Here is a 538818-nt window from a genome sequence, read left to right as displayed (position 1 = left end):
GAGGTTTTTTGGTTTCCTTTTATACTTCCTCTCCTCTTGCAGTCCTCAGAAAACCCAAGCCCTTCCTGATGAAAGTCCCCTGTTTCCATCTCTCCTATTCTTCCCCAGGTCAACCTGAATTAGAGTCAAGGTAGGAAAGGAGAGTGATTTCGAGGGTGGGATAAGGCTCACACGCTGTCTCTCGTCCCTGTGAAACAGGCGTGCTTCCCTCTGGGCAGTGGGCATCAGTGGAAATTTGATTGATCGCCCTTTAAAGGCTGATCTGGACACAACTCTGTGTCATTTGGGGATGGTCATCAGAAAGCAAGTGAGAAACCGCCTGCTGAAAGGGGTGGAAGCTAGCTGAGTAAAGCCGGACAAACAAATTATATCATGTTGTACACATTTGCTTCCTGGCTTTTTTATTTATTACTAACAGTGATGAAATGACTAATAATGCTTTAGGCTTTATAATGGTAAGACAGGGACATTTTTAACTGAAGTCCTTTTTAATTGCCTGTCCTTTTTGTATTTATTTCCTATATTTTTAGAACTACTCATTTCACATATATAAGTAAAATATATGTCTTAGGCAGTGGCCACTGAAAAGACCGTCTCCTTGAGAATCAAACTTTAGACAGTCTCTTCTGAGCCCTCTTTATGGCCAGGCCTCATTCTGGGATCCTTACCTCATCTGCCTACCCAACTGTAGAAAGAATCCTGCTGTCAACATGGAGAAAATCCCACTACCTTGGTTTCTGATTACCCTTGATAGCTGATTAAGTTCCTCAATCTCTACCTTTGATGGACAGTCTTTGGCCTGCCTTTAGCAAGAATCCCTTGACATTTGAGGTTTCTTCTTAGTAATTTTCTATCCACCGATACCCTCACCCTGTTCATTTGCTATCTTTGGGGCTTCCTGGGTGGCTCAGCGGCAAAGAATCCACCTGTCAGTGCTGGAAACTCAACTTCTATCCCCGGGTCAGGAAGATCCCCTGGAGAAGGAAACGGCAATGCACTCCAGTATTCTTGCCTGAAAGATCTCAAGGACGGAGGAGCCTGGCGGGCTACCATCTATGGGGTTGCAAAGAGTCCAACATAACAGTAACTAAGCAACAACAAAAACCAGCTGTCTTTATTCAATCTGGAATTGAGCTAAGTTCTACTCTGAAGTCTCTTCCCCCTGTTACACCATTCTCTTTGAATAGAATTCTTTCTACTATATGTTTGAAACACGAAGAATGGGAAGGGGCAGCAAATCATAGGAGGTTGCACTATATGCACAGAATTTTAAAACAATCATAAAACCAACTACAGGCTGATATTTTAAATCTCTGTTTGCCGAAAGTTCTAAATAATGTCAGTGATAAAATACTCTTCTCTGAAAAAAAAAATCTTTGTTGTAAATTCTAAACAATTGCTTCCATTACAATTAAGTTTTAATAATATATATATAAACTTCAAATGGAGTGTTTTTATTATTCATTATTTAATAAATAAGGAATGCTATATAGAAGTTAATTTGAAGAACTCCCATTTGTGTGAAAGTGAACGTGTTAGTCATTCAGTCTTGTCCCACTCTTTGCGACCCCACAGCTATACGTTCAGGCTCCTCTGTCCATGAGACTCTCCAGGCAAGTATACTGGAGTGAGTTGCCATTTCCTTCTCTAGGGGATCTTCCTTGACCCAGGAATCAAACCTGGGTCTCCTGCATTACAGGCAAATTCTCTACCCATTTGTATAGTTGGCCCCAAACACAAAAGGACTCTATTAAACATGTTCGTTTTGGAAGTAAGTTTCTAATACTTTGGAATCACTTGAACTCACCTGGGGCAGAATTTTCACATTTCGGCATTTCAGTCCTGAATATTCATTGGAAGGACTGATGCCGAAGCTGGAACTCCAGTACTTTGGCCACCTGATGGAAAGAACTAACTCATTTGAAAAGACCCTGATGCTGGGAAAGACTGAAAGCAGGAGGAGAAGGAGACGACGGAGGATGAGGTGGTTGGATGGCATCACCAACTCGATGGACATGAGTTTGAGCAAGCTCTGGGAGTTGGTGATGGACAGGGAGGCCTGGCATGCTGCAGTCCATGGGGTCACAAAGAGTCAGACATGACTGACTGACTGAACTGACAGACTGACTGGTGCAGAATTCTTGCTTCCAAAAACCTCTGTGGGACTACCAGTTCCTGCACTTAGAGAGACTATTCAAATAAGCAATAATAGAACAATGATTGTAAAGATGAAAAAACAGAACTGCAACTATTTCATATCTGTTACTTTCATGTGATCATTCAAAATTAATTTATATTTAAAATGTAAAGCAAGAGTATGAACTGAATGTAAGCTGCAAGGTATAATATTTTATATATAATATTTTGTATGCAATATTTATTTTGGTAATTTTATTTTTGCTAGCAAAAGTACACAAAATCAAATAAACCTTTTCACTCTTTTTTCCTAGATATTATTATTATTCATTTTATTTCATGACTATTACAGAAAATGTGTTCATTGTATTAAGACAAGGCTTGTTTAAAAACAGCCCCCTACAGGTGGACAGATATATGATAAAGCAAGTATAAAAAATACAAATGTTGGAATCTAGATGTGGTTATATGCATTTACACTACAGATTCCTTTCAACTATATTCTGAAACTTTTCTTGATTAAATATTGGAGAGAAAATTTTCATCTCCAGGAGTCAAAACTCTAGATAAACCACTGGTTTTGCGAGGTAACAGCAAAGGCACCTGGGGTACAGGGTAAGGTCTTGGTGAATGAGCTTTCACTCATCTCCTTTTGCCTTTATTAGCATGGAGATTCTGGTGCAAAAATCCCTTCAATTTCTAGAACATACTGCCAAAAACAATCACAATGGCCAGATGTAGGTTGGTGCTTGAAACAGCTTCAAAAAGAGTGAAGAGATTTCTTTTCTTTCCCAGGAACAAAGATCCTTTTGCTGAGGGAAGTGAGGCAGGTGTCTGCCCACTGGCTGGTGAGCAGATAGTGTGTTGAGACCTGATAGGAGGAGAAACATCTCCACATTGGATTCCACAGTGATTGTGAGGAGCACATAACTCAACACATCAATTCATCACATGAAAATATTTGCAGTGCTTCAAACTTTGGCCTCAAGATGAGCTTAGCATGGTAGGGCCAAGTAATCCATCTAACAAGAGCAAGACTCTAAACCCCTGGCACAGAAGGCTCTTACCAGGGAGTAGGTGTGGGGTGGTGGCACTTCCATCCTTGCCTAACCAGAGGAGAGGCCAGTTGTCTGGAAACCAATAAAGTTCATTTCTGCTACTCTGACAAAACGTGGTCCACTGGAGAAGCGAATGGCAAGCCACGTCAGTATTCTTGCCTTGAGAATCCCATGAACAGTATGAAAAGGCAAAAAGAGGACACTGAAAGATGAACTCCCCAGGTCGGTGGGTGCACAATATGCTACTGGAGATCAGTGGAGAAATAACTCCAGAAAGAATGAAGGGATGGAGCCAAAGCAAAAACAATACCCAGTTGTGGATGTGACTGGTGATGGAAGCAAGGTCCGATGCTGTAAAGAGCAATATTGCATAGGAACCTGGAACGTTAGGTCCGTGAATCAAGGCAAACTGGAAGTGGTCAAACAGGAGATGGCAAGAGTGAACATTGACATTTTAGGAATCAGTGAACTAAAATGGACTGGAATGGGTGAATTTAACTCAGATGACCATTATATCTACTACTGTGGGCAAGAATCCCTTAGAAGAAATGGAGTAGTCATCATAGTCAACAGAAGAGTCCAAAATGCAGTCCTTGGATGCAATATCAAAAATGACAGAAGGATCTCTGTTCATTTCCAAGGCAAACTATTCAATATCACAGTAATCCAAGTCTATGCCCTGACCAGTAATGCTGAAGAAGCTGAAGCTGAATGGTTCTATGAAGACCTACAAGACCTTCTAGAACTAACACCCAAAAAGATATCCTTTTCATTATAGGGGGCTGGAATGAAAAAGTAGGAAGTAAAGAAATACCTGAAATAATAGGCAAATTTGGCCTTGGAGTACAGAATGAAGCAGGGCAAAGGCTAATAGAGCTTTGCCAAGAGAACGCACTGGTCATAGCAAACACCCTCTTCCAACAACACAGGAGAAGATTCTACACATGAACATCACCAGATGGTCAATACTGAAATCCAATTGATTCTGTTCTTTGCAGCCCAAGATGAAGGAGCTCTATACAGTCAGCAAAATCAAGGCCAGGAGCTAACTGTGGTTCAGATCATGAACCACATGATCACGATCAACTCCTTATTGCCAAATTCAGACTTATATTGAAGAAAGTAGGGGAAACCAATAGACCATTCAGGTATGACCTAAATCAAATCCCTTACGATCATACAGTGAAGTGAGAAATAGATTCAAGCAATTAGATCTGATAGACAGAGTGCCCAAAGAACTATGGACAGAAGTTCGTGACATTGTACAGGAGGCAGGGATCAAGACCATCCCCAAGAAGAAGAAATGCAAAAAGGCAAAATGTTGTCTGAGAAGACCTTACAAATAGCTGTGAAAAGAAGAGAAGCAAAAGGCAAAGGAGAAAAGGAAAGATATACCCATTTGAATGCAGAGTTCCAAAGAATAGCGGTTCATGGGGTCGCAAAGAGTCGGACATGACTGAGTGACTGAACTGAACTGAAAGAATAGCAAGGAGAAATAAGAAAGCCTTCCTCAGGGATCAATGCAAAGAAATAGAGGAAAACAACAGAATGGGAAAGACTAGAGATCTCTTGGAGAAAATTAGAGATACCAAGGGAACATTTCATGCAAAGATAGGCTCAATAAAGAACAGAAATGGTAGGGACCTAACAGAAGCAGAAGATATTAAGAAGAGGTACCAAGAATACACAGAAGAACTACACAAAAAAGATCTTCATGACCCAGATAATCAGGATGGTGTGATCACTCACCTAGAGCCAGACATCCTGGAATGAGAAGTAAAGTGGGCCTTAGGAAGCATCACTACAAAGACAGTGGAAGTGATAGAATTCCAGTTGAGCTATTTCAGATCCTAAAAGGTGATGCTGTGAAAATGCTGCACTCAGTATGTCAGCAAATTTGGAAAATTCTCCAAGCCACACTTCAATTGTACATGAACTGTGAGCTTCCAGATGTTCAAGCTGGATTTAGAAAAGGCAGAGGAACCAGAGATCAAACTGCCAACATTTGCTGGATCATTGAAAAAGCAAAAGAGTTCCAGAAAAACATCTACTTCTGCTTTACTGACTATGCAAAAGCCTTTGACTGTGGATCACAGCAAACTGTGGAAAATTCTTAAAGAGATGGAAATACCAGATCATCTGACCTACCTCTTGAGAAATCTGTATGCAGGTCAGGAAGCAACAGTTAGAACTGGACATGAAACAACAGACTGGTTCTAAATTGGGAAAGGTGTATTTCAAGGCTGTATATTGTCACCCAGCTTATTTAACTTATATGCAGAGTACATCATGAGAAATGCTGGGCTGGATGAAGCACAAGCTGGAATCAAGATTGCTGGGAGAAATATCAATAACCTCAGATATGCAGATGACTTCATCCTTATGGCAGAAAGCAAAGAAGAACTAAAGAGCCTCTTGATGAAAGTCAAAGATGAGAATGAAAAAGTTGGCTTAAAGCTCAACATTCAGAAAACTAAGATCATGGCATCTGGTCCCATCACTTCATGGTAAAGAGATGAGCAACTGTGGAAAGAGTGACAGACTTTATTTTTTTGTTCTCCAAAATCACTGCAGATGGTGACTGCAGCCATGAAATTAAAAGATGCTTACTCCTTGGAAGAAAAGTTATGACCAACCTAGACAGCATATTCAAAAGCAGAGACATTACTTTGCCAACAAAGGACTATATAATCAAAGCTATGGTTTTTCCAGTAGTTATGTATGGATGTGAGAGTTGGACTATAAAGAAAGCTGAGCACTGAAGAATTGATGCTTTTGAACTACGGTGTTGGAGAAGACTCTTGAGAGTCCCTTGGATTGCAAGGAGATCAAACTAGTCCATGCTAAAGGAAATCAGTCCTGAATATTCCTTGGAAGGACTGATGCTGAAGCTGAAACTCCAGTACTTTGGCCACCTGATGTGAAGAACTGACTCATTGGAAAATTCCCTGATGCTGGGAAAGATTGAAGGGATGACAGAGGATGAGATGGTTGGATGGCATCACTGACTTGATGGACATGAGTTTGAGTAAACTCTGGGAGTTGGTGTTGGACAGGGAGGCCTCGTGTGCTGCAGTCCATGGGGTCACAGAGAGTTGGACACGACTGAGTGACTGAACTGCACTTAGGATCCACTTCCCTCCATTATGACCAATGGCCACGTGCAAAGTCGCTATCTGATCATCACTTACCACCAAAGGGAGTGAATTCTGAGCAAACACAAGGTTGCCCAGGAGCCTGGAAAGTCAGCCAGCCACTTAACACTATCCCTCCTAGAGTCCTGTAATAAAGGAGACCAGAGTGATCCTAGCTTCTCCTCTCCTGCTGACTCACAGGGAGCCTGATAGTAATTCTTTATATAGCATCATATAGATCTTTGTTAAAAATGAAGTGATGTGGAACATCTTAGAGAACCCCTAGATCTGTATCATTGTAGTATCTCCTTAATAAGTTTTCCTCCTCTGGGCTCATCCCTTCCATGTGTTTGGCATTACTAAATACATCTTTCTAAAATAACTCTCCAGTGTCACCTCCATCTTTGACAATGGCAGCCAGATCTTCTGTTGTTTAGCCCCCTAGCCTGATATTCAAGATTTTCCTCAGCGTGGTACCAGACTACTTTTAGCCTGTCAGATCATGCAGTTTCAGCATTTATTCCTCCATTTATTCACCCATCCTTCTGTTAACTCAACACTTATTGCACGCCTACTATATGATAGATGCCAAATATTTTTCAAGTGAATAAACTATATCTCTGCCCTTAGAAAGCTCTCAATAGAGTTTGATATTGAAACTCCAACTAGAAATCTTAACTTATCTACTTAAAAATTAATTGCAGTATATAGTGGAACTATATGTGGATTTGTTCTGTATTTTCCAAGTCTCGTGTAAATGTGCTATACTTTCATAATTTGAAAAACATTTTAAAGCAAAAAAAAAGCTCTCAATAGAGGAGGCTACAACATTATGTAATAAATTCTATCAAAGACGTGTCCAAAAAATGCCCTAGAATCATAGTGGAGGCTGATATCAGCAGTCCTCTCCTCTCAATCTTGCTGTGTCCTGCCTCCCGCCCCGGTCCACATGACCTTATTCAAGTCTTTGCCACTTCCAATAGCCTACTTTTCTACCTACTTTTTCACCCCAGCCCATAGCACTCTCTTCTTCCCCTAACTCATAATCTTCATTGTGCATACCAGTACTTGAGACTTAAATATTGTTAGAATAATCCATCAAACACTACTTTGTAGCATCTCTCAATGTTGTCTTGTTGATTATTTAGCTTATCATCTGTATATTCTGTCTCCAAGCTCCTTGACCTCATACTAAGCAGTCACATCTGCAATGACCCTATTTCCAAATAAGGTCATGTTCTGAGGTTATAGGAGTTCAAACTTCAACTTATCTTCTGAAATAAATTACACAAACCCAAAACACCCTGCAAGTTCTGAGGAATGGAAGGGACTCTTGGAGGGCAGTCACTCTCAACAGAGTAAACTTGCTTTCAAGTTTTGCAAGTGGACAGTATTGCAAAAATTCTAAAGCCTGGTCATAGTCTGCAGAAGCTGCAGGTGGCGTTCTAACCATGTTCCCTAGGTGTTATCCTGAACCTTGCCAGGTTCTTCTGATTCCTTTTCCCTCTCTGATGAGGAGGGGGAAGTATAGGACAGTATGACCTAGTCGTGATCCAGGAGGAGCTGTTAGTACATCATCCATGATCAGTCATATCAATACCAGGGATGAATGTTCAGACAAGACTGTCCTGCATCAGACCAGTAACAGGAGGATAAGGAGGTAGATGGCCACTGTGACTTTTCTTTCTGGTTCAGTGGATATATTAGAGACCTCTTTTCTCTTTTAAGTTTGTGCTATAAAGAGTACTCATTTCAGCAGAAACATGTGGTTGGGCTAAGGGGAACTGAGTAAACTAGCCCGGAAATCATTCTATAGCATATCCCTCACCGGATAAAGCCTAAAGAGTCAGATTTGCCCAAGCTGGCAAATGACACTGTCACAGAAAGCGATGAACACATTGAGCTGGTAGAGTTCTGGCTTGCTATAGGCACTGAATCAACTCAATGTTTGAGGAAGGAAGGAATCTCCTGTACTAAAAAGTATTGATTTTGGAAATTATGCAAAGGTCACTGGAATACAAAGGAATTCTTTACTTTAGAACAGTTCTAAAAATGAGGTGAATCAGATTGAAAGGATAAGATTGGGGAAATGACACAATGATGACAAATGAGAACAATTAGGATAAAAAGTATGAAAGAAAACAATGGAAACAAAAAAGCATGTGGCATAGGGCAGGGAGGAGGAAAAGGAGAAATAAAAACAAGAGGGGAAGAAAGCAAAGGTATAGGAGCAACTAACACATTTTAATGTGTATTCCATGGCATAATTTGGCCTGGAGAACACTTCTTTTCAGCAGAGCCATGGCCTACCCTGCTTTCTTTAGGATTAGCTTGTCTACCAATTTCATCTCTCTCATGCTGTCCAATGCTCCAAGTTCCTTTGGAGTTTAGCCCTTGGCATTCCAACTTCCCCATGGGCTGTGTGCATGTTTCTGAAATCTGAAATACATACTGTTAGACTATTTGCTCATTATCATAATCATTCACAATTAGAGACCCCAACATATGAAAAATCCCTCATTAAATGTTCTGGTCATTTCTATCAAATAACAGATGCCCGGGAGCACAACTAAGATTAAAATGTAAACATCACTGATGTGGTTTAAAAAAAAAAATAGACCTACCCTCCCAAACCCTCCACCCCCAAGAGAGAAGTATTTCTCAACTGAATTAGACACTTACTCCTAAAAAAATGGTTTGGCTCTCCAACAGTTTTCACCTTGAGGGAATTTATACCGTGATGAAGCAGGGTTTTTGCCCTTCAGTTACAAACTGTAGGTTCAGATTTTGTTCCAGCCAGCACATACAATGTCTGTTGTGGTTTCTGTAGCATTCAATACTAATTTTTTTTTCAATCATTTCTGGTATTTCAATGTGATTAAGCTGACCTACTTAATCACAATGATACCCTAAAACTTCAGGGTACCCGGTAGATAGGCATTTATTTGCCAAAATGTAGCCTGCCTGTCACATTGTTTCTGATCTCATCTAAAGAGTTCTATCCTCTTCCCAGGCAGCTCAGTGATACAGAATCCACCTGCCAATGCGCAAGATGCAGGAGATGCAGGTTTAATCCCTGGGTGGGGAAGATTCCCCTGGAGGGAGAAATAGCAAGCCACTCCAGTATTCTTGCCTGGAAAATTCCATGGAAAAAGGAGCCTGGCTGGCTGCAGTCCATGGGACTGCAAAGAGTCAGAGGTAACTGAACACAGCCTGGCAGATTAAAATAACTGTGCAGTGTGGCTGTGAGTGTTCATCGGGACGCGGGAGCCTTCAGCGGGATTTTACTCCCGTTCCCAGCAGGCTAAGTGCTTCTGACTTATTGGGATGACTGCTGCTGTCCTCTCACTTCTCGTCAAGCATAAAGGGCATATGAACGGATGTCTCTGCTAAGTGATCACTCAGTGCCTCAATTTGCTGCAATGGACCGGAAAGGGTTTTATCTTAAAAAGAGTTTTTGCACTTCTTTCACAAATTGTATGTCACTAGAAGTCCTGACAGTGCCAACAGACACTGACCTACGGCTGCCAAATCTCCTTTCTCAAGATATAGTCTCTTCAGCCTCACTGATAAAAATGCCTTAGTTTCTGCACAAACCAACAAAGAATGGAATCTGTCCACTGGGCTGGCATCAGATCAGGAGAGCCGCTGCTCTCCACATCATCCAGAGCCACGAGGAAGGACTTCTCAGGTGGGGGGCGCTACTTCCCGATGCTCCCTAAAATAAACCCGCATCAACTGAGGGAGTCTGTTCCTTTGGAACACCTTGAGTGTGGCATGGAGCCTGACACCTAGTAGACGCTCAGTAAATCTTAGCTAACATAGTAAGTACTAATTAATAACATCTGATTACTGTGAATTAATGAATACAACATTACCAAAGACCTAGTTTCTCTAAGCTTACCCCTTTTACCACAGAGGGGAGACTAGTTTTCTTCTCAAAATTAGTTTTTGTGCCCAAACAGAATGCCTCTTTCACCTTACCCTAATCCTTGCCCTAATTAAAAGATGCCAAAGAAAAAATTTTACATAATTTTACAGAGCTTTGCAGGAATAATTCTGATGAAGAACCACAGGTTAAAAAAATAATAATTGTAGATTAAACTTTCATACATAAAACAAGCTACCTTTAGCGTTGGTTACTTGTATACACAAGTGTGCTCCAAATTCAGGAAGGATTTAAGCACTTCTTTCAATCAGAACCCAGGAAATCATATCTGTTCTTTCCTGAATTACAAACAGGTGAGCTCTTCACTGTGCATTTCTACCAGGGGAAAATGAAATGTTAGTCAAATATGGGACCACATCTTCACTTGTGTTTCCCCCGAGCCTAAGAGTGTGTTTAGGATGGAGAAGGCAATATTGACATAATTCATAAAACCTTGGAATCATAATGCTCAGGGTTCAAATTCTAGTCCCCATTTACAACTATGTGACCCCATTCGGCCTCTCTAATCCTCACTTTCCTGACCTGGGAAGTCTTGTCAATACTCCCCTTGCAGGTTCATTATACATGTTAGAGGAGATGAATTATATCGTTCAACATTTAGTAGGTGCTCAGTAAGTATCTTTCAAGTGAAATTCCCCGGGATCATTAATTTCCTCTTCAGTTGTTCCGAAGCAAGAGTTCCGCTCTCACAGAGTTTCTCATTTTGCAATTTGTGTGAGCCAAGCTCATCACAAGGGTGATACAGTGTTCTCCCAAGGGATTATTGTCCCGAGAATGTTCCAAGGATGGCTCTTTAGCTTTTCCGACAGAGGGCCGTTTCAATGTCTGTTTCATTAAATAAAGGTCAGCAGGGCAATATTCACCATAAACCTGTTTGAACCAGAGTGAGTTGTACCCTTGCCCTTCAAAACGGCCTTACATTCTCAGCTCAGGGCCATGAAAGTTGACATATTCATTTTGAGAATATATTATAGGCTCATTGCCAAATCGGAACTTTAATTTTTCTGAATGACAAATCAATTAAACACATTTTGCTTTAATTCTCTTGCCTAAGACATCCAAGCTGAATTCTGGAAACAATTTCTGTTCTGGTGCCATATTTTGGATTTTTTTTTTTTCCAGTTGACGCTTCTGTTTTTACCAACCATGTCTACTTCAAAGTCATTAATAAGCATGAACAGCTCATGGATTTAATGTGGTCTTTGGAAGAAATGAAAAATGCTGGGATTTGGAGCAAGGACCCAGCAGTCATAAAACTCCTTTGAAGCTGCTGAGAAAGAACAACAAGTTCCTTGTAGGCAGACAATGTTTTTCAGAATATTCACAAATAGATTTTTAAAGTGCTAATGCTGATGAGAGTGTAGAGAAATGGCCTCACTTACCTTTTACAGGTGAATGCAAACTGGTACTATAGGTATAATTTGACCATATTAACCCAAAATGGGTATTTAGCATCTAGGAAATTATCCTAAGGAAATGATCATAAAGATACATCTATATAATTGGGGGGGGGGTGCTTCCCTTGTGGCTCAGCTGGTAAAGACTCTGCCTGCAATACGGGAGACCTGGGTTTGATCCCTGGGTTGGGAAGATCCCCTGGAGAAGGGAAAGGCTATCCACTCCAGTATCCTGGCCTGGAGAATTCCATGGGCTGTATAGTCCATGGGGTTGCAAAGAGTCGGACACGACTGAGCAACTTTCACTTTCATATAATTTTTCATACTTTCCATTTTAATGGCGAATTTGGAAACATTCTAAAATTAACAAAAAATGATCAATTAAGTGAAATGTGGTACATTCATTCAGTGGATTTTTGATGGGAAAGTACTTTTGTCCTTTCCATGTAGAAGAGGTTTCGATGTAGGAAGTATTACTTCTTCCTATCTTGTTGGAACACCCCTGTGAGTCACATCCTCTTGTTTCTTGAGACAATATCTGCCCTCTCCTTTCTATGAAGCTTTAATGATGAACAGATTGCATCCAAGAGGAACTAGTTTCATGCAAAAGGATAATGAAGATGGAAACATTCTAAAAATGTTATGTTAATTACATATGTATTTTAATATTCTATGATGGTGTGCATTAAATTGTGGAGAGCGGTTATCTTGGATAATAGGATTAAAGAGAGTTGTTCATGTTCCCTGAATTATTTGGATATTTTACAAAGTTTTATCAAGGGAGGAAGAATACTCATTTTGAAATTTAAAAAAGGAAAAATTATTGCTGTCCCCATGCATAAATACTGTGAAGCTAGAGTGATAGAAAATTAAGTATGCTAAACATTAATTGAAATTTGTCTAATTAATAAAGTACCAGCAAGATTATAAAATAACTATAAGCCAACATCTGAAATCACTGTGTGCTTCCAAGGAGGACTGCCTCAGAGACTCATCTGCTATGGATCATGTCATTGTTACTGGCAATACAAGGTAATCTTAACTTCAGTCCAGTTCAGTTCAGTCGCTCAGTCATGTCCCACTCTTTGTGACCCCACGGACTGCAGCACGCCTGGCTTCCTTGTCCATCACCAACTCCTGGAGTTTACTCAAACTCATGTCCATCGAGTCGGTGATGCCACCCAACCATCTCATCCACTGTCGTCCCCTCTCCTCCCGCCCTCAATCTTTCCCAGCGTCAGGTGAGTGTATGCTCCTCGGTTCTCTGTCTCGTCAAAACAAAAGTTTGGAGTGACGGACATTGAAGCCCCCTCGGCGGGTCACAGCTCTTGGGTCTTGGACAGACCGTGTTATAGCTCTTAAATAAATCAGTGTTACAGCTCATGTTACAGCTCTATTTTATTTAGATGATAGCAGGAAAATCCATCTTCGAGGTGTGAGGGCACGTCGATCCAAAGACGCGAAGAGGAGAGCGCCCCATCGTGCAGGAGAGAGAGAGGGAGAAGAGGGCTTTGGCTCCTCTTTTTATATGTTTCTCTGTCCCTGGGCCTGCCTTATGTAAATTGGGCCAGCCAGGAGTGTTGTTTGTTTTACCTGAGGTTCTCACTCCGGTCCTCGGACCTTCCTTTGTTCTATTTTCGTGGGCTTTTCCCTTCCAGGTCTTTTAGCCACCACCATTCTGGACTCCTTTTCCCTATTCTAACTACCTAACATTCCCTCTCAAGAGATGGGAGGCCCAATTCTTTGGGAATAGGGGCGTCAAGGTCTCTCTGGCTACTTCCTGCTGAACTGGGATGGCGAGGGGCATTGGGCCTCCCCCTCTTGTTAGTCTCAGGCCTCAGAGTCCTTATAGTGGTGTCCATCTAAGGGTGACTGATATTTTCCGTGGTTGGTTGTAGTTTTATATTGTTGTTGAACTGGCGCTGCATGTCATAGCTTGAGCTGGTGGCAGAGGCTTAGCCTCTATGGTCTCAAAATTGGAGACAGTAGTCTGCATATCCGGCTCTTCTTTTTCCATCCAAGACAAAGCTGCTTCTATCAGTGTACCAGACTTCCTCAGGATTGGTCAGAGGATCTTCTGACAATCCCTCTCAGGGTTTTGTCCAGTTGTCCAAGGTTTCTAGACAGGAGTGAAAGGGGAGAGAGCCCTCGGGGGTAGGCAGGAGGGTGGCTGGGTTAAGAACCTCACAAGGGGATATAGTGAGGCCTGGATTTTCCATCAGTATTACTTGATATCTGAGGATTCTTTGATCAGACATCCATAAATGGCCTCTCCCATTTAGGAGTTGCTTTACTTGGTGGCTGGTAAAAAATAGTTCGTTTGCCCCCAAAGGAGAGTTTTAAAACATCTTCTATCATGATTGCAATAGCTGCAAGATTTCGAAGGCAGGGGGACCAGCCTTGGGCAGTTGAATCAAGTCTCTTGGATAAGTAAGCTACAGGCTGGGGCTCAGATCCCAACCTTTGAGTTAACACTCCCAAGGCTATTCCCTCTCTTTCATGGACATAAAGTTGGAATGCCTTTTTTTTGGATCTGGCAACCTCAAGGCAGGTGCCTGAGTTAAGGCCTGTTTTAGTGTAGCTTCTGCCTCCTTTTGAGGAGTTCCCCACATTAGTGGGATTGAATCATCTCGTCCCTTTAAGCTTTTATATAAGGGCTGGGCAATTAGACCATAGTTGGGTATCCTGATTCTACAGTACCCAGTTAGCCCCAGGAAAGCTCGCAATTGTTTTCGAGTCGCGGGGGAGGGCAACTGGAGGATTCCTTGTACCCGATCCGAGGACAGCCTCCTGGACCCATGTGTAATCTGAACTCCCAGGTAAGTGACATTTGTCTCGACCATCTGTGCCTTAGCACGGGAGACTTTATATCCCCTTTCTGACAAAAAGTTTAGAACCTAAATTGCACGTTGTTGGGCAATTTTCTCATCTGGAGAGCAGATTAGTAGGTCATCTACATATTGTAATATTTTCCCATTAGGTCCCAGGTCCAGATCTAGGAGATTCCGGCTAAGGGCCTGTCCAAACAAGTGGGGGCTGTCTCTGAACCCCTGAGGTAATACTGTCCAAGTCATCTGTTGGTGTTTTTTCTCCTGGGGCCTCCCACTCAAAAGCAAAAAGATATTGGGTTTCTTTAGCCAGTGGTATGCAAAAAAATGCATCTTTGAGATCCAAGACTGTAAACCACTTGGCACTGGGTGGGATTTCTCCCAAGATTACATAGGGATTGGGTACTGTGGGATGGAGGGGGACTACAGCTTCATTTATGATCCGGAGATCTTGAACCATTCGCCAGGTTCCGTCCTTTTTCTTTACTGAGAGGATTGGGGTGTTACATGGTGAACTGGTGGGGACCAATAGCCCACAAGCAAGGAATTTATTTATTAAAGACTGTAGTCCCTCCCGAGCCTCTCTTTTGAGAGGATATTGTTTCCGGTTAGGAAACCGAGTGGGATCTCAGAGGACAATGATGACCAGTTCAACTTGGTGGGCTCGTCCAGGAATCCCCTGGTCCCACACCTGGGGGTTAATTTTGTCCTCCCATAGTCTTTGTTCTCTCTATTGGAGGTGTAATGGGTTCCTCAGTAGCAACCAGAAGCTGTAGGGCCCTAGGGGCTGAAAAGCTTCTCATCACAAGGGTGGTCCCCAGTTTAGTGAGTATGTCTATTCCCAATAAGGGAGTAGGACACTCAGGGACCACCAGAAACTGGTGGGAGAATATCTGTGCATCCCAGCAACAAAGAAGTGCTTGGGTGAATCTTCTAGTAGTTGCTTTTCCTGTAGCACCCAAAATGGTACAGGTTTGGGAGGAGAAGGCTCCGGAGTAGGAGATCAAGACAGAGTAGGTAGCCCCTGTGTCGACCAAGAAATTCTCGGACCTACCTGCCACATCCAGTCGCACCCTTGGCTCCAGCCCCGTGATGGTTATCTGTGACAGGAGGGCTGGCTGGAGCGGGCCGCTTCAGTCCTCTTGAACCATCGTGAGGGAAAGCTTGGCGCTTGACCTTGAGGCTCTTGGGTCCTGAGGGCAGAGTGCTGCCCAATGTCCCAGTTGATGGCATTTGTGGCAAGCCGTTCTAGGAGACTTGTCACGGTTAGGACACTTTTTGGCCCAATGCCCCGCCTGTCTCTAGATTAGGCATTTGCCTCATGCCTTGTCATTTAAGGTCTCGGGGTGTGCCATAGGGCTTCCCTGGAGGGCGGCCAGCATCTGGGCATGCCTTGTCTCTTTCATTCTCTTCCTCTCCTGGGCCTTGGTATAAAAGGTATTGGTGGCTGTCTGGATCATCTCATCTAGAGAGACAGCAGAGTCCTGCTGCTGTAGCTGTTGTAACTTAATTCTGATCTCTGATGCACATTGGGACAGGAATTTGTCCTTTAAAATCACCTGTCCTTCGTAAGAGTCTAAGTCCAAATTGGTAAACTTTTGGAGGGCTTCTTTTAGCCTTTCCAGAAAGGCAATGGGGTTCTCATTGGGCTCCTGAGTTATTGCTGAGACTGGGCACAGTCCCACAAGTAGTCTCACAAGAAGGAAGTCCCACAAGGCTTCCTTCTGTTTCCATGGGTGGACTTCCTTAGGGGTGAGTCTTTCTGAAGCTTATCCTACCCAGAACTGTCGCAACCTGAGAGCCAGGTGTCCCTGGGTCAGGATGCAGATCTCCAGGCAGGCTGAGGCGTGACAGCCTTTTAGAGATCTAATCCCTGGGCCGGTCGAGGCGTGACGGCCTCCTGGGACCCTTGGGACTAGCGGATCCCCGAAAAGCTGAGGCGTGACAACCTTTCGAGGACCAGATCCCTAGGCAGGTCAAGGCGTGATGACCTCTTGGGACCCCCGGGCTGGAGTTTGGGCGTCCCCAAGGTCTCCAGCGTGACCAGTGCTGGGTAGAATTAGGGGGTTGTAACTCACTGCTAGTTTGTCCACTGTGGATGGGAAGATACCATGATGTAAGCTCATCCTACCTAGTACTGTTGCAACCTGAGAGCCAGGTGTCCCCGGGTCAGAATGCAGATCCCCAGGCAGACTGAGGCGTGACGGCCTCCCGAGAATTGGGTCCCTGGGCAAGTCGAGGCGTGACGACCTTCTGGGACCCTTGGGACTAGCGGATCCCCAAGCAGGTTGAGGTGTGACAACCTTTCGAGGACCAGATCCCTAGGCAGGTCAAGGTGTGATGACCTCCTGGGACCCCCGGGCTGGAGTTTGGGCGTCCCCAAGATTTCCAGTGTGACCAGTGCTAGGTAGGACTAAGGGGTTGGATGTTATACAGTACTTCCCTCCCAAGGCCAGCTATTTTTTGGTTATCCCTCTAGAAGATTGTAGAGGCAATATTGTGGGCCCGGGTGGGGCTGAGGAAAGGAGCATGAAACAGGAAGGAAGGGGGGACAGAGCACAACTTTTGGAAGAATGACATAGCACAAGGGCATAACGTAAACCGATTAAAGTCAATTGGGTCCAACAGGACAAGTCAAATTCGAGCAAACCTTAATCCCCAATCTGTAAGCCAAAAGACACACCCAGAGGTGGCAGAACAGCTCTAAGGCACTGTCAATAGAGTGAGGAGTGGGTGGTTCCCCAATGGCTGGGATGATCCTCCCACTCATTAGCATATGAATTCACCCCGCTGGAAAAACTTAGGCTGCATTCCATGGCCTGTACCCTGTAGAATGGGCCCTGTAGAATGGGCGCTTTTCTCTGAATCTTAGCAAATCTACCTCCCATTTATCGCTTTGTCTCTCACTGAATTTTTGCAATAAGACCTCAGAGCCTGAGCCAGGCATCCTGGGTTTTGGTCGGGCTCGTGTCCTGGGAGAGAGCTGAAGGACAGGAGGAAAAAGCAGTGGGAAAAACGTGCCAAGGAATCCCCTTCATAGCCTGCTGGAAAATTTGCTAGGTATCTGACCGGTGCGCAGTTTCCATTGGCCTGATCCTTGGCACAGAGAAGAGTAAGGACAGAAGAACCCCCACCAGCTTGGGTAACAGCTACTGGGGCTCAGCAGAGAGTGCCTTTGGGACATACCGAAGAGTAGCCTCTTCAGAGTCCCTCAGTTGTGCCCGCCTGTTCGTGGGGGGGTTCAAGGAAACGAGAAACGAGAGATTGTAATTGTTAGGCATGTCCTTCTAGCCATAGGAGCGAGGACCTCCTACCTTAACCGGAGGTCTTCTGGAATCTGAGGCTGGGCCGCGTGGGCTTTCTGTTGAGTTCGTTTTTCGCTGCCCCGGTTTCCAGCACGACGGGCCTCCCCCTGCGCTGGGTTTTCCTCGCGTTCCGCTTCTATCGCGGGAGCTTCGCTGAGTTGGGCTCCTGCTGTGCTTGGCCTCTTCCGCGTGGAGGTTGTTTCAGCCAGGTTAAACCGGAGTCACGGCACCATAGATGTCAGGCGAGTGTATGCTCCTCCGTTCTTTGTCTCGTCACAACAAAAATTTGGAGTGACGGACATTGAAGCCCCCTCGGCGGGTCGCAGCTCTCGGAGGACTGACCGTGTTATAGCTCTTAAATAAATCAGTGTGACAGCTCAGTGTTACAGCTCTATTTATTTAGATAATAGCAGGAAAATCCATCTTTGAGGCGTGAGGGCACATCGATCCAAAGACGTGAAGAGAAAATTGCCCTATCGCGCGCACGCGAGAGAGAAGAGGGCTTTGGCTCCTCTTTTTATATGTTTCTCTGTCCCTGGGCCTGTCATGTAAATTGGGCCGGCCAGGAGTGTTGTTTGTTTTACCTGAGGTTCTCACTCTGGTCCTCGGACCTTCCTTTGTTCTATTTTCACGGGCTTTTCCCTTCCAGGTCTTTTAGCCACCACCATTCTGGACTCCTTTTCCCTATTCTAAGGTACTTCAGCCCAATTAGCTGAGTTCATAGCCCTGACTTGAGCTTTAGAGCTGGAAAAAGGGAAAAGAATAGCCATTTATACTGACTCCAAGTATGCCTTTCTGGTGCTACATGCACATGCAGCTATTTGGAAAGAAAGAGGCCATTTGACCACCCGAGGGTCCCCAATCAAATATGGTGATCAAATCCTTAGACTCTTAGAGGCAGTCCATCTGCCCGCTGAGGTTTCGGTCTCCCACTATAAAGGACACCAAAAAGGGAGCGCAGAAGTGGCACGAGGGAGCCAAGCAGCTGACCAGGCAGCTAAGAGAGCAGCGTTACAGAGCCATGACCTAATAGGGGTCGCCACCTTAGTTCCACAGACTAATTTGCCAGAAACTCCTACATATACTGGAGGTGAAACTCTTAACGCTAAGAGTGAGGGCTCTCAAGAAGATCATATGGGGTGGTTCCAAAAGGAGGGGCTCTTTTTTCTGCCTGGGAACCTCCAATGGAAGTTGGTTAACTCCTTACACGCCACCACTCATTTAGGAGAAAAGGCCCTCGAAAGATTACTAGAAAGGTCTTTCAGAGGAACAGGCTTCCAAACAACTATAAGACAAGTGGTCTCCTCTTGTCCCACTTGCCAGTTAAACAACCCCCAAGGAGCTCAAAGACCCCAGCTGGCCCAGCCTGTCCAACGACGTGGGGCCTATCCAGGAGAGGACTGGCAGATGGACTTCACCCAGGTGCCAGTTTCTCAAGGGTATAAACACCTATTAGTCATGATAGATACATTCACAGGATGTATTGAAGGCTTTCCCACTGGAACTGAGAAGGCTGAGGAGGTGGTAAAAAAAACTGCTCCATGAAATCATTCCAAGGTTTGGTCTGCCCAAGTCATTACACAGTGACAATGGGATATCATTTACTTCTAAGATCACCCAAGGAGTCTCTAAAGCATTGGGCATTACTTATTATCTCCATTGTGCCTGGAGGCCTCAGTCTTCAGGAAAAGTAGAAAGAGCCAACCAATTCTTAAAATCAGTGATAAAAAAGATAACCCAAGAGACCTCCCTGGGATGGAAGGAGGCTTTACCAATAGCTCTCCTCCGTACATGTATTGCCCCTAAGGAACAGGTTGGTTTTAGTCCTCATGAGATGCTATATGGGAGACCTTTTGTTTATGTCAATGACCTCTTCCTAGATCCAGAGTTTCAGACCCTCCAGTCTTATACCATAGCCATTGGGCAATTCCAACAGGATATATGCTTGTGGGATATGAACCAGGACCCAAAAGACTCCAAGGACTCGCCTGACAGGACCACTGGAAAAACCATAGCTTTGACTAGACAGACCTTTGTTGGTAAAGGAATGTCTCTGCTTCTTGACTTAATCATATATTTTAGAAAGGATTAATGTTAGAAAATATTCAATTATATTTCTTTTCTTTGTTGGGTGCACATGATGGCAAAGAACTTATTTGACGTGGAAATTCCCATTTCTACAGTTTGCAGTATGTCACATCACATGGAGAAAAACTGAGTACCAGAGGCCTAGGGCTCAGATGTCCCCCTAATTAGTGGTTTCAATGGCATGATAGTGTCCCTAAGGAGAACAGGGTTTGCATAATGACTATTTAGGATTTATTCTGCCTAAATCACCGCTGATTGTAATTAGAAAGATTCATGGCATTCTTTTTTTTTTTTTTATTTTTTTATTTTTTCAGTGGGTTTTGTCATACATTGACATGAATCAGCAATAGATTTACACGTATTCCCCATCCCGATCCCCCCTCCCACCTCCCTTTCCACCCGATTCCTCTGGGTCTTCCCAGTGCACCAGGCCCGAGCACTTGTCTCATGCATCCCACCTGGGCTGGTGACCTGTTTCACCATAGATAATATACATGCTGTTCTTTCGCAACATCCCACCCTCACCTTCTCCCACAGAGTTCAAAAGTCTGTTCTGTACTTCTGTAAAAGATTCATGGCATTCTAAGCAGATCTATAACTTGAGAGACAAGAAAAGTTGTTCTTTTCTTTTTGACCATTTGTCAAATGAGGTCTTAGTTTCCTGACCAGGGATTGAACCCGTGACCCCAACACTGGAAGCATGAAGGGAACACTAGGGAAATCCCGAAAAGGTTGCCCTTTAAAAAAAAAAAAAAAAAATGGACTTGACTATACTCTGGATCCAAGCAAACCATTAGATTATTTTATAGAGCTGAAATGCATAAAGAAACTATCACAAATTGGCACCTACCAAAGCGGTTCTTAAACTCTGCTGAGGTGCAGAAAGTCTGGTGGGCTACAGCCCGTGGGGTTGCAGAGTTGGACATAACCGAAGTGTCTTGGCGTGCACGCAGGGCATGTGGTGGCCTTCAGCTTCTTCACCATCTGCACAGCATGAGGGTATTACTAAGCCCTGAAAGATCATGGCCTTGAATCTACATCGTCTAAGAAGCTGGGCTGTTTAAATGGAGAAATTTAGCCTTCAAAATACTCAGGGGAACTAGGTTTACAAAACAACTTGCAGGAATGATGTGCTCGTTTCTGCCAATAACTCAGTAATTTGCATTTTAATCTTTGTGCTTTACAGTTACCATAGCAGTGAAAGATCCTCAGTCAACAGGATTATGTCAATTTCAATGATGGTGAAATCAACTGTTAAGCTAATTTGAGGCCATGGAAATTAAATTTACTATCAGCAATGGTGCTGCAACCTACTGTGTCATTAAAGCTTTCTGTAATGTTAACTAAATGGGAACCTGCCTGGAAACAAAAACAAGACCTTGTGAAAAGTGAGCTTTGTTTTTCCGTTAATAGAAGACCCAGTTTTTGTCACAGTTAGTGGGAGGGATGATAGAAAGAGTAGAGAACTCTGGCCTGTCTATCTGGAGTCAGATGTTTTCTTAAGTCATCTTCCTGTTCTTTGACATATCAGAGACTCAGAAATGAGACCTGCATTCACCATGCAGCCTGCACAACCTTACTGATGACAGGTCTACAGATGTCACTAGCTTTTAGCAAATCCTTTTGTTTCTGTGATCACGGGGAACCTTGATCTTGGTTCCTGGGCTGAGGCAGCAGATGTGTGAAGCTGGAAGCTGGGTGTTGTGGTCTGGTCAGGGATCTGCAGCCATCACCGTGTAAAATTTTGCACATACCACATCAAGGTGAGCTCTAACTGACCAAATTTGGCCTTTTAAAAAGTAACTTGAATGCACACACTTCTATATTTAAAGTAGGTAACCAACAAGTTCTCACTGTACTGCACAGGAAACTCTGTTCATTACTCTGTAATAACTTAAACGGAAAAAGAATTTGAAAAAGAATAGTATAGGTAAAACTGAATCACTTTGCTATATATCTGAAACTAACACATTGCTAATCAACTATACTCCAATATAAAATTTTTAAAAAGCAAAATAAAAAGTAACCTGAAAACAAACAAATTTTATGTTTTTCTTTATGATCTCAACTTCTAACCATGCTTCCTAGAAGTCTAAAGCAGAATAAGACTCCCAGGCATGGGTACCACAGGGATTTCTCGAATCCCCCTTGCTCAAGTCCAGCCAGAAAGGGTCTATCTGGAAATCCAAGCCTCTTTCTCATTGTTTTAACTCTTTTGGGTCCAGGCAGGTTGGGACAAGTGGTAAAGAGGCCAATACATTCTCATAATGGCACAAAGTTGAAGTTCCTGAATCCAGTGACCTCAAGCAAATATTCTCTGACCATCCCAGGTCAGAGAACTCTTCCTTCAGAGGGTCCGAGTGAACACTTGTGCTTCAGCCCGTAAACAAGCCCCTAATGACACAAGGAGCTGTTGGGTACATTGTTCACTCAGCTAAGTGCAAATTCAATGAAGAGCCATGTCCATATTTCACTGTATCTCCTAGTTCACAAAACAGTTCCTTAACTATATCAAGGACTCAATAAACTCTGGTTGACTGGTTATAGCATGATTTTCTAAGTCATTTTCTTACATTCAACACATAATGTGCTTTTTGCTGATTATCAGGGTAGTTTTTGAATAAATAAATAAATAGAAAAAACAGTGAGACATTAGGACCTTAGTTAATAATACCTTAGGAAGGATTAGTGAGAGAGATTTAGCAGAAAGACCATACAATTGAAGGAAATGTGTGTTGCTCTGGGACTCCAAAACTAGATTCAAATCCTCGTCCAAACAGCTAATGTGCTAAATGATGTTATAGAAATCATTTCACCTTTGGTTTCCAGTATTGTTGTAAATAAAATGCAGGATTTGGAATAGATGATTTCTCTAGGACTTTAGAAGAGAAGATTACTAGGAATGGAATATTACTTCAAGTTTTACTGAGGGCTAACTCTACAAGAGAGTGAGTCCCCAAAGAGCCCACCCAGCTTAAAAAAAAAAAAAAAAGTTCTCTCAACAGAGAAAGTGGTTCATTCTAATAGAGTTTTGAAATACATAGTTGGAATTGGTTAGATATTATTTAGAATTTTTCACATCTATGGTTCCAAGTGAAATCAGTCCAATTTTCTTTTCTTATCCTTATTGGACTTTGGAATCAATGTTAAATAACCCTCATGATGTGAGCTGGAATCAATATGTTTGTCTTTTCCTAACAGTTTCCTAAACTTATCAATATCTGTTTCTTCCAAATAGAACACTGTCCTTAGCACAGTCTCCCCCACCCCTTCTCCATGTACTTCTTCACTCAGATCACACATGAAGTACTGATATTGTAAAGAATTTTAGCTCAGATTATTATAGGTATAAGTTTTCTCTCTTTATTTTTTAGTCCTTGATTATTTAAGCAAAAATGAAATTTTCTAACTTACTTTTACTTCCCATATCAAGTAGTATTTTCCTGGTAATATATTTTTCTTAGTGGAATAGTCGATCCAATTTTATTTTCAAATATGGTTTTTGTTAATATTTTTGTGTCACTTTGAGACTTAAAAAATTAGCTATATGGAAAATTATGTGTTAAATGCTGTTGTATTTTTTCCCCTTCAGCACCATAAAAATATTACTTTATGTATCCAGGGTACTACTGAGAAGTCTAATGTCCATCTGACTCTTTTTTCTTATATGTAATGAGCTTTTATTCTTTAAAAACTTTGAAGGGTTTCCTATTTATTTTCAGTGGTCATATATTTCACTAAAATATTTCCCACTAAGGGCTCCTATCCTTTATTTTTTGGCATCTTATAAGTCTTTTAAAACTGAGTTCTTAGGGGTTTTTTGGTAATTATAAGAAATTCTCAAAATTATTTCTTCAAAATTTTCCTCCCTTACCTTGATTTTTTTCTTTCTCTTCTGAAATTTCAACTCTATGATTTTTTGCTCAAATCAATGTTTCTTTTGTATTGCCATCGGTTGTCCCCATCTTTTTTACAGGATCTTGTTTTAATATTCTGGTTTGCTGGTTTGTTCTTTTTATCCATTCTACTATCAATCTTCATTTTATTCATTTTTGGGGCACAACACACGGCTTTCAGGTCCTTACTTTCCAACCAGGAATCGAGCCTGTGTCCCCCTGCAGTGGAAGCACAGAGTCCTAACCACAAGACTGCCAGAGAATTCCCTGCTATTTTGTTTTTATATGTTTCATATCCCCAGTTTGTTTTTTCTTCATAATGGAAGGAGTAGCTTCAAGCTTCCAATATTTGCTCTTACCATTTTTAGTATATTATTAGACTAATCATAAATGATTCTTCCCTCTGGCCCATGAAGTCTGCTTCTTCTGGTGCTGCAGTATCTTTAGTGATAATACACTTCTCAGTGGTCTTCCAGTTGCTGCCCATGAGCTCACATTTCCCTTAGATTATCTGCTACCTTGACTGCAAATGCAAAATGGAGAAGGGGAAGAAAATCTCAGGCCCTAGCTTGGACTGCTTCTGGTGAGCTGGGAACATACATCTAGTTGTTTTGGTTTTGTAGTTGCTAAATCTGACTCTTTTGCGATCCCATGGACTGTACCCTGCCAGGCTTCCTAGGCAAGAACACTGGAGAGCATTGCCATTTCCTCCTCCAGGGGCTCTTCCCCACCCAGGGACTGAACCCGCATCTCCTGCATCTTTTGCATTGGCAGGCGGATTCTTTGGACTCTCTCATTCTCTGCTGCTTCCTACCTCAATCCTGGGCACTCCGGGTAAACTTGTCTCCTAGAGCCTCACATTTTTCAACACTCTTATCTCCAGGCTAAAACATCTGATGGGACTGAAGGGGTGGGAGCCTGATGGGGGAGGGAAGTCGTGTTGGAAGGAAAAGAAGCCAGAGTGCTGGCAAGTCCACTGTGTTGCCTGCTCCTGCCTCCAGCTGGCCTCTGCCAACCCCGGACTGTGCTGCTTTCCTGCCTCGCAGAGTCTCTGCTGGAGCCAGGGCAATGCAGAAAACAGAACGAGCACACTCTGAAAACTGTCTCCCACACCTAGGCCCCCACCCGCTACGGAGGTTATGTTCCATGTCCTCCCTTCCCCCCATTAATCCCAAATGGGAATCTAACCGTCTTCCATCTCTCACCAGGAATTTCCTCCCAGTTTTCTTTTGGGGGATTCCATTAACCTCCCTCTCTTTCTTTTATGGCAAATCCAAGGTAAAGTTTGAGAAAAGAATTCAGCTGCATGTTAATATAACATCTTTCCAGGAACGGACAACTCACCAGTGGTTGTCAGAGGGTCACTAGGGCTTCTAGAGAGTACATTAGATCCTTTATGTGACCCTCAGGATAACTTCCTTTAGACAGTGAAAGTGAAAGCTGCTCAATCATGTCCGACTCTTTGCGACCCCATGGACTGTAACCTGTCAGGCTCCTCTGTCCATGGAACTCTCCAGGCAAGAATACTGGAGTGGGTTGCCATTTCCTTCTCCAGGGGATCTTCCCAACCCAGGGATCGAACCTGTGTCTTTTATGTCTCCTACACTGGCAGGCAGATTCTTTACCACTAGTGCCACCTGGAAAGCCCCACATGAAGGAGTAGGGACCAGAATTCGGCCGCCTCCCCACTCCACTTCAGCCCCATGAAAATCCTGCAGAACTCTCTGTGGAAGCCTGGAACTGTAAAAAACAGTCTGACAAACCATCATCCAGCATCTAGAGTGCAGCACTGTCTATAATTTCATTTATTTTACCTTTTCTTGTTAGTTAACAATTCATTATATGAGTAAAAGACTTTGTTTTTTTACTAAATGAACCACAGTGTTTTCCTTTTTCACTGGGAGGAAAGAGTAAGATGAATCGGTAGTTCCCAAGGTTTATTTGCCTTCTTAAGCTTTCATGGATAAGAAAAATATTTAAAACATCTCATCTCAGCTAGATCCAGCCTTGGGCAAAGTTCAAGAGTGTTCAGTAAACAAATGTTTACAAATGTAGATCGCTTATCACTTCTGGCTGATGAAGAAACTATAAATATCTGCATCAGATCCAGAATCTGGGCTGTGGGGAGGAAGATTATTGATAGAGAAGGGGAAACTGTTCTCTTCTTCAACCATCACTCACCTGATATAACTGATATAACCACCTCTATACTTTCTGGGCATCTATACGTGAGCCCCTGAAGAACTGGGGTTTTGGATTGCTCATTTCTGTGTCCCCCTCCCCCCACCCCAGAGTCTGGCATAATAAGCATAAGGTGGTACTCAAAAAATATGTGGGGGCCAAAGGCCTTATTCTTGAGCTCTTGGCTTCAGGCTGTCAGAGTGGGCAAAACTATTCCAAAACTTTTTACTGCAACTGTCAAGATGACCAATATAACCTTGCAAGGGCTACCTGAAAGTTAACTTACATTTTGACAGTTATAGATACAGCTTAATTCCATATTACTGGCTTCTTGAATGAAATGACCAGCCCTGCCTGCAAAGTTCCTAAAGACAAAGAAGAAACTTTACATTTGAAGACACAAGACTAATTTGTTTATTAGGTGTGTTCTGTAAGTTGAGGAGGGGAATTTTTGGCAAATAAATAAATAAATAATCAGACAGACGAAGGCTTCTAGGGCAAAGGAGCTGAGGAAGAGGAAGCGGAGTCTTTGCATAGTTCTAAACGAACAGGAGGCGGCAGCAGTAGGCAACGTGGATTCGCAGCAGAAATGCAGCACTTGCAGAAACCAGGGGCAGGAGGCTTTGAGAAGAGAGGGTCAGGTGACTAACTACGTCTTTACCATGGAGACCACGACGTGGCACTTCCATCCTCTGCAGGCTGTGGGCACGGCGTCTCACATGATCTGCCTGGGCATCCCGTACCCGGTCATGCCTGCCTGGGAGGCCCCCTTGTTGCTGCCCATCTGGAGGCCTATTACGTTCTGTCCCTGGCGAAGCTGCTCCTCGGAAAATCCTCTCCGATTCTGCTGGGCTTTCCTGGGCAGAGGGAAAGAGATGAAACAATTTCATTCCGTTTTTAAACCTTTCCCAAGATATGCAGTTAGACATGTTCTTTCGGGGGCCACCAATTAGAAGGACAGGCCTTATGCTGAACCACAGTCCTGCCAAGAACTATGGTTCTGCCCTGGGCTATGACCCCACCCTGAGTTATGGTTCTACCCTGGCTATGATCCTACCCTGAGCTATGACACCACCCGGGGTTACAGCACCTTCTGGGCCATGGTCTTACCACAGATGGGCCCTACCATGATACATGACCTCTCTACTCCTTAGAAGCTCAAGTGAATTTCCAGAATTTCCACAGCAAAGAACCAGAGCTGCTTCTCTGGAGATTCTACACTCAGTTTTCCTGTCCCTCCTCTCACCAGTTACTGCAAGCCCCTGTGAAAATTAAAATCAGCTCTCTTTATAAAGCATGCCATTAATCCCACTCCACCCTCTTCTGTATGGGGCCAAGGATGAACTCCCACCTTAGAGCTGAGGGATGTCGTGAGTTAAGGAGGTGAAATTTCTTACCCTTGACAGACTTCTGTGAACGTTAGTGAAGAGCCTGATAGTAAATAATGTTGGTTTTATGGGCCATATAGACCACGGTAGGTCACTAACAAACTGGGGGCTAAAACCAGGGTTTCACCTGGCAATACTTAGGAGCTTTTCAGACCAGGGTCATTTACATTGCCACAAGCTGGTACCTTTTTCAACTGTCAAGAAGAAGAGGGGATTAGAGGGATGAAGGGTCAGTTATCTGTACGTCGCGCTCTTTTCGTCTCCCACTGAGCTACTGGGTTGACTTTAAGCTCCCTTACTACCTCTCTCTGCCCCAAACAAACAGCAAAACAAATTTATTTAGGAAAAGGCCCTTTACTGACATGATGATATAATTTATTATCCACTTCAGGCCACGTCTGAGAGTGACAGAGAATGCTATTAATGGATATGCTGGGATGCCAGGACTGTCTCAACAAATAAAACATATTTTCCCTTCATTATGTGGTAAAATAAATAAATAAATATGTACATTCAGGGCATTCAGATATCAAGGCACATGTGAGAAAAGCCATTCAGTTCTGCTCAGTCTCAGGAGAGACATAACGTGGGCAGGGCTGCCGTGTTCAGGCATCTGAAAAGCAGGAAAAGCCCTGGTGGTATATTCACCTGAACTGGCAGCATTGGTCAGGCCTTGTTCCGGGAGCTTCAGCTGTGGGGCTGTGTGTGCCTGTTCCTTGGACTCTGTGTCCAAGCAGCCTCCAGGGAGCTCCAAGGCTTCAGATGCTCACTTTTGCTAAAATCATCCTCGGCCCAGGGAAGGGGAGGACGTGTGACTGGAAAGGCCTTTTTACCTGTGAAACCAGGACGGCTCTCCCCGGTAACAGCCATCATCCTTGGTGACAGCAACGCTGCCCAGAGCCATCAGCGTCCTCTGCACGGCTGCCATGTCCTTTCCTGGAAGCCAAAGGGGAGATTAAAGCCAAGCGCGTGTCGGGGCCGAGGAGTCGAGGAGGACGGGGCTGGACCTCCGGAAGAAGTTCTCATGGGAGGCTGTAGTTGAGCACACTCGAGGGAGAGGGAAACAAAACACTCCTCAAAGTGGCCCAAAGACAACCACAGCCAAACTCCTCAGAAAGGAACAAAAATCCTCCTGCCTAATTATCCTTTATGTGGTGCATGCCAGAGATACCCAGGTTCTAATCCATTCCCAGTTGCGTGCATAACACATTCCAATAACTGAGCAGCTCAGACAGAGGTGGGTCCCTGCCCTTAGGAGAGGCCCCAGCCTCCAAGGGTTCTACGAGCAGGGGTGAGGGGAGGTGCTGTGGGCAGGCTGGTGTGGGGGTCTGCACAGGAGATTTTCCTCCCGACTGTAAAGAGAAAAGGAAACTGGAAAGATATTGACTGGATGGATGAACTGCACCAAACCCCAGGATTCTTTCTTTTACTTTATCTGGGTTAAAAGGGTCTAAAATCACCCATGTGCATCAAATTGAGTATTCACTAGGGTCTTTGGGCTGGAGGCCTGGCAGGTGAAGAGAAGCAAGTGAACGCAGAGAGCATCCAGTGTGACGCGGTGAGAGGCTCTTCATTTCGTGCTGCTTGAAAGGAGCTGAATGGAGACAATAAATAAATGGCTTGGAGGGAGGGAGGAGGAGAGGTACGCCCCCTCACTCGGGGGAAGGGGCCACTGCCACCGAAGGAGCCCCGGGACCTCCACCCACGGAGCAGAGAGCCGGGCTCCAGGCCATCTCCTCTGCCCATCCTCTCCCCTCCCCGCTTCTGGCCTGCTGGCACGCCTGGACAAGGAAAGGGTGAGCTGCTACAGTGTGCCCAGCCCCGCAGTCTAGACCAGATCCAAAGCACACGTACGCCAAGTGTGCAGCGCAGAAGCCGGAGCCCCAGGCTGGGGGAGAGGCGCAGTGCTCAGCCTGGCAGGGGCTGTGAAAGTGAAGGGCAGACACTGAAGTTCCTCTTGAGACTCAGTGAACCGTCTGCAATCTCCCGGGACAGGCTGCTGAGCCCAGTCCCCAGGGAACAGAGAATTGCAGGGGAAAGGCAGACAAAAAGTGAGAATGCAGCGTAACTCTAACAAAATAAACTATTAAGGTCTGCAGAGGAAGTCCAGCTCAGGAAGTCCATTTATTCACAGAGGAGAGAGAGCAGATCCTCATCTCTCCCCGCCCCCCCCTCCACGGCCCACATTAACCACAGGACGATTTCCTGGGCTGTGAGGCCCTTGGGATGGATAATACAGACAGGGATGAAACTTTCTCAATGGAGAGCCCCACACCAGACGCAAGGAACAGCTGGGGTGGTGGAGAAAGGAGGATCTGTGCAGCAGATGGAGGGAGACGGGCCCAAGGGATACTGAGAAGTCAGAAAGGAAACAGGAGAGGTTATGAGAATGCTCCCTCTCTTCCGCAGATGTAAAGCATTTCTGTGACTGTCACTGTACCATAGGATACATTTTTTTGACAGACTCTGATGATATTCTGAAAGATCATTGCGGGAGGAGATAGGGAGAGGGCCTGCTTTCAGGCAGTGAGCCGTTAAAGAGAACCTCGAGAAACTGCAGCACATGGAAGCTTAGGAAGGTCTGGGTCCGTCACTCATCCCCACTCTCTGCGGGAAGCACACCGGAACTCTGTGCCTGGTGGTTGGAAGGAGCGCATCTGGCATGTCCAGGATCTGGGGACGTGGAGCCCGGCACCTGGCTACTGCCCTGGAGCCAGGGGTGGGAAGCAAGCTCTGTTGAACCACAGTCCCAGCCCCAATCCCATCACATAGGGCTAACACGCACACTGCGTGAGCCCAGAGAGGAGGAGAGAGGGAACTAAGCTGGAGGAAAGGGGAAGCTATCCAGGAATGCAGACCCGTAAATCCCACCCCACCCTCAAGCCAGAAGCGTCCAAAAGGAAGAAATTGCGTGATTGGGCAGAAGCTGGGTAATCAGGCATTAGACAGGGACAAACTGGAAAAACTTTTTTAAAAAAGAAAGGTCTGGAGACAAGAGATTCGTTATAAATGATAAGCTAAACACTTCATTGGTTTCCCTGGTAGCTGAAATGGTAAAGAATACGCCTGCAATGCGGGAGACCTGGGTTTGATATCTGGGTCAGAAGATCCCCTGGAGGAGGAAATGGCAACCCATTCCAGTATTCTGGCCTGGAGAATCCCATGGACAGAGGACCCTGGCAAGCTACAGTCCATGGGGTCGCAGAGTCGAACAAAACTGAGCGACTTTCACTTCAAAATCACTTCATTATATGTGACTGTGACCTCCATTTCATAGCTGTTGCTGCTAAGTCATTTCAGTCGTGTCTAACTCTTTGCGACGCTACGGACCATAGCCCACCAGGCTCCTCTGACCATGGGATTCTCCAGGCAAGAACACTATAGTGGATTGCCAGGGTCTTCCTGGGGCTCTTACCAACCCAGGGATTGAGCCCATGTCTCTTACACCTCCTGTATCGGCAGGCGAATTCTTTACCACTAGAGCCATCTGCAGAGCGGTGGCTCAGACGGTAAAGAATCCGCCTGCAATGCAGGAGACTGGGGTTCAATCCCTGGGTCGGGAAGATCCCCTGGAGAAGTGCAAGGCCACACACTCCAGCATTCTTCCCTAGAGAATTCCATGGACAGAGGAGCCTGACCGGCTACAGTCCATGGTGTCGCAGAGTCAGACACGACTCAGCGACTAACAGCTTCACTGATTCCCATGGACTTGATATGATTCTTCCCAACAGGTGAATGGAAAAATTAACTTAAGAAAGTTAATTAACTTGCCAGAGCTACCCAACAAGTAAATCAGGGCCAAGCTCTAGCTCAGGTCTGTCTGAAGGCAAAGCCCACAAACAGTCTAGGAGGCCACACTGCCATCTCCCACAGGCATAAAATCCCCATAAAATCTGGGGCACAAATTTCAAATGACCTCAAATCTTTGTTTTGTTTGAAATAATCTCTCAACCCTAGAGAGATTAAAGCAAAAGAAATCAGTTGGGGCCCAGAGATCCCCACCAGTTTGCAGATCAAGTTAAAATAATTATTGTCAAGGTTAAGTAATATAATGAACAGAAATCTGCCTTCTGTGACCAGTTCATGTCTGTTTTATTTTCTAAAAGGCACACTTTGGAAAGAATTCTACTATTTTGGGTGAATCAAATGGGAAGAGCGCCTCTGCTCCAGCCTCATTTCTCTCGCCAGTTCAGAAGCTCAGATCAAGTGCTGCTGGGGGGAAGGGGGCTGTTTTTGGAGGCTGATTCCTGTCACTGAGAGTCAGACACTGAAATGTTTGAAGGAGCAGTGAGGGTAGGAAAGATCTGTGAAGTGAGCCAGTTACAAAGCCGCAAAAGCTAAGCAGCTTGAATCACAACCACACATCCATCTGCCTAGAACCCAGCCTGCTATAGAACATGGTTTCCCAAGCTTCTGGAATTATTCATGGGGTGAGGTTGGGAGAACACTTTAAAAATATGAAATTTTTCTGACTTTCTTTTTTTAAAAAAGAAAAATATGAAATTTGAAGTCATTCCCTAGAGGGACGGATCTGGCAGTCCTGGGTGGGGCCTGGGAGTTTGTATTCTTAATAATCTTTCCATATGATTCATGCCATCAGACAAGTTTAAGAAACATGGGTTTCACCTGGTGACTCCTAACTAGACCAATCATCAGAATTACCTGAGGATCTTGAAATTCAGACCCTGGGACAATCTCCTGTGATGATTCTGATTGTAGCCAGATGGACATGCAAGCACTGCCCCCAATACTATATTTTTTTAATTTTTAAAAACATCCCAATGTCTGATAGGTGGTAGGTATTAAATTAAAGTTGCTAAGCAATAACTGCTTCCTTCAGAGCTACTCTCCACAAAGTCAGAAGTAACATCAATAGTTAGATCCACACTGGGGAGGCGCTCAGAACAGAAGCGTGGAATTGCCTTGCTTCCTGAAAACTACCCCTGGATACTTTGACAAGACAGCTTGAAACTGCTGTTCAAGGCTATTTCTCCAAGAAAAAGGGGGTGAAAGAGGAAGAAGGGGGAGGAGGAGAATGGTTCTAACGTAGCAACTAGGTGCTAGGACTCTTCTAGGTGCCAGGCATGTATGAATGAGGCTGACTCCAGGTGGCGGTGGGGGTTCCGTGGCTCGGTCGTGTCCGACTCTGCGACCCCACGGACTGTAGCCCGCCAGGCTCCTCTGTCCATGGGATTCTCCCAGGCAAGAGTACTGGAGTGGGCTGCCATTTCCTTCTGAGTCTCCTGCATTGCAGGGAGATTCCTTACCGACTGAGCCACCGGGGAAGCCGAGTCCAGCTGGTGATCTACAAATGAGACCACTGGCCGCAAAAGGAAAGGGACACACAGACGAGAGGGCCAAGCTGACACTAACAGCTCAGGATTTCAGTCAGGCTCCTGGACCCTTCCAGCCCCTATCACAGGGGAAACTAACATTAGACTTGCAATTGTAAAAAGAGATGGTGGCAAGGCAGCTTACCTTGTCAGAATCTCTTAAAGCAACTGTTCCCCGTTTACTGCATTATCACAGCGCAGGGTCTCCCCGCTGTGGTCTTACACCCCAGCGAGTAAAGGATCATGTCCAGGGGGACTGGCCAAGGGTTCTACATTATAAGGAACCCCAGTGCCCATAGAGTTTGAAGGCTTTTACCAAAAAGATACCTGAACAAGGATTCTGTTCCCTTAATTTTTAAAATTATTTTCATGCTCTTATGCATGTCTTTGGGTAGAAAAAATAAACAAAAAGTTAAAGAGAAGGAAACAAGGCTGGAGGAGTCGTCTGGGCAGGTGCGGTCAGGTTGGATACTCTGCTTTCAAAACTAAAACTCAATCTTACATTCAAAACTCTTGCTTTGGAATTACTTTTATTTTACATTATTCTTAACTCCACCTTGTTGCTCTTAGAATACTGGCTTGTTTGGTTTTTTTGTTTTTTTTTTTTTTCAATCTTTCTGGGACTTATAGAGAAAGCAGTCAGTGGATGAAAAAATCATTTCTTATTTTCCTGAGTAATAACTTAGGCATAACCCTCAATTCTCCACTCAAGGTAGAAAACTATTGCTTTAGATCAGGGGGAAATGTCAGAGGGTAGGTTGGGCTGCTCTGTGGGCTTTATAAATTTATGCTCCTTGCCTCCCTGAGAAATTCTGTAAGGCAGTGGTTCTCAGAGTGGAGTTCCCAGACCAGCAGAAGCAGTATCACCTGTGAACGGGTAAGAAGTGCAAACCCCCGGGCCCCACCCCAGACTTAAGACCTCCAAAACTCTGGGGCTGGGGTCCAGTAATCTGGGTTTTCACAAGCCTAACAGGAGGTTCCGGTGCACACGGCAGGTGAAGGACCACTGCTGAAGCAGGAGCCCGCCGAACGCCAGAGTGAGCAGTGCTTGGGGTAAATGCAGTGACGGCTGCTCTGAGAGAAAAGGAGGCTTCAGGCAGCAGGCGTTTCTGTGATGTCTCAAGTCACGACGGGTACCGTACAATATCCCCAAACAGCTCTCAGACTCGGTGAAGAGTCTCATCTTTTCTTGCTGTTGAGAAATGACACATATAGTGACACCTCCCAGAGAACATATATGGCTCCATATCTGGAATATATTCCAGGCACTCCACCCCCAGTATAAACCTCGACACTCAGTCATCAAGGAGGCGAACAGGAAGATGGCATAAAACCATGTATCCCAGACCCTCATCAGAAGGATTATGGGGAAGAGCAATCAGATTTGATTGATCTTTGAGTCTTGCCTACACTGATATTCTAGAATTCTAGGTGTCTAATGCTCATGGCCTGGTTATGCATGGGAATGAAAAAGGGTATTTATTGATGGACTCACAGCAGAGGGAAAAAACCAATGTTTATTAGGTGTCTCTTAGTCAGGCATTGCACTAGGCATTTTATACATTTAATCCTTGCAAGAATCCTACAACGGATTACAGAGAAGGGAACTGAGCCTCTGAGAAACTAAGCAGTCTAACCAAGGTCACGGAGTATGACGCTAAAACTCATGCTCTTCCCATAGGACCAAGACCCCTTGGTTTGGAATAGGAAAAGCAATACTATATCATGGGGGAAAATATGAAGGGTAATGACCATAGAGGTGGGAAAAAGTCAATAAGGAGACCCGAAAGATGGCCCCTCATTTTGGAGAGTGGCCAGAGGTGAAGCCAGTGGAGATGACAGAGAGAGAAAAGGTCTTCCAGGCAACCCGACCAGCCGCTATGTGAGGCCCTTAATGAAGTCCATTCATTCCAGACAGAGCATGTGCCCTTCCAGCCTTGCCCCTGCCACCCTCACTTTCTATTAGTCTTTTTAAAGAGACAATGATAACAGTGACTTGAAAATTGCTGTCATATTTTATGGTCTACTCTTCCATAGTAGAAGCACTGCGCTAAGCGCTTTTAATGCATTGTCTCATTGACACCTCACATCAACCCTGTGAAATTATTTCTATTTTACAAGTGAGAGACCAGAAGCTTAGAAAAGCTCATTGCCAAGTGGTGGAGCGGAGGTTTGAACCTGGTGGTCTAATTTCTGACTCAGGGCCTGCACTCTCCCGCCCTCCAGGGTGACCTTTCTCTGCACGCTTTGTGACCAGCACACTCACTTCTCTCATGCATTCTCTCTTACAAACACACACCCCTCCTTTTCTGGCTCCTCCCTTTCTCTCCATCCCTCTTTCCCTCCACAGAAGAGATGCTGAAAACTAACCCCCATTGCTCTCCAGAATCACAACTGAGATGGCCCCACTCATCCTTTCCAGGGACCCAGGGGGCATCCCAAACCCGCCAGGCATCCACCTTCTCCCATCCATGAGAAAGACCTCTCCTTCCATGGCTCTAAGCTGCCCTCACTGCTTCTCTATCACTGAAAGGAACAGGTCACCCAGCTTCCTTCAAGGGAAACTCCAGTAACCTTATCTATATCTCTGTAGTTGGGATGTTTTTTAGACCATTCAGCCCTGGGTTCCTTCTTAAGGCCTTGAACCTTTTATTCTGGACATCCATTCCAAACATTTCACCTTGTATCTAAAAGGGGTTTCAAGATAGAGGATACCTCTGGGGCATCTGCCTGTCCAAACAACTGAAGGAAAAGAGACGGCACTTGGCAAGCGCTGGGCTCCTGCGGCTCACTCATCTCGACGTCAGAGCAGCGCAGAGCCGCTCACGGGCAGTGTGGGCAAGCAGAGCCCTAAGCAGGAAGACGCCAAGCAGGGGAGACAGGGCCTGAGAGCTGCCGCGCATAAAGGGCCACAGACAAGGCCGAGAAGTGCCCAGGCGAGGAGGGCTGGCCCCTCGGAGCCACGGCTACCGTGACCACAACGCGTGGAATCGGGAGTGAATGTGAGTAATGTGAAATCTGAGGACACCACAGGAAGAATGTGAAGCTAAGCTAAGGGGATGGCCAGTCCAGTGGCCGAGCACATAAACATGGACACCTCTCACGCACACAGGCACGTCGACACTTGCCAGCCTGCCCAGCGGCGTCCCTTAGACTCCAGCTTCCTCATCCCCACACTCGCGGGGACCAGCAGCTCTGGCAGAAGGACCCAGCCTCGCGCTTGTCGCTGCTGCTGTTCCACGGGTTTCCCTCCCAGACTCACCCAGGGCCATACGGCTCCCCCATTTCTGCTCAAAGCAGCCCACTTTCCTGCCTCTGGCTCTACTGTATGGCAACCAGCCCGAGCTGCAGACAGGGCTCCTGGGGGATGCCAAGTGCCCCTTCTAGCACACAGAATGAATCTCCCAACCTCAGTCCCCAGCTGTCCCTCCATGGAGGGGCCCAGCAGGCCCTGGAGCCTGTAGACACTCTGGAGCACCTGCTCTATGCCAGCTGTCCCGACCGCAGCGTCTCAGCCACAGCGCCCGGCAGTAATTGGTGGCCTCCCTTATTTCCTTTACAGCCCCACCTTTCTTTGCCCTGGGAGCCCACTTGTCCACTGCACAGTGTCTGCTTTTTCCCTTTTCTCTAGGAGCATCACCCTGCCTCGGAGCCCACCCTTCCACCACCCCATCTCAGGCTCCCGCAGTCACACTGATGCCCCTCAGCCTCCCTCTTCCCTGAGAGGTAGCTGATGCCCAGGGTTGGGGCAGGTAGTACGATATACATAAGTAACTGTGGGTGAGCTCTAGTTTCACCATCATCTACTCTACTTCCCAGGGAACCTTTGCCCCTGGCCTCCTCCCCCTCACTGCGAGCACCTCCTGGGCCTAAATTTCACTGTGCGGTCTTTGGAAAAAGAGAAAAGACAGGCAAGCCTCCTCAGCACAGAGACGCACCCTCGGGCTCCCCACCTCCCCCAGCCCTCCCAGTTTCTTCCTTACTCCATACACACCCTGTACGTGGTGGGGTGGGGCTCACTGGGACCCCTCCAGTCACACAAACCTGCCAGCCGGAGGCTCTCACCACCTGTCCTACACAGCCCTGAATCACCCGCCCTCTCCTCTTCATCTCCTCACTCATGGTTATGACTCAACAGCACACGCGTGGTGTAGGGGAAGGAAACAGCGTGCTGGCCAAAGCGTGGCATGCGGATGAGTTAAGGCCCCATTCTTGGACATCACAGAGCCTGGGCTTGAGTCCTGGCTCTGCTAATTACAAGCCAGTCATACGACAACACCTCCTCTCCTGGAATTGTTGGAGAATTGATTGGCATTATGCAGAAAGGCAGTAGTACCGTGCCTAGGGTTGAGGAAAATATTGATAAGCAATAGTATTATTAGCAAGGAAAAATCAGCATAGTTTTGACCTATCAAGCAGGGACTAACGCTCAACAATGGCATTCTGTGGGGATTTGGAGGCTAGTGTCCATGAGGTTCAATGGCCTGGCCCGAAGGTCTGAATATCTGAGCTTCTAAATAATAGCAAAACATGACTGATAAACAAACTGGCATCTTAGGGTTTTCAAGTGCTCATCTGTGAAGGAAACAGGAAATGCCAGTTCTCTGTACGACGTGGAGAGAGGGTGTGGGGGTGGTGAGGATTAAGGAGGCAACTGCTTCTTTATTAGGCGTTTAGTAGAACGGTCCTCTGCTAGAGATATGGTTCAACCATCATCTGAGTACCCCTGCACATATCATTGTCTCCTGATCCCAGGAAAGTCTGTCCACTCTCATTGCAGCAGAGCCACTTGGGTCACTGCCCTGCGTATCCTGTGGGTTGAACCACTGATGACAGCTAGTGACAATGGGATGAAGCGTCAACCTGGCAGCCCTGCTCACACAAGCCCCCCTCCTCACCGCGGCAGGCCTGGTGTGGAAAAACATGCTTGGATGGAAGGGTACATTTGGGCTCCAGGGGACTCTGAGCCCTGTGACCATGTGTCCCAAGTTCTCTGGTGGTATCTGCATCCACATTACTTTCCCTAATGATGGTGGGTTGGTAAATATGTCCAGAAACTTGATTTCCTTTTCATGCCTTGTTAGATTTCTTAAATCAATTCACAAATATAAAAGAAAAAATCATTTGTCACTGTCTCTGAGCAAATACACATCTGGAAGGTACAGTCATCAACCTCCCAGGTAATCATTTAATAAAAGGCTGGGGTGCTATTATTTCTCAGATTGAATGACAAAATTGTGCCAGGAAGCTTTGTCTATAACCCTGGTTGCTGGTGAGTCAGAAGATACTTGCCGACCCCCGTCCCCTCCAGGAGCTATCATTTGTAGAGAAAATTACGCTGTGGGAGGTAAGAGAAAGGAGAGGCATCCATGCAACCTTTCTGGCTTCCTCTCCACTGAGGCTTCGGTTTATGCCTGTGGTTTGCTGGGTCCCTGCTGGGTCCCGAGGTGTGTGTTCTTTAGAGGAGGAGCACTTTCAATAGTACAAAGTAGGAGGCAAACAGTGCGCCTGGGTGACAGCTGATAATCCTCTCACACGCTCAAATCACATGCGCACACACGCATGGAAGCACACGGAAGAACACTGTGGGCAGGTTTCACAAAGAGAAAAGCAAAAGGGTGGGGCGCGGGGAGAGTGATCCGAACGCACGAGAAAGCTGTTTACCTTCCCATAGATCCACGGTCTGAAAAATGTCGGTGGTCCTGACGCCATAGATCTCCGCAGCTTTTAGGAACTGGGAGATCTGTTCCATCTGCTTAAAAGCCATCTTGGACTCTGAGATCTTGGGAATGGGCTCTTGTCCTGGTGGGTATAAACTGTTTATCAGCTTGCACAAGACCTAAAGAGGGAACGGGTGGGGACGGGGGGACAGAATCAGTGTTCCCTTTGTATTTACTGGTCCCTAAATGCAAAGTGAATCCTGGCCCCCAACAGGGTACAGACTACAGGTTTGGGCCTGGGCCAGTCTGGCACCCCAGAAAGGCATGGACTGAATCCCCAAAACCCATCCTCTGGCTGCTCCTGGCCGTGGTGAGTCCAGTAGACTGGGAATCCTCCTCCCTCCCAACTCCTCCCTTCCTTTTTCTGGGCGAGGGAAAGAATGTTCAGAGAGGGAATGTGCGCAGTGATGCAGTCACGATTTCAAGCTTTCAAAGGAGGGATGAGTTAGTGGCTTCCAGAAGAGACTGAATGATATAGTATTATTTCTTCCATCGAAAGGCAGATCAGAATCAGGCTTCAATAATGCATCGGCTAAGGGCTAATGACACGTATAGGAACCGAACTGGGAGGCTCCCCCCAGATACCTGTAACCAAAGCCCTGGGCATAACCCAGCAGAAGCCTGGGACAGCAGTTATGTAACAGTAAATCACAGCCTGTGGGAAAAGACCGGCTGGCAGAGTCTGTGGTCCCCATCCACCCAAATACACAGCAGCAACTCCTTAGATAAGCAGTTATCAAATAAGGATTCCCTTCAGTTTCATGAGAATCCATCCATTCAACAGAGAGGCACTGAGCATCCCCAGGGCGGACAGCTCCCAGAAGAATGGGAAGGTGGTGAGTCCTCCTCCTCCTGCCCTGCCTTTGTTTTACTATATAACCAACCTATTACTTCTGGGGGAAGGAATCCTCCCCCACGCCCCCATCTCCCTTCCAGGAGCTGATGCACCAAAAAGGCTGGAAGGATCTCAAGGAAATACTTATCTCTACTCTCGCTGGAAAGAGCAAAAGGGCTTCCAATCTGCCAGCAACTCAGAAGCAAGCTGTGATGTCTGGGATGGGCGGAGGGTCCCTCTAATCTAGCGAGGGAATTCAGCAGGGAGCCCAGATCGTCCATCCCCGAAGAGATAAAGGCATTCCCATCTCCCTCCCCACGAGACAAGAGCTTGGCAGCCTCAGCTCCTCCGGCAGGCAGCCAGCCTCACGTAAAAAGAGGAGACCCTGGAGGGCTTCCCTGCCCACCGCTCGCCCCTCATCCACTGGGATCGCTGCTGGTCCTTACCGTTCCGTCCATCAACCATTTCTGGAAATGGGCCCTGCCCGGGGGCGGGTGCTCTATGTCCTCGGCGCACTGCAGGATGATCCAGTCCACCAGCTTGTTCTCCAGGTCCGCGTCGTACTTCTGCTCGATCTTCTCCTGCACCTCTCGGCTTAAGCCGTAGCTCGGGCCCCTGTTAGCCATCTCTGGAAGAGAAGAGAGGACACGCGAGGCATCCACACAATAGAACCGCCGCCCGGCTCTCTGCACCCGGGGCTGGGCCGCCTGGCCCGGCAGCAGCAAAGCGGGCAGAGATCCGGGCGTGGTTTAAATCAAGGAGCCAATGAAGTCACTGGGGGTTCACCTACAAACGGAGAGAAAAGCGCAGCCACGCGCCTGTGACTCTTAGAATAAAGCCCCTGCCGGTCCGGGGGATGGGGTGGGGGGTTGAGTTGGGGGGTGGGGGGCTGAATGCCCCCTCTCAGTCCCGCCCATCAGAAAGACGACACGACGCACCAGGACTCACAATCAGGCCTGAAGCCCCGGGGCAGCGAGGGGGCTGGGTGGCAGTCGTTTCTTCCCTCCTCCCAGAGGCACTTTTGCAAAGCCAGGAACCCCGAGATGGGAGACAGCAGGTAAATAGCAGGCAGGGAGGAAGGCCCCCTTGGCGTTGCGCTGCTGATGCTATAAGCGCCTGGGAGAAGGGTGCACTGATTCGATTTTCTCATGGCTGAGGAGGGTCAGACCGGGGCCGTTGCTAGGAACCTTCCGAAAAGCCAGCCCTCTCTGTGTCAGTCAAGCCCGCCCGCCTCCCTCCCACGGAGAGCTGCTTTCTCAGCCGCACGATTCTCTCCGCGGCTCCGGGGACAGCCGGCGTCGCGCACAGGCCCGCGCACAGCTGCGCAGGGGCCGGGGCCTGCGGCAGAGGCCGTTCTCTCAGCTGTCCATCTGTCGGGAGCTGCCAAGCCACTCTGCCCTGCCCGAGGGGAACAGTTGTCCGGGGGGGCGGGAGGGGCGGCGCTGGGAGCTGCAACGCGCAGCTTGTTCTGCTGCCAGGCGGATTTCATCCAGAAACTTCCATCCTGGTGGGAAACCGCTGTGCCTCAGGTTGACTTATTTAAGGAGCATAGCGTTTTAAGGCAACCTTTTAATCGGAAAACACTGAGAACACGTTTTATGAATTGAAGGGAGCTCGACGTACGAAGAACTCTTGGAGTGGGAGGTTTCTGTAAAGATGTCATCTTTTTATTTTAATTAAGGACCAAGAAGGCACCGCCGACACAATGTCAGTGGTCACTGGTATTTGGTGCGAACAAACCAGACCTTGCGAATAATCTTCAGACCCAAGTTGGCCTGAAATTTTTAGAACTGCTGAAGGTCTTGGTGGTTTGTCTTCCTAGACTAGAAGCCTCTTGGAGGTAAAGGTGAAGTCTGGTTGAGACTTCCTTGGTGGTCCAGTGGTTAAGACACGTAGGTTCCACTGTAAGGGGACACGGGTTCAAGCCCTGGTTGAAAGACTGCTAAGATCCTGTATGCAGGGAGATGTGGCCAAAAAAAAAAAAAAAATTAAGTCTTATTGGTGTTATGTAAGTCTGGGTACTTTTCATGGGAAAAGCATCACAAATTTTCTTTGGTTTATTCAACAACAAAAAATTTTTTTGAGTGTTTAACTGTGTCAAATTCTGTGCTGGAGAGAATAAAATAAAAAATTTTCCTCTGGAATAGATTGATCAGTTGACTCAGAACATTAGATAAAACAAGTCTAGCACATGGGATTGTGATCTTTGTCCCTGTGGGAAATTGATTTGAAGCTGTGCAGGAAATGACCTCAAACAATACATGTATTGAGAAAAATCTCCTGCCAGCTGGGGCCTGGACTCGTGAAAATCCAATTACTTCATAGTTACGTGGGTGGTTTGCTTGAGAAAAGGCTTAGTGGTCAGTAGCTGAAGGAGTAGAAAAGAGAACCCTGTGGAAAACAAATGGTTGTGAGAGAATCCGAGCTTTGAGGAGAGCAGTAGGTTAAAAAGAGGCTTGAGAAGGTCTGAGAGTCACAGGTCTGGAGGCTGCATGGAAGCTTTAAAGGCAGCAGGCTGGCTTCAGAGATTGCAGGCTCAGGGGCAAGGGTCTCCAGCAAGGAAGGTGTCCGCTGAATTGTGGAAGTCAGTCAGTTGCGTCTTGGGTGGAAGCAATACGGTCAGTTCCAACCCAGGACTAAGGAAATGAAAGTCTAAACAGAAAGCGTGTTATTTCCTGTATGGCTGGAATTGCTCTAAGGAAGATATTGGCTTGTTATATAAAAGCAGAAACAATTCTAAAAGATCTACATTTGTCTTCTTTTTTTTCAGGCTGTGTCTCACAGATCTTTTATACCCAAAGATGCTTTTGCCACTTTAACAAAATAATGTGAATGATTGAAATCATGGTTCTGGAGAGGATATAATGGTAAAGAGAGGAGCCCAACCAAGGCATAAATTAGAAATGTCCAGAAACCCACAGGAAATCTTCAGAGAAGGAAAAGCAAAAACACAATCCCCTGGGTGGTGGCACCAGAAATTGTTTCAACCCTCTATTTACTGAGTGGCTATAGATATTATAGTTAATTTTTCTATAACTTTTTTAAAAAGCCTATGTATCTGAGATTTAAAAAAAAAATGAGACATGGCAACACGGTCTAGCAGCAAAGTTAAACTTGTAAGTCATAGATGCCAATCAAGGGTTATGCTTAAAATATGCACAAAGTCCTCAGGTATGTTTGTATCTGGAGGAAGAGGGTAGGAGATTAGTGAAAAGATTTACAAGTGAGATGATTTTAAGTCTCAAAAGATGAGTAGGTGTTTGCCTAGTGGATGGGATGAGGCAGAAAGGATACAGAAGGCATTGCTGGCAAAGGCAGCTTATTTAAGAAGGCGAACATAATCTAGTATCGACAAAATATAGGGTTAAAGGGAAGATACGCATAGAAATAAAGCTGGAATGGCAGGCAGGCTCCAGATTATAAAGGAGCATGCTTGCAAGTGTCCATGGTTAAATTTTCAGGAATTTTGAAAGCCAGTTGTTAAACTCAGTCATTATAAGCAGTTAAATTATGTAATCTTACTTTTAAATACATTATATTACAGGTTAAATACTCAAAATGGATCACTTCCTAATTTATTTTGCTACATTTTACTACTACCTATTTTTTTGAGGATGTTTATGGTTATTGTCTCTATATGGTATATATACTATGTAACAGCCTGGTACTGGCCATTTCTTCCCAGTTTCCTTGTATTCAGTGACATTACAATGGTAGCTTGAAGCCAGTTATGACAGGAGTATTTCTACCATGGCTGTTGGCAAATGCTACAAATCAGAACTCACCCCAGCTAGTTGACTATTTAATGGCCTTGCCACCAGGCTTATGTATCATGCAAATGAGCTTGGGTGCTTTCATAGTGGGGTGGGGGAGTGGGGGAAGAACCTTCAGATCTGATATAGGTGAAAGAAAAGAAGAGGGTCAGAATGACTCATGAGTTTGACTTGTATAATAAGGGTAATCGTTGCACCAGTTCTTTTAAGTGGACCATGAGCGGGGAGGTACATTAAAGGGGAAAGAAAATAGCGTTTGGATTTATTGCATTTGGGAGGGCCACCACAGTCCATCGCAGTCATTAGGCAGTGGGCTTTTTGCATCTGGAGCTCAAGAGAAAAATCTGGAATGAAGGAAAGTAGTTGAATTATCTTCATGCAGGTAGCAGTTAAAACCAAGAATCTGGGTGAAGTTGCTCAGGCTTTGCATGAGCAATAATAAGTAGGTTGCATGAGAAGAGTCTGGGCTTCCCTAGTGGCTCAGCGGTAAAGAAGCCTCCTGCAATGCTGGAGCCACAAGATGGAGGTTCGATCCGTGCATAGGGAAGATCCCCTGGAGGAGGGCATGGCAACCCACTCCAGTATTCTTGCCTGGAGAATCCCATGGACAGAGGAGCCTGGCGGGCTACAGTCCATAGGGTTGCAGAGAGTCGGACACGACTGAGATGACTCAGCACACATGGACACAAGAGAAGAGTGCCAAGGTCAGAACAGAAGGGAATGTCAGCATCACACGGAGGGTCAAGAGATGGTGTGTGCGGCTGGGAGGCCTGGGGGTGGAGAACATCAGAACGAAGCTGCTGCTCCCAGTGGTGCTTTGGGAGAGGGAGGCTGGCATATAGACTGAGACTTTCCAAGCAGTACGTTCCATCAAAAAGGCTTGAGCAGAGTGCTGTTCCTGAGAGAGCACAGAGCACCTACCGAGAAAATTCTAGGACTCAGAGATGAGGATGAGTCAGGAAGGCAGTGGGAAGCTGAGATTTGAGCTTCCTTTCTATTAGATGTTTCTTCAAAAGACAAATTTGATTTTTAAAATTGCCTGCAGTTTTGAGGTATATACTCTAAATGCACCAAAGCATCACATTTTTTCATCAAGCCAAGTTGTGCATATTACATGATCATATTCCTAAACTAAAAAGTGACTTTAGGTCTGTAATGGAAGGGGATCTGAAAAAGATATATCTAAATTCTACCTATTTTCTTTCTTCCTTCAGAAGATAGAGCTCCTTAGGTTTTTTGTTTGTTTTTTTTTTAAACAGCTTTAAATGTAATGAAAATTTGACACATCCCCTTTGGGCACTTCCTTGGGAATGGTTGTGTCTCAAAGTAATGTTCTCTTGCTCTGCATCTCCGTGCTTTATAAAATTCAGCCTTGCCCAAAACTCTTTTCCTCCTCTCCTCCTCACAGACCTATCTATTGGCTGCTCAGAGATCAGCATACTGTGTGTGTCTGGAAATACCTCTGAGCTCAACAGATGCTGCAAAAGGGAATGTATTCTGTGGTCTCATTAGCCTTCCTCTCCATTGACATTGACATTATCCTCTTCCATTGCAGGAGCTGCAGTTGTTTAGAGGGTCTGTGTTGCTTTTAAATCAATGCAGGAATTCCAGAGGATAGGCACTCTGAGCCTGCTGGCTGTTCAAGTATTTTCCGTATCACTGAATACATGGCATGGGGTGGTTTTAGAAAAAGAGGAGCTTTGGTGGGGGGGAAGGAATGAAAATGAACACTAAAGGAATTAACAATGTCCTACATCAAACTAATTTGGAATTTATGATGCCAACGTCTGCAAAGCTAGGTTAAATTTTAAGACAGCTTTTCCCATCTTAAATAATGAAGGTTCCTGCCCCTCCCTTTTCCTAGCCATTTAACATTTGAAAGGATACCTTAAGCCAACCTTCCACTTGGATCTTGGGAACTGGAAATTCCAACCCAGTTCAGTTTTGGGAGCCCTACTCACATCCTTGCCTTCACTCTGCTCCCTGAGCTCCGGTGAACTGTGCCCTGCAGTTTCTCACTGGCCTGTGTTCGGTACACATAAGAACACAAGCGAGGGACTTTCTTGTTGATCCAGTGGCTGAGACTCTGAATTCTAAAGAAATTAACCTTTAAAAAACTACAAGGGAAATGGTAGTGACTCCAATTTGTCATTATTTTAAATGCGTTGTGCCTGATCCTTACACTTTATTGAATAGGTTTATATTATGGCACTTTGCAGATGAGGAAGCCTCAGGGAGCTTAAGTGAACGGCTCAGTCACAGCCCGAGGAAATGGTAAGCCAACAGGAAACCTGAAGCCTTTAAGCACTGTAGGTATTGCCGCCACAGAAGTACTATGAATCTCTAATCATATTTATTGCATTTTCTCATAATAATTATGTTTAACCCTGGAAAGCTCTCATGGGCAGGAGCCCTTTCCTCATCTTTCTAATAATCTTGCCTCACAGTGTCTGGGCAACATAGGCCCCTGAAGAGAGGTCCTGCCAGCCTGCTCGAACACCAGGCGCTGTGGCACAGATGGCTCATGTGATTTTGGTTTGTCAGTGGCTTTTGTTTAGTATAAAAGATAACTCCTATATTATGTTTTATGGCCCCATAGGATATTAATATGTTTTGGATCTGTGTCAGGGGTCCCCAAGACCACTCCCAGGTTTGACATTTCGCTAGGGGGACTCACAAGACTCAGCATATAGTTGCCTCACAGCTATGATTTATTACAGTCAAAGGATACGAAGCAAAATCAGGAAACCAAAAAGGCACCAAAGTGAAGTCCGCGGACACTAGGCTTGAGCTTCCAAGAACTCTCTCCGAGTAGTCTCACAAGTTGGGCTTACTTCTCCCAGATGCGTTGTGACAGTACGCATGAATGTTCCCCAGAGAAGCTTGGAGGAACTCAGTGAGGAGTGTTTCATTGGGAGCTGGCCACTTGTGCAGTTTCTGCCTGGCACCTACCAAAATGCCAGACTCATAGAAGGAAAGCATTTGTCCAGCACAAACCTCATTGTATGGACAGTTTAGGCACAGTGAGCCACTTTGATCAGTTCTGAAATTGTTGGGAAAGGGGAATCCCTTCCAGGGTCTGAGACAGGTCTAATGCTCAGAAATGGATTGTCCAAGGAGATACAAAGCAAATGACTTTACTGACCAAGAGACTATATCGGGAAGGGGTGCCCAGGTGGGGAGCAGCAGGGAAGGGAACCCAGGATTGTTCTGCCCTGTGACTCTGTCTCAGGTCCTGTGGTAATGGGGCTAGTTTCTGGGTTACCTCTGGCCATTTGGACTCAGAGTCCCTTCTGATGGCACATGCACCTCTCAACCGAGAATTCCAGGGTGAGGGCTTCTGGAGGTAGGCAGGATATAGGCTCCTCCTTCCTCCTTTGGGCCCCTCCCGAATTCTTTCAGGTTAGTTTTTCTTTTTAATTGAAGGGTGACTGCTTTACAGTATTGTGTTGGTTTCCGCCAAACATCAAGATGAATCAGCCATGGGTACACAAGTCCCCTCCCTCCTGAACCTCCCTCCCACCTCCTGCCCCATCCCACCCTTCTTGGTTGTTACAGAGTCCCAGTTTGAGCTTGACTATGTGTTTTACATATGGTAGTGTCTATTTCCACGGCTTCCCTGGTAGCTCAGCGGTAAAGAATCTGCCTGCAAAGCAGGAGCCGCAGGAGACATGGGTTTGATCCCCGGGTCAGGAAGATCCCCTGGAGGAGGGCATGGTGACCCACCGCTGTATTCTCGCCTGGAGGATCTCCATGGACAGAGGAGCCTGGGGGAATAGCCCATAGGGTCGCAATGAGTCACACACAACTCAGCCAACTTAACACGCTCGATTCCATGCTACTCTCTCCATTCGTCCCACCCTCTCCTTCCCCCAAATATGTGTCTGTAAATCTGTTGTCTGCATCTCCATTGCTGACCTGCAAATAGGTTCATCAGTACCATCTTTCTAGATTCCATATATATGCATTAATACATGCTATTTTTCTGACTTACTTCACCATATAAAAGGGTCTAGGTTCATCCACATTAGCACTGGCTCAAATGCACTCCTCTTTATGGTTGAGTAATATTCCACTATATATGTACCACAACTTCTCTATACATTCATCTGTTGATAAGATATCTAGGTTGCTTCTATGTCTGTAAATAGTGCTGCAGTGAACATTGGTGTACATGCTTTTTTCAATTACGGTTTTCTCAGAGTATATGCCCAATAGTGGGATTTGTTGGGTCATTTTATTCCTAGTATTATTTCTAGGGTAGTTTATTCCTAGTTTTTTAAGGAATCTCCATACTGTCTTCCATAGTGGCTGTTATCGATTTATACTCCCACCAACAGTGCAAGGGAGTTCCCTTTCTCCCTCCTTCTCTTTGGGTTAGTTTTATGAGACAGACTCTGGGCTGGTGTGTCCTCCTGCCTTGCGGCCCCTCCCAAACCTCCCTGGTTCATTTTCAGTGGCAGCACCGCGTTCTTTATTGGGACCTCCTTTTGTGAGACAACTCAGACAAGCGGTTATCACTGTGTCTGGCAAAGGTGGACAGTTTCGGTCAGCAGTTCCCTAACAAAATGGGGGGACGTTCCTAAAATCCAAGTTCCTGAGATACCAGCCAAGGGTGACTCTTGTAAGCAGGTCTCTCAGAGGATAAGCAGTCATTGGCTATGTTAACACTTTTCAGCAGAGGACTTTTATCCCAACATTCTTTAGTATCTATAAATGCCTCTTGAATTGTCCTTTGAACCATCCTATTCCTTTATCAATGAGTTAAAGAAATCTTTGACACATGTTCAGTATATATGTATATGTTTATGTTGTCAACTTAAAGTTTTAGTTTGACAGATGTAACCTAAACAGGCTAAATGGAGTCCTAACTTAAAAGCTAAAAGACATCAATCTGTATCAAGGCTGATTACTGCACAAGCTTAATTATTAAAAAAACAAACGAACAAACTGTATTTCCATTTCATATTTTCTTACTATCTCTACATTTTAGAAAGCCCTCTGACATAGATGGCAAAGAAAGGGAAGTTGCTCAGTCGTGTCCAACTCTTTGTGACCCCATGGGCTGTAGCCTGTCAGGCTCCTCCATCCATGGAATTTTCTGGGCAAGGATACTGGAGTGGGTTGTCATTTCCTTCTCCAGGAGATCCTCCTGACCCAGGGATGGAACCCAGGTCTCCCACACTGCAGGCAGACTCTTTACTGTCTGAGTCACCTGGGAAGCCCTGACATAGATGCAATCACTTGGTTATTTGTACTTTAGGCACATATTATTAATAACAAAGAAATGTTTCTTTAGGTAGGTGATAATATATAAAGATCTATTTCTTCTTTGGAATATGAAATCAGAATATGAAAATACTATCATAAAAAAAGCTAAGTGCCAAAGAATTGATGCTTTTGAACTGGTGCTGGTGAAGACTCTTGAGAGTCCCTTGACAGCAAGGAGATCAAACCAGTCAATTCTAAAGAAAATCAACCCTGAATATTCATTGGAAGGACTGATGTTGAAGCTGAAGCTGCAATACTGGCCACCTGATGCGAAGAACTGACTCATTGGAAAAGACCCTGAAGCTGGGAAAGACTGAAGGCGGGAGGAGAAGGGGGAGATAGAAGACGATATGGTTGGATGGCATCACCAACTCCATGGACACGAATTTGAGGAAACTCTGGGAAATAGTGAAGGAAAGGGAAGCCTGGGGTGCTACAGTCAGTGGGGTTGCAAAGAGTCGGACACAACTTAGTGATTGTGCAACAACATCATTGCTGAAAGATGAAATCCCCCCACTTAACTATATGACATATTAGCCAAAAGTTTAAAATGATATATATCCTTTATGTATTTATAAAGTTTTGAGCCCTTAAAAAAGAATAACCTTGATTTTAAGTTCAAATATAACATGCAGAAGACAAAAAGTAATAGCCTTTTATGAACTTTATTATGCTTCATACATTTCTCTAGTCATTTCAGATTTCAATAAATGTGTTCCTATATTTTGTGAACTGCATTTTAAATTCAGAGATAATTTTACAAATCTTCATATACAATGATACCAAATAAAAAACAAATTAAGCTTTATTAGCAAATCTAAGTAAGAGCTGGCATAGTTAACATAAGCATTCAGAAGGTAAACATTTCTTGAATAAAAAAATAGGAAATATTTTAATGAAAAAAAAAATCAGGGATTGAGGTGGGAGAACATTTTTCAAACAGCAGCTGGCACTTTCTTCACAATTTGTATCACCTGTGAAAATACATCATTAGATAAATACTCACATGATATTTACAAAGTAGAAGAGGAAAAACCTTCTAAGTATCAAGGTCTTTCATCTGTTACTCTCTTCCATCTTCTGGATCCATTACTTTGCACACCAACTAAAGTTGTGATTCTAGTGAACTACGGTTGAAAGCTTATCAATTAGGTCATCAATAGTGTAAACCAGAAGCTGAATGTCTGCTTTTTCCTTCATTCGGTGATCACTGTTCTTCCGGAGGATGACATCTACGTCTGTGCTGACGACTCGGTCAGCAACCTGCACGGCTGTGTGCCACGGTACGATGTCATCCTTCATGCCGTGGAGCAGTCTCACGGGGCACGTCACAGGGATGGGGCTGTGTAGCAGGCAGTGGTGCTCCGCTTCTTTAACGACACTGTACTGGATGCGGTAAACTCCTTCTTCACTGTATTTTGATGGCATGGGCCACACACCTTTCATCTCTATTTCCTTTTTTGTCTGTTGGAACAAATGAAAATAAAAGTATTTATGCAAAATTAATACATGCAATAGTCTTAAACAATCTAAGGAAAGTGGTCTTTGAAGAAGAGGAAAAGAGGTAACAAAAACATAACAATGATAATTATCAGTAATTAAATACCATGTGCAAGGAACTATAACAAGTATTTTCCACACAGTATCTCACAGGATCCTGATAATAATTTTGTTATTATTTCAATTTTACAAAAGAGGATATGAAAGTATTACGCAGCTTTAAGGTTGAAAGGCAGTAACTGCTGTGGCTGGATTCAAACTTGATCTAACTAACTTTATCATATAACGTCTTAAGTCAGGCGTTGTTTCATCCTGGTTCAAGGGGAAAATGAGGAGAAAAATACAATAATTTCTTGGAATCAGTACAGGTGGCATTCATATTACATCAAATCAAATCTTAGGAATAAAAACTGTTTAGATTTAAAAATCATGAAACTAAAAGTGTGATTAGTGGAAGTTATTAAAATGGCAGTGAGATGGGGGAAAGGGAGAATGGAGTATACTGCTAAAAATGAAAAACAAGACAGTGGTTATTCTGGGGCAACAATACACGCCCAATTTTAGGCTGAATGTAAAAAAAAAAAAAAGTAGTTTTTGCCTTTCAGAGTTCTACGGAATGAGAAGAAAATTGTCTGTTGTTCTGGATGACAAAGAATTCTTCCAAATATCTCCTGAAAACTGAGCAATGGTATCATTTCTACCTTTAAAATAAAATGCTGGGTGTTTTTTGATTCTTGAAGAATCTCTATTTTTGAGATCAAAATTTGTCTTAAACATTTTTTCTACTTAAAGTAACATATACTCATTATTGAAGACATAGAAAATATAAAAAGCATAAGAAGAAATAAATTACCAGTAATCCTATCTCATGGATATACCAACCAACCATTAATATTCTGGCTTATTTCCTTCTAGTATTTCTATATGTGCATGGTTTTAGATATACAATATGTAAAACACTTAGCTATTACAATTCATATATAGTTTTCACTGCTTATTTATTTAATATATATGTATTTCTGGGTTTTAAAAGATTAGATTAAAAGTTTTTAAAGACTGGATAACTGTTTACCACAATGCATACAAGATAATTAACTCAACCACTTCCAAACTGCTGAGTACTTCTAGGAACAACTTTGAACATAAAGGGTTATATGTATATAATAAATTCTTTGGAAAGATTATCCCAGCTTGAATTAGTAAATCAAGATGTAAATAGCTTTAAGCCTCTTGCAACCACATAATATGAAGGGAATTTCTGTCTAGAAAAAAAAAACAGTGGATGGCTTATCAAAAATAAAGAAAATACAAGGAAAGAAAAGCTATATACAACGTATTTAAAAAAAATTGTATTAAATTTTCAATAAAAATACTGTATTGCCACATTTAAAACTATTCACTTATTACAAATTCAGAGGCAAAAAAGAATTTAAACAGTAAAATATATATGATGTTATCTACATGCATGTAGGTATTTTAATGTATTTTATAAAATTCCAAAAATATCTCAGTGAAAAAGCTGTATATCTGAAAGCTAAACTTCTAAATATCTACAGTCAAATGATTTAAAATAGAGTAAAAACCTATATTACAACATATATTAATATCATAGGGTGCTCGGCATTAAAGCAACATGTGAACCAAATATTTAAAGCAAAAAAATGATATTCAGTTATCCTCAAACTACTTATGACTGTTCCTGAATTTGTAATTTCAGTAGTTAGAACTTAGTTCCATTGATTATTAGATGAAGGGGCAACTATGCTAATTACCAAGACAAATAACAACTGCATTGTAAGCATTGCTGCTTCCCAACTAGCTCTGTTATCTGCTATTGAGGTGAATGAATATTGTTCATTTGAAGAACAGACTTAACTTTACAAAATCTTGCATGTCCCAAAGCCTCAAAAACAAAAACTACAGGAATCAAAGAAAATGTACAATATTCATAATTCTTACACCAAAAGAAACTAGCAAGGCAATGTGTCTGAAGCTTGGATTCCACCAGCTGTGCATCCTGTCTGATGCCCTCTAGTGTCCACACAGAAATCTGTGTGCAGGTCAAGAAGAAAGTTAAACTGGACATGGAATACACACTGGTTCCAAATCAGGAAAGGAGTACGTAAAGGCTGTATATTGTCACCCTGGTTATTTAACACATGCAGAGTACATCATGCAAAATGCCAGGCTGGATGAACCACAGGCTGGAATCAAGATTTCCAGGAGAAATATCAATAACCTGAGATATGCAGATGACACCACCTTTACGGCAGAAAGTGAAGAAGAACTAAAGAGCCTCTTGATGAAAGTAAAAGAGGAGAGTGAAAAAATTGACTTAAAACTCAACATTCAGAAAAATAAGATCATGGCATCTGGTCCCATCACTTCATGGCAGATAGATGGGAAACAATGGAAACAGTGAAAGACTATTCTTTGGGGCTCCAAAATCATTGCATATGGTGATTGCAGCCATGAAATTAAAAGACGCTTGCTCCTTGGAAGAAAAGCTATGACCAACCTAGACAGCATATTCAAAAGCAGAGACATTACTTTAAGAACAAAGGTCCGTCTAGTCAAAGCTGTGGTTTTTCCAGTAGTCATGTATGGATGTGAGAGTTGGACTATAAAGAAAGCTGAGCACCGAAGAATTGATGCTTTTGAACTGTGGTGTTGGAGAAGACTCTTGGAGAGTCCCTTGGACAGCAAGGAGATCCAACCAGTCCATACTAAGGAAATCAGTCATGAATATTCATTGGAAGGACTGATGCTGAAGTTGAAACTCCAACAGTCTGGTCACCTGATGCAAAGAGCTGACTCATTGGAAAAGACCCTAATGCTTTAAAGATTGAAGGCAGGAAGAGAAGAGGACGACAGAGGATGAGACGGTTGGACGGCATCACTGACACGATGGACACTGAGTTTGAGCAAGCTCCAGGAGTTTGTGATGGACAGGGAGGCCTGGAGTGCTGCAGTCCATGGGGTTGCAAAGAGTCAGACATGACTGAGCGACTCAACAGAACTGAACTGAAGTGTCCACAGAAGGAAACAATGATTAGAGTTAGAGGTAAATCAAATTCCCACACAAACAATGAATAATGCTGGATCTCAACATTTCCAGGGCTAAAGAAGACAGTAAAAACCTCTGGGTCTATTCCCTTGACACTGAGAGCACTCACTGTTTCTGTGGAGAAGAGGCAGAGATCCTAGTGTCCAGGCCCTTTCTTTACACATGGTTTTAAGTTTAAAGGGCTCAACATGTTTAAGAATTCTTCATTGGTATGGTTTAGGATTACCAAAGAACTACCCTGATTTGCAGGACATAGATCTTCTCAGCCAATTATGGGCTATCTACCTTATCTTCACTCTGAGTGATGAATGTACAGACATAAAGAGAAATTTCCATAGATCTTGTCATTTCCGAATAACCCCCCAAAACTGTGTAATCAACACCTTTCCAACAGGCCATCATCTTGAAATAATTTCCCACCATGAGAAGCAGAGTAAGGGCTTCAAGGTTTAGATGCAGAGGATCAATGGCAGGAGAATTTAGCAGCATGAGGACATTAGGCATCTATGTATGAGAAACAAGAAAGGAAAAAAAAGATCTCAGAAATAGGTAAGTGCAAAGAAGATCAGCTTCGTAATTTTAGCCCTGACTGGAAATCATATGAAGAACCTGACTTCGCAGACAATGTCATTTCTTACGGAGCTGGAAAGAACAATGTGAAATAAGAATAAACTTAGAACAGATAGTATATGGCACTGAATTCAATGCAGAACTTGAGGCAAAAGTCAATGATATTCTAGTCTTCAACACTACATATGCTTTTTCCTTCTTTTTCTTTTTTTCCTCCTCCGCCACTGCTGTAGAGAGTGAAGTTCTCAAACTTCACCTGGGGCCTTGTAAAACGGACGACGGGGCCACACTCCCAGTTTCTGATTCAGTGAATCTGGTGAAGCTCAAGAACATACATTTCTATTAATACAAGTTCTCAGGTGATGCTGTTACTGCTGGCCTAGGGACTACACATTTTGAACCATGGCTCCAGACAGTTTCTTTCTGCTAGGATTAGTCCCATAGGTGAAATTTAGATCTCAAGGAAAAATATGCCCAAGGAGAACTCCACTGATTTCCAAACAAAAAAATAACATACACAAAAATAAACAGCTATTACCCACCACTTTTTTTACCCTTGCAGACAACTGAAATACTTAAACATATATTCAAGAGCAAAGTATAATAAACCAATTACCTTTCCAATTATTTCAGAAACCTTATTTCTATCATGGTTTGCGGACGAACATGCTACTGATGAAAAGTACCCCCCCCTTTTTTTAAAGGTGAAAATTGGAAGTAGAAAAAGAATGCCAAATTAGTGTCTAGGCCAGGAATGGCAAATCTTATCTCCTGTGTGTGACTGACAGTGTGTGCTCGGAGAGCTCTGCCAAGAGAGAATCCGAGGCTTTAAGGCTTAAAAGAACTTTTGTAACTGATTAGCTGGTTTAACATAGTTGTAGAACAGGTATTAATACTACCACCCATAGCCACAAAACAGACTAAGAGGCACACAAAGAGATCACAATGTGTGATCCAAATAAACAAATGTGGTTAGTAACATGCTGATAAAACAAAAGTTTAAAGTGTGATTTCATTCATGTGACAAAATGATTTGAAGGGACTGTGAAAAAACAGAAAATCTTAAACAGGAGACCAAAACGGGCTTCCCTGGTGGCTCAATTGGTAAAGAATCTTCCTGCAATGCGGGAGACCTGGATTCGATACCTGGGTTGGGAAGATCTCCTAGAGAAGGGACCAGCTACCCGCTCCAGTATTTTGGCCCAGAGAATTCCATGGACTGTATAGTCCATGGGGTCGCAAAGAGTTGGACACGACTGAGTGACTCTCACTCACTCAAATAGTTTAAAAAAAGCAAAGAAATGGTATACAAAAAGTCAGTTAAGACAAAGATGAGCTAGCCTAACTAGTCAAAGGACAGAGGACACATGCACAAAATTCAGAGAAAGAGGGAGCAGAAGAACAACAGGAGGGATACACCGAGGTTGCCTGGGACTTACCTCAATGGGAAGCTGATTAAATTGTGTCACCAGGCCATCTACAGCCGTCGCTACGCCAACGAGAGCAACAACCTTCTGTGGCCGGGCGATTGCAGCATGAAACATCAGCCACCCGCCGAGGCTAGATCCAACCAGTATCTAGAAACAGAAGCACACTGTTCTGAAGAGGAATTTCTTTTTCTTTCTGGTAAGGGATGGACTAATTTCATAGAATGTATATATTTTCTGCCTTTATATCCACTGGCTCCCAGACTTTTAATAATTGGCACAAAGTAAAATTAAGATTATGATTACTATTTGTTAAAGTATCAGATCTATAACAGAGAGTAAATTAGACAAATAAAATTTGTAAAATGAAAAGTAAAATGATACTTACATTTTAGGAGAAAGTGACAATGATAGAACTGATTGATTTGACATTAAAATATAAAAATTGATCGTTAGACATTAAAATACTAAATATTTGCATCTAGTGAAACAGCTCCAATAGCATGAGGTTATAGTCCACAACAATTATCATCATATTTAACAAAAACAGTCACCTGTGGTCCTTCAGCCAAGTCATCAATTATAGAAAGAACATCTTTTCTCCACTTCCCCACTGTGCATTCTTCTAAGTTACCATCTGAATTTCCAACTCCTGAGTAATCAAACCTAGAGAAAGAGAAAACATATTTGTATCTAGATATCTAGTATTTCCTTCCCTAATTTCTAAGGAAGATAGCACGTTAATTACAATGCCTCAACTCTATTAAAATAAAAGTGAAGTCAGTGTGTATTTCAGCAAATCTTCTTGGCTTAACCTTCAAATACAGTCACTCGCTTCCTCACCTCCCCTGTGCCAGCCTGGGCCAAGTCACTATTCTCTCTCGACTGAACTAACGCAAGAGTCTCCTAGTAAATCTCCATTTTCATTTTTCACCCTCACAGTGTATTCCCACACAGCAGTCAGTGATCCTTAAAAAAACAAAAGAAGAAAGATCATGTCCTGCACATAGCCTTCAAAGGTTTTGTATAATCTTTAAGTAAAATCCAAAGTCCTTACCATCATCTAGCCCCTAACTACCTCTCTGATCTCACTTCTTCCATTTCTCTCTCCCTCCCAACTGTATCCTCATTTTTCTTTTTCAGTAAATGGAATACACCATCCACATTCCCGACTCAGGGGTTTTACGTCAGCTTCTCCTTCCCTGTGGACGACTCGACCGGAGACAGTCACCCAGACGGCCCCCTCCCTTCCGCCGGGCCCCAGTGTCAATCTCCAGAAGCCTTCTCTGACCCTTCACCCTAGAGCTGCGCCTCCTTCATCACTCTCCGGTCCCTGACTCGGTTTTGTTCTCTTCACAGCCAGTACTGCGACCTGGCAATGTGTGTCTAATGGATTACTGGTTTGTGGCCTGTCTCCCGCACTAGAGCGGTATGTAGGAACAGTAGAATGGTGTAACATATTTTCTTAGAGATCAGGGATTTAAAAGTGGAGAAAGAAATTAAAATTTTAAGTAAGAAGTGACGTGGTTTTGGATTCTTGGGAAATAGGATAACAAGGCTGAAGTCCTCAATGCAATGGGTGCAGCAGACCAGGGAGAAGGGGGAGAGAAACCCAACTCTCCTTCACCCTCCTGTGGGTGAAGGCATCTCCACCTGCTATATTGCTGACAGTTGCCACGGAAACATGGCGAAGATGCACAGCACATGGACACTTATGCTCAGTCACTCAGTCGTGTCTGACCCTTTGTGACCCTGTGGACTGTAGCCCTCCAGGCTTCTCTGTCCATGGGGATTCTCCAGGCAAGAATATTGGAGTGGGTTGCCATGCCCTTCTCCAAAAGACATGTACAGGGCCTTCAAAAAGGTAAATACAAGCATTCAGTGATACTAATGGGTAACAAGTGAAAAATACAGTTCACTCTTGCTGAACCCTAACCAAGTGACAAAGATTTGGCAATTTAAAACTTTTAATCACAGTAAGGCAATTCAGTCCTAGCAGCCTCAATATTCTCAAATCTAAATATATTTTAAATTTTTCAAATCTAAAATTTTAAATGTTATTAGAAATCATCATGAGAGAAGACCAGTCTAAAGCCATGTGTCATATTCCTGAGCTCTGACTCAATTTTAATATCCTGGATGGTGGCAGGCTATTAAGAAACCATTTCCACCGAACCATAGGTACTGTTCTTGTATAATATACAAAACTAACCATTTCTTCATTCAAGATCTAAGTTTTACAGACAAAATCACAAAGAAAGTAAACTGAGAAACTGGGAGTATAAATAGAAGATAAAATCTCTTATCCAATCTTTATGTTTCTTACATTGGCAGGCGGGTTCTTTACCACTAGCGCCAACTGGGAATCCATTAAAACAAGTTAAAGTGCAATCAATTGCTAATAGTGATGAGATTGCAATGAAGTTTGATAAAAGCATATAAAAAGGAGCCTGATCAAATTAAAAATTGTAATGAATGGCTATATTGTATAAAGGTGTATAAGTATACATTTAGGTTACATTTTGATATAGTACCACATATTCCTTTGGATAAAAGGAATAAGACTAAATTCATATAACTGTCTGTACACACTTTAATTTCATGATTACTAAATATACCTTTAAAAAGAAAATTTATTTCATATGCATCCAAAATGCAGAAAACTCCCTCATACATCTTATAGGCAGACAGAAACTGGCTATAGTCTCTTACAGTCTCAATTTAAATTCAGAACTGATAAAATAAGGATTTCTTGAGTTAAATTCTTTTGGGGACAAAGGAGAATGATGGCAATTTTTCTGATTTCATCATGTCTTGCTCAAGATAGTCCTCCTCCTTGGATTGCTCTTCCTTCTTACCTAAATCCTAACTATTTTTCAGTGTTCCTTTATAGTGTTTTCTATCTACTTCAACCCCTATTTTTCTCTCAATATATACAGTTAAGTATCATGCTCTTTGACATAATCACATTTTGATGAATATTTCTTCCTAATTTCCCATATGTATTTTATCTTGCATTCCTCCACCCTGATTAAAAGATCCTTACAGGCAATGACCATGTTTTAGAATTCTTTGTATATTTTACAGCACCATTGTAGGGTTAGAAGGTCTACTTGTAAAAAATACTACAGTCTTAAGGATAACAGTTAATTTGGAATATTTTAAAGAGCTCTGAGCACGAAAATGAAATAATTCAGTTAATTTGCTAAAAGGAGTTAAGACTAAATTCATATAATTGACATAATTTCTGCTAATATACTGAGTAGATAAAAGTCATTTTTAAGTCTAAAAGTTTTTTATTTTTATTTCTAATTACTTATTTCTGAAAGCTGTATTTCCTAGACCTATTGAGTGAATGATAGTGAAACTCTTCTAAAAACTACATAAATACATTTTTAGGTTGCTAGAGCTAGAAATGAATTCAGAAATTATATTTCATCCAAGCTCCTCCTTTTTATGATGATGAAAACAGCTCCAGCATTTATTAACCAACTCATCTTGTCATAGCTAATGTTAGCGTTAATTCTAGAGTCCATGTTTCTTGAATTTCAGGCCAGTGCTCTTTTTACTAACCCATACTATCTCTTCTGGCAAATTAGGCACTAAATAAATGACTATTCTAAGTAAACAACCCTAATAACAGTGAAACATTATTTTAGTAAAATAATTATCAGTATGAAATATTAAGAATTGTAAAATCAAGTAGTAAACAACACATACCCTTATTTATGCTTATATATACATATTCAGACTACACAAGTGAAAGAGGAAATTCAGTGAAAAGGTGACTTACACAATATTAATTTTACAGTACTTTTAAACACAGATGCTATTTTAAACTACATATTTTGAAAGTAATGAAATAAACAGTGGTTAAATAACAGTGGTCCTTAAGTTCCAAAAGGAAAACCAGACTGTAAGAGATTACAAGAAAGCCACCTAGTATACTGGTTTGCTGTCATGTTAGAATATTGTTTCTAAAGAGCTTAAGTTACCACTAGTTTCCTTATCTGCCTGCACCATCAGCATGGCACAAAGGCCAGAAGGGAGGGACGTTTGCAAGGGAGGGGACATCCTTACACCCATGGCTGATTCATGTCGATATATGGCAGAAACCAGCACAATACTGTAAAGCAATTATCTTCCAGTTAAAAATTAAAAAAAAAAAAAAAAAACTATTAAAGATTGCATTTTACATGAACCCTAAATCACAAGATGAAAGTTTACAGACTATTAAAATAAATTAATCTATAAAAATGCTAGCATTTGCTTCAGTTGGTTAGAGCAGAAGTAATTCTTGACTGCCAAGGTAAATGGTAGTAATATTTTCTTTGAAATGTGTTATTCCTACCTTATATAGGCGTGACCTAGAGATTTGCAAAACTCCTCAATCGCCAATGCTTTTGTACCATTCATATTAGAAATATAGCCAGGGATGAAGATAATTCCTGGACTTTTGCCTTTTAGCCTTTTATAAGCCAGGTTTGGGAGGTCTGGTCGACTAAGGAAAGAGATTGATGTCTTGTGTCTGCAAGCTAAACAAAGTACACAAAACATAAAGTTTGCAAATACAGTTTTTGGAAAACCATACATATTTTCAATCTTAACTTTCTCAACTTGTCAAATTGATATCAAATACTATTTCCATTTCGTAAAAAAAAATATAGACATGAAGTATTATAAGTCACAAGTCTGTGCCTGTCTCTAAAAATCATGTCACAATTGACCTTCTCTGAGCAAGGTTCAATCATGATTCTTCCAAAATACACAACAAGGAAATCTGAAGGCCACTAAAGACAGAAAGACTTGTCAAAAAAGTTTTCCTGTTGCATCATCTATTCCAAACAGTATCAATCAACATTCAGATTTACCTACACTAGTTTTAAGCCTTTTCTTGGGAGATTTCAGTCTTCTTTGAAATTTTTTTTTTAAATGTCTGAGGGGTTTCACATCCTCTACTTTTTGGTAGGGAGGGAGAGAAACAAGTTTGGTCTAACGTTGGGAAACTGAATCAAAGATAGAGGTGCTGGCCCCTTTTATTACTTATTCTTTCTCCATCCATAAAGTCTTGAGCCATGGTAATACTCAATCATGATTCTCTATCTGCTGAGGAGGGTTTGTGAACAGTTTCTTTACAAGTAACCTTGAATAAATGTATAATATCATTTTTGGAAAAAGATTTCTCATAGGACTCCCAATCACTGTGTTTTATTTGTTGGTTTGGCTTTCTTGAAAGGTACACACAAATCTGAATGCAAGTAAACAGGCACAGTGGGAAACCCTTATAATGTTACTCCACTCCACTACCTTTAAAGTTCCTTCCCCACCCTACAGTAAGGTCAACCTGTGCATGTGCTCAGTGACCTCCGACTCTCTGCGACCCCATGGATTGTAGCCCACCAGGTTCCTCTGGCCATGGAATTTTCCAGGCAAGAATACTGGAGTGGGTTGCTATTTTCTCCTCCAGGGGATCTTCCTTACCCAGGGACTGAACCCATCTCTTGCATCTCCTGCATCGACAGGCAGATTCTTTATACTGTGACCACTACCTGGGAAGCCACAAAGTCAATACTTGCTCTTAAAAAAAATGTAGAACGATGTTTAAAAACAAAAAGTCATTTATAATCCCATTTTCTCCCTCCAGAGAAATCAGATTTGTGTAGTCCCTTAACACTCTTTTCCTGGACTAATGAAATCTCTTTTTTATTTCTTGAAATCTTTCTCTATTGTGGCTAATTAAAACTTCACAGTTTCTTCCATGTGAGCTAATAAAGTTTTCCTCATTTTGGATTTGAGAAGTTGATTTTTTAAACACTGAATTGAAGGCCTTAAAGCTATCCCTTTTACATGTAGGCTTGCTTCAGAGTTTGAACGCATAGTGAAATATGCCAAATTTAAAACTTTAGTGAAAAACAAGGTAAGTAGGAGCCAGTAATGTAGACTGACAGATTGTAGCAGCAAAAATGTTCTTTTCCCATTTCTTTAGCACTCAAAAACGCCTTCCTATCCTCTTTTCCATTTTACTTTCCAATAGGAAATTTTCCATGAGACCATCACAATTTATTTAAATCTTGATGAGTTATAAATGGTCATCTTCTTAACATAATATCCATAAATGATCGTTGTACTATAAGAATTAGCTCAAACTCTGAGGCATGTATCTTCAGTGAAACTACTAACCAGTGAGAGAGAATTCTCTTTTAGTTACCGCAATGACACGCTACACTCGGCTGGAGGGACATATGTAACAGCCTTTGGGTTGCGCACAATTAAATCGGCTATATATTTAAACATTTTAACTCAAAACAAAGGGTATTTACAAAGACAGTCCCCGTTTCAAGCACCATGCATCTGACAGCTGGGGTGCAAGGGTATGAACCCCAAAACAAAAAGACATAATTAAGAAAGACAGGCTATATATATGGGGGAGTGGAGGTGGGAAGAGCCGGAGAAGAATCAAGCACAAAGAAATATTCAGGGGCTGTAATTTTTGTCCAAATTCTAACCTCCTTTGTAGAGTAACGGCTATGATTTTTACTGGGCTGGAATCTTAGCGACCGGGTTGGGGCAGGAAGACCCAACACAACCAAAAAACGCAAAAGTTTACACTTTTACAAAGAACATGTAAAACCTTTCTGTAAAATTGCTCGAGAGAGAGCAGGTCTAAGCAACTAACAGTCACGATCTGTAAACCCCTTAGAACGTGCACAGAAAAGATAGAGCAATTAATAATCAAACATACTAAATGCACATCTGAATTTTTGCTAGTCTTGGCGCTTAACACAGGGGAGGTGGGCAGAGAGAATCCTTGAACTACAGAGCATAACGCCAACCACTGCCCGGGCGGTCAGGACACCCCGGGGCCTGGCAGTGCTCTCTCACTACCTTCATCAGATTTGTTAAAAGAACTGGGGTACTGAGAACCTGGAAAGAGGATTTCTGAACGGAGCGCCCAAAACGCACGGGTCAGGAACTGCCGAAATCCGGTATGTTCGAAAGAACGCGTCTTACTCGTCTTTCGGACACTGACCTCGGAACCACTGTGGCGCCCGCTCGGTCTTCCGTGCAAGTAACGTGCTGAGACCATGGTGGAAGCCGAAGGTGACTGCCGCCCAGCCCCACCTGCGACAAGGTACCCGAGCGGCCACGGAAGCCAGGCCCACCCCCGCCATCTTCCCAGCAGCCCCTGCGCCCTGCGCCCGCCTACTGAGATGCGCACTGCACCCAGAAGCCAAGGTACGCATGCGCCGCTGGCGGCCGCGCAAATTGGTAAACAGCCCGGAGTTTCCACCCCCGGAGAGCGCACATGCGCAGAGTGTTGTCGCTCTTAGAGCGTGTTTCTGCTAGGCTCTTCTGTGGGGAGGTTTCAGTTTAGTTAAGTCCCTCAGTCGCGTCCGACTCTTTGCGACCCCATGGGCCCCATGGAGCACGCCAGGCTCCATTGACCATCACCAACTCCCAGAGCTAGCTCAAACTCATGTCCAACGAGTTGGTGATACCATCCAGCCATCTCATCCTCTGTTGTCCGCTTCTCCTGCCTTCAGTGTTTCCCAGCATCAGGGTGTTTTCCAAGGAGTCAGTTCCCGTTTGGCCGATGACAGTTTGGGATGTTTTGAGCGTACTTGGTAGCCTGCTTTCTAGATGAGTGGATACTCCAGGACTGGAAGCAAGGAGAGGAACCCCATGCAACGTTCCTAGACAGGAAAACGTCTGGTCATCCCGAGACACAAGGAAACTGAAACATAAAGTGTTAAGCTTGCTGCGTTGCAAGTCGTTGTTACTCCTGGTGCTGAGAAGGTTAGCAGGCCCGAGAAGGTTAGCAGGCCCGAAGGCCAGGGGTTGCCAAACAGAGGAAAGAGGCTGCAAGTGTCAGACATTTTATATCTCGCTCTTAAGCGGCAAGAGAAACAAACTATTAGTGTTATATTTTTTCCCTTTCTCTATACAAATTTAAAAAGAGGTTTCTTTTAAAATTCTGTGTTGCCATGACGACACCTGGTTCCACCTGAACTTAACATTTCTCAAACCTTGAGCTAATCAATGTGTTTTTTTTAATGGAAATGTTTGTCTTAAGCTATGTTAATGAACTATGTATTTGGACTCTGTCTTGAAGTCCATTCCCCCTAAGACTCAGTGTTGGGGTCCTTTAATGGACCGGGGCCTAGCGGTCTGGAGTGGACGATAGGACAGTGAGAGAGAGCCGGAGGGAGGGAGGGGGAGAGAGAGAGATAAAGAAAGAAAGGCACGGGGACCCCAGCTCTGATGGAACAAAGGTGCTTTAATGATTTTTCTGTGAGTATATATAGGCTGTAGTACAAGAAATTTCTTTCGGTAATGATAAAGATTAGAAAACCAAATGTACAGTAACCGTTACCAAGGGAACAAAGGAGGATAATGGTCACAAGGTCAGGAGACAATCCATATCTCAAGAAAAGGGGGACGAAACTAAGCAGTTTTGTTGTAAAGAGAATGTTTACTAAAGAGACCCAAGCCCGTCTCACACAATGACCTCAGTCCTGAGAGCTGTTTGCAGTTCTACTCGCTTCTAGCAGAAGCTAATAAGGAACAGAGGATTTATGAGAAACAGCACGTAGGAATCCTCCCGTTAAACATTCCCTGACAACTCAGAACCCACTTGACAAACCAGTGTGTTTTCCTCATGTGAATATTCTCTTAAACTATGTTAATGAGACTGTATTTGCTTCGAAATCTGCCTTTCTTCAAGATTCATGTCAATCATTTTAAGACCCTGGACAACTCTCCTTGTACCAATGTTATCTCAAAATGCATGTTGTGGATGAGGGACCCGGTGCCAGTCTCTGAATTTTGAGCTATTTCCTTTCTCTAATTCAGTTCAGTTCAATTCAGTCGCTCAGTTGTGTCCGACTCTTTGCGACCCCATGGACTGTAGCACGCCAGGCCTCCGTGTCCTTCAAAACTCCCAGAGTTTACTCAAAGTCACATACATCAAGTCCGTAATGCCATCCAGCCAGCTCATCCTCCGCCGTCCTCGCCTCCTCCCACCTGCAATCTTTCCAGCATCAGGTTCTTTCCCATGAGTCAGTTTCTCACATCAAGTGGCCAAAGTATTGGAGTTTCAGCTTCAGCATCAGTCCTTCCAGTGAATACTCAGGACTGATTTCCTTCAGGATGGACTGGTTGGATCTCTTTGCAGTCAGTCTAAGGGACTCTTCAAGAGTCTTCTCCAACACCACAGTTCAAAAGCATCAATTCTTTGGCACTCAGCTTTCTTTATAGTCCAACTCTCACATTCATACATGACTACTGGAAAGACCATAGCTTTGACTAGATGGTCCTTTGTTGGCAGAGTGATGTCTCTGCTGCCTAGGGTGGTCATAATTTTTCTTCCAAGGAGCAAGTGTCTTTTTTAATTTCATGGCGGCAGTCACCATCTGCAGTGATTTAGCAACCCCCCCCCCCCAAAATAAAAAGTATGGCACTGTTTCCATTGTTTCCGCATCTATTTGCCGTGAAGTGATGGGACCAGATGCCATGGTCTTAGTTTTCTGAATGTTGAGTTTTCAGCCAAATTTTTCACTCTCCTCTTTCACTTTCTTCAAGAGGCTCTTTAGTTTTCTTCACTTTCTGCCATAAGGGTGGTGTCATCTGCATATCTGACGTTATTGAAATTTCTCCCAGGAATCTTGATTCCAGCCTGTGGTTCATCCAGCTTGGCATTTTGCATGATGTATCTGCATATAAGTTAAATCAGCAGGGTGACAATATACAATCTTGACGTAGTCCTTTTCCTATTTGGAACCAGTCTGTTGTTCCATGTGCAGTTCTAACTGTTGCTTCCTGACTGCATACAGGTTTCTCAAGAGGCAGGTCAGGTGGTCTGGTATTCCCATCTCTTAAGGAATTTTCCACAGTTTGTTGTGATCAACACAGTCAAAGGCTTTGGCATAGTCAATAACGCAGCAAGTAAGACAGTAGATGTTGCTAGAGGGCATTAGAGGACAGACACACTGAAACCATAATCACAGAAAACTACCCAATCTGATCACAGGACTACAGCTTGTCTAACTCAGTGAAACAAACCCATGCTATGTGGGGCCACCCAAGAGCGCCGGGTCATGGTGGAGAGGTCTGACAGAATGTGGTCCCCTGGAGAAGGGAATGGCAAACCACTTCAGTATTCTTGCCTTGAGAACCCCATGAACAGTATGAAAAGATAAAATGATAGGATACTGAAAGAGGAACTCCCCAGGTCGGTAGGTGCCCAATATGCTACAGGAGATCAGTGGAGAAATAACTCCAGAAAGAATGAAGAGAAGGAGCCAAAGCAAAAACAATACCTAGTTGTGGATGTGACTGGTGATAGAAGCAAGGTCCGATGCTGTAAAGAGCAACACTGCATAGGAACTTGGAATGTTAGGTCCATGAATCAAGGCAAATTGGAAGTGGTCAAACAGGAGATGGCAAGAGTGAACATTGACATTCTAGGAATCAGCAAACTAAAATGGACTGGAATGGGTGAATTTAACTCAGATGACCATTATATCTACTACTGTGGGCAGGAATCCCTTAGAAGAAATGGAGTAGCCATCATGGTCAACAAGAGTCCAAAATGCAGTACTTGGATGCAACCTCAAAAACGAGAGAATGATCTCTTCTCGTTTCCAAGGCAAACCATTCAATATCACGGTAATTCAAGATTATGCCCCAACCAGTAATGCTGAAGAAGCTGAAGTTGAATGGTTCTATGAAGACCTACAAGACCTTTTAGAACTAACACCCAAAAAAGATGTCCTTTTCACTATAGGAGACTGGAATGCAAAAGTAGGAAGTCAAGAAACACCTGGAGTAACAGGCAAATATGGCCTTGGAGTATGGAATGAAGCAGGGCAAAGGCTAATAGAGTTTTGCCAAGAGAACGCAGTGGTCATAGCAAACACCGTCTTCCAACAATACAGAAGAAGACTCTACACATTGACATCACCAGATGGTCAACACCGAAATCAGATTGATTATATTCTTTGCAGCTGAAGATGGAGAAGTTCTGTACAGTCAGCAAAAACAAGAAGTTCTGTACAGTCAGCAAAACAGCCACAAAAACATGTGGCTCAGCTCATGAACTCCTTATTGCCAAATTCAGACTTAAATTGAAGAAAGTATTGAATTGAAGAAAACCAGTTAACTTCTTAAATTGAAGAAAACCACTAGACCATTCAGGTATGACCTAAATCAAATCCCTTATGATTATACAGTGGAAGCGAGAAATAGATTTAAGGGACTAGTTCTGATAAACAGAATGCCTGATGAACTATGGATGGAGGTTCATGACATTATACAGGAGACAGGGATTAAGACCATCCTCATGGAAAAGAAATGCAAAAAAACCAAAATGGCTGTCTGAGGAGGCCTTACAAATAGCTGAGAAAAGAAGAGAAGCTAAAGGCAAAGGAGAAAAGGAAAGATATTCCCCTTTGAATGTAGAGTTCCAAAGAATAGCAAGGAGAGATAAGAAAGCCTTCCTCAGGGATCAGTGCAAAGAAATAGAGGAAAACAACAGAATGGGAAAGACTAGAGATCTCTGCAAGAAAATTAGAGATACCAAGGGAACATTTCACGCAAAGATGTCTTCAGTAAAGGACAGAAATGGTATGGACCTAACAGAAGCAGAAGATATTAAGAAGAGGTGGCAAAAATACACAGAAGAATGGTACAAAAAAGATCTTCACAACCCAGATAATCACGATGGTGTGATCACTCACCTAGAGCCAGACATCCTGGAATATGAAGTCAAGTGGGCCTTAGAAAACATCACTATGAACAAAGCTAGTGGAGGTGATGGAATTCCAGTTGAGCTATTTCAAATCCTGAAAGATAATGCTGTGAAAGTGCTGCAGTCCATATGCCAGCAAATTTGGAAAACTCAGCAGTGGCCACAGGACTGGAAAAGGTCAGTTTTCATTCCAACCCCAGGAAAGGCAATCCCAAAGAATGCTCAAACTACCACACAATTGCATTCATCTCACATGCTAGTAAAGTAATGCTTAATATTCTCCAAGCCAGGCTTCAGCAATACCTGAACCGTGAACTTCCAGATGTTCAAGCTGGTTTTAGAAATGGCAGAGGAGCCAGAGATCAAATTGCCAACATCTGCTGGATCATCAAAAAAGCAAGAGAGTTCCAGAAAAATATCTAGTTCTGCTTTATTGACTATGCCAAAGCTTTTGACTGTATGGATCACAATAAACTGTAGAAAATTCTGGAAGAGATGGGAATACCAGACCACCTGACCTGCCTCTTGAGAAACCTATATGCAGGTCAGGAAGCAACAGTTAGAATCGGACATGGAACAACTGACTGGTTCCAAATGGGAAAAGGAGTACATCAAGGCTATATATTATCACCCTGCTTATTTAACTTATATGCAGCATACATCATGAGAAATTCTCAGCTGGAAGAAGCACAAGCTGGAATCAGATTGCCAAGAGAAATATTAATAACCTCAGATATGCAGATGACATCACCCTTATGGCAGAAAGTGAAGAGGAACTAAAAAGCCTCTTAATGAAAGTGAAAGAGGAGAGTGAAAAAGTTGGCTTAAAGCTCAACATTCAGAAAACTAAGATCATGGCATCTGGTCCCATCACCTCATGGGAAATAGATGGGGAGACAGTGGAAGCAGTGTCAGACTTTATTTTGGGGGGGCTCCAAAATCACTGCAGATGGTGATTGCAGCCATGAAATTAAAAGACGCTTACTCCTTGGAAGGAAAGTTATGACCAACCTAGGTAGCATATTAAAAGCAGAGACATTACTTTGCCAACAAAAGTCCATCTAGTCAAAGCTATGGTTTTTCCAGTGGTCATGTTTGGATGTGAGAGTTGGACTGTGAAAAAAGCTAAGCACCAAAAAATTGATGCTTTTCAACTATGGTGTTGGAGAAGACTCTTGAGAGTCCCTTGGACTGCAAGGAGATCCAACCAGTCCATCCTAAAGGAGATAAGTCCTGGGTGTTCATTGGAGGGACTGATGTTGAAGCTGAAACTCCAATACTTTGGCCACCTGATGCAAAGAGTTGACTCATTGGAAAAGAATCTGATGCTGGGAAGGATTGGGGGCAGGAGGAGAAGAGGACGACAGAGGATGAGATGGCTGGGTGGCATCGCCAACTCAATGGACATGATCTTGTGTAAACTCTGGGAGTTGGTGATGGACAGGGAGGCCTGGCATGCTGCAATTCATGGGGTCGCAAAGAGTCGGACTTGACTGAGTGACTGAACTGAACTGAACTGATATGTTTCTTTGGAACTCTCTTGCTTTTTTGATGATCCAACGAATGTTGACAGTTTGACCTCTGGTTCCTCTGCCTTTTCTAAATCCAGTTTGAACACCTGGACGTTCACGGTTCACATATTGCTGAAAATTGGCTTGGAGAATTTTGAGCATTACTTTACTAGCATGTGAGATGTGTGCAACTATGTGGCAGTTTGAGCATTCTTTGGCATTGCCTTGCATTGGGATTGGAATGAAAACTGACCTTTTCCAGTCCTGTGGCCACTGCTGTGTTTTCCAAATTTGCTGGCATGTTGAGTGCAGCACTTTCACAGCATCACCTTTTAGGATTTGAAATAGCTCAACTGTAATTCCATCACCTCACTAACTTTGTTTGTAGTGATGCTTCCTAAGGCCCACTTGACTTCATATTCCAGGATGTCTGGCTCTAGGTGAGTGATCACACCATCATGATTATCTGGGTCGTGAAGATCTTTTTTGTACAGTTCTTACTGTGTGTTAAGAATAAGTGTGTATTCTTACCACCTCTTCTTAATGTTTTCTGCTTCTGTTAGGTCCACACCATTTCTGTCCTCTATTGTGCCCATCTTTGCATGAGATGTTCCCTTGGTATCTCTAATTTTCTTGAAGAGATCTCTAGTCTTTCCCATTCTGTTGTTTTCCTCTATTTCTTTGCACTGATCCCTGAGGAAGGCTTTCTTATCTCTCCTTGCTATTCTTTTGAAATCTGCATGCAGATGGGTATATCTTTCCTTTTCTCCTTTGCCTTTAGCTTCTCTTCTTTTCTCAGCTATTTGTAAGCCCTCCTCAGACAACCATTTTGGCTTTTTGCATTTCTTTTTCTTGGGGATGGTCTTGATCCCTGCCTCCTGTACAATGTCACGAACATGGTACAATGTACAATAGAATGTACAATGTCCATAGTTCTTCAGGCACTCTGTCTATCAGAAATAATCCCTTGAATCTATTTCTCACTTCCACTGTATAATCGTAAGGGATTTGATTTAGGTCAAACCTGAATGGTCTAGTGGTTTTCCCTACTTTCTACAATTTAAGTCTGAATTTGACAATAAGGAGTTCTTAATCTGAGCCACAGTTATCTCCTGGTCTTGTTTTTGCTGACTCTATAGAGCTTCTCCATCTTTGGCTGCAAAGGATATTATCAATCTGATTTTGGTATTGGCCATCTGGTGATATCCATGTGTAGAGTCTTGTGTTGTTGAAAAAGGATATTTGCTATGACTAGTGCATTCTCTTCGGAAAACTCTCTGAGCCTTTGCCCTGCTTCATTCTCTACACCAAAACCAAATTTACCTGTTAATCCAGGCCAAATTTGCCTGTTACTCTCGACTTCTTAGTTTTGCATTCCAGTCCCCTATAATGAAAAGGACATCTTTTTTGGGTGGTAGTTCTAGGTCTTGTAGGTCTTTATAGAATCATTCAACTTCAGCTTCTTCAGCATTAGTGGTCAGAGCATAGACATGGATTACTGTGATATTGAATGGTTTGCCTTGGAAATGAATAGAGATCATTCTGTCATTTTTGAGATTTCATCCAAGTACTGCATTTCAGACTCTTGTTTCTCTAATTAGCAGACTGCTAGTAGCTATAGAACACCCAACTAAAGACTAGCAGGGGGGCACTCTTTCTGCCTCCTTCTGATTTCTATCAGAAGCTTTCTCTATCTCTTTTAAACTTTAATAAAACTTTATTACACAAAAGCTCTGAGCGATCAAGCCTCATCACTGGCCCCAAATTAAATTCTTCTCTGCTGGAGGCCAAGAATCCCGGAATCTTTGGATACAGCAACAACCTTTCAATACATTGACTTTTACAGGGGATGTTTCCAAATTCTGACCTTAATTGTGCTTGTGTAAACGCCTGGAGTGGAATTGAACTTTTGCTGCTTCTTTGCCCCTTTTCAATTTGTTTTTCTTCTAGCTCTTCATATGTCAGACTGTTGAATTATTAAGACCCCTCTCTCATACTTCCCAGGTGACTCAGGTGGTAAAGACTCTGCTTCCAGTGTGGGAGACGTGGGTTCGATCCCTGGGTTGGAAAGATCCCCTGGAGAAGGAAATGGCAACCCACTCCAGTATTCTTGCCTGGAGCATTCTATGAACAGAGGAGCCTGGTGGGCTACAGTCCAGGCGGTTGAAGAGTCAGACAGGACTAACAAACACTCCCTCATACTGCATGCGAAGGTAAATTCCAGTAGCTAAATTGTCTCAATGAAAGAATAAAACCGAGAGGATCAAATACATTTTAGGAGAATATAGTATAGATAAAAGGAACTTTTTAAAGCAAGATTTGAAACCCCTGGAATAAAAAAGAATAAAAACGTATAGTGAAATTGATTTACTGTGTGGATAACAAAATATTAATACTTCTGTCTAGCCTGCTCCCAGAAATTGGTAGAAAAAATATGTAATTCCAACAAAATTGGCCAACATTTGTGATAGGCAGTTCACATATGTAAACATGATGATCAACCTCACTAATTGAAAAACTTGAAATAATAACATGCATTAAATGTTAAAATTAGCATGCCATTTTTCCTCCCCATCATGTTGGCAGAAGTTAAAAAGAGCGATTATTGGCAAGCTGGCATTCATGTATGGATGGTGAGAAAGTAAACCGCTAAACTCTGTTGTTAAGTAATATCACCTATGACAATTTAAAATTTGCATCATTGTCAATGCTGTTTGACCCAATGGCTCCAATTTGTGACCGCCGTATAGAAAACAATAATGGTTTATAAGGATGTATGTTATCTGCTAGAGCACCATTTTCAGAGGCAAACAGAAGAAAAATGGAATGGCTAATAAAAATATGATTGAATAAACTGTGTACAAGGGTCTCTGGATTCTAGCTCTGGTGTCCTTCAAAGCAATTCTTGGAGGCCTCAAGCATCAACAGGTAAAGACTTACCTCGTTTTTCTTGTTGTTTGTTTTCTACGCAAAAGTTACAGTGGCTGGTTTATGACTGAGTAAAGCCACTTAACTATCTTGGTCATAAATTTTGGAGCAATGACTGGTGCTAGAGTTAAAGGCAAAGGCTGGATACAGTGAATTCAGCTTATCTTTGGAGTTTTGAGAAACTATTCTATTAGAAGGCACCAGGAAAGTTGGACAAATGAAAAAAGAGATTTCTTCCTTGAGAGGTATAATGCCAGAAACAGAGCAAGGATAGCTGCTTGATTTAGCAACTTTCTCCAAAAGCTGCTGAGTTATTTCTCTGGTTCTCCATTAAGCCTGTTGTCGACTCCAAAGGGGCTAAAATCACTAAGGTGACACACATCACTTCAGCATCCATTGTAACTTAACAGTAAACACTTCTTACTGTGATTTTGGATAATCCAAATATTCTCAATCATTCCTGTCCCTATTCTCTCCCTTTATTTTTGCATGTCTTCTGGCATTTTATGTGAAGCAAAACAAAAATTTCTACTTGTTCTCATGCTGGGAAAGGCACTGCACACACACACAAAACCCCAGAGAAACGCACGAGCCCATGAATCGTTTTCTCCATCCACCTTCATCAGCAGCAAAAATTGTGACTGGCGTCAAGTGAAAATGCCTTTCCTGACAGTGATGGGCTTGAAGCAGACGGCGTTGTTTTCACTGACCTACTATCAATGTTGCCTTCATTAACATGTGCGAAAGGACATGTTGTTGAAGGCAGTTTTCTCTGAAATCTGCTGCCTTAGTTCAGGGAGACAAATATGGTCCCCACCAAGTAAAGCCTTAGAACTCTAACTTCATACCTGCGTGATTTTTACCCCCATCAGAGAGAAAGATAGGTAAATACACTCCTTCAATCCCCAGTAATAATTGCATCGATGCAATTAGACCAAAGATGTCAGACTTCTCAGAAGTTATCTCATTTTGTTAGCAACAGGAATGTGACCAGAGACATATCTGATTACTTCAGTTTATAAACTACAAGTCATAATGTTAGCTAGCACACAAACTTTATGTCAATTCTACAGTTGACTTCTGCTGATTAATCCATCCCTTGTCATGCTACCAATGGGTAACTTCCTATTAAAATGAGTTTATTTTCGAATGTGAAATCTGATCAACATTTTAATCCAAACTCAACATATTTTGACACACATATTTGAACCATTTACTACATCATGCAAGATAGAAAGTTGATTAGAGTATCTTTATAGTCCTATGAAGAAAGTAAAGTACAGTTCAGAAAAGTTATATCTTTACATTAACCAACAAAAGTTCAGCACTTGTACTTCACCATCTTAGATCACTACAGGGTTTAGGGGTGATCTCTGTAGAAACAGATTATAAAAATGTCTTCTGCAATTGTGATTTTGTCCTTCACTGTTCAAGTAACATCATGTGTAATCCAGTCACAAAATCTTATTATTGGCAACATGTATACAAACCACTGCAAATTAAAAAAAAAAAATTGTACCCAGTCAGGCCTGACAAATTTTATAGACACTTCTAATCTAATAATTTCATTTTTACTAGTAAGTAACATTATTATTTTCTACTTCTATTCCTGTCAATGAGTGGAAAGAGTACATTCATACTTAACAAACACACACAACATGATAAACCAGGATAAATGGCATTTGAAAAACTGTTACAAAAGGACTTGCCTGAAGTCATTTCATTCAATACAAATTAATTGAACTCTAAAAAACAAAAGCTAACTGTAAAGAAAAAACATCATAAAATAGTACATTACAGAGAACATTAAGGTGAACTTCATGTGCCTCTGAATAGAACTGCAATACTTTGGAAAATAAGTATTCTAATTGGTCTGTTCTTTGGTGAAAACAGAGCTCTATTTCATAGTTATATCACGTGAGGCTGCAGATAACACGTGTACTCTACAACAAAGAGAAGTTGGACAATCGAAAGGAAATCAGCTACTGTTGCCTTTATTCTCAGCACTGGGAATGGAGAAATCATCGGCAAAACAGCTGAAGCTAAATATTCTCTTTATTTTAAATTGCCCAGTGTGATAGAATGTCTAAGACTGCTTCTTCCTAAAACACACAGCTCTTTGTTCTTCTTTTACAAAGTGTTTGCTATGTATGTACAGTAGCTTATGCTGGTGGTGACTCTTCAAAGTCAACTTCCTGGGCACTTGTTGGCATCAAAGTACCATTTTAAAATGTAGAGTAACATTAAATGCAGTTCATAACTACTACTGTTCAGCAGAGGTCATGTCAAGTCTTTGGTTTTGGTGTAGTACTTAAAAATTAGGGCCAAACTCCTCCTACAATATACTCCCTTTCCAAGCCCTTATTTGTTTATATTAATATTTATAAAATAACCTTCCATAAAATACTCCTTTAAAAAAGAGCCAGTTGATTACCAATAACGTCAATGCCACCCATGATTTGGGTGCTAAAATAATTTCATATTTTCCAAATACATACAGACATTTTGTAAACTAGTTTATTTCATCAAAATCAACAATTGATATAAAGAGTTTATAAGAAATGTTCCTATAAGTGGTGCTATTTACCAAAAGAGTGTTTTATTTCTCATAGGCAATTCTTTTGCTGTTTATGATCAAGCTTTGAATTATTTATGATCAAGCTTTGAATTAAAACCCCTTCTTTCTCTTTTATAAATGACTTCCTCTTAATGTGAAAGCAGTTCTGAGTATCCACAGTTAAAGGGATGGGTCTGTTGGGTCTGTCCATCTGGTGTTGATATGGCTTCATTCTTGTAAGAGATTATTGCAGTCTGCCCTGAAGTCGTGTCAGTTCACTACAACAAGAAGTGAGTGTAACCTTCTGCCCCAGTCACTATGACATCCATCCAGATTCGCATGGCTTCTGGCGATGGGGCCACCATGTAGTAGATTCTGTCATGTGTCTTGACACTAAAGGTAAGTAAAGGATTAGGACTCTAGAAAGAAAATAAAGAAAGGAAAAGAATGTAAAGCAAATACATTGCAATTACAACATTAAATATAACAGAGATATGTGAGGGCTTCTTCCTCTTTAAAAGTTTCAATTTATAGCTATCTATGTAGCCATTACTTTTGCTCTAATATAACCCACAGTCTTGCCCTCAACACCTTTCTCAAGATTGACCATCTTTCTGGCCTTTTTGCACAAGAACTCTCACAGTGAGCTCACCAGTCATTTTAGCAGATACTTTGTAAAGTTCTAGCAGGGGTACCTAGCCGATAGTGAGTGCTCCAAAAATAGCTCAATAAATACTACTCTGTCTAACTAAAATAGTTTCCTCATAAGCATGTACTAACTCCTTCTTTCACCCAACTTTTTTTTGGCCATGCACCATGTGGGCTCTTAGTTCCCCAACCAGGAGTCAAACCGGCTTGCCCTGCAGTAGAAGCATGGAGTTTTAACCACTGGACCTCTGGGAAAGTCTCACCCCAACTTATGCATTCAAATCATGGGAATCTGAAATTTCAATGCTTACCTTATTAGCATTCTTGAGGTGATCATAATATACTTCTTCAATGGCTTGAAAGTATATTACTCCTTTTAATTTAGCTTCATGCTTGTCTGCAATGGCAGATGAGTGTTAAAATAAATACTTTATCAGCACTGATGAACAGAAAAAATCATAATTTCATTATAACTATCATCATTAAAATATTTATCTACCGTTTAAACCACGACAATATTGTAAAGTAATTAGTTTCCAATTAAAATAAATGAATTAATTAAAAAAATTTAGCTAGCATTTAAATTGTCTAAGGTTAATACAGATAACGTAGGTTAGCCCCATCCTATCCTGAAAAAGAGAAAAATAAAAGGTTGGAATTAGCAACCCTGCATGAAAGGGACTAAGTGATTTTGCTCAAGGCTTTTCACTAAATTAGCAGTCAAAATATAATATAGAATATTGACTGTCAGTCTAGCACACAAAGTGTAAACACCATTAACATCAATAAAAATTATTTTCCTACATTCTCAAGACAGTAGTTGTATACTTTGGCCACTTGATGCAAAGAACTGACTCACTAGAAAAGACCCTGATGCTGGGAAAGATTGAAGGCAGGAGGAGAAGGGGATGATGGAGGATGACCTGGTTGGATGGCATCACCAACTCAAAGGACATGAGTTTGAGTAAGCTCTAGTTGGTGACGGGCAGGGAAGCCGGAGTGCTGTAGTCCATAGGGTCGCAAAGAGTCGGACATGACTGAGCAAGTGAACTGGAACTGTTGTAAACATTTGTAATAAGTGTGCTTTTTATTTATAATTTAAAATAATATCCTACTTATGTTTCTTCCCCATCAAATTTCTTGTCTACTCTGCTTGTTTTTTTTAATCCTGTTCCCAACAGAGCTTCATGTCAATAATTTAATGTCCTTTCAATTCAACGCTTTTCAAACTGCTTCCAAAGATTTCATATTTGCCATAAAAACCAAACCAAACATTAAAGAAAACAAAACCAACAACGAAACCACCAACCAAACAGCATCACCTGTAATGACTAACAAGAACAGTAAGTTCTAGAGATATTTTGTAATTTAATCTCTGCAGGGTTGATAACACATGCAAGTACATTTTAAAAAAATCTCAAAATCATGGATGAGGAAGCAGAGAAAGAGGCTCTTATCATACACTGTGGGAGGAAATGCAAAAAAGAAAGCCTCTTTTGGAAGTCAATTTGGTAAAACATACACAGTGGAAAGTGCCAAAATTCTCTTACTCAGCAATTTTGCTTCTAAAACTGCATCCTAAAAGCTACTTAAGCACATGCGTGTGTATTTGTGTTCTTTAGGACCTGTGTGCTGAGTGCTAAGTTGCTTCAGCTGTGTCCGACTCTGTGTGACCCTATGGACTGTAGCCCACCAGGCACCTCTGTCCATGGGATTCTCTAAGCAAGAACACTGGAGTGGGCTGCTGTGCCCTCCTCCAGGCGATCTTCCCAACCCAGGTATCAAACCGGCATCTCTTATGTCTCCTGCATTGGCAGGCAGGCTCTTTACCACTAGCGGCACCCACAATGCTGCAAAAGACTTGCTGGAGCCTTAGAAGGGAACTGACTCAATTCTAGACCAGCCATACAATGGAATCTACACAGCCAATGAAAAGACCAAGGTAAATATGCATGTGCTCAAGAGAAAAACCTTGAAACATCATTATGAGAAGAAAGGTATGAACAGGGTAAATAATTTGGTCCTAACTGGATTAAAGAAGAAACAATACCTATATACATTGAACCATATATGAAAAGGCATGGAGAAAATCTGAAAGGATATTTCAAGCTTAACAGTGTTAGAAAAGGCCAGAACTTTTGTCATGGGACAGAGACTTACTTCAATTATTTAGACTTAGTTGCATTTTGAAGTTTTTACTAAAATGAGAGTCCTTCCCACCCCCACCCCCCATAACAACAGTAAAAAGCAAATTTGAAAAATATCAGCCCTGAGAAGTTCAGCAGAAAATAAACCTGTAGAGTTGCATTTAACTCAGCATTTTTTTAACTTATTTGAGCATGGACCATATTTTTGTGTTTATTTTTGCTCTTCCTAGGGAAACACTTTTAATTAATACCATGTTCAGTGGGTTTCCATCAGTTTCTGTGAAAGAAGAGGTCAGTGTGTCTCTCAAACATTTGGTGGAAAAGATCCTGCAATAATTAATTCACTGGAAAACAATAATACTCTGTTTTCTGGAAATGGATATAAAATGAAATCTGGAGATAAAAGTAAACCTTGTCAGTGTTTCAAAGCAGGCAGAAAACTAGGGGGAGAAAACTTTTGTTTGTAAGGCACGTCAGAAAGAATGAAAAATTCAAGGCTCTTGTAAATCAATGAGATAATTCTAGTATTACGTCTCAATAGCATTATCCTAGCAATTTACAGACATATTTTCTGTGCCTTGGGTTTGCTTAGAGACTCTTCTAAAGTTACTCAGCTAATGTGTGGGAGGCCAAGCACAGGGGCCTGCCCCACAGGGAGACCTGAGTTTGGCTCAGGCCCTGCGCGCGGGCCATGCTCACTGACCACGCTGGCTAGCTTGCTGACGTGGGATGTGATCCCGTGGAGCCTGTGGGATCAAGCCCAGCCTGCACTGCACCTGCAGGGCAAGCCTGCTGGCTGATCGACTCCTGTGCTCGGCGATGTCTGGGAAAGAGTCGGGGTGGGGAGGGTGGGAGCAGCAAAGCTGAGGATGGCTGCAAACGGAGCCAAATGGGCAGCGTTTTGTTTGTCAAATTAGGTCTCACCAGTCAGTTATACAATCTGTAAATATTAAAAACCTGAATTAAATATGATTTTTGTCTGTTTTAGGTATTAGGGTTCTGAGCAATCGTTCATATTCCAAAAGATTTTGGTATTTAAAAAAAATTGAAAACTGGTCACTAAGAAGTTTAAATTTGAAAAATACATTTACATGGACCAGAAAGAAGCACTGAACTTCTCACCTGTCAGACCGAAGAAAGAATGAAATAAGGCTCCTAAAAAAAGGAGCAGAGATGAGCAAAGTTGTTTTATTTGAATTATTTTAAAATTTTGGCTAAGGTTGTCAGTGGAGACTGACAAAATTTCTTTATGCATTTTGCAGACACAGAATTGGCATTTATTACATAGGCATCTCTTCTATTGTATTAACTGAAGATATTGTCTCAAGATATTACAAAGATATTACAAAACCCAAAGTCAGAAAGGCCAAAAGCGGTAACCAGTGAGTCAGGCCAAGTGCTTGCAACCGGAGCCCCACACAAAGAGCCCCCAGCTTAAAGGCGTGCACCCTGCCCACCCTTCACTCTGGGCTTCTGGGGCTCTACAGCCGGAGCTTCCTTTCTTCCACATGCCTCCTGGTTTCTCACACCTTTCTTCATAAACATACCTGACCACACCCTGCAGAGTAAAAGACTGGACTGTTTTTTAATTTATTACCTTGCTACACTTTGTAACAATTCCCAGCAAAGCCCATAAATGCTGGTACATCACCCTGAGGCAGGTGTCTTCACAACCTCCAGTCTGACACCGCTCTTATTCAGAGCTGAGAAGAGATGCGGCTGCACTTGTGTGGCTAGCGGACATATTTCATATGAAATCTATGTGCAGATAAGGGGCTTCTTAATAACACTGGTTACACAAATATTCCTGTATTCATAGAGGATTCAGAAGGGTACGAGTCTCATAATCTATTATTCAAAGAATCCAAAAATATTCCAGTCACCCAGTAAATACTTAACTTATTCACTAGTTCACTGAGGAGCTTTTCACTGCTGAAATTACCATGAACTAGAGCTGAATGGCTGTCAGCTAAGCTGCCTAATTGTGTGTGACTTAAATAGGGCATATGACCATAAATAAATAAAGAGAAACCTTTTCTGATCTCACGGTTTAAAAGATAATATTTCAGTCTAAAAAATAAATTCCATTTAATATTTATTTGGGTTTGAGTTTATTTCAGAACCAGAACAAACTGACTCAAACTTTTTAAAAATGTAATTTTTATTATTTCTAGAGAAAATTCATAAATACTGGACCATATGACCTGAATACAATACACATCTATCAAGCTAATATTGCCATTAATCTATTACTTATCACTTTACTGATTTATTCTGAATTTTATTGCTTTTGTTCTTTAACAGAAAACTCCTGATTTGAATGTCACTCAGATTTTTTTTATGACCCACCTGCATAATAAGAGAAGGTGCGCTTGTTCCGATCAAAAACAAACCAGCGTTTTTTCCAGGTTTTAATTTTTCCACCCATTTTGATGAGGAATCCTCTGCAGGTCTTCTCTGTGATTGACACATGATAACACGTATCGATATTGTGGCCAGCAGTCTCTACGTGGCTCCGCAAATCAAAGTCTTCCTTCCGCACAGGCAGATAGCGGGTCAGAGGTCGAGCCTGGAAATGCATGAGGCCATCTAATCTATAGCTCTTTGTTTGGTTTTAGGTCACAGATGTTTATGAACTGAAAAGCCTAAGTGTTAAAACGTCCATGCAATTATGAGAACTTAAACATTGTCATTTGGAATCTAAAAAGTGGATGGCATTTAAAGAAAAATGCTATGGTATGGGGAGGGGGGATGCGAATAAACTCAGGCCAACAGACTCTATTCCTTGAAAAGGCCGGATGAGAAAATGGAAACATGTCATTTACCTTAGTTTTAAAAGAGGTGCTCAGCACTTAAAACAGGGAAGGGCCCTGGTGGTCCAGTGGTTAAGATTCCATACTTCCAACACAGGGGTGCATGGGTTTGATGCCGGGTCGGGGAACTAAGATCCCATATGCCGCTTGGCACGGCCGATAACAAGACAAAAACATAAGGAAATAAGGCATGACGTTCTCTCGGCTGCTTCTTGCAGATGAGGGCCCCTCTCCTGTAACGTTTCCAGGAGTTCTCCCTACCACAACCTCAACAACAGTTCTCCTTATGTAACCTCAGACATGATGGAACTGACTGGACGTCATTTAGTAAGTACAGCCCCCACCAGATACCCCAAGCATATGTGTGCATGCTGATTTGCGTATACTCTCTGATAGAAACTGAAGGCAGAGGTGTTTTGAAAGGCAAAGTTAAAATAAGGTAAGAATGTGGCATGAAAGCTGTACTCAATGAGCTGTCTGGGACCGGACACTGAAGAGGTGTACATTGGGGTCTTTTAATTTACCGCAGCTGGAGCAGAGGCTCATCTGGACTGGGAAGTGCAAGTCGCCATGAGTAATATTTCTAAAACGGTCTCGTACTTTATGCTGTTAAACTACCCCACCTCTTTGTCCTGGGGGAACATAACCTAGTCACATACTTGGAAAAGAACTAATCATTGAGATTAAAATAGAATTGTGCCTTTGGTTTGGCTTCAGACACCAAATAGTCATGGATGACCTTTATGCAAATCGAAATGTGACAGAGGTTTGGCATAATGAAATAAAACGAACACGTTTTACTTGGATTTTTCCTCTATTTTGCCTTTGATTCCGTGGTACTCTGACTCTAGACAGGTGCCACAGATGAAGGCAAGTCTCTCACTGCTAAACTTCAAACTGCCAGCAACTGGAAGGAACAAAGGAACCTTTTATCTTTAAATCTAGTAAGCCTTGGTAAAGCCGACTTGACCTTTAAATTACATGGTACTTAAAATTTTACTTTAGTGTCTCAGAAAGCATATATTATGTAAGCAGTTCTAGTGACAAGAGCAAACTCCAGGATGACTGAGATAGGAAGTTAAACAGAGTGGGTGGTTCTCCTGAGTTCAGCAATCCTATGGCCATGTGTGTGGACTGGCATCACCATGACACCGTGTGGTTAGGAAAACAATTCAAAATATTAATTATTAATTAAATCCCACCATTGAAATTAATTTAAAATTAATTCCACAATAAATATTAATTCCACCAGCAAGGAACTGGGCTGGTTAAAGTATTCTGTGCTGGAGTATCTGCTTCCAAAAGACGACATAATAGAATCTCTTTTTCTCAACTTGGTTTGGGTGTTCTATTTGTTTCTAGAAAAGATTCTAGCTGAACTTTCAAAGTTGCTCAAAAAAAAATTCTCCTTTTTAAATATACTCCAACAAATGGGTAGAAGAAAAAGTGCCTTCCCATGAAAATGTCATTTTGTTAATTGTACCCAATGAGTTTTGAAATACGTGTTTTGAACACGTGTTTTTGGCCCACTAACACAGCTTTTAAAAAAATGACCAGCAGGGGGCAACCTACTCCAGCCCATCCAGACTGATCGACCCACCTGTGCCCTTTGTTTCTCCCTTATTTTTACTTCCTTTTCGATTAACTTCTGCCTCTGGCTAGTTTCCTCCTGCAGTCGTTTTTCCAGGAGTTCTCGACGTCGTTTTTCTTCTTCCAGAGCGCGTTTCTTGGCTTCCATTTCTCGTTCCTAGGTATCATTATGCAGAAAAAAAATTTCAGACATACTGGTTATACTTGAATAATTCCAATGCATATATATATATATATATAAATCTCACTAGGCAATTCCTAATTTTATAGGTGAGATTCTAACAGTGTATAACCAAGAGTAAAACATCCGTAATCACCGCTCACAGAGCTTTCAAATCATTCTGTGCAGAAATGCAGCCACTACATATAGTTAACAATGGAATATTAAGTGAAACCCAGCTTGTGACTGTTCAGTCCTTTCATACTGATGACCCCAACTCTCCATTTTTAATATAAAAAGGCTAATTGTGACCCGACACTAGTCACAACTTTTAGCCTTTCTTGGATGGCTGCGGGTCCTTCCAATTCCTGTCGTTGCTCTGGGGCTTCCTGGCTGAAGGTCGCAGAGGAAGCAGCCGGGAAGTCAGAGGAGGAAGGGAGGCTCCCTTTCAGGCAGGATGCAAAGGCATCTGGGGGATTCCTAAGGAAGTGCAGACTTTGGCTTGAAATACAGTCATGACAACGTGGGAGTTTTAATATTATAATAGTGTCCTGACCATGAACTGGCAAGGCAGGGAGAATGTGTGAAGACCTGCCATTCCTCCTTCCCCCCGGCAGGCAAACAAATGGGCCATTCAGGGGAAAATGTAATACAGAGAATTCATTATGCCCATACTATATACATTTTACACTTAAAAAACGGCAGTACAGTAAAGAGTTGTAGAGAACATCTCTCTAACACTCTCACTTTTTAGAAAAGAAAATGAGGCCAGTGGGATTTCCCCATTGGCCCAGTGGCTAGTACTCTCTGCTTTCACTTTGAGGGCCCGGGTTCAATTCTGGTCAGGGAACTAAGACCCCAAAAGCCATTTGTGTGTAGTCTACCAGGTTCTTCTGTCCATGGAATTTTTCAGGCAAGAACACTGAAGTGGGTTGCCATTTCTTTCTCCCAAAAGCCATTTGGTGTGGCCAAAAAATAAAAAAGAATAAAAAGAAAATAAGGCCAAGAAAGGTAGAGTGACTATTCCAAGGTCCCACTGCTTATTGAGGCCTGAAGACAGTTTTCCAGTGTCAAGTGCAGGGCATCTTGAACCACCACATCACTGACCTCTGGCATAAAGATATTAGGCCTACCCTGGATTCAAGCAGCCTTGTCTTCTCTGCATGAGCCTGCTTCAAAAGTCTCTCCATTTCTTCTATTCGGGCAATATTTGAAGTGCTGGCACTGAAGAAAACACAAAAGCCTTTTAAGAATACTGCTTCTTAGTGATGTCATATCAGATACACACACACACACACACACACACACCCCAAGATCCAATATGAAATGATATTGCTTACAAGAATCATTAGTCTGATGAGGCAAGTCAATTCAACTCTGACAACTCTAGGTGAAAGTAACTTACTTCAGTTTAGAAGAGAAAATACAGGCAAGGGAAACAACACCACAAAAAGTGCTCTACTCATATATAAGGCAAAACCAAATTATACAAAGTGTGTTCTCAATATGTTTCCTCCACAGTTTAGAAATTCTGGCCTGTGGGAGGCCTTCTCATTAGTTTAATTATTCAGAGATGCCAGACCAACAAAACCATCTCCAGAGTCTACGCAGATGACCCCTAAGTTTGGCAGTCACTTGATTTGGTTTGGGATCATGTGTCACCAGCTACTTTCTGGCTATACCTTCATGCTTCTGGCCGTTTTCTTTCTTACATGGTGATTTAAGATGGTCAATTAAAAAATGACTTCTCATCGCTTCTCGGCCTTTTGGCTAAGATCAAGTGTAAAAAATGACTTCTCTCACAGGTGCAATAGAAGGGTGGTGGCCAGTTGTGTGAATAAAGCCCATACCACCATACCAATGAGAAAACTGCATTCAAGGTTTTAGAGCTTTAAAAGCAATGTCTCATGCAAGTATACTTGCATAGTCACTTAAATATGTTTTCTTTTTTAAAGAAATATTTTTATTTATTTATTTGGCTGCACTGGGTCTTAGTTGTGGCATGTGGGATCTAGTTCCCTGACCAGGGATTGAACCCTGGCCCCCTGCATTGGGAACACAGTCTTAGCCACTGAACTACCAGGGAAGTCCCAAATATGTTTTCTTTTCTAGACTCTCTTGGGTACAGAGAGGTTTTTGTGCCTGTATCCTCCATAGCATAGAGCCTGGCACACAGTAGGGGTTCATGTTTGAAACACACATTCATATAAAATTAATTCACGTAAAAATGAATAAGATTAAAAAAATGAATAAGATAACTGTTAGCATAATCTTCTTAAACCATACTATTGATCAACTCAAACCTTGGATGTTTCAAACACAGTGCTAAGAGTTCTTTTGAAGAGAAATGACCACAGTAATTAAGGACATATAGTTTATCTTAAAATCAGTACCGTGCACACATGTTTATTTCAGCTTTATTCACAAATGCCAACACTTGGAAGCAACCAAGATATCCTATAGTAAGTAAATGAATAAATAAACCATAGTACATCCAGACTATGTATGGAGTAGAATTCAGTACTAAAAAGAAATGAGCCATCAAGTCATGAGAAGACATGGAGGAACTATACATGCAAATTACTAAGTGAAAGAAGCCAATCTGAAGGGCCAAATATTTTATTCCTCCAACTATATGACATTCTGGGGAAAAAAGATATGGAGACAGTAAAAAGATTAGTAGTTACCAGCAATGTGAAGTGGGGAGGGTAGGAAGGGAGATAAGGATGAACAGAAAGGGCATAGAAGATTTTTAGGGCAATGAAAATACTGTTTGACACAATAATGATGGATCACGATACATATTTGTCCAAATCCAAGAGTGAATCCATATAATTTGTAATTACGGACTTTGGGTAATAGTGCTGTGTCAACTTAGGTTCGTTAATTGTAACAAACGTACCACTCTGGTGGGGGTTGTTGATAAAAGGGCAGGGTATGCATATGCGGTGGGAGTCAGTATATGGGAAATCTATGTACCTTCCTTTCAATTTTGCTGTGACTCTAAAACTGCTTTAAAAAATTGAAGCTAAAAAAGAAAAAAAATCAGTACTGCCAGCCGCATTACAAAATGTATCCATCAAGGAGAAGGACAGCTTTAATAATGGTGGATCCTCAGAAGCTTAACAATTAGGCTGACTTGGCAGAGTGAATGTGGGCCAATTTTTAGCCAAGTGTTTTCTCATGAGAAAGACAGGAATAAGGCATATTTCCCGTCATACTTCCATGGGCTAATGGAGGGAGGTACAAAGGGATACGTTCCGTTCTCTTCAACCAGCAAGAATGAAGAAAAAAACTCCTTAGGGACTTCCCTGGTGGTCCAGTGGTTAAGATTCCGTGCTTCCAATGCAGAGGACATGGGTGTGATACCTGGTCACGGAACTAAAACCCCATATGCCAACAGCGCAGCCCAACTAAGTTTTCTGAAAACATCTCACAGAAAATGCATATTAACATTTAGGACATCACATCTTTGTAACTCTTAGGCACCTAAAGTCACTCGTTTAAAAACTTACTATTTCAAAGTTACTTAAAAAAATTCTTTTTAAGGTTTTGGCTGTGCTGGGTCTTTGCTTGCACACGGGGTGACATGCCTATGGCACGCGGGGCCTCCGTTCCTCAAGCAGGGCTGAACCTGGCCCCCCGCCCCAGCCTCTGGACCACTGGGGAAGTCCCTACTTTGGTTATTTTGTTAAAAGTAATGAATTTTTATCCATGGACACCTACTTGTTCTCTATAGCTACATTTTTGCTATTGTTGATTTTAAGATTCCATTGATATGTAAAGCACTTTATTTAGCAAAACATATGCTACTCTATGACACTGCTACTCTATCTGATACTCTGCGGGGAGGGGGCAGAACTGTACCTGCAGTGAGAACCAAATGCAATGGCGGTAGGAATTTAGGGTGAAGTCTAGACTTGTCAGTATCAGGGCATGGAACAAATGAAATGTAATTTGGCTAGCACCTTGCATGCCAAGGGAGAGCCTGCAGTCACTGAAGACACACTTTTAATGTATTACCTGGAGCACAAGACACTCATTGGTTTCTCCCAATGGGAGTCATGCTTCCTCCCAATGCTTCAACTTCTGACCTTCTTCAGAAGGCAGGCACATTTCTGATCTCATATATGATTACTGTATGATAACCAAATAATATGAAATCACTTGGCCATTTATGAAAAAAAGATGACTAGTTTTGCTTACTTTCTCTACTTCAGTTCAGTCCAGTCGCTCAGTCGTGTCAGACTCTTTGAGACCCCATGAACCACAGCACGCCAGGCCTCCTTGTCCATCACCAACTCCCGGAGTTTACCCAAACTCATGTCCATTGAGTCGGTGATGCCATCTAGCCATCTCATCCTCTGTCGTCCCCTTCTCCTCCTGCCCCCAATCCCTCCCAGCATCAGGGTCTTTTCCAATGAGTCAACTAATGATCTCTGTTCGTTTCCAAGGCAATCCATTCAATATCACGGTAATCCAAGTCTATGCCCCAACCAGTAAAGCTGAAGAAGCTGAAGTTGAATGGTTCTATGAAGACCTACAAGACCTCCTAGAACTAACACCCAAAAAAGATGTCCTTTTCACTATAGGGGACTGGAATGCAAAAGTAGGAAGTCAAGAAACACCTGGAGTAGCAGGCAAACTTGGCCTTGGAGTACAGAATGAAGCAGGGCAAAGGCTAATAGAGTTTTGCCAAGAGAACGCACTGGTCATAGCAAACACCCTCTTCCAACAACACAAGAGAAGAAAGACTCTACACATGGATATCACCAGCTGGTCAACACCGAAATCAGATTGATTATGTTCTTTGCAGCCAAAGATGGAGAAGCTCTATACAGTTGGCAAAAACAAGACCAGGAGCTGACTGTGGCTCAGATCATGAACTCCTTATTCTCTACTTGGCCATGTTCTATTTTGTCAACTGAAGATTATTTGTCTTATGTGACCAACTTTGGTAAAAATCCACAGTCACAAAGAAAAATGAAACTTTTTCAAGGGTAAAGAAATCTAAATAGCAGATTTAGTTTTCAGTGCTGAATAATACCTTTTGGCAAAATCTGAATTTGCTTTAGAATATTCACTTTAGAGGCAAGGGCAAAAACAGAAAAAGGAAGAAAAAAAGGAAACAAGAACATCATCATACAACAAATAAATAAAACAAGACAAAAAACAAACAAGACTGTCCACACAGACAGAAAACTTCTCCACGACTGCCTCAGCGCACCGATGCTGCCGCTAAATGAGAGCCGTGAGCCAGGGTATTTACTGCCAATTCATCTTCTTGATTATTTTTTCAGGTCAAGAAAACTATTACTCCTGATAAAATGTCTAATCTTTCTCTGTACAGTAGACTACCTGGTCCCTTTGCAAGCTCTGCCCTCCTCTGAAATTCTCTGGTTTTCTGTAAGTCTTCTGAGAGAAATCCCTAGAATAAAATGCAAATGCTGTGTTGACTACCTTGGTTGGAAAGCAGAATAAAACAAAGGGATAAGAAGTATCTGACAGTCTGTTTGAAGTATCTCTTAAAACCAAGCCCTCAAACCCATAGGCAGTAGTCAGTATTCATAGGTAGTAGGTAGTATTCAGAACATTACACCCTATGAGCTCATTCAATAATTTTAGCAGAATAGAACTGACTTTCAGCTGCTGTTTTTTCAGACAAAAGACCTGTTTTCTTAGCTTTATGTTTGTGTACAGTGTAATGATACTGAAAAAGTAAAAACATCGTCTGACTCCAAGAATATTCTGCTGGACACAAAGATGATGTCTCTACAAAAAGTGTAAGGCAAAGGTACCTGCAACTTGGAGTAGTTCTGTAATCCTACCACTGGCTTTTATGACACAATGAACCACAAGACTAAGTTTATGCTGCTAGAACTCCAGCATGGAGCTCCCTCTTTAAAACATGAATAATTTCAGGATATTTCAACACATCATTTTAAAAAAGATCTAAAAAAGAGAAAAGTTTTTTAGTTCTTTATTTCTCTTTCTGTGTGTGTGATAGTCACTCAGTCGAGTCCGACTCTTTGCGACCCTAGGCACTGCAGTCCGCCAGGCTCCTCTGTCCATGGATTTCCCAGGCAAGAATACTGGGGTGGGTTGCCATTTCCTTTATCCAGGGGATCTTCCCAACCCAGGGATTGAACCTGGGTCTCCTGCCTCGCAGGTGGATGCTTTACCATCTAAGCCAACAGGGAAGCTCTCTTTCTGCTGCTACTGCTAAGTCACTTCAGTCGTGTCCGACTCTGTGCAACCCCATCCCTGGGATTCTCCAGGCAAGAACACTGGAGTGGGTTGCCATTTCCTTCTCCAGTGCATAAAAGTGAAAAGTGAAAGTGAAGTCGCTCAGTCATGTCCGACTCTTCGAAACCCCGTGGACTGCAGCCTACCAGGCTCCTCCGTCCATGGGATTCTCCAGGCAAGAGTACTGGAGTGGGGTGCCATTGCCTTCTCTGAGACCTCTTTCTACCTATCTTCAAAAAGTTCCCATTAGGATGTGCACTCATACTATACATGCCAAACATCAGTTCCTTATTATCCATCTTCCTGATGTTTATCACATTTATTTTCCTTCATAAAATGGGTACAAGCTTATCTTAGAGTAGCATGAATATTTTTAGGTAGATGGCACAAAAGAGAAATGTTTCTTTCCTCTCTCCCTCTTCCTTTTATTTATACTAGACCTTTGCAGGCATCTTCTACTTTGGCTTCAATTTTTTACATTCAGAGACTCTGACAGCACACTTAAACTAATGCTTTCTAACTGTGGTGTTGGGGAAGACTTAAGAGTCCCTTGGGCTGCAAGGAGATCAAACCAGTCCATCCTAAAGGAAATCAATCCTGAATATTCATTGGAAGGACTGATGCTGAAGCTGAAACTCCAATACTTTGGCTACCTGACACAAAGAGCCAACTCATTGGAAAAGACCCTGATGCTGGGAAAGATTGAGGGCAGGAGGAGAAGGGGATGACAGAGGACGAGATGGTTGGATGGCATCACGACTCAATGGACATGAATTTCAGTAAGCTCCGGGAGATGGTGAACGACAAGGAAGCCTGGTGTGCTGCAGACCATGGGGTCGCAAAGAGTTGGACACGACTGAGTGACTGAACAATAGCAAATTAGTAATTTCTGACCATGGTGATTGGTAATCCATGACGCTAGCAGCACTGGGTCAGTTCTCTGTGAAGTAATATGGAAAACGATGGTGGTCACAGGGAGCACCTGCCGGAAATAATGCTGCCCTCTTACTCTGGCACATTCAGTGGAGTCATTCCCATTTAAAGAAAATGCAGGTGGGTGAACAAAAAGAAGTAAATTGAGATTTTGGTGGCTACTGTCCTGAAGTCTCTAGATCTAAGCTTCTTGCTGTTCACCGTTCAGTCACTAAGTCGTGTCCAACTCTTTGTGACCCCATGAACTGCAGCACGCTGGGCTTTTCTGTCCTTCATTATCTTCCTGAGCTTGCTCAAACTGATGTCCATTGAGTCAGTGATGCCATCCAACCATCTCATCCTCTGTCACACCCTTTTCCTCTTGCCCTCAATCTTTCCCAGCATCAGGGTCTTTTCCAGTGAGTCAGTTCTTCACATCAGGTGGCCAAAGTATTAGAGTTTCAGCTTCAGCATCAGTCCTTCCTTGAATATTCAGGGTTTATTTCCTTTAGGATTGACTGGTTTGATCTCCTTGCTGTCCAAGGGACTCTCAAGAGTCTTCTTCAGCACCACAGTTTGAAAGCATCAATTCTTTGATGATCAGCCTTCTTTATGGTCCAACTCTCACATCCATACATGACTGCTGGAAAAACCATAGCTTTGACTATACGGACCTTTGTCAGCAAAGAGATGTCTCTGCTCTTTAACAGACTGTCTAGCTTTCTCCTAACTATTCTCCCAAGGAGCAAGCATCTTGGTAAATCTGATTGAAATGGCTCCCTTTGAGGTAACTTTCTGTACTCACTGCTATGCTGCCATTCACCACCTTCAAATACGAGAGATGGGGTTTGAGGAGGGAATCATTTGAAGGGATGTACACTTATTTTTAGTTTTTGGAGGGGATAAAGGGGTAGAGAGCAGAAAATGGAGCAGAAAAAGCCACCAATATAGGAAAACATATAGAGTGTATTTATTTATTAAAGATGGCTCAAAAATAGAAAGGATAAAAAAGGCCATGCTATCAGGGGTTCACCCAGAGGAATCCTGTTATAAAATATTAACAATTATTTGGGTAGGTAGTCTCATGTTTTCAAAATAACAACTTTCAAAAGTGCATAGTGTCTCAGAAACCCAGAAAGTGCCTCTGAGATCACTATACTAGGAAATGAAATGATCGCACCATCAACTTTTATTCCTCCCACCATTGTTACACAATAGTTGCCAAGTTGCTGACTTTGGTGTCCCGTTATTCAAAAGTAACACATGCAATGGGTCAGTTTACTGGCATTTATGAACGGGCTTTCGGACCTGGGAACGTCAGCTCCCGGCACCCCGGCATGGCTCTCGGACACCCTGGTGGGAGCAGCCAGTGCCTTAAGAGAACACCCAGAGTAAGAGATGGTGCTTTGAGGCCTAGTCATTCCACACACTCAGGTGTCTTTCATTTTTTAAAAAGTGAGATACTGCATTTTCCAATATTAAATGAAGTGAAATACTAACCCCTCTGATATTAAATCATAATGGCAGCAAAAAATTATCTTTAGTCTTTACATAGTCCTCTCCTTAAATTTAAATTAAATTTCTCATGTGACAAGGAGAAATACCTATAATTCTCATGGTTGCTTTAGTGTTTTTCGCCAAGAATTCCTTTCCTTCTCTGGTAGGATGTATTCAGTAATATCAATATTTCACCTATTATAATGCCAGAATTAAACTACACTGTATTCTATATACCAAAAAATGTAGCATTTATCCTTTTTAAAAATGTATATATATCCGTTTATTTGTTTGGCTACACCGGCTCTTAGTCGTGGCGCATGGAAGCTCTAGTTGTGGCGTGTGGGATGGATGTAGTTCCCTGATCAGGGATAGAGCCCAGGCCTCCCGCGCTAGGCACGCAGAGTCTTAGCCACTGGACCACCAGGGAAGTCCCTTTTCTTCTTTTCCTCCACTCCCCAAATTTCCTGGCTGTAATATCTGGTTAGATTTGGGTCTCTCAAAATCCTTTCCATTTATGAGACACTAACCCAAAGCTAAGCACACCTTGCCGACATTACTTTCTCTCTGTCTCTGTCACTCCTTTTTGGCGGGGCAAGGGGAGAAGCAAATGATTCAAAACTTTGTAAAGAAATTCTATATACATGATGATAATTTACCACAAAGATATTTAAAAATCCATCATCCTCTTGCACTCAAGGAACAATACACCGTTTAGCAGATTAGCAAATCAGGACCTAGAGAGATCTGTGACCCACTTCAAGCAGCAGAGTTAGCTGTCAGGCAAGGCCCAGAGAGCCCCTGTCCTGAGCCTGTGACTTCACCGCAATAGAGGAGAATCTGTTTGACGGTCACCATTCAATTAGTCATTTTCACTTCAGACACACAATTGCTCAATGGACATTATTAAACACTGGGTGTTCCTTGGGTTGAAATCATAATGGTTCTCAGCCAATTGAAACAGAACAAAAAAAAGAAAAAAATCAAAATTGAAAGTATGTCCACTATATCCCGAGGTGTTTATTCAGCCAACACTAACTAAATGTCTACTATGTGCCAAGGTTTCTGCTGAATGTGGAAACCAAAAGATAACTAAACATCCTCCTTGACATTTAGGAATGTGCCAATTAATTACTGAAGAAAAAATTTTATACTGCAATGTGATCAGTGATACAATAGAAAAAAGTATCAACTTCCATGGAAACATGAAAGAAAAACATGCTCAAAGGAGAAATTTTCATGAGTTTCCAACTTAAGTTTGAGCTTAAATGGTGAGGAGACTTTCTTCAGGCTCAAGTGGGAGGGGGCAGGGGACGGTAAAGACATTTTGCAATGCTAGACACTCTCAACGCTCAGTAGGCACAGGTTGAGGGAATACACACATGAAAGGAAGAACTGACTCTAGACAGTGGTGTGCTGGTAAATCAGCTCTCTGGAGTAAAACAAAACCCCTGATCATGTGGCGTAAGCACTCCCACTGTGGCCAATCTCAGACCATCAACACGACATCACTGATCACAGAGTTGGGAGGAGGTGTGCACCTTCGGCTCTTGCAACTGGTTTGAGTCACTTCAGCTCACTGTTACTTGCAGAGCACTCTGTAAGGATCTGTGGAGTGAATGAGCATATAAATAAAAGAAACAACAGATGACATGATTCCAGGGCCAGAACCAATATGGTCAAAGGCACAGAAATCTGAGAATTCATCGCCCTCTCAATGAATAAGAAGCTCTGGGAGGTGTAGCAGGACAGCATGAATGCAGAGTTGGGCTGGATCTAGAATGCCAGGCTCTGAGGTCTGACTTTACTTAAAAGGTTACAAGGCATCATCACAAGCTCTTGAAGGAGCACTATAACTAGATTTATATTTTAGATGCACCTTTGGCCATAATCCCATAAGTCCACTTTTGCTTGCTTCGAAGTACGAACACAAATGTGAATGGTTAAATCTTTACAAGCAGTCCTAATGAAGTTTGGAGTCAACCAAGAGAGGCAAATCCATTTTGAAGCACAGTATACGTGTGAAGTCAGGTGTAAAGAAATAAAGGAGAAAATGGATTAGATGGTGTGTGACTGGCTCACGTCACTCTGGATACAAAGAAAGTACTTTCAAATACCACCAGGACACTCAACCCTCTTCTGTATTGTAGGTCTTTTTGTTTCAGAAATTTGGGCTTGTACATATATATTGCCTCAGATTGATGGCTTTACTTTTTGAAACGAGCAAGTGCTTTTCCAAACCAGACACCTTCCCCAGGAGCACATCTTACCTCGAGACATTGTCAGGGGAGCAGGCGGAGATGCTGGTCTCCATGCTGTCAGAGCTGTCCAGGCTCAGAGTATCAAAGGCCTGGTCCTTGTAGCTGTGATCTGGGTAGTGGAAACTGTTCAAGTAGACGTTCGATTCAGATGCTGTGCGGTTGTAAAATTCAGAAGACTTCTGCCTTTGTCCTTCACTCATCTGTTGGTGATTATATCCTAAGGAGAGAGCCATAAATATGTTCGTATGCCTCATTTTTTCAGTCTTAGATCTTCTAAAACTCTCAAACCAGCAACCCAAAACATCTGCCTATGAAGTTGGGGCCTTGGTCTAATTTGTTTTGAAGCCAAGAAGATCAAAGAAACAGCATCATGCTCAGGGCAAGCATGAGTTTCAAAGAAGTGGTCTTGTGAGTGATTTTTTTTTTTGTCAGCAGATCACTTGACACTCTCCTATGCCATTTCTACACCTCAGCACAGCAGAGATACTACATCAGCTCACATAGAAACCCACACACAAAACCAAAACAGAAACATAATTCAAGACTCGAATCCTCTAACAATAGCTGGGCTTAAGCAAAGCAAGATGACTTCTTCTTTTTTTTTTTTTTAATGGGTGTGACTTTTTTTAATTGTATAATTCATTTATACAGAGAAATCATTTGACTTCTTATGACAAGTGACACGAGGCTCTTAGGGCATTCACTTCTTCAGTGGTATTCCAGTTTCAAAGGTACTTGATCTGGTCATAAAACAGCAAGTAGATCATCTAGGTGTAGGATCTGAGAAACCTGTATCACTAACATTTCTACTTTGCTTAATGTTCCAACTGCACGTTTTTCTCATTCTTTTTTTTTTTTCAAATCCCCCTGTCTGCCAATTACTTATTTAAAACACTCAGAATCAACAATCCTTCCAATAGTTGTGATCAGCCTAATTAGTACATTTTTAGCTCTCTTCCTTCTTCTGCCTTAACCACCAGCCTTCAGCTAGTTGGTGATGACCGCATGAAAGCAGGGATCACATCCACAGGAGCAAAAGTGCCTCTAGTGAAGCGGCCCTCCTCACCCTGGTGCCTGCTTGGCTGGCACCCCAGGCCACAGGCTTTACTTTGTGCTGTTCTACGGCTTTCTTCTGGTAGCTGCTTTTGGGTATCACAAATCGAATTATCTTCTGTTTTAATTCTCTGTTTACCATGTACTCAGGAATCAGGAGGCATAGTGATAAACGAATCCCTCGATTCATTAAAATATGTTCTTTAGCCAATACAATAGTTCACAATCACTTTCTCCCAGATCAAATGTACTACCAGGCCTGTTAAGACTATATATTTGGACCATCTGGATTTTCCCTGTTTTCTTGTACCCTACCTACCTTTCTATGAGGTTTTTAATTAGTAATGAAATGACCAAAAAAACAGGCCAGAAGGCAAAAGAAGGCAAGTGATTCCAAACTGCTTCCTCAGCTGTTGATTAAACATTTTCATTTAAAAACAGATGCCACATCTGTGATGCTTCAACAAAACATTATAGACCAAAACTAAATCTATAAAATGATTTGAGTTCCATGAGGGGTTTCCATGCCACTAGTTTAGAGCAGTTTAGATACTGAAGTTAAAATAAGTTAGTTCAGGTTAAGGCATTTCTGGGAAAATAAGTTTCCTTAATGTAAGATGTAATCATAAATTATAAAAACACACACATATGTAAAAACTACATATCACTTTGATAAGGAAAGATGCAAAACACAAAAGCAGACCATGAGGCTTTAGAGAGAACAGCATCAATTATAATGATTAATGCATAAAGCATTACAAAAGCATTACAAAAGCGTGGAGCTTGTGCCTTTTTTTTTTTTCAATCTTAAACATGGCAAAATAATTCATTATTCAAATATTTACCTTTGATACTTGAACTTTTGGAATTACTAACTGCTCCTTTTAAATTGTTTCCAATTATTCATTATGGAAAAGGGAGGGACAAAAAATACCAGAGATTATTTGAAAAGGTCACACACAAATCTTTCTTTACACTTTTAGAAAAGGCTTGTTGGCAAAGAGAACTTCATGCTGGCACCAATCACATGGAAGACATTTCCTTGTTTTAGTATGAAAACCAAATCCCTAAAGGACAACCTTGTCATTTAAAACAGAAGAATTGTCTCCTTGATGATGACCTGTCACAACCTCCCTTCCCTTCAGTTTCTTCACAGTGAGGAGAAGCTAGTTCCTGTAACGCGATTATGTAAGTATGCCCTGCTCCTCAGATAGTCCAGGATTTTTTCCCCAAATGCATCACAGAATAAGAGCATGAACTTACCACCTGCAGGGGAGGGAGACAGGAAACTAAAACGACTCCCAGGTTTCCGAGTGTGGGCACAAGCAGCTGCTGTTACAGTCTGCGCTGCTAGGACCGCAGCTGTGATTTCCCCAGGTCGCCTCACTGTGTGTTTTATCTCATTTTATTTCTTTGCTCTGTGTCTCAGAGAGCCTCCCATCATTCCGGTGACAGGATAACACCCTGCATTTTCAACTTAAATGAAAGAGGCTGCTGCTAGCAAGTAGCTTCCATGGCAGGATTTTAGTTTCCTGTGGATCCAATATGAGTGGGAACATCCACCTTAAGCAGCCCCTCCTTTCCCCCACCACCAGCAACACTTTACTGATCACAACAAACTCACCTGTCACCTGGCTTAGCCTCCTCCTTCCTGAGCAATTCCAAAAAAACAAGTGATCCCTGAAATTACAAATAAGGGTATGGACCTCTCCTTTGTGACCCTGGAACTGCACCAGCGTGATTCCTAGGAGCTGGTTTTGGGATCCAGGCTCTGGCCTGGCCATTTAAAGGTACAGATACTTTCAACAGAAGGATACGATTGGGGCTCAGGAGACGGAGGAGGGTCAGGCCCAAGGATGGCTGCTGGCGTAGTGAAGCAGCACCAGGAGAGCTGTGAGCCGGATTAAGCCTCCACTCAAGTGTTGGTGATCAGGGAGGGGGCCATACATGTCCTGTTCAGCACCGAGTCCCATTTGTTCAGTAATCAGATGTCACAAAATAAAAGGTCACTGAGTGAATTAATAAACTTCAAATATACTAGTGACTAAATAAGGAAGTGGAATGCATCTACTGTTTCAGGTGCAGCAAAGTAAGTGGATTGGGGGAAATGAGACTTTCCGAAATCCCTGAGATTGCTTGGTTTTTGTTTTTCTTTTTAAATTATGTGGCAAGAATAATATTCAGCAGTGGGACAACATCTAAAGAGTAAAACGGGCCTTGTAAATACTCTAAATCCTTCTTGACTGGACAGGAATGGCTGTTTGAATTGGGTACTTTACAAAGTTTATAAAGTAAGACCTGGTAACACCTGAGGCTGGTCACTAAGCATAGTACATACATGGAACCCAAATCAACTCAACATTCTTCACTGTCCCAGAAGAGCCAATAGGTTGGATGTGCAAGGCCCATTTATTATTATCATTTTTAAAGTACCAATCCCTATGAATTCTGGCTAATTGCACCTGAAAAGCCCTTTGTGAGTTAACCACTATGGGATATATAATCTTGCTAATGTTTTCTAAATGTATCTTATATACCTTAAAATGGTTATCTGGGCCTTAATACAGAAAATGCAATGACCTAAATTTGTAACATGGGTTTAAGAGGATAAAATTAATCAGTATTTCTAACAATTTCTCACCTGCTGAGAAATTCATTCTTCCTAACCATAGTCCACAGCCGGAAGATGAAAGTGCAGGACAAGTCAGGAATGAGAAAAACGACAGAGAAAGGGAAAAAGATACAAGATCAAAAAGGGTGACAAGGGGACAGGAAAAACACACCCTTCCAACATGCAGTCATTGACAGTGTTAGTACCAGTACCAGCTTGACAAGGGGAGATACTCATATTTTTAGATTAAATTTGAGTTTATAGAGAAGAATTCAAGAAGTCAGCAAAACAAAAACAAGCTTCTGATACATGCATACAGTCAAAAAACGATTTGTTATAGAAAAAAAGAGAGAGAAATCGTCATACATGTTCAACCAGAAAACAGGGAGAATAAAAACAAGATTATATCTATAAAACAATTCTTGATTCCAAGAAGATGCTAACAAATAGCTTTTTAAAGTTAAGGTTTGTAATATGCCATTCAACGATTTGAAGCACAGTTGATCCAACTTTATAACAAATCAGTTCTGTAATGCCCTGCATTACTATCACCTAGCCACATAAGAATCATTTGTTCTAGCCAGTCATTTAGACAGTTCTTCACTCTATACTGGGTTCAATCCCTGGGTTTGAAAGATCCCCTGGAGAAGGGAAAGGCTACCCACTCCAGTATTCTGGCCTGGAGAATTCCATGGACTGTATAGATCATGGGGTCACAAAGAGTCAAGACATAGCTGAGTGACTTTCACTTTCACCCTATACTAGGTTTTAACGCTTAAATGGAATATTAGGAGCCTCCTAAATCCTTCCATCCTCTCACATAGCCTGCTTTATTTATACCTGGCCTTTATAAAAGAGAAACATCATATCTTACACTTAGTCTATACACAGTACAAGCCAACTCTTTGCTTTATCTAGATACTGAGTCTTATGAAGCAATGCTTCCGAATCACTCATGTTTCCTGCATGATCTGACCTTGCAATAAAAAACCAAGACAAAGAGGGTCATGCAGCTGCTTGTGAGTGAACAGCCGCTGCACGAAGCATTGTGTTTTTAGCAAATGCGCAACAATTTCCCTCTATTGTGTAAAAGAAATAATCATTAGACTAAAAATCCACCATTGTACAGTTTTAAATCTGATCATTTCTTAAAGATGACTTGACATGACCTTTTACTACTTGCTGGAAACAAAAGCACCACAAAGGGAGGTTGTCATACCTTTCTTGGACTTTCCTGCATTGGACAGAAGAAAAAGGACAAAGATTTCATTCATTCTAAAGCTTACAAAGGAACGGTTCACAAGTTGTACAAAAGCCAATAACCATTACCACTTTAAGAGTGGAGCTCCTGGGCTCTTTGCTTTAAACTCTGCTCTCAGACCTTTGTTTGCATGAGTCACACTGTCAGGCCTATCACAAGGGTGCTTATTGAAGGAAGGCTTATACTTACACCATTGTCCTTGATGGATCCATTATGAACAAGCAGCAAAAAAACAGGTCATTTATGTTAATAGTGTAAGTCATGAAAATGATAAGGTCTATTTTATTTGAGTTCATGAAAAATGTGCAAGGTCCATTTCAAAGCCATGGACTTTTTACTTGGCGTTTGCTATTTTAATGGCACCAACAACTGACAGTGGAACAATTCTAAATGAAATTATGATTCATCCTTCCTAGTCCTTGTGGGCCACCTGTATGGGTTTAGTAGAAAATGCTGCCAACTTTTACGGTCTGTTGTAGCTCTAAAAACTGCAGTCCCTACCCGCTCCTCCTCTGGGTGGGGGAGTCAAAGGTGGCAGGCTGGCCTCACAAGATATATCACATCCTCTTATCAGCACACACATGATGCTTCTCTATTTCTTTGGGAACTGTCTCATCATCATGACATGAAACTCTTTAGGAGGAATACCACCCAGAGCTGCAGTAGGGAAGGACTGAGGCTGAGGGCCTCTGGGATGCACAGAAGACCTACCAGTGAAGAACAGGAGCACAAAAGAGGTCAACGACAACAGATTTGGCAGATGGTACCTAATGTGACCTAAGGGAACTGGCTCAGTTTTTTCTCCATGAACCTAACATAGGGCATCCCATTATTTGAGGGGAACACAGATGAGAAAAACCAAGACCAAACATCCCTTCAGTTTCACCATATTCTCACAAGAATCCTCTTAAATGATATTGTTTACAGCCCTTCATTTTCACAAGTCTATTTGGTGTACAGGTCTAGTGTTTCTTACTCTCTATGTTAAGGAAAAAAATTTCAACATAAAGTATGTGTTGTGGCCAATCTGAACTTTGATGTCTTCAGCCAGTGGGAAAAATATTCAAAAAGAAAATATCACAGAAAAATGTTTCAACAGAAAATAGACTAGACCCACAAGTGAACAATAATAAATGAGAGCCAAATATACTCATTTATGTTTAATTATTTATAAACTATGGGATATTTTTAGTTTATTTATTAAGAAATTATGACAAAAAAGAAGTTAAGTCAAATGCATTTTATTAAAATAAATAAAACCTCTCATATATTATAAACCACTTTTATGAATACCATAACTTCTATTAACTCTTAAATCACACTGGTAATGATATGAAATCCTCTTTCAAGGATACGTATATATGTATGTACATCTCACTTAGCCACACACACATACACATTATGTATACATGCATATATATACACCAGTATATAAACATATTTTTGATGGCAATAGTGACTATTCTCTGGTGACATTAGCAAAGATGCCAAGCATCAGAACTGCATCCTGGCCACCTTGGAGGGAACAGCTTCAAAACGAACACGTTGAGAGGAAAGATGCCCATCATCCTGTCAGCATCCCACTCACATCCTGGGCACACCTCCAACACTGCGTTTACATTTGATTGAAATTATCAGTTATGTTTCTGTCTTCCTCATGAGACTAGGTACTTCAAGGACAAGGATCATGTCATTTATTTGCATTTTTGCTACCTAGCACCATACCTGCTCAGAAGTCAAGGCCAATATAGGTTGACCTAAAGCCCCATTTTAACACAATAAATCTAATCTTCTTCACAAGAAGCTCACCTCTGGAATTACCTTAGAGTATTTTCTTCTAGCCGTACACAGACTGCTTAAGAATCCCATTAGAAATGCAATGTATTATTTCAAAGAAATAGAACATGCTGAGAATCCAACTCTACCTGAAACCTAACAACCGCATAAAAGTTCAGCCCACATGAGAAGGCCTGAGGAAAGTCTGCTGGGCCGCTGGGCCTCTGTGTTAGCTCAGTGAATCTTTAGCTCAATGAGTCGTTCCTCCAGTGGGAGAGTAGCTCAGCCACAAACCAGGGGAGCGACTTAGCCAAGTGCCCTGGTAATCTGTCAGGATCTCAGGCATCTTTTTTTTCTTTCTTTCAATCAGATAAGAAGGTTAGTAATTCTCTAGGGGCCTTTCTGAATGGAGAATTCCAGTGCAATTATAAAAAGTGTCATGGGTATATACCAGCCACGTGTGCATATAGGAAACTTATCTCAATACAACAATAAGGAGATTTATATATACATTCCCCCCTAAGGGGACACATTAAGAGTAAAATTGATCGAATCACTTTGCTGTAGAGCAGAAATTAATACAACACTGTAAACTATACTTCAATAAAATTTAAAAAATAAAAATAAGAAAGTGACATTTAGGACTTTGGTTGATCCCCTGCCTAATGACCCCCAATTCTGTTCTGATTCCCTGTCCCTGAGAAATTCTAATGCTTGACAAAGGGCATGACCCCGGACTTAGAAGATACCTACCTCTGAGCATCCTCCGAGATTCTGAGTCTTTGGTCATGGTTGCTAGCGAGTGGGGGAGCACGCTGCCACAGCTGTTGCTCTGTCCCAGGGGCAGGTGGCCCTGTGAGAACCAGGAGGAAACAAGTCAGGCAAGCTGCAAGCCCAGTGGTCCTTTCGGACACGGCCACATCACTGTTTGCCTAACTCCTGATTAAGCGCAGAAGGCAGCCAAGGCAGGTCTTTGCAACCAATGTACTGATGCTAAATGGGACAGACCAGTTGCTGTCACTTGCCCAGAACTTCGCAGCAGCCTCAGCGTCACAGCCGTTCCTCCACAGGGAGCAGTTCCAGAAGCGAAGACAGATGGGAAAACACTGTCAAACCCACCTTCGAGAAAAACTCAGAAGCCCTTCATGCGCCAGGGGCAGAGGGTGGATGCAGGGACAAGAACGCATGCACGTCATGCACAAGGACAGAGGCGATCCACACATCACAAGGGCACCAGCTTCCATCTGCTCCTAGGGATTAAGTGGGCTAGAAACTGGAGAATCCTACTAGCTGTCCCAGTGGTTTTAGCACTCTTTTAAAATAACAAAATCCTAGGGTAAAACATTCTGGGAACACCAGTTTATAAAATAGATAAAAAACAAAGTTATTCTGATTAAGGGCAAGAGAAGGACTCCAACGTCTGTCCCACTCAGAACCTCCTTCTCTCTTGCCCTTGCCTTCATCCTGCCATGACCCTTCAGGCAAGTCAGCAGAACAGGAGCGAGGGCAACTCAGGCATCACACCACATGGGCTGACATTCTAGCTTCAATGCCAACCAGCTGAGGACACGGGGGCCACTCACCTAGCTTCTTTCCACCTCAGTTTCTCCATGTGTACAATGGGGACACTAATTAGATTAATACCTCTACCACATGGTGTTGTTGAGTTTTACAGTGAAACAATACACCTAAAAGGCACAGCCCAGTGTCAGGTTCCAAGAAATGATCCAATAAATATTGGTTGCTAATACTCCTAGAATCCAGAGCTTACATGCTCCAATTTCCAGATCTAGAATGCAGCCCTGGGCGTGTGTCATGAAAGTGAATGCCACTCACCACTGGTGTGGTGGTGGCAGAACATACCCTGGACCAGGTGCTTTGGTCCCAGAGCGTACAATTCCAAATGTCCTCTGAACAGGATAGAAAGTGCAATTCAGTCATGATGTCTGCCCAACAAGCAAACTTAACGGTCTATTACTGAGCATTATCTTTAAGGCCTTTGCATGTCAGTCAACATAAGCCCAGAAAGACTCACTGACGGTGAAGCCCGTGATTCTCCCCATGTCCTACCTTCGGGGTGGTGCTTCTCCCCATAGTAGCACTGCTGAAATGTGGGGATATGGAAGGTGTGGTTTTCTTTCGAGGCAAAGTGTCACTCAGATAGAGGCCTTCCTGGTGCTGTTTTTTCCTTTCTTCCAGACTTCTAAAATGCTTTAGGTGCAAATGTAAAGCAGAATAGCAAAACTTGACTAATTGAAACAGGTCACTAAAGGAATTAAGAAGTATGCATTTACAAAGAAGCTTTGGAATTTTAACACAGTCTTGAAAAAAATTATTCAACTTATGTTCGCTAAGAGACCTGGGATAACATTTGGTAAGACACATAGACATGAGAAGAATTTATTACTGAACCTAGAAAAATTCAGAAAAATCCACCTGTCACTTTGACAGTAGTGCCGGCTGCCTTGGGGCCCCAGGACAACTTACAAGTGATTATGGTGGCTGCCACGTGGATGGCGGAACAGCCAGTGGACAAAGCATGTAAGCAGGGCCCCCCCTTGTCTGTCTGGACAGTTCTGTGTGATCGCACAGCTCCCAGTGCAAGGAGAATAAGAAACGGGAGAAGGAAGGAGATGAAGAGACAGTACAAACAGGGATACTGGCTTAAAGACGGAATCATGTTTCAATTACATAAACACACTCCGAATCCACATAATGTTTCCATAGAAGGCATCCTTCTAGACTGAAAAAAAGATCTTGACCAAGGGGCCTCCACAGCAGTCCCTCACATTTAAAAATCCTCCTGTTGACCATTTCAGTTTTTTTTCTTCAGACTCCTAAGGCAACATTTTGCCAACTTGAAACTTACCCACATTTTTCTTGGCCTTCCCCAAAATGTCTTTGATAGGAAAGTTATTTCCTAATTAGAGGTTCTTTAGGTTGGATCATTTTAATACTAAACTCGGGCTTTTGAAATATCTAAAAATTAATGCAACTCTGAGATATCAAATTTGCTATCAATCTTCCAACATTCCAATCATGAAGAATATCTGCATTTTAACCTAATAATTATCTATTTATAATAGATATTTATTAACCTAAAAGTAGTGAGGAGATATGGTCCTTTAACCAAAGATAATAGATAGGAAAGGTAGCTTTAAGAAGGGTAAAAGAAAGGCATAACGAACCAGAACTCACCTACTTTGGGAGGCCTATTGACTGACAGCTTAGGATCTTCTGGGGCCAAATTCATGTAAGGGTTTGATTATAGTTCAAAGTTTCAAAACAAAATTGTTTGGTGGCTTGGTGGCTAAGCCATGCACGACTCTTGTGACCCTGTGGATGGAGCCCACTAGGCTCCTCGGTCCATGGGATTCTCCAGGCAAGGATACTGGAGTGGGCTGCCATTTCCTTCTCCAGGGACTCTTCCTGACCGAGGGATCAAACCTGGGTCTCTTGCACTGCAGGCGGATTCTTTATCACTGAGCCACCAGGACAGTTCATGAGTATTCATAAAATGTCCTAAAAAGAGGGCAACGTGTTTGAAATAAGATATTATTTATTTTAAAATAGGTAATAAAAAACTGTTGTTCTATGGACCAAATGCACTGCTTGTGATGACTCTGGACAAACTGCTTACCGACACTGAGTCTCAGTTCCTTACATATCATGGGATTGTTAGAAGGAAGAAATGAGGCATCTGTAAAAATCTAAGGAAGTTTTGCCTCACAGCAGAGGAATGGTGTCTACTATTATGGTTTCAATCATGTGTAAGAAAAATATTTTGTGTTGACCTAGCAACTTTGTATACCATGGATTTTATGGAAATAATTATTATGATTTTGAAAAATACCTGAAGTTGCAACACTTTGATTGAATGGGAACTGAAGCATGAGGATGTGAAACGAGCTCCAACGTATCAAAAGCCAGGAGTGGACAGCCAAGGTCTCAAGCTCTCTAACAATCCCCACACTCTTAGGGACAAAATAAACGTTCTTTTTAAAAAAGGAGTATGCACCTTATCTTTTTAAAAAATATCTTTGGAAAAACTGAAGAAAAGATTTCACATCAGTAAGTCTGCTGTCAAGGTAAAATCTCCAAACTCTAAATGCTGGTTCCTAATTACCTGCTGGTCCTGCTGCTGTCGCCTTCTGTGTTTCTTAGCTGGCAGAGGAGGAGGTGTGTCATTTAAGGGAAAAGAATCGACAGAGGGAGCCATGACTTCAGGCCAAGGGGCTGACGGAGGTTCAGTGATAGGATGAGAAGAAAGAGTGGAAGGAAACATAAATCCAGAACAGACAGACGATCTTTGCTTTAAAGAAGAAAAAAAAAAGTATTTATGTGTCCATATGAAATGAAAGAATAAGACGAAGAAATGAAATTGATAATCTCATTGTTCTGTTATCTTATATGTTACTCAAGGAGACATAAATGACAGGGAGTAGTCAGCCTCGTGTTCAAATCCCACACTTGGATCAGTAGGAGGTATTTTAATTTACTATTATTTGTCTGTCCCCAAACGTTTTAAAGCAGCAGAAAATTAAAAAGAAGTCCGTACTGTAAAACAAAATTGAATACAAAATCAAACTGGAAAGGTGCTTCAAACCGCCAATTTTAGAAAGTCTCTTTGCTTCTAAGAAAACTAGGCTGGGCTAAAGTGGTAAGATATAGTTTATTCTTCTGGACTTCCTTCTCCTAATACTCTATACTCTGTACCATATTTCATGGTTTCAAGTGTTATTATTAGTAGAGCATTACTTCCCAAAAACAAACTGGTTTTTCAAACTGAGCATCGCTCCAGACCTCTGGTCAACCAGACATATCTTTGTCTCACACCTCACCGTTTTGTCAACCACGGGTTAATCTTTGACATGAGGAAAGCAGTGAATGAATGAAACGGCATGCCCACACACCTCTGCACTTTGTGACGGGCTCATCAGCACAGCTGTGGCAGGCCCAGCGGCAGCGGCGGCAGCATCAGCAGGGAACTGAGTGGAAGGGGGGAGATTCGTGGAACTGCCACATGGCTCACTAATTTCATTTACAATGATATAGCCCTAGAAGGAGGAATTGATAAATTACACATGAGGAAAGCAAGCGCTGAAGCATGCAAGAGTATTAATGCTCCAGGACAATGGAGTTAGCTCAGAGCATCACAGCCAGATATCTGTGGCATTATCAGATGTTTCATTAAGGCAATCACCAGTTATTAAAATGGATGTATGATGCTTAATCTTGAAAAATTGTATTTCCAACATTAAAAGTAAATTTTCAGATAAAATCAAAATGACTTTATTATAAATAACCCAATACATTTGATTTAAAAATATCCATCCATATCAGCATTCATTCTGTTGACTGAATAAGGCTGTCACTACACAGCATTTAAAATAATCACACACAAAAATAAATCTGAGACATGAAACCGACAACGCAACCACTCTCTCATTCAAGAGACTTTTCCATAAATCTTTATTTTAAGATTTTCTCTGTTTCTTCTGTTGCCTGACAAACTAGAGAGTGAATAAATATAGACCAAGTACTACTGACTTTTGCACTAAGACATTTATAAAGCAGTAATTTATTTGCATGGAATCTAGCTTTTAGGCATCTCAACAAATGAAAATAAAAAGGACACTATTCTCCCATGAGCCTTCCCTAGCAAGAGAAATGTACCCGCACGCACACACACACACACACACCCTTAAGGCAAAGCTGCAGCTCAAGAGTGTTTCAGCTTAAGGCAACTTCCCTCTAGGGCAGTGAATTTTCAGTTACTTTTAAATTCAGTGATTCAGTTGTGGCTTCAGCTTAGAGAACATACCCATGAATCAGAATCTTTGAGAATAAAAATTTCTGAATTTACATTTGAGGAAAAGGCCCTTGTAAATTACCATGGAAAGTAATTGTACAGACCATTCATATTTTCACTACATGAATAAAATAGTATGATGAACTCTGTGGGAGAAGGTGAGGGTGGGATGTTTCGAGAGAACAGCATGTATATTATCTATGGTGAAACAGATCACCAGCCCAGGTGGGATGCATGAGACAAGTGCTCGGGCCTGGTGCACTGGGAAGACCCAGAGGAATCGGGTGGAGAGGGAGGTGGGAGGGGGGATCGGGATGGGGAATACATGTAAATCTATGGCTGATTCATATCAATGTATGACAAAACCCACTGAAAAAAAATAAATTAATTAATTTTTTTAAAAAAAGAATAAAGGGTATAAATTAGCATCTCTCTTTTAAGAGTAAATTGTGTTGAATTTAATATTTGAGTTCTACTTGTCCAGCAATCCTTTCAGACAGTGGCTCCAGGAAAGTTAAGATATTGTTATGCTGGTGAAGCAAAAAATCCCAGACTGGAAAACAAGATTTTCACTGAGAGTTTATAATTCTGACCAAGTAGAGAGAACCAGAGTTGACTGTTCATAAATTGAAGATATCAAAATCCTGCTGAATTTAGTTTTGCACTTCAGAAAGGGGCAATAGGTAGTATGTAAAGTTTTATAAGATTAAATTGAAGAAAGGAAGTTGAAAATTGGGTTTTCAAATTTATTTTATCTTTGACAATGAATGAGAATGAAGAGTAGCAACTTGAGTTATTCTTTTGCTAAGTTGATAGAATCTTTCAAAACCAAAATTTGATTCCTATATGAATAACCTATTATATAGGTTATATATCACATAACAACCTATTATAACTGTAATAACCTAATACCTGTAATAAACTAATTAATTGCTTAAAAATGTATGTCATTTTTCAAAAGTGGGACTTATTTAAAAGAGCTGGATATAAATTCATCATTCTTTTAAAAAAGAGAGAGAGAATGAGAGAGTGGGGGGAGACAGAGAAAGACGAGAGAAAGAACGAAAATCAAAACAGCTTCTGAGCCAAGTCTGCTGGACTTGGAAGAGAACGCACGGCCACGCACCAAATACGACAGCTGCAGACACACAAATACGGTCAAAACCCAACGGGCTTCAGCGGCCGGAGGGCTGCAGGGGAAGAGCGACTCTAATAGGAGGGAAAGGCTTTATTCTTCCGGGAGGTAAAGAGGCCTTAGACCCTATCTAACGCATTTGGAAGCCACAAGCCCTTCAAACTCATGTCCAGAGTCAAACTGCATACCTGTCTGCTTAAACCTATTCTTTCCCCAGTCTCCTCCGTCTCAGTGACAGCTACTCACCATCCACCTCATATTCAAACTGGAATTTTTAACAGCAGCATTCCTGACAATGCCCTTAATGTACTTCACTCCCACATCCAATCTATCAGCAAGAACTGTCAACTCTACCTCCAAAGCATTTCTGCATCTAGCTGGTTCTGTCCATCTTTTTTTAACCAGCACCTCCAGCTTATACTGCAATCACTGCCACACCGGTTTTCCAGCAACTCTTCTTTATAATCCAGTAGAGCAGCTCAGAATGATCTTAACAAATGGGTCTCAGATAATGTCACCTCCCTGCTTAAAACCACTCAGTGGCTTCCCATCCACATAAAGTAAACCATATTTCTTTAACATGACTCACAAGAGCTGGCCCCTGCCCGCCTCACTGACATAATCTTATTCCTCTACACTCCATTCACAAGCATCCTTTATGCAGTGATTCTGCCAGTTCTGTGTTCTAAATAATGGAGAGAAACTCCATAACTGAATGGTCTATAAAGCTTTTGTGGAAACATTTCACAAAATGCTTCCAAGGTACGTATCAGTCACACCTATTATGTGATGAGCATTTACTTCACATACATATATATACACACACACACACACAAAATATTTTCTATGAAGGAATTCCTAACTTTGCTGTCTTTTTAAAGCAGTTTATAAAGTGGTTTTTGCTATTACGAAAAATTTCATGCATAAGCAAGCTTTTTCTTTAGCTTTTTGAAAAAAAAGATGAAGAAAACTATTTCTTTCTGGTGAGGGTTCTAATTTTACAAATTAGAGTTAAAATATTTTACCATTATAGCAGTGTAGCTCTATAAAAAGATATTTGGGAAAGGGCGGTGATGGGGTCTTGGGAAAGATGAACGTTTGGGATAAAGAGGGTGTACAGCTTAATGTAAACAGGATTTTTCGAATTTAGGGCAAAATAACCCAGACAACATGGGGGGAAAGGGTAGAGATGTCTGGGGGCTTTTCATGTCCCAGAAGACCTAGGAAAAAGAGAAGAAAGTAGGAAAGATGAGAAACTGAGAAAGGAAAATGCAAGATGAAAGAAGAGCTATTAAGACTAGTTTTGGTTTGGATCCTAAATGTTTGAAACCCCAAAGTAACCCACAACATCACTACTAAGCAAAGTGTACACACACACACACACACCCCAAAGTAACCCACAACATCACTACTAAGCAAAGTGTACACACACACACACACACACACACCCCAAAGTAACCCACAACATCACTACTAAGCAAAGTGTACACACACACACACACACACACACAAACCCCAAAGTAACCCACAACATCACTATTAAGCAAAGTGCACACACACACACACACACACACACACCCCAAAGTAACCCACAACATCACTACTAAGCAAAGTGTACACACACACACACACCCCAAAGTAACCCACAACATCACTACTAAGCAAAGTGTACACACACACACACACACACAAACCCCAAAGTAACCCACAACATCACTACTAAGCAAAGTGTACACACACACACACACACACACAGAGCATGTGCATCAGACATAAAAATAATCCCTGAAATTCTCAAAGCATAAATCAGGAAAGGCAGGAAAACCTCAAAGCACCGAGTGCTTTCAGAAGTCACTTCAGTGCATGTTTCCCAGTCAGCTAATCCCAGAAAACTGAGGTACATCTGAGTTCTAAGGTGATAACGAGTGGACATGTAAAATCACAGCTTACCTCTTTCAGAGTATTTGGGGTGACAGGAAACCCTTTCCCCCCAGAGAGGCTGGAGTATTTCTTTTCCAAATTACAAAGATTTTCCTTTTCCTGAAGGAACACAAAATCTATTAAGCTGAGTCAACTTTGTAGTTTCCTGATGACTAACAATGTCACTCTTTCATGGGACTTACTGACTCTTCACATAACTTCTTTCGTGAAATGTTTCCATTGCAGCCTTTTGCCTGTTTTTTAAAATTTTATTTGTTGGTTGCTTACTATTTTTCAGTTTTGGAGTTTCTAATACATTCTGGATACAAGTCTTCTGTCATTTACTCGTTAAGAAATCTTTGTTTACTCTGAGGTCATGAAGGTATACTTGCCCACCTGTATTTTCTAGAAACTTTATCTTGCTGGTTTTTATGTTTAGGTCTATAATCTGTCTCAAGTTAATTTATATGCATGTTATGAGGATAAACAGTGTTGAGATTCATTGTTTTCCATGTTTGCCTCGTTGATCCAGCACCATATGCTGGACTTTCCTTTCCCTTCTGGATTGTCTTGGAACCTTTGTCAAAAATCAATAGACAGTACATGTGAGTCTATTTCTGGACTCTGTTCAGTCCTTCTGATCTATATGTCTATTTGTATGCCAGCACCACACCCTCTTAAATGCTACAGCTTTACAGTAAAACATGAAGGCAAATAGTATAAACCCTCCAACTCCGTTCTTGTTCAAAGCTGTCTTGGCTATGCCATGCCCTTTACATTTTCATATTCGTTCAATTCCCATCATCTGTGATGATTGCCTTCTATAATGTTGCCACGAACACTGAAGCAGTGAACACTGACCCACTGTTCCAAAGGGATATAAGCTTGGGTTGCTGTGGGCATCTGGTCACAATATTTTCATCAACTGATCACTACATAACTTTGTCTTAACGTGTGTTTCCATTTAAAGACATCTTATTTAATAGACAATGTTGATTATTAACATTAAACTCATAGCCAACAGCACTCTAATTCCTACCTGAAAGCTGTTTATCTAACAGATGTATTTTCACCATGAGGCACATCACAACCGTCCCGCCCTTAGAACACCAGACAATACTTTAGCACTTGTGAGGCATTTTAAACAGCAAAATCACCAATGAAAAGCACAAAACATGAAAACATGGCCCCAAATGGTCCACAAAAAGGGCGTCTAGTCACAGCAGGAGAGCAAAACAAGAAGGCAGAGCACTGTCTTGTTCAACCTCAGCTGAGAATGTGAATGTACACTGAGTGACTTAAAATTTTCACTGTTCTGTGCTCACCTGTCCATCAATGACTGAGTGACAACTATTGATCTCAGGGTTACAAAGGTTAGTGACTAGGGAGAGCCACAAACATGGACCCCGTGGATAATGAGGATCAACTGCAAATTTCAGCATCACTGGAATTTTTATTGGGGTTGAGGTGTAGCTATAGGTCAATTTGGGAAAACAAAAATCTTAAGACATAGTTTTTACAACCGAATTATATATTTTAATGAGGAGATCTTATTTCTACTTTGTGCTTACCCATTAAAAATCTATCACTAAGATTTTTTTTTCTTTTTTTGCTAAAATTTCAGCAACTACTTAAATATTATAAGTTACATGATCGAATTTAAGCTGTGCCTTTGAATTTTGTGTGCAAAAGGTCGTGGGGAACCTAATAGCACCAGAGTTCACCCCCAGAGCAGAGGATGGGGTTGGAAAGTCCAACCTCAACTGGAGATGGCCAGGTGCTGAAGAAGCAGGAGGCGGGGAACTGCCAGGGATTCGTGTGGGCTACAGAGGCACTGTACGGGGACTCATGGTTGCCTGTGAAGGGCCAGTTTTCTCTTCTCAACCTAAACATGGCTAAGCTGCAAAGAAGGGAATGAGTGCTCCAACTCCATTTCTTCTGGATGGGACCATCGTGCAGCCTTGTCTTTAATCCATCATTTGAGATTTTTCTCTCCTGCACTCCACTCTGAGTCCATCTCATGTTTTCATGATCCCAAGTGTCCCATTTCTAAGTGGCCTCCATGCAAGGCCCAGTCCTGAGACTAACCCCATCAACTTTAACGTTTGGTCTCTTATCCCTGAAATTAAGAGATTATGTCAGAAAATTAGGCTGCAGTTTGGACAAAATAAACCCTTTACATGGAGCACATCAGAGGCTGGGCGGACGGGGACACAGTCCCTGTGATGAGGATGACCTTGCCACACCCACACGGGGCATCCACCTCACCAATTAAGCCAAACTAAATCCAATGTGGCATTTTCCAAGAAGACCTATATGCAAATAATTAGAGTTCAAAACACCAGAGCAACTGAGCCAAAATATCTGACAGCAGCAGAAAGAGCAGAATACGTTTAACTTATTTGATGAAAAATAAGATTTTTTTTTTAAAGAAGAAAATCAGAAAACATACTGATTTCCCATAGTTTGGATTTTCACGCTGTGGAAAAAGCATGAAGAAAATGTCTTTGCTTATTTCTGAATTACAGTTAATCATTCAGAGCATCAGTTTATTAATGTGGAGGATTAAATAAAGATGTATATAGAAAAGCCTTCCTTAAATTATAATTCATTCATTAAAAGGCAGTTGGTTTGATGGAAGCGACTTTCCCTGAACTGGAACCTGTGTTTTACTGTCACCAGTACAGAAAAGAAATACTTACTCTCTGCAACATCATTATTAAATTATTCTTTTCTTTCACAAAATGATCTTGTTCTCTTTGAGCCTGCTGGACAATGTGATTAGCTTGCTTTTTCAATGCAGAAATTTTTTCCTGGAGGAAAAAAAACCAACCATAGAAAGATTAGACCCTTAGGGTTTGCTGTCTGTCCCGGGAAAGGGAGAAGGAGTGTTTATAACTAGAGGTGCAGTGACCGTATTTCATTGACGTTAGGTGTGCTTAGTCGCTCAGTCTTGCTGACTCTTTGTGATCCCATGGACTGTAGTCGGCCAGGCTCCTTTGTCCATGGGAATTCTCCACGCAAGAATATTGGAGTGGGCTGCCATGCCTTCCTCCAGGGGGTCTTCCCAACCCAGGGATCGAACTCAGGTCTCCCACAGTGCAGGTGGATTCTTTACCATCTGACCCACCAGGGAAGCCCGAGAATACTGGAGTGGGTGGACTATCCCTTCTCCAGGGGAACTTCCTGATGCAGGAATCAAAATGGGGTCTCCCGCACTGCAAGCAGATTCTTAACCAGCTGAGTACCAGGGAAGCCCACCCAATGTTAGGTATGCAGTTATTATTACCAGACTGTGAAGCAGTTTCTTTGAACTCACAAGCTCAAGGCTTTTCTTCACCTAAGACCAAGTAATTTGGAATGTATTTCAAGTATCCATAAGTCAATGGGAAATCTTGTTTTAGAACATAAATGAATTTCTGACTTCACCTTGGGAGATGCCTCATGGGAAGAAAAACAATGGAATTTCTTGTTTAAACTGAAAGTGTCACCTTCTCCATTGTCCTTTCCCTCAATTTTATGGGTTTAGTACAGAGCACTGTGGTGAGGATTATGAATTTTGGAACAAGAGATGAATTCGGGACTCGACATCCGGGTGCTCAGGGTTGGGTGGAGGCAGTCACTTGCATAGCATTCCACAAGGCTGCTTCTAATAGTAATAAACTATCAGTCAGCTTTGAAAACTACTGGGTCTAGAAACAGAAATTCCAAAAGACTTTTCAACAAATTATTTTAAATCAAGTTACTATGATTGCAAAAGCAAATAATTTAAAATAAATATCTAGATTTCTGATTTTCTCTACCTTGGTTTTCACATAAAAGAATCAGACATTCATAAATACATCTACAGCATCAGGTAACACTGACTATACCAAGTCTCAACTTATCTAGTTCGGAGCACCATACACGTGGCAGGCTCCATGATCTGCCAGATGTAACAAAAGACACAAAGATATTCAGATATAACCGGTATACAGACAGATGGACACATGCTATAGCTATATTAACAATCACTATTGTCTCATAGCAAGGGGTATATATATTTTGACTTTTTACATTGAACAACACTTGGTAAAAGTACCTTTCTAGTAACAATGTTCCTTTGATACTCAGCCACTTCACGCAGGAGCTGCTGGGTCAGGTTCTCCTTTTCCTCATCTAGACGGCTTTCACGCTCAAGCTGCTGGAATTCCAGGTCTTCAAAGTGTTTGCTCTCAACATCTAGTAGGTCGGCATCCTTTGGAGAAAAGGGAATGAAAACACGCGAGAATGGCTGCAGCCTTCTTAACGTGAAGAAAAATTAATACAAGCACAAAGTCCAAAATATCTTTCCAGTTACAACACTGACCAGGATGAGAACGTGATAACCGTCTCTTCGGAGTTAAACCCCAGGGTGGGGACTAGGATGGAACTGAAAGTGACTGCGCTGGGGGTGGGAGGGGGCATTTATGTCACCATTGGTTGTAGACTGTTCTTTGGTTGTAGGAATTCTTGCTTTACCTCTACCAGGTGGCTTTAAAATGGATCATGAAATATAAAAAGAATGCAATAAATAACCTAAACATTATCTGCAGACCAAAGGTGTGACATAAGCTCTTGAGAAACTTCCTATTTTTCACAAATTTCCAGATGAAATCAGACTTTAGCATAAAGACTAAATTCAATATTCCAAAGTTGCTTACTATAAAAAAAAAGACTCAGCGGGATAGGGTGGGAGGTGAGAGAGAGGTTCAAGAGGGAGGGGACTATGTACACCTGTGGCTCATTCATGTGATGTACTGTAGAAACCAACACAGTATTATACAGCAATTATCCTTCAGCTAAAAATAAATATATTTTAAAAAATGAACCTTAAAAAAAAGATTTAAAAGCTGGCATATATAACAGATCAGAGGTCTCTAAGGGGAATATATGTACCCCGAATGGCACATAACACAAGGCACTGGGATGTGAGAAAGAAATACTAGACCTTCTTTATATTTATTTTTAATTTTTCCTTTTCTTTTACAATTTTTCAATAAATGTTCTCTAATGTACATACAGGTAAAATAACATGTAAGATTATTTTAAATGAATATATATATTTTAAGCATGCATAGAATACATATAATACATGTATTTATAACATTATATGACCTATATGTAGGTACATATAGGAATGCATGCTCAAATAATTTTAGTGAAGGGAGAAGTCATCAAAAACATTTGAAGACTGGAGTTCTTATATGGGCTTCTGTTAATCCCTTAAAATTGTTTACAAACCTTTTTACTAGAGAGAGTAGGAACCACAGTGCTCATAAAGCACAAAGACTGACTCCAAAGGTTAAGCAGTGCTAGTCTAGGAATAATCTTCAGGACTTTTAAGAACAAACAAATCATAAAAGTCAGTCTAGAAGAGGCATTCTCCAACCTATGAGATGTCTGAAGACAGGGGTGAAACCAGATCTGAGCAGAGGCTGGTGCATGTGGTATGAATTGTCCTCCCATCTACTTAAAGAAAACAAAAAGCCTTTTTTGTTTTTGGGAGCCTTTGACAGAACTGTAGAATGTGGTACGTACAGAAGATTCTTTTTAAATATATAATTTATAAATAATTAATGACCCCCCAAAAACAGGCAGCTGGGCTACGTGACTCATAGCGCTAAGTGCCAGGGCATTTTTTTCAATCAACACATTAAAAAGAGTTGGATTTTGTGTTGTTCTTTCTCAACCCTTTATCAAGCATAGTAGAAAACCTTTTGTATACGCGTGTGCAAACACACACACATATATAGTATGTATGTATAACATGATACATATATTTTAGAGAACATGAATTTTTGCCTAGCTCAAAAATTTATGACATTTTGGTTCCACTTGTTTGACTTGGTATGAATAGAATACTAGATTTCTAATTTATTTATTCAAAACTTTGATATAGTTTCATGTATTTTGGCATCTAGTATCACTGCTCTGTCTAGAAAGTTTATTATCTTAGTGATTTTTTAAAAATTGAATGAGGACTGAAGCTTTTTATTCAACTCCGAGAATATAAAGAAATACTATCTTGGTTTAAAAAAACAGGAAAATAAATGTGACACAGTATTATTAACTAAAGTACAGATTTTGTTCAAATTAAAAAAAAAAAAAGAGTTGGATAAATCTGTGATAAATTAGGTCTATTGTCAGTATTTAAACACACTACCCCCTCCTCTGATTTTCATGTAAGTGATAAATTAAATCTTTTAATTAAATGAAATATTTTTCTATCTTCTGGAATTAATTTTATTCTGGGGATGATTCACAAAAGGACTATTAGCTACCAAGAAATTACAACCAGCACTATAGCAACAAGATTATTATGTCAACACAGACAGTGGATTCTCAAAGTCTACAAACAAGAAAAAACAAGGTGAAAAACACATTCAGCATTTCTCAAAACTTCTTTACATTTTAATTGGCCAAATGTAAAGCAGCTTTGGTTTCAAGTAACTGGGTGATATTTCAAATTTATCAGAGATTTCATGCTTATAACTTCTACAGGAATTAATGAATTTGGACCAAATCTAGTTGTTACTTAAGGAATTAAGATGTAACTCTAATGTTATGTCTTAAAACAAAATATCTGCAGTCTTAAAACGTCAGTGATATATTTATTCACAGAAGCTTTCATATCCAAGTTTTTAAAGACTTTCAACTAAACTTGGCCTGTGGCTAACGGTTATTGAGACAAAAATTTTAATAAGGTTTCTTTTTTTTCGTTTATAAAGAATCTTCATTCAAAGTGGGCATATGGCTCACAATATATACACTACGCTAGTAAATTGCTTGCCCCACATCTGGTTAATATGCAACATGTGTTATTTTAACCACATGAAGGTCACAAAGTCACTAATTTATTTTTAGTAAATATTTAAACCACTGTATGAAAATAATAGCACACTAGGCAGGAAAGTTTAAAATTAAACCCAAGCTCAGCACTCAGATTCCTCTGGTGTAATCATCTGATCAAGTTAGCTAAAGCATTGAAACGTGTGTATATAAACTTACACTGTGAAAGAAAAACAACTTGGGAGGGGAAAAAAAAACCGTTACAAGATTTTAGATAAGAATAAGTATTCAAGAGATGGAATTTAGGGGCAGGAGTGGTTTAATTGAGCACAGAATAATATACACAGGAAGCTCAAAGTTAAGTGTGTGACTAGTTGAATGAAAATTTTAACTAAACTTCTCCACTAAAAGAATACGACAAGTCTTTACTGGCTGCAAGTTCAAAGGCCAGGTGTGAAAGGAAATAAAACAGATGTGTTAAAGAAAATTCAGCAGAAGTCATTTTTTCTTCCCAATAACATTTTTGAGAATGTGTAGCTAGTGGTAAAGAACCCGCCTACTAATGCAGGAGACTTAAGAGATGTGGTTTCGATCCCTGGGTCAGGAAGATCCCCTGGAGAAAGGTATGGCAACCCAGTCCAGGATTCTTGCCTGGAGAATCCCATGGACAGAGAAGCCTGGCAGGCTACAGTCCATAGGGTCGCAAAGAGTCAGACACAACTGAAGTGACTTAGCACGCAGCATGCATGGCAGAAGTTTACATGCACAACTTGTTTTCTTTGCTTTCTTTCAGTAGAGGAACTGAAAGCAGAGACTAGATATGGTATGGCCAGGAGATATTACAAGAATATTTTTATGACAGCGCAAGGGCAACTCTGAAAGCAAGTTTATAAACTTTCTAAGAGTATGTTACTATTTCTCTGTCTTTATGAGCTATATTCAAAAACTTTTCTGCATACTTTTTTGAATTTGGAAAAAAGACAATGAAAATCATCTCGTACAAGCTTCTCATTTTATACATGAGGATACTGAGGCCCACAGAGGCTGAATGACTTATCCAAGAGTAAAGGATAAACTAATTGTGGACCTAGTGAGGAAAACAAAAAAGGTCTCCTAACTGTAGATATCACTGAATAGAATCTTTTTTTAATCAAGAGACCAAACTCAACCATTCAGCTGAATAAATATCAAAACACAAGAAAACTATCCTAGCTAGGCCTCTGCTGGCAAATGAAAGGCTCATTTATCTTCAGCTTTTTTTCTCATATCACTTCTATGATTTGATTGGTAAGCCCAATTATCAACTACTTTAAATCACAGGCCATGAAATCAACATTGGATGAAAACTGTATTCTGCCTCTAAAGCAATGATTTAGGAATTAGGAAGCCCAGTCATAAATCCATAGTCTTGTATACACAAAATCATTTTACAGTTTTGGCTCACATATTTGAGATTGCATACAGGCTAAGAAAATTACTTTCTTCCTATTCATTTATTTTCTATTGTGTCTGATTTGTCACCTAATGAAGTTAGTTGTAATAAAATCAACATTATTGAATTTAGCTTCAATGCCTGGGGGAAAGCTCTGTAATGAAGTGCTATTCTGGAGTGTTTGAAGTCTGAAGGGAAAGGAGTTGTGATAACACAGGAAGCTCCAGTATGAATGGACTTCTCATGAAATAAGTGAACTTTTTACTGATTAAGCCGAAGGACTGATGAAGATTCATTTTGGTCATTGTCCATCTCTGGAAAACAGAATTAGTATTTCTCTTAATATCAGGTGAACACAAGCTAGCACAAGCCAGTTTCTCTCCTAAGGAAAGGGTTTTTATGATAAAAATTTTGCAGTCTGCTTGGAAAGGAAGAGGAAGGAGTCTTTGCCTTCGATTAGTGGAATAGGCTGTCTGCATCATTTCCTTTCCTCTTTTGTAGTCAAAATCCTTGGAACATACACAAATTTATGAGCTATCTTATAGAATCTACATTAAGCAAACTAATTGTATTATGCTTGACTCCAAGTTATTAATAGAATTTGCCAATTTTTATTTGAATATTTATAAAGAATACAAGCAAAAACTAGATAACTAAAGGAAGGGAAGAACAAAATGTATAACCATGCTTCTGACTCTAAAAGCACTAAGGTGACGGTGTAACTTCTTTAGCAATAAAGAAAGTTGAAAAATAGTAAACAAATATAAAAAAGTTTCCCAATCTCTTTTGTGAATTGGCATAAACACATAAAAAAAAACCACACTACAAACTAAAATAATTTTACAAAAACTTTTCTTTTTCCAATCATTTTTATCGTTAAGACTTTCAGCAAATTATTTGGGACACTGAGGGACAGGAAGTTTTATCTTCTTACAGCAAATTAAGCTGTACACAATAAAATGAGTGAAGGGGAAGAGACAGTTTTGAAATTTTTTTTGATCCAACATTGTATAAATTACACATATTAGAATTGCTAAGCTGTAGTTAACCTGTCTGTACTGGTTTCTTTCTATACTGAAAGATTCTATCAATCTGTGCAATACATTGAAAAGCTTCAACTATGATTTTTCATAACCTAGTGATACTCAGGGTTATCAAACATTTTTGTATTCAAGGTCATCTTAAATATTTTCAAGGGTATGCTATCTTAACTGATTTTTACCAAGTTGCCCATTCCCAAGAAGGCACAAACATAGTAATATGAGTAAAACTAGTTTTTCCTACTCCTGTGGAATCATAAAATGTTACTTATTTAGGACAAACTACTATTATACTCCTTTAGAGATCCAGAACTGTCAGTGACTGACTCCCCACAGTCACAGTCTGTCTGGGCTGCTGTTTAGAGCAAATAACCAGCTGTCAAGAGGCTATGAAATATTAAGTGGTCTTCCTAGTGTTTGCAAAACTATCCACCTAGGACGTCAGGTAGGTAGCAAGGTCGTTTCAACACTGCCAATATTAAAGATCGAAGAACAACCTGATAAAGTTCAACTAGAAAACCTATGCTGCATAAAATTTTAAAAAATTATGAAGCCTGAAATTGAATGCCCTGCATCTTAGGTCTTGTTTGATTATTGTGATCATGCTAATGATTTCAATGCCACTAAGAATAAGAAAGGAAAAGAAAAACAAAATGATGAGTGGTGGTGGGAAGCAAACCAGAGAACAGAAAAATTTGTGGACAGGAGTATAAAATTAAGCTGGGGGAAACAAAAAATTCAAGGGAAATTAGTACTCAAGACGCAGTAGAGAAAGGAATGCAGGAAACACGTCAGCTGATTTAAATGCTAGTCTTGTTGGTTACCTATCAGTGATAGCTCCCTGTTGTTTCAAAGAAGGACTCGAAATGTTTTCGCATTATTAATGAGGTGAAGGATTCCAAGAAGGAATTTTACAACTGATTAGCAAGGAATAATATGTACTGTCAGCATGCATATTTCTATTTAAAACGTTATCTAATGAACAGAGCTTATGCAAATTTATACTATGTGAAGGAGGAAGTCAAAGGTAAGTGGAACTTAATAAAAAAAAAACCAAAAAAACAACTAGCACATTCCTCTTTGCTACTGACCCTCTTCAGTTGTTGTTGTAACTGTTCCCTCATGGACTCAGGACAATTGTCCAGCTGGGTCTTCTGCTCGGAGTAAAGCTCCTGAAGCCTCTCTAGTTTTTCCCTTTCAGCATCAAGCTTTACCTTCTCCTGAAGTTCAGAAATCAGAAAATAGAAGTTACCTTCACACCCCAAGCAGGCGTTAGTGAACATTTCCCAAGGATAACACAAATAAACACTCACAAACTCCAGACATCCTAGGAATGTAGAAACATATCTTGTTAGTGACTAAGATAAGCGGGTCTAAGTGGAAGTAAAGACAAGGGGCCCCATTTCTGCGTTCTCCAAACCCAGCCCACTCCATCGGGTATTGGCAGTGATCCCAATCTTTCCTTCCTCCCTTCCTTCCTGCCACCATGTTACAAAAGCAGGGGAAGCAACAGTCATGTTGGTCAATGGTGAACAAAGAACAAGAGAAATGCCAACCAAATTCCTAAGACAGCCCTGCAAAGAGTCACTTGCCAGGGAACCAAACAAAGGATGGCTAGTATTTACCTTGAGCACAGTCAGAGTCCAATTTGCTGAAGGCATGTGTTAAGCAAACTTTGGAAATTATTTAATTTTTGTTCTCAGGTTAGAGGCATGTTAGGTGCATAAGCTGATGCTCCAGTCATCTGGAACAGTTCTAGCTCTGTGGCAAACCTCAGAGCTTAAGCAACTAGAAAATCTGCTGCCAAGGAGAGCATCTAGTTCCGACATTGAGAGAGCTAGTAAAAATGCAAGGCTGACAAAGCAGCAAAGGAAGACTTGTTAGACAGTTTAGATACATCAAAGGTGTGACATTTATTGTGGAGATAAGGACTTCCCTACAAAGACTGACACATAAAAAATAACTGAAACGAGAACTATGGAAAAAAGAGAACAGAAGAGAAAAGAGAAGATAGCATTACATCCCTCCCAGGCACACACTCCAAAGTGACCGTGGATATTTTCCAGCGAGTAATACACTATCACACAGTCTTATAAGGCTACCTCTTAAACCGAGAAACAAAGCTCCAGCCTGTTGTCTGTGTGGTGTCGGTTTTCCCACCTTATGCTCCTTTTACGAGACTCTGGACCCTTGAAGAAACTTTCAGGCCTAACCCTCCCCCTGTGTGACACTCTCAGCCTACACTAAGCACTCACTTGGAATGGGAGCTCCAGCACCAGCTGAGGTGTGTGCGCTCAGTCGTACCAGACTCTTGGCCACCCCAACCAAGGACTCTAGCCTGCCAGGCTCCTCTGTCCATGGACAGTCCAGGCAAGAATACTGGAGTGAGTTCGCGTGTCCTTCTCCAGGGGATCTTCCCAACCTGGGGATCGAACCTGCATCTCCTGCGCGTGCAGGCGGCTGCTTCACCACTGAGCCGCCTGCGAGCCTCCCGGAGGTCACTCGCTTTCAGCGGTGCTGCCAGAAAAGCTGCATTCCGCTTCACACCTTGCTTCTGTGACTGTTCCCTGCCCCTTTGATAAGCAAAATACTGCCACTTGACTTTCTTATGTTCACTGTTGATTTGGTAGAAATAAAGCTGGCTTCCAAGCACATTACAGAAAAAAAATTTTTTTGAAGGATGAAGATTTGAAGTAGCCCTATAAATTTATACTGCTTTCATTTCTTCATCCAAATGGTCATGATTTCCTATGTAAACATACATGTAAATTCTTTATAAAAGATGTTATATTTTAAGTCTAAAACTATATATGACATCAATACCTACACCAGTGCACTTGAGCCTCCACTTTTGGCTTACATTTTAAAATTTTGAGGGCATTTTAGAAATGTATATTTTGATTTAAAAGTGCCTTTTTTTTCTCGAAATGATTAAATCTAGAAGTCATAAAACTGAGACTCTTACCTCATATATCAGCCTAAAAATGATTCTACAACTTAGACTTTAGCAGATAATAAAGAAAGTTTCCTAAAAGGGAACTTCCTGGCAGTTCAGTGGTTAGGACTTGGTGCTTCCACTGCCCAGGGTTTGGGTTCAATCCCTGGTCTGGGAATTAAGATCTCACAAAAAAAAGAAAGGAGGTTTCCTGAGTCTTTAATGTGAAGCATGCTCCTATGCACAGCTGCTGTGTAGGGGTGAGAAAAGCAATGGTGTCTTTCGCAGAATATAGGATTCTCAAGTGTTACCTCACAAAAACTGAATATACTAGTACCAGTTAGATTTAGTCTTTAGCTTCAGAATTAATCATTTTTTCCCTTAATAAAACCAACAATACAGAACACTTGTTATCTTTTGGCTAAGAAAATGTGCTATTTCCCTTACGTGCAAATCAAAGTTTATTGCCCTATTACATAGCAGAAGAATTTTATCCACAAAAAGTTCTATTTCTAGGTACTGTATCACCAGAATTTGCACCCATTCCAGTTCCAAACAGAAAGGTAAATAAGTAAGAAAATTATTTATTCCAATCAAATAGCAAATGTGCAAAGCCCTAAAATTTAAAATCATATATGATAGAAAACACTGAAATGATATCTAATATTAAAAAGCCTAAAACACAGGTCCCAACTCCAAAGAAATAACCTAACTATTGCTAATGCTCTCAACTTTTAAACTATTAATGATAAGCACAAATAAACAACTAGTAAAACATACCTTGTGTCTACATAGCGCCTTCCTTCTGAGGTGCTCTAAACGTTTGGCAATTCCACACAAGGAGGCGGTTACAAGAATTACGCAAGCAGGCACCATCAGAACCGCCTGCGGCTTCTCTGTGGTTATCCGTAGTGCTGTGGCCACTAGCTTGGTCTCAGAGAGAAAGCTCAGTGGGGCTAACGCCAGGGCAGAGGAAGTGAGGGGAGGAGGAAAGGGGGACCAGGGGCAGATGGGCCCGGCCATAAATCACAGGGGGCCGCAGAGGTGATATCACGCCGACAAGAGCCAACAGTAGGCCAACAGCTGAGCCAGAAAGAAATGAATATGCCTCTCTTCTAATTACTGTCCAGGAAGTTTTCAAAGAAAAATTAGTTCTAGGCAAGCGACTGATTAGAGCTGAAAGTATCACCTTCTACAGTGAAGGTAAAATAGTGGGACATATTACATGACATCTCAGGGTTCGGGGAGTCTAGCTTTTTTTTTTTTTTTGGTCAAGCGGCTTGCAGGATCTCAGTTCCCTGACCAGGGACTGAACCCAGGTCCTCGGCAGTGACAGAACCGAATCCTAACCACTGCACCACCAAGGAAAAGCAAGGTCGCTCAGTCGTGTCCGACTGTTTGCGACCCCGTGGACTGTAGCCTACCAGGTTCCTCCGTCCATGGGATTTTCCAGGCAAGAGTACTGGAGTGGGGTGCCAGAGTTTAGCTTTTTACATGTAACATATTAACACCAGCTATCATCCTCATTCCCCAGATTCAAACTGGTAACGTCACCTATTCTAATTACTATAGGCACAGTGCTATTTTCTCTTTTTAATTTAAATTTTTAATTTTCTATTGAGTATATCCGATTAACAATATTGTGACAGTTTCCAGTGAACAGTGAAGGAACTCAGCTGCAGACATACACATATCCATTCTCGCCCAAACTCCCCTCCCATCCAGACTGCCACATCACATTGAGAGAGAACACATTTTTTTCTTAGATTCATAAATCTGTTTTTAGGAAGTAAATAAATTAAGCTGCATTTTTAATATTTTTAACAAATTTAAATTACTTTGTTGAAAGAATAAGATTAATCTTTCAGGAATCAGAACAGTCCAGGAAGATGCAGATGTACAGGGGGGCATTTATTTTAAAAAGACCAGAACATGACTTCCCTAGAGACACGGCTGCCTCCATTGTTTTCCAGTTGCCTTGTCTTCTCTACATGGACTGGCAAAAATCCAGTTGGGTCATAAATTCATTGCCAGATTCTGCCTATTTTGTGTATTGAAGACTGATGTTCCTAAAGTGTATACAGTGCCAAAGGTAAATTTTTCACCAGCAAATGAAAGTAAAAAGCGCTGTATAGAGTTGGGCCTACATCTGCTTTCACAGTGAGTTGTTCATTCACTCAGCCAATAAATATTTATAAATGGACTAGAGAAAGAGAAAAGAGGTAAGTTGATCACTGTCCCTATGAATCACAGTCTAGCTAGTTCTGTGCTTATCAGCCCTGACCACATTAGAATACATTGGGAGAGCTTTTAAATGTACTGTTTCTCAGAGTTGTAAGGCTAGGGATAAAACATTTAAAAAACTTCTCCAGGTTTTCTCATATGCAACCAGAAACACTGATTCAGCCAACCAGAATGTGTGAGAGCCAAAGAACTACAAAATGAACTAAAATTTGATTTCTGTGAAGACTTAGGACAAAACACAAAATCCATCAAAATTTGTTCTGAAGGTATTTGACCTTAGAACCTTGCCTTCATAGTATAAAAGTCCTCTCTTACAAGTAACATTACAAATGTAAAATTTTTACTTTTAGATTAAATGCCTCAAGTAAACCCCTCTCCCCAAAAGAACTGTGAGATTCCAACATCCAAAATGCTTTCAAAGAGGAAAGACAAATTTCAAGATCAGAAGTAAAATGACTCTTCTTATCATACCAATGATCAGGAGAAAGTATAAATTTATCCTTAGTAATTTGAACATGTACACAGGAGTTGCCAATAATCTTGAATAAACTTAAAAATCCAAGACTTTATTTTGTCAGATCTCTGGTTAAAAGACAACAATAAATTTCCTCTACGTTGTAGCCTCAAAGGAAGGAACTGAAATTTAACTTGCTGGCTCTATTAAAATTTCACTACTACACAGAAAATTTTTGAATGCCAATAAAAACATAATTTTACCACATCTAACTAATATTTGGTTTGAGTTTACCCTATAAAGATGCCTACTTCATTAGTTTATAGGGTTGCCAGATAAAACAGAGGAAACACAGTTAAATGTGAACTTAAGATGAACAATAAATGCCCTCCCCCCAAAAAAAAAAAAAGATGAACAATAAATGATTTTTTAAATGTACGGTGGTGGTTTAGTCGCTAAGTCATGTCCGACTCTTCGCAACCCCCATCGACTGTAGCCTGCCAGTCTCTGTCCATGGGATTCTCCAGGCAAGAATACTGGAGTGGGTTGCCATTTCCTTCTCCAGGGGATCTTCCCGACCCAGGGATCAAATGCAGGTCCCCTGCATTGCAGACTGATTCTTTACCATCTGAGCTACGAGGGAAGCCTGCTTTTAAATATAAGTATGTCTCAGATGGGGCTTGCCTGGTGGCTCAGTAGGTAAAGAATCCACCTGCAATGCAGGAGACTGCCTCAATCCCTGGGTTGGAAAGATCCCCTGGCAGCCCTAAATCTGGCAGCCCTATTAGCTTGATAAAGGTTTTCTGAAAAATTAAGATTCGTATTTGTAATTTCCAAAGTATTCAGCACAGAATCCAGCACAAATAGGTACTGAAGCCATGTTTCTTGAAACACTGTGTCAAGTTTGCAACTGATGCACAGATATGTTAAAATTCATAATACCTAGGCTAACAAGCTTTAACGTACAACTTTATTTACTTTTGTCTGTTGGTTCTTAGTGGCTGCGTGTGGGCTCTCCTCTGGCTGTGGCAAGCAGGGGCCACTCTTCGATGCAGGCGAGGGCCTCTCACTGCGGTGGCCCCTCCTGCTGCAGAGCAGCGGCTCTAGGGTGCATGGGCTCAGCAGATGAGGCTCCTAGGCCCTAGGCACGGTTGTGGGGCAGGGCTGAGTTGCTCTGCAGCACGTGGGGATCGTCCCAGACCGGGAATCAAATCCGTGTCTTCTGCATTGACAGGTGGACTCTTCATCACTGAGTCGCCAGGGAAGCCCCTCGAAGCCATCATGTTTAAGGGTGTATGGTGCGAGCTCAGTCACTTCAGTTGTGCTCAACTCTTGGCGAGTCTGTGAACTGCAGCCCACCAGGCTCTTCAGTCCATGCGGATTCTCCAGGCAAGAATACGGGAGGGGGTTGCCATGCCCTTCTCCAGGGGATCTTGTCAACCCAGGGATCAAAGTCAAGTCTCCCGCGTCTCCTGCATTACCGGCAGATTCTTCACCACTGAACCACCAGGGAAGCCCTCTAAGCCATCGATTTAAGACTGGCCCATTCAAAGTCCTCTCCATTCACCTTCCAGTCTCCTTCCTGCCAGTTCCTAAACCACATGGGGAGGTTTGAGAGGAATGCATTCTCAGAGGTTCAAGATCAGGCAATTGTTTTAGAGCCAAAACTACTTATCTGAAATCTGTAAGGCCAAATGTGTTCTAGGTTTCAGAATATCCTGCATTTAATAGAGGTAACAGTTTATAAGACATATACTGTATGGCATCTTCAGTGAGGTCTGGGGCAATACCCTATAATCAAATATACTTCTATTTCTGCTGCTAATTATGAATATTCATATCAAGTGTGAATATCAGTCCAAGTCAAGTTTTGCAACCATAAGTTTTGATGCCAACCTTATAAAAAAGAAAGTTTTCCCCCTGCAAAACTTTTCAGAATTGTAGAGGAAAGATCATGGACCTATGTCCATAGATGGTAATTGTTGAAAACCCACTTGAGAGGCACATTCTTAAATTATTTTTGGAGGATTTCTTTTTTCTGTTGATTTTGACATATTATTGCACAATTAATGGATATTTAGTGTAGAGAACACTGGAAAGTCAGAACATTAGGAATTTATCTGATCAAACAACCATCAGAAAACAAATCACCCTAACCTGGAATCCTGTTCATTTAATCCCCAAATCCCACAATATATTTCCACTTCCTCTAAACAGGGAGCTAGCTTTGAAATGTAAGAAAGAGGCACGGGAAGGGCTGGGTCTCTTCTGAACACTGCCTGTGACTTGGCAACGACTCTGCACCCAAGAGGCATTAACACTTTGCATGGAATTCTGGGCAGGCTCAGTCTTCTCCTGGCTCAGAAGGAAGGATGGGGAGGAAGTAACAGGTACTTTGGCAAGATGATAATGGAGAATACAATTAACCACTTAAGATATGAGGCTTATTATAGAAAAATTAGTCTACTAATTGAAGGAAATCTCACCCAGGAACAGCTTCATGGTATAGAGTGATTTAAGCTTCAGCTTCCACATTTAAGTGTGTTTAGCTACAAAAGTATGCAGACCAGGATTGCTACAAAGTCTCACAATCTATCTGTGTGAAGACAGATCTTTAAACAGAAGGACAGTTTGAGCTTTGTGATGACCCATCTGGGTGATAGGAAAGACTTCAACAAGACTATGTGAGCAAAGCCTTTCCTTAACTATTTTATTTAATTTCAGTACAACTAATTTTTGATTGTCATATGCTCAGGAGCAGGAATGAGAAGATAATCCAAAAATAGAGACACTGAAAAGCTATTTTCGGTTTTTAATTTTTTACGTCGTCAGAAATAGACAAAGACTGAAGGGAAATGGACATAAACAGATGCAGAAATACGTCCAGCAGTTGCCCCAAATGAGGCTTTGCCTTCAGAGAGTGGAAGCACTGGGGGAGGGAAGCCGTTCCAGCTCTGCCCAAACTGAGCTTCACGTTTCTGGTGGCTTCCCAGTCACCAAGCCCATCAAACTAAAACAGCTTTCCAGTGCAGAGGCTAACAAGTCTCTCTCCTTTCTCCTGCCCTAAGAAAATACTATGGCTTTACGCTTACTGCTTCAAATGAACATCCCCCTTGAGTGTATGTTCGAGCCTGATCCTTATATTTGTTCAGGGTTCATCCAAGCTCATAGAGACTCTATTTGTGATGTGGCCACTGTCTGAGAACGCAACAGGCAGACGGCCTTCAGCGTAGCGCCACCTGGACACAGGCGCACTGATGGGCTTGACGATGGTGCCCACAAGGGCGATGCAAGGCAGCCCAGGGAGCTCCTGCAAACGCGCACCGTACACATGTGTGTGTGTGCATGTGTGCATGTGTGTACACACACACATACACAACACATACATGTACGCATATGGATTCAACAAACACATAATTAAAGACTGTCTATATTTTACACTGTATATATAATTATGCCTGTAGTTTATACTTTGAGCTTCCCTGGTAGCTCAGCTGGTAAAGAATCTGCCTGCAATGCAGGAGACCTGGGTTCAATCCAGGAAGATCCCCTCAGGAAGGGAAAGGCTACCCACTCCAGCATGGCCTGGAGAATCCCATGGAGTCCACGGGGTTGCAGAGAATCAGACATGAGTGAGCATAGTATAGTACCACATGATAAATAGTGGTCACATAGAAAATACATCAATTGATACTAAGCACCAAAAACAGAATATAGTTCCCAAGGAAGCTAAAAGAAATAACATTAAAGTCTGATCCTGAGAGCCAAGAAAACAACGTCGACAATTTCACGCCAGGATTTGAACTCTGACATGATATTAAACTTTCCTCCTATGGCTCCAGGCCTTGTCTCCAAAAAATGAGAGCCAGGCTTACAGGATGTGCTGCCGACATCTAAACTGGAGTTTGCCCAACAGGGATATCTTTTCAGGTTTTGGTTTTCTCATTCCACCGTTTATATCTGACAACAGCAACAGGTGTATGGGAAAGGAAACGAGATCCAAAAGGGGAAAGGCCACTTCCTTCTTCTGTCTCACGCCCTGGCTCAGCGAGCGGCGTGACTGCGAGCCGCCTGGCGTGAGCCCCTGGACAGAGCACCCCAGCTGTCCTGAGACTTGGCCGCACGCAGCTCTTAAGCAGGTGTTTGGCTCCATGTTTCTGTTCAGACTCAGCTGGGACTCGCCGTTAGCAGAAGATCCAAGGACAATATTCCCAAAGAACACTGGGCGGTATTCTGGCACCTCTTACGAGCTGGATAAACAGTGGATAACAGTGCCTACCTCTATTTCACAGGCTAGGGAGGGAAATAAATATCTAACCAAACCAAAACAAATATAAATGACCAAATGTGATTGTGAAAGGACTGACAGAACAACAGAGAGCTTATCATCTGAGCTGGAATGGGCCGGGAGGGCTTTTCTGCAAAACCAGCACTGGGCTCAAGCCTTTAGAGACGGAGCCAACCAGACACAGAAGGTGGGGAAGGGGACTCCAGGCCAGGCGAGCTGATCTGCAAGGGCGCTGGGCAGGGGCAGAGGGCGGGGTGGACCTGTGAACAAACAGAAAGAAGGCCACCACGTGAGCGAGGTGAAGAGGGGAGGAAAGTAATGGAAACAGTCAGGACTGATAAGGAGTTTAGGCTCATATAAAATACAGGGGAATACAAACCAGAAGGATGTGACCTCATTTATATTTTAAAAGTCACACTGGCTGCTGTGAAGAAAATGGACTGATGGGAAGCAAGTGGAAACGGAACTCAAAAGGAAATGTTGATGATTTTGAAGAGAATGCTATTAGGGGAGATGCAGGGAAGTTAAAGTAATTGAAAAATAGCATTGCAATCAATTAGGAGTAGGGTTGATAGAGAAAGAAATATCAAGCTTCCAGGTTTCTGTTTGGGCATACAGGTGTATAAAGATGCTACTTCCTGGTGGGAAAACCAGAGGAAGAACAGGATTGGAAGTAGGGGAGGTGTATGGAAGGCAAGGGGAAGGATGAGATCAAGAGTTCCGCTATGGAGTGTTCAGCTGGAAATACCTGAGAAATATCTCAGGGGAGATATCAGCTGGGCTACAAGTTATGAGTCAGAAGTTCAGAAAAAGGGTGTGGACTAAAGACATACATTCGACAGTCACCAGTGCACACAGGTTATTTGAAGCTGTGGCTGTAAAAGAATGTGATAGGCTGCACTAAAGCAGTGGCACAGACAGGAGCAAACCTGATGGAGCAGTGGCAAGGATGGGGGACGGCTAACTGAGCAAGACATCATACACTGTGCTGAGAAAACTTGTGAAAAGCTCGGCTGTGCTGAAGAGAAACTAGCTAAGGTTGTTGCTGGAAGGAACTTTATTTTTAAATAATAATAATTTTTTGCTTTTTTTTTAAACTTACTTATTTCAATTGGAGGCTAACTACTTAACAATATTATGGTGGTTTTTGCCATACATTCGCATGAATCAGCCATGGGTGCACGTGTTCCCCTTCCTCAACCAATTTTTAAAAATAATAATGTTGGCATACTGGCAGTACAAGCCCAGTAAAGAGGGAGTGGATGGGAGGAGCTGGGACAAGAAGGACTGAAAAACCTCTAGACGGTGGGACGGTACCCTGGGCACACCCAAAGGGACTGGTCTCTGAGGGGAAAAGAGCCTTCCTTGGGCTTCCCAGGTGGCGCTAGTGGTAAAGAACTTGCCTGCCAATGCAGAAGACATGAGACTCGGCTTCAGTCCCTGGGTCGGGAAGGTCCCCAGGAAGAGGGCATGGCAACCCTCTCCGGTTTTCTTGACTGGAGAATCTCGTGGACAGAGAGGTCTGGCGGGCTACAGCCTATGGGGTCACAGTCAGACATGACTGAAGCAACTTAGCACACACACACACCAGCCTTTCTTTGTGAAGATGAGATGCTCTAATTTCTAAGTGAAGTGGGTGGTGAGATCATCTCAGGGCCAAGGGGAGGAAACTGGACTAGAAGTTTGAACAGAGTGAAGGTATGAAATAGCCATGCCATAAAACAGTAGAGCAGCTTTATTTGAGAAACAGTGATGCTGCCAAGAGGTATTCAGTCTCCATCTGAGTTTGGTTGTCAAGAATATGCAGTGACATCACCTAGCCCAGTCTGTTTTCACTTCCCTCGTTTTCCTCTGGAATCTCTCACCCACAGCCACTTTCTGTCATTTTTCATACCATGCGACGACAGACAATAATCCCACCTTCCGAGACCAACTAATCCCCTAACAGCTGCATGAGCTGGTTCTATGCTTCAAGCCCCCACTGCCCCCTCTCTTCAAAATAATAATAGGAAGAATACAAAAAAGAACAATAATGTAAGCAGCCTCCTCTTTGTTTGTTTCCACCCATGTTACTAGAGCTCCATCTCCACCTTAGGTCTGGAGAATATAACACAACTGGCCCTGAAAAGTGAGATTTAGCACTCACTCAACTTACTTCACTTTTGTGTATAGAATTTATAGTCTGTGTCATATGTGGGTTACACAAAGACAAACAACTACACGGATGGGGAAGGCAGACAGGTTCAGAGATTCTGATTCCCCATTCCAATGTCCCACAAGCTTTCCAGTTTGACATAAACAATAAAATACTAGTAAGCACCAAAACAAAGACACCCGATGCCTCCAACAAAAGTTCCTTGCTGTATCAGTGCAGAATCTTTGAAAACCATAATATCCCTGCTTGGCAGAACTAGACAATCAATGCTTTCATATGGTTTTGAGCTTTTAAAGAAAAATATGTCCACTACCCAAATGGATTCTTTACAGTTTCAAAGTCTGGAGCTCAAAGGCACATACATAAACTTTAACATGAAAAAGATGTGCAGTTTAATCTTGACAAGCGGGCAACCAAGAAATTGATATGTAGCTTTTAATCTGACTTTAATTTCTGACAATATCTTTTTGAGCTCACTCTCTGGCACCAAGATCAAATGCCCTTATTTATAGGTTTCAAACAAAGAGAAGCCTAAAAAGGAAGCCTCATGCAGCAGAAATCCTCTCCACATATTACCAGTGGAATTTACTCAAACTGAAATTATTTTTCTTTTCCTCAGTTTAGAGGAGAACTCGATGATCAAGAAAGAATGTATTAATGCTCATTTGCTTTTTTTTTTCCAAATTGTAATTTTAATTTTTAATTTAGGCTGAGTTTCCTGTAACTGACTTAGAATTTGAGATGACAGTAAGTGAAATATTTTCCAGAAAAAATAAACAGAAAACAACAACAACAACAACAAAAATCCCAAAACCCAACTGCTACCCTGAATTCTAAAAACTGCAAGTAATTCTTCATATTCCCTAGGAGGGATCAGCTAACATTTAGGCTGTGGCCTAAAACATATAAGTAAAACTTTTTCCAAAATAAGTGTCAACTGTATTTCACAGTTTTCACTTGGCAGTGTGTGAGGATCCCCTGAAAACCCCAACATATTTTTCTAAGAGCAGTGCACTTGCATTGAAGCCAATGGCAAGGCAAGACAGATGAGATGAACACTTCCCATTCACCTTTTTAATACACAGAAAAACGAAAAGAAATGAGGCAACCATATTTGAATATGCTTAAGCCATCCTTGCAGGGCACCAGTAGCAAAGAAGTTCCAAAGTACTAAAATGATTCTTTAAAAAAAAAGTGGAATCAGAACAGCAGAAAAGCTAATGGAAAAAAGCAATCCACTCATCTCAGGAGGGGTAAACTGCCACAAATACCAGCTCAAACACTAAGCAGGTCCTGCCGTCTCCGCATCAGCTGCTCTGCACCTGCGGGTCCTGTCTGCAACGACTTACCTCGTCTGAAGACTCTTTCCTAGTGTCACTGTCTCCCGGAACTTGGCACCCAAGTCCAAAACCACAATTCATGCAACATTTAAATTTAATCAATGGGACCACCATGTTGCCCGAAAAATTTGTATCATGTATAATTTTCTTTTTACCTTGGTCTTTTCACCAACAATGTTCTTTTCCAGTTCTGTGATTTTCCGGTTTAGATGATCCAAAATCTCCTTCTCTTTCATAAGTTCCGTTGTTTCCGATTTTTGTTCTCCGTCCAAGAGAGCACATTCCATATCCAGCTGAAGACACAAACAAAGCTCAGAAATGTTTCACCTTCAGGGAAATTTCCAGCTGCCTCCTTTAAAGGTGTATTTTTAACAGGTACAAATTGCAAAAAGTACTACTGTTTTCAGTCAGATTACGGAGCCCAGCAAACACTCCAGAGAGTCCATGCAAGACTCAGAATTCTTATACGAGAAAGTAGGGAGGCCAGAATGTACTTGCTAAGAACACTAGCTATCTTTTACCTTAATTTTTCTATTACACCCTCCCCGCCTTTTCGTTTACTTCTCAAGGTAACTTTGCCCGTTTGCTTAGATTCAGGCTCAAGTGTGAGCCATCTTGGGAGCAGTCACATCTCTGTTTGTCCCCAGAGCGCAGAAAGTGAAAACTGCACTCAGTCCGTCAAGCAAGCACTGCATTTCCAGCAATGCCGGCAAGGAGGGGCTTCCAGGGTCTCTACATGACAGATGATCATTCCCTTCCACACACGGGCTGTCAGCATCAGCTGTGAGAACAGACATGAAGATCCTTCCTGGGCAGAATGAGTGCCTCCTTCTCACTCCATGGAGGTATGAAAAAATCACCCTTTTCTTTAACTGCAGTTATACTGTATATGTCTGTCTCCTCTAGAGATTTGCAAACCTCTGGAAAGTGAGGTCTATGATTGATTCACATGTAGATCCCCCCATAGTGCCAAGATGATACTCAACTCATGCTTAACACACTTACAAAAATGTTTGTTGGATTTGAGCTTAAACGTCTAAATATACGGTACCTCAGCTGACAGATCTTGAAGCAGGTCAGAAAGCACACACCCGTTAAGACAAAGTTAGTTACATAGCATACATTAAAAATGGCTTCATATGCTTATCTCATTGGTGGAACAAAAACACAGAAAGAAGAAACATTTTAAAAAGACAATTATACCCCACACATGTACCCATTCCATGAATATTTGCTCATGTTGACCTCTATGTATTCTGCCCTCCAAGGCCTGTGCCCTAAGAGGTAATGTTATATTTAAGCTAAAGGAAAGAAAGAAAATTGGGAGAGGTAATAAGTGAACTCGTGATTTGTACCTCTCTGGAAGACTCCTCCATCTGGTCGTTTATATCTTTGATTTTTTGTTCGAGTTCCTCAAGGTTGTTCAGAATTGTTATCCGGGTCTCTTCCATCGCAGTCAATTCCAGAATCCTTTGTTCTTCACTTATGCCCTCTGGGGTCTGTGATTAATCAACACACAAAAGGGCTGGTCACACTTCAATGCCAGAATTTCCCAGTTAATAAACCAGTCACAAGTCTAGCATTTCACAGTCTGTGTCTGTTTGAACTCTAAAAGCATCCCTGTGACTGTTTACTTGGAACTCTGCATTTTCCCGTAGACCCCCAGTAGATAGTGTCTCAGGTAAGCGTCTACAAATCAGGTTCAGTGAGTAAATTCATGTCCTTTTAAAACCAAAATAACCAAGAGGTAATATAGATGAGGAAGCTATAGTCCACAGAGATTGTAGAGACTTCTCTCAGGTTACAGATAAAGTATGGAGTACAGAGAACTAGAATCTAGAGGAGACTTCTGACATCTTCTTCAGGAATGTCTCTTGGGCACTCTGCTACCTTCATTACAAGCTCCATGTTCTCTCCTGTCTCCAAGGGAATACACTTCCTACAAGTCTCCAGAATTTCTACTGGGTCCCACTGCTAGGGCTATCTGCAAATGAGCAATCCTTCTGATTTATATTCCTTCCAATACAAGACGGTAAATAGGGACAGGGTATTTGGCCCCACCTCACTGAAGTGTTCTCTGAAGTTAATAAGCAGGACACTACTACTTTATTACTTTGGCGACCCTCAGAATGATTTAAAATTATGCACCTAATACCAAGTTACTTCATGTTTCAGCTTTTGCATTAGCACGCTACTCACTGGTCTCTGTCCTATGTACTGACAAAGACGCTAACTGGGCCAATGAGCTCTTGTGACTTGAAATAGGATATTGGCCATTATTCATAAAATTATGCCATGGAAAAACTGACATCCTTCACAAGGAATGAGAAAGTTAGGAAAGAAATTAAGTGACATAGGGCATACTTATACCTCTGAACAGAGTTATGACAAATGCCCAGAAAAGAAAGGAATATTTAGATCATACACACAGCCAAAATGTGACTGCCAATTATTTTAAGAAGAAACACAACAAATTGAAGATAGCTTCTTTTTTCAAGAATTTCAAGTTAGTTATTTTGGATATCCCCTGGTGGAGACCAGTCTTTCTATCAGGCAAGGGACGCCAATATAGGCATTATTTATTTAATTTTCTCTCTCTTTGAAAAAGAAGCAATTTCTTTGCACCAGTAAGTCAATGATTATATAATTTCACAATTGGAAATTGGAAACAACAGCCAAGTTATAATACATAAATTGCTGAAGATTACTCACTAACCACTGAAAAGAACATTCAAATTAACCAAAGAAACCATTAACGTTTTGTGTCTCTAAATTCATTTAACGTACTTAACAATCCTAAAAATTACTGTAAGAAGATAGGCATCATGTCCGTTTCTTTATTCTTTATTAATATTCTTTATTCTTAACCCTACTTTGCTGCTTCTCAAAATTTAACCATTGAGAAGTTACACATCTCAGGCTGACTAGAGCAAAGGTTAGAAGGCCTTTCAAGCCCTCTGTTTATTTGTTTGCTGATAGTTAGATTTTAAACTGTCATCTTAAACCCAGTATCTAACTAATTAAACAACCTGTGACCTTTCTTCACAGACAATGAATCTCATTGTCCTAACACTTGGGTGGCCAGTTTTAGGGCATGAGGAATGCCTGCAATAGTGAATGCCATTCCTAAATCATCGAGGAGTAATCCCAGCAGGAAAGCCTCAAGAAGGCCAGTATCCTGTTGGTTCAACATTTCATATTAGGTTTCAACTTCCAACATGGTTTAAAAATATCTTTCATTGGTGGAAGCAAAGCATCAAAAGAAAAGAAAAACTGAACAATCTGCGAAACTATACTGATAGGTAACAGTGGCACTTGTAAGTATCTGTATAACTCAACATTTCTAGAAAATTTATCACAATAGGTCTAAGAAAAGACAACTTGTTAGTCTGTTTGTAGCAGTAAAAGTTACCTAGGTACTGACTTTTGTTATTGTTATTTATAAAAAGCAAAATCTTTAAGAGGCATTCTAAAACTGTGGTTTGTAATAGAAAGGAATGAGGATGCTGGACTCTCGTTTATATCCAAATAAAAAACAAGAGCATACCAAGGGTGTGGTAGCCACTAAACAGCTTTAGTTTGTGGTGACAGAGAAAAGTGGAATTTTAATCTATCTGATTTTTTTTTATAGTAATGTATAGGGTTCCACTGAGAGTGATGTTTTAACAAAAGCACATATTGTGCATACACAGATGTATTGTTTTTGCGTTAACTCCATCTACTCACTCACAGAAAGGAGAGACAGTAGGGACTAGACAGTTTGCATCTACCCTTCCCTGTGTGTGTGTGTGTGCGATCTCTGATCTCAAGAGGTTTCTAAGAAGAAATATGCAAAAGGGGGGGCACAGTAAATGGAAATTGTCTTGTCCCTACTCCTATCTCCCCTTTCTGTGTGCCTGTGGATGGAATTAACTCAAAAACAGCATATCTGGGGGTGCACAATATATGATTTTATTAAAACACTTAACTCTCAGTGGAAGCCTATACATTACCATTAAAAAAATCAGATAGATTAACTTAGAAACCTCTTGAGATCAGAGAGGGTTGCAAGTATGAAGGGTTTCCACTGTAGACAGAATGATTACATGATTACTCAAAAAGAGCGGAAAAGTTTTCATCACAAGAGAATAAATATTTTTTTGGCAAATACATGAGGAGATGGAATTAACTAAATTTATTGCAGCAATAATTTTGCAAGACATGTAAGTCAAGTCATTAGGCTGTACCCTTTAAATTTATACAGTGCTGTATGTCAATTATATATCAATAAAACTGCAAGGAAAAAAAAGTGAGCTGTTTTCAGCTTTCACCTCAGGTGGTTGTAGACAGATTCATAAAGCCAATTAAAAAGAGCATACTTCCAAGGTCATCTGCATCTTTAAGTGTTAGATAAAAGCAAAGTCAAAAATGGTGAATTTCAGGCTTCCTAAATATAAAGATCTTTGTCATTAAATCAATTTGTTAGGGGAAGCACACTGACTGAAACCGCCCACCCTGGCCAGGCACCATAGTAACCATTTGCATGAGTTGTTTTATGGCAGGAGATCCTGATAAGGAATACGGAACTAATAGGCCACCACCAGCCGGAAGAGTTCGGGAAAGATCAAAAGGAGACACCGTGTGTCCGTCCACTTCCCAGAATCCCTCTTGCTAGCATCCATCTTGGCTGAGCGATGCGTGCGCCACCAGGAAAGACTCTGAATTAGAATGTGGCCAAAGACTACCTGGAAACGAATCCCATCACCATAAAACCCAAGACTGCGAGCCACGCGGTAGAGCAGTTCTCCTGGGTTCCCTTACCCTCCTGCTCTCCGCCCGGGTGCCCTTTCCCAATAAAATCTCTTGCTTTGTCAGCATGTGTCTCCTCAGACAATTCATTTCCGAGTGTTAGACAAGAGCCCAGTTTCGGGCCCTGGAAGGGGTCCCCTTCCTGCAACAAATTTAGAGTGTTTTTCACATTCTTCTCCATTTACTCCTCAGGTAGATAATAACAAACACTGTACTTTGTTAAGTAAATAATCCAAAAACACTCAAAGAGGAATAGCATTTAAAACAAAAGAACAGGACTTTTTTTTTTTTTAAAGATTCTTCTATCTCCTGTCTCAAGGTAACATATATCTGTCTTCACAGGATCAAAAGTGGAAAACCCGTTCCCTGGAACCCACTGCCTCTCAGCTCACTCTGTCTAAGCTGCCGTGTGATGCCCAGAGGTGCCCTGGATGTTTCCTGTCTCGAAAGGAGATACAGTCTTCCACTCTGTGCTGCAAAGATGTTCCAAGCTTCAAAGTCCTATTTCCCGGAAGCGTACTGGGGCAATGAAAAACATCTGTCAAAATCTGCTCATTTATACCCAACAGTGTTCTTGTCACAGCACTCTTCAGGAGGAAGCCGTGTGTGTGTGCTTAGACACGCAGTGGTGTCTGTCTCTTGGCTGCCCCATGGACAGAAGCCCGCACAAGAACACTGGAGTGGGTTGCCGCGCCCTCTTCCAGAGGATCTTCCCAACCCAGGGATCGAATCCAGGTCTCTTGGGTCTCCTGCATTGGCAGGCAGGTTCCTTAGCGTTAGTGCTACCTGGGAAGCCCTTCAGGAGGAAACTCGTCTCCCGAAAGTTAGTCCTCAGAGCACACAGCTCACCGTTTTAACAAAAGTTTGGCAGGGCTCTGTGAAGGACGAGAGTGAAAGGATTTAAGATAAAAAGTGCAGGAAGCCCCATGTCTGATGACAACAGCTCGGATGTTCAAATGATGGGTCATTTACTTTGCCTGAACACCAAGAATTTTTTATTTCTATCCCACATCCTAGTTTCTAACCATTGCAACTTTCTAGCAGGAGAGACAGAAGTCCTATTCAGAATTACCCTCCTTTGAGAATTACTCTTCTAGTCCTTAGAAGAAAGAAGGGCTGAACAGTCCAGAGTCCTGATGAATACATGGGCAAACTCTATAGGTAGGTAGACTTCTGACTAGAAACATTCAGTCAGAAAGTTTTGTTGCACTGGAAAAGGCAAAACTACAGAGACAATGACAAGAATGACAGCTGACAAGGTTTCACGGCAGCAGGGAAGAGAAACAAACAGGCTGAATCCAGGAGATTCTCAGGGTGATGAAATTATTATGTACGAGACAGCAACAATGGACGTATTACACTGTACTTGTCAAAACCAATAGAACCATACAACATGAAGTGTGTGTATGTTCAGCCGCTCAGTCATGTCTGACTCTTTGCAACCCCATGAACTGTAGTCCGCCGGGCTCTTCTGTCCGTAATACTCTCCAGGCAAAAATACTGGAGTGGGTAGCCATTTCGTTCTCCAGGGATCTTTCTGATCTAAGGATTGAACCCAAGTCTCCTGAATTGCAGGTGAATTCTTTACCATCTGAGTTATCAGGGAAGCATACAATATGAGAAGATATCCTTAATGTAAACTAGGGTCTTTGGTCAATATCGCATATCAAAGTTGGTTCATCAGTTTTGATGAATGTACCAAACTCAGGTGTGTTCCTCGCTCAGTCACGTCCAGCTGTTTGCGACCCCGTAGACTGTAGCCCACCAGGCTCCTCTGACCATGGGATTCTCCAGGCAAGAATACTGGAGTGGGTGGCCGTTTCCTTCTCCAGGGGATCTTCCTGATCCAGGGATGAAACCCGGGTCTCCCGCATTGCAGGCAGATTCTTTACCATCTGAGACACCAGGGAAGCCCACTATCATACTTAGGCAAGATGTAAATAATAGGAGATAGTCTAGGAAAGCAAGGAGGACAAATAGAAACTCTTTACACAACCTTTTCAGGAGAAGGGGATGACAGAGGATGAGATGGTTGGATGGCATCACCAACTCTATGGACATGAGCTTTTGAGCAAGCTCCGGGAGTTGGTGATGGACAGGGGAGCCTGATATGTTGAAGTCCATGGGGTTGCAAAGAGTCAGACATGACTGAGCAACTGAACTGAACTGATAATGTCCAATATATCTTAAACAGTCAATAATAATGTCAAGGGGAAGACAACTCATGATAAAAGAATAATGTCCTTACCACCACAATAGCTCCTAGTACTGAGACAAAGCATGTTTTAAAAATCAGTGACGAGGAAGACAAGGGAGATCCAGATGGTTGAGTAGGAGGATGCCGAGTTCACCGCCCTGACGGACACATCAAGAATACATCTAGATGTGTAGCAACTCTAGCCGGACACAAACAGGAGCCTGGAGGAAAGCCTCTGCTACAAGAAAAGCTGTAAAGATCCACATGGGGTCGTGGAGGAAGAGAGGAGACGCAATCAGGCAGGACCCATGCGCCTAGCAGGACACAGAGGAGGAGGGGGATATGACGGGCTCAGAGATCCCACCTGCGAAGTTAGGGCACAGCGGCGGTAGGGGCCAGCCCAGGTGAGACAAGTCCCTTAGCTGGTGAAAACTGTGGGACTTACAGGAGGGCTCAAGAGGCCGAGACTCTGCTCACGAAGAGCAGGTGCACGTGTCTGCCTGCTCTCGGCAAGAAGGGGAGGAAGCAGGCTGAAAACAGTGTGGGGAGTCTGGTTGGTTTCCCTCAGCTGCTCCGGTCTGCAAGAAGCGCCTGATCAAGAGTGCCTGTCTCTTGCTCCTGAGCGGCTCCCCGCCAGGACAGAGGGGCTGCATTCGGGGGAGGGAGCGCACACAGAAGAGGAACCTGCCTGGACTCGACCCTCAGGGCTCCTGCCCCAGCAGCTTGAGCTCTGCTGGCACCCAGACAGGGAAGTGGCGGGCGCTGAACTCGGGAGCAGCCAGCCTGGCCCCGGCCGCGGCGCCAGCCCCTCCATCGCCGGCCCACCTCTCACCAAGGTGACAGCCGCCAGCACAGCCCAGGAGAAGATGGGGTCCCTGCTCACTTCAGATCCAGCTTTTCCCACCAAAGCCACCGGGCGCTTGCAGGCCGCACAGGGGCACCCACACACAAGGATATCCCATTCAAGATCAGGGTAGGTAACTATTTCAACCAATTTCATAAAGGTAAACATAATGGGAATACAGAAGGAAATGTTTCAAATGAAAGAACAAGGGGGAAGAAAGACCTGAAGAAAACCCTAATGAAGCAGAGATAAAAATTTACCAGATAAAAGGGCTCAGAGTATTAGTAATAAGAATGTTAACTGAGCTCGGTGGAAAAAGAAAAGATACAAAGAATAAGAATTTTAACAAGGAACTAAAACATATTTTAAAAAACAGATGGAGCTCCAGAATACAATAACTGAAATGAAGAATACACTCGAAGGAATTAATAGCAGATTAGGTGATACAGAAGAACACATGAGAAATCTGGAAGAGAGAAAAGTGAAATCACCCAATCATAAACAGCAAAAAGAAAAACAAACCTAGGGGCTCCTGAGACAACATCAAGTGTTATAACATTCACGTTACAGGGGTCCCAGAAGGTGAAAAGAGAAAGGGGTGGAAAATATATTGGATGAAATTATGGCTGAAAGCTCCTGAAGCTGAAGAAGGAAACAGATTTCTAGTACAGGAGGAGCAGGGAGTTTCAGAGAAGATGAGCTCAGAGACCCACTTGGAGACAGATCACAACGAGAACGGCAAAGCCAGAGATGGGGAAGAGAATTTCAAAGGCAGCAAGACAAAAACAGAGTCGCGTACAAGGGAACCCCACCCCCCTAAAAACTTAAACTGAAAAGTTTTTTTGACAGCAAAGGAAACCATCACCAAAATGAAGAGACAACCTGCTGAATGGGAGAAAATATTTGCAAATGATATGACCAATAAAGAGTTAATATCCAGAATATACAGCTCATATAATTCAATATCAGAAACACAACTGTTTTAAAAAGGGCAGGAGACCTGAGTAGACAGCTTTTCGAAGAAGCCATGCAGATGGCAAACAGGCACACGAGAAGGTGCTCAACATCGCCAGTCACCCGAGTAATGCAAATCACAGCCACAGCGAGGCCACCTCACACCTGTCAGAGAGGCAGAATAGTGCAAATCACAGCCACAGAGAGGCCACTCACACCTGTCAGAGCGGCAGAATAGTGCAAATCACAGCCACAGCGATGCCACCTCACACCTGTCAGAGCGGCAGAATAGTGCAAATCACAGCCACAGCGAGACCTCCTCACACCTGTCAGAGCAGCAGAATAGTGCAAATCACAGCCACAGCGAGGCCTCCTCACACCTCTCAGAGCGGCTATCATCAAAAGTTCACAGGTAACATATGCCGGCGAGGGTGTGGAGCAAAGGGAACCTTAGTACGCTATGGGTGGGGATGTAAACCGGTAAACCACTATGGAAAACAGCACGGAGCTTTCTCATAAAAACTGAAAACAGAACCACCATATGATCCAGCAAGTCCTAATCCTGGGTATATATCTGAAGAAAACAAAAAACAGTAATTTGAAAAGATATATGCACCTCAATATTTATAGCAACACTGTTTATAATAGCCAAGGAATGAAAGCAACCTGAGTGTAGCAAATGAATGGTTAGGAGGACGTCGCAAACATGGGCAATGAGACATTATTCATAAAGAAGAATGAAAAGCTCCTATTTGCAACAACATGGATGGGCCTGGAGGATATTATGTTTAGTGAGATAAGTCAGCCAGAGGAAGACAAATACTGCATATTAGCACTTGCATGTGGAACCTAGAAAAATAAACATAACAAAACGGAAACAGATTTATTGATAAAGAGAATAAGCTAGTGGTTACCAGTGAGGAGGGGACTTCCCTGGTGGGAGGACAGTAAAGAATCCGCCTGCAATGCAGGAGACCCTGGTTCAAGCCCTGGGTTGGGAAGATCCTCTGGAGAAGGGAATGGCTACCCACTCCAGTATTCTTGCCAGTTAAATTGGCACGCAAATTAAAACATAACTAACTTAGCAAATTAAAAATTTTGATGATACATACTTTGGCAAGTGTATGAATAACAAGGTGCAGGGATAAACTCTTCTCAAGAGTCACCTGGAAATACACACAGTCTTTGAGAGTGTAATTTGGAAATATTGTTTAAAATGAATAATACACACTCTTTGACCTACCAACTCCACAGACACATTTGCACAATTTGTGCTAATATATATATATTCCAGAATATTCACTGCATATAGATTTTATTAGTAAAATATTGGTAACAATTTAAACAGTATTTCCAAACAATAAAATACTAGTTGACCATTAATAAGAATGAGGTAGAACTGTGTATAGTAATATGCAAAGATGCTCAAGACATTCAATAGGAGGACAACACCACGCAGAGCACTATACTTGTGTATCTGTGTGTCTACGCTTCCATTGCCACCTGTGCACAGAAATACCGCGAAGGCAGGTAAGACCCTGTGTTTACCCCACAGGTGTGCAACCAGAGGGGACGGGAGAAGTCACGCCGCTTTTCTTTCTCTTTCTGTTCTGGTACACTTTCTGGAGTCTAAATCTGCTACTTTACAGTAAACACTAGAATTTGGGGCGCCTTGCTTAGTGAGTGTTAGTCGCTCAGTCGTGTCTGACTCTTTGCAACCCCCATGGCCTGTGGCCCACCAGGTCCCTCTGACCATGGAATCTCCCAGGCAAGAATACTGGAGTGGACTGCCATTTCCTCCTCCAGGGGATCTTCCCCCATCCAGGAACTGAACCTGGTTCTCCTGCATGGCAGGCAGATTCTTTCCTGTCTGGGCCACCAGAGCAGCTGCTTCACTGAAAGCATTCTGGAAAACAAGCAGCAAGACCCCTGGTGTCGCGGCCAGGGCGGATGACCCCTGGTGTCGTGGCCAGGGCAGATGCGCGGTCCCAGCCCTGCATCTAATCCCTGTGTGTGGCCGGCTTTACCTTTGGTAGGATACTTAGGTAAGCAGACTCGCCGGAAGCTTTCAGAAAGGCAGAGGAGGGCGGCGGGGGAGTCCGGGTGAGGTCCCTGAGCAGCTCATCACTCCTGGCGCCCCGTGGGGGGAGGAAGCTGGCACTGCTCTGACCGAGGCTCCCCACGCCGGCCAGGTCCGCGTCGTGGAGCGCGCTTCTCTGGTGGCGCCTGTGCTGGGTGTCCGGGCCCACCAGGGCTTCTTCAAACACAGACTCCTCGTCGGAGAGCTGCAGCTTCTCCAGCTCCTTGTTGATTTTCTGCACGTCTGCCACGGTGGTGCCGGGGGCCATGCGGCTGTCAGGCTTCGTGTACTCAGCACAGAGACTGAGGATGGTCTCCAGACGCTGTCTCTCCTAGAACACAGAGGGCGGGAGGTCGGTGAGTCTGGGAGAAGGGAGCCACCCCACATAGAGCAGAGACTGGGACCACTGGTGGATTCACAGAGTCCCACAGACACTCGGCTGGTGATACTTTTTATCATTGATGAACCCATTTATAAAATCCAGATGAAACCTGGTTCAACAAGACCTGATTTTCCTCCCAAACTCAGTTTTTTATTTGTATATCCCAGTGCTGATCCTAGCACATACTAACACTTAGTGAGAACTTTTTTGATTTATCAATTCTCCAAACACTTCAAAGATTTTTTTTAATCTCCTTTTTGAAATCTTCACCTCCTTGCCTCCCTCTTCTATCTGCCTTCAATAATAGCTCTTTCATCATTGCAGCCTTAGTATTATATTTGCACTTAAAATTAATTCTCTTTCTATAGAAATACCATTCTACTGTTTAGATGCACAAAAGAAAAATGCTACTTTAAAAACGGTTTAATTTGAAAGCCGTAACTTGATCTTTAATCTTTTTTCTTAAAATGCTTCAAAACTTTCAAAACTTTTTTATTATCTTGTCATGATATAAAGATCTTTCCCACCAATTTCTCACATGAATAAATCAATTTTTAAAAAAAGAGAATGTTGTAGGAAGATAAAGAATATTCAACATCAGGTCTAGATAGGAAGACAGCAATATATTTCAAATTCTGAGATCATTAAATATTTGAATCATTCAGCTGAGCTATAAAATGACAGTTTGTTTTAAAAAATCAGTATACCAGCCATTGATGTCTATAATGGTACCACTAACTGCCACTGCACCAAGATCCCCAGAAAAAACAAGTATATATTTATGATTTTTGACTTTAAGTAAATTTACTATATGTTTGTGAACAAGGGGATATAATCTACAAAATGCTTATCATAAACCTAGACAGCACTGTTGGGATAAGGAAACTCAACATCTTCTTCTCTCACATTAGCTCAATTGCCAAAGTGAAAAGAAAAAAATAAAATAGCAAAAAAATCTCTTGTCATTACACCTACCACATTGAAAATAGGATTCTAAAGTCTTCCACAGAGAAACATTTTCCAAACTGGTTACCAGTAACAAAAGAGAAAAATGTTAAGGAGCCCTGGGCTATTGCTTTTAATATCTTACAGCAAATCTGTAGAGATGAAATTCTGAAGGCAGTTTACTCTTTATTAGTGGAAGAATATCACATAAGAAAATCAAATAGGAAAAGGCCAACATAGTTCCCTGGTTTTCATTAAATACATCCATTTAATGACAAATTAGCATGAAATGGCTTTTATCCGTCTTCCTAAGTACTCTGCACACTCCAAAAATGCAATGACATGATCAAAAGGACTATTAAACTGGTTCTTATAAGCCGCACCTCCCTTTCACTGCCTGAACTTCTGGACTCCAGCTGCAGCCCCGTCCTCATGGCCTCGTCCCATGGAAGGCGCTCCGCTGCACGACCTCATCGCAGGAGCTTCTGCACCCTGGGCATCCAGGAGTCCCGGCGCTTATTTATCTCTGCGGCTGCCGCCAGCTGCCAAGCCCTACCCACCCCGGCCTTGTGGGGAGAGTGTGCGGGGTGGGGAGGTGGGGTGGGCGGCGGCGTGGCACAGCACTCATCACCTCAGTTTAAACTTATCTAACAATCTAGAAAAGTCTGCACGGGAATAAGCAAAAACGACTGGAAGGCATAAGTGAGGAAGGGGATAGGGACAAGATGTTATAATTTATCCCTGCTCAAGAGCATCTGCATTAGAGGCTAATCTCCAAGGAAGACTCCTCTGTCTGCAGTGTAGGTAAATTAAGTCAAAGCATCCAAACTCAGTCTTTGCTAATCTTCACAGAGGGCAGTGTGTATGCCTTGACGTTCATTGTTTTTGGGATTATAGGGAAGTTGTCAATTTCTGTTAATCAGGTTGCTAATGAACAGTGCAGTCCTCAAAAGCATGAAAGGCACTTCTGCCCCGTCTGTCATTCATGGCAAAATGCCTCCTACCTCTCCTTCCCAAAATAGTCTCTTTTGCTGCCAGTGCTATTGCTTAGTTCCAGAGGGAATAAATGAGCCCAGCCTTAAGATGAATGCTATTTCAGATGGTGAGACAGTATTCCAAGGCGGGAGCACAGGAACTTGGGTCTACTGCTATGTGCTTCTCTCTATTCTTATCGCCCCATTCACAGCCAATCTGTTCAGACTTGAATCTCACACGCGTGCAGTCCTGCTGCCCACTAGTCTAACAGAAATCCAGACTGTGCTGAGATGCACTGGCCCCGTCAGAAGCTGCACCAAAGAAAAATAAACTGATGATGAGAAGTGCGTCAGAAGAAAGGGCTGCGAGGCATTTCAGAAAGCATGAGAAGCCTTTTAAGGAAAACCCTGAGCAGAATTGCCCTCATAATTCTGCCCTGAGCTCTCTTCATCCTCCATTCATCACGCTGATATTCTCCACTCTGACCTGAGACAAGGGCAGCCATTCCGCACAGGATACTTTGAGAATCAAAGAGAGCACTATTAACAGTTATGCTGAGACAGCAAGCCCAAACTGGGATGGGCAACCTGAGATGTGGCTCTCTTCCTAAAATTCAGTTTCCTTTGACGCTTCACCTGACAACCTGGTGAGTTAGGAAGCTACCCTCTTTGAGATCTCCAATTCCTACCCACCTTTCCAAACCAGCAGAAAAGGACCAGCAGAGAGACTAAATATCTAAATGGCCTAACACACTGGTGTTAAGGATTTAGAATGTAGCTCCCTTTGAACCAAATTATTTAAAATACATTTAGATCTTTTTCCCTCTCCATTTTCCCATTCCTCCATCTCCATATATCATAGGAAGCTCTGAAGGGGACACAGAGCTTAACAAATAAACCTGAAGAAAATGGTGCACCTTTTTTTCCCTTAATGGTTAAAAAAAATGTTGTGGGCTGTGTCTTTTGACCACAGAGCTTTCTCTCTTTTCAGATGAATGTGTCTGGCATTGCCCCACTGTAGTTCTCAGCCCGCGTCAGGAAGCTCATCAGTCTCTTGAACCTGTCCAGTGCTCTCCTAATCAACAGCAGCCAGTCTAAGCCCTTGGAGAGTGAATATAATACAGAAATAAATTATGCAGAAAATCAAGAATACCAATTCTTAATCATGAGTGAAATCTTGTTAAAATTTCTCTTTTAGTAACTATATGGAGGTGATATGGAAATTCCTTAAAAAACTAAAAATGGAGTTACCATATGATCCTGTAAACGCACTCCTAAACATACATCCAGAGAAAACTATAATTCAGAGACATACATGCACCCTAGTGTTCACGGCAGCACTGTTTATAATAGCCAAGACATGGAAGCAGCCTGAATGTCCACTGAAAGACGAGTGGACAAAGACGTGATATGTATATATACCAAGGAATACTGTTGGCATTGCTCAGTTGGTAAGTCATGTTCATGGAATATTACCCAGTCATAAAAGAGAATGAAATAATTCCATTTGCAGCAACATGAATGGACCTAGACATTATCATACTAAGAGAAGTAAGTCAGAGAAAGACATATATCACATGATATCATTTATATGTGGAATATTTTTTTTAAAAGGTACAGATGAACTTATTTACAAAACAGAAATAGACCCACAGACATAGAAAACAAGCTTCGGTTACCAAAAAGGACAGAAGGAAGGAGGGATAAATTATGAGTTTGGAATTAACATATATACACACTACTATATATAAAATAGCCAACAAGGAAGGACCTACTATATAGCGCAGGGAACAATACTAATTATTTTGTAATAACCTGTAAAAGAAAAGAATCTGAAAAAGAATGTATACATACATATATGTATATATACATACAAAAACTGAATCACTGTGTTGTACACTTGAAACTAATAGGACATTACAAATCACACTATATTTCAATTTAAAAAGCCTCATTATAATAGCCAGGACATGGAAGCAACCTAGATGCCCATCAGCAGACGAATGGATAAGGAAGCTGTGGTACATATACACCATGGAATATTACTCAGCCATTAAAAAGAATTCATTTCTAATGAGATGGATGAAACTGGAGCCCATCATACAGAGTGAAGTAAGCCAGAAAGATAAACACCAATACAGTATACTAATGCATATATATGGAATTTAGAAAGATGGTAACGATAACCCTATATGCAAGACAGAAAAAGGAGACACAGATGTACAGAACAGACTTTTGGACTCTATGGGAGAAGGCGAGGGTGGGATGTTCTGAGAGAACAGCATCAAAACATGTATATTATCAAGTGTGAAACAGATCGCCAGTCCAGGCTGGATGCATGAGACAAGTGCTCAGGGCTGGTGCACTGGGAAGACCCAGAGGGGATGGGGTAGAGAGGGAGGTGAGAGGGGATCGGGATGGGGAACACATGTAAATCCATGGCTGATTCATGTCAGTGTATGGCAAAAACCACTACAATATTGTAAAGTAATTAGCCTCCAACTAATAAAAATAAATGAAAAAAAAAAAAACCTCAAAAGGAAAGAAAAAAAAAGAAAATCCCTCTTTTATAACTATATATGCTAAGTTATTTATTACAAAAAGGGTCAACTTTTAGTGGTTAGAAATAATTTAGTTGAAAAGAGATTTTTCTCTATTTAAGAGGACCTGTTGTAACTGATAAATATGACCTCACTCTTCTATTAATCCTAGAAATTCAATGTCTCCATATCTTCAGTTCAATAACAATCTATTAACTTACTCCCTGGTATCGTTCTGGGACTACAAACATAGAAAAAGACAGCATTTGTACCTGTAGATCTTTAACAAGAGGCACAAATAGGCAACTGACTAAAGAAAACACTGATAACAGAGGTTTACAGAAAATATATGGATTCTTTTATGGGAAAGAAGTCCACAAAAATTACAGAAAAAGAAATCTGAATTGAGTTCTCAAGGATAAATATGAGTCTGGTCTGCTGGACAGGTGGGCAGGACATTTCTATTAGGAACCATATGAGCAAAGTCATAGAGTCATGAATTATCACAGTATGCTCAAAGATCAGCAGCTACTATGTGGCTAGAGAGATGGGGTTCTTTGGAGGACGAGGAATGAGGTACATGCAGAGATGGGTCAAATTTCTTCCTCTTTATATCAGGACTCAATAGATGCCAACACCCTAAATAAACTTTAGGAAAAAATTCATAGGGTGTACCAGCGAGGGTCAGAGATCTCGGTTTAAAAGTGGATGGTAGAATGAGACGCGCTGTCAGCATGTAAACAGAATTTCCAAGACTCCATGATCAAATTCTGATGTCTCAATTAGGTGGGTCTCTAAGGAGGAAAAACGGAAGCAATGGCTTAGACGCTTTTTCTGTGGGTCTCTATGTTTTCAGAGATAAGTCCCTTAAGGTAGAAATAAATCCCTGGGAGTGTTAGCATCAGTTCTCTTCTTTCTGGGCACAGAATAAAATGGTTCTTTTCTTCCCAACCCCTAAACTGGATATGACTATCAAACTTGCATCAGCCAACGGAATGTAAGAAGCAACAAGCGTCACTGCTGCCTAAACAGCCAGCACAGGATTCATCACACGCCTGGCTTCATCACAGCAGAATGACACTGCAAGGATACTGGCTCCACCAGCCTGGGCTGTGAGTGAGCAGGCATGCGCAGAGGCCTCGTCCAGCCCACGCTGGCCACGGGGTGTGACAGCAAAACAGACCTATGTTGCCTTACGCTTTTGAGATACATTTGCCGTGTAACAAAGAACTTGACTTTGCCCAAAGAGAGGTTGCTTCTGCTGTTGGCTTCTGGAAGGTAATCTATTTCATAACTGATAAGAGTGTTTTTGTTGATTAGGGAAAGGTTGGCCACACCAGATAATCTCAGGGTGGGGGCTGGCTACTCCAGAAAGACCACATGGTTTCATGTGGGTGCTTTGGGTCATGTGGTATCAATCAACCTGGAGACAGAAGTTAACCACGCAGGCAGTCAGTCAATCATGCCTATGTTATGAAGTCCAATAAAAACTCTGGACACAAAAGCTCAGGTAAGCTTCACTGGTGGCCTACAGGAAAAATATCTTATGCAGCCAAATATCTCCCTGAAAATTCACAGACTGTGGGGTTCCTTTGCCAATCTGGAAAGAGAAAGAATTCCCTCATTGCCTAGAATCCTTCCCTGTGGTGGATCAGGTGCCTGCAGCCAGTTGCCACAGTAACCCAGGGAGGAAGGAATCTGTCACTCATTGCCATTTGGTCCCTCTAACCCCACCATTACTGAGCAATACACATTCCGCAAAGCGTAAGTCCACGGAGTAGCTTCTAGAAAGAACTACCTTCCAAACACTCCATCTCCTAACCAGTACACGCTTCACCCTGGTGCAGAATCCAGGCTTCTGTTTCACGCTGCCCCTGGCTCCACCCTAAACGCCAGAGGTAACCAGTGTCCCTGCCCTGTGAGTGCACGCCTCATTCAAATACCCGAGGAGCTTACCACATCCTGGCTTTGCTCACACCCAGGGAAATTCAGTTATCCTAACGCCATCTTATAAATCAATCCTCACACTCCTGATCATTTTCTAAAAGAATTACATTACTAAGTGGTGTGTCAACAGCTCCCTTAAATCAGCTTGTTTCTACTATTATTTTTTAGCTATGTCTCTCTTCTAGAGGAGCTTATACTTTAGAAAATATGTATAAATATAAGTATATAATATATTTAACTCAACACAGTGATAAAATATATTTAAATATTAATATGGGCTTCCCTGGTGGCTCAATGGGAAACAAGCTACCTGTAATGCAGGAGATGGGGCAGGAGCCGCAGGTTCTATCCCTGGGCCAGAACAATCCCCTGGAGGAGGGCGTGGCAACCCACTCCTGTATTCTTGCCTGGGAAACCCCTTGGACAGAGAAGCCTGGCGGGCTACAGTCCATGGGGTCACAAAAGAGTTGGACACAACTTTATGACTGAACTACAACAAATATTAATATGTTTCATAATTGAATAACATACAGTTATATGGATTACACATAATACAAATGTATGCTGAGGTAATACTTTATTTTCATCTACATCAGACATGTCCTCAAATACTACCACTTTATTAAATTAATCATGTTCCTTTCTAATCCAAGAATCTTTTCTCAACTTCCTTTTTGTGCCTCTAGCTGTTCCTTGCATTTGCTCGGCAGACTTAAGTCAACCTCTGACCACATGTGTCCCGGATTTTTTGTGGTTTAGTCCTTTCCTGATGCCTTTCTGCATCATTTTGCCATTTAAAATCAACTGGCAAAAAAAAAAAATAAAATCAACTGGCAGACATGCACTTTTGGAAAAGTTTTACTTTTATAAAATATCCAAGTTGTGGTGAACTACTCTTAAAATATTACAAGATGTCATTTGAAAGAAAATGACTGTCATGAATGTCTCCATAACATTATTGCTTCTACTCAGAAAATTTAAGGAGAAAAACAATTCACTTCTCGCTATAGACTGAAAAACACTGGCTGTAAAGAAAGGAAGTTCATGTGATCAATACACTCGTAATTTCTACAGTGCTTAAGAAAAGTATGCCAGGTGTTTTTCCTCTCGCATCACCGTTTCAGAAGAAACTGCATGGTGCTTGGGTACCTTCTGTTAAAGCAATCACGCGAGTGCTCCATACCATTACGGACAACACGTTACAAGTCCAGTAGTGCTGCCCTTTGCTTACACTTTCAGCGCGGTTTAACTAAGTTCCAGAGGATCTTTTTGATTTGTTTGTTTCTCCTGAAAGACTGCAGTGTACAATGTACAACCCACTGAAATACTTTTAGAATTTTATGTAATGTTTTATTCTGTTCAATCAAAACCAGTGTATGAGAGATACCAAAACTCAATCTTCACATTTGAAAATCTATCCTAAAAAATAAACTTTTTTTTAATGCATAAAGAAGTTGCTGGAGTGAAAAAGTAGGAAGGTGTAACGTGTAAAACACAGAAGGGTGGGCCATCACATATCAACTGAAAGTATTGCAATACAGCCATCTACGGGAGATACAGCTCATGGGAAATACAGTGTGCTGTAATTTAAAAAGCATGCTATAGCGTTTTACATATAGAAATTAAAAGTAAACAATGACATGTCTTCTTTCTTTCTTTGAGTTGTTAGGAAAGTAATGATATTCTCCTTTCTTCCAAAGCAGCTTTCAAAAATTATAATCTGTCTGACATGATTTAGGCCTTGGTCTTCATAAGCGGATGGAAAAGTCAAACTTTTCAAAGTTCTGGCTCTGCTATTCTATAATCAAAATGAAAGAAATACATGTCTGAAGAAACTTGTTCTTTTTAACTGTACTTAGTGTTTTCTTAAAATTATCTTTTTTTCAAAATCTAAACTACAATCCCAGATCTGGGATAGGGTCTTGGCAATTTTGAATGAGAAAAACATCAATTTTCCAAACCAAAGTTCTTCAGTAGAACACACTCCCACAGAAATATATCTCCCTTGCAGTCAGTTAGATTTCACCAAATTTCTTGGCTGTTCTGAACTTTGAAAAACCGATCTTACTGATTTCTGCTTCTGGGAAGATGGTGTAGAGATCCTTTCCCTTATTCTCACTAAAGTAAAACTAAGAACCTTGAACATTTTATATATAGGACAAGCATAAGACCCTGAAAAATGGGGAGAAAGCAGCAGATCAGCTAGGAAACTAGAGTCTCAAGGAAAAGCAGAGACAAATTCCCTGGGATTTTTTGTCTCATAAATCCCAGATTTAGAGCTGAAGAAAAGGCAACAACAGCAACAAATTGACTCAGTGTCTATAGAGTATTGGGCAGTGGAAAAAGCCAAATGCAAAAGGTTACCTAGTATCTGATATATTTGTATAACATTTACAAATGACAGAAATACAGAAATGGAGAACAGACTAGTGGCTGCCAAGGGCTGAGGAGGAGATGAGGGCAGGAGGAGAGCAGGTGCAGCTATAAAGAGCAACAGGAGAGCCCCTCGTGGTGCCGGGACTGTTCTGTGCCGTGGCTGCGTCCTCATCCGGCCATATGTCATCATGTACCCTGCTACAATACGGAAGAGCAAATCTGACTCCACATTAGATTTGTTTCTTTACCCTTTATACTTCACTGCTTTTGCTACAAGTTAGGAATGTTGCCTATAGGCTGAAATCCATGATAGCCCATTCTCAAGGGCTATATTTTTAAAAGTATAATACTTTTCCATTCATATGGAGGTAAACAGTTTCAGAACAGAAAATAACATTTTTCTTATTGGAGGTTTACAGGAACACCATGACTTCACCTACATGGACAGCTGCAAGAAGAAAGGATCCCAACAGCAGTAAGTTTGCCACAACCAGCCCCCTCCCCACTTTCAATATAAAAGCAGCCTGAATTTTAACTTGGGTAAGATGGGGTGCTAGTACACCATCTTCTCAGCCTGCTGCCCTTCTGAGTAAAGTTGCTATTTCTTGCCCCAACAACTTCTCTCTTTATTTATTGGCATGTCATGAGGCAAGATTGCTGGGAAAAATATCAATAACCTCAGATATGCAGATGACACCACCCTTATAGCAGAAAGTGAAGAAGAGCTAAAGAGCCTCTTGGTGAAAGTGAAAGAGGAGAGTGAAAAAGTTGGCTTTAAGCTCAACATTCAGAAAACTAAGATCATGGCATCCAGTCTCATCATTTCATGGCAAATAGATGGGGAAACAGCGGAAGCAGTGGCTGACTTTATTTTTGGGGGCTCCAAAATCACAGCAGATGGTGATTGCAGCCACGAAATTAAAAGACGCTTACTCCTTGGAAGGAAAGTTATGACCAAACTAGACAGCATATTAAAAAGCAGAGACATTACTTTGCCAACAAAGGACTGTGTAGTCAAGGCTATGGTTTTTCCAGTGGTCATGTATGGATGTGAGAGTTGGACTATAAAGAAAGCTGAGCGCCAAAGAATTGATGCTTTTGAACTGTGGTGTTGGAGAAGACTCTTGAGAGTCCCTTGGACTACAAGGAGACCCAACCAGTCCATCCTAAAGGAAATCAGTCCTGGGTGTTAATTGGAAGGACTGATGCTGAAGCTGCAACTCCAATCCTTTGGCCACCTGATGCGAAGAGCTGACTCATTGGAAAAGACCCTGATGCTGGGAAAGATTGAGGGCAGGATGAGAAGCGAACGACAGAGGATGAGATGGTTGGATGGCATCACCAACTCGATGGACATGGGTTTGTGTGGACTCTGGGAGTTGATGATCGACAGGGAGGCCTGCCATGCTGAGGTTCATGGGGTCACAAAGAGTCAGACACGACTGAGCGAATGAACTGAACTGAACTGAACTGAGGCAAGCAGTGGGAGCCTGGACTTGGTAACACTGGTTATTATATTGTACCAGAGTGTACACGATGTTACCACTGGAAGAAACTGGGGAAAGGATCTCTGAACTATACCTTATAATTAATTGCATGGGAATCTAGAGTTACCTCTAAAATATAAAGATTAACTTTTTTAAAGGGGCTTCTAAAATGTCTTAACCTACACATTGAGATGACTGAATCAAAATTCATTCATTGAAAAAGTGATGAATGTGTTTGATTTCAAATACTTGTTTTGGACTTGTTTTGTTTTGTTTTTAAAGAATCAACCTCAAACTTTAAAAACAGTCTTCATAGCAAATATTCCCATAAACTTTTGTGGAACAGGGAGGGAAAATTTCTCATTATAAGAATTAGCCAGCAGTTACTAAATCTACTATTTGATGAGAGATTGTCAAAGGCAAGTCAGTAAGTGGCTTTTAGTTTAGAAATATGAAGTAATTTGACAACAAATATGGAGATCCTTTTTCCTGCAAAGAATCAATAGTTTTCTCTCATCTCCCCTCTCCCATATACCTGCTGGTATTGATATACAGTGTTTTCCATTTTCATTCAGTTTATATGTTTTTCTATAATGATTTATCATTTTAAAAAAAGAATGTAACTTTTCCCATGAGTGACATAGTGGCATATGGGGCCTCCCTTTAGTCTAAGTTATATTCTGTATTTCAGCACGTAGCTTAAGAATGCTGAATTATGCACCTGAGGTGCACCGTACACATCCCTCAGTTCTAAGCAGGGATTTTTAAATGTTTGGCACCATCAAGAGGAAAGAGCTTGTACTGCCACTGTAACAAGAACCTAGGGTTTGCTCTCAAGCATAGAGGAACTCACTTTTAACAGCAACTGTCATAGACTACTGTAACACAGAATTATACTAAGACTTTTGGCTCTGTTTCCCCAATGTGGAGTCACTAGATTATTGCTAAACGCTCCTTTTCCCCCTTCCCATTCCTCTTCTACCCATCTAGTCTTCCAACTGAAGAAGAAAAAAAAAAGATGGATAACTTTTTATTCTCAGGTAACTGGGGATAGTTGGCAACTCTAGTTTGCAAAGAATAAATTCCTTCAATATTTACTGAACATTTACATTTAAGCCAGCAATTTGCTATTTAAAAGATAAAGTCTTCATGATCTCATGATCCAAGGTGATCTGACCATGGAAACAGTCTACTTTATGTTATATACTTTATATTATCTACTAATTGTAGATTTACTCTAATCATAAGAGAAATGGAAGAAGTTGACTTAGAGAACTGATAGCTTATTTAGCCAGTATACAGTATTACCAGTCTAATCCTGTACTGACCAATATCCAACATATCATAATTAATTTCTTTTTTTAAGTTTTTCTCAATGTAAGAAAGTTTAAAAATACATAGCTCACATTTACAGCTTACACTGTGTTTCTGCAGCAGACTATAAACCATCCAAAAGGTCTGAAAGTGAAAGAAGGCAGAGAGCTGACCAGCTGAGAAAGCATGAGCTTTCTCAGAGCTAAGAAACATCAGAGCTAAGAAAAGCATGGCTCCACAGATACAAATCATTCTAAAGCTTATGTTAAACCTGAAGATTAAATCAATTAATGAACTAATGGACATTCTGACTCAGAATACAGGAAGAGAGTCATAATTTCTAAATATCCCTTTAACAAGACTGAGCCACTCACTTTATTTGGTTAGTAAACCAACCTCTCACCCCCTTGGCAGTATAAATGGCTTGCTTCCCACTAGTGCAACCTTTTTTTTTTTTTTCTCAAACTAAAACTATAGTCAGGATGTAGCAAGAGGAAGGGCCACATCAGGAAGCAGATGCCTTTCAAGTCAGATGGGAGTACAAAATAGCTTTCAATACTTAAGTTTGTCTTCACATTCCAAACACATTCTACTTAAGAAAAAAGAAAGATGGCTAGGCAGCCATAAGCATTCTTATAACATCGTCCATTCTGCTTCCAGCTAAGAAATGCTGTCCAATTTACAACACAAAACAGTCTGAATGACCAAACTGTCTTTGGGGTCAGGAGTCACCAGGAAGTGGAGGCAGCAAGAAGCAGATACAGAAGCAAAGCATATCTACAGGGAGAGCAGCTTTCATCTGACAATGCTCACTCTTCTTGGTTTCCCAAACACGTTTCTCTAATTACAGAAGCGAAGTATCAAGGTTGTTTACTCTCTGGCCTCTAAAATGCCATCTGTATATTACCACCACAGGGAGATGAGAGAACACACACATACACACACATATATATATTTTGAGTGATTTTTATTGGTAATCCATGCTTTATTTATGAGTAGAATATTACTACCCTTTCACTGCTTTTGAATTAAGTGAGTCCTCACGCTTTTCTGAGATACTCACAGTGACTTGACTGTTTCCTTGGTTTCTGCCCTACAGCAAACGTGACCCGTCCCTCCTTGAACGTCCCTCCCACCTCCTACCCCGTCCCATCCCTCTAGGCTGCCACAGAGCACCGGATTAAGCCTCCTGTGTGACATAGAAACTTCCCACTAGCCATCAATTTTACATATGGTAGTGTAATAAGAGAATATATACTTTTATAAAATTCCATTTTATATTTTAAGTCCTAAGGTATCCTCAATTACACTTATATTTAACTTCAAAAACATTACACATACTGTCTACTCAAAAGTACGCAAGCCTTGGTTTTGAACAGCACCAGATCTTACAAAGAATGCCACAAATTTTTCAACATAAAGAAAAATACCTTTCTTTTATTTTTATTTTTAATTGAAAAAGTGGAAGAGAATTTTTCCATTTCTAGAAGTAAAAAGAATTCATTTATGCTGAGATATTTGCATCCTTTTGTAGACAGCTTTACTGTTACCTAGAACTACGTGAATAAACCTAAGTTTGAGATCTGGGAACTAAGGGTGCATACTTCAGCCACAGAATAAGGAAAGGAAAGCCAGAAGGAAAGCCATTCATTTACTTTCTAAAAACACATGTACATTGCTTCCTATATTCTGCATACTTGGCTATGAGGTAGAGATGAACAGCAGTGAGTAAGACAGGCACAGTCCCAGACCTTTGCAACTTAAAATGCTTTTGTTGTAAAGTGCTTTCAGAGAGGCTATTAGAACAAAACATCTTCTAAATTGCAGACAATTACTGTCCCAGACATTTCACCTATTCAAGTAATAAATACCATGGAAATCAACCTCATCTCCGGGGTGGTAGAGCATGTAAAAAGTTAGACAATCTTATTCCATGGTGCCTCATGAGAGCCGGCATCACATTACAACTTGTTCCACGCATGGAGAAATGAATGCCAAGTGTGGTTCTACATAGTTCTAAATGGCGACAATGCTGTTTATCAAGGCACTGATGACTGTCATCAACCAGAAAGAAAACATTGGATTGCTACAAAGCAAGCTGTGAGAATCCACCAGTTCTCCACAATAGCACACAGATGCTTTTGGTGATGGAGCCAAACACAGTCTAAATAGCAGTAGGATTTGCTTTAAGCTTTTAATTTTCCCCTTTCCTTCTTAAAATGACTTTGACTGTCTTAGACCATGACATGAACTAGAGGGCCATCACTACCTCTGTATTACAGGAAGGGAGGCAGGACTCAAATGAGACAAACAAAAGAATATCTTGTCTACTTTATAACGATTTCTTTAGTCTTTCAAGCATCTAGTTTGTCAAAAGTTCAGCACCCCAGCCCACTAGAGGTACCTTATCCATCACCTCTACTTGGAAAACAGCTCAGAACTGAGAAGTCTAAATGACCACTCACCAGCCCAAAATGATGTCACAAGGTCCATGAGCTGAAGTACACACAGTTCAGGCACACAGGACCCTCTCAAGATCTCACTTGCACCTAGTAACTCACAGTTGGCAACATTTTTAAACAAGGCTTGATATCTGGTTTCTAAAAGTTATAAATTAAAAAAAGATTGGCACAATGACAAAAGAAAAACTGGCAGCTTAGAGCAAGAAAGAAGGAAGAAAAATTATTAAAAACGAAACAACTCAAATAGCGCAGCAGTTGGAAGCTATTTAATGTTGACTCACTATGAACAGTTGTACCCCATTAGTAGGTCTTTGGAGGTTCATGATTAGGATTCAGTCTTTAGTACTTTAAATAATTACCTTAAGTTTTCATATAAAGATTGCACATGTAAAAAAAATCCAAATGAAACACTGAGATAGTCAAAACTTAAGTCAAAAAATACTACAGAAGTTATGTTTAGTGTATCTACTTTATCCTGCTTGTTTTCCTCATTAATGAATTCAATAAATCTTTGGCATCTATTAATTTTATATTTGTCTAAGAGTTGGGTTTATTTTTTTAAAATTATGCTTTGACAACGTGGAGATCCCAGTTAATTGTCCCAGTGGATCCTGAAGAGCCAGCTGAACTGTACTGCTCATGAACAATGTCTCACGGGCTGGAAGCCCCGGCATAGCTTTTCTTGGCTCCTGGAGTAAATCCCAAGCGGCAGCAGAGCTTCACCCTCACCGACTCGCTGTCCTTTAACGCTTGTGTTTGCCTGTTCTGGGTTTCTGATTCTTGTCTACGTCTGAGCGGGGTTTTGGTTTGCAAGTAACTGATAATTATCTGCATTAATGGTGCAATAGCTGGGAATCTGGTTTTATGATTTGACCACTTAGGGATCTGTCAGGTAGAACTGGAAGCCAGTCTTTCTCCAGCGAGCATGGTTTAGCATTTGTTTGTCGTTCTTTCTCATCTGTTATTTTTCTGTGAACTCGAATCAGGACAATATTTTTTGCCCAGTCTCTGTAACTGAGAAAAGATATCACCATGTGAAAGTGAAATATTTTCCTACTTCCTGAAGATAATTATAAATTAAAATAAAGGACCTCTATTATGATTGGTTTATAGACACTAATAAGCATTTAAATAAATCTAATATTCCCAAAATTTCCCCAAAAACTGAAATTCTAAAAATTTAAAAGTATTCCTTTTAAGAAAAAGACCTTCTTCATCAAAAGTCTTGACTTCAGAAACAGTTTTCTTTTCCTTAGAAAACAAGTTTATATGACTAAAGTGAATCTTTACACAAATTATCAAACACTGATTTGATAATTTAGTTTAAAAAACAGCTATATGTCTTTGCATTATCTTATCAGTGCATAGTATAATACAAGTATAATTTCATCTTTAAGATAAGTTTAGATTAGTTTTATCATAGATTAGTTGATCTGAACTTCTTTAATGTCTTCTACTAGTTTACAGAAAAGATGTTAAGATTATTTCTATATACAGTATAAGATTTAACAAATACAAAATTCATGTTCAACTACACTGAATTATAATTGTGACAAGTCTTTTTATATCAATAGTAATTATATTCTGTGATGTGTCACCTTAAACATAATTTACAATATCTTAAGTCATTTGCCTTAGTGTCTGGTTGTTCCAGAAAGTGAAAGAAGACTGTGAAGAACAAAAGTTGACAGAAATTAAAAAACTGCAGATCTGGACTTTAGGGAGGTCAAGATAGTGGAAAGAGGATGCTGAGCTCGACGGCCCCCACCACAAACACATTAAAAGTACAATCATGTGTGGAGCAGCTTCCAACGAGCACAAAGTGGGGGCTCGCCTACAAGCAAGGCTGTGAAGAAGGGCCCACACAGTCAAGTGGGAAGGGAGGGAAATACAGCGTCGGTACTCGCATCTCCATGAGGGGATGCAGAAGATGAAGGGGTTGTCACTGGCTCTGGGATCCTCCCTGGAGAGTGATGGGTTCAAGGCAAATACTGGGCACCCCGGCCCAGGTAAAACGCCAGAAAATGTGACCCTTCAGCTGCTTTGAAAACCAGTGGGACTTACTGGAGGGCCGTAAGAAACTGAGACTCCACCTGTGAAGAGCGCACATATTTCCTCACTCCCAGAGCAAGGGGCAGAAAGCAGACCGAAACTGCCCAGGCTTCTCACACCGTCCTACCCTGCAGCCCCGCCTGCAGAGGGGGCCCACTGCAGTCCCTCCTGCCCTGTTGCTGCACCATACTAGGGCAACGCTGCTGCTTCCGGAAGACACACAGAGGAGGCAGAGTCAGCTCAACCATGCAAAGGGTAAAGGTCTCTGAAAAGGGTGAAGGCAGATTTGGCTGCAAGTGGTCCTGAAGGCAACAAACTGGAAACTGCCTGGGGCTCTGGCCGGCTTGCTGGGACCGTCTCAGCATGCAGCACAGTCTGAACCGGGGCCGGAACCAGGCCTGCCAGCTCTGGCTTGCTCTCCTCAAGGGTGGCAGCGCCGCAGTGAGGAGAAAGCACACCGTTAGAGGGATCCAACCCAAACGGCTTTTGCTCCAGCACCCTGAGAGCTGGGCCTGCCTCCAAAGAGGGAGGTTAGCCATCAAGCCCAGGTTTACAAGGGGCCCTGGCTGCACCTCGCCATCTCCATGCTTACCTCCTACGAAGGTGACAGCTGACAACGCACCCCAGGGGAACGCGCCATCCATGCTCACTTCGGATCCAACTCTCCCCCTAGAGCCACTGAGTTCACACAGACTGCAGAGGGACACACCTTCACAGCTGCAGGTCACTATTCACCTGACTCCACAGAAACAGAAATCAAAGCAAAATGAGAAGACAGAGGAGTTTGCTTCAGACAGCAGAACAAAAAACAGTGCTGAGAACACCCCTAAAGATCAGATAAATAATTTACCAGGTAAAAAAATTAAAAGCATTAATTATAAAAGTGCTTATAACTGTATTTGAGAAAAGAATAGATGGACACTGAGAATTTCAAAAAGGAACTAGGAAAAAAACAAAAAAGAACCAGTCAGAGCTGAAGAATACAATAACAGAAATGAAAAATACACTAGAAGAACTTAAAAGAAGATGAGGTGATACACCTAGAGATAAGTGATCTAGAAGATAGAAAAAAAGGAGATCAACTAATCATAATAACAAAAAGAAAAACAAATTTTAAAAAATGAGGGTGGTTTAAGGAACCTCTGAAACATATCAAGCATTATAATATTCACATTATAGGGTTCCCCCAAGAAGAAGAGAGGGATGGGGTGGAAAATGTATCTGGAGAAGCAAATAGATATCCAGGTATAGGAGGCATAGGTAGTCCCAAATAAGATGGACTGGAAAAGACCCACATCAAGACCTACCATAGTTAAAATGGCAAACATTAACCATAAAGAGAGAATTTTAAAGGCAGCAAGAGAAAAACAGAGCCATATACAAGGGAATCCCCATAAAGCTATCCATTCTTCTTTCTTCAGAAACTTTGCAGGCCAGAAGGGAGTAGCACAATATATTTAAAAGCTGAAAGGGAAAAACTTGCAACCTAGGGTACGCTACCCAACAAGGTTATCCTTCAGAAGTGAAGAGATGAAGTACTTCTCAGACAAGAAAATACTGAGTTCATCAATTCTAAAGTGACCCTAAAAGAAGTGTTAAAGGGTCTTCTCTAAGAGGAAAACAAAAGGCTACAATAAGATGTGAGAATTTGTAGGAAAGGAAAAATCCCACAGGTGGGGCAAGTTTATAGGAAAGGCTGTGGATCAACTATAATAATCAAGCACGAAGACTAAAAGGCAAAAATTGTAAAATCAATTATAACTACAATAAACAACTAAGGGATAGACATGAAGACGTAAAACATGACATCAAAAACTCAAAATGTGGGGGAGGGAGTAAACATGTAGATCTTTTAGAATTTAAACGACTATCATTTTAGAACAAGTAGATACACTGACAGCCGATGAAAAAAGAAGGTGTGGTGTACATAGACAGTGGAATATTACTCAGCCATAGAAAGAATGAAGTTTTCCCATTTGGAGCAACACAGATGGACCCACAGGATATTATGCTTAATGAACAAGTCAGCCAGAGAAAGACAAATATTGCACGTTAGCACTTACATGTAGAATCTAAAAAATAAAACAAATGAATAAACATAACAGAAACAGACTCACAGATATAGAGAACAAACTAGTAGTTACCTGTGAGGAGAGGGTAGTGGGGAGGGACTTATAGGAGTAGGGAATTAAGAGGCACAAATTACTATGTATAAAATAAAAAACTACAATGATATATGGTATAGCACAGGGAATATAGCCAATGTCTTATAATAACTTTAAGTGGAATATAATCTACAAAAATATTGAATCACCATGTTGTACACCTGAAAGCAATACAATATTGTAAATCAATGGTACTTTAATAAAATGAATAAAGTTACATGAAAAATTTGAGATTTGCAGAAAAGGAGCATATTTGACTTGGTTTATAACATTTACAAATAGTTCTGTAAAGATGTAATAAAATGTTAAAATTTTGGTACAAGTTGAATAGCACTGATGAGTTTATTTATGAAGTAACTTTTTTATGAGAAGTATCCTATTAATGTAAAACTAAATGGAGTTATCTCCTAATGAAAGGACCTACTTACTAATCTTGGAGAAATCAGCCTATGCTTACAAAAGGTAGTAAAAGTTTATTTTTGTAATCTGTCCAGAGAGAAGAGTTTCAGCATCTCAAAAGAATAATCTTTTGTGTCTTGTCCTAACTGGGATATATACTTGCATATTTAAAATGATCAAAATAGTTCATTTCTGATTAAGATTTATTATTTATAATAAATAACTTATCCTCATTTTATTAGGTAATCAAACTGCAACATTCATTTTCTCAGGCATCCATAATTCTATATTATTAATCTCTAATTAATATTTGATTTTGCCTTTCCAAGATCAGACCCTAAATTCAGGAAAACAAATTTTTCAAAGATATCTTTCACACTTGAACTATCTCTAAGTTTTCCCAGAGGACCCTTGGGCAATGACAAAGATTTTATTTTCTTAACCTTACAAAAAGAATGCTAGAAATATTTAGGTTTATTCACTATATCCTTTGTATAAATAGCTCAACACTATCAAAAAATGCATAGGAAGATTTGTCAGATCAAGTGAGAAGCTCAGCCTTCCCTCATCTAATTTTTTATAGGTAAAATATTATAAAGCTTGGTGATCGCATACCTTATGGAAAGACTCTGTATATATATCAATATCCTCACCCTCTGTAATATGTTTTTACCCTTATGTGAAACACTAATTAAATAAGATCAACATCCTATTGCATAATAGAAGATTCAAACTTTTCTTCTTCTTGATCAAGTTTGTTAAATTAACTGTAGATTAACCACAGCCACTTGCCCTTACCCTCACCCAACAGTCTTTCCTCTCACGCTTACCTAGAGACTGCTTAAATGATAGACGAGGATGTGCCTTTAAAAAAGAAAGACAGTCTCAGAGCCTCATGGATAGAACTTTACCAGATACCCTTTACAACATTTCAAAGAATGGACTTACGGGCAGAGGCTAACAGAAGAGCTGGCATTACATAGGCAAGTATCATACTGTACTAGCAACTAAATCAGACTTTCAGTACTTTATTTAGTCCAGAAATAGATGACTATATGAAATCAAATTAATGACTCAAGACTAGAGGAATAAGAATTAGTTATATAGAACTCATGGAACTGAAACTGGAAATCTGATCTCTAAATGCAGATATGTGTTTTGGAAAATTACTAGCATTAATCCTAATGTTCTATTTTCTGATAAGGAAAACCCTTTTACCACTCATCGTGATCTGTCTCTAACCCTCAATTCAGTTGACTCCATCAGAATTCAGGAAGTGATATTTTCTTCTGAGTCACTTTATTTTTTAATAGCAATAACATTATTTGCATACACTCAATAAGAATCTGTTTTCCGTTTCACCGGGATGTAATCAGACAAATAGACAATGCAATAGCGGCCAAATGTAGAGTGTCTTACTTAAAAATAAGCCTCATTTCTTATTACAAGCTCTTTATAAAGGAAAAAGGGTTGTAAGTTCATATCTGAAGTTAATACCCAAAACCTCTCCTAAGAAGTTGATCTTGGACCTGTTCGTGGCTTACAGGACACCAACCTTATAGGCAGTAAGAAAGGTCACTGGGTTGCCAGGAACCTTAGCAGATTCAGGAGAACTAGAGGAAGCAGAACTTTACCAACACTTAAACCTGCTGGCAATGAACTTCAAGTTTGGTTTCTTTTCCTTAGAACAGAAGAGTAAATAAAAGCATTTACGGAAGACCTCTGGAGAGATGAAGCCACTGAAATGTTCGCTTAGATACCTTAATAAATTATCAGATAGATTCTTTGGTTTTATCAACGAGAGTTGTTCAGTACAGTATAGTGCTAAGTTTGCTATTCACATACAAGAAGGCCTTTATATGCTAATCACAACCTTTTCTAATTTAGGTCAATGAATCAAGCCCAAATATAATGCCTTTTTGTGATCATGAAAAATATGTGGAGATTATGTATGGTAACAAAGAAGCTGCTATCCCCACCCACAGGACATCAAGTTCTCTGAGGCATACACATTTGTCTTCATTCACTAGTATATGGGTCAGGACATTTGGAAACTCTGTAAGGATAGGCAATAACTTACCAAGAGCTGCAACTGATGCAGATAATTACTTTTCCAAAATTTCAAGAAAATTCTGCCCTATATAGATGTAAATAGTTTCTGTTCATTATAATCTAAAAGTTACAATTTTACTGTCCAGCAGGGCTTAACTGGCTTTGTATGGGATTCAGGAATCTTATTCCAGCATACTTTTTTTTAGTAACTGAAATACTTTGATATTCCTATACTTCAGAATATCAGCTCGACCATCCTACTGCTTCCCACATTAAGGAAGTCATTAATCATTAATGAATCAAAATAATCTGACAGGTATTCACTATTTTTATGGTAATCATAAATCCATAGAAAAAGGCAACACAGTAACTTTGGAGGACATGTGAAGTTTGTAGTCATTGTACGTATTAAGACGTGGCTGGAGTATGATGTGTGGTGTGTGTGTGTATGTGTGTGTACACAGTGCAGAAAAAAGGTTGAGTACCACTGGAGCAAACTTTCAACTTCTCAGACAACTTGCCATACAGAAAACTTACTGCCCGATTCCGAGTTGTCATTTCACTGACTATTACCATCACAGCATATACATTCAAATGTGATGACATAAATAATACATATCAGTGTTTCCTCATAGTCTTAAAAGTCCGTAAGACTTTTAAAGACATTCAGTAAAATTCACAACTACCTTTGTTAGATTTATCAAGAATTTATACTTGTGAGGCCTCTGCAGAGCAGTTTAATATAGCATTAGGCACATGCAGGCCTTCAAAACAGCCCTAAGTGACGAATAATAGTGATTTGGCAAGAGCAAGGTTAGCAGGAGGCAATCTAGGAAGGGACACCAGGAGCTGGCCACAGGGAAATCCCGCACTCCCACATGTATCCTTGGAGCTTGTCTCCAAGAAGCTGCTCAATGGAACAGTGAGGTCAAAAGCCAGATGAAGAGATTACCAATCGCTCCATCTCCTGCTCCCTGAGTCTCTCCTCCCTCTGCCGCCGGTGATAATCCATCAGGTCATCTCGTCCGGAAATGGAGCTAATGCTGCTTTTCCGTTCCCGAAGGACAGGCTGGGGGGTTCCTGAGGCCTGTCTGAGGCTGTCCAAGTCTGCATCATCAAACTCGACAGACCCACACGAGAAGTTCCTTCTGGCTGCAAGTGCCCGGTCCAGCTCCCCAGGAGGAAACGAATGACCGGGGCTGGTACCCGTGTAGGAAGCCCTGTCAAGGTCGTCAGAGGTGCAGGAGGAGGTGGAGGCCAGAAGCATCTTGCGAGCCACTCGAGGGCTGGCAGGCACGCTGAGGGTGGAACTCACGTAGGGACCACCCTCGGAGGCAGAGGTTTTATAGGGCAAAGCTCCTGAGCTCAAAGAAGAAAAATTCAGGTAATTGTCATTGTCTATGATGCTGTGAGGTAGATCCTTTTCCCCCGGTCTTGTTCGTTTGGAATTGCCCAGAGAGCTCCTCGGAGGCAGACTGAGAGGGGCCAGCTGGCCCTCGGTGGCTCTGTGCAGCCTGGGGAGGGAGCGGCTGTAGGCGCCCATGTGACTCAGGCTGCCGCCAGAGTACTTCCTGGTTCTCAAACTGATGCTCTCAGACGCCGGCTCCCGGTGTCTGCTCAGCTTGGGCTGAAGGGTCAGGTTGTCCTGGATGCTTAGTTTCCTGGCTTGCTTTGGGCTTGAGGGCATGCTGGCCGCCCCCGACCTGTTGACGGGCGAGGAGCCAGTGTCACTCAGGGGACTTCCATTCCACATGGTCAGGAGCGAGCCAGATGCTTTTCGCCCTTCCAACCCTCCCAGAAAGTAGACATTGTCATGGGATTTATTCCTTGAGCTATATTTGGAATAGGGAGGCTTCTCTGAAAGCCTCAAGGACCTTTCCACGTCCCGGCCAAGAAAATGATCAAAGTCCGCTCTCCCAAGTGCGTACCCACTAAGGGAGGGTGAAGTGCTGCGTAAAGGGGTAGGCGGTTTCATGGAAATACCTTTGTCACTTCCATCGCAAGAGAACTGCTTAGTCCCCTGGATTTTGGCCAAAGAAGGGCTACTTCTGACGCTGGTTCCCAAAGGAGAAGGGCTTCTTTTAGCAGGCACAGGTTGTGAGAGGGTTAAATAGGAGCCAGAACAGTCTCCATTGGCTTTAAATCTCAGACTGGAAGAATATTTCTTTGGGTTCAGGCTCTCCATCATGTTTTGGGAATCGTTTTCGAGGGAATTCTGCACAAAGCCTGCCTCTAAGCTACCATTCTGTAAATCCAGCTGCTTTTGCATGTGGCTCTGCTCTGCCATAATCTTGTTGGAATCTGCAAAGAAAAAAAAAGACAGAGAGAGAGACAGCTTTACTTAACAAAGATTTAAAAAGACCAAGCACTTGTTAGCTTACATAGGTACACAAATAGGCTGGCAATCCGATACGGTGCTGTTTTAGTAATAAACCTAGTAAAGCTGTCCTGCAAAATGAAGACGACTAAAGACCACTGATCTGGGATGTTTTCTCAACAAAAGAAAAATAATTCAAGAGAACATCAGTGATATTTGAGAGGAACAAATCCCTAACACCAAGTACAGGTGCAAGAAAAGGGGGTGGTACCTAAAAAAGACAATGACCCTTTAGCGTTCTATTCCCTGGAGGACCACCTGCTTCCTGAGTACCTAGAAAACACCTGATGGGATGAGGCGATGGGCTTTCCTTTAGATGTCTCTGTAAGAAACATTAACCACTCAGAAGTTCTAAGGAAATTAATTCACATTCTAGCAGAGAAAGAAAATTTTATGATCAATAACATGAGGGTTAGAAGATGATTCTTTAAAAGAGGACTATGAGGGTTACCTTCTCAACAAAAAGACTTAAAAAACTTCCTGCATCCATCAGAAAAAGTTCAGTCAGTCAGTTCAGTCGCTCAGTCATGTCTGACTCCTTGTGACCCCATGAATTGCAGCACGCCAGGCCTCCCTGTCCATCACCAACTCCCAGAGTTTACTCAAACTCATGTCCATCGAGTCGGTGATGCCATCCAACCATCTCATCCTCTGTCGTCCCCTTCTCCTCCTGCCTCCAATCCCTCCTAGCATCAGGGTCTTTTCCAGTGAGTCAACTCTTCGCATCAGGTGGCCAAAGTATTGGAGTTTCAGCTTCAGCATCAGCCCTTCCAATGAACACCCAGGACTTATCTCCTCTAGAATGGACTGGTTGGATCTCCTTGCAGTCCAAGGGACTCTCAAGAGTCTCCTCCAACACCACACTTCAAAAGCATCAATTCTTTGGCGCTCAGCTTTCTTCACAGTCCAACTCTCACATCCATACATGACCACTGGAAAAACCATAGCCTTGACTAGATGGACCTTTGTTGGCAAAGAAATATCTCTGCTTTTTAATATGCTATCTAGGTTGGTCATCACTTTCCTTCCAAGGAGTAAGTGTCTTTTAATTTCATGGCTGCAATCACCATCTGCAGTGATTTTGGAGTCCCAAAAAATAAAGTCTGACACTGCTTCCACTGTTTCCCCATCTATTTGCCATGAAGTGATGGGACCAGATGCCATGATCTTAGTTTTCTGAATGTTGAGCTTTAAGCCAACTTTTTCACTCTCCTCTTTCACTTTCATCAAGAGGCTTTTTAGTTCCGCTTCACTTTCTGCCATAAGTGTGGTGTCATCTGCATATCTGAGGTTATTGATATTTCTCCCGGCAATCTTGATTCCAGCTTGTGCTTCTTCCAGCCCAGCGTTTCTCATGATGTATTCTGCATATAAGTTAAATAAGCAGGGTGACAATATACAGCCTTGACGTACTGCTTTTCCTATTTGGAACCACTCTGTTGCTCCATGTCCAGTTCTAACTGTTGCTTCCTGACCTGCATACAGGTTTCTCAGAAAAAGGTAGGTATTAACAATAGTAGAGGGAAGAGTGGTCCCCACATTCCTCACATATCAGTGTCAGGTAGAATATCTAGAAACCTGAAACTGATATATCCTTCAACTTCCCAGGCATCCCAGAAGCACCACGTTCATCCTTGATCTAACTCTCTCCTCTCATGGATGCACCTTTCTCCTTCTTTTACACCCATCTGAACCCACACATCCTTTGAGGTTCACATTAATATTCTAGTTTCCACAGTGAATAAAAGAGTTTTTTATGGATGCACCTGTAAGAATATGTTTTGGACTCTAGTTTGAACAATATTAACTTAAGAAACTGAAGTTATAGTCTATGAAAATGTCTTTTCATTATAAACTAACCCTGCCAGTGTGAAAGGTTATATTTTAAACTGATCAAAATACTTTCTTTAAGTTATCATCAAAGTGAAAATGCAGTTTAAGCATTCCCATTGAACTCAGGCACTGCTAAGACTGTCCTCCAACTTCTTAGGCACCTCAGAGACCAGTTACTACATCTCTGTAATATGTGATACGTAAACAGAATTACGTTTGGTTAGCAATAAATATCATAATGTCTTTGTTCCTGTGACCAACATACAGGTTTAAGGAAGAGGGTTATGTACAGTATTTCTATCACATCTCCAGCCCCTCCTGACTCCCACTGTCCCACAGGTGAGACAGTCAATGAACACAAGTTTTCAATTATCCATTACAGCCTTCCCCACTCCCTCCCAGCCTCAGATGGAAGATCTTCATCTTGCTGCTCAGCCTCACAGATTTCCTGGGCAAATGCAGGCCTAATAAGGAACTGCCTGTCACCCACAGAGTCGGGCCAAGAAGCAGTCTGGCTGCTTAAATCCTGGTGATGGGCTGAGTGCTCACACCCTCAAAGCTGCAGCTTCCCCCTGACAAGCTCTGCCTTGGGGTCCTTATCCTCCAACCCAAAGCCCTGCCCTTATGAAAAAAACCATGATTATCTTTTGAACTGGACCTCAAATTTTTTTTTTTAAGATTCTCCTTTAGAACTGCTTCCCAGCTGGGGTCTGACCCTGCCCTCTGGGTCTTGACAGGTCACAAATGTCCCTCCCAACAATTGTCTACCACCACCAGTTCTGACCTTGAAATCAACACCTGTCTGGCTCAAGTTCTATCTATCTCACCATGTCCCCCTTGGAGGACTGAAATCATGACCTCTATCCAGTCTGGGTTCCTTCTATTTCTGACTAACTATATCACATGTTGAAATTCCAGCAAACCATGGCCAATTCCCTCACGTCATTTTTTTTTTTAATTGAGGAAACAAGGAATTAGGTGGAACCTGAGAACATAACCATGCTATTTATTAAAAGGGAAAAAATACTCTAATTTCCCAACAATAGGGAGAAAATTAAAAGCCATAGTATGTCATGAGTGTATATTAAACCACTTAAAATCTTATTTTGAGGTATGTTTATAACATAAAAAGTACATTAATATAATGTTCAGTAAATTTTTAAAATCCATACATACAATGAGTGCAGTCTTACATACACACCCACCTATACACATGAATCACACACAGATGTTTAAGCCAGAATCTAAGGAGTCATCACCGGTCTCCCCTATCATTATATCCTCTATCCTCTACCATCCGTCACTTCTTCATTCCCTCCATTTTTTCCATTTTATTTTATCTCATTTTATCCATCAACAATCCTATCAACACTGTCCTTAAAACACTGCCTGAACCTGGTCATCTCCTGCTGTTCCCACTGCTGCCCCGGATCACAGCCCAGGGTCTCCTCTCTGCTCTTCCAGACGCTATGTGCTCATTTTACTGCAATAACAGTGGAGTGAAATAAATCACACTAGCGGTTTCTAGTTCATCTTTCTCAAACTGGTTTGTATTGTCCACATTTTATACCATGTGTTTGGGTTGCCTTGACAATGAGTGAAAAAATTAGTGTAAAATACTAACATAGAATCTGAAGCAATACTTCACTTTTAAGTTGAGTAGATGTTCATTTTTCCTATGCTCTTGTCCAATTTTTGAACCAGACACTAATTCTTCAAAAAAAAAAAAAAAGGTTAAAGAACTTGATCAGACTAACTTAATATGTCAGTTGAAGCCTTCGATGTTTTCTTCCAAATCTTCTAAAAGATTCAGGGGAAAATCATAATTATACAAATCTGGTGGCTCAAACAGTAAAGAATCTATCTGCAATGCAGGAGACCCGGGTTTGATTCCCGGGTTGGGAAGATCCCCTTAGGAGGGATTGGCTACCCATTCCACTCTTCTTGCCTGGAGAAGTCCATGGACAGAGGAACCTGGCAGGCTACAGTCCATGGGGCCACAAAAAAGTCAGACACAACTGAGTGACTAACACTTTCACTTTACTGTGACCATTTCATACTTTATACACCTCAAAGTGCAAAATCAAATGTAACTAATATGTATCCCTAATCACTTCTCTAATATGAATAAATGAACAGAAGATTACCAAAAAGGTCTCCAGATGTTTGCTGAATATAGCTTAGATAATAATATTAGCATGCTCATTTTTTTAATGTAGTTATGAGATTATTTCATTACTTGAGGTGATTCTGCTCATGGTATAGAAAAAATTAAAATCCTAACAGGTAGTGTTAGGTACTTCATTCATTAACTATGTATTAAGTGCCTACCACATCTCAGACACTGGCTTAACAGGCACTGGTATTGCTCACTATTATTCCTGTTCTTTCCTTTCAGAAACACAGCAGTGTTGTTCTTCCTCATCCTTATGACATTAGGTGTGGCTATATCCCTTGCTTTGACCAATGAAATATGAGAGAAAGTGATGTGTCAGTTCCAAGCTGAAACATCAAGAGCTGGCATGATTTACCATTTCCATACCCTTCTTACGTCCAAGTCTGTAAAGGCTTCCTTAGCCTAGCTCCCTCAGTGAGGATAATCGGGAACAGGGCCTTTGCCAACCCAAGATTGTCTTAAGCCACTGAGATTTGAGAGTTGTTTGTTACTATGAAGGTGCTAATCTTCATTAAGTGCCTACTATAAACCAGGCTTTGAGCTAGGCCCTGGAAAGTATGTGGTCAAAGACAGTATTTCCTGCTAATACATAGTTTACAATCCAAAGTGGAAAATATATGTATGAATAAATGCTATACAATGTGACGCATGCCTTAACGGAGGACTGATTGACAGGTTGGTAAAGGCCTGATTGACAGATGGAGGGGGTTAACCCAGTGAGGGGGTAGTCTGGGTAAGTTATGACAGGAAGAGATGATGATGGAGTTAAATCCCACTGAAAGAAAGAGAATCCGATGGGTATTAGCCAATGATAGCATAAAGTTACCTCCACGCCTAAAACTTTGAGGTTTTAAAAATATAAACAAAATCTTAAGCCCATCTGAGGTCAGACTACAGGTACATCCAGCAAACATTCTGTCTCTGACAGAATTAACAACAAAAATTGTGTAGGAAAAAAAGCAAGCTATTTTCTATGTTTATTAACTATGTATTTCTCTCTCATAGTTACCTAAATCTTTTCCCATTTACACCATCATGTAAGATACGTTCTGTGGGGTCCAAGTCTATGCCTATCTTAAGTGTGGTTTAAATCTGACAGCAATCCTCCAACCATTTAGCTTCTTTTAGACAAGGATAGAAAGGGAAATCCGCTAAGTCAGATGTTAGAATAACAAGAGAAAGACTAAAGCCAGTTAGTGGGCAAGGCTCTGGTTGTAAGGTAATGCATACAAAATAGGAAACAGAATTAAGTGCAAGACAGGAATCCAGAAAGCAAGCCAGAGCAGAGGCCGCCCAATGGAAGTAAGAAACCAAGCCCTGAGCCCAGAGCTCTGCATTTTCAATATTTACTCCAACAGTACAGAATTGAAGGTTTAACACCTCATGTCAAAATGGATACATAAAACTTTTTTGACTGAGCAGTATATGACATTAATGTCATCTTAGATGATAAAATATGTTAATGTATTTCAACCTGTTTGCAGTTGCAAATGCTGCTCAATCACCCAGATGAAACATTACCAAACTCTGTTTCCTCTTCCTTTGAGCCAACAAAACTAGAGAGTATCAAACTACTTTAGGGTATTCTTACTACCCTACAAGGTGGCAACACTTGGCCCTCCCTCATCCTTACATGGACTTTTTTTAATCAAAAAATGTGATTACTGGGAATTCCCTGGCGGTCCAGTGGCTAGGACTTCATGCTTTCACTGCAGGGGGCACGGATTTGATTCCTGGTCAGGGAACTAAGATCCTACATGCTGCACAACACAGCCAATTCAGCCAAAAAGGGAAAAAAAAAAGAAACATAATTATTGATGCAGTTTATCTGGCCAAACAAAATCCCAAAATATTCTACAGTAGTGCTGCCTGAAAGATTAGGCAGTCTACAGATTACAGTCTGTAGGGAAGAGACAAGCAGGCCATTTGCAAATAACATGTCACATCCGAGAAACAGTCATGCAACATTTCTCCACCATACATATTGCAGAAGAAAGTTACAGATGATTTGGATCGAGGCACATTCCAGAGGATATTTTAAGATATTCATGCTTCATACTCTAGTTTTTCATTTCAGCCTTATTGGGTTTGTTAAGGATGTGTAAGAAGTTGTGGATTTAAATATTTGTCATCAAGTATAAACATGTAATTCACTCAAGTTACTGAAGCTGAGTGTACCGGCCACAGCTGAATACATATGTATGGATCCTTGTGTCAGTTTGAGATCTTCAAGACTTAATTCCACAAATCGATTCAACTAAAAAGGCGGAGAACCACACAGGTGCCTCTCTGACCCTAGGGGTGACGTGACAATAGCGGCTCGCGACACCCCTCTCCTTCCTACTTCCAGGGCATCCTTTTCATCGCGGGTGAGACCATAAGAGTGGAAGCCTAGAGACGGGAAGAGCACAGGGAAGCACACACCAGGAAGCAGTAGCGTATCTTCAGTGAGAGGCAAGCAGAGGCAGGAGGGCAGAGGACATACATGGGGGGTCTAACTCCCCAGGAGAGAGGGAGACAGCCACGTGATGCACCTGCAACGATGCATCAGGGACTGCAGCTGAGGTCAGGGGGAGAAAGCGGAGGAAGAACCCGAACAGTGGGCGGTGGAAGGGGGTTATCAAAGTGACAGGCAAGTGAAGCACGGCGGGAAGGAAGTCTGTGTTAACACGTGCGGAAGAGGAGGCGAGGAAGATGCCAAGGGTTCCAGACTGGACTCCTGATCTCACTGCTGTTTCGTTTTGCTTTCCTGTACATTTTATGTAAACAAAAAAGAAGTCTCGGGGAAATTATAAAATCACTGCATTATGTTACTGTGGAAGCAAAACAGCCCCTAGGGCCCGAAGGGCTCCGTACACTTTATGCACCTGAACAGAGAGCGGGGCAGGGCGCCAGCCGGGGCCCACCCGAGAGAAAAGACAGCAGGCGGCGTGCAAACGGGAAAGAGGGTAGTGTGCGTGGAAACGTCTGGGCTTACTTTCAACCCATAAATTTAATCCCTCCAGAGCTCTTGTTATTTTTATCACCTGAAATGTATATCATCTTATTGTCAATTAGAGAATGCCAGCAGTCATTTAGAGATCTTTGGAAGGTAGCATAGCAAGTCACAGTACAGTTTTCCCTTGAGAAGTAAATTATTGGAAAAACTAATCTCAAGGATGATGTTTGCAAGTTTCTTGGTAGATTCTTTTTTCTTTGGCACAAGGCTGGTGTACGTTTCAGAATATAATTTTCCAGCTCTATTTGTACCAAATAACATCACAGTGAGGTTAATCTTAACCAAACGGCAAGTCACCAGTGGTGAGCTTCAGAGCACTGTGATGACCAGAGCTGTAGGGACCCGGGTTTCAAGACAATGAAAACACACCCAGGGAGCAAAGTTTTAAAAAACAAACAAATTAAAATGAAGCATCTGTTGTGCTGTGTGTACTGTTTTAGAGGACAGAGATTAAAGTCTGGCCTGTATATATAAATTCAGTTTCCAGGTAATTTACACCAAGAGTTTGGAGAATCCTTAAAACATCCAACATGTTACTTGTCCTTTTATATTGCCATGCACAAACACTTCTCAGGATCATCCAACAGAGCAGGAATTAATCAAAAGGGGACTGCTAGAGCAAGTCACAGAAAAGCGGAAACCTTTTCATATCGCTGGGGAAAGGATGTAGATTGGCGTGGCATGTTGGCATGCTCACTCAGTCGTGTCCGACTCTTTGCGACCCCATGGACTGTACCCTGCCAGGCTCCTCTGTTCATGGAATTCTCCAGGCCAGAATACTGAAGTAGGTGGCCATTCCCTTCTCCAGGGGATCTTCCTGACCCAGGGAGAGAACATGCCTCTTCTGCATTGGCAGGTGGATTCTTTTTTTTTTTTCAGACGGATTCTTTATCACTGAGCCACTGGGTACAGAAGCGGATTCAGAACAAGAATCTTAAAACTCAGGAGGGCTGAGGTTAGAATTTCCACTTTATGAAAAAGTTTGAGTTTCTATCGTGTCCTACAGGGGCCTTAGAGCTGAGGAACTGGCTCTGGGAGCACATTTTGTCACAGTGGTTGATGCCTGGTGTTTAAGCTCTCCCAGTGCTCTGGTGGTCCACAGGCCAGCCTCTTTCAGCACTGATGTTTACGGTATGGCAGTGTTTTAAAGCACGCACTGATGACATGTAATTGAATTCAGACACCGGCTTAGAGCAGTCTGTCAGAAGCAGTGCCATTGTCTGTGTGTGGGGTGGGGGGGTAGAAATGGGGGGGCAGATTCTGTGGTGACAACAGGGCCTGAGGGAGGAAGCTTTAGAGGACTGAATAGGAAAAACGAAGAAATCTATTTCAGCCCCAAACTCCAAGCTTAAGAATGGAGAACAATGGACACAAAACCTTCCTTTTTTTCCACTAATCTCAACATGAAAACGTGATGGGGGGAGAGTAATTAGAAGCTTCAGGAACACACACTTCCTTGTCTAGCAATATTCTCATTTCAGAAACCTCAAAGCAGCCTGGTTCCCCCACCCTCTGTTATCCAAACACCATCCTCAGTTAAACCCCCAGTCCTCTCAACTCTGCTTTTACAAACATACCCTCCTTTTTCACAAGTATTTCCTCTCATCACTAAATCCTCCACCTCCAGCATCTCTGCACACAAACCACACCTCTTCACACAACCCCACACCCACTGGCAAACACCTCCCCCTCCAGCATATAGTCCCTGATGCTCTCTTCTTCAAAGAACCCCTCCCATCCAGCATCCCAAACCTTGAGCCTCCCCACTGTCTCAACACCCACCCGCGCAGAACTTCATCTCCCACTCACACCACCCAGCTTCCTAAACTCTGTTCCTGTAAACTCTCCCACCACACCCAGGATTTTACATCTCAGTGCAGGGAAGAAAAAATTTAAAAAAATAAAACCAAACCAAAAGCCTGTGAGTAGACGTAGTGCCCTTACTGGTTCTTTGCAAACAAACAGAGCAGCAAATAGACTGTCATTCCCCGTTCCTTACACCATGTTCTTTATCATTTAAAGATCTGCCTCTCTGAACCAATAATTACTATCTACTAGATACATGTAGATAGGCTGATTATCTCCAAGGAGGGGATTTTTATCTCTCAAAAAATCCAGAAAAGCGGTATCACAGGAATAAGTGTATTTTAATGACAGCATAAGGAGGGTGTTTGGTCCCTGCAGACCGAGCCTGTTACAACAGTAAATCTCATGCATGCAGACACATACACACTCACAGACACAGAGATAGACACGCACGGCCCACATGCCTACAGCAATCTAGAAGGCACAAAGGCTGTGTGACGGCCAGAGGCGGCTCTTCGGAACCCAGGCAAGTGGAGGCATCCGCAGAATTTGCCAGGTATCGGCGATGCACAGCAGGCTGGGGAGAAAGGAAGGGCCACCGGAATGCCAATAGCATCTCAGGACACTGATCTCACAGTTTCTTTCTGGATTTCCCTGTTTTCCCTTTTGAATTTTAATATTATGTTTTGAAAAACATCTAAAAGAAGAGGTAAGGGAGACCATTAAGGAAAGAACAAAAGTATCAGATGATGCCACAGGGAGGAAGGAAGCGCAGAAAGGAGTGGAGAGTGATGAGGGGATAGGGGGAGGTAATGAGAGATGGAAGCAGCGATGACGAAAAGTAAAACAAACAAAAAACTTTCAGCTTCTTCCTATCACAATAAAGCAGTCTAACCCCATGACGGCTTTCCAGGTGGCTCAGTGGTAAAGAATCCGCCTGCCAATGCAGGAAATGAAAGAGACATGAGTTCAATCCCTGAGTCGGGAAGATCCCCTGCAGTGTAAAATGGCACCCCACTCCAGTACTCTTGCCTGGGAAATCCCATGGAGAGGAGCCTGGCAGGCTGCAGTCCATGGGCTGCGAAGAGTCGGACACATCTGAGTGACCGAGGACAAGCTGGGGCTCGAACCCCATGCAACTGTTTCTGTCATTCCTGGCCCACTGAAGCCTGAGCGCTGTGAAAACAGGACCTCTAGATGGCATCCAATGGTCCCTAATGGTAACCACAATCAATAGCAATAACCATATTCAAATGAAGATCTGTATCCCCTGTTCTCAGAAGTGACTTTTTACAAAGTCTAGATTGTTTTATATTAGGAATCATCAAGAATCTTTGAGGACTCAGTAAAGAAAGTAAAACATCAATTATAGAGATTTTAAACAATTTTGTGCTAGTCCCTTGAATAAAACTTGTCTGTATGAACTTGAAAATATTCCTTAACTATTCAAGAAATTTGGTGCCATATTTCCTACAATAACTCTTCAGCCAGTGAGGCAGGCAGGGGAGGAAGGACAGAAAACAAGAACAACCTCAAAAATCAACTGGGTCATACAAATTCCCTTCCCACCTGCAAAATTCCTGACTTTTACCTAAATATGCCAGATGTGACTTTTACCAGTTGGACTCACATTTGCCTTCATATCATTATTAAAGCAGTTTTGGGCTTCCCTGGTGGCTCAGATGGTAAAGAACCTGCCTGCAATGCAGGAGGCCCAGGTTCGAACCCTGGGTTGGGAAGATCCCGTGGAGGAGGGCAGAGCAACCCACTCTAGTATTCTTGCCTGGAGAAGCCCATGGACAGAGGAGCCTGGCGGGCTACAGTCCACCGGGTCACAAAGAGTCAGGCATGACTGAGTGACTAACACTTTCACTTTCAAAGCAGTTTTAGCAATGTCTGAAAAAGACACAGTATTAATGTAATGAGTATATATATGAATATATATATCTTAAAAATTAAGTTTAACACAGTGCTATGGTAGGAAAGTTCTCAAATTAAAAGCATGCTGTCTCCAATTATAGAAAATAGAACAGAGGAATATGAAACACACCATAGAGATGTTATCACTTAAATCTAAAACATGGGAAGTCTACAGAAAAATAACCAATGTCTTCAAGCAGCAAATGGCAAGAAAAGAAAAATAAGAGAGGGAACTGTTCTAGATTAACAGACCCAGGAGACATGTTATTAAGTTGCCAAGTTGTATCTAATTCTTTTGCAACCCCATGGACTGCAGCCTGCCAGGCTCCTCTGTTGGGGTGGGGGGGGGGATTTCCCAAGGAAGAATATTGGAGTGGGCTGCCATTTCCTTCTCCAAAGGGACTCTTCCCAACCCAGGGATCAAACCTGCATCCGTGAATGGCAGGTGGGTTTTTTACCGCTGAGCCACCAGGGAAGCCCGGGAGACAAACCAATTAACAATTAAATGCAACGCGCAGGCTGTGTTTGGGTCCTGTTCTGAAAATTCCAACTATTAAACAAAATTTTATGTGACAATCAGAGAATCTGAACACTGGAAAAAAAATATTTTAATTACTGGCTTTTTTTTTTTTAGGTGTAATAATGATGTTGGGCTTTTTAAAAATCCTAAACTCTTAGATTTACATTTTTATGAATAAAATACTACAGTATTTCAAATTCAGTTGATAACAATCTATGTTTTGGGGACATAAGGTCTACAGATGAAACAAGAATATTGTATGTACATAACTGTTGAAACTGAATGATGGGTACTTGGGATTTCACTGTATTATTCTTCTAATTTTTATGTACATTTACAATTTTCCATAACAAAATATTTAAAAAGTAAAAGATGCGTGCATTCTAAAAATCAAATATGAATAAAAATATCTGAATATATACTGACTTAAAAATTACAGTGGCTGACTTTACAAAGAGAGATGTGTCTACACCAGTGGCTCCTGGCTGATTTTTTAAAAAGCACGAAATATTAATCCTCTATCATGTTGAATTAAGCTCCTAAAAGCTGATTTTTAAAAAGTAACTTGAAGAAATTGAAAAGGAAATGCACTGTCCAGATTACAAGTATTAGATCACTATATTTAGGATATTTGCAAGATAATGAATGGTAGGTAGTGGTATCTAAATTTCATTACTATGTGTATTCAAATAAAATCTATCTCTTCAGAAAGTTAAAATATAAACACAAAAACTGCCATACCTGTGATATCTTGAAGACTTTTAGCCTCAAAAACATTAAAACAAACACACATACACTTTATAAATTTTTAAATTATGTGATGGCTTCTCTGAAAGTGGGAGAGTTCTTTGGGTAGGAAATTAAAAACCCATATTTTCAGGGTTCTTTATAGAATCCTAAGATAGCGTCAGTTGAAGAAAAAGGTTTCTAAAATTTTCCCAAATAAAGTAAATATTTCCAGATGTTTTTTACTCCTGATCATCAGCATAATTCATCCCCGGGTTTAGGCAATTCTGATTGTAGCCTCTGAAGAATCCTCCCACAGTGAAGGCAAAGCCAAGAAGCAGAGTCACAGAATAACTAAGTCGGAGGTCTTGAATGTCTGGGCTTCCCAGGTGGCAAAGTGGTAAAGAATCCGTCAGCAATGCAGGAGTTGCAGAAGATGGGTGTGTGATCCCTGGGTTGGGAAGATCCCCTGGAGGAGGGTATGAGAACCCACTCCAATATTCTTGCCTGGAGAATCCCACGGACAGAGGAATCTGGCGGGTTACTGTCCATGGGGCTGTAGAGTTGGACACAACTGAGAATGTACTTCCTTGAATGTCAGTGTCCAGACATTCTGCACGTCTTACTTGCTGAGGAAAAGCGGCACTCGAGGAAAAAGCATTATTTAAAGCCACTTTTATCCAGGAAAAATATTGACCTTGGGATCACATGGAGATAAAGATGTTCTCTCTTGACCCTGTCTGGGCTGGAATTGGAAGCTGAGAGTCTGTGGGATCAAACTCTGACCTCTACACCATCCTGTCCCCAGTCCACACTACCAATCAAAATAAATTTTTTTAAAAGTCAGCATCTGTTTTTTCAAAGCAACATTCACCAAACCCAAATGCCCTAGATTCCTCATTCCCTTACCCAATATTTATGACCTGGAAATAGTCAGGAAATCCTACGGACAAAGAAGCCAGGTGGACTACAGTCTGTGGGGCTGCAAGAGTCAGACACAACTTAGTGACCAAACCACCACCAAGTAGGCTCAGGGGAGATGGAAGAAACACAAGCTGACCACATCACCCACAGTCATAATGTTTTCCCCTCTACCTAAAAAACCTGAGTGGTTAGGTTTTAAAAATACTATCAAGTAAGCAAAACAATAATGAAATCATCTTTTCATTACTGAACTGTGGAGTATGCAAAGTGGTTGGTACGGACACTGAATTTCCCCTTCCTACTTCCTACTTTTTAACCATTTATTTCCATGGAAGGAAAAGGGAAAAAGCACTTGACTAGCAAAGGTCAATCAACAACTGACTACACTAAATTTAATCAAAGCTGTTTTTTACATCTGCCCAAAAGACCTAATCAAGGAAACGGTTACATTAGGATGTCTTTTTATTGTAGTAGCCAATCTAGAGCAAAGAATACTGGATGGGCTGCCAGAAACACCAATCAGGAGACTCATCCCTAGTCCCGGTTCTGCCAAAATAACCGACAGAAGAAAGAGCCAGAGCAGGTCACTTGGCTTGTCTTCACCTTGTTTTAGCAGAGGTTTCCCCATATTTAAAATGGTGAGGGTGAACGAGATGTTTTTCTGTTCCAACTTTCTAGGCTCCCACAGGCACAGGTTAAATAACACAGGAGTGCCATTTATACAATGCAGGAAATGGAAATGACCACAGAACACAAACACGCTTCAGTGATAAGGTGGCAGCTACCTAATTGGGGAAAGACTGTACTGGCGCTGTTGCCCATGACCTTCCAAGGGCATGGTAAATTATTTCAGCATAACATAGTGCGAAAAAAAAGCCTGGTCAGAGCTATGTTAGTGTAATATGATATGGGTATTTGATTCAGCATGATGTATAAGAAATACTTTGTCTACATTCCCATGGTTTGCAATTTCCTTACTAAATCTTAAGCTGTTTTTTGAAAACCTACTTCTGCAATGACGTAAGCAGTGTGGCAGCCAGACCTCACGTCCCAAGCCCTCTCTGAACATCACTTGGCTACAAAGCACAACTCAGGCTATATCTGAACTGGGCAAAAGAATGCAGAAGTTGGCTTTCCTTTGCTTTTACTTGCCTTTGTTTAAGCAATTTAGTGACCAAGAAACAAATCTGGGAGAAATCTTTTAACTTTTAGCTTTTCTCCCACTCCATATGATAATTCCACAAGCATATCGCCATCTGGATTGATCATATGCTGCTTGCAAACACAACACTCTAGGATGATCAACATTGATTTCAATTGAATTCTAGATTTGGCAGCAAACCTTAGAAAAAGCTGACCCCACTTGAAGTAACAAGATTAAATATTGGAATGAACTAACTTTTCCTTCCTCTTAATTTGCAAAGTAAGGAAAAACAGATATTCTAATAAATCAACCCACTGACTAAGCAAAACAATTATCTTTTGTTAAAAAAAAAAAAACCTCTTAGCAAGTCTCCCCATAACTTAGCCTGGTGCTCCATGTCTTATTTACCTGTTTCTTTGTATGGAAGCTTCTCCAGTCCCTAGCCTTTCCACTGAATCTCAGCAAAATGATTATTATACTTGGGTTTCTCCTGTGGACCATTAGTTGCTATAGATAACAACCTTGCCTTTAAAGCAGATACAGCACAGAGCTTCTCATCAACATCTAAGAAACATCCCTACATATCATGAAAACAACTGTGCAAATTAACTTGCAGAAGAATTCGAGTTTCTGGGTGGCAGAGACAAGTTCTGCCTTACTTATTTCAAAGTTCTGCCTTACTTATTTTAAATATTTATTTTGAAGGGGTGTGAAAACCTCAGTTACACTTTTTGATTTTACTCACTTTCAAAAGACAAGAAGTCATATTAATCAAATGCCAATAAATATTTCCAGTTGAAATTATAAACAAACAAAAACACACACTCATCTTCTGTCCCATCACCTGAAAAATAAGTAACAAGAATGACTAGATGAAAAGTGATAATGAGAAGGGTGCTATGCCCCTTTACTGCAACACCTGCACAGAGCAGACCTCTTAACAAAGTCATCACTTCTGAATCGTTTCTAAATATACTGCCATGTACTTGGCCTTGAGGGACACCCATTGGCTACTTGTTCAAATGATAAGAACTTACCACAGTGAGGTTCAGAGCTCTTCCAGGAAAGGCAACTAAAGAATTCTCCTATATTGCCAGAACCTCCCAGATTTGAGGAGTGTAACTACCCTGGCATGACCACTCAGCACACAGAACTAAAACCTGTAATTACAGGCCTAATGGGTAATCATAGCCATGTAAATGCGAGAGCTGCCATATGTGCCCAGCTTTTCTGATCACCAAAAGCTCACTGAGATAACTCCTATCTGTAAGCAGAACCATTTGCAAAGACCATGCCTTTGAAACTGTCCCAGGAAGTGAGCAAAAACTCTATGTTGCTATCAATTTTTTCCCCATAAAGTAAACAGAAGGAATAGCAGAGACCAGGAGTGTAAGAAAGGAACAATGAAAGAGGAGGTCTGGTGTGTAGGTTCTAGCAAACCAAGTGAGTGAATTCAAATAAGAGGATTTCTGAGATTCCTTTTACCCTCATTATTATTTTGCCCTATTCCCAGAGAAGTCCATGCTTGAACTGTCTTCAGATTCCTAACCTAAGTTCTACATAAACATCACATTTATCTTAGGTATCCACTCATCAGCTTGTAAGATTCCCCCACAACTGCATGCTCGTTTCCTAAAACATCAGGTATCATTTTTAACACTGTATTCAGGAAGCCTCTCTCATTATCCCTTCTGTTCAAAACAAGCCTATCCATTCAGGCCCTCTACTCTTAACCCAGAAGGCAGAGAGAGAAAAAAAAATCTCAAATGTTCTGCTTTGTACCTGGATTCAAAAGCAACATCTGCTATGAGTTGTGGAACCATCTGTTGCCCACTTGGCCATGGGGAGGACGTTGCGGGCCACAGACATGGAGTGTCACAGGGTGCACAACAGAATCATGCCCATCTTGGGGCTGACACCCCCAAGCATATGCTCCACAGTCCCCAAGGCTAACACTACCCTTCCCCCATCAAACAGCGTATTTCCTCATAGAGAATGGTACTTCTAAATTCTCACAAAGGGTTGTCAGCTTTTTAAAAACTTTCATTTGTCTGAATATCAGTTTCTAAACTCTCTAATCCTGGGTTGCACCTAAAACTAACATCTGTCACTAACACATTTGAGACTTTATCAGTCACTATTTTGGGGCATCTCAGTTTTTGTGTCTATAAAACAAAGAAGTTGAGTCCAGTGACCGCTGAGTCTCCCTGACACTGTAACACTTCCAAATTCTGCAATTTTAAGTCAGCTCAAACTCACTGAACACAAGTTCCTTCACATCTATGGTATATTAAGTAAGACTCCTAATGCCAAGGTCAAAAGAATCTACTGCAGACAAAAAGGTCTCTCTGGGTTGAGCAAGAACACAGTTTCTTGAAGACCCAAATTAGATTAAGATCCTTAACCTTGTTAACATATGCCCTCAAGGTACTAGCCTAATGAAGAGTTTGGGGCTCAATAATTTATTGTTTTGTGTGTCCTGGGCGTTACAGGATATTACCCAGCATCTGAGGCCTCTACCCACTAGAGGCCAGTCAAAGTTGGCCATTGGGGCTGCCCCTGCCCCCAGCTGAGACAACCAAAAATGTCCCCAGTCATCGGTCAATAACCCCTGGGGAGCAAACACCACTCGACTCCACCGCCTCCATTTAGAACCGCTGCTGCTGCATAAACCGGGCTTTATAGTAAAGCACATCATTTGAAAGTTGTTTGTGTTTCAAATAGATGACATTTACATAGTTAATACATGCATCAAGGCCTAACAGAAAGTCAGATTTATAAAGCACATGTATTCCGCTTGGAAGATGTACAAAACCACTGTCTTTCCAAGTTATTCATAGAACCAACCACCTTCCTGCTAAGGGTTGAGAATTAGCATGCAAAGTCATAACCACAACTGCTCTTTAAAAGTGTTTAAAAGCATTCATGTTTTTCACAGTAACTCTTCTAGTGCACTCCAGAATCAACCCTTGCATACAGCACAGACCTCAAAATAGGGTTTGGAGGAAACAGCAAAATCGAGTGGTGGGTTTAATCACTTCAGCTTTTTCTTCCCTTTCTTGTGCAAAAGCCAGTAAATAAAATATTTCTGAAGAGGTTGTTAAAGAGTCCCAGCTTTGGTACAGGGTTCTTTAAGAAAGGAGGTAAGGTAGCCAGCTCTCAGATGAATTTCCCAAGTGTCTTCTCCCTCACTTCAAATGGGGATCCAAGAGGTCACCCCTTAAATCCAGTCCTCAGCCCAAAAGGACAGCAGCTGGCAGCAGCATGAAACAGATGAAGGCCGCAAACTGACTGAAATGATGACTACCAGCCAAACATCTCATTTTTCCATTTGTGAAAGAGGCTGGGATTTGCAAACTCTGGGTCTCAGGAGGTGAAGGCTACACTGCTCAACCAAGCAAAACCTCTACTCCCCCTCACTTTTAAAGGAAATCCCAGTTATAAACTTTCAGGGACTTTACAGAGTTTCTCAAGGACATATGTTTAAATTTCCACACTATATATGTAAGACAAAAACAATCTTTAAAAAATCTTTTAATAACCTAAGTCAAGGAAATGAAAAGGGAATCATGAATAGACACAACTGTTACTTTTCAGAGAACCTTAGCTCTTTATTCAAACAAATATTTACACAATTGAGGGCAATGGTACCAGGGATATAGCCATTCTGTTAAAACAGTGGGCAACTCTAAAGATTTATTTATCCCAAATCAGACTACTCTGTTGCTATCCTACCAGGAATGAAGAATTCAAGTGCTCCCGGGGCAAAAGTTTAACTAACCCTCTGAAATTGTGAACTTCATTTAGACCTCTTCCAGCTGAATTTAGATGTTAGAATCTTGGAGACAAATCTCAAGGACTTGTTAAGCCAAACTACGAAGCTTAAAGTTACAAGTCCAATACTTGAAAATTAATATCTGTAATTAAAACATTCATATAATGCAGGGAAATGTGACTGACATATATTCACCCTAAGCAAGCCACATTTTTATGCCTCTTCTCTTAGTTCCACTCCCAGCTGCGTCTGGCTGTGACTAGCCATGCATTCTAGAATTCTTGAGAGCAACTTGAGAGCAGGAGAAGGAAGACTTCTAGGGAAGACTGCAGGGCCAAGCGAGAGGACTTCCAGCCGCGGGCAAGTGGACCAACACAAAAGCCAGCGGGCGCAGTTCCTGCTTTTACATGAGAAAGGTAAATGGGTAGCAGGTTCGACTTCCGAAGCGCTTTCAAACAGGAAACCCCAACTTTGGAAGGGACAGCCTGTCAGCCTTTTAATTTCCTGGCGGTGGCGGGAGTTAGCCAGGTCCTCGGCGCTTTAGTTAAGAGATGATTGTTGAAGCTAAGTTATTCAGTACACCAGCAAACATTTCAGCTGCGCCTCGGCGGTGCCGGGCGCGGGTGAAACAGGGGTTCAAAGCATTCCCTACTTCCAGGCGCTATCTCTAGGGGTGCGGAGGACGCCATACCATACATTTGGGGGAAAACCACGGCCAAACAGGCATTAAGAGCCTCTGGACGGTTTAAACTCGCGAGCCCCAGCTTTGAAACAAAGTGAACCAGAAGGACAGCTAGCTAGCTATTTGGGGGAGGGGGTCTTTTCTGAATTGCTCGACCACACCATCCAGCAGTAGACCTTCTCTTTCCTCCGCCCACGGCGACAAAGCAACTCTATCGCGATCCCTCTCTGCCGGAGTATCCAGACGTCTCTGCTAAAGTTGCTTCGAGTCCCCCCAAATCCCGCCCGTTCCCTACGATCGTTTTGTGATCCGCTCTTCCACCTCGCCACTCCCTCCCGAGGATCCTCTCTACCGAAGTCCACCCATTCTTGGGGTTCAGAGCTGCGCAGCCCAGCCTGGGCTTTGTCCCCGCAGCTTGCAGAGAGAAGCAAGAAACTGCGTCTCCGGCGGCCACTCACCGTCTCATCTTCCCTCCGAGCCGCCGCTCTCCGCCGGCCCCGCCGCCGGCGCGTGGCCCCCGCCTCCCTCCCACCCTCCCTCCGGCGCCGACCCCCGGGCCCAGCCGCCGCCGCCCCAGCCGCCCCAGCCGCAGCGGTCCGGCCACTCTGGAGTGGCCGGGCGCAGTCTGCGCGCCCCTCCCGGTCCGGGCGGCCGCGGCCTCCTCTCCGCCCCCAACCCTCGGCCGCGCAAATGGGCGGCGACCAACTCGGCGGCGGGGGAGGCGGTGCCCCCGGGACCCGCCGGGAGGCGAGCTGCCGGCGAGGCCCCCTCCAGCCCGCCGGCCGCCGCCCCCTCCTCACCTGGCGGGTCGGCGCGGCCGGGTGTCGGCGGCGACAGAGAGGAGGCGCGCTGCGGTCACCCAGCCGCTGGGTGCGGTCCCCCTCGGGCCGCGGTGGTGGGCTCCGCGCCGCTGGATCCCGCGCCCCGACCCCCTTCGAGCGCGCCGCGGCGGGCACCTAGGGTCTCGGAGCAGTGAAGTGGGCGAAGGTGCCGGGCAATTGGCAGTCGGGGCTTTTACTGCTGCGGGAGGGGTCTGGCTGGTCGCCCCATCGGAGGGCGCCAGCTTCGGGGAGCCTCGTTTACAGCCGCGATGGAGACTGTGCGGCAGGCTTTCCTAAGAAACTGGAAGAAGGGCGGGAGGGTGCACGTCCTCCAGCTGAGATCTCCTCACCCTGCGGGGAGGTTTCTGCTGGGAAACTCCAGGTGATCGCGCCTCCTCCCGACAGTTCGCCCGCGGGCAGGTACCTGATGCGTCAGAAAAGCAGTTCTGCAAAGCTGTTGGGGCACCGTCTCAGCTGAGGATTTTAAACTAACTTGTGCTGATTTCCTTTCGGTTATTTCTCTCCAAAGTTTCTACATTTTCCAGCGTGTTTTTCTCAGTTGCCATGAAAACAATGCTGATATGAATGGAGGGTGCGTTCGCGAAAGGTGACCAATTGGACTTCGGGCGTCCTTAGTCCATCTCCCCAAGGGGGACTGTGAACCTCTGGCAAGTTCTGGGTGATTCTCTGGCTTACAGTGAGAAAGGTCATCAGTCCTGGAGAAACTCACAATAGCAAGAAAGAGCACAATAAAGTGCAAACTCATTTCTGGTCAGTATTGCTTTGGTGGGGCAGGTTGTTTCAAATCCTAGCAAGAATGTCATCTACACCAGGGGTCCCCTAACACCCAGGATCTAATGCCTGATGATCAGAGGTGGAGCTGATGTAATAATAATAGAAATATGAAGTGCACAATAAATGTAATGCCCTTAAATCATCCGGAAACCATCCTCTCCCCTCCCCTCTGTGGAAAAATAGTCTTCCATGAAACAATTTTGTTTGAAAAAAATTCAGACAATTTTAAAATTGGTCCCTGGTGCCAGAAAGGTTGGGGAACACTGATATACAATATAGTAACAATGATAACTGACATTGTAGGATGGTTAAGAAGCTTCTGGATAATGTATACAAAGTTCCTGACACCATGAGTGGCACTCATGTGCTCAACAAATAACTTATTTATAATGCACTTTTCATTTTTGCAAGTAAAGTCTGACTTCTAATTTACAGGAGAGGCTCACCTCTGAGCTCCTTGGTGTTCTATAGGCATTATTTTTCCCTGCCCTGGCTCTTTCTCCCACAGAAACATAAATCAATAGGACACTTAAATGGCCCAGCAGTTTCCCCCTATTGGATCATCCCATCCCTATAAAAGCATGTTCTTGCTCCCATCTTAAAAACAAAAAAACTCTTGAATCCACTTCCTCCTCCAGCCACTTACCCTCCTTTTTTTCCCCTTCTCAGACACAGCTAAAGAAAAGCCACCTCCAAGTTTTTTCTTCCCATTTATTCCAATCAGGCTTTTGCTTCTGCTATGTCCAGTAGAACTCTTTCAAACACCCATTTATGATTAAAACTCTCCAGAAAGCAGGAGTAGAAGGAACATACCTCAACACAATAAAAGCTATATATGACAAACCCACAGCAAGCATTACCCTCAATGATGAAAAATTGAAAGCATTTCCCCTAAAATCAGGAACAAGACAAGGGTGCTCACTCTCACCACTACTATTCAACACAGTTTTGGAAGTTTTGGTCACAGCAATCAGAATATAGTAAAGTTGCAGGATATAAAATTAACACACAGAAATCCCTTGCAATCCTATACACTAACAATGAGAAAACAGAAAGAGAAATTAAGGAAACAATACCATCACCATTGCAACAAAAAGAATAAAATACTTAGGAGTATATCTACCTAAAGAAACAAAAGACCTATACATAGAAAACTATAAAACACGGATGAAAGAAATCAAAAAGGACACAAACAGATGGAGAAATATACCATGTTCAGGGATTGGAAGAATCAATATTGTCAAAATGGCTATACTACCCAAAGCAATCTATAGATTCAATGCAATCCCTATCAAGCTACCAACGGTATTTTTCACAGAACTAGAACAAATAATTTCACAATTTGTATGGAAATACAAAAAACCTCGAATAGCCAAAGTAATCTTGAGAAAGAAGAATGGAACTGGAGGAATCAACCTGCCTGACTTCAGACTATACTACATAGCCACAGTCATCAAGACAGTATGGTACTGGCACAAAAATCAGACTCTTAAACTGGATGCTTTCTCAGGTCTCATCTCATTGGAACTATCAGCATAAATTAACAGTTGCATACTTTTTTTTCCCTGTAAACTTTATTTGGACTTCCACAGCTTCTTCATTTTTTTTCCTCCTAACTCCACTGCTGGTTCTTTCTCAGTCTCCTTTTCTCTGGTCCCCTCCCTTCTCCCAGTGTCCAGAGTCCCCAGAATTCAGACTTTGGACCTCTTGTCTATTTACACTCACTCCCTGGGTTATCTCATCTTGTCTCCTGGCACTATAGATCACCTGTGTGGTGATGACTCCCAAATTTTACCTCCAACCTGAACATCCCCCCTGAACTCCAGGCTACTGCCCACTTAGATGCCTACTAGGCTTCTCCCACCTAACATTCTTGACTCTGAAATTCTTTCCTCTGTCCCCCAGCCACTCTGTCTCAACTGAAGTCTTCCTCACATCAGGCCCAAAACCTGGGTGTCATCCTTGACTTTTCTATTATATTTTGAATCCAGTCCATCGGGGAAAAAAAATCATCTCTACTTTCAAAATAAATCCAAAATTCAATTACTTACTACCTCCATGACTAAGTAACTAACACACACACACACACACACACACACCCCTCACTGTTATTAGCACCCTAATCTACCATCACATCTTGATTTTATCTTTGACCTCTTTCTACTTTTGCCCTCATGCAGGCAGCTCTCAATACAGCCAGAAGATATCAGCAAGGTACAAGAGTTAATGAAATGTGAAATGCAAACTCCAACATCTTACAATGTATAGAAGGCACTCAAAATTTAGCATATTATTATTCTAATAATTGTTCTTATCAGAATTTTTTAGTTATGATGATATTTTTAAAAATAGAAAAAAAAAAAGATATGAGCTCTTTCCTTCTACTTTTTCCATTTCCTGGATTCTTTAAAACAAAGTCCCCTATTTAATCATAGACCCAGACACACCTCCCCTTGTCTGCCATTCCCTATTGTCCACCAGGGATATTGTGTTGTAAACAGGAGCACTTGTTCCCTTTCCCTTCTCTAGGATCTGTAGTGGTTACAGTATCTGATGGTACTTTTCAAAGGTGAAGTGTGGCACACAGAGATATAATTAATTATTTATGGATTATTTCATTTGTAGTTAGTTTTAATTAGCATAGACTGGTTGGACTTGATTAGCTCATGTCCTGAATCTGTGCTTCTTTTCCTTTTTCTGCAGTAGTAGCCCAACAAATCTTTGAAGCTACCAACTTGGCCATTATTTGGCCAGTGGAGCAAATGTTTGAAGTGAAATTATCTTTAATGTTATGCCTATGTAAAGAATCAAGGTTTTATTTGAGGAGTGCAGTGGAATGATCATTGAGTTTGGAATCATGAAGATCTGGGTTTAATCCCTGACTCAGCCCCTTTACCAATCAGATGATTCAAGTGTGTTATTTACCTTCACTGAGAAACAAGTTTCTTTTCTGAAAAAATGGGATGGATAACACCCAACTCATGTTTATGAATTAATGTGGTATTAATTCCTCGTACAGGAGAAAGCACACAGAGTTCACTCAAACGTGGTTTCTTTATGTTATTGTTATTCTTTTTAGATGGAAATAGTATATATTTAAGGTGGACAACAGGCATATTTTATGGACATACATGTAGTGAAATGATTGCTATAGTCAAGCTAATTAATACACCTTCTCACATAGCTGATTTAACTTTTTTGTGTAAATGAGAACAGTGTAAATCTGCTCTCACCAAATGCCCTATATTTAACAAGGTATCATCATGCTGTCACATTAGATCTTTATACTTATTTATCATTAAACAACTTTGTACCTTTTAATGAACATCACCCCATTTCCCTCATCTCTTTTCCCCTGGTAACCACCTGTCCACACTCAGCTTCTATGTAATCCTTATTTTTAGGTTCCACATTACGTGAGGTCATGAAAGTCTTTTTCTTTCTGTGTCTAGTTTATTTCACTTAGCAGAATGTTCTCATCAAAAGAGTAGTTTCCAACCACACTTGCCCTTCTCCATTGTCAGTGACATCAACCATCATTCTGTACTGTCTTATTGAAGTTGAGTTCATAAATTCCTTTTAGAATTTAGTACTAGAGTAAATCTTCTCTCAAAAAAGCTATGTACTTTCATTTCTTAGAAAAGTTATCTTCATCTTTTTTCACATTAGATTTGCAATCATTGTTAAGGAAAACTATACACCCAGTGTTTTGCTTTGTATCCTGGTTGTAAGAGGCAGTGTCACATTTACTATTAAATTATTGGACTATTATAAATTACAATTTTTAATATTTAGTAGTACAGTTTGATGTATTATATTATAATGAATAGACTTTCCAGGTGGCTCAGCGGTGAAAAATCTGCCTGCTGATGCGGGAGACCCAAGAGACAAGGGTTCAATCCCTGGGTAGGGAAGATCCTCTGGAGTAGGAAATGGCAACCTGCTCCAGTATTTTTGCCTGGAAAATTCCATGGGCAGAAGAGCCTGGAGGGCTACAATCCATGGGGTCACAAAGAGTCAGACATGACTTAATGACTAAGCACACACACATGTATCGTAATGCATAATGTAATATGGTTGTAGTACTATAAATTAAATTGTTAAGTTATTGTATCAAAGATTTTTGCCTCCTACTCTTTTTCATGTGTTCAATGTATTCGTATTCCAGTGACCTTATTGGATACTTGGATTTTACTCTACACTCCAATATATATAAGTATTCAAATATATTAAGTATAAATAATACATCAACTCTTCAAATTAACAGCAGAAAATTAACCAAAGTTAAAGTGGAAATGTACCCCCATGTGCTGCTTTATGTTCAAACTATTATAAGATTTACTCTCTAATTATAATTATTTAAATACATTTGAAGCATCTGATTAATTACTGCATAAAAATGTTTCTTTATGTCCAGTCCCCAATTTTTTTGTCAGTTTGTTTTGGAATCAGACAGGAAAAGGATGCCGGGCCTGTGTGGGTCTGTGTCCCCTTTAGATTACTCTATCTTAGCTGTGTTTATCTGGTTTACTTTTCTAATCATTTGAGGAACTTGAATTGGTCTACTTTTCCTGCATGGCAGACATAAAACAAAGAGTTTTCTTTGTAGGTTATCTGTTCATCACAGAAAAAAAACAGTGCTGCATCAGTGGTAATCCTTGATATTGCTGGGATGCTGGGAAGTTGTTTTCTTTTCTCTGTTTCTCCTCTTTAATTTTTCTTTCATCTGACCTTTATCAACCCTCCAACTATCTCATACTTTGAATTAAAATTCCTCCATAATAATATAATGTAATGTAATATAATGTATTTAATATTGTTGTTGTTGTTCAGTCATCCAGTAGTGTCCAACTCTTTATGATCCCATGGACTGCAGCATGCCAGGACTCTCTGTCCCTCACCATCTCCTATATGTATTTATTTTGGAGTCATATTTCTCTAGAATAAGTGTTTGATGTGCCAGATATATAAAGACTTCATTGCACTAGAGACTTCTGATAGCTCAGAGCAGAACCAAGATTCAGAACATGAGGTTTGTTAAACACAAGGGAAAGTTTACCAAGTGTCTACTCTGTTCCGGACTTCGCAGGTGGTGCTAAAGAACCTGCCTGCAGATGTAGGAGACAAGGGACGCAGGTTCAATCCCTGGGTCAGGAAGATCCCCAAGAGAAGGGCATGTCAGCCCACTCCAGTATTCTTGTCTGGAGACTCCCACAGACAGAGGAGCTTGGCAGTCTACAATCCACAGGGTCGCAAAAAGTCAAACATGACTGAGGAGACTTAGCATACACACTACTCTGTTCCACACAATATGCCTAGATGGGTGGGAAATGGAGATAAGACATTTGTTGTGTGTCTATATATAGGAATTTACTGCCTGGCATATAACTGTCATGTGATCATGAAATACAAAAATCTAGAGAAAATGATACAAATGAGTTCAGAGAAGGAGTCTATCAATGAACACAACGTGTGGCCTTCGTATTGAAAGGACAGTCTTCCGGCAGAGGAGACAGCAGGCTCACAGCTGCTGGGCAGTAAAGCCAGGCAGGTTAGTGAAGCGGCGAGTAGTGCAGCTTGCCTGAACCCACAGTACCTGGCAGGACGCTTGGGAGATAAGATCTGGGGGTCTGGAGAGAGGTTTGAGGAGAGGGAAGAGATGGGACCTTGAATTTTAGATTTTTATGTCTAATACCATTTTAATTATGTCATTTCCTTTCCCCTACACTTATACTGGCTCCTCCTTGCCTGATAAATACAGGAAGAGCCAGCAGCTCTGTAGTAAGTGATTATATAGCAGTAGGATGAAAGAGAGAGATGAGCTCCAGCCACAGAATTTAAAGACCAATAAACTGGTCCAGGTTCTGTGTCCTAACATGTCAAACAAGGTTATCAATCCAAGAAAAGGTTGCTCAATTGAATATTTACTAAGGGCCCAGTAAAGATCCTGAATCGCCCTGCCCTCTCCTGAATGCCATTCATGTTTTAAATCTTAGGATGACTCCATCGTTAGAGATCCTGAGTTCTCACAGAAGTAAATGTGAAACAGGTAACTTTTGGCTGTTGTGGTCAAGGATTGAACTGGAAATTCAGTGTCTTAATATTCCAAAACCAGTTGTGTCACCAGGAGCTTAGGACTACTTGCCTGACCTTTTAAGATGTTTCACATTATGGGGGTAATTCCTCCCAGGGGAGTTGTTAAGAGAGCTCATAAAACATTATTATGTACCACTCATCTCTGACTAGAGATTTAGAATGAGTACTCAAAAAATTCTAAATGGTTGTTTGAAGCATTTATCTCTGAGATATAGACAGTGATGCATATAACTGGTACAATTCTTTTAGACTCATTTAAATTTCTTGCTCTTCACAAGAACAAGGCACTTCTCTGAGTTACAAATATGCCTAAACAAGATGATCAAAATTCTTTTACGGATTCCTCAAGACGGGAACAAAATGAAATTCTATTCAGAACGTCCTTCTCTTATCTTTCATCTCAAGAGGTGGATCTCCATGGTATAAGTATTGTGTTTATAAGATTGACATAAGAATCTCCGGAACTTTAACATAGGGAGATAGAGACACTAAGCCTTCAATGTTAACATTAAAAGTTAGCTTTATAAAAGGTTTATCAACCTAAGAACTCACAAGAGAAAAGTTACAGGTCCTGAAATGGACTGGCTAGTCAAGAAGGCAAATATGGATATGACTAAAGAGTGTGTTTCCTTCCCTTTCTCCCACACCTGCTTGCAGGACTTTCTGTGGCTCTCACTCTGCTTCCTCTCCAAGAAGCCCTGGTAAGGTCTGAGGACCCCAGCAAGTGAGTGCCAGTGGAGGGAAATCACCTCCGAGATCTTCCTTCTTCTAGTCTGTTGGATATTGATAGACATTGTTGTCAAGACAAGCCCTGATGTGGTTTAATGGTTTCCTGTCTCGAAAAGCTAGTTTTGGCCCTCAGCCTATCTGGCTCCTGAGTTAATCAAAGTGACAGTCCAGGTGGGAAATTCTTTACAAATTTTGAAGGTTCTGTGTGGGTGGAGCGCAACGTTACTTCTAATGAATAATTCACTGGTAATTAGTACCCAAAGGAAAGTTTTCTCTCTCCTTGGTTATTAGCATCCATGTTAAATTCCCTGTGACTTGTAAATAGTTGAATGCTTTGATCCTACTGGAAATATCGGTCCCTTGTTTTCCATTTGAACTGTCCCCACCTTCAGGACAAGGAAGGAGGGGATGACGTAAGGGCAGCTGCTGAGGGATTGCTCATTATCCGAAGCTTGCCCTTATGACAGGGATGTGATGGCGAGGATGACAGGAGTAGGCAGATGTTGGAATGATAAGTTTCTAAATCAAGCCTCTGCTCTCCATGGCACTAATCAGAATTGGTACTTATTTTATGTGTCTTTTTGCCCCCCATTTCCTCACCTCCCCCACCCCTATAATTCTAAGCTTTGTGAAGTCAGGGACCTTCTACATTGTTCATCATTATACACCCAATGCCTCCCCCATACACCATAAATTATTTGTTTAATAAATACATAAATTGGTCTTGAATACTGAAAATCTAATTTCATCACTTCAATGCTTAAGAATTCTTCACAGACTCCTCCAAGATGTGCAGATAAAATAAATCCAGAATCGCTGCTTTCGCATTTAAAAAAAGTAAGTCATCTGGTTGGTTCAGGTTATTTTCCTACATTGTACCTCACTGTTTCCTCTGCCCTCTCTTTGCGAGGAGGGGATGTTTTAATCATAATAAAAGACTTGCAGTTAATCACGTGTCATATTTGTTCACCTCCTTCCTCATAACCAGCAAAAATCAGTGCAGGAATTATGAGTTCCAGAAAGCTTTTCCCAACTCCATCCCCGGTCTTGGTTGGGGGCTAAGGTACTTCATGTTATTGGATTACAGGTTTTCTGTTTCATTGTCTATCTCTATTCAAGACAGAAAACTCCCTCAAGTAAGAGGACTGTGACGGATAATTTTATACAGCCAGGCTATGGTGCCCAATGTTTGGTCAAACATCAGATTAAATGTCACTATGAAGGTGTTTTTAGGTATGATTGGCATTTAAATCAGCAGACTTAGAGTGAAGCAAATTACCCTTCACAACATGACTGGGCCTCATCCAATAGTTGAGACCTTCAGTTCAGTTCAGTCGCTCAGTCGTGTCCGACTCTTTGCGACCCCATGGACTTCAGTACGCCAGGCTTCCCTGTCCATCACCAACTCCCAGAGCCTACCCAAACTCATGTCCATCGTGTCAGTGATGCCTTGAGACCTTAAGAGCATCTAGACAGAGGGTTCCCAAAGATAATTCTCGAGAAGGAGGAATTCTCAAGATCTTAACATAGAAACACTGTGTCAGGTTCCAGCCTGTCCACCAGAACCCGGACTCCAGACTACAACATCCGCTGTCGTCTGAATTTCCAGCTGTCAGGCCTAGCCCGAGGGTTTCAACCCTGCCAGCCCCAGTCGTGTGAGACAAGTCTTAACAATCTCCCTCTTTTCCTCTCTGCTTCTCTCTCTCTCCCTCTGTCGCTTCTGTTTCTCTGGAGAACCTTCACTATCTTGGAAGCTTTCTAGTTTAACTCCTGTTTTTAGAACACAGCACAATAAGTAAATGAAAAATTAAATCTAGCTTGAAATCCCCCTCTCTTAACAGAGGAGAACTTTGCAGTGCAGGGATGGCCATTTAGTCCTGTTGAGGCCAACTAAACAGGTCCCTAGCACATACTGAGCACCCCCTCCCCTGTCCCCTGGTGACTTGGTCATCTGACACATGATAAAAAAATAATGAGGAAAATACACATTTTATGAACCTACTTATTTTGTTGAATGCCAGGAAATGCATTACAGAGATTCCAACCAGCAACACGTGCCCTGTGAGTCAGAGTAGCTGAGTTGGAGTTTCATCGCCCCTCAGAAGGGGACTGCAGGATCAGCCTCTCTTCTGGAATACTTAAAACTTCATGTCTTTCTCTCTACATCCCATCCCACCCCTTTCTGTTTGTGTTTTGATTTTTGAACGACCGATGAGTCACTGGAAATGACCTCTCCACACCAGCTGCTTTGGCCTGCCTGTCACTCAGCATCTGTTCCAAACAAAACATCTTCAGTGAAGTAAGCAAGCACACAACCAAAGTTCCAGGGTAGGGTCTATAGCCTCAGGCTATCTTCCTGGTATTTGCTGGACTCCTGGGTTTATGCTGGGAAAAGCCAGGTTGTTCCCAGCAGAGCCACCAGAGAAGCCCATGACAGAGAGTAGGTACCCATATTTACTGAAAACCCCTGAGGATGAAATACACATCAAAAGAGCTCTCACCCACAGGCTGTCTGTCACCAGCTCCCTCTTCCTTGGTGTCCTCTCTCTGGATATTATCCTCCTCCATCAGGATCTTCTGCTGAGTCTCCAAGGATAAACTAGGATCAGCGCCAACCTCTGCGCAGCAAGAAAAGACAGGTATCATGAGCAGGAAGCTGGAAGCTGAGGCGACCTCTGAAAGCTGAAGGTCAGCAGCGCTAACATCTGGGGAATACTAACAACTGTTGAAATTGAAAAGCAGATATCCTGGATCATCCTGTATTCACTCTGCTGACTATCCTTCAGAATGACAAAACCTAAACACCATCACCACTAACCAACACCAACAGAAGCATACATATGGCTAGAATAATGACAGATTTAAAAAAAAAAGGATACTGGTGAACAAGTGGTGTGCAATATTTAGACCAAGAGACACAGCAGTTTTTCAGCATAGTTTCTACTTGCCATTTACTATTGCTTATTTTCTATTTCTCATCCCATGCTTATTATTTACTAGCCATCATCCTGTTAGTTACTTTGTCTTTATTATATCTTTTAATTTCCACAAAGTCTCATATTATAGAAAAGGAAACCAATGCCTTTGTTCTTAAGAGCTCAGACCCCTGAGTTTAAGACAGGGTTCCCACAGTTGTCATTATATCCAGTTTTCTCTGCAACTCAGTGTTGCCTCAGGAGATGGAGTGGTCCCCCCATCGTGTTAGAGCTCCCATTTGTTTTGTACTTAAGACGCCAAATATTTCTCACTTGATTTTCACAATAACTTTAAGGTAAGGAGTGAGAAAGGAAATTCAGTTTTGGACATGTTGAATTGGGGTATATCTGTAGATCATTCAAGTGAAGTACAGGGTAGAGATAATGGCCATGGCTGGAGATGTTTATTTAGATGATGCAGATCTTAAGAAATTTTGCTTTTCCTTAAAATGGAAGAAAGAAAGCTAAGCTGGTTCATAGGCTGAGGGAAAACAGACAGGGAAATGGTAAAGATCTAGGAGGTAGGAGATTAAATGATAGAGCAAGTTCCTGGGAGAAGAGAAGGGGGATGAGATCATCTTACAGTTGGAGGGTTGTTGTTGACAAAGAGATATATTCTTCATTTCAAGAGAATGGATAAAGGAAACATGATGAGGATAGATACCCATGTAGTTCACAAGCTGTGTGGCAGAAAGAGTTAAGAGGATGGGATTTTTAGGAATGGAGGGTCTCACTCTTGTCAATGAAGTACTGTGCTAACTCTTCCACTGAGAGTCTACCAACTGGAATAATTTTGTAGGAGTTAAATGCTGAAATACAGAGTTCCATAAGTTACATTAAAGAGATGCTTGAACAACTTTTGGGCTACAAATAATACCAAGAAAGAAGACAAACCACAGAATGGGAGAAAATGTATACAAATCATATATCTAACAAGGGACTTGTACCTAGAACATATATATTAAAAAAACAAACCTTAAAATTCAACATGGTCATAATATCTGAATAGATATCTCTCCAAAGAAGATAAACACATGGCCAATAAACATATGAGAAGATGTTGAATGTTATTAATTATTAGGGAAAAGCGCATCAATCCCACCATTTGATACCACTTCACACCCACCGGGATGGCTATAATGAGAAAGACAGATACTAACACATGTTGGAAAGGATAAGGTGCCTGTGGGTATGGAAAACAGCCCCTCAGTTCTTCAAAAGGTTAAAAACAGAGCTGCAGTAAGACCCAGCAATGCCACTCGTAGGCATATGCCCAAAAGAAATGAAAACATCTTCACACATAACTTGAATACAGATGTTCCTATCATCACTGTTCATAATAGCCAAAAGGTAGAAACAGCTCAGATGTCCTTCAAATATTTGTATCATCACTGTTCATAATAGCCAAAAGGTAGAAACAGCTCAAATGTCCTTCAGCTAGTGAATGGATAAATACAACTGTGGTTTATCCGTACAAAGCAATATTATTTGGCCCTATAAAGGAATGATGGAGAAGGAAATGGCAATCCACTCCAGTATGCTTGCCTGGAAAATTCCATGGGCAGGGCTTCAGTCCATGAGGTCACAAAGAGTCAGACACGACTGAGCACGCAGTACGGCATAAAGGAATGAAGTACTGACACGCGCTCCAACATGGATGAAACTTGTATGCACCATACTAACTGAAAAAAGCCTGTCACTAGGTATCACATATGGTATGGTTCCATTTGTCGGAAATGTCCAGAATATGCAAGTCTGTAGAGATGCAAAGTAGATGGGTGGTTGCCTAGAGCTGATTGTGAGGAGTGAAGGAGGGGTAAGGAGTAATTGCGAATGGGGGAGGGGGGTTCTTTTGGGGATAGATCAAAATGTTCTAAAATAGATTGCGGACAACTTTATGAAAGTATTTTTAAAAATACCGAATTGTACAACTTAATGGATGAATTGTATGGTTATGGGGATTATATCTCAGTAAGCTTTTTAAATAAAAAAGAAACTTGAGATCTGAGGAGAGGATTATTGACAGAGGCAAGACTGAAGAACACGGCAGAAGACCGAATAATAAAAGCAGCCGTTATCCTAAGGGTTCCCATGCCAGGCACTGTGCCTGGTGATTTTCCCGCATCATCTCCTTCACTTCCCACCACAAACGCATATACATCAGACCCTCGCCCCGCAGGCTGCAGGCTGTACCATTAACGCTCAGAGGACACACGGAGGTCAACGGCCAGAGGCGAGTCAAGATGTCGCCCGGGCCGCGCCAGTGGGGTCTGTTTCCCGACGCCTGTGCCACGCTGTCCGCCCGCTTCGCTTTCCTTTCCTACTCAGCCTCAACTGCATAGGTCCAGCTACACGCCAATGTCTTTAGGCCAAACTGTCCCCCCCGCACTCCCACAATTTTGTGTCCGCTGTCGTCTCTGCGATGTTAATAAAGAGACAGACTGTCCTTACCTCCTCCACACTCAGCAGTCCTAGAAGCACGGGCACTGGCCTCCCTGTATGGAGTGATTTCCCCAAGTTCAGTCAGTCAGTCAGTTCAGTTCAGTTGCTCAGTCGTGGCCTACTCTTTGCGATCCCATGAATCACAGCACGCAGGCCTCCCTGTCCATCACCAACTCCCGGACTCCACCCAAACCCAAGCCCATTGAGTCGCTGACGCCATCCAGCCATCTCATCCTCTGTCGTCCCCTTCTCCTCCTGCCCCCAATCCCTCCCAGCATCAGGGTTTTTTCCAGAGTCAACTCACTGACTAAAAGTGTAGAGATAACACATCTCCCCTTTCTCTTCCGCTTGGAGAGGTTATGGTTGAGAAGAACAAAGGCTAATCTCAACTCTTAGATAGAGAGATAATGACCACACCCACCCCCTTTCAAGCTGGTTCCCTCAGGTTTTGAGATCTTCATGCTATTCGCCAGTTTTCCTCACCAATTAACTACAGATAGACCTAGCAAGCAGTAAGGGTTCAAGAAATCTTTATCTTCCTTTCCATTCTTTTCACAGTCCCTTTACATCAAACCTCTAGTCTGGAATGGGATGGCTGTAAAAGAAGAGACAGAATATAAAGGGGTCTCACTGACCCAGGCTCTGGGCTCAGTAATCATAGCAGAATCCTGGGGACCATTTAAACAGACACTAAGTGCCTCCTGGGGAAACTGTGATGCCTGCTTACATGTTCCCTACACTCCTTCCATATATATAAGTACATATATATATGAGAAGCAGCAGAAGACATTTTACCAGAAAACGTGTGTGTGTGTGTGTGTGTGTGTGTGTGTGTGAAAGTCACTCAGCTGCGTCTGACTCTTTGCTGCCCTATGGACTGCAGCCCACCAGGTTGCTCTGTCCATGGAGTTCTCCAGGCAAGAATACTGGAGTGGGTTGCCATTTCCTTCTCCAGTAAAATAAAATATCCCAATGTTTATGTGGGCTTACATTGTGGCAGACATCATACTAGTCTTTCTCTTTTTCACTGAAATAACATTGGCTTATAACATTATGTAAGTTTCATGTGTACCACATTATATTCCGACTTCTGTGTACACTGCAGCATGCTCACCACCAAAAGTCTAGTTTTCCTCAGTCATCATAGAGTTGACCCCCTTCCCTCTGGTGACCATTACTCTGTTCTCTGTATCTACATGTTTGTACTAGAGCCTTCACAGACATTGTTAAGGCCTCACACAACCCACTATGGGAGGTCCTCCTAATGGACAGATGAGGAAATAGAAGGTAGAAGAGCAGGAATCATTTCTCCAAGGTCACTCAGTCAGTGAGGGAAGCGACCAGAAACCTTCCAAGGGTCTGTGTGACTCTAGTGCCAGGTCCCTCCGTCTCTCTATGACACCACCTTCCACATCCTTTCTGTTATCATCAAGCCTCATTTCATGTAGGTTTGTTCTAAAAACTGCATAGAGGAACATGATTCTAACATCAAAGTATATTTACAAGCAATCCTGCTTTATCAGACAGAGGATGAGATGGTTGGGTGGCATCACAGACTCAATGGACATGAATTTGAGCAAGCTCCGGGAGTTGGTGATGGGCAGGGAGGCCTGGCGTGCTGCAGTCCATGGGGTTGTAAAGAGTCAGACACAGCTGAGCAACTGAGCTGATATTGATGCTTTATCAATGTAAAAATACTAGATTAAACATTTAAAAACACTAAGATTATGTACCATGGCCAAGTGGGATTCATTTCTGGAATGCAAGAATGACTCAGTATCAGGAAATCTATTATTATGAACATGTAAAAGTAATAGTCACATGATTATTTTTAAGACGAAGAAGAAAAGTTTTCAAAAGGTATTTCCTGATAAAAACACTCAAGAAAATAGGAAATGAAGCATATTTCCTAAAGCCAGAATTGTGCTTAATGTGGTAATATTAGGGGCATTTCTAATAAGATTAGAAATGAGTCAGGAGCATCCACTGTATCTATTACTGTTGAACATAGTCCTGGAGAAATTAGCCAGTAAAATTTAAAGACAGAAAACAGTAAGAAGTACAGGAATTGGAAAAGTAAAACTATTTTCAGGTAATTTGGTAGTTTACCTAGAGAACCTGAGAACATCAATGATAAGCTAACACAAACAATAAAATGAATGTACTCTTTTTTTAAATGCTAAAGATAATGTCAATTTAAAAAAAATTTCGGAGATAGTTTCAGAAATAATTTCAGAATAATTGTAGAAAAACTGTAAGAATAGTACAAAAACATTCTTTCTGGAACCATTTGGGGATAAGTTTTGAATGTAGTATCCTTCTGTCCTGAATCGGACATTCTCCAGATAACCACAACATAAGGATCAAAATCAGGACAATATCATTGACCCTTATGGACACTGAACTCACAGACTCCATTCAAGTATAATCAAATGTCCCAATAATATTCTTTATCGCTCTAATTAAGGATCCTGTGTTGCATGTAATGGTCATATCTCTTTAGTCTTTTCTTGGTTTGGAAGAGTGCAGCTCGGGTGGCCCCTCGCAGACTAATTGATTCTCACCCCCACCCCTCCACACCAGGGGTGGTGGAAAAGACAGAGAAGTATCACAAACAATGCCGTCCTGCCAGACGCATAAAATGGATAATTGCTTGAGTGGGTAAAGAGATGCCTTTTATTTTACTACTATAAAAGTTTTAAAGCAGACTGTAAAAATGGAAATCTATTAAACCATTTACTCTTCGCTGAATTCTTACCAGTTAGCATGTTCACAAGAAAAAACCTTGTTTCCAAATGGTCTCAGACAATCTCTCTTAAATTAGACTGAGCACTACATCTCTGAGATCAGCATATTCTCTGGTCTGTTTTTATCTTCAAGTAAATCACAGTTAGGAAGCCAGTTCCTAGGTTAAATTTTAAACAGGCATACAGGAAACACAACTACCCCTACTGTGTTAGATATGAACTCCGAGTTAAGAAAATATCTAATCTAACCACCTCAAAGTTCTGTTGAGAATTCTTGGAATTCTATTAGATTACCACTAATTCCGTAGGGAGTTAGTTTGAATTTCTTTGTATGCAGAGCTTGCAACTACTTTTGTCTAGTTATATTTTTATGGTAACCAAATCATTAGCTTTCATCCATTTTGACTGATGACTATCTGAAGGTTTTTGAAAGCAGAACACGTGTACAGGTAACTGCCATGTAATGCTTGCTTGATGAATCCTTGTCCTCATTATGCTTTCTGGGTAGCTTAGATATATTATTGGATGTTTCTTTTTTCTTTAGCCCAAATAGCTTTCTTTTTTTAAAGCAAATTCTAGATTTCCTCGAGTACCTGAGGTCCATGCTTCTTAAAGCTGACTTAATGCAAGTGTTTATGAATGCTGCTGTTCTATTTTCTAGTTATCTCTTTGGTGGCGGAATACCACCTTCCTTTTTTTTGCTACCTTCCTTTATGGGAGCCATTTTCCTCAGAATAGATTGGGAAAAAAAAAAGAAATGGTGATTATGGGAAGGGTCAGTTCCTCTTCTGGGCTGCCTGGAGGAGAGGTGACACCAGAGAGTTGTTTAAAAATATATATTCCTTAACCCTATTCTAGACTGTCTGATTGGAATCTGTGGAGGTGCATCCATTAATATGCACTTTTAAGTCTACCAAGAGATTTTTCCTTGACTGGCATTGAGAAGTTGTTTTCTACACATTGGTTTATCGGAATGGTACCTATGAAATCCTAAAAATTGAGAAAATGATGCTGTCTATATCTCCGTCTTAGCAAGCCATGGCTAGTATTGCCACATGCATTTAAGGAAAGTCTATTTAATTTTGTTTAACTCAGCATTTCACCAGTTTATTCGTGAATAGAACATACTTCTTTTTCTTCACACAACTCATATTACTGTAGCACACTCAAAACACAGACTTTGTGAAATATTGGTATACAGAATATGACTCACCCTGTCACCCCCTCTTTATTAACAATCAGCAACTCTTTGATGTTTGGCAACTCAGTAATAAATGTAACCACAGCTACTCATTTGGACTATTACACAAGGTTTCATAAAGCCTTCACGCCCAGTGTTACTCTCTGGCTTTTCCTCTGCTTATCCCTAAATGTGACCAAAAAACACCCTGACAGTAGTTATGATAACTAGTATACATTGATTGCCAAACTATGTTTCAGGCTCTGTTCCAAGCACTTTGTAGGCATTATACCACTCAATCCATAGCCCTGTCAGTAGCTTGCATCATTATAACAGAGGTACAGTAGGATGCAGAGGAACAGAGAGATTAAGTAGCCGAACCTAAGAAAATGCACAGTTAAGAAGTGGTGATGCATGCATTACAAACATTCAGTCTGACTCAGATTTAAAGTCCACTGCATTGACCACTCCGTGTTTTGCTTGAGCTTTAGTCATTGGTCTTCCTCCACATGCTCCTCCTTAAGAGTCTCATTCAATGAAAGCTCGACCTCGGTCCAAGCTCTCTCCCTAACTGCTCTCTTCTGAGCCACAGACCCAGCCTTCCCGACTGCTTGTTACACATTGCAGTGAGGAGCTATGGTTGGAATCTTAAACTCAGCTCATGTCTAACAGAATCTCCTCTTTCCCTCCAGACTCACCCCTCCTTGTGCGTCTTCTCTCCCCAGGCACTCGTGCGTGTCCTCACGTGACTCACACGAAGCCCTACTATGTGTTTGCACTGTGCTCTGTCGAGGGTGCACACCGAGGGAACGGCGCTCTGGCTCTCACTCCTAGTGTCTAGCACTCCACAACTTTAGTGAATGTATGTTCCGTCATGTTCTTTCCCTTTCTCTGTTATGTCCTGTAATCTCCAGTGGCTAATATTTTACTCTCTAAATTATTCATAAATTTTATTCAGTTGAAAGGGAATTTGACTGTCCTGGATGGTCTTCCTATGACAGGTCTTTGGCACATGAATAGGCGCCATGGCAGGCTGTATTGTAAGGAGGGCAGCACCATCCCACATGCTCTTCTTGCAGCTTGATGTCAGTGGTCCTTATCAGGAGGTGGGGTCTACATTTCCTCCCTTTGGATCTGGGTGGGTCAATAGCTTCAGTGGAAGTGATACTAACTGATACTTTTCAAGGCTGAGTTCTAACAGGCAAAACAGCTTCAGCCTGGCTGTTTGGGGATGTCTATTGCCAATGGCAACCCACTCCAGTACTCTTGCCTGGAAAATCCCATGGACGGAGGAGCCTGGTGGGCTGCAGTCCATGGTTCGCTAGGAGTCGGACATGACTGAGTGACTTCACTTTCACTTTTCACTTTCATGCACTGGAGAAGGAAATGGCGACCCACTCCAGGGTTCTTGCCTGGAGAATCCCGGGGATGGGGGAGCCTGGTGGGCTGCCATCTATGGGGTCGCACAGAATCGGACACGACCGAAGCAACTTAGCAGCAGCAGCAGCAGACTAGGAACCCAGGCCCCAAGCCAGAAAGACTATGCAGAAGGCATTTCAGGTGAAGTTCTGACTGAGGACCCAGCTGGCAGCTGGCACCAGCCTCCAGACTGGGGGTGAGCAGATCTTCAGATGATTCCTCTTCCTGGCCTTCAGTCCACTCTAGCCTTTGATGAGTGTAGCGGAGACAACTGTCCCCTCTGAGCCTTACCTGAATTGCAGATCTGTGAACAACTTAAATACTGTCATTGTTGTAAGCCGCTGAGTTTTGAGGTGGCTTGTTAGGTAGCAATAGATCACCAGAACAGATACCTATCTTTGTGGCAACCAGCTATTGCCTGACACTAGTTCCCTGGCACAAAGCTCAATGCCTTGAGGGAGTTGTTGCCAGGGAGGCAGGCATCATGATTAAATGTCAATTATGTTCCATTCTTTTTAAATGTTTAATCCTTTCTAGCACATAATAAAGTGTTTTACATGCAGAGTACATCAAATAAATATTTACTGAGTTGAATTGAAATATAGTGTGATGGTAAGAACATGCATTTTGCTGTTAGATGTACTAAATTTCAAATCACCACTCTAGATGCCACAGCTCTGGAGTAGAGAGTAAATTGCCTCCCTAATCTGTCCCTTTCCCTTCTTCTGAAACTAATGTGAATTTTAAAATACTTAAGGCATGTGAAGCACCTAAGAGTGTGTGGTTCGTGGTAGACCTATTCCTCAATCCCTACCTCACTCTCAAATTTTTAAATAGGAGACATAAGGATAAAATGAGAAAAACTGAAACCTGATTATGAAGGATCCTGAATGTATGGTTAAGGTCCAGTTTTTAGACAATGGGGATTCATGGAAGATTATAGAGATGTGATATGCATAAGATAATTTTTGAAGATTAATAAAGCTTTAATGTGTAGAATGAGAGACAGGATAGAGAACAACCAGTTAGGAAGTTAAAGTCAATGTCTAAGCATGTTAGGGTCTAAATATCTGAAAAATGCAATCAGGGTAATATCAGGTCTGGATTGAATGGCAGGATGACATTACAAAAGAAATTTCCATAGACTTTGAGTTGGCATCTACAAAGATGTATAAAGGGCTAGAGAAGTCCAAAATTGACCACAATAATGTGACAGCATCTATTAAAAATTGTTCACATAGGGCATTCTATGATCCACCAATGTCACCCCCCAAAATCTGTCTTACAAAGAAGAGATAGCAAAAGAACTTAAAGTTATATGTGCCAAGATATTTACTGCAGCCTTGTTTGTGGTAGGACAACATTGAAAAACTGAAATCACCATCAGTCAGATAATGGTTATATAAATTACGGTATGTCTATGCAATGGAATCATATGAGAATGAATAAATCTAAGGAAATTGACTGTAGCCATGAAACTAAAAAGATACTTGCTCCTTGGAAGAAAAGCTATGACCAACCTAGACAGCATATCAAAAAGCAGAGACATTACTTTGCCAACAAAGTCCGTCTAGTCAAAGCTATGGTTTTGCCAGTGGTCATGTATGGATGTGAGAGTTGGACCACAAAGCAAGCTGAGCACCAAAGAATTGCAAGGAGATCCAACCAGTCCATCCTAAAGGAGATCAGTCCTGAATATTCATTGGAATATTCTGCTTAAGCTGACACTCCAATACTTTGTCCACCTGATTTGAAGAGCTGACTCATTGGAAAAGACCCTGATGCTGGGAAAATTTGAAGGCAGGAGGTGAAGGGGACGACTGAAGATGAGATGGTTGGATGGCATCACTGACTAATAGACATGAGTTTGAGTAAACTCCGGGAATTGGCGATAGACAGGGAGGCCTGGCGTGCTGCAGTCCGTGGGGTCGCAGAGTCAGACACGACTGAGCAACTGAACTGAACTGCACTGAACATTTTAAGTGAAAAGAGAAAATTATAAACCGATGTGCATAATGTCATCTTTTGTCAAAAGCACAAGGAAAGCCTAAGTGTCAGAAAAAAAAGACTGAATTAAAGGCTATCTAGAAAGAATTTATGTAAATTTTTCCAGAGTTGCTGATCATTTATTACATTTTATTAATAAGATGCATGTCATAAGTAATAACTGTGAAAATTACAATGAGTGCATGGGCAAGACTTCCAGGTCCTGGCTCTGGCAGGGCTCAGGTAAGAAATGCAGTCCATCTGGTCAGGGTTCACAGCTAAGGCTTAGAGTCAAAGGCTAGACTCCTAAGTCAGCATCATGGAAAACAATGCCACAGATCTCTGTTTCTGCCTCTCCCAGGATTGGAGGGAATAACTCTGCCCAACACAGCCTGTTCATACTCTCTATGAGATGCCTTAATAATTAACCTTGGGCCTTCTTACCTAATATGAATGTTGATAGGGAATATATCTTACTGGTGAATTAGTCTTTATGAAATTATCTATCCTCACCTTAAACTTAATTATATTTTTATCCCAGGGTACGTCTATATCTACATTCATGCCTATATTTCTATCTATATTTACAACATCTATATTATCTATATATCTGGCTAGATGGATGGATAAATAGATATAGATAGATATCTATACCTGCATATTCTCATGTCCCATATGAAATAATCAATATTTACTCAAATTTATCTTTGAATGATACAAGGTATTGGATCCTATTAAATATAGGTGGGTGGTGGTTGTGGTTTAGTCGCTAAGTTGTGTCCGACTCTTGTGACTCCGTAGACCATAGCTCTCCAGGCTCCTCTGCCCAAGGGATTTCGCAGACAAGAATATTGGAGTGGGTGGCCATTTTACTTCTCCAGGGGATCTTTTGGACCCAGGGATCAAACCCACCTCTCTTGCATGCAGGCAGATTGTTACCGTTGAGCCATAAGGGAAGCCCAAATATAGGGTAAATATACTATAAAAATGGAGCATTACATGGGGTATTATAGAGGTATGTTATACAGCCAGAGTTTTATTACAGGATTACTGGTTGCTTCTCCAAATGGACTTAAATTGATGATTCTAAGAAAATGTTGGCCAAGATCCCCTTTTGGTTTATCAACCCCAGAAATGTGCTTGCCACTTCTCCTGGGAATATCCCATTTTTCTTCATGCACTCAAGATGATTTGGGCCAAAAAAAAAAAAAATACTATGTATTTTATTAAGTGAATATTATTATAAAAGCCCAATAACAACTTTTTTTTTTAGCACATGAAATCCTCTTTTAAAATCTAATATTTAATAAACCTTCTGTTCAGTTCAGTTCAGTTGCTCAGTCATGTTCGACTCTTTGTGACCCCATGAACTGCAGCACGCCAGGCCTCTCTGTCCATCACCAACTCCCAGAGTTTACCCAAACTCATGTCCATTGAGTTGATGATGCCATCCAACCATCTCATCTTCTGTGGTCCCCTTCTCCTCCTGCCCTCAATCTTTCCCAGCATCAGGGTCTTTTCCAATGAGTCAACTCTTCGCATCAGGTGGCCAAAGGATTGGAGTTTCAGCTTCAACATCAGTCCTTCCAACGAACATCCAGGACTGATCTCCTTTAGGATGGACTGGCTGGATCTCTTGCAGTCCAAGGGACTCTCAAGAGTCTTCTCCAACACCACAGTTCTAAAGCATCAATTCTTTGGCGCTCAGCCTTCTTTATAGTTCAACTCTCACATCCATACATGACTACTGGAAAAACCATAGCCTTGACTACACAGTCCTTTGTTGGCAAAGTAATGTCTCTGCTTTTTAATATGCTGTCTAGGTTGGTCATAGCTTTCCTTCCAAGGAGTAAGCATCTTTTAATTTCATGGCTGTAATCACCATCTGCAGTGATTTTGGAGCCCTCAAAACTAAAGTCAGCCACTGTTTCGACGGTTTCCCCATCTATTTGCCATGAAGTGATGGGACCAGATGCCATGATCTTAGTTTTCTGAATGTTGAGCTTTAAGCCAACTTTTCCACTCTTCTCTTTCACTTTCATCAAGAGGCTCTTTAGTTCTTCTTCACTTTCTGCCATAAGGGTGGTGTCATCTGCATATCTGAGGTTATTGACATTTTTCCTGGCAATTTCAATTCCAGCTTGTGCTTCATTTAGCCCAGCGTTTCTCAGAAGAGTAATTGTTAAATAATGCATTTAAAATTTTTTAAAATGCATATGCAAAGTAATTTGAAGTCCTTACAAGATTTGTGAATCTACTGTTGATTGTTTCCTTTTATTTATTCTATCTTCTGTAGATTCTGAATATAGAGATTAAAAAAAAAAAACCATATCATGATGTCTTTCTATTCATTTTTTCTTTACAAATCTAAGAAAAAGTCATAGAAGCATAATTGTTACCTAAGATCCCATAGCACTTCATGCAGACAATGGTATACTCTGGGATGTATTGCTCCTATTTGTTATTTTCCTTATTCATGTTTAGAAATAAAATATTTATACATGCCCCAAAGTTTTAAGTTTTCCCTGCTTGTCTTCATTCAGTGTATGTTGCCAAGCTATTCCAAAGTGAACATGGCAATTTCTTTTACGAATTACTTTGTGTTCCTGCTATTAATCTAATAGAGATATGGAAGTGGGAGAAAGAGAAGAAGCTGCTTTTCTGGCAATAAGGAACAATTCTGAGGCTATGGATGCCTGTTCCAAATTACGAATTTCTTCATATGGTTTGGCTAAACAATTGAAGTTGAGAGTAGACTCTGAATCTATATCCCTTAGGAATTAGAATCACATCCAATTTGTTTTTCTTCTGACTAGTCTGCCAGTTATTGATAAGAAGAAGTAAAACAAATGAGATAAAAACAAAATTAAAAAAAAACTATTGTGAGTTTAAGAGCTTGTAAAATATTATGGATAATCTTCTAGAATCTAGTTAAATAAAAAAACAAATACAATTCTTAGAAATAGAGGATATCAACATTTTTTTTAAACAAAAAAACAGTGGAATATCCAGGAAGATAAGATAGGAGGGGTAAATCTGATGCCTTCATGCCAAGAGGCAAAGTCATTTATTCTTTAGTCTGAGTTGTTTTTCAGTTGTGAAGATGGATATGAACAATCCATCCAAACCTTTTCGCCCAATTCCTCTCTTTACTAGTTGCAGGCCTCTGTGCGAGGGGCCAGTGTGGATGAGATGAGGGAAGATAGACGACTCTCCAGATCTTTATACGTTTCCATGACCTTTATTCTTAGTATCTTGGCTCTAATGCTAATGATAAAAGAAATGTTTTAAGTTCTGGGTAAACAGTCACGTAACTACTCAAACTACTCAGAAGAACATTTGGGAATTAGAAAAAAAGAAAAAAAAGGAAATATTTTTCTCTGTTCATTTTTATCTCATAAGTGATTGAGTTTCCTTTTCTCTAAGAGAAAAAATCCAGTAGATGCTGGCTGGATTTTAAAACTCCAGATCACTCTGACGTATTCATCTGTATATTCTACTGTTTTTGGCACTTGGCACGTTGTCAATAAATATTTGCAAAGTTTCACTGAATTAATTGAGTAAATGATGAAGTATACTCTTGCAGAAACCAAAATAATTTTGAAATCTTGATGAGTTTATCTAAGTAAGTCATTCAGTCTTTCATAGATCAACTGAAAAGGGGGAACTAGAGAGGGGAAGTCAGAAGATAACCCACTGACTGATACACAATCTCGGGTGTCTTTGTGGTCCCCGTTTCCGTCACTTGTGGGGAATATCCCCAGCATCTAAATCAATCAGTGCACATGAAGATAACGGGGAAGACAGCACAGCCAGTTCTCTCGGCTCCTGTTCATGATTCGAACTGCCGTCAGTTGCTGTAACCCTCTTGGCCTGTCTCCCCTGCTTGACTCACTCTGTCCCAGAGAAGAGACAACGCTTGCAGGGGTGCTTTTGGGAAATAAACTACCGCTGTGCAGTTGGGGGCCAGCCAATCACAGGAAGGACGCACTCGGGTCTACCCCTTCTCCCTCTGGGCTGTGCAGAGGCAAGTCCTGTGGTGGAGGCTATGCCGTAGCTGGTGGGTGAGTCCGTCTGATTCTGGAGTGCATTTTCAGGAAGTCCACTGTCTTCATGCACCTAAGCCATGCCCTTCTTTATTATCTTTATCAATAACCAGAATGACATTTCAATCTCTTTCTGCCATGTCTCCCTTTTCATTATTTTCAAACTTGATTGGGAAGAATGTTGAATTTTGGTCCCCCATAAGGCACATATACTGGCTCCAGCAGCTCTACAAATCATGCTTTGCACTTGATTATCTGATGTGTATGCATTCATTTATTGATTCATCCATTCATTCAGAAATAGTTTTTAAACTCCTAAAACATACCAAGAACTATGGTAAATCCTTGAATATATTTGTCTCTTCCACTATATAATCATAAGGGATTTGATTTAGGTCATACCTGAATGCTCTAGTGGTTTTCCCTACTTCCTTCAATTTAAGTCTGAATTTTGCAATAAAGCATTCATGATCTGAGCCACAGTCAGCTCCCAGTCTTGTTTTTGCTGACTGTGTAGAGCTTCTCCATCTTTGGCTTTAAAGAATATAATCAACTAAATTTCGATATTGACCATCTGGTGATGTCCATGTGTGGAGTCTTCTCTTATGTTGTTGGAGGAGGGTGTTTGCTATGACCAGTGACTTCTCTTGGCAAAACTCTATTAGCCTTTGCCCTGCTTCATTCTGTACTCCAAGGCCAAAGTTTCCTGTTACTCCAGGTATTCTTAAATTCTTACTTTTGCATTCCAGTCCCCTATAATGAAAAGGACATCTTTTTGGGGTGTTAGTTCTAGAAGGTCTTTGTAGGTCTTGTTCTAGGTGAGAGTTTGTAAGAATGTGATTTAGCAGCACTTCTGCTTGCTTTTGTCTTTCCTTTCCTTTTCTTCTCTTGGAAATCTTGACATTTTGTAAGATGAGAAGTAAAGGAGAACTACCTTTTCTTGTGTTGATGAAGATGATGAAAGAAAAGAAGATGATGCTTGCTAATGTTGATTAAGTTCTTGCTGTGAACTGCCACTAGGCTAAAATGCTTCTGTGCATTAGCTCATTTCATTGTCACTAAAAATGAATAATGTAAATAGTATTCTTTTACATTTTATATATGAGAAAGCTAAGGTCCCAGGGGTAAAATAACTTGCCCCAACATGTACAGACAGCCAGCAGAGGACTGGGACTATCTGATGGTTTCCAGCCTGTCTGACTTCAACTTCCATTCTGGTGATCTGTGTTTATGAAAAGCTTCATGGCACCTTACCAAGCACTTTCTTACACAGCATCTCACTAGCGCTCTAACAGGATACTTAGGTTAACCTTCAATTCATTCTAAACAAAGTAACTTATTCTCATTTAACAGAATCATGCTCAAGGAAATAGTTTGTGACATATTTTGAAGTCATAAAATATATTGCTCTTTATTTGTACCTGGATTACAGATTTAGTGCCTTCTTGATCAAATTTTAACAGTAAAATGTCTTCACCTTACCATCAAACAGGTACATATGGAATGAATTTTAATGTTAACTTTATTAAGAAGATACTCTCAGTTCAGTTCAGTTGCTCAGTTGTGTCCGACTCTTTGCGACCCCATGGACTGCAGTACACCAGGCTTCTCTGTCCATCACTCATGTCCATCAATTTGGTGATGCCATCCAACCATCTCATCATCTGTCGTCCTTCTCCCACCTTCAATCTTTCCCAGCATCAGGGTCTTTTCAAATGAGTCAGCTCTTCGCATCAGGTGGCCAAAGGACTGGAGCTTCAGCTTCAACGTCAGTCCTTCCAATGAATATTCAGGACTGATTTCCTTTAGGATGGACTGGTTGGATCTCCTTGCAGTCCAAGGGACTCTCAAGAGTTTTCTCCAACACCACAGTTCAAAAGCATCAATTCTTCAGTGCTCAGCCTTCTTTATAGTCCAACTCTCACATCCATATATGACTACTGGTAAAACCACAGCCTTGACTAGATGGACCTTTGTTGGCAAAGTAATGTCTCTGCTTTTTAATATGTTCTCTAGGTTGGTCATATCTTTTCCTCCAAGAAGCAGAAGTCTTTTAATTTCATGGCTGCAACCACCATCTGCAGTGATTTTGGAGCCCAAGAAAATAAAGTCTGACACTGTTTCCATTGTTTCCATCAAGAGGCTTTTTAGTTCTTCCTCGCTTTCTGCCAGAAGGGTGATGTCATCTGCATAGCTGAGGTTATTGATATTTCTCCTGGTAATCTTGATTCCAGATTGTGCTTCATCCAGCCCAGATTTCTCATGATGTACTCTGCATATAAGTTAAATAAGCTGGGTGACAATATACAGCCTTGACATACTCCTTTCCCAATTTGGAACCCGTCTGCTGTTCCATGTCCAGTTCTAACTGTTGCTTCTTGACCTGCATACAGATTTCTCAGGAGGCTAATCAGGTGGTATGATATTACTATCTATTTAAGAATTTTCCACAGTTTGTTGTGATCCACACAGTCAAAGACTTTGGCATAGTCAATAAGGCAGAAGTAGATGTTTCTCTGGACCTCTCTTGCTTTTTTGATGATCCAGTGGATGTTGGCAATTTGATCTCTGGTTCCTCTGTTTTTTCTAAATCTAGCTTGAACACCTGGAAATTCACAGTTCATGTACTATCGAAGCCTGGCTTGAAGAATTTTGAGCATTACTTTGCTAGCATGTGAGATGAGTGCAACTGTGCGGTAGTTTGAACATTCTTTGCCATTGCCTTTCTTTGGATTGAAATGAAAACAGACCTTTTCCAGTCCTGTGGCCCCTGCTGAGTTTTCCAAATTTGCTGACATATTGAGTGCAGCACTTTCACAGCATCATCTTTTAGGATTTGAAATAGCTCAACCAGAATTCCATCACCTCCACTAGCTTTGTTTGTAGTGATGCTTCCTAAGACCAACTTGAGTTTGCATTCCAGAATGTCTGGCTCTGGGTGAGTGATCACAGCATTGTGGTTATCTGGGTCATGAAGATCTTTCTTTGTATAGTTCTTGTGTGTATTCTTCTTCTGTGAATTGATACTCTACAAAATATAATTTTATATATTGTAGAAGATACTCTACAAAATATAATTTAAATGTCTCAGGTGAAGATATTGTAGATTTATCTTTTGCTAAGGATTATTCATTTAGCATTCAAAAAGTACTAATTGCTTCGTGTGTATTATACACTACTCCTTTTAAGAGTATGGAGGGTAACAATAACTCATTCAGACTTGCTCACACAGAGCTCATCTCAGCCCATCATACAGAGGTCCTCAATATCTGCTTTCGGGACAAATAAATCCAGTGAAAGAAAGCAAAAGATATACACTGTACAAACCCAAGCTTCCAATTAGTTAAAGTAAATTATTTTTCTACCGTAAACTTACTAGTTCTATTCTTTGGAAACCAAATCAGATTTTTTCCCCCACCCCTCTTGATAACATAAAGCTGATCATGTGACTTTACATGCAGTTACCATTAGCTCAGAGAAATAAGTAGTTATCTGTTAATATTTATCCAGGATGTGAGTGCTTTGACATTTATGTTAGCATTACTTATCTCAAACCTCCCAATTTTAAACAAAAACTCCAAAGGGCCATAATGAACAACTTGTCATTCTGGGTGAGTTGACTTGTAACAGTTACGAAGGTGATTCCAAACCACCCAGCAAGTTCTGGTTGGGATCAGGCCTACAGCTGGAAATTGCAGACCTGTAGCCTGCCTTGCTCCCAGAGACAGGCTGTGTCTCTCAGAGAGGAAGGGCTCCGGCTCCTCCAGCCTCACTCCCTGCCCCCACTCACCTCCCCATCGCATGATGACCCCTCCCCGGGCAGAATGGCCAGAAGAGAAGGCTGCCAGAGTTCCTGCAAGCCTTCCCTGGCGATAGAGCAAAAACAACAGCTTTACCACTGAGTTTTAAGGAGTTTCTGTTTGTTCTACTGTTACGCGCTTTCTGTGTCCTGACTACCTGCCTGAGAGAAAAGGTAGGATCAGTTCTTGTTTTAGCTGCCAAGATTCCTCACTGCTTAGGCAAAGGAAGAAAAAATGGCACAGGCATTTAAAATTATCCAAATGCCATAGAAAACTATACTTTCTGGCCACGAATAAAGAGTATGTGGGTAAACCTACTCCCAAAGTGCCAGGTGTATCCCTTTGAATAACTGGATAATAATTGGACAATTCTAGCAAGAATCATGCTGAAAGAGTTTTGCCTGTCTGGCTTAATTTTGAGGCTTTATTTAAAAGACAATCAAATATTAAGCTTTATGTGGTTTTAATTTAGTAGTAGTAGTAAATGTACTAAGGAGAGATAGAAAAGATAAACTTAAAGATAGCCTGGATTTCATCCCAGAAAACTCTGCCAAAGTAAACTTCTTAAAATTACCTGAGAGAAGCTAATTGATTGTATTTCAACCTTCCCTTTCTCTTTCAGCTCTCTTATAGGCTAATAATTTAAATGTTAAAAATTGAGAATATTCGAGTGAATAAAATCTTCATTTCAGGGGTTATTTACAAGGAAGTGTGGTTTGTGTATCCTTCTCGTAGAAAAATGTTTATTTATCTAACTCTACTCCAAGTACTTCCCACTAAACTTGATTTCATTAAGAGGTGTAGGCCTTACCTGCGGGTCCCGTGGTTAAGACTCCATGCTGCCAGTGAAGGGCGTGTGAGTTGGATCCCTGGTCAGGGAATTAAGATCCTGCATCCCATGATGTGTTGTGTGCTCCCCCCACCTCCCAAATAAAAAAGGTCTAAAAGGTGAGAATCTCTTGAAACTAACATCTTAATGTCTCCTTACAAATCTTTCCTTTTGATGATATAAGAATCTTCATATATTATTTAACTAGAAATACATTGACAGAGTTAGGACTCTGGGTCCAGTGTATCAGGGAAAAACTCAGCCTTTTATGTGTTCTTGAAATGCTTCTATATTGATTTGTGTTTGTGACAATTACCTAGATTATGGAAATTTTGGGGTTTAAGCACGTCTTTTCTTTTCAGTATTTCTGTTCTCCCATCTATACATTGTTGATAATGTTAAAGCTAAAAAGCCTTCTTTCTGGGAGTACACCATGGAATAGCCATGTTTTGAATTTATACATTAAATATTAAGCAGATGAGTTGATCAACATATGCTACGGAAAGGTGAAGCATCTAGAAGTAGAAATATAAGGAACAAATCTTCCATGGTTCCAAGAATATCCAGGTGGAATAAATTCATGCATCAGTAAGTGAAAAAGCCAGTGATCTGTGGCTTTCCCCTCATATTGTACATACTCTAATATGTACGTCCACTAAAGTTTGAGTCTGTTAGGATACTTTGAAACACAGCTGTCAAATTAATTTAAACCGTATAGAAAGTCACTGACTCAGATACCTAGGCATCATGGATTCACTGGGCTTCAGTTCTTGGACTCAGATGGGTTTCATCTCTGAGCTCTGCTGAACCTAGGCTTCATTGGACGGACTGCTGGCCTCATAACCGCAGGACGGCTGCTGCTGCAATTACACGCTGCTGTGGCTACACGCTCTTTTCTTCCACTTCCCACATTAAGACAGATTTGCGTCATGAAGCATCCTCTAAGGACAAAGAAGCTTTCTCCCTGGAAATCTCTGTCAGAAACTCTGTGAGTTCCAGTCGGATGTGGGTCATATGCTCATCTTAGAATCAGTCTCAGAAAAGGTATGTAATAACATTTGACCCATCAGCCCATTGAGGGACAGGGGCTGTGTCAGAAAAGGGTGGATCTCTAAACAATATCACAATCTGTTGCAAAGGGAGAAAAGACAATGGTTGTTGTAGGCCACAAGTAACTTCCACTCAGAGTTCCTGGGAAGAACACGGCTAGTATTTACTAAAACTGTTATGACCATTAACACACAGTAAAGTTGCATGTTGAAGCATCAAATGTTAAGAGATCTATTTATAAGAAGTGATACCACACAGGGCCCTGTGGGGCTCCTGGGCACAAAGCCTTTCTGTGTCCCCCATTCCTTTGATTACAGGACATAGTCTTTGTTCAGCCTCCATGACCTTCCCTGGATTCCAAAGGCAGATTCAAGCTGTTGCTAATTAGAGAAGGGAGGCGATGTGAGACTAGGCAGAAACAGTCAAGAGTAGGCTTGGGGCAATGTCCTGGCTGCTCATCAAGGAATACATGCACCAGAATCTTTGAGCTACTTTGGAGATACTGAAAACCCCTCCATGTGGGAGAAGCTAACAATTAACAATGGTATGCTGCCCACAAGGATGTAGACCCTAGACCAGTTGAACCTGAAGATTGATGATGCTGATTCCTACATACCTCACCACCAGCCCTTCAGAAGAATGTCCGCAAGCTGATCGCATCTTCTTTGAACCATTACTGTAAAACTTCTATCTTCTCCAAGTTGGGACAGTTTTTGAAGTCACGATCCCACTGTATCCCCCTTTCCCTGGCAAAGTAATAAAGCTATCTTTTTCTACTTCACCCACAATTCTGTCTCCAGGGTTTGATTTGGCACTGGTATATAGAGAAGCTGAAATTTTAGCCCCAGAAGTACTGACCTTGATTCTCCAAGACCCCAAGGCTTACAATGTGTCTGTCAGCCTGCTCCTGGTCCAAACTGCCAGAAGGAAACGCACAGACCAGTAAAGGGGTTGGAGCATGAGAGAGTACAGCTAAAGAGTTCTTTTTCCTTCGCTTCTCAAGGAGAGGAGAGATCATAGCTACAATTTGTCTGCAAAAAAGGTAAGTAACTCAGCAATGATTCTGTGCCTGACTGCTCAGGTCTCAAATACCATTTGAGTCCAAACTTTATGCATCACAGCTACACATGATGACTCTTAAAGGATGTGAGACTTAGAAAGACAATGAGATGGTTAACAACTGACTTCTGGCATCTCAAATGGGATATTTGAGTCTGAGCAAGGCAAGAGACTGAAAAGCTAGACTTTTTTTTGGAGAGAAAAGTATGTTTCAAATTTCTTTCTTTCTTTCTTTTCTTCAGTATAGCAAGACATTAGGCTTGGTAGATTTGATCATGGAGTTTGAAGAAAGGGATATCTGATCAAGCAGGAAAAGGAAGTTAGCAAAGCTTGACCCCTTGGAGCCTGCTGATGGTCAGGAGGAGAGAGACAAATGCCTAGAAAGCACGTAGTCAGCCTTGACCTCCAGGGGCTGCAAAGTGATGGTGATGGGGGAGGGAAGGGGCAATTTCAGAGTGAGGAGAAACCACAGAGGCTGTCCTGCTTCCTGTTTGGGATGCTGGCAGGAGGCTCCCTCATAGGACCTAGGGCATCTCGGCTCTATCCTGGACTGGTATATTAGTTTCCTGGGGCTGCTAAGGCAAAGCAGTACAAACTGGGAGGCTTCAGACAATAGGGATTTATTGTCCCACAGTTCTGGAAGCTAGATGTCCAGAATTGAGGCATTGGCAGAGCCATGCTCCCTCGAAACCTGCACATGAGAAAATCCCTTGCTTTTTGCTGCCTTCTAGCTGCTGCCAGCATCTCTTGGCATTCGCTGGTTTCCAGTGGCAGCGTCTCAGTCTCCGCCTCTACCATCACATGGCTTTCTCCCCTCATGTGCCTATGTCTCTGTGTCTCTTCTCAGAAGAACACCAGTCATGTTGGATTAAGGGCCCACCCTACTCCTTCTTCCCCTGTGACTCAGTGGTAAAGAATCCATCTGCGAGGCAGGAGATGCAAGAGACACCAGTTTGATCCCTGGGTCTGGAAGAGCCCCTGGAAGAGGAAATGGCAACCCATTCCAATATTCTTGCCAGGAAAGTCGCACGGACAGAGGAGCCTGGCGGACTACAGTCCTTGGGGTTGCAGAGAGTGGGACGCACCTGAGCAGCTGAGCATGCTTCTCCTGTGTGACTGCATCTTAGCTTAAGTCATCACATCCAAAAACAGCTGTGTTTCCAGCAAGGTCACGTTCGGAGGTCCTGAGGGCTGGGACTTCAAATATCTTTTTATAGGGGGGATGCAATTCAAGCCTTAACAACTGAACACAAGGAAGTCAAAGTGGTACAGATCAGACAAAGACAGGCCTGCATTTAGCTTTGTTCCCAGATGAGACCACTGGGTTGACCTAAATCTCCAAATCTCCACCCCTTTTCCCACTGTACTCTGCCATCTTACCTCACATACACTGCTCTCCGGGGAAAGGGGGTGGGGAGAAACATCAGACCAGTCACAGAGAAATCTAGAAGACATTCTCTTTATACCTATTAATAGTAAGGGAGCCTGCACATATTTTCCATTATGTAATGACCAGGTCATTCTACAGATCCTAAATGTTTATATATTCTGATGTGGTTGTACACATGGACATGAACTTGAGCAAACTCTGGGAGATAGTGGAGGACAGAGAAGCCTGGCATGCTGCAGTCCATGGATTCACAGAGTGGGACACGCCTGAGCAACGGAACAACAACAACAAGTTTACCGTGAATGTATCTGTCTGTGCAGCTATAAATAGACAGGTCTTCGCTAGTATTCTGAAAGCCTGGTAGACTTTGGTCGGTGCGGAATTAAGGGCTAGTGAGAGAGCTTTCATGCAGACTCTACTCCACAGTTCTAGACATTATAGTAATTTGCTAGTTTACAAAGGACTCTTGAGAGCAGTGACTATTTGTCTTAAACTCCTTTTTATCTACAGACACACAATTCCACAATTTATTCCATGATAGATATCATTTCTATAAACATTGTGATATGGTGCTGCCGTGTTTGAAATTCCTGAGCTGAGTTAATTCAAATGAGATAATATCTGGAAGTCTCTAAAATACCAAGCATACCAGTCTGGGGTGCAAATGAGGTGCAAAATACAGAACACCTATTCCATATCTCGGCTCTCATCCGTTGTAACTGTTGGAATGTAGGTCTTTAAATCAAGAATTCTGCCCGGAAGGGATGACCTTTCACAACTTCTGTCTTCCTCCTGGCCTCTGAGGCCAGCTGGCTGACTAGCTACTCTGGAAATGACCCTGGTTGAGCACCCCGGCGACACTTCGAGAGCCCATGTGCCAATAACGCAGCTCCTGCTGCTCCTTCAGCTCCTGATGCAGCCAGCATCTCCGCAGTTCCTCCTTGGAAAGTAATTTGCTTGCTGCTCTGAAGCACTTCCTATGCTCTCATACTATCCATTACACAAATCTGTTATTTCACTTAACCAGCTATATTATAATTATGTCATATTTGTTTTTCTCCAGGGCTGGATAGCAAGTTCCTCAAGACACAGGGACTGTGTTTTCCATCTCCTTTTTGTAGTGCTTTTTCTGGTATGTAGAATGAGATAAATTAATGAAGGAAAGAATAAAGGAAAAAAAGTTTTGGTGATTTTTGGTACTGGTCCGTGTCACTGATTTGGATCAAGAGAGTTAGGTGTGAGGAAAGAGCTCAGGTCACCAATTTTATGTCTCAGGTTTCCTCTTCTGCAACCTGCCAGTCTTTCCTTGAGCTCACAGGAAAACGTTGTGTATCTTGACCTTGGTCTTTTTCTTAGGATTTTCACTGAAATTGTATAAATTCTCATTCTTTAAAGATGAAGAGAGAAAATTCCAGGAACTTGAGGTGGCTTGGAAACTGCTCAAAGGGATTTTCAGGCCTGAGTCGAGGCTACTTTGTATGTCCCCCGAAAGTTCCCGGGTTTCCTGATGCTTCTGGGATTGCGAGAAGTCTGCACCTGTCCTTCACTTTTCCACGAAGAGAACGTCTACTTGAATCCTGGCAGAACAAGTTGTTTTCTGTGTACCTCAGGCAGGTTGTTCTAACTTTCTGAATCTTAATCTTACCTTTAAATTGTGAAAAATGACGCTTACTGTCTAGTATTTAGAACTAGAAATAATGTATATAGAGTGTGTCTGGCAGTGTTTGGCATATATAGTTGGTGTTATTGTGTTTAACATTCCTACTTAGCATCTTATAAATCCCTTTCGCTTTCCTTCTTTGGTTGGTTTAAGTTGAACACATGGCGTAGCCCCTATGACTTCTGATTTGAGTGTCTACAAAGTACAGTAAATTTTACTTAGATTCTCAGACTCCTTAGTGAACCCAGGTTACTTATATACAGAGAAAACTCTCCCATTTTATAAATATATATATGTATGTATATATTTTTCTTTTCTCAGCTATTTGTCTAAATAAAGCTGAGCACCAAAGAACTGATCCTTTTGAACTGTGGTAGTCTTCTCCAACACCAACTCTTGAGAGTCTCTTGAACTGCAAGGAGATCAGTCAATCGTAAAGGAAATCAGTCCTGAATATTCATTGGAAGGACGGATGCTGAAGCTGAAACTCCAATACTTTGGCCACCTGGTGCGAAGAACTGACTCATTGGAAAAGACCCTGATATTGGGAAAGATTGAAGGCAGGAGGAGAACGGGACGACAGAGATGATTGGATGGCATCACTGACTCGATGGAGATGAGTTTGAGCAAGCTCTGGGAGTTGGCAATGGACAGGGAAGCCTGGTGAGCTGCAGTTCATGGGGTCACAAAGAGTCGGACATGACTGAGTGGCTGAACTGAACTGAAACATGTTTTCACCTCTGGTGTAAAGTACAGAAGAAGTAGAGACAGGCTCCATGTGAGAAGCCAATACCTAACGTATTACCTAAGCTTCTGGCTTCAGAAAGTAGCCTGGAAAGATAATCAGTATAGTTATAAGTGACCTGGCCTGCTTTTATTTATGAGGCTTGACATATCACCCCAATTTGCCAAATATAGGATTTCCTGACAACTGAAATTCAAGCTCTTCCTGTGGAAATGTGGTCACGCCTAGTAAAGCTGTCAGCCCGTGGATGTTATACGTCTTTTCAGTATTGACATTTTTGCCTGCCAGCAATAGAATGGAAATAAAACCTAGAGGTTTTGACCATTAGGCAGCCTCCTGGGCCTCCACTAAGTTACTGATATTTTCTTAGATAAAGAAGTAAGATGAATATGTTCAAATACAACTTATTTTGTGTCAACTTGTCTAGGCCACAATATGCAGATATTTGTCTAACACTAGTATGGGTGCTGATGTGAAGATGTTTTTTGGAAAGAGAATAACATTTAAATGAGTAGATTTTGAGTAAAGCAGTTTACCCTGCATATTGTCTGTGGGCCTCATCTAAAAATCAATTGGAAGCCTTAAGAGAAAAAAAAGTCAGACTTGCCCCAAAAAAGCAGGATTTCTGCCAGCAGGCTGCGTTTGGACTTGAGCTGCAACGTCAGTTATTCCCTGGGTCTCCAGCCTGCACGCTTACCCCGCAGATTTTTAATTTTCCGGTCTCTACAATCTCATGAGCCAATTCCTTAACATAAATCATATATTTATTACTTTATGATAAAATAGATCATATGTCTTTATGCCGAATCCCTCCTCAAAGACCCCCCAGCCATGAGCTGGAGTCACTGAAGCCAGTGGTTGTTCCCTCAAGGCACTTTGCCTGCCTGGCTGGTCATATCACCGTCAGTCACCCTGGATCTCAACTCCACCTGTCCACAGGCCCCCTCCATGAGCCTGCGACATCTCTTGTTCTAGGACGCTTTACAGTGCATGTGTCTTGAGAGAGCTCTGTGGTGGGTACTCCCAGGGCAACCCCAAACTGCTGTTCTGGGAGGCAAAACAGGGTCAGGGCTGTGGCCCATGTATATATGCTGCTGCTAAGTCACTTCAGTCGTGTCCGACTCTGTGCGACCCCATAAACGGCAGCCCACCAGGCTGCCCCGTCCCTGGGATTCTCCAGGCTAGAACACTGGAGTGGGTTGCCATGTTCTCTAATGCATGAAAGTGAAAAGTGAAAGTGAAGTCGCTCAGTCAAGTCTGATTCTTAGCGACCCCATGGAATGCAGCCCACCAGGCCCCTCCACCCATGGGATTTTCCAGGCAGGAGTACTTGAGTGGGGTGCCATTACCTTCTCTGCCATGTGTGTGTATATATATATATCCAAATGTTCTATTTCTCTGGAGAATTCTAATAGAGTCTTACACATCTCCCTTTGAAAGCTTAGAAGAATCCATTTCTCGGGTTCCTTGGCCCAGTGTGGGTCTTAGAAGTGCTGAATCTGGCCTATACAAGAAAAGGCATGTGAAATTCACCAAGGTGGTAGGACATATGTTTCTCTGGGTCCTATCTTAGGAGAGTTGCTGAAGACAGACCTGATTCAGCTTAGAGTTCCACGAGAGGCTCAGAATCATTCAGTTCAGTTCAGTTCAGTTGCTCAGTCATGTCTGACTCTTTGAGACCCCATGGACTGCAGCACGCCAGGCCTCCCTGTCCATCACCAACTCCCAGAGTTTACCCAAACTCACGTCCACTCAGTCGGTGATGCCATCCAACCATCTCATCCTCTGTCGTCCCCTTCTCCTCCTGCCCTCAATCTTTTCCAGCATCAGGGTCTTTTCAAATAAGTCAGCTCTTTGCATCAGGTGGTCAAAGGATTGGAGTTTCAGCTTCAGCATCAGTCCTTCCAATGAACACCCAGGACTGATCTCCTTTAGGATGGACTGGTTGGATCTCCTTGTAGTCCAAGGGGCTCTCAAGAGTCTTCTCCAACACCACGGTTCAAAAGCATCAATTCTTCGGCACTCAGCTTTCTTTATAGTCCAACTCTCACATCCATACATGACCACTGGAAAAACCATAGCCTTGACCGACTATGGTCAGTCCGACAAGGAGTAGACCGACCTTGGTTGGCAATGAATGTGTCTGCTTTTTAATATGCTGTCTAGGTTGGTCATAACTTTCCTTCCAAGGCGTAAGCGTCTTTTAATTTCATGGCTGCAGTCACCATCTGCTGTGACTTTGGAGAACAAAAAATAAAATCAGCCACTGTTTCCCCATCTATTTGCCATGAATTGTGGGACCAGATGCCATGATCTTAGTTTTCTGAATGTTGAGTTTTAAGCCAACTTTTTCACTCTCCTCTTTCACTTTCATCAAGAGGCTCTTCAGTTCTTCTTCACTTTCTGCCACAAGGGTGGTGTCATCTGCATATCTTAGGTTATTGATATTTCTCCCAGCAATCTTGATTCCAACGTGTGCTTCATCCAGCCTAGCATTTCTCATGATGTACTCTGCATATAATTTTAAAAAGCAAGGTGACAATATACAGCCTCGACATACTTCTTTTCCTATTTGAAACCAGTCTGTTGTTCCATGTCCAGTTCTAACTGTTGCTTCCTGACTGCATACAGATTTCTCCAGAGGTAGGTCAGGTGATCTGGTAGTCCCATCTCTTTCAGAATTTTCCAGTTTATTGTGATCCACACAGTCAAAGGCTTTGGCATAGTCAATAAAGCAGAAATAGATGTTTTCCTGGAACTCTCTTGCTTTTTTGATGATCCAGTGGATGTTGGCAATTTGATTTCTTGTTCCTCTGCTTTTTCTAAAACCAGCTTGAACATCTGGAAGTTCACGGTTCACATATTGCTGAAGCCTGGCTTGGAGAATTTTGAGCATTACTTTGCTAGATGAGTGCAATTGTGTGGTAGTTTGAGCATTCTTTGGCATTGCCTTTCTTTGGGATTGGAATGAAAACTGACCTTGTCCAGTCCTGTGGCCTCTGCTGAGTTTTCCAAATTTGCTGACATTGAGTGCAGCACTTTCACAACATCATCTTTTAGGATTTGAAATAGCTCAACTGGAATGCCATCACTTCCATTAGCTTTGTTTATAGTGATGCTTCCTAAGGCCCACTTGATTTCCCATTCCAGGATGTTTGGCTCTAGGGGAGCGATCACACCATTGTGATTATCTGGGTCATGAAGATCTTTTTTTGTATAGTTCTGTGTATTCTTGCCACCTCTTCTTAATATCTTCTGCCTCTGTTAGGTTCATGCCATTTCTGTCCTTTATTGAGCCCATCTTTGCATGAATGTTCCCTTGGTATCTCTAATTTTCTTGAAGAGATCTCTAGTCTTTCCCATTCTATTGTTTCCCTCTATTTCTTTGCACTGATCCCTGAGGAAGGCTTTCTTATCTCTCCTTGCTATTCCTTGGAACTCTGCATTCAGATGGGTGTATGTTTCCTTTTCTCCTTTGCTTTTCCCTTCTCTCCTTTTCACAGCCATTTGTAAGGCCTCCTCTGACAGCCATTTTGCTTTTTTGCATTTCTTTTCTTGGGGATGTTCTTGCTCCCTGTCTCTTGTACAATGTCATGAACCTCTGTCCATAATTCATCAGGCAGTCTGTGTGTCAGATCCAGTCCATTAAATCTATTTCTCACTTCCACTGTATAATCATAAAGGATTTGATTTAGGCAATACCTGAATGGTCTAGTGGTTTTCCCCACTTTCTTCAATTTAAGTCTGAATTTGGCAATAAGGAGTTCATGAATAATTGGGAATCCTAAATAGGACCCATGTAAGACCCCAAAGCAGACCCTCCTTAAAGTTTCTAGGGAAGGAGAACTTCAGAGACTATCTTGGCACTAACCCTGGTTCCAGAATTGCACTCTGGACTATTACATTTTGCCTGCTAAGATCTGAAGACAGAATCTTACCTGACTCTGGAATTTGTTTTTAACCATTTTTTAGCTTTCTTTTTAACTTTTAAATATTTAGACATAGGGTATTTATATGTATTCTTGGCCATCTGTGTCAGTTATTAAAATAGCAGAAGAATTTGTGACTCAAATAAAAGTTTAGATCAATTGATTGCTCAGTCCCCTGGCAACTCTGATTCTACACGTAGTTGTTAGAGGCAGAGACCGTGGCCAGACTCTCTCTAGAGCTCAAGAAAAGCAAAGAGGAGCAACCGCAAGCCATTAGGGTAAGGGTGATTTGACCTGAGTCCAAGTTTCCTTTGGTTAGACCTTCTACTTGGACACTGCTTTTCTGAAAAGCTTCAAAACCACTAAGGGCTGAAACACATTTCGTACCATGATAGATGCGGTTGCTTAATGAGGTCTGAACCTCACCAATCTTGCTTGGCTTCCAGCTCAATAATTCATTTGAGAAATATGTATGCATCTTGAGAATTAAATTTATAGACCCCATTGAGGTTTGTTTATCTTTGGGGTACACAGATAAAAGAAAATCAGAATGAGCTATGGCATGATAGTGGGGTATCTTTTAAAGGATAAACAATGTAACGGCTGAGAAAATAGTGGATTTGTTTCCTGAAAGGAAGTGTAGTATATCCATAAGGAATGTACTAATTATATTTCTAGGACACTCACTTTGGCTTTTGGGGCATTTTAGGCAGCTTCTCAAGATTCCCTACTGTATAAATTCTACAAAAAAGAATAAGCAAACTAGAATTTGAAATGAAGCAGTCATTGTAATGGAACATCTCTGGCTATGTCCTACCTTAAAGACACAGATAGGTCTTCACTTCAGATAATCATACATGAAGGAGATTAAGTGGCCTTGAATTCAGATGGGTTATCAAACTTGGTTTTTTATAGATTCTCTTGCAGAAGAATTAGTTGAAATTCTACATCCCAGAAATTAAGACCTCTTATTGTGAACTAGGATGGACACGAACATTGGAAGGAATGTTGGAAGGGAAAAGCAATAAGCTCTATAAAATAAAACTAACTTTGAGGAAAGAAAGCCTCCAGCCTAGTGACCAAAGTTCAAGATGTAGGAAGGATTGTGGCACCGCATGTCACTCATGCCAGAATTTCCTCAAAATTCAGCCAGACTGGACGGATGTCAGCCTTGTGGAATATGACTTGAGAGCTGACAATAGAGCCTTACTATTGGGTACCTTTGTAGCACTAGCAAAGTTTCAACTAGCAATGGCCTTGCTACAAAGAAATGTTAGACTTTGTAGGACTCATCTTCAACAGTGAAAGTGTGTGATATTGAAAAAAACCTGGCTGAATTCCAGTTAGACTCTCAGAGAGCAGACACTACCTGGGATAAAGTCAACCCCTAAAGTTCTTAGATAACAGAATTAAGTAGGAGGCTTGAGAATTGATGCAAATGGGAGAAAATGGACAAAGCTAATAATAGCTCATGTTGGAGGAGAGGGCAAAATAAGAAAAAATAAGAAAACAGTGTAAACATATATTGTGAATGTATTTGTACTGTGTATAGAAAGTAGGTTATATCTTTTATTTAATGTATAGCCTCCAAGAGGGTCTCACTTTCCTGGTCTCAAAAAGGGCTGCCATATCTCCATTTGCAAGGCCACTACATTTCTCTCTGGTACTTTACTGAAGAGGAACACAAACAGACACACAGTTGATTTTTTCAAGCAAGACTGGCTTTTCAAAACCCATTTCTATTAGTCAGTGTACCAAGAGGAATCACAACCTTCTATTCAAGGCTTTCACACAAGAGCTCAATCTCAGAATTGAGCATCACTGTATAAAATGAGTAAAATATCACCAAATAAATATAAGGCACCATAGCTCATTAGAGAAGAAATAAAGGCCTAAAGGTCTATACAATTTAGTTTGTCTTCTAATTCAGTTCAGTTCAGTCGCTCAGTCGTGTCTGACTCTTTGCAACCCCGTGAACTGCAGCATGCCAGGTTTCCCTTCCCCCACCAAATCCCGTAGCTTGCTCAAACTCATGTCCATTGAGTCAGTGATGCCATCCAACCATCTCATCTTCTGTCCTCCTCTTCTCCTCCTGCCTTCAATCTTTCCCAGCATCAGGGTCTTTTCCAATGAGTCAGTTCTTCACATCAAGTGGCCAAAGTATTGGAGTTTCTGCTTCAGCATCAGTCCTTCCAATGAATATACAGGACTGATTTCCTTTAGGATTGACTAATTGCTAACTTCTAATTACTAATTTAAATAATCTACCAGTCTGTCTTCTCATTTGTAATAGAGGGGATAAAATTCACTATCTCTCTACTCATTCTGAATCAATTCTTTTTTTTTAATCAACTGTTATAATTCAGTCAGCTAAGGCATGTTATTATTACTGTGCCTATAAAACTTGAGAAGCCAGGGTCCCCAGCAGTCCAGATGTTCTGAGCCTATTCTCAGTGCTGGGCTCCCTCTACCAGAGGAAACATGGTCCTAAATATAATTGGGTATGAGCTAAGATTTTGGAAAGATACAATGTAAATGTTAGAAAATATGGGAAAGAATTTTGGTCAAGAGATCCAAATTGTTCTTCAGCCTAATCTGAAGTGTAAGGAATTAAAAGTGGAAGTTGTAAGGGTTTTAAACATCCTGAGGAAGTGATCTTTTCAATGATTCACCTTTAGCACTAAAAAATGATAAAGAGCAGCAGGTATGCTAATTCTAAATAACAATAGAATGCAAGTTCATTTTAAGGACTTTCAATGTGTTGTGCACTGTGCTTAGTTTACAAATATATGTATATATTTAAATATATATGTGTGTATGTATTATATATATGTAATTGTCCCAAACTAATCAGCAGTAAAAGCAGCCCATGCCCTTAATCAAGAAAAGACTCCTGGTTTTGCCTTTTTACATATGGTCCATAGAAAAAGGAAGAGGTTTTCTCCCCTGCCTTTATACCTATAAGAGAGCTGATATGGAACATCATTCACATCTTGTATCTAAGAAACACTAAATAAATTGCTGCTGTTTTGCATAAAATCACATAAAACAAAAAATCTGTTTTCTAATCTTACTCAAGACTGCTCTAACCTGCACATGGTTCTTTATCTACTAGATTCTAGACAGTTTTTCTAAAGTTTAGTCACTCACTGGCACCCTTCATTATTTTTGCCAGTCACATATTACCAAAACTATTCAGTTCAGTTACTCAGTCATGTCCGACTCTTTGTGACCCCACAGACAGAAGCATGCCAGGCTTTCCTGTCCATCACCAACTCAACAATCTAAACTATTATTTTTCTTTAAATCAGTTTATTGTTTAATATATATATATATATATGCTAATAAAAGGAAGTTTTATACCAGTATGTAAAATAAATCAAAGGAAACAATAAAAATAAATACACAGAAATTTTCATGACAGAAAGTCATGAAACTCATTCCATTCTAGTTAAATATTGTTGCTTGAGAAAGTTGTAGCCTGAAACCCACTCTCTTTTTATTTTAAAAAAAGAAAACAGACTGGGAAGTTCTAGTTCTAGAAGACACCTAGCCCCTTTCTGAGACTTATTCTCTGATGTCATCAGAAAGCTTGAAAGACAGTTGAAAAGAGTCTCACTTTGTGACCAGTTGTTTCATGCCACATGAATGTGCCATTTAAAATACTCTCTCCCAAATAGAAAGCCCAGAGATAAATCCACGAACCTATGGACACCTTATCTTCGACAAAGGAGGCAAGAATATACAATGGAAAAAAGACAACCTCTTTAACAAGTGGGGCTGGGAAAACTGGTCAACCACTTGCAAAAGAATGAAACTAGAACACTTTCTAACACCATACACAAAAATAAACTCAAAATGGATTAAAGATCTAAATGTAAGACCAGAGACTACAAAACTCCTAGAGGAGAACATGGGCAAAACACTCCCCGACATGAATCACAGCAGGATCGTCTATGACCCACCTCCCAGAATACTGGAAATAAAAGAAAAATAAACAAATGGGACCTAATGAAACTTAAAAGCTTTTGCACAACAAAGGAAACTATAAGTAAGGTGAAAAGACAGCCCTCAGAATGGGAGAAAATAACAGCAAACGAAGCAACAGACAAAGGATTAATCTCAAAAATATACAAGCAACTCCTGAAGCTCAATTCCAGAAAAATAAATGACCCAATCAAAAAATGGGCCAAAGAACTAAACAGACATTTCTCCAAAGAAGACATACAGATGGCTAACAAACACAGGAAAAGATGCTCAACATCACTCATTATCAGAGAAATGCAAATCAAAACCACAATGAGGTACCATTACACGCCAGTCAGGATGGCTGCTATCCAAAAGTCTACAAGCAATAAATGCTGGAGAGGGTGTGGAGAAAAGGGAACCCTCTTACACTGTTGGTGGGAATGCAAACCAGTACAGCCGCTATGGAAAACAGTGTGGAGATTTCTTAAAAAACTGGAAATAGAACTGCCATATGACCCAGCAATCCCACTTCTGGGCATACACACTGAGGAAACCAGATCTGAAAGAGACACGTGCACCCCAATGTTCATCGCAGCACTGTTTATAATAGCCAGGACATGGAAGCAACCTAGATGCCCATCAGCAGACGAATGGATAAAGAAGCTGTGGTACATTATACCATGGAATATTACTCAGCCATTAAAAAGAATTCATTTGAATCAGTTCTAATGAGATGGATGAAACTGGAGCCCATCATACAGAGTGAAGTAAGCCAGAAAGATGAAGACCAATACAGTATACTAATGCATATATATGGAATTTAGAAAGATGGTAATGATAACCCTATATGCAAAACAGGAAAAGAGACACAGATGTACAGAACAGACTTTTGGACTCTGTGGGAGAAGGCGAGGGTGGGATGTTCTGAGAGAACAGCATCGAAACATGTATATTATCAAGGGTGAAACAGATCACCAGCCCAGGTTGGATGCATGAGACAAGTCCTCAGGCCTGGTGCACTGGGAAGACCCAGAGGAATTGGGTGGAGAAGGAGGTGGGAGGGGGGATCGGGATGGGGAATACATGTAAATCCATGGCTGATTCATGTCAATGTATGACAAAAACCACTACAATATTGTAAAGTAATTAGCCTCCAACTAATAAAAATAAATGGAAAAAATAAATAAATAAAATACTCTCTCCCAGACATCCTTAGTGGTCCAGTGGCTAAGACTCTGCCTTCCCAATACAGGGGGCCTGGGTTCCATCCTTGGTCAGGGAACTAGATCACACATGTTGCCCCTAAGTGTTTATATCCTGCAGTGAAGATCAAAGATCCCACGTGTCGCAACTAAGACCCAGTGCAGCCAAATAAATAAATATAGAAAGTAAAATAAAATCCTCTCTCCTACTGTAACCAGCAAGTGCATTACCTTTTGGGAATCATAGATGTGAGCCTATTACCTATTAACTTGAAGTATTGGTTACTTAAGCTATAAACTCATCCTCAGTTACTATGGTTACCCTTGGTTAGGTACCAATTTCTGCATGAGATTTTTCAAAGTGCATAGCAGGTTTAAAGTTGATCCAATTAGGGTACTTCTCATGTAATGGGAAAAGAAGTACATACACTGTAATGGGGCTTTAAAATTGGTTGAAAGCAGAGTCCTGCTCTGAGAGCCCCAGGAGCTTTTCTCCGTCCGCATAACTGCTGCCCCAGGCTGAAGGCCAGGGTCTAAGCTCAGTGTGCCTCAGTGTCATCCAGGGAGCTGCAATGTCACTCCTACAGACTCTGATTTGGAAGGTCTAGAGTGAGGCATCTGGTGATTGTGATGTAAGAGGAGATAGAAGAATGTGACGTAGAAGAATGATACCCTGAAAAACCCAGGAGAAGGGAAAAGTATGTTCTGATTGGGAGTTAGTAGCAGAAGGGAGTCAGATGGAAGGGATGGAACTGGTGCTCTGAGTATAGGTCAAAGTAATGCCTCGGGGGAAGATAGAAAGAGGATTTGAGAGGTGGAATTCGGGACAAATATGGTCTTGCCTTTTAAGTGAGCTTCAAAATCTTTTACTACTGTGAGAAGAAACCAGAGTAAAGAGAAGTGTCTTAAGGGACTCAAGGTACCCAGGTGCCATTCTGTAAGCCTCCTTGAACTAAGAAATGCGCAGGTTAAAGGAATAGGTTATATTGTACGGAGGTCTGAAGATAAACCTGGTTTAGGTTCATGTTTGGAAGAGAAGAGTCAGTGTTTAGTGAGAGGGCTATCACAGTATCCTGAAGTTCTTGTATTTCCTTCAAGTTTAGTGTAGATTTACAAAAACCTTTCTGCTTGGTGCTTTATCTATTGGAGCCTACTATCAGCCCAAAGGTAAGTGCTGCCATTCCAGAGTCAGGGGTAAAGAACCTGAGATTATGAGTGATAAACAACTTGTCCAAAGTTACAAAACTGCCTCTCTTTATGATTATCTTAGAAAACGCTTTCCTAGTGATTAATTTGGATTTAGGTAGTTGTTTGAGTAATTAGCTCCATATTTAGTAGAAGCAGCATAACTGGGCAGGTCAAAGAGACTTAGCGTGTCTCCTCATCTCAGTTAGATGAGTCACCCCTTTCAAACCAGGGGATGCGGCTCAATAATTCCCTCCATGGGGAAGAAGTTCATTCAAACAAGAGGAGATTAAAAAAAAAAAAAAAGCACACTTGCTGATGAGATCATTCTTATAAACACAATAAGACATTTGAATGCTGTAATGTCCTGCTTAGCAACAGTGTCGTCGACTTTAGACCAGCCTCACCCACTTCCTATGCCAGTGATGACCAAGCCCAACCCATGTGAGGGCCCCTTTGGATAGATAAACGTCACCTCCTTCTCCTTTATGCTTTCTGTGGGGCTCACTTCCATTATGTTATTCTCTTGGTCTGAGCCACAACTGGTTTGATATTTTCCCTCTTCTCACTGGTTCTTGCCTCTCCTGGTGGCTTGCCCAGAAAGGCCAGATCCCTGGGATTCTTAGGTGAATGTTCATGAATTACGACAACGTCCTGCATGTCATTCACTCATTCATTTATCCATTCACTGATTGGCTGCTGGTTAGTACCAGACTAGGTCAGATAGTGGGGGTATCACTGTGAACCTCATTCCTGCCTTTTTAGGGAGTTTGCAGTCTAATGAGAAATATTAAATAAATAATAACAATGGCATGGGAGCTATGAAAGAGGAGGCTGTGAGATCCAGGGCAGTGTAAGCCAAGACCTGAACACTGAATAGTAAAAGTTAACGAGATGGGAAGGTTTATAGGAGGAGAATGCTTGCAGATGGCAGTAACGGGGGTAAGGCATCTGAGGGATGCACAGAGTGCAATTTTACCAGCTGTCATGATTTCAATCACCATCAATATGCAAACAAGTGCCCCCAATCCATTTCCAGCTCATACATCTCTCATCACATTTATGTTGAAAGATTCCATAGGAAGCTTTGGTATATATAGTAATCTTTCTCTAAGATAGGAGTAGGTATAAGAGTTGGGAGGAGAACACGTGAGTGGAAACGTAGGTGGTAAGGTTTGCATCCCATTTGTCCCGGTCAACCTTGATGAATGGATTTCGTGACAGATTGCATTTTTTGATCCATCCTTTGTCATATCTTAGCCACCTTCTTCTGTCATATTTATTTCTGACCACAGATTTTAGAATATTTCTGCTGTTTATGTTCTTTTCGTCCCCTCTTTCAGCCACGTACAACTAAACCAAGGGGGTTGGTAACCCTTGGTTTTCAATCTTTACTTGTCCCTGGCTGAGTTTTCATCTGGTCGCCTTATCCTGTTGTGTTCAGATGACCTTCCTTATCCTAGAAAATTCTCAAGATCTTCCCTTTTCATGTAGCATTGTGAGACTGTTTCTTCCTAACTCATGTTTTTGGCTTTTAGGGAAGGACCTAAATCCATGGAAAGTCTTTGTATCATCTTTACCTCCCATGACTTCTTGCATCATGATGAACCTGTGTTTGTTCAGTCGGAACTTCTAGTTCTTTGATCATGTTAGCTAGTGGTCTGTCTTACTTTTTAAAAAGATTTTTTTAATTCATATTGACATATCACTTATAATATTATTTGATTTCTTCTTTGTTACACTTAAATTCATTTTTAAAGAAAATAGCATTATTAAAGCTTCCCAAGTGGCTTAGTGGTAAAACATCTGCCTGCCAATACAGGAGACGTGGGTTCGATCCCTGGGTTGGGATGATCCTCTGGAGAAGGAAATGGCAACCCACTCTAGTATTCTTGCCTGGGAAATCCCATGGACAGAGGAGCCTGGCGGGCTACAGTCCATAGCGTTCCAAAGAGTCACACACGACTTAGTGACTAAAACAGCAACAAGCATCGTGATAAATGAAAAATTTAGAAATAAATTTTTCTTGCAAGGAATAACCTAAAAACAAATACAATGAAACCAAAGTGACATTTAATTTAAGCTACATTTAAAAACTGTGAGCCAGAGTCTGTTATGTGATGAAATACTAATAACTGTTAAAAAGATGATGAAATTTAGCACCTGAATCTAACATCCCCCTTAGAGGAAGCTGTGATGTGATTCTGTGCAGTGTCCTGTGTTTTTTGTGACCCCAAGTCAGCTTCTCACTTGGTTGTGTATTCCACCTTTCAGGAAACCCTGGTGTGGGCCATGTCCTCACAGCTGGGCTGTGAACGGATGTGTTTGAAGCAGACTTCTGTTCACTTCAGGCTGGCATAAAGTGGGAGCCCAATTAAGATCTCCCTTAGAGCAAAATATGGAACATTTTGAGCAAAATACACAGAATAAAAAGAAGGCCTTCGAGTGGATGGAGAGTAGAGCAAACATGTGTGTTGGGGTGTCTGAGACAGACCTGGGTTAGTGGCCCCTTTCATCTCGAAAAGTGTTGCAGTTTGGATGATAAATTATATTAATATAGTCACCCTAATTAGGTGGCTTAAATATCACACTCACATAATGAATTATAGGCTTCAGGATACATTAGCTCTTTATTCAGCTTAAAAGCTAATGGCAAAGAAGAGAAAGTCCAAACCAAGCTGGGGACTCACATGGGCTTTATAGTTTTTCCAGTAGGCTAATAGTTACTAGCAGTTTCTGGCACTCTTCAACTCTCCTTTTCTTTAGCTGTTCTTTCCACATCTTTGTGTACTTTCCCATTTTGTGTACCACGCTGTTTTAGACTTTCAGTCAAAACATTTACATTCTGGTAGAAGAAAAAAGCATGTCATAAAAACATAAAGCCTGATTGGTGAGCCTTAAACCATGAATTTTCCCCTCTCATTTATTAATTATTTTATATTTGTTAGAGATTAACTAAAGACTAAGAGGAGAGGAAATCCAAACATAAATGAAAATGCCATTTCTCTTCCCCCTTTCCAAAAATTTCTGAGTTGCCAAAACACCAAAAATGTCTTGCACAAATTTAGAAAACTTAAGGGGAAGTTTCCACCTACCAGGAGTCCTTCAGTTCAAATCTGCTACAAATTACTCTGCTAGGCTTAGATCCTTGAAGACTAGTCTCCCCTGGAGAGATGCTCCCAGTCTAATGGGTGATAGTTATGTAAAAAAGCATCACAAGGCAATGTGATAAAGTTATTAGAGAAGCTTCCTGCCAACCTTTATACTGCCTTTCTCAGAATTTTAGGGCCATTTAACCCCACTTTAACCCCGTATAGTCAAAGCTATGGTTTTTCCAGTAGTCATGAATGGATGTGAGAGTTGGACCATAACGAAGGCTGAGCACCAAAGAACTGATGCTTTTGAACTGTGGAGTTGGAGAAGACTCTTGAGAGTTCCTTGGACAGCAAGGAGATCAAACTAGTCAATCCTAAAGGAAATTAATACTGAATATTAATTGGAAGATGCTGAATCTGAAGCTTCAAAATTCTGGCCACCTGATGAGAAGTGCCAATTCATTGGAAAAGACCCTGATGCTGGGAACGATTGAAGGCAGGAGAAGGGGATGACAGGGGACGAGATGGTTGGATGGTATCACTGACTCAATGGACATGAGTTTGAGCAAGCTCTGGGAGTTGGTGATGGACGAGGAAGCCTGGTGGGCTGCAGGCCGTGGGGTCGCAGAGAGTCAGACATGACTGCGCGACTGAGCAGCAACAGCGGCCCCACTTCTGGATTGGGGCTCTGAAGACGCCCGACCAGCTTCTGTTTCACTAATCTCTCTAGGCTTTTGGAATACAAAAATAAACAGAAGGTGTAAAAAGTTAATTAGTCCTACTCTAAGCTGTTTTCATTAACTTTCTCTCCGAAGATCAAAGACGAGTGGTATTTGATGGATCCCCAGTCTGAATCCTTTCCTCAAGGACCTGTCTCCATAAAGTTGCTTAGAACAGTGAGGGTAAAACCACGCAGCAAGTGACCGTCCTAGGACATTGACTCACAGGAAGTGAACTCTTATCTTAAGCCTAGAGACAGGTTCACAGAGTGGAAGAGGCCAACTGAGGATGCCCTAATGAGGTTCTTATTTCTTCCTCCATTTTTTATTTTTTTGGTTGTGCTATGCAGCAAGTGGGATCTTAATTCCCCGACCAGGGATTGAACCCATACCCCCTACAGTGGGACCTCAGATTCTTAACCACTGGGCCACCAGGGAGGTCCCTGTCCTTCCTTCATTGATGCTTACTAAAGTTGAGAACTCCATAATCCATAAATTTTGGATGGCAAAAAAAATCATTTCACTAGTCCATCCACTGGATCATTGAATGAATTTTTGTTTCATTAGACAACTCAGACACCATGTGTTTGTGCTGTTCTTCCCCATTCCTTTTCCAAAATATATTTCGTACAAAGTACTAGTTTTGTGCTCACCATATCTTTTCATAAAGACACAATCCATGTGCAGTATTTCTCCCTTCAAGAAAATGGTCTTAAGTTCTATTTAAATTAACTGAAAACAAATACTGGTTACAGAAAGATGCCCTGGGCATGCAAATTATTTTCTAAATGACTGGGAGCATCCTAGAAGAAGACAGACTGCTTTAAAATATATACATATATATATATATATCTCTTGCCTGAAACATTAGTGATCTTGGAAATGGAACTGGACATAATAGACAGCAGGGAGATTCTAGTTTTTTATCTGAGGACTAGAGTCATGTTCTGAGACCTCACAGAGACATGGTAGGTGGCAGCGTGAAAGGGAAGAGAGCAGAGAGTGCTAAAGGAATATTCAGGTCTTTTGCCTTGGGACATCATTTTGGACATAAAAATGAAAGTGGAAAATCACCAATCTTCGTAGGATGGAGGCTACAAAAATGAACACTGCTCAAGTATTATCAGTTCCTCTCCCTCCTGGGCTTTATCACAATGGTGTGATCCAATGTGCCTAGAGTGAGCAACAGAGGCTAGTTTTTAATAATTCCAATGCAGATAGGTTAGGAATATAGGTCTACTACCAAACTTTGCTAGCCTGAGCCTGAGAAACACAGCCTAACAGGATCTGAAAGGCAGAGGATTTTAATCATCAGTGTTTCTCAAAGTGTCTGTGTGCAGGGAAGAATCTTGACTGTCTGTATCACAATCAATAGGCTACCAGCATATAAAGCAAATTCCTGGGTCTCACCACAGAATAACAGAATCAGATTTTTTGTGGGGAGATGCAGGTCAGAAAACCTACACTTTAGATAAGCTATCTAGCTAATTCTTACAAAAAGTTTAAACCTCACTGGTCTGATCTGCTGCTTTATTTACTAATAAGGAAATTGAACCACTTCTCTGGTAAAGCTAAGTTGTGGCAAAATTTGGATGAGACCAGAGTTCTCCTGATCCCAGTCTAAGATACTTGCTTAACGATCTGGTGAAAAGACTTGAACTCTCCTATGGCAAAAATTACGTCCTATTTGCAAAGCTTCCAGTTTTGCAGGTACTTTGATTTTATCAGTAAGATGCTAACGGGTGTGCATTCTTGCGAGAGACTTTAACTTGCTAGACCAGTTGCTTAAATCCCCCTGTGAAACACCCTGATGACTCAGGATGAGGCATCCTCTCTCCGACTCTCTTCATGCAGTCAGGGTCGTGTTGGCTGCTCTCTGTTGCCTGGTAACCGCAGAGGTACAGATGCTTTTACAGATGCTTCTGTGTGATAGCAAAGAAGTTTCCCCTGGGGGTTTCAGGGTACGTGCCCTTGAGCCATTTGCCCAGGATGACACCTCCTAGAAATCTCCTGTGTGTTTCCTCATAGAGTGATTTGGCGCAGAACAACCGTCCACACCTACACAGACGGACCACATTTCCAACCTCACCTCTCAGTACATTATTTATTTACAGTAGTCCCACCTTTTCTGTGATTTCCTTTGCTTGCCATTTTAGTTACTTGAGGTCACCAGATAGTCCAGAAGGAAACAATGCGTAAGTTGTGAATTGCATGCCATTCTGAGTACTGTGGTAAAATCTCACGCCTTCCCGCTCTGTCTTGCCTGAAGCATGAATCATCCATTTGTCCAGCATACCTCACCTGGTAGTCACCTCATTGCTACTCTGTAATCAGACTGATTATCTCAGTACTGCAATGCTTGTGTTCAAGTCACCCTTATTTTACTTACTAATAGCCCCACAGTTCAAAGTCACAGTGATGTAGCAATTTGAATATGCCTAAGAGAAGCTATAGAGTTCTTCAAGTGAAAAATGCAGAAGTTCTTGACTTAATAAGAAAAAAAGTCATATTGAGGTTGCTAAGATCTATAGTGAGAATGGATCCTCTATTTGTGAAATCGTAAAGAAGGAAAAAGAAATCTAGTTTTGCAGTCACTTTGGGGTCATCACACCTCAAACTGTAAAATTTATAGTCAGAGTGTGTGATAAGTGCTTCAGTTCAGTTCAGTTGCTCAGTCGTGTCCAACTCTTCATGATAATTGCTTAGTTATGATAAAAAAGGCATCAAATTTATATAATAAGATATTTTGATGGAGAGAGACCTCATTTACATAACATTTATTATAATATATTTTGTGATTGCTTAGAAGAAATCTCTTAGAAGAAATGGAGTCGTCCTCAGTCAACAAGAGTCTGAAATGCAGTACTAGGGTGCGATTTCACAAATGACAGAATGATCTCTGTTCATTTCCAAGGCAAACCATCCAACATCAAAGTAATATGAGTCTATGCCCCAACAATTAATGCCAAAGAAGCTGAATGGTTCTATGAAGACCTTCTAGAACTAACACCAAAAAATGATGTCCTTTTCATCATAGGGGACTGGAGTGTAAAAATAGGAAGTTAAGAGATACCTAGAGTAACAGGCAAGTTTGGCCTTGGAGTACAAAATGCAGGAGGGCAAAGGCTAACAGAGTTTTGCTAAGAGAACGCACCGTTCACAGAAAACACTCTCTTCCAACAACACAAGAGACAACTCAACACTTGGACATCACCAGATGGTCAATACTGAAATCAGATTGATTATATTCTTTATAGCCAAAGATGGAGAAGCTCTATACGGTCAGCAAAAACAAGACTGGGAGCTGACTGTGGCTCAGATCATGAACTCCTTCTTGTAAAATTCAGACTTAGCAGGGAAGAAAGTAGGGAAAACCACTAGACCATTCATGTGTGACCTAAATGAAATCCTTTATGATTATACAGTGGAAGTGACAAATAGATTCTAGGGATTAGATCTAATACACAGAGTGCCTGAATAACTGTGGATGGAGGTTCATAACATTGTACAGGAGGCTGTGATCAAAACTGTCCCCAAGAAAAAGAAATGCAAAAAGGCCAAATGGTTGTCTGAGAAGGACTTATAAATAACTGAGAAAAGAAGAGAAGTGAAAGGCAAAGGAGAAAAGAAAAGATATATCCATCTTTGCTATTCTGAGTTCCAGAGAATAGCAAGGAGAGATAAGGAAGCCTTCCTAAGTGACCATAAAGAAAGCTGAGCGCCAAAGAATTGATGGTTTTGAGCTATGATATTGGAGAAGACTCTTGAGAGTCCCTTGGACTACAAGGAGATCAAAGCAGTCAATCCTAAAATAAGTCAGTCCTGAATATTCATTGGAAGAACTGATGCTGAAGCTGAAGGTCCAATCCTTTGGCCACCTGATGTGAAGAGCCGACTCATTGGAAAAGACCCTGATGCTGGGCAAGATTGAAGGCAGGAGGAGAAGGGGACGACAGAGAATGAGGATGGATGGCATCATCGACTCTATGGACATGAGTTTGAGCAAGCTCTGGGAGTTGGTGATGGACAGGGAAGTCTGATGTGCTGCAGTCCATGGGGTCGCAAAGAGTCAGACACAACTGAGCAACTGAACTGAACTGACTGATTATTGGTTATTGTTGTTAATCTCTTATGGTGCCTAATGTGTAAACTAAATTGTCATAAGTAAGTATGTGTAGGAAAAAGCAGTATTTATAGGGTTCAGCACTATCCATGCTTTCAGGCTTCCACTGAGGGTCTTGGAATCTATCCCTAAGATAAGGTGGGAGCTATTCCATTTATCTATTTATTAGGTACTAGATATCTTTGTAAAATTTATTTTGGACAAAGCATTTGGTTGTCAAAAATAAGGCATTTGTAAAATGTTACTTTAAAGAGTGAAAGTGATTTCTGCTTTGGGGGATATTCTGTATGGGCTACTGGGTCATGCTATGGACTGAATTGTGTCCCCCAGAACACATAATGTTGAAGTCTTAACCTCAGTATTACTGTATTAGGAGAGAGGGGGTTTTATAGGTAACGAGGATTAAACGAGGTCACATGGGTTAAGTCCTAAGAGCTCAGTGGCCTTACAAGGATAGAAGAGAGATCCTCCTCCTTGCTTCCGCCTCCCCACAACCAGAGCCTTCAGTGGGGACAGCTGGCTGCAAGGCGGGAAGGGTTTCTCACCAGAAACCCCCTGTGCCTGCCCCCAGAACTGTGAGAAATGAGTATCTGTTGTGGGAACCATGGTCCATGGCATTTTGTTATGGCAGCCAAAACAGTCATGGAGAGGCGGTTTTGTTCGGAAACACTCGAGAAAACACACACAAGTGTGGCCCGGACAGACCCCTTCCTCGAAGACGTGTTTCCCGTCTGTGTGTGTTGTCTGCAGCCCCTGTTGGAGGAATCCTGGCAGGGGGACAATGACATCCCACCGGGCTCTTTGGGCTTTCACCAGCCAGGACATGATGCACTGACGTGCCACAGTACATTCTTTTTTAAAAGCTTAAAAATTTTCAAGTGTCCAACAGGGTTTGTTAACTACAGGCATAGGGCTGTGCATCAGAGCTCTAGGACTTACTTAACTTACATAAGTGAGATTTTATCTTATGTTCTTAAGGTAGTATCTAACCTTCTGAATTGTCATACTTTATTTAATTGCATCATTGACTATTGTCCTCAGACCTCTATAAGTGACCAGATCAGTGAACTTAAAGTGGCTCTTTTTGCAGTTATCTTCTTGGCTGTCATTTCTTTTAACCTTGTACCACCAGAAAGCAAAGCTTCTACATAACGGGGAGACCCGCCAGGCTGTGCCTTCAAAATGAGGAAGGGGAATCTTATTAAAGTTATTTCAGGGACAGTGAGCTGATACTGGCATTAAAGAAAGAAAATCCATCTCAAGAAAGGAGGAAGCTAGTGAGTATGTAGATTTTTGTGGAGAAAAGAGGAGGAACTCAGATTAGTGTGGCTGGGAAGTGGCCTATTGCCAAACTACAGAGAGACTCTCCAGAATTACTGACATGCCACAAAACCACAGGCTTGGAGACAGCATTCTCACAAGGCAAGAGGTTGAGCATAAGGTCACCCAAAGGCAGAGGAAAACATTTACTTTACTATTTAGAGCTGTTTTCCTTTCTTTAGACAAACTGTCCCTCAATCCCATAGCAAGAGCTTTCTTCTGGTACCTCTGGTTTATGTGGATTTATTAGTGAGTCCCCAGGAAGGCACAGCGTCACATAAAAGCTCTTCATCTTTTCACCAGGTAATGATTAATGTCATGTCACAACTTTGCAATACTGCAGCTGACCAAGTAGCAAATCAATGAGGGTTCTATCATTACCTTATCTGTCAGAGATAATAACTTATTAATGCAGCATTTTCTTGATTACATCTACCAGTTGTTCCTAGAAATTATGTGCTGAGCTACTGTCTTTCTTGGGAAATATTTAAATATACTGCTCAAATATATCATTTATGTGTATGTGCTAGTGATTTTAACAGAAATCTAAACTCATTTCAGGAGTTGTTTGGTACTATCAACAGAGCTGTAAACAGGACCTCAGTGAAGAATTTGCGCATCACTGTATTAGTTATGAGAATTGCAATCATTGATTCCAGTAACTGGAAAATACCTTCGAGATCGTAAATTGAATACTTGGAGCCTAGAGCGGGTAGAGACTTGTCCAGGCCTTTCTGGGTATTTAGAGGTTTTAAATTAGAGCGATAGTCCGGGCAGATTCTGTCTCCTTATCACAGATACACGTGCAAGATGCACATGTATTACTCAGGAATATGTTAAAACTCAGTTCTGATGGAGTGAAATGAAAAGTGTCAGTGGAAGTGGAGGTAGAGGACAGTCTCCTCTTTCTTCTGAGAAGTAGCTGCTAATGTCATTCATACAAAGCCCTCACACTTGATTGCCTAAACATCCAACTCTGCTGGGAAAGTTTATGAAGATCATTTGGGGATGGAACATCTGAGTGGGGGCAGGCATGCTCTGAAGCTTGCCTCTTCCTAAGGCGTCAGCTTGGTATTCTCTAGAAACAGTTTAATCCACGATTTTGAACTGGTTCCCTAAATCACAGGAAATAAACCACATTCTTAGTTTGGCCTTGGTTTTTTTCACAATGGCTATATATTAACATTGCCAGGGGAACCTTTAAAATCCCCAATGCCCAGACAGCTCCTCAGACCAATGAAGTCAGAATTCCTGGGCTGGGACCCAGACACTGGCAATTTTTAAACTCCCCAGGTGATTCTAATGTACAGCCAGGACTGAGAACTATTGAGTTAGGCATAAAATCAGGCCAAATAAAAAAGGATTATTCATAAAATGTTCCTCCTACCAAGGAAGTAAAGCAGTGTTTCAGTTAACTACATTTAGCCCGTTATTCTCAATTGCACTGGCACCGCCCTCAGTCTGTGGGATTCATTTTTCTTCTATATATAGAAGGGTTATAGGGTTTAAGGGTTAAAGGATAAACCTTAATTTTCATTCACCAACTTGCTTTACTTCCCCTCCCCAGGTTCTTCTCCTCAGGATGGAATGTGCTTTAAATGGTTTCCCAGTCAACAATAATGATCATTTACTAACTTTTTAATACTTGCCTGGCCCTGTCTTCCGCACTTTGTATGCTAAATTTATTCCTCCCGACAGAGTTATGCATTAGATTTCATTACTCTCATTTTATATATAAAGAGACTTTAGTCTCAGAGAAGCTGTTAGATGCCAGAGTATATGGAGAACAGCAGATCTGAACACATGCACCATGGTTTTTTCTATCCTGGCATACCCTGAATTCTGGCAATAGCATGGCATTTCGGAAAATGCCATCCATTCTCAGTGATGGCAGTATCACCCCTCAAGGGGATGAAAACTGGTTCCTAGTGAGGGGCGGGTGAAAAAATTCACTCTTTCTATGTAAAAAACACAGATATACATGCAGTACATTATCAAGTATAACAGCATATTTGTAGTATTAAATTTCATGGGAGAGAGAAGATTAGAAAAATTGTCTAGAAAGCTCTTTATGAGTATGGTAATGAACAAAAGGTTTACAAACTCTGGAATAGACAGAGGTCAAGAAAGTTCATGCGAAGAGTTCTCAGGGGATTCTTAAATAAGACACCGGAACCAGACACCGAGAAACCAGGTAGGCTGTTGTTCTGACTAGGAAGAGGGAGAAGGGCACCATCGCGTCTCCTGAATCACACATTGCACCCCTATGAACGCAGCCAGGCTGTTGTTCTGACTAGGAAGAGGGAGAAGGGCACCATCGCGTCTCCTGAATCACACATTGCACCCCTATGAACGCAGCCAGGCTGTTGTTCTGACTAGGAAGAGGGAGAAGGGCACCATCGCGTCTCCTGAATCACACATTGCACCCCTATGAACGCAGCCAGGCTGTTGTTCTGACTAGGAAGAGGGAGAAGGGCACCATCGCGTCTCCTGAATCACACATTGCACCCCTATGAACGCAGCCAGGCTGTTGTTCTGACTAGGAAGAGGGAGAAGGGCACCATCGCGTCTCCTGAATCACGCATTGCACCCCTATGAACGCAGCCAGGCTGTTGTTCTGACTAGGAAGAGGGAGAAGGGCACCATCGCGTCTCCTGAATCACGCACCTCACCCCATGAACGCAGCCAGGCCGTCGTTTGTTCAGCAGACCCTTCACACTATTGGTTCCTCTTTGATTCAAGAAGATCTCAATGAAATGGAAAAATGTAACATATAGAAATAAATGTAAAGACCTGTATTTTTTAAGTTCAAAAAAATTTTACAAGAGTATTAAGAAGAATCAAAGAAACAAAAAGCAAAGCCATAAACAAAATTTTGGAGGATGAATTAAGTCACATGTCTTCTAATGAATACATGCATTCGTGTATTCTGGGATTAATCCCTCAGAACCTCCCCCTCTCAAGATACTGCTTAGCTTGAAGTCAATCATCTTTGGAAACGGAAGGAAGAAATCTAAGATTTGTTCAGAAGTACTTGTAAATTGGGCCTTCCCTGGTGGCTCAGACGGTAAAGAATTCACCTGCAATGCAGGAGACCTGGGTTCGTTCGATCCCTGGGTTGGGAAGATCCCCTGGAGGAGGGCGTGGCAACCCCACTCCTGTATTCTTGCCTGGAGAACCCCCATGGACAGAGGAGTACATGCGGGCTGCCGTCCATAGGGTCACAAAGAGTCGGACACGACTGAGCGACTAAGCGTGTGAACAGGCGTGCGCACACACACACACACAAACACACACACACTTGTAAATTGAAACTTTCTGTTCTTTATCTCAGTTTCTTTTAAAACCACGCTTCTAAAAAGGATGTTTTTTAGAACATGTTCATTATTGCAGATGAGAACATGAGTGTTCAGTGAGATGAACACTTTCAAGTTCTACATGGGATACAAGGCAGAGTTGAGATAAAGTTCCTAATTTGTGGGATTTCAAAGCCCATCATTTCCTACACCCGCATGACAGCTACTGTTGTGGTGAGTGGGACGGTGTCTCATTCAGTTATCCTGAGTCCACTGGAAATTGGCTTGAGCGCGCGAGTCAGGGGTGACCGCAGGTGAAGGGTGGTACCCTCACCGCCCTATCTCAGCGGTTCCGTGCGTGGGTGGGGGATGGTCCCCAGGATGGCTCGCCGGACCGGGGCTAAGAGGAGCCCGACGGGTTTGGTTAGAGCAGAACCGGTCTCAGGATTGCAGAGAGCCCATTAGTCACCACTTTACATTCCATTCCATATTGGTCAGTGAGGGAGAGGCATTCCGATCCTGACCGAAAGTTGAAGGACCACGTACATTTTGGCTGGCTGCCTGCTATTCCTCTGCTGCTTAAAGGTAGACCTTTTGCTCTCTGTGTTCTCCCAGATTCCACTTGCAGCTAACACACGCATCAAGGAATGGCTGCTCATTTCAAAATTAGAACAATGTCTCTATAGCAACAAAGAGCATACAGGCATTTCTGCGTTTTCTTTTGTGCCTAGAGGTGAGTATACAACCTTTTGTGTAAAGTCTCCTACACAGTGTAGAGTTAAATCTTTCATCTCCTTAGGGCTGCTTGATACTACATATCTGCTTATTTTTTATGTTTTTGATTTTTCTTTCCTTTCCCAGTGACATGTTGCCCTTTTAACTATGATTGATTATCTATTTTTGGAAGCAAGGCCATAACTTTAACTTTTCTTGGGAAGACAGAAACCACATGTCCCCATCACCCACCATCCTCATACTTCACTCCAACCCTGGGGCAAATTAAGTGTAAGGAAGGCTGCTTGATCCCCTTGGTAGGGAAGAAGAGAGGAAAGTAAGCTAAGCGTTAGGAGATAGAGGTTTTGGTGCTGTGTCTGCTTCCTTTGCCGTAAGAGAGACAATGACCGATGCTTGTCTCACGCTATTGTAACAAATAAAGGCATGTAAAAGAAACCTTAGGAAGCTGTCACGTATAACCCATCAGCAAGGACAAGCTGTGATTGTTGTTATTTTAATCTGTAACCAGATTAATAGACTTCACATCTGTCCTGAAGGGTACATACCAAGCCTCTCACAAGGTTATGGGTCATCTTGCTCTGTGCTAGCCTTGAAATAAATTAGACTTGAGAAAACAGGAAATGAATATCCTAAGGCATAACAGGATACATACAGATGCACCATAGGGATATTGCTAGTTATTCTGGATCCTTGAGCAAGACCTGAGATACAAGAGCCTCTTGGGGGGTACCAAAGGTAATGGAGAGAAAATGAGGGCCCTCGTGGAAGGCACTCTCCCTTCACTCCTTCTCTGCTTGTGCTACACTCATCACAGGTCAGAGCCTCGGGAGTCAGAATGCAGTCCTTGGTGAGGTCGCACCTTGATCCACATGGTTGCATGTAAACCCCATGTTCATGGCACCTTAGAGAGAGTTGGTGGTGCTCTGCAATCTCCTGGGCTTTCACTTGATAGACTGGGAAAAACCCTAGGTAGGAGCCACGAGTCTTGGTGTTAAGACTCAGAATTCCACTTACTAAATATTCGATCTTTAGCAAGTTAGTCAATCTCTCCATCTTGGTTTAGTTATTTTAAAAATTAAAAAAATTGAGGTATAATTTACATACTACAGTATTCAGCCTTTTTAAGCTATACAGTTAAATAGTTTTTAGTATACACACAGAGTTGTGCAACCATAAACACTTTCTAATTTCAGAACTCTAATCACAGGAAAAAAAAACCCAAACACCCATACGCATAAGCAGTCACTCCCCATTTCTCCCTTCTCCCAGCCCCCAGCAACCATGAATCTACTTTCTGGTTCTGTAGATTGCCTATTCTTGACATTTTATATAAATGGAATCATACAATATGTGGTCTTTTGTGTCTGGCTTCTTTTAAATTGCATAATGATTTGTAGTTTCATCCAAGTTGTAGCATGCACTTCATTCCTTTTTATGGCCTGATAGCATCCGGTTGTGGTTCTTTATTTAGTCACTCATTCATCCATCATCACTCACTCTGAGTGAACACCTACTGTGAACCAGCTTTGTCCCAGGCTCTCAGCACATCGATTCGTGTTTATTCATGTTTATTACATGAATAAATGAAGGCACACATTTATTCATTTATATTGGCAAGTCATTGAGGTTAATGGGTTATTTATGAGTGTTTTAATTTTGAGAAGTGTTTGTCTTCATAGGTAAAAGAAGAGCTGAGTTAGCCTTGTTAGAAGCATTGCTTCTAGAAGCATGCTTTTCTGTATTCTGTAGGACTTTTTCTTATTGTAATCCTTTTGTTTTGAAAAACAGCATTATAAATTCATCTTTTTTTTAATAATATGCAAAAATGAAAAAGTGAAAGGCAGGATTCATGACCCACTCCATTGCCTAAAGGCCTGGGTTGTTTAGCTATTTGAGTAACCAGCACAATGTGATTTGATACGTTTCCTAACACAATTGTACAATTGTGCACAGGACAAATTAAAAAAGCATTATCCTCTCTACAGGATATTGACATTTCCAGTTGAGTTGGGTTTTGTTCTAAATCTGAAGAGCACGGCATGAAACAGGGTCTGAGGAGACCTGGGTTCCTATTTACATTCTGCCTCTAGGGCCTTCTAGGAACTTAGGTAAGAAGAGGGAGGGAGGCGCACATTACTGGCCTGGGAACCGTGTGGTAGTTGTACAAAGTCTCGTACTCAGAGCGGCCCGTGTTGACTTAACGCTTTGTTGTAGCTGTCTTGAATTCTTAGTCATTTTGAACAAGATGACTTGTAAATTATGTACTCGGTCCTGGAAGGAAGGAACATTTGTTAAGGGTCTACTCTGTACTGCCCACTTAATCGGAACCTCCAGCCATTGTTTTAAAAAATGTTTAGTTTTAAAATAGGAGGACTAGACTTCATATTCTTTTAAGGTCATCTCTATGTCTAAAATTCTCTAATGCCAAGTTATGTAAAATGTTCTAGTGAAGGTAGTGGTGTTTTGCCAACTATTTTTTTGTTTTTTTTTTTAGAGATTTATCTTAATTGTTATGTTTTTCTGGAAATCTCCCTTAGTCCAATGTAATTTAGTAACTTTTCTTCTGTGCCCCATGCCCCCTTTGCATTAAGAGTGTTTGGAAAAGATTTTTTAGATTTAAGCCAGCTTCTGTCTCTCCCACTGCATTTCTTGCTCTTTAAAATCAGGTACTTTGTCTTAATCAACTTGTAACTTACAAAATGGTACATATGCAAAGCTATGCCCATAAATGTAGGTTAAATGAATGATTATCTGAAAGACCACGAATCCTATACAATTTTTGACTTTGAACTTAAATTTAGAAGCAAGTTTAAAACCACTACTTTTACAGATTTCTATAAAGAAACTGGGAAATGCTTCTTAAAATAAGCAAGATTGAAGAATTCAGTCGCAGAAGTGAAAATTCAGACTTGCTAGTACGTAATGTTATTAGAGATGGGGTACACTAAGGCAAATGCATAGCCCACAACAGTCACTGGCATACAGAAATTAAAGATATATACAATGAGAAACTAAGGCAAGACATTTTCCCAAGTAACTTCAATCTAAAACACTGTATCTTTAAACTGATATATGTATAATAAGAATCTAATAACAAAATAATACTAATTCATGATTAAAAGGTAATCAAAAGATTTAAAGGGTATAAAACTAAAAAGTTCTTTTTACCCCAAGCCACACTCTTATTTCCCAAAAATATTCCCCAATGAGAGTTTCTTGAGTATCCTTCCAGTGTATTATACAATCTTGTTTCTGTACAAATAGGACTCTATGTATACACAGTTCATCTTTTGCTTTTTTATTAATAATATTTCTTAGCCCTTCTCTCATATTGGTACTTGGTGTTGTTATTGTTCAGTTGGGAAGTCATGTCCGACTCTTTGTGACCCCATGGGCTGTAGCACCCCAGGTCTCCCTGGCCCTCACTATCTCCTGGAGTTGGCCCAATGTTGATACTTGTGAATTTCCTTTATTGTTTTTTAGGAGTGTATAGTGTTCCACTTCATAGTTAGAACACAGTTGATTAAAACAATGCCTTCTGATGAAAACTTCTGTTGTTTTCAGCTTGGGAGAATTACATAAAAGCAAGGGCTTCCCAGGTGGCTCAGTGGCCAAGAATCTGCCTGCCAGTGTAGGAGATGAGGGTTGGATCCCTGGGGCAGGAAGATCCCTTGGAGAAGGAAATGGCAACCCACTCCAGTATTCTCGCCTGGAAAATCTCATGGACAGAAGGGCCTGGTGGGCTATAGTCCAGGGGGTCACAAAAGAGTCAGACACGACTTAGCAACTAAACAACAGCATAGAAGCAAAGTAAATATCTTCACATAGGAATACATCCACAGACTAAATTCCCAGCAGTGAGCTAGCTTGACGTCTCTCTGATTTGATATGAAGGAAAATCCAATTCAGTTACCAACTTTGTAATATAATATTTATAATGACTTAGAGACAATTACAAACATACTTGACTATTCTTGTCTTGAAACTATTTTTAGGAACATTTCCCAGTTGGTATGACTTTCTTTTTTTAGAGTAATTCCTAACTTTCAAAAAAAAATTTTTTTTGAAACAATCAGTCTGTATACTATTCAAGAGCAGCTGAAACTGTCTGCTTCATCGTTGTGAAGAATGGGGGCTGGAAGTGAAGCCTTGGTGAAAGGGGAAAGATTGTAGGATGTTCCCCAAGAGACTGATTCTTCTTAAAGTTGATTAAATGCAAGGGTGAATATTTCTCAGTTTCTGCTTGAAATTAAATACATATTTATTTCTACATATCTGCCTATTATTTCAGCTTATAAATATATTTGCCAAATTTATAGTGTTTTCCAAAACATTAAAAAAAGAAAGAAAATAAGTCACTTATAGGAAGGATGACAAAAGGCACCGACTAGTAAACACGGGCTTCCTTGGTGGCCCAGACAGTAAAGAATCTGTCTGCATTGCAGGAGACCAGGGTTTGGTCCCTGGTTCAGGAAGATCCCCTGGAGGAGGAAATGGCAACCCACTCTAGTATTCTTGCCTGGAGTATTCCATGGACGAGCCTGGTGAGTACAGTCCATGGGTCGCAAAGAGTCAAAGCTAAGGCATTTTTTCCTTTGTCTCATGACTGACTGTCTCATGTAATCCTGCACATGGACTGAAGTGCTTTCAAGTCTGCTAGTTAACAGTAATGTGAAACAGAAAGGCTGCAGCAATGCTTGGGTTGAGCCTGCTGTCAGCCAGTTTCTGAGCCGAGAATTAGGAGAGGGAGGGTCTCTTCAATAAGCCACAAATACTGTGCGTGTGTGTGTGTGTGTGTGCATGCGCGTGTGTCTCCCTAAGTAGAACCTGAGCCACTCAGTGTTCTATATCCTTCTCTTTCATTAATTAATTTCTCGTGTGTCTACTATGTTAGGCACTAGTGATATGTGGTCGGTACCAATATGTAGATAATGAGGAATTATGCATGTACCAAGAAGGACAATAAAGAGTATAAGGAGAAATGAAAACAGGGTCATACTTATACTGATTTTGAAATCAATAAAAGACATCTCTGAGGAAGTAGCATTTAGCTAAGACCTGAGGCAGAAGCAGAAGGTACACAGGAAAAGATTTCAGGCAGAGGGATAGACTAAGCCTGACGTAGTGAAGAGCTTGGGAGGCTTTAAAAACAAAGAACCAAACAAAACTGTGTCCCGCACCTGGAGAAACGCCACAGGGACTGAGGCTGGAAGGCTTGCAGGCCTTGTCCTGGTCGTTGTTGTTGTGCGGTCACTAGGTCCTGTCCGACTCTTTGTCCCATAGACTGTAGCCCACCAGGCGCCTCCGTCTGGGGGGTTTCCCAGCAAGAAGACTGCAGTGGGTTTCATTCCTTCTCCATGGGATCTTCCGAACGCAGGTTTTTTGGGTTGTTTTTTTTTACCACTGAGTCACCTAGTCTTCCCTGTCCTTGATTAGGACTTTTAATTTGAATACATCACTATTATTACTGTTTTATATCTTACTAATTAAGGCTGTAGTATAATCTGATTTGTATTTTTAAAATCTCCCTCTGGCTGGTCTGTGGAGAATCAAGTCTGAAGAAAACAAGGGAGCTGTGTTTATATTTGTTATAATAAAGCACATATGAATGGTGGCTTGAGTTAGGTGACGGTAAAGAGAGCTGGAGAGAAGTGGGTACATTTCTGACATACTTTGAGGGTAGAATCGCCAGGACAATGTCATAACACCTTTGGGTTTTTTTTTTTTTTTTAACATATCAGTTCATTTTGACTTTACTATTCTAGAAGACTCTGGAAAGATGGAAAGCTATTTTTTTCCATTTCTCCTTAGGAAAACAGGATTTTCCTTAGGACAGCTAGGTAAACTGAGGCACCCTGAAGGATTACCCCAAAGGGAGAGAAGCTCCAAGGCTTGGAGGAGGAGTGTGAGTAGAAAAAAGACTGGGATCTCCCAAGACTTGAAGATGTAAGGAGGTGAGTAATTTTATTAAATGCATAGTTTATTTCAAATAGATACAGTGGGGGCCAAGTTCTGCTTTCTTGGGGCTCACCGGAGATGGACAGATCTTTGATGGAGGCCATTGTGGAGGCCAGTGTGAAAAGTCTCAACAATAGGGCCCCAGCTCCAACTTTCCACAAAGTAAATAAAGATTACAGCTGCATGCAAATGGACCCAGGCTTGGACCATGTGCTCTTTGGCAATGAACTAAATTGTCTAGTCAGATTTCCATCTCCTTTTAAGCCATTTCTATTCTCCTACCATCTTTGGAAGGGAAAGGGGCACTTAAACACTTCTGAGATGCAATTTCTCATGACTGGAGGGTAGAGGCCTAAGCATATTTATCTCTTGTGTAAAATAAATAAACACAAGTATGTCTATTCTTATTCATGGACCTGATACTCTGGGCATCTTAAACAAAAACCAGACATTAGTTGTTACTGTTAATGATGATAGTGGTGGACAGCAGGCAGGTTTTAGAGTAGTATTGGCAAATACATCTTGAGAAAATATTACTGGAAATGGGCTGTGGCTGGCGTAAGCAAGGAAACAGCTGGGGAGCAGGTGGTTCTTTTCACATCTGGGAGCCACTAAACCCAGTGGTAATAGAGGCATTCCATATGGTTCTACCCCTTAGCCCAGTGGGATTAGGCCCTGCTCCCCATCCCAGCTCCGGGCACCACTTAGGTAGGATTTCAGCAAACAGGCTGGCTTTCAGCAAAGATGACACTGGTGGACAAGATGCCTCACCATTAGTGGATCAGGGACAGAGGTTCCCGCTTCATTCCATACAGCATGGCCTAGGTGAATCTAGTCCAGTCACTTCAGCTTTACAGAATAATTCAGGATACAGTGAAATAGGTACTCATGCATTTTGTGGGAATATAAATTGTCTAATCTTTCTTGAGGGCAGATCTGGTGATACCTCTGCATAATCTTAAAATGTGCATTTTTTCCACTCTCCTCACTGTAAATAAATTAATCATAACATTGACTCATTATATATACATGGTCTTATTTGTTTATTTATTTGCTTATTTATTTGTGATAAATCCTTAGAATGTACCACTCCAAACAAATGATCAGATCTGGATGGTAACTGGTCCATAACCGTAAGGTCCCTGGATTTTATCCTCTGCTTCCTTCCTCTCTGAGGTAACCTGGATCTCATATTCATCATCATATAAATGCTTTCTCTTTTACATAGATATTTTTGGTAGCATTTGTATTTCTGAAATTTTAATTCTGGTGTATGTGTGTATATGTACATATGTAAATGTGTATATTTAATCTTTGCAAAATTATTTTTAATTTAATAGTATATTGCTAAGATATGGATCATGTCATATGATAGTTTGATGAACTCCTGTTGGCTGATGAATTGTATCACATTGTATTCAGCACAGCTGATTCATACCCTCTCCTTTTTTAAAAAGATGATTTTGCCCATTTGTTTTCGTCTGTGCTGGGTCTTCGTTGCTGCTCAGGCTTTTCTCTAGTTGCGGCGAGCAGGAGCCACTCTCTCGCTGCTGAATGCAGGGCTTCCCTTGTTGAGGAGCGTTTCTCGGGGGTGCGATAGTTGTGACTCGCAGGAGCATGGACTCAGCAGCTGTGGCACATGGGCTCAGCTGCTGCAGGGCCTGTGCGATCGTCCTGGATCAGGGATCAAACCTGTGCATCCTGCACTGGCAGACGGATTCTTTGCCCCTGAGTCACAGGGAAGCCATGTCCCCTCCTTTTGATCGGCATCTGGGCTGTGTCCAATTTTTGTTGGCTCAGCCCAAACATTCCAACAAAATATAGTCAAAAGGTACAAACAGGCATTTCAAAGAAGATAAAATAAATATATAGCTAACAGAAATATGAAATAATATTTAACATCAACGGAGATCAGGAAATAAAGTGAAGGTGATGAACTGCTAGTCGCTCAAGCATGGTTGGCTCTTTGCAGTTCCATGAGTTGTAGCCCATCAAGTTCCTCTGTTCACAGAATTCTCCAGGCAAGAATACTGGAGCAGCCATCCCCTTTTATAGGGAATAGCCCCGACCCAGGGATGGAACCCAGGTCTCCTGCATTGCAGGCGGACTCTTTACCATCTGAGCCAACGGGGAGCCCCAGGAAATGTAAATCATGATTTTAATAAAACAGTGTTCTACGACCATTTGCTTGATAAGCATGAAAAAGTCTGACTGACAGTACCAGGTGTCAGAGAGGATGTGGATCCAGAGCATCACTTATAGATTATTAGGGGAATTTGAGTTGGTGCAACAATTTCGGGAACAGTTTTACATTATCTCATAAAGGAAAGTCTTCATCTATCCTATGACTAGGATGACTGACTATACATTGCCCAAACCAAGACACTTTTGAGGATAAAAAGGGGCACTAAAAGGGTGAGTCCGTAGGTCAGCTGGAATTAACTGAGACTGCCTGGGAAAACTGAGCCATACGGTCCTTTATCCAAGACTTGGAAAGTCCACTCCCAGGAGACACATGTTACATCTGCTGCATAGGAGTCCTGTACAGATTGTTCAGAGCAGGTTTCGTCATGTGAACAAAATCCTGTGCAGAGCCTTTCACTCAGCAAGTGCAACATCTAGGAGCTTACTGCTCCTTGGAAGAGAAGCTATGACCAACCTGAAAGTGAAAGTGAGGTTGTGTCCGACTCTTTGTGACCCAGTGGATCGTAGCCCACGGAATTCTCCAGGCAAGAGTACTGGAGTGGGTTGCCATTTCCTTCTCCAACCTAGACAGCATATTAAAAAGCAGAGACATTACTTTGCCAACAAAGGTCCATCCAGTCAAAGCTATGGTTTTTCCAGTAATCATGTATGGATGAGAGAATTGGGCTATAAAGAAAGCTGAGCACTGAAGAATTGATGCTTTTGAACTGTTGTGTTGGAGAAGACTCTTGAGAGTCCCTTGGACTGCAAGGAGATCCAACCAGTCCATCCTAAAGGAAATCAGTCCTGAATAGTCATTGGAAGGACTGATGCTGAAGCTGAAACTCCAATGCTTTGGCTACCTGATGCGAAAAACTGACTCCTTGGAAGACCCTGATGCTGGGAAAGATCAAAGGCAGAGGAGAAGGGGACGACAGAGGATCAGATGGTTGGATGGAATCACTGACTTGATGGACATGAGTTTGAGCAAGCTACAGGAGTTGGTGATAGACAGGGAAGCCTGTCATGCTGCAGTCCATGGGGTCGCAAAGAATCGGACACGACTGAACGACTGAAATGAACTGAACTGAACAGAGGAACTTATTGTAAGGAGAGGTTACTAAGAACAAATATTTATCTACTATGTCATTCATCAAAGGATTTTTGTAATACTGAAAATCTGGAGACTATTCAAATATTGACAATTCAGGCCTGGTACTGTGGTACATTCATAAAATGTCTTATTAAGCAGTAATTTAAGATTAACTGTGTATATAAAGAGATCAGGAGATGCATTTTACAGCATCAGCATTCATGGATTCCTCGGAAACATTTAACCTTTAAGTGTGTTTCTCTATGGTTTTCCATGGTAGCTCAGTCGGTAAAGGATCCACCACGCTCACCTCACCAAAGTTTCTCCTGCATCCATGGAAACTTATCTCTCTTGGACAAGATACGACTGCTTAGGTGGCCACAAACTTGAATTAGTTTATTGTCATAGTCTGACTCCTTGATTACAGTCACTCAGCAACTTACTGAGAGAATCCTAACACCTTAAGTGCTGTGAAGAAGATGTAAAAAGACTACTAACTATGTGGATTAGAGACTTTGGAGAGGTAAATACTTAACTTTTCAAGGACTTTGAAAGTGTGGGTCTTTGTCAGAGGAGAGACAGTTACCTGAGGAGACTGAATAAGTCTGTTTGGAAAGGTGGCTTTCGGAGCCTATCTGGAATCAAAGGGCAATAAAGTGAATCTCATTTTCTACAATAGCAGGAGTTTCTCCCTTGGCCAGTCGCCAAATGGAGAGTTGTCTCTATTTCTGATGAGGGAGGCTGAATACTCAGAGCTATGCTACAAAGCCTTCAGAATTATGAAAACTCAGGTATGGCCTATTTCTGGGTAGGAATAAATACTAGGAGTCTAGGTTTCCACCTTCTGGTGTCTGACTAAGCTGAAACACCTCTGAGGCAATAGTATGGCCCAGGAAGGTTTAACTCCTACTGCCCACAACACCCTCCTGACCCCATTAAGCTCCTTAAGCTCGTGGAGACTCCAACGCAACTCTCCTAGTGATGGAACTCCAGTCCCAAGTTCTGAGGTGGTTTGGCTGGAGAGACCCTGGATAGACTGACCAGATTCTGGATTTCACAGTAAGGCAGGGGTAATCATCAAAGAAGTCATTGTTCCCTGGGTCTTTCGGGGGCTCCATCTTTCTGTTGCAGTTGGAGCTGTTCAGTTGGCTAAAGATAAAGGACAAACAAAAACACTCCAGGCATAGCCTCTGTGACAGAGCTAGGCCAATCTTGGCACAACTAGTAATCATAACCAATATATTAACCACTGTTCACTGGTGCATTTCCTATAGGGTCAGACACTGTATGCATAATAAGTACATGATACACATTATCTCATGCAATTTTAGGGCTTCCCTTGTGGTTCAGGCAGTAAAGAATCTGCCTGCACTGTGGGAGATCAGGGCTCAATCCCTGGGTCAGGAATATCCCCTGGAGAAGAGAATGGCAACCCACTCCAGTATTCTTGTCTGGAGAATTACATGGTCTGAGAAGCCTGGCGGGCTACAGTCCATAGGGTTGCAAAGAGTAGGACACGACTGAGCAACTTACACTTTGACTTGACGTGCAATTGTTAAGAACCCTACAAGGTATGCTATTATCATTTCCAAATGAGAAAACTGTATCTCAAAAAGGTTCAATAACTTTCCCAAGTCCACAGCCTAATCAAGAAATCTGAACTCAGGACCATCTGAACCCAAAATTGTATTCTCATTCACTGCAGGACGTGGCTTCCAGTGTCTATATGGCAGAGCATTTTGTTCTTTCTCATTTTATGGAAAATGTACTTATGTATACTCAGAGCAAAACTATTTTGTTCTTAATAGCCTTTAAAATCATCCAGACAGGAAAATACATGCTAATTGTGTAACCAGATATAAATGGTGTTTCTTTAATAGTTGGTTGACCAAATGACTACTTAGTTCCCATAGAAAGTATATTATTACACCTTCTAAGAAAGGGGGTTAATAAGGAGTTCTATTGATGACAGCAATCTTTTCTTCAAAGGAACACCTAATCTGATGCCAGGAATCTGATAGAACCTTGAACTGTGGGTATAATTTGTTGTTTAGAGAGCCCTCTTTGCTTGTGAGGATCGTGGTTTTATCCGAGGCTTTGTTCTAAAACCTGCAACAATGATTGGGTAGAATAAATTTAGTCTACAAAAGAGTCACAGACAGATTTGATGTATAAACCTTTGTGTTCCTTTCTCACCAATTTAGCTTCACTGGGGGAAGAACAGCGCAGCTCTCATAATGACGCCTGTCCGTCCATGGGCGTGCGATGTTCCCCTGCCAGCAAGCGAAGGAGGAGTTATGTCTGCTGGGTGCTTTCTCAGAGGTTACCCTTCTAATCTTTACTTTAGATCATCCCTATGTGGTAGGTTTATGCAAGCCAATTTTACTATTAATTAAATACCTTACCTCAGTCTTTTTTTCAGAGAGAAAAAAATAATAGGTAGCTAGAGTGGAGAAGCAAGCAAGAGAAGAGTCAAGTAAATGTTTTAGAGGCGCCTTTTCACTTAGGGAAATCAAAGTAATGTCATTGAAAATAATAGTGACAGATATTTTCTCTTCCCGGCCTTTTCTTTTTAACCTTTAAAGGATGAAGGCCTTGACATTAAATAGCAGGACTGACACCCACAGATTCCAGGTCTCCTTCTGACTTGGCTGAGTCTGTCTTGTCGGTCTTGGTTTTCTGACAGAGGAGGGGAGTCATGCATATTTACCCCCATGGCTTTTACAAGACACAAAATAGCATCTATCCAAATCACTGTCTTGAAATGATAGTAAAAGGATAAACTGCACTGTGGTTCTCTCTGCCTGCTAGTTTCATTACCCGAGGTCCTTTCTCTTGTTCTTTAACCACATTTGAGGCTAAGATATCTGAACAACTATCTTCCTGGAAACCAGTGATCTGCTTGGGTCAAAATGCATGAGGTGGGACTTCCCTGGTGGTCCGGTGGTGAAGGCTTTAGACTCTGAATGCAAGGGGCCCTGGTTTGATCTCTGGTCAGGGAACTAGATCCCACAAGCAGCAATGAAGATCAAAGATTCTGTGTGTCGCAAATAAGACCTGGCACAGCCAAAGAATAATAATAATAATTATTATTATTTTTAAAAAGAATGCATGAGGTGATCATTATGGTTTAAGTGAGAAGCCTATTTGTGACCAGGAGTCTTGGCCCATTTTCCTTTCATTTCCATTTCCTGTATTTTCCAGATTAGAGAATTCCTAGCCAACTATTTATAATATACTTTCTGAAAAATTTACTGTTTTATTCACAAAGGTTTATTTTGGGGGCCTACAAAGTCTGTTTATTTAAAGATTCTAGAAAAATAAGAATTTGGTGTATCTTTAACTGGATGTCTTATTTTGGAGAAATATGCAGCAGGGTTGGATCCACCCCAAAATTGCCTGAGTGGGCTGCCAGCGGCCCTACCCTGGGGTGGCGCTTTCTTCTTGGCTGTATCTGTGGAATGTCTCCCCTTTCTCCCACGGGTGTCTGTGTCTTCTCTGAGATGAAGTGGGCCAGAAGAGAATTGGCAGGACCAGAAGCAGGGCCCCAGAGAACAGGGGAGTGAAAGTCCAGAATCAGCACAGGCCACCAGCCATGTCTCTGGAAATGGAGAAAAGCAAATTGAGCACTGTAGTTTCAGCTCCAAACGCTTTAATCTGTGGCACGTGCCTGGTCACAGTCGTACACCATGACACCAGGGAGAGTCTATGGATGACACCATGCGGAGGTCCTTACTTCCAGCCTTGGTATCCCAGTGCAGAACAGTGTCCGAAGATAAAGAAGAATCTCTCGTTTATAGGGACCATTTAATTTTGACTGTTCTCTAAAGACATTGTGATAGCATAGCATGCTATAGAGAATACAACAGACACCTATAGTGCTGAGTTATCGAGTTGTTTAAATAGAGAACACATCCAACTAGAGTAACTTGAAGTCATGAGGATAAGAATTACTTAAAATATGAGAGCGATCTAAGTGTCCATCAACTGATGAATGGATAAAGAAGATGTGATACACACACAGACAGTGGAATACTACTTGGCCACAAAAAGGAATGAAAATTTGCCATTTGCATGGATGGATTTGGAGGGCTTTTATTCTAAGTGAAATAAATCAGATAGAGAAAGACAAATACTGTATTATATCACATATATGTGGAATCTAAAAAAGGCAACAAAATAGTGAATATAATAAGAAAGAAACAGACTCACAGATACAGAGAACAAACTAGTAGTTACCAGTGAGGAGAGAGGGCAGTAGAAGGGGTAAGTGAGGGGTAGGAGATTAACAGGTACAAGCAGTTAGGTATAAAGTAAGCTACAAGGATATATGGGCTTCCCTCATAGTTCAGGTGGTAAAGAATCTGTCTGCAATGCAGGAGACCTGGGTTTGATCCCCGGGTTGGGGCGATCCCCTGGAGAAGGAAATGGCAACCCACTCCAGTATTCTTGACCAGAGAATCCCATGGACAGAGGAATCTGGCAGGCTACAGTCAATGGAGTCATGAGGAGTCGGAAACTTCTTAGCAACTAAATCACCACCTCAAGGATATATTGTACAACAGGAGAAATATAACCAATATTTTATAATGGCTGTAAATTATAAAGTGAAAGCCTCTCAGTTGTGTCTGGCTCTTTGCAACCCCAAGGACTATACAGTCCATGGAATTTTCCAGGCCAGAATACTGGAGTGGGTAGCCTTTCCCTTCTCCAGGGGATCTTCCCAACCCAGGGATTGAACCCAGGTCTCCCACTTTGCAGGCAGATTCTTTACCAGCTGAGCCACAAGGGAAGCCCATAAATGGACTTTGCTTATGGAGTATAACCTTTAAAAATTGTGAATCACTGTACTGTATACCTGCAACTTATGTAAGATTACATACATCAAATATACTTCAATAAAAACATTTCTTAGCTTCTCAGGTTGTACCTGGAGTATGTAAAGGCCCAGAAACTCAACTCTAGAAGACATCATACACACCAAGAAAACAGGAAAGCTAGGATATTGCTGAGAAACAGCCTTAGTCTGAAGTGTGATATCTTGATGGGTTGTTTCTTTATCTTCTACATGCTGATTCACAGCAGATATTGGTTTCACCTATTGTAGATGTTATCCATTTACACCATACATCAAAGGTCATTGACCTATTCATATCTTTTCTTCTAGCTCCAGGAAAACTCTTAATGGTGTTTATTTCCGTTCTTTTCTTTATTCTATTTCTGAGAGATTTCTCTAGGGACACCCTTCATGGACAGAGAACCTTGGGTTGGCTTAGGAAGTTTTTTGAGATGCAAAAGCATCTTTCAAATGTCAGCTATCTTCTAAGGCAGTGGTTCCTATACCACCATCAGGAGCAGCATCACTTGAGAATTCGTAGAAATACACATTCTTAAGAACCACTTCAGACCCTTCTTAATCAAGGACTCAGGGTTGTGGATCAGCACTCCATGCTATAACAAGGTCTGCAGGTGATTCTGAGACCACTATTCTAAGACACATTTTTCTCCCTGGGCTGCTGCGTACCTGAGGATGTATTTTATTTGAAAGGTAGTAGTGGCAGAAGCAATCACATGTGTCAGGGTCCTATTGAAATGTTCTCTTTGGTCACCTAATGTATTTTCTTTTGCTCTGTTCTTGATTGAAACAAAACCCAGTTTCATAATGTGGGAATCTGAGGGCTTAGTGCTATACAAAATACAGCATCAGAATCCTTTTCTAGTAGTTTACAGGCTCTAAGAGGCAGATCATATACGTTTCCCTGCAAAGGCCAACTTCAGATATTAGACAAGTCACTCCCCAACCATCACTCGAATCAGTACCCTTTGCCAATGCAATCACAGGGGTATGATTAGACCCTCCCTTAAAACCAAATGTGCCTTCACTGAGTAGGTTATTAAAGCACAAGGGCTTCCCAGGTGGTGCTGGTGGTAAGAACCTGCCAATGCAGGAAACATAACAGATGTGGGTTCAATCCTTGGGTTGGGAAGATCACCTGGAGGAGGGTACGGCAACTCACTCCAGCATTCCTGTTTAGAGAATCCCATGGAGAGGAGCCTGGCGGGCTGCAGTCCATAGGATCACAAACAGTCGGACATGACTGAAGCAACTTCGCACCCATGTAGTAAGGCACAGAAGGGTGTCCCTCTGGGTTTTATTTATATGGAGCTATGAAGGCTTATGAGCCAGCGCTATGGAAAATGTCCCAGAAGGTCATTGTCAGGAGGGATCTATGGAGACTGTGGTTTGCCTGGTTGAAACTCCAGAGGCATCTTTAATCTTAAACAAGCAGTTGTGTTTGACTCTCTGACTTGAGCCCCTGGTGGAGTGGGTATGGAAGGCAGGCTTTCTTCTCAGTCAGAAGCATGTGCACGAAGTAGAGCTGGAAGAGGATTCAGACACCATCTAGACCTACTGTTTAGAGACTTACACAGGAGATGCACATCTTTGAACCTTTGAGTAATTAAAGACACTCAGCATAATTATCACATTGTATTATAATTGTTAGTCTACCAGGCTATCATCACAGCTAAATGTGAGGTCTTTGAGAGCACAGACTTCATTTTAACCCTCTTTGAATCTCTGGTAACTAGCATAATGCCTGGTACACAACAGATTCTTAAAATTTTTGATTAATGATGAATGCATCAACCTTGAATTTAACCTCTGGATCTGTTTGTAGAGGCCCTCATTCAGATAAGCCACTGAAATGGGCAGGTTTTATTAGAACAGACATCTGGGTTTCCATTTGGAAACCTGGATATGTAGTTTATTCCACCTATTTATTAAACATAGAATTATAGCATCTTAGACGGGATCCTTAGATGACCTAGCAATGCTATCTTCATTCACTGCTCTCATTTTAGAATTACAAATGGCAGCCCAGGCAAGATAAATGATTTGCCTAAGGCTCTACTGGGTAGTAAGGCCTGGGCTAGTACACAAATGCCCAAAGTTAATGCTCCTGCTCCTCAACTGATGCTTTGTCTTATCCTCTCAGTTTACATCATTTTCATAACTCAGACCTAAATTTCTGAAAGGAATAAGAGTTATTTATTAGGCCATTTTCTTCAGGCCAAACATAGTCTTGAATATTATCCATAAAATCTTAGATTTTGGAAGGGGCCTTAGAGATTTTGGTCCAACATCCCAACCCCTAGAGAAGGGAATGGCAGCCCACTTCGGTATTTTTGCCGGGAGAATTCCATGGACAGAGAAACCTGGAAGTCTACTTTGAGCTCACAAGGAGTGAGATATGACTGAGTGACTAACACACACACACACACCCCTCCACCCGGGAAAGGATCTCCTCTACAAACCCCCTGACAGAAGGACATTTAGTCATCGTCTGACATCCTTCAGTGGTGGGAATGTCAATACCTCATTTTTGAACTGATCTAATGGACACAACAGTCTTTTGTTTAAGTGAAATAATTGCTCTACATTTGAATGCAATAACTACTGACATCTAGAACTATGCAGAATGAATCTAGAACTTCTTCTTGGCAGTTATTCCTAAATCTGAATATAATTTTCATTATCAACATTAATCTCCAACAAAACACCCCTTGAATTATTCTCCTAGAGACAGAGTTTCCCCAACCACAATCGTTCTGGTTGTCCTTCTCTGACTCTTTTCCAATTTGCCAATATCCCAATTTAGATGTAAAACCCCAAGCTAAATATTTCAGATGTGGTCTAATGGATAGGGAATGCAGTAGAAGAATTTGCTTCCTTTATTGTATGTCCTAGATTTTTGTTAAGGAATTTTAAAATTGTATTAATTTTTTTGTCTGTCTCACTACTTGCTTCCTTTTGTGTTTTAGGTCAGTTAAAAATTCTAGGTTTTTTTTTTTTTTTTTGAGTGGGGAAGAAAAGATTCCTATTATATTTAATATTCCCTAGTAAATTCCAGATGGATTAAAAATGTACATGTAAAAGTAATAAAAGCACTAAAGGAAAACATTATATTTTATTTGGAGATTTAAGAAGATATCTTAAATTTGACTTCCAAAGACCTAAGTCTTATAGAAAAAAGATTGCTACATTTTGTTAACAAAACTTAATAACTTCAATATGGAAAAAAATCTTAGTTAATATTAAAGAATAGAAAATTTAGAAATATGTTTGCAAAATGTATGAAAGGGGTTAACAGACAGTATCAAACCACAGCTTGTGAATCAACTAAAATAAATGAAAAAGGCCATGAATAATTGAATAACAAGCAAAGAAATAAAACAGCCCACAAACATGTCATGAAATGTTCAAACAAAATAGCTACCAAAGGTGCTGGCAAAATTAGACTAGTAAAAAACATCCAATATTCTGTGTCAAAAAACATCTGGCAAAACTGGCTTTCTAACACACAGCTGGTGGGACTGTATGCTTGTGTTAATTATTTTTGGATAATTTTAAAATGATAATAAAAGCCCAATAAAGCAACAACCATTCTTCCTATGATACCTCTCAAATTTATCTTAAGGAAAATATTAAAGATATGATAAAGAGTGTTATTATAGGATTAATTATCATATAATAGGAAAAATAAAGTTCTAACAATAGGAATTTGGTTGAGTAATGAGTTCAATGCCCGAAGCTATAAAACTGACGTTGTAGAAATATATTTACTTCACAATATAACGAAGTTAACCTGTATGACAAAGTAGAGTGGTGACATTTTTATAACTTGTGTGTGTGGTTGCTGTTGTTGTCGTTTAGTCGCTCAGTCGCGTCCGACTCTTCGTGAAACCACGGGCTGTAGCCCGCCAGGCTCCTCTGTCCGTGGGATTCTTCAGGCAAGAGCACTGGCGTGAGCTGCCATTTCCTTCTCCAGGGGATTTTCCTGATCCAGGGATTGAACCTGTGTCTCCTGCTTAGCAGGAGGATTCTTTACCACTGAGCTACCTGGGGAGCCCGTGTGTGATACATATGTACTTAAATTGTACTGGGAATTAGCATATCACAAACACGTCTCTTCTTGTGTTCAGAAATACTAGTTTTATCAGTAAAATAGATTACGATAAGTAGGTTATGTAGCAGTAACAAATAATCCCAAACCACAGTGACTTAATACAACACCCAGATCTCAACAACAAAAGATGAGTTCTTGCTCTGCTACGCACAAACTCAGGCTACAAGAGGGGGCTTGAGCACCACATTCACTCAGACACAGCCGGACAGAGGCTCCAGGGTTTCCATTGTCACTGAGGCAGGAATAAAGGATGGGACCACTTGAACACTGCATGAGACTTTTGTTATTTTGTTAAAAGAATATCATAAGGCCATGTTTTATGTTCACTTGAAGAGGAGAGTGAATAAGCTGGCTTGAAACTCAACATTAAGAAAACAAAGATCATGGCACCCAGTCCCATCACTTCATGGCAAATAGATGGGGAAAAAGTGGAAATGGTGACAGCTTTAATTTTCTTGGGCTCCAAAATCACTGCGGACAGGGTGAATTTAAAAGACTCTTGCTCCTTGGAAGGAAAGCTATGACGAACCTAGACAGGGTATTAAAAAGCAGAGACATCACTTTGCTGACAAAGGTATGTCTAGTCAAAGCTATGGTTTTTCCAGTAGTCACATATGGATATGAGCATTGGACCATAAAGAAGGCTGAGCACCGAAGAATTATTGCTTTTGAATTGGGGTGCTGGAGAAGACTCTTGAGAGTCTCTTAGAGCAAGGAGATCAAAGCAGTCAACCCTCAAGAAAATCAACTCTGAATAGTCATTGGAAGAACTGATGTTGAAGCTAAAGCTCCAATAGTTTGGCCACCTGATGTGAAGAGCCGACTCATTGGAAAAGACCCTGATGATGGGAAAGGAGAAGCAGGTGGCAGAGGATGAGATGGTTGGATGGCATCAGCGACTCGATGGCCATGATTCTGAGCCGACTCAGTGAGATGGAGGAGGACAGGGGAGCCTGGCGTGCTGCACTGTATGGGGTTGCGAAAAGTTGGACATGACTGAGCAACTGAACAGTGTCTCACTTCACAGGGAGTAAGGAAGTGTAATCTTACAGTGAGCTTGAAAGAGCTGCAGTTTTCAGACAGTTCTGATGACTATCATATTGACAATTTTTTCCTTCTATTTGCTTGTTTGTACTTCTTGATTTTTCTAAATCAACCTATAGGGAGGAGCCAAGATGGCGGAGGAGTAGGACGGGGAGACCACTTTCTCTCCTACAAATTCATCAAAAGAATAACTGAATGCAGAGCAAACTTCACAAAACAACTTCTGATCGCTGGCTGAGGTCATCAGGCGCCCAGAAAAGCAGACCATTGTCTTCGAAAGGAGGTAGGACAAAATATAAAAGATAAAAAGTGAGACAAAAGAGCCAAGGACGGAGACCCGTCCCGGGAAGGGAGTCTTAGGCGGCCTTGCTTGGGCTAGGGTCCGGGCCTGAGTGCCCTGAGGACAATCGGAGGGAGCTTCTGTGAGGTGCCAACTTGAACTGTGGGAGACCAAAAGAGAGAGAGAAAATTAACCGGCCGGAACACACTGCCAGCCCATTCACAGAACAAAGGGACGGAGAAAGTCCTGAGAAGAGCTCGCAGGCTGCGGACCGGCCCAGCCCCGCCGGAGGCAGGAGGCAGGGGGGAGGGGAGGGTCGCGGTGAGACACAGGGCGCAGGCACCCGACCTGCGCGGGCGGGGACTGGGGCTGGGGACGCAGAGCGCGGAAGGCGCGCGCGCCCGACTGGCGCCAGCGGAAACTGAGACTGGGTCCGCGGAAGGGAGTGAGTGCGCCACACCTGGGGAGAGTGCGCCCATCAAGCCCCTCGCTGCCTGGACCGCTCTGAAAGGGGAAGGCACAGAGAGCAGGCGCAGCTTTTCCTTCCGCGCTTTTGTGTAACACCCGAGGGCTGGAACCTAGCGCAGCGCGGGGCGCCGCTCCATATAGAACAGCCGGGAGCCTGAGCAGCGCAGACGGAGAAAGCAGCGTCAGCCCCTCCCGGCAGCGCCAGCCCGCCCCCGCAGGGCCAGCCCCTCCCCGCAGCGTCAGCCCCGCCCCGCAGCGCCAGCCCATCCCCGCAGCGTCAGCCCCTCCCCGCAGCGTCAGCCCCGCCCCGCAGCGTCAGCCCCGCCCCGCAGCGTCAGCCCCTCCCAGCAGCGCAACGGAACTAGCTACCTGAATAAGAGTCCACCTCCGCCCGCCTGTGTCAGGGCGGAAATGAGGCTCTGAAGAGACCGGCAAACAGAAGCCAAATAAACAAAGGGAACCGCTTCAGAAGGGACTGGTGCAACAGATTAAAATCCCTGTAGAAAACACCGACTTCACCGGAAGGGCCCTGTAGATATCGAGAAGTGTAAGCTGGAACGAGGAGCTATCTGAAACTGAGCCGAACCCACACTGACCGCAACAGCTCCAGAGAAATTCCTAGATATATTTTTACTTTTTTTTTTTTCTAAGTAAGAAAAAAAAAATTTTTTTTTCTTTTTAATTTTTTCTTTTTTATTTTTTCTCTTTTATTTTCCTTTAAAATTCCCTATTACTCCCCCATTACTCCTTAACTTTCATTTTCATAGATTTTTACGATTTTTTTAATTAGGGAAAAAAATCTTTTTTTTTTTTTTTTTTTTTTTTTTTTTTTTTTTTTTTTTTTTTTTTCTTTTTTTTCTTTTTTTTTTTTCTTTTTTCTTCTTTTTTTTCCTTTCCGTTTTCTCTTTTATTTTCTATTTTTCTTTTTCTCTTATTTCTTTTAAAGTCCTCTAGTACTCCTCTACTACTCTTCATTTTCATTTTCACTACACTATAACCTTACAAAAAAAAAAGAGAAGCCCTATCTTTAAACCGAAGATTATTCTCTCCCAATCTTGACTCTCTGTTTTCTACCTCAGAACACCTCTATTTCCTCCTTTCCCCTTCTCTTCCCAATCCAATTCTGTGAATCCTTGTAGGTGTCTGAGATACGGAGAACACTCTGGGAACAGACAGCTGCGTAGATCTGTCTCTCTCCTCTTGAGTCCCCCTTTTTCTCCTCCTGCTCATCTCTATCTCCCTCCTCCCTTTTCTCCTGTTCATGTAACTCTGTGAACCTCTCTGGGTGTCCCTAACGGGGGAGAATCTTTTCGCCATTAACCTAGAAGTTTTATTATCAGTGCTGTATAGTTGGAGAAGTCCTGAGACTACAGGAAGAATAAAACTGAAATCCAGAGGCAGGAAACTTAAGCCCAAAACCTGAGAACACCAGAAAACTCCTGACTACATGGAACTTTAAGTAATAAGTGACTGTCTAAATCAACCTATAGAATACTTATTATTAAAAATTCTTGTTCAGACATGTGTCCTTAATCATAAGTTTGTGAAATGCTGGTAATTAAATTTATCACCAGTTAAAATATTTCTCAATCTTGATCTTGATTTTATTAACCAACCTATTTTCCCTCCCAACTTGGTGCTTTCAGTGGTTTTAAAAAATGTCAACTAAATCATCATCAGCATTCCAGGCAGAGTGAATCCTGTGCCTGACATGCCTGAGAGGCTACTCTTTCCAAAGGATGTGGATCTGCTAAATAACCCCCTTTAATAGATTTGTTCAATCAGCTCTAAATCAACTCCATTGTGTTTCCATGTAATCATGTAATCAGTTTACATTCTGGTTCTTAATGATATGACAACAAACTTCATTAAATCTTTACTGAAATAAAAATTGAATCCTTTTTGGCATTCCCTTGGCTTTTCTGTCTGACAAAACTTGATTTTAACCAACTCCTTTGGGACAAAGGCAAGATATTCTGACGGAACTGCACATAAATTGGCAATATAATGTTCAATTCCAGAATCTTGCTAAAGATAGACAGCCAGCTTATTGGTCTCTAAATCAGGGGTCACTTTTCTATCTCTGGAGTACAAGTACATTCATAGTTATGCATGTTTCTCTTAAACATTTTCTTTTCCTGGGAGTTCACTGATTGGTCTACAGGTTTGTTCTGAATAATTTGGACCAGAAGACTTCAGCATATTTGAAGGAAATGTTTTGTCTTATCTCCGAATCTTGTTCTGCTTCAGTTCCTTCCTAACAATGCTCATTCTATTCTTTCCTTTTAAATAAGTTGTCACTACTAGGAAAAGTAGAAGTAAATTCTGAAACAAAGTGGACACTTTAGATGTAATTTCCTGTTGAGATGATCTATTTCAGGGAGACATATTCTAAACAATGGTGATCACCATTTGGCTTTTCTACTATTACCCAGCAGAGGATTTGCACATCTGCATTGGAGGGCTCCAGGAATCTCCAGAACAGCAAGGATTTTCCCATGACCTTGATGCTGAAGCCACAGACCTCAGAACTCCCGCAAGCACAGTGTTCTAGAAATAAACATGTAAAACAAGAACTCCCAAATTCTGAAATACAAAGAGCTTTGGAATTTTAGAAAGTGCTGTCCTGGAATAGCCTCTGGGGACAGAGGAGGGCAAAGCAGAAGGGAACTAAGAAGAAAAACAAACAAAGCTGGAAGTAAGACAAAAGTAGATGTGACATAAATTCAGTATGTAAAGGTTAATTCAAGCTATGCAGTAATATGTAAATGTATATAAATAGGGACTTCCCTCGTACCTCAGCTGGTAAAGAAGCCACCTTTAATGCAAGAGACTCCGGTTTGATTCCTGGATTGGGAAGTTCCCCTGGAGAAGGGATAGGCTACCCACTGCAGTATTCTAGGGTGTCCCTGTGGCTCAGATGGAGAAGAATCCTCCTGCCGTGCAGGAGGCCCGAGTTCAGTCCCCGGGTCGGGACGATCCCCTGGAGGAGGGCACGGCAGCTCACTCCAGCATTCCTGCCTGGAGAGTCCCCGGACAGAGGAGCCTGCGTCCGCGGGGTTGCAAAGAGCCGAACACAGCTAAGCACAGCACAGTACATATAAATAGATAGCCCGGAAAAAGGACATTATGGATGTAAATATTTCACAATTTCTCTGCTCTCTGAATAGGCTGAGAATAAAAACAAAGCTCTATATATCACTTCAAATGTACCAAGTCCTTGTTTAAAAAGGCGTGGAAAGTAGAGTTGTTGCCCTCATGAACTTTACCATCAGAAAGACAGACAATCCCTAAGCAGGAACAGATGTGTCATAAATACTTTGTTGGGATCAATACTTGATGTTCCAGAGGCTCTGGCAGGAGTTCACCTAATTTAAAGGAGAGCAGTGATCATTAGGGAAGCGCTGTCTGACATAAATGATATTTAAACTGAAGATAAGCAAGAATTTGCTACGATGAATAGGAGGGTGGAGAGCATTTTAGACTGAGGAATAATAAGAACAAAAACTTAACAATATCAATTGACTATAAAAGCTTGAAATTGAGTTCTTGAGCTCAGAGAGTGATCACCACTTCTAGAGGCTCATGTGGACTTGAGCGTCTCTCCGTGTCCCTTCTCTCACTTTACATTTTGTGACTGGGGACAAGAGCTATGAGACTAGCTCAAGCTCTGACACAGTTGCCAGGGACTTAACATCCTTTCTGAGGTTGACCGCTTAACTTGGGAAAGGAGGTTCCATATTTACCTAAGGACAGTTTCAGTAGAAATCTGGACATCTGCTACAACTGCGAAGACAGTCATGGTCTATCTCTGCATTCTATTATTATTGTCATTGAGATGCTAATAGTGACTTTTAGCTTTATAATTTGTCTCTCTCCTTCAAATCCTCTCACCATATCTCCTTCTTGGCTTTGTGAGTAAAAAGAGTTTTTGCCTGAGGCAGATAGAACTAAATCATTCTCTCCTTGTTCAATAAATTCAAAATAAGCAGGTTACACCATAGCCCTTTGAGTAGTTTGGTGCTAGAAAAGTGAAGTCGCTCAGTCGTGTCTGACTCTTTGTGACCCCATGGACTGTAGCCCACCAGTCTCCTCCATCCATGGAATTTTCTAGGCAAGAGTACTGGAGTGGGTTGCCATTTCCTTCTCCCTCGATCCCGGGGCTCAAACCTGGGTCTCCCGCATTGCAGGCAGACGCTTTACTGCCTGAGCCACCAGGGAACATTGGTGCTAGAGGCAATGCTATCTCTGTCTACAGCTGCCACCACAGACTTAAAATACAGAAGATGTGCTTCTTCTGCACTAAAGGGAGTATTTGAACCACTTAAGAAAAGCCAGGCTTCAGCAATACATGAACTGTGAACTTCCAGATGTTCAAGCTGGTTTTACAATAGGCAGAGGAACCAGAGATGAAATTGTTGGATTATTGAAAAGCAAGAGAGTTCCAGAAACATCTATTTCTGCTTTATTGACTATGCCAAAGCCTTTGACTGTGTGGATCATGACAAACTGTGGAAAATTCTGAAAGGGATGGGAATACCAGAGCACCTGACCTGCCTCTTGAGAAAGCTGTATGCAGGTCAGGAAGCAACAGTTAGAGCTGGACAGGGAACAACAGACTGGTTCCAAATAGGAAAAGGAGTATGTCAAGGCTGTTTATTGTCACCCTGCTTATTTAACTTATATGCAGAGTACATCATGAGAAATGCTGGGCTGGGAGAAGCACAAGCTGGAATCAAGATTGCCAGGAGAAATATCAATAACCTCAGATATGCAGATGACACCACCCTTATGGCAGAAAGTGAAGAAGAACTAAAGAGCCTCTTGAGGAAAGTGAAAGAGGAGAGTGAAAAAGTTGGCTTAAAACTCAACATTCAGAAAACTAAGATCATGGCATCTGGTCCCATCACTTCATGGCAAATAGATGGGGAAACAGTAGAAACAGTGGCTGACTTTATTTTTTGGGGGCTCCAAAATCACTGCAGATGGTGATTGCAACCATGAAATAAAAAGACACTTACTCCTTGGAAGAAAACTTATGACCAACCTAGACAGCATATTAAAAAGCAGAGACATTACTTTGTCAACAAAGGTCTGTCTAGTCAAGGCTGTGGTTTTTCCAGTAGTCATGTATGGATGTGAGAGTTGGACTATAAAGAAAGCTTAGCACCGAAGAATTGATGCTTTAGAACTGTGGTGCTGGAGAAGGCTCTTGAGAGTCCCTTGGACTGCAAGGAGATCCAACCAGTCCATCCTAAAGGAGATCAGTCCTGGGTGTTCATTGGAAGGACTGATGCTGAAGCTGAAACTCCAATACTTTGGCCACCTGATGTGAAAAGCTGACTCATTTGAAAAGACCCTGATGCTGGGAAAGATTGAGGGCAGGAGGAGAAGGGAACGATAAAGGATGAGATGGCTGGATGGCATCACTGACTCGATGGACATGAGTTTGGCTAAACTCCGGGAGTTGGTGATGGACAGGGAGGCCTGGTGTGCTGTAGTTCATGGGGTCTCAAAGAGTCGGACATGACTGAGCAACTGAACTGAACTGACCTGAAGAAAAGCTTGCAAAGTTCTCTTGATGTTTTCTAAATTAAAAAAAAAAAAAAAAAAACACAAAACTTCTGTGCTTAAGAATTTGAGAGTTGAGAATGTGGGGAGAAAAGAATGCATCTGCATAACAGAAGTTGAAGAAAATTCTTGCTTTTAAATCAAATCATGTTTGGAAAATTAATGACCATTTCTACCATCATATAATAGGCTTCCCTGGTGACTCAGAGGTAAAGAATCCGCCTGCCAAAGCAGGAGACACAGGTTCAATCCTTTGGTTGGAAAGATCCCCTGGAGAAGGAAATGACAACCCACTTCAGTATTCTTGCATGTAGAATCCCATGGACAGAGGAGCCTGGTGGGCTACAGTCCTTGGGGTTGCAAAGAGTCAGACACGAATGAGTGACGAAAAAACAACAAAACCATCATATAAGCTTGATCTTTTAGTGAATATCCAGAAAAGATAGTCTCAATTGTGACTTGATAAAAATACTTCAAAATTAGAAGCAAAGCCTCTTAGAAGAATGAGCTCTTGGGAGGAGGCCATTGTTATTGGGGAGTCTTGATAAACCTCCAAATTAAGTTCAGTACTGGGGCCAAACATCAGTATTTCAAGCTCTTCTGGCAACCTTGCCTTAGGAGGGCCCTTGATTAGGAATCTGGTACAAAGTTTGGAGGAAAAAGGGATTGACAGAAAATAATGAAAGTCATGTGGGCTGGAGCTCCGAGAAAGTATTCTTGGCAGTGTGAGAGCTTTTGGTCTGAGTAGAGCAGCTGGAGAGAGATAAGGAAATTTGAAAGATATGATCACCATGATCACCATGATCAGTAGATTCCCTTTATAGTTCTTCAGAAATAAGTTATATTTTAGAAATTTTTTAGCAATTAGACTTTTATTAACTTGTGATTATCACTGTTACTGGGCCACAAGAATGTCAGCTTGAATTATGAAAGCTTGACTTCAGAGCAAATTCCATACATTACAATGATGATAAAGATAATAGCAATGAAAGGATTCTAAATACCTACACAAATGTAAAGGATGATATTCATTCATTCATTCATTCATTGATCAGATACTTACAAGCATCTATTATGTGTTACAGCTCTATGCTTGGCCCAAGGGGAAAACCAAGATTCAGTATGTGTAGAAAAACAGATCATCAATTTGAAAAGGCACACAGATAATCCTTGTTTAATGTTCAAATACTATACTGTTTAGGCTTCCCTGGTGGCTCAGGAGGAGACACAGGGTTTGGTCCCTGAGTTGGGAAGATCCCCTGGAGGAGGGCGTGGCAACCCACTGCAGTATTCTTGCCTGGAGATTCCCATGGACAGAGGAGCCTGGTGGGCTACAGTCCATTTGGGTCCTGAAGAGTGTAACACAACTGAGCGACACACACTTTCACTTTTTCACTTTTGATCTGAGTTTTAAGTGATTCTGATGCCACTAAAGTCTGAGAACCATTATCAGAACAGTAGCCAAAGGGAGGATGCATGAGTGGCCTAATGGGCATCACACAACATAAAGTGAGTCACTACGGGACTCTGTGAGCAAAAGAAAATTATAGGGAAAAGAGAATGGATCTGCTGGCAGAAGAAAACCTAGGAAAAAGCATAATCTCCATAGATTCCTCAGTTCCAGTTTTTGCACAGGTTCATCTATAAAATTGTCATGTTTTCTTTAAGGATTCAGAATGGATCCTTGGGTCTCTTAGGACAAACTGGCCTGTCTTGAGTCCTGGGCAGTAAGTAGAGATGCTCTGTACAAGATACTCTTAGGCCATGGACAGCATAATTAAAGCTCAAGCACATTTCACATGAGACCATGAATTATCTCCTAATTTCACTGAAGCTGGTCAAGTATAGTGTTCCAGGAAAGGAAACGTCAGCCCTGAAGCTGAATTGGACTCTTGATGTATTTTCTGAAATCTTTAACACTAAAGCCTGGTGAGGTGGATTTATAATTACCTGTATTAGTTGGCTAGGGCTCCCACAGACTGGGTGGTTTAAAAAAACAGAAATGTATTGGCTCACTGTTCTGGAGGTAAAAGTCTGAAACTAAGGAATTGACAAAGTTGGCTCCTTTCTCAGGCTGAGAGGGAAGGATTTATCCCATCATTCTCTCCTTGGCTTGCAGACAGCCATATTTATGTTCACATGGTGTTTTCTCTGTATGTGGGCCTGTGTCTAAATTTCCCAGATAAATATATATATACATATATATGGCTGAGTCCCTTTGCAGTCCACTAGAAACTATCACAACATTGTTAACAGGCTATACTTGAGTACAAAATAAAAAGTTTAAAAAAAAATTTCCTCATTCTATAAGGGCATCAGTGGCATCAGCTTGGGTCCACCCTAATAATCTCATTTTAACTTGATTGCATTTTAAGATCCTATTACCAAACAAGGTCACATTAGGAGATATTGTGAGGTAGGATTTCATCATACAAAGTTTGTGTGGTGGTGTTGGTGGGGGAGGCCATCATTCAATCCCTAGCAGTATACCTATTTTCAAAATGAGAAGTTATATGACTCTTTCAAGGAAGTGGGTTGGCTGGGTGATGGCAAGGAAACCGAGAGCTCTCCACAAGATTGTGCTGATTCCTATGCTTATAAAATATATTTTCTAGGGCTTGTCAAGTGGTCTGGATTTGCTAAAAGCCAGACCATTTACCAGGAGAAAGGGAGGGCAATGATGTAGAGGAATATGTAACATCCACATCAGGGTAAAAATGTGTTTCACATCTGAAACTAGTTGAAGGATTTAGCACCCACGACTTTGCCCAGTTGAATCGTGCGATCTATTTTTTTGGAGGGAAATCAGATGATGTGATAGGACTCCTATTTCTTTTCTATTGTGTTAAACAGATGGCATCAAACAACACGTTGAGAATATGATGCATATGGGGAGTTACCATAAGCCGGCATCCTTTTGATGAAAAAAAAGAAATGTGGCACATAATTGAAGGAAATCACATAAAGATGAACAGAGAATGAAAGAACTGTTTCTAGTAATCTGGAACCAAAATGCCTTCGGCCTCTTTGTTCTCTAAATGTTCACATTTGAGAGAGGACTGGTCTGATTTACGATACTGTACTAAATGTCCCTTTGTTAGAAAACAAGAGAAAAGAAATACCATACATTAAACCTAAGTTTAAGAGCTGGGCATTAGCTTCAAATTGTATTCTGCATAGTTTGGATTGCTTTATAATGCAAAATGAAGGAAAGAGAAGAGATGAACATAAATCCTTGTTTAGGAAATTGTACTGGTTCAGTTTTACTCATTAATTCCTTATTAGTGCTGTACAGTGGAGGTCTCTTTCACCAGCAAGAACCGCTATCTTCATGGAGGACTCACTTTCTCAGAACTCCCTGTGGCAAATGCTGCTTCTCAGAAAGCCTCTCTGTCCGAGCTTCCTGGGTCACTGCGTGTGCCTGCCTCTTGGCTCACCTTTCCGTCTTCTCTTTTTTATGCTGATTGGGGGTTTTTCTTCTTTTGGCTCCTAAAGTATACATTCTTTCCAAATTTTCTTATTAATAGCTTTGCCATAAGATTTTTAAGGCTAAGAATCTACCTCCTATTTCTTTAGCAGTATACAGGCATACCTCATTTTATCACGCTTCCCAGACACTGTGTTTTTTACGCATTGAAGGTTTGTGCCAACCCTTCGTGAAGCAAGTCTGTTGACAGCATTTTTTCCATCAGCATTTTCTACTGCATGTCTCTGTGTCAAGTTTTGGTAATTCTCATAGAATTTCAAACCGTCCACCAGCAAAAAGATTATGATTCTCAGAAGGTTCAGATGATGATAATATTTTTAGCAACAAAGCATTTTAGAATTAAGGTATGTGCACTTTTTGAAACACTTTTTGAAGCACACTTAATAGACTATAGTATAGTGTAAGCAGCTCTGTACACACTGGGAAACCAAGAAATTTGTGTGACTTATTTTATTGAGATATTCGCTTTATTGTGTCAGTTTATTGTGTTGGTCTGGAACCGAACACACAATATCTCTGAGGTGTGCCTGTACTTAAATGTGTTCAGCCTAAGCACCTTTGGACAGAATGTATTTCTATCTTCTCTTCCTGAGAAAGATTGGAAAGGAACAAGCATAATAATTACTGGGGAGCTCTATAACAAGGTCGCAGGTGGGGAGCCCTGTACCAAGGTCACGGGGCAAAGATCTCTGAAGCTGATTAAGACCCATAGAAACTATTTCCATGAGCCTCCAGATTCAAACCCGTCAGTTTCCTGACCCCATATTAGGTAAAATACCTACCCTATTACCCACCTTATAGCATCCTAACCAATCACCTAATGCCACCATTTCAGTAGGAATTTTCACTATCTTGAGGTTATAAAAATTGTCTGAAAGTCATTCAGTCATGTCCAATTCTTTGGACCTCATGGACTACATAGTCCATGAAATTCTCCAGGCCAGAATACTCAAAGCCATGTCACTTCATATTTAAGGAAAATTTTGATTTCTTTCTCCATCACTTTTAAATCCCTTATCTCTAAGAAAATATGTATACACCATTATATCATTCCTACATACCATTCTAGTGTGGGAGTGAAAGTGAAAGTTGTGTCTGACTCTTTGTGACCCCACAGACTATTCAGTCCATGGAAATCTCCAGGCCAGAATACTGCAGTATTACACTATTACAGAAGATCTCCATGGGATCTTCCCAACTCAGGGATCGAACCCAGGTCTCCTGCATTGTAGGCAGATTCTTTACCAGCTAAGCCACCAGGGAAGCCCAAGAATACTGGAGTGGGTAGCCTATTCCTTCTTCAGGGGATCTTCCCGACCCAGGAATTAAACCGGGGTCTGCTGCATTGCAGGCAGATTCTTTACCAGCTGAGCTACGGGGAAGCCCTACAAAAGTTGCCCACTAGCTTTTGCAAAAGAGCTCCACTCTCATCTGAGCTGGGCTGCTATTCTAACAGCGTCTCCTGCTCCAATAAACTTCATTCTCCTTTCATTCTGCCTCAGGTCTGGAAATTCTTTTCCAACCTGCACTCAGACCAGGACAATTACCACTGCCTCCAGGTCAATTGCCAAATCTAAAGGAATGCATATTGTTGAACTGCCCCAGGACTATGGGAAGGTGAAGACTATGGGAGCTTCAAGGGTGAACTGTGCTTACTTTGTACTCTTATGCTGACCTAGAGTCTTTGAGCTCTACATCCAGGCGTATCCATTACAGATCCCTTCCTTCATATTTTTTCTAGGATAGGGAGGGTGCAGTTGATCCAGTGTTTTGGTGAAGAAAGATTTACCTCCAGGAAGCTGGACTTTTTTGGGATACTGTGAAAAATCCCCATTGGATCAACTTGGAGACTGAGGCATAATTGTAGGAATTCTTTGGACCTCATGGACTACATAGTGAATTAATATTTGGTTTATAAAATAGATACCATAGCCCATAAACCATAAATACTTTGGAAGTATTGCAAGGGTAGAAAAGGACTTTCCATACAAATTGAAATGTTGCCCTTTGCACGTTACTAATTGCTTTGCCATCTTCCTTTTCCTGCTTCCTTCCTGCACCACCCCCCACCAAGTTCCACTTAAACGACAGAGAGACACTTAGAATTGCTCCCTGGAAGAAAAGTTATGACAAACCTAGACAGCATATTAAAAAGCAGAGATATTACTTTGCCAACAAAGGTCCGTCTAGTCAAGGCTATGGTTTTTCCAGCGGTCATGTATGGATGTGAGAGTTGGACCATAAAGAAAACTGAGTGCCGAAGAATTGATGCTTTTGAACTGTGGTGTTGGAGAAGACTCTTGAGAGTCCCTTGGACTGCAAGGAGATCCAACCAGTCCATCCTAAAGGAAATCAGTCCTGAATATTCATTGGAAGGACTGATGCTGAAGCTGAAACTCCAATACTTTGGCCATCTAATGTGAAGAACTGACTCATTTGAAAAGGCCCTGATGCTGGGAAAGATTAAAGGCAGGAGGAGAAGGGGACAACAGAGGATGAGATGGTTGGATGGCATCACCGACTTGATGGACGTGAGTTTGAGCAGGCTTCGGGAGTTGGTGATGGACAGGGAAGCCTGGCGTGCTGCAGTCCATGGGGTCACAAAGAGTCAGACACAACTGAGCAACTGAACTGAACTGATACTTAGAATAGGAGGACTCAGGAATGTTTACGTAATAAAGGGGATTCTTGCCCAGATCCTGTATACTCCAAGTATATAGGTAATTTCCCAGTCCACAGTTAAATAGGGCCTAGCCTGAGGGTCACAAAGAGTCAGACACAGCTGAGTGACTGAGCGCGCACACACACACACACACACACAGTTCTTTAAGAGCACCTTCTCAAACAGCAGTCATCAGGATTTCTCATTCCATTTATTCATGAGCATCAGCCCAGGGGCTTGCTCTGTGCTCTACGCTATGCTTAGGGATCTCCTGCCTTTTGCTTTGCTGCAGAGGAGCTCAATTTCTCTGAAAAAGAGCTAAATTTGTCCCGAAGCTTGCATTAGCAGTTCTTCAGGGCTAATTGTATAGCAAAGCAATGAGGAAAACTTAAATACTTTAATTGAGACATTAGTATCATTTCCATAAACTCAATGTACATTCTGAGTTCTCATTAATTTCGCAACAAAGTGTAAATGTAAATGCAACTGTAGAAAAATATACTAATTCTGCTAATTTAGGTATACAGAAAAACAAATCTAAAATAATTGTTCTCTGAGTTAAATTTCAAGCCAAAGCTTCATTATATCCTCTATAATTACATTTCTTGGCCATTCTCTTCTCCTTCTTATGTAACGTCCCAAATAAACCAGATTCCATGCACATGAATTGCATAATGTTAAAAAAATGTACAATTAGAAGATGATTTGGATGAGGCTGCCAAAAATCTGGATTAGCTATCATGTTAGGGTTTCCAAACTCCTTTTCTAACACCTGCTCTGCTATCAGAGTGCTTTGAGTTGTATCATATTCAGATCACACTTTCAGCATCCATACTCTGCATCTTCCCACTCTTACTTTGTGACTCATTAGTCTTTCCAAATTAACATCTACATGCCCTTCTAGGATTTTCTTCCTTGGTTATTCACCTTTTTAAGATAGAGAGTATATAGGGGGAAATGGTCTTGACTAAATAGATTAGACCAGAATTCTTAATGTTTGGTTTCTAAGGGTGTGAACCAACCATGCATCTGGCAAAGGATGCTGCTGCTGCTAAGTCTCTTCAGTCATGTCTGACTGTGTGCGACCCCACAGACAGCAGCCCACCAGGCTCCTCCGTCTCTGGGATTCTCCAGGCAAGAACACTGGAGTGGGTTGCCATTTCCTTCTCCACCGGCAAGGGATAGGTCAAGTCATTTCCCTTTGATCTGTCTGCTCTTTGTTTTCATTTATAAATGATGATGATACCTACTGATAAGATTGTTGGAAGAATGTAGATCTCACCTCTAAATTCATCAGAGCAGTGCTCTGCAATAGTCAGTGCTCAATAACTGACAGCTGTAATTGTCATCATTATTAGGAATTCTTATGACAAAGCCTTTGTATTTTTCCTTATATCTCACATGACATTTTTGTTTGTTTGTTTGTTTGTTTTTGGCTGCACCATTCAACATGTGAGATCTTCCCTTACCAGGGATCGAACCTGTGCCCCCTGCATTTGGAGCATGGAGCCTTAACAACTGGACCACCAGGGAAGTCTCTCACATGACATTTTTAAACATAACTGTTAGTTTGGTCCCCCTCTTTCTGCAGCTCGTTCCTGATGCCATGTCCCTCACATCAGATGCAGGTGGAAGCCAATCCGTCAGGAGTATTTTCCCGGTTCGCGGCTATCCTGTTTGGTTTCCCAGCAGCACAGAGGGGCGGCAAACTGGTGAATGAAACCACACCCAATCTTTGGAGTGGATAAAAGAGCTGGATAACGAAAATATTTCTCTTAGGGCTAGGTTTGGCAAGATTCTCTGTTTAAATTAAAAACACTATGAAGTTTGGGCCTAGAAAATTGAATATTCTTTGAAATAAAAGGAGTTAACATGATAGAGGATGTGGCAGAGCTAGGATATACACGTGACTAAAGTTATTTCAAGTCATCTTTATTTCAGCTTTTTTTAAAGGATGAAAACAGGAAAAAACGCCATGCAAACCACCCCAAACTCCGACAGCAGTGCCCCTTCCCAGGACCCGGTATTTCTTCTCACATTTCTAGTCCTGGCACTTCTTCAGCCAGCACATCTCAAACCAGATGTGCCAAGTCACTCAGCACTTTCATCCCTAGCATTTTCCTATCTGATCGCCATCAGTTTCCCGGAGCTGGAGTGTTGATTAGCCCCAGAACTGATGATCAAATTTATTTGTTTCTTTCGACTTTATTAATTTCTTGAAACACCTAACCATCCCTGAAGGGTCACTAGCCAGAGGGTAACTCTGTAGCCTAATAGCACGTTTAGAGAAACACCTGGTGGGAAACGCATCCCTGCAGCCCAGCACCCGGAAAACGCAGCCTCTCCCAGGTCCCACCTGAGGGCCCTGAGAGCGCTCAGCAGGGAAGGAGGACAGCCAGCAATGGAGTCACTCTGCAGCCACTGGCTTTCTCTTCTCTGCTGGGCCTGTAGTCCTGCGCATTTGGAGCAACAACACGCGAAGGGGTGCAGTCACGGGGCCAGGTGCCACCGGGCAGGTGTCCCTAGACCTTGGCTAAACGGACGGGTCACCTTTGTGCCGAATACAGTCCGCCCTCCACGTCTGCAGACTCAAACAGCTCTGTGTCAAAAATACTTGAAAAAATTCTAGAAAGTTTCAAAAAGCAAACTTGAATCTGCTGCACACCAGCAACTGCATATATCGTTTTGACATTGTACCAGGTGTGATGACTGGAGGACATGGCAACCCACTCCAGTGTTCTTACCTGGAGGATCCCAGGGACGGGGGAGCCTGGTGGGCTGCCGTCTACGGGGTCACACAGTCGGACACGACTGAAGTGACTTAGCAGCAGCAGCAGCAGGTATGATAACTAATCCAGAGATGATTTAACATATATAGGAGGATATGTGTGGGTGATGTGTGTGGGTTATGTGCAAATACTATGCCGTTTTAAAAAAGGAACTTGAGCATCCATGGATTTTGGTATCTGAGGGGAACTTGGAACCAGTCCTTCTGAGGATACTTAGGGATGACTGTATATATAAGCTAAATGCCACTGGCAAGTTTTTCTCTAGGTAAGCCAGTTTGGCTCCTTTGAGTCAACCAATATCAACATAGCTTTTCCAGTGAGAAGTGGGAAAGAAAAGGGGGCACGTAAACAAGTTTCTAACTCAAGAGATGTTGGTGGCAGCATCTGCTATGGGATATTAGGAATAAAGTTAAAAGTCCAACTAGACTTGGTCTGCTATAAAATCTGTTCTGTAGTATATCTCAATAACTTATTGAGAATAAGCATAAACCCTTTGCTTGCTAATTTCCTGATGGGTAAAGCAATTAAGTTTATTTGTTTAATCAACAAACGCTTATTAAGCAGACATTCTGCCAAACAAAGGATATATAAAGACATAAAGATAATAAGTTACTGTCTCTGACTGAAAGAGAAATTCAAGTAAACGAATCACGGCAATCCAACGGCGAGATGATATTCCAGTTGTGGCAGGAAACACAAAGGTGCGGAAGCACACTTCGCAGAGATCTCAGGAGTCAAGGAAAATCCTGCCTGAAAGCCAGCTTCCTCGAAAGGCTGACTTTCTCTGACTTTAAGGTACCCTGAGCACCCTTGGCTGTTCTCCTGTGCGTTTGGGTCTCATACTCTAATGGTCATTGAAGGCAACTGGAAACTCGATAACAATGAGGTTCCTGAGCTCCCACTCCAAGAATTTTTGATTATGCTGCTTTGGAGCAGAGCCTGGGAAATCTTGTTAATTTTTATTAACAAGTTTTGTAGGTGATCCTGCTAAAAGTAGTTCTCAGACTGTACTTTGAACAATGTTGTCGAGAACATTGAATTTCCTTGGTCTCTTTCACCAAGGATTCTTCTCAGACCTTTACAAATTCAACTCTTGCAGCAAAACAGATAGCTTCTTACCCGTTTGCTGCATTGCTTGCTTCTATGCTTAAACCCAGGAAAAACACTCTGGGAATCAGAAGTGTTTGATTCTCAGGAGTGGGAGTGGATAGAGGAGAGGATCTTGGCCCCATCTCTCTGCAGAGAAAACCCAAAGTGCATTCTTTACACACCCCAGCCCTCCTTCAGGAGACAGAGCTGCGGGGCCTCTGAAGAGAGTGAGAGGGAGGTGGTCTGGGCGGTGTTTCATTTATGAAACCCTCCCTGTCCCTGAAGCATGTGGACACAGAAAGCAAACAAGTTAGTTCTCAGGGAGGAGGGAAGCCCTTTGACGCAGAAAGCCACCTTGAATATTCTCTTGGGGGAACTTTTACCTGTGAATTTGAACCAAGAAAAGTGCTAATGCAAATGAAAACGAGAGTTTAGACTTGGCTGGGTCCCTGGCACAAACTTTGTAAGAAGCATGTCATTCTCAGTGTCTAGAGAGACTAGGCTGATCTTGTCATTTATCAGCCCAGGGAACAAAGCTGTAAAAAGCCTGCCAGTTTTGGGGGTGAACCCACAGTCACAGAAACGTGTAGCCTTTGCCATTTAGATGCTACATCCTTTCAAGGGTTTTTCTTTTCTCCCACTTGTCTTCCTTCTAGTCCTTCTCTTTTCCCCTTAAAAAATTATTTTACCTCAAAAATTATAAAGATAATTTATTTTTTAAAAAATATATCAGAAACATAACATTAAATCCTTTTGAAAATGCAACTTATAGAACTTTCCAATATCACATTGAAAAAGACCTTCTTCTGACCAGTCTCCTTTTGAATGATAACAATAATAATATCATAGATTTGGGCCATCAGATCCTTGACTAGCCCATGGGGACTAGGATTTTTATCACTGCTTCCCTCTGCTCATCTTCCAGGTGGAGACTTGGAGCACTGAGATGTCAGATTTTCACTCTTGGTTTCCAATCCCATCTTTATGATATACGAACCATGTAATATTGGCCAGTCACTGCATATCTCTGAGTAAGTTTTCCACTCTTGAGACGGGCACGGTAACACAAGCACTTTGACGGCAGCTCTAGAGCAGCAGAGGCTAAAGTATTTTGTGCATTCTACAGCAGGGTCCCCAACTCGGCATTTACTGCCTGATGATCTGAGGTGGAGCCTATGTAATGATAATAGAAATAAGGTACGTGATCAATGCAATGTGCTTGACTTGCCCTGAAGCCATCTCTTCCCTAAGCCTGCCCTAGTCTGTGGGAAACTGTCTTCCATGAAAGCAGTCCCTGGTGCCAAAAAGCTGGTGACCGCTGCCCTAAAGCATTTTCCTAAATGTGTTCCTTTAGTCTTACTCTTATAACCCGGTGTGTGTGTGTGTGTGTGTGTGGTGTGCCTGAGCCAAACGATTTGTTATTTCTGGAAAGAAAATATAGTGTGAGAGTCACAGAGTCTCAGAGGACAGCCATTTTATATTTGCATTAAAAAATAATAACAAGTGTCAAACTAAATTCACAAAGTCTTACTAATTGGTACTCACTGAGGAAAAGGTTACCTACACATAAATGCACACACTGGGAAAATCAGAGAAAAAATAATGTGCAAACAAAGATCTAAATACTTGCTGAGAGGTGATAAATGCTTCCCCAGACAGACTTTCTACATCCCAAAGGAGCCTGCTATCTGAAAAAATACATTGATGATGTAATGGGAACCTTTTCCAGAGGAAGCACCTTCTGCTGAGGGAAACGTGGGCCTCTGGCCACAACCAGTGATTTTCAGCATGTGTCTCTGGCCTGTCCTCATTACCTCAGTTTTCCATTTATGAATTGATGACTCTGCTCCTTTCTCTAAAATACTGCATAGGAGTACTGGAAAATGAAGTAAATTTTGTGGAATTATATGAGAGGCTAAAAGATGAAGTAAGTAAAATTCAACAATAGATTTTCATGGGTGAATTTATCTTCGAACTGCTGAGATACAGTGGCAATCACCAAATATACTCAACCCAGCAGGATTCTTAATCTCTGTCTCACTAAACCATCTGTGTTTCATCAGTTCTCACCCATCTGCCCAAACACTGAACAGAGAAGCTAAAGATCACACAGCTTCGAGATGGAACAACACACAGAGGGTCGATTGGAAACTTTCCAAAGCAACAGGTTATAGACAGTGATGCACAACCAGGGTCCTAGGAGCAAGTATACGATTTTCATAGGCGCGCTTTTCAACCTGGGACATCTCGGACACAAGGAAGCCAACTCTAACATCCCTGTCCCTTGAACATGCTTGAACGTGCTTCAGCATGCCATCAGCCCTTTGGCTCTGTTATCTGGGAATATATTGATGAGACTCCAACAAAAGCTTGATCTAAAGCTACAACATATTCAGATTGGGATAAAAACAGATGATGAAATTGGGCAGTGGCTTGTGAGGCCAAAGAGCTTGTCCTTATAATCTCTGGGGTGTTGTAATACGGGGAGAGGATGGAGTCTGACAGCTTCACCAAGGAAGGCTTTGGACTGAAGTGGAAATGTTTATTTGGACTTTGGGTTCCTTCAGATACCATCAGGCTCTAATAATTTGGACTGGCTTCCCCATCCTCCTTTTGACTTAGGTGCTTAAAGGAACTTGAAGGGAATACATCTCTCTCTCCCACAGAGCAAGCCACATCCAAACACATAGGGTTTCACACACAGTACTGAGGTCACTTACTCACTGAACAAAAGTCAAACCCACAGGGATACTGATGAATGCTGCCCTTAGGTCATAAATAACAGTCCTGTTACATTGGCTCTTCACTAACAACTTCCATCTGCCAACACTCACGGCTGCATGTCTGATCACAGGTCAGAGGTGAAAGGGAGGCAGCCGTTCACTGAAGGCATTGTTTTCACTGGTCCATAATTAAAGACTCAAGACGTTGCTCATCAGTGGCCAGAGGGCTCCGCAGGCGTTTTGTGAATCTCTTCCTCTGGCAATATGAGAGTGGGAGTTAGTTGGATGGTATGCTGAAGCATTCCAGACATGAGTCTGAGCATTGTCTCTGAGGATCTCTGCACGTAGGTCCAGCACAACGATGCAAAATAAGCGGGCAAGGCAGAGCAAACTCGAGGAACACAGGCGGTTTGGAGTGATGAAGTTTTGCAGGAAGACATTTAAATCCCCAGCAGTTGTATGGCCCTTTATTCAGCAAGGGGCCCTTAACATTGCTGTGGCAGTAATTCATATATTTGTGGCCAGATCAGAGGGGAGGGTGGGGACTGACTGGCTAGCTGATGGGTAGACTTGCCGCTCTCCAGATCTCCTCTACTGTCCCTGAATTCTTGTGGCTGGTGAGTTTCATTGTTTTCATTCATGGGGTAGCGGTTAGTCTAGGAGAGGGAAGGGTCCTCTTCAGGTCATCTTTTTAGCACCAGACTCGCACCAACTGCCCCTTACACTGTCTTTCTCTACAAATGCATCATAAGCTTAGTCTGCCATTTACAGAAAATAATAACCTGACTTCAATGCAGAAAAACATTTGTTATAAGCTATATATACACATAGGTAACTTAGCTGTTGAACTCAGGTTGACTCAACAGGGTTGGCTTTTTAAAAAACTGTTTATTTTATATTGGGGCATAGTTTATTAACAGCATTGTGATAGTTTCAGGTGTAGAGTAAAATTATTCAGTTATACATATATCTGTTCTTTTTCAAATTAGTTCCCCATTTAGGTTGTTACATAATACTGAGCAGAGTTCCCTGTGCCATACAGTAGGTCCTTGTTGGTTGTTTATTTTAAATATAGCAGTGTGTACATGGCCATCCCCAACTCCCTAACTAGCCTTTCCCCCAATTTCTCCCCGTCAACAGGATTTTATGTTAAAACCTCCTAGTTCTCCTCAACAAATATCATCACTTTGTAATTCTGCACCACAGCAACCCAGTTTCCAGTCATGATTCCCTAAAACTAAATGATATAACTTGCTTGTACATTACTCAGGTTAGTAAAAATTTATTTCTTAAGTCCTTTCTATAAGGGAAAAGTATATTCACTTGCTGCTCTCTGCTCTTGTTTTTTCCTAATTTTCTTTTGGGCACTTCCCATCAGATCAGTTATCTCTCTTTCTGATTCTCTTTTTCTAATTTACCTTCCAATCTTCACCCTTTGGGGCTTCCCTGGTGGCTCAGAGGGTAAAGAATCTGCCTGCAGGGCAGAAGACCTGGGTTCAATCCTGGGTTGGGAAGATCCCCTGGAGAAGGGAATGGCTACCCACCCAGTATTCTTGCTGGAGAATTCTGTGGGCAGAGGAGCCTGGTGGGCTGCAGACTATGGGGTTGCAGAGAGCAGGGCATGACTGACAGACTAACACACAACACCTCAGCCTTTAGCTCATCCCGGCTCCGTAAATTCTACCTGCTTCCCCTGTGAGACGCAACTCACGTACCTCTCAACCTGGAACTTAGAAAATCAAGCCTAACGCATTACAGAAATTAAAACCTCTACAGACAAATTGGTAGCGACACTGTAAAAAATGATATTCTGGAGAACAGCAGCTACAACAAGACAAATATTTCCCATTGCTGATAAATGCAGTGGACCTGTGACAATAGCTAAGGGGATAGCTATTGAGAATGGGATCAATGATAATCATCCTGGTTACCATTTGCTGAGCTTTCTCTGTGCCAGACATAGTTCTGAGCACTTTACATCTTATTTAATCTGACAACAACTAAATGAAGTCACAATTATCATCTACATTTTCAGATGAGGAAAGTAAGTTTTTTTATGTTTCACCGGCTATAAAGTGGTAGAGTGATTTAAACCTTTGACTGCAAGAATTTAGAACAAAACAAACAAAAGACAAAAACCCTCTGCTCACAGTGAAAAGGCCTGTTTTCGGTCTTGAGTTCTGTCACCAGTAATATTTGATTCGCTGGTTTAGTAGCAACAATCTGCAAGAGGTCAATGTGGAAAATAGCAAATTTTTACAGGTACCCTTTCACTGGCATGAGGGGTTCAGACCATGAGCATAAACTAAGGCAAGGAATTGTATGAGGAAGTATGAGGAATTGTGCTTTATCCCAAACTGAACACAGCTTTACTCCACTTATCTGCACCCAAATCCTTTGGTGCGTCAAGTCCTAAGTAAAATCTCACCTTCATAGACCTGGGAAAAGTTCCCTGTATATAATACAGTGAATTACCTGGAATATTTTACAATAACCTACAAGGGAAAAGAATCTGAAAAAGAATATATATAATATATATAAGTATATAATGTATATATGTAAATCACTGTGCTGTACACCCCAAACTAACATGATATTATAACTCATCTCTGCTTCATTTAAAAAGTGCTTTAGAAATAAAAAATCTCTTGATTTTTTTGTTCATGATTCCCTGTCTTAAATCAAGGTGACCACTATTCTAATCTGACCAGAATAACCAAATAAGGACTTTGAGACCAGATGTCCTAGTGAGGTGACTTTCTTAGTTGATGCAATGCACTGAAGGGATGTCTTTGCTTTAATACCCCAAGGATATCTGTGCCCCTGCAGCCCCTCATGCCTAGTAAGAACCCAGTATGGGTTTGCCAAATAAAAGAATGCCTTGCCTTAGTTTATGCCAAGTTGGGAAAATGGTGCATTTGTCCAGGCTGGAATATTCCACATTTCACAAGCTTTTTTAGAGCAGATGTTAAGTAGGGCCCTTCAGAGGCTCTGTGAACCCTCTGAAATTACATGCAAAATTCTGTATTTACACGTGGGAATTTTTGTGAGGGTCTTTAGCATTCATCAAAATTTTAAGAAGATTCTTGAACCAAATTATTTAAGAATCACTGCTTCATGGTTTACAAAACAGTTATGCTTAATTATTTTGCTTGATCATGTCAATGTCATGAGAAAGATAATGATCCTTAATTTACAGAAGAAGAAAATTTGAAATTGAGAAAGATGGCACAGGTATTAAATTTAAAAGCCTGGTGTTCTGGCTCCAGACTTCTGTTCTTTCCATTTGCAGTGTGTGTGTGTGTGTATTTGCAGAAAAAGAAACAACAATGAAATGTTAAGTGGATTCTACATGACTGATCAGAGATGGGATCTTCTCCCCATCAAGAGTCAACAGGTAGGTCCATGTCTTCCCAGCCACCTACTGGCTTCAATGCTTGGGGAATTGGCTCTGGTCAGCACAAGTCCTAATGCCTCCATGGATTGTTAACCCAGCAGAGAGATTTAAGAAGCAGGAAAGAAGACACATCAATTACTTTTGAGCCGTAGCTTCTTTATCTATATAACAAAGTTTACAAAATCACTTACTCCGACCTGAATACATTTCTTTCTCATTTTAAAGGCAGCTGAAGGCGTTAAGTTATTTCTAGATCGATCGTCTTTCCTGGATGATTTGTACTACCTGACGTCTGGGACTCATTTTCTCATTTGAAGAGTGAGGGCTTTAGGACCAGATTATTTCGTGGATGACTTTTAGCTCTGAAGAGCTCTGTCTGTAATACTGTTGTGGGAGAAGTGATTAAGGTGGGGGAAGGGAAAGTATATAAGCATGGAAGCAGCCACTTTATCAGGGCTCCTCGAGCCATGACTTCGCGTTATCTTCCTTCACTGGTGTTTGGGTTCATCCGGGTTTTTTGCTCACTGCACCCTGAGTGCCAGCATCACCGTTTTCTCCCGCCACCTCAGGTGTCCATCGTCAGTTTAGGGCCCTTCACGTAGGGGCGCTGGCGGAGGGAGCCGGGCGAGGACGCTCGCTGCCTGCGCATTTCCTCCATCCTCCGGCTCGTTCCCCTGGACGCTGGAGGGTGTTGGTTTGACGACCTGTGTAGGCTTTTCAGTCGGTGATTCTGCAAGTCCTCCTCAGGATTATATCACCCAGGGATTAACACGTTCTCACACAGCCAGGACAATTTAAGGCTTGGAAGACTGAATCTGACTCATGAAAAGTAAGGGGAGTTAGAGTTCAAGTCTGAGCAAGCGGGCTTTATTTCCTGCTCTTTGGGATCCCAGTTATCTTGTTGCACAACTCTGGGACGTGCCCATCTGCTGTCTTCCCTATTAAAGGAGTCCCTGGAGCACAGTTTTAACACATCGTGGTAGGAGTAGCGCCCCCTGGAGCCGAACGATGCTACTGCCCTGCTTGTGATGCTTCGAGTACCTTCATTTCAACTCAGAGAAGTTAACATCATCTGGAGGCTGAAAACTGAGGGTTGGGGAGTACTTTCATCATGGTGCCCTTAGAAAACCTGGCAGAATTCCATATCAGCGTGCGTGTGTGTGTGTGCGTGTGTGCATGTGCGCGTGCGTGTATGCGTGCGTGCGCGCGCGTGTGTGTGCGCGTGCGTGTGCGTGCGTGCTTGTGTGCGTGTGCGTGTGTGCACTCAGTTGTGTCTGGCTCTTTGCGACCCTGTGGACTATAGCTGTCCACCAGGCGCCTCTGTCCACGGGATTTTCCAGGCAAGAATACTGGAGTGGGTTGCCATTCTCTTCTCTAGGGGATCTTCCTGACCCAGGGACTGAACCCACATCTCCGGAGTCTCTGGCATTGCAGGTGGATTCTTTACCACTGAGCTACCGGGGAAGCAAGGACAAAAATGGGATTGACAAAGAAGAGAGGCTAGGTTGGAGTTGGGAGTGATGAGTAATTTCTAAGTCCAGACTGCTAACCAAGTTTACCACCAGACACAGAAAAATGTACAGACGACTATTTTACTCTACATTCTTTGACTTTATATGTTATATAGTGAAACTCTTGGCTGTTGGAGTTATTTTGGTCAGTTGTATGGAATAAGGTGGTTACAAGTGGTTTCAGGAGTTAATGGATTTCTTTGCTCAGTTTCCATGTGACCAGTTTACCATTTATAAAAACTATTTCCTGGCTACCAACCAATGGCCAAGAACTTCCCAAACATGACTTCATTGAATCCTCCCAGTAACCCTTTGAGGTAGGTGTTATTATCCATCTCTATTTTATAAACAGAAAGTTGGATTTCCAAGATGTTTATAACTTGCCCAGGATCACACAACTTAAGTAGCAATGTTAGTGGTCAAATCAGATTTGTCTGATTCTAAAGTTGTGCTGTTAGCAGAACACCAAACTGCTTCCTATTTAGGCATTATGTTTTCTTGAGCAAATATAGCCATAATTGTTTGTTTACTGGCAGTAGAAGTAGTGACAGTAATGATAGCAACATATATGGAGCTCATGTGCTAGGAACTGTCCTAACACTTTATAATTTATCTAATAATTAATCCCTTGTTAAAGCTTACATTGTAGAGTCGGGCCCCATTTATGGATGAGGAAGACGTGGAGAGGTTGAGAAACTGGCCCAAAGTCACTCGATTCACTGGTAAGGGGAGGAGCTGGCTCTAAGCCAGAAGGTTGGGCTCCAGAGCCTATGCAGGCCATTGGAGACTAGAGTAGGTTGTCAAAGAGGTAAGTCATTCAGTGGCTTATCAGAAAACCCATTGTCCTGTTTAGACTGGTCTAGGCTTGCACTAGGCAGAGTTTCTGAAGAAGAGATGGCACTCTAGGAGAGAAAAGCGCTAGTGAGTCAATGAGAGAAATCTCTAAGTCCTTGGTTTTCATTGCCTGCTTGAACAACACACCCGGTTACAGGCAAGGTCTTAGAGCCAAGGGCAGCTCTGCGGTCCTGCCTTTCCCTGGGGGCGCCCACGGCAGTGCTGGCTGGGGGCATGGGGGAAGATGGGCCCGTGGAGTGACACAGCCTGCGTCCGGAGAGCAGGCAGTTTTAATTTTCCCTCTTCTCTTGTCATGTAGATGGATGTCTCTCCTTTTTCAGAAAAGTGAAATCAACTCTCGAGAATTCTTAGGAAATAGAGGGTTTTGAATCTGCCATGCTTATGAATCTGCTGAGAGCACTGGGAAGTGAGGCTTCTTTTTTTGCACATGAAGTCATATTTTAACCGAAACCAAAAGGAAAAAAAAAAAAAGAGAGAGAGAGACTTGAGAGTCTGTGGGGATCAGAGCTGGGTATTGTGTTACAGAAATTTTCCATTTCAGACACAAACTACATACAGTGGTATGTGGGCCAAAAAAGGCAGAGAGAGACTCCAGGAGGGCCTGAAGAAATAATGCCTCCTCCTTTAATCCCAAGGAGTGTGTCCAGATTCTGGGGGAGGGCTGTGCAGAGGGTCTGGATCAGATCTCACTCAAAAGTCTGGGATTAGAGTGATGATGATGCCAGCTGCATCACAGAGCTTAACTTCTCAGAGCTCCCTAAAATGCAAGCGTTAATTTCTCAGTGACTTGGTTTCCAATATCTGAAAATGAGACAACACCTCAAAATTTGTTGGGAGTAGTAAAAATGGTGTGAATAGCGGTATGATAAGGCTAGTTATAGTATTATTAAGCAATACTTACGCTAACAATGATTGAAGCCTTATATGCATGAACCACTGTGTTTAAAGCTTTCTAAACATTATCTCATTTAATTCTCTCAACTTGATGAGATCAGTAATATTATTTTTTGTAAATTTGTACCTGAGGAAACTACAGTTTAGAAAAGCTAAAGATTGACTTGAACAAGCTCATAACTTTAAGTGGTGAGCTTGAGTCTCAAATGTTAGTCTGGCACCTATGAATTGACACCTATCCTGCCTCCCCAAGGAAAGGCCAACCTTGGCCCCCACTGCTCTGGTCCCAAGCTAAATCTTGTGGGAGCAATAGGGGACATCACTCGATTGATAATGTGTTATGTTGACCAGCGCCCCCCGCACCCCCCCATCCTGTTTTTCAGCAGTGCTCCTTTCAAGTTAACATGGAAGCCCTATTTTAAAGAAGTGTTGGATTGGTTTTCCAGGAACATAAACTGGTCTTGGTTCCTTGAGCTCAATTCTGAAATGCGTATTGCCTCCAGCAGTGCTTCTTATGGTTGTTCAGTATCCCTAAGCAGCAACATTGGCGTCACCAGGAAGCTGGCAGGAAATGTAAATTGTCTGCCCCTGCCCAGATGTGCTGAGTTGGAAACCCTGAGGGTGGAGCTCAGCAATGCATGTTTTAACAACCCCACAAGCTGGTTCTGATGCAGCTGAAGTCTGAGAGCCACTGGCCGCTGGGGCAGATGAAGGAAAGAGTTAAATCAGGACTAGAGGTCTCTGATTCTTAACAGCTGCTAGTGACTCACTCTCCGCAGTCATTCCCTTCTGGGTTTCTGTCCTTTTTAGGATGAAGGATTTGCTCGCATCCCATCATGTGTGAAAAATTACATCAACAGTGTCCATTCCTTTCTGAATCGATGTCCATGAGGAGACTTTGAGCTTTATCCCCTCCTGTGTGCAACATAGCCCCCTCTGTTTTTAGAACCACTTGCTCATTTTCCAGTCTGGATGATTAACTTCAAGTTACCATCATACCAGAAGCAAAAAAATAAGCTGTAATAAAACTGTGGTTCTAGGTTGAACCGAACGATTGCAAATTGGGGTTGTGTCTCCAAATCTGCTTATTCCTGAAGGTTCTGAACAGTGCAGCTACGTACAAGCCAAGGGGCATCTGGTCCCCCCTCTCCTCCCCACCCTGCCTAAAATTGGTGACAGAGAGTGAAGCAACTAAAGCTGAAGATGGGGAGAATCGTTGCTTCAGTTATTTAGTACAAGCTCTGACTCAGACTTGTTTGCTTCCCAGGATCACTGGTCCCACATATCTCTCAGTGGGAAACCTAAAATTGAATACACATCCCAGAAAAAAGAAAATGGGATAGGTTTTCTTCCCTATAGTTCCTTCTCCTGAGACTGGTGTGAGATGGGCCTCCAGTCCAACACAAATCTGCCAATAAAATTAACTCTGAGTTTGCTAGATTGTTTGGAGAAGGAAATGGCAACCCACTCCAGTATTCTTGCCTGGAGAATTCCATGGACAGAGGAACCTGGCAGGCTACAGTCCATAGGGCCTCAAGAGCCGGGCACGACTTAGCTCTATCTTTCTTTACTAGATTGTTACAAAAGCCCTTCTTGTTATCTGAGATACTACTTTTCCTAATTGAAAAAATAGTGGGAAATTCTGCTTGACCTTGCCAGAAAATGGAAACCATAGTTATTGATGTGACCTGTCTTTGGGATAGAAGTACATTTTCTTTTATTTCAACAAAGGTTTACTAACATTAAGTTCTGGTTGAAGGGGTTTCCAGAGTCCCTCTTATATCTCCAAATAAGGTAAAATAAGAATTTTAAAAATGTGAGCATGGTTTCTGTTGCCAGAAACTGTTTTTGAGTTTCAAAAGAGTTTCGCTCAGCACTTTGGGCTGCTATCTGGTCTTCTTTTAATTCACTGCAGACGTACTGAAGAATTTAAGTCATGAGCACAAGTTAGCAACGTGCAAATGAAGGCAAGAAGTGTTACGGGTTTAAAACCTGACATAGTGGGAGTGGAGACTCAGCCTAGCAATGCCCTTCCTGAGAGCCTCTGACAGAGGTGTCACGGCTGCAGACTGAATTCAGTCAGGGAGAGCAACACTGGGGCTGCTCTGCCCCTCCCTGGCTGACAGGCACACAGGTTCTCTGCCCCTCAAGACCCTCACCTTACAGATTGCGTGGTGTTTCTCTCATGAACCCACAATAAATATTTTACCTCAACATAAAATTTTGAACAACAGGTTTGGAGAGAGAAAAATCCAAGTCCAGTGTCCTGCATTCTCTCTTAATAGCTGTGTGTCCTTGGACAAGTAACTTAACCTCTTTGAGACTACTTTAAATAAGTAGGGATAAAAATAATCACCTATAAATTAGGGACAAAAATAATCACTGCAAAGAGTTGCTATGAAGACTGATTTGGATAATGTCTAATGTTGGCATTTAGTAGCAGTTAGTGTTATTTTTGCCATCTCAAATTCAGTTGGTTCAAACAGTAAATTTAATGTTTAAACAAATATTCCCTGATGCTTATATATATATATATACATATATATATATATATATATCAGTTCAGTTCAGTCGCTCAGTGGTGTCCAGCTGTTTGCGACCCCATGGACTGCAGCATGCCAGGCCTTCCTGTCCATCACTCCTGGAGTTTACTCAAACTCATATCCATCGAGTCAGTGATGGAATCCAACCATCTCATCCTCTGTCATCCCCTTCTCCTCCCGCCTTCAATCTTTCTCAGCATCTGGGGCTTTTCAATGAGTCAGTTATTCACATCAGGTGGCCAAAGTATTGGAGTTTCAGCTTCAGCATCAGTCCTTCCAATGAACACCCAGGACTGATCTCCTTTAGGATGGACTGGTTGGATCTCCTTGCAGTCCAAGGGACTCTCAAGAATCTTCTCCAACATCACAGTTCAAAAGCATCAATTTTTCGGTGCTCAGCTTTCTTTATGGTCCAATTCTCACAACCATACATAACTACTGGAAAAACCATAGCCTTGACTACACGGACCTTTGTTTGCAAAGTAACGTCTCTGCTTTTTAATATGCTGTCTAGGTTGGTCTTAACTTTTCTTCCAAGGAGTAAGTGTCTTTTTATTTCATGGCTGCATTCACCATCTGCAGTGATTTTGGAGCCCCCAAAATAAAGTCTTTTACTGTTTCCATTGTTTCCCCATCTATTTGCCACGAAGTGATGGGACCAGATGCCATGATCTTAGTTTCCTGAATGTTGAGTATTAAGCCAACTTTTTCACTCTCCTCTTTCACTTTTATCAAGAGGCTCTTTAGTTCTTCTTCACTGTCTGCCATAAGGGTGGTGTCATCTGCATATCTGAGGTTATTGATATTTCTCCCAGCAATCTTGATTCCAGCTTGTGCTTCATCCAGTCCAGCATTTCTCATGATGTATTCTGCATATAAGTTAAATAAGCAGGGTGACAATATACAGCCTTGATGCACTGCTTTTCCTATTTGGAACCAGTCTGTCGTTCCATGTCCAGTTCTAACTGTTGCTTTCTGACCTGCATACAGCTTTCTCAAGAGGCAGGTCAGGTGGTCTGGTATTCCCATCTCTTACAGAATTTTCCACAGTTTTTTATGATCCACACAGTCAAAGGTTTTGGCATAGTCAATAAAGCAGAAATAGATGTTTTTCTGGAACTCTCTTGCTTTTTCGATGATCCAGAGGATGTTGGCAATTTGACCTCTGGTTCCTCTGCCTTTTCTAAATCTAGCTTGAACATCAGGAAGTTCATGGTTCATGTACTGTTGAAGCCTGGCTTGGAGAATTTTGAGCATTACTTTACTAGCATGTGAGATGAGTGCAATTGTGCAGTAGTTTGAGCATTCTTTGGCATTGCCTTTCTTTGGATTGGAATGAAAACAGACCTTGTCCAGTCCTGTGGCCACTGCTGAGTTTTCCAAATTTGCTGGCATAGTGAGTGCAGCACTTTCACAGCATCATCTTTCAGGATTTGAAATAGCTCAACTGGAATTCCATCACCTCCACTAGCTTTGTCTGTAGTGATGCTTCCTACGGCCCACTTGACTTCACATTCTAGGATGTCTGGCTCTAGGTGAGTGATCACACCATCGTGATTATCTGGGTCATGAAGATCTTTTTTGTATAGTTCTTCTGTGTATTCTTGCCACCTCTTCTTAATATCTTCTGCTTCTGTTAGGTTCATACCATTTCTGTCCTTTATTGAGCCCATGTTTGCAAGAAATGTTCCCTTGGTATCTCTAATTTTCTTGAAGAGATCTCTAGTCTTTCCCATTCTATTGTTTTCCTCTCTTTCTTTGCACTGATCCCCGAGGAAGGCTTTCTTATCTCTCCTTGCTATTCTTTGGAACTCTGCATTCAAATGGGTATATCTTTCCTTTTCTCTTTTGTTTTTGGCTTCTCTTCTTTTCACAGCTATTCGTAAGGCCTCCTCAGACAGCCATTTTGCTTTTTTGCATTTGTTTTTCTTGGGGATGGTCTTGATCCCTGTCTCTTGTACAATGTCACAAACCTCTGTCCATAGTTCTTCAGGCACTCTATCAGATCTAATCCCTTGAATCTATTTATCACTTCCACTGTGTAGTCATAAGGGATTTGATTTAGGTCATACCTGAATGGTCTAGTGGTTTTCCCTACTTTCTTCAATAAGTCTGAATTTGGCAATAAGGAGTTCATGATCTGAACCACAGTCAGCTCCCAGTCTTATTTTTGCTGACTATGTATATCTTCTCCATCTTTGGCTGCAAAGAATATAATCAATCTGATTTCAGTGTTGACCATCTGGTGATGTCCACGTGTAGAGTCTTCTCTTGTGTTGTTGGAAGAGGGTGTTTGCTATGACCAGTGCGTTCTCTTGGCAAAACTCTGTTACCCTTTGCCTTGCTTCATATGTGTATATATATGTATATGCCTATATATGAGTTGTGATTATGAATTATGATTTTCTGCCTAAAAAATCCCATGGACAGAGGAGCCTAGCAAGCTACAGTCCACAGGGTCACAAAGAGTTGGACATGACGAATGACTGAGCATGCACGCATCATACACTCATTGTGATTTCCTTCTCCAGGGGTTTTCCCAACCCAGGGATCAAACCTGGGTCTCCAGCATTGCCAGTCAAATTCTTTGCCATCTGAGCTACCAGGGAAACCCTACATACACTCATACATGAGACAAATATATAATAAGAAATAGATATGTAAAATCACATTTTTACTCCAGACAGCTCTGAAAAGCAGTAAATTTTCTCTTTTCTTTCTTCCTTGAACTTCACTGTGAACTCAGGAGACATACTCCTAGCATTACATCTTACATCCTGAGTGATGCTTACAAGCTAAAGATGGCCTAGACCCCACATTGGTAAGACCCATTGGCAAAGTACAGGTTGTTCCATCTGTCTTGCTGGTGTCTAGCAGATCACAAAATCACTTTCATGGTTTTATCATGTTTGCTCACTCACCCACCCTATGGATTCAATCCTATGAAAAATGTCATGGCATAGATTATTCAAGCCATGCCTACAGTAAAAAATGTATTTGGAATCTAGTGTTAGGAAATAATTTAATGACACTTTGTTGTTTCTAGTAAACTCTGATTCTGGTGTTTAAAATATATAAACTCAAAAAGTCAGGAAATAAACTATTGATGTCATAATATTACTGTTTCTGTTTGTTTTGTAAATGAACTTCTTATTAAAGTGTCTCACAAATTCAGCATTAACAAAGTGGGGATTCTGTGGGAAAAGAGCATGGTAGAATTTTAGAATATGTTAGGATATGAATACAGGCATTTCTTTGGTTAAAAATTTCATATACATGTATACACGCTGAACTTCAGAAACTCCCACTGCCCAGAGGAATGCAGAGGGAACCAGGGCATGAAGGGGCGGGGCTGGGGGCTGGTGGAGAAGCATTAGGTCATCTGCTTCTCCCTGCCACATTGAAATTATCCCCCATATGGAGGTTTATGTTTCTGTGGTTTGCTGAGGACTTGAGCTAGTTTTAAGTAATTTTCTTCAAGGCCCTCTAAGCCAGTTTAAAATTATTTTGTGAGCAATTCATTCTATCACATGCTTTAGCAAAATGTACCACAGTCTAATAAGCATCTGGATATGTTCTTTGAGATGCAGCTCAGAGTCTCCTTTCCTCAAATTTCAACTTTCTACCTCGTTGCAGCAAAATACATTTGCCTCCTTGATGTTTAAATGTTTCCCAGGCACCAAGTGTTTCGAGCCAGTCTTGCTATACAATCCAGAAAAGACTCTGAGATTCATGGTCTATGTCTCCAGCCAGAGGTTTTACAAAATGAATTGAACATAAGGTGGTAATAAATAGGTCATGAAATGCTTGAGGGTTACAGCTTGTTTTGTTCTTTGCTTCATTTTTAATTCAGCCAGTACAAAGTATTTTTTGAGCGTCTATTATGTGAAAGACACTGGGTCAGGACTCTTTGGCCCTGGACCTTGCACAAGTTTTCTCTTCTTGTTCTACCCCAGGGGGATTACTATTTGTCTTACACACACCACACACACACAGACCATCTTCGTCTCCATCTGCTTTTTTTCTTTTTCCATTTGGTATTTGTTTAATGTTTTACATTCTGAGATCACAAGATTGACTTAGAACAGTTTTTCCCAAACTTCCCAGTTGAAAATTATCACCTGAGGTGTTAAAAACAAGCAAATAAATAAACAAAAAATACAAGCAAACAGTTCTTGGTGCATCTGAGCCAGTGTAAAATTATTTAAATATAAATAAAAGGGCTCATATATTCCATGACTCAATAGTGTTGAGGAAAAGACCAGGAATTTCATTATTAGGAGTTAATTCTGTTCAGCAGATTAGTCTGGGAGGAACTGGAGGAGGAGATGATTGCCCAGGTCTTTTCTACCTTTAACAGGTCACCCTTCAGACAATCCTGATGACTCTTCTCAGAGGTCTTGGTTGATCAATTCCACCAGCTCTCCTCTTCAGCTTCTGACCCTTATTAACCTGTTCTTGCCTTTGAACTTCCATAGCAGCTCTTTGCATTTTTCAGCAGTTTCTTTTTACACTAACTGCTTCAATCCCTTGAACTTTCATGTAAATCTTTAATTATGTTTTAACGCTTCAAAAATTTTCATGCCTACTAAGACTATGGTGGACTCCTTAAGAGAAGGGGCAAAATTCTTCATTTGTATTCACAGAACGCTTTGCACTCAGAAATGAGGTTTTATTTCTAATTTAATTTTCCCTTTAAATATTAATATCTCACTGCATTGGTAAAGAATATATCTTTTCATTCCTTATACCAAGACGCATACGATTTGGGAACCCTAGTTTTAGTCTAGCTAGTGCAGCTGTTAGGTACTCATATAACCCCCTAATCCTTTATAAAAACTTAATCAGACAGCTGGCTTGATAATATGCAGTTTCAATAACAGCCTCTGTTGAGGAAAATAATATCCCATTGTAGTAAGTCTTGCAGATTAATAATGTTTCTCTGCAAAAAAAAAAAAAAGGTCTAATGGACAGGCAGGCTTTCTCTAAACTGGAAATCAAGCTACAAGCTGGAAAAAAAAAAATCACCTTTAATTTCGACTGTGAGATGGAAGTGTATTCTTTGGATTTAGCAACTAATGGTATCTTTGTTATATTAATGGTTTAATTAGACAGCTTCAGGGTGGTGTAACAGCTCTCTAAAGGACTTTTAACAAGGACGCTATTGTTAAAGCAAAACAGCTCTTTCATTTGAGCCATTAAAATTATAGGGGGAAAAATGAAAAATACACTGGCAGCTTATTTTTTAGTTCAGCTGCAACTTCTCCTGTTTAATCACCAAAAGCCTCTGCAAGGCAGTTCTTGTTTATACAGCAGTTTGATCTGAATCCTTGTAAAATTAACATAGGTTGACAAATTAAATTTAGCACCACCACCCTCCAGGATGTTGTAAATGTAAAGGAGACTAAAGTAAACACTGGGAATGTTATTGCAACAGGGCAGTATGAAGTCAGACCCCATAAAACATAAAAATCTTGCTTATGAATATAATTTAGTACAAAGAATATCAACAGCTGACATTAATTATTTTTTATATATACCGACATCATCTTTTATACATTACTGTGAAAGATGTACTTGTTTCATCACAGATTTTTCTTTTTTAAAACCAGAATTGACCAGAGATCTCTACTGGGTTCTTGAATTAAGCAGTTCAGTGGATTTGTACTATCACAGTTTAAAATCTTCAAGAATTCATAAAGTAAGCATCTTACATTGTTTGTGGTTAATTGCACTAGAACATTTAGCCTCTCTGAATTTGTCCTTTTTTGGAATTTGCAGCTTATGTCCCAATAGAATTTAACAAGAAAGACTCCTCAGCCTTGTCTGGGTTCATTTAGAAGTACAAATAAAAAGACACTACAATTTTAAATGAGAAACTTCTGTTTAAAGTCTGACTTTGAAAGAAAGAGAAACTATATATTATATAAACGTAATTAATCCAACATACATATCTTCATTTGTAAACTGCTCAGTTTAATGAGAGCAATGAGGTGATGACAAAGAGGGGCATGAGAAGTCTGCTCTGATAGAGACTCAGAAGGTAACCAAGTGCCCTGGACTTTCCTGATGTTTGCCTGCCCTACTGCCTGGGTCAGGGAATCTCAGTAGGGAAACCAAGGCCCAAAGGGCCTGAGGCTTCCTTCCCTAGATCACAGGTAGCTCAGGCTACCAGCTACACCTGCTTGAGTCTTCACTGGGGAATGCGAACGTCCAGGGGCCTTAGAGAGTCTGGTCGATGTTTCTGGTGGAGGTCGGGTCCAGGTGTGGCTGGCGGAGCTGTAGGGGCAGGTGTGATGCCAAGGCCAGCGTCAGCATCCCGAACAGACTGTCCTGAGGTTCCATCTTGGCTCTGCTTTGCCTCCTCTGTTTCCTCCACGTGCTTCTCCCTAGCCCTCCTAACCACTCTGCGAACTGACATACTTCCATTACATTCTTTTTCTGCTTAAATCTCCAAAGTTACCGTCTGTTCGGGCACTGAGAACCCTGACGATGAGACCAGCAAGCTGGGACCAGAAGCTCTCCTGTGTCCTTGTGCCATAGATGATCAGGCTCTGGGGGCTGGGAATGGCCCAAGAAATCGAGATGTGTGACTAGCATTATTTAGATAAACTTTTCCTCACTCCAAGTGAGGATATTTGAGATTACACAGAAGCATGCAATCTAAAAAGATTAAAAAAAAAATAGAAGGAAATAGGAGGAAGCAAAAATAAAGACGCTGGCATTTGGATCAGATTGCTAAATGCATTACTTTATAGGGAGAAATGGAACTTGTGGGCACGTGAGAACACTCAGTTCAACCAGTTCTCACATTCTCTTCCCCGTAGGAGAGGCTTCCTAAGGACCCCAGTCAGAGGCTTCCGTAGATAAGATGATGGATATGGAAATCTTAGCAATGGAAACTCAGCTACCTTCAAGGGGTGGTCAGCAAAGAATGGTCCTTAGGCTCCTCTGCCCTGGCATTGCTGCAGCTGATGAGTTCTTGCTTTTGGCTCTGCAAAGTCTTTAAAATCTAAATATATTTGGAAGTCATTTACCTTATCAAAATGTTTCCCAAACTCCAGTCATTCATATGCTATCTTCATAATCCTGCTGTATTCATATACTACCTTTTTAAAATATTTCTTTTTAATATCTATGCTAAGTCACTCAGTCGTGTCTGACTCTTTGCTGCCCCATGGACTGTAGCCTGCGAGGCTCCTCTGACCATGGGATTTCCCAGGTAAAAATATTGGAGTGGGTTGCCATTTCCTTCTCCAGGGGATCTTCCTGATCCAGAGATTGAACCCATGTCCCTTATGTTTCCTGCATTGTCAGGCAGGTTGTTTACCACTAGCACCACCTGAGAAGCCCCTTTTAATACCTAAGTACTACGACACCTTTATTTTAAATAGCATGCATAAGGGTAAAAGCTTGCTCTGCTCCATCTTTTTAATGTTCATGAAAATAAATTCATAGTAGTAAAATGGTTAAATATCTTTGCTTTTCATGATGCAGAAAATTTATCAAGTAAGCTAGGATTTTGCCCTTGTTTAAAAACTTGTGCACAGAAGTTAACATTTCAGAGTCTTATCAACTATAAGATATCCAGATTTTGCTCTAACCCTTGATTTATAGTTTGGCTGAGCATAGATTTCCAGGTTTAAATCATGTGTCCTCAGACCTTTGAAGGCATTTTCCCAACATCTTCTATTATCATATTGTGATACTGATGAGAAGTCAGAAGTCATTTTAATTTATATTCCTTGTAGTTATTATTTTTCCTCTCTGCAAGTTATGTTCTTTTAAGTTTTGGCATTCTAAAATACCATAAGACTACCTAGATTGCTTTTCTTTTTAGTTCATTTAGCTGGAAATGAGCCCTTTTAATCTTAGCATCATGATTTCTCAGTACTAAGATTCTTTTTGATAATTTCTTTCTTTTAATTTTATATACTGTTTCTGAGACACTTGTTAGTTGGATGCAGGACTTCCTGGATTGGATCTCAGTATCTGGGAGCTTTATCATCAGTGTTTGGTCAGTGAAACCAAAGCCTTTCTGTGTGTTCCTGGTAGACAGTGTTTTAATACAAGGAATAAGCATCGGGGGGTGGGGTGGGGTGGGCAGGGAGTGAAAGTCTGTTGAATTGTCACTGACTAGCTCAGTCTGCGATCCCAACGTGTGTGATTCTCCAGATGCTCACCTTGAAGTTGCTTCAAATCTCATGGGCACCTTCTGCTCCTGCGTCTGCCCATAGCTGTCTCCATTGTTCCCAGGGAACAATGGCCTCTTCTCCTCTACCTTCCAAGGCACAGTTACCCACTCTAGGCTCTAATCTGAAACTCTGAGAAACACTGTTTCTGCTTCTTTGTGATGCAGGTAAGTCCTTAGCAGGTGTGGCAAAGATGCCGAGGGGACAGACGCGATCCAGCAGAGGACCACACTGGCAGAGTGCATCCCCTGAATCTGCCGTATACCAGCCTTGTGGCTGGGGCTAATTCCTTAATTTCTTGATGCTTTCATCTTTCCAGCTATCAAGGGAAATGGGCTTCCTTGGTGGCTCAGATGGTAAAGAATCCACCTGCGATGCAGGAGGCCTGGGTTTGATTCCTGGGTCGGGAAGATCCCCTGGAGGAGCATGGCAACCCACTCCAGGATTCTTGCCTGGAAAATTCCATGGACAGAGCAGCCTGGCAGGCTATAGTCCGTGGGGTCACAGAGTCGGACATGACTTTCATTTTCACTTTCATCTAGAGGGAATACTATCCCTAGCTACTTCAGAAGTTTGCTGGAAGACTGAAATAATGGACACAATGGATGTAAATATGCATGTAGCGCATATTCAAGCAGTCTTAGTGTATGTTAGTTGCTGTAATTTTTATTATGATATCTAATTATCTTTTTTACTGCATCTCCATTCATGTCATTTTGCTCTAAATTTTGAAAAGCTTTTTAAATAATATTTTATAGTACATCTATTGATTGTTAATAGTAACAGCAATTTTAATCATTAAGGGAACTTTTTTATTCAGGCATTTCTTTTCTTATAGTGTTTTCTTCTTTGTTATTAGTTCATTCCTTTTTAAAAAAATACATTTATTTCAGTAAAGTATTAAGAAGATCAAGAGGTAAAATCTTGGTTCTAATTTGTCACTTTATATGGAAGTGACGGTATTGAATCAAAACCTTTGGACTAACAATTCTGTCTTTTTTGTGTTAGGTGGTGTGCTAAGAACTTTACTTTCATACTCTCATCTAATTCACCTCAATCTTAAGACATAAGGACACAGGTACTAATATTATCCCCATTTTTAAAGAGGATAACCAAGGCTTACAGAGGTCAAATGGCTTGCCGAAGGTCCCACAGCTAGTGACTGGTAGAGCTAAAATGTAAACCTGGATCTACTGATGACAGAGTTCAAGCTCTCCCACTGCTTCTGGATGGATCTCACTATTTTATTTTCTAAAATAATTTTATGTATTTATTTCTGGCCGTGCTGGGTCTTTGTTGCGGTACAGGACTTCTCTCTAGTTGCGGTGAGCAGGGGCGATGTCTAGGTTCAGTGTGAGGGCTTCTCATCGCGATGCCTTTTCTTGGTGAAGGATGAGGGTATGGCAGGATTCTTGCCTGGAGAACCCCCATGGACAGAGGAGCCTGGCGGGCTACAGTCCACGAACTAGCAGAGTCAGGCATGGCTGAGAGACTAAGACTCTCCTGTTGAGCAGCACAGGATCTAGAGCGCAGACCTCAGTAGTTGAGCCACAAGGGTTCTGCCGCTGTGGTTCTGGGTCTCTGGAGCCCAAGCTCAACAGTTGTGGCCTGTGGGCTTAGTCGCTCCGTGGCATGTGGGCGCTTCCTGGACCAGGGATCAAACTGGACTCTCTTGCATTGGCAGGCAAATTCTTTACCACTGAGTCACCAGGGAAGCCCTGGATCTCATCATTTTAAACGGCTGCACAGTGTCCTCAAATGCAAGTGCAAGTGTTTATCCAAATCCTCTCTGATAAACACTTAGGTTGACTTTTAAAACTTGCTGCTATAAACAAAACTTAAATAAATATCTGTGGACTATGGGAAAATTTTAATACACTCTTCCGTTATTGTCTAAAAATAAGTCCTAGAAGTGGATTTGTTAAGTCACAAATTGCCCACATTATATGGTTTAACAAGCTGCCCTTAAATAAGAGGTTGCAGCAATTCACACTTCCACCATTGCAGTGTGTGAATGTGCCTGCCCCACCATGCTAATACCTGGTGTTACTCAATTTTTGCCAATCTTATACAAAGAAGATGTTACTTCGCTCTTTAAATTTGCTTTTATTTCATTTTTGATGTGGCCAAACAGTTTTTCATATGACTGTAGGTCATTTGCCTTTCTACTTTTGTGAATTAGCAGTTCATTTCCTGCTCAACTTTCAACTGGGATATTGTCCTTAGCAGGTTTGCAAATACTCTAAGGACAGTCACATTTTGCCTGTTATTTATGTTGCAAATACAGTTCCCTGGGTCACTGTTTCTATTTTTACCTTTGCATATAAAATTTTTAAAAGAAGTTTTAAGTATTTATGTAGTCAAATCTATTCTAAATTAGCTTTTATTTACATTCTTTATTTCAGTGGATGAAGAATGAAACAAACAGGAAAGCTGGTCCATTGGAAGTTTGCTTTTTTAAATCCGAGTTTCTAAAAGAATCTAACAACTCAACCATCTCTTGGCCCAACTTCAGGAAACCAGTGAATTATTTTAAGATGACAAAAGTTTTCACTTACACACTAAATATTTACCTAAGCCAACTTAAGAAGGATTTCCAACCAGGCTTGGATGAAAGCTACTAAGCTTGCCTTCCAGCTTGTATCTTGCTTGAAATGTGTGGTATTCAAGTTGGAGTTGGATATAGGTGTTAACGGAGGCTGTTGGGGTGGGTCCTGGGTGGGTCGCCTCTATTCTTTAACTATGAGCTTCCTTAAATGGTGTCCACTGCTGACATCAGAATCCTCACCGCCATTTCTACAGTGCTTGGCTCTTCGTTGCTCAAAGGATAAATGCCATTCAAATCATGACGGAGTTGAACTCAGATTTATAACACTACTGTTCACCAGGCAAAAGCCCCCAGGACTTGGGAGGGCAAGTGGGACCTGAACCGCACAGAATGATCTCAAATTAGGCTCCAGGTTCAAGGGCTATGAGTTAGGCACAGGCTCTGATTCAGGGTTCTAAAAGTTCTCATCTTTTAATTAGAAGCCTCCCTCTGGACCCTCTTACCTGCCTTCTCTGGGCAATCAAAACTTCCTTAGCATGCCTACCACAACTGTCTCCCTTCTTGTACTTTCTTCTCTTTAAGATACCAGACAAATTCTTGGAAAGAGGTAGCTTTTTCTTCAGAGTCTAAATTCTTAAAAAGGAAGAATGCAGATTCTAACTTCCTTTTCTTTGGAACACTGCTTGGACCTCAGCGCCTCTGCAAGTCTTCCTGAACCGCCGTCTAGAGCTGTTCTCCGTTGTGTTCAGTTGTCAGTGTCCTTGTAGCCTCACGCCAAGCCGCCTCGGCTCCTTTTCTGGTTCCTCTGCTCTATGAGGTTCTGGTCTTCTGGGCAGAACTGTGAGCGACTCATCTTTGCATCTGTAGCACTTAGCACTGTGTCAAGCGTACCTTAGGCACTCCATAAATGATCTATGCTAGAATGACGGATAATACTTGATTCCAACAGGTGGCTATGACCTTGGCTTGGGGCAAGTGGGAATTCTGGGAAAACGCATGTGAAGATAGTCATATCCCAGTCGGAGATGTATCAGATAGTGGTTTAAAGAGGGAAAATGGTGATCATCAGATAATCCTCCTTAGAGAACGGACAGCAATTAAGACATAGAGTGCCTAACTGTAGAAGAAAGGATTATGTCTGGAGAGGAAGCTAAGCATGTATGTAACCAAACAATGCTCAGACCACTGTGTCAATCTATCAGTTTACTTGAGTTTCATTAGTTAATCTTACTTATAAGATTATGTAAAATAAGATGGCAATGGTATTTAGCACGCCAAGAGTTACTTGAAGACATCTGAACTCCAGTATAATTAACCAACCCTGAAATTCATTTAGATATCTCAAAAGAATTTTTTACATGCCAAAGGTTCTTGTACTTTGCCTTTTCTAAAAATGATCAAAATATGTTGTAGCAATTTTAGAGAAATGGGTATGCTATTAATAGAAGTCTTTAAAGCCCTTGACTTGGACAGACATTTGCTAATTAATTCCAGAAATTACCCAAGTATTTAGATTTTGTGGAACCCACACCCAGAAATAGTGCAGACAAAAGATTTTCCTGTTCACAAAATTGATCTAATGCCTTTCTCATATTGAGATTATTTCCATACATTGTACACACACACACACACACACACACACACACAGCTTATAGATTCTTTTTGTCCTGCTGCTATTACAGCAACACACTTGGTGCCTCCATGCCTGAAGATTTATGGGAGGAAAGTCTCTGTTCACAATACTGCCTTCTCCCTTTTGAGTAATGGGCAGTGAAAAACAGGATTATCAGAACAGTTCCCGCATGTTCTGGAAAGCTTCTGCTGGCCATGACCCTCCTTGCCTTCACTGTCTATCAGACTCTCAGGCACAGATGGGCAGAGTGAGTGATAGAGGGAGGTGTATATATGGCCAGGTGGCTTTTTGAAAGCAGGGAAACAGAGTTTCATATTGCTTCATGCTCTGAAATGCTTTTTCTCCTGCTAGAAAACTAGCAGGTCTAGAGACTCCAGTCTAGTAGTAGAAATTCATTCAATTCGAGAAGTGATACTGTGCTCACTGATTATAAAAAATAAAATAAAAAACTGTGACTGTTAAAAAAAAAAGACAACTGTTGTTTGGTTACTTGGTCATAAATATTAGAGGATATTTAAAATTGACCCATATTTCAGCACCTTGCTCACTTTTTTTTTTTTTTTTAACTTGATGTGAGTACATTGAGGTCTACATTTCAGCTAAATTTGACATTGACATTGATTGTTGGAAGCATGAGCCATTTTGGCTCTTGGGCATCACTGACGGATAGTTCATGGCTGAATTGTGGATCTGCCCGCTTCCTGTCCTGCCTGAGCTGAGGAGACGTGGTGGGCAACCCAAAGGCGACTTTGGATGGTTTGTTTTGCGACTTCTAGAAAGTTAGTGTAGCTTATGTAGACTATCAGCTAAGAATTATTTATTGTGCTACCCATTCTTCTCCCCAAAAGGCTACCTAAGAAGAAGTCAATTAGATACTAGGAATAGAGTCAAAACTGAGAAATGTGAAAACTCCAGAAGACCTTTGCTGAGAATAATAGTCACTTGAGGATGCTGCCAGGAAACTGGTCTATTCTGACTAAATTCAGGCCATTCCCTCATCACCTGGAAAACTACCAGATATCCCTTAGTGATTATAAATGCTGTCTTTCCCTCTCTCATCTTTAAAAATGAAAGAAAATGGGCCACAAAGTGATGCAGTCTCTGGCTGCTACCGAAACATCAGACCATTGATTCCCAATTTCTTTGAGTGTTTTTCTTGTTGGATCAAGGATTTCTGCCATTATTTACTTACGAGAGTGATTCTTCAGGGCCTTAGAGCTCCCTGGGCATGCTTTGTGGTGATGAAGTGACCCAGTGTGGGCTAGTATGCTACACACATCCTTTATGAGAACTTCCCATCATGCTTTGGTGCTTGGTGCAATTAGCAATTTCCTTTGAACAGTACTGCTTTGGGCGGTTTTCTCTCATACAATATCACAGTGAGCAAGCATTATTCTTTCTTTTTTATAGGAAAAGTAGAGCAGACTAAAATAACCTGAGGTTAAAAAAAAATCAGTGCTTGGAATAAACATCATAATTCTGTCAGTCATCCTGATGCACATTCATTTCTGCAAAATATAAGAGGAAAATCAGAACCTCTCCAGAGAAAACCACCCTTTTGGTTTGAGGCCTCGGGGAAGATCTTTGATTCATTCTTCTTCCTCGTTGTGCCTCCTTTTCATTACAATAGCCTTACATGAAACTTACAAGAAGAGACATGAGCACAGGCGTCCAGTTAGCAAGAACCTGGGTGAGTAACCCTGGGCAGGCTGCTGAGGTGGCGTAGGGAGGGGCAGGAGGTCAGAGATGCTTTCGGGACCCACAGCCAATGTAAAGCTCATCCCCAGCCCTGGACCGTTGTTCTGTGGACTTCAGAGGAGGTGCAGATCTGTCCCTGAGTCTTCTGCCTTTCGCTTATAACTTCACCCCCTCCCCCAACACACACCGTTCCCTCTGACTCACTGCCACGCTTCTGTAACCCTGGGCAAGTCACGTCAGCTCTAAGGACCTCTGTTTGTTTACAGAGGGAGGATAACAGCCGTGACTGCCGCTCTCTGGAACTCACATTCATGACACGCAGGTGAGGTACAGCTGAGAGTCGGTGCCAGGGTCATAGCTGCATGGAGAATTCTGATGTGAGTCCCTGCCTTCTAGGTGAGTGGGCTCCTTCCCCAGGAAAGCTCAGTGCTGGCCTCTCCAGTTTGTAACAACCTCGAGCTTACATCTCTGAGGTTTTTCACTGCCCCACCCCCATTCCAGATTCACTTACCTAAGAGGTAGGGATGATGGCTCCAGAGAGATAAAGATCATTTTTGTGTTTACTTTTTTAAAAAACGGGAGTAGCCTCGCTTTACAATCTTGTGTCAGTTTCCGCCGTATGACACCGTGAATCTGTAATGAGTGCTTAGTCGCTTGGCTGAGTCTGAGTCTTTGCAACCCCATAGACTGTACCCCGTCAGGCTCCTCCATCCATGGGATTCTCCGAGCAAGGATACTGGAGTGGGTGGCCATTCCCTTCTCCAGGGGATCTTCCTGACCCAGGGATGGAAATCAGGTCTCCTGCATTGCCGGTGGACTCTTAACCGTCTGCTTCACTAGAGCACATGTAGCCCTTCCCTCTTGAGCCTCCTACCCGCCCTGCCCCACTCCATCCCTCTGGGCCATCACAGCTCCCGGGGCTGAGGTCCCTGGGCCACACGGCACCTACCCGCTAGTGATCTGCTTCACATGCGCAGGTGTGTATATGCCAGCACTACTCTCCGCTCCTCCATCCTTCCTTTCCCCAACCGTGTCCATTTTTAAAAGAGCTTTCCCAGCTTAATTTCCCCATTTTTTCTTAGAAGACAGAATATTAAAACTAGAGGAGACATTCAGAATGATAAAAACTACTTTTGAAAAAGAGAAATTGAGGCCAAGAGAGCGGAAGTGACTTGCTGAGGGTTGTACGATTAGCAAATAATAGCAGCAAAATTGAATACAACCAGGATCTTTAATCTGCCCGGCCATTCTGTTCCCAGATTGCAGGAGGAGAGTAACCCTCAAGGCACCATTCCCCAGTCCAGCCACCCCTCCAAGACAGTTAATACTTCTAGTTTACTTTTTGGTCATCTCTGGAAATGCCAAAGGGTTTGTTTTTTTTTTTTTTAATAAATCACTTTTCCTACTAAATTTATAGCCAATTACTAATTTACCATCACCAGTGAATATTTATTGAGCACGCGTAATCTTTAGAGGACTGTACACATAATTAAAAGTATATATATCCACACAAACAGACCCAAACAGGAGACTCCAAGGAGGCTGTGGTTTGATTTAAGACCTGCAGAAGGTTTACAACCTTCAAGATGACTTACTCTTGTTTCAAAAATAGTCTCTAACGTGTATCTGGGAAAGAGTAGGTGACAACTGCAGAAGTGATGAAGAACTGTTAATAAACGTTTGTGGGTCTTCAAAGGGAGGAGGTAGATGGTAAAGAATTGAAACTGAGTCACCAGCAAGAGAGGAGGGCCTGGCAATCCACTCCAGTATTCTTGCCTGGAGAATTCCATGGACAGAGGAGCCTGGAAGGCTACTGTTCATGGGGTCGCACAGAGTCAGACAGGACTGAAGCGACTCAGCACGCACACTCAGCAAGCGCTTTAGACATTGGCACCAAGGCGCAGAGCAAGTCATGGTGGTGTCAGGACCAGGACGCCCACGCTGGGCTTTCAAGTTACCAACACAACTGCATTCTATAATATTCTCTCTTCTCAAGGATACTTCCATTATGCAAAGAGGAACAAAAAGAGATGAATTTTGGTAGAGAACAGTCAGGTTTGGGAAAGTCTAGCCATTGGTTCTTGCCTGTATTTGAAATTCTTATTAAGGGAGCAGAGCTAAGTTTTGTGAAAAACATATGTTTGAACTTCAGGGTACATCTCCTTGGAATTGAGAGATGGGTTTTCCTTTGGTCAGAAAGAAACCTGCTTTCTGTAACATCTCTTGGCAGCCTCTGGCTTTTCCCTGTTCTTGCTACCTGCTCATGTACTAACCATGGGTCTTCAGCTGCTTCCCTTGTAAAATCTAATGAGATCATCACAAAACAGGCCCTGTGGATGACAGCCATCATTATCCGGAAATCAACAAGTGTTCCAACTAAATGCACCATATAAGACTTATCTTAAGAAATGAATCCTTGAAAACATCAGCCCAGCAAAGACAGAAAAGAATTCTGCCTAGTTAGGGTTCTCTGCAGGAAGTGTTTCTGATATTGTTTTGGCTTTTTTTTGAGGGGAAAAAAACAACAACAATACTGGACTTTGTGGGGGTTACCTAAGTGCACAGTGAAACTGCAAATTCAAACAGTTTGAATCCTGTCCTCCAAATACAGAGGTCTTATGTGAAAACAATCTCATTTTCATTTTGCTTTCTGGGAAGCCCTCCAAGGCACAGTGAATTGCCAACTTTTTGTGACCTTTAGTTCCTTAGCTGCTCCCAAGGGAAAATTGACCTTGGAGCTGTAGAAAGGAGGGAAATAATTTTCAAGCTGGTGTAGAGCAAAGGGCAGAAGTTTTGTTTTTTCTGTTTTCTCATTGAACAAATCATATGGGTTATCCTGCACCAAGATTCTTAGCCCCTCTGAGGTCACAGAGATGAGGACAAGTTGGGGACAAAGATGCACATTAATCCCACAGCCAGGATGTGGACAAGACTGCCACATAGGAGCATTTTAGGACTGAAATGAAGTTATAGGCACAAGAATTCCTCCTGTAACTTTAGTTGGCTTCTGTAGGTATTGGGACTGTACTTAGGATGAAATCTCAACCTGCAGGAGGACCTCCTCAGGTTTCCTGTGTGTGTAAGTGTTAGTTGCTCAGTAGTGTCTGACTCATTGAGAGGAATACTGTAGCTCACCAGGCTCCGCTGTCCAGAGTTCTCCAGGCAAGGATACTAGAATAGGTAGCCATTCCCCTCTCCAGGGGATCTTCCCGACCCAGGGATCAAACCCAGGTTTCCCGCATTTCCAGCAGATTCCTTACCATCTGAGCCACCAGGGAAGTCCCCTTAGGTTTCCTATCATTTGGCAACTGCTTGACCCGTGAGACATCCCTCTGGTCATGGAGTTAACCGAGAAAGGAATGGTGTACATAAAGAGACACCATGGGGGCTCTATAGGCCATACACATGTACACCGTCCCACAGGCATGGAATAGATTAAGGGACAGTGATTTGTTACCCCTTGCTTCTCTGAGCAAGAATTTTTTGAGCTCTTACTTTGCTCATAGACACATGGGTTTGAAAGGTTTTTGCCTTAGAGGCAGACTTTATCAAGTAACAATTAGTGTCTTCTTTCCAAAACTCAATGAAAATCTAATTAGAATAACAATACTACCACAGTGACCCTAGCCCCAAGCAGTCGCTATCTGAGTGGGTCTCTGCAGCCAGGGAACAGACTGTGTAGTCATTCAGCATTTTTAATTTCTGAAAATAGCTGTGTATTCCATTCCTACCATTTGTAAGCCCTAGGAATCCAGAGAACTGTTTGGGTAAAAGAAAAAAACAAGAGCAAAGAATTTGGAGTCCCAAGCTGTCCAGGACTTGCCTGCTGAGTGATATTGAGAAGGGCACTCACCTTGAATGAGTCTCAGGTTCCTTATCTCAAAGGATATCATTGGAAAATGACTCTCCTCTTACAGGGCTCTTATGAAGATTAAATAAAACCATATTGGAAAGTTTTGACATACTTAGCTTTCTCAAAGACAGAAATTTGACTGCAGAAATAAACTTCAAAAACATTCCTAGTATAACACATGAAAAATTTGTGTGTTACATTAAAATCAAGCAAACTAAACAATGTTTGTGAACCAGGAAAGAGAAACAATTTTCTCTCACAGTTTCAGAAAGAGGTTAATGGACTAACATGTGGGCAATTGTTTATGTGCATGTTGTAGTTACTTTTCTGGAAGAGAGGAAAACCACTGTGATACTGATTTTTATGCCTGTACAGGAGCAAAGACACCATGGAGGTGGAGGTGCCATAAATATGTACTCTGAGGATCCAAGCAAATAATTTAGAGAGGACTCCTGAGTCTTTTGCACTTAAAATACAAATAGTACAGATACTATTTGGTGAGTATTTTTCCCAGAACAGAGTGTAGAGAACATGGGTTTTGGAGTCAGACAGACTCCAACTTAATTTTACCTCCTCTCACTAGCTCTGTGACTTGAGCAAGTATGTAAATTTGTTAAAGGGATTAAATGAAAAAAAAAAAAAGATAAAAGCAATAGTTCAATTCTTGGTCCTAAGAAGCACCAGATAAAGATGAAATGTTGCTATTTGTCCCTCTATTTCAGCTTCAACTTTTCTCTTTATCCTAGTATTCTAGTTAGCAAAAATGATAGTATGTGAGCAGAGTTCATGTGGGGCCAGATGCATTAGAAAAGGGCGTTCAGTGGACTTGGTGATGCAATCTCTGTTTTTAATGCCTTTGCTGTCACACTGTTAGGTATGTATGAGGCGGGTCAGTAAAAGAAATGAAACTCTCTGTTAACCAACCACGTCTCATGATGGCATTCTTTTACCTTGATCTTGTAAATGCTTAGGAATTATGGCTGCTTTGGAATGTCTGCCAGACAGACAATTTAATTTTTAGGATGTATCTGAAAAAATAGTGCAAGCCTCATTCTATCTACATTTCTTGGGTTCAGTTGAGTGGATATTAGCGAGGCAAAGTGAGATAGTAATTAAATCCTTGAGTTACCAGAGAAAGATTAAGATGGTGTAATTTCTTTCTCTGGAAATGGTGCAGATGTTGTACTTTGGTTGGGGCTCGTGAATCTCTGGAAGAGACAGGGGCAGAGACCTAGCCTGAGAATTGCCTAGGTTTCTTTAGGATGCATTCAGGACTCCAGTGATTGCCAGTAGGACTGGAAACACTTCCCTTTGCTCCTCCCCCACTCCTCCCCTCCCCCTCCTCAAAGAAGGTCCAGTCAACGGCTGGCCTCTTGGTTATAGTGGTACCCAGTGGGCCGGGGACATGGCACATCCAAGGGCCAGTGAAGAACCTCTGACTCTGTTAGTCAGCTTGCTTTCCCCAGTGACTCCCCCAGTTTAAGCTCCTGCATGTGCTTAATTCCATGACCACTTGGGGAACGCAGTGGGTTGGGAATGAGGCAAAAATGAGAACCCTGGCTCTCAATATAATAATTATCTTCTGAGTTCTAACTCCTGACATGTCAAAGGAATAATGCTGTCTATATAATCTAGTCAACCTCAAGAATAGTCTTCCACCACTTAATACAACCAATATGCATGAAGTGGGAAGAAAAGCTGGGTGCGCTCTCCAGGGGCCACCAGCATTTTGGTGTCAAGCCCGAGGCTTCTCAGAGAGGACAGGTGAGATGTAGCGGGGGACACGCGCTTCAGGACTGTGGGTGAGTCTGGCCAACGCCTTTGGAGCACTGACAGCCTCCTCCCTTTCAGACCACCCCCATCGTGCCTCTAAGGATCTGGAAACTGGCCAGACGTGCACTTCACATTTTACTGAGCATAATATTGTCACAGAAATCTATCAGTTTCTCATAACTCTTCCAGAACATTCCCGGGAGTTAGCCCTAGATTCATCCAAAATCACACATGGGGTTTCTGCTGGGCTGCACTCTCAATGGCCTCAACTCCTGCCTTGAGTTAACCTCAGGAGCCACTTAAAACTTCTGTCACAAACCTCACAAGGGGATCATTTCAGTTCCAAGAATGCCTGACAAGAGTAGTATCCAACATTGCCTGGTCTCACACATGGCCCAACTCCTTCCCCAAAGGCAGTTCAAAAAAAAAAAAAAGATAGGGCCTCCTTATCACCAGGTTTCTGATAACTAAAAGAACCAGGAGCCGTTACACAGAACTGCCAGACATGTGCAGTGACGACAGGACAGTATTTCTAAGACGAGTGACATTCAGACCTAGAGAAGAGCGGGTCATGCTCACTAAAAATCGCGTATTTCCAGAATGTGCACTTGGAGGGAGACGGTCCATGCTTTTTGAGAATTGTGTAACAACCTCAGTCCCCCCTCTAGAATAGCTTATTCTAGAGCTAGTCTGTTTTCTCTCATAAACCTCCAGCAGCAGGAGATGCTTCTCCACAGCCACAAGCTCCTATACCTGAGGTGGTACCAGATATCCGGTTTGTGTGTGAATCTTTTTCACATTTGTTTATTATAGAGCTGAGAAGGGCCCTGTGACATTTACTACTCTGGGCAGGATAAAAATGTTCTCTGGTCTGGAAAGAATACAGGCTACAACTTCAGAGAAAGATACCTTCTATGCTGCCTCTTGTCTATTCTTTAGAGAGAATCACGCAAAGAGAATCAAACAAGGGCTTTGGCGATCCTGAAGGTAGGAAACAGCTTGGTATCAGTAAATGATTGACCTGCTGCCTGGGGTGATCAGCTTAGGTAAATAGGCTTGATTCTGCTCCAGCAATTTCCAGACTTTTAACTCCCTAGGTTCCAGAGCAGAGACTAGAACAGGGCCCTCTGAGAGACCTGCCGTTTGAAGTTGGCAGTCTGCATGGACAGTGTGTTCCTCAGAGTAATCGCTAACTGTCCTCTCTGGTGTATCTTGAATCCATGCAAGCAAAATTCTGGAACAAAGTCATGACCAATGGAAGAATTTCAATAAATAGGATTTTTTTTTTATAATGAAAGATTAAAAATCTTTTGAAATATGTAGAGCAACAACAACTCTCAAAGGAGAGAGGAACTGGAGGAAAATTACAGCCCATTCTTCAAAACACGTTAGTGGACAAATGATTGGACTAGCCCGATACACACACCCCCTGACCTCATCTTCAGCAGAACATCATGAGATGCTCTGGCTACAAGGTTGGATCAAGTGTTAGCTTTGTGATTTTCAGAGAAGTGCCTGTGAGCAGACAGAGCACTTACCTTGACTGCTGCTTCTCGATCTGATTTCTTCCCTCAGCTTCCTTCCTGATTCAGCAGTGGTGGTCTGCAACTGCTCTAGTCTTTGCGGAAGATTTTGGGATGTTTGGAAGAAGCATGGACACAGGCTTCTACATTCTCTCCAAGCACAAAGTTTAGATGTTCCCCCGCGTTTCCCTTCCTGGCCTCTCTGGCTCCTTCAGAGAGTGGTCACGAGCAGTAACTTGCTTGCAACCAGGTATGTTGACAGATATGAGGGCGGGATCCCGTGCTGGTCTCAGCTGCCCTGACTGGCCAATCATTACATACCAGGTCAGACTCTCAGTCCTGCTCAAACCCAACCAGAGACCTGAGTGACGTCAGATAGCAGCACCTCAGCGGGCAAAAGACAGGATCTGTTAGTTATTTGACAATCCAGATAAGCAAATACCTGACAGGTGGCTCTGTGAAGCAGACAGGACAATCACATCTGGGAGGAAAGTCCCTTTTATTTCATTCCTTTTTATTTTAGCAATGTCAGAAGGGAATATGGAGGTCCCTTTATCAAATTTTTTGGAATTTAATAAGCAAATGTCTTTTATTGATTCTCCCGGGAGAATCATCTGGAAGTACCTTGAACAAGTATGGTTATCATTTACTGAGGTTGTACTATAGTTTAGGCATTTTATATATATTGCCACAAATCCTCATAAATATAACCTTGAGATTTTATTCTTTTTTTATGGATGAGGGGACAGAGGCTCAAAGAGGTAATGGTCAGGCAATGAATAGGTGTCTAGTCAGGATTTTAGGGCTTCCTAGGCACTAGTGGTAAAGAACTCACCTGCCAATGTAGGAGATGTAAGAGATGCAGGTTTGACCCCTGGGTCGGGAAGATCCCCTGGAGGAGGGCGTGGGAATCCGCTCCAGTATTCTTTGCATGTGTGCGTGGAGTGTGTGTGTGTGTGTGTGTGTGTGTGTGTGTGTGTGACATATGTGTATGTATTTTTAGCTTTATTGAGGTATAATTGACAAAATTATAAGGTAACGTGTACAGCATGATTTGATATATATATATACACTCACACAGTGTGGGAGGATTTCCCCAGTTGAGTTAGTTAATAGCTCTGTCACCTTACGTATTTACTTCTTTGTTTGTGTGAGAACATACGTTCTACTTGCTTAACAAGTTTTTTTTTTCATTTATTTATATTAGTTGGAGGCTAATTACTTTACAATATTGTTGTGGTTTTTGCCATACATTGATATGAATCAGTCATGTACTCTTGCCTGGAGAATCCCATGGGCAGAGAAGCCTGGCGGACTATGGTACGTAGGGTCGTGGAAAGTTGGACCCGACTGAAGTGACTTAGTACACAGCACACAAGCCATTAAGCTGGTGGTAATTTGTTATAACAGCAATATGAAATGAATACAGATTCTCTCAGGAAGGCTCTTCATGATGCTCACTCGCTCACTTAGCATCCCATTCCACATGCGAATGCTTTTTATTACCATGATCTACCTGCTTGAAATGGCAGCGCATGAGTTCTGGTTCTTTCCTGTACATTAGGCACTCGGGGGGCAGTTAAAAAATGATGGAAAAGGGCTCAGAGACCAGATTCTCCTGCCAGCTCTGCCCCACGCCAGGTCCCCCTGGTTTTGTTTTCTGTCCTGTAACATTAGCACTGAGACAAATGCTCTCTGGTCCTTCCCACATCTAAAGTCATAAGATCCTAAAATCTCAGTCATAAATATCACTGTCACATTTCTCTCAATCTTTTCTGATGTGTGGCAAGTTATTTCTACACCCACTGGTTGCTGGTGGGGGATACTTTTGTAAAAGGCAATCTAATATCACATTTCACAGAGACCTAGAAATGAAACTCTCTGGGCCCTGATTGAGAAAACACCCCCTGGGGATCAGGGAGGAAAGTCTTCAGGCCAAAAAAGCAGAGATATTCTCAGGTTAAACAAAGAAGCACTTTCAGTGGCCTCCCTGTTCAGCAAGCGCTCAGCTTCTCAGGGCCTTTCTCCACAGGATAGATCTTGTTCTTTAGACCCCAGTCCCCTTAGATTAAAGCCATGTGCTGGCCCAAGGCTTCTCTGGATGGCACGATGCTACTGGACAGAGGCTGACACTTCTGGGGCCCCCTCCATCCATCCTGTCCCCAGACTCTGCCCAGCTGTGCAAACATCCTGGACTGAGCAGCACTTTGGTTTACTGGCGCTCACCCAGGCCACCCATCCCGGGTGAGGTTTGAGGCACATGGGTTTTGGCCACGATCCCTCCACTGCAACCCTCCATCCTGAGAATGAAAGGTTTCAAGTCTTAAAGATAATAACACTCCTTTAGTCATAGTGAGCGGCTCTGCAGAGGGGTAAACAAAGAACATACTGCTGATCAAGAAGAATTCCTTTGGGGCAGGGCAGGGGGAGAATCCACAACAAAAATCCAGGATACTCAGGCATTTCAAGTTCAGGGAGACACAGAAAAGGAAACTTTCCAAGTTGGAGGAACGGGATTTGGTCTCCACATTGAGCGCTGACTGCGTACAGCTGTCCATGGAACTGAGTGACCCCCAAAACTTTCTCTCCTGAGTTTAAACTGCTGCCCTGGACAATGTGGAGAGAGGATAGTCTGAGCACAGACTTCTGCAGGAAACATGAAGAAAGTTCCCTTATGAAAAAAAGAGGTGATTTCCTATCTCAAATAGCAGTTTATTTATATAATTAGTTAGTGAGTTAAAGATGTTCAACCAAAAAGAGCCCAGCCAAACCCAATTCTTGGCAAAAGTGTGGTAGAATCAATTATAATTTTTTTTCAGCCTGGGAAAGAACATAAATTTAGGTCATTCTAATAGCTTCTTCACAGCGGACTCTTTTAAAAATGCAAATTTAATTTGAAAGGGAATTTTATATCCCTTTTGAAAAACCCTGATCACTTGATACAAAGAGAAGGCAACCACAAAAACAAATACAATACAAAAAAATTAAAAAAGATAAATATAATACAAACAAAATGCTATTTAATATTTGCTTACTTGGATGGTAAAGAATCTACCTGCAATGTAAGAGACCAGGGTTCAATCCCTGGGTCAGGAAGATCCCCTGGAAGAAGGCATGTCAACCCCTCCAGCATTCTTGCCTGGAGAATTCCATGGATTAGAGGAGCCTGGCAGGCTGGCGTCCACGGGGCCGCAAAGAGTTGGACATGACTGAGTGACTAACACTTCACAGAAACTGTTACCTTTTTGTTTTGTTTTTGCTGAATAAACAAGCGTCGAAGAGATTTTTGTCACTAAGCTGAGACCTTCCCCTCAACTGATCAGAATGGTTAAGTGATTAATGATATTAATGTTAATTAGGGTGTGGCCACTTTCTACCCTGCATCATTTTACAGACCACCAGTGATGTGAATCCTATTCTCTGAGCAATGCATATTTGGTCCAGTGATTGTGCAACACTGTCTGAATTTATCTGCTTTCTTTCTTATTAATTGGTTTCTGTTAAATCATTTTCCAGTGGACACAGTGGCTAGCAGTCAACCATGTAGAAGAGGCTGTGCTCAGCGCTCTTTGGAGGGGTAGGTGCAAAGTCCCCACCCTAGGACTAAGGCTAACAGCCAACGTATTTACCACCTGCCAGACTCTGTGCTAGACGCTTTTCACATATTCTCTTATTTGGCCTTCTCAATTACCCTTTGTAGTACATATTGTTAGTCCTATATTCTATACATTTAGATACTTTAGTTTGCCTGAGATCACATGGCCACGGTGTGATTGAGTTGAGATAGAAACCCACGTCTACGCATCTCTGAAATGCCTGTTCTTAAGTTTCTGTGCTAAATAGAATGCTTATAACCCAGCAGTAATATGATAAATTGTGATTAGATAATAAAGAGTTCATACATAATACAATGGTTCCATTGTCATTGGGGCAATGTTTCAACGCAAGTGTATGTTCAGAAATCGAGTTAGACCAGCAGAATCTTGCACTTTCACCATGCAAGTTATGGGCTTCTCAGGGGGTGCTAATTAAAGAAACCACTTGCCGATGGAGGAGATGAAAGAGACATGGGTTCGATCCCTGGGTCAAGAAGATAGCCTAAAGCAGGAAATGGCAACCCACTCCAGTATTTTTGCCTGGAAAATTCCATGGGCAGAGGAGCCTGGCCGGCTACAAAGAGTCGGACATCACTGCGGCCTGAGCACACTCCTTCATGCAGGTAATGCCTCCTTCGCTTCTGTTTGGACACAGCCCTGTCTACATTCTGCCATTTTTTATTAAAACCAAATGGAATGACTGGAAATGGTGCTTATCAAAGCCAACCAAACTATAGTATGGTAGATTTACTCAAGAATCACTAAAATCACAGGCATAAAATTCTGAATATAACTATTTTCTTTAATTGTTGTGATAACTTGAATAGAAATATAATTATCCCTAATTACCTGTCCTAAAATTCAACTTCAAGAAATGATTACTTAGAATTAAATTTGATCTCTGTTAAACTTATAAATAGGACTTTTATCTAACCTATTATTTTTGTAGGGGATAGGGCAAAAAGAGAAATTTACCAAAACTCAGTGGCCTCAGATACACTATCAAAAAGAATTATGAATGAGGAAAATATTGAAATCTTTATTGCCAACAGAAACTGTAGGCCCACTTTTATTTATTCTTTGCATGCACAAACACATGATCTCTCCATTGTTCTATTTCTGGGCATTTGGCAACCACTCGGAGTAACATGGGACAAAGGTGTTAGTCAGATGAGAGCATGAATGTCAAGAGGACTGAGCCTAAGCCTTGTAGAAATAGCTGAAGTGCTGAGGGTGAAGCTTGGAAAAGCGTGTGTGTACATTTTATGCAAGGCTCATTTTGGGAATCCCAGGCATGTGCAGTTAATTCCAGTATGTGTGAGACAAGGCTGAAAAGGTCTTCATCTAATATACTATAATCAGGTATTTTATTGATGCTGAGTCTGTAACTTTTTAAAACAAAATTAGAAGTGAACCAATAATAAATTGTGCACACCAACAAAGGAAAAGTGCCTGCCAGAGTTATATTTATTCTGAGGTTTAAGCCTATTTAGGTAGTTCAAATAAAATACAAGAAAAAACATCATGTCATCATACCTATTAAACTTTTTTTCACAGTTAAAATGAGGTAATCTGGCTTTACAATGTTTTAGGTTGAATTAAACAGTTTGATCCAGGTTACGAGAAAGACGAGAGAGATATATTTGAACAATTATTTCCTAGGAGGGAAAAAAGCCATGTGAAATGCATATGAATAAGATAATTATGCCACAAAATACATTTCAGAGTGTCAAGCAGTATATATGCAAGATTTTCTAACCTTAAAATTGGTATAACATTATTATTTTCTACTTAGCAAACAGCATGCATTGTCATGTAAAACAAGCATAGAGGACAAAATATATTATATAATAGAGCATCTATCAGATTCACATTATCATCTGAATTGACCAAGACTTATTTTCACTATGACAATCTCTGTATTTTCTAGTCAGTGAGGTTAAGTATTACATTTGGCATATACACAATACAAATAATGCCATACATCATCTGTATGTAATACTTATTACTATCAGGAATTTAGTAAGTATAATAGCAGCAAGGTACCACTGTTTCTAGAATATGTTCTAAGATTTATCATATCGATACCATAGATTTATGATTGAAGTGTTATTAGTGCTCTAAACCAATAACAAGTGTAAAACTGCAAACGTACAAAGCTACGGAAGGCCTATTTGACTTTTCAAAGTGCTGTGCTTCTTGTTGGGCTCAAAGTTTATGAGCAAGCCCCAGCCATCTGAATGAAGCATACTGGCCCCAGTTCTGGTTCCAATCAGGTCAAGTTCTAGTGATGGGCTGGGAGTGGGGGTGCAGAATGACGCACTGGAGGAGGGTAAGGGGCAAACGCCGCTGGGGTCAGAGTGCGTCTGCACATTGCTGAATGCATGTGCTTTTTACTGTAAGTTTTGCCAGCATCCACAGTAATCATCAGCTGATCGAGGATGACCAGGAGACATGAGGAGGCAGTGGTATATATGACAGAGATGAGAGGGAAAGAGATGGAGATTGCCTCTAGATTATTGATGGAAAGCCTCAGTAGACTGTGAGATCGAATTTCCAGTGAAGAGATTTTATCCGAACTATGTGGCTTAGAAACAAATTTGAAAAGTCCTAAGAACAAGTTTTGTTGGAGTAAAGACAGAATACTATCCACTGCAGGATAGAGTTATCGTATTGTTACAGTGTCTTAAGACTGTGCTATTTCAGCAACGTCAATAGCATTTTGTATTGTATTCCTCTGGTTTAGGACCAGTTCAGTGATGGCAGTGCTGTTAGCATCACTGTTTCTTGTAGGAAGCTGGGGAAACCAGGGGTAAGGAGACAGTGGCGCTCTCGGAACAGGAAAGAGCTGTGTTTGGAATGAAAGGTAAAGTTTCCAGCTAAACCACTAATCACCCAGTCAGCTCACTCCTGTGTGTCCCAAGGCAACACCTGTGAGTGACAAAGCTCTGGTGGAATATACTAGGAGGCAGTATGAGGAAGAGGGAAGTTAGGGGGATTTAGAATATGTCTGTTAGGGGACAGACATTTCTCTGCCATACAAAATAGACTTTCCTTCAGTCTGTGCATTTGATGTTACCAACTTCTATTCACTCCCTTTTGGCATAACATGACTACTTTAGTGTGTATTTAGGAAAGCTCAGGTATTTCTTTCAGTCTCACTCATCTCATCTTACAGGTCACTAAAGGTGCCACTGACGGACAAGGTCTGTCATCCTAAGCCACTCTCTTGAGAAATGAACCCAAGTAACATTTCTCTACACGTGCCAAACAAGGGAGATTACCACCCCTGTGCACCCTCTGAGCACAGGCATTCAACCTAATTATTAAGGACCTGATATTTGGGGGGAGCTAGTTGACTGTGGTTTGCAAAACTGCAGACAGCATCTTTATCCCAGATGAAAGAAGCAATCTGTGCAGATTGAGCACAGAAGTGCTTCTCTGCTCTGCAAGGAGCGGGGCGCGGGGGGCCGGGGTGGTTTCTCAAGGCCGTGCCTTGATCATTAGCTCGTTCTATTGCCCCTGGAACCTAACAGTAAATATCTTCAATGAGCCAATGAAGACCATTACAAAAACCTCAGCTGTAGCATGAACAGATTCTGTAAGATGGCCTAAATTTGTGTAGGACTTTTGCTTCCTAGAAAAAGCAGCAGTTGAATCTCCATCTTAATCTCTTCTGTTTGTCTACCTTTAGTTTGGCACTCAGCCTCCCAGCTGGCTTGTATGTAATAATAACGTCACTGTGGGCAGCACTTTCTCACCATAAGACTCAGAAAAAAGTGAAAGCAGAAAATCATTAAATTCCAGAATGCTCCATTACATTGTCTTCTTGAACAGAAAGATAATGTGTTTGATGCGAATATAAGGTCATATCAGAAGGAGGACTCTTAAGAACTATCATTACCTGGGCTCAGATCTTGTGCTTTTGTTTGAGTTTATATAAAATCATGGGTTTGGGCTGTGGCTTAACTGTTCTTAAGAATTCAAGGTTCTGGACTCAGTGCTGAGGAGGAAACTTAAACTTAATTACTATAGAGTCTAATACAGCAAATATATAATTTTTGGCATAACCCTCTTAGATCTGCCATTAATTTAAAATTTAATCCTCAATAGTTGTTCACTCTCTTCCATTAAGTCCATCTTGATCTTGCCGTCTAGTCCTAAGACTATCTTCTGTACCCATGAGACCATGGGGGTACCTCTAAAGGGCTCAAAGCTCAAGCCTTTGGACACGGTTCTACTCTGACAGGAGATGTTGTCTGCTGTTTTGCAAACCGCAGTCAGCTAGCTCCCCCCAAATTTCAGGTTCTTGGTAGTTAGGTTGAATGCCTGCGCTCAGAGGGTGTACAGGGGTGGTGCTCTTCCTCCCGCAGCACGTGTAGACGGTCCCCTCTGCCAGGAAGCCATGGTGGTGTGGCTATGTGGGAAGTGGTCTAGGGAACTGTGGGAAAACTCAGCATACATTTCAGAATAAACGTGGCCCCAAATCTTGTGAAACTAAAGCTCTCTTTGGCTCAGTCAAGTGGCTTTTTCTCCGATCTTGAAGTTTCTCCTGAGTGAATGCTATAGCATTGTTTGACCTGAAAACTCCCCAGAACTTGTGAGAACAAGAAATGTGATTGGGTCACTTTTTTTTTTTTTCTTGTTGGCAGTAGCAGAAGGAGTCATAGACCTAAAGTCTCTTTCCGGTTGGTCCCATCATTGAGTCTCCTGCTTGACTTGAGGTCAAGGAGCAGAACACACACATCCTTTACAACATATTAAGCAACTGGGTCTTAAAGCAGCAATTCTGCCAATTCAGGGGTGTTTATCAAGGATGAACTGTAAATAATCCTCGTCCTATCTCCCAGAACTCCCTGCGCAGAATTTCAAAATGCATGCACCAAGGAGTGAGCACCCGCCCCTCCTCAAAGAGCAAGGCTCCACGCATGCGGCCTTGGTACTTTTTCTGTGCTTTTTTATCATGCGAATACTGAGGTGCACTTAAATGTTACCCCAAGTGAAGTGCAACTATATATTTTAACACTAAAGGAGAAAATCAAGTAAACATTTCACTGAACAGTCAGCAGCCCTTGGGTGTCACTGGCATCCTGTGTAGATACCTGTCAGCACACCTGGCCTCATAGCACCAAGCACCTGGGCAAAGCTGAGGCTGAAATAAAACAGAGCGGAACAATTCTCCTCTTGCCTCCGTATATCTCTGCCAAGTAACAAAGCATTAAAAGGAAGGAAATGATCCTTGGTCCTTAGCAGTTGACCAAGTACTAAGATCAAGACCAAAATGAAACAATGACAACACAAATAAAACCCTGAGGGTAGGCTAGGGAATTCCAGAGCTTATCGCTGACGTTTAATACCAGAATTGAAGGAAGATTAAGAAAGCGAGGGCTCTCACTTTCTTCTGCCTTTCCACAGAAAGCCTTAAAAAATTAAGAGCAAAATCCCAGAAACCTCTTTGGAGAGAGATTCAAATCCAAGGGAAGGGACAGTTAAACCATATTTCCCCAGAAGCCTTTGTGTTGTGACCTCTCAAGCTGTGGAAGCTAAAGGCTGGGGCTTAAATTACTCTAAGCAAAACAGGCTGGAAGACCAAGCATGGGGGGGGGGGGCGTGTGCTCGCAGGAGCTCAGCTCGGACACCCCCACTGCAGGCAGCATGCAAAAAATCCAGCGATGAGCGTCAGAGAACACGATGGGGAAGCTGCTGGGAGGGTGTCCAACCATCTGTATAAATGCACACAGCTGCCCAGGATTCCAGGTTATCTTTCCACCTTCAGGATCCAGATGCTGGCACTTCCTCAGGGATTCTCAGAGAGTTGTGAGGCGCACTCAAGTGCTCACACTTCTGTGCCCAGCATTCTTCCTACTTCCTTCCTTTTCACCCCTCTTCTAGAGGGCTTTCCTCCAGAACCGAGAGCTCCTTAGGACCCATTTCATCTTCTGCTCCAGTGTGTGGCTTGGTAGAGGCATCGCACATCTGGACCACATCTACACATGAACACCGTCCCCGGCATGACTAGGGGGGACCAGAATGTCTACAGCTTCTACAGTGGAGTCAGAAGTCACTCACGGTCCTGAGGTGTGCGGTCCTCTTGAGGGCCATCTGGCCTGCTGAGAAGAGTTCAGGAAGCTCCTTGGTGAGTGCTCTTGAAGTAAGAAGCACTGAAGATAGTTAATCTATAAATACATAAATGAATAAATAAATAAATAAAACAAAAGAGGGCTCTTTGTGGTTAAGCACCTCTTATCAATCAAAAATAACGATAATAATAATAAAATCCCCTCTTGAGTTTCAAAGCCCTCTTGCAGTGATTAGTAGGCTCAGAATAACCTGCAGAGAGTAGAACAATCAAGACACAAACAGGAAGTGTTCTGACACTGGGTATTACTCGCTGGATGACATATCGTCATCCTAAAGGTTCCCGAGGTAGTCTTGTGTTCAAGGACTTACAGAGTGGCTCCCTACCCACTTGGAGCCTCCTTAAATCCATTGCACTTTCCCGCGCATCCTGTGTCTGCCTCCATGGTGTCATGGACAAGCTGCCTTCCATCAGTGTTGAGTCCCACAGAGCAGACTCGCGTTCTAGACAGACAGCAGTGAAATGCAACTCCAAAACCTGGCTGGAACATCCCACTCTGAAGAGGACTTTGCCAACATGATGCAGGCACTTGCCCAGCAGCCATTTCGGGAAGACCTACAGAATTAGATCAAAGAAATGTGGCATGCAACAGACCTGCGTGTCTGTCTCTTGTTGGGCCTCAGATTGAAAAGTTGTACCAGTGTTGTTCCTTTCAGTTTTAAGAATGGGTCAAAGAAATGGAGAGGAATCGGTGTTTTAAAAGTGGGAAACGTCTCTCTGATACCAGGGATGGTATGCACTGTTTATCTGAAGAACGAAGGTGGCCAATACTAAGCATAAGCATGCCAAGAACAGCTTGTGGCTGAAAGGCCCTGGTGACAGATACATCTTACACGTGGGGAGGAAGTGGTGATATTCAACACGCCCAGAGAAAACTGGTGCTTGACCTTTCTCCCTTCAGAGCCCCAGGGTGGCGAGTGAGCCACCCCAGAAGGCAGCCCACACCTGCCTTGAGCCATCCTTTGGATCAGGAATGCCTTTCTTCTTCAGCCTTCTCTGTGGCTCAAATACAGCATCCGGGAAGACAACAGGGAACCGGGCCAATGAGGGGACACCCAGCACCCCAGTGGAAACTGGAGATCCCATTTCCATATTACATTCAACATCATATGCCGTTAGGGAGATGCTGACCTTGACCATAAGAAACATGCTTTCTTCCCTTGGACTTCAGTTTTTAAAAAGTCTCATTTGGGAAAAATGCAAATAATAGCCCTATAATTTTATCCAAATAACCCTGTGAGGAGGGAAAAAAATATCCCATCCTCTTACTCACTTCACCATACTGCCCAGGGGCCAATAGGAAGCCCTTAGGAACTCTAGCCTGGATCAACAACTTCAATATTAAGTTAAATAAAAAAATTAAATCAGCATTTAGCCAAAGCTCTATCCTCCTGTAGGAGGTCATTCAATTCAATGACTGTTGTGGCAAAGTCCACCAGGTCTACGAAGTCAGAGGTGATGATGTTGACTCCCATGGCTCCAGGCTTCTGAGTCTTCACCCAGTCCAGGATGGCAGGAAGATTCCTATGCAGGAGCGTATTGGGGCAAGAGAGAACAGAGAATTGTGTTTAGAAAAGCAAAGAACACATTTCTGTTAATATAACAAAAGCATGTCAATAGAGGCGTAAACTGCAAACCCCCACACTTGCCTCCAAATTGGTCTATTTAAATAATCTCTTTCAGGGACAGAGTGATGTCTATTCCATCAGACACCTGTACTTTCAGAATTTCTGTGCTGGAAGAGGACATTCTTTGCCTCAAGCACCAAAGAGACAAAATGTCAACCAGACCTTGAAAAATTAAGATCAAGAGCCTACTTACTGGAGGGTTCTTTAATTTTTTACCATGAAATTTTTTTATCATGAAAACTTTATAAACATATTGCAACACTGAAATAAACTTACAGGAAGCACATCAAACGTCTAGATCCCACCTCTAACATTTTACTCTGCTTGTTTACCACACATCTGTCCATCGTGCTCAGGAATGCTCAGTTGCCCAGCTGTGTCCAGCTCTTTGTGACCCTATCAATCCATATTGTATTTTGTGACAAATTCCAACTACAAACATTTATATGTGCGTGTGTGCTAAGTCGCTTCAGTCGTGTCTGACTCTTTGCAACCCTATGTACTGTAGCCCGCCAGGCTCCTCTGTCCGTGGGATTCTCCAGGCAAGAATCCTGGAGTGGGTGGCCATGCCCTCCTCCAGGGGATCTTCCCGACCTCGGGACCGAACATGCATCTCTTGCGTCTTCTGCATTGTCAGGTGGGGGTTCTTCACCCTAGCACCACGAGCCTTCCCCTCAATACCTCAGTCAGAAGATCATCAACTAGGGCTCAGTATTTCTTTTCAATTTTTCTTTTGACATAAAGTTTGTACCCAATAAAATGCACCAATCTTAAGTGAACACTAGTTGAGTTTTGACAAATGTATATACATAACCCATAGCCATCTCAATGTAGAGCACATTGCCAGCATCCCAGAAAGTTCCTGAATTCATATTCCCCATCGATCCCTGCCCCCACTCTCCCAGAGGCGATACTCATAATGATTTTCTTTTAACCACAGATTAAATGTGCCTGGTCTAGAACTACACATAAACCATGCATTTTCTGTTCTTGTGTATAAGGCTCTTTCACTCAGCATATGGTTTTGAAAGTCATCTGTGTCACTGCACGCATCAGCAACTTGTTCTCTTTTTCAATCACCAGACAGTATTCCACTGTATGCATACACTGCAATTCATCCACTTTCTTATTGACGGGTAAACAGGCTGTTTCCAGTTTCTGGATATTGTGAATAAAACTGTTATGGTCATCTTTATATAAGTCTTTTTATGGATATTTGTTTTCATTTTTCTTGGGTAAATATCAAAGAGTGAAGTTGTTTTATTATATGTGCAATTTACATTTGGTTTTATAAGAAACTTCCAGATCTTTTCCCAAAGAGGCCGTTTCATTGTACATTCCATGAGCAAAGTGTGAGAGTTCTGGTTGCTTCACAGTCTCTCTCAAATTTCCTGCTGTCGGTTTCTTTTAATTTCAGCCATTCCGTTGGGTGTGAAAAGTTATCTCACGGAATTTCACTTCGCATTTTTCTGATCACTAATGAGGTTGACCAGTTTATCATGTACTTACTGGCCATTTATGTATCTTCTTTGGGAAGTATCTGCTTAATTCTTTTATCCATTCTCCCTTTTGCTCTTTTTCTTTTAACTGTTGAGTTGTAGAAGTTATTTATGTATTCTGGATAATATGCTTTTTGACTATTTTATCCTCACCTGTAGCTTGCTTATTAATTTTCTCGATGGCCTGTTTTGGTGAGTTGAATTCCTTAATTTTGATGGAGTCTAATTTATCTTTTTTTTCTTTTATGGTTTCTATAACTTAAGAAACTTCTGCCTGCTCCCGAGTCACAAGATATTTTCCTATTTTCTTCTAACAGTTTTATAATTTTTGCGTTTATGTTTCAATCTAAGATCCATCTCAAGTTAATTTTAATATATGGTGTGAAGTAGGGGTCAAGGCTCACTTTTGCCATATGGATACAGCAGTATGTGTGGCTTCTTAACAGACCAATGCTTGTTCACAAGTTGTCTACAGACAGACAGTCAGCCTCACGTTATAATTTGAGGACTTTCTATGTGAAAGCCAGAATGTTACGTCCCAAGAAGCTCACGATTCAGAGGTGTAAACAAAGGATGACAGTTTAATGTGATGGTTCCTGCTGGTGGTGAGTGTAAGCGCCATGGGTGGCAGAGAGGAGGGGTGATGAAGCGCTGAGTTCTGCATGATGGTGAGATAGCTCACTAAACGCCTGCAATACTGAAGGTGCCGAAAGGGAGACACGCCAGGGCTGATGCTTGGTTAGGGGACTGGAGCATTTTTAGGAAGGCTTTTCTCCAGGTAAAATCCGAAAGTAAGCCGAGTTTCTTTCTTGATGGCCCCGTTCCTCTTCCTTGGGTGACACTGTCCTTGGCTGTCACCGTCTCTGCTCCTCATTCCCGGGAAGCGGCCCTCCTTCTTCTGCGGGCTCAGCCGACTCCTCAGTCTCCCCCAGGCGACCCAGCCAAGGCCACGCGGTGCTTTGCCTTTCTCTTTCTTTCCCTTTTATCCTGACGGCTGTGATCAGTCCTGGCTCTCTTCCCTTGCTCAGCGGACTCTACAGTCAGCCATGGGCTAAGACACGTCTCATATACTGATTTGCATGTTTAGATTCACAGCTGATGAGGACTCAGTAGGCCACTATCACAGGGGTATGTGCGTTTCTAACTGGGACTCCCGAAGACTTAAGAACACCCTTGATTTGACTATAACCTATTCAAAGTCTCTGTGGCTCAGTCTCTCCCCCAGTAAAATGGGGACCATAATAATACTTCATATAGATTTGGGGGGATTAAATAAAGTAATGGGGGCTCCCCAGGTGGTGCTAGTGGTAAAGAACCCGCCTGCCAATGCACGAGAAATGCAGCTTTGATCCCTGGGTCAGGAAGGTTTCTTGGAGGAGGGCATGGCAATCTACTCTAGTATTCTTGCCTGGAGAAGAATCCCATGGACAGAGGAGCCTGGTGGGCTACAGTCCACGGGGTCGCAAAGAGGCGGACACGACGGACGCGACTTGGCGCAGCACACACAACACATATGAAGCTGGCACATAAAGTGATGTGTAAAGGGCTCAGGGGAGGGCCTGGGACGTAGTAAGTACTGTGCACGCATTGGGAGAAGGAATCATGATAGCAGACTGGAGGGCGGGGGTAGGAAGCTTTCCTAAAGCGCAAATGCTGTGTCCTGAGAGGGGAGGGTCACAAACGCAGGCTTCCTTTGGAGACAGATCTGGAATAAGGAGTGGCCCACGAGCAGGCCACAGCAGCACAGAATCTGATGCGTTCAAGCCTTCTTGGGAGAAAAATCCCCTGCTTGTCTGTGTTTAAGTATGAAATGCAGGTGCCACCTTCTGGTCATCACGGAGAAATGAGGCTGAAACATTGGGTGGAGGCACGTCGGCTGACTCAAGCCGGAGCCGACAAAGAGCTCTGCGTCACCTCTGGGTTCTCGAAGCAGCCTCCCCAGGGCAAGGATCAGATCACCAGGATTGCGCACAAAGAAAGGAGAATGCAGAACCCACTGTGAGCAGCAGCGGCTTTGTTCTCTTAACTCTCAGCCTTCCCCAAGGCCTCTTTACCGAGCGCTCAGTGCAGACGGCTGAGCCACATGCTGCTTACCGGCGGTGAGGCGCCGAATCTCGCAGGCTGCAGAGCAGCTCAGAAACGTCCCTCTGGCTTTGAGGCCCGCTGAGACCAAGGCTGAGCCACTGCGGGGATGGGCTCGGCAGGCCTGCTCTGCGCCGGGCACTGTGGGAGGCACTCTCCTGAGAAGACTCCACGATCTGTGCGGTGTTACCAACCCCATTTAACTGGTGAGAAAAACCACAGCTCAGAGTCCTCAGGAAACTTGTCAAAGGCAGCCTGTTGTAACCGGACCGCGTTAGGTTTTCAGGGCCGCTGTAAGAACATGTTTGCACACCAGAAGTTTATTTCCCCACAGCTCTGGAGGTCCGAAGTCCAAGATCAAGGTGTCGGCAGGTTTGGTTTCTCCTGAGGCCTCTCCCCTTGACCTGCAGACGGCCACCTTCTCCCTGTGTCCTCACCAGTCTGTTCTCTGCGCACACCCATCCCCGGGGTCCCTGCGTATCCTGATCTCCTCCTCGTACGAGGACACCAGTCAGATTGGATCAGGGCTCACCCGAAGGGCCTCATTTTAAATTAACTACCCCTTTAAAGGTTCCTTCTCCAGATACAGCCACTTTCTGAGGGACTGGGGGTTACGACTTTGACACGTGACTTTCCAGGCAACACGTGAGTGTGTGCTCGGTCATGCCTGACTCTGCAACCCCAGAGACTGTAGCCCACAAAGCACCTCTGTCCGCAGGATTTTCTAGGCAAGAATCCTGGAGTGGGTTGCCATTTCCTCCTCCGGGGGATAAGATATATCGGGCTAATGAGATATAACAATCCTTATCTTTAAAGACTTTCTCTCCCGTGTCAGTACAACTCTCCGCACAGACTTTATCATAGAGAACCTCATGGACAGAGGAGCCTGGCGGATTGCATAGACTTGGACACGACTTTCACTTCACTTTTTTCAGTGTTACACAGAAATTTACATGTTTATTTTTCCTCACAGAATGTACATCTGTGGGGGCAGAGACTAGATTATTCATCTTGTGTCTCCGGATCTAGCTCCTATTCATCACTGGATAAATAAATAAATAACATTACTCTACAAATTTACCAAAGGCATAAGGAAATGGCACGGGTATGTGAGTGTATACTATACAAAGGAAAGCTCATAATCCTGATCTTGGTTTATGAAACTCTTTCCCAAGTTCAGCACCGGTAACGCAGTGAGGACAGCAGAGCCACACAAAGGGGTTTCCAGCTCTGCTCGCGACCAGCAGGCTCAGGTCTCCAGTTGTCATCCAAACCGCAGCAGGGAGAGCTCCTGTTACAGGAAGTCACGCTGCCCAAACCACCCAGATAGACGGGGACACATTGTTTGGGTGGATCTTTCATTATCTGAACACCGGCGCTCAGCACCTAGAATAGAACTTGGGAGCGAAGTGATTCTTGTAAGTATCCCTTGTTACCCAAATACGTTAACATTCTCAGCTCTGGCTGCAAGGGATGCCCTATTGGGTAGACGTATTTATAACATTGCATTTATACACAGGCATAGGCATACATACATACTTGTACATATATACAAGCCATCCTTTTTCTTGACAACACCTAATCATTTATCAGTGTCCAGGATAAAAAACATCATTTAATACAACATTTCTGGAGCTTCTCCGGCCTAACTGTACAGTCAGGATCAATTCTTCTCCAAGGATGTATCTGAAGCTCTGACGTGGTGGATGGCATCCCGAGCTGCTTCTTAGGACTGTCATTTAAGGAAGGGAGAAGGACGCCCTAAACCCTGGGTGGGCCACCTCTGAGTCACCAGCACTTGGCCCAGAAGCTTCATTTAATGCTTCATAGGAGCATGAGCGCTTGGGCAGTTTCGGGGGCAGGGGCCAGAACAAGACAGAACTGCAAGCCCGACTTGAACAGGAGCAGACTGCTGGAGGCTGAAAGTGCTTTGCTTTTGTATTGAAATTTAGAGTCTTCATGGTTTAATATGTGCATTTCAACAGAATATTTTACTTAGAGATCCTCTGGCCACCTCAAGTGCGCAGCTTTTTCAAATACTATGCTTTTGGAATTTTGTTATTTTAAATCTTCAAAGTATATAGTTTTACTGCTGTTCATTCAGAAGAAAATCAAGATAAAGAGATTTTTTTTTTTAAACCCTCACTTGTGGGAGGAAGCTCATTCCTACCTGTGGACCAGGGTGTTCTTGAGGCCGCCAACCAGTCCCCGGGCGATGGTCTTCACTCTGGGCGTGAGGATGGCTTGAGACACGTGGAAGGAGCCACGGGGGGAGCGCTCGCTCAGTGTGGTCTCCAAGAAGAGGATGAGTTTGCGCACACTCGTGGTATTGGCCCAAGGTGCTGGGATCTTCTTTCCAGGCCACAGGAAGGGGTATTGCTTGTAGAAGGGACAGTGATAGAAGATAAGAACCTGAAACGTTCATAACAAACAAAGGAGAGAAATTCATGAGTCACACTCCTATCAGTGGTTATGCTGATACTCAGAGGCTGAGAGTGAATAGGCAGTGCTTTCACCATCCAAATTCACGGACTTCTTCAATTCTACCCTGACTCCCTTCCCTTGGGAATCTCTGGACCCCAGGTGGAGAACCTCTGCGGTTGGTCCTGTGTGTAAGTTATGACTCCTGTGCTCACGGAATTGACCCTGAGCCCTTGGGTTGGGATCCACACACTGAACTAATCTGGGAGGTCTCGGGTTTTCAGGTGTGTGTGCTGATTCTGGATGAAACCTGCCAGGTGAGGGAGAGCAGGGGCCGCAGAAGACAGGGAAGACCTCAAGCAGGGGATGAGTCTCCACAGGGACCTTGCAGGATGGTGGTGATACTAGCAATATTGCTAAAATAATTAGCAAGCTACATCGCAGCATTAATTAGCTTCTGAAGGCAGCTGAGAGACAAGGATTGTCCCAGTCCAGGGCTCTGCTGCTTAGGTTTCCAGAGTGAGTGAGTGAAAGTCACTCAGTCGTGTCTGACTCTTTGTGACCCCATGGACTGCATAGTCCATGGAATTCTCTAGATCAGAATACTGGAGTGGGTAGCCTTCCCCTTCTTTAGGGGAATCTTCCCAAACCAGGGATCGAACCCAGGTCTCCTGCCTTGCAGGCGGATTCTTTACCAGCTGAGCCACAAGGGAAGCCCAAGAATACTGGAGTGGGCAGCCCATCCCTTCTCCAGCTGATCTTCCCGACCCAGGAATTGAACCCAGGTCAGTACTGTATTTTCTCTCCTCCTGGGTGGCAGGGACTCTTTCCTGAGGGAATGTCCAGCCTGTGTATTTACATTCCCCAGACTGCAATCCTTGGATAGCTGGCCCAAGAGCATAATCCTCCAGGCACCCGAGGGCAAGACTCTGAATGTGGGTCTTGTTTCCGAGGCGCACTCAGCTGGTGACTAAGGAGCCTAACTGCCCTGGAGGGCCTGGAGCAAGGCGCGCCAGGCCCCGGGTTCGGAGCAGACTAAAGGCTGCACTCCTTGTGTTTAATGGCTCTGAGTAACGTCTGACTGACTACTACTGACGTCCGTGGTAAACACATGTGTTAATGAGGTTAATCACAGGCTCATCGTAAGCAGATTGCCTGGGAGACTGGGGGGGATTTCCTGCTGGCATTGGAGCTGGCTTGTCTGGAAGGCCAGGGTCTGCAGCGTCCACAAGGGTGAAGAGCTGGCTGTGAAGCGGACGGTGGGAGGAGAGGCGGAAGGCGGCGTGACCCCTCCACACGGCCCGTCAGACCACTTCCTGCGCTCCTGGGCCCTGGGCAGGGGGTCAGGGCTTGAAAGGACAGTGCCGTTCTCTACTCTGCCTTGGAGAATGTGCAAAAAGGACACATTCTACAAAAGGGGCTTTATGCCTTTCCTCGGGAGCCTCTCGAGTAATCTGATCCTGAAGGTTAGAGGGGTAACTTCTGCTTACAGTAGGAGGTTGGCCCAGCACACCAGGACCCCTTTTACAGAACTCGAGGGGCCACAGCTTGCCCAGGGCCTGTGTTTGGCATCAGACTCCCTACCTCACTCCGCTGTATTTCCCATCTGAGATATTCTTCCCTCCAGCTCAGCAATTCACGTGCCGGTTTTCTCCCGAGACTCAGATTTAAAATCTCATTTCCTGTAAGAATTATTCTTTAATTGACCTCTTCTTATTTTGATCATTCTTTCCAAGGGCCCCAGGATGTAGACTTAGACTATATACCATTTTTCAACTGATGGCTTACAAACCCTTTTCTACATACAGTACATTTGAGGCAGTTTCGTCTTGTGATTGTATATCAGTTGGCTTATATTTCACTAGTGTCACATATTCTTCTTACCTTCTCATTAAGATTCTAAATACTGCCAAGATGTAGATGAAATCTTTTCATTCACTGTACCCTCAAAACCCATAGCCACTAATGTACCAGCACATACCTGTGAGCTGGGATGTAACTGCATATGGAGTAAATGAAATGTGACTGAATGGTTGTACACTTCTTGCCATTAAATTATGGTAATAAAATACTCTGGGAGTTACATGCAAGGCAGCTCATTACATAATGAATATTTAAAGTTTAACCACCAGCGTGGCTGAGGCTCTGCTGGAGATCTCTGTTCAGCTTTTAAGAGGCATGGCAGGGAAACCGCTGGGAAAGAAAGTGGAGCAGGGAAGCCCTGAAATTCAAGTTGATGCCATGAGCCCTTTTTCTGACATGTCATCACAGTCTCTTTCTGTCATAATTTTAGGGGTGTTGGTTGTTGAATGATATAGACTAGTCCACACTTAAAACTATAACAGAGCTTTACTCTCTGCTAGAAATTCACTGCCCACATGATTCGTTACTCCTGAAATTACCTGTTTCTCTTGCAAATTTCTAAATGATCTAGTATGCAATATGGCAGCCTGTGTACAAAATTATAAGACTATAACCTGTTTACCAACTTAGCTCAAAATTCAACCTTACCCAAATCCTCATATTCAAAGGCCCATTCACAGATCTTCCCTGTCTCCCACTCAGCTAACCCTCTGAAAACCTATGATAATGCTGCTGCTGCTGCTAAGTCGCTTCAGTCGTGTCCGACTCTGTGCAATCCCATAGACGGCAGCCCACCAGGCTCCCCCATCCCTGGGATTCTCCAGGCGAGAACACTGGAGTGGGTTGCCATTTCCTTCTCCAATGCATGAAAGTGAAAAGTGAAAGTGAAGTCGTTCAGTCGAGTCCGACTCTTAGCGACCCCATGGACTGCAGCCCACCAGGCTTCTCCGTCCATGGGATTTTCCAGGCAAGAGTACTGGAGTGGGGTGCCATTGCCTTCTCCAACCTATGATAATAGAGGCTTATAAATAAAGCCAAAGTGTTTTTGCTAGCATAATCTATGACTCTGGCTGTGAAAATCACCACGATGTGTGAACAGCCCTGGGAAAGCACGGAGAACTGTGGGAACTCTGGGGAGCCTTGCCACTAGCCAACAATGTTCTCCTGGGAAAGCCTCAGTTTTCAAATCTGTAAAATAAGGATCATAATGACAACCTATATCAACCTATGTTGGTGAGAGAATTTAACGAGGTAATCCCTCTACTTAGCACACTGTAAAATCCCATAAATGTTATTATTGCTCTTGTTACTAGTATTACTTAACGTTGTAAGAGACAGATTCCACTGGGAAAAAATTTCTCCAAATCAGACTTGTGAGTCCAAACAGGTAAAAAAAAAAAAAAAAACAAACTTATGTTTAGAGGAGAGGCGTGGCAACTGTTTGGCAAAATATCACTTATGAAAGCTTTAGTGAAGAAAGATAGCTTAGCTAACTAACAGACACTGAGGTTGACTCTTTAGTCTCGTAGACCCAGAGGCTCAGGCTCTGTGGGGCCAGTCAGGGGTGTGCAGTGCAGCCTAGCATTTCTCGCTCCCCAGGCCACGTCTGGGAGTCATCCTTGAATCCTCATGGTCCCAACAATGCGGAAACCCTATTAGCTCTAACTTCTCCTGGATTCAAAATCTGACCACTTCCCACTGAGAGTCTGGTGTCCATACTTCCCTTCCGTCTCTACTCCAAGCCTCTTCTTAGTAACTGGAGGGATGCCAGCAGAACCTACGTTAGGCCACAGCACCCTGGGCTTGGGACCCTCCCAGAACCTCCCTCACTCAGAGTAAAAGCCAAGTCCTTCAAGGCCCTCACGGTTCCCGCTACCTCTCTGACCCCTCTGTGGCTCTGCTTTCCAGCCCCACGGCTCCTGCTTTTCCTCGACAATGTCGGGCGCCTTCCTGCTTTGGGGCTCTGCTGTGGTTCGTTCCTCTGCTGGGAAAGCTCTTCCCCCAATAGATTAACTCCCTCAAATGCCATCTTTTCCATGAGGGCTACTCTGATCAAACTATTTAAAACTGTGACCAACCCTCCAACCCACAGAACCCTGGCTCCCCCTTACGCTGCTTGCCTTTCTTTTTCCATTGCTCCCGTGACTTTCTAACACTTTATAGGCTGTATTTGTCATATTTATTACCTATGATCTATCTCCCTCCACCTGAATGAAACCTCCATCAGGGCGAGGATCTTTGTTTTATTTACTGATTTAACCCAAGTGTTTTAGTTAGGAGCTTGGCACATACTTGGTGTTCAATATATATTTGCAAATGAGTAATCTTAAATTGATTTTTAATTAAAAGCTCTTCTTTCAGTTCAAAAATAACTGCCTCTTTAAGATGTTTTGGTTAATGCATCTGTGAGTAAGGGAGCAACTGTGAATGAAAGGTCTTTTTTCCTTTTCAAAGAGTCTATATTGGAGCCTGACCATTCCTGAAGCTCTCCTCTCCCACCGTCACTGTCCTCTGAGACCAGAGAAGAGTTTACCTGAGGCCCACACCCCTTTCCCTGAGTCTCTGCAGCACGGGTCTAAGTCGGGGCTCTTCTCGACTTGGGGGTGCTCTTCCAGCCTTGGTCCCCTGGACCTTTCCTTCCCGAACTCCATCTCCCCCACTGACTGAAACGCCCTTAAAAATGTTAACACCTCTGAGACGAGTCACTTCCTGTGCCTTTGTCAGCTGATGCTTCTACCTATCAATTAACATTTGTCAGGGATGATCTGACAGTGAGTTGAAGGCACCATGGGACAGATTATCCCTTAGGGGAATGAGGAGGGTGAAAACAGACTGGATGGGAGACAGAAAAATGGTAATGGCCAGCTGGTCCTATTTCACAGCTCTGCCTTGGGCTGGTTCTGGCCAGGTCACTCAAAGTCAACTTAGATGCTCAACCAGTTGCCAAACAAGGAGTAACTATTTGGCGGGTGTCAATCCCGGTTCAGTGGTGCCCAGGGGAGCCCTTGGCGCCATCTGACAGCCCAGGAACCAGACTTTATTATCCCAAACACTCTACGCCTTCTACCCCAAGGGCCCTGGAGTGAGACGTCTTAGAGCTGGTGGCCCAGAAAAAGCAGGAAGAGTTCCGTTCTTGCCCTTGGAAGTTTCCCTGTGCTCCCTCCTACCTGGCACTTCTTCTCCCACAGCGTCTGCAGCGTCATGCTCTCCACGCTGCAGGCTGAGCACAACTTGCTTCCAAAGGCCTCCTGGATCCGGAGAATCAGGCGTTTGTGATGGGCCTCATCCATGGCGTAGAAGTGGTTGAAATCCAGGAAGACAATCTCTTGGGGGTGCTGTGTGAGGAACGAGTCGATCTCCATCAGCCCATCCCAGACCCTGATGCCAAAAAGCCCGTGAATGAAGTAGATTTCCTGGTCGGCGTCTCCTGGCTTGGAAGACACACGCAGGTCAAAGTAGCGGATCCCAGCATCCAGCTGTTCTCGGAATGTCAGGTTCTGAGTCACAGACCATTTCTTCATGACCTTCTTCACGAAGGAGATCCTGGCGAGGCGTTTGATCGCTGGGGTTTGGTCAGGCCCCACTGGGGACTTTTCGTCTACCCAGTAGCTGAACGAATCATGGGAGCCTACACAAAGCAACAAAGGGGAGGTGAGTGTTGAGACTGAGCTGGGACAGATAATCCGAAAAGACAAGAATTAAAAACCAAGTACACACACAGAATACTGACAACAAATACTGGCAAAAATTTCCAAGCTTGCAAGGGATGAAATAAACACAAATAAAGGCAATGCAGTCTTATTAGCAGCTTGTTCATAGCTCAGTTGGTAAAGAATCCGCCGCAACGTGGAAGACCACAGTTCGATCCCTGGGTTGGGAAAATCCCCTGGAGAAGGGAAAGGCTACCCACTCCAGTATCCTGGCCTGGAGAATTCCCTGGACTGTATAGAGTCCAGGGGGTGGTAAAGAGTCAGACACAGGTGAGCGACTTTCACTTTCCACTTTTCAGCCAGGAGTAAAATGATCATTTCATACATTGCTGGTATAAGGTAAATTAATAAATACCCTTTTGGAAAGCTACTTAGAAAAATGTCTGAGAAGAGCTTTAAAATATTCACACCATTTAATCTAGTAATTTCATTTCAGAAAATTCATTTTCAACAGGAAATCTATTCTGAAGAACTAAACTAATGTTTGGAAAAATAAAGATGTCTTCTGAAGAATATTCCTAATAGAGACAAACTGAGGCTGCTTAAGCGTCCCTCATAGGAGAATGTTTAATGGTGGTGCAGCTGCTTTATTCAAGCAGGCATTGAAAGAAAAGGCAACTCTGTGTCCATCTCAGTAATGCTGGGACAGGCATTTAAATTCTAAGAAAGGCAGAATTTACTTTTTTTAAACTGACTTCTTACACTTTTGTATATACTATTTTACTATTGTAAAAATGAGTCAGTGGTAATGATTTCTTAACAGATCATATAAACATTCTGAAGAGCCTTATTAGTTATATGCCCCTCTTTCTGAAATCATCTCTTAATAAGCCAAAATTGCTATTAAATGATCAAGTGCATGTTGCATTTCTCTTCCTTAAAGAGGGTGAGGACCCTCCTGGACACTGAGATGATCCTACTGTTATAAAGTCCAAATGACCACGAGAGACACTTTCCTAACTGTAGTGAGAAAGTATTTCAGTAGTAACAAGTAAAAATTATCTTCAACAAATATCTTCCGGTTTGTCAGCAGTTTCCGTCCGGGGTCAGCCATTGTTACTTGGCTGGCTTGGGGAGTGGCTCTCACCCAGGGTTCTCCTCACAGGGAGCTGCACTTTGCAGGCAAAATCTAGGAGGAGAGCGTTGTGTTCTGACACTGCCGATCTTGTCCTTAATCACTACGACCCACACCAGAATCAGAGCTCTTCTATTCACACAGAATACTCCTGGCTGTCACCAGTTACGCTTCTCAGCAAGTTTTAGAGTGGGCATTTCATACATAATGTAGGGTTTTATACAACTCTACTCTTTCATGTTTCGTTATTTCCATTTTCTTGAAAATAAATCATTCTGGGAGTGGTTTTGCTGTTTTATCTTTTTAGAAATAAAGCCAAAAAACAACAAAAAAAAGTGTGGCAAGCGACGCTGTATTGCTGTGTATTCTCTAGAACATGAGGGTATTCAGTAACTATTAAGAAAAAGCATAGTTCTCAGTCCTCAGGCAAAGTGAATTTTGTGAGCAAGAAAATTACTAGCACGTTTCAGGTAAAAAATGGCCACGTTACCAATAGAAACGTGGAGCGAGTCCCCCTGGAGTTCCCATACTCGCTGTCTCTGCTAATGAGACTCTGGATCCCCGCCGAATGCTCTGCTTCCCTGGGCTGCAGCAGAAATAGGAGCTCTTTATACCTCTTCACTGAGAGATTTATTAGGAATACATTATGCATAGATGGAGGACAGCCAGTTCTCGCTTCTTTTCAGATTTTATCAGCAGCCCAGCTGTTTGGGATTGAGTGTGTAATACAGTGTGAGTTATGCATTGCACTTAATTCTTCCCTGGGTATCAGGGAATAGCCACTACCCAAGGGTGGAGAAGAGCAGATCCCTGCTGGCGTTCTCTGGCTGATGCTGAGCCCAGCTTCCTGTCCGGAGGGAGACGTGCTAACAACCTCGGGCTTTTCTCCGCGTCTGAGGACTGGGCCGCCGTGCGGCAGCCGTGGGCCCCGGGGGCCAATTCTGAATAGCTGGGGACACAGCGGGCACCAGCGCATCCTGCGGAGAGGAAGGGCGTGCGTGCCCGGGGAACCCGGCGTCTCTCTGCACCTCTTTGCTCCCTCTGCTGTTCCAGCTGCCTAGCCCTGCCCACGGCCACCCCCTGGATGGGAAGAAACAGGACGAGGGAGCAGGCTGGTCGCTGCCTGTGTGATCGCGTTTACCCTTCCGAGGCCTCCGGCAGTCAAAGCCAGCACTGGCCCATTAACCACTGTCAATATTTATGCCTTCCTACCTAACTTTTCCCCAGGAGGTTGTTGAGCTCACATATGTAGAGTGAGAACAATAACATCCGGACGCTTAAGTGCGCTTAACTATCTCTTTTTCGAAAAACCAGGTGAAAATGCCCCAACCCTCACATAGAGTATTTACAAGGTTAGATTGTGCAAAGAGTACTTACAAAAGGAAAATCTTAATATTTTCCACCCCAGATTTATTATCAAAGTTTCCTCTTCTCCCTAAACCTTGAAAGAAGATATTTTACTCTTTACACTGTCTTGGGGTTTCCCTGGTCATCCAGTAGTTAAGAATCCGACTGCCAATGCAGGGGACACGGGTTCAATACCCAGTTCAGGAAGATGCCACGTGTTTCAGGGCAACTGCTGAGCCTGCTCATCCTGGCCTGTGCTCTACAACAAGAGAAGCCCCTGTTTGCTGTAACTAGAAAAAGCCTGAGCAGCAAGAAACACCCAGCACAGCCAAAAAAAAAAAGTTTCCAGACTGTCTTTAGGACTGCTTCTCGCCCTCTGCCCTGGGATACATGGCCTAAATTCACACATTTCCCCCAGAGAAGCGGAACCCCCTCCACCGGCACCCCACCCCATCGCCTTGTTCTCGAAGACAACTGCTGTGTGGACTTGGTCAGGATCATGGCTCCGTTAGCCCTGGCTTGTTTTATGACAAGGTTAGGAAATGGTTTAGAACTTCATTCTGTGGCCGTTTCTGCCACAGGAAGGGTTTTCGCTGCTACCACCTGAAAGTACGTCTGCATCTTCACTCAACCTCTCCAGGGTGTTTTTTTTTTTTAATCTCTGACTACAACAGATTTAAGTGGTCTTCTTTATCTTAAGAACAGAACAAATCACTTTCCACGTCTCACCCCTTCAAGTGACCTCTTTTTTCCTGGCTATTGAATTCTTCAGAGGCCAGTGCTGTGACCTTTGTCTCCCTGATCAACTCTCTCCTTCCAGTTGGAAGCAACCTCCTACCCTTGTGTTGCTACGCTTGATCCTTGTATCCTTGGAATCGACAACTCCAAATGGCTTTGGTCTTCCTGGGCTCTGTGAGGGTCTGCTAAGTCAGCTCTTTTCCGGAACCTTCTTACATTTTTGTATATGTTATTGGGCTACCCTTGTGGCTCAGCTGGTAGACAATCTGCCTGCAATGTGGGAAACCTGGGTTTGCTCCCTGGGTTGGGAAGATCCCCTGGAGAAGGGAAAGGCTACCCACTCCAGTATTCTGGCCGGGAGAATTCCATGGGCTGTATAGTCCTTGGGGTCACAAAGAGTCAGACACGACTGAGCTTCTTTCACTTTCACTTTCCTTTCCCGTGTGATGCACGATGCACCTTCAGGGGTCCCTGTCCTCCTCTGACCGCTCTCCTCTGGCCTCTCCTGATCTTCAGGGGTCCCTGTCCTCCCCTGACTGCTCTCCTCTGGCCTCCCCTGATCTTCAGGGGTCCCTGTCCTCCTCTGACCGCTCTCCTCTGGCCTCCCCTGCTCTTCAGGGGCCCCTGTCCTTCTTTGCTCTCCTCTGGCCTCCCTGCTCTTCAGGTGCCCCTGTCCTTCTTTGCTCTCCTCTGGCCTCCCTGCTCTTCAGGGGCCCCTGTCCTTCTTTGCTCTCCTCTGGCCTCCCTGCTCTTCAGGGGCCCCTGTCCTTCTTTGCTCTCCTCTGGCCTCCCCTGATCTTCAGCGGCCCCTGTCCTTCTTTACTCTCCTCTGGCCTCCTTTGCTGGCTCTTCTCCCTCTTGCCTGTCTCCCGGTTTAAAGTTTCCAAGGGTCTTTACTCTTTCCTTTTCCCACCCTCAGTGATTTCATCCACTTCCCAAATTTCTAATCACAGCACCATTATGCAAATGACACCAAAAAGTTTCATTTCTAGCCCAGACTCTTCTAACATTCCAAATTTATGTGTCCAGCTTCTGCTGTGGTCTTCCGGCATGACAAATGATGGATTCTCCATTTACTCCATAAAGCCAGCCACTCATGCGGCCCCTCTGATCCCCACAAAATGCCTCTGCTAGATCTGTCAATAGTTCTCTCAGTTACTCAGATTTGAAGCTTTGGATTCTAACTAAATTCTTCCCTCTTCCTCACCCCCTGCATCCAACCAGTTACTGAATCTTAGTATCTGACTTCTAAAAAAGACGTCAGACATGTCTCTTCCTTTAACCTTCACCTGCCACCCCCTCACTATCTGTCTTATAAGCAGGACCGACAGCGCCGTGACTTGTCCTTTGAGTCCAGCCGCTCTAATCTGTTCACACTTAAAAGTTGATCGTCTCAAGATAATAGTGCTGATCACGTCATTTCCCTCCTACCCACAGATCAGGTTCAAACTCTGGTCACTGGTGTTCAGGGCTCTCCTCAACAAAGTTCGTGTATTATTCCAGCCTCATATCTCACCAGGCCCCTTCCTCAGACTCTACGCACTTACTTTGCTGATAGCTTTCATAAAATATTTTCTCATCCCAAATCTGTTCACCAGTGTTTAAAACTCATACCGGGTAAGCTGCTTACCCTATGCCTCAGTTGTTTCATCTGTAAAATGGGCATGATCATATTGATTGGCACAAAAATTGTTGTGAATGTTGGAATGCATGCAAAGTGCCTGGAACAATGCTGATGCATACTAAGTGCTTAACTATTGTTACTGTTATTATTAGTCACTCTCTGTCACTTGGAAACTAGAGGGGAAAAGAGGTGATCACCTGAAATTCCTTACCTTAAACACTTAGGGTCTGGAAGATTTTCTTTCCTGCACCTGAAGCACTGTTCCTCCCCAGCTTCTTGGCTGATGTGGAGATAACAGCTTAGCCTCTACCTTGCTGACAGTAGCCGTCACTCTCCCACTGGGTCACCGCCTAAGCTCTGTCATCGCCCACTTTTAAAATCTCAAAGCACAATATCCTACTTGCTGATCACAACTTACTTTCTTCTTCCTCACTGTGACTTGACTTCTATTTCCTCTGAGCTGAGAGCCCAGAGTAGGCTCTATATCTTGGCTGGCTACAACCAAGTTGTTACTTGCCACTTTTATCTGCAGAATTATTAATTATAACCATCTGAAAGCTGCAAGGATCATTGTGAAGACACGTTGTCTGTCCATACATACCAATCATATGCACAGCCCCCAAGTGCACATGGAAATAGTAACATGATATTTTCTAACAAACTTTTCATCTAACAACCAACATTTTACTTCTCTAATATTTATCATTTATAGAGTGGACTAAATAAGGTTTTAGAAAAATAATAGTCATTAAATACTGGATAACTATTTTTAAACTTTTCTGGGAAGGGAATTTTTGTCATCTCAAGAATATTCCGACAGAGCAGAAAATATGAACAAACAGGCCTTTCCTTAATGTTCTACGCTCATGGATTGATACCATCCCTAATTTTAGCCCTACACAGGTGGAGGTATTTTCCTCCAATTTTTGGAAACATTTTTCTGTAATCTTTTCATTTTCAGTTACCACGCTTGTCCTTCCTGTTTCCTTTATACAATAAAAAGGCATTAAAATGTTTCTACTTCCTCTCTTTATGTATATAAAACCCTGCATAATGTATGTGAAAGCACTCTGCAATCTAAAGGAGTAATTCTCAACCTTGAATGCACATCAGAATCCCCTGGAGGAGCTTTCAGGAAACACAAGTGCCCAAGATCCCACTCAAGACCTATGAAGTCAGAATCTCTCTGGGGTGGGAGTTGAGGAGGAAAAACATGAAAAGCTCCCCCAGTGATTCTGTCTACCCAGGCTTGGCACCCCTGCTTATAAATGTAAGATTACCCTTTGCCAACAGGCTCTCTGACTTCTTGGGATCAGTTTCTCTGGTCAGTCTTCCAGTACTTTCAAATCTTCAGATGAAAATCTGCTGGACTGCCTTTCGCATGTCTGAGGAGCAGCTCTCTTTACCAATCTTTTTGTTCTAGGAATGCCTCCAGCCCTTTGACCAGTTGAAAAATCACAGCTTGTTGGCAAGAAAAGAAAAATATTGGGGCACCTTCCTTCCTTATCATGCCTTCTAGTAAGTCATTATATGAGGATATTTAAGTTTAATTAGGGCATTTTACATGTGTACTGGGTTACTGAGTTCAGAATAAAGTTACTGAAGCAGCAAAATCACAAGGAAAAAGATATTTGAACAAGAAAAGGTTAGCAGGATATTTATCCTATGTTAGGTATTTCCTCCTACACTGCACTGGGGTTTCTAGGTGGTAACTAAGTGATAAAGAACCCACCTGCCAATGCAGGAGACAAGAGACACAGGTTTGATCCCTGGGTCGGGAAGATCCCCTAGAGGAGGGCATGGCAACCCACTCCAGTATTCTCGCCTGGAGAATCCCATGGATGGAGGAGCCTGGCGGGCTACAGCCCATATGGTCTCAGAGTTGACATGACTCAAGCGGCTTAGGGACCAGGTAGGAGAAAATGAGCTGCTATGTCAGGACAGGGGACAGTCAGTTTGCTCTTTATCTGGAACACCAACTGCCGCTTTACTCTTTCTAAGGGGTGTTATTTGGGAATTGGGAAATCTCAAGTGAACGCACAACAGTTTTTAGTTAAAGCACTTTCACTACCCATTTCTCGCAAATTGGAATAGTAGCCATTTTTCTGAACTTAATTAAAAAGAGTGTAAAGCAAGCTTCTTGGGAAGCCGGTCTCTAAATAAAACAAACAATTCAAGTCACATACATTCCATGAACAATACATACCATCATGGTACATACCATCAACAACACAATGGCATTTTAGATTATGTAGTGACTACACTTAAAAACACAGAGGGAAGGATGAAACAAGAGTTAAGTGAAGAATAAGAGGAAGAGGATGAAATGGTTGACTGGCATCACTGACCCAATGGATATGAGTTTGAGCAAACTCCAGGAGATAGTGAAAGACAGGGAAGCCTGGTGTGCTGCAGTCCATGGGGTTGCAAAGAGTCCAACACGACTTGGTGACTGAACAACGAGGAAGACAGAAAATCTTTAATGCACCTCTGGGTGGCATCTGGGGAGGTGGGGATGGTGACCCAGGTCAAAGAACACGTGATCTCATATATTTAGGAAAATTTCTTCTCGCCTACCATAGGTACTATCCTGCCCTCGGGGCCCTTTAGCCCTGAAGCTCATGAGCCCCCTCCAGGTCTGTTTACTGAAGGCCACTCTCTCACCCAGCGTTTGCTCACATCACTCAACGTATTGGGGTCTCCAGGCTACGCGTTCCCAGTGGGGGTGACACTGCCCAAAGGAAGCAAAAATAGGTTTTTGGGGGTGAAAAACCCTTCTTTTTATGGGTAAAGCATACAGAGAATACCCAAACAGATGTACCATGCAGTGTACCTGTGGAATTAAAACGCCTTTATTTGGGGGTGGGGGCACTGAGCAGGAATAGAAATGGCCAAAAGTTCTCCTTAGCATGACTATAAAGTAAACCAGGCTGAGAGACAGCACTCCAGACAGAACGCCCTAGTAGTCACGTGGACAGCTGACTTGTCGGCTGGATCTCTGACCTTGAACCTCTTTTATGTGTAAGTGGCATGTCTGTCAATGCCCCCAGTGATCGCTTCCCACGGGGCACCGCTCACAAGGCGAGCCGGAAGTGGGAGGGCCTCTTCCCGTTCCCTGCCCCGAGAGCACTAATGGGTTGGGAATCAACTCAATTCTCTCTTTCCTAGCTATCTTTTAAGTATTCCCAGCAGGCATCTCCCAAGTCACTCCTCCACCTACAAAGCCCTGAAGGACCAAGAGTTTAGCCGGTAAGTCATGTCAGATTCTTTTGCGACGCCATGGACTGCAGCCCATCAGGCTCCTCCGTCCATGGGCTGCCCCAGGCAAGAACACCGGAGTGGGTAGCCAGTTCCTTCTCCAGGGGATCTTCCTGACCCATGGATCAAAACCGCGTTTCCTGCATTGCAGATGGATTCTCTGAGCCATGTGGAAAGCTCATCAGTTCTAATAAGTATCACAAAAACACTCCAACACTTACATAACCATCCATAAAGAATCTTTCTATAACAGAAAGGATTTAGAATACCAAACACCAGTTTCTCTGAAGTTTTCTTCAGAAGTTTTTCCTGAATTTTCTTACATATTGAAGATATTAGTGCATAGTCCTTAGGGACGTGACCATGGCCACTTTATGCAGTTCGCTTCTCTCAGCATGTTTTACACTTCGATTTTTTCTTTGCATGTACAGGCTCTTCAGGCCTCTTGGGTTCACCGATTTTAGTCACAGGCTTTTGGCTTTCTTAGAAGACATTTCCACTTGGTAATGTGGCCAGCTGAGAGCTAGTGCGCGGCTGAGCCTGTGAAAGAGCAGCTGGGCCCTGGACGTGACACGTTCTCCATCTCCCGGCCTGGAAGCACCGGCACCTTAAATGCTTTGCGAGCCCACACGTGTGAATTCACTATGAGATTTTTTCATTTAGGTAGTGAATTCCAGGTAAAATACAACTTATATAAGTTGTTATGGCAAACATTTAGATAGCAAAACCTCATGGTAGGGATATCTACAGAGGTTTAGAACTAAGGTCTCTCAGTGTTGAGTGTTTATGTGCATGTCTCTGTGTATATACTGACACTAAAACGGCCCGTCTGAAATAAAATCCAGAAAAAACTTTTATTCAGGAGAAAAAAAAAAACATGCTTCATTTACTTGGAAACATATAAAGGATTTGAGAGAAATCCACTATTTCGTAGATGTATTTTTACTAATATCAACAAAAAGCTTCGAGACATGATCATCGTTCTTCAAATTTTCTCTTAAAGACAATTACTATTCTGAGCTTATTTTTTAAAAGAGCCATCAAAACTCCCAATTTTTATCAGGACTTCATCATACTATTAATATGTCTGTCAAAATAAAATTGATCTGGCCCATTACAAGCCTGGTCTTAAAACATATAATGAATCGACATGCATTTTCTGTTAAGGACCGTCAGAGTGGCCAGTTAGGGCTTGTATATTTTCATCTCAGTTTGAACTTTAGGCCGTGCGATTTGTAATTTCACCCTCTTTCACTGATTATTAGCTTATACCCTGTCAACTGAGGCGCAGTTTGCAAGAAAACAGGTGCAGCCATTTTGACAGTTACCCAGAGGACCTGATCCTGCATAAAATGGTACTGGATGTCACATTTATTTTTCTAAATTAATGTAAAATACATACCAAAAATTATTCCAGGAAAATGAGTAAGATCTTAGCTGCAAAGACTCTTCCTCATCTAAAAAATACAGCAAGAGGATATTGAAGGTGCCCAAACACAAAAGACCAAAAATCTTGCTTACACTCTATTTGAATGAAGCTAGGTCATTCAGATAAACAGCAGGAGTCTGGGTGGGAATAAAAACTCAACTAGATCCAATGATGACCAGTGCAAACAGCTGAGAAGAGAGCAGTAGCAGGCTTTATAAAGACAGAAAAGATAAGTGTTCAAGCCAAAGAAAGAAGCAATGTTCTCCCATCTCCTAAGGAGGAGAAGAAAAGAGAACAGATCTCAAATGGAGCTGGGGTCAGAAAATGAGAGGCCTAGCTGAACAACACCTCCTCCTGATACAGTCCATCCATCTTGGAGAGTTCTGGGAGACAATCTGGCAATGTTTTCATTCATTTCAAAGGGCCAAAGTTTTCTGAGAAAATAAGAGGATTGTATGCCTTGATTTACATAGAGATCAGAAGATTCTATCCTCATATAATTTCTAAGAAATTTTCCAATAGAATTTCTTAGAAAATGAGCAAAAAATGAGCTTTGGGTGCACAAATACACTATTTCACTAAAAGTGTTTGAATTTTAAAGAACCTGTGCTTTTTAAGAAATTAAAAAAAAATTTTTTTCCAAAGTACTAAGACTAAGATAATAAAAAGCATTCCCACTTAAAATCATTTGATCAAGAACTCTACATATTCTTCTAAGGTTTGGAGAGACCACTGCTTAGTTTTACAAATGACCGGGAACATATATCTCAAGTTCTGAATGGAGCTTATTGACGAGGTCAGGTTTCCAAAGAACAGCCACTTGGAAACTGCTCACTCCCTCAGTGCGAGGGTCCACTCTCAGACTCAACAGTGACAAAGAATATAGAGGGACCCCCCTCGGGCCCTCCAGGGAGCAGCGGTCCAGCCAGACTCCAGATGGAGCACTACTTGGCTCTCACTTCTCGGGAAGGCTGTCACTCGCTCATCTTCCTCCCGGGCATCTTCCCGCCCCTGACCACCACTGTGGGCCGCCTGGGAGATCTGTGTTGGGGGGCACAGTATCAGAGCAGGGGCTGAAGGGATGTAAAAGAATCGCTGGGACAGTCTCTACAGATTTGATGCCAGTTGATATAGGTTTTCACCAGAGACTCCTTACAAAATGGGCAAGATGTTTAAAAAAAAGAGGGAGAAAGAGAGAGCCTGTGCTCTCTTTAACGCACATAGTAAACTCTTTATTTTGAATATGAACACGTGATAAGAGAAAAAAAAAGTCATTTTCAGTTCACGCTATCCTCTAAGCAGAGCCGTCCTGATAACTGTGGTATCTTTTGTTTGTGAGGCACAAATAAAATATTCATCTTTGGTATTAATGGCTTTTGACATACTCGCAGCAGTACTAAGCAGTGGGTGGGGGTGTGCAAATGTGGAGACAGAAGCTTGGAAGGACCTGACCTGTTCTGCAGAGGAAAGGGAGGGGGGCCGAGAGGCCAGAAGGAGGGGAGAGAAAGCGGAACCGGCGGCAGGGCTGAGCAGAGAGGCCTGGGAGAGGACAGACGGGCGGAGAGATTTCCAAGGTGTGGCACAATTTCGCCTCCGTATCCCAATCACGGATTCTGTTGTTGCTGCTGTTTAGTGTCTCAGTTGTGTCCGCTCTTTTGTGGCCCCACGGACAGTAGCCCACCAGCCTCCTGGGTCCACGGGATTCTCCAGGCAAGAATACTGGAGGGGGTTGCCATTCCCTTCTCCAGGGAATCTTTCTCACCCAGGGTCAAAACCCTCCTCTTCTGCAGTGGCAGGTGGATTCTCTACCACTGAGCCACCAGGAAGGCCCACACCATGAAGACAGATTTTCAAAGGGACAACGCGAGAGGTGCCGTGATATCAACGCGTCAGGAGCAAATACCCGTCTGGGTCCTGGCTTTCCAGGCCCCGTCACACCGGGGCTCCTCCGCCCCCAAACCATCCCTCCCGCCTGGCGCTGGGCCGGACAGGCAGAACTCCCCGGGGAGTGGGGAGCGGGTCATTAAAACCGAGGGAGGCTTCCCTCCACGAAAAATCTTTTTTCATGGTATGCTGGAGTTGACACAGGACCACAAGGGGCCAGTCGGTAAGCATCAGCAAGCAGGATATATAGATGTTCAAGGGCATTCTAAGGAGAAAAACGATGTGTAGGAGAACGAAGGCATAAGGCAGAAAATGAGATGAGCATCCGGAACTGAGCGCTTCACAGGTGCCATCGAGGTAACTACTGCAGCTGGAAGACTGCTGCTGAGTATTGTTGAGTTAATCCTCACAAAGAGGAGACGTCCGGGTTATGAGTCGGGGACCTCGTCACTGGCGCAGTGACGATAAATCTATGCCCGCAGAACGAGCTCAGCAAGAGGGCGCGCGGCCCGGCCCGGAGGGCGGTGAGCAGCGCCGGGTCCGCCGCTGCGGGGCCGCCGCCGAGCAGGCAGGAGGGCGCCGGAGCGCCAACCCTGCGGCCAGGAGGGAGCCCGAGGGTGGACTTTCCACCGGTGACAAACACCTCGGCCTCGCGGGCTGTGTTTGTCTCACGTGAAGTAACAGATTCTCCGAAAGGATGAGCGACCCCAGGGGCGAGGCGGCAGGACTGCTCGGCCCCTCATCTGCTCTTGCGGCGCGGTGATCCACACACGCGTCCCAGCGATTGCGGGATCCGGGATGAGCGTGGGGATGACGGAGCCCAGCCGGTCTTCCCTGCCCCGCCCTGGTCGGTGGAAAGAGAGGGGTTCCTCTCCCCTGCCTGCTTCCCACCGAGACGCTTCTGGACAGCCTCTCGCAACTCTCCAATGCTAGTGCAAGAAAAATACTGACAGAATCCCAGACTCCACACCTCCATTGACATCTAAAGGCCAAGTCTCCCTGTATTGTACATAATGATAGCTCCCGCCCACATGTCTGAATAGGATGGCTGTGAGAATTACTGGAGGGAGGACGGAACCTTTGAAAGTTCACTGGGATAAAAGGACCTGATTTAGTGCCAGTTTGTGGGAACACATAAGCTGAGAGAGCTTGTTTCATAAATAAGGAGTTAAGGAAAATGAAAACCAAAGGATGAATTCATCCAGCTATTGTTTTTCACCTCTGTTCTTTACTGATTTTAATATAGCTACCCTCTCAATAAATAAAGACTACTAAAAGAACTGGACCAGGGCCCTGAATAAGATCTGGTTTTCAAACATTTTCTTTTAGAACAGACTTTATTCTTTGCTGGGCTCTTAGTGCCGAAGAACAGGTGTTACCTCTACAAGAGAGCCCATCTGTGGTGAAGCCATTGGGCCTAGCTCCATTTTAACATCTAAAGGAAGAATTTATTTTGGAAGAATCACATATTTAGTATGTAAGGCAAGGTATGTGTTAGTCCCTCAGTAATATCCGACTCTTTGCAACTCTTTGAACTGTAGCCTACCAGGCTCCTCTGTCCATCAGACTTACCAGGCAAGAATACTGGAGTGGGTTGCCATTTCCTTCTCCAGGGATCTTCCCAATCCAGGGATTAAATGCAGGTCTCCTGCATTGCAGGCAGATTCTTTGCCTGTATACTAAATGTACTAAATACATTTAGTATATATTTCGTTACAAATGTACTCCCTCTGACCCTCAGGGCACATGGAAACCTTTATTCCAAGAGCTAAAAACATCCCAAGGACATTCTGTTCACTCTCTGGTGTTCACACTTCAGTTTCTTCATTATGAACTTGCTGGTGATTGATCCCTGGTGGGGGCTCACATTTGAAAATGACTAACAATTTCAATTTATTCTTCATTGTGTACCAATGTCAGAGATCTCATCTGGTCTCTGCCAGTCCTGCAGGGCAGGGATTATCTGCATTTTACAGATGAGAGGACTGAGGTTCAGAATGGTTAAGCCGCTTGTTCAAGGTTACCAAGATTGCCAGTGGCTGCCTGGAACAGAAACCTGGGTCTGCCAGACCTGAATCCATACAAAACCATTCTGGGGATGATGTTATTGTTTCCATATCTTTACTGATGAGTAGGTCAAATGCATTGTGCATTTACTTCTGATAACATGGCGATTACAGGATTTGTTTCCAGAGGTATATATCTGACACTCACCCCAATGCAGTAAAATTTGTGGAGAGATTAAAGTGATTTTAAACTTTGTAAAGACATGAAGAATTTCTGTGTAGCAACACAAGAGGGCACTCTAACCCTCTTTCATTTGAGAACAGGACTTTTTTCTTTCTTTTTTTGTGGTTAACAGACCTCAGCCTTGAATCCCAGTGTGGGTTCTGCTCTGATTACTTCTATGAACTTGCGCTTTTAGATTCAGAGTAGAGTTCACCTTCTCCCTTTGCAGAATTAGGAAGGTGAGTGAAATGAGCTTTAGGATCTCTTCTGTCTAAATAATCAAAGGATCCTAACTCATTAACACTTAAAGGAATTTATGACCCTATTTTAACAAGGATTATTAAGCACTGCAAAGAAGTAAGATATGTTCCTTTCATACTTGATATACTTAAACTGGGCTTCCCAGGTGGCGTTAGTGGTAAAGAACCTACCTGTCAATGCAGGAGACATAAGAGATTCCAGTTGGATCCCTGGATTGGGAAGATCCCCTAGAGGAGGGCATGGCAACCCACTCCAGTATTCTTGCCTGGAGAATCCCATGGGCAGAAGAGCCTGCTGCAAAGAGTCAGACACTAAAGTGTCTTAACGCACACTTCAACTGAAAATGGGCTTATTAATTTATCTATTTGCAAAATGCGAATCATTCCCAGGCCTGGCAGTGGTATTTATTTTTGGCTCATCTGAGAACTGCTGGAGGAGTTCTCTCCCCTCTCACCGAGCCAGGTTGGCAGGGATAGATCTGCACGGTGCAGCTGAACACTCTGGCCAGCCGTTTGCTTCTCTAGCATTTTGGTGACAGTTTCCTTTACTTCTGATCAACTGGCATTTGATTGCTTTGTAGGACATTTCTATGGAATTTATGGTGGGGGCTTTGAGAAAAACACCTTCCTAATTACCTAGCATGGGCTGAAATTTTTCACAGGGCAGGGTTATTTTAAGATTCATTGAACAAACTACTGAATAGCTGAGATCCAGGGACGCTCCTCTGCTGCTGCTGCTAAGTCGCTTCAGTCGTGTCCGACTCTGTGCGACCCCGTAGACGGCAGCCCACCAGGCTGCCCCGTCCTGGGATTCTCCAGGCAAGAACACTGGAGTGGGTTGCCATTTCCTTCTCTAATGCATGAAAGTGAAAAGTGAAAGGGAAGTCGCTCAGTCGAGTCCGACTCTTAACTCCTCTGCTAGATCCCCTCAAAACAAGAGGGTTTTTCTCTTTCCTGTAAATGACGGACTAAGTCAGGAGCTCTGACAGGAGAAAAGCAAAAAGGGAGTGGGAAAATCCAACAAGAAGTGGTCTAAGTTACAAGAAATGATGGGTTTAAAGGAAATTTGTACATCGCACACGGCAGGGAAAGTGAAGGAAAATACACCCACCCAGGGAGACCATGTTCTGACAGGCACACGCCTGCTGAAAGCCTCTGCTGGCCTTTCCGCCGAGAGGCAGAAAGACGTTTTCTCTGCTGGGGCTTGCGGGGTTATCACTACACAGTCCCCTTCAACCACTGGGCTGCTTTTGTTCTGAGTACAGAAGAAGCCTCCGAGATGTGAGGTCTTGGAAAAAAACTACACGTGATTGTTCAGCCGGAACAGGTGAGCAGGCAGTCCTTCAAACACAACCGTCCTCAGGGGCGCTCAGGCATCAGAGGCCTGGCGTGGAAACATGTGCCTCGGATGAAAAGATCACTGCCCTTTATTCCAGCAGGCACAAAGGACTGAAGTTACAGCCCCGTTAGGTCAATCTCCAACTCTACGGATGCCTTTTATTCTAATGCAATTAAGTGAATTTGGCAAGACCAAGTTTTTACAATCCTAGGATTGTTAGCAGAATTTCTCTTGCAATTTGCTTAACTTCTCTGTACCTCAATTTCTTTCTTTGTAAAAATGGAGATAATGGTAAGTACTTACACCACTGAGTTGTAAAGATTTACTGGGTTCGTATAAATCGAGCAGAGCTTACCTGGTGCCTAGTAAGTGCTTTCTAAGTGTTCTGTAAGCAAGCTCTTCTTCTGCCTGTTACTACAGTACTACTTACTAACGCCCGGGACGCCTTGAGAAGACTCTGCTGAGCAGTTACAGATTCTGTCTCACTCTAGGCACTATTAGTCACTTTCTGTGTGTCTTAGTTTATCTTTAAATTAACTAGAAACATCTGCTTTTTAAATTCTCTTTTGATATTTCAAGATTTCATGTCTCTCTCCGCTTCCAGTTGCTCCCTTTTCCCCCTGACCCTTCCTCTGAACAAGTACAGACGCTGAGCACACAGCGATGACAAGAGGCAGTTGTGCAGAGTGAGAGGAACGCAGGTCCCGGGGACGTGAGCGTGTGTTCTGTTATGGAAGTGTGCACAGAGGTAGTTCCCCAGCTGTGTCTTCAGGAGGAATTGTAATTAGCCAAGTGAAGTGGGGCATCTTGGGAGGAAGAGTGAAGTGGGTGAGGAAGACTGGAGACATGAAAAGAGCCAGCACATTCTCTTTCAGGGTGTTATTTAGGGCCGGTATTGTCACTGGCTCCCTAGTGTCTGCGGGAAAAGGCATAAGGTGCTCAGTACCACGCTGAAACCTCTCTCAGCCCGTCTGTCCAGCGCTGCCCATGTCTTCCTCTGGTTGCTTCTGCGGGTCATCGCATTCCTCCTGTTTCCTGAGGGTACACTTGCTTTCCTACCTCCAGGTTTATTCCTTCGGGTCCCTCGGTCTGGCCCGCCCTCCTCCCTGTTCCGGAAGCTCCCCTCCTCAGGGCAGCTCAGCTGCTGTGAGCTCCGCTGTCCTTTGACCCCTACCGGGAAATAACCTCTCCTTTCTCCTGGTCCCTAACACACGTTGCTTGTTTCATCACTGTGGTACTCACCTCATTCTACTTCTATTGGTTTCACTTGAATCTTAGCATCTCTCCTATAAGATTATATACTGCACTTTGTTAATTTCCTATAGTATCTAATAGGATGCTATAGGATCAGAAGGATTTTTAATGATAATAGCTATATATCCAAAATTTATGCTTCTTTTGTACTAGGCAATATTCTAAGCCCATTGCAAGGATCATCTTACTTAATTCTTAAACACATTTGTTGTGTAGTTAAGAATTTAATGTTGTCCATCTTTAACAAGTGGTGCTGGGAAAACTGGTCAACCACTTGTAAAAGAATGAAACTAGAACACTTTCTAACACCATACACAAAAATAAACTCAAAATGGATTAAAGATCTAAATGTAAGACCAGAAACTATAAAACTCCTAGAGGAGAACATAGGCAAAACACTCTCCGACATGAATCACAGCAAGATCCTCTATGACCCACCTCCCAGAATATTGGAAATAAAAGCAAAACTAAACAAATGGGACCTAATGAAACTTAAAAGCTTTTGCACACAAAGGAAACTATAAGCAAGGTGAAAAGACAGCCCTCAGATTGGGAGAAAATAATAGCAAATGAAGAAACAGACAAAGGATTAATCTCAAAAATATACAAGCAACTCCTGCAGCTCAATTCCAGAAAATAAATGACCCAATCAAAAAATGGGCCAAAGAACTAAACAGACATTTCTCCAAAGAAGACATACAGATGGCTAACAAACACATGAAAAGATGCTCAACATCACTCATTATCAGAGAAATGCAAATCAAAACCACAATGAGGTACCATTACACGCCAGTCAGGATGGCTGCTATCCAAAAGTCTACAAGCAATAAATGCTGGAGAGGGTGTGGAGAAAAGGGAACCCTCTTACACTGTTGGTGGGAATGCAAACTAGTACAGCCGCTATGGAAAACAGTGTGGAGATTTCTTAAAAAACTGGAAATAGAACTGCCATATGACCCAGCAATCCCACTTCTGGGCATACACACTGAGGAAACCAGATCTGAAAGAGACACATGCACCCCAATGTTCATCGCAGCACTGTTTATAATAGCCAGGACATGGAAGCAGCCTAGATGCCCATCAGCAGATGAATGGATAAGGAAGCTGTGGTACATATACACCATGGAATATTACTCAGCCATTAAAAAGAATTCATTTGAATCAGTTCTAATGAGATGGATGAAACTGGAGCCCATTATACAGAGTGAAGTAAGCCAGAAAGATAAAGACCAATACAGTATACTAACACATATATATGGAATTTAGAAAGATGGTAACGATAACCCTACACACAAAACAGAAAAAGAGACACAGATGTACAGAACAGACTTTTGGACTCTGTGGGAGAAGGCGAGGGTGGGATGTTTCGAGAGAATAGCATCGAAACATGTATATTATCCAGGGTGAAACAGATCACCAGTCCAGGTTGGATGCATGAGACAAGTGCTCAGGGCTGGTGCACTGGGAAGACCCAGAGGAATCGGGTGGAGAGGGAGGTGGAAGGGGGATCGGGATGGGGAATACGTGTAAATCCATGGCTGATTCATGTCAGTGTATGACAAAAACCACTACAATATTGTAAAGTAATTAGCCTCCAACTAATAAAAATAAATGAAAAAAAAATCAAGACATTCAGGGTGGAATCTGCCAAAGTTCTGAGTATACAATTAACGATATTTGAAGTGTAATACTGAAGTTATGAAATGGAGAGGATATTTGAAGTCTTGGCCTGAAAATGTAGTTCGTATCAGTAAGTCCTAGTGATTTGCAACCAGGAAAATACTAGTCATTGTAACCTGTTTTAAACTGCATTAAAGATTCTTTTGTCATATCACACACACACAAAAAAGAAGAATTTAATCTTGTCCAAAGAGAGGTCTGGTCTTTGTCTTAGGCCTCTGGGAGGCAATCTCTTAAGCCCTTGGAATATTCTGCCTGATAAGAGTATCTTTGTTTACTTGAGAGCTTTGGGACAACATCAAAAAGTCTGAGGATGTGATTTATGACAGGGGTTTTGAGTCAGGCAGGAACAGGCTTGACGTCTGTGGGGCAGGATGCTGAGATCAGGCAGGTGGACCCTCAGCAAAGACTCTGGACGCCAAGGACTGGATGAGCTTCCTCAGTTTGCAATGCTTTGTGTGTATCATCACGTATCAATACCAGGACAGCAGCTCTGCCCACGTCTCCAGAGGAGACAACAACTGGAAGCTCCACGTTTGGGATTTCTTTGGACTCTTCATGTGGTTGATTGTAACTTGTGGCCTTTAGCTGTATTCAATAGCAACTGAGTATAACAGCTTTCAGTGAGTTCTGTCAGTCCTTCTAGCAAATTGTCAAACCTAAGAGTGACCTTGAAGACCCCCAGACTTGCAACTGTTGTCAGGGTGAGGGCAGTCTTATACACTGCGCGTCCTCTTACTTTGCACTTCTGAAATAAGTACTACAATTATTTCCATATAAAGATGAGAAAACTAAGCCACAGAGAGGTTAAACTATCTATGTGAAGTCAAACTTTTTATTTGAGGTCACATAATGACCCAGATAATCACGATGGTGTGATCACTCACCTAGAGCCAGACATCCTGGAATGTGAAGTCAAGTGGGCCTTAGGAAGCATCACTACGAACAAAGCTAGTGGAGGTGATGGAATTCCAGTTGAGCTATTTCAAATCCTAAAAGATGATGCTGTGAAAGTGCTGCACTCAATATGCCAGCAAATTTGGAAAACTCAGCAGCAGCCACAGGACTGGAAAAGGTCAGTTTTCATTCCAATCCCAAAAAAGGCAATGCCAAAGAAGGCTCAAACTACTTCACAATTGTACTCATCTCACACGCTAGTAAAGTAATGCTCAAAATTCTCCAAGCCATGCTTCAGCAATATGTGAACTGTGAACTTTCAGATGTTCAAGCTGGATTTAGAAAAGGCAGAGGAACCAGAGATCAAATTGTCAACATCTGCTGGATCATTGAAAAAGCAAGAGAGTTCCAGAAAAACATCTATTTCTGCTTTATTGACTATGCCAAAGCCTCTGACTGTGTGGATCACAATAAACTGTGGAAAATTCTGAAAGACATGGGAATACCAGACCACCTGACCTGCCTCTTGAGAAATCTGTATGCAGGTCAGGAAGCAACAGTTAGAACTGGACATGGAACAGACTGGTTCCAAATAGGAAAAGGAGTACGTCAAGGCTGTATGTTGTCACCCTGCTTATTTAACTTATATGCAGAGTACATCATGAGAAACGCTGGGCTGGAAGAAGCACAAGCTGGAATCAAGATTGCCGGGAGAAATATCAATAACCTCAGATATGCAGATGACACCACCCTTATGGCAGAAAGTGAAGAACTAAAGAACCTTTTGATGAAAGTGAAAGAGGAGAGTGAAAAAGTTGGCTTCAAGCTCAACATTCAGAAAACTAAGATGATGGCATCCAGTCACATCACTTCATGGCAAATAGATGGGGAAACAGTGGAAACAGTGGCTGACTTTATTTTTGGGGGCTCCAAAATCACTGCAGATGGTGATTGCAGCCATGAAATTAAAAGACGCTTACTCCATGGAAGGAAAGTTATGACCAACCTAGATAGCATATTAAAAAGCAGAGACACTACTTTGCCAACAAAGGTCTGTCTAGTCAAGGCTATGGTTTTTCCAGTGGTCATGTACGGATGTGAGAGTTGGACTATAAAGAAAGCCGAGTGCCGAAGAATTGATGCTTTTGAACTGTGATGTTGGAGAAGACTCTTGAGAGTCCCTTGGGCTGCAAGGAGATCCAACCAGTCCATCCTAAAGGAGATCAGTCCTGGGTGTTCACTGGAAGGACTGATGCTGAAGCTGAAACTCCAATACTTTGGCCCCCTGATGTGAAGAGCTGACTCATTTGAAGAGGCCCTGATGCTGGGAAAGATTGAGGGCAGGAGGATAAGGGGACAACAGAGGATGAGATGGTTGGATGGCATCACCGACTCGATGGACATGGGTTTGGGTGTACTCTGGGAGTTGGCGATGGACAGGGAGACCTGGCATGCTGCAGTTCATGGGGTCGCAAAGAGTTGGACACGACTGAGTGACTGAACTGAACTGAACTATTATCTAGGATTTGATCCCAGGTCCACTAAAACAGAAACCACCCTTGGAACTACTTCTATATATTGCCTCTGATGTGAATAAAAATTAAATATAGATGTAAGATAAAACTGTGAGGTTCTAAGTCAGAGAAAACAAGACCTGGAGCTGACTGTGGCTCAGATCATCAGCTCCTTATTGCAAAATTCAGGCTCAAATTGAAGAAAGTAGGGAAAAGCACTAGGCCATTCAGGTATGACCTAAATTGAATCCCTTATGATTATACAGCGGAAGTGACAAAAAGATTCAAGGGAAGAGATCCGGTAGACAGAGTGTCTGAAGAACTATGGACAGAGATACCATTGTACAGGAGACGATGACCAAAACCATCCCCAAGAAAAACAAATTCAAGAAGGCAAAGTGATGGTCTGACGAGGCCTTACAAATAGCTGAGGAAAGAAGAGAATCGAAAGACAGAGGAGAAAAGGAAAGATACACCCAAATGAATGCAGAGTCCCACAGAATAGCAAGAAGAGATAAGAAAGCCTTCCTCAGTGATCAATGCGAAGAAATAGAGGAAAGCAGTAGAATGGGAAAGACTAGAGATCTCTTTAAGAAAATTGGAGATACCAAGGGAACATTTCATACAAAAATGGGCACAATAAAGGACAGAAACGGTATTGACCTAACAGAGGCAGAAGGCATTAAGAAAAGGTGGCAAGAATACACAGAAGAACTATACCAAAAACCCCTTAATGGCCCAGTTAACCATGATGATGTGGTCACTCACTTAGAGCCAGACATCCTGGAGTGTGACGTCAAGGGGGCCTTAGGAAGCATGTACATGAACAGCGCTAGTGAAGGTGATGGGATTCCAGCCGACTTATTTCAAATCTTAAAAGATGACGCTGCACTCGTTATGCCAGCAAATTTGGAAAACTCAGCAGTGGCCACAGGACTGGAAAAGGTCAGTTTCCATTCCAGTGAAAGGAGGGCAGTGCTAAACAATGTTCAAATTACGTACAAACGCACTCATTTCACGTGCCAGCAAGGTCATGCTCGAAATCCTTCAAGCCAGGCTTCCGCAGTAAGTGGACGGAGAACTTCCAGATGCGCAAGCTGGATCCAGAGAAGGCAGAGGAGCCAGAGATCAAATTGCCAACATGTGCTGGAACATAGAAAAAGCAAGGGAATCCCAAAAAACCACATCTACTTCTGCTTCATTGACTATGCTAAGGCCTTTGACGGTGTGGATCACAACAAACTGTGGAAACTTCTTAAAGAGATGGGAATACCAGACCACCTTACCTTACCAGGAACAACAGACTGGTTCCCTATCGGGAAAGGAGTACGTCAAGGCTTATATTGTCACCCTGCTTATTTATCTTATATGCAGAGTACTTCATTCGAAATGCTGGGCTGGAATCAAGATTGCTGGGAGAAATATCAACAACCTCAGATATGCAGATGATACCATTTTAATAGCAGAAAGTGAAGAGCCTCTTGATGAAGGTGAAAGAGGAGAGTGAAAAAGCTGGCTTAAAACTCAACATTCAGAAAACTAAGATCACGGTATCAAGTCCTATCACTTCATGGCAAATAGATGGGGAAACTGTATAAATAGTGTCATATTTCATTTTCTTGTGCTCCAAACCAATGTGGACAACACTGCAGCCAAGAAATTAAAAGATGCTTTCTCCTTGGAAGAATAGCTATAACAAACTTAGACAGTGTATGAAAAAGCAGAGACATCACTTTGCTGACAAAGGTGTATATAGTCCAAGCATAGTTTTTCCAGTAGTCATGTATGGATGTGAGATACACACATCTTTGGGCCATAAAGATGGCTGAGTGCCTAAGAATGGATTCAAACTGTGGTGCTGGAGAAGACTTTTGAGAGTCCCCTGGGCTTGCAAGGAGATCAAACCAGTCAATCCTAAAGGAAATCAACCCTGAATACTCATTGAAAGGACTGATGCTGAAGCTGAAGCTCCAATACTTTGGCCACCTGATGCGAAGAACTGACTCATTGGAAAAGACCCTGATGCTGGGAAAGATTGAAAACAGGAGGAGAAGGGGACAACAGAGGATGAGATGGTTGGATGGCATCACTGACTCAATGGACATGAGTTTGAGCAAACTCAGGGAGATAGTGATGGACAGAAAAGCCTGGTTTGCTGCAGCTCATGGGGTCACAGAGTCCAACATGACTTAGTGACTGGACGACAACAAGATAAAAAATATTAAGAGCAGACATGAAAATGAACATGTCTTTAAATGCTAAAGATGTTTCTGGCAGCTTTTATAGGAAAGCACCTTGTATTATGACTCACTTATTTAACGTTTATGAATATGGCAATAAATTTTATCTGCAATTGTGCATATTAAAATAGGTCTGTGGCCTGAGCTAAGAACACACTTATTTGCAAAAGTATGTAGAGAATTGAGCCTGATGGTTATTAAATACAGCAAAATATTTGTTAAAAAAAAAAAAGAAACCTTTAGAATCCTTGGGGAAAATCTCCTTGTCCCTTGCCTTTCCACTTTAATTACCTGCATGTGACTCAGGTCACAGTCCTTCGCCTGTGAGCTCACGTGACGTAACCACACAGATCTAACTGCTCTTCGCCCTGTGCTGCTTGGGACACTGCTGGTAACTATCTCCACGTCTGTCACGGATAGCTGACCATATCTCCATACTTAGTAAGTTTCTGGCATATAGTAGGTATCGAGTACATGTACACAGAAGTGCAAGCATGCCTGTTTGAGTGAATAGTTCTTTAAAGGTTTGCTTAAGGCAGATGAGCCAAGGTCTCCTCATCCTTTCCCAAACTTCTCTCTGGTCTATCCATCTTCCTTAAACAGGTGGAGTTCACGCTCTGCACCTTCCCTCCCCCAGCACCTGAGTGTCCCCAGCTCCACTTATCTCTATCTGTCCTTCTAGCTTGAGTTATCTGGGTCAATGAAGAGGGATGTGTTAGAAAATACAGAGGACGGAAACAAACCAGAAAGGATGATGAAAGGAACGGCTAGAATAAAATATGGTATTGCAAAATTTAAAAGAAAAAGTCCCAGAGAGTAGATTTCCTGCAACTTAAGCGCATGTAAATTATCTTTTAATAACATCTCCTTGGGGCTTCCTGTCTTATGCACCTAAATTAGGTCCTTGGGGGAAAAAGAAATCCACATTTATAGAGAACTTGACTCCATTCTGATAAGGGCTGAAAGGCTGAGGCATCTTTAGGATGTATGAAATAGAGCCAACACAGACCCAAGGTTCATGATCAGGGGACTGCTTAACAGTTTCCCAAACCAATGAATAATATCTTTAAAGCTTGCCAACCCAATGGGATAAACTTGATCCATCATACTCAATCGTCTTCCATGGGGCATGTGGGAGAGTATTAAAAATAACCGCTATACTTTCAGCAAAATTTGAGAGAGCCATGTAGCCAATTTAATTTTTAATCAGTTACCTATTTAATTCATATTTATTCACAGTGCAAAAAGCCAACTGCGTTTTGAAGCAAGGCAGAACATTTGGAAGCAGAGGATGTAGATCAACATATTTTTCATGTTCTGAGAAGCCAAAGGGCATGCCATTGTCTGAGAACAGACCTCAGTCTGGGAATCCAGAGAGCTGCTCCTGGTCTAGCCCAAGTGGCTTGATGAGCTAGAGAAAACTGAAATAAATCAGGGGTTCTCATGGTGCTTTCAGACCTGGAATGTTGTCAAGTGAAATATTTATATATATGCAAGTAAAGCTTCTCTGGTTCAAAGGCCCGTCCAGACAGTCCCACTTCTGGCCTGGAGATGTCCTTGTGGGGCTCAAGGGGGAGCCAAGCCTCCTAAGAACTCTGCAGGGGATCAAGGGAATTCATTGCCTGAGACAGTCTCCAAATATTCTACGATTTATGCAAGTCAAAGTGTTTTTCAATTCCATGTATGGGAGACATTTTATATAGGTGGGTAATTATCTTTCTTTGAAAGACTTTCTCTTCCTTAAATGTCCACTAGACACTAATACCCAAATAAGATACTGTAGAGGTAACTCATTGATAACAAAGTTTTCCTCTATTTTGCTAATTACAACCCTGATCTGTCTCTGAACAGATGGCATAATTTTTGGTGAAATAACACCTCACAAAGGGCACTTGGTCATCCTCTGATGAGGCTTCTCAGCTCTGAGATAATCATACTTTAATAACTTTTCCTTTCAACACAAAAGAAAGAATAATATGAAGGTTTAGGGAGAACAGGAAAATGTTCAGAGAGGAGAAAAATTAGATTAAATACTCAACTGCAAAATTCTCCCGCTTTTACTAAGACTCCTGGTGTAACCCTAGAAGTCACTGTGTAAAATAAATGGTATTTGATAATGTGGTAATGTAACTATTAATAAAAAGTTTCCACTTCACAGATGGCTTGTGGCGTGGTGCACATAGCTCCCCTCCCCTCCCCCACTGCAAGCTGCCTCCACGGTAGGGAAGGAATGAAACAAGAAATGACAGGATTCCTACAGAATGAGCAGAACAGCGAACATGCTCGGGAGGGTGGGAGCATCACTTATCTATGACTAGAAGTTCAGGATAGCTTTCTTGAAAGAAGTAAAGTTTTAGTTGAAATCTAACTATGTATACACACACACACATATATATATAAATATAATGAAGACACTAATTTCAAACTCAAATCATCTTACACTGAATATAACAACAGATGTGAGTGAGCGTAGGAGGTTGGGCAAATTGTAAGATTTAGCTCTGGAAATCATTTCCACTGGATGCCATCTATCTCTTCTCCCAATTCTGAAATATTCTATGGGTGCTTCAAACCCAGCATGTTCAAACTAAACATATCTGTTTCCCTCCATCACCCCTAAAACCCTAAAACTTGTGTATCCCTATTTCTGGGAATACCATCTCCCTCCTCCCAGTTACCCCAAATAGTTGTACATTCTCTTTGACCCTCCAATGACTAGCCAAGGCCTGCTGACACTTCCTTCTATATATCTCCCACATCTGTCCTTTCTCTTTTATCCACATCCTTTTTTATCCACATTCTCTTTTACCACTATCCTCCTCAGGTCAATATAATCTCCCACTTGGATGAGCTCATCAACAATTTAAGTGGTCCCCTTGATTCCCATACTTCCCAACTCAAATACCTTTTGTGAACTGCAGCCAGAGTGATCTTTCCAAAACACAAAGCTTCTCTGTCATCCACCTGCTTAACACTCTTCCTGCGCCTTTTAAGGTAGAGCTAAATCACTTTAAGGGTTTCCCTGGTGGTTGAGTCGGTGAAGAATCTGGTGCAATGCAGGAGTCCCAGGTTCAATCCCTGGGTTGAAAAGATCCCCTAGAGAAGGGAATGGCTACCCACTCCAGTATTCTTGTCCGGAGAATTCCACGGTCAGAGGAGCCTGGTGGGCTACAGTCCTTGGGGTCACAAAGCCGGATAGGACTGAGTGACTCTACAGTCAAATCACCTTAATGTGGCTTCCAAGACCTCTGGTATCTGTCACTTTCCTCCTGGCTCCCTCCTCTGCCTACAGTAAACTACAGTGAACTATCTGGGTTTGTTAAATGGGCCATTTTCTCTCTTCAAGGTCTTCACCCTTATTGTTTCATCTTCTAGGATACTCCTAGCCTTATTCCTCTTATCCTGGGGGCTGGTCCTGACGTGTTCTTCAGATTACAGTGTATTCATCACTTCCTTCTGGGGGTATCCCTGTCTCCCAGGGACATGAGATATCCCTGCTGTGTGCTTCTATCAACAGCAACCTTTACCTCCCCCATCATCTTACATAGCATGTTGTATTATAACCGTTTGATTAAATGCCCATTTCTCCAACTAGATTGTAAGTTCTCTGAGGGCAGGAGCCATGTCCGTGTTGATCATCACTGAATCACCAGTGCCCGGGAGAGGACCTGGCATATGCAAGATAATCAACACATATGTACTAACGAGATTGAAAGAAATAATGAATTTCTCATACTACCCCTCAGCAGCCCTAATAACTGATGGGCCATTTTGTTTCTCTTCACCCTATGCAGTTATTTTAGGGCTTTAAATCCATTCCTGATCAAGTCTTTAACTAGCTGCTTTTTTGCCTTTGGGATAACGTTTAATGTTTCATCTTGGCATGACACATAGGCTCGTTAGCCTACTTTCCTGGGCTTATCTCCATTACTTTGTTTAAATGAAATCGATGCTTGGGTTTCCTCAAGGAAACATGATCTCCCAGTCCTTGGTACCCCAGCACTGTCTCACTCTCCTCTCTACCTGTAACAACTGGATACACACTCGTTGCTGTTTATGCTCTTTATATCAACGCAGGGTGATCTCCTCTTGGAAGTCCAATCTACCAAGTTTTCCTCCTCCTACCAATAATGGAATAGGTGTCGGTTTTCTGAGTGTTTTTGTGTCCTGTGTATTTTTATTCATAATGTTTGAACTTTGGCTTTCTACTTTTATGATCAGAACTTCATTAGGAGCAGAGAGAATAATCTTATTTATCTCTCTATCACCTAATTTAACACAGTACCTGACACAAAAGGGCCACTTAATATCCTTTGAATACTTTCCTTTTAAATGAAAAACTTTTTAAAAATACAGGTAATGAGAAGAAAAAGGAGAAGGAGAAGCAAAACAAACACCAGTAATTTTTTTTAGCTAAACTGACACGATGTGCTCATGTTATTCCTATGGTGGTCTGTGCAGACACCTCCTGCCGGGGCAATCTCCTAAACTCAAACCAGGGAGGAAGGAGAGAGGGAGGGAGGGGAGAAGGGAGAGGGAACAGGGAGGGAGGAGTGGATGGACGGACGCTGCCTTCACCTCTATCTGCTCAGCGTGTGTTTTCTGTCTGGCTTCAGTACTTTAGCATATTGCTTTCAGTATATAAGCCTTCAGTCCGCCAGAGTCTAGGACGGCCCATTCTCACCATCACTGCAGACACCTCCAAGCTCCAAGACATTTGCATTATGAGGTACAACTGCTTCCTGTATTTTTTTTTTTCTTTACTTAGATTTTTGTTAGGTCTGTACAGAGGAAAAAAATAATACTGATAGAATATTCTCTGAGAAGATATAATGCCCTCCAGCCAATAGTTCTAGAATAACCAGAAATTACTTTTCAAAACCCTGTTATTTTCTTAGAAAATGTCAACTGCTTAGTAGCCAAGGAATCCAAAAAAGACTGCCGATGTCTCATAGATAACATGAGCTAGACATCCCATGAGAGCGGTATAGGTCTCTGTGGCCAACCCACGTGACCTGGGAGCTACCCAGAGATCTACAAATGCCATCCTCCCAGGGACTGTTTGAGCCTCACTGGCATTCAGCAACCTAACTCCCACATTTCTGTAGATGTGAGAAGGTGGAAGGACTCCTACTCATCACGTGTGTGTAAATACTCAGACAGATTTAGTCACAGGTCTCCTCCACCTAAATTTGGTTCTTGACGTGTGTTCAAATTCTTTTCACACACACAAATACACCCACCTATTACCATTTCTATAAATAATCCCTCCTCTGCAGGCCTGGTATGAAACTCTAATTAGGGTTAGTCAGCATTTACAAAGTGGTTTGTGCTTTTCTGAGGCGAAGTTCCAGGAGCTGGAGCGCTTCACGACCATTCCCTCTAGTGTGCCTGTGCATAAAAGCTCTCCGAGGTCAGGGAGAGTTGTGGAGCCAGCCTGTCACATGCAGCAGAGAGCAGGTCAGAGCACGTGTCAGAAACCGAATCCCCAGCCTCAGAAGCGGTCTGAAACAGCAGCATGCAGGTGACGGCAGCAGGCTCGTGGGATCTGAAACGTCAGTGGGCAAGTCCTGCAGGATTTTTAGAAAGGGGAAACGATGGCGGGCTCTCCTGGGGGTGAGGCTGAGGGCACGGCTGTGTATGGGTTTGGGGGTGGGCAGGATGTGTGCATTTGCATGTGTGGATAATGCATATGTTTGGAGGGATCAGGAGGCTTTCCACTGCTGGGGAAGGTGTTGAAAAGATTTGTTTAAAGGAAAGTATTTTGCAATATTCCTACTCTTCATCTGGTGATAAAATGACTGGGTTAGGAGTATAAGTTCTGGGGCCACGAGGAGAGCATTCTGCAACATGGTCCTGTCACAGAGAGTCAAATTTTCCCAAAGGCTTTGGATGGCTGGAGATGACAAAGTTTGGGACAGGGGGATAAAGTAGCTGAATAGGATTTCTGGCTCTCTTGATCAGTTCCCCACAGACTGCATTTAAGACTCTTTTGGTACTCACAATCTGGGCTACCCACCAGGTAGCCTTCCCTTAACTCCAAGTCCCCTTGAAGGGAGGACCATTCAAGTTACCCTGGTATGGTCAGACAGAGAACATGCAGCCACATGACTTAATTGGAAGGTCAGCCCCTTAACGAGATTGCAGATTACCTGAAGGAACAGACAGCATTTTACAACTCTTTTTTGCTTTCCATTCCCGACACAGGCTTTCAATAAATGGCTAATGACTAATTTTTTAAAAAGATGCATTATTTTGTGACAGATGCTGTTCTTAGCATGCTCTATGTATTTAAATTCTCAAACTAACCAAATGAGGTAGTGCCACTATTACCTCTGTTTTGAAGAGATAATAGTGAGCATTGAGACATGAAGAAGCAAAGTAACTTGTTCAAGGTCACAGAGCCATGAGGGGCAGAGCTGGGATTCAAATCCAGACAGTGTGGCTTTAGCATTCAGACTCCAGACCAACCCATGATTCCACTTCTTACAGATATGCGGGATTCCTGAATTTCTTGTGGCTTTCGTGTGACTGGGGCAGGGACAGGATCTCAGGAAGTGATGAACCTTCTTAGAAGAGAAACCTACTAATCAAACACTAAATCACAGCCTCTTTTTATTCCTCACCATGACCACCTGGAAGAAGAAAATGAAACACAACAGCAACAAAAATGTCCTCCCACTTAAGATACGATTTTGGTTGCGTGTGATTTTTTTTTTTTTTTTTCCTTGATTGGGTCAGCCCTGGTAGATTCGGCTTGGTCCTTGGTTTTCCACAGCCTCAGATTCCACAGCCTCTGTAGGCGAATGAGTTGCTTCGAGGGCCAGCTCAGGGTTTGTGATATCCCCAGAGTGGCGCCAACATACCCTTCTGGTTCCACAGTGGATTTTGCGCCCTTTAGGGTCCCCATCCTGGTGAGATGCACCAGACCTGACCCAACTTCCAGATGCAGTGATTCCCTCCGTCCTGCTCTCACAGGGATTCCGTCTCCCTGCACACATGTGGGAAGTGAGTGTGGGGCCACAGGAGAAGAGCTATAGGAACCGTCAGTAGTCAAAGGCGGACAGGACTGCATAGGAAAAGGACAGGATTCCAGAAGGATGAAAGAGGAGAGGGGGGCACATCACCCGCCAGATGAGCGCAGAGAACGCTCTGGGAATTGAGAGCAGTGAGGTCTGCACGAGGGCTGGTGCTGGAGGGGGACAGGCTGGGACACAGGCGGGTTGGTGGAAGGAAGGGGAAGAGTGAAGAAGAAAGGGCAGCAGGCTGAGGCCGCAGCCACAGGGGAAACACGAGCCGCTCACACCTGACCAGGGAAGAGAGAAGACAGAAAGGATGCGGGATGAAGGACTGTTCCCAGGGCAGCGGTGACACCAGAGACCTGCTTCTGATCCGTCTGACTCTGACTCGGAATTTCCGTGTCCAGTGGGGCTCAGTGATGAGCCTTATCTAGAGCTACAGTAATGTTATGCAAAGATAACAAGAAACCGATTGGAAAATATTCAGAGTGTTCCATACGGCATTCACAGAAGGGGAACCTACCCTGCCTATTCGGTTTAGCTCTGGTCACAGGTGAACATGATGGGGGCTGCAAGCCACTTCTCCAGCATTCTCACTGTCCTGTTCCACGCGCTGACGACTGACTCAGCGTTATCAGTGATGGAGCCGCTGTCCTGTGCTAGGACTTAGGATTGTTAAGGGCAACAAGCCATATTCTCTGGGTACAGATTGTACCCAGATGATGCGGAAGAAGACGGGTGGAGAAGTGCAGCGATACAGATGTTAACGAAGCCTTCCTGAGGGGCAGCAGAGGCAGTCGTCCAGCCTTTTCCCAAACACACCTCCACTCCTAAGCTTAACTCTTTTATTTCAAGTGGAAAGCTTCCTTCCCAACCCTGACCATATTTCTTGAAATCCTGACCAGGCCATATTTCTTGAAATCCTGACCATTCTTCAAATTCCAAGTCAAATGTCATTTTTTTTTTTTTAAAAAAAGTAGTTTCTATTCTTAAAAGCTGAAATTAACCTCTTCATTCTATGTGCTCAGGCATTTCCAACTCTTTGCGACTCTGTGGATTATAGCCCACCAGTCTCTTCCGTCCATGGGATTCTAGGCAAGAATACTGGACTGGGCTGCCATTCCCTTCTCCAGGAGATCTTCCTGACCCAGGGATCGAACCCCTGTCTCCCACACTGCAGGCAGACTCTTTATCGTCTGAGCCACCAGGGAAGACCGAGTTGCTACTCTTAAAAGCTGAAAATAATCCTTCCATTCTATGTGCATCTGTAACACTATTTACATCTCTGTTTTAATATTTAACCCAATTAGTTTTTTAAAATTGTGTATGGTGAATACACGTGTGTGTGTGTTTGTGTGTGTGTGTGTGTGTGTGTGTTTGTGTGTCTGTGTGTGTGTGTAAATATCTCTAAGCTGTAAGCTTGTTTGACGGTAGGATTGATGCCTGATTCTCCCACAGGCCTGAGCATGAGGTTTCTTTAAATGTACTCAGAGTATGTACAATTTGAATTACTCTACTTCTTAAAGCTCAACATTCAGAAAACTAAGATCATGGCATCTCATTCCATCACTTCATGGGAAATAGATGGGGAAACAGTGGAAACAGTGGCTGACTTTATTTTTTTGGGCTCCAAAATCACTGCAGATGGGGATTGGAGCCATGAAATTAAAAGACGCTTACTCCTTAGAAGGAAAGTTATGACCAACCTAGATAGCATATTAAAAAGCAGAGACATTACTTTGCCAACAAAGGTCCGTCTGGTCAAGGCTATGGTTTTTCCAGCGGTCATGTATGGATGTGAGAGTTGGACTATAAAGAAAGCTGAGTGCCAAAGAATTGATGCTTTTGAACTGTGGTGTTGGAAAAGACTCTTGAGAGTCCCTTGGACTGCAAGGAGATCCAACTAGTCCATCCTAAAGGAGATCAGTTCTGGCTATTCATTGGAAGGACTGATGCTGAAGCTGAAACTCCAGTACTTTGGCCACCTCATGGGAAGAGTTGACTCATTGGAAAAGACCCTGATGCTACGAGGGATTGGGGGCAGGAGGAGAAGGGGACGACAGAGGATGAGATGGCTGGATGGCATCACCGACTCGATGGACATGAATTTGAGTAGACTCCGGGAGTTGGTGATGGACAGGGAGGCCGGGCATGCTGCAGTTCATGGGGTCACAAAGAGTCGGACACAACTGAGCAACTGAACTGACTGACTGACTGACAGTCTGTTTTAGGATGCTAAAGTGAGAAGACTTTGCTTCATTCTAGCAATTGTGAGTCCTTGTCTGCACATGCCAAAAATAATTTCTTGTTCTGCAAGGCATAAAAAAGTTATAACCTTCAGACAAAAATGACCTAGTCATTTTTCTGTGTTTGTAGATGAATAGGCAAAAAAAAAGAAACAAAAAACCTTCAAACTAATCAAAGAATTTTTCATTTGGAAAGGACACTACCGTGGTGGCTCAGACGATACAGAACCCGCCTGCAGGGCAGGAGACCCAGGCTCAGTCCCCGGGTCGGGAAGGTCCCCTGGAGAAGGGAATGGCTACCCACTCCAGTGTTCTTACCTGGAGAATCCCATGGACAGAGGAGCCTGGCAGGCCACAGTCCATAGGATTGCAAAGAGTTGGACATGACTGAAGGGTTTTCGCTTTCACTTTTCTACATTTCATTTTAATTACAAACGAGGAAACTAAGCCCTAAGAAATCCAGATGCTTCCACAGTATCAAACCTCCAGAATCAACAACATCAAATTTCCAGACCCTTATGTTCAACGCTCTTTCCAATAGACCAAATAGATTATTTTTAAAAAGAGAGAAAATATGTTTTTTTTTAAAAAAGAAATAGCACTAAAATATATAGAGAAGAATTCACTGGAAACCACACACATTATAGAGAAAAACTTTCCTATCAGTCCATAGAAAAAAATCATGCTTTCACTAACATGAACAAAATTGTTTGTAGAGTTTAAAGCTTTAATTAAAAAATCTGACTTTTCCAGATTTTTCACCCTTAAGGTCTCAAATTATTCTATGCAGTGGGCAGGGAGAACTGTTCTGAGGTTCTTCTCCAAGATAGGTCAATATGTCTGGGTGAAACTGGTCATTAACAGGTGTTCTTGACAGTTGTGGGCACGAAATAATACATCAAGGCTTTGCTGAGAGGTGCACGTTCATGCTTGCTCTCTCCCATCATGATCTAGGCAAATGCAACAGATGCACTCAAATCTGGCACAGTGAACTGCATCCCAGTTCTTCCATTGAGGTCAGAACCCCTGCCTTTCCCTGCCCTTTCCCATGTCACTGCTGCCCCACTCCCACCCTGACAGAGCTGGCCCACGGTAAAGACACCCTGGGTTGGCACATACAGAATAGGTCTAAGCACTACATTTGAATTTAAAACTTACTGGGTTCCAGTTCCAAGTGGGGATATCTTACTGGCTTCTGTTTCTGGACAGGGATGTATATGGGGCTTCCCACGTGGCTCTGTGGAATCTGCCTGCTGATGCAGGAGGCATGGATTCGATTCCTGGGTTGGGAAGATCTCATGGAGAAGGAAATGGCAACCCATTCCAGTATTCTTGCTTGGAAAATCCCATGGATGGAGGAGCCTGGCAGGCTATAGTCCACGGGGTTGTAAAGAGTCAGACATGACTTAGTGACTAAACAACAACATACACATACATTTGTGTGTAACCTAGACAGCATATTAAAAAGCAGAGACATTACTTCACCAAAAAAAGTCTGTCTAGTCAAAGCTATGGTTTTTCCAGTAGTCATGAATGGTTGTGAGTTGGACTATAAAGAAAGCTGAGCACCGAAGAATTGATGCTTTTGAACTGTGGTGTTGGAGAAGACTCCTGAGAGTCCCTTGGATTACAAAGAGATCCAACCGGTCAATCCTAAAGGAAATCAGTCCTGAATATTCATTGGAAAGACAGATGTTGAAGCTGAAACTCCAATACTTTGGCCACCTGATGTGAAGAACTGACTCATTGGAAAAGACCCTGATGCTGGGAAAGATTGAAGTCAGGAGGAGAAGGGGAAGACAGAAGATGAGATGGTTGGATGGCATCACCGACTCAATGGACATGAGTTTGAGTAAACTCCAGGAGTTGGTGATGGATAGGCAAGCCTGGAGTGCTGAAGTTTATGGGGTTGCAAAGAGTCGGACATGACTGAGCGACTAAACTGATATATATATATATATAAAATAGATAATATATATATAATATGTATACATATCTATGTATATATCTAGCTAGACAGTGATATATAATTGGTCAGATAAAAAAATCACCCAGTTTTAAAAGTTCCTTCATCTGTTGCAGAGGACAGTCTGGAAACTAGTTTTCAGCTACAGAACTCTCCCCCTTCCCCCCCTCTAGCTGCTCTGAACTTCCCAGGGCCTCCTTAGGGGTACAGGGAGAGTTCATGGGTTTTGGAGCCAATTACATAGGAGCTTAAATATTACTTCTGCTGTTTGTTACTGAGTGATCTTGAGAAAATTACTTAATCTCTCTGGACAATAATTGTCTTATCTCTAAAATGAGGTTACTACCCACCTGGAGGTGTAAGGGCTTGAGGTAGTACACGCCAGAAGGTGCTATGTGGGTGTGCTCAGTGAATAATAACTATTATGATGAAGGCGATGAGGAGGGGGAGGAAAAGAGGAACAAGGGGGAAGATGGTGGCCTCCACTCCCCGAATGGCTGTCTGTGTTTCAGAATCTCTCAGCGAGGCCTGGCAGAACTAGACTGCTAGTCCTTAGCTGGGGAATATGAAGCTCAAGGTAGAGAAAGGAGAACTAGCGTCGAGGAAGGGGTGCAGGGGCCGGGGAGGAGGGGGAAAGGGTTCACAAATGGCTAGAATTTAATATGTGGTTTTCATCTTCCGAGCTTTATATCTTTACATACACTCAAGTCCCATCCGCTGCTGGGAAAAGGGCATTCACAGCAATGAGTTCAATATCTTTTGAGAAGTCAAGGGCACTTTTTTTTTTTTTTGCTTAGAAGGACAGGACTTCACAAAGCATTGGCTGAACAAATCTCTGGGTCCCCTTGGTGGATAACCACAGAATTTCCAGTTACAGCAGCAGGCCCCACTATTTGCTAACTCTGGCAATTCTAGTAACTGGGAGAAACCCTAGAGATTACAGAACAAATGCCCAGCTCCTTTCTGGAGTCATGGGGTCAGAGTACACAGCCACATCATGGGCAGAGTTGCTGCTGTGGTCTGAACTGTCCAAAGTACAGCAGGAAGGAGGAAGTCTGAGCCTACCCGGACATGCCCCGAACGACAGAGTCATTTTGTGCCTGCCTAAGATGCCATTCTGTTTGCAAACACATTCTATTGGCCATACCACCTGACAAAACAATTCTGTCAAAAAGCCTAATGACAAATGACTCATATTAAAAGAGGCCTGTGCATCATTTCAGCAATGACTCCACAGGCATCAATTAAATAAGGAAAAGACCTGTTCTGAGGCACCACCGTCTGGTATTTCCCAGAGAGCCGTAGTCAGTGGCTGATAAAACACAAGTGATCAAAACTATAAAGGAATTTAGCAACCCTCTCCTTGCTCAAAAGCAACAAGAGCCTATGAGGACAATGAACCTGGAAGACCTCCAAAAGAAGAGGCGACTCGGGAAAGGCTGCACCTGAAGCCGGCACAACTCTTCCTCATGCATAGAAAGCAAAGACCTGGGGTTGCATGAGGTCATCCTGTCTGCCACCAAAAGGCAGACTGCTCCCAGGGATGTTTGGGAGTTTGCCTGGTAGTCTAGGGGTGAAGGCAATTGTTATGTCTCCAGGGGAGAGAAAGGATTGGCAGTGGTCCATTCCCCTGCTCCTGGCAGTGCTTTCCAAGTATCAGAATCTAGACCTTGCCCAGCATCCAATACCAGGATCACTGTAGTCAACCTCCTTCCCTGGAAACCCAGCTTTAATCAGCTTTTGGATGGAAGGAAAAGGACAAACCTAACGAGCGTGTTGTCACAGTACACAGCCCCCAGCAGGGAGAGCGGTTGGTGCAAAAGTGGGTTCCAAGCCTTCGGTTCTAGATCAGCCAGGCGGACACCTGTGTGTATGTAGACAAAGCTTCAGACACCACTTCTTCATCACACCTAGTGACTGGCTGTGACAAGCACCTGTGTTCTCTATTTCTGGCTTTTCCAACAACAATAATATGTGCTTGGATACCCAGTCCTAGTTCTGAACCTCTTCTGAAATACTAATCTGTTTCTTGTTTCTCCACTATGCAAGGTCAGATAAATGAGACAGAAAACACTTTACAGTGTGAATTTTGAGCCAGATCTAAAATTGTTCATGACTTTTTATTCATTACCTCGATCTCTCCTTTTAATTTTGAGTGATTCAAGAAAACACATCCCTCACATACCCTGGCCCCAACATTAAGAAGGTAATGTTCTTATTCTAAGTCTATTCAAGAGCAAAACAAAAGACCCAAACAGACAAACAAACCAGAAATGGGGCTTCCGTTCTCAAGCCCCTTTTCGCCAGTGATGCAGCGCACTTAAATCTCTTTACAGCAGCTGCTTCACTGTTAAGCTTTTAGTTGGAAATAAAAAGAGGTTTAGTTAAGGTCAGTGACAATTATTTTCTCAGCACAACAGAAAGGCAGCCCATCCCCATTAACCACACTGAAATGGCAGAAGCAGAGTGGGTGGGAGTAGGAACAGAGGAGTACCTGGAATCGCCAGATTGGAAAGCGGGACGTGGTGGAGGCGAGGCGGGAGGGAGGCCATCCAGTCGGCATTGCAGACCTCCGGTGTCTTTGTCCCGCCGGGGTTGGGGGAGCAGATGGTCCCCATTCTGAGTTTCCTTCTTACCTTCCTAAACGCTAGCATCTCTTTCTGTCAGTCAGCGGTTCAAGCTCAGCCCAGTGCCACTCATTCAGCGATCATCATCGCCCAGGTTCTCCAGCATTTCCGGGCCACCTCTGTCACGCCAGTCTTGCCCAAAGGCCTTCGTGCCCCGGGAAGACGCGGGGCAAGGACGAGGCTCCCCAGCCCCCAGCCCCCGCAGTCCCCACCCTCTCCGACCCAGCCGCTGTTCCCTTAATCTGCTCAGACCTAGCTTCCTTAAACTTCTTAGGTTCCCGCTCTGGACCGGGGAAACGGAGGCCCCTCGAAATAAATCGGACAGAAACTGAACGTCCTACGTCCTGCTCCGGCAGCCACGCCGGGAGCCACTCACACGGCAGGTGCCCACACGACACACCGACACGCCGGGGGCTCTGTCCGCTCGAGAGCGCCCGGGCGCACCACCCTCAGCGTGATTCACGCTTTCATGCGTGTCCCTGGGCTGGCCCGTAAGCCGGACCTGCCTGAGCGCCCTCCCCGGCTCCTCCGCACAGGTCGCCCCGGCCCCAGGCTTCCAGCAGGCGCTCAGAAGTGTAACCGGCGGCCCCGGGCTGCCGGCGGCCCCGCCCGGCACTGCCGGGCAGATTTGCCGGGCAAGGCGGCTTGTGATTGGCCGCTGGCAGAGGGCGCTCCGATTGGCCCGCGCCCTCACGGGCGGCCCCTCCGAGCGGCGCCCACCCCTCCGCCGCCCGCCCCGACCCCCGCTTCGGCTCCTCCCGCCTTCCTGCGCCCACCGCCGCCGCGGGCTGCGGGCGGGGGAGCAGGCACGCTTGGACGAGTCGGGGCTGGGATCGGACAGGTCTTCCTTCGGCTGGCGTTTCACGCAGTCAGCACGGAGGTTAAACGCAGCCACACGTTGCCCTCCTTCTTTCCCTCACGCACACACACATGCTCACGCACAGTGACAATAACCCAGGGACTATGTAACATTTATAGGCAGCAGAAACGTGAGAGATAAAGAGGCTGGGGAAAGAGCACTATATCCTATCTGGATGACAGGATCAAGGATGGCTTGTATTTCAACCATTACCTAAGATTCAGGTACACACTACTTATTCCCATTTTGCAGAAATGCAAATAATGATACTTCACATTTGCATTGCCTGTTGTTTGGAACCTTCTTCCAAATTCTTTGTCCCATTTACTCTTCACAGTATCCCCAAAAGTCAGGCAGGGTTGGTGGTAGGTTGGTGGTACGACCCCCTTTTCGTAGACGAAATGAAAAGTCCGGTAGCCTTCTGGGAACAGTTCATGTGGCGGCCCTATTTGGAAATCCCATTTTGGAATAAGATCCTTGAGCCCAGAGGCTTGTGGGCACAGAAACCCATTTCTGTGCTTTCTTCAATATTCCCTACACTCTCAAACGGTCCTTTCCCACGGTGTAAACTATAGGGTCTCTGTAATAATGAGAACTTCGGACATCGATAACCGCAGGAACACCCTGGCAAATAGGCAAATGGAGAAAAACAACTAGACCTTGATGGTGGGACCCTGGAGGGTGTCAGGCCAGGCAGCTCCCCAGTGACTCCGGAGGGCTTACGGGAAAAGGAAACACAACTTCTGCCAAAAGCAGACAGAAGGCTCCAGGTCAGCTGACACTTAATCACCGAATGGCCCCACCTCCTCATCTCCAAGGTAACTACACGGCAGCGAAGCGACCGCTTTTCGGTACGCTTAACCTTGCTGCATAGCGCCCCCTTTTGACGTTTTATTAAACTTCCTCTTCTAGCCTATTACTGACATTCGTTTAAACCTGCTTTTCAGCCTTTTGAGCTGTGCAAAAATACCAAAAGTTGTGTTTGTTTCCTGAAGGAGTGAGTGACAAGAGAAAGTGAAAGTCGCTCAGACGTGTCCGACTGTTTGCTACCCCGTGGACTACACAGCCCATGGAATTCCCCAGGCCTGAAGTCTGGAGTGGGCAGCCTTTCCCTTCTCCATGGGATCTTCCCAACCAAGGGGTCGAACCCAGGTCTCCTGCATTGCAGGCGGATTCTTTACCAGCTGAGCCACAAGGAAGACTTGGTTATTAAAAAGAAAGCCTACACTGTTTATCATTCAGCCTCTGATCCTTAGAGAGCACTTCAGTGTAAGTGCTGTACATGTTGGGAATGACTGTCTCCTGGCAGTTTTAGTCAGTGAAATGCCCCCTCACCCCACCCATATTCTTGAAGGAATATCCCAAGATTTACTTTTGAAATGTCACCTTTTCTGGGCTTCCTTAAATGTACAATTAAAAAAAAACTCAAACATAAAACTTCATGTTTGAAAGCTGCCCAAAGAAAACAAGCAGTGTTCTTTCAGCGTTACCTGGAATGCTAATTTCAATGACTTTCCCCCCTTATTTTTCAGCTGTTAATGGAAGGAAGGAGCAGAATAAGAACACATTAAACCTTAAACTGAGAGAGATCACTGTGAGAGAACAAGAGAAGTGGAACCACTTCAGAATGAGACGTTTTGCACCTCTGGCAGTTTTCGGTCAAAGCTACTTAGACTGTGTAAGAAAACATTCAAAAGAAGATAACATGCTCTCCATATATTCTTGAGTCAGTCCTGGAAGAAATTTTGCAGGTGAAGACACAGCCTCTAGTACAGTACTTGGCATGTAGCAGGTGTTCTAGAAACATCTGTTAGAAGGAAGGAGATGCTCAGTGAACGTGCCCTGCTGGGCTCCAGGTCGTAATTTAGAGCAGTGCTTTTCAACCTTTAACGTGCAAACCAGCCATATTCTGATTGAGTTGGTTCGAGACAGGCCTGAGATTCTTCATTTCTAACCAGATTTGAGCTGCTTCTGCTGCTACTAGTTCAGACCATGCTTTGAGTAACAGGGCGTTAGGAAATAAGCTCATTTGCTAGGTGGGAATATGCACTGCATTTTCACTTTCTTTTCTGAGGTTTTATAACATTTTTATATCACTTTTATAATGAAAAAATAAACTTGCATTAAAAATCCCAGCTAAGAATTTCTAAGTATTAGAGAATTAAAAAAAAAATTTCTAAGTATTAGAGAATAATTTTTCTGTCATACTGTCTTGGAGACCAAATTATGAGTGGGATTTTTATACTATGCCACATTAGCTTTGGAAAAACTAATTTTAAAATATAGATTAATACCTAGAATATGAATAGTTAATATTTTGTTACATACTGTATTATGAAAAAAAATCAAGCAGAGAGGAGACTAAATTAATAGGAGGATTGAATTTTAAAGCAAGTCCATTTTAATTGACAGTTAGAACCAAGGGAGTGTTGATCCTGTGCAAATCGTTTTGATAGGTGCTAGGAATGGAGGAAAAGTTAAAAGTTGGCATATGATGAACATCAGGTAATATATAATCCAGGAGAAAAGAAGTCAAATATGTGAATTTCAAAATGTAATGTGAGGCTGAATGAAGGGTAATAATAATAGAGGTGCATGCGGAGGACAATAAAGAGATATACATTTTGATGGGGGAAGGGCCAAGAGATGCATTAAAGAGGAAGTGGCATTTCAAGCCAGGTCCGGAATTCCGAAAAGAGTTTCTGCAAGTGGAAAGTGGGTAGGGGGCACGGGTGCATGAAATGGATTGTATAGCTGAGAAAACATAAGCAAAGCTATGACAATGAATGGGCGATGTGAGAAACAGAAAACACGTGAGGGATACATGGGACGTAGAACTCATTTCCTCTCACTGGACCATCACAAGGGCTCAATGAGTTAAATGCTCTTCCTAGCCCCATTTGACAAAGGACACTGACGCTTAGAGGCTACATAACTCTGCCCTAGAGCTCATAGCTAGTGGCAGAACTGTGACCCCAGTCTCCTGATCATTGTGCCAAGGGCTTCTCATTATATGTTACCTATTATTATTGCAAATCTAGCAAAGGATGTTTAAGACTACGGTACGTTAAAGAGTTCGGACTTCTTTTTTTACAGATAAAAGGGGCCATTGCAAGTTTTTGAGAAGGGGAGAAAAATGATCCATACTGTATATAGAAGATAATGCCAGCATAATGAAGAATTGTTAGAGAAATACAATCATTTGGGTAAGTTTTTGAAATCAGTTATTTACGCAGGAAAAAAGTGAGAAAGCATGCCAAAACTCTGGCACACAGAGGCTAAATCTACAGCCTTTGAAACTATGGTGCTTGCTTCCTGGTTCTCACTTCTTATCTCCAAGGACCTATAACTCAAGGGCCACAGTAGACAGCCTGACTTCCTCTGGGATTATTTTCATCACTTGAAATTCTCATCAAAATGTTCATCAATTAATCCAACCTGTTTCTGCGAATACATCTACAACTTTTATTTTCTTTTCTGGAATTGTTTTTCTCCATTGCTTGATTAAGGACCCTACTGAATTCCTGAAGAGGTGACTGCAGGCTTTCTCCTGTCTTGGAGGCTACATTATGTTTTAGAAATGTTAAAGACGGTTCATTTTCTTTGGAATCATTTCAAAGGTGAACACTGATGGTTCCAGAGCAAGCAGCTTGTCATTTGGATATTCTGGTTGGCAGGGCAAGATGGCCTGGGTTTTGCTTGGCTGAAGGCACCCTAAGAGCTTCAGAGGAAACACATCAACTTAATGGTGCTGAGGCTGGGGCTGTCTCCGGCCCCCACATCCCAGACCCTGTGCTACCTTCTCTCCCAGGCTGCGTGCTTAATGGGAAAGGAGCAGGTCGAAGAGCCTTACAACCAGGCATGTGACCGTTCCAGGGGCATGGTCTGGAGGTGGGAGTTTGTATGATGCATTGAGTTCCACAGTGATGCCTCACTCGTGGCTTTTTTTCCTGGCTGGAGGATGTGGTGAGGGTGAGGAACGGAAGTGATGAGCCAGATAAATGAAAGATGAAAGGGGGTGTAAGCCTGCGTTCCTCTGTGCCTCATATCAGCAGTTTATCTCTAGTCATTCTCAGCCTCATTTCCCCAATACAGGCTCCCAAAACAATGTGATAAGGATCAGAATAGAATGAAGAAATGTCCCCGTACGGGCAGTGCTGGGGACGTGATGACGGCAGCGACAGTTACCTTCAGGAGCAGTGACATCAGGGGAGCACCCGGGACACTCGGAGCCTCCGTGGAAGGAGACGTCGCCCAGCACACCGCCTGTGGGCGTGTACGATGCACCCCAGACATCCCTGACGTGAGGGCTGAGTCCGGAGCTGGGCGTCAGTCATTGTACTGATTCGGGCTAGAGCCAGAGGCCTCGTGGCTGTGACCCAGACCCTGATCATACCCAGGTGAGTGTCTTAAGAGCCTGATAAGGAGCAGCAGCGGCTTAAACAGGAATTGTCCACATGTGGCTCCACCTTGCGCCGACCTGCTATCTGCGGTCAACAGCCAGGATTCTGGAACGAGAGTGAGTGCATGCAGCCGTGCCAGCCCTGAGATTTCCCCTCCAGATGTGGAGGCCTGGTGATGGGGAAGAGCCTCTGAGGCTCTCTGTCCTTTTTTGTTTTAAAGATAATGTTACTTATTTATTCATCTAGGCTGTGCTGAGTCGTTACTGCCGCGTGAGCTTTCTCGGGGTCTCCGGTCGTGGGGCGGGAGGGTGGCTCTCTCGGGCAGCGCGTGGGCCCCTCGTTGCCCTGGCCGCTCTTGTTGCGGGGCGCAGGCTCTAGGATGAGTGGGCTCAGCAGGTGCGGCACACAGCGTGCGTTTAGCTGCTTCGTGACGTGCGATCTTCCAGGATCAGGGTTCGAACCCGTGTCTCCTGAGTTGGCTGGCAGATTCTTTACCACTATGCCACCAGGGAAGCCTGCATCTCTGCTTTTTTAATTTATTAAACATCAAGTGTTTCTGGTATATTAAAAGATTTCCTTTAACAACACATGTTTGCTATAATACTTTTGAGAGAAGCTAAATAACAAATGATGATTGTTAGTTTAATGTCCGTTTATTCCTTCTAGCACTCCACATTCCTGCGGCCTCTTCCATTCTCCCTTCCCACCCAACCCTTTCACTTAAAAAAAAAAAAAAAAAAAAAGGTAACCGAGGGGAGCTCCACATCTTTATTTTTCCAGTTAGTTAGCTTGTTTTCGTTTAGCCAAGTCAACGCTCTTTTCCTAGTTATCTATGAAGTGCCTGATTTAATATGTTATGGAGCCACCTTCTGGTCGTAAAGGCACACTTCAAGCGCGCAGAAAGTCCCCTAAAAAAAGTCCCCACATCATCGGCACAGACAGAACAGCTAGGAACTTATGTAAATACAGACTCCTGGTTCACACTCCAGCCCTGCTGAATCAGATCCCCTGGGGGTGGCATCTTTTTTTCTGTCTTAAAAAAAGGCTCCCCGGGGGATTTTTATGTCTCACATGCTTTAGATCAATACTTAGGCATATCAATCAATTTCTTAAAAAAAAAAAAAATTTAGGATAGGTGGAATGGCAGTTCTTACCCATGTTGTGTATAAGTTTAAGCAATTAGAGAAAAACATTTCAGTTTAACAGGCAGGAAAACCAACAGCTATCCCTACTTACCCCACCCCAAGGGTCTTGGAATTATGCAAGTGACATCAGTTGTTAGAATGTGTGTGTACGCTGGTATGTATGTTCATCATCACCTGACCTTCCATCACAATTGGCATGACCTCTGTACATTTGTTATTCATTTAGCAAATAATGACTTGATTCCACATTTTGATTTGCTGACATCATTTGGAAATACCACGTTGCCATATCACCTGAGTGGTAAACAGCATGTTAATTGACAGCAGATATTATCTTTCCCTCCCAACTTTATTATTAAGATTACAGGTTTACAAAAACAACTTCAACCAACACCAATAATCCATTTTAAAAAACAAAGTAAATAAAATAATGAATCGTTGGTATTTTCCCCTTATCCACTGTCTCAATGTTAGGTTATAGTCAAAACTCTTAGTATGTTTATTGGCTTTTTAAAGATTTGGTTTCAGAGAATTCTGATCTGCAGAAACCTCTGCAGCTAACCTCCCACCTCAGCCATGTCTTGACTCACCCTCCTAAACCGTGCCCACAGCTTCTGCTTCCTTTTAGTAGCAAAAGTAGAGAAAGTAAAATTTACCTAGCACGTTTTTCTGTTTCGTGTGTGTGTGCTAAGTCGCTTCAGTCAGGTTTGACTCTTTGTGACCCTTGGATTATAGCCCACCAGGCTCCTCTGTCCATGGGATTCTCCAGGCAAGAATACTGGAGTGGGTTGCCGTGCCCTCCTCCAGGGCATCTTCCCAACCCCGGGATTGAATCCAAGGTTCTTACGTCTCCAGCATTGGCAGGGGGTTATTTAACACTAGCACCACCTGGGAAGTCGCTTTCTGTTTCAGCCAAGTATAAGTAAGAATGTTCTAGAACTCATTAGGGCATAATAACGAAGTAGGGAGGAAATGAGTTCCTAACACTGGAAGCATCCAAGCCAAGTTTGTTAACAATAAGAATGGAAGGTGGTGAAAGCTTCGATGGAAGATTGAAGTACGTGAGCCTTATGCTCCTTCCAACCATATTCTGTTTTTCCCCTTCTCTGAATATAAAGCTGTATCTTTACACACTGAAGCCACTCATTCCGCCCCTCTTTATTACATTGTTTTTTTTTTTTTACTCAAATCTTTGACTCCTTTTGTTGGACCTGAGACTACTGGAAAATCTTTTCTAGAAATATGAAACCAATGTTCTAAAATCATGCTGTTACCAGCATAAACTTGAGTTGTGATTTGGGGAATGGTTTTATAATAAAGCCTTTATATTGGTTACATACTCTAGCCTCTGCTCAAGGCCAAAACTCAAAATTTTCTCTACTCCCTCCCCATATTCAGCACCCAGGATGAAATGCTCTGACCTCAGGAAGCCAGTCCGAGAAAACACTCAGTGAAGTTCTCAGCATGGGGAGTATGCATGCCCAGGATGGGAGTCATCTCTGGTGTCTTCAGCACGTCCACGCTGGTAGGACTGGTGTGTGTGTGGGCCGAGGGCAGAACTCCTCAACTCGCCCACCTGAGGTGCCCTAACCCTAGAGAAGGGTATACTCATACTGCCGGAGCCCCTAAAGCAGTCATTCATCCTGGCATTTCTTTCAACTTGAGTGTTTTCTTCCCTTATAAATTCATTCAAATTTTGCATATATGAACAGCTAAAACAACTCAATAACAACAACAACAACAACAGCCCAAAAACTCAATGAAAAAAGAAGGGCAGAAGATTCAGTAGACATTTGTCCAAGGAAGACAGACAGATGGCCAATAAACACATGAAAAGATGCTCAGCATTGCTAATTACTAGGGAAATGCAAAATAAAACCACAACGAGGGACCACCACACACTGCTCAGAATGGCCGTCATTAAAAAATCTACAAATAACAAACGCTGGAGAGGACGTGGAGGACAGGGAGCCCCCCCACACTGTCAGTGGGAGTGTACATTTGTGGAGCCGCCATGGAAAACAGCATGGGGACGCCTCAGAAAACTGAAATGGAGCTGCCGTAAGATCCAGCAATCCCATTCCCGGGCATTTCAAAGAAAGCCAGAATTTGAAGGTAAACATGCTTCCTGGTGTTCACTGCTGCACACTTTTCAATAACCAAGACATGAAGCAACCTAAATGTCACTAACAGATGAACAGATAAATAAGATATGGTGCATGTGTATATATATGTATATGTACACAATGGAGTATTACTCAGCTGTATAAAGGAATGAAATAATGCCATTTTCAGCAGCGTGAATGGACCTAGAGATTATCATACCAAGTAAGTCAGAAAGACAAATACCACATGCTATCACTTATATGTGGAATCTAAAATATGAAACGTATGAACTCATTTATAAGACAGAAACAGACTCACAGACATAAAGAACAGACTTTTAGTTGCCAAGGGGCAGGGGGGTGGTGGAGGGATGGATTGGGAGTTTAGGATTAGCGGATGTAAACTATTACAGATAGAACGGATGAACAACAAGGTCCCATTGTATAGCACAGGGAAATATATTCAATATCTTGTAATAAACCATAATGGAAAAGAATACAAAAAAGAATATATATATATACATAACTGAATAACTTTGTTATATACCCAAAACTAAGACAACATTGTAAACCAACTATATTTGAATAAAAAACAAATTTTGTTGTTTATCTATTACAGTTGAATAAAACTGATGATCTAGTCTCTCCGGTAACTTTGAATCCCTCCGGCACACATCCATATCAATGGGCATTCATGACCCCTAACATGAGAGTCTCAGGTCTAAGGGAAAGGCATCGAGAATCTTATTAGACAAAGCAAAGATTCTTGGTTCACTCATGCTCTGATCCAGTTCAGCAAGGTAGACGACTGTGCGTGGATTTTCAGACAAAACTGGAAATAGTATCCATCTGCCCAAACCTTGGGCAACATGGAGCAACAGCAAGTTGAGAATCAGTGACATAGGCCGAATTTCTCTGGCCATTAGAAACAGGAAGGACTATGTCCTTAAAGTAAGAGAGGACCAAAAATTCCTACCTAAGACTTAACTCTTTGCTCTTTATCAGGAAAAAGCTTCACTCGCAGAATTCCCATGACTATTCTTTGACCTGCTGAGACCTGTTCAGACCATGGATTCTCACCTGGCTAACTGGTGCTTTATTTATTTTTATTTTCTTCTTCTTCTTCCAGTTTTACTGAGATATAATTAACAAATAATATTGTGTAAGTTTAAGATGTACAGTGGAGAAGGAAATGGCAATCCATTCCAGTATCCTTGCCTGGAAAATCTCATGGACAGAGGAGCCTGGTGGGCTGCAGTCCACGGGGTCGCAAAGAGTCGGGCACAACTGAGTGACTAACACTAACTAACTAAGATGTCCAGACTTGATACATATGTATGTTGGAAAATGTTCACTACAATAAGATTAGTTAATAGATCCCTTGCCTCACGTAATTACTTTTTGTTGTTGTTGTTATGGTGAGAAAATTTAACATCAGTTCTTTTAGCAACTTTCAAACATGAAATTGCTATATAGTACTACATAAACTGGACTTCCCAGGCAGCGCTAGTGATAAAGAATCCTGCCAATGCAGGAGGTGTAAGACATGAGGGTTCAGTCTTTGGGTTGGGAAGATCCCCTGGAGGAGGGCATGGCAGCCCACTCTAGTATCCTTGCCTGGGGAACCCTATGGACAGAGGAGCGTGGGGGGCTACGGTCCATGGGGTCATAGAGTCGGACGCGGCTGACATGACCTAGCGTGCACAGCATAAACACCCTGCTGTCCTTTAGATTCTCAAGAACCTACACCTCTTGTAACTGGAAGCTTGTGCCCTTTGACAAACGTCTCCTCATCCACGCCCCTCCGCTCCCCCTGTATACTTATTTTAGTTTTTACTGGTTCCCTGGATCTGGCTTTTTCTCTGCACCTGTGGATAATCTGATTACACCAAAGAGAAACTTTAAAACTGGCCCAGAAACCTGTTTACTCTAAAGCATCAGCAAACTACCCTGATTGAGGCTCTGGTTTCCTCTAACATGACTGGCCTTCCACAATAAGAACGTTTGGAAGAGCGTATTTTTCAAGTGGATGGTGTGAGACGTGGAGTAAAAAAGCCCCACCATCGCGGCCCACCAGACCGAGTCTGCCCCTCGTTCAGCTCAGTTCTCTGCTCGGCTGACGTTTTTCTTCTCCCTCGTCACTCGTGTGCCTCCTCCTGTCACTGACCCGGGCCGCCTGTAACTGAGCGTCACTTGCCCCAGGCCGCGCCCTCGCTCGGGGTCTGAGCTGCGCCGAGTAACCTCGCGCCCGAGGACGGTCCGACCCACGGAGCTCACCCTGCGTTTCCGTAGCTGCGAGTTCCGAGTGAACCTGCCCCAAAGCAGCACCACAGACCAGAAGGTTTGGTCTCGGCGACACAGAGTATCTTTAAGTATTTATTGACTAAACACACAGTGGTCCCGCCGCTTACTGCAGACGTGGAGACGTCAGTGAGGGTCTCCAGGAGCAGGAGGGGAAGGGGCTTCTGCGGGGAGCCCGCGGCAGGAAGGCTGAGCGGAGCCTGCGTGCGGCGTCTGGCCACGGGGCCGCCTTGACTGTGAGCTGTCCCCGCGATTTCTGCCGAGGCCTCGACAGGAAACCCGGCCCAAGGGTTTGAGTGGGAACCAAAGCTTCTCTCTTTGGTTGAATTCTTCAGGGTGAATTTGGGAGGGACAGCTTAGTCTCCTTTGATATAAAGTGGTTTAGTGGTGAGAGGAAAAGCTTGCCCCGGAGTTCTAAGGAAATCAAAGAATTCTATTCATTTCCTTAAGAAAGAAAAATTGAAGTTTTGGTGGGTCCCAGCCAGTACCTAAGGCAGAGTAAGCAAGCCCAGAAATGCAACAAAAACACTGAATTTGCAGGATGAACCCTCATTGATATTTGCCTGAGCTTTGAGATTAAGTAACACCAGGACTCGAGAAGGAAAACTCCCTCGAATAAACAGATCTTTGCATCTCGTTGTACTGTCTAAGGATTGCCATGTTTGAAAAAATAGGCTAGTTTTGAGTCAAATTAAGCATTGTTTATGTGCGCTAAGTCACTTCAGTCGTGTCTGAATATTTATTAGGGTCTTACTTAAGCACTTTTTTCTTAAAACTTTATATTTGGAAGTATATTCAAACTTAAAAAATGTTTGCAAAAATAAAAAGAGTAAAAAAAAAAAATCCCCACATATCCCCTTTACCTAGATTCATCTGTTGTTAACATTTTTATCATCTGCTTTTCTCTCTCTCTGCATGTATATGTACATATGCATGCATGTATCCATGGATACATGCACACATAGGCACGTACCCACTTGGGAGAAAGTTATGTATACATTATGGCAGTTTACCCTAAATACGTCAGTGTGTATTTCCTGTGAATAGGAATAGTCTCTTACATAACCAGAGTTATTGATACTTTTATCTAGTCTTCTGCCCATATTCCAATTTTGTCAGCTGACCTGGCAAATGTCAGCTCTGATTTGCCAGATTTCCTTTGTAGCTTTAACCCCTCCAGAAAGGGATCCAGGCTAGAGTTGCGTGTGCATGCTCAGTCGCTCAGGCGTGTCCAACTCTGTGCGACCCTATGGACTGTAGCCCACCAGGCTCCTCTGTCCACGGGGTTCTCCAGGCAAGAATACTGGAGCGGGTTTCCATGCCCTTCTCCAGGGGATCTTTATCCTCGGTCTCTTACGTTTCCTGCATTGGCAGGCGGGTTCTTTACCACTAGCGCCACCTGGCGGCAATGAATTGCCATGTCTTTTAACCTTTATTCTGGGATATTTTTTTTTTTTTCAGTTTTCTTTTTTTTTTCCATTTATTTTTATTAGTTGGAGGCTAATTACTTCACAACATTGCAGTGGGTTTTGTCATACATTGACATGAATCACCCATGGAGTTACATGTATTCCCCATCCAGTGGCGCAATCGGTTAGCGCGGTACTCATATTCGGGGATATTTTTAAAGCCCCTTTTTTGGCCTTCAGACAGTTCTCATTTTGTGTCTCTCTGATGTTGCTTTGTGACTGGATTCAGCTTATTCATTCTCTGCCTTAATGCTGCAAAGGGAATACTGTGTCCCCCTCAGGGTATGAAATCTGAAGGAGCAGATGTCCATCTGTCCCTCACTGAAGTTAACTTTGATCACTGGTCAAATTGTTTAATTTCTCCACTACATAATTACTGTTTCTTTTTCCTCTCTTGTAACTAATAAGCATACTTCAGGGATAGCATTTTTTGAGACCATGCAAATACCTTGATTGTCACGAAAATTTCCTCCTTATTTAGTATTTGTCAGTGAATCTAGCCTGATTTGATCTTTGCTATAATGATTACAAAGTAATGACTTTCCAACTCCAGCACTTCTGCATCTACCAATCAGTTTCTCAGCATCCTACTGTAGGCAAAAGCTCTCTCTTTCCCCTTCCTCCCTCCCTCCCTTCCTCCTGTCTCTCCAGATCTCTCTTCCTGTATATCTGTGGTAAGGATTTATGAATTCTTACCTTTTTCAGTGGCTTCTAATTCATTAGTATACTTAGTTATATTGGCATTCAAATTGTCCTAGATTGAACAAGTAGGAGACTTCAAGCTGATTCCCGCATCCTTCTAATATACCCCCCGACATTTTTTTGGAATGTGTTATTTTCTGACATAAGACATTCCAATGATACATTACATCTATTTTGCCCTTAAGCAAACATTTCTCTGAAAGTTCTGATTCCTTTCAGCATGAAATTATAGTGAACAAGATCTGAGTGTCAGATGTGCTACTAGAATACCTTTGCTTCTTGGTTCATTCAGAAGACAAATGTGGGAAAGACAGGTGTGCATAGCTACTTACAACACATGCACAATCAAAATTACCACCACCAACAGGGCCAGGTGGATATCATAATATTAATATACAAATTGTATGTATACATATTTATATAGACACATTCCCCCCTTATTTTTCCTTCTTTCTTACACAAAGGTAGCAATTATGTACTCTTTGCTTTTTCCCTTAATGATGTCTCCTGGAAATCACTTCCTATTAGTCAACAGAGATTTTCTTCCTTGATTTTACAGCTGTACAGTTTCCATTTTTTTGTATTTACTATCGTTTATCCTATCAATCTCCTGTTTGGACATTTAGATAGTTTTTTAGTACTTGGCAATAACAAATAATGCTGCCAAGAATAATCTTGTGTATGTATAGTTTGATATTGATGGAAGCTGAGCTTCAGGACAAATTCTTAAAGAGAAACTGCTAAGTCTAAGATAAATTAATATGTAGTTTGGTTTGATATTGTCAGTTCCTCTCCACAGTGGTTGTTCCATTTTGCATTCACTTCAGCAACACAGGAGAGTGTCTGCTTCCCCACTGCCTTGACAACAGAGTGTGTTGTCAAACTTCTCAAATTCTTGACAAGTGAATGGGAAGAAATAACATCTCAATGAAGTTTTAATTTGCATTTCTTTTAATATGAATGGATTTGAAATTTTTTTCAAGTGTTCAAGTGTTATTTTCATATCTTTTTTTGTGAATCATTGGTGTCATATGTTTGACCCATTTTTTTTCCCACAGAATTTTTCAGCTTTATTATCCTCACTATTTGTAAGTTCTTTATCATTTTGCAAATTCTTTATCATTCTTTATTTGTGATATATGTTGTGGATATTTTCACCCAGTATATCATTTGCCTTTTCACGCCCCTTTATTCTCTGCAAATCATTTTTCTTTAAGCAGTCAAATTTATCCATTTTCCTCTCATTGCATCTGGAAATATATATATATATATTCATACACAAACATAGTTACAGTAGTACATATATAACAGTGGCATAGGACATGTGTATATGTATATGTACTATAATATATGTATATATATTTTAACTATATAGTAATATATACTATTACTATATATATTAGTATATATACTATAGTATATGTGTGTATATATTTAACTGTATAATAATATATACTTATACTGTTACTGTGTTATTACTATATTTAACTTATAGTAACATTATACATTATACAATACATTGTACATTATAACAATAGTCTATATATGTATTACATAAATATAGCTATATATAAATGGAGAGATATAGATATGCATAGATATATTATGTATATATGGAGTTAGGAAAATATCTCATTTTCTCAAGAGTTTTTATTAGAAATAGTTGTTGAATTTTGCCACAGACTTTTAAAGTATCTGTGGAAGTTAATCCTACATCTTCCCTCCTCCTAAGCCTTATTTATACGGTAAGTTAGGAGATTTTCTATCAGTGAGCCCTCCTTGCATTCCTGGTATAATCCTTAGGTAAGGGTTCAAGTCCCATCACTATGTCTCAGATGTCAAGGTCTCTACTGAAGTGCCTTTGCTCTGTCAACCCTCTCCTCTCTGAAGCCTTTAAAAAGTACTTTTCACACTCTGTCCCTGAAATAACACCCTCTTCTTTATTCTTTTCTCTTCTTTGTATATGCTTTTATTTTCAGATGTATCACACTATACTGTATTTATTTCTTTAGAATCTGTTTCTCCCACTAAACTCTACACTCGCTGAACCACTGGAGTGGTTCCTAAGGAATTTTTTATATCACTTACTTGAGTGTGAAATATCCAGACCCTAAACTGGCCATCCACAGGGCTACTCAGGCGTGGTGCTTGTCACACGTTTCCATTAACTGGCCACAGAAATAGTGTCCTGTTTATAGTTAAGTGACGTTCAGATCTGTTAGGCATCAGAGTATGTCCTTTTGGATCAGTACAACAGCTTTATGTATATGAAAAACCCAATTCAACCCAATGACTTATAAGAGTGGAATTATGCTGATCCCAAACTAGTGGTACAAAAATGGTTCCACCATAGATAAAACCCTCAAATTCTCATTTCTCTTCCCATTCAGTCTTTATTCTCTTCCCATTTCTCTTCCCATTCATATATTTATGTCTTCAAGAGAGAAAGTACAGAACAGAGAAATTAACTTTTTTTTAATAGATTTTATTTTTTAGAGAACTTTTAAGTTCACAGCAAAATTTGAGTGAAAAATACAGACTCCTCATCTTACCTCTGCCCCTCCCTATCACAGTCTTCCCCTCTCATCAACATCCTACATCAGCAGTATATTTGTTACAATCAGTGAACCTATACAGACATATAATTATAACCCTAAGTCCAAACTTTACATTAAGTTTCACCCTTGATGTTGTACCTTCCATGGGTTTTGACCAATGTATTACAACAAGAATCCACTGCTACGGTTTCATATAGTTTCACATGCCTGAGAGATGTTAACTCTTTACACGGTTCACGGTCCACCATCAAATTTCCTTTCACAACTCATATGACTGTTGTTCCGTCCACTTCACTCTGCCTTCCCAGTGCCTCTGAGTATTTTCTGGTGATAGGTGAATGGCTTTAACGCCACGATCAGCTTCGTTTGGGGGTATGACTTTTTTGGACGGTAAATGGGAGTCGTCCGACAGAACTCTGGGCAGACACATTCCAGGTATTTACCAAGGGTAGCTAGAGGAGGCCTGATCTGTGTTCTCTTCTCTATGTGGTCACCTTGGGTTTGTTACTCTTCCCCTTTATTTCCCTCAGTGCTGCTCCTTATAATCACAATCCCACAGAGCCTTTGGGCTAACATGAGGGATCTGAGTGAGCAAACCAACAGTCGCTCAGTTGTGTCTGACTCTTTGCAGCCCCATGGACTGCAGCATGCCAGGCTCCCATGGGGTCACAAGGAGTCAGACACGACTGAGCGATGGAACCACAATAACTTTGGTTACGTTCTTTGTCAGTTTGCTCATTCAGCTTCAGTTCAGTTCAGTTGCTCAGTCATATCCAACTCTTTGCGACCCCATGAATCGCAGCACGCCAGGCCTCCCTGCTCATTCAGGTTAGGAGAGTATGAAGATGCTGGTTGAGGAGAAAAACTTAGATTATATTGTTCTCATTCCTTTGTTAATTTGCACCCGGCCGATGCCTAGACCCATCAGAGAAGCACTGGGCCGTGTTTAAGGGTAATTTCAAAAGTGTTCCCCGGTCCTGACCTAAAGTCATGTCCTTTTGCTGTCTAGTTGCATCTTCCTGGCTTCCTGGCATTCAGCCTTGTTAGCAGTCAGAGAATCCAGAAAAAAAAGTTGAGAAATAAAGTGTTCTGTTCCCATCATTTTACCATGTGGTTTTGGCTGGACCCTCAGCTCATTTCTGCCAGGTAATGTCTTTTCCTCCCATCGTGGTAACTTCTGCTCACCGTTTCAGATGTCTCTGCCGGACACTCACGCTTCAGCTGGTGGACACAGCCATGGTTGCTGCCATCAAAAACTCAGGCTACGTCTGTCGACTCTCAAAGAACAAAGTTTCTGTGTCTCTGCAGATTCAAGCTTCAAATTCAAGCCCAAATCAGTCTCCTAAGTCAGAGTGCCGAGAGGGCTGCCTTCAAGAACCTCTCTCCCTGCTCAGAGCCTCTGAAACAAGGTCTTTTCCATGATCTCCAGCCTTGGTAGTTTCTTTAAACTTCTTTCCAGCTTCTGATCTTGATTACTTTCTTTTCTCTTTTCACTTCCCATCTAAGTACTAACCAGGCCCGACCCTGCTTAGCCTCCGAGATCAGGCGAGATCGGGCGTGTTCAGGGTGGTATGGCCGTAGACCTCTTTTCATTTCCTACTCATTTCTTTTTCTTTTTTTTTTGCACACTTTCCTGGCCATCTTACCCCAGGGGCCAATTATTTCTACTTTCTTTTTTTTCTGTCAACAATGTTCAGAATATACTACCTGGGCATTAGAAAAAAAATCAATATTTACTTAAGTGCACGGAAAATAGTTCTTGTCTATAGTAAAAGGAGATACCAAAGAAATTAAATATCATGATATAATGGAGACTGATCACATTCTGGACTGGAATTCAGAGAGCTGGCTCATCATTTTGGCTTTATCACTTTTAATTATGTGACCTTGGGAAGTCTATTTCACATACTCCATAACTCTTTATAGTATGACCTCTAATGCCCAAAATGATCATATATTTTATGATTTTAAAAATCTACACTGCAAAGTTAACTTGGTCAAGCCAACCATATGTTCATTAGCTAAAACAAAGCTTATGCTGAATCAAGGAAAATGATTACTTTGATTGAATTAAGTTTGACTTTATCTCTCACTCCAGTACCTGAGTAAGACCTAAAACATGCCTCAGTTCAGTTCAGTCACTCAGTCGTGTCCAGCTCTTTGCGACCCCATGAATCACAGCACACCAGGGCTCCCTGTCCATCACCAACTCCCAGAGTCTACCCAAACCCATGTCCATCGAGTCGGTGATGCCATCCAGCCATCTCATCCTCTGTCATCCCCTTCTCCTCCTGCCCCCAATCCTTCCGAGCATTCTGGACTTATGTGTATAGATTAACTTTTGCTATAATAATGATGTGTAACCATCACACTCTTTAATAATGCACATTTGAGTTAGGTTGGAGATTGGTTGATCTCAACTGGGCCTGATTTGAGTGTTTCTGCTCTAATCTGTGAATCTCCTATCTTCTTGGAGCTAACAGGCTACCCTGAAAATCTTCTTTTTATGATTGTGGCAGAGAACAAGAGAGTGAGTCCAGCCACACAAGCACCTTTCAAGCCTTGGGCTAGTCAGGTCCGTGATATTCCATTGTCCAAAGCAAGTCGTATGGCCAGGCCCAAGGTCAAGATGTGCTCATGATGCAGGTGAGTAAAGAAATGAATATTTCTGAACAACAACGTTATCTAACACACCATGCTTTGGAAATGAGTAATTAAAAGGCTTATGTATGGCTTCTTCTTAGTGAAAATTAAGTCAATAATGAAGGCATTCAGAAATCTTAGGGATTAGGGTGCAAAGTTGCTACTTCTCCAGTGAGACAGAACCAAACCCACTTGTAGAGAGAGGAGTTGCTGGTTTGAGACAGGCTCTCTGAACTTAAAACTTTAAGGTGCAGGTGAAAGTGTCCTTTTAGTCAAGTGAGGGAGGTCAAGATCGTAACACTGCTTGAAAAACATCGCGAGTCCTTCTGTTTTGCAGAAAAATTCCTCTAAATCACAGAATGAGTATCCCTCCATGAATAAGCAACTGTTCACTCTATTCAAGCTGGAGATGAATTTACAAATGTTGACTAGAACTTATTTATAATAAAACCAGAAGAGAATATTTCAAAGAGGTGGCTAAGACAGAAACAGCATAACACACTTGTTATATGATAGACTGAAAACCGCGTGACTTACATTGTACTGTACAACTGTCTATCCCTTTTCCAAAACGATCTAAACATCCCCCAACTCTGCCACTTTTTACCCCAATATTTCTACTGCTTGTATTCATGTCTCCTAATTGAATAGTAAAAATAAAACCATAATGACTTTTACTCAAATCACTGGTGATTAAGTTGTATTAAAAATAACTACTCATGAAGCAATAGTCACATATGTATGTATGAAGTTAGTCTTCTTTCTTGAGACCTAATGAGAAATTGAGGGTAATTAAGGCAGGCAAACATTAGTTTATTTCTCCATTTATTGGACTGTATTAGTTATCTATTATTCTGTGATACATTATGTTGTTGTTTAGTTAACAAGTTGTATCTGACTCTTTTGCAATCCCATAGACTGTAGCCTGCTAGGCTACTCTGTCCATGGGATTTCCCAGGCAAGAATACTGGAGTGAGTTGCCATTTTCTCTTCCAGGGGATCTTCCCAACCTAGAGATTGAAACTGGGTCTCCTGCTTGGCAGGCAGATTCTTTACCACTGAGCTACCTGGGAACCCAAACTTATTAAACAATACGTATTTACTATCTCACAGTGTCTGCAGGTCAGAAATTCAGATGAGGTTTAATTGGGTAGCTCTGACTCTCATGAAGTCGCTGCCAAAACATCCAGTGAGGTTGCAGTTACCTAAAGACTTGAGTGGGGGCTGGAGGATGGGCTTAACGACCTCGCTCAACCAAGTCTGGCTGCCTGCTACTTGCTGCAGGAGGTCTGCATTCCTTGACAGGTGGACCTCTTGGTAGGGTTGCTTGAGGGTCCTCAGAGCATGGCAATTGGCTTCTTCCAGAGCAGGTGATCAAGGAGAGATCAAGGCAGAAGCTACAAAGTAGTTTATGACCTAACCTCAGAAGGCATACTCTGGTCATTTCTGCAGTTATCTTCTTGGTTATAGCAGGCCTGCGACTGGTACTCACTCACAAGATAGTGCAAGTCTATGACTCTGAGTGTGAATAGCTCCTTAAATTTTATACCCTGACTGTTTTAGCTGCCAGATATCTGGTTGTTGGCTTGTTATCCCTATGCTCTTTCCTCATCCTAGAGGCAGGAGCCTGGGCTGAGCATGATGGGAGGACGAGTGAAGGAAGATTGGAACTGGGGTGCTTATGCAAGGTATTCGGTTTTCCTTCAGTGAAAATAAACAACTGGATTTCAGTACAAAGACTAACTGTACTTTCCCATTATATGGAACTCTCATTGAGACTTTCACATTTTCATCTTATAATTTTCCCGGGGAATGCAATATACCCCAGGTGCTCTGTTGTGTCTGACTCTTTGTGACCCCATGTGACCTGCCAGGCTCCTCTGTGCATTATCTGGATTTTCCAGGCAAGAATACTGGAGTTGGTTACCATTGTCTTCTCCAGGGTACTTCCTGACCCAAGGACTGAACCCACGTCTCCTGTGTATCCTGCATTGGCAGGCGGATTCTTTATCTCTGAGTCACCTGGGAAACCCTCCCTCAGAGATGAACATAATTTTGGCTAATAGTTTAGAATGTTGGCAGCTGCCCCAAAGAGCAGATCTGGTATGGACATAAGTTTAAAACCCTTGTCATCACCTCAGGGAATTAAAAGTGAAAAATAAAACACTGCAAGCCTTTTTTTTTTTTTTTTTAATGCAGCAGCCTACTTTGCACTTCTTACACAGGCAAGAAAATCCTTGTAGACTGCACTGGGTGAACACTTCACATCGCCTGTCAGTCTTGTTTAAATTTCCGGCATATGCAGATGAAAGAGGGTGAGCTTTGGGGAAAACAGGTCATGCACTTCTGATATCCATTTCAGCTGCAGAAGAGGCTTGGCTAGAGGGCGATTATATTAACAAAGCACGACATCTACTTTTTCGACAGGATTCTAGCAGAATTTTGTTGTGCGTCAAAGCCTCAGAGGACTAGAGTGTCTCCAGCTCATGACAAGGCACATCACTTCCAATGGACTCCTGAATGCAAGTGTACTTGATGGGCGGTGGAGGCGGCTTGAAAGGCGGAGGTCTTTCCATGCTAGGGACAAAACATTGCTCATTCAAGGCTGAGAATGTCAGGGGTGATGCATGTATGCATGATATATTTTTAGAAGCAAAAAGAGAAAGTGAAAGAGGCATGCTTCCCTGGATCTCTCAGTTTTTTTTCCTGGCATAACCTGCTTGCTAGTCCTGTTAGTATCATTAATTAATATTTTTGTGATATTTTATAATTTGTAAACCATTTTTATCATAGAGTTATATAATCTGCATTTAGGAATTGAATATTATTGCCACCATTCCATGGATAAAACTGAGGCTTAGAGGTTTTAAGCAACTTGTTTAAGAGGAGCAGACCAGCAAGTCAAGCCTGTTAAACAGAACTTGCACTCTCCATGGCAACTGCCTCCTAATAGGGGAAGTGTTTCTCTCATGTGGGTTAATGCATTCCTCCAGAGAAAAAAATTTCAAATTCTGGGATCAAAGATGGCAGTTTTTCTGAGTCCCTTTGCTAAACTGACCCCCAGGCCTCACCACACACTCATTGTGCGTGAACCGGGGGAAGGCTGGGGTGGGAAGTGAACTCGCCTGAGTCCCTGAGTTGATGGATGGCACCCGCATCCTTTCTGTTTGTATCAGTGAGCACCCTTAGAGTCATCTCTGTGTAAAGAAAGTACTGGTCTGTGTTTGCACAATTGATCTCTTTGTCTGAAGTGCATAAGTGTAAGGTGAGTGTGGGATTTATCTGTACAAATGGTCCAGCTCTCGTTATCAGGAAATAGAGGCACATCTGTGGGCAGACTCAAAAACCTCTACCCCTTGTCTATCAACCCACAGTACCTTAATTTCTCCTTAGGGGGAGAGAGAAGGAGAGATACTGAGAAAATGGAGGGGGATTGTCTTCCATCTCTATATAACACAGACATTTGAATATAGAACAAAAAGAAATCAATTCAGATTTTCAGATTCCCGTTTTCTCATTTTAATATAAAAATCCCTAACACCTATTACCTGGTTTTCTGGTGCTTTAGTGGTGACAATATTTATCAAAAGGTGGATAGCATTCTAAGAAGTTTGCAATTCTGCTTTTTCTGGGGAATTAGGAATTTCTTAAGGTCACATGGTGGCCAAAGTATAGTACTTGAACAAAAGTCCAGAGTTTCTGACTCATGGTTTGGTATTTTGTTCACCATGAAACATCCCCTGCACGTGGCTATAGAGTCTTCAAGGATACAGTGAGCAGAAGGCAGGCCACACAGTCAATATCATCTGAGACAGCAGAAGTAAGTTATGTGGAGGATCAGCTCTGTGCATCCTGAAGATCTCCTCTAAGCATGGCCTGAACCAGACCGACCCAAAGGAGCCAAGTCAGAAAAGTGAGGTTTAACCTCCCACACCATTTCAGACTTCTCAGTGGAGGAAGGCGAGTCCTGGAAACTATTTCAATAAGACAAAAAGGAGGTAACCCACTGCTCTCTTTTCCCCTTGGGGAGAAAGGATAAGGGCAGTAAAAGCCCATTTTGCTGAAAAGCAGCTGGAAATTTCTTAAAATTACCTTTCTTACTCAATTTCACACTTGAGTATCTAGGCCCACCTGGGCCCAGGCAGTTCAGAGATGCATGAAGATGAAAAGAATAATGAAGATTAAAAAGAAAGATCAGTTTCGGTTTTGAGGTGATGTGAGCCCCCATTCTCATTTCGTGCCTGCTGACTTGTTCCATCCAGTGAGTGCTCCATTCTGAACCGGTAGGGGGCACCGCGTCAGAAGTTGTGCATCTCATTCCAACTGTGTGGTACTGGGGAGCTGGGCAGCCTCTCTGAGCTTCTCCAAGCCCTATTTCCTCAGTTACATCGGAGAGAAACACTACTATCTAGGACTGATATTTAAAGTGTTGAGTGAATATTTTCTGCTGGAAAAGTAACTGCTCCTGCATGTCTCAGGACTGTACTCACATTTCTTTTTGGTACTGACACCACTTTCTCACTCCAAGACCGAACAACACGAGACAGGGGGATAGCAAAGCTGCCACGATCACCGGCCAGGACATTCCATCTTTGGGCTTACTGATCACAATACCTGAAAAGGGCATAATGACAGATGAACTTTAACACCAAAGTTTGGCACCTGGGAAGCAGGATGAATTGAATTAGTTTGCTTACCTGCAACATGCATTTCCAAGAACCATGGGGTGTTCATTGATCACAATCATGCTCGGATCATTTCTATGACTTGTTCTCCTATCGTTTTTTCATTTATACAATTGCATTTCTTTTTCATATGAATGCCTTTCATGTTACAAAGTTCCAGACCTAATCTTTTCTTTTCTTTCACTTTCTCAAGGCCCTGGACAATTCCTGGCACAAGGTGGCCAATGAAATGTGATTTATAAGAGGAGAGGAGTTTGGGGGAGAGTGGACACTTGTATATGTACGGCTGAATCCCTTTGCAGTCCACCTGAAACTATCACATTGTTAATTGGCTATACTCTGATATAAAATAAAAAATTAAAAAAAGAATGAACACACAAAACTGATAATCTGTAAATCTGTTTTCCAAATTCACTCTAGTAAAGTAAAAGTTTTATGTGTGAGATACTGGTCTATCTTTAAATTCTTATTCTTTAAGGAGTCATTAAAATGCTTTGTGAAATATTAGCGTGTTAGGAGGAGGAAGAAAAAGTAAAAGACATTATAACATTCTAAAGGTCTGAAAGTACAAAGCTGAGAAGGCCAGAGGCAATATAAATACAATTTTCTGGACTGTTTTACTTTTTCTGTAACATGAAGGAAAAATTAAGTAAACGAACTCTCTTAGGAAATCATATTGTCTGGTTCTGCCTGGCAGAGAATAAAAGGGAATGTTTATAATTGTATAGTTACTTAATTTTTTTGTTTTAAAAAGTGTTTTATGCTCATGTTAAAAATTCAAACAGTACAGAAATATAAACTACAATAAAAGGGAAATATCCTTACTTCTTCAGATGCCAGCTACCCACACTAGAGGTTGTAACTTTTAATAGTCAATTACATTAACTATTTAATAGTTAATTCCCATCAGAAATTTTTAATGCAAATATAAACAAATATAGGTACCATGAATATATATCCCTTCATATTACAAATGGGGGCATGCTGCACATACTGTTCTGTTCTTGGCTTCTTTCTCTTAAAAAAATTCTTGGAATATTTTTCACAGAAGTGCATAGAAGTTTACCTCATTTGATTAAATGACTGGATGGTTCCCCAATATATGGATCTACTGTAGTTTATTTAATTGGCCTTAATATTGGATGTTTTTCTGGAACTCTCTTGCTTTTTGGATGATCCAGCAGATGTTGGCAATTTGATCTCTGGTTCCTCTGCCTTTTCTAAAACCACCTTGAACATCTGGAAGTTCACGGTTCACATATTGCTGAAGCCTGGCTTGAGCATTACTTTACTGGCGTGTGAGATGAGTGCAATATATGCTGGGAGGGATTGGGGCAGGGGGAGAAGGGAACGACAGAGGATGAGATGGTGGATGGCATCACCGACTCGATGGACATGAGTTTGAGTAAACTCTGGGAGCTGGTGATGGACAGGGAGGCCTGGCGTGCTGCGGTTCATGGGGTCGCAAAGAGTCAGACACGACTGAGCGACTGAACGGAACTGAATGTTGGATGGTTAAATTGCTTCCAGGCTTTTCTTATTTCTAATAACACTACAGTGAAATTCCTTATACATTATAGATAGATCTTTACCTCTTCAGATTACAGAAATCATTTGGGCAAAAGTGCATTTTTCTTTCTTATTATTAATAAAAGTATTTTCATTATTTTAACTAGATTATAAACCGTGTGTAGACTTTTTAAATTTATTTGATTGCTTCAGGTTTATTACAGTGCTTTTCATTAAGTGAAGTCTCAAAAAAATAAAACACACACAAGCCAAAAAATCTAGATTTAAAATAGTTGTTACCAAATCTTTTTTATATTTTACATAGTTTGGACGGCAGCCATGTGATTCTGTCATCACACTGATCATCGGTGCTGAAGATGTTCCCTCTCACAACACATACCCAGGGATCGGAGGTCTTCCTGGCGCTCGGGTCACCTCAGTTTTGTCAGGCCGATGCTGACGGTGCCCCGGAAGCTCACACAGCCCTCCACTAAGTAACCTGTGGCTCACTGATGCACAGCGGCCAGAGTTCACAGTAGTTCAAAGTACTAGAGCATCATGATCACAAAGGAAACAATTACCCAGGAAACCAATTTAGGACTACACACAGTTCTGTCTCAGTGAAGTCAGGACTTACTCCACACTGGCAACATGGTGGACTACAACATTTTACCTCCAAAGTTTTTGAGAAATGAAAGAACAACAGGTTTTAGATAGATCTTCTATCAATGCTTACTAATTTTATCCCAACCAAATATAGAAAATGAGGCCATTGGCTTCAGCAATGTCCTGGTGGGAAAGTAGAGCTCCAATCTTCCCAAATTCCTCAAGTATGTAGTTCTTTTCCTTTTTAAGCAGTTTTGTTTGTTTATTTCGGCTGCGCTGGGTCTTTGTTGCTGCCCGGCTTTTTCTCTGGTCGCCAGGAGCGCGGGCTCCTCCTCGCCGCGGTGGGCAGGCTGCCCGCCGCAGTGGCTTCTCCAGCGCAGACTCGGGCCTGCAGGCTGGGGTACCTGCAGCGCGTGGGCGGTTCCACATCGGGAGTCAGCAGCCGCGACTCCCCAGCTCTGCAGCACAGGCGGAAATAACTGTGGTTCACGGCCGTGCTGCCCTGTGGCATGTGGGATATTGGACTAGGAACGGAACCTGTCTCCTGCATAGGCAGGTGGCTTCTTTACCACTGAGGCACCAGGGAAGTCCCGGGCAGTCCTTTAAGGCACCGACGGCTGCAGACGTCGGTAGGTGCCGGTCTGCAGCTCCACGGCCACGTTGCGTGCAGCATGGATGATGCACCAGTGACTGAGGGCTAGATGAGCTTCAGTATGGAATAAACTGAAGCCCCAGGTAGAGTTCACCAGTTAAGTGAATGCCTTCTGAAGTTAAAGAGTTGATTATGCCTTGAATTTACAATCAAGGTCTGCATTGGGAGGGTCCTAACTTTATTGAAAACCTTGACCTCTTATGATAAAAAACAAGGATTATATTTAGCATTGACAAACTTTTATTAGTTGAATTATAGGAATACTCTTTGTTTCAACCATCAGACTATACTTTCATAAAGTTGAAATATTTCTCAGTACTTTTCACCTGGCTAATTCTTACTCATTCCAGATTTTATTTTAAATGTATCCCCAGAGAATCCTTTCTAGTTCCCCAATTACAATCAGATCTTTCTGTTAGACTCTGACGACATCTTGCACCATATCATAGGATTTGTCACAAATAAATTTAACTGCATAATTATTTATTTACTATGTATCATCTATAATAGATTATACTCCTCAGGAAGCCAGTGTTTTCAATACTCAACAGCTGTCACAGTGCCTGACAAATGATAGGCATACAATAAATATTTGTAGAGCAAATAAAACATAAAATTTAAAAAAAAGGTAAATGACTCACCAGTGATATGAATGTGATTATTTTTAGTAGATACATTGGCAGTTGTGGGAACTTCTGAAGATGCTCTGGTTGTGCTGGTGAAGATGTCACCTAGGGATACAGAGGGAATATCTGAACTAATCCTAAGGGCCATTTCCATCTGGCCAAGAGGTGTAAAATGATGATTGGACTTCACTTGCTTTAGAAAGAACTCATCTGAATGGCTCAAATGCTCCTAAAATACTAATATTATATGCAGAGTTTATTAAGGACCAATCTATGCAAGATTAGTATCCTAGGATCTAATAATTACCAAAGGAGTAAAGCTTCCTATGGATTTAAAGAAAAAAAGAGAAACATACAGTACATACAATAAAATAACATCTGCTAAAGAGTCTCCAGGAGAAAATGATTATGGGAAACGGTCTGAGGCTGGGGTCACGGAGAGAAGTTTATCTCTAGTGTCCCAGGTTATTAGAGGTCTCCCCATTCTAATGTGTTTGATAAGGTTATTAAAAATTCCTGTGCAACAGTTGAGTAGACAAATCCATGTCGACAAATCATTCCATTTTACAATGGAAAATTAAAGCTTAAAATACATTTTAATGGATTTATTTGGCCCCCAAATGCATCTTGAAATAAAATAGAGGCAAATCTATGACTTGGTCTCTAACTTTTTTGAGTGCCTGAGAAGAATTTTGCCTTCATTCATTTTCGTTTTCATTTTCACTGTCTTTTGCATCAAGATGCACTTTTAAAACCTGAGATTGGCTTTGTATCAGTTCTTTTCCACCTCTTCCCAAATAAAGCAGACTAATACCTTCCCTGACCCTAAGTCTCCCCTAAGTGCTCACCAGGAAGTGCTGAACCTGCATCTGGGGAGGGTGAACTGTTTGTTTCGCTGGGCATCCATGGAGCTGTCAAAGGAAGAAGATATTGGAAAATTTATTGTCTCTTCTTGCCCTTCAATTGAGTCTAATTATTACGAAAAAAGGGATATTAACGAACATTTCAAGTAATATCATCAAAGTACTCTGCAGCACACCTCAGAATGTCCCAAAATAAAGTGAGAGCTGAAGATGTGTCTAACAGGGAAGGTTTTGCTCTTCGTTTTTAAATCGGAATATAGTTGCTCTACAATGTTGTATTATTGTATTTCTGCTGTACGGTGAAGTGAATCAGCGATATGTGCACATGTATTCCTCCTTCTTGGTCCTCCCTTCCACTCCACTCCTCATCCCAGCTGTCTCGGTCACCACGAGCGCCAAGCTGACCTCTCGGCTTGGCATGGCAGGTTCCCACTAGCTATCTGCTTTACACATAGCAGTGAACATTCGCTAATCTCATCTCCCAATTCACCCCACCCCCCACCCCCATGTCTGCACATCCATTCCCTATGTCTGCGTGTCTATTCCTGCCTTGCAAACAGGCTCATCTGTACCACAGGGAAGTGCTATGATTAGAGCCAGTTAAAGCAGGAAAAAGGGAAGGAAAATGCCAGGAGCAGTTTCTCCAGCCACAGAAAGTGTGGTGTGACTGTTTTCATGTCTGCCCCACAGATAAGCTGAAAGAATGGGAGAGAAGGAAAGCCTAGGTGTGTTATGGGGGCCTCAGTCAAGAGAAGATGCCAACAGGACTTTGAAGACCTTGGTGGAACTTGTGAGAGTGAACAAAGTAATTTGTGCTTGTGGGTAAGATGGCATTCTGGTTTGAGTATGAAAACTGAACCACGTCTACAGTGAATTATCAGACCCCTGTGGTTACAGGCCTTGCTAGCTGCGGGGTGAATCCTTTTGATCCACTCAGAGACAAACCTACCCCTTTAAGTGGATGGTAGCAATTCCAGAAGCACATATGGCTTCTGAAATAGACCTATCAATTCTTTTTGTTTAGTTTTCCATCTTTGGCAGAAGAGTTCCACTTCTTGGCAGTCTCTCCATGTCTGTATTTGATAACATGCCTATAATGTAAAGTAAAATAGCTACAGTAGTATATGGTTATAATCAGTAAAAAGACATTATACTCGTTTATTTAAAACATTGGCATATGTGATTCTCCCAGTTGAATGCTTTCTTACATGTCAAGACCCAAACAAGTAGACAAAGCCAAAACAAAATAAAACAAGCATTGAAAGTCGCCATGGCCTGACCCTTCCTTAATTTCTCTCTAGTTGCCAATGGCAGCTGCAGGTGCAGACAAAGGCGTGTTACCCGGCCTTTCAGTAGAGCTGGAAGTCAGGGCTTTCTGGGGACTGCTCCCAGGACAGCGTCACAGCTACTCCACTTGGGATTTTCCCCAAGGTTCGGCTGGTTTTGGATATAGCTATTTTGAGTTTGTTTAGGTCAAGGTGATGCTCTTGTCTCCAATATAGTTCTGTGACCCTGTGCATGTGATCTTGACGGCTTTTTGTTCTAGACAAGATGCTAAGATCTATAGATGACAACAGACTGGGTACTTTTTCACACTGAGTTTTAATGTTTAAGCCATTAAGCTAGGAGTTTATTGACAATAGCAAAAACCACCTAAAAAGAAACTGGAACCAAGCCTGGGCTTAGGTAAAATTATGAAGAAGGCAGTTTGTTCTGAATAACCTTAGAGTTTATTTTTGTTGTTGTTGTTGTTCAATATGGTATCTCCTTTACTTCCTACTTTTTAGGGCTTGATGCCTCTATTTCTTCCTTTCTTTAACTTTTTGCTGCATGGTATGTGGGATCTTAGCTCCCCAGTAAGGGAATGAACCCACGCCCCTGCATTAGAAGTGCAGAGTCTTCACCACTGGACCACCAAGGAAGTCCCAATGCCTCTATTACTTTTCTCTTCAAAATCTGCTATCAAGAAAAGATGTGATAAATTCAATTATGATAAGATACAAATGGTTTAACAAGTTCTATCACGTTGAGAGAAATGGGTATTTAAGAGAAGATTTTCTATTTTTTGTTTATTATCAGTAAGTCAATATAGAATGCTTGTAATGATCAGTGACATGTGGACAACAATAGTTTTTTTCATCAAATACAGAGTGCGCATCCTTTCTGGTCAATATTGATTTTCTCCAAACAAAAGAACCAAGCCTAATACAATTTCAGGAGATGTTAATATCATCAGCATGATACATCCAACTTGCAAAAATGGCAATATTTAAAATGATGTAAATTATTTGACCATTTTGGCCTTCTGAAAACTTTGCAAGTGTAAAAAGATCTCAAAAAATGTGCAATAAAATTGACCTACAGGATGTTTAAGTGGGAAGGGGGCATGGGCAAACCTATGGCTGATTCATGTTGATGTTTAGTAGAAACGAATGTAACACTGCAAAGCAATTATCTTTCAATTAAAAATAATAAATAAAAAATTGAACTATAAAAAATCCACTTTGGAAAACTAGGGAGTTATTTTTCTGATTTTGTCTTTGAGATTTTTCAAAATCTGTTAAAAAAAAGTGGAAACTATTGAAAGAGGTGAAGAAAAGAAGTTTCCAGTTGATAGATTCAACATGTCTGAAAATACTTAAGTAATGTAAAGGGAAGATTTCAGGAGCAAGAATATATCGTAGTTGAGTCTCTGAGCAAGATGAAGAGATAGCAGATCGTGTATCAGCTGCTTCCACAGGAGAGAGGTCTTCCTGCAGAATGCCTGTTTACAGAATCCTCAGTAAGACAGAGCTGGCCATCTCCAGTGGTTTATCTTTCACTAAAGAATACTTTTTCTAAAAGCTCAACTAGCCCATCATTTAGATATCCAATTTTTAGGATGTGTTCAACACTGGCTACTCCTCCTGCCATTCTTAAGTCTCCTCGGGTGTCTCTCAGCAGAGTTAAACTACTGTTGTTTTCTAACTGATTGAAATATCCTGTGTTCTCAAGGTATCATCTTGTTTGGTAAATATAAGTTAATTCTCCTTTAAGTCCTTTGAGAACATTTTCATCTAAATCTAAGAATGAACGCTACTTTGACATTTAGATGATAACCATGAGCTTGATGGATAACATCCTCTAGTACATCACCATTATCAACCAAAAATATGAACATAGGGATACTGTGTGGTTAGAGTTTCTCAAATAAATTTTTATATCCTTCCTTTAGCATAGCATCAATTTCTTCCACAATTCTTTTAAATTTAGCTTTTGATAAAATAAACATTATTTGACAAGGAGACTATGTGACTTAGCATACCATTCTACCATAAAAGGGTACTTTTCTTCTATGGTAAGAACAAGATCAACTTTGATAGTACTGTCTTTTTCCTTGAGCTGCAATAACATTTTCTGACATCCATCTGTAACCAGCTTACAGTTCTCAATAATATTATGACCTGTGAGGCACCTCTCCCTTTGAAGGAAGATCTATTTAGTGTCATATCAAAGCCCAAGATTATCTGCTTTGGCAGATCCTCTTTTGACAACATCACAGATAATTTCTGTTACTCTTTTAGGATTCTTGAGGCAACGTGAACTTCTCTAAAATTCTGGCATAATTTTTACATGTACAGACTTTCTATTGGGTAACCAATCTTCCTTAAGGCATTCTGAGTTCTGTCCTTACTTTTGTCCTTAGAGCAAAAGCATAGGGTGGCAAGCAATAGCCACAGATGCAAGGCTATGACACAGAGACCTCATTGATCTTGGTCTTCTGCCCTGTCTTTTTCTTCAAGGTGCTGGGTCAGCATCACTCCTTCCATCAGATGCAACTAGCACCAGCTACTTACTGTCTACTCTTGCCATGATCACTTAATCTATAAATGAGACCCTATGCTCTTCCTGACCACAAAACAAAGATGATACTCACAAGCTTTGCAAGTGTGGGGCTTGTGTACTAACAGTGTAGAAATCCATGGACTCCCCTTGGTATTTTAACAAAGGAGAGAATTTTAAATCAGAGGAATAAATCTATAATTTGAGGCTGACCTAATGAAGAATTGGGTGACAGAACGGGAGCAGAACAGTGTTTTCGAGAAGAGAAAAATGGAAAGAGATGTGACCTGAGACATGTAAGATTTTAGAATTTGAGGGTAAGAATGAGCTTATTACTCAAGGTGAGTTTATCACTCAAAGAGTCAGCATCCTGACCAATAGGAACAGAGCGGCTGAAGAGATCCTGGTGCAGCCTGTGATAGGGCCCACCATTGCTGTAGGTCCTGGCATTGCTGGGTCCTTCCATTGATCCTCAGCTCCTTAGTTCCAGCTTTTCCATCACCCTCTGCCTATGAAAAGTAGAGGGGTTCTCATGAAATTAATACCAGGAGTCTGAGGAGAAGTAGCCAGGACCAGGGGCAGGATAAGCAATACACTGGTAAGAGTTAAGAAGAGCTATGGCTGATTCACATTGATGCTTGGCAGAACTAACACAATTCTTTAAAACAATTATCTTTCAATTTACAAATAAATTTAAAATAAAAAAGAATTAAGAAGAGTATGTAAAATTTGAAGAATAAGGGATGCAAGGTCAAAGAACAGAATGAAGACCTCATGTGAGATCAGTAAGAGGTATCCTGAGGCTTGTGTGTGTGTGTGTGTGTGTGTGTGTGTGCGTGCATGCATAGATAAACTTGATGATTTTGGTAATGAGTAAATTGGAGGGTTCAGGGACCCATGGAGACTCATATCATTTTTCTGCTTGTCTGAGACAGACTGACTGATTTCAGTGTGGCTTCAGGCTCTACTGGACCAGATGGATGACTGGAAAACCCAGGGGAAAAAAAAAAAAGTAATTAAGCTTCAATTTTCTGCTCCATGGCCTGGTCACCTGAGTGTCAGGATGAAAATGTGTCCCAGGACGTCATTAAAGTCATACACTTTGGGTATTTAGAAGGTTGGTTTTGGTATCCCCATTTCATAGATGGTTACACTAAAATATGCATTCCTCTTCTAGACTGCAGGAACTGGGATTAAGATTCTAATATTCTTGAATTCCAGTCTAGACCTCTTCAAGTTAATAAATAACAAAATAACAACAAAAGAATATATTAAAACATATATGTATGAGTTTAGTGTAAATGCAATGTGTTCAGAATCTTCTGGTGACATTTAATATATATGAACTATACAAAGTGTATGCATAAGCAAATATCTCCTAGAATGTGTTCACAAAGAGCAAGGGCCCTAGAAACACTGCTAGTGGGTTTATTTCACTAGAAATCGATCCATTATCATTCTTTTTCTGCCTCTGAACATTTCATAAATCTATTGAAATAAACATATTGAAAGAAAAAATTCCCATTACCAATGCCTGCCACGAATCTTGCCAAATGCATCATCTAATATTGGATGTCATATTACAGTCCAATCCAACGAGTAGAAACATGTTTCAAAAACAGTTTGGGAGTGAGCAATCAACATTAACTTGTTGGATCTTAATGTGTTTTTGTGAATGATTATAAATAGAGCAACTCACTGCAGGGAATTTTTTCTCTAAGCTTATAGATGAAAAATGGCAACCGGTTAACAAGATCTTCTTGCATAAGTAAGAAGGGGGTTTTCATTGCCAGGAAAAAATTGTTTGCTGGGTTTTAGAGCCCCTTCCTAGATTTCACAATTTCTAAGGCTATTTTTATGGTAAGAATGATAAAGAGATGTCTGAGGATAAACAAAGTTTTCAAGTGGGGAAGGACAGAAACTGTGATGGATTGCAATAGTTTATTTCATTATGAAATCTATTAAAAAGAACAAAAATATTCCTGTGTAAATTATGGAGCACTTTCAAGTAAGACCCTTTCACTTTTCTAGTTTCTGGGGCAAAAATACCTTGGGTGGTCTCTATACTTTATACTGTTGTGATGCACTGGATGAAAAGGATTTTAGTATGGGCACAGATGCTACTTGTAATAATTTAAATAAAGCAAGTAAGTGAAAAGTTCAAAACCTTCGTTCAAGCAGATCATTTCTTCTCACTGTAGTACATACTGGCTATTGTTTTGTTTGGCCTCATAATATTCAAATTATCTCATCCTATTCCACATTCTTTTATTATTGAACATATTTTTCCTTAATAATTCCCCAACTCATACACAGATTTTGGAATTATATAAATAACATTATAAATGTTTACTCCCTCTCCTGCCCTTTGTATGTCCATTCAAAAGCAAACATTGTCTGAATGTTGTCTACATATTTTAAATTTTTATCGAATATTAAATCTAAGCCATATAGTATTTGGTTATGTTAATGCTTGTTTTAATCCTAAATAGTATCACACTAAATGAAGTAAGCCAGACAGAGAAAGACAAACATCATATTATATTCCTTATATGAGGGATTAAAAGAAGGATACAAATGAACTTATTTACAAAACAGACTCATAGGCATAGAAATTTATGGTTACCAAAGGGGAGGGGAGGGGAGGGATAAATTAAGAGTCTGGGATTAAAATACACACTATTATATATAAAACAGATAGTCAGCAGAGAACCTACTGCATAGCAGAGGGAACTACACTCAATGTTTTGTAATAACCTGTAACAGGAGAGAATGTAAAAAAGAATGTATATTAACGTAAATGTTTAACTGAATTGCTTTGCTGTACGCCTGAGGCTAACACGACGTTGTGAATCAACTATATTTCAATACAAATTGAAAAAAACTCTTTAAACTTAAAAAATAATTTTACTTGAAATTATCATTCCATATATTGTCACTTGGCATTTACTTTTTTGATCCAACATAGTGCTGTTAGAATTCATTCATGTTGCGATATGTGAGTGACATTCACTCATTTTTCATCGTTCCATAGTATTTTATGATTCTGTTACAACTCATTTATCTACACTCCTGACGATGACCAGTTAGATTATTTACAGTTGTTGTTGTTGTTATAAGCAGTGTTCCCCTTCCCAGTATTTGTATATAAACCCCCTGGACACATGAAATAATTAATTTTTGGGGGTGTTTATATAGAAGTGGGCTTCCCTGTGGCTCAGACGGTTAAGAATCTTTCTGCAGGGCAGCAGATGTGGGTTCGATCCCTAGGTCAGGAAGATTCCCTGGAGAAGGGAATGGCTACCCACTCTAGTATTCTTGCCTGGAGAATCCATGGACATAGGAGCCTGGTGGGCTATGGTACATGGGCTTGAAACATGACTGAGTGACTAATACTTGAAGCAGAAGCGTTGGATTGTCTGGTATAAAGCTCTTTAGCTATAAAATATAATGCCTAAGTGGTGGAAAGAGATGGTACCAATTAATACTCTCACCAGCAACATGTAACAAATTGTATTGATCTGCATCCTATAGAACTCTCCGCAATTTCAGACTTGTTCATTTTTGCAAATTGTTGTGTATAAAATAACTTTCTGACTTTAGTCTTCACTGGCATGTCCTGGTCATTAGAGAGGCTTAGCATCTCCAAATGTTTTCTGGCTACTTGGATGTTGTCTTCTGTGATGCGCCTATTTGCTCATTTCCTACTGCTTTTTGTCTTTTAAAAAACCTGTTTGCAGACATTCTTTATATATTCTTGATTTAAAGTTTTGACCCTTTGTCAACTATATATTCTTGATCCTTTTTCAAACATGTGGCAAATATCTTCTCCCAGATTATGGCTTGCCTTTTTTAAAACTTTAAGGAGTCATAATAAAAGAATTTTCTTAATTTAATTTTTCAGTCATTTTCACGTCTCCTCTTTCCTCTGCCCTTCCCTACCCCAAAGCCAGGAAGGAATTCACCCTGATTTATTACATGTTTTAATATTCAGCTTTTTGACATAAATATTTTAAACTATATGGGGTTTATTTTTGTGTAATGTACATGGTGGGGGTGTATTTTAACGCAGTTTTCTTATTAAGAAAACCAGCGTTCCTGGGTCCACTTGCTGAAGGGCGTCTCCACAGTTCTCTGGATGCCACCTGTGACAGACACCACGGTCATGCTGCGTGGTGATCTCTTTGCGTGGTCTCTCTTCTCTCCTCTGTGTGGGCGCTCTCTTCCTTTTCATTTTGGTATTTTTTGTGTTTGGGTACTACATTCACAGGTGTCTGTTATATTATCAACATATTTGTTGAGAGATATATATTACATTAAATTATAGAGGGTCATGCCTAGACTCATGATGAAAGTATCCTGAACTAAAGATCATGGTTAACCTAAACTTGTGAACATGAGCTCCATCGAGCTCAAGCTCAGTCACTCAATTTTGTCCGATGCATTGTGATCCCACGGACCTGCCAGGCTCCTCCGTCGATTGAATTTTCCAGGTGAGAAGACTGGAGTGGGTTGCCATTTCCTACTCCAGGGGATCTTCCCAACACAGGGATTGAACCTGTGTCTCTTTCATCTCCTGTATCAGCAGGCAGATTCTTTACCACTGAGCCACCTGAGAAGCCTGAAGTCCATAAAAAAGATAAATAAATAATGCTCAAGGTTCCTTTTCCCTTTTTGATTTATTTCCTAAGGACAAGTTCCCATCAGTGAGATGACTGAGTCAGTGGGTGTAAAAGATGCTTAGAGGTTTTCAGTGGACAATTTAAATGCTTTTTAAAAGGCCCATGCACATTTACTCCATGGCAAAGGGCCCAGGAGTTAAATTCAGAGTCCTGAACCCGTGGTACCCAGGGGCTTCACTTCTCTTTGCTTCAGCCACATCCTTTGCCACTTAGGACCACACCCATCTTTGTCTTGACCACTAACAGGCAGTGTATTTCCTTCTTAGACCCTGTCGATACCTGCTAAAGCAGCGTCAGCAGACCCTGCGGTTATGTGGTCACACAGCAGGTAACAAACTATTTCTGTGCCTCGCTTGAGCTTCTTCTTTTCCTTTTTTAGTGATGCGCACATTCTAGCTGGTTCCCTCCCCCCAGGCCTGCTTCACCTCCACTTTACTCAGGTGTCACGTTCCTCAGGAAGGCCTTCCAAGACCACCCTCTTTAGAAGGGCACTGTCCCTCAGTCCTGGTTCTCACCGTCTCCCCCCTCTGCCTTGAGTTCTCCATGTCACTTCTCATTATTCGTCTGTCTCTCTTCCACCAGACTGTGGGACTTAGACCCGTTTTGTTTACAGGTATCCCCAGCAGCCACAACAATGCTTTAAACATGGTTGATGCCTTGTCAATATTTGTTAATACAATCATAAACAAAGCTCACAGTAGTTGTTCAGTATATGTGTTGGATAAATGAGTGAGGCCTGGCGGACTCCAGGGGACTCATATTTCACTTACAGAGTTTGGCGTCTTTCCCACTGGAGGTCCAGGAGTAGTTGAAGCCTTGGGTAGGCACAGTGGAATTACTGGCTGAAAGACAAAAATTTCAGAATTCTATTTTCTGATAAAGTTGTAATTTAATTTTATTATGATGTGCTGAATTTTTAGTCTGTATGACTTTGGGGAAATCTGAAATTGAAAATATGCTTCCCGACACAGAGAACACTGGCTGGCTCGAGTTAAGCTAAAGTCTGTGGTTTATGTTTAAAGCCAACTCGTCATGGTTTTCTTTTTTTTCTCTTCTTGTCACCAACTCAGAGCACTGGGAGTACTCTCAAGATTACTTTAATATTACTTTAAAAATCCCATGACACATGACAGGTACAATAGAATAACAAGTCACCAATCCATATATTTGAGTGGCCATATTTTCAATCCACATATTGAAAGTGAAAGAGGAGAGTGAAAAAGTTGGTTTAAAGCTTAACATTCAGAAAACTAAGATCATGGCATCTGGTCCCATCACTTCATGGGAAATAGATGGGGAGACAGTGGAAACAGTGTCAGACTTTATTTTTTTGGGCTCCAAAATCACTGCAGATGGTGACTGCAGCCATGAAATTAAAAGACACTTACTCTTTGGAAGGAAAGTTATGACCAACCTAGATAGCATATTAAAAAGCAGAGACATTACTTTGCCAACAAAGGTCCGTCTGGTCAAGGCTATGGTTTTTCCAGTGGTCATGTATGGATGTGAGAGTTGAGTGTGGACTGTGAAGAAAGCTGAGCGCCGAAGCATTGATGCTTTTGAACTGTGGTGTTGGAGAAGACTCTTGAGAGTCCCTTGGGCTGCAAGGAGATCCAACCAGTCCATCCTAAAGGAGATCAGTCCTGGGTGTTCGTTGGAAGGACTGATGCTGAAGCTGAAACTCCAATACTTTGGCCACCTCATGGGAAAAGTTGACTCGTTGGAAAAGACCCTGATCCTGGGAGGGATTGGGGGCAGGAGGAGAAGGGGACGACAGAGGATGAGATGGCTGAATGGCATCACCGACTCAATGGGCATGAGTTTGAGTAAACTCCGGGAGTTGGTGATGGACAGGGAGGCCTGGCGTGCTGCGATTCATGGGGTCGCAAAGAGTCAGACACGACTGAGCTACTGAACTGAACTGAACTGAATCCATATTTTTAAGATTATAGTAGTTGTCATATCAATATATAGTCACTGGATTACAATTTGCCACAGAGTAACTCATAACCAAAATATTAACATCAAATGAAAAATATAGCTTTTCCCCAAACTTCAATATTGTTATAGCTGCAATAAAACTTGCGGTTGTATTGTCTCTTTGAAGTCACATGAGGAGGCTTGCTACTCACTTTGAGCACTTGGAGGGGTGACGTTTGAAGTTGATGTGCTCACATCTACAATGGCTGTTGACGATGGGGTTCGATAACCTATTTTGAAAACAAAATTTCCAAACTGTCATAGGAATTTACCTTCATATGTTTAAATGCGCCACTATATTAACAAAGGCGGCATGTAGAACATGGAGTATTGGATTTGGAAAGAATCTTAGTGCATACATAGTCTGATGGCTTCAGTTTATAAGTTATAAAACAGAGTTCAAAAGTTCTATGCTTGTGGTTGCACACCCAATGCTAAATATTATTTATTTTATATTAACCCAGTCTCCTAAGTACAACTGTATTACATTCACACTTTCAAAATATATTATTTTAGTGTCTACTATGTGCAAGAGGAGTCAACATGCAGTTTGAACAATGAAGACAAGATCTTCACCGTCATGGAACTTATCTTGTAGTGAATTTTCACAATTATATATAATATTTTCACATATGAAATATAGTTTCACATTTACTTCAATTCTTAGCTTTCTAAATCATCTTCATCTTCATAAGCCATAATTTCCCATTCTCCTCCTTCCTCCCTTCCCCCCAAAATGAAACACTAATTCATATTCAGTTGAAAATACCTCTAGAGATAAAGCAAGGAAGATTGAAATACAAAAATACTCAACTACAGCCACTGAAACACGTTATGCCTCTTGGGAAGACAAATGTTTAATAGATTTTATTTCTATGTATTTCTCCTTTGCTCCAAAACATGTTCATGGTGGCTTACATAAATAGGCAAATACAAGGAGATAAAAGAAGTGGATAGAAAGGGAAAATAAGGGTAGGAAAAAATGAAGTTAGATAAAGAATGTTGAGTGTTGTTAAAACCTAGCTGGGGATATTACATAATGTATTTCTTGATGTAATATTCTCTTAGTAGCTATGGACTGCACATTTGGTCAGAATGTTCTAGTAACAATGTTAAGAAATAAAGAGCATTTGTTACACCACTGATGAACATTATAAGATAAAAACAGTCAATTTTTAAGAAAAATACCACTATTCATTTTATTGTGATTAGAAAGAGTTTTCTCCCCAGGTTCTATAAAAAGTGTACTGTAAAATGTGCACAATATTCTCAACAATATCTTTACAGCATGGCAGCCAATATATTCCTTCACCCTCAAGCCTTAATTAGTAGTGAACAGTCTGGCAACTTCCCAGGTATTTCAGTTGCTGGAAAGGGCATGCCTTAAACAGAAAACAAGGGTAATTGAATCTCTGAAAGAAGTATATGTAAGATAAGTAAATAAATTGGCATCATGGCTCGTGTGTGTGTGTGAAGTCACTTCAGTCGCGTCTGACTCTATGCACCCGTGGACTGTTGCCCTCCAGGCTCCTCTTTCTGTGGGATTCTCCAAGTGAGAACACTGGCGTGGGTTGCCATGCCCGTCTCCAGGGGATCTTCCTGACCCAGGAATTGAACCCGTGTCTCCTCTGTCTCCTACATTGGCAGGTGATTTCTTTACCATTAGCACCAGTTGTAGGTCACATAAGAGATGATCAACAAGCATCATTTTTCAACGCAGCCTACCAGAACACCAAAGACATACTATACCCCAGGTCCATGAATCAGGCAGACATGTTAGATGCTGCTTCAGATGATGCTGTTTCAGGAAAAAAATGTGCATCCAGCATCAGGATGGGCAGAAAAAGTCTTTTAAAGACAGGACACACACAATTTCATTTATTCAACAAATACTTAGCGAGTTCCCACTGTATATTAGCACTGAGGATAAAGTGCAGAAAAGGAGAATTTTTGCCCCTGCCCTTATGGAGTATATAATTTAGTGAGAATAAAGGTCACTGTGGCAGATTACTGGTTGATCACCAAAGCCAGTCCTCTTCTTTCTGGCACAGAGAAACTGCACTTCCCAGCCTCCTGTGCAGTTAGGTGTGGGGGCCACACACCAAGTCCCAGGCAGTGGACTGTGAGTAGGAATGATGGCTGCTGCTTCAAGGGTTGTCGTATAAAAATATCCCACACATGATCCTCTATGATCTTTCCTCATGTACTATCCAGATATTATGATGCAGAGTGATTTGGAAGTCAGCATTATATGTGAAAGAGCTGGAAGCCTGGGTTGTCAAATAACTATGGAGCAGAGCACTCAGCTACTAGCTTGGCCTTATATTGACTCTGTTAGGATAAATAAATTTATATCAAGTATAAATGAAAAAAAATGAAGTTTTGGACTTTGTTGTTATTGCAGGTTGTTTCCTTTCCCTCCTAAAGAGTGAAAACAGAACTGCAGTATAAGATGGTAGGTACTATGGCAGAGAAAATACACAGAGCTGTGAGATTCCAGAGGAGGAACTCGTAACCAAGGCATGGAAGCTCAGGGAAGGTTTTCTGGAGGAAGTGACAACAACTAGGCTTGAAGAATGACAAGAATTAGCAAGACACATCAGAGAAAGAAAGCAATCAAGAAGCAGAATGTTCCAAGCAGTGTGGACAGAAAATGGGGGAGAGAACTGAAGTCTGGTCAGAATGTTGAAGGCACTCTGTGAGAAGTAAAGAGATGAGGATGAAATAAGAAGAAGTTACATCCTTAAAATTCCACAGAGGAATACTATCCAGCTGGTCCTTACAAGATGCTATGGCCCAGGGTAAGCGACAGGTGGCCTGGACTATAGGTTGAAGGCTGTAGGGAAGAAAAGAAGTGGGAAGGTTTCAAGTGTGGGCCCGACAGGGCTTGGTACATAGCTGAATGTAGGAAATAAAGAAAAGAGAGAAGTCAGAATAACTCCCAGTTTTCCAGTTTGGGCAGCTGTTTGGATCAAGATGTCGTTATCTGAGAAACAGAAAAAATATCCTTGGAAGGCCCAGAGGTACGAAAATGAAATAAATTTTGGACAGATTGATTTTGATTGCATACAAGATATCAACTTCCAGCAGAGGGCTGCTCATGTGAGTCTGAATCGTAGGAGTGAAATTAGGTTGCAAATGAATATTTGTGAGACATCAGTGTGTAGGCAGTAATTGGAGTAACTGAGAGCTCCAAGGAGGATGGGTCCTGGGAGAAGACAGTGTCTAGGATGGAATGATGAAGAAAACTTTCATGTAACATACTGGCAGGAGAAAAGGAGATTGAGAAGGGGGAGCCAGGAAGGCAGCAAGAAAGCCAGAGGCTATGTTATTAGAGAAGCCAAGGGTGACGGAGGGTTTCCAGAAGCAGGGCCAGTCAGCCCAGCGCAGCAAATATTCGTGAGGGAAGACTGTGCCAGATGTGGGGTCAGTGCAGTCAAATGCTGCCAAGAAAACCGATTTCCATCTGGCTCTTAACTGCTAGGAAGCCATTGCATTAGACACATCATACTGCATCCAGAGTCTACAAGACAGTTTTGCAAATCACTTGGAGATCTGCAAAAGTAGCGTAGCTTAGCTGTTAAAAGCATCAATTCCAGAACCAGATACCATGAACTGAAGCCTGCGTTAGTTCGAAGTTAGATGTGTGATCTTGGTAGAATCTATTGACCTTTCTTTCTTTCTCAAATTCCTCACGTGTAAAATAACAGTACTTTTCTACAGGGTGAGTGTATAAAGTACTTAGGAGGATGCCTGGCATGAGGAAAGGGCTAAAAAGTAATCTTAGAAGCTATACCACAGCTCATCTGCAGTTCAGCTCAGGTGCTGAACACACAGCATATCGTAACAATGGATGACTTGGATCTCCTGCTGAGTTCTGCCGTTGCCCCATTTCCCCAGTCCTTCTAGAAGGGGGCTGATGTGAGGTAACCAATCCTTCCGTCCCTAGGCTGGCCCAAGTCGAGAACTACATTCCAAAAGGCTGTGCCAGAAAACGGGAACCTGTCGGGGGTGAAGAGACGGCAGCCCGCTGGGCACTAGTTCTCTGACGGCGCAGTCATTTCTACGGGCGGATCAGCGGCAACTCCGCTCTTCCACCTCACCGAGCCCCTAGCGGTTCAGAGACCCGCGCGGTCCTTGTAACTTCCACCTCACTGCCTTCCACCACTCACCGAGTGACAGGACAGAAACACACAAAGACTGCTTACAGGATGCAGGACGTGTTTGCAGAGTAAGCTCAGATTGTCTCCAACTCAGTGATGGGACCACATTCCTGGACACACAGGGAATGCGCCTGGCATTCACCCACTGGCGCATCCTGCCGAGGGTGCTGGGAGGTCGGTCACGCTTCACTCCCCCTGGACTTTCTGCTGGCTGCGCTCCGCCGCGCCCTCTAGTGGACGTCTCAGGAAGCCTCTGCATGAAGAGCAGCTCTGCGTTTCCTCCACAGCTTGTTCTGTCGCCTGAGTTGTGTGCGAATCTGTAACCTCATGGATGGCAGAGCAAGGCGTTCCTGTCCATCACCGACTCCCAGAGCTTACTCAAACTCATGTCCATCGACTCGGTGATGCCATCCAACCATCTCATCCTCTGTCGTCCCCTTCTCCTCCCGCCTTCAATTTTTCCCAGCATCAGGGTCTTTTCAAATAAGTCAAATAAGTCTTTGCATCATGTGGCCAAAGTATTAGAGTTTCAGCTTCAGCATCAGTCCTTCCAATGAATAGTCAGGGTTGATCTCCTTTAGGACTGACTGGTTTGATCTCCTTGCAGTCCATGGGACTCTCAAGAGTTTCTCCAACAACACAGTTCAAAAGCATCAATTCCTCAGCACTCAGCTTTCTTTATGGTCCAAGTCTCATATTCATACAAGACTACCGTAAAACCATAGCGGTGACTATGCAGAGCTTTGCTGGCAAAGTGATGTCTCTATTTTTCAATACGCTGTTTAGGTTTGTCACAGCTTTTCTCCCAAGGAGCAAGCGTCTTTTAATTTCATGGCTCCACAACTGGTTCCTTATAATTTTATGAACCTATGGATCAAAGAGTGAACTTGCATTTCTCTCTCATCAAGATGGCTTTATCTTTGTCCCTCTTTGCAGTAATTTCTTCAGTTATCTACTTTTTAAAATTGTGTGTGATTATGTGTTTTCACTGGTGGCTCAGTGGTAAAGAATCTGCCTGCCAATGCAGGAGACCAGGTTTAGGGAAGAGCCACTAGAGAAGGAAATGACAGCCCACTCCAGTATTCTTGCCTGGAAAATCCCATGGGCAGAGGAGCCTGCCGCGCTACAGTCCACAGGGTCACAAAGAGTCAGATGCAACTTAGCAACAGACTTTTTTTTCTCATAACCATACAAGACAAGGTAAAAAATACAGATAAGTAAATAACTAGCTATAAGTAATCATTGGATACTGTGGGATTCTGAAAGATATGATGTGCTTCTGCTCCTAATTACCATAGGAAGAAAAGGTGAAAGAGGAAATGGGGAGGGGAAAGGAAAAACAAGAAAGAATATCCATGTTTTAGACTATTCTCAGAAGGATAAGAAAAGAATGATCCCTTTACTCTGGGACTCTGTTCCTTGTATGGGAGAACGCATGGCTTTCATTGTCAGTCAGTAGTCTCTTATCTCCCCTCCCATGGACCAGCATCTTTTATTCATTCATTTATTCACTCTTCCTCCCTCCTTCATTCTCTCCCTCTCATTCTGAGAGCTGACCTTCACAGTATTCACCAGGTGACTTAGTAAGTGAAGGCAGAAAGAAATGGCTTTAACATTGGTGATATGATCATAACAATGGTAATGACGATGAATAAAAGGAACGAGGAAGCAATAATCAGAGAACTTGGTACTTTTTTGTGAGAGTTTCCCTTGTGGTTTGGCTGGTAAAGAATCCACCTGCAATGTGGGAGACCTGGGTCTGATCCCTGGGTTGGGAGGATCCCCTGGAGAAGGGAACGGCTGCCCACTCCAGTTCTCTGGCCTGGAGACTTCCATGGGCTGCATGGTCCACGGGGTTGCAAAGAGTCCGACACGACGGAGCGACTGTCACTTCTTTTTCACCGCCATCATCAAGAAATCTCAGGCTAGTAAGCAACTGCCAGCCTTCTCTGAATATACTTCTTACTTACAATGAACAGACATGTTCTGATTGCCCACACTGGGTGCTGGCACCGATTGGTAACACATGGTTTAATTCTGGCAGGATTCACTGGAATTGTGATGAAGTATGATAACTGGGAATTTCATTTGTATTAAAACGACTGATTAAATGTTCTTTCCTGGAGGTCAAAAAATAATGTGACATAAATCCTTGCTTACTGCAGATTTACTGCAGGGGAAGGGTTCACTCGACTCCATCTAACAAGTGCCGTTCGTGGACCACTGCAGAGAGGATCACTGCCGAGGCTTGCATGCTGCCCTGATCCTCGCTTCCCCGTGTCTCTTGCCTGGTTTAGAGAACAGCTCTGTGCGTCCTCTCACGAGCAGGCCTGTGGAGTCTGTTGAGGGCTGAATACATGCCAATAAGCTTCTGGGAAGAAAAGGATCAATGGCACCTATCACTTTCTTGAAGGGGCCCAAGATCATTTCAGTCTTACTCGTCTCCAGCTGAATTTGTTCTGCTCTTGGCCTAAGGGTCTGCATCAAATCGCACAGGTTATGGAAAGAGTGACCCCTTTACTCTGGGACTTTGTCTATCCTGCAGAAGTCAGAGCTGAAGCCAACCAGAGATGGCTTCACACAACCGCCCAAGGTTCAGGCCCCCGGGCGTCACATGACCCAACTGCAGCAATCAGCATTGGTGTGCCTTTCTCTTCCCTGTCCACCTTCTTCCATTCATTCACCCAGAATTTGGGAGCCTCTGTCTTCCAGGCATTTTGCCCAGCACTGGGGACACAGTGATCAGTTTCTCTGGAGTCTGGCTTTACAGAGGGTACGGCTCTTAACCTGAGACTCACATAAATCGATCCGCATGTGAGCGCGCCGGAGGAGGGAAGGCCTGGTCAGAGGCTCAGGAAGGCGGCCTGAGGAACGGAGCGAGGACGCCGGGGAAGGGCTGTGGGAGCTTCCGGGCCCAGGACACAGCGAGTGCAGAGGCCCGGCGGGCCTCACGCGCAGGGGTTTAGCCACAGCCGCGGGTGGTGGTGCACCCCCGGGCTGGGCCTCTGCAGGCCTGATCCGTGTCTGATCCGTGTGTGGGGCTGAGCCGAGTGTCGTCAGCGGCGCACTCACGGCCTCCGCGTCAGGAGGACGGCGATCAAACTGCAGCGCGCGGGTGGTGGCCAGCATTGCTTGTTTCTCGTAGTTTTATTTTACTTCTGTTTCTGAAAGCAATCGCTTCCTAGGGCCTGACCTGGAGATTCCGTAACTTTAAGGGGACGTGTGTATCTGACAATCTCTTGACATCAAGTATAGCATTTTAAAAGACTTGTCCTCATACTCCTTTCAGTCAAGTCTTTATAAAAGATTCGCATTATATAGTTTGGCATGTGAATAAGTCATCCTTGCTTTTTGTCTTGTTTCAAGGTTATGTTTGCATTCACAACATGGCAAATCCTCTTCAGCATTCAATAGCTGGCCTTACATTATGACATACTTTGTAGCAATTATTACCCCATGATAGACAGTTATTTGCTTTGTTTAGATAGCTAGATATTGTTTGCTGGTTGTTTATTTCTTCTTCAGTTTGAATATTTACTGTAATTTAACCTTGTACATGTCCAGAGATACATAACCATGATCCTTGGTTTCTAGGAAAGAAGAAAGGGTTTAGAAGAAAGCATCGCTTTATAGAAAATGTCTTGCTATATTAATTCATGAACTGCCATGAGGTTAGATGAGATTTGAAACTTTTTGAAGCCCATTCCTATTAAAACTTAAAATGTTTTTTCACTGAGGTTAAAAATCATCCTTTCTGTTATCACTAGAAATTCAATTAAGTCAGAAGTCAGCTCTAGTCAGTTCTGAGTTGAATGGAGGAGACAGAACATCTTCTGTAAGAGCCCATTTGGTTGGCTCTTTGTGACATTAGAAAGCGAAACCCAGCCGCTTAACCTGGACTCTAGCCATCTTCCCAGTGACCGTCCCTCTCACTGCCAGAGAAGGAAGGGAAGGGAAATGCTAGAGGCCCGATGGTGAATTAATTTTGGAAAAGTCTGAAATATTTTCCAAATAATTTAAATTAATTATTTAATATGGATGACTATTTGCCATATAAAAGACAGGTGAGCAGTTGTGATGTGAGGCAAGTGGAGGATAATGGATAAAATGGCAATGATCACAACAAAAAGGAATATTGATTTGGTCAATGCTTTCTTCTTCAAGGAATTAAAAAATACAAGTAAAGGTGTTGATTTATTTTAAGATTAATTTTGCTTAATTCACTTTGCAGTGAATATGGGAGCACAAATATCCCTTAAAGGTGGCTTATTTCATTTCCTCTCTGTATATACTAAAAAGAGAGATTCCTGGATCAAACAGCAGTTCTACTTTAAAATTTTTGAGGAACTTCAGAAACCATTTTCCATGTTTTTTATACTCTTTTCAGTTAAAGTCTGTGTCTCATACCACTCCCATTAACAGTGTACAGGGTTTCCTTTTCTCTATATCCTTGCCAACACAAAGGTGCCTTTAATTTTTTGGATAACAGGTAAGAGGTGATATTTCATTGTGGTTTTGATTTTAATTTCTCTAATGATTAGCAATGCTGAGCAGCTTTTCATATACCTCTTGGCCATTTGTATATCTCCTTTAGGAAAATGTCCATTCAGGTCTTTTGTTTATTTTTTACTAGCTTGTTTCTTGTTTTGCTATTGAATTGAAGAAGTTCCTAATATATTTTGGATATTAACCTCTTATCAGATACATGATTCACAAATATTTCCTCCCAACCCACAGATTGCTTTTGCATGTTGTTGCTTCCTTTGCTGTGCAAGAGGTTTGTAGTTTGTTTTTTTTTCTCTACGTTTGATGTAGGACATTTGTTTATTTTTGCTTTTGTTGCCTGAACTTTTGGTGTCATATCAAAGAAGTCATAGATGAGGCCAACTGATGTCAAGGAGCTTTTCCCCTAAGTTTTCTTCTAGGATTTTTATAGTTTCAGGACTTATATTTACATTTTAATCTGTTTTGAGATGATTTTGGTATATGGTATAAGAAAAGGGTCTGATTTAATTCTTCTGCGTGTGGATATCCAATTTCCTAGGCACCATTTAATGATGAGACTACCCTTTTTCAGTGTGTGCTCTTGGTACTTTTGTTGAAAATTAGTTTGGGTTTATTTCTAGGCTCTCTATTCTGTTCCACGGGCCTGCATGTCCGTTCATGCATGCAGCATGCTGTTTTGGTTACTGCACCTTCGTAGTATGTTGAGAAACCAGGAAGTGATTTCTCGATCACTCGAGAACTGTGTTCTCAGCAACGAAACTCAGCTGCGCCTCCAACTCTGTTCTTCTCTCTCAAGATTGCTCTGGCTATTTGGTGTCTTTGGTGAGTATGAATTTTAGGGTTGTTTTTTCTATTTCTGTGAAAAATACCATTGGAATTTTGATAGAGACTGAATAAATTTTTGAATCTGTATATTGCTTTGAGTGGTGTGGACAATTTAACAATATTAACTATTCCAATCCATGAACAGTGGATGTCTTTTCATGTGCTTGCATATTTCATCAGTGTTTTATAATTATCAGTGTACAGGTATTTTACTTTCTTGCTCAAACTTATTCCTAAGTATTTTACTCTATTTTGATGCTATTGTGAATAGGACTGTTTTCTTGATTTCTTTCTTTTTTTTGTTGTTGTTGGTGTCGCTGAATTTCTTTTAATGTATAACCCAGAGCAGAATTTTCAAATGGAACTCTTTGTACCCCTGTTTGAAGAGCGGTCCCAAAGGCTAATAATGATACTATATGGCAAGTCATCTCCACTTCTAAAGCAGTTCTAGACCACCTATGAAGGATTCGTGAAGCTAGAGCAGAGCGGGCTCCGTCAGCTCCAGCAGGCACCTCAAGGTCATGCAAGCATGTGGAAGCGGTCCCGGGGAGCATTTCTTTGGAGAGAGTTGTCAGGGAGCTGTGAATCAAGTCCCTTTTCATGGAGGAAGGAGAGAAGAATATGCTTCCTTACCTTAGCCAAGTGAAGTGTGGGTTCAAGAGACCACTCAGAGTTCTTGACCTGTGTGTGTTGGAGTGTGGGACAAGGAAGCCTGCTGCCAGGCTAAAGAGGCTGCATTGGGAGTCCTTGCTTGGGTGACGGAGCTAAATGGGCATCGAGAGGAGAGAGACAGCCACACTGGGGAAGAGGAGCACATCCCCAAGACAGAAGCTGAGGCACAGGTTTCCCCAAACAAAAGGAAATCTCACCCAAGAGAAATACTGAGAGGAACACAGAAGTTCCCAAGTAGAAGCTAGCCAGCTGTGGGAGGGAGGGCAGGCGGTGCTGGGGGCAGTGAGCAGGAGACCGAAGGATGGGCATGGCCCGCACAAGGGGGCAGGTCCACAGGCCGGTCACAGGCCAGTGAGAAAGCTGACAAGGTGCTCCCACGAAATCTAGATAGCAGTTTTTATTTTCCTCATCCTTACGGCACCTAAATCACATTACAGTAAGGCTGACAAGGAAGATCTTTGCTTATCTACCCCTCCTCATTTTTCTGCATTTCTCCAAATCTCCAAAGAGAGAGTCAAGCCAAAAAGTAAGAGTGGAGAAGAGGATGGAGCCAGAAACTTTCAACCATACCTCCTACGTCTCTCTGCTCCCTACCGCACATGTAAAAGATGCAACCTGACGTTCTAGGATTCCACAGCTGAAGCAGACCCAAGCTTGCTGCAGAGCAGGGACAGAAGTTTTGAATTAACTTCTTCAAATTCTGACATGACACTGGCCTGCTTTTTAAATTATGGACACAAATCTGCTCTTGTGACTGAAAGGGACCAGATAACTATTATACAAAAATCACCAAAAAGCCAAGGAAACACATTACCTAAAATTTCTTCCAGAAGCTAGGCCGAAACTCTGCAGTGCTCGTTCGAACAGGGAATGATAGGAAAAAAGAAAATTATTCTTTTTGCTAAGCTACTCAGTTTACCTTATTTATTCACCTAAAAACAAAGGCAAAATTTATTTGTAAGTTTAGGCTGCTACTGTCATAGTGATCTGGTTCATCAAACTCAATTGTCCATGACTTTGTCTAATTTTATGTAGAGTTAAACCTAAAAATCTAACTTATTTTCTCAAATAGTAATATTTTCACCTGACCTTCTACTCTATTGACATAGCATTTATTCACATAGTTACCCAGTCTCCTTGACAAATGTGTAATTTTATATTCCATCAATTCACCTGCAGCATAAAAATAGAGCTTTTAAACCCACAATGGCATTAGCTGGACAATTGCACTTAAAAGAATATAGGTCAGCAAATACATCTAAACACATCTGAGTCAGCCTCATCAACCCCTGATATCAGGATAAGGTGGATATTGAGCCTCAGGTCAACAAAAAAAGATGTGAGGTGTGAAATCTTAATTTTTACATACAACTCTTTTCCAAGGAAGGCAGATAGTTAGGTGGAACATGTGCTCACTGAAGGACTAAAGGCAGTGTGTGTTGCTGGATTACTGGTCCAGAAAAAATTTTCAAGACTCCTACGGGGGAAGATGACAGTAGGTAGGACCGAGCTCATTCACAGACACTCAATAATCAGTAAATGAACTGAAGAATTTCCAATAGCTTTTCCCCAGAGGTAACTCACCCCAAGGGGGAAAACTGAATAAACAAATACCCAAGGTAAATCAGTCATCAAGGAGGCTACCCTTGACTTATGTGCAACAGCTATGGAAAGAATTGAGAAATTATTTAACAAACTGTAATGTGTGTCCCAGGTGAATGGTGGTGACAAAGAGGCAACGTCCAGAATTTCCTAGAATACAATGGAGAGCATTGAAGTTTTATTTGGATTCTGTATATATCTCTGGGCAGTAAGAATTATAGTATAATGATGTCAAGAGGAAAATGGAAAACGAATGGAGGAGGAGATTTTTCTCCAATTTATTTTCAACTGAGGAAATGTTAGCCCCACTTCAGGAGGCTGCATTTCTCAGAAAGCGCTGGTCTAGACAAGGGAAAGGTTAGTATGGGCATAGCTGTCATGTTGACCTTTTCATAGCAGCAATACCAACACCATAGTAGAAGGGACTTATTCAACGTCCAGTGACATTTAGTGAGCACCCAACATGTACTCTCAGAGGCAGTAAGACTCAGGCTTTCAAGCTAACTGTCTAGGTTCCATCTTGGCTGTTTCACTTTCTGCACAATTTTGGGTAAGTTAATTAACCTCTTTGTGCCTTGGTATCGCCATCTGTAAAATGGGGATAATGATAGTACCTATACCATTGCTAGTACCATTACCATTATAGTACCTATACCATTGCTAGTACCTATACCACTGGAGGAGTGGGTCAGACAGTAAAGAATCTGTCTGCAATGGAGGAGACCTGGGTTTGCGCCCTGGAGGAGGACATGGCGACCCACCCCAGTATCCTTGCCTGGGAAATCCCGTGGACAGTGGAGCCTGGGGGGCTACAGTTATGGCGTCACAAAAAAGTTGGACATGACTCAGCTACTAAACAACAACAACAACAAATGAAATAATACAATAACTAGTCTAGAATAGTGCCAGGCATATCAGAGGCACTCAAATATTAACAAACATTATTAAAATTATTGCTTAGCATTGCAATACAATCATAGCGGTTGGTAAAAATTTGGGGAAAATTAGTAGAAAAAAGCCTGGAAGACCCTTGTACAATAGTTTTACTAACGTGTTTAATTTATTTTCCCACATTTAGGCAGAAAACCCTGCTGAGACAGCTGTCACACACATTACTCTCCATTTCTACATACGTCCATTCTAGTTTAGACCATTATCACTTTCAATCTACATCATTTGGTCTTCTGTTTTACTTACATTTTTCATATACTCAAAAAGCCATAGTGGCTGTTTGTTGATGATCAGATCACAGCCCGGATACATATCCCATTAACCTAAGCTGCCCTGGAGGAGGAAAGTGGAAACCTACTCCAGTATTCTGGCCTGGAGAATTCCATGGATAGAGGAGGATGGTGGGCTAGATCCATGGGATCGCAAAAGAGTTGGACACGACTTAGCAACTAAACAACCTAAGTTCATTCCCACCTGGTTCCACCTCACCTGAGCAACTTGCAGCCCCCTCCCCAGCAAGAGTTGTCAGCACTCATCCTGCTTGTCTTCCCACGCCCTACATGCATTTTAGGTCTTTGCTCAAGACTGTTGTCTGAAGATCTGTCTCTCATCTTTCTTCCACGTGCGTCTAGATTTCTTTCCAGATCCCCTGGGCAACTTTCCTGATTCTACTCTTTCTTCTCCCAGAACTCATTTCTTTTTCTTAATTTTTGGTGCCTGGATACATACGATAAAGCTCTCAGACAGCAACAGAGGTGTCCTGACCCTTGAAGCCAGGTATGTCATGGCTGCAGAAGGTGTCAGAAGTTGTTCTCACAAACAAATCACAGAGGCTTCTCACTGCCTTGCAGTGTCTCTCCGGGATCCTTCTCGCTTAACTTTAGAATCCAATATCCAGACCACAACTGATCTGATCTGCTTCCCCTGTATTTGTGTTAGGGCTGGATGGCATCACCGACTCGATGGACATGAGTTTGAGTAAACTCCGAGAGTTGGTGATGGACAGGGAGGCCAGGCGTGCTGTGATTCATGGGGTCACAAAGAGTCAGACACGACTGAGTGACTGAACTGAACTGAATCTTATCTAATTCCAGTTTGACCCCATCCATTTCTGACATGCTTTCTCATAAATCTGTAGTTTCATTGCGTCCCTGTGTGATGCTTCCCTCAGTCTGTACCCTTCATGTCTGACTCTCCACTCATCAAGGATCAGGTATACTCACCTGCAGAGCTTGACCAATGGTTAGAAACAGACTGGATTTGATATTTCCCTCAAAACTTCTAAGAGTTAGGGTAGAAAGATCCAGACTGTAAAAATTAGCGAAATTTTTAGAGAGGGCTTAATATCAAAAATTAGTGCCATCAGATCAAGTGTTGTGCACAAACATAAAAATAGGGGGCAGAGGCAAAAGGTCTATGACCTAGTGGTCAATGAAATGGAAGGCTAAGCAAGTGGTCTGGCTAGACTGTAAGTTCTGTGGAGCTGGGGGCTGCCTGTCTCATTCATTATATCCCAGTTCAGTCCAGTTCAGTCTTTCAGTCATGTCTGACTCTTTGCGACCCCACGGACTGCAGCATGCCAGGCTTCCCTATCCATCAACAACTCTCGGAGCTTACTCAATCTCATGTCCATCAAGTTGGTGATACCATCTAACGGTCTCATCCTCCGTTGTCCCCTTCTCCTCCCACCTTCAATTTTTCCCAGCATCAGGGTCTTTTCACATGAGTCAGTTCTTTGCATCAGGTAGCCAAAGTATTGGAGTTTCAGCTTCAGCATCAGTCCTTCCAAAGAATATTCAGGACTGATTTCCTTCAGTTTGGACTGGTCATATCTCCTTGCTGTCCAAGGGACTCTCAAGAGCCTCCTCCAGCACCACAGTTCAAAAGCATCAATTCTTCGGTGCTCAGCTTTCTTTATAGTCCAACTCTCACATCCATACATGATTAATGAAAAAACCAGAGCCTTGACTAGACAGGCCTTTGTTGGCAAAGTAATGCCTCTTCTTTTTAATATGCTGTTTAGGTTGGTCATACCTTTCCTTCCAAGGAGCAAGCGGCTTTTAATTTCATGGCTGCAGTCACCATCTGCAGTGATTTTGGAGCCCCCCAAAATAAAGTCTGTCACTGTTTCCACTGTTTCCTCATCTATTTGCCATGAAGTGATGGGACTGGATGCCATGATCTTAGGTTTCTGAATGCTGAGTTTTAAACCAATTTTTTCACCCTCCTCTTTTACTTTCATCAAGAGGCTATTTCGTTCTTCACTTTCTGCCATAAGGGTGGTGTCATCTGTATATCTGAGGTTATTGATATTTCTCCTGGCAATCTTGATTCCAGCTTGTGCTTCTTCCAGCCCAGCGTTTCTCATGATGTACTCTGCATATAAGTTAAATAAGCAGGGTGACAATATACAGCTTGACGTACTCCTTTTCCTATTTGGAACCAGTCTGTTGCTCCATGTCCAGTTTTAACTGTTGCTTTCTGACCTGCATATTGATTTCTCAAGAGGCAGGTCAGGTGGTTTGGTTTTCCCATCTTTTGAAGAATTTTCCACAGTTTGTCATGATCCACACAGTCAAAGGCTTTGGCATAGTCAATAAAGCAGAAGTAGATATGTTTCTGGAACACTCTTGCTTTTTCAGTGGTCCAATAGATGTTGGCAATTTGATCTCTGGCTCCTCTGCCTTTTCTAAATCCAGATTGAACATCTGGATCCCAGCACCTCAAAAATTCCTGGCTCATTGTCAGCACTCAGTGTTTTCTCGTTGAGTGAAGGAAGGTCTTGGATGATTTTCAGCGTCAGGGGTGGCATTCCTGAGGTCTGCTCTCTGAGGCTATGCATGTGTGTGCTAAGTTGCTTCAGCCATGTCTGACTCTTTGTGGCCCTATGGATGACAGCCCACCTGGCTCCTCTATCCATGGGGTTCTCCAGGCATGAAGACTGGAGTGGGCTGCCATTTCCTCCTCCTCCTTCCTCCTTCCCAACCCAGGGGTCAAAATCACATCTCTTATGTCGTCTCCTACACTGGCAGGCAGTTTCTTTACCATTGAATCTGCCTGCAATGTAGGAGAGCCGAGTTCAATCCCTGGGTTGGGAAGATCCCCTAAAGAAGGGAATGGCAACACACTCCAGTACTCATGTCTGGAAGACCTGGATTTACACCAGGGCTGTCTCATCCTAAATTTGTCCGGGGTCTTCTGTGGTTCCACACGCGTGTGCCTATGTTACCACTCAGCTTTTCAGCCTCTTGTCTTTTCCTAGGATAGTACTGAGAAAGCAGCTGGGACTCAGAAAACATGTTAATTCAGGTTGAGTTGAGCTGGGCTTTCCTGACTCACTCTTGCCATTGGCTATGAAGCTCCATTGTTTTCATTACTTTCTACATTTTTTTAAAGAATATAATTTCATTAGTAAGAAAAGGAATATGAATTGGATGTTTGTAGCAAGATCTGTAGCTTAATAATTATGACTGATTATATAGTTCACTAGATCTTAGAATTTGGAATGAAACCATAGCCTTTTGAAGTTGGTTTTCATGACATGTTCCATCCCGTTTCCTTTCTTAAAAGAACACAAAGGTAAGCCTTACCAGCTTCTGAGGCAGCCAGTCATCATGTGATTTCATAATTACCCTCTGGATAGCCAAAATGAAATTTAGATTTTTCAGTTATAAATCAATTTTTATTCTAAGCAAGTGAATTTCATTTAGATATAAGCAGCCATGTTAAATCATGGTTTTTTTTTGACATATAAAAATTGCTTATGTTTGAAAATAAATCAAACATAACCTTGTTACTCTCTTGACAGAGGTCTAGATTTTGTGAAGTGAGAAATAGCTACTCTTATTACACTTGAGCTACTTGAGTCTGGAAGTAAAACAGGGCTTCTCAGTCTCGGCACTATTGACATTTTGGACCCTATTAATTCTTTGTCCTGTGTTGTAGCATCCTTGGCCTCTACATAAGAGGTGATAGGAGCACCATTTCTTCCCTCATTGTAGCAGCCAAAACTGTCCCCAGATACTGCATTTGTCCCTGGCGCAGGGCACAGAGAACAAAATCACCCTGGTGAGAACCACTGATCTGAAAGAGTCCTGAGTCCATCATGGTGGGACCTTATTTTTAAGGAGGTTTTTTGATTTTCCAGGAATTTCCCAACTACATCACCTTAGTACAATTGTAGATGAGGTAGCACTTTTTCTGCTTTAAACAAATATGTTTCTTTGTGCTCTTTCAACTTCTCTAATACTAGAGCTATATTAGATTGTAGACTCCTTAAGGATAGCAAATGTCCTTTTCTTTTCCTTGAATTTCTTCACAGAAATAAGAATGATATTTGACCTGATGGAACAGTTTAGTAGTGCATGTCAATTAACCGCATAGAAAAGTGAGCCAGAAGAAACTCACTTATGCTTTCAATTGGCAGACTGTATGTACCACAATATACCATCAGGATTCTTTTTCTTTTGAAAAAGAGAAAAAGTCACTGTTGAATTTCTAGCACCTAGAAGAGTATCTGGTACATAGTAAGTGCTCAATAGACATTTGGTGAATGAATTATGTCAATTCCTTTCTAAAAATGTTTCATGAGGTCCCTCCCATTTCTTAAGTATAATAACTAGAATTCTTAGATTGGTCTTAAGGCTCTCTTTATTCTGCATTTTCCAATCTTCATCCTTGCTTCTCAAGGATGCTACACAATCCCACTCCTTTAACCAAAACTTACCTACCAATATTTTCTCTAATCCCCATGAATATCGTCACCAGCACACAACTGCTCACTTTGTTCTTTTCGTTTGTTGTTCAGTTGCAAAGTCCTATCTGACTCTTGGTGACCCCAGTTTTTTGCTTAAAGTATTTTCCCATGCTCTTAACTTGTCAAATAAATATAATATGTACTTAAGGTCAGCTTATTTCATCTCTCTTTGTAACATTTCCTGAATTCATGAACTCATAGACACCCTTCCATACTCAAAGATAAAGGCAACCCACTCCAGTATTCTTGCCTGAAAAATTCCATGGACAGAGGGGCCTGGCTGGCTACAGTCCAAAGGGTCTCAAAGAGTTGGACAGAACTGAGTGCCCGAGCACGACAGTGAAGACACGGCCTCTCCCCAGTATTGTAATTCTATAATTGTAATTCTATAAAACACGGCACTTTTCACCTTACTATTCGGACTTACTATTTTCATATGTGCATGTCATCTCTCTCCAACCTCACAACAATCTTTCTGAAGGTGGAAACAAACTATCATGTTTTTTGACAGCACAGAGTATATTACATGATATCTACATAGTGAAGGAACATTATTCTCATTTATTCTTTTTCATTCACTTATTCAACTAATATTTTTGCATGCCAATACTGTGCTAGGCATGTGTGAGGAAGCAAAACAAATATGATCCCTGTCCTCATGAAATTTTTAGACCAATTGGAAAAAGCATGGCACCTAATGCATTGAGAACTAGATTTATATTCAGAAGACTTTGGTGTGAATACTAACTTTGCTGCTTGTTAGTCCTGTGGTCACTTAAGCTTTCAGTACCTCAGTTTCCCCATCTGGAAAATGGGACTGGGATGGGAATGCTTACTCCGTCTGCCTCTCATGAATGTGTGCATTGCCGTCACTTCAGGCATGTCTGACTCTTTGCGACCCCATGGACTGTAACCTGCCAGGCTCCTCTGTCTACGGGATCCTCTCATTTTAAAAAAGATCAAACCACATTGAATTTTAGGTGCAAACATTTTCTAAGTGATAAAATGTGGTTGCTTTACTTTGTACACAAATTCTTTGACACTTTTTCCTTCAAGAGGTGTAGCTCAATTCTCTTCCTCTTGAGTATAAGCTGGATGTAGTGACTTGCTTTTAACAGATAGAATATAGCAATAATAATGGTGTACAATTTTGTAGACTGGGTCATAAGGAGGTGGGGGGTTTTATCTTGGTGACTATTTCTTGAGTTACTTGGTCTGGGGGATTACAGCTGCCATAGAGAGAGGCAGCCCTGTAGAGAGGTCCATGTGGTGAGTAGCTGAGACCTCCAGCCAACGTGTTCCAGTTTGGAAGCAGAGCCCTCAGCCTCAGTCAAGCCTTCAGATGACGGGAGCCTGGCAGCCTGACTCCACCCTCAGGAAAGAACCTGAGCCACACACTCAGCTAAGCTGCTCCTGTCTGTGCACAACTGCGTGAGACGATATATATGTTACACCTAGCTTATTTTTGTTTGGGTAATTTGTTATACAGTGACAGATAACTAATACATAGAGTACTAGAGAGATTTAAGGTATTACTGTTGAATATGCTGTTTGTTGAATGAAAAGTATCATAATTTACTATCGTTTATTGCTGAATGACGAGTTAGAAGTGGAAGAAAAAGAAGCATATAAGAGAAAATTACAAAGTCTTAAGAACTAGGGAAAAATAGATGGATTCAAAACTTCTACTGGGTGATTTGCAGGCATTTCTCACCCTGCCACATGCTTCATTCTCTGAGAGCCGTCAGCCTGTGACGTGACCGCAGGCTATCTGTCAAAGGCTACAGGCTAAACGAATTGTTCATTTCTAGTGACTGCTTTGTTTTATTCCATTTTCAGTTCTTGTTTTGAGCTAAAATTGATAGTTTTAATTAAAGGAGAAATAAAAAGCATACTTCTACTCTGTGTAGAACATACTTTTCTGTGCTAGAGAGTGTCACCTTGGTTCTTTATTAAACATAAAGGCCACAGACATGGAAATTTATGATTTGTTTGCATCAATGCCAACTTCTGAAAGTCACTGCTGTCCTTTTGCCATAGTAACACTGACCCAGCCTGAACTCCATTATTAATAATGCCACTGGAAGGCTGAATTCAAGTCCTCACCCCAGTCAACTTTGTCAAAACTAATTTGAACCAGAACAAATTTAAATTTAAAACTATCTACCTACCTGTGGCCCAAAGGATCCCTATTTACAACAATTTCTTAAACACCCCACTGGGAGCACAGTTGGAGAGGAGCACTGTCAATTTATTAACTTCTTTAATAATAAATACAGAATTTAAATTTCTCATTGAATATTTATTGACCCTGGTTTTGCCAGGTCTTAAAGTGAAAGACTTTGGAAGTTGTGCTAATTCTTTTAATCCATGAAAATAGTACTTAATATATTTATTTAAAATCTCCATAGATAAGAATGGGGCATGAATCATACAAATTTTCTGAAATTTTTTTTCTTTATCAATCTACTTAAAGGATTAATAGTTCATGGGAAGTAAAACAGTATGAAAACATTCTTACTTGTAGGAGATATGCTGTTGGCTGGAGAAGGTTGCGTGCCAAGGGTAGATTCTGTAGCGTTGAGTGGAGAATCTGTTGGAGGGTTCACTGAGCCTGGAAGGATGAAACAGACATTGCTGATGAACAAAATACTGTGATAGGAAGATAAAATATTAACTTAGTTCCCTCCAAACCTTCATTTATTCATCTAACAAATTATTATTGATTAAAAGTCATAAAAGTCATCGTTATTGCTTGCTACGGGCAAGGCAGTGGACTAAACTGGTGAAAGGTAAGGACGTAGGACTGTCTTTAAAGAGCATACAGCCTAGCATATAGGTAGGCAGCCAGGCAGCGTGCTGAGTGCTACGATAACAGAAGAGCAGGATGCCAGGAGAATGCACGAAGGGGCGCCAGCCAGCACTGAGAGGTCAGGGAACCGTCCACGTTTAACCAAGACCTGGTAAGACAATTGTAGCAGCAGTGTTTTGAGGCATTTGGCAAGTAACCATACAGTTTACAAATCCACAGACCCACAAAAGTATTTTTTATCACTAAGAGTAGAAACAATGATACAGCTCTCCAAAAGGACATGACATCAGTGGGCATAAGATTGATGGTATTATTGTGCTCTTACCAAAATTTCTATTTTTTTCATAAGATTTTTATTTGGCTACACCTTTTTTTTTTTTCTCTCTCTCTCTTGTGTGTGTGGGTTGGGGGGGAGTTTCAGGGATGAAAGAGAGGCTGATATATGTTGCTTCACTTATCATTATACATTCATGTCAGTTCCTTAAAGTTCATTGTTGAACTGGAAAATAATTCTACCAGCAGTTTAAAACAATTTACAAATGTCAGAAGGACCTATTGACTTTAGGAATATGTGGATTAATATAATTAATATTTAACTATTAAATATAATTATTTAATTATATTTAATTTTATTTAAATAAAGTTATTTTTATTTAAGGCTAGGGGCTTTTGTGATTGTTCTATATATAATGGCATTGATTATAGTATTACATATCTGATGATCTGAATCAATTATTTGGACATTTAATTAGAAATGATATCATTGTTTCTATACTTTAAGGAAAGAGTATATATAATTTATGTCACTTGATAGCACATATCACATTGGAAGGAATTTGTTTTTGTAATCTAAAAGCATCTGTGCTTTACTTTTATTGGTAACTTGTTATTGCTGTTGACGATAGGTTGTGCTCACAGCTGGCTGTGACTTGCTCTCATAAAGGACCACTTGCTGTTGAGCATCCTGAGGGGTGGTTGTAGGAAGAGCATGAGGATGTGTCAGCAGAGGGACCGTGCTCCTCCTCCCGTGCTATCAGGAGCAAGTCTCAGCCCCTCAGTGTGACACGCAAACCTGATTCCCAGTTAACTCCACGTTAAATTTCCATCTTCATTTCCTGATGTTGCCCATTATCTTTTTTGTTTTTTAATGTTTTTATTTTTTTTAGTGTTATTATTATTTTTTTTCCATTTATTTTTATTAGTTGGAGGCTAATTACTTTACAATATTGTAGTGGTTTTTGCCATACATTGACACGAATCAGCCATGGATTTATATGTATTTCCCATCCCAATCCCCCCTCCCACCTCCCTCTCCACCTGATCCCTTTGGGTCTGTCCATCAGCAGATGAATGGATAAGGAAGCTGTGGTACATATACACCATGGAATATTACTCAGCCATTAAAAAGAATTCATTTGAATCAGTTCTAATGAGATGGATGAAACTGGAGCCCATTATACAGAGTGAAGTAAGCCAGAAAGATAAAGACCCAATACAGTATACTAACACATATATATGGAATTTAGAAAGATGGTAATGATAACCCTATATGCAAAACAGAAAAAGAGACACAGATGTACAGAACAGACTTTTGAACTCTGTGGGAGAAGGTGAGGGTGGGATGTTTCGAAGGAACAGCAGGTATATTATCTATGGTGAAACAGATCACCAGCCCAGGTGGGATGCATGAGACAAGTGCTCGGGCCTGGTGCACTGGGAAGACCCAGAGGAATCGGGTGGAGAGGGAGGTGGGAAGGGGGATCGGGATGGGGAATGCGTGTAACTCTATGGCTGATTCATATCAATGTATGACAAAACCCACTGAAATGTTGTGAAGTAATTAGCCTCCAACTAATAAAAAAAAAAAAAAAGACAGTGGGTCTTCCCAGTGCACCAGCCCCAAGCACTTGTCTCATGCATCCAACCTGGGCTGGTGATCTGTTTCACCCTTGATAATATACATGTTTCGATGCTGTTCTCTCGAAACATCCCAGCCTCGCCTTCTCCCACAGAGTCCAAAAGTCTGTTCTGTACATCTGTGTCTCTTTTTCTGTTTTGCATATAGGGTTATCATTACCATCTTTCTAAATTCCATATATATGTGTTAGTATACTGTATTGGTCTTTATCTTTCTGGCTTACTTCACTCTGTATAATGGGCTCCAGTTTCATCCATCTCATTAGAACTGATTCAAATGAATTCTTTTTAACGGCTGAGTAAGACCCATTGTCTTTTGAAAGTGTTAGCCGCTCAGTCATATCTGACTCTTTGCAACTGCATTCACTGTAGCCCGGCAGGCTCCTCTGTTCATAGATCTCTCCAGGCGAGAATACTGAAGTAGGTAGTCATTCCCTTCTCCAGGGGATTTTCCCGACCCCGGGATTGAACTTGGGTCTCCTGCATTGCAGGCAAATTCTTTACTGACTGAACCACCAGGGAATCTTTATCTTTTCCATCTCTTTAAAATCATACCCTCAATCCAGCTCAATTTACCGAACATAATATGTTCTCCATGACTTTTTGATCTTTGTGCTTGCTGTTTCCTAAGGCTTTCCCATTCCAAACTTTCTACTACGTACCTCTCAAACTTGAAGAATCCTAGGGTTCTTTGTGATGTGCTCATAGAACTTAATGTTTACCCTAGCAAAGGCCTCATTACTTCATTGCCATGTCTCTCAAGAGAAGTAATTGTTTTGTTTCTCACTGTATTCCTGGTTCCTGGCACATGCAGGTGGATGAATAGTCCCTCTTACCCCTGAATGAAAGAAGATCAATTTTAAATATGTATCTGACTGCGGTTGTGTCATACGCCTCATTTTCCAAACTGTTGGGCTGGCCAGAAAGTTTGTTTGGGTGTTTTTGGTAACACCTTACAGAAATAGCAACCTTAATGAGATGGAGCACGGGTATGGAAGAATAATGCACAGGTGTTTTTGTCTGTAGATTGATTAGAATAGAGACTGGCAAATTATGGCTAAGGTGAAATTCCACTCACTGTCTATATTTGCAAATAAAGTTTTACTGAAATACAGCCGTGCCCATTTGTTTATGTGTTGTCTATGGCTGCCTTTGTACTACAATAGCAGAGCTGAATAATTGGGATAGAGACCACACGGTCCACAAAACAACATAGTTACTATCTGGCGGGTTAAAAACAGAAAATGTTTTCCAACTGGAACAAAAGCTGTTGATAGGTTATGCTCAATCCTAGATTTCCAAATTGGGAAAGAAGCATTTAATTTTTATTTGTTGACTATTTCTATTTTAAGATATTATTTTGCCAGGTTTCATCACTAAATATCTTTGTAAGCTGCAGCGTCCTTAGCTTCACAGTACATTATCATGTTATTACTGCAAGATTTGCATTTTGAGATGAACTCTTTGCTCTATGACAAAAATGACACACAGCTTTGCTAAGGCTATCAAGAGTTTCTAGTTTCAGACTGGCCTGTGAAGAAGAAATTCTGTCCTGGTAAAAACAAAACTAAGTGGGTATAAAAAGGAGGGGCTAAAACCTAACAAAGACAATTTATTTCCCAAAATCAAATGCAGAATTTAACAGGAACATGTCAGCCAGTTTTCAGACCATTACATTTACCATAATGTTGTAAAGGCCTGGGCTGCTGAACACGTCATCCATTTCTGAGTGTGGCCACTCTGCACAGGCCTGGCAGGGCGCTTAGGACCACCCTCATGGGCAGCAGTGTCCATGTGTCTGTCCCACAAGGGCAGCGGGGTCAATTCTAGAGCTTCCTTAGACTGTGACTCAGCCATTAGCTGGTTCACTCAGGACAGGACTGAACCTCAGGGTTTGGGGATGTCCTTGCTTCTCAAAATGTGGTCCACAGTAACTTCTAGGATCTTATTAGAAATGCAGGCCCCTCCCAACCCCTCAACTTACTGAATCAGAATCTGCTTTTTAAGAAGATCATCAGGTGATCTGTATGTATAGTAAAGTCCTTTCTTGATATTTTCAACATTCCTGGGATCAGTCACAGTAAAGGCCTCATTACTTCATTGCTATGTCTCTCAAGAGAAGTAATTGTTTTGTTTCTCACTGTATTCCTGGTTCCTGGCACATGCAGGTGGATGAATAGTCCCTCTTACCCCTGAATGAAAGAAGATCAATTTTAAATATGTATCTGACTGCGGTTGTGTCATACGCCTCATTTTCCAAACTGTTGGGCTGGCCAGAAAGTTCGTTTGGGTGTTTTTGGTAACACCTTACAGAAATAGCAACCTTAATGAGATGGAGCACGGGTATGGAAGAATAATGCACAGAATAATGAAACCAGAAGGATTTGGCTGGCATATGTCACCTTCATATTCACTAGTCCTCTCATCCCGCTATTGAGCTATCCCTTTTGAATCTTCTTTCCACATCCTCAAACACGTATGGACACTCTCTTACACACAGTGAACCACTCATCAATCCTCTTGTATCCCAAAGGTCTGGATCTCGGCTGTTACAGTTGGAAATCAATTTAATCAACAAATCTCTGTTGAGGCTGATGATAGCCAGAATATTATCCACCCTGGGGAGGTATCTGCACTTAACTTTTGAATTGAAACAATATAAGATAGTCTCTCTACTGCCCCAAAACAAAGTAACTCCTTACATTTGCCAAAATGTTGATTCTGCAGCACTACAATATCAGACACTCTCATAGACTAGGTTGACATGTTGGAATATTTTTAGAAAGAGTCTTCTTCTTTTTTTTTTTTTAAACTATTGTTGAATCATGACAATTCTTTAGGCCCTGGTACTCAAATAGCTACCCGACAAGCCACCTGCACCTTGATCCCTTCCCCTTCCTGAGTTTTCTAGAGTAAGAACCGCTGAGCAGGTGAATGTCCTGGAAGATAGGGGTAGGTGGGGAAGGAAGCACTTCAGAGGGCTGTTTCCTTTTAGCCTGCTAACATTATTACTCTTTTCTGGGAACAAAAGAGCAAAAACTCCTCCCGCCGTCTCTCTAAATCTCCTTTCTGTTCTCTAATAGTCTCAGAATTTCTCTATTTTAGTACTGAGAGACAGATTTATCTCCTGTGTTTTCATCTCAATATCTGCCTACAGTAGTAGTCTGACTCTTCCACAAGGCAATGACCCTTGCACAAAGCATCAGAAGTTTGCTCCAGAGTTTGTGAAGCATCCAGCAGAACTACTGCAGACAGAAAGCATGTTTGCAAGTAAATGTTTAAGAACTTATAGCAAATGGGAAAATATGATATTGCAATGACAGTGTTTTGTGGAGCCTCAACTGAATCTTCTAAATCATTCATGAAGACAGATGTCAGAATATGAGCAGAATACAAGCTATAATTTTGGGAAACTGAACTGTTTAAGATTTATTGTCTTTAATATTTTATTGTAAAGGGTGAAAACTCATTTGACAATTTAAAATTAACCATCCGCTTAGAGCTTAAAATTATACTAGAGCCGGGCTATCCTGTAAAATTGCAATTATGGTGTGCTTTGACTACCAGAATCAGTGTTCTTCCTTATTGCCTTACAATATTCACTATTTTCTGATATTAAAGTCAAATACAGTTCAAGAGAACGAGAAGGCAAGCTTGGAAGAAAATATTTGCAAAAGACACATCTGATAAAGTGCCGTTATCAAAATATTCAAAGAAATTCTTAAATCTCAACAATAAGAAAACAGATAACCTGATTTAAAAATAGGCCAGAGATAGACATCTCACCACAGAAAATATACATTTGGCAAATAAGCATATGAAAACATGCTCCACATCATATATCATCAGAAAATGCAAATTGAAACAACAATGAAATATTGTTACACCTGTTAGAATGACTGAAATCTAGAATACTGACAATACAAAATGCCGGCAGGGATGTGGAGTAGTAGGAACTCTCCTTCATCAGTGGTTGGTGGGTTTGCAAAATGATATAGTCAGTTTCAAAGGCAATTTGTTGATTTCTTATAAATCTAAACATACTCTTAAAATACAATCTAGCAATTGTGCTCCTTGGTATTTACTCAAAGGAGTTGCAAACACATGACCCACACAAACCTGCACATGAATGTTTATTGAAGCTTTACTTTTTAAAAAATTTTATTGGAGTATAGTTGATTTATAATGTTGTGTTAGTTTCAGGTGTATAGTAAAGTGAATGGCCTATATGGGAAAATAATATAAAGGCTTTATTTTTAATTGCCCAAACTCAGAAGCAAACAAGCTGTCCTTCAGTAGATGCATGGATATATAAACTGTGATATACTCATTGAAAGGAATACTGTTCAGTGCTAAAAAACTGTCAAGCCACGAAAAGACATGGAGGAATCCTACATGCATATTATTAAGTGAAAGAAGCCCGTATCAGGACAGTGAAGACCGAGGGCTCTATGGCACTGTAAGGATGCGCACATCACTTGTCCGAAGCCACAGGATGCACAACACCAGGAGGAAGCCCCAGAGTAAACTAAGGCCGTGGGGCACGCGTTTTGTGTTGGTGTAGCTTCATCAGTGGTGACAAAGGCATCATTCTGGTGGGTGATGTGGATGATTAGGGAGAAGATGCACGTGTGGGGAAGGGGTATATGAGGAATCTCTGTACCTGCCTCTTAATTTTGCTGTGACGTTAAAACTGCTCTAAAAAATAGTCTTTAAACAATAACAAAAAACCAAGAAACAGTCTTAACATCATAAAATATTTTTCAAATGTGATGCTTCCCTGGTGGCTCAGTGGTAAAGAATCTGCCTGCCAATGCAGAAGATGTGGGTTCAATCCCTGGATCAGGAAGATCCCATGGAGAAGGAAATGGCAACCCACTCCAGTATTCTTGCCTGGGAAATCCCATGGACTGAGGAGCCTGGTGGGCTAGAGTCAATGGGGTTGCCAAGAGTCAGACACAACTGAGCGGCTGAATAAGAACAACAAAATCTGTCTGTGATGACTCTGGATTCTGCCAAAGCTACTGGGAAATCTATGTGAGCACCAGTTACCTTTACCCTCTTCCAAGACTGTAGCCCTAACCTTGTACAGTGTTCTGGAAAGGAGGAGCACTTACTTCTGAGGGAATTAGGTCAAGCTGATATGGATATTTCATGACCATTCCTGAATAATTAATTCAAAGTTCACAGAATGAGGTGAATGGGCAGGGATGCAGCGGCGATGCTACTGTCCTGGTGTCTGAATGGCACCTGTTTCTGCAGGGTGGGGGTGGACTTACAGAGCCACATGCCCCACCCAAGGCTCACAGGAACCAGCCACTGGCATTGGTGTCAGGGTTGGGAAGGACCCAATATGCAGACTGTAGCCTTGAAACAGAGGAAATTTCTCCCTCATAAACTATTCTGGTTTTTATAAGTTATAGACTATAATATCTCTGAAAATAGGAAGGTGGTAATTGATGTCAGTGATTCTGCAGAGTTGTAATAATGACTTGCAATATTAAGTTTTATAGGTATTACTTTGTTGTTACATAAGAATAGCTGACAGTTGTCACTTCACACCTCAGTTTTTTATGGGCAATCTGTTGTCACTATATTTGTTGAGACATTTGTTCACATCTTTTTTGTAGTAAATCTTTATTATTTGATCTGGTTCAGAGTAATGGACTCTGGTTAATCAAATGTTGTAATAAGTAGAATGATCCCACATATCAACTTTGAAGTCATAAAAATCCTCTGTGTGAGATTCTGTGCTTCAAATCTAGGTATACTAAAATCGTGATATGGTATACACGGCTTTTCCAGGCTTTCTTGGTGGCAGGGTGGTAAAGAATCTGCCTACCAATGCAGGAGACACAAGGGGCGTGGATTCGATCCCTGGGTCGGGAAGATCCTCTGGAGAAGGAAATGGCAACCTGCTCCAGTATTCTTCCCTGTAAAATTCCGTGGACAGGGAAGGCTGTCCTGGTAGGCTACAGTCCATGGGGTCGCAAAGAGTTGGACACGACTAAGCAAACACACATATACAACATGGCTTAGCCATTCCTAAGTATTAGAATTAAATATGCTATATATAAATGAATGCTTTTATAGACTCAGAAGTAATTTTAGGATTTTAATAACTCTCTTGATTGTCAATATATTAGTATTAAATTTCATCATATGGTAGATTAACAAAAATGCTAGTTAATTGAGTTATTATTAATTGAATCTGAACAAAAAGTTCACTGTATTCACCAGAAATTCTTGGAAACAGGAATTAGCTACTTTTTATTTGAAGAAATTCTTTTCAGGAGAGTCCCTTTAGTCAAAAAATGTTTGATATTTTGAAATTGAATAATTTTGAATAGTGTAGAGAGAGTTTTCAGAGATTAAAATATCATGGAAACAATCAGTACTCTATTTGTTTTAGTTAGAAATGTTCTGAACTTATGGCAGTCTTGGCCACCCCCTTGTTGACCTCATTAAATAGATAACTCACCCAAGGAAAATGTGATCTTTTCAGATGAGCTATTCCACACTTTGTGTCCAGGGGCTGGAGACAGAGCCATACACCAGATGGTTAGGTTGTTTGAGTGGGCTGGTTTATTATCATATATACTTGTCAAAACAGACTTCAGTTCCCAAAATCCATCTTTGTCTTTTCTTTTTTCACTAGTGGTATACATTTCTACAAGACAGATAAGAACAAGGTTCGTCACCAACATTTCCCATATGAGCCGTAAAATGATGCCAAGGCATGGCTGGAGACAGTTCAGCTTACAGTGGTGTAGTCTAAATGTGGTCAAACTGAAGCTCTGTCCATTTGTTTGGCAGGCCTGGAATTAAACTGAACTGTTTTGTTCAAGCTCCTACATGGCGTTGATCCATGGTCAAGGTATGGAATATATTGGTTAAAGGTATTCCTTTATTTATAACCATGGGGCTAGTGGGTTTGGGGGCAAGTTTTCTCAGCTCATCAGCATTGCTGATAACAGCGAGATTGATGATTTGTCCCTGGCCTGAGTGAGATCCTGGGAGGTCTCTTCTGTGGAGAGTGAGTAGTAGCAAGAATACACCTAAGTGACCAGAAAAATGTAAAACACCCTCAGCTGAGACTCCATTTTGGGTCCTCCACTTTGCGGTGCTGTGAATGGATACACGGGCTGCATGGGGGCTCAATGGTAAAGAATGTGCCGGCAGTGCAGGAGACCCGGGTTCCATCCCTGGGTTTGGAAGATCCCCTGGAGAAGGGAATGGCCCCCATTCTGGTATTCCTGCCTGGAGAATTCCACGGACAGCGGAACCTGGCCAGCGGCGGTCCATGGTGTCCCGAAGAGTCAGACATGACCAAGTGACTAACACTTTCACTTCGCTTCCAAATGTGTACATGGGATCCATATGCTCACCTTAAGGATATGGTTGCTAGATTATATCCTTTTCCCGAAATAAGCTGTTATTATTTATAACACTGTGTGTTATTTATAACACTGTCATCTGGGGTCCTGTGAGTCTTCTTTAGAAACAGAATCCTGTCTAACTGCCACTGTTGGTACCACCTCCAAATAGCATATGTGGCGGCAGGACATGAATGCAGAACTCTCTGTCCCTGTGGGTCAGAGCTTTGTTTCACAGCTTCTTGACACTGAAGGTTCTAAATGCGAATTCTAAAGTCAGCGCTTGCCAAAGTAATAACTACATGCAGTTGTGTGCTGGTAAAACTCTGGCCACAGTGCCTGGCCTCATGGATGTAAGGATAATGACCCTTCTAACATATCTATGATGAACAAGTCTATAATGACCCTTAACAGATATTTGCAGGATTGCATCCTGTCATTATTGTGGGTGAACTGTTTTTAAAGTGATCCAGTAACAAAACCAGTAATTCAACATGAGTCAAGTGGATCAATAAAATCATTCATCAACAAAGACTTAAAACTTTATCAATTAAAGATAATACAGCAAGAAATATGTGACTGCTACTGCTGAAAATATATTGAGCTTTGAGGAAAAATGATTCTGGAGAAAGGAGAAGGGCCATTGTCCCAGGCAGGAGATGGCCCAGATTGTTCCGGCAGCGTCTGTCGTGTTTGCCATGAAAACATGGCTCTGTCCATTCTCACCTGAGCTTGCCTCCCTGTGTGTCCTGCTCCAGGAACTTTTAATCCTCCTGATGAACATGTTCCTTGTCATGGAGCCAAGTTACTTACATACACTTCCTTCAATCCTCCACCCCCACCCTACCCAGATCCTTGCAAGAAAAAATAGAAATTATTTGCTTGTTGATTTAAGGTAGTGATGCTAAGTTAATTGGAACTAAATGACATGATTAATACATGTACATTGAATTAAACTTACTTCCTCTCATAGGAGAGGTCTGCATTTACCAACAGTTAAATAATAACAGTACTGTTCATATGTGAATGGACCAAGTCAACTGTATTTCTTGTATTCTGGGAAATACCTCCCTGCTCCTTGGAGGAGCCAGATGAGGTGTCAGAAAATGGCATTTGGTAGGCAAGATGATGTTTTCTTGGAATGAGAACTGTTCTTAAATGCCAAGATCAACTTGGGCAGTGGCAACTTCTATTGTTCTTTGTTTTCTTTTTTGCCAAACCCACTTCCATTGATTGATTTCCTTACCTTCTCTTTCAGCTTGAGGGAAGCTCCTCTGTATAAACCAGGTGAGGTTTGCTGTGGGAAATACATTCCTCAGCAAGCAGGTAAAAATTCTCTGGGGTTAGAGACAGAATATGGGAAGAATTATTTGCCAGTTCAGAAGAAACTGGTGCCCCATACATCTCCACCGGGCCTCAGATGAGGCAAATTGGCACAAAATTACTTTTTCCATTTTTATTAATTTCTTTCTTTATTTTTTGGTGGAACTCCCTGGACCAGGGGTTGAATCTGCACCCCCTGCAGTGAAAGCGTAAAGTCTTAACCACTGGACCATCAGGGAAGTCCTTTCCACTTTTTACAAGGCAGTGTTCACCTTTAAGAGGCTTCTTAAAATGTGAACTATAAATAGGCCATCGCCTATAGATATGTTACAAATTAACAGCTAGAATTCAAGGTCAATTTAAGAAGAATCTAGAACTAATGTTGCGAATCTGGATTCTCAGTTCTGGAAAAGGAAGATTACATCTCTACATAGGCAAAATAAAATAGGGTAAATGGAAACCAAAGAATAGGAAGAAGTTATAACAGGCAGAGGCCAGGGAAGAATATCCTGTCAGACCAAAAGCTAAAGGAGACCCAGACTTTTGTTGTTTTTGTTCCCCCAATAATGTAAAGTACTGTTAGCAGCAACAACTACAGAAACCATTTAAGATAAACATTTCACTTTTGACTTGTAAAGAGTTTACCTAATTAACTTTTTATCATCTTAACAATCCTATAGGCTAAGTAGGACCCACTTTATTACGGCCATTGACAGATGGGGAAGTCAGGGCACAGAATCACTGAATGGTTAAAGAGAGTGGAATGTAGTTGATGGTAAAACTGGAGGTGTTACCTTAATCTCAGTAAAACATATTTCCTGGTAAAACACCTTGCATTAAAATAAGAAGCAAGTAGAAGAGCAGGTAGCTTATGTTACAAAACCAGGGAGCTTAGCAGTAGGGTTAGTGTATTATTTTTTTTTCCTCCCAACACTGTGTTTGTTTCTGTGAGATGGTAGTTTCTTCAAGAGCCTGGTGAAAATATGCAGTAAGGTATTATCTGATCTTCATTATTTCATCTGAGACACTAGAAAGTTATAATCCTTTTTATAGTTTTGTTTTCTAGTCAAGAGGTATGTGTATTTTACATGTGGCCAGCCCTAAGTTTTTAATTCTCAGATATTTCTCACAATTGATGAATATGCTAGTTAATTAGTAAAGAACTGTTACCTATAGGTAATGCTTGGTGTGCTAATTCCCCTGCAGACTAGTTATGCCTGAAGAGTCTGATTTTGAGCAGAGCTGAGAAACCAAATCTAAGAATAATACTAAGCCCCATCTTTCTGGTGAGATCCCACCAAGGCGCAGATGAACATCCCTCAGAACATCACTGTAAAACCCCCAAGGAAATACTGAGACTTTCAGAGGAGGTTATTTGTTGTACCCAAAATGGTAGATAGCAAACGCTGAAGCCCCAGATTTCTCATTAAGAACTCATTCAGTTCTTAATGGGGATGCAGGCACATGACAGGAATGCAGATCCATGAAATTCTGTCTCTTTCTGTCTTAAAAGCAAAAGCAGGTCTCCTGAAATATATTCTTATTAAGTAAAGGAAAGAGATTTCTGTTTATTTAATCCAACGGAATGCCAAGACTGATTTTATCTAGGTGATTTGTGTAGGATCTATAGTGAAAAAAAAAAGTTTAAAAAATGTGTAAAGCTTTGTATTACTGTCAATACCTTTAGCCCCTCTCATGATTCATTTTCTCTATGCTCATCTAATCTACCAAAAGATGACGATATGGTAATATCAGGAATGAGTAGGAGTTCCATTATTTTATAAAGGCAACTGGCTCACTGAAGAAATCTCTTGTTAACTCAATAAAAATATTAAGATTTAACACCTGTAAATTTTCTAAATTCAGATTTCATGGAATGATTCAGGTTTCAAATATTCTATACTATCTCCAGACAGTGTTCTAAGACTTTGTTTAGGAATATGGTTCTTGTCCTGAAACTCCTCTGGTCTCTAAAATTGAAAAATTTCAGGCTAAACTAGTTCACACTGAAGTCAAACATGTTATGAAATGTCAAGCATATGTGATTTTGCTGAGCAAGCCAAGTTGTATTTCTTTGTTAACTTTCAAAGGATTAAGAAGAAAAACATGTCAGATTTGAAAAAAAAATATGAAATAATGTGAAAAAGAGTTTATGTGCACATGCATACAAACACATGCACACAAACACACACACACCTTTCTCTGCTGAGGAGTCAAAATCGTTCACTCCCTCAGTGTGAGTCTCTTTATGAAGTATTCACGAAACAAGCAAATTATTGGTTTCTCTAGCACATTATTCTAAGTACATATGGTATAAGTGAGTAATACCACAAAGAATTCTGTAGAAAGCGCCAAAAAGCATTTGGGGAGTTCTGTGGGAGTACAGAGAAGGATGAAATCTGGGAACAACTTGGCACATTTATTTTGTGGACAGGGAAGAGTCAGGCCTGGAACCTACAGGTGGAAAGTAGTGGGAAATTCACAAAAGATGGTTGATGAATTGGTTCATGGACTTGGGTGTGAGCTGGGGATGTTGGAAGCAGAGGCTGGAGCAAGATGAGATTGATGAGTCAGGAAAAATGAATCCAAGTCTGGCTGTAACACTGATCATTCCCTTGTTTCCACAGAGGAAATACTGAAATGGTGACCATTTGTAAAGGATCCCATATTCAGTTTAGTTAAGTTTGGACAGGACCTTTTCCAAAGGATTTTCCACAGAATCAGTTTGAAAATATTTAGCTTATTAGTCTGGAAAGAAAAATCCTTAAAAAAAAGTTCCCCTATTTGTTTACCAACTCTTCATTTCTATTTGGAGTCTCTCTAGGCCCCACACATTTACTTTTCACTTGAAATTTAACTTTTAGTCTCTTCATGTTTTCTACTCTACCATTTCTGTATTTTCTTCCTGTAACTCAAGATTTTCCTCCCATGGATATCTGTAAAATGGGCTTGTCTCCTCTTAGTAGTTTTTCCTTCTAAAATCTGTCTATCTGTAAATTTATATTTTTTGCTTAAGTTGTGATTATCCCTTTATTTCACTTCAACTGAAAGTAGAAGCCACAGATTTCAGCTTTTCCAATTCTAGTTACATAATATAATAGAAATCAACCCCAAATTTGCTATATTTCTCTAAATTGCAGGAGAAGGGTCCTTTTATTTAATCTTCCCTTTCTGCAAGTTCTCTGACTTTTCTACTGACTTTATTTATAATACCAATAGTTTCCAACCAACAATGGAGACTTCACGGCCTGACAACTGGACAAAATATTTGAAACCACAGGTATCCTCAAGGCATGTGGTTTCTTTGCCCATGTTTCACCCTCCTCCATCTTAAATCTTCTTTGCTTGAGAGGCCAGATGATCTAGTCTTCTGGAAACAACTAAGACTTGTAGGTGCTTGATTTATTGTTTTACTTCACAACATTTGCCAGGGACAACTTTTTTTGGTGGTGGAAGGAGGAGGAGAAAAGGCCTGCATTTATTGCAGAAAAACCCTACAGGTAGGGTCACACCCATGTAGAAACAAGGCTTCCCTGGAAGTGGGAGGGAACAGGAAGTGGAGGTGCCGTCCTCCCCGCGGCAGCAGGCAGCTAACAACCTTCCCATGGGGTAGGAGCACTCCCTGCATCGGAGCCCTCGGAGCCCAGTCCCAAGCCTCGCTTGCCGGTAAGTACCCGCTTGGGGCTGGGTGGTACTTCTGAATTGCTCAGGGTGGCAAAGCTTGATGGATAAGGTTCTCAATCATTTAAACAATGATCTAAGAGAGAGAAGTCAGGCTCTTTTTAAAATGTACCATAACCTTCCATGTGTTAATTTATCCTTAAAATGGGGTCCCTACACCAGACATCTGGAGGAAGTTGCCATCAGGCAGATCTCATCCACTGTTGGCTTTGCAGGTGATGGTGCCGGGGAAGGTGGAGCGTGGCGAGCTGCTTGCTGAGGTCACCCCGCCACAACCAGGCTGTGGAGATGCGCTCCCCAGCCCTGTCCTCCAGGTTTGCCAGCTCCTCCTGCTGAAAACAGCTAAGCCTGCTGTTCGGAGTTCTCAGAATCCCAGCCCCCGAGGAACTGACTTTACACTGGGAACTGCATTTCCCAGACCCTGGCAGGCTTTGTAGCTTCTGGACTTGCTTCTGCATCTGCTCAGAGGGACGGCGAGTCTCTCCTAGTTAGCATCAGCCTCTGTCCGCTTCTACCCACGCTGAGGGAGACCCCGTGAGGCCCTCGCCCTGGCATCCTGGACCCTGGGGCTGCTCCTCCCGCCTCCGAAGTGCATCAGACAGGTCTCCCGGAGGACCGCAGCAGTGGGAGCAGCCAGGAGGAGTCAAGAGAACACCTGAACTTCTGTGTTCGAAAGCGCCTGTGGTGCTGGTTGAGGTGCCGAACACTGAGCTCCCCAGAAGCCTTGCAATAATAATCGCTCCACTGAGCTGCCCCGCCTCCTGGCCCAGCCCAGGAGGGATCAGCAGGCATCCGGGTCATGGAGCGGAGGCACAGGAGAGCCTCCAAGGCCACTGTGCTTGGCTCTGGCTCACCCTGACTCCAGTGGAGCAGAAAGGAGGGAAGTCACACCACCGGGCGTGGCCGCCTGTGGCCGCTTCTGCAAACCCCGAGAGTCACCCAGGCCCTTCCCGAGCGCAGTTCAGCTCTAGAGACTTCTGGCTCACGGAACGCTGTAGAGAGGGGACAGGATGAGGCGGGAAGAGGAGGACGAGGACGGAAACAGGATGAAGGCCAAAGGGCACTTGGAGGAGAAGGAGGAGGCGGAGATCAGTGAGACTGGAGGGCCGGCCGGCCCCTTCGCCAGTGCCACGCCCGGCCCGCTGCCCCCCCACAAGGGCACTCGGTTTTCCGAGGCCTGGGAGTACTTCCACCTGGCCCCTGCCCGCGCCGGGCACCACCCCAACCAGTATGCCACCTGCCGCCTGTGTGGCAGGCAGGTGAGCCGGGGCCCGGGGGTTAACGTGGGCACCACGGCCCTCTGGAAGCATCTGAAGAGCATGCACAAGGACGAGCTGGAGAAGAGTGGCCACGGCCAGGCTGGGCAGCGTCCGGACCCCCGGCCTCCGGGGCCGCAGCTCCCCGCGGGTATTGAGGGCGACTGGGCCCGGCTCCTGGAGCAGGTGGGGGCCCTGGCCTTGTGGGCCAGCCAGAGGGAAAAGGAGCTTCTGAGGAGGGAGCGCGCGGTGGAATGGCGGGAGCGCGCGGTGGAGAGGCGGGAGCGCGCCCTGGAGGAGGTGGAAAGGGCCATCCTGGAGATGAGGCGCAAGGTGCGGGCCGAGAAGGAGGCCTGCCAGAGGGAGAAAGACCAGGCCGGGGCCGCTCACCCCTTCCATTTTGTTTAAACGGGGCTTGGGGGAAGTTTATTCTGAAAACACTGACTTTAGACCCACAGCAAAAAAAGTCCTTTTAGTTCCAGCTTAAATATACAGCAAAGTAGCTTGGTAGGATTTTAAGAGAAAGAATAGTATGGGTTAATCTCAGCAGGTCTGAATTGGCCAAATGCTTATCTAAGGTTCCTTAGAATAGCACTCACCAAAACTTTAAACTATATTAACCATGGGTCTGTGAGTTATTTGGGGGCAGAATGCACCAGCCTGTCAGCCTCAGTGAGTGAAAATAATGGGATTTATGCCTAGTACTTGGTTTTGGTGGAGCTGAAGGTTTTGATGGTTGAGACTGGATGGGTGGCTGGAATATGCCTATATGGCCAGCTCATTCTGGAGACCCCATGATGAGCAGAGCTCAAGCTTCCTGGGACAGAAGTGTTTGCACACATTCTGGTGTTGATTTAAGAACTGGATGTAAAGCTGGTTCTGTGGGACCCAGCAGTGGAAGAAGAAAGAAACATGGGCCTGAGATCTCCAGACTCTTTCAATGTGTCTCTTTCTCCCATTATTGCAGTCTTATATTAAAGCTGTTTTATCAGAATAATCCATCTTAATCCTGTAAGTCTTTCCAGCAATCTAACAGATAAGTAATTAATGGATAATTAGCACAGAGAATTAAAGACTTTCCAACTCACTTGAATTAAACATTAAGAATAGAGCATATAAAAATTTGTTCATAAATATTTTATAAACATAATTCGATTTCATATTAAGCTTTGTTGAAGGAGGAATTTGTGAGGAGGAGGTAAAAGAAACTCAGAAAGAAAAAGAAAAAGGTGGAGAGATGGGCTATATAAGGAGAAAGAAAGAAGAGAGGCAGAAAACTGAAAAAGGGACAGAGAAGTAATGTGAAGATGAGAAAGACAGCGCCCCAGAGAAGCTTCACCATGGAAAGGTAAGAGACCTTGACTGTCTGGGAGAATGAAGGACAGAGAACATTTTCTTCACTTCTGAGGTCAGTTTTAATGAGTAAAGTTGCTTTTGTTTTGTATCCACAGACCACACAGACCACTCATTCATTTAAGCAGTAGGTTTCAGATTATATTATACACCTCGGATTATTGGCATTACGGCTACATGCCAATGCTTTGTTCTCCAGTTTTTAAAAAGCTGTTCATCTTTAAGTGTTCAGAGCTGCTTTGAAAAAAAGGAATCCAGCAGTCCATAAGGAAAAGGTAAATTCCCTGGGCTGCTGAGAACATGTTTAAAATGTTAACACAGGATTTGAATAAGATCAAACTGGAAGCCACTCTGGCCTTTGTGCTGGAGCTGACTTATTTTGGATGACTCCTATTGAACCTTGTTATTTGCATACATTTAAAACTGGGCTGGGAGTGGGAAGGAGGGTATGGTGAGAGATGCAGAAGGCAAGTGGAGACTACGCCAGTGTCTCATCTTGCAGAGAGCGCGAGTGCTTTCAGTCACTCATCTCCCTAAGCAGACAGGATGTTGGTGTAATAGTGGCATCGTGCCTCATTCGGTCCTCACCTCTGTGGCTCCTTTCTCCTGCTTGTTCTTAGACTTGTCAGCGGCTAACAGCCATATCTGTCTTCCTTGTGAGCTGTTTGTGGAAAAGACACAAGTCCAAACACCAGACTTGTGAAAAACCCACACTGTATTATAGTCTTGTAATTCCCTCTTTTTCTAGAAATGTGCCTCATATTAAAGCTTTCACTTCCCTTGTGTTTTCCCCCCAAAAAGTGTGTTGCCCCTTTGAGGATCCTCTCCACCTGTGGTAAAAGCCCAGGGCTCACTGCTGCAAATGATGGTGGCAGCTCTGCTGGTCATCACCCGGCTGGAGATATGGACTCAGGAGCCTTATAATGCCACAAAGATGCTAGGAGGAAAAAAGAGGCTGCAATATCTAAAACACACATACACGAGGAATGGAGTTTAAGAAGGTAAAAAAATCCACAGAAACTCAAGTTTTGTAAAACCAAAATTAAATTAACATGAACAGTCAAATTCTGTAAATAGCTAATGGAGCTCTCCTGCTAAACTCCGATGTTTGGTTTTAAGATTACAGTGTCTTTTTTCCATGAGTCTTATTATTTTAACCCCTCTTTCCTTTTTAGGCATTTTAATCCCATTTGCTTTTGCTTCCTGTTTCATGTGAAGTAGTTTTTGTTTGTTTTCTAGTTTTTTCCCTAAATTTTATAAAACATAATAGAGAATGAGAAGGAGAGGACCCCATGGAGATGATCAAGTAAAAGCACAGGCAGAAAAAAGAGACCCATGTGGAAAGAGACATCGTGGAAAGACTGCCCTATTGAGTAAACTAGAGTTTTCCTGTATCTCTCCTGTATCTTCTTTTGCTGCATTATCAGAGTGGATATAGAGGGCTGTGGGCTGTGTTGACAGGCTCTTTGGCCCAGTATCTTTTGCTCCAGAGCAAAGCTCTGCTTACATGGGTGGGGGTGGGTGGGGGAAGGTGTTGAAGTTTAGGCTAAAGACTCTCTTTCCATGGAGCTGTGGCGGCAAGGCCGTGTGCCGTGTTGGGGACCCTGGCGAAGCTGAGCCCTTGGAAACACGACATCCATAGGCGATGTGACAACCTCACTGTCACTCTCTAGCATGTCTCAGCCTGAAAGGCTTCAGTGTTAGACTAATCAGGGGGCTTTTCTCTTCTACAGGAAAACTAAATTAACCATACACTTTGTAACTTTAACTGGTGACACTGGAAGACACAGTTCAAACCCCTGTTGCTCTAACACAGGGCTGCTGGTGTCGTGAATGTGTAGTACTTAGTAAGGCATTCCATAGGTGCATGATAATCTCCAAGAGATGAAGGAATGGGGATAGAAATTACCATTGCTGAGCGCTTGTGGTTGCCAGATGGCAGATACTTTGCATGTGGTTCTCTCATTTGGTCATCAGGTCACCATTGTCAGGTTGGGATCATTGTCCCTGTTCACTGATGAGGAGCCTCAGAATCTGAGGTCTAAGGCCTGGAATTAATACTGATGAAGGAGAATTGAGACCAAGATCTATCAAATTCCACAACCTATATTCTGCCATTTCATTATTCCCCACTGTCTCTGAGAATCAGTCACACAGTAGATTTATGAATATACATGCAGAGGAAAGAATAAGTGAAAGAGAGTGAGTACATGATAAATAGTGGCAGGGAAAACAGACATTTCTGAGACATTGACTCTGTGCTATTTACTCGTTACTGTGGATAAATCTAATGTACCTAAGAACCCAGCATAATCTTTATTATGATCCTGGCTTTAGAAATGAGTTAGTTGAGACACATAGAGCTTAACTACTTGATGAGGCTATCTTGCTGGTAAGTGGTCGAATCAGGATTTGACCTCATTTCTATTGGCCCCTGAAGCATGATCTCCTTGCTATGTGGTCCTGCCTGGGTATGGACATGCTAAATTCTCATCCTAGTTCTGCCTTTTGTTAGTGGCTTAGCCAGTGGTTTAGACTCTTCAGGTCCGTTTCTCGTCTGTGATTTGACAGATCTCTACCTATTTCAGAGGCTTACTGGGAGTATCACGTGGTAAAAGTATGTGAAAGGACTTTGAAGAGTTAATATGCTATTTAAAATACAACGGAGATTATAAGAATATCAGAGTGAGAAATTACTAATGTTTGGCAAAGTCTTAAAAGATCCATAGACAAGCTGTGTCCTGCAGCTGATTATGTGGAGTTGTGAGAGATTATTCACTAATTCCCCAGGAAGGAACATTCTCTGGTTTTTCTAGTTAGTACCCAGAGAACTATGGGTACAGAAGAGAAAATCTGATGACACATAAGACAAAGTCCTTTTCTTAAAAACTGAAATTCTTGGATCCAATCTTGTGATTGGAAAGTTGGGAAAGTTGGTGTAGGAAATGAATTAGAACAATACATGGACTGAGTCCACATTACCTGTAAACATTGGCCCAAGAAACTACAGAAAAATCCTCATAAGAAACAAAAACACCTACAAAACATTATATCATGAGATTGTGTCTTTTATTTAAACTACTGAAATGAAGTACTTGAAAATTAATTGTGGCAGAACCAAAAAAATGGAAACCTTTTCTATGCACTCAGGATTACAATAACAATCTAAGAGATCCATCCATAAAATCAACAAAAGGTATAAAGGCTTGGATAATACACTCATCTAAAATCATACCACAGAGCCTGAGTTATGATTTGTATGCAATGTCAAATTACATGATTGATATTAGTGAAAATATGACAAGATGTCATAAGTTATTTAATGCTCTTGGGGCTAGAAGAAACCAGGAGTATAATTTTCTCTAATCCCATTTAATAGGACATGTTTGAAAATTAATGGTTTTGAAAAGTTCGAATGAAGTCATAATGTCACAAGACAGTTGAGTAACAAAACATAATAGTCAATGAAAACGCTTACTAAGCACTTTATATCAAACAATGAACTAAGAACTTTCCACACATTATTTTGTTCAATTCTTAAAAACAACATGCTGTTAAGACACTTCAGTCGTGTCCAACTCATTGTGACCCTATGGACTGTAGCCCGCCAGGTTCTTCTGTTCGTGGGATTCTCCAGGCAAGAATGCTGAAGTGGGTTGCCATTCCCTTCTCCAGGGGACCTTCCTGACCCAGGGATCAAACCCACGTCTCCCGCATCTCCTGCATTGACACTCAGGTTCTTCACCACTAATGCCACCTGGGAAGCCATCTTAAAAACAACATCAATATGCATAAGCTCTCCTCATCCCCTTCATATAGATGGGAAACCTGACTACAAAGATGTAATAATTAATTAGCACAAGGTCACAGCCAACAGGAGGAAGAGCTGAGAAGTGAGATCAGATCCCAAAGACTAGAGGCTGGGAACTACCTACAAGAAATTAAAGTCAGATTCCAATTTCCTTTTCCTCCTGCCCTTCCTATATTGCCTAAGAAACAGCCAGAATTCTGAAAAAGTTCAGATGGGCACATTTCCTCTTGTCACTTAAAAATAAAAACACTGGGAAAGCTGGTATAGGAAATGAATTAGAACAAATTAAATGTCAGCCGAGCAAAACCTCATTCTCACACCAGCATTCACACTGCTTTCCACCCTACTGTTCCTTCACTATCTACTTCAGTTTTTAGTCAACAGAAATGTAAACAACTGATACAATTTTTCCAGGAAATTTAAGGACTAAGGATCACAAGATCATACGTTCTGACAGCCCGAAGGCAGACAATAAGGATTCCCTTTTGGTTTCTAGAATCAACTTCAGTTCAGTTCAGTTTAGTCACTCAATCATGTCCGACTCTTTGTGACCCCATGAACTGCAGCACGCCAGGCCTCCCTGTCCATTACCAACTCCTGGAGTTTACCCAAACTCATGTCCATTGAGTCAGTGATGCCATCCACCTATCCCATCCTCTGTCGTCCCCTTCTCTTCCTGCCCTCAATCTTTCCCAGCATCAGGGTCTTTTCAAATGAGTCAGTTCTTCATATCAGGTGGCCAAAGTATTACAGTTTCAGCTTCAGCATAGTCCTTCCAATGAATATTCAGGACTGATTTCCTTTAGGATGGACTGGTTGGATCTCCTTGCAGCCAAGGGACTCTCATGAGTCTTCTCCAACACCACAGTTCAAAAACATCAATTCTTCAGTGTTCAGCTTTCTTTATAGTTCAACTCTCACATCCATACATGACCACTGGAAAAACCATAGCCTTGACTAGACGGACCTTTGTTTGCAAAGTAATGTCTCTGCCTTTTAATATGCTATCTAGCTTGGTCATAACTTTCCTTCCAAGGAGTAAACATCTTTAATTTCATTGCTGCAATCACCATCTGCAGTGATTTTGGAGCCCAGAAAAATAAAGCCTGTCACTGTTTCCACTGTTTCCCCTGTTTCCCCATTTATTTGCCATGAAGGGATGGGACCAGATGCCATGATCTTAGTTTTCTGGATGGTGAGCTTTAAGCCAACTTTTTCCACTCTCCTTTCACTTTCATCAAGAGGTTCTTTAGTTCTTCTTCACTTTCTGCCATAAGGGTGGTGTCATCTGCATATCTGAGGTTATTGATATTTCTCCCAGAAATCTTGATTCCAGCTTGTGCTTCTTCCAGCCCAACATTTCTCATGATGTACTCTGCATAGAAGTTAAATAAGCAGGGTGACAATACACAGCCTTGACGAATCAGCTTACCTTTATTCCTATCAGAAATTAATTGGATTAAGGTCCTTTGAGAAAATATTCTGAGCAATGAGGCAAATGAACACACCTTGACATATACGGTCAATTTTCAAAGGCTTTAATGTGACTCACCTCTCCAATGACATCCATGGAATTATTTTCCACAATAATGGGGATTTCCGGCTTAGCTTAAAGGCAAATAAAACAGTTAGTTAGTGGTCCTGAATGATACCCTGCCTGGTCACTAGTGTGTGTGTGTGTGTGTGTGTGTGTGTGCGCGCGCACATGTGCACAAGTGTGAAAAATTCATAACTCATCAGATATTTATTAAACTCCCACTGTGTTCCAGCAGTATATTAGATGTCAAGAAAACAAAGGTGGACACATCATATTCATCATCCTTGAGAAATTTACATTTACATGGAAAATACACGTACAAAAACTATCAATTAGAATTGATATAAGAACTGTTATTAGGGACACGTAGGATTTGAAGAAAGCTTTTAGGAGAAGCTTTCTAAGCCAACCTTGGGGAATAAGAGGAGGCTTTTGGAAGTGGGGACAGCTGATGCTTCAAAGATGATTACAGGTGAGTCAGGTGAAAAGGGCCTTCCCAGGTGGCTTAGTGGCAAAGAATCCGCCTGCCGATGCAGGAGATGAGGGTTTGATCCCTGAGTCAGGAAGACTTCCTGGAGAAGGAAATGGCAATGCACTCCAGTATTCTTGCCTGGGAAATCCCACAGACAGAGGAACCTGGTAGGCTACAGTCCATGGGGTTGCAAAGCGGTTGGGCATAACTTAGCAACTAAACAGCAACAGGAGGAGCAGGTAGCAATGTGAGGGAGGGGAGGGGACAGGCAGTGGGCAGAGAGAAGAGAGGAATAGTCTATGTGCCCACAGGTCTAGAAATAAAGCATAAGTTAAGGCCCCTGAAGGGAGCTGGAAAAACACCTGGTTCTTATTTAGTTGCTTGGCATCAGAAGAGATCAGGGACTATTTCAGTGATTTTGTTGTCCTGCTAAACTGTAAGTTCTTAAAGCCAGAATGCTCTATTCATCTCTCTATCTCTAGCATTGATAATGCCCAGCATAAAACAGACATTGAGAACATCATGCTGAACTGAAGTAGCCTCAAGCTAAGTTGAGTATAACAGACAAAGCCCTCTATGAACCAGGGGATAAAATGTTAAGGCCCTTGTCACAGGTACCATCAGTGTCTGCTGCATCCACTTAGCCTCGGCTGCATCCATGCAGCCTCTTGCTGGGCACACCTATGACTCTCTCCTGAAGATTCACTGGGGTTATGGACACACACTCAGTCCACAAACAGGGCAGACTGGAAGTCCCAGAGGGTTAATGGTGGTAACAGGTGGGGAGCTGTGGATAATGCCCCAGCTTCCTCGCCTTTGTCACGGGTAACTCTGACGCATATTCTTCCACGATTTCCCCGTGGGAGTGAGCTCTAAGCCCACATCACTAAGTGGCTTGATCATGTACATTTTATTATCTTCCTTCTCTTCCTTGACATATTTTTCCCACTCCTATATTTCCTAGGATTATCTCTCAAATAAATTGATGCAAATTCTTGTCTCAGAGTTTTCTTTCAGGAGAACCCAAACCAAGACACAATAGTAATGGGAGGGGGCCTTTTTCTGACCTCTTATTAGCAATAAATGCTGGTAGAATGAAGGGCCTGAAAGCAGGAACAAGTATACCAAAAGTTGCAGGGGTGATAGATAGAGACAGATTATTTGGGGGGAATCAAGACTGTGGGAGAACAAGCTTGTGATGGCAGGGGACTCCCCATAAGGAAAGTCAAGTCACAGGAGACTAGTGCGGGGGATCCAGGAAGTGGCAGGGGGAAGCTTCCGGTTTATGGTCTGGTAGAGGACAAAGGTGTTCAGGAAGAAGAAATAAACTGGATGAAGGGCATGTAGAACGGCTCAGTGACACATATGAGTATTTATTTCAAGGTTTTCATGTTTTTAGTTTTGGCTCATTCTATTTGAGGAATCACCTGGGGATGCAGAGTGGGTCCTGAATAAGATACTCAGTATAAGTCTGTGCCAGGATCACTATGATATACACTCAGGTGACACCCCAAATAGATTAAAGATTGGATAAGACCATCCAAATACAATCTGGCCCATTTGCTAAAGGAGAAAATCAGAAAGCAGAAAAGTCGTTATTTGAACAAATAGGCAGTGTCTTGTATTTTTAAGCATCCACTGAAAGGAGTTCAAAGAAGAAGCAAACAAAAATATAGAGGCAGAGAGATGTAGCAGGGCATGAGGATGAGATGGAAAAGAGTGGAAAGCACTCTAGACCAAGATAAAGATACTTTAATGCAGCAAAGAGATACGGGACATGGTTTAAATGTTGACAAGGCAATTAGATCGAGTTGTGGTACAAAAACCCTTGGTCAAATGGGACACAGTTTGCCTAACACAGAATTATTTCTTTTCACATCCTGGATGACTGCCTCCATCAATTTGCCAATAGGGAGGCCAGATGAATTGGTCTTATGTTTGGGCTAAGACAGTCACACCCCGTAAATGAGAGAATGGTGGTATCAATCAAAGAGATGAACAGTCTTTCCAACTCATCACAGGACACTGTGTAGGCCCCATAAGGAACCTGATCACAGGGGCAATTGATTCTTCCCTAACCCATCCCAGAGAAGAGACGGAAAGATGGAGGGAAGGAAGGAGCGAGGGTAGGAAGGCAAGAGGGAGTCAAAGAAAGACATACGGGAGGTGCTATCGGCAAGAGACTTCAAACTAAATACATTCTGGCTGCAGCTATTTCCTTATTTATGAACTAAAGGGTTTGCAATTCCTTTAAAATACTGGATTGTGTGATTGCTAGTAATAATTAAATAAGATTCTAGATAAAAACAAAGATTTTTCACTTATCCTATCATTCAGTTAACTGAGAAAAAAATCTACCAGTCCATGCTCTTTTTTTTTGTTTTTTTTTTCCAGTCCATGCTCTTAGGTTTTGTGAATTATTTTCTCTTTTACCTCATTTTCAAAAACAATGAATTGCTCATCTACATCACTGCTTTCCTCTTGGCCTTCATTTAAAAATGATGTTTTAATAAAAATTAAATTCAAAAAATAAAAATAACAGAAAAATGATGTTTTGAAAAACACAGTTCTTGGTCACAAAAGTGAAAAATATCTAAAGCCAACAAGTTTCTATTCATTAATATTTCCTTGCCTCACTGAACAAAACAGAATTTTCCCATTTCCCTTAAATTTGCAACCTGCAGAGCCTCTGCAGTCTGACTGAGGCCACAGTGGGTATCTCAGCTAAGCCCCACTCTCCTGCAAATGCAGGGTCAGAGGGCCGGCCCTGCAGGTCTTCTGCTGGAGGAGCTGGGTAGCCTCTCACCCCAGCTGGCCTTGGCGGGGGCAAGGGGGCTCCTGCAGGGTTTCTCTGGAGCTGTCTATCATTTCCCTTTCCTCACACTGGCCTAATTCCACCTTGCTCCAGCAAGCAACTAATACACCAGACAACTAAGCAATTAGATTTTGGCAGTTATAATGAAAGAGACCTCCAGCATTCTCAGGAGACGTTAAAACCATAAAGTGGTGGTCATATGGAAAACCATATAGTAATGCACGTAACGTAGTGGTTAGTGGTCACCAGGAAACTGGTGACCTACAGCTGCTGAATCATCATTCTTTAGCTTCCTTCCCTCATCCCCACCCGCAACATGGATGACAAGTGTCAAGACAACCCGAACTCCAGCATAGCGGCCCTTGAGTGGCGGCTCTCTAGCTAACAGAGTGTTTCATCTTTGGTGGGGGAAGAATCTGGAGACTGCAACAGGAGCAAGGCAGGGACTCCAGAGAACAGAAACTCTTACCAAAAACCTTGACGGTGGTGGAGCTCCTCAAGACTCTGCCAGACCTGACCACAATGCGGCAAGAGAACTTCCGGCCATCATCGTGGATTTGGACTGGAGAGAGGTAGAGCCTGTAGTCTGCACCTATCCGGACTCTGTCTTTAAATAACGTGGAGTTGCTGATGGGGTGACCTCGAGCGGTAAGTGTTTCCTGAGTTCCATTATCCTCCTGATGAGACAAAATGGTTACCAGCTTTGAGCGCTCAGTCATGCCAGCTCTGGACTAGGCATTCCACATGCAGCAATCCATCTGTATCTTGTGACAGGGGAGATGATGAACGAAGAATGGAAATTAAGAGATACTGAGTGTGTCACTAGAGAAAGTATCATCACACTCAACTTTCAATTTAAAACATACTGTCATTTTCTCCTAACACGCACAGAAATTTCTGCTCTTCTGATTAAAACTTCTCCTTCATCACCTTCCATGAGCTGCATATTGACAGTGGGATTTGGGGGAGGGTACAGCCCTGGGAATTAATGTCAGGACATAATTCTCATTTCAAGTTCTGAAATATAACGCTAGGATATGTTCAGGGGGCTGTATCAGTTTTACTCATTAAATTTTCACTGAACTGGGTGATTACAATCATCCTTTCTTCCCAGCATTCCTTTAGGAAAGCTCTCATTTTAGCTCCACTTGGAATGAGGACCAGGATGAGGTAAAGAGAGACTCCTAAAATGCAAAGGTTAAGGAGGCAGTCACTCTCAGGGTCTTGTAAGTGCAGGAAGGGCCCTGAGAGTGGGTGCCTCCTTAAATACTGAGCCCTTTGGCATCTTCTTACCTCGGCCTAGCTGTGTCTGTGTCTGTGACCTTCAAAGAGGACACGCAAAGAGTAGGCTGTGAATGCTAATCTGAATTTGGAGATCAGCGTTTAACTGGAGGACTTGGGTCCATGTCCTCTTTAGGTCTGTGAGAAATGCTCCCGTCGTTCCTGCCTTGTCCTGAGTTTCATGGACAAGGTGTTGAAGTGTTGGTCACTGTCAGCACACGTGCTGGCTAAGGGTCTAGTGAGGAGGGGACTCGAGGGGCACAAATGGAGAGGAAGCTTATGATCGTATATTTATACTCCTTTCTAACTCGGCATTTTCAGCTGAGTGCTTGGAACACATTCTAGTGCACAGCTTCTTCTCTGGAGATTCTAGTGCAGTTGTTTTGGGATAAGCCTCACCCCAGGGCACTTTTTAAAAAAGGTCCTCGGAAAAGCCAGGGCTGAGAACCACTGGTCCAATGCCAAACAGTAGATGAATCATTATTTGTACGGGCTGGGGGAAAATGGAAGGAACTGAAAAGGAGAAGGCTGAACTGGGATGCATTAGATGGGAAAGAAGTCACGAAACAATGAAAACAAAGTTCTGTGGCTTGGAATCTCTAGGTCAAAAAATTAGATTCTGCATAGAAGAAAGGAAGCTAGGTGAGGGAGAGAATTCAAGTATGAGCTGGGAGCAGAACAGGAAGTGTAAACAGGAAGACAGACTTCTTTCATGGTTTATATAGGCATTTCCAGAATACACTTAGGAGAAACTCTTAGAGAAGACACCATTTTTATTGGTAACAGCTTTACCAGCAAATAGACAGATATTGCTGCCTACAGAGAATCACAGACTTACTCCTGAAGCAAAGTACATGCCCACATAAAGATGGACCTAATACTCGGGGTTGCTGTATTCCTAACAAGAAAGAGTACAGAAAATTAAAGGGAGACAGGGACCTCGGATTATGTTCTGGAGAAGGGGTCCCAAAAGGGGCCCTAAGTATTGGGTGGCGACAGCAGAAGAGACAGGAAGGCATTTCACTCAGCCTCTGTGATCTGGAGGCCAGCACGTAAACCCCCGATACATGACCGTTCATGCTGTGAACTCTCAAAGACGGGAACATGTGTCTGCATGTCTAACCATGTAAATCAGTCCACGTGTCTGGTGCACACTGTCACGTGCATGCGTCCCCTACAGGGGGCTGCGCTTTGGTGCACTTACTTCGTGTAACTTACTAATGAAGACCTGATGGAACTGGAGGCCCAGAGAGAGAACAAAGAGAGGCCAGAGGAAGAAGGAGGAACCGAAGAACCAGAGAGATTCATGACGTGGGACTCAGCAAGGGGACGTTCTTTATTTGAGGCGGCACTGTTAGCTTTTGAGGCACAGGACCCAAATGTAGAACAGTACGCAAAGGCTGCAGCAGTCATTCAGAATGCAATCCAGGGCTAGCGTGTCATCCATGATCAGGAAAAAAAGAGCTGCTACCCAGACATCACTGGGTCACTTTTTTAAATAAGAGGGTAGACAGAATTGAACCCAGCCAGGAATGAGAACCTGTGCCATCGCCAGGCGTGAGTGACGCTGCAGCTCGCTCTCCATCTCCTGTTGCTGACAGTCCTTCAGGTCTATCATCTCCCACCTGCACTCCCCTCTCCAGCAGTAACTCTTCTTGCCTGCTCACTCGATGCCAGCCTCTGTGTGCCAGCTGTCGGACGGTACTACTGCGCTTTTCAAGGCACTGACTGTAAGACTGAAAATGCTTGTTTTAATGTATTTGTGTGCAAAGTTATTATAACCCTATTATAGTACGGTACTGTGTAGCTGATTGTGTTAGTGGGGTACCTAGGTTAACTTTGTTGGACTCACAAATTGGACTTATGAACATGCTCTCAGAATGGAACTCATTCATATGTAGGGAACTTACTATAATTAAGGAAGCAGGCTCACCCTGCAGGTGCTTCCGCACAAGCTATGTTTCACTGTTCTTGTTTTATGCAAGGGACTGTTTTTGTGAGAATCCAGAAGTTCGAAATGCTTCATCTTTTAGTAGATACCTTGCCATTTGGAATGTTTCCATCTGTCACTTTGTTGTGGGAAGATAGGCAGTCAGAGGCTGAGGTTGGAGACTGGCAAGAATATGGCTTTTTCCTTATTGTGTATCTGGGAGTGACTGGCCAGAGTAGTTTAACTGATAGAGAAAAGATACTTTTTAAAGAAATCATGCTTAGGTTTTTTTTACTTGTTTTCTGGGAGTTCAACTGTCGTAGAGGAGGGATTTGTCCCTTCATTGGGAAAGATGGATTTGGTTGCAAAGTGTCCCTGTAACCTATAACATCGGGAGATCCTGAGAGATTGTAGAGGCCCCAGATATAAAGGGGATGGGGCAAGAACCCGCATGTGAGGGCCCGCTTTTACGGAGCGAATGGGAAGAGGGTGACAAAATTCAGGCAAACAATGAAATGTCTAGTGCCGGGAGAGGGAGAGACGATAGTATTATTATGCTAGGACCATAACTAAGTTTTTACATTATTAGTCATAGCTTACGTTTATTTAGCACCTACTTTTAGGTGCTTTGCCAAGTTCTTCCCAGTCTTATTTGATCCTTAAAACAATCTGGAATAAACCCAGGTTAGGTAACTTGCTCAAAGGTCATAGAGAGAAGGTACTTAGGTCACAGCACCAAGAAAGGGACAAATAAGTCTCTGAGACATTATATCTTAATAAAACCAAACCATCACAAAACAAATAAAAAAATTTTGTGGATTATCTAGAATGAAAAATTTCATGGTAGATTCATGTCAATATATAGCAAAACCAATACAATATTGTAAAGAAAATAAATAAATAAAGCTGGAAAAAAAAAAAAAAACTCTAGGAAGCCAGAAGTTTTTATATAAACAGGAGACCTTGGAGGTGTGGACAGTTTGCTGATTGAAAGGAGCCTTTTATGATACATTGACCTACCTTTAGCTATTTCAAAGATGATGCTGTGAAAGTGCTGCACTCAATATGCCAGCAAATTTGGAAAACTCAGCAGTGGCCACAGGACTGGAAAAGGTCAGTTTTCATTCCAATCCCAAAGAAAGGCAATGCCAAAGAATGTTCAAACTACTGCACAATTGCACTTATCTCACACGCTAGCAAAGTAATGCCCAAAATTCTCCAAGCCAGGCTTCAACAGTACATGAACTGTGAACTTCCAGATGTTCAAGCTGGATTTAGAAAAGGCAGAGGAACCAGAGATCAAATTGCCAACATCCTCTGGATCGTCAAAAAAGCAAGAGTTCCAGAGAAACACCAATTTCTGCTTTACTGACTATGCCAAAGCCTTTGTGTGGATCACAATAAACTGTGGAAAATTCTGAAAGAGATGGGAATACCAGACCACCTGACCTGCCTCCTGAGAAACCTGTATGCAGGTCAGGAAGCAACAGTTAGAACTGGACATGGAACAACAGACTGGTTCCAAATCAGGAAATGGGTACTTCAAGGCTGTATATTGTCCCCCTGCTTATTTAACTTATATGCAGAATACATCATGAGAAACGCTGGGCTGGAGGAAGCACAAGCTGGAATCAAGATTGCCGAGAAATATCAATAACCTTAGATATGCAGATGACACCACCTTTATGGCAGAAAGTAAAGAACTAAAGAGCCCTTTGCAGCCAATTAAGCCGACTGTGCTCTTTTCCCCATGGGGGCCCAGTGTGCAATGGCTGCAAACAGCAGCCTCCTTGGTAGTGTATGCAACCTGTTGCCTGTACAGGTAGCCCTAAGGGACCTTGGAGACAACTCTTCCTAGTGGGCATTCATGACTGGCCTGCTGTTTCTCAATCTAGACTCCAGACAGGTATGCGTGGTGCCTTTGGAAAGCCCCAGGGCACAGTGGCCAGGGTCCACATTGGCCAGGTCATAATGTCCATCCGCACCAAGCTGCAGAACAAGGAGCATGTGACTGAAGCCCTCCGCCGGGCCAAGTTCAAGTTCCCTGGCCGTCAGAAGATCCACATCTCCAAGAAGTGGGGATTTACCAAGTTCAATGCGGATGAATTTGAGAACATGGTGGCAGAAAAGCGACTCATCCCGGATGGCTGTGGGGTCAAATACATCCCTAATCGTGGTCCCCTGGACAAATGGCGGGCCCTGCACTCATGAGCATCAGCTCTGTTCCCTCCTTAATCACGCTCACCAATAAATGCTATTTCCTGTCAAAAAAAAAAAAAAAGAACTAAAGAGCCTCTTGGTGAAAGGGAAAGAGAAGAGTGAAAAACTCAACATTCAGAAACCTAAGATCATGGCATCTGGTCCCATCACTTCATGGCAAATAAATGGGGAAACAATGGAAACAGTGACAGACTTTATTTTGGGGGGCTCCAAAATCACTGCAGATGGTGACTGCAGCCATGAAATTAAAAGAGACTTGCTCCTTGGAAGAAAAGCTATGACCAACCTAGACAGCATACATTACTTTGCCAACAAAGGTCCATCTAGTCAAAGCTGTGGTTTTTCTAGTAGTCATGTATGGATGTGAGAGTTGGACTATAAAGAGAGCTGAGCACTGAAGAATTGATACTTTTGAACTGTGGTGTTGGAGAAGACTCTTAAGAGTCCCTTGGACAGCAAAGAGATCCAACCAGTCCATCTAAAGGAAATAAGTCCTGAATATTCATTGGAAGGACTGATGTTGAAGCTGAAACTCCAATACTTTGGCCACCTGATGCAAAGAACTGACTCATTTGAAAAGACCCTGATGCTGGGAGGGATTGGGGGCAGGAGGAGAAGGGGACGACAGAGGATGAGATGGTTGGATGGCATCACCAACTCGATGAACATGAGTTTGAGTAAACTCCAGAAGTTGGTGATGGACAGGGAGGCCTGGTGTGCTGCAGTTCATGGAGTCACAAAGAGTCGGACACAAAACTGAACTGAACTGACCTAACTTTGGTGACAGGCGTCACAGAATACACCTCAACTCTCACCTGATAAGAATGATTCTAGGGCATTTGTTCTGCAAGAAAGACTGGTAGGGGATCTTGCACAGAATCTGTGTTCTTGGCTGTTTTTCTTTTCTTCTTTTCATAATTTTTAAAATACTAATGTGTGTGAGCGCTCAGTCAGGTCTGCCTTTTTGCGACCCCATGGTCTATAGCCCACCAGGCTCCTCTGTCCATGTGATTTTCCAGGCAAGAATACTGGAATGGGTTGCCATTTTCTCCTCTAGGGGAGCTTCCTGATCCAGGGTTCAAACTCCTGTCTCCTTCATTGGCAGGTGGATTCTTTACCACTGAGGTACCTGAGAATCCCTAAAATATTAATAAATATTTTTAAAACTTCATGAAGTGTACAACTTGCTGGACCCTTACAATCGAATGAGGAATGTAGATGGAATTAGCTAGTGTGTAGAATACACCTACATGAGTCCTAACACTCAGCAAATGTTCAGTTAATACTAAATCACTGTCTTACAACCTGAACTGGATCAGCTTGCTGTGAATTCATGAGTATTTACTCTTTGCATGGTTAAATTATAGAATTATGGAGAGTATTAAAATGAACTCTTTGAAAATTACTTTTTAATATGTATTGAGCATAGGTATTGTATTAAGTTAATCACCACCTCACAACACCACCATGGGGCTGGTACTACAATTATATAATTATAATAAAGTTATAAGTATATTATATAATTATATTTTTTTGTGGATGACAGAACTAAAATCAGGCTGGGCAACACATCCAAGGCTGTATAGAATTCTGAGACAAAAAGAAAAATGTGTGTCCTTATACACACTTAGCAAAATATCCTCCCATATTTTGACATAGTTAACAGTGGAAAAAGTTAATAAAAACTCTACAGTTTAACATTTTGAAAAATGACTTCATAAAGTCAGGCATTGTTCAATCTTTTCTCCTGTCCTTGTCAACCTTCATGCCTGTGGCCCCAGGCGGGCACCATGCCACAAAGATCCAGGAACCACAGGCTGATTGTGAAAATCCTGTTCTTTGAAGAGCATAGCAGGGTCTCACAACAAACAGAAGACACCGTGCCTTTATTTAAAATTTTGGCATTTTGTTTATCATGGGTTTTCTGTAAATTTTGATACTTGAAGGTATCATGATTGCTGATTTCTTGGGAACTTCCTTAAATTTTGCAGCCAAGGTGAAGGCCCTACTCAGTTCACCCTGATCCCAGCTCCTAGGTCACAACTGCTAGTAAATGCAGGGCCAGGACTTGAAAACAACAGTCTCCCTCTAAAAGCCACGCTTTGCTTCATACAGCCTCAAAAAAGCAGTAGAACAGCCAGTCCTTGACATTTCTGCTGAGAGTCTGTTGAGGAGAAGAACAAATTCACAAGAAAAACAAACAGAAAATCAGGACCCATAGAAGGAAAATAAATGCATAAGTAAATAATAAACAGGAGTTGGAGAAAATAATTAGCATGATGAGGGCTGGGGGAGTCATATTGAATCATGGAAAACTCCTGCATTCTCTTAATGACCTGATAAATCCTAAGATAATCTGCAGAAGGGTTCCTGTTTTGGAACTGGAATCAGAATTTTCAGTGCAGAAAAGAGACCATGGTGCTGCTTGATTTAGTGAGGCCACCTCGTCTCTGGGCTGCCCCGAGCCCCATGTCAGCGCAGGCAGTGGTTGCTACAGCAAAAGGCAGGTGCCCAGGGTATAGAGCCCATTCAATAAATTCTGTTAACTGCATCGACTGATACTTCTTTATCTCCTAACTGCTTCTTGTCTTCACTTTGCTCTATTTATTCCCCATCCAGTCAGTGCTATCAGAGCAGACTGCTTGCAAAGCTCCCCATGTCCATTTTATAGAAATCCACAACAATATTTTTTCCAATCAACACAATTGGTTGTCAACATTTTGTAGGTTGGCTAACACTTCATTTTTGATTATGGTGAAGATAGGGTCAGCTGCCATCAGATAGAAGGTGACAGCTTTCTTTTCTGAATAGCTAGGCTCCCCACAGGCTTGGAAAAACCAATATTGTTTACTGTGTGTGCGTGTTTTCGCTTCAGTCACTTCCAACTCTTGTACCTCATGGACTGTAGCCTGCCAGGCTCCTTTGTCCAAGGGATTCTCCAGGCAAGAATACTGAAGGTTGCCATAACCTCCTCCAGGGGATCTTCCTGACCCAGGGATGGAACCCACACCTCTTACGTTTCCTGCATTGGCAGGCGGGTTCTTCACTACAGTGCCACCTGGAAGCCCATTTTGATTTTCATTTACATGTAAAATATTACAAATAGTAAAGACGAGAGTACAGAAAAGATACATTTATAGAGAAAAGTTTAAAGAAACAGGCATCTAGATTCTAGTTGTATGCCTTTATCATTAGTATTGAACTGTGTGATGTGTTTCTCACTTTCTTTTCCTGATTTTAAAGAGAAAAGTCATAGGTTTCTCTTTATCCACCACGTTTGGGAACAACCACCCCTCAACACCTCTCCCACCCTGACAAAGGGGCTGCTTCCACCGTGTGCTCACAGGTCCCAGGGTCTTGGTGAAATGCATGTCTGCTGTTCGTTGGCTTTAATTATCCAGCTCAAAAATAACCTAAGAGGTTTTTCCAGGTCCATTTAGTCAGAATCAAACTATTTTCCCTCCATGTTGCTGTTTTACATTTTTATTAAAGTTGTATTTCATGGTCGGAAACATGTCCAATACAGGTTTCTATCCCTGTAGGACCTAGCGCTTAAAACAGATTCACATATGTTTGTTAGACTGAACTGAAATTTATACTGTGGGAAATCAGGACGATAGCTTGGAATGAACACAGAACATTAGGGTGAATTGAGAGGCTCCCAGAATAACCCTGCAGAATTTCCCTGATGACTGCAGGCTCATGCCCCAGGACGTAAACTGGGAAGAATATCATTTGTCCTTTACAAAGTGCATTCCATCTAAATAAACACATTCTATGACTTTTTCATCATCACATCATGCACACCGACCCTCAGCTGACATCCTCTGTGCTTACTTAGTTACCTCTTGTGCTATAGAAATGTTAGATACACAGTTTGCACCAGATGCCTTTCTACTTCAGTGTAGTTGTGATCCTGGAATGTAAAATTCCAGAGTGCAATGGATCTGCTCCATGGACACATTTTAACACAGTCTCAGCATGGGATCAGGGATACACAGTCAATAATATTTTTATGATAATTGAAAATCCCAATAATTACCTTTCCCGTGAGGGTCATTAACTGAATTAGATTTTAGAAAATTCCACATACAGAACGTGGCTTTTGTTTTCCAGTGACCTAGATTAAGCTAATTTTAGTTTGTCAAATTGTTTCCAGGGTTTAACGCAGCTCATGAAGTGGGGAACATTCTGCAGCTCCCCAGAGTTACTGAGTTCGATATACCGATATACGGGGTTTTCTACCCTCCTGAGCTCATCTTCATCATCTCTTTGTAACCTTTTCTAAAAGTCACATTATATCATATCTGTAAGAACAATTGGTTATCATTATGATTATTACTGCTGGCTTAACAAGGGACTAAAGTACTAAAATATGGATTGAGGGGATATTTATATCCTCTGCAGACTTATAACAGTCATGACATAAAGACATAAAGAGCTGTAGTTTATTCCTTAATAATGGGAGATTAGATGATTTCATCTCAGACTTGCTGAATCCCACAGCGCTGGCAGGGTGGAGGACGAATGTAAATCAAAGGAGCAAAAAGATTTCAACATTTAAAACGGGAATGCACAGTTGGAATTTAATCAGCATATTGGCCAATACAATGTTCCCTTTGAAAGGAAGTTTCTTTCAAAAAGATTCCTCAAGTTGTCTCAATTATGATGCATTCTTTAAAGAGAGAGCAGGGCCTGAGGTTTCAGTAGAACTTTATGACTCACTCTCTCACTGTGACCTTAGATGCAATCTCTCCACCCCTTATTTATCTCAAATGTCTTGGCAGGATTCAAAGATAATGTTTACAGAGCCTTCTTAGTTTCTCTGAGGACAACTGTTAGAGGACGTCTTATCAGTTATCCAGTCACTGATACTTAATGAGCGTCTCATTAACTAAGCACACAGCTGGCATGAGGTTTAGTGATCACCCATTTAATAGGAAGCCAACAAATAGGACTATGAAGGCAGAGGACAAAGAGAAATGAAGCAAATCCATTCAGTTATTTATTAGCTGTTTACTGAGTGCCTATGTCAAGGCAATATACTAGATCCAGGGATTTTTAAAATGAGTGATGCAGCTTTTTGCCCTGGAGAAGTTCAGCGTCACAGAAAAGATACAAGCTGACTGAAAACTTTAACAGTTTCTTGGAAAAACAGATTAGACTCTCTTCAGATAAGACAAGGATACTACAGATCAACTTCATAGCCTGCAAAAATCTCTAAGTAAAGCTTTATTAAATCTTAGTCTTTTTGATTACTAGTAAATATTACTACCCCTATTGATAGTGAATTAGTGATAATTAGGGTGGAGAATTTTTGTCCATTGGTGGAAATATTAACAATGTAAGCTAGGTATAGATACTGTATTTCCATTACAGTAATGTTTAGTGCAGCAGGATTGTGTCTTCTTGATAAGCTCTCTATTCTTAATTTTTTTTTCTAAGAACCACCTTGTATCACATTAGTTAAGAAAAACTGACTTTTATTAATGATGGGCATAATGTCAGGCAGGAAGTCTTACATTTTAGCAACCAAACCATAAAAAGGGAGAGCATACATTTTTCGACATGATAAACAGACACTGTAGCTTTTAGAACAATTTGAGAAAGGCATTTTATAATGTCTTTTGATCATACTAACTATCCAAAAAATATCTAGACAATAAAAAATTGTTAGTAGGTTGTATTTTAAAGTTTCCTTGAAAGTCTGTTATTTTGGATTTGGCACATCCTCAGAGAAATCTTTTTACATGAAGGGTCAGTTTTGAAGACAGTCCACAAAAATCTACTAACTTGTAACATAAATGATCAAGCATGCAAGTACAGTATTTTGCAGATGGTATCAGCTGCTATACTCATGGACATCTATTAGTTATGTAAGAATTTTTAAATCTTGTGTTTTCATTTTGATGAAGACCTGAAAAATTAATATAGTCATATTCTGGATCATCTAAATAACCCCACCCATTTCATGATCCTCAAAATTGTGTTTATGGTAATCTTTATAATTGTGTAAGGCTTGTGTTATCAACTGATTTAACAGTAGTAGTAGAAGTCCACTCTATATATTGGTTAATAGCTGGATGCCATTTGGTTGACTTGCCTTGGAAAATTTCCCATAAAAATCCATATTTCTGTTTTGTTTTATTCTTGTAAGTCAGAAAACATAGCTACCATGGGCCTGTCATTACCTGTGGCGGTGATGGAGCTGGGCAGTGGCTGTTTCGTATAGACATACTGCTGCTCTCATGGACATTTTCTGTTTGTATCTGATATGCATTAAGAGTTTGTGTTTCCCAGTCCAAGCAATGTTGTGTATTTCCCAGGATGTGGTAGTAGGGTTCTGGGAAAAAAGGGAGTCTACGCCCCTGCACGTGTTGTGCGTCAACAAATAAGTGTGAGTAGGGCTTCTGCTGGATGTGGCTCCTCTCCAGGGCGCCATCACACTTTCTTCTCTCTGTTGTCATTGTTGAGTATACAGCTTGAAATATAAACTAACCTTTAGGAACTACTTTCTAAGTCCCTGCATTCAAAGACCCGGGGGCTTGCTGAGTTGGAAGGAATCCTAGTGTCCTCCCTTCCCTCCTCCAGACATTAACTCAACCTTCAGATAAGGCTTGTCTCTTATCCAGGGTGCTTCCTTCCCTATTATTACTTGTTATTCATCTTCACTTCATTAATATTTAAAGATCATGGCCATTATTCACTGAAAAGGGCAACACTTACCACCAGCCATGCAAAGGTGAGCGCAGATGAAATTTCTAAGGAGGTGTTTTGAAAGCATGGTATTTCCAGAGTCCTGTTTGTCTCTATTTCTATTGTATGGTTGCTTCTCCATTCTTCTTGTGCAACTGTAACAAAACACAAGGAGGGAAAGACATGGATCTATGATTGGTCTGTAAAGTATTTTTAATCCAAGAAACGAGAATAGTTTTAGTATAGAGATTCAACTGTCTTCAGGGTACACCTATGAAGAGGGCCCCACCACCTACAGTCCTCGTTGTATAAATGGCTTACCAGGGTCACTGAAAAACTACAGGGAAACTCCCTTAACAGAATCCAGCTCACAGTTCAGTACATTCTTCTGCTTTAACCTCAAGTTGGTGCGTTAGTCTTTAGATCATATTTCCTGGGTCAGGCAGAATATAAAACATTATAATCTGGCCTCAGTTGTCTTTTAAAATTTTTAATAGACAATTTTTTTAGAGAAGTTTTAGGTGCATAGCCAAATTGAGCGGGAGGTACAGAGTTTGCTTATGCACCCTGCCCTCATGCATGCACAATCTCCCCCCTTGTTATCGTCTCTAACCACAGTGATGCCTTCATTACAATCAATGAAACAACATCAAACACATCGTCACCCAAAGTTCATGTTTTATTTACATAAGGCTCACTTTTGGTGTTGTACATTCCATGCCTCTTGACCAAAGTCTGATATATATCCACTCTTGTAATATCATATAGAATAGTTTCACTGACCTAAAAATCCTTTCTGCTCTGCCTTCCCATCCCTTCCTTTCACCAAACCTCTGACATATGCTGATCTTTTCACTGCTTTTATACCTGATTGTCTTTTTAGGGCTTATAGATATTTCTCCAAAGAAGAAATCACATAGAAAAACATATCAGGAAACTCCAAGGAAGCATGTTTAATGAATTATTTTCATTTTAAAAGTGATATGAGATAAATAGTTTTATAGTCTCTCTTTTGGGGAAAGTTATATACATATATATATACATTTGTGAGTAAACTGTAATATCAAAAAATAATTTATAAATGATAATTCTATCATCTTACTATCCTGAAAATCTTATTCTTTTTTCCTATATCTATACAAATCTTGTTTGTATGCATGTATTTTTTTTTCATACTTTGCAATTTTATTTACCAGCAAATGTTACCTATAGCTTTACTTAAAAGGTTTTGCATGATTCTTAAGCTACCTGTGGTTGATATTTCTATTACATCACATACATACATCATAATTTGTTTAGCAATTTTCAAGTATTGAATCATATGCTTTTTCAGTTTTTAACTTATTTAAACTATTACAATCTTTATAGCAAGGTTCATCCTTAAACTAATAGCTTTCTTCTGACCATTTAGCTACTTAAGGTACATTCCCAGAAGTATAATTAATAGGTCATGAGGTATGAACATTCTCCTTATTATCAACAGCTCATTTTTTAAAAAACATGGGAATATTTCAAATGTTGTATTTTGCCTTTAAAGCTTTGCTGCATTTCAAGCTCTTGTCAATATCAGTTGTCCTCTTGAATGATAACTCTCTCCTCCTGCTTTCTTAATTGAAGCCAGGCCTTCCCATTAGGGCCCATCTTCCCTGCATCATTCTCAGATAGTGGTTGTTTATTTCTTATATCCTTATTCCCTCAAGATCAGGAGGACTGGATCAGGGCCTTCCTTGCTGCTTCCATATATTACTCCAACCTCAGAATTTAAAAACCAGAACAAAACAACAATAACAAAAATTCCTGTCTTTTATGGTTAAAAGCATTTCCTATAACAGCACTCCCAAATGGAGTTACATGCATATCACCACCAAATTTTTTCACCATATTTGCATACCACCATTAATACTATTTAGTTTTATTTTTGAGATTATAATTGTTCTACTTACATCACTTTATTTTAAACAGAGACTGACCAAGGCACATATTTGTATAGTTTATGAAATCTACTTGATATGTGAATTCTATTTTAATGTGCATTACCCAAACACATAAGTAGTAAATTTTTGTAAAGTTAGTCCAGATTCTGAGAAGTTGGCAATACAAGTGGCATAACTCTAATATCCCTGAGATTCCTAATAAAAACAGACTAACTAGAGTAGTAAAACTATAAGCAATATCTATGGGAACACTAAATAACAATATAACATCATTAATAGTTGGGGATAAATCAACAAACCACTATGGTGTAAGCAACTATGCAAAAAGAAACAGGAAAATCCGTGGCCCTTAGAACTAAGAACTTACCCCTCCTACCTTCCAAAAAAAAAAAAAAGTCAACAATCACTGGAAAGAAAGGGCAACTAATCTGAGAATAGCAGCAGAAATAGAGAAAGAAGTTTGTAGGCAGCAAATTACCAGAGCCTTCAAGGGAAAAATGAAAAGGCTTGTCAGTGCTAGAGCAGAGGGGACTTTTCAGAGAAATCCCACTCTGAGACGAAACCCCTGGGAGTAGAATCCAAATTACACCAGACAGGCCCAACAGGAGAAAGCAAAGAGGCAATTTAGATAAAAGTGAGGGATAGGAGGAAAGGAAGTGCGTCTCACAAAGTACAATGGCATATAACTTAATTTGAAAATAATAGAAGACAGAGCTCTAGAGACACTGAAGACTCTAGAAAAGATAGACTGGTGTACTCTTCCATGATAAAAGTCAAAATCTATTTAACAAACATATTTAGAGCAATAGAAAAAAAGTGGGTTGGAACCACATATAAAGATACCATAAGAAAAAAAGAGAATAGAGAGCAAAGTAACATTCCTACAATAATAACAGCATATTAGAAAGATATGACTTCAAAATAAATAAAAACTATAGCTAATTATAAAAAATAATTAGCCCAATTATTCAAAATGAGCTAAAAGAAATAAAGAAAATGATATAAGCTATGATAAATTTTAGAAAGACTGATAAATGAGTCATTTGGAGAGAAGAAATTCTATAGAAAAGTGAGAAAATTCAGGAAAGTGTTGGAAATAATATGGTTTTAAAATCATTTCAGAAATTAAGAGCAAACTAGCAAAAAAACCAAGAATGTATTAATACAAAAGTTTAAAAATAGAATGAGGGAAATTTTTAAGTGAAATGTTAATAAATAATGTTATAAGCAAAAAGAGGTAAAAGAGATTCAAAGAAAGAGATGGGCAAGAAGATGGAGAATATGTTTAATAAAAGATACTCAAGGAAATAAGCAATAGAAAAACACTGGAAATTATAATTCTAGTACAATTTCTTAAAATAAAATGACTAGAAAATATATATTAAAAAATTATACTGCAAAAGTAGGAAAATACTCTCAGAATGGATATTAAGCATATTTTAATAAAAATGTTAAACAAAATCAGTTCCAGGGAAAGAAAATCAAATTGTTACTAATTTTTGGACAGCCATTCTTTATGCCAGAAAGTAATATAGTAATATTTAATGGGCTTCCCTGGTGGCTCAGATGGTAAAGAATCTCCCTGCAATGCTGGAGACCCAGGTTTAATCCCTGGGTCAGGAAGACCCCCTGGAGAAGGGAAGGGCAACCCACTCCAGTATTCTTGCCTGGAGAAGTCAATGGACAGAGGGGCCTGGCGGGCTATAGTCCATGGGCTTGCAAAGAGTTGGACATGACTAAGCAACAATAACACACAACAGATTTAATATACTCAAGGGAAAAATATATGAGTTGAGGATATTATATTCAATCTTTAACATGAAGATTATGAAAATAAAACTTATTAAAAGTCACGCAGGAGCTCAGGGAATATTGCCCCATGAACATCTCCTGAATATTCTCCAACAGAACATACTTCAAACTGAAGAAGTGAAGTGAAGTGAAGTGGCTCAGTTGTGTCCAACTCTTTGCGACCCCGTGGACTGTAGCCTACCAGGCTCCTCCGTCCGTGGGATTCTCCAGGCAAGAGTACTGGAGTGGGTTGCCATTTCCTTCTCCATGGGATCTTCCCCACCCAGGGATCAAACCCAGGTCTCCCACATTGCGGGCAGAAGCTTTACCCTCTGAGCCACCAGGGCAGCCTGTTCAAACTGAAGAGACATTTACATAAAGGCTGAGGGTAAGTGTTTAGTATGTATTTACCTTTAGCACTAAGAATAAATAATTGTTATAAGTGAGTAGTAATGAATATTTTTAAATGAAGATACAATATAAGTATCAAAAACAGGGTTGGGTGGGTATTGAGGGACTCCTTGTTTCGGAAGCATGAAGAGGTCAGTGAAAAAAGATACATATAAAACTGAGCAAGTGTGTTAAAAATCACCATTTTCAGGGCCTTCCCTGGAAATTGACCAAAGACAAACATTTAATTGAGAAACAATTCTTCTTGACAAGCCACCAGAGCTTCAGTAAGAACAGTAGGAGTCTGCAGCCTGCTTGCTTTGGGATCCTTCCATCACCTTTCTCAACTAGGTCGGAGAGAAAGGTCATTTCACCATCTTAGAGCTGGCTACAAAATCCAGCAGCTTTACTTCCAAAAGGGACAGACTTAAGTTAGGTGTGAGCATGAAAATCCTTCACTTTGTCAGCTAGCAGGGATAAACTTGGTAGGAAACAGAAAAAAACTGAGGCTTGGTCAGCCTGGGTGTGCAGTCCCAGTGGGGTGAGCGGCAGACCAGACAGTGAACAGAGATTCTAGAAATCAGAGAGTCTTAAAAGAGCTGACATAAATTCTTTACACACCCCAGGCTGACTGGGAAAAATATACATGTGTAAGGGGATCTGAGAGAGCTCAGTGAAAAGTCAAAGTCAAGGGAGGTATTACTGTCCCAACTTTTAATGCAGTCTCTAACTCCCTCCCATACAGACGTCCATGTGTAGAGGGTGGAAGCCTATTCGGCTTGAGGTATTTGAGCACGATTTTTGCCAAATTCATTTGTGGACCAACAAAGGGAATTTGACAGTGTACAGGCAATTCCTTGGAAGCAAAACTAAAGACATAAGAATTATAGTAAAAAGCTAAGCAGAGGTATCAATGGCCATACGCTGCAAAAGAGAGAGATTTTGCAATTTAAATATGAGTAAGTTATTGAAAATTTTAAAAACCCATGGACTGTAGAGTTGTCACGTTACATTTCTTTTTTTAATGTTTAGCTTTCAATGACAACAAAATGATGATGTATGAAGGAAACAAGAAAGGTGACCCATACTCAAGAAAAAAGTGGTTCATTGAAATTCACTTTGAGTAGACCCTATATTAGATTTAACAGACTTCAAGGCAGCTCTTAAAAGTATGTTCAAAGGATTAAAGCAAAATATGGTGACAATGATTCAATACATAGGGAATTTTAGTGAAGATAAAAAGAAACAGATGATTATTCTAGAGTTAAAAGTCAATAATAAAAGTTTAAAAATTCACTGGAGATTCTCAACAGCCAATTTGAGATGGCAGAAGAAAAAAAAAATCAGCATACCTAAATAATGATTAATATAAATTACCTAATCTGAAGAGCAGAGAGGAAGAAGATTGAAGGAAAATAGAGAGTTTCAGAACCATATAGGACAATATCAAATGTTCTAACATATATGTAATTAGAGTCATAGAAGGAGAGATGAAACAGAGGAGGACAGAACAAATATTTGAAGAAACAAAAGCCAAAACTTTATATTTGATTTTTAAAAAATTTCTCCAAATTAATCTACACATTCAAGAACTTTAAAACCTAAGTAACATAAATATAACCAAATACCCGCCTAAGCATATCATAATCAAACTGCCAAAAGCCAAAACAAAGAGAAAATTATGAAAGCAATCAGTAAGGAAAAAAATCTCAAACTTATCACATGCAGGGACCAATAACAGAATCACTGGCTCACGTCTCACTGGAAACAATGAAGATCAGAGACATGTTCAAAATACTGAAAGAAAAAGCAGTCCACTAAGAATTTTACCCTCATTGAAACTAACGTTCAAAAATAAAAAATGAGAAAAAAAGACAAAACAATTCATGGCAAGTAGATTTTTCTTATATGAAATTCTAAACTATGTCCTTCGGGCTGAAAGGAAATGATACCAAATAGTAACTTCTCTCCATGGGATGAAATGAAGAGCATATAAAATGGTAAATATATGGGTCAATATAAGGTTTTATATATATTTTCTTTTTCTTCTCAGCTTTTTTTAAGAACATGAAATTCTTCGAATCCTTAACCATAACACTGCTCTGCTGGGTCTATTATATGCGATCATTCATGTGTCTGCTTTTTCTCCTTTTTCCACAATTTACTCCAGCACATCCCTTCCTTTTGGTATTATTGTCATTAACAACACAATATGTCTTCTTTATATATGTAATACATATAACAAACTGCATACATAGAAAAACAGAAACATTGGAGTTAACAATAAGGATATTAAAATAACTTTTTAACATATTCAAGAATAGAGAAAAAGATGAAGGGAATAGATGAAAAGATTAACAAGTTCATCAAAGAATTAACACTCTATCAAAAACAATAACTTTAAAATATAATATCAGAAATTAAGAATGAATTTGATGAGATTGAAAAATTACTGTATATCAAGAAAAACACTATTTGTTAATTGGAAAATAGGTCAATAGAGAATTTCCAAACTGAACCACAGAGAGGAAAAAAAGTAGGAAATAGAAAAAAAGTACTAGAAAGAATAAAAATATATTTTGACATAATATATAACACTAGAAACCTAACATTAGTTTAAATACTAATTTTAAAACATGGAAGTGTTAGAAATAAAGAGTGAATTTCTGTATAATCTAGGAGTGGGGAAAATTTTTCTTAAGTATGACTCAAGTTTAGAAAAAAAAATTTTCTAATTAAGAAAAAAATTAAGAAACCATTAAGAAAAATATGATAGATTCTGTTTCAAAAAATAAGAATATGCTGCATTGGAAACAATACCATAAGAAAGTATGGATAGATGAAAAACAGAGAAAATATTTGCAGTTTATATCACAAAGGGTTAATATATTTTATATATAGGATATTTTCAGCCTAATAAAAATAACTATAATGAATTAAAACTCACTAATATCCTTAAGTTCATATAGATTCTTGATACTGAACACAAATACTTATTTGTCACCTAAGAATGCTAGTGAACAAACTCATTTTTAAAACTGGTAAGTGAAGGGAAAGAATCAAGTGTCTATTCTGGTTTTTTTTTTTTTAAACAAATTGTATATCTAGTAAACAATTGGTTCATGAGAGGAAGTTCCTCTTTATAAGAACATTTCAGCTGATAAATGAAGGAAAGAAAGATTAGAACATCACTATTTGGCAGCCAATAATGAATGAATGGATCTAAGGCAATACCCATCAATGGCCATTAAGATCACAAAACCAGACATTATGTAGTGATGATGTAACTACACAACATCATCTACGAAATATTCTTACCAGAAGATAAAAATAAATGTGATCAAATATGTATACCTAACTAAAAGGTGAAAGAAGAACATGGAGATGCCATGAGATATAAAAGCAAAATCCAGGCTGTGGGTAATTATACAAGACAAATAATCAAATTTGCTCAACAGGTGCATTGGCAAAGAAAAATAAGAAATGTCATACAGCCTTCAGATTAAAAGAAAATAGACTGGTCAGAGGCAGGGGGTGGGAGGCGGGCAAAATGAATGAGGATGATAAAAAGGTATAAAGTTTCAGTTATAAGATAGATAAATTCTGCAGATGTTATGTAGAGCATAGTGATTAAAGTGAAAAGCACTATACTTCATGTTTAAAAGTTGCTAAAGGAAGCACATCTTAAAGGTCCATCATAAAAAAAAAACTGTAACTGTGTGAGGTGATGGATATTAACTGCTTACTGTGATGATTACTTCACACACACACACACACACACACACAAGATCATCATGTTGTATACCTAAAGTGAACACGACATTACATGTCAGCTATATCTCAATGAAACTGGGGGAAAAAAGGTTGAAGAACAAATTATGCTTTTAGGCAGGGTAACAGCATGCAGTTAGACCAAGATTTTCAAGATTATATTATCAGGATTATTCCTTTCTGTTACCAGTACCACCTCTGTTATTGCAGTCTACACTACTTTATTCCTACACCTCCTCCTCCTTCTAGTACCATTCCTCCTTCTTCTCCTGCTAATGCTTCTAAAAACGTGAACACCCCTCCCCACAATTAAAGCCACATTGTATATTTTATAGCCAGTTCTAAGAACGACATATTTTAAACGCATTAAAGTCTTAATAGTCTGAAGCACTGTGTGATCAAGTAGCATCAAATGAAGGGAACCTGGATTACAATCACCCAAGGCTTGACTCAAAGAATTGTGTTTCTTGGAATAAATCAAAAAGGAAACTCTGTCATACCAGAATGAAAAAAGAAGCAAATGCCAAGCAGTGTGTAACATTTCTGCCCTCGTCCACAGCCTTGGAGCCCTGGTCCATACAAACGAACAAGGTGCAGTTAGAAGAGTCCCTTCTCAGCTTTTCGCGCAAAGCATTTTCCCTCAAAGGCTCCAGGGCGGGCGCGCAGGCTTTAGACACGTTGTTTTGTGAACAGACCCCGCAAACAGCAGAGAGGAAACAGAAGGAGGTCGCCGCCACCTCTGGTCCCTCCGCATTTTCACATTTAGATTCGTACTCGCCACTTCAGCTGGTGTTTGTTCACCTACTGCACATACTCGCACTCGGGTGCTTTGCCGACCCAACCAGCCTGTCGAAGATCTCCCAGGGATGTGAGAGGAAGTGGCCCAAGTGAGGAGAAGTGAGCGAAGACCAAAAGAATTAAAGGGAAAAAGATATCATTGGGGGAATTTGACAGGGCTTTTGAGTAACAACTCAAGAGGCCCCATCTAAGTATCTGCCCCTTGGGTTTACACCAGGCTCGCATCTTTGATCAGGTGGCACTAGTGGTAAAAAGCCTCCTCGCCAACGCAGGAGATGTAAGAGACAGCTGATTCAGTCCCTGGGTTGGGGAGATCCCCTGGAGGAGGCAATGGCAACCCACTCTAGTATTTTTGCCTGGGAAATCCCATGGACAGAGGAGCCTGGTGGGCTACAGTCGATGGAGTTGAAAAGAGTCAGACACAACGGAGGGACTGAGCACACACATCTTTGATCACTGCATGCTGAGTTTTTTCCCTTTCTCTCTTTTTTTCTTTTCCATTTTGCTCCCTTTATACCCAAATGCACCACACCAGAACATTTCTTTAACACTGACACCATTTTTCTCCCCTCTGGTCCAGCTGATGAACAGCAAAGTTATAACCAGATGACTGGGAACTGACAAGCACAAAGCATGTACAGATGACTTCTGTCTCCCCAGTGATTTGCTGTTTTTAGCAGCTAGAAGCCTGGCCCTTTAAGAAATACATTTTCCCTCAAAGGCAACACCACTCTCCTTTCTGAATGACGCAGTATCTTCTTTCCATTGGCTATCTTCATGTCAAGCCATTCCCACCTCCTATTTCCTATCCATGTTGTCCATTCTCCATGGAATAAACGTTAGGTTCGCAGATCTGTAGCAGCATAGTTTACAGTTTTAAGAAGACAGAAAATCTTTGTCTAAGGTGAAATTCAACATGTACTTGTGCTAAAGTGTGGCAAATGTCTGTTGGGCTCCTTATTAAAGAAAACAAAGAAAGAAAGTGAAGTCGTTCGGTCCTGTCCGACTCTTTCCAACCCCATGGACTGTAGCCTACCAGGCTCCTCCGTCCATGGAATTTTCCAGGCAAGAGTACTGGAGTGGGTTGCCATTTCCTTCTCCAGGGGATCTTCCCAACCCACGGATTGAACCCGGGTCTCCTGCACTGCAGGCAGATTCTTTACCATCTGAGCCACCCATATTAGGCAAATGCAAAGAGAGGAGGGTGGACTCATTTTTTAATAAGACCTGAGAAATAGCATTCACTCATTATGATTGTATTTACTATTCATAATGAAAACTACCACTTTCCAAACTCTTGCTCTTTGGCAGGAACTATGCTAAGTGCCTTACAGTGATTACCTCACCTACTCATCAAAATCATGGTACCCATGAAGGAGGTCCTATAATTATCTGTATTTGCTACATTAGGAAACAGAGACTTAGGGACTTAGAATAAGATGGTAAAGATGAAACATGTAATGGATGACAGAGCCCACATTCAAATGCAGGCTACCTGACTCCAAAATATATATTATGCAGGTAAACTCTATACAGGTCTCGTTTCTCTTCATTCTACCTTACCACCCCAATCCATCCCCAAATGAAGCATTTTTCCTGGAAATCAGCAATGGGAACTGGGGCACTGTAAAGGCAGAGGTAGAGGAGGTCCTGCTCTGTAGCTGGGCTGCCAACACCATGGTCTTATCTCTTGATGAGAAGTGGAGAGGAGATAATAAATCCATGTGTGGTGTTCGTCCTGGGCAGCTCCTTGCCTTCTTTAAGCATGGCCTTTGTGAGTTAGTTTTTGTTGTGTGTTTTCCTTAAACCACCAGGTCACTTTGCCCCTAAGTTAAACTCATTCCATTTCGTGTGCATTTTCCATTTGTTGACTTTCAGTTTCATTTTTTCCACTAGTATAGAGATCATTTACTTTGAAGTGAAGTGAAGTGAAGTGAAGTCACCCAGTCGTGTCCGACTCTTTGTGACCCCATGGACTGTAGCCTAACAGGATCCTCCGTCCATGGGATTTTCCAGGTAAGAATGTTGGAGTGGGTTGCCATTTCCTTCTGCAGGGAGTATAGAGATCATTTACTTTAGGACCAACTAATTTAGGGTAGCCATTATTATCATCATTTTCCAGATGGGCTCAGAGAAGGTACATGCCAATCCCCAGGTGAAATTCAGTTCCAGCCAGAAAGGAATTAGAACTTCAACCTAGGAGTCCTGCCTCCAAAGGTGGCCCTATAAAGCAAGCATGAGTGAATGCTACACATTCAGCAGCCTCCTTGGTACTTTTCCCTGCCTTATATGAAATATATCCAAAGCCACTTTGATAAATTCCCCCCCTAAATCTGCTCTGATTCCTTAGTCTCCCACCTCAGGGAATGGCACCACCGTTCAGGAGTACTTGCCAGACACACGCACGTTTTCTCTCTCCTTCATTCACACTGCCGTTGTCCTAGATCCATTCTGTTCCCAAGTCCTACCTGTTTAATGCCCAAAGCATCAAATCTGTCATCTTCTTTCTATATCTCCCCAAACAACCACTCTGTCTCTTCTGCGTTACTGGGGTTGTCCCCTAAGTTATCTCCACCTTTTCTTCTCATCCCCTCTCACTTCATTCTCATACTGGTGCTGCTGAAGCCAGCACCATCTTTTCGTAACAAATTCAATCAGGCTATAATGTCATGCCATCCTTGGGATGAAAATACTTCGTGTCTTACCAAGGCGCTTAGACAAATATCAAAGCCTTGAACATGGTTGACGAGGTTCAGTATGATCTGGTCCTTACTGTATCTCCCACTTCATCCCTTAAACCTGCACCGCAGTCCCACTGGCATTTCCCCATGTCCTCAAATACTGCACAGCCCTTCACAACAGCAGTTTCCTGTCTCTGGATCTATCATAAATCTCCCACCGCCCAAATAGTGTTAATATCTACGCAGTCTTCAGACCTTGGCTCAGGTGCCACTTTCTCAGAGTCCATTTCCCTGGCTTCTATCATGTATTCTCACAAAACCACTGCAGCCTTTATCACTTATCACTGCTTCGATTTAACACTAATTCATGGCGTTATTTGATCAATTTCTGTCTTCATTTCCAGGAAATACCTCTTTCCACTCAACCTTCCTGTACTTAGCACTGTGCCTGGCACACGGCTGGCTCAGAATACATACTTGCTGAAAGCTGAATGCTTTCAATACATGCTTCCTTCCCACTCGCAGTCATAGTTACTCACCATTTGTCTGGATCTTTAGGCTGTAGACTTTTGTCTGAATGCCCTCTGGATACAGAGTGAAGCTACACTCATACTTCCCGGTCATCGAGGAGGAAACGTTCCTCAAGTACAGAGTCCACTCAAACACATTCCCAGGCGCCTCTCTGAAAGCCACCAGTGACCTACAGGGACCCTGGCTGGCACAGTAGAAGCCATGCTCGGGATGATAAACAGCAAGCAGGTCCCCCTTGTCAGTGACCTTGGACCACTGCATCTGCACCAAGAAGCCTTTCTTCTGCGCTTGGCAGGTCAGGTTGACATCAGAGCCAGGTAGAGCGTAAATGTGTTCTTCTGCGCTGAAGGTTTCCACTACTCCTGAAAAGGAAGGGTGTGACCATCAGTTTGCGTGATTCCCAGAGGGGGATTCCTTGGTGAAAGACCTTGGTTACTCTGGGGAACTGAGGGAGCAGCTGGAACTTTCTTCCCTGGCTGCCTTAGCATTTGGAGGGAACTTGCACCCACTAGTAAATTTATTATGACAACTATTCCTACAATGAATATAATTGGCTTTTTTGTTTATGAGTTAACAGCACATAACACATAATAACACCAAGTATTATTTTCTGAAGCTGAAAAGTAACCAATGAGAATATAACAGTTTGAAAAAATACACGTTTACAGGTGGCTTTGACATATAGGTTATCTTGTTTAATCCTCCACACACATCAAAGCGTAATGCTGTTAACACTAGTCATCAAAGGGGAAACCAAGGCACAGAGAGATTACGTGGTTTGCTTAAAGCCATCCTTCAGTGAGAGAAGATGAATTCAGTTGTCCAGAGTCTGTGCTCTCTCTATAACCTTCAGGACCTCCAAACCGCCTTCCAAATTGGTTGAGAAGAGTAAGGGATTTGACATTCAATACAAGAGAGTCAAAAGGGCCATCCTTTCCCTATAATTAGGATTCCTGAGGTAAAAAGGGGAAAGAGTGGCAGAGGTTTCCATTAAGAATAAACCGTTGAGCATCATCGTCTATAATCAACACTGAGACACTACACTTGAGAGAAGATTCCCTCTCATCAGTTCTTTGACCAAACGGCACAGGACTCTTCAGACGTGTTAAGCCTTGGACATGCCATCCATAGCGTAGGTCTCAGCTTTAGAATTAACATGGAATACTGTTTCAGGAATGATATATTATTGTGACAAGTACCACTGAAGCTCACAAAGGAAAAAGATAAAAAGATGACAAGCAACTGAGAAAAAGACAGGCTCTCAAAGGGACTTGACAAAGGGGAATTACTGTACTTTTATGGATGCAGAAGTTTGGGTAGGCAGGGTTAGTGCAGCTTAATGTAGCTGCCTGGGAGCTCAGCTTTGCCTGATAATACACCTCTTATCCTATCTAAAGCATTATATTCCAATGTCTCCTTTGATTTAGAAATCCTCTTTAAAATCTTCGTAGCTATATCTGAAAAGCACAGTTAATTCTTAAGACACTCAGGCTCACGGTAATACCCTCATGCTATGGAATGCAGAATGAATCTTCCTTCTTGCTATTTTCAATAGGCCCTTTAGGCACTGGTCCCCACTGTCACAAAGAGTCTGCTTTGTCTTCCAGGTCCACACCTATACATGCCTCATTAAAATTCAGCATATGTTCAACTCCCAAAGATCTGAGTATTTGGAGGAGAAATGCTTGTTCAATCCAAAAGAGAAATTATTTGAGAGAGAGAAAAAGTTGAGCAAGGAGCTCTGAGCCTTGATGGCTTTATGAATCTTTTTTTTTTAGTGTTGCAGAGTTGTTCTGACAACCATTTGGAGAGCATTTCATTTTCAAGAAGCATAGTTTTTCAGTTACTCCAGAGACCCTCTTAGGAAGGAAATGGGTGTAAATGTCTCAGAGCAGTGGCACAAACCACCCATTCCTTTCTTGTTTTTAGTGCTCATTTGCAATAATTTCTAGATCCTTGCATCTCGCTGAGAGCTGCCACTTAAATACATAACTGAAAACTTTAGTGACAATCTGCCTTTGGTGATCAATTCCAGCAGTAGTCACAAGGCATTTTCAATGAACAGAGGCCCCGTTCCCTCCCTGAAGCAGCCAGTGTGACAAGAAGGGACAACCCGAAGCCTTACCCCTGACCAGGTGCATCTGGATGATGGAATAGACAGCACAGTATGTCCATTTTTCCCCCATTGTCTCCTGAAGGCCTCACACCAGCATTTTCATAATGATCACAGAAGTCAACAGATGCTTTTAACTAAGAAAACTCCAGCCTCCCTCTTCGTGCTGAAAAACCCCACACCCACCACACGCCTGTGTCTGTTTATCACTTGGCAAGACCCCAGGAAATGAAACGTCGACAGGAAAGTAATGTGGTTCAGAGCTAAGTATAACCTTCAACAGAACAATGTTGAAATTGTTCTCTGCAGTCTTCTGCATCACCTTCGTTAAAAGCATTTCCAGGATCCAAAGATTCTCCCCTTCAGGATCTGTGTCAGTCAAACTGCTTCTAAAATCCAAACAAAGGAAATCACGCAGCGCAGTTCATAATGTGCTTTTCAGACACTTCTTTGCAAGAGCACAAAGTCATTTAACAAATGTGAGCTCACCATCTTTCATAATAGTCTTTCTGTTCAATTTTAAAATATGTTTTCTTTCCAGAATTACTCCAGGGTGAAAGGACAAAGAATTAACACATTTAATTTTAATAAAATCTGAAAAGTAACAGAGGTCAGCTCTTGCTAGGAAATGGGATTTTAACATCTCCTTTCTTTCAGGGAAACCCACATTCCCTGAAGATGTAGAAGTGAAGGCTCCTTTTCCAGTCCATCCAGGATAGGCTGGTGGTCAGGGAGGAAAGTCTCCCACCGTGAGGGCAGGAGGTCTGCTTTGATGATGACAGAAAAGCATGTCTGTGCTTCAGCAAACACCAGACAGAAACGGAGAAAGCAATCAGAATCCAAAGGCCGAGTATCTCCCACCTCAGCTGGTTCCCAGGCCTGTTAACATCCACCCACTAACTTCCATTTACAGAGGACGGAGACTAGATCTCAGGGAAGCGACTCCTTGGTAAAGATGTCCGGTTATTCACAGGACAGGATGACTGTTCCCTGCCAGATACAACTGTACTGGGTTTCTAGTCTGGGGTAAAATATGGATGTCTTTACCTCCCAACATTAAGAAATGTTAGGCTGGAACTACAGAATAAGTTTAATGAACCTAGAATAAAAATAAATATATACCATCTAATGAACAATTGGTGAAATAATCTGTGACCTTAATCTGATTACTGAAATAGAGGAAACACCCAGCAAGCCTAAAGACAAATGAGGAGGCTGAGTTGTGTTCCTAAGATGGTTTCTCTTTTGAGGTCAGGCAGAGATAATTTTGACCAGGTTGTCATCAAGTATCACGTTATTATGCATGGACTGATCTGTCCCACACAAGGATTTAGGGGGATATGGATGATGCTAAGATATAAAGCATCACTCCTGCCATTCAGGAGATTTTAGAATTACCTGGGAGAAGAGAATTTCACATGATGAAATAGGGCTACTGTCTTCCTGGATGTCTAGGCTACCCTCTACAGCACCACTACAAACATTTGCTATGACAACTGTCATACTTACTCGTTACTACTCAGCTAATGATGCTTCCCGCAAAGGCCAGACAGTAGAGTTACTGATCTCCTATTCCAGGACTCCCCGACTTTTATTCTTACTGCCCACTCCCAACTCCTCAGAAAGTCTCAGGTCCCTGGAGATGTTGGGTCAGGTGGGGCTGACAGGTATTTTCAGGGAGGGATAGGGAGTTCAAAGTCTTTGAATGAAAGGCAGGAAGAAATATCACTGATCTTGGTGCCTTCATCTCTGCCCCTTTTCTCCTAGAAATTCCAGTAATTCACAGTGATGGAGTATAGTAGCAAAAACAGGCCAGAAGATACAGTACGAAGACCCTGATCTGTAGGTTAGTGTCCCGATTAAACTGAGACACATTACAAGCCTGGGCAGGGATTTCAGCTACCTACTCTACTTTTCATATTAAGAAAAATCTACCTAACTGGATGCCAATAAGAATCTAAATTTATTGAATTATCTAAGAAAAATATCCTCCTCTTAAAGTTTCTAGAGGTCTCCCATCTCTTAATGTTGTAAAGTGAAGCAACTCTTCAAAAAAAAAAAAAAAAAAAAAAAACCTCCCTCAGATTCAGGAAAAGGGGAATTCTCACTTATTTTTCAGACCTCCAGACTCACTTTTAATGGAATCTTTGCCTCTCGTTCGGGCTGGGATGCCCAGGGTCCCCATGTAGTGGCTGCTGCCGGGAAAGCTCCCTCCTGGGTGTTGTTTTATACTTCTGCAGCCCAGAGTCAACAGGTTGGACAGGTTTTCCTTTGAGACTCAACCAGGCTCTAAGAGAATAAAAATGCGGGGTGCCCACAGAACGTCAACTGTGCACGCCTGGCAGCCTGCCCTGCCAGCCCCGCGCCGGCCCCTCCACAGCTGTTTGCATGCAGCAGGGGGCAGCAGCGCCCCGCAGACCAGCGCTGCTGGCCGGCGATGGGAATTGCCCCCACCCTGCCTTTCAATCCCAGGAATAGTTTCTAAAGGCCCTTTCAGCATAAGGATAGGCATTCTCTTCACTTAAAAATAACTCTTCTGTGAAGTCATGTCAATCTCTTCTATTATGGTCCCTGCTCACAAATCCCCACTGCACGGCGTTTCTTCTGCCTTAGATTTGGGTCTGCTGCATATACAGAGAAAACAGAAGCAGCCAGTTTTACACACAAAAGGAAATCTTGAACTTCTTGAACTTCAGAGGCAAATTCAATTATTGACAGAGAGAAGTGGGGGCATGCATTATTTCTGCTAGAGGCAAGCCATAATTGTGTGTTTTGGACAAACTTTTTAAATGCTCCACCGAAACACTAACCCTCAATGAGATAAGGACATTTTCAAAAATAGGAAGCTGAGCAAAAGGTAATCTTACTCTTGTGGTTTTCACTGAGGTTAACTCAAAATATGACTGATTAGTCTTAGGTTTCATCCTTTAACTACTTACATTAAAAAAAAAAGCAGGGTTCTACTGTTGTACGTGTTTCTCTACCAAAATGCTTAGAAAACATTCTAGTTAATGCTTCAGTTCATTAAAAAAAACAAAACAAAACAAAACAAAAAACACATATTTAGTGCCAACTCTTAAGGGATTACTGAAGAGGCATAGTTCTAGGTGATTTTAAAATACAGATGATAAAACACAGCCCATGTCCTTAAGACAACGAATCATTTTGCTGGGGAGAAAACTCCCGCACGCACCAAAGAAATCAACTAACATAAACCACAGAAAGGAATGAGTGGGTGGCACAGGTCTTCAGGAAAGGGGGTGATCTCTTAGAGATCAGTGGGCTAGGAACATGTCAAGTGTGAATCTTAACCTGGCTTTATATTGTAGAAGTGAATCTGGGGGAAACCGTGAGGTAAGCCATTCCAGAGAGAGAAAACAGGAAAAGCCAACACTTGGAAGTATTGAATTTCAAGGTCAATTCAGTGAGTTAGCTGTTATCATGAAGCAAAGGCTTTCTTGGGGGTGTTGAGGCAAAGTCATGCTAGGATGAGTTTAAGTTCTGGAGAGCTTTGAATTCTAGGTTATAGATTTTTTTCTTCATGTCAGAGAGAGTTACTGGATTTTCAACAAAATAGTATTGTACTTAAAAGCAACATTTTAATAGGATAAATTATGTGAATTAGTAGGTAGACATGTGTAGACTGAAAAAAGGAAGGGAAAAAAGAGGCAGGAGATCTCTTAGGAATTTTGCACTTCCTTAGGCACCTGAGGATGAGCGCTTTCCTCGCAGCTGCCTTAGGACAGTGTGATGGGGGCGTGGGCATTACAAAGAGGAGGTAAGGCTTGGTATCCAACTGCACATGGAATCAAATCTCCTCTGAATTTTCAGGCACCCGGATACAAGGAAAGAAAAACCACCTACAGTTGGATTCCTGCTGGAAGAATGGGTCCTACTCCCTTGCCCTCCCCAGGAGTAATCATCAAGGGATCACTGGGCTTCCAACTGGAAGTGAACCAATTAGGTACAGGCAGTGGCCCTGCTTCCAGGAGGGTGAAGGTCCTCCTTTTGGTTTTCACTCAAATTTTTTTAATCTTGAGAATTATCATCTAATAGCAGAGAAAGAATTTCATGAGACTTTTCACACAATGATCTCTTTCATTACCATCATTTCCATCATGCTCAGTCCATCTGTTGAGGACTGGTTTGAATGTAATCCATTTTTCTAATGACGACTGCTCGTTACAAGAAAACACTTTATTTATTTATTTATTTTTTAAGAAAACACTTTAAAAGGATAAAAATAAATAAATAAAAATCAGTTGGCATTCTAAGCACCCAAAGACAACTGAAGTGCTTATATTTTGTCTTATATTGTTCTAGACATTCACATAAATGTGTATATATGAAGAAAATGGATGCTCTCTATGCACTTTACCACATGTACTCTAACCTGTGCTTTTTTGGCATCATACTATATTGCAGACATATATATATGTTACACAACAAAAATAAACTTATTCCTTTTAAAATAGTTTCATAATATATTATTCTACAGAAGTCCAGAAAACTGTTTTTAAGTAAATTTTAAAACATTTTTCATTTTGAGAAACAGAATTACAAAATTCAGTTGAATAATTATAGTAAGTAATCTTTGGATATTTCTTTTTAGTGGCAAGTTGAAATAAAGAGAGGGAGAGAGAAAGAGAGAGAGAGAGATGGTTCCTGATTTTTCTAAAGCCCTGGGAAGCTAATGATTCAATAACTCAATAATTTCGACTTTTGCAGAAATACACTTGAAAAACCATTAACATTTCTAGGGTTAAGTTGGCATAAACAGAATTAGAAGAAATATTTTAAATTCTACATTCTGTCTGGTTTCAAAGCAGTGAAATTTATTTCAAATGTCTCTTCACATTCAATGGAGAAATTTAAAAACACCTTGAAAAATTGAGACGTGTTCAATTGATCTTAGAGCTTAAAAAATAAAAGCATGGAACAAAGTCGCACACCGTGATCATCTTGTTCTTCAGGCTCTCAGTCACGTCCGACTCTGCAACCCTGTGGACCGCAGCACACTAGGCTTCCCCGTCCTTCACCATCTCTTGGAGCTTGCTCAAACTCAGGTCCATTGAGTTGGTGATACCATCCGACCATCTCATCTTCTGTCATCCCCTTCTCCTCTTGCCTTCAGTCTTTCCAGCATCAGGGTCTTTTTCAATGAGTCAGCTCTTGTAGACTGCTACAAACATACTCTTGGCCACATTACCTTTTTACAAACTACAGATTCACATAGAGATACTGTGCTACTACACTCTGTGAAAACAACAGGCTAGGGAGAGTCGGCCAAGCACTGGATCTGACCTTTGTCAGTAATTCCCCTTTTCTTTTTCCCAATAATTTGCTTTAAATGAAGCTCTAAGTTTGAGACTAACTGAGAAAGAAAGAAAAAGAGACCATGTCAGTTTTTTTTTTCTTCTTTCTTCCTTCCTTCTCTCTTTCATGTAGTGAACCTAATGCAATGTTAATTAAATAATGCTATCAGGAAATACGAGATGTGATTAATAGATTTCTAGGGTAACTGAGAGCTAAACCAATTTTTTTTTCCTGGAGGAGGAAGGATTGTAAGGAGGAGAGGAAATGGTCAGAGAGAAAGTCCTCATTGCTGAACATCTTTTTAAAAGGTATTGCTTCTCATTCTGGATCAATAAAAACCTTGTAATGAACATTATTTCATTTTATTTGGTGACTCAGGTTCTTACAAAGACCAGGGATATTGTTCTAAACCTCAGGCCTCAGAGTGGAACTAAAGAACATAGAGGATAGTTGTGAATAAAAACATACTCCCCACTTACGGAATAGTCTAACTTTTCAAACATTTGTCTTTTGTGGAAGGGTCAAAAACAGAGGCATAAATGTGTTTGCACACAAAACGTGAATATTTTCTGCCAAGATCTAGAGAATGTTGGAGCTAGAAGCAATTGTATGATTATCTACTATAGACAGAACACTTCATCTTACAGATAAAAAAATTGAGGCACAAAAGATAAAATTGTCTTGCACAAGGTCAAAGATTTTTTTATAAAGAATTCTATACTACTTGCTATACTGAGTTGCTTCAGTTGTGTCTGATTCTTTGTGACCCTATGGACTGTAGCCCACCAGCCTCCTCTGTCCATGGGATTCTCCAGGCAAGAATACTGGAATGGGTTGGCATTTCCTCCTCCAGGAGCTCTTCCCAACCCCGGGGTCACACCTGCATCTCCTAGGTCTGGTGCATTGGCAGGCAGGTTCTTTACCGTTAGTGCCCCCTGGGTCTTATCTCAACACTATTAAAAAAATCCAGTTTTATGTTCTCAACAGTTGAAAACAACCATTCTTCAAGTTAATATGAAAATTCCCTTCAATATCTTGACAATGAAGCAACAATCTAGAAAACATAGGTTTTTAAAAAAATTCCTATGGCATTTTCCCAAAGAATAGCAAGGATAGATAAGAAAGCCTTCCTCGGTGACAAATGCAAAGAAATAGAGGAAAACAACAGAATGGGAAAGACTAGAGATCTCTTCAAGAAAATTCGAGATACCAAGGGAACATTTCATGCAAAGATGGGCTCGATAAAGGACAGAAATGGTATGGACCTAACAGAAGCAGAAGATATTAAGAAGATGTAGCAAGAATACACAGAAGAACTATACAAAAAAGATCTTCATGACCCAGATAATCATGATGGTGTGATCACTCACCTAGAGCCAGACATCCTGGAATGTGAAGTTAAGTGGGCCTTAGGAAGCATCACTATGAACAAATCTAGTGGAGGTGATGGAATTCCAGTTGAGCTATTTCAAATCCTGAAAGATGATGCTGTGAAAGTGCTGCACTCAATATGCCAACAAACTTGGAAAACTCAGCAGTGGCCAAGGACTGGAAAAGGTCAGTTTTCATTACAATCCCAAAGAAAGGCGATGCCAAAGAATATTCAAACTATTGCACAATTGCACTCATCTCACATGCTAGTAAAGTAATGCTCAAAATTCTCCAAGCCAGGCTTCAGCAATACATGAACCATAAACTTCCAGATGTTCAAGCTGGTTTTAGGAAAGGCAGAGGAACCAGAGATCAAATTGCCAGAATCCACTGGATCATTGAAAAAGCAAGAGAGTTCCAGAAAATCATCCATTTCTGCTTTATTGACTATGCCAAAGCCTTTGACTGTGTGGATCACAACAAACTGTGGAAAATTCTGAAAGAGATGGGAATACCAGACCACCTGACCTGTCTCTTGAGAAACCAATATGCAGGTCAGGAAGCACCAGTTAGAACTGGACATGGAGCAACAGACTGGTTCCAAATAGGAAGAGGAGTACGTCAAGGCTGTATATTGTCACCCTGCTTATTTAACTTATATGCAGAGTACATCAAGAGAAACACTGGGCTGGAAGAAGCACAAGCTGGAATCAAGATTGCCGGGAGAAATATCAGTAACCTCAGATATACAGATGACACCCTTATGGCAGAAAGTGAAGAAGAACTAAAGAGTCTCTTGATGAAAGTGAAAGAGGAAAGTGAAAAAGTTGGCTTAAAGCTCAACGTTCAGAAAACTAAGATCATGGCATCTGGTCCCAACACTTCATGGCAAAGAGATGGGGAAACAGCGGAAACAGTGTCAGACTTTAATTTTTTGGCTCCAAAATCGCTACAGATGGTGATTGCAGCCATGAAATTAAAAGACACTTACTCCTTGGAAGGAAAGTTATGACCAACCTAGACAGCATATTAAAAAGCAGAGACATTACTTTGCCAACAAATGTCCATGTAGTCAAGGCTATGGTTTTTCCACTAGTCATGTATGGATGTGAGAGTTGGACTATAAAGAAAGTTGAGCGCCGAAAAATTGATGCTTTTGAACTGTGGTGTTGGAGAAGACTCTTGAGAGTCCCTTGGACTGCAAGGAGATCCAACCAGTCCTTCCTAAAGGAGATCAGTCCTGGGTGTTCATTGGAAGGACTGATGTCGAAGCTGAAACTCCAATACTTTGGCCACCTCATGCGAAGAGTTGACTCATTGGAAAAGACCCTGATGCTGGGAGGGATTGGGGGCAGGAGGAGAAGGGGACAAGAGAGGATGAGATGGCTGGATGGCATCACCATCTCGATGGACATGGGTTTGGCTAAACTCTGGGAGTTGGTGATAGACAGGGAGACCTGGTGTGCTGCGGTTCATGGGGTCTCAAAGAGTCAGACACAACTGAGCAACTGAACTGAACTGATGACATTTTTCTCTATTAACCTGCACCTGTATGTTACAGTGGAAACAGCAGTGAGTGATTTATATGTATATATTTGTATATGTACATGTATATTCATATAGTCATACTCAGTATATGTAAACACATACATGTATACTTGTTGAAAAGTTTCTGTTTGTGCATTTGCTTGCTTGCTTTTCAAGTTAGTTTCCTGGAGGAATTCTGACTATTTCTTTGGGTGAAACCAGGCATGCTATATTTTAATGAAAGTTATTGAATTAACCTTACCCTGGTGTTTATAATTCAGCATCAGTTTTATCCTATTTTCACTGTTCTTTAGTCATGTATCTTTTTTCCATCTGGTTTTGCTCAAAGAAGGCATCATAGGTCTCTTGTTTACAACTCTGAGCAATTCTTTTTCTCTTTTCAGTCTCCTGTTTATCCCCAGTGCCCACAATTAGAGCTGAGTGGGGAACCCAGCACCTGCCTGGGAAGGTATATCTCTGGGAGCGTGAGATGCTGGTGTAAACAAAACCACAAAGAAAACGCTGTGTGTGGAGAGTCCTCTGAAGCAAGCTGAAAATCCTCACGGCTTTTTCTTCCCCCTAAAACAAAATCAGGTTTTGTCACTTTTGAGAATGTTAGAAAAGCTTCTTTCCCCCTAAAAGAGAATCATGGGTCATTTCTTCTGAGAAAGATAGGGTCTACTTGGAATTAGAAGTTATTTGTATCAATTTCACACTCTAAGCACAGTTATAGAACCAAGAAACCTCAGAAGAATCAGCTCCTTTATTTTAAAAATGAGGACTCTGGTGTCCAGGGAAGAGAAGTGATGAACCTGAAGTCACAAGAGTTATTTATACCGTAAATATTGAACTCAAGAGTTTGGCTTTACCTTGGGCTACTTTATTTTCTCCATAGAAGGAAGGATGAATCATATCACAGATGTTGCTATGTACGAGGCCATGAGTGAAGGACAACAGAAATAGGCTGAAATGTGGGTGCTGGGATGTCAACCAAACTCAGTCCCCAGGAAAGCAATTCATACCCTGCCATATCAGCCTCACAGCACACATATCGCACATGTGTGCCTTTGTGACAGAAAACTGCTCAGAGACCTCGAGAGATACTTGAGAGAGATGCAGACCGCACCTGTCAGCTCTGTGAGTGTCCGAGGTCCTTCCCGCTTACACCCTAGGTCAGACACAGCCTGGAGAGGAGCCAGCAGCTCGGCGAGGGTCCCCACTCCCTCTCCTGCCCACTCTTTCCTTTCTGTCCCTCAGGCTATCCGTGTTCACTGAGCCCCAGGTGTTTGCATCTGCCGTTTTCTCTGCTTTGAACACCCTTCCACAAGATCCTCACGTGGCTGGATTTAGGGGGCCGCCCTTTCCCTGGAGGCCCTTCCTCACCTTTGTGACTCAGCCCCCCACCTCCTCCCACCGTGGGTCTCGGCCACTCTGAGAGCCACATTTCCTCCATCACGCTCATCGCTGGAAGTTGTTTCTGACTTTCCTATTGGTGTAACACACTGCAGCACTAATGCAGAGTATGCGTGAGCTCTGTGAGTCCCCCAAGTACGGGGCTCTGCCCTGTCAAGCAGCCTTTCTCTCCCTCCACCTGTGACCTCCAGCTCTTGTGGAGGCAATCGGCAGCCACCGCCTGCAGCCTGAAGGCACCCTTCCCCAGCTGCCCTGAACACCTCTTCCCTTCTGACGTGGGCATCTCTGGCCAAGAGACACGGTCTCATCCCCTCTGACATGTGCACAATGTTGAAAGTAAAGGAGTTAACGCCCCACGGCAGGGGGCGGGGGGACACGGCGGGGGAACAGGAGCTGCTGCATAAATGCCTCCTCTTCTGACTCTCATGTGGGTGATTCTCACGCGAGAATGTTCTGCCCGGCTCTTCAGAAGGCACCGAGAGAGACACAGACATTTGTCCACCACGTCGGTGTTTAATCACACGCCCGTGAACCGCCTTTTCCTTCTTCTTCACAATACTTTTTTCAGTCCCCAGTTCCTGTTCCAGAGAGTATCATCCTCAGGTTGTGCTTTTGGAGACCAAGTCTGTCTCCCGGCTCCCTGCTGTTTCTCCAGCCCCCATGGAAACTATGTGAATGCTTGTAGGGAGGTGAAATTCTCTCGACTAAGAAACACCATTTCCCATCAATGAGGACAGTATCGCATATTCATCTCACCATGCGCACAAAACTGAAATAAGCCAGTAAAGGTGTCCTAAACTAAGATGTAGCCTTCACTCTGATGAGCATCTCACCAAGTATCGGGCTCCCGCTCCGTCCGGCACGAGGGGTGACCTACAGAACAAAGATACAGAACCCCTTCTCTTCCCTCACGTGCCTTCAGCATCACCAAGGAGAGCGGTGACTGCTGTGAGGACCCCCGCCAGACCTACCACCAGGTATGACCTTTAAGTTCCCCATGAAGTCTATTAGACTAGGGAAATTAGCAGTCCATAAAACAGCTGACTATATACCTTGATGAAGTGAATATAAATTTAAAAACATTTCATGGCTGACTTGCCAAATGCTCAGATCAACTATAGAAAACCCATAAATCCTTGTCACATGCGTCGTGGAACTCAACAGCAGCACATAGGATTAAAATAAGGGTCAGGAACTCACCCCTCCTTTGACAAAAGCCTTTCTCCATTTCCTTGCTGTTCAGCCACCAAGTCACGTCCGACGCCTCACAGCCCCACGGACTGCAGCGCACCAGGCTCCCTGTCCCTCACCATCTCACCGAAGCTCGGCCAAGGCCATGTCCATAGTTCCTCTGACAGTCAGCGTTAAATGGTGTACTGTTGTGACTATGAGGAGATCAATGTGGTGAAATCTGGGTCTCTTACATATAGGCACGTGATATTTCAGAAACATCAGGAAAGCTGTAATGTGACTTTTGCTGTCACTGGTGGCTTAGCAATTCACTGAAGCAATAGCTCCCTGGGAAGTGCACCACCCCGGAGCTGATCAGCCAACCTTTTCCCAGCAGAAAACAGAAGTGATAACTGAGAGGAGTCTAACCTAGAGCTTATTTACCGAGGTGTGGTAGGGTATGGGGAAACAAGGGATGGCAGAGTTCTCAGAACGAGCAACGCTGAGAAGCAACTTTCTCTCTCAGGACTGAAGGAAAACAGGAGCGTCACCAGAGAGCGTGTCTGTAGGCAGAGGGGCTCCTGACAGGAGGTGTGTCCTCGGCGTGGAAGTGCAGCCACACCAGGGCACGCTCTCAGGCAGGGACCTGGGGATATACACGTGTCAGCCTGACTCCTTTCCCTCACTCTGCCTTGCCAAGTGAGGCTTCGCTGGTGGCTTAGACAGTAAAGAATCTGCCTGCAACGCAGGAGGCCTGGGTTTGATCCCTGGGTCAGGAAGATCCCCTGGAGAAGGGAATGGCAATCCACTCCGGTATTCTTGCCTGGAGAATCCCATGGACAGAGGAGCCTGGCGGGCTACAGTGCCTGAGTCACAAAGACTCAGACACAACTGAGTAACTACGTACATTTTGTCAGGTAGTTTTGACAAATACCTAATTTCTATTTCATCAGATAGAGGGAAGAAGGAGAGTGAAGAAGAGATATTTATGTGTACCCATTGGCTGGACCGGAGGTCAAGGGAGCTCATTGACACATCCACGTAGCTTAGGTTCCCAGGACGATGAGTGTGATGGATCCAGGGGGACAAACAGACAACATCCAGAGCAGCGCTCAGGTATTGTAACGGGAAAAGCTGCAGGCTTTCTTTACTGGTCCATCGGGTTGAGGATAGGGCTTTCTGGGGAGTGCCCAGCCTACCGGCAAGGAGGCACCTCAAAACCACCCAGAGCGTGATGGATGGAAGTCAGGAAAGGATGTTTTTCCTCCCTTGAGAAGGGCCTAACAAGCGCCACTTACTTTAGTCTTGTGCGATGAGGCGTGTCCTCTCATAGGGAGGAGACCCCACCCGCATTGACAGTGCCTTCAAGAGGATCCCAGATTTCATGGAAGAAAACAGTGGAAATCAGGAGAGTGTCATTGTGTTCTGTGTATAGAATGACTAAGACACGCTTTTGAGACTCTAACCATGATAGAGTATCATTTAGTTCTTGTTTTTAAAGACAAGTGAAGAATCAGCACCCTTTAGATCCATCACTTCTGTCACCTCCATGTACGTCAAGAGCATGCCTTGGGGACACCAAGTGTTACCATTTAAAAGACTTCTTTTTTCCATTAGGTCTTAACATTCTAGGTAGGATCAAGTTCCCTGGAGAGCTTGAGAGTGAGCATCGGCATCAATATGAAATTCTTGATTAGGAAAACCTTTGGATTTTTCCAATGGATTCTTTACCTTTATAACATGGAAATGAAGCCTGAATAGGGGGCAGGAAAATACTCCCATGATCTAATAGGAGGTCACGGTGGAAATGAATGCTTGAGAATGGGCAAAATAACTAGAATCTGACTGGTTTTAAGGTGGGAGGCAGGACCCAGTCACAAACTATGAACTAAGACTCTTCTTTCATGAATATCTATCAAGACGTTCTACACCACCGTCTGAAGTCATGCAGTCCTGGATCCTTATGTGTTGTCATGGTCACTAAATTCACTGGATAGAGGTTTTGGAGACTATGGGTTTTAAAAAAATAATTTCTTATGTAGAGATTAAAGGTTTACCATGTTGTATTAGCTTTCTGGGGCTGCTATCACAAATTACCAGCAACGTGGTGGCTTCAAACAACAGAAGTTTATTCTGCAGCAGCTCTGGAGACAGGAAGTGCAAGCCACGGTGTCGGCAGGGCCTCGCCACCACCACCAGCTCTGGGGGACAATCTGTTCCTTGGCTCCTGGGGCTCGGGGGTCTGTCAGCACCACTGCAGTGGGAGGCCACAACCTTCACAGGGCCTCCTCCTCACTGAGATCTCCTCCTCTGTTTCTAGTAAGGGCATTAGTCACTGAATCTAGGGCCCACCCTGTTAATCCAGGATGATCTCGTCCCAAGATCTTTAACTTAATGACATCTGCAAAGACCCTTTTCAAATTAGGTCATATTTATAGGTACTGGGGATTAAGACTTACATATATATTGCCAGGTGTGGGGGGATACCATTCAAACCACTAAAGATGTGCTAAATTAAAAAAAAATCATCTCTATATTCTCTAATCTTTAAGATAATTCCTCTTCCTCAAACTCAGTACTGCTAATCATCCATTTAGCCTTCTAATTTTTGAAAAGCATTATATCTATTAAATTTTTTTTCATTCTTTCCCACTTTGTGTATTTACACCCTACCTCATGTTTCTAATCACAAGGATTATAACACCAAAACCTGCATATAGATATAAAGATAAACACCTTCATCAATTTGGAACAATGAGTGTTGAATGTGGGCTCCATAGTTAGATCTGCTTCAGCTCTTGGCTCTGCCATTTCCCATCTGTGACCTGAAACAAGATGCTTAGCCTCTCTGAGCTGCCATGTCTGTAAAACAGGGTGGGTGTGAAGTGTGATGACATGTAAAACACCTGAACCAAAGCAAAACCACTGCAAGATTAGCTATTACTAACACAAAGTGCACAGTGCCTGTTACATTTTGTTTTTCTAATGATAGCAATAACGTTTTGCCAAGATGTTAGTTTGCACTTATTGCCTAATTCTTTCCTCGATGAAAACCATTTGTATTTATTTTTCTCTAATTGTAATCAACTGTAGATTCAGAAGACCTGGAGACAGGTGACTGATGCTTGGGTTGGTGCCATCATTGTTAACTCAAGTTCCCAGCAAGTTCTGAACCCCTAACAGACAGTGACATATGGAGCAAAAGGTGATCCAAGGATTTGACTCCGACCATGGGAATTTAGACAGTCATGTGAGAGGCCTTGGGGAAGGGAGGAAAGCCCATGAGAGCCTTGCAACATCATCTTCCTAAGCAAGTTTATGTACAGGGTATGGTTAGCAACCGAGGGTTTGGTTTGAAACAAACTGCAGTTTAACATCCAGGATTCATTAGCTATTAGTCAAATGCCCTTGGTGAAGTCACTGAACTTCTTTGAGCCTCAGTTTTTTTTTTTTTTTTTTTTTGAGCCTCAGTTTTTTTACATACAAAATAAAGAAAATGACAGTACTCAAACTCCAGGGTTGCTGTGAGAATTCAGTGAGACCACATACATGAAAGGTACAAAGCCTGGCCCCTATTTTACCTACAGAATATTATTAATAAAAATAAGACCCAAAGGAGAGAAGTCAAGAGAAGGAAGACAGTTTCTGGACATAACTTTCTCCAAATCAGTGTGGTAGGACAGACAGGTCATTTAACTTTTCCTCTTTAGTAAAACAGTATACTGCTAAAAATTAAACAAATGAAAGTTGGTTTCTAGTTCATTGATTCAAGATGAGTTTAATGGTCATCACTAAATGACTTTTAGAGAGCCAGCCGAGTAATCTGCATGGCTTGCCATTAAGTTATAAAATAAAAGATTCCATGAAATATACAGATGATAGGCTATATAAATCACAAATAAAATTACAATAAATGGTATGGATGAATATCTTCTTCTGGCAGATGCAGCCTGTAATCCCTTAATGCTCCTCCCCAGAGCCCCATGCCCAACTGAGGCTTCTCCTGTGATCCTTAAAAATCAGTGCTACAGTAGATCAGTCACAGCTCGTTGTAGTGACTGGATTAATTGGAAGATTTTGCTAGGTCTTAATCAAAGCCTAAAGTAAACAGTCACCCAATATACAGATTGTACTGGTTAGGGCATAAAGCCCCTATAGAAGATATTTAAATTGAATTAATACATCTATCTACTTAAAAAAATATTAAATTGGAAGAGTTTGAGGTCTCAGGTTCTCTATCCTTTTATCTCCTTAGCAATTTTTCTCAAATCAAATTATAGTTTTAATAAAACTATGGATTCATGGAAATCATAGGCAACTTAGCAATATAGTTGCTTCCTGGAGTGGTGTTGGTTGAAGGCGACTTGCTCTAGACCAGATGAGTGTCTACATTTCTATTCACTTCATTTGTGAATTTAAATTAGCCGCAGATCATCCAACAATCAAGTTGTTTAAGCTAACCTGAGGGAGTCTTTTAGTTTCCTTACCAGAGGAAGGTTGTAATACTGTCACGGAAAGGAGGGGAACATTAAGAAACTCACTTTCCATGAATTTACATGGTTGTAAATATTTAGCATAAAAGTTTAGGGAATAATGAGTCAATATGTACTCAGAGGTGACCATAATGATCTGATTTATCATGTTTCACTTTCTCTACAAAGCAGGTGACAAAATAGGAATAAAGCAAAATGAATCTATTCTTATTAGATTGGGGCCACCATCTCATATCGGGTTTAGATATTGGATTTTCTGACAGCTTCCTATATTGTCTGCTTATTGCTTTCAAGGGAGCCAGTGCTGGCCCGGGATAACAGTGTGTCTGGGATATGAGACATCTTAAATGGATGACACAATTTCCCTGGGCTCTGCTGCCAGTGGGCTTCCCTAAGCGAGCTAGGGTTTATGTGTCAGTGACTCTGGGGGCTTCGTGGAAACCAGACAGGAATGATCCTCGCCTAGAAGAATGACACCATAAAAGAGAGCGGGAACATAAAGATGAATATTCTTACTCAGTGCAGTATTGCCTATTTAAGCAGGGAGTTTTTTTTCCTTTGGCTGAGAAAGGATCAAGGGTTCTTTCTGCACTGATTTCTCCTCTCACTTACTCTTGGGTGGCTGCTGAGCACACACTCCTCTGACACCTCCCTTACACCCCATCGTGAGCTAGGCCTCTCTTTACCGCATCAAATGTGGCTTGTGCCCCCAAATCCACATACTGCAGAGCTGGTCCTTTAATATTTTCTGACATGAACTAGCTCTGTCTGGATCAAGGCCTCAGTGTGACAAAACAGTAAAACACTCTCTTCCCTTTAAATTATAGTCAAGTCTTGGTCTGGCTTTTCTTCTTGTACATGTATGCTTGATGATAGGTCTTTAAGTTTGCTGGTTAGGTTGAAGACCAAAAAGTTTTTTCATTAATTTAAATAAAAAAGACATAATCTGACACAGACACTAAGGCTAAACAAACTTAGAACACAACCTGGAAATTAGTAAAAATGGGTGTTAGTTACTCAGTCGTGTCCGACTCTTTGTGACCCCGTGGACTGTAGCCCACCAGGCTCCCCGTCCATGGGATTTTCCAGGCAAGATTAGAGTGGGTAGCTGTTGCCTTCTTCAGGGCATCTTCCTGACACAGAGTCTCCTGCATTGCAGGCAGATTCTTAACTGTTTGAGCCACCACGGAAGCCTAGAAATGAATAAACGCTTTTTTTAAACTGATGTTCCTGGGGATAGAGGCGGCGGTGGATTTGTGGGTGGGAGGTTGAGGGGGCGCATCACCTAGGTAGGAGATGCCTTCATCTTTCAGCAGTTCCATCCAGGACTGAGCATCAGCAGCTGACTGATCCCTCCCCCCCTAGTGTCTGGCAGGAGGCCAAGGTCAGCCCAGACCTGCTGCACTAGGACTGCGCTGCTCGGACCCAGACACTTGCCCATCAGCTGACTGGGTTAAGGGTTCGCTTGGCTGGAATGGAACATGGGTTCTTTCCTACCCTGACTCCCCTTGCTCAGAGGGTGGGGCCCCTGTGAAATGCATTCCAGCCTCTGTGGGCAAGTCCGTAGCAGAGCTCTTCTGCTCCCATCCCCTACGCCACACACCTGTGTGGCTGACCCTTCACCTTCTTCTCCAAAGGCCATGCAACCTTCCATGCCATAATATTAGTCTTCCTGAAGTTCTGTTTCCTTTCTGCTTTCCTCCTCTCTCTATACTTCCTCCCTCCTGTTTCTCCCTAGAAAGCTTAAATAGGCAGCGGCAGGAGAGTGTGCACAGAGGCCGAACTTGAGTTTGAGAGGCTGACTGAATAGAGGATTTTTTTTTTTGCCCCCAGGAAAAAAAAAAAAAGAGTTTGGTAGCAGGAAGGTGAAACAGTTAAGTATGTTTAGGATAGGATTTAGGGTAATATAGCATTCATTTTACGCTGAGGGGAAGCAGATGATGAAGAAGACACTAATAATTCAAGAAAGAGTGAAAAATTTACAGGAAAATGTCTGGGAAAAGATGAAGAGGGCTGCAATCCAGAGCACAGATGGAGTGATCAGACTGCAAAGAAAAAAGGGGTTGGGGGTGGGAATTGCTTCTGCTTTGGGAGGGAGAATAAAAAATATTACAGTAAAATTGGAACGTGGAGAGTAAGAAAGTTGAAGACATTCAGATCTGAGCCCTCAACATGATATAAAAACAGAAGAGAAGCTGGAGCATTTGCTGAAAATCAGTGAGGGAGAAGCCGGGAGAAATGGGGAGAAAGGAGTTTGGATTGCGGGCTGGGGAGGATGATGCCAAGAGGGCACAGACATAAGGAAAAGGATTCCTGAGCGGAGGTGAGGATGTGGCAGAAAATGACAGGTTGACCTTGGACGGGAGTCAACAGTCCTCGGTGTCAGCATGACAGGAGGCTGCAGTTCTGCAAGGTGGTGAAACCAGGAGGTCGAGAGGCCGGGGCACAAAGGAAGGAGAGAAGGTGATTAAATTGGCTGACTCTGCGCTCCACAAGGAGCAATGGAAACTCAAAAGGTGGCTGCGGAATGGGGAGAAGAGGAGGGAAGAGAGGTCAGAGAGAAGAAGGTCAACTTTCTCTCAAAGTGTATAGGTCATTCTCCACTCACAATGGTTTATAACTGTGGTCCCATTTTCCCTAGTAGATTTTAAAAGAACAAGAACTGTGTGAATAATATCCAATTTAAAATTTAGCTTCTCCTTATCTCCACAGCGCACTGTTGTAGCAGCTGATGCCTACACGGAGAAAAGACTTTGTGAGAAGGAAAAGACAGAAGCTCTGGCCTTCCTGAGGGGCGGAAGAGAAAAGGCTTGGTGTCTGCAGCCTGAGAGGAGCAGACTGGAACCACAGGCCTTGGATGTGGGGGCCAGGGAGGGAGCAGTGACTCTTAGAGGCAGCGGATGCTAAAGAATAACCTTGGCCTCCACTGTCTCTGCCATGTTCGTCTTAATGGTGTCTGGCACTGAGGATAAAGACATGGTTATGAAATTCTGTCTGAGCTCTGACCCAGGATCACGCTGGTGCTCGATTAGGAACCAAACGCTGGGACTCTAAGGGAACATGGCAGGGAAACCACCTGATTAGGTCCAGAAAGTTCTCCACATCCAAATACAAATGGTGCCAGCCCTGGATCGTCTCTTTGTCTTTGAGCAGCTGCCAAGTTTCATCCCAGGAGGTCTTTGTTTTCTTTCAAGAGACCAAAAATCAATTACTTAATTCTTGGGGAGGTTAAGGTGGAAGATTAGAGAGGATTAGAGTCAATTATAAACCCAGTCCCTTCTGCCATGCTTCCTGGGAGACCAACAGAAGCGCATCAGACCCCTCATTAAAGCAATTACTCTCGCAAGCCCATGAAAGCTGTATCTACTTCATCTAGTGGTCATGCCTGAGTCTATATTGAAACCCAACAGAGAAATCTATTAAGAAGTAAAATAGGAAGTAAAATACCTGGAAAGTCTCACAGTCCTAGACCAAAAGAACTCTGTGTACAATCTATTGATAAATGGACGGACTGGCTCAGACCATAAAGATTCTTCCTGCAATGCAGGAGACCCAGGTTTGATCCCTGGGTTGGGAAGAACCCCTGGAGAAGAGAATGGCAACGCTATCCAGTATTACTGCCTGGAGAATCCCATGGACAGAGGAGCTTAGCGGGCTACAGTCCACGGGGTCTCAAAGAGTCAGACATGACTGAGAGACTAATACTATAGACAGAAAGAAAGGTGTGTTTATCTGACAGCAAAACTGGCAAGGACAATTAACTTCTGGAGTTGACCAATCTAACTGTGAATGTTAATAAAAAAACAAAAACGCTTTGTGAGAGAGAGGACATGGAAATGACGGTCGTAGTGGTGGGAGATGAGGGGAAATTGGACATCAGGTAACTGACAGGATGCTGGAGGCCAAGGAGACAGTCACGCCTAGAGAGCACTTCTGGGGCCTCTTCCACACCCACCACAGGAAAGCGCCCGACCTCGGGGCAATGAATGGTGCGTCTGCCCAGCCTGCTGCTCACAGGCATGTTGTTTAAATATTTAAGGTTTGCCAGGTGCCAAGTGTGAACGGAGGTTTGACCACCTAAAGGCCCTACTGTGTGACCTCAGAGCCATTTCAAACTGCTTCCTCATCTTTTGCGAATGTTCAGTTCAGTTCAGTTGCTCAGCTGTGTCCGACTCTCTGCGACCCCATGGACTGCAGCATGCCAGGCTTCCCTGTCCATCCATCACCAATTCCTGGAGCTTGCTCAAACTCATGTCCATCGAGTTGAATGTTAGTTGAACCAATAACACCTTTATGTATTCCCCTTTACTATTTCAGGTCTTTATAATGATGTTGCATTTTTTAAAGAATGTCTAATAAAATGGGAGAGAATTATGGTTAAAATTCTTACAGCCTCAAAATTGGTATTTTAATCACACAGAAAGGCAGAAAATAATGATGCCCTATGTGACCACAATGCAGAGTGCTGGCAAACACTTAAACCTTTTCATTAGCACTTGTGGCATAATTTCTTCCTCTGCCACTGCCATGGGCTTGGCTATGTTTTCCTTGGGATTTTAAACTTGGGATTTTTTGCTGGCGTTTTCTTGATTAAAACCCACAGCATTGATCTTTGCCATAACACTTAGCTATGCTTTATTTTTCCTCTTAAAGAAAGAGGAGTTAGCGAGAGCACAAAGGAGACAGAGGCATTCATTTGGGCGTTGTCAGACTGAGTTGCTAACCAAAGCTTGTCCATTTCCCGTGATGTGCTCTGAAGGAAAGCTGAAGGGAAGGGCCCACAGCGCCCGCCTCCCGTGGTGCTGTCCACGGTCGTTGCCCACTGAGGTGGACCAGCCAGCTAACTGACGGGAAGGCGTGCTCTTATTGGCAGGGTTATAGCAGAATTTGAGCTATCAACAGCACTGGATTTAGGATCACAGAGCCTGAACCTGACCCCTAGTTCTGTCATTTACGAGCGCTATAAGCTCAGACAAGCTCTTTCACTTCTAAGTCTGCTTTCTTGTCCGAAATGAGAATTTTCCAGGGTTTTCTGACTGGAACAAGAATTTTCCTGGACTTTAGGAGACATTAGATTGAAATCAAGAAAGAAGAAACACTCCAAATGATATGTGATGTGTGACAGACATAAAAATATTAGGCTATTATCTTCCTTTACATTTTAATTAACAAAATATAACTTTGAAAATTTTTTCTATAAGTCACACTTCTAAATACATATATCATTCAGTCAGTTTAGTCACTTAGTTGTGTCAGACTCTTTGCGACCCCATGAACCACAGCACACCAGGCTTCCCAGTACATCACCAACTCGGGAGCTTGCTCAAACTCATGCCCATCGAGTCAGTGATGCCATCCAACCATCTCATCCTCTGTTGTCCCTTCTCCTCCTGCCTTCTATCTTGCCCAGCATTAGGGTCTTTTCAGATGAGTCAGTTCTTCCCATCAGGTGGCCAAAGTATTGGAGTTTCAGCTTCAGCATCAGTCCTTCCAATGAATATTCAGGACTGATTTCCTTTAGGATGGACTGGTTGGATCTCCTTGCAGTCCAAGGGACTCAAAAGAGTCTTCTCCAACACCACAGTTCAAAAGCATCAATTCTTCTGTGCTCAGCCTTCTTCATAGTCCAACTCTCACATCCATACATGACCACTGGAAAAACCATAGCCTTGACTAGATGGACCTTTGTTGGCAAAGTAATGTCTCTGCTTCTTAATATGCTGTCTAGCTTGGTAACAGCTTTTCTTCCAAGGAGCAACCGGCTTTTAATTTCATGGCTGCAGTCATCCTGTAGTGATTTCAGAGCCCAAGAAAATAAAGTCTGCCACTGTTTCCATTGTTTCTCCATCTTTTTGCCATGAAGTGATGGGACCGGATGCCATGATCTTAATTTTCTGAATGTTGAGCTTTAAGCCAACTTTTTCACTCTCTTCTTTCAGTTCCATCAAGAGGCTTTTTAGTTCTTCTTCGCTTTCTGCCATAAGGGTGGTGTCATCTGCATATCTGAGGTTATTGTATTTCTCCCGGCTATCTTGATTCCAGCTTGTGCTTCTTCCAGCCCAGAGTTCCTCATGATGTACTCTGCATATAAGTTAAATAAGCAGGGTGACAATATACAGCCTTGACTTACCCTTATCCTATTTGGAACCAGCCTGTTGTTCCATGTCCACTTCTAACTGTGCTTCCTGACCTGCATTACAGGTTTCTCAAGAGGCAGGTCAGGTCCAATCACTGCAAAGATGGTGACTGAACCCATGAAATTAAAAGACGGCTTACTCCCTGGAGGAAAGTTATGACCAACCTAGACAGCTATTAAAATCAGAGACGATTACTCGCTAACAAGGTCCGTTAGTCAGGCTATGGTTTTTCAGAGTCATGCTATGATTGTGAGGCGTTGGACTATAAAGAAGTGCACAGAGAATTTGATTGCTTGTTGAACTGTGGGTGTTGGAGAAGACTCATTGAGAGTCCTTGACTGCAGAGAATCCAACCAGGCCATTCCTGAAGAGATCAGTCCTGGGTGTTCATTGGAAGGACTGATGTTGAAGCTGAAACTCCAAAACTTTGGCCACCTGATGCGAAGAGCTGACTCATTGGAAAAGACCCTGATGCTGGGAAAGACTGAGGGCAGGAGGAGAAGGGGACGACAGAGGATGAGATGGCTGGATGGCATCACCGACTCGATGGACATGGATTTGGGTGGGCTCTGGGAGTTGGTGATGGACAGGGAGGCCTGGCGTGCTGCAATTCATGGTCACAAAGAGCCGGACATGACTGAGTGACTGAACTGAACACAGTCAAAGGCTTTGGCATAGTCAATAAAGCAGATGTTTTTCTGGAACTCTCTTGCTTTTTTAATGATCCAACAGATGTTGGCAATTTGATCTCTGGTTCCTCTGCCTTTTCTAAATCCAGCTTGAACATCTGGAAGTTCATGGTCCATGTACCGTTAAAGCCTGGCTTGGAGAATTTTGAGCATTACTTTGTTAGCGTGTGAGATGACTGCAATAGTGCGGTAGTTTGAGCATTCTTTGACATTGCCTTTCTTTGGGCTTGGAATGAAAACTGACCTTTTCCAGTGTTGGGGCTACTGTGGAGTTTTCCAAATTTGCTGACATATTCAGTGCAGCACTTTCATAGCATCATCTTTCAGGATTTGAAATAGCTCAACTGGAATTCCATCACCTCCACTAGCTTTGTCCATAGTGATGCTTCCTAAGGCCCACTTGACTTCACATTCCAGGATATCTGGCTCTAGTCTAGTGATCACACCATCGTGGTTATCTGGGTCATGAAGATCTTTTTTTTTTTATGAAGATCTTTTTTGTATAGTTCTTTTCTGTATTCCTGCTACCTCTTCTTAATATCTTCTGCTTCTTTTAGGTCCACACCATTTCTGTCCTTTATTGTGACTATCTTTGCATGAAATATTCTCTTGGTATCTCTAGCACTGGCAGAGACAAAAATCTATGTAAATGACTTTCTAACAATTTCCAGTGTACTATCGATCATGCACTATCCCAGTGAAAAGGCGTGTGACCTTGGCAATCTTCTAATCCAATTCCCTCATTTTATAGACAAGGAAATTGACACAGAGGGGTTAAGTGAGACACACGGGGACATGGTAGCACAGTCAAGATTTGAAACCAGGTCTCCTCTCCCAAGTCCAGAGTCTCCTCTGCTACCACGCTGATCCTAGTGCATCCCAGGGACATAAGAAATGCATATGGACAGGGTGTCTCTAAAGCCTGAAGGTCCAGGGATGCTTGCAAGTTTTCAGTCACTGCTCCGAGCAAATGGCCTAACCTGGAATGCGCTTAAATCACAACAGAAAAAGAAGCCCTTGATCCAGCCAACAAATAACCAGTTGCAGGAACTATGGAGGGGCTGAGAGCTAACCTTGAAGCTCACCTAGATCTGGCCTCATACACTCATGCCCATGGCCCACAGTGGTCTGACTGACTGACTGTGTCCTAGACAGCTCTACTTGCTGGCAGTTGAGAGTCTGGACATGATGAATGGGATCAGCACAGACTTGGCGGACTTCCAAGTTTAGCACAGAGCTTCCTTCCCCCAGCCATCTCATCTTCAGGTTTGACCCACAGCCACATCTTTAAGAGCAGGTTTTGTCATGTGATGCACTTCAGGGAATGCTCACCCAGCCCTTCTGATGGGATTCTGGGAAGACCCTTCAGAGCAGCGATTTGCAGAGACCACAGTGAAGACTTGTGCCGGGGTGGGCCGGCCGCACCGCTGCGGTGCTCTGGGGGGTTTTGGGGTGCTCTGGTCAGAGAGCTTTAAGTAACAGAGATCCCAGCCTCCTTGCATGAACAACTTTCAGTCAGTCTGTGGTGGGACTTGGGCATCTTGGATTTCAAAAGTGCCTCCACTGTTTCATACGCACCCACCACAGTGCCTCAGGGGAGGGGTGCTGGCGGGAGATGGAAGGGACTCGCACGCAGGACAGGTGTGGGGGCTTCTAAGGCAAGCGTTCTCTTCCCGGCAAATATGAGGCGCCGCGAGAGACGACAGCTAGGTGTGCTCACCTAGCCCTGCTCCACCGGGGCCACTGCTTCCTCCACAGTCACACCTGGCTGCCCACCCACCTCGGGTGCCCCTCTCGACCTGGCGTCACACTCCGCCTGTGGGGACGGGCGCCCATCTGCCCCCTTAGCAGGCAGGGTCACCACTGAGCTGAGAACGGAGACTGTGCGTGTCCTCCCGTGACCTCTGTACTTAGTCTTGGGCCTGATTTAGAGGTTCCCAACCCTGGGATCGAATGCTTGATGAACTGAGGTGGAATGGGTGTAATCACAATAGGAATAAAGTGCACAATAAATGTAATGCGCGTGAATGATCCCCAAACCGTCATCACCCCACCCCTGGTTTGTGGGAAAACTGTCTTCCATGAAGTTAGTTCCCGGTACCAAAAAGCCTGGGGACCGCTATCATGTCCATGATGGAAAGGCATTGAAAACATGAATTAAAATAACCCCCTTGCTATCAGGAAATGACATCATCTCTCCTTTGGCTTTAGGAGAAAAGGATGTTGACAAGCTTGGAGAACACTTCATGGCATTGTGAATTCTGAGATTGATTTTTCCAGGGAACCGGTAGGCTCAATCCTTGAGTGCAATTCCCATGTGACAAACCCTAGTCTGACGAGTGACAGAAATACCCAGAGTGTCACTTCAGAAGATGAGCATGTGGCTCCTGAGCCTTCATGTGGCATCCGTGATTCTCAGAGTCAGTCAACCAGTGGCTGTTAAACAAACACAGATGCTGATCTGGGAAGCAAAGTGAAGTTAAAAGCTGGTGAGCCCAGAAGTCTACAACAAATCAGCCCTTAAATCAACTGGGATACTTTGAGAAGTGTGCAGTCTTCTGAAGCAGATTCGTCTTCAGCTGCTCTGAATTAATTTGGAGACTTATAAAACTGGAATGTAGGAATGAGGAAACAATGCAAGTGCCTGCTTACACTGGCACCCAGAGAACTCAAGCACATGAGCAAGAGCGTCCTACCAGGGCCCAAGACACGATCCTGCCTTTCAGTGGGGCCCCCAGTTGAGCCTGGACTCTGTTCCTTTTTGGCTGCGACTCAGGCAAGGCTAGAAAGACTCTGGCCAACTCAGGAGTGGATCTACCAGAAGTGTGTGAGACTAAGAATAGTCTTGGTGAGAATTCATCTCGGGGAGAAGAGAGACAGTCAAGCTTGGCTGTGTAGTGAAGACTCCACCTCAAGAGGCAGCCAGAACCTTGGATATATCTCGGCGTCTTTCTTTCACATTCGTCTCCTGACCTAGTCTTTATGAACTCACGTTCTAGTCTATAGAAGGGAGAGGAATAGAGTGAGGATACGGTGGTGGGCAGGACGTAAATATGGGTATAACTACACAGTGTATATAAAACTTCACCAGTCTAGGTTGAAATTTAAGGTTTTACTTTTTTGTCTTTCAAGCATTAGGTAAACAAAGAAACTTAGTCCATAGCTATTCTAGTGAAAACCTCCTGCCTTTTCCACATTCTTGAGCATCCTTAGATACCTGGAAGTCTCTCATCCTTACATCCTAACAGAATTCTCCCATCCAGAGAGATGGGAGAATAAAATAAAATAAATTCTATAAAGCAATTATCCTTCAATTAAAATAAATAAATTTTCAAAGAAAGGGTAAAAGAAGAATTCTCCCATCCATATGGGCTTCCCTTGTGGTTCAGCTGGTAAAGAATCTGCCTCCAATGCAGGAGACCTGGGTTCCATCCCTAGGTTGGGAAGACCCCCTGGAGAAGGGAAAGGCTACCTACTCCAGTATTCTGGCCTGGAGAATTCCATGGACTGGATAGCCTATGGGGTCGCAAAAGTCAGACACAACTGAGCACTTTCACTTTCACTCCCATCCACATAGTCTTGTCCATCCTGGTCTCTCAGCCACCTCTCTCCTCTGCACAGAGCATTTACAATATACATATCCCTCTCCCAAACACCCCCCCTCCTCAGCCTGGGGATATGGTTCTTTGCTTTTCTCAAACAATCTGTTTAGATTTTGTCCTTTAGCTCTTCAGAGAGGAGGGAAGCAAAAAAGCAAAGTAGGCAGGAAAAAAAAAAAAAGGAAAAAAGTTGTGAATATCTATATGTTAATTTCACACCATCAAACCCATTTCAAGGAAAACTCAGTAGAGTTTAGGACTGAAACAGCCCCTTTTGGATCTCTTCTTAAAGAGAAGAAGACAAGGTGGAGAGAAGAAATCTTTATGGTTTTCCACAGAGCCCCATGTACCTTTGGATAGAGTTTATAAGCAAAAGCATCTCCACGCAGGAGACGGGAGCCACAGTGGCTGGGGAGTGCTGGGATGACAGCAGATTACCGTGGCAGCAGCGCCTGACCACACTCTGAAAGAAGGGGGGCCAGGGAAAGGCAGCGGTCATGCCCACGGGCAGCACCAGGGCCCCGTGGAGCTGGCGCTGACACCCAGGACCGAGAGCGCCCTATAAGAGAGAGAACCACTGCGGGCCCTGCCAGCTGGTGCAGGGCACTTTCACACGGATCCGCATCCCCTAGAGGCCCTGGAAAACTCACTCATGTGTCCCTGAGTGAGTCTGGAACAGAAGACCAAAAAAAAGGATATGTGCCTTCTGGTCACTAAAAGAATTATTGGAAGCATATGTGAGCTACCACTTGAGGGCTGGGGGCCTGGTGTGAGAGCTGGTGATATGATCATAGCAGAGAGCAGTAAGAGCTGGTGAAACCATAGGTTTCTAACATCACTGTAATCCCCTGGTTTTATGGTCTCTAGAGAGTAGCTCATGACCAGGAGAGGGAATGAGTGGCTTGAAGACACAAGGAGTAGTTATGACAAAAAGTGGCATCAGTATGCAGTTCAACCTGACGTACTGGTGTCCAGATTTTCATAGTAAAATCTAGGGAGGAAGTTCCTCTTTTTAACGTAAATTGTCTTTGGAAGTCCCCAGGAACAACCTGTGATCAGAAGCCCCGTGTTATATGTATGTTCATAATCTGATTCAGGATTTTCCTAAATGTAAGATCTGGAATATGTGCCGACCTATAAATCCTTGAAGACTTGCTTCTAGTGTTTAGCTCTTTAAGTGTTTGGGGACTAGATGGATTTACTATATTACTTGTCCTATTAAAATATAATCAGGAACAGGATTCTAGTGTTAACTTGCATTTGCTTGGCTAGAGATTAATAAATGGATGGATGGGAGAAAGGATGGAAGGAAGAATGAATGGCGACTAATTTGTTTTAATACTCCATACTATCTTCAGAGTAGCTAACAACATCATGGAGTTTAGTTAGCTATCACAAGGACACTGCCTTACTTTTCATTCAAGTATCTCTGACATAATAGAGCAAAAAAATGAAATATTGGATAACACATCAACAGACCTATGTCTGCAAATAACCATGAGCCCTAAGACATGTCTATTCACTTCTCCCCAGCTTAATTTTCTCATTCATATAATCAGAAAAGTGGATTATACTGTCACTTAAATCCCTTTTAGCTCTAAAGTTTTATGATGCTGCTTTTCTTCTGTTATTCTAAATTGGGATGGTTTTCCAACTTTTAAAACAAGTAGTTTCCTTAATCCATACAGTATGTAGATTAGTCTTAACATGTGTGTGTGTGCATGCTAGGTCGCTTCGGTTGTGTCTGACTCTGCGACCCCAAGGACTGTAGCCCACCAGGCTCCTCTTTCCATGGGATTCTCCAGGCAAGAATACTGGAGTAGGTTGCCATTTCCTCCTACAGGGGATCTTCCCAACCCAGGGATGGAACTCACATCTCTTATGACTCCTGCATTGGTGGGTGGGTTCTTTACCACTAGCGCCACCTGGGATATAAACAAATAAAGGCAGAAGTTTTGTGAATGAATTTTGAGTGGGCTTCGCTGGTGGCTCAGAGGGTAAAGCGTCTGCCTGCAATGCAGGAGACCTGGGTTCGATCCCTGGGTTGGGAAAGGTCCCCTGGAGAAGGAAATGGCAACCCACTCCAGTACTCTTGCCTGGAGAATCCCATGGATGGAGGAGCCTGGTGGGCTACAGTCCACGGGGTCGCAAAGAGTCGGACATGACTGAGCAGCTTAACTTTCACTTTCTAACTTTAACTTTGAGTGGAAGGCAGATTTGACAAGTTCTTGATATTCTCTTCTGTCCTTTTATTGATCCTTCCAGTGTTCCATAGACACCAATTTCTGAACCTTTGTACTAGGAAACTAAAACCTTAGAAACTAATTAGGTGTACTTGAAGCGATGAATTAAAAGTTATATCTTGAATGCAACACAAGACTGAGGTGTCAGTGGTTCTGGTTAGTTAAGGAGTCAGCTAGGAAGAACATTCGTTTCAGAGTGATGCCCTATACCAGAGGGTGCGGAGTCCATAAAGCACTAATTTTCTTTCCTCTATGATTTCAAGGCCAAATTTCATAGAAGTTTTGTGTCAGCTTCACACTCCTTGAAAAATTAAGGCACAAAGGGGAGCATCCCTGGAGGAGTTCTGTACAGATAATCTTAAATCAGATGTAGGGAAAAAAAGTGCATTTAAATTTTATCAAGTAGCATGATGCAATGACACATCAATAGCCAGTGCCTGTGGCCACATTTTTAAATGATGCTTGGAATTGACCCCCACTACCCTCTTCCCTTTCAAAATAAACGGCAAATAAGGTAGAGTGAGACATGTCATCTATACTTTTCCCATTCTTCTTCCATTGAATTCAGAAATGAAAATAATGTTGATATTTTATTTTAGTCTTTTGTTTCAGAATCCTCACTGTAATCCATCATGTTCTCTAAAAATATCAGCAATTCCTTTTGACCTAGAAGACAGTAGGTTTCAAATTGACTCGATGACGGGGTAAGTGACAGACTATGGTGCTCTCCAACTATTTTAGGTAAAGTCTATTCTTGACATAACTCTGATGGATGGCAGTAAAACACACAATGGGCAGGAGGAAAAAAGGACACAATCAGGAAAAAAAATGATATTTCCTCCACCTTCTTCTTTCATCTACCTCCCCACAAAAGAATGGTGTGTCAGAGAGACCTTCACTGTGAAATTTATAATTGTTCCTTTATTTAGTACAGCTCAAGGCTGTAACTGACTGTATCATCGGGGACTCGGCAGGATAACTTGTTGATAATAGTCACTGAAAGTAAAGAATAGAGAACAGAAAAAACTAACCTTCTCCAGAGTGATGTCACTTCCTGCAAATGAAAGTTACTAATCCCTTTATTCCTCATTTATCCTTAATTTACTCCATCTCAAATTCAGCTTGCTCTGAATAAAGACTATTAATTTAGATTTTAGGCATACATTTCTTCTTAGTGAAAAATAAAAATCAAGGATTTCTCTGCATAATTTTTCACAATATTTTTTCTTATTTATTTATCAAAATTTAAGAATTTATGGGGTCTTCTGTATGGTAATTGGGAATATCCCTTAGAGGAAGAAATAGCAACCCATTCCTGTATTCTTGCCCGGGAAACCCTATGGACAGAGGAGCCTGGTGGGCTATAGTCCCTGGGGTCACAGAGTCAGACACGACTTAGCCGCTAAAGAGCAGCGGTGGCATGTGTTAATCACCCTTAAGTGACTGGAGAGAAAAAAATTAATAAAACATGATTCCCTTCAAGAAACTCATAGTTTGATTTTTCTGCATTGAAATCATAGCCTGGGTGAAGATAGAGAAGTGTCTAAACAGTATATAATGTCTTTAACAGGAAGCTCAAAGTAAATCCCAGATAAGTTAAGACTACTATAGCAGGACCACAGGGAGAGAAGGATGAGCTAACTTCAGTTTTCTCTTATAGGGTGGTTACATATCAGGATATTCTCTCGTTCTCTTCCACCTGATCTAAGCTGGAGGTGCGATGCTATTGTACCAGCCGCAGCCTCCCTTCTGAGACTGGCGGCAGACGTGACGGCAGCGTGAGTAGCAGCATCTCACTGTCCCTCTTCTTAACATAAAAGTGCGCGAGATCGGAATCTGAAGGGGGAAAAAGATTCTGAACAATAAACAGCCTAGTTTCTTCCAAACGTTGTCTCTATCCCACCCTGACATAAGATGATGTAGTGGGAATCATTTTTACATCTACCTAATTTAATCCTGCTAATGTCACTGGGAGAGGGGAGCAGTGGTTAATACTGAAAGTCAAACAACTGGGTGGTTTTAAAAAGTATTTTTCAACTCTGAAAAAAACCCTTTTTATATTGAATAGTGCTCTGAGCTTTATTTTTATTGTGGAAAGAAAAATCAAACATGAGATGTACTGAGCACGCCTTGCCCTCTTAAGAGATGATTAACTGTAAGGTACAGTATAGTTAACTGTAAGTACAATGTTGTATGGCAGACCTAGAACATATTCACCTGCTTAACTGAAATGTCAAGCCTGTATATTAGTAACTTCCCTCTTACCCTCTCTTCCCAGCCTTGGGCAATCACCATTCTACTCTTCAATTCTATGAATTTGACCATTTTAGACACTTCTAAATGGTCAACGGAGCCATGCAGTATTCGTCTTTCTGTGACTGGTTTATTTCACTTAGCCCCACATCCTCGAGATTATTTCATGTTGTTACATATTGCAGAAGTTCCTTTTTTTAAAAGACTGAATAAGATGCCATTGTATATGTAAAGCCTCATTTAATCTATTTATTTGCCCGTGGAAATTTAGGTTGTTTCCAGCATATGGAATAGGGCTGCAGCATTATGAATAGTGCTACAGTGAACGACCCTGATGCTGGGAACTATTGAAGGCGGGAGGAGAAGGGGACGACAGAGGATGAGGTGGCTGGATGGCATCACTGACTCGATGGACATGAGTTTAAGCAAGCTCCAGGAGTTGGTGATGGACAGGGAGGCCTGGCGTGCTGCGGTCCATGGGGTCACAGAGACTTGGACACGACTGAGCGACTGAACTGACTGACTGACGGACGGTGAACATGGGGCCACTAACATCTCTTTGAGATCCTGATCTCAATTCCTATGGATGAATCCCCAGGAGCAGGATCGCTAGATCGTATGGTATTTCTAACTTTAATTTTTGGAGGAACCGCTGTACTGCTTTCCATAGCAGGGGCACCATTCTACATTTCCACCATTGGCGCACAGGATTCTCATCACAGACTTGCCGATACTTGTTACCTCTTGTATTTTTGATGATAGCTATTCTAGCGAGAATGAGGTGACATCTCATTGTGGTTTTGATTTGCATTTTCCTGATGATTAGTGACACTGAATGTTCTTTTTTTTCATACACCGGTTGGTCATTTGTATGTCTCCTCGGGAATATATGTATTCTAATCTTTAGCTCACTTTAAAATCAGGTTATTAGGTTTTCTGCTATCAAGACGGAGGAGTTCCTTATACATTTTGGAGACTAACTCATTATCAGATACATGATTTGCACATATTTTCTCCCTTTCCATAGGTTTCCTTTTCACTCTCTTAACATTTTTCTTAGCTATGCAGAAGGTTTTAAATTTGATATAGTCCTACTTGTTTAATTGTGCTTTTGTGGCCTATGCTTTTTGGTGTCATATCCATGAAATCACAGCCAAAATTTTAAAGAAAACACAGAAGAAATTCTTTGTAGACACCAAGACCTGAGCATTAATGATTGGTTTTAAGATGCACTTCGGGAGCTGGGGAAGGACAGGGAGGCCTGGCATGATGCCGCCCACAGAGTCGCTGAGAGTCGGACAGGACTACGTGACCGAGCAACAGCAAGACCGGCAGAGGCTCAGACCCCAAGCACTGTTGCCCTTCTCCCGGTTGTGGTTCGCATCTCATCCAAGTTCTCTAAGCCTCTGCCTGCTATGCTGCTCCGGGTCTGCCCCACGTATGTGTAACTCAGGAGTGAGCCCAGGTCTGCAGATTTATGTGCATAAGCAGGGATCCCTTCCTACTCTGGGACTTCTCCCTTCTTGTGCTTATGATCCTTGGTCTCCTCTTGCTGGTTCCTCTAACCAGAAAGATAGGGTTTCTACTGGCATTTCAGTGCCTTACCACCTGCACTTTCAGGGGGCTCTGTGCTGAGTGCAAAGTCCATCAAAGAGCAAGTTGAGCAACTCATTCATATGGTACCTCCTTTAAGTTTTGATTTCCCCCCACAATTTTCGTGCTTTTGTTTAATATAAGAGCCTTAGGTGGTTTCATTTTTGTATTTTTTCCCAGGGTTTCTAATTGTAATCACCTGGAAATGGAGACTGTAGCAGACTTATGCCATCATGCCAGAACTGGAGCCAGTATGCTTACTTCTCTTAAGGCTTACTCTTAAGCGTTTTATTTTTTAAATATTAATATAAATGGGTTTTCACTTTCATTATATGATTATATTTTTAGTTGGTTATTATTTATACATATGAAGGCTATCTATTCGCATATATTAATTTCATATTTTCCCACATTATCTTTGTGTCAGTTTTATCACTGATTCCTTTGAGTTTTATAAACATAGTCTCTCTAAAAAGATATAGTTTTTACTTCTTCTTTTGCCAGTTTTCATGTGTTGAATTATTTCCTTTTGCCTAACTGTATTGGCTAAATCATATAATATGTTCCTAAACATAGCAAAGATACGTGGGCAACTTTAACATTTTCCTGACCCTACTGGGACTATCTGTAAAGTTTTCCTATTAAAAAAATTATGGCTTAAAAGGTGAGTTATATATATTTAGTGTTAAAGAAGAATCAATACTTATTGAGTGTATATTTTAAAATCAGGAATGGGTGCTACATTTTGTCAAGAACTTTTTAGTGTCTAGAGAAATAATCATTTATTTCTCTTTGGCTATTAATGAGTATATTTTAATCAATATACCATTGGACTCTATTCACTGATGTTTTACTTAGAATTTTGACATCCATATTTAAAAATGAGACTACTTAAGCTTTCTTTTTATATTTTATGTGATTTAGACATCAGTGTTATACTTGCTCTCTTCAGAAAAACTGGAAGTTTCCTTTCATTTGCTGTGCTTGGGAGAAGGATGTTAGAACACCCTTGAGAAAATCTGGACTTGGTACTTCTCCTGTGGCAATTTTCTCATACCTCACTGATTTTGCTATTGAAAAAGTATCTTATTAAGTCTTGTATTTCTACTGAGGTCAATTTTGGCAAATTATATTTCTGTCACAACCTGTTCATTTCATTTAATTTTTCAAATTTGTTTGCATATAAATATATAAACAGTCTCAGTTCAGTTCAGCTGCTCAGTCAGGTCTGACTCTTTGTGACCCCATGGGCTGCAGTATGCCAGGCCTCCCAGTCCATCACCAGCTCCTGCAGTTTACTCAAACTCATGTCCATCAAGTCGGTGATGCCATCCAACCATCTCATCCTCTGTCGTCCCCTTCTCCTCCTGCCCCCAATCTCTCCCAGCATCAGGGTCTTTTCCAATGAGTCAGCTCTTCGCATCAGGTGGCCAAAGTATTGGAGCTTCAGCTTCAGCATCAGTCCTTCCAGTGAACACCCAGGACTGATCTCCTGTAGGATGGACTGGTTGGATCTCCTTGCAGTCCAAGGGACTCTCAAGAGTCTTCTCCAACACCACAGTTCAAAAGCATCAATTCTTCGGTGCTCAGCTTTCTTTATAGTCCAACTCTCACATCCATACATGGCCACTGGTAAAACCATAGCCTTGACCAGATGGACCTTTGGTGGCAAAGTAATGTCTCTGCTTTTTAATATGCTGTCTAAGCTGGTCATAACTTTCCTTCCAAGGAGTAAGTGTCTTTTAATTTCATGGCTGCAGTCACCATCTGCAGTGATTTTGGAGCCCCCAAAAATAAAGTCAACTACTGTTTCCACTGTTTTCCCATCTATTTGCCATGAAATGATGGGACTGGATGCCATGATCTTAGTTTCTGAATGTTGAGCTTTAAGCCAACTTTTTCACTCTCCTCTTTCACTTTTATCAAGAGGCTCTTTAGTTCTTCACTTTCTGCCATAAGGGTGGTGTCATCTGCATATCTGAGGTTATTGATATTTCTCCCAGAAATCTTGATTCCAGCTTGTGCTTCATCCAGTCCAGCCTTTCTCATGATGTACTCTGCATATAAGTTCAATAAGCAGGGTGACAATATACAACCTTGATGTACTCCTTTTCCTATTTGGAACCAGTCTGTTGCTCCATGTCCAGTTCTAACTGGTGCTTCCTGACCTGCATATTGATTTCTCAAGAGGCAGGTCAGGTGGTCTGGCATTCCCATCTCTTTGAAAATTTTCCACATTTTGTTGTGATCCAGTCAAATGACTTGGCATAGTCAATAAAGCAGAAATGGATGTTTTTCTGGAACTCTCTTGCTTTTTCGATAATCCAACAGATGTTGCCAATTTGATTTCTGGATCCTCTTCCTTTTCTAAAACCAGCTTGAACATCTAAAAGTTCACGGTTCATGTACTGTTGAAGTATGGCTTGGAGAAATTTGAGCATTACTTTACTAGCATGTGAGATGAGTGCCATTGTGCAGTAGTTTGAATATTCTTTGGCACTGCCTTTCTTTGGGATTGGAATGAAAACTGACCTTTTCCAGTCCTGTGGCCACTGCTGAGTTTTCCAAATTTGCTGGCATATTGAGTGCAGCACTTTCACAGCATCATCTTTCAGGATTTGAAATAGCTCAACTGGAATTCCATCACCTCCACTACCTTTGTTCATAGTGATGCTTCCTAAGGCCCACTTGACTTTACATTCCAGGATGTCTGGCTCTAGGTGAGTGATCACACCATCGTGATTATCTGGGTTGTGAAGATCTTTTTTTATAGTTCTTCTGTGTATTCTTGATACCTCTTCTTAATATCTTCTGCTCCTATTAGGTCCATACCACTTCTGTCCTTTATCGAGCCCATCTTTGCATGAAATGGTCCCTTGGTATGTCTAATTTTCTTGAAGAGATCTCTAGTCTTTCCCATTCTGTTGTTTTCCTCTATTTCTCTTCACTGATCACTGAGGAAGGCTTTCTTATCTCTCCTTGCTTTTCTTTGGAACTCCGCATTCAAATAGGTATATCTTTCCTTTTCTCCTTTGCTTTTCGCTTCTCTTCTTTTCACAGCTATTTGTAAGGCCTCCTCAGAGAGCCATTTTGCTTTTTTGTATTTCTTTTTCTTGGGGATGGTCTTGATCCCTGTCTCCTATACAATGTCACGAACCTCCATCCATAGTTCATCAGGCACTCTATCACATCTAATCCCTTGAATCTATTTCTCACTTCCACTGTATAACTGTAAGGGATTTGATTTAGGTCATACCTGAATGGTCTAGCAGTTTTTCCTACTTTCTTCAACTTAAGTCTGAATTTGTCAATAAGGAGTCCATGATCTGAGCCACAGTTAGCTCCCAGTCTTTTTTTTTTTTTTTTTTTTTCTGACTGTATAGAGCTTCTCCATCTTTGGCTTCAAAGATTATAATCAATCTGATTTCAGTATTGACCGTCTGGTGATGTTCATGTGTAGAGTCTTCTCTTGTGTTGTTGGAAGAGGGTGTTTGCTCTGACCAGTGCATTCTCTTGGCAAAACTCTATTAGCCTTTGCCCTGCTTCATTCTGTACTCCAAGGCCAAATTTGCCTGTTACTCTAGGTGTTTCTTGACTTCCTACTTTTGCATTCCAGTCCCCTATAATGAAAAGGACAGCTTTTTTGGGTGTTAGTTCTAGAAGGTCTTGTAGGTCTTCATAGAACCATTTAACTTCAGCTTCTTCAGCATTACTGGTTGGTGCATATGCTTGGATTACCGTGATATTGAATGGTTTGCCTTGGAAACGAACAGAGGTTATTCTGTCATTTTTGAGATTGCATCCAAGTACTGCATTTTGGACTCTTTCGTTGACTATGATGGCTACTGCATTTCTTCTAAGGGATTCCTGCCCACAGTAGTAGGTATAATGGTCATCTGAGTTAAATTCACCCATTCCAGTCCATTTTAGTTTGCTGATTCCTAGAATGTCGACATTCACTCTTGATCCCATGCATGTTATGCTACACTCACTGCCCCTGACCATGCAGCAGGCCACCACTGACCCACAACTTCACTGGACACTCCCGGGAAAGTCTGTGTCAGTCTCTTATGGGGTCCCTGCTCCTTTCCCAGGAGAAACTTGGGAGTGAATAAAATAGGATGGGGGCGGGGAAGAAGCTAAATGAAGACATAGCTTCAGCCAAAGTCTGGCCTCAGCCTGAGCCCATGGGGAGCTCTAGAGCATGGACAACACCACAGAGTCGTCCTCCCTGGGGAGAGCACTTTGTTCTGGGAACGGTCAGCACTGTGTGCTTTTAATCAACCGGTTATTTCCTAGAGTCTTCCCTGGGTGGGAGTGGCATCTTCCAGGTATTCTTGATGAAATGGCTGCTGGAGGCCAAAGGCAATTCTCAGGAGAAGAGGGCAGCTGTGAGCTGTTAGCAGTCCACTCTCAAAGCAGCTGCCAATGGGTGTGCCAGCCTGGTAAAGAGGGCCAGAGCAGGGCACCAACAGCCTCACTATACACGGGTTTCCATATTAGGAGACCTGGGTTTGAATCCCAACCTCACTACTTAATGGCTGGGGCATTGATCTTGGGCAAGTTCCCCAAATTCCCAAAACCTCATTTTTCTCATTTGTACAATGGGAGTAATAATTTGTTGTTGTTTTCTGGTCACTCAGTCGTGTCCGACTCTTTGCAGCCCCATTGACTGCAGCACGGCAGGCTTCCCTGTGCTTCACTGTCTCCCAGACATTGCCCAAATTCATGTTCATTGAATCGGTGATGCCATCCAACCATCTCATCCTCTGTCACCCACTTCTCCTCCTGCCCTCAATCTTTCCCAGCATAAGGGTCTTTTCCAATGAGTTGGTTCTTTGCATTAGGCTGACCAAAGTATTGGAGCTTCAGCTTCAGCATCAGTCCTTCCAATGAATATTCAGGATTGATTTTATCTGTCAATCCCCTGCCTCCTATGAGGCTCCCATTCTCGAGGCAGCAGGTTCTATCGTGACTGAAAATTCACGGTTTCAAGTTATTTCCCCCGTGTCATTTTTTATTTTATGCAACTATGCTGTACCCCCTTTTTCTGAGTTAGATTAACTAGTGGTTTGTCTATGTTGTTAATTTTTTCCAAAGAACTAGCATTTTTATTTACTTATTAATTTTACCATTTTTCAGCTATCTGTTTCATTGATTTCTACTTCTGCATCTTTCTTTCTGCTTCTCCCCATTCTAAGTTGGGGATTTTATTCATTTATTTTCAGCTTTTAATTTATTTATCTAAGCATCATAGTGTATAGAGGTAGATATTTTCCTCCAATCACTCCTTTAATTGTATCTCAAAAAATGTTAGGAAGAGTTTATTAATATTTACTGAGTTTCTGTCTACATCAAACTACATTTCTATAGACTGATACGTAAAAGATGGCTTGCTTATATATAAAAACCTTTGGCTCATGTTTTCTTTTTATTTGAGTCTCTTAAAATTGTGCTTCCACTGTTTTCTCACTTTATGATCTTATTTCCTTTGTAAGTGACTTGGCCTTGTTGCATGGGTATGCAGAAGGCTGCCTCTATATATTTAAGTCTAAGAGGTTTAATAGACTGTGTTCTAGAGTTGACCATTCTGGGTCGTTTCCACCATGTACACAGGGCTCTTTGAGTCACAGATCCAAGTTTTCTAACAGTTACAGAAAATGTTCTTGGATTATAGTTTAAATATTAGTTCTTTTGTCCATTGTTCTGTTTTTCTTTTTCAGAAGTCCCAATGTACATATGTCTCATATTCTTACGTACCTTCTATGTTATTTTTCTCTACGATATTTTTATCTTCTTTTTTGTTTTCTTGAAATTCTCCACTTATTTTCTCAATTCTTAAGTTTTCAGGGAAATTCATTCTTTTCCTTGAGGATTTTGAAATTATTCTTCCCATGTAAGATGATATTTCTCCTTCTTCTCTGCCCCACCTCCCATTTCTCTCCTAGGTTTTATTTATTGTTCTCATATCTTACTTTATTTGTTCAATTAATGTTGCTTTTCTGGTTAAAAGTTTTTCTGACACACACTCACACACAAAACAGAAAGGAATTCCCTGGCCGTCCAGTGGTTAGGACTCTGTGCTCTCACTGCCAGGGCCTGGGATTCGGTCCCCGGTCAGAGAACTAAGACCCCACAAACCGTATGGCGCAGCAAAAAAAAAAAAAAAATCCTCTCTATAAAAAATTTATTAACTTATTTAAGGATATTTAATTCAAGGAGAGGAACTGTTAAACATATCTCCACTTTGTAGTTAGCTTTTTGGGGAAATTCTTCATCAGTTTTTCTTCTCATCATTTTTCCTTATAGCAGTCTCGTAGGATACTATCAGACATTTTTGTTCAATGTGTTAATTTTTTCTAATCAGCCCTAATGTGAAGGGGTAAAGTGTTTGGGAGGTTTACTAGGTTTCCTGTTTCAACAGGACCTTCTTTTGTTGGTGCAAAGTGAAAGTGAAAGTCACTCAGTCATGTCAGGCACTTTGTGATCCTATGACACAGTCCATGGAATTCTCCAGGTGAGAATACTGGTGGGTAGCCGTTTCCTTCTCCAGAGGATCTTTCCAACCCAGGAATCGAATCCAGTCAGTCCATCCTAAAGGAGATCAGTCCTGGGTATTCACTGGAAGGACTGATGCTGAGGCTGAAACTCCAGTACTTTGGTCACCTCATGTGAAGAGCTGACTCATTTGAAAAGACCCTGATGCTGGGAGGGATTGGGGACAGTAGGAGAAGGGGACGACAGAGGATGAGATGGATGGATGGCATCACCGATTCAATGGATATGGGTTTGGGTGGACTCCGGGAGTTGGTGATGGACAGGGAGGCCCGGCATGCTGCGATTCATGGGGTCGCAGAGTTGGACACGACTGAGCAACTGAACTGAACTCCCTATAAATACATGTAATTTGATGCACTATACTCAGTCTTCTAGTTTGGCTAAAACAATGAGTAGTGGGTGGTTTTATTTACTCTCTATGTGGATCTGCATCCTTTTTTGACATTGTATGGAGAGATTTGGATTAGGAAGTTGCAATTGACATACGGAAACCCAAATGCTTAAAACTGAGTGAAAGTTGCTCAGTCGTGTCTGTCTCTTTGTGACTCCATGGACTATACAGTCCATGGAATTCTCCAGGCCAGAATACTGGAGTGGGTAGCCTTTCCCTTCTCCAGGGGATCTTCCCAACCCAGGGATTGAACCCAGGTCTCCTGCATTACAGGTGGATTCCTTACCAGCTGAGCCACAAGGGAAGCCCAAGAATACTGGAATGGGTACCTTAGCCCTTGTCTAGCAGATCGTCCCAGCCCTGGAATCGAACCTGGGTCTCCTGCATTGCAGACAGGTGCTTGACCAACTGAGCTATGAGGGAAGCCTTTTGTTTTTTTTGTTTGTGTGTGTGTGTGTGTTTTAATTAATTAATTTTTTAATTGAAGGATAATTGCTTTACAGAATTTTGCTGTTTTCTGTCAAACCTCAACATGAATTAGCCATAGGTGTACATATATCCCCTCCCTTTTGAACCTCCCTCCCATCTCCCTCCCCATCCAACCCCTCTAGGTTGACACAGAGCCCCTGTTTGAGTTTCCTGAGACATACAGAATTTCCTGTTGGCTATCTGTTTTACACATGGTAATGTAAGTTTCCATGTTACTCTTTCCCTACAGCTCACCCTCTCCTCCCCTCCCCCTATGTCTATAAGTCTATTCTCTATGTCTGTTTCTCCATTGTTGCCCTGTAAATGGATTCTTCAGTACCATTTTTCTAGATTCTGTATATATGCGTTAGAATACGGTATTTATCTTTCTCTTTCTGACTCACTTCACTCTGTATAATAGGTTTTAGGTTCATCCACCTCATTAGAACTGACTCAAATGCATTCCTCTTTATGACTGAGTAATATTCCATTGTGTATATGTACCGCAACTTCTTTATCCATTCATCTGTTGATGGACATCTAGGTTGCTTCCATGTTCTAGCTACTGTAAACAGTGCTGCAATGAACAATGGGATACATGTGTCTCTTTCAGTTTTGGTTTCCTCAGGGCTTATGCCTAGGAGTGGGATTGCTGGGTCATATGGTGGTTTTATTCCTAGTTTTTAAAGGAATCTCCATACTGTCTTCCATAGTGACTGTATCAATTTACATTTCCACCAACAGTGCAAGAGTGTTTCTCCACACTCTTTCCAGCATTTATTGTTTGTAGACTTTTTGACGAGGGCCATTCTGACCAGTGTGAGGTGATATCTCATTGTAGTTTTGATTTGCATTTCTCTGATAATGATTGATGTTGAGCATCCTTTCACATGTTTGTTAGCCATCTGTATGTCTTCTTTGGAGAAATGTCTATTTAGGTCTTTTCCCCACTTTTTGATTGGTTTGTTTTTCTGGTATTGAGTTGTATGAGCTGCTTGTACATTTTGGAAATTAATCCTTTGTCAATTGTTTCATTTGCTATTATTTTCACCCATTCTGAGGGTTGTCTTTTCACCTTGCTTAGAGTTTCCTTTGCTGTGCAAAAGCTTTTAAGTTTAATCAGGTCCTACTTGTTTACTTTTGTTTTTATTTCCGTTGCTCTAGGAGGTGGATCATAGAGGATCTTGCTTTGATTTATGTCATCAAGTGTCCTGCCTACGTTTTCCTCTAAGAGTTTTATAGTTTCTGGTCTTAAATTTAGGTCTTTAATCTATTTTGAGTCTATCTTTGTGTATGGTGTTAGGAAGTGTTCTAATTTCATTCTTTTACATGTAGCTGTCCAGTTTTCCCAGCACCATTTATTGAAGAGGCTGTCTTTGCCCCATTGTATATTCTTGCCTCCTTTGTCAAAAACAAGGTATCCATAGGTGCATGGGTTTATTTCTGGGCTTTCTATCTTGTTCCATTGGTCTATATTTCTGTTTTTGTGCCAGTACCATACTGTCTTGATGACTGTAGCTTTGTAGGATAATCTAAAGTCAGGAAGGTTGATTCCTCCAGCTCCATTCTTCTTTCCCAAGACTGCTTTGGCTATTCAGAGTTTTTTGTGTTTCCATATGAATTGTGAAATTTTTTGTTCTAGTTCTGTGAAAAATGCCATTGGTAATTTGATAGGGATTGCATTGAATCTGTAGATTGCATTTGGTAGTATAGTCATTTTCACAATATTGATTCTTCCTACCCAGGAACATGGAATAGCTGTCCATTTGTTTACGTCATCTTTGATTTCTTTCATTAGTATCTTATAATTTTCTGTGTACAGTTCTTTCATATCATTAGGTAAGTTTATTCCTAGATATTTAATTATTTTTGTTGTAATGGTGAATGGGATTGACTCCTTAATTGCTCTTTCTGATTTTTCATTGTTAGTATATAGAAATGCAAGTGATTTCTGTGTATTGACTTTGTATCCTGCAATTTTGGTAAGTTCACTGTTTAGCTCTAGTAATTTTCTGATACTATCTTTAGGGTTTTCTATGTACAGTTTCATGTCATCTGCAAACAGTGAGAGCTTTACTTCGTCTTTTCTGATCTGGATTCCTTTTACTTCTTTTTCTTCTCTGATTGCTGTAGTGAGGATTTCCAGAGCTATGATGAATAATAGTGGTGAAAGTGGACACCCTTGTCTTATTTCTGATCTTAGGGTGGATCACCATTGAGAACAATGTTTGCTGTAGACTTATCATATATGGCCTTTACTATGTTGAGATAGGTTCCTTCTATGTCCATTGTTTGAAGAGTTTTAATCATAAATGGGTGTTGAGTTTTGTCAAAGGCTTTTTCTGCATCTATTGAGATGATCATATGGCTTTTATCTTTCAATTTGTTAATATGGTGTATCACATCAGTTAATTTCTGTATATTGAAGAATCCTCACCTCCTTGGAATAAAGCCAACTTGATCATGGTGTATGTGCTTTTTGATGTGTTGCTGAATTCTGTTTGCTAAAATTTTGCTGAGGATTTTTGCATCTATGTTCATCAGTGATACTGGCCTGTAGTTTTCTTTTTTTGTGTGTTGAATTTGTCTGGTTTTGGAAGTGTTCCTTCTTCTGTGATTTTTTTGAAATAGTTTTAGAAGGATAGGCATTAATTCTTCTCTAAATGTTTGATAGAATTCTCCTGTGAAGACATCTGGTCCTGGGCTTTTGTCTTTTGGGAGATTTTTGATCACAGCTCCAATTTCAGTGCTTGTAATTGGGTTGTTCATAATTTCTATTTCTTTCTGGTTCAGTCTTGAAAGATTGAACTTTTCTAAGAATCTGTCCATTTCTTTCCAGGTTATTGCCATATAGTTGTTCATACTAGTCTCATAATCCTTTGTATTTCTGCATTGTCTGTTGTAACCTCTCCTTTTTCATTTCTAATTTTGTTGATTTGATTATTCTCTCCTTCTTTCTTGATGAGTCTGGCTAAGGGTTAGTTAATTTTGTTTATCTTCTCAAAGAACCAGCTTTTAGTTTTATTAATCTTTACTATTGTTTCTTTCATTTCTTTTTCATTTACTTCTGCTCAGATCTTTACGATTTCTTTCCTTCTACTAATTTTGGGGTTTTTTCCCTTCTTTTTCCAATTGCTTCAGGTGCAAAGTCGGGTTGTCTATTTGGTGTTTTTCCTGTTTCCTGTGGTAGGATTGTATTGCTATACACGTCCCTCTTAGGACTGCTTTTGCTGCTCACATAGGTTTGAGTTGTCGTGTTCTCATTGTCATTTGCTTCTAGAAATTTTTTGATTGCCCTTTTGATTTCTTCAGTAACCTGTTGGCTATTTAGAAACATGTTGTTTAATCTCCATGCGTTTGTGTTTCTTACAGTTTTTTTTTTCTTGTAATTGATATCTAGTCTCATAGCATTGTGGTCATAGAAGATGCTTGATATGATTTAAATTTTCTTAAATTTACTGAGGTTTGATTTGTGACCCAAGATATGGTCTATCCTGGAGAATGTGAGAGAAGCCCTTTGGTTTAATTCAATCCAGTGGTTTTTCTTTTATAGTTGGTAGAAGGTGTTAAAAATTTTCATTTATTGCCATTTTATTAAGTAGATCCACAGATGAACATTTGGCATCAAACTATGTACACACACACACACACACACATTTATATTTGGCATTAAATTTTCTAAACATAACACCTATCATCTCTATGCATAGATAGATATATACTTAAGTGAACACATATATATCTCATATATAGAAGCTAAATCTTATAACAGGTTCCAGTGTTAATGACAGTCTTCTTATACCATTATTTCCTCCATTCTTTGATTCTTTATTTCATTTACCTCCGTTAGTTAAAATATTTGAGATGTTGATAGATTTCACAGGCACTTTAGGTAGGTAGTGTACTTCCTGAGCCACTGCATATTAAGAGTGTTTTTCTCTTTCCTTCACACCTAAATGACCACATTTTCTGACTCAAATTCTTGGGTCACAAGTTTTTCATTGTTTTGTGATTGTCTGGTGTTCAGTGTCAAGCTGTTTAAGGTTCACTTGGTTCTTTTCCTTTGTAAACAACATTTTTTTGTTTTCATTTTGCTGCCTGGGGTTTAGGTATCATTATCATACTTACTTTGTAAAAAAAAATTAGTTGGCTTCTGTTTTATTCCATCTTAGTGAACATTTTAAACAGCATTTGAAATTATCCTTTTCTTTTAGCTTGAGTGGAACTACCTTGTGAAACCATCTAGGAACTGGTACATTTTTTTTTAAGGTTAGCTCTTCAACTTCTCTCTTTCCCTGTTTTCTCTTTGGTAATCAATCTGTTCAGGTTTTTTCTATTTTAGGTCAAGCCTGGGTATTATGATTTCCTAGAAAATTATCCATTTTATCCAAATATTAAAATATAGTCCCTTAAAGTTGATTACAAAAAACTTCCTTGTAGTTATTATAATTATTTTGTAATTTTGTAAATTTTTGCTATCTCCAATTCTAGAAATTTAATTGTCTATCAATTTATCTATTTTATTACTGCTCTTTCACTACTATCAAAGAATCAGCTCTTAGATTTATTCAGCCAGTTTCTAATTTCTAACTTATTAATTCTAATTTCTAACTTTTTAATAAATTCTAACTTATTAACTCTTTTACTTGGGGTTATTGTTTTTTGCAATTATTTTTCTAATTTATCTACTAGGTTCTTCATCTCTACACTGTCTGGGCTTAAACTCTACATTCTGCTCTATAATCATTATCTCCACATTTGCATTAGTTTCAGGTTGATAGCTAAATGAAATCAAATACTTATAGCTAGATCTTTTTCTGTAAGATATGCATTTATACCCTGATTGGCTTAAATTTTCTTAGTGGTTTCAAGTGTCTTCAAGATATCTTAAAACTTGGCGTGTTTAAAACTACTTATCCATTACCCTTATAGCTTAATGACAGATTGTTCTTGTTCAGCTTCTCAGTCGTGTCCAACTCTTTGTGACCCCATGGATGGCAGCATGCCAGGTTCCCTGTCTTTTGCCTGGAGCTTGCTCAAACCCATGTTCATTGAGTCAGTGATGCCATCCAACCATCTCATCCTCTGTCATTCCCTTCTCCTCCTGCCTTCAATCTTTCCCAGCATCAGGGTCTTTTCCTAAGGAGTCAGCTCTTCCCATCAGGTGGCCAAAGTACTGTAGCTTCAGCTTCAGCATCAGTCCTTCTAGTGAATATGCAGGACTGATTTCCTCTAGGATGGACTGGTTTGATCTCTTTGCAGTCCAAGGGACTCTCAAGAGTCTTCTCCACAGTTCGAAAGCATTAGTTCTTTGGCATTCAGCCTTCTTTACAGTCCAACTCTCACATTCATACATGAATACTGGAGAAACCATAGCTTTGACTATACGGACTTTTGTTGGCAAAGTAATGTCTGTGCTTTTTAATATGCTATCTATGTTTCTCATAGCTATTCTTCCAAGGAGCAAACATCTTTTAAATTTGTGACTACAGTCACCATCTGCAGTGATTTTGGAGCCCAAGAAAATAAAATCTCTCACTGTTTTCATTGTTTCCCCATCTATTTGCCATAAAATGATGGGGTCGGCTGCCATGATCTCAGTTTTCTGAATGTTGAGTTTTAAGCCAACTTTTTCACTCTTCTCTTTCACTTTCATCAAGAGGCTCTTTACTTCCTCTTAAGTTTCTGCCATAAGGGTGGTGTCATCTGCGTATCTGAGGTTATTGATACTTCTACTGGCACTCTTGATTCCAGCTTGTGATTCATCCAGCCAGCATTTCACATGATGTACTTTGCATATAAGCTAAATAAGCAGGGTGAAAATACACAGCCTTGATGTACTCCTTTTCCAATTTGGAACCAGTCCCTTCTTCCATGTCTGGTTTTAACTGTTGCCTCTTGACCTGCATAAAGGTTTCTCAGGAGGCAGGTAAGGTGGTCTGGTGTTCCCATTTCTTGAAGAATTTACCACAGTTTGTGTGATCCACATAGTCAAAGGCTTTAGCAAAGTCAATGAAACAGAAGTAGATGTTTTTCTGGAATTTTCTTGCTTTATCTATGATTCAGTGGATGTTGGCAATTTGATCTCTGGTTCCTCTGCCTATTCTAAATCCAGTTTGAACTTCTGGAAGTTCTCAGTTCATGTACTGTTGAAGCCTGGCTTGGAGAATTTCCAGCATGACCTTGCTAGCATGTGAAATGAGTGCAATTGTGCACTAGTTTGGATCACAATTTCTTCCCTTGAGGATTTTATAGCACTTAGATTTTAAAGTTGGTTTGGAAACATCTGAAATAAATCTTATATTTTCCCATAACAGATAACTAGCTTTCAGTGGCCAATGTCTTATTTTCTTATCTTTAAAGTTGATAATTTTATAAGAATGTATTTCTTAGTGGTGACAGATGTGTAAATACTTTTTCCATGATATGATGTGCCCTTATAGACTAAAGATGCAGTTCTGGAAGGGACAGGATTATAAATATCTTTAAATAATTTCTGTCTTATTATTTCAGATCTCTTTTATGATGTTAGAGTGGCACAGAGGAGATAACAGATTGTACTTATGTAGGATTTCCCTTGTCTGTTTTCCATAAAGATAGTCTGGTAGTTTTCATCTCACTTGGTTTTTTATTTCATTTTACTCCTTTTCCTGAAGCCTATCATTGTCCCTTTTACTGTGTTTTCAGCAATTTGTAATATTTTGTTTCTAGTGTGTCCTTTATTTCTGTTATGGTTTTAAATACTTTTTTTAAATATGTTTTGTTACTTCTTGCCTAGTGAAAGCTCAGATATTACTTCCTTCTGTTGCCTTCTCACATCTCCCCATTTATTTTAGAGAAATTCTTTAAAGACAATTAAGAGATGATAAAGATTCTGATTTTTAATTTTATGGAATATACGCAATTATGATTTGTTCCATCAAAAATTTTTTGAATGAGTCAGTTTTACCAGTAAGTTCTTCCATATTCCTTTCCTCTGTTTCTTTGTAAATCTATATAATAATGCTTGATTTTATTACTACTCATGTTAATTCCTGGACCTGATATTCAATTTGAAGCTTCTTCTGGTTTAAAGACCAAATCTATATTTCAAGCTTGTAGAAATACTCACAAAAGTGTGTGTGTGTGTGTGTCTGCATGTGTGGCTTCTTTTTGCCTTTATTTCCCCTAACTCACTAGAATTAATCTATCAGGATGGCTTACCATACACAAAGGCTCTCATCCCCTGCTTTACCAGCAAATATGGCCTCTCTGTGATTTCTTACTTAACTTTGATTTCCCTGTTGCTTGAGATAGTCCAGCAAAATAAGTCATAAAAGGTGGCTCAGATGATAAAGAATCTGCCTGCAAATGATAAAGAATCTGCCTGAAGATGATAAAGAATCTGCCTGCAGGAGTCCCAGGTTCCATCCCTGAGTCAGGAAGATCCCCTGCAGAAGGGATGACTGCCCACTCCAGTATTCTTGCCTGGAGAATCCCATGGACAGAGGAGTCTGGTGGGCTGCAGTCCATGGTGTCTCAAAGAGTTGGACATGACTAAGCGACTCACACTTTTCACTTTCACCAGAGAGTGTTCCTATTCTCATCACTCCAAATCAGAGGTCACTGGTTAGGCGTGCCAATTACTTTGAAGATCTGTGCTCTGGTAACTTTGTCTGACATTTACTGATACGATCATATCTTCTAGGTTTCTTCCATGAAGCCAACAGACCTTGAATATATTTAGTAATTTTTTCTCAGAAATTTTAGTAAGTTATAACTGTCTCCTGTGTAGTACATTACAGCTATGATAAGGGAGATAGTGCCCTTACTACCCAATTCCTTTGAGTTTTATGTTATGTCTAAGGGTGGAAAAGAGAAAACTACTTTTTAAAAAGATTTATTTATTTATTTTTGGCTGCGCTGGGTCCTTCTTGCTGATGCAATTAGTTGAAATTCCACCTATATTTTGCACATGGTCTTCTCTTATCTAGGGTTTACAGTGATGTTGCCAATGTTTATTTTTAACTTTTTTTTTTGTATTTTCATGGATATTTTAATGAGAACTTGGGAGAGCTGTCATAAACAGTTCAAGCCTGCTACCATAGAAACTTCTGTATTTGCACAATGAATCCACACCTTAAGTACCTTGAGAGCAGGGATTCATATCCAGGGCTCTTTATTGAACAAGTGCCCAGTGAACATGTTTTGATTTAGAACTGAATAAAAGCAAAGGGAAGCTGTCCTTGGTTTTTACTTTAATATGTTAATTATGAACTTTATGTTATCCTGGTTCTGGATACTACAATTATATAAAAGTGATAAAACTTACGTACATGTAAAAAATACATCTATAATTCAGACTTTTGTTAACCTGTACAAATTTTACTCTAGTTGAAATTGTCTATTTTTTAAAAGAGAAAACCTGACATAAATAAATAGGAATTTTAAAAGACATGGAAATTGTGCTATTGTTAGCTACAAATAAAGTTTTCTTTAGCTCATCCTACCAAATTGGTCACAATATATGTGGTGAAACATTCAGTTTATTCATATCAGTAAACAGTTATAAAATTTCCACTATTGTTGAGACACACGGGAGTTAATGGAGCCTCCAAATTATACAGTTTGCTTCAAGGATTATTAATTTTATGTCTCAATATCTTTGCTTCTCAGAGTCATGATAACAATATTGGAAAATCTATTTTATACCATCATAAACATTCTGTAATATCACTGATGATACCATACCTATTGACCTAGATTGGAAGTCCTCCTTCACTTCTACCATAATAATCTAAGTCAAGGGCTATTTTTTTTTCTTTTGCAGTGATTACTAGGCACAGAGCAGTACTCTAAGGCCCAATGATAAAAGCATGATTATGGACAGAGTACCAAATTTAGAGTCAGAGGACATGAATTTGAGGTACTTGCACTGCCATTTACGATCTGTTTGACTCTGGGCTTGCCATTTACTCTTTCTCTTTTGCTCAGAAGGGTGTGTACATGAAGTAGTGTATTTGAATAAGCTTGATAAACTATACTTGTGCTACAAAGCATGTATAAACTGCACTGACTGTGTGTGGTTGCTCTTCAGATGGACAACATCCAAATGTGATCAAAGCCAGGTCAACCAGGTAGTTGACTTGAGTGTTAAAATGCTACATGGAATGTACTAAGAGGGAGAAATGTTTATTTACCAGAACTCCTGAGGGGGAAACATGGGGAGTGGGTCTGTTGTGTCTGGAATGAATATGTTGATAAGCCACTTAGTGAGAAGGAGTAAACCCTCAAGGGATATGTATCAACAGATGGTTACCTAAACTGCTTTCTAAGGAGGATCAAGCAAGCTAATTCCAGCCTTCTGTTTTGCCAAGTGGAGTACAGAATTGGGGCTGCCAAAGGAGCCCTCCTCCCCTTTCCTTCCTTCATACACCTGAGTTATTCTTTTTTTCTTTATTCTGAGCTATTCTTATAAGTAAATGCTGAACCCTGATTTCTTTAAAAAAAAAAAAAAAGATCAGTTTTAAGGGATGTCCCATTAACATCCTGCCTGGGACATGCATAAGATGTCAGATCTTCATCAGGATAATATTCAAACTACATAGTAACACGGGAACTGCAGCAAATGAGGGCCAAGACTCTTCAGGGTTAAGCTCTCTAAATCCTCCGTCCCCTGGCTTTATTCTGACTTAGATCTCTGGTTCAGCTTCGAGGACACTGATTGAATTCTGCTTTAAGTTTCTTATGAAGTTACAGCTCTTGAAATATCCAGTGATTGTTTCCTGCTTTATTCATCATGAATGTAGTGTTCTGCAGCCCCTCTGTGCTAGGGCCAAGTGTCCATGCTTGCAGACCTGGCTAGCTAGTAGGAGTCACTCATCTTGTACTTCTCAGGGATTGACTGCCTGGGATGCTGATTATTTTCCTTATGGAACACCCCTGGTATTTGTAGGTAGAAGTATAGACCACAGTGAATGCCACTATTTGGGTCTAAGCATTGCTATTTTATTATTATAAACCAAGGGATAATTTATAAAGGCTGACAATATTATTTTAGTTTCCCTGAAATTGTTTTGATTCTCTGGGCCTCAGAGCAAGCCCTTTTTAGAAGAGAAACTATTTGTTTATACAGTCAAGCTTTGAGGATGATTTATTATATATTCATGTGAGAAAACAGCAATTCAGGCAATTCAGGACTTTTAACATTTTTTAAAACCTCCAACAGCAATGGGATATGTTTCCAGACAAAAGCAATGTCACTTGATGAACAATCAACTTGTTATTTATCTTTCTGCTTTTGGGAAACAATATAGGTCAGCCAACGATATCTCCAAAAGGGCATTAGTAATAATGGAAATTAAATGGTGTACAACACAGAATGTTTTTTCAATTATATTCTAAGATGAGATGGAAAATGGTTCAATAATTCTGAAACTGGTATCTGATTTAAAATATTTTTCTGCATATAATTTAATATTTGTCATATATGAAATTTATAAATTATCAAGAAGAAATAAACATAGATGCTGGAATTAATTTGTTTGATGAAAGATGATCCTTTGGCTTTGCCTATGGTATGAGAAGCCCCTTAGGACTCTGATCTCTTTTTATCCACATCAGTAAGTCTCTACTGGGAGTATATATGTGGTACACAGAAGGGTGAGGCCATAAAATGTAATATGAACAATATAAATGTCATTCTATTACTCTCTTGCTTAAGATCATTGTGAGACTCATTCAAGTCCTCAAGACAAAATCTAAATTCCTTCAAGGCAAAAGTTAATATAAAATATTACCCTTCATAACAAGATCCCTGATCAGTTTCTTAACTTTATCACTAATCATCCCTTCTAACTTCCCTCCAAATTACATGTATATGCTCACATGTGAGCACACACACATCCCTAACTATAGCTATAGTTTTAGTGCATCATTCTATCTGGGTCACTGTGTTACTTACACCAGGTCAAAGCAACCTGCCCGAGGTACTGCCTCTAAGCCTGAAAATTTAACAAGTATGAGGCAACTCCAGTATTGAAATCCTTAAAGAACAGTTAATTTACATTTAAATAGAATTTGCTATTGAGTGATTTGGGATGGTGGAATAAAATATGGACAGTTAGTGTATGATCTATTGATGACTAGTGGTAGCCTGAATTTGGGTTGTAACTCAGGCATTTGTGAAGTGTATGATCTTGGCCAGTGTAACTTCTCTCAGCTTCAATTTCATTGCCTACAAATGGTCCCAGCTGGAATACTGAGCAATTAGGGATGTACTAGGGTTCATTTCTGTGCTGTGGTGTTGGAGAAGACTCTTGATAGTCCCTTGGACTGCAAGGAGATCAAACCAGTCCATCCTAAAGGAAATCAACCCTGAATAGTTATTGGAAGGATTGATGCTGAAGCTGAAACTCCAATACTTTGGCCATCTGACATGAGGAACTGACTCATTGGAAAAGACCCCGATGCTGGGAAAGATGGAAGGCAGGAGGAGAAGGGGATATTAGAGGATGGGATGTCATCTCCAATGGCATCACCAATTTGGTGGACATGAGTTTGAGCAAGCTTTGGGAGTTGGTGATGGACAGGGAGGCCTGGCATGCTACAGTCCATGGAGTCGCAGAGTCATACACGACTGAGCGACTGAACTGAACTGAGGGTTCACTTCCCACTGACTTACTTGATAGGTTAAGGAGAGAATTAACTGGGTGGGGCATGGGGGTTGGGTGAAGGGTTGGTGATGAACAGCTACTGAATGAGTGACTTCAACATTTGCAGGGCTTGGAGATACACTCATGAGCTTTCAGGGCTTGGAGTGCACCCATGAGCATTTTAAAAAGTTCAAAAACAGGCAGATCAGAAAATGGGAGCCAGTGCAAAGGACTGGAGAGCAAGTCAGGCCTTAAGAGGGGCTGGCAGGGAAAAGAGGGTCAGGACCACTTGGAAGGCTCATGGCAGGGGACAGACTGGAAGGGACTGCAACTTGCCTCTGATCATCTCAGGCTTTAATAAAAATGCATTAACTCACAGGATGCTTGTGACCAGAGGCTATTAAAAGTCATGTAACTTGAAGCGTTTAAAAAACCATAAAGCCCTAACAGACATTACTATTTTTATCCTGCAGTATCATAAAGATGAAACAACTGCAAAAAAACTTGTCAAGATTAACCCCATCAGGGAGCAACTGAACAGCTGTCCTCCCTTTTACCCAGGGGAGCACACTTGGCACTCACGGAAACCTTGCCTCTGCGTCTCGTGTTTCTGCACTCCATCAGGACCGAGGGCATGCACCTCCTCCTTTGATCTCGGGGTGCTTTTAGTGAATCCTTCAAGTTCCAACCATAAAGGCTAATGCAACAGTAGGACTTGAGGCATTTTCATCAAGAAATCTCTCAACTCCTGCTATCTCCAGTTCAAAAATATATTTCTGAAGGACAAAGTTCTTTTTTTTCCCCCTACTTTCCTATTTGTTGAGTACTTTGTCCTGGTGGGCTGATGTGCTTACATTCCATTACCGCAAATTCAATTGTTGGAGAATTTGTTCTCAATTCCCCCCTTGCCCCAGATACAAAACGACATTGAGGATGGGTTTTCCAGAGCAAGTAGCTTAGTGTCCTTCTGTTGATGAGGTTCTCTGAGCCTGTCACTGCCTGTCTGATACAATTGTTCCTTTTTAATAGCTTCTCATTTTCTCAAACATTACTGGTCCCTTTACTGTCAAGTGGATATTTTTCTACTAATAGGTGGACATTTAACTGTCAACCTGAGAGGAACTGGTACACTGGAAATCCTTTGTTTATGTGTTTATTCAAAGATCAATTTGTCACTGTCTTTCTTATTCAGTGATTCCTGTCCTCACTGGTCTCTGCTTCTTGCCCCTCTTTCTTCAAAGCTGCACACCTCCCTGAACCATCCCTTTCTGATGAAACTAATCTAACATTCAGGCTGCTCCATTAGCGATCTCAGTTCATAAACGCAAACTGAAATGTTCATCTCAACCTCACTTTTAAGAGTAGATACTGCTCTGTGTGGGCTTCCCTGGCGGCTCAGTGGTAAAGAATCCGCCTGCCAATGCAGGAGATGCATTGGCATCCCTGACCCAGGAATATCCCCTGGAGAAGAAGTCACCAATGGTTAGTATTTAAAGACAAAGATATCACTGTGAAGAGAAAGTCTATTTGTGAGAAGCAATGCTTCAGCTTCAGTGAAGTTGTGGAAAAAGGGCCTTCCTGAAAAAGTGGGGTTAATAGGGTGTAAATCAGATCTTTTTCAGTCAGTTCTAAAAATAAAGTCTCCCAGATCATATTTCCTTAAGTCAAAGATTTTTCCATAAAATAGGACTATGCACAAACAAGAGTGTATGTATTTTGCTTTATCCTATCTCTCAAGGGAAAGGGCATAAACTGCGGCCTGAGTGATTTTAGCTGGACTCTAGCAAAAGTAGTTAACAATGACAAACTCTGGAAGGGGTCCCGGAGGAAAGGGTTCGATATCCTTTGGGGCAGTCTTTAAACACAGGAGAGACTGTCTGCCTGAACGAGGTTGGACAAACGTGACTTTCAACCTTGTTTCATTATTTTCAAATGGGGAAAATCTCTGAGGCTCCTTCTAACTTTGAAAACTGATGCTTCAGTCACACTAGGTGCATCTTTGGGAAGCTGATGCTGCTGGGATGGTCATGTTGAGGCAGACTTGGCTGCTTCCTGGATCTCTGTCACCACAGCACCTCTCCTGCCCTACCTAAAGTCTCTCTCCTGGGGCTAGTCTCCTAATTCATAAAACTGGAAACAGTAGCAGCAACAGGACTGTTTTGTTTCCTTATGTTTAGGTCATTCCTATTTTTCAGTTCTTCAATGGAGATGTTGCCATTTTAGTAATCCTTCCACTGTATTTGTGTGTACTTTTATTTGCTAGTTTCTTTGACTAGGGCTTCCCTTGTGGCTCAGCTGGTAAAGAATCCGCCTGCAATGTGGGAGACCTGGGTTTGATCCCTGGGTTGGGAAGATCCCCTGGAGGAGGGAAGGCTACCACCCCAGTATTCTGGCCTGGAGAATTCCACGGACTGTGTAATCCATGGGGTCACAAAGAGCCGGACATGACTGAGCAACTTTCACTTTCTCTGACTAAATGCACGTTTTAGAGATCTGGGTCAAGGGAGAGCTGTACTCCTTGGAAACCCTCAGGCTGCTCAGATGTGTAAAGAAGTCCTGAAGATTTATCCTCAGGTGGCACTCTGGTCCTGAGGTCAGTGAAAGCAGTTAGATGTTTGAAGTGACACCCAAGAAGCTCTACCCCACCGGTGTCTGGGCAAAGGTGATTAGGACTTATCAGAGAGATGGAGCGCAAGAAGGCACTTTGCAATAGCATAAAACCTGGTGATATAACTATTACTCCTGGGTCCGACCTTTCTTCCTTTTCTGTTTTTCTTGTTTCCATGGAGCTACAGACATCATGAACGATGAGGCAGAATGGAAACCTGACCAGCATGGCCTATTTAGACTATACAGGAAATGAGACTATCAGACATTTCTTTCAATAATGCAAAAGCAGAAGTGCTGAAACAAAGGTTTTCATGAATTAGTTTTTTCAAGGCCAGACTTGTCCTCCACGTTCAAATATAAGCTGAATTAATTCTTTCCCCAACATAGTTTAATTGTTATAAATGTTTAGTTTATGTCTCCTAGTAGTACATACACCATTAAAATGAAGAAACACGACAATGAAACGACTAATTTTTGACCATCACCAAAGCAATTTATCATTAAAGAGAACATATTGGAGCACTAAATCAAATAACTACTGCCTCGTGGAGACTATAAGTTTATTAAGAAAGCAATTTTTTCTTCTTAAATTTTCAATATTAGGATGTTGCCCTGTGAAATACTTTGACATGAGAATTAGAGAAGCAAATTCAATTTATCTAGGAAGGCTGCAATAATATTTTAAGGAAAGAAATGAATTAATATTTCTTATTATTTCAGGAAAAAATGTGGTCTCCTGAAAAAGACACTTTAGTCTATCTTTCCCATGCTGACAATCTAGCTTCTGTCTTTTTTCATAAGACCAAAGAAGTGGCAATAAATTGCTGCTTGCCTTGGTTGTGCATAGAGTGTGTGTAGTGTGTTTGAGAGACACACCTACTCTCCCCCTGATCACAGCAAAGGGCTATAAATCTATCAGCAGAGTGATTCCCAGAACATATGGCTCATGGGGAAAAATCACTTGCATTTAGCTCTGGCCAGCTGTCCAGAGCTCAAAAATGTTGGTAACATATTTCAGGACAGATAAACTAGGAAATATTTAGAAAGTGCAAGCTAAGAAATTTATACTAATCACCTCCACTAGACTCAGATGTATAAATTGCCGTTACATTATTTTTTAGAGAAGAATTTAACGAAATCATTCCTGGTTGCCCAAGATCTGACTGAACAAGAATAATATTCACCATTTCAGACCTTATATAGCTGACATTCATCTGGTTTAAACCACAACAATAAGCTTTCTGATAACTGATGTTTTTCAATTGCATGTCAAATACAATTTCTGACACTGTAAAGTTAAAAGAGCAAGGGAAGTTCCATTTGCATAAGATGGACCATCTGCAAATTTGCATCAGCCTTCAGACACTTAAGGAAAAATAAACTTCATTTTAAGATTCTGAGTTCATGAATAAAAAATTAGTTAGTTAACAGCGTTCCTTGGAGATGTGGCTAATTCTTAGGCTGGGGCAGAGAAAATAAAGATGAGCCTGGAGCATGTTGTACTGCTAGAAAGAAACTGCTTTAAAGATGAGAGAACAAAAGGGAAAGAAAGAGGAAAGAAGATGGATGCTATGGAATCTAGAAACATGGTACTGATGAGCCTATTTGCAGGGCAGGAATAGAGATAGAGACATAGCAAGTGGGCTTGTGGATAGAGGGGGGGGAAGGAGAGGGTGGGACAGACAGAGATCAGGATTGACACATATATACTACTGTATATGTGTGTATATATGTATATACGTATGTGTGTATATGTATGTATATATGTATACTACTGTATATGTGTGTATATATGTATATATGTATGTGTATACTACTGTGCATGTGTGTATATATGTATGTGTATATATGTATACTACTGTATATATGTGTACATATGTATACTACTGTATATGTGTGTATATATGTATATATGTATGTGTATATGTGTGTATGTGTGTATATATGTATACTACTGTATACGTGTGTATATATGTATATATGTATGTGCATATGTATACTACTGTATATGTGTGTATATGTGTATATATGTATGTGTATACTACTGTGCATGTGTGTATATGTGTATGTGTATATATGTATACTACTGTATATATGTGTACATATGTATACTACTGTATATGTGTGTACATATGTATACTACTGTATATGTGTGTATATATGTATATATGTATGTGTATACTACTGTGCATGTGTGTATATATGTATGTGTATATATGTATACTACTGTACATGTGTGTGAAATAGTGTGAAATAGTGTGAGGCTACAGTATAGCACAGAGAGCTCAGCTTGGAGCTCTGTTATGACACAGAGGGGTGTGATGAGGGGGTAGGAGGGGAGGGAGACTCAAGAGGGAGGAGATATGTGTACACACATAGCTGACTTACTTTGTTGTGTAGCAGAAGCTAACACAACACTATAAAGCAATTATACTCCATTTTTTTTTTAAAGGGCACAGGCACCAAACTGGCAGAGCTCCCAATGTCCAAAACTACTACTATCTGAGCAAGAAAATAATGAGCTATAGCACTGGATTAAAAACCAATAAACTGAATATATATCCATGTGTCCACACCAATGTAAGTAAATGACCAGATAAGAAATAAATGGGGGAGAAGGGCAAATCTTCCTTAGATAAGAATTCTAAGGAAATATGTAGATACTGCCTCCTCCAGGAGAGTCATTTTCAAAGAATAGAAAAAATAGCAAAAAAATAAAAAATGAAAAGGAAATAGTAAAAATAGAAAAGGAAAGAATAGTGACTTTAAAGTGGAAGGACACACCAGAAACCACCGTAACCAAGGTGAACCTCACTGCTCGTCAGTCGCGTTGCTAATATGTACCAAATATGATACGAGGCCTTCCCAGGTGGCGCAGTGGTAAAGACTCTGCCTGCCAATGCAGGAGACACAAGAGACCCGGGTTTGATCCCTGAGTTGGGAAGATCCCTGGAGGAGGAAATGACAACCCTCCAGTATTCTTGCCTGGAAACCTCCATGGATAGATGAGCCTGTTGGGCTACAGCCCGTGGGGTCACAAAGAGTCAAATATGACTCAACCCACATGTGCGCATAAGATATGAGGCAATGAGAAGGTCACTTTGCCTCTGGGTATGTTTCCCCTGAACACATACGCCCAAGCTAACCATGAGAAAACACAAGACATACCCAACCTAAGAGACATCCTGCAACATATCTGACCAGTGCTCTTCAAAATCCTCAGTCAGTGAAAAAAGAAGAAAGATGGAGACTATCATGTGCCATGCTAATTTAACGCATGTGTTATCCTGGAGCAAATCTTTCTCCAGAAAAAGGACATTAACACACACACAGAAAAACTGGCAAATATGAAGTCTGTAGTTAATAGTAGTGTCACAAGATTAATTTCTTAGTTTTGACAAATGTATAACAGTTATCTAATATTTTAACATTAAGGAAAGCTGGATGAACGTAGTATGAATTTTGAACTTTAAAAAACAACATTTAATTTGAACTCAGTTTTTAACTATGCACAGTCCACAAAAGCTCCACCCCCACTCTAGAGAGAGCCTTCTCCTATGGAGAGCAATTGGCTCTCTCCACAGGGGTTTTTTCTGCCAGCCTCTGAGAGAGGTGGAGTGGCCATCTATCCGCACATCTGTCCTTGTTAAGTCAGAAGGAGAAAAACAAAGTTCATACATTCACACACACATGCGGAATCCAGAAAAAGGGTGCCGACGAGCCTGCTGGCAGGGCAGGGATAGAGACGCAAACACGGAGAACCAGCTTTGGACCTAGCAGGGGAAGGAGAAGGCGGGGCAGACAGAGAGTGGGATCAACAGACACACCTCGCCACGTGTAAAACCCTGACAGAGCCCGCAGCACAGGGAGCCCAGCCCAGGGCTGTGGCAGGATGCTCAGGTTTTTATGAAACGGAATTCGTCCTCATACCACCTGTCTGTCGTCTCTCTCTCCTTTTCCCTCTTCTTATCTCTTTCTCTCCATCACCTAACAGATGAGGGAACTGAGATCCAAAAAGGTGATGCAGTCTGCCCAAATCACAGAGCTTTATGGCAGAGGTAAGGATAAAGATCTAGACTTACTGATTTCTAGCACAATTTCCCTTTCACTTTACTGGGAAGGGATTAATGCCTTGAGAGAGTCAATTCAAAGGTAAACCATGATTAACTAAACTCCGACTTTGAGATCAGGTAGCTCAAGAACCAGGCTTTTTGCTATGTGTCTAAATAGGGTCTACAAAGTTAAAGATTCCAGCCGTCATGCCTGTTTCTCTCCTGTTGTGTCGCAGATGTTATTGTTTAGCTGCTAAGTCATGTTCAGCTCTTTGTGACACCATGGACTACAGCTTGACAGGTTCCTCCATCCATGGGATTTCTCAGGCAAGAATACTGGAGAGGGTTGTCATTCCCTTCTCAGGAAATCTTACTGACCCAGGGATCGAATCTGCATCTCTAGCATTGGAGGCGGATTCTGTATCACTGAGCCACTAGGGAAGCCTAATTGCACATTAAAAAAAATGCTAAATAAATAAAATCTACAATAATCTACTACATTATGGTTGAATTTCCACCTAGGCTCGATGCTTTGGTCAACCTTGTGATGGTGGGGTCACTATGACCCCGGATCTCTTTGCCCCCTTGTACTTCTTTTCCATTCATTCCTCTTGCCAGTCCTCAGCCCTTGATCATCACCGCATGCCCCAGAAAACAGAGAAGGGATCACACACTGAGTGAACTTCATCTTCTAGCCCAACAGCCTGTGACAGATTCAGACAGTTGCTCCTAATTAATGTTCAGAAATTCTTTTTCCCCTAATTAATTCTCTGAAAAACTTCACGTTGTAGTTGTTGCCATGCTTTTCTTTTTTGAGGCCATTTTCCTTTTTTCTCTCCCAGGAAGTACCTAAGTACATGCTTTGGGCACGTTCCTACGCACTCTACATAGCCATCCTCTTTTTTAGATTAACTTCTACATCTGCCTCTTGATCTTATACTCCACTCTCTGCTTCCAAACCTTCCACTTTCCCACCACTTCAGATTTTTTCTATCAATGATTCCTTATGTCTGGTTTGCTCAAAACTTTTCTTTGTTGGCTCTCCATCATCCAAAATGTTCGGGTCTCCACCTTAATGAGGAAAGCACCCTTGAACTTCTTGCTC

At 41.9% G+C, this 538818-nt stretch overlaps 7 protein-coding genes, 1 long non-coding RNA gene, 1 other non-coding gene and 1 pseudogene across 31 annotated transcripts; 4 read left to right on the top strand and 6 right to left on the bottom strand.

Moving 5' to 3' along the window:
* Positions 1 to 26362: 26362 nt before the first annotated feature.
* Positions 26363 to 40507, bottom strand: TAGLN3 (transgelin 3). 3 transcript variants are annotated; one of them, XM_043449021.1, is made up of 5 exons: positions 40187 to 40507; positions 39695 to 39876; positions 38358 to 38532; positions 28194 to 28296; positions 26363 to 26829 (listed from the first exon to the last, which is right to left on the bottom strand). In XM_043449021.1, the coding sequence occupies exons 2-5, from the start codon at positions 39872 to 39874 to the stop codon at positions 26688 to 26690; spliced, it is 600 nt and encodes a 199-aa protein (XP_043304956.1). In that variant the 5' UTR covers positions 39875 to 39876; positions 40187 to 40507; the 3' UTR covers positions 26363 to 26687. The 3 variants fall into 3 exon arrangements, with proteins under 3 accessions (XP_043304956.1, XP_043304955.1, XP_043304954.1); XM_043449020.1 differs by having other exon boundaries at positions 40197 to 40507; XM_043449019.1 differs by having other exon boundaries at positions 39695 to 40507.
* Positions 40508 to 48938: 8431 nt separating this feature from the next.
* On the bottom strand, positions 48939 to 62057 carry ABHD10 (abhydrolase domain containing 10, depalmitoylase). Its single transcript, XM_043448994.1, has 5 exons — positions 61887 to 62057; positions 59208 to 59391; positions 55411 to 55522; positions 54869 to 55006; positions 48939 to 49756 (listed from the first exon to the last, which is right to left on the bottom strand). The coding sequence occupies exons 1-5, from the start codon at positions 62026 to 62028 to the stop codon at positions 49412 to 49414; spliced, it is 921 nt and encodes a 306-aa protein (XP_043304929.1). The 5' UTR covers positions 62029 to 62057; the 3' UTR covers positions 48939 to 49411.
* Positions 62058 to 72149: 10092 nt separating this feature from the next.
* Positions 72150 to 311270, bottom strand: PHLDB2 (pleckstrin homology like domain family B member 2). 13 transcript variants are annotated; one of them, XM_043449062.1, is made up of 23 exons: positions 311075 to 311268; positions 193923 to 194039; positions 163052 to 164400; positions 140952 to 141335; positions 131497 to 131640; positions 130297 to 130434; positions 117817 to 117945; positions 111525 to 111680; positions 110146 to 110256; positions 107474 to 107563; positions 103490 to 103633; positions 102703 to 102888; positions 100647 to 100787; positions 99330 to 99429; positions 96759 to 96773; positions 95570 to 95590; positions 93774 to 93809; positions 91885 to 92092; positions 82093 to 82183; positions 80810 to 80956; positions 78746 to 78965; positions 74561 to 74646; positions 72150 to 74020 (listed from the first exon to the last, which is right to left on the bottom strand). In XM_043449062.1, exons 2-23 carry the CDS (start codon positions 193987 to 193989, stop codon positions 73880 to 73882), a joined length of 4104 nt encoding a protein of 1367 aa, XP_043304997.1. In that variant the 5' UTR covers positions 193990 to 194039; positions 311075 to 311268; the 3' UTR covers positions 72150 to 73879. The 13 variants fall into 13 exon arrangements, with proteins under 13 accessions (XP_043304997.1, XP_043305001.1, XP_043305002.1 ...); XM_043449066.1 differs by lacking the exon at positions 117817 to 117945; XM_043449067.1 differs by lacking the exon at positions 102703 to 102888 and having other exon boundaries at positions 311075 to 311266.
* LOC122428920 lies at positions 238529 to 275822 on the top strand. The gene is made up of 3 exons (XR_006265846.1): positions 238529 to 238594; positions 248134 to 248276; positions 275630 to 275822. It is a non-coding gene; the product is annotated as an uncharacterized LOC122428920 (long non-coding RNA).
* A 4834-nt stretch (positions 311271 to 316104) lies between the features above and the next one.
* On the bottom strand, positions 316105 to 371225 carry PLCXD2 (phosphatidylinositol specific phospholipase C X domain containing 2). Of its 3 annotated transcripts, none has more exons than XR_006265820.1 (5): positions 370491 to 371225; positions 333455 to 333915; positions 328174 to 328415; positions 321389 to 322318; positions 316105 to 320831 (listed from the first exon to the last, which is right to left on the bottom strand). XR_006265820.1 is itself a non-coding variant. In XM_043448909.1 (4 exons), exons 1-4 carry the CDS (start codon positions 370648 to 370650, stop codon positions 322159 to 322161), a joined length of 1023 nt encoding a protein of 340 aa, XP_043304844.1. In that variant the 5' UTR covers positions 370651 to 371225; the 3' UTR covers positions 316105 to 322158. The 3 variants fall into 3 exon arrangements, 1 of the variants encoding a protein (XP_043304844.1); XR_006265821.1 differs by having other exon boundaries at positions 321926 to 322318; XM_043448909.1 differs by having other exon boundaries at positions 316105 to 322318.
* Positions 371226 to 389829: 18604 nt separating this feature from the next.
* CD96 (CD96 molecule) lies at positions 389830 to 480365 on the bottom strand. Of its 2 annotated transcripts, XM_043449003.1 has the most exons (14): positions 480210 to 480365; positions 478093 to 478446; positions 466219 to 466343; positions 454531 to 454738; positions 450790 to 450845; positions 439060 to 439150; positions 436919 to 437107; positions 428230 to 428322; positions 408386 to 408463; positions 407024 to 407095; positions 397735 to 397797; positions 396902 to 396991; positions 393299 to 393422; positions 389831 to 391385 (listed from the first exon to the last, which is right to left on the bottom strand). In XM_043449003.1, the coding sequence occupies exons 1-14, from the start codon at positions 480268 to 480270 to the stop codon at positions 391277 to 391279; spliced, it is 1713 nt and encodes a 570-aa protein (XP_043304938.1). In that variant the 5' UTR covers positions 480271 to 480365; the 3' UTR covers positions 389831 to 391276. The 2 variants fall into 2 exon arrangements, with proteins under 2 accessions (XP_043304939.1, XP_043304938.1); XM_043449004.1 differs by lacking the exon at positions 408386 to 408463 and having other exon boundaries at positions 389830 to 391385.
* LOC122428865 lies at positions 400518 to 401527 on the bottom strand (annotated as a pseudogene).
* On the top strand, positions 442459 to 454516 carry ZBED2 (zinc finger BED-type containing 2). 6 transcript variants are annotated; one of them, XR_006265833.1, is made up of 4 exons: positions 442459 to 442802; positions 443033 to 445701; positions 446228 to 446427; positions 446666 to 446755. XR_006265833.1 is itself a non-coding variant. In XM_043449005.1 (2 exons), exon 2 carries the CDS (start codon positions 443828 to 443830, stop codon positions 444479 to 444481), a length of 654 nt encoding a protein of 217 aa, XP_043304940.1. In that variant the 5' UTR covers positions 442459 to 442802; positions 443033 to 443827; the 3' UTR covers positions 444482 to 446744. The 6 variants fall into 6 exon arrangements, 1 of the variants encoding a protein (XP_043304940.1); XR_006265834.1 differs by having other exon boundaries at positions 443033 to 445421; positions 445525 to 445701; positions 446228 to 446739; XR_006265836.1 differs by lacking the exons at positions 446228 to 446427; positions 446666 to 446755 and adding an exon at positions 454351 to 454516 and having other exon boundaries at positions 443033 to 445421.
* Positions 458988 to 459122, top strand: LOC122429035. Its single transcript, XR_006265902.1, has one exon. It is a non-coding gene; the product is annotated as a small nucleolar RNA SNORA70 (small nucleolar RNA).
* LOC122428863 (60S ribosomal protein L10-like) lies at positions 458992 to 459553 on the top strand. Its single transcript, XM_043449006.1, has one exon. The coding sequence runs from the start codon at positions 459073 to 459075 to the stop codon at positions 459481 to 459483; it is 411 nt and encodes a 136-aa protein (XP_043304941.1). The 5' UTR covers positions 458992 to 459072; the 3' UTR covers positions 459484 to 459553.
* Positions 480366 to 538818: the final 58453 nt, after the last annotated feature.

The sequence above is a fragment of the Cervus canadensis genome, chromosome 27, assembly GCF_019320065.1.
Source record: "Cervus canadensis isolate Bull #8, Minnesota chromosome 27, ASM1932006v1, whole genome shotgun sequence".
Classification (NCBI taxonomy): domain Eukaryota; kingdom Metazoa; phylum Chordata; class Mammalia; order Artiodactyla; family Cervidae; genus Cervus; species Cervus canadensis.
This window is presented reverse-complemented; position numbering and strand designations above follow the sequence as displayed.

Bases quoted from the DNA above. Each gene is read 5' to 3' on its own strand.
- TAGLN3 (XM_043449019.1), bottom strand. From the start codon at position 39,874: ATGGCTAACAGGGGCCCGAGCTACGGCTTAAGCCGAGAGGTGCAGGAG. The intron at 38,533-39,694 runs GTAAGGACCAGC...TTCCCTCTTTAG, and splicing joins AATGGTTGATGGACGGAACG to GTCTTGTGCAAGCTGATAAA. The intron at 26,830-28,193 runs GTAAAAAGGCCT...CCCTCTGCCCAG, and splicing joins GAGCCGTCCTGGTTTCACAG to GAAAGCCCAGCAGAATCGGA.
- ABHD10 (XM_043448994.1), bottom strand. From the start codon at position 62,028: ATGGCGGGGGTGGGCCTGGCTTCCGTGGCCGCTCGGGTACCTTGTCGC. The intron at 59,392-61,886 runs GTCAGTGTCCGA...TACTTTGTTTAG, and splicing joins GGCGCCACAGTGGTTCCGAG to CTTGCAGACACAAGACATCA. The intron at 55,007-55,410 runs GTGACTGTTTTT...TTCTGTTTCTAG, and splicing joins ACTTGGCTGAAGGACCACAG to ATACTGGTTGGATCTAGCCT.
- PHLDB2 (XM_043449062.1), bottom strand. From the start codon at position 193,989: ATGGAGGAGGATAATATCCAGAGAGAGGACACCAAGGAAGAGGGAGCT. The intron at 130,435-131,496 runs GTACAAATCACG...TTGTGTCTTCAG, and splicing joins TGGAGGAGTCTTCCAGAGAG to CTGGATATGGAATGTGCTCT. The intron at 74,647-78,745 runs GTGGGTCATAAA...CTGCCATTGCAG, and splicing joins CACCTTCTCTTATTATGCAG to ACAAGCATGAAGCTAAATTA.
- PLCXD2 (XM_043448909.1), bottom strand. From the start codon at position 370,650: ATGCTAGCGTTTAGGAAGGTAAGAAGGAAACTCAGAATGGGGACCATC. The intron at 328,416-333,454 runs GTAGGAGGGAGC...TGAACGTTTCAG, and splicing joins TGTGGGAGAAGAAGTGCCAG to GTTCTTATCTTCTATCACTG. The intron at 322,319-328,173 runs GTAGGAATGAGC...GCTCCTGCATAG, and splicing joins AAGAACACCCTGGTCCACAG to GAATCTTCCTGCCATCCTGG.
- ZBED2 (XM_043449005.1), top strand. From the start codon at position 443,828: ATGAGGCGGGAAGAGGAGGACGAGGACGGAAACAGGATGAAGGCCAAA.
- LOC122428863 (XM_043449006.1), top strand. From the start codon at position 459,073: ATGCAACCTGTTGCCTGTACAGGTAGCCCTAAGGGACCTTGGAGACAA.
- CD96 (XM_043449003.1), bottom strand. From the start codon at position 480,270: ATGGGGGAAAAATGGACATACTGTGCTGTCTATTCCATCATCCAGATG. The intron at 466,344-478,092 runs GTGAGTAACTAT...GTTTTGTTACAG, and splicing joins CCTAAAGATCCAGACAAATG to TTGCACAAGAAGAATGGAGA. The intron at 454,739-466,218 runs GTAAGTGTTGCC...TTGTCTCATCAG, and splicing joins TCACCTTTGCATGGCTGGTG to GAGGATAATGGAACTCAGGA.